The sequence below is a fragment of the Struthio camelus genome, chromosome 3 (assembly GCF_040807025.1).
Source record: "Struthio camelus isolate bStrCam1 chromosome 3, bStrCam1.hap1, whole genome shotgun sequence".
Lineage (NCBI taxonomy): Eukaryota > Metazoa > Chordata > Aves > Struthioniformes > Struthionidae > Struthio > Struthio camelus.
This window is the reverse complement of record NC_090944.1, coordinates 73465911-73889351: the sequence shown is the minus strand read 5'-3', so window position 1 is coordinate 73889351 and position 423441 is coordinate 73465911. Positions and strand designations below refer to the sequence as shown.

At 38.9% G+C, this 423441-nt stretch overlaps 5 protein-coding genes and 1 long non-coding RNA gene across 59 annotated transcripts; 3 read left to right on the top strand and 3 right to left on the bottom strand.

The window, feature by feature from the left end:
- Window positions 1–1920: 1920 nt before the first annotated feature.
- LOC104153143 (uncharacterized) lies at window positions 1921–28676 on the bottom strand. Of its 2 annotated transcripts, none has more exons than XM_009688871.2 (14): window positions 27963–28676; window positions 24771–24890; window positions 23699–23818; window positions 22552–22671; window positions 17634–17756; window positions 16491–16573; window positions 15062–15187; window positions 14132–14177; window positions 12808–12941; window positions 8826–8954; window positions 6167–6281; window positions 5133–5267; window positions 3726–3851; window positions 1921–2499 (listed from the first exon to the last, which is right to left on the bottom strand). In XM_009688871.2, the coding sequence occupies exons 1-14, from the start codon at window positions 28186–28188 to the stop codon at window positions 2378–2380; spliced, it is 1725 nt and encodes a 574-aa protein (XP_009687166.2). In that variant the 5' UTR covers window positions 28189–28676; the 3' UTR covers window positions 1921–2377. The 2 variants fall into 2 exon arrangements, with proteins under 2 accessions (XP_009687166.2, XP_009687167.2); XM_009688872.2 differs by lacking the exon at window positions 27963–28676 and adding an exon at window positions 24978–25303.
- LOC104153144 (uncharacterized) lies at window positions 23333–27967 on the top strand. The gene is made up of 3 exons (XR_696172.2): window positions 23333–23495; window positions 25353–25630; window positions 25737–27967. It is a non-coding gene; the product is annotated as an uncharacterized lncRNA (long non-coding RNA).
- A 5836-nt stretch (window positions 28677–34512) lies between the features above and the next one.
- Window positions 34513–61993, top strand: BCLAF1 (BCL2 associated transcription factor 1). Of its 38 annotated transcripts, XR_011140221.1 has the most exons (15): window positions 34574–34707; window positions 40972–41111; window positions 42224–42297; window positions 44637–44760; window positions 45642–46547; window positions 48025–48696; window positions 48811–48980; window positions 51722–51827; window positions 52752–52836; window positions 53574–53749; window positions 53883–54048; window positions 54915–55095; window positions 58711–58857; window positions 61283–61492; window positions 61627–61993. XR_011140221.1 is itself a non-coding variant. In XM_068938402.1 (14 exons), the coding sequence occupies exons 4-14, from the start codon at window positions 44657–44659 to the stop codon at window positions 61630–61632; spliced, it is 2763 nt and encodes a 920-aa protein (XP_068794503.1). In that variant the 5' UTR covers window positions 34543–34707; window positions 40972–41111; window positions 42224–42297; window positions 44637–44656; the 3' UTR covers window positions 61633–61993. The 38 variants fall into 38 exon arrangements, 34 of the variants coding, with proteins under 34 accessions (XP_068794523.1, XP_068794497.1, XP_068794524.1 ...); XM_068938402.1 differs by lacking the exon at window positions 53883–54048 and having other exon boundaries at window positions 34543–34707; XR_011140219.1 differs by lacking the exon at window positions 40972–41111 and having other exon boundaries at window positions 34565–34707.
- Window positions 58250–72361, bottom strand: LOC138066753 (uncharacterized). 3 transcript variants are annotated; one of them, XM_068938463.1, is made up of 4 exons: window positions 71939–72111; window positions 70460–70516; window positions 70020–70198; window positions 58864–59242 (listed from the first exon to the last, which is right to left on the bottom strand). In XM_068938463.1, exons 1-4 carry the CDS (start codon window positions 72007–72009, stop codon window positions 59196–59198), a joined length of 354 nt encoding a protein of 117 aa, XP_068794564.1. In that variant the 5' UTR covers window positions 72010–72111; the 3' UTR covers window positions 58864–59195. The 3 variants fall into 3 exon arrangements, 1 of the variants encoding a protein (XP_068794564.1); XR_011140222.1 differs by lacking the exon at window positions 70460–70516 and having other exon boundaries at window positions 58250–59242; window positions 70041–70198; window positions 71939–72317; XR_011140223.1 differs by lacking the exon at window positions 70460–70516 and having other exon boundaries at window positions 58856–59242; window positions 70041–70198; window positions 72029–72361.
- MTFR2 (mitochondrial fission regulator 2) lies at window positions 71922–83415 on the top strand. 9 transcript variants are annotated; one of them, XM_068938458.1, is made up of 9 exons: window positions 71922–72045; window positions 72788–72865; window positions 73470–73623; window positions 74008–74112; window positions 74341–74465; window positions 76602–76819; window positions 77921–78233; window positions 80804–80987; window positions 82559–83415. In XM_068938458.1, exons 3-9 carry the CDS (start codon window positions 73495–73497, stop codon window positions 82655–82657), a joined length of 1173 nt encoding a protein of 390 aa, XP_068794559.1. In that variant the 5' UTR covers window positions 71922–72045; window positions 72788–72865; window positions 73470–73494; the 3' UTR covers window positions 82658–83415. The 9 variants fall into 9 exon arrangements, with proteins under 9 accessions (XP_068794559.1, XP_068794553.1, XP_068794550.1 ...); XM_068938452.1 differs by having other exon boundaries at window positions 71931–72045; window positions 73492–73623; XM_068938449.1 differs by lacking the exon at window positions 71922–72045 and adding an exon at window positions 72422–72507 and having other exon boundaries at window positions 73492–73623.
- A 19855-nt stretch (window positions 83416–103270) lies between these two features.
- PDE7B (phosphodiesterase 7B) lies at window positions 103271–410116 on the bottom strand. 6 transcript variants are annotated; one of them, XM_068938445.1, is made up of 16 exons: window positions 409985–410116; window positions 408723–408966; window positions 298833–298924; window positions 297362–297466; window positions 230317–230377; window positions 146636–146719; window positions 130154–130305; window positions 128858–128921; window positions 127085–127180; window positions 125290–125390; window positions 123653–123784; window positions 116586–116677; window positions 115423–115567; window positions 113420–113516; window positions 109748–109828; window positions 103271–106961 (listed from the first exon to the last, which is right to left on the bottom strand). In XM_068938445.1, the coding sequence occupies exons 3-16, from the start codon at window positions 298887–298889 to the stop codon at window positions 106744–106746; spliced, it is 1485 nt and encodes a 494-aa protein (XP_068794546.1). In that variant the 5' UTR covers window positions 298890–298924; window positions 408723–408966; window positions 409985–410116; the 3' UTR covers window positions 103271–106743. The 6 variants fall into 6 exon arrangements, with proteins under 6 accessions (XP_068794546.1, XP_068794547.1, XP_068794545.1 ...); XM_068938446.1 differs by lacking the exon at window positions 297362–297466; XM_068938444.1 differs by lacking the exons at window positions 408723–408966; window positions 409985–410116 and adding an exon at window positions 301438–301556.
- Window positions 410117–423441: the final 13325 nt, after the last annotated feature.

Genomic DNA, 423441 nt, shown 5'->3' with positions numbered 1-423441 from the left:
ATGGATTCAAATTTCCAGTCTGGGTTTTAATCTCCTTGCTTTAAATGCAGGGAAAAGTAGTCTCACTTCTTTTGAATATTGTTTTTATAATAAAATACAGTATCAAATGGAGGGCCAGCTCTTTGCTTGTTACTGCAACTGTTTTTATTTGCCCTATCAGAGGCAACAGTGAACCCAGTGAATTCAGTGAGGTAGAGCCAGCAATTGCAGAAGGTTACTTACAGCTTTTCTGAATGGGGTTGGATAGTAACCTTTGCCAGCAACTAGACTGTGTGTTTTGGAAGGGCTCCTCACCTTGCTGACATCTCAACAGCGCAACAGATAAATGCTTATGTGGGTGATGATCAGTGAACTTAATTTGTTCCATGACAGCTGCTGCGTTATTCACAACTAGCTTTGCATATTTTACATTTTTCTCTCATTTATCTCATCGTTCCTGATGAAAAATGCTTCATTAGCTTCATTGTTGCCAAGACCTTGAAGTAATGATTGCAATTAAACATATATAACGAAAACAGATACAAGGTAGACTCTAACGTCATTACTTATTCCACTGGTCATAAAATACTGCCTCTGATTTTGTTCCTAGCAGTGTCATTCCGCTCTTTGTAGTCTTGTATTTTAATAAGCGCAACTGCACAAAATTGAGCACATGGGTCTTTCACATGACACTTCAAAAGAAAATTCGTGTCTGCACATGAATATTAAAAATTCCATGTTGCTTTACCTTAAGTCTCTGTCTTCCCTGTTGTTCTTTAAAAGGTCTCTTTAGTATGCTGTAGAGGGGCTTCTAAGTGCCTTTTTAAACTATTTATTATTGGAGAGAACTTGCAGTCATTAAAAGAAATCATTAAAGAACAGAAGTGCTTCCCCTGAGCACTGGAAACTAGAGGTTTACATTTGGGCCCCAGTAAAACATAATATACATTGAGCTGTTAGTTGACATGATTTTTTTTTAAACTCCTACTCTATTTTCATTCCATGTTTTGTAGCCAGTAGCAACTCCAAAGCTGCATGCATGTAGGAGTTGTACCTCAGTCGGAAGAACCTTAAAAGACTAGAAACTTAGGCATTTTTTTCATAAGAAGCTGTGCTATTTGTGAGCAGATTTTTGACAAAAGAATGGCTACAAAGCTTTAAATATTCCAGCTAGTTCAACAAGAAGCTGCAGCCAGCCTCTTCCTTCTCAATACCAGTGTATTGAGCAGAGGTGGAATTAGATTACTACTCCCTTAAGAATTAAATCTTACATTACAAAAATTATAATATGTCATAATTTCAAGGTTCTGTGCTACAAACAACTATGGGTGAGAAGAAAGGGAGAAGCTGCTCAGTATCCTGAATACATATAAGACAATTAGTCCAATTTGGAACTAAACATACTATTACATTTTTGGGTTGTTTAAACTCCTTTTAAAATGAAATATCAAAAATAATTTTGAGGGTAGTTTCTAGATTTGCCAAACTCAACTAAAATTTATCTTCCCTGCCTCTCCACCCCCCACCCCCACCCCAACACCTTTGGAAATAGTTTACCACTTGCAGAACATGGGTATCTGTATTCATATGTATTAGCTGCTGCATTCTGAACCTGCTCTGTGCAACGTGCAGAACATTCACCCATGAATGTTCCCTCTATGTCCCTTTGCCCTTCCCCTGGAGGGTAGTGCCTGTAGCCTATGGGAGAACTAGCCTTGATGCTCCCCTTAGTCTTATTTTTTTTTATGAGTTTTGTTGTGGTTGCTCTCAGAGTTGTCTCTCAGCAGTTACCTCCTGCAGTAGCTTCTTTGTAGTTTGCTGCCTTTATTCTATGTGCTAATTCAGTTCTTTTCTAAAGTAACGTCCTGGAGCACTCAGAAAAAGTGTGGATGCGGTGAAATAAGAGACATGGAACAGAAACAGAAAGATGACGCAGAAGAGTACAGTGTAACCTGCATACTTTATAGAGAGGCACCGCTTCAGTAGACACAGCCTTTTACCCAAATAAAACCTCGTGACTACAGTACTTCCTGGTTATTCAAATAATAAAGGGGGGCAGGGAGTGGGGGAGATTATCCAGGCATCACAGGGGTTTGATGGGGTTTTTTTTCCACTTTTTACTCCTCCAGACAGCGGGAAGGAACGCAGCCATAGTCTTGAGGCACAATTAAGCAGCTAGCTGACGTGTCCAAGTGGGTGTTTTGACCTGCTCTGACTCCTGTCATCAGAACATCTCCATTTAATAGAGTACAAGATGCTGTATGCTCTCTACTTGTATGGTGAAGAGGCAAGTCAGCAGGAAAACTTTTAACTACGAAAGCCAATGGAAAGAATTGTCTCCTCTGAAGGTTAAGGATCTTGGATCTGCTAGGTTTTTGTAAACCATCTGGCTTAAATATTAACTGTCTGCTTGGCAAATAGCTGCCCTAAGGAGCTCTTGAGTTTCTTCTGTTTGTTGACGGACCTGTTCAAGGAGTTTGGTCATTTGGTTTTTCCTGAATGCTAAAGAAAACTCTGGATCTGAAGAGAAAAAACAAATGTTAGGATCGTGAACCTGTAGTAATCGCCCTCTCCAAATGTTTTCCCAGTATTTTCTGCAAATGCTTAGAATGCTTGAATTTTAGGTTAGATAGATTTGGTGGCTCTTGTTAAAATGTAAAATAGACACAAGGTAAATCAATATTCCTCTGCCACACAAAGGAGAGCAGATATTAGATATTAATCCCACTTTCATTCCTACATCCTGGGGTCTAAAGCTCATTTGGCCATCTCAGCCTTATGTCTTGTTCCTGTACAACAGGTACATACAAAGATGTAGCAGGGGCTTAGCTCTGTGTATGTGAAGATGTAAGACATGAATAAGTCTATATAGTATGTATGTCATCTGTACTCAATTTCCACATCAAAACAAAAAAAACCCTATTCAAAACTAGGAAATGTTAAGGAACAGAATTAAAAATATGCCAAAAATGTGAGATTTTCCAGCTTTGTTTTGCCTTAACTGCAAGATTAAGGCCAAAAAGTTGCAGAGTATGCATGACTGAATGCTTGTGGAAAGAATACTGATGTTCTCAGAAAAATACATGCTATAAAATGTTAATTTCAACATAAGATTCGCTGATTTTGGAGATGAAGGAAATTATTCTATGCTTAGGAGGACATTATGGAACAAGGTGCATTGCTGATGACTATTTTAGGCCTGTCAACCTTGAATAGTTTTAAACAGCAAAATGGTGAAGAGGACAAGCAGTTATTTATTCTCTCACAATGAATTTATTTTTAATGAGTGAAAAACCAGAAGGTTACTGATGTGTCATCTTTGTACATTTTATCTCCTCTCTAAGACCTAGCAAGGCCATGGAAATGCTGTTTGTCAGTAATGCCTGCCATCAATGCAATCTGCTCATGTTTGCTTGCTCTATCAAAAAAATTAAAATTTCATATTTGAAAAGCTTTTTGGACTTCTGAGTCCAGTTTTCTGCTGATCAGAAAGACTTTAATTTAAAAAATAGTGGATTGCCTTTATCTTAAAATGCTTTTGGTTATTTTAAAGCAGCTAAGATATGGGCTAGCCTTGGAGTCTGTTCTGCTATTCTGTTTGCCTCGGTAGCAGAAGGAAGCCACCCAGCATTGCCATTGCAGGGTAGTGCAGGGGAAATCCTGTTAAAACACGGTGCGTGTTTGCTGCTGATGTGAGCAAGTAGCCCATGGCTGTGCCCAGCAGGGAGTTCTGCCGCAGAACGTACCTTCTTGCAATCTGCAGAACGTAGAAATGCCCAGCTGTTGAAAGCGAATCTCTTGGTGGGTGAGGAAATTCTTGAGGTAGGCCTGAGTCTCTTTGATGTGACATTTCAACAAAAGCATCATCTTTTCTGCATAAATGGGATAAGTATTGCATTGACGGTAAGTAGGAACCCTTAAAACACTTCTAAAACTGGCTTTTGTAGCAATGCTTAAGACTCAGCTACCTTCAGCTACAGTTAGTGTCACTGCAAAGAACGGTAAAGCACTTGCATGTGTTACAACCTTTAACCGTGTCCTAGATGCTTCAGGTAAATGATACGCAGGGTTTCTGCTGAGCAGGCTGTTGTGCTAGGAAGTTGATCCTTGTGTGAGGGACATGCTGACTTATGAACAGATCAGCCTTTCTCGCTAACCTAGCTGTGAAGTGATCGTGCTGTTGGCCTCTCTTCGCCTCTTAGAAGTCTGCTCTGTAACAAACGCTTGAGGCTAGGATTGAAACAGGTTTGTGTTTCCCCTATTAGAGTCTCTTACTCCAGGCTTCCGCTTCTCTTACCTTGAAGGATTAAAATTTAACAGTGTGCTTCTAGAGAAGGTGGCAGGAATCGTCTGGACACCTTCTTGCAAGTCTGAGAGGTGCTCAGCTGCGTAGAGCAGGTATATCAGGCATAAAGTTATTTCTTATCTGCTGCTCTTTTCATTCTCTCTCACGAAAATCTAAAAATTGCAGCCTAAGCTCATAAAGGCTACTTTACCTTACTGCTCCAGCTAAACTATTTGAGAATTAAAACAGTGATATTCGGTTCAGTAAGATGCTTTCCTCTTGCTGTTGGTGAGTGGAATTGATCTAAAATTCTAGGACACGACCATCCCCTTGTTATTGTCTTTAGGATTTTCAACCTCTGCTCCCATCTGTGGGGAATGCCATCATATTGCATATAGTGATAGATTTGGTGAGGGGTGTCAAGCAGAAAGGTGTAACAATGCTGCTTGTCTGAAACCTCCTCATCTTTTCCTCGGTAGGAAGAAAGGTAAGGAATATTTTACATTATCCCACCTTCCCACTTAACGTGCTTTTTAGGACCTCACAACGGCTACAGAATAGCGCTGCAGAATGCATAGTGCTTGAACATAGTAACAAACACCTGCATCAGACCTTAATATCTTATGGTCTGTTTTCAGCTCTTGGCTTTCTCATGCATTCAAGTACTGCTTACTTATGCATTTCAAAGGCAATTGGGAGGCTTTTTTTAAAAAATGTTATTAAATTCATTGAGAGCACATGGAGGATGCTTTAGAAATCTTGAATGTTACATAGGGCCTGACAGTTAACTCCTTTGGAAGAAGGCTCGTTTCACTTCAGACAGCTGTAAACCTCTCTGAAAGCACAGTTAATGCTGTGTGACAATTACCGTGACCTAGCATGTGCTGGATGATGGAGCCAGCTTGAAAGGATGGCTCAGTATGTTCCAGTTGGCCAGCCAGTCTCACCAAGCACTTTGTCAAGGGCTCATCCATCCACTGAACCATGTGTAACGTGGCTCCTTCTGGAAAGTATAAAAGACAGAAGGGTAGTCTGTAAATAGAAGCTCCAGTGCCCTAGCAATGCAGGAAAGAGGTTTGCCAGAACCCTAACTGCCTGCATAGCAAACCCTTTGCACAGTTGGAGAAGCAAAATAAGTGCTGAACTTCTGCAGTAAGAATTTTGGGTGGTAGAAACTGGTCATGTCTTGGGGTTATGCTCTCAACAAGGTAGGTCCATGGATTCAAGGCATAGAAAGGCCAGTGGATTTTTATCCTATGGGTTGTGTCTCCTGACAGGCTGAATCACCTTATGTACAAGAGCTGCTCTGGCATAGTGGGCTCAATCTGCCCAGCTGGACACCTCTCACAAAATTAAATGCAGCTTGTCACCAGTTGCAGTGGCAGCTACAGAGAGGAAATGCTTGACAGACGATATCCAACTCTATGGCAGGATGGGAAAATTTACACTGATCCTTTCTGTGCCATGAGGAGAGCTGTACTTTCCATGGCTGGTAACGCGGGATTTTCTTTCTTTCTTTCTTTCTTTTTCTAAGGCAATACATTTAAGGAGAAAAAGCCCCATTGTGTTTTAGCCCTTTCTTCTTCTTAAATTAGTTCCTGCTAACTGCTGGATTCATTTCACAGTGAAAATGAGCAATGTTACAAATAAAAGTAGGCAGAGCAGGTACAGCATTAAGGTTGGGCACAAAGAATTTTGAGCAAGAGAGTTTAACCAGCTCAACGGTGAAGAGTGCAAACAGTGGAGCTTATGGGGATCTTGCTCTCATTGATGCTTACAGCAAAACTCCCGAGAGTTTAAAGGGAAAGACCTGGGATGTATGTCTCCAATCATCTATCAGGATTAATAAAAGACGTGTGCACTTCTCAGATTAAGCCGTTTGCACTAAGGTTGCTTCCCTACCTTGCTTTGCCAGCTCAGCAAGGCAAGACGTCACGTAATGAAGAGAGTCTTCTCGAATGTCAGTAGAAAGCATGGTCTGGAGGAGACCTTCGACACATGAGCTCTCAACAATTCTCTGCAAAGAAAGAGCGCTTCCATGCGTTTTTGGTGGTTTCCAAGGACTTCCAAAGTAGTAAATAAACCGTAGCAGTACGGAGGACTACGAAATCAATAAAATAAATATCTCCTCCTAGACCTAGTACAACCAGATGTCAAACACTTTAGATTATTAAGAGATCACCTGATGTTAGGCATTTCTCAGCACTTGCCCTATCTGTAGGATGTTCTCGTGATCTCAGGCCATTTTTAGAGCTCAAAGAATTTCCTAACCTAGAGCCATTGTGTCAGGTTGTATGTTAGGACGAGGCTGTTACTTGCTAAAGTCTTGATGCAGAGATGAATAACCTGAATACTTCAGGGCAAAGGGTTGGGAAATGCAGAAGTTTATTGGTCGTTTCATATTTGCCTCCAGGGCTCTGAAAACTTTCTGGCATTGAAACACTGTGATTCATTCGCAGAAATATGCAATGACCTTTCACTAGGAAAGGTGACTCTTGTTGCTGGAGAGAATTATTATGAATTAAATATTTCTGTGTATCCTTTACCTTTCAGGTAGAATCTGCTACACCAAAAATGGTGTTGGACAGCATGTCTCTGCACAGGAGTATATATTTTAGAGACTAAGGTGAAAATAGCAAGGAGACTTAATCTATGCTGACCTGTTTTAGAGGTACATGAAATCCAGGAACAAATCCTTTTTTACAATAGTAGGTGACTGTTTACAGGGGAAGTTGAATTCTCCAAATTGTCAGCTCCCTGGGAGCTTGCAGCTCCATAAGGGAGCTCAGATGGCTATCAAAAACCAAAAAGGAATACTTATTTCTTTTACACTTATTTTATGTTGCAATCTTTCTAATTTCCTACTTAGAGATTGAAGCTGGATTCAAGACTGCTGACTTTCAAGCTGCCACAGTCTGTTTATATCCTGCTGGTATAAAAAGAAAAAATGTTTTCTTCTTGTGACAAGGACTCATATGCATTCTGGGGTCGGTTCCTTAGACTGGACCCTGGAAACCTGGCACTCCCATTCGTGTCCATGGATTTATTTGTGCAGTGAGAGATAAATACATGACAAGGTATATTATAAAGCTTTTCTGAAGTTGAAGCAGCTTCCTGCTAATAACAGAATAAAGGCTTAGAATTTGAGTGATAAATATGTCCATTTTGCAAAAGCAGACTTTGAAAGCCAGGACCATTTTTAACTCTTCCTCCAGGCCTTGAGTACAAGGGAATAATATACTTCTCTGCAACAACTCATTTCAGAGCTATCAAGAAGTCTTGTAATTCTTATCTTTATTAGTAGAAATGAGAAAACATTATTTAAAATTCACATTTCTAATCCCTGCTTGAAACTTGCTGAGAGGTCTCTGCCATTCTTCATTATTAGTCAGGTTCATAGATTCATAGCGAAGTTTTGTCTTTGGCTTGTTTAAATCTCTTTCAGTTGCAGTGAGTGCTCTTACATCATGGGAGAAAGGCAAAAAAGAATGCAGGTCTAGTCCTTGTCTACCACAAAATAAAAATTTATTTTGTACTACAGTTTTTTACTTCAGCTTAACCTGATCTTGATAGAACTAAACAAAGAGAAAGAGCTCCAGAAATGAGAATTAACGATGCAAAAAAGGAAGGGCAAATAGGTTTCCAAGTCTGAAATCAGATAGGTCACTGAGGTCAAAAAGTTCTTGTTTCAGACATTGGACACTTCCGAAAAGTAGTCTCTGAAACTAGCAGCAATTGGATCATGCACAAAAAAAAAAGCAGGGGAGGGGAGCAAGTCCCCCCAGAAATGTGTACTAGAAGGTGGAGCAAAGGGCAAAGAGGAGATAAGGATTTGGGCTCTTTTTTTTTTTTTTTCCCCACCTGTATCAGTTATGCTACTAGTGGCACTGTTTGATCAAGGTGATAGAAACATGTTCCTTTCTAAAGGAGAAGGAAGGCTAAGAGAACTGGGTGCCCTTAAAAGGCAAGGAGGAAAGAAATGCACCTGCGGATAAGAATTTCATTAGAAGTCAAGTTAGCAATAGAGATGTTGATAGCATCTTGGCAGAGGTAGTATCTTGCCAAACAGGCAAAATATACATAGGTAGTTGGAGTTATATATAACAAATTGGGAGTGAAATTAGCTCAGTGTTGAATGCCATGAATGCGTAAGCCAAAACATCCAAAGAGTGAGAGTCAGGAAATAAGGGTTCAGTTTCTAACCAACCTCAGATTTTCCTGGACACTTTCTTTAATTGGTTTGAAATCGCTTTGCTAGAAATGTGTTTTATGCTTATGATACAGCCACTCAGATTAGGTGACCACCTCCCTGGCTCATAAGAAAAACAAAATATTTCTTATTTTCACTACCATTTTTATATTGTACTGAAAAAATACAGAAAAAAATCTTCTGCTATGACACCTCAGGTAGTGTTATTCACACACAGTTTTGTGCAGAATATTAATCCTTGGCATATCATTAAAAAAATCAAAACAATTCTTTTTGTGATTAATGCTGATTTGATATAAATGTAACTGCAACCTCCCAATGCATATTTCAGTGAAAAAAATGGGTACTTACCTGCCTGTTTTTGGAAAGACTCAGGTTTTGGATGATACAGGCGCTATGGCCAGCAATGACGGGGTCTGTTTTATGCGCTGACAGTAGCGTCCCCAGGCTCTGCAGTAGCTCTGCACATGCCAGAGCATCCTGAGAAGAGCAACCTGTTTCTTAATTTACTTCCGTTACAGACAACACTAACACACAGCAACACAACTTTGCACCAAGTTGTAGATAGATCTGAAAGAGGAGTATTACTTAGCTTATTTAAATGAACAGCAAAGCAGCTGGGCCCAGGGCCTTACATCTCAAAATACGATCTACTAACAGCGCCAAGCTACGCTTGCTATGGAAAGCTGGAGCCTTAAGCTGCCGTAGTTTACTCTTTATTTGCAGCAAGCTGTTTGCATCAGCCACCTCCCAGAGACTGCTCGGCCATGCGAACGGCAGCTGCAGCCAGGGCAAGAATGCGTGATCGTGATGGGAAGGGCAGGGGAGGAAGGGAAAAGCAGCACATCACAAAGTACTGCTACCTCAGTAAGTACCTCAACAATTACCTTGCCTATAGTAATGGACTGTATTTTTAGATCAGTTTGTGACTGCGCATCTTTTTTAATGGTATATCCTGATGTTCACATCATCTTCTGAGATTATGCATATGTTTCTCTACCTTCTGGTGGTTATTTTAGAGAGACTTTAGTGACTCCCTCTCTCCCTGAATGTAATCTGCTCCAATTCCCATTAGTATCTGTTGGATCAGATCTTACCTCCAAGTTTGGATTATGGGCTGGGTAATTTCCTCAGTAACCATACGGATTAATATGGGACTGTTGTTTACAAGGGAAACCTGATCTCAGCAGGTTTTGGATTAGGTCTGTAGTTAAGAGCAACAAAAGATTTCCTCTTACATTGAGATAATTTTTTCTTTCAGTCTGTTTTCCTTAGGCATTTGACAGTTCTTTTGGCATTTCTTTTTTGCAGTTTTCAGAATTATTTGTTTCACTAGAAACTAAGGCACATTAGCAAAGGTGTTCAGCATAAAACAAGTCATCAGTCCTATATACAAACTGAGAAAATTGGCATATCTCTGAAGTCTGGGGAACGTCAGAATCGCTGATGTGGCACCAAAGGCAGATGTCTTTAAGAATTAGTTTAACTTGCGTCTTGTATTTGGGTTAAAATACAAAAGGCTGTTTTATTTTCCTTTAATATCAGCTGACATCTTCAGTTATGTTCATTTTAAGCACTGTCGCAAACAGCAATGCTAAAATAAAACATAAAAATAGATCCGAAGGACAGTACTATGCTAAACTCAGGGCATTTAAAGACTCCTATATGCAGGTATGTCTGCAAGTTTTCTCTAGCTTTATTTTTCTTTCCTTTCAAAGGGAGAAATCACATAATTTTAGATAATCCAATCATAATTACCAGTAATGACTGTTCTGCATGCTTTTGGACTGAGTGTCCTCTGTTCTGTGTAATCCCCATCAACTATGCTACCCTTATTCGATTTACTACAGCCTGAGAGAAAGGAATTGTCTACAGACTATAAATGAACTTTCCAATACATAATGACTTTCCTGCCGAGCTCTTCAATTTATTTAGGACCTATGTTAGCAAGTGGCAGTCCTCTAAATTCTGCTGAACCTCTTCTTTGGCTGGCATATGGCCGGGCTCCAGATTTTGTTTCCTGGCGCAGTCTTGCACAGTGAGGGAGAGTCAGGAGAGAGTTCTCTAAATAAAAATGGTTCAAATGAGGATTGATCCAACTTCTCCCAAGACTCAAAAAAGACGGCCAGGGGAAGCATTCCAGCAGCAACTCTACTCAAAACTGCAATGCTGCGCTTTCAAATCCTTGGCTGAGTGGGGCTTGCCAAGATAAACACTATCTGCTGTTTCCCAGGTAGCAGGACGTGAAGGCAAAGCTACTTGGTACCTGGAGCGGGAAGTCAGCGGCATCGTTTGGAAGAGACCTTCGCTATTCCGATTCCCAGCTCTTTGCTCACATGACTGATTTGAAAGGCCCTTTCTCACAAAGCCTGGCTCCTTCCCTAGTGTTTTAGGGGTTGGGCTGCCCTTGGGAGAACTGAATACAATTTCCCCTGCAAGAGGGCAGTAGTCCAGCACTTGCTGGGAATCACTGGCAAGGGCCAGGCCAGGGGATCGCAGACAGGGGTTTAGGCAGGGAGCGAGGAGGGATGCCTGCAAAGCCTCACAGCACGTTCACTTCATGGTAACGAAAGGGCAGATGAAGTCTGCCCTATTGTATCCTGGCGGTATTTGCAATAATTCAAGCATCACTTGACTTGGTTGTAAAGGTTGGCTTTGTTCGGAGGTTTGTTTTCCACCAGCTGTTCCCATGGAGAAGCCCTGCTTTGCCTCACTCAGCATTCAGCCTGGGTTAGAGAAAGGGACCTTGAAACGATGTGAAAAGCCCAGAAAAGGCGTGGAGGTGGCAAGACGGGATGCGAGGCGGGAGAGGTCAGCCTCTCCTCCGTGTGCCCAGGGCACATCTCGCCACGCAGCAACCTTCAGCGGTCAGGGACAGCCGCGTTTGCTTGCTAAAGCAAATTTTGAGATGCAGGTACTTCTCAGTGGTGAACAAACCCCTGAGGGTAATGCTTTGTTTTCCAGGCACCTGCTGCTGACCCTTTCCCTCCGTGAAGGCTGTTTCACTGCTGATATGAGTCTGAGCTCCTGGGTCTTTTGCCTGGCCGGGCTGACCCTGAGCCATGCCTTTTGCATAGCGGAGCTTTGCAGCACTAGTGAAGACACATCTCAGGATCAGGGAGAAAAGGAGTTGCGAGGTGCTTTTTGTTGAGAGGATGAAAAGTGTAAATGGTGTTTTGGGGCAAGAAAAGAAAAACATCAGCGAGGACAATGTTGCAGTATATGCCTCATATTGAGTAACGTTTTACTGTGCAGATAGCCCCAAACTAACTTCATGTATTTCAATTGTAAGCTTGTTGAGAGCGAGCTGTGTTTGCTTTAGCTGCCCAAATTCTAACTCTCCTGAAAGGTTAGTGTTAGCTTAAAATACTCATCAGAAAACATTTCAAGCCCATGTTCCTAAGGATGCCTTTAATTACAGTAATGGAAAAGCTTATTTAAGAAACAAGTGGTACGTCGCTCATCACTTGCTGTTTTACGTGAAGGATGCAAGTACAGCAGGGATATTCTGTTTTGTTTACTTGTGGTTGTTTATTTCTAGTCAGACTTCTTTGTGTATTTGCAGAGTGTTATGCTGCTAATGGTAGCATTTACCCTGAACCCAGATGGGCAAAAGAACTCTTCTTACATGAGGGCACACAGGAAAGTTCAAGTGAATTGATTATCGATAGATATGAATTTAAATTGTATTAGCCCTGCTTGCTGTCTTAATCCTAATGCAAAAGATGTTAAATTTATGTAAATGTACTTGCAAATAATTGTGCACGTTGGAAAATGATGTGATTTTGCACTTGACTTTGCACTGACGCACTTTGACTGCACACTGTAAATCAGTTTCTCTTTGCTTTTCAGCGTGTGGGGAAGCCCCGCAGCCAAGGAATAACATCCTCAGTGGCCCCCGTGACTTCTGTGTCTCACAATGCTTGACGTCTGTCCTGCCACTCGTACACCCACCTGGAGCTCAGCAGCCTGAGGAACGAGGGAACCGCAGAGGAGCTGCAGGGAGCGCAGGGTTGCGTCCGAGGAATATGACGCCCCTCTCCCCCTCTACTGGCCCCTTGTTTCACCTGATTAACTGTGGCGCCCTTTGGGTCCTGCTCGCCCCAACAGATGGACTCATCAGGTAGGTTATGCTAATGCAGGTGCAATAGGCAAAACCTGACCTTTTAATTGAGGCCTTGTTGGGTGGGTTGGAGAAAGGCAGGGGAGTTTTGCAGTCTATCAGTCTTTCAGGAGACACATTTTCTTTACAGTTTTGCGATAATGAAGGATTACCCAGGCAGTGGCCAGAACTACTCTTTTGCCTCTGGTCTTGGAAAATCACCTGCCCTACCTGGTTGCGTGGGTGCTGGGACAGTATCCAGAGCAGTGCGATGGCGGCGCGCCGGACGTCCTTATTGCCAGATGCCAGGAGGGAAAGCAGCTTGGGCAGGACGTTGTGAGCAACGATCTCAACCTGAGTATCCGCTGGTTTGGAAAAATGACCAAGTTCAGTGTACTTCAGAGCATCGTTAGGAGGCATGCAGGCTCTGGGCTTATGAGCATTTGACTGCACCTCTGTGACGTTATTAGAAGTGACCTCCTGAACTCTGTGGGATGGGACAAAACTGCATATTTGGTTACAAAAAAAAAAAAAGCCTAAAGCCTCATTTGTTCTATCTCCCTCTGCCAAAGGATTAACATAGGCTTGAGAGCAAAACATAGCTTTGGGCATCCTTCAGTTCATGTCTGCACCTTGTTGAGAAGAAATGAGGAGAATTTGCTGAGTGCTTCCTTGGCCTAAAGTCTGGTGAGAAGGTGGCAGTTTCTGCTGCACAGACAGAAAGGTGTCCTCAAGCACCAGGTATCTCACAGAGGGTTGTGGTTAGCCAGAGAGAGACCAGTTTGTCCTGTTCTTCTATCCTTGAAACTTCAGCAAGTGCTTGCTGGCACTAGAGGCAGTGCCAGAGCAGCCAGCAGATGGAGTGGCAGTCCTAAAAGGCAACCACCTAGACAGACCTGGGATTTCCAACCACTCCAAAGAGCAAAGCAGCTGTTCCTTTACTCCCAGCTCCACTATAACTGTGATTGCCTGGAAATGAAGCCTCTCTACTTTTTCTAGATGGACAATTCTTTTCCGGGCCCAAGGGCTCTAGTGTGGAGTGTGGCCCTCCGCTGCTGCCATCTTCAGAGTATGCCATAGAAATGTAACTGGCCATTTAATAGGATAGGATATATTTTTTTAATAGCATGACAAGTGCTTATAAAAAAATATATTTAATGACAGACAGATTTATGCCTCAGGAGGAGACAGGCCCCCACCTGAGAAGCAATTTCAGGAGACATTCTGTCCTAATCAGGTTTAATGCTTAGGGACCATGGAAGCGAGTAAAACTTAATACGGTTGCAAAGGCTCTGTGCGTAGGAAGACCTATGCTGTCTCTGTCACTTGGTTCAGGTACTTCCCCTCATTACCTGGGAGCTCTGAGGCAGGATTAGTTAGTATATGCACTAAATCTTCCTCTTCTATTCACATGTCATTAAACTGTAGAAAAGAGGATATCTCTTTGCTCTTAATATGAAAGGTTCCCAGCCCACAGCACTCACTCTGAAAGGCAGAGAGGGAAAGGAAGAAAAAGAATTAGATGTGGCTTGTTTATCTCCAAGATACTACTTACCGCTAGTGGCCAAATTTCTTAGGCAAACACATGCCTGGCTGGAAACCTGCTTGTGCCAAAGAGAGAGAGAGAAAAAGAGTAGTTTCAGTAATGTGCATTCTTGGCTATTCTACTCAAAATAAATGTTACAACACCAGTATCTTCAGAGCATGAATTCTGGGACATGATTCTTTTGTCAAATGAATCTTTTTCAACTTGTTCTGGCATCAATCATCCTGTTGCTGGTGAGAAAGAGCCAATACGGTTCAGATGTTGGCTTATTTTAGCAATGTCAAATAAATCATAGGTAAATGAAGGGACTGAACTTATCTAATTTACTTTGTGCTTTTTTTTTCCCTCCCTGCCACACAGAATTTGAAGGTTCCACCCTTTAAATCCTGAACTGTGGCTTACTGAAGTTTCTTCAGTGCATGCCTCTCAATAAAACCATATTTTTTAGAGGTTATCCTTTGAAGCCATGGATATGCTATGCACACCCAAAAAACCAAACAAAAAGTAGCATAATAAGTGCTCCAGACACTTGCTATCACACACACAGGGATCTAAGATGGTGGGAGCCTGGGCAGAGCCAACTGAATGATAGTTCTGAGGCACATCAACACTCACGAAAAAGAAACATCAGGAAAATAATGAGTATGGGCCATGCGTACATTAGCAAACAGTGCAGCATGCTAGGATCAGATGTGCAGAACAGAAGGGCTAGATGTGAGGACCTGAAGCCCATGCCAGTTGGTATTTTGTGGTGATTTACTTCAGACCAGCTGGGCTGGATGCCCTGAGGCTACTTTATGAGGCAAACCAAACTCAGCAAGTAGCGATGGCGGGGAGGGTTGCTTCAAAAGTGCCCTCCTGATCTGAACAAAAAGGCTAATGTAGGTGCATGTCTTGCTATCAGCAAATCTGCTTCCTCCCTTCCTCTCTTTACTTTACCTTGTCCACAGAAGACGACAGGAGCGAGACGAGCACCCGCAGCAGGTATCTGTCGCCTGTTCTCAGCATGGCTGGGTGGTGCTGCGCATTGGCTGCCACGTTGCTCAAAGCAGTACAGCTGTAATACTGGGGCGAACCAAGAAAAAAGTGGAGAGAGCGAGAGAGAGGAAGTTACAGTGATGACATTCTGAACAGCAGAAAAAAACAAACTCGAGAAATGTGCAGATTTAGAGTCGACGAAAATAAAGCGCTTTTTCATCTTCAGAGTGTTTTATTAGCTAGACATGATAACAGCCTGAGTGGGCTTCCTTTAGGAAAAACAACCTACTGTTGCTACAATAGCAGCAGTGTTGTGGCAGTGCGGGTTGCACAAGCCCATCAGGACCCTGGGTACTTGGGAATTTACTGTGCTGCTGCCCCTTCACTATTGCTGGCACCTAAGTTAGCTCATTTACATGTGCTGTATTACATGTTTAAATTGCTCTGCTGAAATCGGATGTAGTCACTCTCCCAGCATGCCAAGAGATCATTTTCAAAGGATTTAAACATTAACACCAGGGAGGACTATATATATGAGAGTATGTATTACTAGAGAAGTTATAATTAGAAGAAACAGGCTGAACTGTGAAGAAGGAAATTTTAAGATGACAATCAGGGAAAGCTGATGATGCTGAAAGACTTTGCAGAAAGCAATTCCAGAGACTCCATCACTTCAGACATTTAAAGCAGAACTGAATAAAGATAAATAAAACAATGGAGGAAACACTCCTGTGCTAGCCAGAAGGCTGACTAAATGACCTAGCAGATTTTAAGGTTTACAACTGTGATTCATAGTTTTTCATCAGCATACTTTTAAACTAGAAACCATCTCTCTGCTAAGTGTGCAGAATCACAGACAGCTTCTATATAGTATCTGTGGTAGGCAGAATATAGGAAGATATCCCAGATGCTTACAACAAGAAGAACAAATCTTTGCAAGCTGTGCCTTCCAAAAGCACTTAAGAAAATTGCTTAGAGGAGAAGATGAAATTTAGGATGCAAAAGTACAGAGGAACAGGCCTATCTGCACCTGGTCTGATGATATGAAGGATATAGAAAGGAAACCGCAAAACAACTGTGTGTGTGTATGTGCACACGCATGAGTGTGTGCTGGCAGATGCATTTCTCAGTTATAAACTTGGTGGAACTAAACAAATTGAGTATCTTGGATATAGCTTATCTGACCAAGCAGAATTTCACCAAGACACTGTCACATGCTGGCTTCCCGTAGCAAAAAACAAATAAGAAAAAGACAAGTCCTTTAATTCCTCCCGTTACTTCTCTAGAGAAACCTTCCCTCCTCCCTACCCTTTCTTTTCTAAATTCTGTGATTTGTGCTTTTGCCAGTCACACTGCTATTATTTAAAAATCTGACCTGCTTGAACCATACCTGCACTTCTGAGTCAGGAGACTCCAGCAGCAAAGTGAGAACTGGGAGGGCACCTTCTTTGCATAGGACCTGTTGGATCTTCTCTGCCATTTAAAAAAAAGCGCTGTTAGTGTGTCCTGCCTCTTCCCTTCCTCTCATCTGAAGGAAACACTCAAAAGGGATACGTGCAAACATTATAGAGTCTAGAGAGTGATGCTATCCGTCCAGAAATATTCCAATAAGTGCGACTGCAGAGTATAGAATTTAGAGTTTGTGCCAGCTACTTGTATGCAGTCGTTTTAGCAAAATGACTAGCAAGCTATCTAATTGATTTAGCCCTTGCTGGTTGTCTGCTAAAGATTGTTCAGAGAATCTGAATTGCTGGAGAATCTGAAAAACCTCAGGTATGATATTCACCACGGTTTCTGTGTTAAAAAAAAGAAAATGTCTTAATGCTGAATAATAGCAGAAGTGTAATAGACGACTATAAAAGATCTTGCCAACCATTCCCCACTACCAGTTAGTGATAAAAGACATCATTCACAGCGGTATCATCTAGCTGCGTGGGATAACAGTATCATCTAGATGGGTGGGATTGGTTGGCTTCTGTTTCAGAGTTAATGTCTGGTAATATAAATATTATTGCAGAGGACCAAATATTGCTTTTGCTGAGCTGAGAGCACACATCCCAGGAGCCTTTAATGGAAACAACATCAGATACATAATAGTTATTGTAATCGGCATCTTATAACATCAAGTTAGGGATACAAGTCAAACATTCAAAGAGCTCAGCGTTGTGAGACAAGCTTCTGAGATTGCTTCAAAGTACCTCCAGATGCACTGCTAGCTTTTTAGACCAAGATGTTTAAAACAAAAAATTTTTTTTCTCTTTCTTTGACTGATGACTTAATTGCTTGCACATTAGCTCCCTGAGGTTGAAAATCAAGCCTTCCTATTCGGGGACAGAGAAAAAATGGATCTGTATTGGCTAAAGAGAAGCCAAACTAAAATCATCAGCCTATGGTACCATGAATGCCATGTGCAAAGGAAAGCACTTGTTGCTCAGATACGCTTTAAGTCTTGCCTGAGCACTTTTGAATTATCTGTTTTTCTAGACGCAATTTTTCTTTCAGCAATTTCAGATAAAGCATGTCAGAAAAGTACCTGATTGTGTGAGGTTGAGAATAGCACCAACTGCATTTTGTTGGACTCTAGGATCATAGGAATTGGCAAGAGTCAGCAGGGGTGTAACTCCTTGAGCAGCAGCAATAGCCTCCCGGTTGGACTCTGGGCAAAATATTAGGGTAAGAAAGAAATGAGACATTGCCATACAGTATCCTCTTACTGTGAGTTAGGAGCAGGACTTATAAAACTAGATTTCTTTGGAGTTTACTTTTCTGATTTTTTCAGTACATACATACCCAAATTTCTCCCTGAGCCCAAAGGAAACCGTTAAAAAGTTCCAGGACCTCAAAAAGGAACAAACTAATTCATGACCTGTGGACTGGCCATAGATCATAGCTGGCTCTAGCATAAGATCATAGCCTGCTTTTGTTTTGTGGATGGGATGATTAAGATAAAAGGAGGTAACCCCCCCTTAAACAGGTTAGTAAGTGCCATCCATGCCTTGTACCTCTAGTATGTCCGACCAACCTATTGACAACAAGCTAACAAAAAATTAGATAACAATTTACATAATTGATTATATTATATTATCATATTTATTATGATAATGATTAATTGCAGATAAGACTGAATTAATTTAGCAGGGTATATTCAGTGGGCCAATTTTTGTCACTGAACGTACCTCTGACACCCCAATCACAGCTACAAGCAACATACAGGTTTCTAAAAACAGACGTTGGCTTAACCACTGGAATTTGAGAAGGTGCTTCTTCTCTGAAGTAGTGATGCTTCCCTGCATCGCAGTATGTTAATTTGTAGGGTTGTATTCAACATCCTAATGTACAAGCAGATGTTCAAAAAGATCTGCAGAATCCTTTGAGACTCTTGGATGAAAATCTTAAAAAGAGAATTAGCTATAGTGCTTAAATAATGCTATAACCTAGTGTATACTATAAAATACTATAAAACTTACTTATATACTGTGCATACAGCCTATATACTGCGTATAGTAATATTAGGCTATGCTATAAAGTATAATACTAAAAACTTTAACAAATATAATTTAGAAAAAAATCTGCGTTTAGTTTTGGACTTAGCTAAGGTAGCCTCAGCTTACCCTTATATAAAAGAAAATCCTTCCTTTACGATCTTCCCTACCCCCTTACCTTGAAGCCAACAAAACATTTACAAGAAACTTTGGCAAAAATTTGCCATCATGCAAATGGCTGGCCATCCTTCCGAATGAGACTGTGGTCCTCTCACGTTTATTTTACCTTATCTCTTTTTTTAATTTATAAGTTGATTTGGGCCAGGACTATCTATTTTTATCAGTCCTTATACAGCACTTAATGAGGTCGGTTCCAGATTCATGACTTGGACTCTGGCCACTACCTTAATCCAGAAGCCTAAGCCATAGAATGGTGAAATTAGAGATGCTGGCTATCTGAAAGTAGATAGAGTAAAACAAATTAAATTCAAAGGAAAAAAGTAAGAAAATTAGAAGAGAAACTGCTCTTTAACTTGCTTAGTATTGGCCAGCAAAAGAATAGTCTCTCTGTCCTGGAGAGAGTTTGCAGTTCTGTGTAACTAAATATTTTGCATATTCAAAAACCCCAGGGACCAGCAACTCTGTAAAGACTTTTAAAAGGGAAAAAATGATTCAACTTACAGGATCCCTGCAGAGCAATAGTAGCCACATTATAAGCAAGGCAAAGCTTTTTTGAATAAATAAGGTATTGACAGTGTTCTTCTTTTATGACCTTTTCTGAAAGGTCTTTATAAAAAATCACTTTCTCTTATATCACAGTATTCTGCAGACTTTTCATAAAAGGAAAAAGCAACGTCCACATTCTACGTCTTTCATTATTTATTTGAGCAAAACAGCCATTGAAGTCCACTGCAATTTTGAGTATTGTTTCATTTACATACATTTCTAGATGGTTTAAACAGTGGCCAGTCTCTAAAAGCTTGCTGAGAGAAATAAGAAGTAGCAGAAAGCAAGAAATGAGTAGGTTTTTGGATGAGATCAGCTCTTTAGGTGCTAATTACCTTAGAGAGTTAAGACAACAAAAACATTATTTCTATACCTGGAGCCTAACTGGACTGGAAAACTGACTGACTATGTATGAAAATATAGGTAACCCAGGATAGCTACTCAGGTATAGTTCAGCCCGTATGAGTTTGGTATTCTGGAATAAATCCCTTTGTGCCTGCATGTGAACATTTTATACTCAAGGAAATACCCTTTATTTTGGAAACAAATATTCTCATTTTGTGAGCAAAATAATTGTTCTAGGGAAAATCATGTATCTGAAAATAGCTTTTGCATGTGGGAAACTATTACCCTGGTGAAATTTTCCAGTTAATTTTGTAGACAAGCCTTTCTCCAGTATAATCTGCCTGTATATTGTTCTTGTGTTTCCCTCAGCAGCACCAGAAATACTTTGTGCGGTTCTATCTGATGGAAACCAGTCTAGTCTGATGTAAACTCTAATTAGGTGAGTAAAGGAGAAAGGCAAAAAGATTAAGAATTCAGATATTGCTGCTTCCTTCATTCTTTCACACAATACTCTCCATTACTGTTTATACATGTGGAAGAGAAGCCCGTGTTTGGACAACGTGATTACAAACATGTCCAGACATAATTTAGGATTTTTTTTTTTTAATTCTCTCTCTCCTTCTAGGGCAAGGAAGGAGGATCCTATATACTTTTGTGAGAGAGGTTCCCAAGGACACATTTCCAATCTGATGATCTTCCTAAGGAAGCACTGCCAGTGACAGAGTATCGAGTCCTTGTACACTTCGAAGGTTTTTCTTCCTTTAAAAAACACAACTGACTTGATTTGAAAAGGCTTCACAGCTGTGAGAGCTGAAGCAGTTTTTCTGCCTGAGGGCTCAGCACTGCTGCTCAGCACGGGGAGCCTGCAGCAGTTGGGCCAGGCTCAGACATGCTGCTCACCCAGGAGGGAGGTGGCCCGCAGACACCTCGACACCCCTTCTCCTGTGGGATTGATCGGAGCAGTGGGTATCGTGGCGGGAAGATGGATGGACCACAAGAAATACCCGTGTGATGGAAACCTCCATGAGCAGGAAAACCCCATCTTTTCTTCTTTTCCCTTGGGTCATTCACTAGCTCGCCAGTTCTGCTCTGTGGTCTTCGTCAGAGCTTTGTTAGAGCGTTGCGGGCTTGCCAGGTTTTTTTTTTTATATAAATCATTTTTCCTTGTCCTTCTCTCCATTCGCATTCTAGTTTCAGTCCGATATTGTGACTGAACACTTTATCTTTTCTATAAATTTATGACAGAATGGATGGAGATACCTACCTCATCAAGATGTGCAATTGCATTACAGTCTCCATAAGAGATAAGACAGACTACATCATGTTTTTGTTTCTGCTCTGGACCACCTGTTTATCTAAATAATGCTTCACAGATGCCACTGCAACTGCTGATCTGATCCCCCTTAGAGTGCTTTTAGAAGGGGGTCACATACTCAGATACCCCTCTAACGTGGGAAAATCAATAGCATCTGCTCAAGCTGGGTTTAAATAGTTCATCTTGAAACCTGCATTTATACATTCTTTCTTTCCACTCTCTGCCATTTGTACATTTGAAAAATAACTGACACAATTCTGAATGTCTATGAGCAATTGTTAGTATAGACACCAAAATCAAATCTAGCTTCAGTGTGTGTTATTGCTTTTATGCCTGGCTCTGTACTCAGTGCATCCACTTTGTTTAGCTTAATGCAGGTGTTTAGCCTTCCCTAAAGTCTTGCTGCGAACGTTTAGTTAGGCTTGTGTGCTGGTTTTGTTCTTCGCTACGTATTACAGCTGGTAGCCAGACACCCCAGTTCACAAGTAGTTTTCAGTCACATCATTGCTAAACAGCTTCACTCTGCACAGTCTTGGACACTTAATGCAGCAGAGCTAAGGTACATTACCGTTCTCGGATTTAGAATTTTAGTTACCTTTAGCCATCTAAATCCCAGCTAAATTGGGACAAAGGTTCTCAAAACTGATCTAATCCCAGTCACCACCCCAGCCTACCCCTTTGCAGGACCCCCCTTGCATGAATCCCTACCTAGTTTGAAGGCTGCTTGGATGCTTAATTTTAACTACTTGAGCTTGGAAGTGCACTGGCACCAACAGCCCTGTATAACAGCATTAGGTGACTACCCTCAATAGAGAACAAAGGTGGATTGGATCTGGAGTGGCTTCCTTATACTCACGTTAAAGACAGAGGCATCTAGATCAGCTGCATGACATCACTACCATGATGCAATCACAAAAAAGCAAATGTTATCATATGATGTGTCACACAACTTATGTCCCTGGAATGTGACAATAAAAGACCTAAGTGAGACCCCAGCTGGAATACTGCACGCTTCTGGTCACCTGTCTTTCAGAGGAGATGAACTGAAAATGGAACTCTTGCATCATTTATACACATCTCTGTTCTGTTACAATGTTTGAGGTCTGTGGTATCACAAAGCAGCAGATGAAACTGCCATTTTCCATTTCTGTAGCCAATAATTTACACCTAGAAGGGCTATGAAGATGAACAGAGAGCCTGCCTTACAAGAGGAGTATAAAAGAGCTTGGCTTTCTCAGCGTAATAAAATGAAGTGGCCTCGTCAGTGTAGACATTAGAGAGGTAGAACTATTGAAGCAAAAGCCACTATAGACACTACTTACAACAAGCTAGTCATGAATATATTTAGGCTAGAAATTAGAAAAAGGTTTGTAATCATTAGATAATGAATGTCAGAAACAGCAAGAAGAAGATCTTACCTGGAATCTCAAGCAGTTGAATTTATGACAGAGGAATACTGAAATTTGCTGCTGAATCTTATGACTCCTCCAAACCAATTGTAAATGGGTTGTTTGCCTTGAAATATGACATAAGAGTTGAATGAATTCTCTTCAGAGGAAAAAGGGAAGGAACAGCACACTCACCTGAGATGGCCAAAGTCATGGTGCAGGCACAGGAATTACACTGGACAGTGGGATCCCCTGACTCAAGCAGCTCCAGAATTGGCTCAAGTAAACCCATTTGGACAACCAGTTCTTTGTCAACTATTCATAAATTCAAGGGAAAAAAGGACAAACAAAAAGTAAATTGTTAATGCCTTCGTGCAAAGAATATGCCTTCCTTTGGCTGCTTTGGAGTCTATACCATCATTACACAAAATGGACCTCACGTGGGAATAGTCTGAAACGCACCCACAAATCCCTAGCTTGGTTTGCTTGATTCACCTTCAGACTCTTGGAAGGGTATAAGAGATGCTCAGAGTGTCTAGTTCAGGAGTTCCCAAATATTTCTGCCAGCAATTCTGGTTTTAGACATAAGATTCAATCTGGAAACTGCAGTTCAACTAGGTTCAAAATTTACTTAGGCTCCCCTTTCGTTTTGAAAGTAGACTCCTAAAAATTATTTTTGATTTTTAAAGAGTGAATGACGCTATTTGCAGCAGGATCCTTTAAAAAAGGGAAAGAAAAAAGCTAGCTTCATTAAAGACGGATTCTGTCCTCCACTGGTATGGGACAGTGTGACAGAATACCAGTTGTGGCCCCGGTGCCAGGGAGCGTGGTAGTAGATGCGCTAAATACTCCATTGAGTAGGTGTGGTTCATTGATGCCCTGTCTGTCAACTTGCTTTATCTGACTGTTTTTCTTAATCTGCAAGCAGCCTAAGACCAAAGGTCAGTTAATAAATAACAGAAAAATGAGCCCTCTCTCACAGGCAGAGTTTGTTTCTGAGAGCTGTCTCTGTTGTTGAAAGGGTAAGTGGTGGGCTTTCGATCCAAGAATGAGAACAGCATAGTTATTCCCACATCAGTCTGGAAATAACTGATCAGCCTTTGCAGATGGATCTGGGTTCTCTTGCCGCATGATATAAGGTAGGTTGAGGTGACCTCATATGCCATCCGGAATGTGTGTGGTTTGCAGACAGAAATAGATGCACACCTGTCCAACCTATAGTATGAGCAAAGGAATTTGGATCTGTATAGACTTGGCTAAGTAGATGTGTCCTCCTTATGCACTGGGTCTGGCTGAAGAGAGACCTTTTCACCAGAACAGAGCTGTGTTGTTAGCTACTCACTGTTTCCTTCCAGCAAAAAGTTGACAAGGGACAAGGACGACATCTGTTGCACCTCCAGGTCACCAGACCGCAGTAAGGCATAGAAGGGTTCCAGGTGCTCCACAGGCAGGGGGACGTTCACTGCAGCAATGAGGGGAAATATTCAGGCATCCCATCATTCTTTGTAGTCTCTGACATTAATCTCTCATAATGTGTTAGGCCTCAGGCGCTCCCAAACACAGGCTTAGTGGTATTCCCCTTCGTTTAAATTCCTTTGCTACTAGCAAAGCAGGGCAAGTTCCCTGCAAACATTTTGAATAATCAAATACTTTAAAAACACTGTGGAATGGGAAACAACATACTAAGCTACCAAACAAGTCATTCTACCCCATAACAGGTCCTCATATTGTGGCTGCCTGCACTTTTTAGCTGCAAAAAATCTATGGGATAAAGCTATCAAGCCAAACGCCTGAATGTTCTCCTTAAGTAAAATTTAAAAAAGCAAATAAATAAATCACAGCCTGACTTTTGCTGATATTTCTACCTTCTTGTAGGACCCAAACTCCTGCTGGAATCTTATTATTTGACATACGCAGGCTGACTTCCTCTATCGGAGTACAAGTTACCTCAGGAGCCAAGTGCTCCCGTGGAATATTTGGTACATTAGAGGAATATATCCTTCATGAGCCTGCACTACGATCTGACCTCTGAGGCTTTGTTTTCTTCTAAAACCTATACAGTGTAAAACCTTAAAAGAGCACTACGTCCATTTCCTTGCACCATACTTTTGACGGTGTTGCTTTCAGGAGATTCAGTAATACATAGACTCTCAAAGGGATTGTGCCCAATTTTTTCAGAAGTATTACAAGTACATAAATGACAGCCTTTTATAATTGTGAGAGATTATCTCCTCATAACAAAACCCAGAATGACTCTGCCCACATGGCGCTGACACCATTTCCATTTTCCTTAGGAGAAAATATAACATGAAAGCAAAAAAAAAAACTTTGATACATTCGGGAGTTTCACAGTTGAAAAAAAAACTTTTAGTTTTAATCATGTGAAAATTTCCTAATGTACTGAGGAAACTTACTGTGCTGACTCATATGCAAATAGTAGAGAGCTGCAGACTGCTGTAACCCTGGGTTGTCTGAAAAGGCTAAAGTCCTCAAGGCTTCCAGGGGGTCCTTTCCAAGCGGTGACATTTCAAAACCTAAAAATATAGAATGACAGCACAGGATCAGTTAAATCTGAAAAAGTTTGGTTAAAAAAAAAGAATTACATATTTGTAGGCACCTACATAGGCAGCCAAACAAATACATAAGGATTTTTGTACTGCAGCAGCTCCATAGAACCCATCTATCCCTATTCGTGTTTTCAGGAGCACTAGTAATAAATCAACCTGGAATAACCTGTCCTTGGCAATGCCTCTTATGAAGTTCATGCAGCTAGTGATTGGAAGCAAGATAAATTATAACCTTTAGACGCGTTTATGCTATCCAGTATAAATGTAGGTGTTCTTTTTCTCCCTAAATCTTTTCATCTTTTTTTTGAATCACAGAAGTTCTTTGTTAGAATATGTCTTGTGAAAATGGCTTTCTTAGCTACGAACTGTAGGCAAAGTTTACGTCTTTAATTTGTTGCATTTTATTTTTGCTATGTTTCCTATCCTTAGCATTACAGCATTAAAGTATTTTAGAGAACAGCAACGTGGACTGCAAATGGGCTTGCCTCAGGTTCAAATTCCCAACATAATTCTGCCTGTTCTTCAGTATGAGACTTCCCCTAAGAATAAAACAGATGTTCTGCAGCAGCTGTCAAGAATACAGCAAAAGCAGTCATGCATGCCTTCTTTACGCCACTGTAGTATGCACTTACAATGCATGGAACGGAGCAGCAGAGATGGAAAAAGGGCCATCAAATCAATGCTCAATAGTATAAACTATTGAAAAGGTAATGTAGTTTGAACGGGTTGATGGAGTACACAGGTACAAGATGTATTTATAGACAAGAGATTAATGCAGTACATTAAATATTCAAATGTCTCTATGAACAACAGGAACTAGCCACTTTACCTCCCATGGGAAAAAGAGTATGTGAGCAGTGTAAACCTTCCTGCCTCAGTATGAAACTCCACTTAAGCCATTGGAGGCTGTTGACATGTCAAGAATAACAAACGCCAACCTTCAGGTTTAGGTAAGCGAGTTTCACAGAAGGACTGATTCATATAAAGATCAATTTTGGTTAATAATTAGCAATAAACACAAAAGGACGGACTAGCCAGTGTGTGGGCTTTTAGAGTAAAAACAATAATCTCTTCATGTAGTTTAATTCCATTGCTTATACACTGACTAGCTGAATCTCTTACATCTCTGTGCATTTCTGGTTGGGCGAATGATGAAAAAGAAGCCGCTCAGAATCTTCACCTACTTATAATACCAAGCATATGCTGCTGTAGCTAACAACTGAGTATGATGGCCAAGCATGAAGTCTTGTCTTGTATCCAAACTCTGTCCAAATATTAGCTCCCTGATTATTATAAGGACGTAATTTGCCCAGAAAGGAGGATTGGCTTCCCCATTTTGGAATAAAATACATGTATTAAAGGAAGAGGGAAGCGGCTTGGTTCGCTTTGGTTCTTCTTCCTGGGTTCCATGTATCTACTATCATGGATGTTGGGACCTTCCTGAGAGCACACGCTGCCATTTGTGCTGTGCTGTCACACCAGCTCCAGCCTCCCTGCTGCTGTGTCCTAGCTCCTTAGGAGCAAGGTGGACCAGCTCTTTGAAGACCTGTCGCAGAGGGGAAGGCATTTCTCAAGGAAACATATACTTACACTTTCTGGAAAGCACCAGTGGGTGCTGCAAAGGACCATACTGGCCTCACCATTTCTTCCAGACCACTGCTTCCTTGCATCTAATCTGTCAACTGAGCTGGGATACTGCTGAGACTGTGTCTTATACAGTCAGAAGCATGGTAGCCTTCGGAAGAAAATATTCAGCCCTGGAAGATCTCCACTGTACACAAAGCTGAAAGGTCTAGTCCTATTCTGAATATGGACTTCAGGATTTAGCCAATGCTTAATGTTCAACAATTAGTGGACCATATAAACAGCATCCCCCTGACCCACCCCCTCCCCCACATTCACAGAGTAATGACACCAGTTAATACTAGCATTAGCTGTGGCTAATGCATGCATATTCCAAATGATCAGCATCACAACAATTAACCTGAAGGTTGTTCCATGACAGATCATTTCAAACAATGTTACTGTGTCACACCAGGGATGAACTGCAGCCTTCATAGAAAAGAAAGTAGAAAGGTCTGCAATTTTCTGTTAGTAGCTTTGGCCCAACATTGATAAGCTTAAAGCAACTTAAGCAATTAGTCGAGAGACAAAGCTAAAACAAACAAGCAAACAGCCTCCTCTACCACAAAAAAAAAAAAAAAAGCTTGAGCCCAAGAATGATTTTAGGTCAGATTTTCACTGAAAGTGCCAACTGACAAATTGCACTGATTCAATAAGACATTCTGTGATTGCAAGAATGAAAAAAAAGTTTTCCTATTAATGCTGTTGTATCCTAGGATGGGATAGAGAGGACGCCATAGATAGATAAACAATGGAATTAGGGAGTTTACCTATAAAGCAGAGAAGCTCTTTAAAGAGATATGGATCTACATTGATTCAAGCATAGGCCCTTGATCGTGTTCAAGTCTTCCACCTAAAGCGTTTGCACAAAAGGGCTTATGCAGACTAGATGCTTAGATCTGAGAAGGTCCTGGGAGACCAGTGAAATTTGACCATGTACAGCATGGACATCCTCCACACAACTTCCAGCAACATGGGGGTGCAGAAGTCACCCAGGACTGCGCTGTGATGTCTGCTCGCAGATCTGGGCTCCTGTAGCACCCAGTGAAGGCATAGCCTATTGAAGCCCAGTGAAGGCTCAGCCTCACTGTGTCATTTCAGTGACTGAGTCTAGGAGACAAAGAAAAGATTTGATCCTTCTCCTCCCCAAATTAACTTCAGGTACTACAGGGACTTATTTTTATGACACATGATTTATATATTAGCGCTGAAGGCACAGCAGAAAGTGACTGACCATTTCTACCTAGATCCAAGTGTTATGCTGTTTGAACCCTTGGTGTCCCATACACAGAAATAAAATGCTCTGTAGCTCTATCTTTTACTGCATCACCAAGCTGCCATGCCAGAGGAGTTCAACCAGCAAGAAGAATCTCCTTACCCTTTCCCAAACCCTTAAAAAAAGACAAGCTCTTTTACCTGTTTCGATGTGCTGCAGAAACTCTTGTGCTGTCACCCTCTCGTGAGGCTGCAGGATGGGCTTGTACAGCTGCCTGCCTTTAGAGGTGTTTTGTTTTAGGCAAGAGCAGTTGCTTATCAGAATTAAGCACTCCTTAATGCCATGCAGCAGCTCTGTGGATGTCCTCTGAACCACGGCCACAAAATCCTGCAGCAGCTGCAGGCATCGTCCACACAGTTGACCCATTTTTGTCACAACAACAGCACAAAGCGATGGAAAAAGGGAGGAGAGGGAAAGAAAAATTTCTTCCCAACTTCTCCACGTTTTGCACTAATTTGCTGCCTCAGTGTTTGTCCTGTGTGAAAGATCTTGTTTAACGCTACAGCCTGTGCAGCTGCTGTAAAAAAGACAAGCTTTCTGTCTCCAAAAACATTGCAGAACAGGAGCGGTTTCTGCAGAGCTCCTGTGTGGAGTCTACAAAATATTATTCAAAAGGCTGGATCAGAGCCACACTCAAACACCCTCCCTTTGCTTGAAGAAAAGTAAAGTGACGACTTTAGCTCATCCCATGGAGAACAAAAAAAGTTTAACTCCTAGAGCATCTGCCAAAGCCTTCAGGAGCCTAGAAAAGCTCTACGACAGTGAAGAAAGCAACTTCAGTTTTTGTAAGACAACCTTGTACATGAAAGGTAGGCACCACCTTGTCTACATGCATACAAGCTGCAGCTGCCAATGAGAGAGGAAGATTTAAAAAAAAAAAAAAAAAGGATTACGTAAACAGGTTTTTCCAGTTTCTTCTGGAGTGTAGGCCAGAACAAAGGCCCAGTCTGGGCAAGCAGCTCATAACTCAGTCAAGTGAAACTTTGTAATAAGCAAGAATGGAAAACTGGAAAAAAAAAACAAGTGGTCAAATGAATTTAGAATTACATTTTCTTCCAGTCAAGCAAATCCCACAGACTGGGTTGGATAAGTTAACAATGGGAAGACATTGCAACTCTGCTTGTAAAAAATCACCTACAGGTCTTCATGCTGAAAAAGAAAACTAAAGGAAAAAGAGCAGCTTTCCTTTTGTCCATCCTTTTGCATAATTCACCAACTTGATGTCTGCAGCCACCTTTGGTTGAACAGTTTTACACATGACCTTGCTCTAATTAATGTAGTATGTGGTGATATTTGTAATGTTCTTGAGGTTTCTAGTAAAATTTGGTTTGATTCAAGATCACCTTCATTAGGAAACCAGTCTGGCCTGCTGAGTGCTGATCACTTTTATTAACACTTTATAATTATTTTATTATCACTTTATTCAAGGATTTGATTTGGATTTATGCTAACTATTGCATTTGGTGTTTACTGATAAGTTTTAAAGTCAACTGTACTTTTTGGTTGAATGTTTCCAAATCCATAAAAGACTGATGAGCAAAGGTCTCACTATACTTTAAAGCACCTTAAGCTTCTAAATAAATCACGTTTGAAAATCCAGCCTTTTGTTTTGCCCACGTCTCCAAACACTGATGCCCACCCAAATCTCACAGGTCTGGCTGGCTATTTCTTCTCTTACTTACACACGGTGTAAGTTTCCTAAATATGAAAACCAAGCAGTGCAGGCAGAGCCGTCTATCCCCCCATAACCCAACAGGTGTGAGATCTCTCCCCCACACACTAACCTTTACGAGGAACCAAGGCTTTGATTTTTCTGGCTGCTTCCTTGACCAACTTTGCAAGTCCACTGAGTTCTGGTCTCTGTCCTGCTTCTTAAAATTACCAAAAGCTAGGCTAACATAAGTCTATTTTCTCATCATGTCTTCTGGACCCATTCAGCAGGGAACTTATAAGCTACAGGGAACCTGTGTGATTGCTAGGTTCTACTTCTGCCACCACTTGGCCTTCACCTTTTGCTCATGAACTTCCATGCTTTAACTTCCATCCTAATAGCAATGAAGTGGTAGGTTCCTTGCAACCCATCAAATGCCCCTTCTATTACTTACTCTTTCCTGGCTAGAGAACTGTAAAAGTTTAATTGTTGTAAGATCTTTCTAAGGTAACTTGAACAATTTCTCAACCGATGTGAACTGGGATGAGAAAAAAACAGGCCTGTTTCAAATTAAGAGATACTCATTAGCAACGGCTACATTTCTATAACATTCTTACTAAGAATTTAAAAATATGTTACAAACATTAAGACAGCTTTCCAAAGTTTCTCTAAGGTAGACATTCACACAATGGTTTAAAAACAAATTGCAGAGGTGCTGAGCTCTTGGAACTCCCTTTGAAATTAACATGAGTTAAAGGAACTCACCAGACCTGAAAATTAGCCTACAGTATGCCTATAGGCATAAAACTCTGGTATCCCAGTACCTATCCTGGTGACTCAGTCAGGAAATTGTTCTTCGATTTGAAATCACTGTTTGAAAGTAAGTTTAGAGGGCTGATCTGTGGGTCTTCATGCCTCCTCTGAATTCACAGTCGCTGCCGTAAACTTATAGATGTTAATCATAAACCCAATGTTTTTGATCAGTTTCATGACCTAGATTTTTTTTCTTTATCTGATTGAACAAAACAACAGCTCAAGCCTTGAGAAGAATAAGGGAAAAAATTAGCAAAATCATAATAGTGTTGAATCATTTTGCTTTTATTCTTTTGAAGAACATGTTACAAACAAAATAAGCCTCACACCTTACATCCCCTCCTCTCCCCGCCAGAGAAATGTAAAAAAATCAGTTCCTTTATAAAGTATTAAAAAGAGCCTGTCTAACACACCTCCATTCAGCCATGAACAAAAGTAAGAGGTTCCCAATTATTAACCTTACTGTGTGAAGACTGTTTGGAATTCTGCATGAAATGCATTTGAAAGTTTTAATCTATTTGCCAAATAATAGATGAATAGTGTAATTGTTGCTCTTTCAACAGAGAGCTACAGGACTGAATGGATATAGAGGTGAAGGTGTGGGTGATTCCTTTATGCCATGTTTGTAGCATATTGGTCCAGCATTTTAGCTGTGTAGTTTCTCCTGAGAGGACAGAAAGCACTGCTCTAGAGCCCAATTCCTTATGCATGGGGAGCCAGTCTGTTTTGTTTTGAATTAAGAAAGAAAAATCTAAGAATACATTTATTTGTCACTAAATTCAGCTGTTATTTCCCTCACGTAGAACGCCACTGCTTGAATCAGTTCTTGTGTTAGGAAGCCCTCTAAATAGTTCTCAATAGAGCATAATTTTCTACTGCTCAGAAGTTTACTGGCACTGTAGGCATGTATACAAATACTCTTCATATTCCTCTTTCACACATCACCTAGGGCCTCTTCATTCTAACAGGTCAAAAAACTCAGACTCTAACATTAATATTGGGAAAATGAGGGGCCGACCGCTTTATTTGAACTATGGCACCAATGCTTCCCGTTCAAATGAAGAAGACGAATATACGATAGCTGCAGGCTCCGGATTTTAGAAATATTGGTAGCTCTCTGATTTCAATGAGTGGCTAAGGGATTTTTGGAGTGTAGGAGAGAGGCGTGGATGGAGAAAAGTGTCCTAGTCCAATAAAAAGAAGAGACTTGAAGGAGTGCTTGAAAAGCAGTGAATTGAACTAATATATCCATATGACTCAAGAATCTAAAACTTTAAAAATATGAACCAAGTTATCTCTTTATATTTTGCATTTTATCAATTTGCCTCACTCTTTTTTTCTTGCAACTTTTTGTCTTACACAAATTTATATTCACTCTTGTCTCTCATCCGCCTATTCCGGGGTGAGGAAAACAATGTACCCTTTATAAAGCTGTAAAGCCATGGCTATGTATCAAGCAGATCTGATTTAAGAGGTGATGGTCCCCTAATGCTGGGCAGGTCTTTATTGCCCACTTACCTGATGCTGCCTCCTCACTTAAACTAGTTCAGTGTGACTGCTTTTTAAATTGGATCTATGAAATTTTGTCATTTCAAAATAACAACAACAACAGAAATCAACAAACCAGAGGTTGTCAAGTAAGTTCTTAAACTGGATCTGTCATTGACAGAATAGTGACATACAGTCATGAACCAGAGCAAAATGGCTGAACAAGCGGAATAGTTCTACACCCAAATTCTGATGCGTGTAACTTATGTAACTACTACTAAGCTCTTTTTTAAAAAACAAAGAATATTCACCACTAAGATTTCAGAAGGAATGCAGACCGAACAGAAATAGACTATCATGATCTAAACGGGGAGGAAGCCAGACACCAGGACTTGAGAGCTCCAGATTTGTGAAAAACCATCAGGGGTTACTTTATTGCATAGCTGGGCAGAGCTTTATTGGTATTCATTGCAATTCCTGCAGACTATAAAGGAAGTTGCCGTTATTGTATCAAATCCCTCAGCAGAGGGAAGAGTGCCATCTACTGAAGAATCACCTATACATAGCTGCCTTGAGCTTGTCCGCTTCATGAATTGACAAAATTTAACCCGAGGGGGTTATTGTGTGTGTAAAACTGAGCCAGATTTTAACTACCGAAGTTGCTTTTAGTGTGAATCTCTATTGTAAAGGAACAGCTGCACGTAAAGGAACAGCTGAAAGATGAAACATAAGGCCACTGGCTTGTGCAAGCCTACGCCCCAGTTTTTTTGAAAAGATTAAAAGAACTCTCTGGCTTTCTTTGTTCTTGGCACATCTTTGGAGTTAAGGCTACATTATCACTTTGTAACACTTAAGAGCAGCATGACTTGCCCTGATAGCACAATGCTTCTATTTCACTGCTGACTGTTCAGGATGGACTTACCCAGTGATCCCCCCTTTCTACCTTAGCCCTCAACAAAACATACGAATACTTCCCTATCTCACAGAATCCCGAGGACGCCTGCTAATCAGCAGCACAAGTTTGGCTTAGGCTAATGATGGCACAGTATTATTGTGCTGCTCCGTCTACCAGTATCTTTTTGTTGCCTTAAACCTCGTATTTTATCGTAAACTTTCTGAAGTGGACTGCTCTGTATTAAAATAAAGCGGTGCCATGTGTTATTGCCAGAACTACCAAGTGAAGTGCTATGATGACAATAAACACATACATAAAATGGTTTTGGCATAAAAAAAAAATATAGCAGAAGACAGGCCCTCTAAAATGTTAAAGGTACTGCCAAAAAGGGGCAGAGGTGCCTACATATCTTAGAAGTTTGATCTTACTGCACATAAAAACAAACATTGGACATTTTATAAAGCAAATTACCACCCAGAGATGTGGTATTAGGTACTTGAAACAGTATACCAGCTTTCAAAACAGAGGCAAAGAGAGACCTGTCAAGTTGTGTTTCTTAGAAAATATCCTTAGAAAACACACCATTATCTTTTCAAGTATATTTTTGCACATGATTGCAACGTTACAGTGCTATGACGTGTTTCAAGGCACATTTTAATGTTCCTGCTAATACTGGACCATACTGAGAATCACACCGCCTACAGCTCAAATGTCAAATTCTTGATAGAAGAAGGCAATGAACAAAACTTGAAACAACTTGCACTATTTACCGTTACACAAATATATTTGAAATAAAAAAGACAGAATTGCAAACGTTTCATGTTACAGATTTTTTTCCTTCTGGATCCTTAGTATGGTGAATAATTCTGACTGAGAGCTTGTAATTATGGATCTTATGTATAACAATAGATGAAAGAACAGCAGCGACCACCCTTTCTGTCCCAGTAAGATAAAGGGGAGAGCTCAGAAGCAAATTTACTAATGGGAGATGGCATGAGCATCGCACAGGTCCTCAGGATCACTAAAAAATGGGGTTCTGTTGGCAACCAAATCTCACAATAATTCAGGAAACCTCACAAGCCCTAGCAAGCTGGTTTTCTCTCACAAGTGCATTATCAAGCAGCCTCCACGTTATAATAGAGTCTAACTGTTGGTTGCAGCATAAGCTGTAGCATGTGAGCTGCACTTGACCTACAGGTTTAGTTACCCTTGCGTGAAAGAAAAAGCTTAAAGAAGGAAGAAAGGGAACCGAGTCTCTGCAGGCCAGGCTGCTCAAACTGCAAGTGGTCATAACTAAAATCTTCCAGCGTGCTGGTGTTTCAGCACAAGCTACTCATTGGTTGCAGCCTCCATAGGAGGGCATGTATGAAGAACTTGGTGATCGAAAGAAATCATGTTATATCAGGAGATCAACACTATAAATTAGATGTATATAAGCAGCACATTACTTTCTCTACATAGGATACAGCAAAGTAACATTAAGGAATTATGTCTGCTCCGCACTTTCATTTCCTTTTTCCTCCATCATTTGGTTTTGACTGCCTCAGAGGCATAGTCCACTTAATTGAAAAACTCAGAAAAAACCACACATGTGTACCTCTTCCTGCTCTTCTTCCATTTATAGCTTTTTATTGCCTCAGAAATACTTTGCAATAGCCTTTTAAAAAAATAAATCATCAGTACAAGCTCTGAGTAGTGTGAAGTGCCGTTTCAGGACATACTCAGCTGACAGGCATCAGTCAAGACTGCGCACCCACAGCCCTTTACCACACTTTTTTGATGGTTCAGAAACACCTCAAGCAGTTTCCTCGGCTTCGCTTTCCCCAAACGTTGCACGGATGTATTGCAACCAAGCGATATGCAAACATCTGCTGCAAAAGCTAGTGCAGTAAAGTACTGCAGCTGCGAGATCTCCTTCCTGGTGCAAGAGAGCATCAGATGCAAGTGCCTCTTGATGGTGATCCGCTGGCTGAGCTCCGCTTTCCAGATAACCCCTTTCAAACCACCCTTGTGGATGGATGCGCTCCCTCCCCGACAGGTAACTCCCCAGCGGCCCAGCCGGAGGGCCCCCGTCCCCTCAGATCACTCTTTAGGGAAGCAGAGGATAAAAGACGACAGGTTTTAATTACGGCGGCGCGGGAGGAGGCGCACAAGCTGCAGCCGGCGGCGCACAGGCCTCCCGGCGCCGCGGAAGGGGTGGTGGGGGGCGTAGGACGGGGCCGCACCGATGCCCGCGTTAATCCCCTGCCGCACAATCCCCCCCCCCCGCACCCCCGTCGGCGGTTGGCCGCCGGCCTCGCCGGCCGCCATCTTCCTTGCGGACAACTACCCAAAACCAAGATGGCGTGCGGGCGGTTAGCGGTGCCGACGTTTTCCCGCCCAGGGCGGAAGTGACGCAGCCAGCAGGCTGTGGCCGCCCCCCGCTCTCTATGGTGGTTTTTTTCTTTTTTTTCCCTTTGGGCCCCGCGTCTCTTCCTTCGGCGAGACGGGAAATGGCCGCCGAGCTGTGATAAGGCAGCGGGGCAGCTGGGAGTTCCGCCCGCCAGGTGAGGAAGGGGCGGAGGTGGAGGCGACCGCCGGGAGGCTTCGCGGCACGGCGTAGCCGCGGCCGAACCAGCGGGAAGGGAGGGGAGGCCGCCGCTGCCGCCCCCTCCTCCGCCGCCGCCGCTGCGGGGGTGGGGGGGGAGGCCGCCGCGAGCCTCCTTCCTCTCCCCTCCCCCCTCGGCGGCGCTCGCGCCCCCCGCGCGCGGCCGCCCCTCCCCCACCCCTCCCGCCGGCCGCGCGGGGCCCGCGCGCCGCGCCGTCCCGCCCTTCCCCGCCGCGTGACCTCCGCGCTCCGCAGCCATTATCCTCCCCTCCGCCCCCGCCGTCGCCACGCGCTGCCTGCGCCAGTTTCCCCCCCCTCCCCTCCCCCCCACCCCACCCCCTCCGGCGGCGCGAGACCCAACCGCCCCCCTGCCGGGGAGGAGCCGGGGCGGGCAGGGCAGCCCCGACCGTTGGCAGGGGCCGGGCGGCCGTCGCCGTCGCCGCTTCCTGAGGGAGTGGGGCCCAGCCGGCATCGCTCCTCCCCGGGCCTGGACGGCGCCCCGGGGGCGAAGGTAGAACGGAAGGGGGCGGCGGGAGGCGGTCGCGGAGCTGCCTCGGGCTCCTTCCCGGCCCCTGGAAGCCCCCCCGGAGAGGGGAGGGGGCAGGGAGCTGCCGCCGCTGGCCTTTATCCCGTCAGACCGGGGCTTGCTGCCTTTTCCGCCTTCCCACCGGGAGATGGGCCCCCGGGGATCGCGAGGGAGCGCTGGCTGTAGGAATAAAATCTCCCCGTTGCGTTCGCGGGGCTCCTCCGAGGAGGGAAACTGTTGGGTTTAAAGGATGCTTCCCTATATTGGGTCAGCCTTTACGCTCGTTGGAGGAACTTCCCTTCGGGCATCATTGCTGCTTAAGCGCTTATACCTTATACTCTGTTTCGACTTGCTTCCGTGCATGTTAATGACCGTGTTTCGAAAATACCAGCAAAAGCTGGCGTGGGGTTGGAGTGGCTTTTGTGCCCTTTGCTGAAAGGAGCTGTTATATTTCCAGTGATGAACATGCTTCGGTATAAAACCTTTGCAGGATATTGCCCTTTATTTGTTTGTAAACCTCCCCCCCCCATCACCTTTCATTTTCTTAGAAAACAAGAATCTCAATTCTATATGTCAGGATGATCATCTACTAAGTCAGTACAACTTGTCTCTTGTTTATCGCAGAGATCAAAGTTTTATCCTAAGAGTAGCAGTTAAATTTTGCTATAGAAAAAGCAAGGGGCATGCAAAACAAAAGAATTTTTGACACAGGAAGTAGTTACTTCTTGAGTAATGGTTATTTTAGGATAAATGTATAAAAACATTCCTTAGAGTAGTTGTCCTCAGAGTGGGAGGAGTTAGTTTGGTGTGTGGGATTCCAGGAAAAAGCTGTCTAGCTGTTGTCTTTCTCCTCCTTCCTCCTCTTTCCTGTCTCAGATAATCTCATTGTTGATTGGGGGGAATAAGAAGGGGGCAAAGGCAGTGTGGCTCAAAGGTGCACTCTGAGCATGCAACTTCTTGTGGCAGAGGGTGGGAATTTCTTCCTCCTACTCATTCCCTTTCCGTGTGGGCTGCGCTAAACGGCAGGAAGAGCTTTGCTGTGACAGAAGTATCAGTGCTATGGGTGTGACTGCTTTCCTCGTGAGAGCTGGCTCCTTGGGCAAGGCTGCCGTGGGCTTGGCTGTGAGGAGCAGTTGCACAGGTGAAGGCTGTGGCTGAAGGAATCTTCACCCTTTGGCGCTTTTCGTGGGGGAGGGGAGATGTGTACGGGGGAAGGGCCTGTTGCCATTGGGGATGCAGAAGACTTGTAGTGGCTGCACGAATTCGGAGAGGGTCAGCAGTGAGCTCTTGGAAGCTAGGGTGCACGTATTTAGGGAGGTGCACAGCATGGATTGTTAGATTCAGGCTGGTGGTAAAAGAGATTGGTCTCTAGCATTTCTCAAGCCTCTACACGACATTTAGGGGTTTGCTTACAAGTGGCGGAGGTGGGTGAACGAAAGTCAGTACAGTTGTGACTCAAATGCTTTCTTCAATAGTTTGGCTGTGAGTTTCTGCCAAAGGTGATATTCACTAGTAAGAAAGAAGAAAAAAAAAAAAAAAAAGATGTTACCTTGTCTGTTGTGCTCGCATTGGCCCCCATGCAACCCTGTGATAAACTAGATCTAGAAGGTGATGTGGTTAAAATACTCCTCTCTCTCTTTCTTTCTTCCTCCTCTCTCTCTTTCTTTCTTCCTCCTCTCTCTCTTTCTTTCTTCCTCCTCTCTCTCTTTCTTTCTTCCTCCTCTCTCTCTTTCTTTCTTCCTCCTCTCTCTCTTTCTTTCTTCCTCCTCTCTCTCTTTCTTTCTTCCTCCTCTCTCTCTTTCTTTCTTCCTCCTCTCTCTCTTTCTTTCTTCCTCCTCTCTCTCTTTCTTTCTTCCTCCTCTCTCTCTTTCTTTCTTCCTCCTCTCTCTCTTTCTTTCTTCCTCCTCTCTCTCTTTCTTTCTTCCTCCTCTCTCTCTTTCTTTCTTCCTCCTCTCTCTCTTTCTTTCTTCCTCCTCTCTCTCTTTCTTTCTTCCTCCTCTCTCTCTTTCTTTCTTCCTCCTCTCTCTCTTTCTTTCTTCCTCCTCTCTCTCTTTCTTTCTTCCTCCTCTCTCTCTTTCTTTCTTCCTCCTCTCTCTCTTTCTTTCTTCCTCCTCTCTCTCTTTCTTTCTTCCTCCTCTCTCTCTTTCTTTCTTCCTCCTCTCTCTCTTTCTTTCTTCCTCCTCTCTCTCTTTCTTTCTTCCTCCTCTCTCTCTTTCTTTCTTCCTCCTCCTCAGTTAGAAGAGAAACATGCTTATGTTTGTCTATAGCTGTCCTTTTATATAAAAGGACCAATCAAATAATATTTTTACAGAGCTGATTTTGCTAATACTAGGATGCTGACTTTTGCTTAAATCTAGATATAAATTTTACATCCTTTTCTATAAAGGAATGATTGCACTTGAAACAAATATTTTTTCCTGTCAGTTGAAGTTTCGTGCTGTAATTCTTACCTGAGTCTATTTTGTCCTTTTAACTGAATATAATGAAGATGGTGTTATATATGAAGAACATAAAACTGGGAAAATGTATTTGCCAGCTCTTGTTCTGTGCATTCCAAGCTAATTTGGGCAAATTTGACATTGTCTAAAATCCTGTAAATAATAAAATACAATATTATCCCAGTGGTGTGGGTTTACAGTCACTAATGAAACACTTTCTATTCTTATTTGTGATGTGCCACTATTAAGCCTGTGGACATAGAAAGAAAACTTACCTATTTCGTGGCAGATGTACAAGCGCTGAATAGATGCCTTAACGCTATTGTCTTGGTAATACTCACTTCTTTCTAACTCAGTGTATATTATGAGAGAAAGTTAAAAATACTGTGGGTTTTTGGAAGGATTTCCTATACCATGTTGTTTCGTCCTTATTTCTTTTGAAGCCTTAAAGGAAACTGCATTTTGGCAACAGCTTGTAAATTTCTTTAATAAGATTTTGACTTAAGCCTTACTGACAACTTTCAAGTAATGTTTAATCAAAGGACATATAGGCTACTAAGTATAAATGAAGGCTAGCTAAAATAACGGAGCAAAGAGGAAGTGGTGTTTTGCTGGTGTAAATGGAGATAAGTACCTTAATGTGTTGAGAAACATCCACATGGTTACGAGAACTTTTAAAATAGAACATATCTGTTAGACACACTATCTGCTATGTACTCTGAGAGAACTTAAACACCAGTGGTGTAAACAAGCTTTTAAAAGTAATTGTTAAAAGAAAGCTATTTCCAATTCTTTTTTTTAAATACAAAATGTTAATAGTGAAATCTGCTTCCTCATTATAATGTTGCTTGCAGTGAGATAAACCTGATATAGTTGTGTATATGTTGTTTTTGCTCTCTGATCGCCGCTTACTGGCTGAGGCTGATGTAAGACACCCAAAAGTCCTGCTATTATGTGTTCAGGAAACTGTTCTTGGCTCCCTCTTTGGTCACGAATGCAACTCAATATTTGAAGGTGATGGGACTATCTGTTTTTTAGAAATTTACAGGGTGATATTTGGTAGTTCATTTATTTTTTTTGAAAAGCTGCTCGTGAGTATAGTTGAAGAGCTTAGTTTCCAAGTTTGTTGCTGCTAATAGCTTTGTCACTAGCAGACACCAGTGTACCGAATAGTGTAGTTTGATGGATGCATTAAGACCCCTGCTGCCAGAGGAAGCTACTGCAGCTTCCTTGTTCTGGCCCAAATGTTTGTGAGGCTGTACAGTGGAACCTATCAGAGAAATTATTTGTGCTGCTATAAGGGAGGAGATGATCAGGGATGCACGTTAAATAAAGGGTAGGAGAGATGGGACTGTTTCTTTAAACTGGCAAGGCCAGCTTCTTCTAGGTTAACATAGTGTGGAGCACCTTTGATAACATACAGATTTCTAAATAGGAAACTGAAATGCCAAGAGCCCGGTATTTCTTTTCCCATATTTGGGGTGGAAAGTGAGGGGGAAGGGGGAAAGAAGCCAGGTGGACGAAACCAGCAAGTTATAGCCCTAGTGTTTCAGGCGTGGATCATGTCCCTAGCAGTAATGCTAGGGACAATGCTTAGTGCTGGTAATAACATCTTGTGTCACGTTCTTCATGTACACCTCTGGCACTCTGGATCTTCTGAGATTAGTTCAGAGATAGGCTTCCTAGGGTGAGAGAGGCAATATATGAGATGCATAGCACCTCCCTTTTCTTTGCCCTTCCACTTTCGCTGTTACCTAGCAAGATATGCTGTAACGACTTCAGACTGTGATGATGGGCACAAGAGACTCAACAGGAAGAGGCTGTGGATAATTTTATTTAATATCACGAAACAGTGTTTTGTGGTTATGACACTTTCAGAGGAAGATAAAACTTTCTGCAAAAGTGAGAAACATGTGGAAGTATGCTATTGGAATTATTCCTACATAATTCTGTGTGTACACTGTCCTTATCTAAAGTAGTTTTAGTAATGTGTAAGTCAAGCTTTAGTTTCTCGCATATTGTAAGAATATTTGTATAGACAGACTTTTATTCAAGGCCAGGTTAATAGTCTTTTCATTTTTAAATAGATTTTTTTTCCTAAGTATGAGCCCTGTTTGGTGAGGGGAAGGGTTTTTAATGCATCAAGTTCTTACCTATTACAATTAAATGGAAACAAAGCTGAGAATAGTTATGATTTTTTTCTTAATTAAAGATTTATGCTTTGTCATTCAAAACTCTATTCTGTTTCAAAATTATGTATCCATAATATTAATCAATAAATTTTGGTCGGGAGAAGGGTAGTAAATAGATTTTAGTTGCCAGTTGGACATGTTTATATCTAGAGGCTGTAAAAAATGAAATAGAAGGGCGCAGCTACCCCTCACCTTTGTAGGCTTCTAGAAAAGATTTCTAAAATTTCTGTGCAGAGGTGACTGGCAGGGTTTGAGCCAAAGTAATTTAAACTCCATTGTTCAGCCTAGATGCTTTAAAGGTGAAGAAACTGTCTCGTATCTGTATCCCTGGGATCTAAAGCCTTGCCTAAATTAGGGTTTTGAGTTTCAGCAAACGCAAACAGATTATTTTTTTTAAAGTTGAAAGTAGAGGTGACGTTGAGCTGTGTTAATTATTGCTTTAAAAACCTATGACTGAACTTCACCCATTTAGCTGAAGTGTGTGTTACTTTTTCTGTGCTAAACTTCTGAATGTGTTAATTACTTTGTGTTAGCTAATACCGTCTTGCCTTTTGTCTAGGCAAGATTTGAAATCGACCAGTATACTACTGTGCCCCCTTCAGAGACTCATGCTTGCTGATGATGAGAACTAAAAACTTAATCTTAACAAAGCATATATTTTGTAGAAATTGGAAATATCTTGGTCACTACTAGGGAATGGTAAGTGGACTTCTGAAAGCAGGGTTTGTAAATACTACAAGTGCTACATTTATTCTTTTAGATGAAAGAAGCATTGAAAACCTCTGTAAACAGGTATGATTTAGGAGGCGTTTGTCTTTACTGGTTTGGTTTTAATGAATAAATTGTTGAGATGCAGAAGCATTGGGAGATCATTCCGTTTGTATTGAACTGTGACAGAATTCGAAGTCACTTGAGAGGCATTGAAAAGTTTTCTTAATGTTGAGTCGGATTACAAATGTATATGTATTTTTAATGGTTTTTGATAATTAAAAGCTGAGGGTAGTTAAAAGTTTGTTCTTTTGAGATCAGTTTAATTATTTCAGTTATGCTTTGTTTCTGTGTATGTGCAAAATAACTTTTCTTTAAAGAAGGAAATGGTTATTTAAATGAACTTTACACTCATGTATGTACCTTTTTAATGTAAAAAAGACGTAACAGAGTAATGATCACATAAATGTTGCGTAGAAGAAACCTAAAGACAGCTTTCACTATTGTCCTAGCTCCCCTCCCACTTCTTTTTTTTTTTTTATGATCGCTTTGGTTAAATGTAGAGCTGTGTGTTACAGTGTGTACTGGTCTGTTTACCACTGTCTTTTGTTCCCCCTGCTCCCGACTGTATGCTGTCCTCTATTCCCCTGTATCTCTCTCTGGCTCTCGTTTGACCCGTTTCACTAGCCAGTTCAATTTGATAGCCTAGCCACATAAAAGTGTCTTCTGGAATATCGAGAGCCTATTCATTGAAGGACCTGAAGAGTCAGGGCTATTGTGAAGTGAGGATGGTGAGTTGTACAGCCAACTGTAAGCAAGGCTGAGGGAGGAGTGATCAGGTATGGAAGGGGAGTGGGATTTAACCCTTCTTTGCAGCAGCTGTTAGCTGATTGGGATTTAACCCTTCTTGGCAGTGGCTGTTGAGCTGATTCAGTCTTAGCATGTAACACCGAGTCCAGCAGTAAATTTGCCATTTCTTGTGTGCTGTCTCTTTATGATTGAGATTAATGTTTGAACCCATTTAAGGAAATTGCCTTTCTACCTTTGAGCCCAGCCCTGTAATAAAAGTGTATGCCTATGACTTCTCTTTTTCTGTTATATAGGGATCAGAATTGCTGAAAGCACAAATAGAGAATCGTAAAATAACCACTTCATTGGCACCAACTAAAAGTTTGAGGTAAGATTAACTTAATTCTGTTTTTAAAAGTTCTGATTCAGCCCAGTCATGTGAAATGAGAATTGATTCTGTTTTTCTAAAATTTATGCTTGTGATTTAAAAACAAAAACCTGAAATACATACATCTTTCTGAAATTATTGTTCCATATGGCATATAAAGGTTAACTAATGAACAGCCTATACCTACTTGTCCCATGTAGAATGCACATGTACAAACATTATTTGTTAAATACAGTGAAAATCACAGATTTATTTTCCTTTAAAGCGGAGATTGAGTTGTGCTGTAAACTTCCGCTGCATATATGGAATTTGGCCTGAAAATTGCTTTATGTTCCCAGTAACTAGAGGCTTTTTTTCCGTCATACTTGGAGAAAATTGACATACTTCATGTCTTACAGTAATTTAAACACTCCAAATGTCTGTATGGCCTATGAGCAGATGGGCCTAAGGGATTTTAAGGCACTTTCTGTGAGAGTAATTGAACACAATGAATGAAAGCCACCTTATATAAGTTTGCTTTTTAGTGGAGCAGTTTAAAGACAGCATGCAACACGTTCTTCTCCAAAGTAAAAGAATTTTTTCTTTAGATCGGTTAAATGGAAAATTAATGCAGGTTAAGGTTAATTATTTTGTTGTTGTTGGGTGAGTTTCAGCTGCGATCAGATCTCTCTGGGGCCTCGCAAATGTTTGTGCTACCATGGTGAGGAAAGTGGTATGGTACAGGAATAACCAATACTAGGAGAAAGATTGGTCTACTTTTTTCTTTTGGATTAGCTTATGCTTGCCTAAAATCTCTGAAATTTTGTTAACTTTAAGTTACAGTGTTGCTTGTTTGCTTTGTCTTAGCATAATTGAGGTAACTCCCAGACCACAAGACAGTTTTATATTTATTTATATATATATATATATATATATATATATATATATAAATATATAAACATATATCTGCAAAAATCACTTGTGACAAACAGTGCTTGTGATGTTGAACTTTTATTTTCAATAGGATAGTTTTAGGCTTTTATGTTTGTTTGTAATATAAAAGCTAAAGTTTTAGGAGTTATTAAACAAAAAAGGAAAACACAAACAGTGATAATTTTGAACACTGAGCATACTAAGGCCTGAAAATGTAATTACTTGTCAACAGTTTATATTCAGAAGGTCATCTCATGTGACCCATTTCTTTTGAAGCTGGACAGTCTCAAAAGAACATGATATTGAGGCAAAGTTGTTATTAATTAAATAAAATTGGGGAATTTCAGGCACTGATCTGGAAAGAAAAGAACGAAGGTGTACTTTTTTCTTTATGACTAGCAATAGTTATCAATATTTATTACAATTATAAATAACAAATTTTAGGTTATATATGGGATTTTAACAATATCTAGTTTAAAAAGTTAGCTTAACCTAGGAAGATGCATGATGAGTGTGTTGACAGGTGGAAAATCGGATCAGGCTAATTAGATTTAATACATGTATTTAAGAGAAGTAATACTCCTGGCTCAAACCATCAGCTGCTGGACAGAATACTTCAGGGCTTTTTCCTTGCTTATATAAAATTTGAATATAGTAGGCTATGAAGTTCTGGATGGATTGGTGTGTTGGAAACGCAAGAAATTTATAAACCGAATAGATAGCAAGGATTTTGTGTTTTTATATATTATGTAAGAATTAGTTCAGAAATGGAATAAACAAATGCTGAGCCAAGCAGATATTTTTTTTTCTTTAATGCTAGTACAGATGCATGGATTGTAAGAGATCTTTTTGCTGCGAGTAGGAGGGAAAAATCAGTTTTCATCTTTACACAGTAGTTTTAGCCTAAATTCTGGAAAGGTCAAAGGTTTCACTTGAAAAAAAACTTTAGGCGGTTCTGACAAAAATGTTTTAGGTTATAATTAAGCTTAACTGTTAAAATTACATAAAATTAGTAGAAAATATATATTCATTAGCAAAAACTAGATTTATAATAGTCCAAGCTCCCATTATTTCTTGCCTTAATTTGCAAAAATTTTTTCTGTTGCTACCTCTCTCCTACTTACAGGATCAGTTTCCAGTTAAACTTGGGAAACCCTTTATTGATACGCTTTTTGTTTTCACACAAGCTGCTTGCTATAGCTGTGTTAAATAAGTCTTCAAACTGGGGTACATTGAGCTTTTGTAAGTTACTAATAAATGTACTCTTATCCTCTTCGAAGGACTTTGTTTAGGAAGTTCTGTGCCTCTTTCTGATAATCTCATTTGATAATATAAAAATCTTGTTCATTTGTATGATTTACATGGACTCTAAATAGCCCCCTCCCTTTTTTTTTCCCTCCCCCCCCATTGCTTTTCCTTTTGGGAAGGAGTATATCTACTGGGAAAAATGGGGCGATCTAACTCTAGATCACATTCTTCAAGATCAAAATCCAGATCTCAGTCCAGCTCTAGGTCAAGATCCAGATCACATTCTAGAAAAAAGAGATACAGGTAAATTGATATCTTACTGCATGAAAAGTTGGTTTAGTATATTGGTTTTTTTGTCTGGAAACTTATTTTTTCACTTGCATAATGCTTTTGCAAAAGTCGACCTGGGATCTCCTTTCATTTTAGGCGATAGGTAAATTCTGCTTTGGATATAATTTCTGTTAACTGTACTGTTTTGCTTTTTTCCTGTATCTCAAGAAAGTTTCAGAATGCTATGGTTCTTCCTGATTTGTGGTTTGTTTGATTTTCCTCTTCATATGATGTTTTCTATGTCCAATCTCTTTCTGTGATTTGTTCTGTCTTTCTCATGTAGCTTTTCACATCTGGAATAAATTAAGGCTCAGCAGACAAGCTTTGCTATATCTCACTGATTTTAATCACCTTCTCAGTTGCCTTCAGCCTTTTCTTCTTTCTTGCTAGTGGATATTACCAGCTCCCATAATGGGAGTAGCTGAATTAAATATTCACGGCCTCATCAGCTGCTGCAGTCCACAGGCTGGCATATTAAATTAAACTGGAGGTGATGTAAGTTCATAACTGTGAACTGTGGTGGCTGAAGTACTGAAAGCTGTGCTGCTGAGTGGTCATCTCTAATAAAGTCTTAGGGCGGGCCACTGAGACTGGTGATAAATTCGGCATCACCTCATTAAGACTAGAGTTTCACAGTCCTTAGAGTGTAGATATATTTAATGTAATCTGTTATGAGACAGGAAAAGCTAATAAAGGTAGATTGCAGAATTTACATTATCTCTAAGACCAAGACCTGCTCCTTTTATCATTCAGGCTGCATGTGAATGATTTAGGGTTTAGTATAGAGGTGCCTTTTCTTTTTTTCTCTCCCACTCCTCAATTGTCAAACGTTAATGTGTGCTTTTTAATTTTAGTTCTAGGTCTCGGTCAAGGACGTATTCACGATCTCGCAGCAGGGATCGTGTTTATTCTAGAGATTATCGCAGAGATTACAGGAATAATAGAGGAATGAGACGCCCCTATGGTTACAGAGGAAGAGGTAGAGGGTATTATCAAGGAGGAGGTGGTAGATATCATCGTGGAGGTTATAGGCCTGTCTGGAACCGAAGACACTCCCGAAGCCCCAGGCGAGGCCGTTCACGTTCCAGAAGTCCAAAGCGAAGGTCTGTGTCTTCCCAGAGGTCCCGGAGCAGATCTCGTCGGTCTTACAGATCTTCCAGGTCCCCAAGGTCCTCCTCATCTCGTTCTTCATCCCCATACAGCAAATCACCTGTCTCTTCCAAAAGACGTGGGTCTCTGGAAAAGCAGGCAAAGAAAACTGAAGGGGCTCCTTTGCAAGATAGCCCTTTGAAAAATAAATCACAGGATGAACAGAAAGATACATTTGAACATGACCCATCAGAGTCTCTTGACGATTTTAACAAATCCTCAGCAGCTTCTGGCGACATTTGGCCTGGCCTTTCAGCATATGATAACAGTCCAAGGTCACCCCATAGTCCTTCTATTGCCACCCCACCTAGTCAGAGTTCATCTTGCTCCGATGCCCCTTTGCTTAGCACAGTCCACTCAGCAAAGGACACACCTCAACATTCCCATTCCATTCAGCATAGCCCTGAGAGGTCTGGCTCTGGTTCTGTTGGAAATGGTTCTAGCCGTTACAGTCCTTCTCAGAATAGCCCATTGCATCACATCCCTTCGAGGAGAAGCCCTGCAAAGACAATCCCATCACAGAGCGCTCCCCGTGAGGAGGCTCGAGCACGTTCATTTTATCCTGAGGCTGGTGAACAGGAAACTGCAAAAGGTGGAAAGTTTCTGAAAAGGTAAGATTTGCACTATAAAACTAATGTTGCATTTTAAAATGCTGTCTGTTGAGTTTTGACTAATCTTCACTGTGCCTTGGAAAAAGCAATATGCGATACTGTTGAATGTTTTATTAATTTTAACCTGGTTATAGTTGAGCTTAAAACGCATGCCCAAGATACTCTTGGCCATTAGCTAGTAAAGATAGGGACCAGTATCCTTTAGGAAGAACTGATTTGTCCCTTTCGTTTGCAATATATTTCCTTATAGTCTGTTAAAATCTTAGTTGGAGTAGTGCATCATACTTGCTTGTTTGACAAGGTGAATTCTCTTTAAGTACTTTAAGCTTCTAATGCTTCATGTAGTTTGAAATGCAAATCTGGAAGTCTGTGAAAACCCAGATGTCATGCAATGATTTCTTTATTAACATAAGCAGCATTCATTCCTAATTGTGTCATGCAATATGACAACTTAGATGCCTTGACTTGCATTACTTAGGAAAGAGGGTAGGTCTTGGTATTCTTGGAACGTGATTCTAGTGATGTGAAGGACAATTTGTTTAAACTTGAAGGTATATTTCCAGTTAATGTGAAGTTCTTAAATTTATTCTTAATGTTAATGGCTGATGTTTTTGATATAGCAATAATTGGGGGGAAAAAAGTTGTGAAAACCTTACTGACATTAGACTAGTCTTCTCTGTTGTGACTCTTACTTCAGTGGATTTCATATAAAATGAATTATAGAGCAAAGCTGTGTTCTGTGCTAAGTAGATTTGACTGCATGATTTTAAATGAATTTGTCCAGTCAGTGATTTATTAAAAATATATGTGAAATATACTGCTAGAACACCGAAAATGTGACTTCCTCTACGTTAGGTGTATTGTAGCTGGTATATGTATTAGGACCTATGTGAAAATCTTGTAGAGAAAAGGCAGTGGCTAAAATAAGCATTAATTTCTAAATGTGTTCCTGTGTTTAGGTAAGCTGCTTCTTAAAGGTTCCCTGCTTGTGCACAATACAGTGAATGAATAAGCCAGTGTCAAATTTCGGACCTCTCTTAGAAGTGTCCAGGATCTTGAAAATGCTTCACCTTTTTTTTTTTTTTATGATGCTCTTAACCTTTTTTACTAAAAGGAATTCAGAAATGAATTGCAGTCTGAACTGCCAAATTTTATGCAACTCTGACAAAATAACTGGTGTAAGAATATGTAAAGTTGGGTACCAGTTAAGAAAGAACAAACAAACCAGTAGCCTTTTTTATAAACTCAAGCAGAGAATTTCTAGGTGTTCTGCAGAAAAGCATTATTTTCTTCAAATAATACAAATGGCCGTGGATACGGTATTAACTCTGTGCAAAAACTTAAACACTAAGGGTGCACTACTCAGTGGAATGTGTTTTCTTCTTGTTGGTGTGGGATTGACACAAAAGAGAAATGCAAGTGATGAAGTGGAATGAATGCAATCCAGAGTTACCAGTCTCTTCTTTGCTATCCACAGGTACACAGATGAAGAGTCTAGAGTATACCTGCTTGATAGGGGTAATACCAGGGAGAAGGAGGCCCAGAAGGAGAGAGGATCAGAAAAAGGGAGAACAGAGGGAGAAAGGGAATGGGAGGATCAGGAAGCTTTAGATTATTTCGTTGATAAAGAGACCGGGAAAGAAAAGTTTAATGACTCTGAAGGGGAGGACACAGAGGAGACAGAGGATTATAGACAGTTCAGAAAATCTGTCCTGGCAGATCAGGGTAAAAATTTTCCTACTGCATCTCACCGGAATGCTGAGGAGGAAGGAGCCAAATACAAATCTAAAATATCAATGAAGGGCAATAGAGAGAGCGATGGATCTAGAGAAGAGAAAAGTTATAAGCCTAAAGAGACTGGCTATGTAGTGGAAAGGCCTAGTGCAACAAAAGATAAGCACAAGGAAGACGACAAAAGTTCTGAGAGACTAATGGTGAAGAAAGAAACTCAGTCACCTGAGCAGGTAAAGTCTGAAAAGCTCAAAGAACTCTTTGATTACAGTCCCCCTCTACACAAGAATCTGGATGCGAGGGAAAAATCCACCTTCAGAGAGGAGAGCCCACTTAGGATCAAAATGATAGCCAGTGACTCCCATCGTCCTGAAGTTAAACTCAAAATGGCACCAGTACCTCTTGATGATTCCAATAGGTAAATTACTCCACTTTAAGTAAGGTTTTCCACCTGCCTGCAGTGTCACTGCTCTGTATTTAAACTAGTGGTTTCTTTTTGTGTGTTCTTTTTGTTGTCGTTGATGCGTTTTAGACCTGCATCCTTGACTAAAGACAGGCTGCTTGCTAGCACACTTGTCCATTCCGTCAAGAAGGAGCAAGAGTTCCGATCCATCTTTGACCACATTAAGTTGCCACAGGCCAGCAAAAGCACGTCAGAGTCATTTATTCAGCACATAGTGTCCTTGGTTCATCATGTCAAAGGTATGTATCCAGTTTACTGTACCAAGTACACACACCTGACAACTGCATTTAAGCCTGTTTGATGCCTCTAGTATAGGAAGACTTCGACCCTCTTTTAATATTGATTTAGTCAGACTTTTTTCTTTTGAGGTACACATAAAAGTAACTAAAAAAAATAATAGCAGCAGAAGCTAGTATCCAAAAAAAAAAAAAACCCCAAACCCAAAATGTAGAGCGTAAAAGCGGTTATACTAAGTTCCTAGATAAATTTTATTGAGTTTAAATACTGTATAAAATTTTAATTTTTGCATTGAAGTTTAAATATACTGTGTTGGTCAATCTTCTTTAGGTTGAATTTAATAGTTTTTAACATCTAAGTTAATATTAAGCAGTGCAATTTGTGTTGACAGGTGTCTTTGGTACTGTTAATACAATGGCATCTCTTATTGAGGCACCCCAGAGGTCATTTCAGGTGCTTATTAGAGGTTTCTTTTTTAGACCTAAGGAAGAAAACAACACTTAACAAAAGTTGTGCTCTATATGATATCAAAATACACTGTGAAATCTCATTTTATTCTTATTTGACAATGGTAGTGTTGGAGCCAGGATTTCCACCTGTAGGAACTTGGCAGTGGCTAAATACACCTCTGTTAAATGAATTATATGTATATCATATTTTCTGGTTCAACAGTAGTGGCAGTTGCTTACTATCATTAAGTTAAAACAACTCATTGGGAAAAATACCAACAAAGTAGATGTATTCCATTGAGGTCACAGATACTGTCAAAGTTTGATTTTAAGATTTTGATTGAAGAATTGATAATTCCTTTAAATCCTGTGAAGGCGTCTAGAGTGCTCTTTAAATGAGCATTAGCTTATAGCATTTCTTATCATTTCTTATAGCATTTACCTTATTTCACTGGACTGTTGTCTTACTCTTGTTTAATGTACTGAAATAATATGGAAGAATTTGCTGATGAAAATAGTTCTACTGTATCAGCATACAAAGGGGGAATGTGGAAGTGCTTAGTTAGGTGCCTAGTTTCAATTGTTTCTGAAGATGCTTAGCTGCTAAAATTGCAAAGATTTTTGTGCTAAACGTGTATGCTAAAGTTCCCTCAAAATTCTCATTTCGTTGCCAAAATAAATAACTTTAGGTGACTAAGGCCAAGTGTTTTTTATGGATTTTGAATTACTTGCAAAGAGGAAAGTAATAGTAGATTATATTAGATTTTTTAAAAAGCCTTGTTGGAACACTTGCTTACAGTATAATGATTTTGTTATGAAAGTATCTTTTCTTTTATTGATATGTAAGAGATTTAAGGCTCAATCTAATGAGAGCTTTTGTAAATCTTGGCGTATATGGTACATGTGTAGGCTTTAGGTGGTGAAATGTTCCTGAGACTCTTACATGTTGATTCACAGAATGCTTAATTTGTTTTTCTGTAGACATTTGTATGTTAAATTAAATGAATACCTGGTAAATATAACAGTTTAACAGACTATCTGGTCACGTTACTCAATATGTAAAGTTATCATGGTTTCTGAAGGGAGAACCTCTCTATACGTTTCAAATTTACTGTGGTCTGTGATCAGATTTTAGTAACTCTTTTGACAAATTGAAGTTATGTTCATTATTGGTGTGATGCGACCAGTCTGAACAGCTCTTTATTAATGTAGAGCTGAAAATGCCCAGTGATGTTTTCTTTTTCATTGTAACTAGGTCCTGGAATGTGTTTTGAAATGGCAAAATCCATGTTACAAAAGTAAAATAGCTGTTGAAAGATACAGATGCCAAACAGGCAAAGTTGAACCTTCTGTCTTCCTGGCAAAAATGGCATAAAAACAGAGTTGCTAGCTCAAATTCCTGTGTTTGATGGAATTATGATTGAGGCACTACCCTTGTAGTGGCCGTTTCAAGTTTTAATGGTTGGTTATGAGACAAATGCTGGATGCCGGGCGGTAAGTTGATACAGATGTATGTTGACCTGTTAAGCAGATAGCTTGCTTCATATGTAACATTTCATAGTTCATGACTTTATGTATTTCTATATTACATTTAAACACATTTGTTGAGCTGGTTTAAAAACTGAGTTTTGCTGTTGCTAATTTAACTGTCTCTGAAGGCAAGAGAAAATTTGTCAGAGAAGCCCTCAGCTTTGCCAAGATGCCAGATGCTTAAATAAAACTATTTACATATAGGAGTGTTACTTGTCTTGGATTGTTTATCATCACAACTTCAAATTGAAAAATTGTATATCTTTAAGAAATAACTTGCTAGGTCATTCATGTAATTACCAAAACATACATTACTCAGTGTTTTCACTAAATTAATTATATTTTAAGTTAAAGATGAGACGAATTGTAAAATGTGCTTCTTGAAAATATTCATGGCTCAAAGTATCTTCATTTTCTCTTATGGGCAAAGTGTAAAGAAGTAACTTAAGATAACTGCTCTTTTCCCTTTTGTTAGAGGAAAATGTCATTGAAAAAAGCAAGTCTAATCAGTAAATCATGTTTGAGTTAAATGTAGTACAGTCATAGCATAGTTATAAGTAGACTTGCAGTGTTGCTGTGCACTGTTACTTGTTTGGGTTACAGATAGTGTAAAAATAGAGAGAACTCCACATTTGCTTGTCCTTCTGATATATTTACTGAAAATACTATGTTTTTGCCTGCTACATGCCTTTCTGTCAGGAGTAGAATACCTGTGTCAGTTGAATTAAACTAATGAGGCAGTGTTTCTCTATTGTAACCAACAGAGCAATACTTCAAGTCAGCTGGAATGACCCTAAATGAGAGGTTCACTGCATATCAAAAAGCTACTGAAGAACACTGCACCCGGCAAAAGAGCCCAGAAATACATAGGTACATATTAAATTAATTGCATATGTAGATGCTTTGTATTTCAAAAAGTTATCTGCTAATATTTCATTTGAGAACCCCAAATACTTTTTCCTAATCTATGTGGAGTAGTTTGTCAGTTTCTGTCTAAATACAAAACTTTTTTTTTTTTTTAAATAAACAAAAAAAACCACTTTCCTTGAAAGAGAACTCACTTGAGCCAACTCTGGCTTCATCTGTAGCTTTGAAACAGATGTCTTCTCTGCCTCTGTCACAGTGCTCAAATATTGAGGGGCATTTGTTTAGATGACGAAAATAAGCCTAGTAACATGTCTGGATTTTTCAGTGTGAAATGGTCATCTTAACTTCTTTAGTCCTTGTGCATGTTAATTTACAGAACTTACAGCAGGTTTTTTTTTTGAAAAAAGTCTGAGAACCTGAAAGGTAAGAGGGTAGGTGTGCAGATGTAATTTTTGATCAAGCACTTTAGCTATATAAGGTTGTGTACTATATTTGATTGTGTGGCATGTGAGGTTATATTATCTCCATGTAGGAGATAATATACGAGGTAAGTATTTCTACTGTGTTACAAACTGTGTTATAATGTTAATTGAGTCGAGGGGGAGGGAGGGAGGGAGTGAAGGCTGCCTACGTTTACTGATCTTCATCCATTGAGCTTTTTATATCTTCAAAATCATGGTTAAAATATGAAAATCAAACTGCATGTTTTCTGTGTTTGTATTTTCTGCATATTTCATGGAGCAAAATCAAGGGTTTTCATTTTTAATCTACTTTTATATCTATTCTGATAGTGGGGCTTTATATTCAAAAAGTTTATTCTACTGCAAAAACGCCTTTTTTCCTCAGATTTCTATTGGGAAGAAATGTCTGAAGCCATAAACAGTCACATACACATATGGCTAGACACTGCTTTTATTTTACATTTAGGAGGATTGACATCTCTCCAAGTGCCCTGAGGAAGCATACCCGTTTAGCAGGTGAAGAGAGAGGCTTTAAAGAAGAAGGTCAAAAAGTAGGTTCTCAGTAAACATGCTAGCTGTATTTCTAGTCTTAGTTTGATGTGCTTTCTTTTGAATCTGAACTTCATGTGTGTATAGAAATCTTCAAAAAGTAGTTTATATTTTTCGTGTATGGAGTACTTGAATTTTGACTATTTTTTTATTTTTGACTTTTGAGTAAAACACACGGGCAAGAAATCAGCTTATACAGTGTGAGATTCTGCTGTATTGATAGTGTGGCATTATAAGGATAAATCTCCTACCATTCCTTTCTTCTCTTGGACACTTTCTTAGCTAATTTTGTGGCACTAAGCTGCCTAAGGACAAAGAGTAGGAGAAAAAATAAATACTGAGGTTGTCAGTGGGTGTTATGGTTGGATGGAATTTAGGTGCTTATGCTCTGCTAAAAACACCGCTGGCCAGAAGAAATGTGTACTTGGGTATCTTCCCAAACCACGTGTTATAGTTTGTCTACGTCAAAAAGTAGATCTTACGTTGGCTTGGTGAGAACGCTTGCTCAAAAGTTAAATTCTTAACCAAATTTTTAGCTTAGCTTTCTCTTTTTAGACTAAACAATTGCATGTAAAGGGCTTCCACTAGAAGTCAGCTTATATGCTGAAGAGTCTGTTGAAAATTAGGTAATCCTGTCTTTTCTTTTAGAAAGTTGAGGTATAATTTGCCTTTTTGTTTAGATTGTCTTCTGGATGGTTAACTTTAAAATCTTGTTTTTGAAATATATTTTCACTTATAGGGAGATAAAAAGCTAAGGTGTGATTCTGCTGATCTTCGACACGACATTGACCGCCGTAGAAAAGAGCGAAGTAAAGAACGAGGAGACTCAAAGGGTTCCAGGGAATCCAGTGGGTCAAGAAAGCAGGAGAAAACTCCAAAAGATTACAAGGATTACAAATCTTACAAAGATGACAGGTAAATATTTGAAGTTGCTATGTAGGTTTTTAGCTTCTAATTAGCCTTTTGTAATTGTAAGCTTAATTGCTTTCAATTTTCAATGTGTAATGGAATATTTAAATTTAAACAATTAAAATTATTTGTTTTACAGCAAAAATGTATTATCTGTCTTTTACACGGCTTATGGTGGATGAGGACAAAAACTTTGGAATAGCAAGCTAACACTGAAAAAAAAAATGACAAATTAATCTGTCCTATTATCCAGGCTACATCAGGAGGTTGGACTTCAATGCAGTACATTTCTATAAACAGTTTGTGTAAGAACTTTGGTTCGTTATGCTTGATTCCGCACTTTTTCAACTCATAACACCCAGAATATGAGAAATTTACTGATGTTTAGGTTTAACATGGGTGAGAAGGGGAGTATTTATTTTCTTTCTAAAGCCAGTGGGCTGCTTTTAAGAAAAAGATGTTAGCATGTTTCAGTGGATACTGTGTAGCAGTGGTAAGAGTTGCTTCAGGTATGACTGACCTTTGGATATTACTACATTAATTAAAATCTTGTAAATTGGGTTGAATTAGTGCCACTATGGGGTTACTGAAAGTCTTACTATAGGGTTTTTTCCTGCTTTATACTGGGTATACAGTGAATTTTTACTTATGCTTTCTTTTTCCCATTTCCTTTCTGATTTTGGTATCCACATTGCCTTCCACTGGCTAATTCTGTACAGGCATCTACATAGGGAAGCCCCGACCATATCTGCTTCTCAACAGTGTGCAAACTGAATTATGTAGCTATTGCAAAATTTTGCCTTGAGGGTTTTCTTCCCTTTGATTTCTGTTTTTCTGCCTCAGAAGAAAGGCAGATTTTAAAAGAAAAAATAGCAGAACCTCTTCATGGCATCAAATCCTAGAAAAACTGTTTTGCAGTTTGCAGACTGCTGCTTTCCAACTCATTAGCAGTAGTATAAATGTAATGCATTTAAATGTATAAGAGGAGGCTGGAAAGTGAAACTATACTTCAGCTTAACATCTGAAATATGTAACTTATATGTGACTTTATAACCAGAAGGGAAGATAGGTTTTTTTCCGTAAAATATAAACAGAGACCCCTTTTTAGTATAGCTTGTTGCAGACTATAGTACTTTTAAAGTAGCACACAGTATATCTTTTTATTTTTCAGTAAACAAAAAAGAGAGCAAGACCGTTCTCGATCCTCCCCATCTTCTTCTCCATCTTCTTCCTCATCCAGTTCTCGAGAAGAAAAGGATAGCAAGAAAGAAAGAGATGAAGAGTTCAAAACCCACCATGAGCAGAAAGAATATTCCAGTTTTGCAGGAGTCAACAGGCCAAGAGGAACCTTTGTAAGTTGCTGTTTTCCTATTCTTACCCCAAATTATGAATACAATATTATTGTTGTGATGCAAAGATTCACCTTCTCAAAACTGAGATATAAAGAATGAGCATCCCCAAGAAATTGTGTTCAACAGCGTATGATAGTATGCTTGCTTCAAAGTTGCTAAGTCTAGAAATCATAGTACTGAATCTTGCATTCTTTCACGCCATGCAGCAAACTGGTAGACTTTTTAATAAAATGCTGTCCAACAGCAGCTGTTTGGTGTGTAGAAGTGTAATAAAATAGTACTGAGACAAAGGATGAAAAAAATCTTGTTTATTCCGTGTTAATTTGCAATTATGTCATTTCTTGGGAGGATCTTATCTTTATAAATAAGTCAGATTTAAAATCTTGTGATGTATTGCCTCTTACTTCCTCCAGCTTCTGTTTTTCCCATCATTTTCAGTTTGATTTTTGCCCTCTCTGTAGACGTCTGCAGCTTGTTGCTAAATAGAATGTCAAATAATTAGAATGTACACAAACCCTGAGGCAGCTGTATGAAGGAAAGAAGATGGTATACTGGATGTTGTTTTTCAGTGTGTTCTCTGAATGGCCTCGACTAGTAACAGTGAGCATGAAAGCTTATTAATTTAGCTCTGGAATGTACTTTAGCATTGTGATTTGGAAGTGCTATATTGATCACCATGGCCTTCAGAAAATTTTTTAAGCCACTAATCAATAAAAAGGTAAAAATGCATGTTAATATAATTTACTAATATTTAATGGGGAAATGTAGAAGCATTAGGAAAGATGAAGAAACGGTAGAGGAGGCCTTGGAAAGATGAGGAATGTGGAAAACGAGTGATACCCTGAAAATAAAGTTCCATTTGCAGGAGGAGAAATGTCAGATAGCCTGACTCAATGGGCAAAGATGATTTCATACTTTCTCAGTTCTTCATGTAGCCCATAATTAAGACTAAGCAATGCTAAAAGGCTTTGCTTCGTACAGATATGTTTGATACAAGTATACATTCAATTTTTGTTTGTAATTGTGTAGAGGAATGTTTTGAACTACATACAAGAGCATGTCTGAAATGTATCTGGATTGTGCAGTGCTGACTTACAGTTTGCATCTTAATCTAAAAAGGTGAAGCCACTTTGAGGGAAAACTCAAAAGTACAAAAATATTTATAATGATAAAAATATTTCCTTAATGAGAAAAGAGGACAAATTTTATATAGTTATCCTGAACAGCTGTGTGGCCTAAATGGATATATCATTCAATGGTGTAGATGTCAAATATGACAACGTCAGCACGATCCCTAGGAGTATAAGCTAGTGGCACAGAGTTGAAACAAAAGATGAGCAGAACTTAAAAAAAACCCTCTCCTTTCTCTAAGAGAGTCAGTTCCATAATTGCTGGAAAGCCGTACTGCTTTATAAAAACTAAGCTGTATGTGTCACGAGAGGGTTGCTACTCTACATGTAATTTAGGTAGGTGTGCGCTGTAAATTTAATAGGCCTCTGCTGCTTCTGACTACTAGCGACTGCCAATTCTGACTACTCAATAATCAGTGGTTAGTATTCCCTAATGACATAAATAGTCACACCCATAGGCTTATCAAGCAAACTGATTGAACAAGAGAATCTAAACAGATAGGCCAACCTGTTGTCTTAAGTCTTCTATTTAAGATTACAGACTGGAGAATATTGAAAGATCTAGACTGGCTGGTCCAGAAGTGTCTGTGACCCAAGGCTAATACTGCATCCAGTTAACTGCATCCAGTAAATATTGCTTTGGTTTTGAAGTGAATAAGTTTTGGTTGCAATCAAGACATTTTATTTCATGCGGGATATGCTGGGAGAGAATAGCTGGCTGGGTAGGAGAGATTTTAAAGGAAGTGAAGATTTCATGTTAAATCAGTGCTGATTTTTTTTTTCACTAACACTTAGTAATAGACTGTAATGTTTAATTTTAGGGTTTTTGTACATAATAGAAAACCATAAATGTTACGAATAGCTTTGAAGTAGAAATACAGAAGTAAATTCTTTTAATGATGTTCTCTTTAGTATCTAGCTCCTAAAGGAATTTGTCTGTAAATAGTATGAGTAAAAGGAGCTTTTTGTTTCTATAGAAAAAGTACTGTCTCCTTTTTGTGGCAATCTTTGCAATGAATCGTGCATAGAGGTAACACAGTACTGGGCTCATCTCCCGTACTACTCTGCCTGAAAGATAACTTCAAAAGCCGTAGACATGTTAGAGGGAATCCAGTCATAGGACTGAACACCAGAAAATGCTGATCTCATTTTTAATGGTCTTGTTATCACTTTGTTTCTACATCTTTTTTTGCCTACTGCAATACTACTCTTTATGCCCTAATTTTGTAAAAGTTCCAAAGCTACTGGAAATCAAACTTTTTTTTTTCCTTTCTTGTAGCTTTTCTTTAGGCATTTATGTGTCACTTTCTAAATGATTCTTAAAACAATTCTTTTTTTAGTTTGCCTTTAGTATATCGATAGGTCATGTGAGTTCTTTACTGGACTGTTTGTAATCTATTTCAAAGTACTGTTAAAGCTGTCTTGGGTAAATTATGCTTGGGTGGGGCGGGGGGTGGGGGGAAGTGTTGGAATTGAGTGGGAGCAGGTATGCATTATACTCCTTCCAGGTGAGTTAGTTCCATCTATGTTTATGGACGTGCCTATTTTTTCCAAATTAATTTCTAGTCATACTGTTTTGTATAGTTACATCTGAAGACCTTTAACTAGGCTGGTTATGGAAAGCATATTCTCTAGTAATTACAGGTTTTAGGGTAGCTTGGCAAGAGAGACTGCTTTCTTTTCCTCTCAAATGGAGGCTATCTAGATAAACTGTTAATGTTTTCTACAAGCTAAGGATTTACATGCAGAGGAAACTGAATATATTACTTTTCAGTGTATTTTGAATCAAGTGTTTTCTTTGCTATGAGACTAATTTTTAACTTAATATTTTAACATCCTGTTAATTTATTGCAAAGAAGCACATTTAAGACACTTAACTTTACTCCAAGTGTCCTTTTCTTCATATCATATGTATTTTCTAATAAGGCACTTAAACCAAATTAAGTTTCAAATGAGTGAAGTATGTGGTTGAAGCTCAGCTGAGAACATTTCATGAATAACACCGAGTGGACACACTTATTCTAGCATTGTTCGTACATGTTTATTTTAGAAATACATTCTCATAACAGATAGGACTGAATGACTCCATAAATGACAGGCTCTTGTTTTATCTCTGTGGTTCCCCCCCCTTTCTTAAATCTAATTTTTCTAGCTATTTTTATCTGTAAAAAGCTTCAGAAGTCGTCTTCTGACCTTTTGTTGCAACAGACTGTTTTGCCAGGAGTCAAAGGAGATTTCTTTTTGGTGGTTGTGGGTAAATTTATACCAAAACTTGATAGATGTGTTTCAGATTTTAAGCTTAAGAGAATTGTTATCTCAAAAGGAATGCTTAAATACATTATTTAGTTTTAAAATTCGCATATTACCTTGATTTAATTAGGTATGTTCTAATTAAGAAGAGAAAAAGCATTTTGAGTAATACGGAACTTGGATTTTTGCTTTGTGGCTTTATGTGAATGGATTAAATAACACTTTCGTTAATCAGTTTCGAATTAGGGGCAGAGGAAGAGCCAGAGGAGTTTTTGCTGGAACAAATACTGGTCCCAGCAATTCAAATACTACTTTTCAAAAGAGACCGAAAGAAGAGGAATGGGATCCTGAATATACCCCAAAAAGCAAGAAGTACTTCTTGGTGGGTGTGGAGAACTCTCTCTAATGCATGCGTTTGTTTTCTCAAAGTGCATTTTACATATGATGTTAAGGAGATTGTTTCTGCCCTCTTGATACTTTTGTGGTTGTAGCTGTCAATGATTTTAGTTTTATAAAAATAAGAGCATCGGGATTTCTGTAGTATCAGATTCTGCTTCTCTTGCACCCTTCTGTGGCAGACTGGCACTAACTGAAGCTTGAGATGGAATGTGTTCCTTGAACTCCTTTTCATCAGTGAGGTGGGGAAGAAGGTAGACTTGGACTAAATTATTAAAAACAAATTTAAAACCAAACAGACTTGCACTGTTTGCTTTCCTGGATTTATTTCGAAATGGCACTCAAATCTTCGTATTCTTCTGTCTGGAAATCTGCAGAAGTGAAAGATCAGGAAAAGCTGACAGTATTTGTGGATGGATGTGGGTTGTCTCTGATATTAGCAGCCCTGCTGCTCTCAGTTAAATAGTGTGATGGTCATTTAAAAAGAAAACAAACAAGCGAAGACTCCCCTGCCCCTCCATCTTGATAATGAAAGGAGGGCTGTCAATGTAACTACCCAGTAAGTAGCTTAGTATACTGAGTAGGTAGCCTCTGTTGTAGTTGACTTTCCTAACAATACAAGCTAAGTAAGATTGTTTTACTGTTGAGAAAAGGTTAAATAGTGAAGATCAGACCTTCTCCTGTGGCATCCATTTTTCTTAAATATGTTAGCAGGTAATCCAAGAAAGAGTGTGATTATAGTCAGAATGTTTATACAAGAAGTGCTCCAGTGATAGTTTCAGAAGGAAGTTATATAGTGTGTGTGTGTGTATATAGTAGAATTAAAATATTTTGAACTTCAAGCATTTGCCACTAGCAAATACTTACAGTACTAGAATACAGCTATATGCATTAAACCAGAAATTTTGGTTATGTAAAACAGAATATCCAAAAAAAAGGCACTTTAAAACCTGTATCGATCTGAACAGGAAACCTGGGAATTACAGCTTGCTTTGTCTTAACGTTAAGAACACTTTCTTATCAGAAGTTTAAACTTAATTCTTCTTAACCTATAACTATCTATTTTATACTTGAACAGATGCTGGAAATTGTTGTATGATCCTTATGTAAAGTCGTAGATTCATAGCTGTCCTTACTGAAGAACTTTACCAAGGTGGTATGAGGGAGAAGCTGTGTTATTGAAAACGTACAGGATTGTAAAGCTGTTTGATACCTTAACAAGTAGGGTGGATGCAAATTAAGAGCTCTCAAATGTGTTTATATTTAAATAATATATTTTCTTAAATTACACTGGCAACCTTAGTGCACATTCTTGCACTAAGTAATGTGAAGACTAAAGTAATTACTTGATACCTAGTCGTAAAGAATGTCATACCACTGGAGTTTTATTGTTCATAGTATGTGTTCAAAACATTCTACGTCAATATGTTCTGCTTTCATGCTGTGAAAAAGCTAGTTCTCTTCTTTCAAATCAGTTAACTAACAATCAACTTTTCTAACCCATAAACCTGGAAGGAGATGTGATGATATATTCTTTAGGAAGTCCTCATATAATAGCTAGAACAAATGAATTAACTAACCGTAGCTGATTTTTTTTTTCCTCATCTCACTTTAAATGTTAAAAAAAAACCAACTATTCTTAAAATATATTACTGTTAATACATTCTACACCTTTTTGAAGGTTTATTTACTACAGCTCAAATTTCTTTCTAAATCACAAATTAAAAAGTAGAAATTGAAGCAAGTGTCCCTCACCCTTCTAAATATAAGCATCTTGAATATCGATAGTGTTCGTATAAATCTGACAATCGTTCAGTGCATTATTAAGGTGTGTAAAGGCTATATTTGGTAGCAAGGTGGCAAACTTTAAGCTTATTAACCAGTATAACTCAACTTTTACTTATTAATGTCAAATTTAAATAGCTAGTTTGAAATCCATTTGCCCCGCTGTGCGTGGGTGAAGCAGGGTTTCTGAATACTGCCTTCTGTTATCTTTCATTAATAAGTATAAAGAACACTTGAATCTCTGCACTATTACAGTAAAATAATATATTTTAGAAGCACGTTCCTAGAGCAGAAGACACAGAATTACTGCCCAGAACTAGTGAGTAACCTACTTATCTGTCGCTGTTATCCTCAGTTGTAAGAAAACTAGTTTGTTACCCTCAGCCATGAGAATTTGAGTAGACCCACAGCTAGTAAAGGTTCTTAGAAAAACTTTAGGAAGGTATGTTTGGTTGTAGCACTATGGATTATAAAGACATCCTTTGTAATGTAATCTATAGATTATGATCAATGGTTTTCTAACAGTTCAGATCATTTTTGTATATATAGTCTATATTTTATATGGAATACCAACATTTAAGAGGTACATCAGTGTTTTAACCTTATTCTTTGCATTATTATTGTAGCATGATGACAGAGATGATGGTGTAGATTATTGGGCCAAAAGAGGAAGAGGCCGTGGTACTTTCCAGCGTGGCAGAGGGCGTTTTAACTTCAAAAAGTCAGGTAGCAGTCCGAAGTGGACACACGACAAATACCAAGGGGATGGGATTGTGGAAGATGAAGAAGAAACAATGGAGAACAATGAAGAAAAGGACAGGCGTAAAGAAGAAAAGGTACCCAGTTCTGTTAGTGAACTGCAGATGGTTTTCTTTGCAGTATCCGAAAGAGTTATATGAAAAATCACTTTACAAGATTTTTGGAGCTCTGTACCTGACAATTTACAAAACTCTTTTCTTTCTCTCCACAGGAATAACCCTGGAAAAAAGTACTAGCTGAAAAAGCAGCCCTTGCACCACCCACACAGCATTTTTAATATGTTTTTTGTTGTCAAATGAATGTAAGCATTTTACTTAAATTTTACTGTTGGAAAGTAGTTTAGAGGGATTGTTTTTGTTTTAAGCCTTTAGAAATCTTGATATAGTAAACTATGTTAATGATCGTACAGGTAGAAAGTAAAATATTTGTAACAACTTTTAAGAAATTTTACTGTTTGTTATATGCAGTGTAATTCTGCTTTGTCCAAATATATGGTCAAGTACAACTCTAAAAGTTTTGATTCTCCCCTATGTCTGTGTTTTATTCTGAAGTAAACTTACAGCTCTGCACACCTGAAATCTTGGAGGATCATTTATTTTATAAACAGACTACTAAATCTGTGTTGCTGTTTTGTTAGAAATGTTTTTGAGCTGTGACTGGACAGTTTTATTCATGTGTGAGCAGTTATGCATAATATTATCTCCTACTTCAACTAGTTCACAAGGATCACATTTACACAGTGTGATGAAATGATAAAGTTAAACCAGGATTATCATTCTGTCATGCCAGAGCAGCTTGAATTCTGTCTTTGAGAGCAAAATATCCCTCTAGCCTGAGGAATACGTATGTATATAAATACTCAAGTGAGATTCAAGTGTATTATTTTTCCTTCTGCAATGTGAGTTTTTGAAACTTATTTCCGAGCTACCGTGGCTGAAAACCTCCAACAGATCTGAAAACTGGAGCTCTCCCCCCTATTTGTACAGATACTGCAAAACAACCTAAGAGCAGCTTATTTCCTGTAACTTATGTCTAGAACAGATCAGTCATGTGAATATGAATACCTAGTGATTTACACTGTCACTAAAAGACTTTTCCATTTGTAAAGTGCTTAAGATTTTATAATGAAATGGTGTTATCGCAGCCATCAGGGGTTATAGTTTCAGCTATCTGATAGCTCAGTCACCAGTAGAATGCTTTAGTCAAGAAATTTGTGGTAGAATTAAGCCAGCTTCCTTTTGTATCAGTTCTTGTTCCAGTTTATGAACTTAACTTTTTAATTTCTTTATAAGGACTTTTCAGGGAAATATTATCTGGCAGGAGTAAGTTTTCTACCACATTTATAGCCTTAAATGAAATTTGGAAAAAAAACAGAGAAAAACAAAGCAAGATATTTCAGAAACTGAATCACTAAAATATCCTGAATATACTAAACATTTCTATAAAGTTTGAATTCCATCACAGTGCTCTGAAATTACGTTCCTCTAGTATTCCACTTTATACAATGTGTGAATCTGAAGTTTTAACTTGAGAGTAAAAGTTAAGCTGGCAAAAAGTGTGGGAAATGACTCTGTCTTCTCTTCCACAGTAATTTATTATTAATTGTGCTTCTAATATGTTTGTAGCAAAAGTTAGTCTACAGTTGAAAAACAAAAACCCACAAAATTTACTGGTAGGTGCACTTTTAACATCCAGAATGCTAAGGATGACAGTAACATACCTGAATTACCAGAAAAAGGACACTTATAGCAGTGTAGCTATAAAGCATATTGGGTTGAAGTTTTTGAATTGTGCTTTTACATGAACTTAAATAGCTGAGAAGCAAGAAAAGTTCTGAAGACTTTTGTGCATAACCTGTAGAGGCCAGTAATAAAGAGTTGAGTTTATAAGCTTAAACTATGCTTCCCTCCTAATTGTAGAAATTTTTAAAAACGAAAAGTTTTCTTAAAAGCTGCTTTTAGTTTGTGAAATAAGATCAGTAAGTATATTCACGTTTGGAACTTACCCTGTTTTTATATGCTTAATGTTAAGACACATCTTCCTTTCAGGTACATGGTTGTCTATGGAGAAGACAACCTTTTAGCTTTCCTAATACCTTACTCTAGGACTTGTTTTTAATGTTTTTGTATTTAGTCCTACCAGGAAGCTAACAATGGATGGAGAACTTAATGTGATGGAATATGAAATACTGCATGAGCATTTTTTTTTTTGTTGGCTCAGTAAAGTGAAGCAAGTGAGACCCACCAAGTGATCAGTTTTTCAACTTGAGCATCTCACCTTATAAAAATGCTAAAGCTTTTCTAAGCTGACATATAGAACTTGTATCTAGAATTATTTACACACAAAATATCTAAATAGATGGGTATTAGCTTATAAGTTAAAGGCAGGGCACTTTTTAGCATCCCCAGGCACTTGGGTAACTTGAAAGCTTTTGTTTTAGTTACAGTCCAGGGGAGGAAGAACTGTAGCTAATCAAATAAGACTACTTAGATTCTTCTTTCTCAGACTGCTATAGCTGTAGTGCATCTTAGTATGTTATATGGAGTTAACAGTGTAATAGTTTATCCACTGGAATGACATAATGTTTAAAAAAAAATCTTTTATAGACTTGTGTTTGTATTCTATACAGGTATAATGTATGCCCCCTTACTTGCTTTAGTGTTAAGGAGTAGTTAACCAGCTGCTCTAGCAAAAATAAATGGTAGAAGGCAGAAAAACACATACTGTCAATAATCCTAACAATATTTGAGAAATTGTATTTAAAATTCCACTGGCTTGCCAGCATCTCTGTAGAAAGGGGAATAGAATTAACATTTGCCCTTCATTAGTAGCTGCCAATAAGTAAATCCTTCTGCCTTATGCTTGAGGAGGTTTAAGCAAGCCATACCTCTGTTGCAATATCTGCTTTTACATGTACAGTGCATCTTTTGATAGCTGTTTGAAATGTAAAAGTGATTTTTTTTCTTTGACTTCTGGCAGAGCTTCCCTTGACTCTTTAGTGAAGCTTGATCACACAGACTTCATGTATGCTAAATCAGAAAATGCAAGAAAAGGTTTTGTTCCAGATAAATTCGGCTGCAGTGCCAATGTTATCCTAATAGAGCTAACTCTAACATCAGTCTGTAAGTAACAAGTAGGAGCAAGATACACTTTAACTACCCTAACCTTAGAACAAATAGTCTCTATCATCTAGGTCTAGTTAAAATTGGTTTGTCATGCGGGTCTTAAGATGGTCCCTGCCTAACAATACATATATATGTAAAAGCTTTCTTCCTCAGTGAAAGCCTGAAGAAATCTGGTAGACTGCTTTGGTAATGTCATTTGATCCTTATATATTCTCCTTTCTTTACCTCTTGTCTTTTCCAGGCTGAAATGGAACTTATTCAGGTGATAGGTATTCATCTTCATTGTTCAAAGTGGGGATGCAACTCTCTCTTCTACAGGGGCATGTTTCCTTTTTTGCTACTTTCTTAGTAATTCTAATTTCATTTGCTACTTACTGCTACTAAGTTCACTTTTTCATAAAACTATTCAAAATGACTCCCTAGTGGAAGCCAATTTGCAGCCAACTGTTGTGAATGTAAAATTGGGACCGCTTGTCTTAACATACATTCCTTTAACCTGCACTGGATTTACCAAATGTCTTACTTTACCAAACGTACTCATCGTCAATCCTTGTGCTGACTTGCTCTGCATAGCCTTTTTCAAAATGTCAGCTAATCCTTTCCAGATCATTCATATTGTCATGGACTCCAAGGCAGAACCTTGTGGGACTCTATCAGTGGCCTCCTTTCATCATGCAGCTTTTACACTTATTCATCTATTTGGCAGATGGTCGTAATAATTTGGCTAAAACATTGAGGATACATTTCTCATACACTTCAGCTTAACAGCCTTTAGCAAGAGAATCGCTGACCGCTTCCTGGAACTCCCAAGTAAATACCAAACTTCTATCTATATTTTTAATGTCCTCAGGTAACACGCTTGACACAAACGCTTCCTTTTGGAGAAGCATTCTTTTTCAGTACAACACTTCCTTCTTGTTGATCTGGGACTCACGTCCAGTTCAAAGTTTAAAATCAATTTTTTTACTTGATAACTTTCACTAAAATCAAAATAGTGGTGTTTTTGAATCAGAATCCTTCAAGATATTACGGCATAAGTCACTGCACTACAAAACAGTTAACGTATAATCAGAAGAGACGGTTGTCATTTTTATCTCAGAGCTTCAGCAAGTTGAGGAGTTGCAGGCAAATATGTTAAGAGGAGGAGGCTGATTAAAGATGGGAAACCTATCTTTACAGAACAGAAACCTAGTTTTGGGAGGAGCTTCAGTTTACAGCTGATTTGGAAGATGCGATATTTCCTGGCTGGTGTAGAGTCAGCAGACTTTAAATGCTCAAGCAAACGGCCAACCTGTCAACACAATCAGATACCAGAAGCTGCAGGTAGTTCTATCAAAGCTAGGAAAAGGCAGGCTTCTCTAAAGTAATTGCAGGACTGAAGCAATTTAGTTTGCTTATACCTGCACCAAAAGCAAACTGCTTTGGAACTGAAGGTAGCTCATACTAACTTGGAGCATTTGTGTAAGCTTGCACAGCATAGATGGGGCCTGTAGCATCTCTTTACAAAAAGAATTTTAAGGAGATGAGAAATTATGGGTAGTGTTGAACTGCAGCCTTTCAAAAGTTACTTTTGGAGGTATATTAAAGCTAGAAGATTGCTGCTCTTTTGAATGTTCCAGTAAGCACCATCACAGCAAAGACTTAATCAGGTGTAGCTGTCCACCTTTATGGTAATGCTGCTGATTGCTTCTGGGATGTAGATAAATGTAAGACTTTAATTCCCTTTCTTGGTTTGGAATTGTGTAACTACTGGATTCCGCTGCCGCCCCCCCCTCCCCCCGCCTACTGAAGAAATGAATGTCTGATTTTTCTCTGAACCGCAGGGAAAACTTTGAGCTTCATAACCATACATGCAGAGATGAAGCAGATTCAGAAATTGATTCATTACTGGCTAGCAATGAGTCAGAATGAACTGCTTATCTCAAAATGTAGTTAAAGAGCTTACATAAGTACCAGAGTGGATTTCCCCCCCCACCCCTGCAGATGCATCAACAACAGTTTTTACCTTCTAGCAAAAGACTTACAGAATGCGCTGAGCACTTCTGTTCACAGTAGTCACACAACTACTTCAGAAGAACCAAGTGGTAACTTCATGTTTTTTCTTACTAATTACAACAAGACAGCAAAAATTTACTCTACATTGAAGGACCCAATGTGATAAGTGCTGAAGCATTAGTTTTGGAGTTGATAACAAAAAAAAAAATCTCAACTTCTATTTAGTTATTTCTTACAAATCTTTGTAAGAAATAGAACCGTGTTCCACTATGCCCTCTTGCTATTCCTGGTTTTATTTTCATACCTCTCATTCCTGAAAGTAATTGGTTTAAAAGACATGATGTTTCTTCATGCTGTATATCACGCAGAAAGTGTGAAGATACTTGCAATGTACATCAGCTCAGAGAAGTTATAGTGCACCTTCAAAGAAAATTTTGTCAAAGGATGTGTAAGTAGACCATTTCTGAATAAAGAAGTCTCAGGGCACAGGAAATAAGGAGGTTATTCTGTCAAAATGCTGTTTATCAGACAGTGGAACACTGCACACTGATAAATTAATTTGATGCAGCATGGTCTACTCTTAACCTCTAGCCAGTATTTTATACTTATTATAAAGGTTTATTTTTTTCAATCATTTTGTTTCTTTCCAGCTTCTTAAATATCTTAATCTGCCAGCAAGGGCTTAATCCATGTTAGTGGTTTCAACATCTTTTATAGATGGTCAGAAAAGTCATTATGAAGCCATTTAGTGTAAGACCCAAATGATAAAATTTGTCAGTATTACAGAAAGGCCTGTCCAGCTGACCTTAAGAATACTTACATATTACAGGAAGCTCACAAGTTAATTTGCCTGCCCACCCACCTTCTCCTCTTGTGTCTGTGTTTTCTATCAATTACTTCAAGACAGTTAAGAGAGAGTTATTTGATTTCCCGTTTCATTGCCAGAGTTCTAGTTGATTAGTTTCTAATGAGTTTCCACATTTCATTCTCTGAATGATACTGCAACTCTAGTAGTGACTGGTGAGTTTCAATATTTCTTTAAAACTGTCAGCTTCAGTTGAGTTGTTTACCTTTTATTCAGGTCTTTGGTCTCTCCATAATATAAAATTATTTTGTCATAATTGCAGAATGCAAAGGGAATTCTGAAAGATAAAATGCTTGCATGAGCAAGACATTTTTAAAATTTGAATGTTATTTTCAGACAATAACTCTCACAGCAGAAATGTGAGCAATGCAGAACTTTCTACTATAAACCAAATTCCAGTTAGAGGAGTTCAGCTAGAACTTAAATTCTACTACCTCATTTAATTAGGAGGGAACACAAACTTTAGTTAATATGAAACTATTGCAAATAATGAGGACCAAGTTCTGCCTCTGGTCAGCATAGTATCAAAGTAGCAATTTAAAAATCGTAGTTTCTTGTAATTTCTTTTGCTAGTAGAAAGCACTACTAATTTTATTTTAAAATTCCTTTGATTGCCTTATGCTGTATGAATAGCCTTCTTCAGAACTTCTCTAGGTTGGAGTCTTAAGTTGAAAAGAAATTAAAATTACAATGAAATAAAATACCTGGTATAGTGCTGCTGATGCCCTCTCATTAGGAGACCCAAGACTGTACTTTCATTAATAGTAAGCAACCACATTTATGATCACCTAAAGCCCAGCCTGTATCATGGATCACTGCAAAAGCAAGCTTCCAGAAGTCCTTAAGTGTAGGACATCAGTCTTTGACGTTAGAGGGAAGTCTTATGTCTAGATCATATAAAGTCTTCCTACTATTTTAATCATCTTCCACATGGGCATCACCTCAGAATTTCACTAATTAAGTATTTTATGCCATGGCTATTAAGGAAGAAGAAGAGCCACAATGGTGACAGACTTCAGTTTTGGTTAAAGAAAGAAGTACAGTAAATTCTTCCCTGTGCAGCAATGTGGGCAGGAATTACACCTTGTAATGGAAAAAAGTGCTGCCAGTGCTGATGCTCTTAAGTGCAATGTAATTACATGAGTCCTTGTACATGGAGCTGCATGTAAAGAGTTCATGTATACAGTCATTAAAGATAGCTGAGTTCTGCAGTTTCCCCTCAGCTGTCTTTGTACTGTACCCCAAGTATTCCACCTTACAGCTCAATTACAGCAGTCTCCCTCTCTTCCCACTCTTAAGTTTAAAGCATGCAGGCAAATATGATGTAAGTGTTAGGAGAACATGCAGACCTATTCAATGCAACTGAAAAAATGGAAGTTGACATTTTTGCTCTCCTTGTGAAAGGGATAAGAAGGTGTGGGAGGAGTGGATGAGAAGAAAGTACACATGCTCTTAAGGCATGTAGTGGAACTATTTTTTTGTATTTTGTCTTAGAGGATCAACCCACGTGACGGAGTCATAATAGAAACTACAAGAAGAGATGGTAACACTTGCATTGCAACTAAATGTTGCAGGACAGGATAGTTTAGGAATGGCTACTGAGATACACCTATCGACAAGAATAAAGAATGTCTAATAATCATCAGATCTATGCTATATTTCCTACCAATTCTGGTGAAACAGGTCTTATTAGGGACACTACAATGAGATCTTTGAAAGAATTCATAGTTATGAGCAGATAACATGTAGCTAAGTATCTAGAGGAAAAAGATATCCATGTTTTCTCTCTGAGCAGAAGCACTCTCTTACTTTGTTTCAGTATCAGCTTTCTTGAAGACTTAATTTATCTTCCGGCAAACAGCAGGAATTTTGACAAGCAAGGATAAAAATTACATAGACTGCGTTAAAAGCAAGTATAGCATCCAAAGCCAGATTTCTTTTTTTGAAGTGAGTTCACTTTGGTCAGATCCTATCAAGTGGTTGATAATAAAGAGTACTTTGTATATTGAAACTCACATGCTATCTTGTTTTTTAGTTCTCTGAACTAGCCAGAAGTTTACCAGATAGAGACCTAAAACATCAAGGGCCACAAACTACTTCCCTTTCTTCAACGTGATTGACAAACGTGGTTGATCTGATGCTACAAGATAACACAGGTCTTACTGCATGCTGCAAGTATTCTAGAGGTTCTCCCCTCATCTGGAGTGGCCTCCAGACTGCAGCTGCTAGACCATTTAGCCCACAACCCATTAGCAGACTATCGTGACAGTGCACACTTAGTATGTATGCTGTACATGCTTTTTGTAATACCAGTTACCAACTAAACAACTCTGGTCTTGCTGATACATTTACAATCATGTCCTGCTGCCCCCAGTGAGTTTACTGTGTTAAGTACTGTTTTCTCTTATTACACGAACTGAAGTTTGTTTTGTTTTCTCTTACACAGAATAACTTGCATCATTCTCTGTACTAACATATGAAATAGTTGTTACTAACATTGTGTGCTTGTACACTTTTCTTTAAAGGCTTCTCAGCGTATTCTCTCAATGAAAGGATTGTTTTGAAGCTTTAATAAGAGTAAGATGACTGCATTACAGTAACACAATTTTAACAGCTTACCAAGCAGTTTCACTTCATTACCTGAAGAGCTGAATACAGGACTTTTGCTTGGATGTTCCAGAAATAGGATAAGGCCAGAAAGACATTCTTCAACAATTACTTCCCTGTTCCTTGGGTATGAAGAGAGATGCTCTAGTTGATTTAACACAGCCAAAACCTCCATTCTTTTATTGCTCTGGCTACAGAAAGAGAGCAAACTAGATTATCTTCAGTGTCCTAAGTGAAGTTACAAGTGCTACCCATCCTAATATTCAATTTTTGACGAAATTAAATATTTTTGATGACATTACATACTCACCAGAAAGCATACATTTAGATTTTTTTCCCCCTATCTTAAATGAACATACAAGGAAAGAAATAAGGAAAAGTATTTAAGTTGTCCTACTATAATGAAACTCCTGAAGCAGTAAACACTTCATTCTTTCCATGGAATAACTTACAGATGCAAAGTTGAAGTTTCACTCAGCCTTTCATGCATCCCTTTCATTCCATTCATTCTGAAGTTGACGTTTCAGAGGCATCAGTGGAGAGATCATGATATTATTCAGAGCACAGGTCATGTCTTCCATGCTACATGCTGAAATACCAACCCCCTCTCCTATCAAAGCAAACCCAAACACTGCTCAATGAAAAATACGTTTAAACTGAATGGATTCATGTCTGCCAGTGAAAGGGGCAGTCCAGTCCCAGCTCGCATCACAGAATGGTTGAGGTTGGAAGGGACCTCTGGAGATCATCTAGTCCTACCCCCCTGCTCAAGCAGGGTCCTCTAGAGCATATTGCACAAGATTGCGGCCAGGAGAGTTTTGAGTATCTCCAGAGAAGGAGACTCCACAGCCTCTCTGGGCAACCTGTGCCAGCGCTCTGTCACCCTCACAGGAAAGAAGTCTTTCCTCATGTTCAGATGGAACTGCCTGTGTGTTCCTTCAGTTTGTGCCCGTTGCCTCTCGCCCTGTCACTGGGCACCACGGAGAAGAGACTGGCCCCATCTTCTTGACACCCTCCCCTCCCTTTAGATACGTGGACAGTTTGATCAGATCCCCCTGAGCTTTCTCTTCCCTGAGCTAAACAGGCCCAGCTCTCAGCTTTTTCTTGTACGAGAAATGCTCCAGTCCCTTCATCATCTTTGTAGCCCTTCACTGGACTCCAGGAGCTCCATGTCTCTCTTGTACTGGGGAGCCCAGAACTGGACACGGTACTCGAGGTGTGGCCTCCCCAGGGCTGAGTAGAGAGGGGCAGGATCACCTCCCTCCACCTGCTGGCAACACTCTGCCTAATGCAGCCCCAAGGATCCCATGGGTCGTCTTGGCCACAGGGGCACATTGAGGGCCTATGCTTAACTTGTTGTCCACCAGGACACCTAGGCCCTCCTCCTCAGAGCTGCTTTCCAGCAGGTCAGCCCCCAGCTTGTACTGGTGTTGCCCCAAAAGAAGGGTTCTTTTTACCCAGTGTGCAACGAGCCGAAAAGCACCGAGTCGAGATCATTTGTTTAATTCATATCTGCGCAGAGATGGGTGCTAGGTGGTAATTCCACAAAGCTAGCACACCTTCGTTACTACGCAGCCGACACTTCATACAGTTACCAGTACATTTTACAACTACCTTAAGTCATCCTCGTTCCCATTGCTTCCTGCTAGGTCTCGTCTTCGTTTAAAGTCACAGTATTCTCTTTTTCTACTAGGCAAGCCCTATGGGGAAGGGGCTTTGGGGGGTGGGCTTTTTTACTATGCTAATTGGGATAGTTTACCCCTAGTTCAAGTAGTTCTCTTTGCTTTATCAGCTGTTTTTGTTCCTCGGCTTATTTTGGTACTCCCTTATCTGGCTGACTTTGGTGTCATCTTGTTCCTTCCTCCAGGGCTACGTTTTGTTAACTATCTGTGAAAGACTGAGTAATGCCCTAGTCTCCTTTTCCCGCATACCTCCAACACTGGCGCATGGCGTTTTTCCTCCCCAGCTGCAGGACCCTGCACTTCCCTTCACTGAACTTCATGAGGTTCCTCTCTGCCCACCTCTCCAGCCCGTCCAGGTCCCTCCGAACGGCAGCAACCACCCGGGTGTTGACCACAGACGCCTACACCGCGGGGCACGGCAGAGCCACGGCTGCGGGCGCGGATGGGGGGAAGGGGCGTCCGCAAAGCGCCGCCGGGGCTCCGGTCGCCCCTCGGCCGCGCGGCCGGACCCGAGCACCGGGCGGGCTGCGGCCACCAGCAAGCACAGAGCTCCGCGGCCGCCCTTTCCGCCGCGCGCGGAGGCGCCGAGCTCGGCGCGGACCACGCGGGCCGTTCAACCGCCGTGGGGGGAGGGGGGGAGCGGGCGCGCGGCATTCAAATCTGCCTCCTCCCGACACCCCGCGAGGGTCGCTCGCCCTCGCTCCTCTATTGGCGCCCTCCCGCCCCGCCGCTGCTTCTGATTGGCTGCCTGGCGCCCAACACCCAGCCCTGGAGGCCGGGCCGGGGCGCGGGGAGGCTGCTGGGGCTGTTTTATTCAGGTAGAGGCGGCTGTTAGCGGGGGGGGGGGGGGGGGGGAAGCTGTTGGTGGGAGGTAAGATTGGGGGGGGGGGGGGGGGGAAAGCTGTTGGTGGGAGGTAAGATGGGGGTGTGGGTTCCCCTCCGCCACTGGCGGCCCTCGCGGAAGGAGGAGGGGGCGGGTGGCTCCTGGCGCGGTTGGGGCCTGGTGGCGTCACCCAGCGGCCTGGCCAACGGTGTCGGCTGGCGCGGGGCACCTGCGGGCGGTGACGGTGACCTCGGCCTCTCCCTTGCGTCCCGCAGCGCGCGAGGCCGGCCATGGCGCTGGTGCTGGATCTCCTCAGGCGGGTGCTGGAGTACCTCGGCTGGGCGACGCACCAGGTGAGCCCCCACGGCGGCCTTCCCCCCCCCCCCCCCCGGCTGGGCACCTGCGGGCACCGGGCAGTGTGTTGGCAGCCGCCGCCGTTTGGAGGAGGAGGGGTCGCCCCAGAGCCGCCGCAAGCTTGCGGGAGGCCGGGTTTTGCTCCTTTTATGCGCTCGAGGCTCTGTAGGGGAGAGCTTTAGGGGTGCATTTTTGCCACATGTGTTGCTTGTAGGTAGGTTTTTGTGACCTCACTGCTTTAATACAGTCACTGCAGTCAGTTCAGTTTTCTCAGGACAAAGAATTCGGTGGTTTTAACTGTTAATGTTTTGCCATTATAAATGAAAAGCTATGTAACAATTAATTTCGTGTTTTTGGAGGCTTGACTGTGAAAGGTATTGTGTGTGAAAGTGAAAGAGGTTCATTGCTGGAGTACCAGTCAGGCGCTAATGTTATGGTGTGCTTTTATAGGTAAGCTCTTTACTGATGACCGTCAGTAGTGAGGCAGCGCTGCAGCTTGCAGTCCTGAGAAAATTCTTGTTTTACATCTGTGGAACTGCTAAACTAGGTCTAGCAGTACTACTTTGACTAAACTGTCATGGTTATTTTCTGGTTTTATTGTAGGTATGTCTTGTTTTGTTGACAGGCCATGTTTTTGGAAACTCGTAGATTCAGTGGCAATATCGGTCGTACAATCAGAACATGCCTTCCTTCAACAACCTCATTGAGAAGGCATTTCCAGCATCTGTATGCCATCATAAGGAAGTGTCAGGTTAAGGTACATTAAACTTACTTTATTTCTTTATTAATTTTCCCCCAGAGTGCTGTAGATGCTTGCATATGGGTCACTCAGGCACGTGCTTTTTTTGTCTGTATCTCAGATATTACTAGCTACTAAATTGTTTGTTGGGCCATGCGGCACTCTACGATATACTGAGTGCAAGCTGTATCTTGGTTGTCTTTCAGAAGCTCATGCTGCTAAAATGAGTATAGGTCTTCTTGGATTATCAGCTTGAGAATAGTATTGAAAATATAAGTTAACCTAACTGCATCATATTTAATTACATATGGTATTTGATTATTTCATAATCTTGCTTATAGAAACTGAAGGCTTTTATTCTTTTTTTTGGCTTTTTGGATCAAAAGATGTTCTAATTTTTAGGTCGTATCTGTTTGCCAAAGAAAGGAGTATGGACCTACTCGAAGTGTTGTTCGTAGACTTGGCACAATTCTTTCTTTAGAGCCTTGCCCGAGACCTTATTTTCAAGTAAGTAATTTACTGTTATACATACCCTTCAACTATTTAAAATATCTACTTCCTTAGTGTAGCGACAGCTTTCCTGCTCTTTTTAGCTTGTGTAACTAGTGTTACATCCCTTCTGGTTGCTATTTTCAACTTGCTTACAGCAATATGTAAAACTCTCTGTTGCTCAGGCAAAACTTTTAGTGCGTACTGAGTCCAGTTTCTTCTCCTGTATTTTTTGTTTGTTTCTAGCTTGTTCAAGAGCTAAGTCCATCGGATTATGATGAACAAAGCGCAGCTCCGGCTCCTGTAGTTCCGTCACTTGGTGATGTCCTGTGGGTGGCAAGTGATGAGGGACAAGCATTTACTAGATTTAGGCAAGTAACAGCAGAATAAGTGCATTCAAAGGACATGATCACGTCTCCTGTCCATTTGTTTTCTGTTGCCCTTTCTGAGTTGAGTAAAACAAACTCTGGAAGTTTTCTCTGGTTTTCAGGAATTCCTGCTTACCTGGAAGTTCTTACTATGTCAGATGTTCTTCTCTGAAAGATTTCTGAACTTGAGTTTCCTCTTTCCTCTTCTCGATAGCATGTCAGATGTGTTACTGATATTTTAATATGTGGTTTTGCTCACAAAATATTTTGTTAGAGAGGGAGTTTAAGGGAATTTTATTTTTAATGGCATATCATAAGATTATTCCTATTTCATTTCAGTTTACAAACGTAGTGATAAACATTACAAAAGGGAAAACAGAAGGGAAAATACTTACATTTTTCCTTTTGATTTGGATTCCTACAATGCTACATGTGTAAACTTCGATGGTTGCCTGATGGAAAGAAAAATATGATTTCTTCATTTTTAACATTTACCTTGAACATAGTTTGTTTTGTCTCTGTATTTTTTTTAGCTTTTACAGAGTGCTAAAGGAAAATCTTTTTAAAATGATAAAATATGGCAAATACTGTGAAATGACAAGTTATCCAGAAATTTGCAGACACATGTAGTACTCAGGTCTCTTTTCCCCCTCTTTTCTCTCGCTAGAGAAGAAAGAAATCGAAAGTTGATTTACTGTTTCTCTAAAGGATCTATTCAAAATCAGATGGTGAGTCAGAGAGCCAGAACAAAGATTAACTTTGGACACTCATATTGTCTTATACTACATCTATACCGAATAATGTAAATTCTAGTTTATATTTATTTGCATGTGTTTGCCTTTGATCTTTGTGTTGCTTGCTGATTTAAAAAAACAAAAACAAAAACAACTACAAGCAATCAATTTGGAGTGACCCTTTTTATTAGAGAAGGTGTATTACCAATTATGTTTTTTCTCATGATGCCTGAGATGTACTGTTGAATTATTGAAGCTTTTTGCAGCAAGAGGAAAATACTGGAAAAAATTGAACGTTGTTAAAAGGAACTGTGACCTGTTTTGTGTTTCCTGTGCTGTTCTTTAGCCACTCTAATCTACAGATCCATGGAAGTTTATTTTTCTGTTGTTTCCATTCTTTCCTTCTCCCCTGGCTCTGTGGAATGCTTTTGAAAGACAATACTGTAATCCATATATTTTCCTTTTGAGTCAGTGTGAAAAGCAAGGGGTTTTGGCAAGTCAGAAAACAATGCTGCAGGTATGGCTTGGAATAAAATGATGATGCGTATAATGGAAAAAGGCCCGATTTTGTTTACTTTAAAAATTGATCAATTTATAATAAATAAATAAAGGAAATTTCATTTGTTTGGTTGTTTCATAATCTCATGCTGATAGTTTCTTGAGTTTACCCCCATTCTATATTTCAAGAGTATTTCTGCAGCCACATACTTGAAAGCATTTTTAGAATTAAAACCTGAAATCTGTAACACAGTTTTCTAAAGCAGTCTGTGTTTATACGTGGTTATTAGTTACAGAATAAGAACCTTATCTTCTGAGTATTAAAAATCATGATTGAAAGCATATTTTATGACTATTCTCAAATATTTTTTTCAGAAAGGTTATAACTTCTTAGCTGCATGCAGTGTTCATCTTGCAGAGGTTGATGAATGACTCAAATGTGTGAAGCCTAATTAAGAGATCATTATTACCTGATGCTTCCTGAATTTGTACTTACTGTTTCAGGAGGTGAGGAGGAAGATGCATTTTTATGGTGTCAATTTAATAGTTATTGAATAGTAGCAACTCAGTCCTACATTATGACTTCATGAAATGGATATATAATCTGTCCCTGAGAAAATTCTGTTTTTGATGATGGATATCTTACTTGAGCTAAGAGAGAGAGAGAGATTTAAAACATGTTTTGAGGGTATGAGTAGTTGAAGTGTAAAGTTTACATGTGTTTTTAAATAGGTTGCAAATCTGATATCTTGCTGAATGAATGATGATGACCTGCTTGAACCAACACTGAATAATTATTGCCAGAGTCCAAGTGTTTAATCTTTTTGGTAGTCTTCAGATGTTTCCGTTGCTGGCTGAAACTTTTAAATTGTTCCTTTGTGACTTTGTAGTCTTTGTTCCTTTCTAGGACTGAATTATGGAGAAAAGAAAAAAGTACAGTTCACCATGACCTACATCCATCTATAGTTTGCATATCAAGTGTTCCAAAAAACACTACACAAAAAGACAGTCTTCTTGATCAAGAAGCACTCCAGAAGATTTCTGCACTTGAAGATGAGTTAACCTTTCTTCGTGCTCAAATTGCTGCGATTGTTGCTGCACAGACATTGGGAAACATTCCATCACGTAAGCCCTTTGGTTTGAAGCAAACCAGTATTTCTTTTTTTGCTTTAGTTCTTGTTCACAGTTTGCAGTGTCTCTGAAACTGACACTAAAGAAGTACCTTCTTTAACTGAAGTGGAACCAACAAAATTTGTAGAGTACGGTATTTTGTTTGTCTTTTTAATATTTGTGCTTTTTCTTTCTCATTTCCTTCTTTTTATGGCCTGTTTGTACATTTCAAATGAAGTTGATGCTAAGTGATCTTTATACTTATTTCCCTATTTGTGGAGAAACTTAGTAACAATGTAGGCTACCAATTACTACTTTAAAAGTTATGGACTATTAATTATCCCTTTTTTCTTTCGTACTGTTTTGGACAAGTTACCAAAGCAGGGAAAACATATTGTAAGGAAGTCGAGTCTTTAGCAAAAACTCTGGTGGCTGCTAGGCACATCTATCAGAGATTGGAGTTTGTATAGAAAGCCAACCGTCTGTTAAGTCTTTTTATCAAATGTCTTGTGATTTCTCTTAGATGTTTTGAAGTCCTGACTTGTCTTACTTTCAACAACCACAGCCCGGTCAGTTTGCGACATTTGAATTGGTGTGAGGTAGTGTGGCATTGTGCCATGTGAACGTAACAGCTCGGGGACCTCTGTGCTTCAGTTAGCTGTTCTGCTGGCTCTTCTTTTGTCTGTTCTCCATTGCGTTCTGTATACAGTTTGCTAGTCTTGTTTTACGTGACTTGTAGTTATTTTTGCTTTTGCTTCATCTGGGTTATTCTAACCCCTAGACCACTGAGAATGACCTGGCCTTGCAGGCTGCTTTGCCGTTGCATGTTCCTGATCTGTCCAGTGCACAGACGGAAGATAGAAATGGAGAAAATCCTGATCTCACAAGCCCCCTCAGATCTGTTATTTCATATGTCCTTTGAAATCAAAACTGTTCATGGTTTTAAGTGCGATCACTTTCTTCTGTGCTATAGTATGTGAGGTGGGTAAGAAAGCGCTTGAAGAGGACTGTTTTATCTTAACTTAAAATTGAGTGGTCCTAGACTTTCCTTAATGTTGTTTATGACTAAGGTACTACTAGTGACTATTACAAATAAAATCCCTGTTTTTCTATTAGAATTACATCCAGAAACCTTTAAAACATTCAGCACCCCAGATGGATCTTACCCAGTGCCAGCAATGACTTCTACGCCCTTGTCCGTCTCTCACAATCACTTTGTAATTCCTTCACCTCCTCCACTTCCCTCTGGTGCACCATCTGGTGCAGATGCTAGTAATTCAGCAATTGAACTTATAAAACAACGTCGTGCTGCAAGAAAGAGTGGTTCAACTACAGCTGATAGTGCTGATCACCAGAGGACAAAGAACGTTCCTAGTATGATGGATGTTTTGAAAGACCTAAACAAGGTTCAGCTGAGAGCTATTGAGAGGTAGGTTTAATTATGTATTTGAGAGGAAGTTAATACTGTGTAAGCATCGAGCATTGAAGTAGCAGCAGCAAAGAACACCAGCGCAGAACATCATTTAATAAGCAGCTACTGCTGGCGAACTTAGGTTGTCAACTTTTAAGTTCACGGCTTGAAATGTAAGATACTTGTGACGTGGTTTAAGTTGCATTTAGAAATGCTGTATCTCGCATCATTTAAAACTAGTCCTGCATTGATATACAAATCTCTTCTCTCCCCCCTTTCCCCCCCATTTTTTTGAGACTGGGGCTATCTGAAGATCACTTAGAGTTTTATGTGCAGTCACAGGAACTGGTCTGAATAAATAAACTTTTTTGGATTCACTGTGAAAGGGCACATTGGAAACACTGAGGAAACATTGTAAACAGTGAATATATCCAAAATACTCTGGTCTTAGCTTTGAAGTCTTAAAATAAATGTTGTCTCTTTTAGATTATAAATATTTCTGATGGTCTGCAGTTTTGATTTTAAGCATGGTTGACGTGCATTTACAAAAATGCTTTACTAATGACTGTAGGTGTAGTGCCTCCTCTCATCGGCGTTGGTTTGTAATGCTAGATGTGATAGAGGTTGTCATATGTTTTTTCTGAACTTCCGGAGTTGACAAAGAATGTATGTATTAACAAGAACGACTGAATCTTTAAGAGTGTCTATTATTTATTAACGTGGAAAGAATTTCACCTAGTAAAACTTAGACTTTTAGTTAAATGTTTTCTCAACTATGAGCTTTATCCCTGAAAATAATTAGTGCTAAGTGTGGGCAGATTATTTGTATGCATCTCTGAAGTATGTCTGTATGCTTTTGATGACATATTTTCCCAAGTAAATTAAGAAATATAAAGTACATTAAGGTAAACTTGTGTGTAAGCTTCACCTGCGTATTTTGCTGTTAGTCTTTTTAACACAAAATCTGAGCTGTGGTATTCTTGAAAATAAAAGTCACTTTTTGCATGTTCATTTTAGACTATTTAGTCTTTCAGACCTATATGGCTTTCTGATAGGTAGGTTAGCATTATGGCATCAAACTATGAGATATTTGGCTCAGGGATAGGTTTCACATTTAGGCTTCTGAATGCCATATATGGTGAATAAGGAAAGTGATGGTTTTTAAAACTCTCATTCCTAAACATTTCAGGTTGACCAATGACATATTTAGTGGGAAATTACAGGTGTGCATCTGAAATGCTTCCTGGATCTGGACATCTACCTGCGTTGCCTAGGTAGAGCTTAAATGAAAAATGAATTTACATCTGTAATCTTTCCTCCTGTACTTGGGCCTAAGTCACTTTCCTGGACAAACATGACCTTTTATAGCATTGCTGGAGGGAATAATGCTGATAGAAATTATAATAATCTTTCAGACAGTAGTCTCTTTTGACAGTAGTTTAACATGTGTACTGTGAGGGAAAGACTTCTATTCTCATAAGTCTGAAGCCTGAAGATCCTAGTTTCCACCACCTGAGCACCACTTTATATGTCAGCTGGGATTTTGTATGAAGGGTGGGCTCAATTCTTCCAGCTTTCATGTTAAATGAAATCTGCTGTAACTTGCAGACCTTGCAATGAGCTCACTGCTGTCAGCGTGTATTAGGTACAACCCCCTGGCCTGTAGATAGCACTTTACAAGTGCTCACATTTGTGCTATTAGATTTTCAATGATCTAAATGGTTAGAAAAGCTTTCTTATTAATTATTTTATTGGATTGCTCACTAATTTCCATATTTATGTTAGAGTTCGGGGAGTTAGGTGCTGTTTTGATCTTGCTTTTTTTTTTTTTTGGCTTTTAATTTAACGAGAGCAGTTTTTCTAAACTCGAATACAAGCTCTCTAATTCTTGTCTAGTTTTTGCTTATGTATGTCATATTTGGATGCTCAGGTACTCACTTGAAAGGAAAAACTGCCTTTGAAGTGTTTATGCTAAATATGATTTTTTTTTAATAATAAATCTTCATTTAAAGTATGACTGATATTTATAAACGGGGCTTTATGGCCACCTGAATGCCACCTTGACATAAACAAGGTGTGTGTTTCTCCCTCCCCCCCCCAGTATAGTTACTTTAAATGTAACAGCTTTGAGAGATTTGGTAGGTTTTTTTCTTTTTTGTGAGACCAGAAAAAGGCATACTGTTCTGACCTGAAAGTTTGAGGCAAGTTTGTATCCATTTTTGACGTAATTCGATTTTAAATGTATCAGTAGGAACCACCCACTAGTTTGCTTTAATGTAACTCATGAAAGAGACCTGCTATTAAAACTATACTTTCTGCGTTAACCATAATACTTGAGCACTTCCTGTTGATTTCATACTGTTTTTCTTTACAGAACAGCATCAAGTTGTGGTTTCAGGCTAGGAATCTGACTGACAAGTTGTTGAGTTTACTTTTATTAATCTGGTTTGGTGAATTGCTGTAAAATTAACAGCTTTACTTGTGTAATCAAATTTTATAGGAGGTATACAAAAGCTAATCTTTCTGTTTTTTTGATTGCTCAGCACAGGAATAAGGGCAGGAGATAATCTTTGTCTTTGTGCTTATAGGTCACCTGGAGGTACCCCTCTTTCTAGACCCAGAAGAAGGCAGAGTTCAGATTGGGATCCAGTTGCTTTACTAACTCATGCACTAAAGCAGAAATTTGCGCATAAAAATGAAGAAGATGATTCACTGGACAAAGAAAATCGATCCTTCGATAGCTCCCCGTTTTCTAGTCCAGAGATCTCTTTGGTATGTTCTTACATAAGAATGTTTTCTTATATTCTTGAAGTGATTTGCCACTTGCATCAATAGTTGTGGGAGTTTTGAGAGAGTGTAGAACTTGTCCAAAATGTTTTTTTTAAAACATCGGCTTAGATGGCTGCTTTTTTTTTTTTTTTCTTTCTCCCCCAAGTATAATCAAGGATGAGAATTGCAAAAGACCTACTGTTATAGGTGGATTTAGACTGGTAAATAAACTTCCAGATGCACTAAGAGGGTAAAACTAAAAGACTGAGTTTAAAGATTCAGCCCATGGTTGACTGAACTTTGGAAACTTACTTGATGGTAATAACGGGTATCCAGGCATAGAAACTGTATGTCTAGTTGGTAATGCTGATTTTATTTTTACAGATAAAGATATCGGGAATGTACAGAGAGGTCTGATTAAGAAGTGCTGTGTGTTCAAAAAACAAAATGAAAGCATTGGGTGTATTATTTTTCTTGAGGTGACATTTTTTTGCACATTTTACATCTCTATCCAGAATTAAAGTGTGATTCTGAACGTTCTTGCCAAGCCTTGAAAAACAGTCTTTGCTATGGACAAGCAACATGCCATAGGCAGAGTCCCATCACCCTAAGGTGATTCTGAGTGCTGGTTTCTGTAGAGCAGTCTGTGCAAGCTGCATTAACTCAAGCAGTCCAGCAGTGCTGTTGGATGTTTTCTAGAGACTTCTGCAAATGTCAGAGTTGATTAGGTCAGAAAGGTACAAATAAGTGACACTTACTTAAACTGTCTCTTTCTGCTTAGCAATTTCATGTTTATATCTTAAGAGTGAAGTAAGAATCTTGTATTTGGTACTGTGGTATTTCTAGCCTACTAGAGGGAAATAATATTGCAAAACATATTGTGGGAATTCAGGCATTTTTTGGAGGCTGCTGCTGTACTCATGGCTAGCTTCTTGACTGAAAAATTAAGTAAAAATTATGGTCTACTATGTTTCTGTCTCCTGCTGTACAGATTTTTTTTTGAAAAATATTTCAAGTGCCGTAAGGATTTCGCATGCGAAATGTAGCATACGTTTTACACAGGTTGTACTGAGGCAACAGGTCTGGGGCAGTCTGAGCCAAGTACTTCTGACTTTTTTTTTTTTTTTTAAACAAGAAATTGGAAGCATGTTAAAACAATCAAGCTTGCGTTTTTGGATACTGCTGACCATTGCATTGCATAACTACCATATCTGATTCTAAATACAAAGATCAAAGTTAGATCCTGGAATAGCTTTTGTGAATCCCAATTATAAAGTCTTAGAAGAAAGACTGCTTAAAACCAGCCTGTTTTAAGAATAGATAAAGGAGAAAGATGGGCTTCTCTAATTAATGTAGAGTCTCGACTGCAAACTCATGCTTATTTCTAATTGTGTACCATTGGATGTTTTGAAGAATAAATGTACTTAAAGGAATTGCATAGGCTTCTCATTTTATCCTTCCCAGGATGAGAGGAAAAGTGCAACTATTCCTCCAAACAGTCTTTATTGAAAACATCTTTTCCTTTAGTTGTCTTGGAAGTAATGTTATTATTTAATTTCATCCCTGTTTTCCAGGTTGGACGTTGCAGTCTGAAGCCCGATGCAAAATCTAGCCTCATAAGAACAGATGAAGTTAAACAGAGAGCAATGTGGAAAACGAGAGCTCATATTTAATTGGTGGAGACTTCTGAGGAAAGAATATAGTATGTGTATTTTTAAGTGGCAGGTCCACTTTGTGAAACTGCTGTAATCTGTGCTAGAATATGTTTCTCCTATGCTGGTGAAGCTAGGATTTGTAAAATTACCTTTTCCTCAGTTTCCCAGGAGTCAAACTTGTGAACGTGATGCTTTTATGAAAAGCATGCAACCAGAAAAGGGGATTTATTGCTATGGAGCAGCGTGTTTGAAACCTGGGAAATGCAGAAAGCAGTGTGTATGAAAGAGAAGTAATTTTTGGTGTGGCAGTGGAGGTGTGCATTGTGTCTGCACTTCAGTGTAGATAATGAAGAAATGTAAACTTTTTGTTAGAGCATATTCTGTATAACTGAGTGTATATAGTTAATGGTAATTAATACCGCTGGTTCATTAGGGTGGTACAGTTTCCTTAGTTTTCTTTTCAGTTTGCTAATGCAACTCCATATCCCATGTGCAAGCGATATTCTAATATCTTATTCTGGGTCAGTAGAAAACCTTTCATGTTCATGAAACTCTGTCTTCCTTTAAGTCACTGGCAGGCTGTCTATTAAACGCCTATAATAGAGAGTTGTGTTTTGAGGCAAAAAAATAAGAACTTGGAGGAAGATTTGCTAGCACAAACAGTCTAAATTCCATATATAAATCAACATTAACTGCACTGTGGCCTCTGAGTATCAAGTCTATATTTTGTTCACAGAGTTTATAACTTTATAAAATAAATTTTCCTTTGTATCATGGATATGTGTGGCAGTAGCATTTTTGTCTTGCTGACTGACTTTTTTTGTATCTTAAGAGCTGACGGTATTTGACCACTTATTAAATAATGGTGTTATCTAGAATTAATTAAAATATTGCTTACGTTTTTCATGCCAGAATACTTGATGAAGGAATCTCATCTACAAATTTTTTAGGGTCAACTATTTACAATAGCTGCCTGGACTTCATATTTTGTCTAAAGATCCTGATGTGCAAAATCAGAATCTTAAAAGTTGGACTGTGGACTGTATGTGCCTTGCATATCCATCTGTCTTCTATTTCCCTACCCATGTACACAGGATAGAAAAACAGTGGGATGCTCTCTTACTGCAAAGGCTGTAAGATACTTTCTTGTTTCCTTGCAACCAAAGACTGTTTGCACAGTTGTAAAAAATCATTACTGTGTAAATCCCAAACTCTTTCCAAGTTCTATTTGACTAAACTTGGAACTTGAGTGATTTGTTATCTTATGCTTCTTCAAATCATGTCTTTCAGATAAGGAATTTTCCTGCATTAATTATTAGTAATTATCAAGCTTTATACCACATTCTCCTGTTCTTCTCCCAGTCCAGAGGAGTTTGACTTCTCCTTTCCTCCCCATCTCCAAAATACCCACTTGCCACATTCTGTTCCTTAAATAGAGAATTGTTGCCTGTAAAAACCATATGTGATGTCTTGGTCCTCTGCTCAGCGAGCATAGTCTATTCTGTCCTATCAAAGCTTCCTGTTACCTTTGGTCTCTGGCTGCTGCTTTGGTCTCAGATCTCTTAGGGCAGTGGGGAGCCACAGTGAAGGATGTCCAAGTCATATCTGTAAAAGAGGGTGTGAGAGGGGGTGAGTCCTGTTGAGCATCAACCCCCTAAAATGGAGCATAGCATAGGTTGAGCTCCCTGTTTCTCAGCCACTGAAGTGTGTTGAGATGGAGTGAGTTACCGTCTGTGCTCCCTCAGTGTTCAGAGGGGCAGGGAATCTCAAGAGTTGTGGCCGTTCTGCCAGGACTGACAAATCCCGTGAAGGTGGCCTTTGTGTTGTGAGGGACTGGGTTAGGCTGGGAAGCTCTGGATACAGTAGTCTTGCATGTTTCCTACTTAAACTGCTTTATGTCACCAGAAGTTTCCGCTCTTTGGGAAGAACCATTGTTTGGGACTCCCTCTTGTGTGCCGCTCTGTTCTCTCCAGAGTCATTGCTTAACTAGAAGCTTGGCCTACAAGGAGCAGAGATCTGCTGAACAGGTTAGGCCTTTAATTTATTGATCTGAAGCCTTGGGGAAAATTCAGCAAGCAAGAATCTGCCTTGGACTATCAAAGCAACTGACATAATATGGATAAATGCCTTCAGCCAGATTTCCCTTTTTCTTTGTCTGAGATTGGTTTACCAATGGTTCCGGGTGTCCTGGAGGCATTCATGATCCTGATTCCTGAGCCAGTTTCTCTGAACAGGTTCACAGGTAATCTTATAGGTTATCTTTAATGAGAGTGACGCTGTCCTTAGCTAGGTCGGTATTGCCTTTAAGATTTGTCTGAATAATCTATGGATTGAGTGTGTGTGATTCTTTACAGCATTGCCCTTGTGTGTCAGAACGGGCAATATCAGCCCACTGGGATGAGCCAGAAATAACTGAAACTTCTGGCATTCATATTACCCTCGGACAACAGCATGATTTGGCTTAATAACCGAGTTAATAAGGTCTCATGTCTCAAAACAACTCTTTACTGCAATTATAAGTGAGAAAGTTCAGCTTTTTTTCTCAACAGTATTGTTCTCACAGTTTGAAGTTTACTTTTTTCTGTCTCAGGCTTGAACACTCATGATACTCAATCCTTCTGATGTTGGAGAAGGACTTGAAAGTGTACTCCTGTGTAATTTTAAGATCTATCTTATAATTGCACTGGCATTCCTGAGTAGTAACTTGACAGATCCTTTATAGGTTCTTTCAGACATCGAGATTATATCATTTTTCTTCCAAGGATATAAAAACTTTTATATTATTCTTCACTACAGTATATTCATAAACTATTTTAAAATTACATTTGGAATAAATTACCCAGCATACCAAAGGGTCTAGCTTCAGCTGGAATGTCTTGGCAGTTTTGATAAATTTTTTTTGAAAATAAACTGATGTAAGCAACAGTTCCCCTGGGAATTCGATGCAGCTCTGAAGGCTTACTGTGTTCTCCTAAAGTTGTAATGACAAACCTTTAGAATTTGAAAGCTGACAGTGAGCAAAACTGTAAAGTCAAGCCATTTTTACATCCGTGTATTTACTTTAAGTTGTTTTATAGTCTTTATTTTCCAGTGCCAGTGCCTACCATCTCATAAAACTCTGCTCATACGTCAGCCTACAGCCCGTTCTTTTCCCTTTTATCTTGTTTAAACTTCTTTAAAATGAAAGTCTAGGCATGACTTACCAAATTCTTTCAGAGGAGTTGTGAAACGTAGTCTCATAATTGACCTTGTAGAGACTAAGTGGTAATTACAGGACTCCCAAGGCAGTTAGTAATTACTAGGACGCTAACTCCTACTAAAATACTTGCTTTTTGTGGTTTTGTTTAAGTTTGCAAACAACTGAACTGATTTCTGCGCTGCTGCCGTTTTGAAGGGTCATGTGCCCTTTCTCGATTCTATTTCCTAGCTGGCACTTTTGTTTTGTGTTTCAAAACTGCTTTGAAAATCTTTGCTCATCGATTAAATCTACTTGAGGTGGATATGAGCTTTTTATTTGGTTATATTTTTTGCAATGCTCCATGTAATTTAGTGTAACTTAATAGCGAAGACATTGTAGTGTTTCTTTAATAAACGTACTCAAATGTTTTCCTTTGTCTTATTGCTTGTACGAAGCATCAGGTATTTTGCAGAATGTAGGTGTTGCAGTTATATCCCAGGCAGTTATTTGAGCAGTCTCTCTTGTTGCCTCAGTATTGTTTTGGCATAATCAGATTGTCTCTTTTGGTCACCAGCTCCTTCAAGATTTTTTCCCTTTTTGAGATGCTAAGGGTTATTAAGAGAGAGTATTAATCCTCAGGGGAAAAAACAAATAGATTAACAATTAGAGAGGAGCTGTTACAAGAAAGCACATTTGAACTGTCTAGTTCATCAGCAAGCATGCCTGCCTTGATTAACAAATGCAGTTCTGCCTCTAAGAAATGGGCAATAGGTAAATCTCGTAGGTGCAGATCTGTGAGTTTCCCTCGGAGAGCCTTGGGGTGCTTTAAATTATCCAGTTTAATCTCCCAGGTTTGGATGGGATGTCTGGTGCTTAACTAGAAGGAAGAAGATACTTTTTGTAGAATATTACTGTATAAAGAGGAAAACTTGCATTATTTTTCATAATAATTTGAATTGTCGGAGTATGAAGCTGAAGCCACTGTAAATAACGTAGCGAAGGACGACAAGTATTGGACAATAAGCATAGAAGAGACATCATTAGTTGAGGAGAAAATTTATAAAGTGACCAAAACTAATGCATCTGTTTTGAGGAAAAAATAACTCAAATTATGTGACATAGATTACTGCTTGTATTTGTTAATATAAATAATTCTACTTTTGTTTACTGCAGTTTGATTGACAAATTAAATGTGAAAGGCACAATCTAGAAGGATCTTAGAAAAGTCATCTCCTCTCTGGGTGCTTGTAAATGTTTCCATGGTTTATAACTGTGCACATCATGCACCATAGTTACACCTCGGACTATTTTGTTTAGGAACCCACTGTCTAATTGCTGTGATTGTTTTAACTATATCTAAAATTGCCTTATTGGTAAAGGCTAAAGAAGACAGCTGTCCTTTTGCCTGAGAAAGAACAGACCAGTACATTTTGTCCATTTCAATATTATTTGCCTGGATTATTTAAAAATTCCCATGCTTCAGAAATTCTTTCTTTCTCCTTAAAACCAGTAACTGACAGAAATGATGTCTATTTATCATCAGTTTTCCAATGTACTTTTTGTGTCTGTAACTTTTTGGCAAACAAAAGCCAAAATGTCTTAATAGAATGTGTGCGTGTGTTAATAGAATAGTTGTCTAGAATAAGATAACTGATGTTAACTCAAGTGTCTGAGATATTTAATTTATGTTAGGATATCTCAATATTCAGTTAAAAATGAATCATTTTGGCCCTATTCAGTTAAAAATGAATCATTTTGGCTCATGTTTAACAAAACTAGAAAAGAAGTAACTGAAAGTCAGAGGGCTCAATCTGTCAAGAATAATACTTAACATTTCAGAAGATTTGAGATTGGTTATTACACTTGGGTAGCTGTGAATATGAATCCTTATTTATTCAAATGTATATGGAAGCACCAAAGTTAAGTATTTGAACTTGTCATCCTAGCAAAAAATGGAGAAGCTAGATCACTTCTTTAAATTCAAACATGATATTTGTACATGAAGACTGGAATAGGAGTTTGATTTTCAATATCATAACTTTGCTCTATTTTATCTAGCTACTTATGTTGAAAGACATTTTTGATAGTGTTTGACATTAGTTCCAGCATTATTATTTATTTAGAAACTTAGCCCTTCTTTTGATATTTATTTTTCTCAATAATCCTGTCAGTAGGATCTTTCCTTCTACAGTGGGAATTTGAGGTGTGTGTGTGTGTGCATATATATATGTATATATTCATATGTATATATATGTATATTTTTTTTTCCTCGTGTTGAACTAAAAATAGTGTGGCTCTAGCTAGGTTTGCAGTCCTTTTTGCACTTTTTTTTTTTTTAATCCTGCTTACACTTTTATTCAGGCTATCTCACCCCTTAATGAAGGCTAAAGAAAAATCTAAAAGCAGTTTATGTAATTGCATGAGCAGGAGTGTTTAGACAATCATTTTGACTGTTATTGGTATGGAATTATTCACACCTTCTGTTTAAGACATAATTAGGCATTTACAGAATCACAGAATGGTTGAGGTTGGAAGGGACCTCGGGAGATCATCTAGTCCTACCCCCCTGCTCAAGCAGGGTCCTCTAGAGCATATTACTCAAAACTCTCCTGGCCGCAATCTTGTGCATCTCCAGAGAAGGAGACTCCACAGCCTCTCTGGGCAACCTGTGCCAGCGCTCTGTCACCCTCACAGGAAAGAAGTCTTTCCTCATGTTCAGATGGAACTGCCTGTGTGTTCCTTCAGTTTGTGCCCGTTGCCTCTCGCCCTGTCATTGGGCACCACGGAGAAGAGACTGGCCCCATCTTCTTGACACCCTCCCCTCCCTTTAGATACATGGACAGTTTGATCAGATCCCCCTGAGCTTTCTCTTCCCTGAGCTAAACAGGCCCAGCTCTCTCAGCTTTTTCTTGTACGAGAAATGCTCCAGTCCCTTCATCATCTTTGTAGCCCTTCACTGGACTCCAGGAGCTCCATGTCTCTCTTGTACTGGGGAGCCCAGAACTGGACACGGTACTCGAGGTGTGGCCTCCCCAGGGCTGAGTAGAGAGGGGCAGGATCACCTCCCTCCACCTGCTGGCAACACTCTGCCTAATGCAGCCCCAAGGATCCCATGGGTCGTCTTGGCCACAGGGGCACATTGAGGGCCTATGCTTAACTTGTTGTCCACCAGTCCTCTGGTGTATCAGCCATTCCTCTCAGTTTTGTAACATTAGCAAACTTGCTGAGGGTGCACTCTGTCCCTTCATCCAGGTTTCTGATGAATGAGTTGAACAATGCTGGACCCAGTATTGACCCCCGGGGGACACCGCTAGCTACAGGCCTCCAACTAGACTCTGTGTCACTGACCACAACCCTCTGAGCTCTTCCATCCAGCCAGTTCTCAATCCACCTCACTGTCCACTCATCCAACCCACACTTCCTGAGCTTGCCTATGACGATGTGATAGGAGACAGCGTCAAAAGCCTTGCTGAAGTCCAGGTCGACAACAGCCACTGCTCTGCCCTCATCTGCCCAGCCAGTCATGCCATCATAAATTTGTGAAGCATGACTTCCCCTTGGTGAATCCATGCTGACTACTCCTGATCACCTTCTTGTCCTCCATATGCTTAGTGATGACATCCAGGATGAGCTGTTGCATCACCTTTCCAGGGATGGAGGTGAGGCTGACTGACCTGTAGTTCCCTGGCTCCTCCTTCTTGCCCTTTTTGAAGACCGGAGTGACACTGGCTTTCTTCCAGTCCTCAGCCATCTCTCCTGATCTCCAGGACCTTTCCAAGATGATGGAGAGTGGCTTAGCAGTGACGTTTGCTGGCTCCCTCAGCACTCGTGGGTGCATCCCATTGGGGCCCTTGGATTTGTGGATGTCAAATTTGCCTAAATGATCTCTAACCCAATCCTCCTCCACCAAGGGAAAGTCTTCCTTTCTCCAGACTTTCTCTCTTGTCCCCAGGGTCTGGAATTCCTGAGGACTGGCCTTAGCACTGAAGACGGAAGCAAAGGCAGCATTCAGTATCTCTGCCTTCTCAGTATCCTTTGTCAACAAGGCCCCTGCCCCATTCAGCAGCGGGCCCAGATTTTCCCTAGTCTTCCTTGTGTTGCTGATGTATTTGAAGAATCGCTTCTTGTTGTTCTTCACATCCCTAGCCAGATTTAAATCTAAGTGGGCCTTGGCCTTCCTAATCGCATCGCTGCATACTCTGACAACGTCCCTGTATTCCTCCCAAGTGGCCTATTCCTGCTTACAGAGAACCATAGCCTAAGTTCCCCCTTTAGGCAATGGAGCACAGGGTGCAAGGGTGGAGTTGGCAGTGTGTTCAGCAAAACTTATCTTAGAATAAAATACATTTGAAAAATTTGAAGGTAATTGATATAAATAGTTGGTCTAGTTCTGTAGATGCACTGCACAAACTGCACTTATTTAACCACAAGAGAGCAGTGTTGTACCAGACCCGATGCTGCAAATCTTGAAAAAGTGATTTTGCTTTATCAGTAGCAGGTCTAGCAGCAAAATTTTAATCCTTTTATATTTTTATCTTTTGAGTGGTACTCACACACAGAATACTAATGACTTGCAGAGGTACACACTTCTCACTTCGTAGTGTTGATGGTGAGCTATATTTATGTGTATTTAGATTAGTAAATACTCAACACCAGGCTAATTTATTCTCTTATCCACACAATAAATCTTCTGCCTCGTTTTCCTAAATGTTTAACAACTAGAACAATAGACAGAAGATTTGTGTGATGTATTAGAGAAGAGCTTCATCCCTCAGTAAGCTTTTCCTGAAGAAATATCCTCTCATGTCCCGTGCAAAATGACTTTAGGGGAAAATTTTCAGTTGTAATGTAGTATGCGTATAACGAGCATTGCTACTGAATTGCAGGGTTTGGGGTAATAACTTGTAGGTTATACAAGTGAAAATATGTTGCAACTTATTGAATAAAAATAAAGTGGAACATTTGGCATATAGTTTCATGTTTTTCTTTCAGATGAAAGATATGCTCTGTTCCTGTAAGCGTACACTTTCTTTGCTCTTCACATGTAAATAGTGACTTTAATGGGTTTAGGTGAGTACATAAAGCTGAACAAGAAAGCATTTGCAGAACTGGGCAAAGTTGATTTTTTTCTGATGGAATTATAATTGTTCATAATAAATGCCTTATGATTGCTGTCTTAAGAAGGAAGGGGACATTTTAAATATTAATGCAGTCGTGTTGACAGTTGGATCTTGCTCATTTGTCATTTCAAGGAGAAAGGAAGAAAATAATCTCTGTAATATGAACTTTTTGGTTTTGCAGAAAAATAATTCAGAATAATTAACCAATCTAAGCGCTTTTTTTTTCTAAAAGGGCTCCAGCTAGAAAGTGCGTGGTGGCTTCTTCCATGTCGTTCAATGTACAATAAGGTTGTGCCCTTTATTTTCAAGATTTCCACTCGTATTGAATGTAACATTGTGAAAACCAAATTTTTCAGAGAAAAAACAAATAGTACACATCAAAAAATCCTCTTATTACATATTCTTTTTTAATTACATCTGGAGGTAAGAATTACTTTTAATGCATTTTTCTCATTTTGTTTTCTTATACTTCGCAACAATTGCTGCTCCTCAGTATCCATATCTGAGGAGATTATAGTGAGGGAGTACTGGGAGCTGTTGGTCTCTGTGTCTTAGGATAGGAAACTGCTTGATGTTAACTGCAAGTTTTTGCTTAATTTATATCAAAGGGACCTTGATTCTTCAGATGAAGGTAGATACAGTGCATGGATAAGCCTCCCACTTCTTTTGACCTGACTTTGAGCTCAAACTCTCAAGAAGATTTTTAGGAACTTTTGAAAAATATGGAGAGGTATCTGCTGCTGTGGATCATTTTTAAAAAGGAATACAGTGCTGAAAAAACTGCAGAGTTCTGGTGTCAGGAATGCTTCTGCATCTCTTCTGATTTCAGTACAGTTACTGGAGTGTAACTTAAGGTAGTATATGGCTACATATTTTAAATAAGGACTATCTTACCTATCCTGCCATCTTGAACTATGCAAAGTGTACATTTAAGACCTCTAGTCTTGTTTTTTGTGCTTCCTCTTTAGTACTTTGCATTTTACTTTAACTGGGAAAGTGAAACTGGGGTTATTATTCCCACTTCTCTGTTTTACTTTCTAGTTCTTACAGCATAACACAGCAGCTGTCTTTTGGTGGGCAGCATTTTTATGGAACATATGAGTGAAAACCTCTCTAAAGTGAATCTTATTAAAGCTGTTTTAAAATTGATGGGTAGTATACCCATCAGTAGTGCATTGATCTGTCACGAGAGACTAAGCTGAAAACAGTAAGATTTCATCTTCTTGAAATAAGCTTATTTCAGGTATTTTGCTTAACCTGTAGGACATAATCTAGAAACAAAGAAAAACTTCGAGCTCGGCTTCCAGTTTTAAGCAAAGGTGCTTGTTTCAGTCTTGTTTCTAGGGATTATAGCCACCTGCCGTAATGCTGAGGCAGCCTCTATAAGCAACAGCTGCTGCTATAAAGGAGGCATAGAGAGAAATTTGAAGTGAGCTCAGTTTTTGTTTCTTTATGTTAGTGTTGCCTTACACGTTTGATGTATTGTGACCTTGTATTTCACAGCCTGTGAGTACCTGTCTTATTTTTGTAATGAGAACTGTAAGAATCTCTGTTAAAGGTTCCAAAATAACAGTATGGATCGTAGGGGTTGCTTGTACTTGCTGCTATTGAAGTTAATTTTTCCTTTGTCCTTTAGAATGCTGTTATTTTGTAACTGCATTCTGTTGTTTGTCACTTACTTTGTCTAGCTGGTATTTTAGTCATCTTTTTTCCATTACGCTCTTTCTAGTAGGTGTATTTCTTGAATTATATACCATATTTGACTGTCTCCTACTGAGGTTGGCTTGATAAGCTAGGCTGTTTTTGTTATGCTCTTTCCTCACAAGTGAGGAAGTGTTTCTGAATAGAGGTCAAGCTCGATGTTCTTGTTTTTAATTTTGTTAAGTTAGGAGCTGCTTTTTTACCAGCATGTAGAGAGTGGGAAAGTAACCTGAAATTCAGTATTTTGTAACAACAAAAATATCTAGTTTGTGGTTGTACTTTGATCTGAATCAGGTGAAATGCGGACTTCATCAACAACATCTCTTCCTTATCCACTCTTTTGACCGCTCAAATGTTTTTGAACAGGCTGTGTTAGCTTCTTGTGTTTCTTGCTAATTTCATATACACTGTCTGTATGTATATGCATTATATTAAGGTTTTGTTTGTTATGTTTCTGTAAGTTTTTTTTTTTTTTTTAAAACTTCTACCAAATCTTCAGTCTATTTTTATTTGGGACCTAAACAAGCAGGGTAAGGGATCCCACTACATGCTGTTTAAGCTATTGGAATGTTGTTAGGTGAATTGCATGTTAACAGCTCCCTAGGCCAGGAGTTGCCTGGGGAACCCACAAAAACTTGTGCTATTTCTACACATCTGTACAGACTTGCAGACAATCCTTTTCTTCCCTGTCCTCCACTTTTCCTCCCTCTCTAACATGGTAAAAGCTGTGGGGGAAGAAGATTGGATCTTGATTTTAGGACCAAGTTTTTCTTTGTTCTCCAGCATACAAGTATCCCTTACAATCAAGACACAGTAGCTTTGAAGAAAAGAATCTCAGGCCAGACCTTGAGCATGTTATTTATGAGTGGTTGGCCTGCTACCAGTTGAGGACCATTAACAGCACACCTGGTATCAGTCGCTGGCAAAATCTGCTTTTATTTGGAAGTTGCTGATCTGTTGCTTTAACAAGAATCGAAATTTAGTTTATAAATTGTGTAAATTCTAAGAAAAGTGAGAAGGATATACCTCAAAAGAAGCAGGATCACTAAGTACTGCTAACGTATTTCTTTAATGGAGGAATAAAGTAAACTCTGCTTGCTAGGTGAAAAACCCTGAAACTGCAGATAGTTAATAATTTGAATCTGGAAATTCTGAAGAAGTCGACTGAAGGAGCTCTCTGCACTAATTCATTTTGAATAAGTCTTGAAATAGTAGGGAAATTGTGGCATGTAAATTTTCTTTTTAAGAAAAGTAGGGTAAACCAAGTAACTATAGGTAAATTAGTGTGCATCAATTCTAGGCAAAAAGGTTGAATCTGTAAGTTTGAATTCTCTTGCAGCTTTGGAAATACTTAGATAATAGGAGTGGTCTCATGTAGCTTTATGGAAAATAGATCTTTTAAATCATGTTTGACAAAAATAGCTATAATGGAATATTTTGTAGTGTTAATTAAAATATGGCATTCACATTACCCATAAAATAAATGCTAAATGGATGTACAACTGATTAACTGGCAGATGAGATTAATCACTGAAAGGAAGTATTTCTGCTAGGGTTAGAGGAAATGGTTCTAGGTTAATGTAGTTCCATAGTTTTAGTAATGAAATAACTGATAAAACTTGTGGATAATTGAAAAGAAATTACTTAGTGAGAAATAACGAAGATAGGAATGATAACACAAAGCCATAATGATAATGCTATAGTAAGCTGGGTCTTCAGAAGGAGAAGACATTGCAATATAGTCAGATAGAAAGCTATAAAGAAGTTTTGTTTGAGTTTACGATTTTTGGTACCGAATCTTTCAGAAACAGTAAGTCTATTTCTGTTTGATAGCAGTGACTTCCTTTTTGTGTGAATGCATTTGTGAAGAGAAAGAAAAAGGGTACTAACGGCCTCTTTTGCTGATAGAGGGAACCGTAATCACAGAATGGTTGAGGTTGGAAGGGACCTCGGGAGATCATCTAGTCCTACCCCCCTGCTCAAGCAGGGTCCTCTAGAGCATATTACTCAAAACTCTCCTGGCCGCAATCTTGTGCATCTCCAGAGAAGGAGACTCCACAGCCTCTCTGGGCAATCTGTGCCAGCGCTCTGTCACCCTCACAGGAAAGAAGTCTTTCCTCATGTTCAGATGGAACTGCCTGTGTGTTCCTTCAGTTTGTGCCCGTTGCCTCTCGCCCTGTCACTGGGCACCACGGAGAAGAGACTGGCTCCGTCCTCTTGACACCCTCCCTTCAGATACTTGTAGACATTGATCAGATCCCCCTGAGCTTTCTCTTCCCTGAGCTAAACAGGCCCAGCTCTCTCAGTCTATCTTCATAGGAGAGATGCTCCAGTCCCCTAATCATCTTTGTAGCCCTCCGCTGGACTCTCTCCAGTAGTGCTAACTGGTAGCAGGAAGTTAAAAATAGAGTAATTTAAACAAGAATGCATTTAAATTACGAGCCTGATGTCCTCAATGGGAAGTGGTGACTTCTCATGACTTGCTCTGTGCAGTAGAACCTGAAGGTAGTCCCAAAGTGAATCCACTGCAAAGTTTAAAAACAAACAAACTCCCAAACCCTACAGCATCTAATATATAGATGATCAAGATCTATCTGAGACTTCATCTTTTAAAGCTAATATCTGAATCTGTTAAATGAACTTTCTAGAACATTTTCCTTAGCTGAGTCACCTTTTGAAAACAAGGCACCTTCCTTTTCTCCTCCTTTTTTCCCAGATTAATTAGAAATCCCTTAAGTTTCTTTCTGCAGAGAAGTTTATTTTCTAACGTATTTATCATAGCTTGACTTACTAAGATACCAGCTGTTATGGCAGATATTAGTTTTCACATTTTAGAAGTATTTTGTAGTTTCATGGAGGACCTGTGCTGTTCTTGAAGGTGCAACTTCTTGCTAATATTCAGAGCTTCAAGAGGACTCGATACTACCATGGCTCTCAGAGTAAAATCTAAGTTTGTGGTTGTGCTGTACCTGCTGAAAAATGACATCTGCATTATTATATAAGATATCCCTGAGAGCAATATAACGCTCTCAGGCCACACTCTAAGCTATCAAGTAACTCCAGAGTGATGATGTAAGCTCTCCCTTAAAACTAACGATATTGTGGTAGCAGGAAGAGCTGTGGTTGCACTGGTGAAGAGTTGGATTGGTGAAGGAGTAAACTCTTTTTCCAGAAGAAAACTGCAAAGCATACAGTTTCTTTTAAGGTAGTTTTTATAGCTAATGAATTCACTCTGTCCATAAAACTGAAGAAGTTTAGCTACCTTATCGTTAAAGTAAACGTTCTTCTCTTAAATCTAGTTCTCTGTAGGAACTGTGGTGATTTTTCTTCTTAAGCTTTCAAGTAATGTGAGTCTATTGTTAGATTATTTATATTGTGAAGACTTGTGGTAGGGGCAGTCTTGTCTGCGCTTGCTGTGTGGTTTTGGTCCAGAGCTGGAGTGCTGCAAAGTGTTACCACAGCGTAAATAAACAAACTCCACCTTCAGCTAACATTTCACGTGCTGTGTGTTGGTTGTGCTATAACAGCTCAAAATGCCAGATTGTTTTATTAGGATGTTATGTTCCAAAGTCCAGATTCTGCAAACAGGTACACAGAAGTAATGAAACTGTTTGGAAGGAAAATGAAGGCTGCTGGAGTTGCTAGATCTTGGGCAGATGGTGGAACTGGCAAAGACAAGGCACCTGAAATCCAGGCTCCCTTCTTATTCTCCTTCCTTAAAGCATTACCATGAATGCTTCTTTAGGCTATGAATTTTTAAAACTGAGAAACTGAAATGTTTACAGTAATACCTTAAAATGTTTCAGTTGTAAAAGTGAATAAAAACTACGATAGGAATTGAAGCTGACCTGAGCTTTGGGAAGATATTTATCTTGAAATCAAAAAGTCTGGCTTTATTAGAATAAAACCATTATGATTTTAAATAAGGAGAACTCGGAAATGACCAAGGAAGATGAAATAAAAAGGAGATTGGAAGCAACTCTCCTTCTGCTTGCATGTGAGTCCTTGCTTCCAGTTAACTCTGTATCTGTCTGAATTGCAGTGAGCTCTAGACCCCCTTCATGTCTAGGTGACTAGACGGTCTCTTTGAGAATCTGACTGTAAGGTGCTGAGAAGGGGATAACAGATGCTGAGAAGGGGCAAAAAGGGTTAGCTGATAGTCAGCTCCAGACTGGACTCCTGACACAGTGAGCACAGGGGAACGATCAGAGTCCCACACTGAAGGAAGGAGACTGCCCAGCTACTTATCCAGGTTTCTTCACTTTAGTCCACTGATACCTGCTGTTAATATAATCTGGGTGTGTGTTATCTTTGTAGCTACAATTGAAGGCAATATAGGAAGTTTATTTGCTACATTAAAACTTTTGTATACATCTCAGTAGGTCTGTAACTGAAATACCCACCCAACATCACCACTGACCTGTCATTTGATTTTTATTTCTTAGTTTGATTTTTTTTTTTTTTTGATATCAGTTTTTACGCAGGCAGTCTTCAGGTAGCAGCAGCTTAGGAAGGTCTCCCTTTAACGTGGGAGTCATTGTAGTTGCATATATATACATGTATGTGCATGTTAAATAGGGCTTAGCGCTGATAAAAAGCACTTCAAGGAACTGTGTTTTTTTCCCTCTCCCTTTGGGAAATACAATAAAATTATTCTTACCCCTTAAAATAGGAGCATAGTATTAGGGTGCAAGGGAGGAGTGCTTATGTTTTAGTCTTCAGCTGTTCCTTATTTTTAAGATGCTTCCATTTTTGCTGTTGTTGGTTCCTCCTTGCTCAAGGGAATAATTGGTATGTACTGTGATAAATAGATGTATGTAGGTAGGCCCTGTGGCTGAACTAGATACATGAAGGCATAGTTCTCTACAAACTCAGGAAGGCTGCTCTCAGTCGTCTGGGCTGCAGGGCTGCACTGCTTTGATCTTGCCATGCCCCTGGCTTTAACAGGGCTCTCTCCTTTTGCTGTCCTGCTGGTTTGCACTGCCAGTGGTGCCAGTGCTAGAGGCACAGCATGACTCCTGGAAGGCGGCGCTGTGTAGCATGGAGAGCTGCTTCTCCTTGCTTGTCCATGACTCATCAAAGGGGCTCGATGCTCATCTGGTTTCATTTGTATTTTTTGATAGAGATTGCCAACAGGAGAGAGAGAAGATAGACATACTATATAGCATCACTATTGAGAACCTGCAGGGTGCCTTTGGGTAAGTGTGGAAGTGTGCCAAGCAGGGTGTCCTCATCCGGAAACATGCTTGTCATATATCAGTCCAGGATAGCTTGCCACCAGGTGCTGTGTGTGTGTGTGTGTGTGGTGTGTTGGTGGGTGGGTGTTTTTTAGTTTGGTGTTATTGGTCACTGGTTTGGCACTGATCAGGCAGTCTTCTTTTGCCATCCTCAAGAGTAGATGGGCAGCAATTGCTTCTCCAGCAAGGCTAACATCAGGGTAGAAACTCTCTTGTCTTATAAGGATATTCTACTACCTTTAAGATGTTTGCAGATAGCCGCTCCTGTTTTTGCTTGCTGCTGCCTCCTGCATAAGCCTTGATCACCTGTGGTACAGAAAGATTTTTCAGACTAGAGACTCCTACTCCCACTAGCTAAATTCATTTACACAATAAATTGCATTACATTTCTGGACAACCTAGTGGTAGCTCTGTTGATCAAGATGAGTAGACTTGACTAGGGCATTCCTTGCTCTTTCCAAGAGATCTAGTCTTTCTTATAGTTCCATTATAATTTAATCAGTGGTAGTTTTTGTTGTTAATATAGAATTATTCTATTTTGTAAGTCTTGTCATATCTTAGTCTTCCAGAGGCCTTCCCACCAGGTAGGAAACTTCCCTTCCTCTTAGCCTTTGTCTGATTTTGGCCAGATTAATGAGAAATACCCCTTTGTGCCCCCTTGGCGACCGCATCCATCTGCCTATGAATGCTACTGCTCAAGTACAGTTGTAGCCAGCAATAACCTCCTTCCGCACCACAGCAAAAAACAGATATTCCTATGCTGTTTATTTAAAGAATAAATAAAATTTAAAGCTCCACTCTAGTCATTAGACTAAGATGTTCTTGGATTTTTCACCCCAATTATTTCTCAATTTTCTTCCTAAAGCCTCACTGTTGGTACAGGAGAAAGTCAGAATGTGACAAGGTACTTCTTGTCCGTTTTAAAGACCAAATGTGTGTGACTGTTCTTCACTCTCTGTGTAAATGCAACAGGATTTCATCTGTTTCTTAGGGCTCTGATGAACTGTGGCTCTTGAGGGAGTCTGCAAAGTTGCCATAACTGCTGCTTTATTCCTTGCTCATTGGAGTATCCTCTTGTGGAATTTGTTTGAGGCCACCAGAAGGTGATGGAGGCAGATAAGGAAGGGCAGAAGCACAGCTGCTGCAGAGACTACTATTATTTAAAAAAAAAAAATCATTCTTTTCAGTGCTTGACATAGTATAAATGGCCACTCCTTAATGTTTCCTGAGCAGTGCTGGCTTTTCTGATACATTGAGGAAAACAAGTTGTGTATAGGTACCATACAGCGCAGTGGCAATGTCCCTAAGTACGTATCATATACGTGCAGTCTTGTCCCAGCAAAACAATACAGGCTGAACAAAGAAATTCCACTTGTGTTTTGGTCTCTCAGCTGATGGTATCTCCCCCCCCCAACCCCCTTTAAAGAATGAATGTAAATATATTGTCCCTACGCACAATATGAAGGATGTAAGATGGTCTCCTTTGGAGCACTATTTTTATCTTTCTTCTTGAACCTGACCCTGGATACCTTATGATACTTTTTATATGCTTTGAATTTTAATTGCTTGAAGTGACTAGCCCTGAGTTTGCCTCTGCATATTGGTAGACCCTGTTACAGAAATGAGGCCAGGCATCAAATAGCTGTGTAGATGCAGCTCTAGATTTTTTTTTTCTTTTGTGGCTATATTTCTTTCATGCATATGCTTATATAAGAGCTAAAGCTCATAGAATAGAAATTCTCTGCATGTACCAATGAAAACTTTGGATTTGGACCATAGGAGTTAATGACCTACATGAATAGGTCATGAAAGCATCATTCTGAATTAAAGGTTAATTCAAGTCTTAAAGTGTGTTTCCTCCAAGAATATAGTGTTGGTAGTACTTGTTTATAACCATGGATATTTGTTTTCTAGATATAAATGTTCAGTCCTCTTTTAAATTTTGGTATGTGGTTAAAGGTTAATATTTTTTGTGGCAGCAACTTCCAGACATGTCATTTTACTTAGTCTTCCTTTGTTCTAATGTTTAGATATGGGAAAGCAGATGCTGTCAATCGTTCTGTTGAACATTGTTTTTTTTTTTTTTTATTTGGAGACACTTACCTCCGATTCATCTCCTAAAGTAATGATGAAGCTATAATATTTTTTTCTTCCCCTCTCTCCTCTCTTGACATTTTTTACAATTAAAATTTCTTTTTGCCACCCTTCTCTGCACCTCCCGCTGTTATACCGACACTTTGCAGAGGGGAGTGATTAGTATGAAAATGATAACATTTTACCTCTGGGAGGTAGTACAACTCTTCTCTATCCCTGTCCGTATGAATTCTAATGCTCCTTTTTGGTTGCAGCTTCTTATGATACCCAGATCCCCTTTCTAATCCAGTACAATGTATTTGGACCCGTGTAGGGTGTAGGATTCAGCTCATTTCTCTAAAGTGTTACCATAAACTTGTCTGACATGAAATTCATCCCTTGTGATGCTCGCTTTCTTGTGTGTTTAGGTCTACATGGCCCCATGTAGACACCCAAGGAACCTTTGAGCAAGCAGTGCTGCTGGTAGTAGGATTTAGTTGTTGTAGATGGAGCTATTGCATGAGGCTTAGTAAAACTCTTCCCAAAACCCAAACTAGCCCAGGGTGTAGTGAAATGATCCGTTAGTTTTGGCAGCAGAGCCAATTTAAGCCCTTTCGCCTCTCTGCTGCAGTGGTGTTGTGTGTTGTTGTTGTTGGTTTTTTTTTTTTTTACTTTTCTCTCTCTGTATTCCAAAATAACTGTTTGAGGCTGTGCCATATACAAGACTGTTGAAAGATCAAGAGGTGTGGGAGTGGGAATATGACAAGCCTGCCTTGCTGCTTAAACCAACGTTTGGTAACTGCATGGCTGTTAGCTCAGAGAGGGCTGGACTACATCGGCCCCTGGAGGGATGCCGCGCTGGCTTCCTCACCCTTACAGAAAAGGAATCTCTCTGACCTAAATCATTGTCACATGCCTATTGTATTATTTCTTTTCTTAATGAATAGTTATTTCCCAGATTCTGCTTCTGAGCTAAAGCTTAAGCTAAAGCCTTTGGCCGGAATGGAAAAGGTTGCCATTTTTATGACCTTGCTGCAAGTTCAGTGATTCATTATTTCAACAGGCTAGTTTATATTGTTTGTACTAAACCATTAAACATCTGCATCCATGCAGACCGTGCCTATATAGAGTAGGAAGATGTATTGACTTAGCTGTTATTGAAAATAATACTGCTAAAATCCCTTGTGAACTATTGTGAGTGGTTTTCCAGTGCTGACTATGTAAAACCTCTCTTGGAGAAACCATTGCAACTCTGTTGGTATATAGGACAGATCTCTAAGGGGTTTCATCCCAGAATCCATTCTGCAATTTAGCTTGCATCCAGGGGACACATGAAAATACTTTGTGTTATGATTCCGAGTTGTTTTTCTTTGTTTTTCTCTCTCTCTCTCTTTTTTTTCCTTTTTGGAAAGTTAATTTAAAACATTGGCTAAATAATGTTGAACTCAAATGTATTCCTAGCTTCTATATTCACTTCTGTTGTAGCATTTGGCTTACGCAAGTTGTGCGAGTGTTGCTGAAGACTTTGAGGTACAAATAAAGTCAGGCTTTAGAAATGTATCAAAATGAACAAGTAGGATCCCTACAGTGACAAGATTCAATCAGTGATGACAAGTATTTTTTACTTCTTAGAAACACTTATCAGTGGAGAACCTCAATACTTCCGACACTTTTAATTAAAACTTTACAAGCCTCTGTCATGTTGCACACATCACATGTAACATGGTCCTCAATTTAGATAGCAGAAAACAGAGATTAAAACCTTCTAACGATATTAAGGAGATCTAGTTATTGGGACTGAAACAATAATAAAAGAGAACGTCTTCTTTAAATACTTAAACAGGGAAACTCTTTCCCTGGGGTCTGAAAATCTTTATGCTATATACTTAGGAGAAAGTTGGGGAAAGCAAAGATTTTCCTTGCTGGTAATTCCATTTAAATTCCTAAAGCAAGGCTAAGGATAAGTTTGGAGAAAAGTTCATCTCAAAAGTAGTGTACTGGTAAAGTGATTATTTGCTGATAGGACAGAGAGGCAGTGGGAGGATGGCAGCAGTACTCTTGCTGTCTTGTCAAACCAGAATGTCTTCAGCAAACTAAGGATGTGTTTTCTAGCCAATGGCTCGACCAAAAAACTTTGGACGCTACATCCTCCTTTTCTTTTTTTTTTTTTTTTTATTAGTTGTCATTCTTTGACATGATGAATACTTACAGCAGTATGTTAAAAAAGATACAGTTAAGTCTCTTGGCATCACTGCATAGCAGTCACAGCATTTTCACACAATCTAGTGCTTCCTTTCAGAACGATGCATATGGCATGTATATGCACATATGGGGGCTGATTCTTGGTCCCAGTGAAGTCAGTGGGACCAGTTTTTGGCCCATAGAGCTGTATAAGATATGTGAATGTGAATATTTATAAAATGCTCTACAATAAACATGACATATACAATCTTGAATTCAAAGATAAGCAGAATATATTTTACATCCAAGTCAAACTTGCTCTCTGCACTTAAAATTTATGCACCTAAAATACTGGGTGGATTATGCAAACTATTATTTGTTTCTACCAATCAAAGTAATTTGGATACATATTCTTGGCATGAAGCTTGCCCTGTTGTTGTTGTTTTGTTTTGGCTTTTTTGGAAATTTACAGGATTGTACTTCAAACTTAAGGATGGATTCTATGAGCATGAACTGGGGATGGTGGGGCCATAGGGTGAATAGGAGTGCTTTATGGACAGTCCACTTGAGCGACTTAAAGCATAAGGCTGTAAATTATGGCTGGCACCCTGATCGATACTTCTACTTGACTGTTTCTCCTTTCCAAGGAAAGTCGATTTGGAAGGGGCTTGTGTGTTCTCCATCTCAGTTTTACTGAAGGCTTTTAATAAGAGTTCAGCTACAGATTAGAGGCTCTGAGATAGCTACACAGTTTGAAAATTGGCTTATTCCACTTACTGTGGTGGCAACCTTCCCAATGATCATCTGAGAGACCTTACTTTTCTTTATCAAAACCAGTAATTTATATATACATATATATATATATATATATATAACCCTCATGTTTTAGATTAGGTGAGGCAGCACTGCAGATCATGTTTTCTTTTTCCATATTCTGTTCATACTTCCTCAGTACATACATTCCTACTTAATGTTAGCTACTTCTCTCTTGGTTTCTGTATTTCAAAAGTACAGTCGTTTGTACTCTGTCCTCCCCTTTGACTGGTGGCCAGAATGCTGACCCTTAAAAATCCCAAGATAGGTAATACCTTTAATAATTAAAATAATACATAGATATGCCTTTTCAGTGTAAAAGTTTCACTTTTCCTCACTCCTTTTTTTTTCTCTTTTTTTCCCCCTCCCCCAAACACAGAATTTACCTCTATGATGGTATAAAATCTGCATTTAAAGAAATTGGATTTTAATCAAGTCAATTCTATTTGTGTAGTATATTTGAGAGCATTTTAACCTCTTGTTCTTAGCAGTTTTCTACTTCCTTCATTACATATATGAAAACCACACTCAATTATAAAACCTCAGGGTTTTATAAAAAGCTGCATAGACCCAGTAAGAAAAGAACAGTAATTCACACAGGCTTTCTGTAAAATGGCTGATATGGCTGACAGGAAAAAAAAAATCCATATGCTTTGTGTGTGTGCAAATACTCTTTCCCAGCCCGCCCCTCCATTCTGTCCCTCTAGCATTCTGTTGGCAGCCTGGGGAGAAATCCAAGCACAGAACGTGCTCCAAACCAGGCAATACCAAGTCCCTATCACAACAGCATATACTGAGTGCTGGTGCTGCTGAACTGGTTGAATTAGGTGCAGTTTGGCTTCTTCTGAAGCCAGCCTGAACCTATTCCAAGCAGGGTTTCACCGGACAAGGTGACTGAAACCTAGCAAGTGTGTTCAGTGCACCAAAAAAAACCCAAACTCCTGTTCTTTGAAAAGTTGTTCTTAAAATGTTTATTAGGAAGTTTCAGCTCAGAGAGCACTGACTTTTGATGGGCCCAGGAGGCTCTAATCACAGAAAAGGTTTTGGTCTTACTGTAAGAGAACTTGCTGCGTATGCGCTCAGTTCTCCTACCGGATCTATTTTCTGGAAGCTCCTCAGAAACAGCACAGTGATGTGTCTGTCAATAGGCTTTTATGCTGCTAGATGCCACGTTTGTTTACCTAAAACTTTAGAACATTTTAAAAAAATTCTTTGAACTAGATGGAAATGGCTTCCACTTCTTAGTAAAAAGAAGAAGGAAATGCTATTCTTTTGTATGTACCTAATGTGCTGCCTACCAGAACTTATGCTGCTTGTTGTGCCTTGTCCTAAGTCTGTCAGGAGAAGGAAAAATGCATCTAAAAAGCTGTGAAATGGTGATGCTCCCACCTCCACCATCAGGTGGTTAAAATGGCATTTATGTCCTGTAGTTAGAAGTAACTTTATTCTTCTACAGCTCCCTCTCAGCTCCCTCTCTTTGATTGTTATCTGGTCTCACCCACAGTACATCTAATTTGTGACTCCTGTTTAGAAAAGTGAGGAAGAGCATTTTCTACTGCTTGATGAAGTAGTTCATAAATTGGCAGAAGAGAAGAAAACCATTTATCTTAATACGTTTTGTGTTCTCGTAGTGACTGATGTCCACTTATTTCACCATATTTTAATAACTTTCTCTGAAGATACATCTCCTATGAACTAGTATGAGTAAAACCTCCTTTACTACAACTTGTGGTTTTTGTTTTGTTTTGTTTTTTCTTTTCCTCTAAACATATTAGGCACCTTATGAGAATGAAAACTTTGTCTAACCCAGTCAATCGTCCCTGTGATTGCGGAAAAATGCTACCACCTCTCTTCTTGCACTTTTAGGAATGAATATCATCTCTTTTTTTCAAATGCTAACTTAAATAGTGTTTTATTTTTGTTCTCTCCAAGGTAATCATGACACAACATGATTATATGACTGTAGGTGCTATTTCTGCTGGAAAAACAGCTATGCAGATTTGATGTAATAGGGGTTTACAACAGCACTGCACTTTAGCTTAATATGATTTTTGAAGGGGGTAAACACTTGGTGCAATGCAGTGGTGCTCATGAAAGCGATCTCATTGAAACTGATGGAAACGTAAGCAAAGGCTTATAAAGAACTTTCTGAATTGAGGTTGTTTATGGCATAGGTAAGGCCCTGTATCTTTCAAAAACACTGGAACACAGAAACTCCCTCAGCTATCATAATAGTTAAGAAGAGGATTTTTATTAACAGACTGGCTACAAAGCATTTCTTCCTCACTGAGTCAGATTGATCTAAGAGTCAGATGAAGTATTTTTTTAATGAAAAGAAAAATACAGGTGCATTTAGATGCTGGCTATCTAAGGAGGGAATGTGGGGAAAAATATCAACTACATTTCAACGTCACTCAGGAAAACAGTTGGACTCTAGAACAACTAGGATTTCGTGCTTTGCAGATCACTATGCTACTTAATAAAGACTTAAACTCCTGAATTAATGTTTATCGCGTCGAACTGTCAAATTATGTGATGTTGCTGTGGCTCTTTTTTGTTTAAACTTAAGCTTCAGGCTCTGTGAAGCATTTGCCCAGACTGGATGTGCAAGGTGCCATGGATTAAAAGCACGGACCCATACGGAATGTGTTTGAAGTTTTCAAGAAGTTGTCGTGCCAGATTTCATTCCTTAATGACCTTCGGTACACTTTGATAGTGGAAAGGCAATTCAGAATCATATCTTGTGATAATATGATTTTGGCAGCAATCAGAAGATGAAGGATGCTGGAAGTTAAGGCTTTTATCAACAAACGATGGTGTATATTAATAAACTCTATACCATATTTACAAATGCTTTCTCTTGTATTAAAACTAACAGTATTCTGTTCACAGTGCCAATGTTTATACAGGTAGCAATCCCACAGTACTCCAGTATTTTGGCATGGGAATCAGTAGCGCTTTGTATTTACAGAAAATGTACACCTATGAATATAAACATGTTATTTGAAACAGTACTCAAAAGATAGATCTGTTCGCGATTCAAAGGTTTAGACTGTACAACACCTTCCCTTTCATTTGCGAGGGAATGCTGTTCCTTGCAGTGAGAAGACGCCAGTCTTTTAACCAAAGTGGCATAAAAATGATTACCAAAATGAGCTTTGTTACACTGGAGTTGTGTATACAGAGAGTAACTTCAGTCCGAAGTTTTTAGAATCTGTTGTTTAGTGCACAGAATACAAAAGTTAAAAAGGGTTTTGTTTTAATTATTAAAATAACCAGGTTGTCTCTGCCCTCTGTGAGTGCTGTCTCACTCAGCCAGTGTCCTCTGGATTTCTGAAGATGCTGGTGGTTTAATGTGCAGCCCAGCTGCCAGACTGGAAAGTGTATGGTGCTCTGGGCCTATATACATAGGTCACAGTATGACTCATGGTAAAAATGGATATATAACCAAGAGTGCCTCCATCTCTCCCGTTCTCTCAGTAATCCTCCCTGCTTAGTGGCAGCAGAAATTGGCCTGGCCACAATATCGCCGACTGGGCCGCTGCAGTTGAGCAGTTAATGATCAGAAGTGACAAATGGCTTCAGGCAGATGCAGGGCGAAGGGGGAAAGGAATATGAAGGAGATCCACACTGGGACCCAGCAGAACCACGGGTTTATTCATGAGGACCCTTACAGCTGCTGCTTTGCTGTTTCTTCCCTTTCCATGTTCTTGCCAACAGGCTTCTAGCGCCTTCGGACTTTGTTTGCTGCTGTGATCAAGACAGATAGCAGTGTCATAAAGGAAAAGTGCAAAGCTGCCACTAAGGAGTCTCTTCTTCATTTAAAGTCTGTTCTTGGTTGCCAGTCACTTGACCTGAGCGGTCACTGCTCCTATTACTGCTGTGTTGCTTATGGAGCAAACTCCTCCACTTGGCCTTGTTCCTCCTGAGATGGTTTAGCATATTTTCAGATAAGGGAGTGTCTCCTGTAAACTGGGCCCACCTCTCAAAGAGTGGCTCTACGATGTACGTCATGAACCCTGGGAAGGCATACAAAACAAGGCAGATCAGGAACAAATTCACTCACTGAATGCATTTCTCCACAGAGCTGGTCAAGAGAATACAGCAATGTAAACTGTAAAAACCCAGAAGAGAGATAACAATATTGCCTCACATAGCAATCCGCTCTTGCAAACTTGACTAGTGTACGTGATGGAGATGTAGATTGATCTGTATGTATAACAGTAAAATCTGAGAGAGAAAGAGCATCCTTCTCTGGGGAGATTTCAGACTAGAGAGTCACCTACATGTAATTATGTGTGATGGCTACAATTTTTCTCCACAGATATTGGAATGATCCCTTCCCCTTTTTTTCCCCTAATGAAATAGCTCTTTCGTCTTTCAATTGAACATTTGTTTTGGATAGGTTTCTTTTTTTGAATGGTTTTAGACTGTGAATCGTGACTCTTATGGCCAGTATCTAAGCTCTGCATCAATGAAATTTTTCACCAGGCTCAGCCTAAACAGGTCTCCCTGCATCAAAAACTACAAACGCTGAGTAGTTACCTGCAATTTTTATTTTTAATACAACTTTTTTTTAAGGTTGACACTCTAGTTTTAGCAACTATTTTATTTAGTTGCTTTAGACGTTAGTCAATGGGTTTCTGAGCTGTGGCTGTGAATGAGAGCTGAGAGTGGACCTGTAGTGTGTTTGAACCCTGTAAAATACCTAAGAGGCAGAGGTCATCGTTGCAAAGGCAGTGAGTGCTGCTGTGGCTATTCTGCCTCCTAGTTCAGAGCTTGCTGGACTTATATTAACTTGGGGACTTCTGCACTACACTATGCTATAGATATAGGTATGTTACATGTATAGACTACGCTATAGACAGGTATGTTGTAGAAACCTTATATACTGTAGAGTGCAGACAGGGGCAGCAGTAGAAATTTGTATATGGGCCTTTAATATCACATGGGAAGACTAAGCAACACCTCCTCTGTGCCAGAAAGGTTTGTCTATTCTAACCCATTGGGGAGTGGCTTTTCTGTTGAGTTACTTTTTGTATCAGTTCACCCTAGAACAGCTATTGTGCACAGTAATGGCTTGTAATTAAGTAAATTGTTATAAAAATATCTTTGATAGAAGAAAATAAATTGAAATAATGCTTTTAAGGTTTAAACTGCAGTACAATTCCAACAAGAAGGAGCTCAGAAAGGGAACCTTTCAAAGCCAGAACTAGAATTTGGCTGCTGTTCCTTTGTTGTATGGGGATTAGCTATGATGCAGCAGGTTTATCTGTAAGCCATGTCTCACTTCTGCCTGTAGGTTTCCACTGATACTGTAACCTTAATACAGTTGGGTTTATATAACTCTGAAACAACAGGAAGGGCCTAACACTGAAAATAAAATTGCTGTCTGGGGCTTCCTGCAAACCCTATGGCCTGCATGTGAGGTCTCTGGGGTTGTTCAAGCCTCCTCTTAGGCAGTATTTGTGTCCTTGCCATGACTGCTAGCTGGGGAGCCAGCTTGGATGACTGAGCAGCTGTGGAGCTGGGTGGGCATGCATCAGGCCAGCTGGGATGGGGCAGGTAGTCATGACCTGAGGTGGCTTTAAACTGTGAGCCATGGCTAACTTTGCAGTAGATGTAGCCTTTGCCATGATAAACTAAATGTTATGGATGAATCTTACATTTCGGAAAGGCCTGTTTTAGTTTTGTTGTTTGTGATCCTAGTTGTGCCGTATCTCGATGGTAGATGATCTTGGTGGAGTAAAATTTCACGTTGGTTAAGCTGATTAGGTCAGCCTTATCTCTGTGGCAGAGTGAATCACCTTTGCCAAACTTAAAGCAATCACATGGATCAAAAGTCCACCATGATTATTTATTATTAGATGATTTCTTTTAACTCATTGCTTCTGCCTCATAATTTTTCTGGCAAGGGAAAAGGAAGACAAGCACTTTAGCAGCAATTGTTCAGCTGCGGGACAAAGACAATATTTTATGGTTACGCAACTGCCCAGTTAACATACTATAGATATGGTATAAAACTATAGATGCGTTTATGAAAACACTGACGACAAACTAACTATTGGGCTTCTATGATCATACTGCAAACATTGTCCTGTAGTCATTGCTCCCTGCTTGAGATCTATCTGCTGTCCAGCACGTGGAGGCTGTGGGGATGTTAATACACAGCAGAGCAGAGGAGAGAAAACTTCTGTTCAGTGCTTTAAAGGCAGTGAGTGAGGCTTGTGAAGGACAGCTGAAGTGATGAAAAAAGAAGGAAAGATGGAGAAATTGGGATCCTGACTTTTTGGTTCCAAACCTCCAGAGAACTACTAAGGAAGCAATGAATGTGGTCTGAAGGCTCTTAGGATATCACTCATTTCTTCTGGCTTCTCCACTGCATCATGTAACCTGCCTCTGCAGGAGAATTAGATTATAGAGTGTTTATGAAAAATCTTTGGGAGATTAGACAGAGAAATAATGGCGACACTACTTTAAACCGGAAAGTTTTCTTGCAAATTCAACAGTTGTGGAAATGCTTTCCCTCATCATCCCACAGAGCCAAATTACCTCATTAAAATGAGCTTGCAACTGGCTGATCATCAGTTTGAGCAAATGTCATGCTTTACCTCATAAAGTAAGACAGCAACAAGTCAATCCTAGATCAAGTGTTCCGGATTCACAAAGTTGACCTTGGCTGTTGATTCACTGGGATTATGTGGCAGACGGATTTTATTTCATCACATATCACATTTCAGTTTCTGTTTGAGCTTGTGCCATACGGGGATAAACATGGAGGTAAAAGAATGAAACTAGCGCTTACCGATTTGTATGCTTGGTATTGTGTCCTTCTGCTGATTACAAAGAGGGCTTATTTCCAGTTCAAACTTTTGTTCCAGGTCACCTACAAAAAAGAAGATAAAATAATTTGCAGCCACTTGCAACTCTTTGCCATAGCTATGTCAGACTGCAGCTGCTTGGATTTGAGCAGTCGGAATCTTGCACTAAAAAAGACCATGTTAAATGTCTGAACCTTCGTTTCGCAGACTTTTTTCTTTAACGAGAGGAACTGACTAAGCTTACTAAGAAAAATATCTCTTAGGAAAGGTGATTTTTGAATGAACATTAAATCTGGGCACTTAAGTGTTTTGAGGACTTTCATTTTCAGAAATAGTTTCTCTTGCATGGAAAAACATTTCCTGTACATTTTAAGACATTCTAGTTTATTTACTCATGGCTCAAATGTCTTCCTACTAGAAAAACCGCAAAATACATGTTTCACAAAAGCTGCATCTCCATTAGTACTGCAGCGTGAATTGTTACTGTGTGCTTGTGGTATCATGACATTGCTGTTAAAGGCCAGCATGATGGAGCCTGGCACCTAGTCTGCAGCTGTGTCCTCACATTCAAACTAACCAGAGCCAGAGCATGGCCTTGAGCAACATATGCTCATGTGTCAAGAGCTGTGGAATTAAAGTTATAAATGTGAAATAAGGATGAAACTTGAGTTTGTCTTGTAATTGTGGTAATCCGGGCTGTGAACTTAAAACATTAATTCCCTGGTTGCTCCAGGAAGTTCCCAGAGAGGCATCTGCCCAGGACTGATTTGAGACAGTAGAAAGACTTGAGACAATGCAATTGACTGAGCTCCTAACCCATTCCACAACCCAGTACTTGACTAACTGGAGCAGGAGGTCTCCGGATGGGAACCGGGACTGCCGTGCGGAGTTGCAAGGCAGCTCCTGCTGAGTGCAGGCCGGGTGGTGTGTTTGGAGGCGGCAAGCAGCCCGGGGGGCAGAAGGGCACTCCAGAGCCTCCCTCAGGCCCGTCACGCTGCAGAACTGACCAAACTGTAACTGGTTGTCCAAAACTATTTCTGCAGATGCAGAAATGGGAATGCAGGATGGTCTTTTGTACGTAGCTAAGGTAGTGAGACGCTCTCTATGTAGCTGAAGATAATCAATAGCAATGGTCACAGGTATGCTGGAGTGATCAGAGAGGACCACAGGGCAGCTGCATATACGAATTCAGACAGCTCAAGGAGTTTCATTTGCTCTGGCTGAAGCTGCCAGAGCAGCTTCTTTTTTCCTCCACTAACAAACAGTTTTGATTTAAATGCTTTTGGGCCACACAGGCTCTACAGGCACATATAAAATACTATATGCATTTTTAAGCCTTGCCTTCCTTCTCTCTGCAGCAAACAATTGCTTCTTAAAATATAAGTGAAGGGAATATTTTTGGTTTTAATTAGATATTTAGAAAATAGCAGTGAAACTTGTTGAGTTTCACCAACAATCAAAAGGAACAATTTAGGGTTGAGACAAAATTGAGATAAAATAACAGTTTGCCATGTTTTCAAATGTGTAGTTTTTCTGTCCTCTTCTTCCCCCTGTGCCCCCTCCAGAAATCTTTGCCTGAGAAAGTGTCTAACTCTAGTGACATCCGCTCTGTAGATATTCTCGGTTCAGATGGGTTCACCTGCATGGCCTTAAGTATACCAACGTCCTCTTGCCTTTGAGAAGGTCTTTTAACTGATAAAGATAAGATTTTCCTTTGCATGGTAAGAACTTAAATTGATGGTCAACTTTCTTATGTTTCAAGTTGCTATGAAAATAATTGCATGAATTAACGGCTGAGAACTTTCACAATGGGGAAAAGTTCCACCCAATTTAAAACCTCTCCAGAGAAACTGGAGTATTAGCCATTTTCTTGAAACTCGGTTCTTGCCAATTCCAGTTTTATATAAACAAATCAAATTGCGTTATTTTCCTTATGTGCCTACTTAATTTTTAAAATGCCCATTGAAATGACGAGCTTTTGTCTGGGTCATTTTCGCTGTGGGTCAGCGAAAATCTTTAATCAGTCCTAAGCCCTAATTTCTTGAGATCAAGCTAAAATATTTTTTTAGGAAAGGTTTGTGTTAAGGACTCTTGTAGGCATCAGCTGCTCCCTGAACTGTACCTGATTTGTATATTTTATTCTGGAGCACCAGACGACTGGAAGATCAGGATCTGAGTCTCTACTACAATGGCATTAAAAATGTTTAGTACAAAGAATTTTAAAACTTTGTATGTTTGTATGAAAGCTATGGCTTTCAAATGCGAATCTCGGTGTCCTGTAATCCTTTGGTGTCAACAAACCACCTTTAAGCCGCAGCATCATGTGTAAGGGGAGACGGAGAACTACAAAAACTTTTTTTTTTTAAATGAAGACATAATGATATCTAAATACACGCTATTCAATACTATTTTCTGTATCACCTACCAGGATTATGCAGCCACCAGTGATAGTCAGACCACAGCTTCTGCACATTCTCCCACATCAATTGCTAACTATTTTCCCCTGTTACTGGGGGGAAACAGGGGAACTGCTCTTGTCTGCTCCAGCATCCTCTTTCAGAGGTATGTTTTAGAGGTTACGCTAGTGAATCTTGAGCTTTGGGGAAAAGCTTAAGTTCATAAGGGTTGAGACTGCTGTCTTTTTCAGCATAGTCCCTCAATACCCTAAAGGTGAGGTATCACACAATTGGGGTCCTGTCTTCACGCACTGGCTGTTGCATGTGCCTTGATTATAGATCTCATTAAGTACGATTGCATCTTGCTGTTTATCCTATGCTGCTTATGTCACTTGAACAGCAGCAAAGTCAAAAACATTTCACCAGTTCAAACTGAAACTGGCTGAAAACTAACTTCCTGACCTATTTGTTCTTGTTTGTTAATGTTGCGGACTCATTGCACTAGGTACCAGCTCAAATGTGACTTAAATTTGCAGTGCAGAATGAATTTTTAAATGAACTCAGTACTTCATTGTGTGCTCTTCCAGTATTTCTACCACTTGCAGTAGCCTCTCAGGATGCTACTAACAAAAGAATTTAGCAGTGATTAAACTCTGCTGCACCCTGTCCGTATTGTAGCACAGCATGACCTTGCCTATGCAGATAGAGCCAAATGGTGTAATTACTGTGGTTTAAAAAAAAACAAAAAAAAACAAACAAAAAACCCCTGCATGACTGAGCTCTCTGCAGGGGTTTGAAAACATTTGCAATAGGTTCGAGCAAAGCTTTGGCTTGCCTACTTTGGCCCATTAAACTCTGTTAGAAGAGCTTAGCATGCTGGGAATCGCATTCGAACTCTTTCTCTGTGTTTGTCCGCAGAAGAGTATGTCATGTTTGGGGAGTGGCAAGGGTAGGACTCCCATAGGAATTGTACTCAGTTTGAAAAGTGAGATAAAACACAGGGGACAGTGGGTACGGTTTTGCCGCTGTGTAACCCGGGCACAGTTTTAGTTCAGTGCAGCTAACAATGACTGGAGGGTGCTCAAAGAAGAATCACACCGTGCCCCATTAAACCGGTAAGTTCAAGAGCCGAGGCACAGCACAGCTTCCTCCCTTTCTGACGCTGTTACAGCAGCAGTTGGGTCAAATAAATACACGCTGCTCTTCTATTCCTCCACACTTTTAAAATGAGGCAGCAAAACGGCGCGCGGCGGGGCTGACCTTGCCGGTAGAACTCTTCGCAGACCCTTTCGCTCCACTGCTTGCTCAGGTCCCAGAGCCGGCAAGGGTTGCAAATGTCGGCACATTTGAGTGCAATCTGAAAGCAAGGGAAGAAAGTAGCGGTGAGAAAAAGAAGTTATTATCTAGCGGTGTTTCGGCAGTAAATCTGAAGTCGTGAAACACCTGGGCCTCGTGGCCCAGAAGGGCCTCGTGGCCCAGAAGGGCCTCGCGGTGCTCAGAAGGGTTAAGGTCACCTTTTAGAAACTGAGCCTTGCCCAAATACGCCTTTTGAGGAACGATCATTTACTTAAGCCACAAACAAAACTTTCGTTCAGCGCTCCGCATCACTGTAGTGAGAACAAGAGGAGGGCCAGGTTCCAAGCCTGCAGAGTCTTTTGGATATTTCTTGGAGGGAATAAGCCAACAAAAGCTTCAGGCTGGCTCCCGCTGACTGCCTGGCTCGGCATCCATCACTGATGACAAGGAAAGGAAAAGCCAAGCTGGTGTGAGGCTATATGGGCATCGTTTCTCTGTGGTCTCAGCAACGGACCTTGTATCTCACTTCAATTACACTTCATTTTAATGTCCGCAAACTTTTGTTTGTGAAGCCTCTGGCTTGGTTTCACTTTATTACTTAGCACTTTTAAAGTGCTTTCCAGGGGAATGAGGATGGAAGGGCGAGAGATTTTTAAAATCAAGTAACTGCTTCAGAAAAGTAAACTATGCAATAGTCTGCCTATCTTGCTGCCTTGGAACAAGATGTCATGTGCCTATTTCTTTAGGGATTGAACACAGCTGGATAGCTTGACAGAGGACAGAATTAATTCTGGGACCCAGACAGGAAAACATACAAAATATTTCCTGCACAAATTGAGACCTTTGAACTGGAGGAGGGAACTCTCCTAGTCACTGTTGCTCTCTGGAAGGTCCTTTCAAATATTATGTAGTGATTAACGTATCCTGATCAGTTGCGATTTTTTGAATTCCTTCACAGCTAATCCATCCAATAAGTGAATCTTGGCATTTTTGTGTCCTTAGTTTCAATCTTCAAGAAAGTGAGTACGGAGTTTTTTTTTTGTTTTTTTGCCATAGATGAGATCTGTAATCCCTGTGCCTTTGGCATTTGTACAACTTTCTTGTTTAATCTGTCAGGAAATATGATAAGCCATCACCCTGCTGTGCACAATCCATGGAAAAATCTGATAGAAGACTGTGTTTCATGGAAGCCAGACAGGCAGATTATTACATTTCCCATACTTCTGGAAGGGGGAGATTTAACAGATCAGCACTTCTTTCCTTACTACTCCCACCTTTCCTGTAACCTCAACAAACTGATAACATGTAGATGTTTGCTTTATAAATTATGATGATTACCTAAAGTCTTTTTATGTATTTAAGACCAAAATTGATGTCAGGTCTCCAGAGAATCATGTACATGCTGCTACTTTAATCACAATAATGCTTTAACAGGCAGAGATTTATTCTGAAAAGCCTGTTAATGACCGCAGCTTAGCTGGAAGAACCAGTCTGACTCTATTTGACTTTTAAATAAAACTTGGTTTCTTCACCAGCTGGGAAGATCCAATGCAGAAGCATCTGCTGCCATGGCAACAGCCGTCCCTGCAGAGGCAGATTACGGACATCAATCACAGGGGCATGATTTGGGCACCTGATGCCAGGTTGCCTTGGAAAGAACATGGAGCAGGGGAATAGGGGGCTCTCCTGCTTATGACTGCTTATCTTCATTTCTCAGCATTTGACACTCTCCAGTATCTGTGGCGTTCTCAGCTTTTTAACTCAAGGAAATTACTTAAGGGAATACTGGCTGCACATCTGGCTTGCCTGATGTACTAGGTGGCAGGAGCAAAGTGATTAAGACATTAAGTATGGAGGACACTGCTGAGCAGATGCAGTTTCTTATGCTATTCCAATGTATACTGGGAAACACTGTGACTTGAAAAGTGCATAAAAACATCAGCAGCAAAAATAATTTTAAAAGTTACCTGAAGCATAAAATGTCTGTCTTGTGCATCCTCCAGTCTCAAATCCTGATTGTCAAGGTGAGATTTCAGACGGATCAAGAACTCATTCTGTCTGTTGATGTCTGTTGCCAAGATCAGGGAACCTAACTGCTGTTCGATATCCTGTCTGCAATTAAAGGAAAATAAGCCCCTTCAGTCATGGAACTGTTGAACATAACAGCTCAAAACAATCTGCTGTGGATCACAGCTATCATAAAGCTTGTTTTCTCTTTATGGATCCAGTTTGGTCTATTTGGTCATTCTCTGCTGGGATCTGTAGGACATGACTGTTATAGCTGCCTAAGGGGATTCCTGAAGAACAGATAATGTGGAAGGAAAACGCTCTTGGCATAGGTGGTTCTGAGAGCTTTCAAAAAGTGCTAGGAAAGTAAAAACTAAACTGTGATGCATCTAGAAAAATGTTTGCATCTTACTTCAGCTGCTCAGAGCTAGATGCTGAATACTACCACTTTTAAGTAGGACTGAACAGAAGTCTGTTTGATGCAGAGGATTTCTAGAAGGATATGGAGCTTGTTGCTTCCAGGTAACTTGTACTTTCTTGGCAAAGTCACCCATGATTAAAACGTAGTATTGCAGGCTGTTGGCTAGCTTAATCTCCACTCTTTGTTGGGAATGACATAGCAAAAAACTAGCTGGTAAAAACTTTACATCAACTTTGCCTAGATGCTCATGTTGCTGTCTCCCTCTTCCCCATCCCCCCCCCATCCAAAAAGATAGCGAAGACTGAACCATGTCTCCTTGGTGGTGATGTGTGCAATTCCTGAGCAGTCTCTGTACTGCTTTGCCAACTCCTCAGTGTTTCTCTCTATTGGATCTTTTTTTATTACTAAATCGTTGCATATTTGGTTGATGCTATGTAAAACTAAAAATGCCAAGAATGGCTCTGAAAAGTCCCATTCATGCTGGGACTCCCAGTGTCCCCAGTTCTGACAGTGCTGCGACACTATCGGTATTCTCTTGCTGCGACAGCGACAAATTCTTAGAAAATACTGCTACTGTGTAACTGTGTCTTACGATTTTCATATTGGCAGCAGGAGAGGACCTCTGTGCCAGTTTCCTTTCAAGAACAGTGAAGGAAGCTACGGACTAGTCTGAGCAATGTGTTTCCTCTAGTTGACACTTACGTCACTTCCTTTGGCAGGTGGGCCAGGAGCCGGGATTCTCGAAGCATGCCAATTGTAGACCGCCAGTGGTGATTTTCTAGCACTGAAACGTTCTGGGGAGGAACAAGAGAAATAAATTCAAGGATTGAGCAGGTACATGTGGTACAGATATAGATTTACCATATCGCATGATGACTAGAGCTGGTTGGAAATGCTGTGGCAAAACTGAGGTCATGGACCCTAAAATGTTTGTTTTTAAGCCACCTTTTGGGTTTGAAGAACTAGTCTAGATTGCTACAGTTAAAGACCCTGTGCTTCTAGATAGGGCTGGCCCTAGAGTCCTGTTCTACAGTTCTTGAGTCCTGCTGTGAACAGTTGTTAATCTAGCCTGAGCATGAAGTAGATTATATTTTAGCAGATTTATTAACAAATGAATTAAACTACAGTTGCAAAATCTTATTTAGTTCATGATTAACCTCATAACGATCCTAGGCCGACTTCTCCGATGCTACGGTTTCAGTGCAGAGCTGACGAGGAAACTACCCTGCCAAATATCCCCTGGAGTCAGGCACCTGGAAGCTCCCTGCAGCTCCTCAGTGAAAGCAAAGAGAGCATCTGTATCACTGAACATCTTGCAGGGTTCAGCAACTTAGTCTGCCTCAAATTTTGAATTCTTTTTTGTTTGCTTGTTTTGTTTCTGACTAAGTTGAACCAAAGTTGCAGGAGGGAATCCTAGGGAACAGAAATATAGCTTTCTAGGAAGTCTGTAAATCATAAGTTGAATATCTTGTGTCTGTTGACGTTACACTGCAAGTAGATATTCTAACACACAATGGATTTGTGCAAAGGTGAGCATGCAGACTTCATCGATTTGCCATTATGATATTTTCGGCAGTACACTCTACTGCTCCTGAATTCACACAATCTCTGACGCTTTGTTTTGGGAGTTTCTGTGGGTTTTTTGTTTTGCTTTTTTCTGTTTTTTTGTTTTGTTTAGTTTCCCTTTTTCCTAATAGAAATTACAGGTACTGCAACAAAAATACTTTCCAAGCATGCAAAGACTAAATCTTTTTCCTTAGAGGAGCTGAGAGATTCAGAACCCAGGACCTGCTATGCAATGTCTGAATTACTTATGACAGCAATTCTGTTCAGTAGCCAACTTAAATACCTTTCTTCTCCTTTTGCCTAAATACCTTAGGATGGACTTTGTATTTTGACCAAGAAAAACAAGGGAATATATTGGGACATAACAATTTTTTTTCTCTCACCTCCATATTCTCAGAGCTGAATCCTAATCCCAACTGTTACCCTCAGTTCAGAGAGTGCACAACAGAAAATCCTGGGACAACAGGGGTTAGCGCCAACTTCCTACCCAAAGATAAATTAGACAAACCCTATTCGCCTGTTACCTTCGGCCTTTGGTAACTCCTATATTCTTTGTACATGGGTTTAATATAGTGACTGTGTGCAGAGCTCCTGTGGTCTTATGGAGGTCCTAGTCTGACTGCACTACCCTTGAGACGTCCTCACTGCAGAGATCTGCTATGCAGCAACCTGCACCCCTGCTTCCTTTCCAGAGTTGAGGCGTTACTTGCTGTAAAGGGCTGCTTCAGTGGCTCCTGCCTCAACCACAGAACTACATTATATCGATGCAGCTGGTCTAGTCCCCAGTGACCTGCGAGACTCTGCATCCTGATTTTAATTCTCCTATTCATCTGAGAAACAGTAACCTCCTATGGCTCCTTATTTGCTACCTCTTCATCAGTTTTGAATCTCTTTTCATAAGATGCTTTCTCCTGCCCTTTGTGTAGTACTTTCCTTAAGGAGTTTCTGCAAGAGAATTTTAATAAAAGGTTGTAGCAAATCTAGCTAAACAATGCCCACTGAGTTGTCTTCATTTTTCTTCTCTTTCAAAATACTGTGATGTTTCAGAGGCAGTCTTCCCTTCTGTATTTCAGAAGCCAGCATAGTTTTAAGAGTTTAAAATTAAACAGCATCTTATTCAATCAAATAATTTCCTTGGAAATCAAAAATGTTGATTTCTGGGACCTCAGTCAGGTGATTTGGACAATGAAGTTGTCTTCTGAGTTGCTGTTTTAAGCTGGTATTTGTTGATTACATATTTATAGCTTAAGAGGTTGTTATGTTATTATGCAGTATGGCTAGGGATCTGACATTTTTGGTGTCAGCATGAGTGTGAAACTGTTCTCAAAAGAAACCTGGCAAGATGAGTACGAAAAGTTCTCTGATTTGAGAATGCGGAGCAGGTTTATCTGTGAAAAAGATCACACTTGGCTAGCTGAGGCTAACTGAAGAAAAATATGGAATAAAGTTAATTTCAAATCAAACTCAACTACAAGAGGAACCTCAACAGAGGAGTCTTGTTTTTTGTTCTTAGTCTCCATCCCCCTCTTGGCAGTATCCCTTCCTAACCTTCACAGAGCACAGCGGGGGCTCTTAGCCTTGCTGAGAGATTTATTTTGTTCCTGTAAACCCTTCCCCTCACTTCTCTGCCCCCCAAAATCTGTCTGCGCTTTTTATCTCCTCTCTCGTTCTTATCCAGCTGCTAGGAACCCTGAATCCAGCTGCTAGGAACCCTGCTTTATGTGTTAATCGGAGGAACTTATTTCTGAGCCAATAAAGACCAGAAAATAACCAGCAGGTACCAGCCTTTTCTTTTCTGCAATAACAGAATTAAGACAAAACTGCTACCTTGGAGCCCCTGGAATGGGGGTTACAGAGAAAGGGGATTGGCTGCGGCAGAAGAGGACAGTAGCGTTAGTTAATGAAGAATGAGGAATTGCCTGTGCTGGGAACGAAGAATGGTCTCCATGATAGACTGTGCAGATCTGCACAGTCTCCCCTTTGAGGGCTGAGGAACAGGTGGAGATGAAAGTACCGGAATTACATCAAAGAGGTGCAAAATGATGAAAATTGAAGGCTGTGTGACTTTTGAGAGGCAACCCTTTTAGAGGGGATATGAACAGCTCCATCCCCCAACAGCTACCCCACCTGCAGTAACGTGAAGATGCTCTTTGCCTGCTGCTATACTGAGAAGCTAAGTCGAAGCTGCTAGAGTGTCTAGTTTCTCACACTTTAAAGTACATGGATGTGGGAAAAAGAAAGGTCAAGCTAACAAGTGACAACCGAGCATGAAGTCATATGATGCCCCTGTCAAATGCAAGCAGCCAGAATCCCTGAAACTGTTGCCAACAATTAGAAAAGTCAACTTTTCCACCCAGCAGCCCTTTTCTGCTTTGGTAAGACTAATTGCCACTAGCTACCTGATTTCTTTGGCTGCTGGGGAGATAACCTGTACAGTGAAAAGGCTGCGTGATAGTTTGGTAGGATTTCGGACTGGTGTTTTCAGCTCCGATCTAAAGGGAGTTTGCTTCCCCTACTTTTTTTGTTTTTGGAAAATGCTAAATAACACAGATTTCTTTTTTATGGCTGAATGCTAGGAAGCCTATGTAGCATCTACAGCCTAAAATTAGCAGATGATTACAATACCGACTTCAGGATGGGGGGAAAAATGTGTTCTTTCTTTTCCTTAGACTAACAGAAAATTTCCAATCTGCGACTTCCTTTGAACTATCTACATTGGCTCTTCAAACCACCACATTAACTACAGTTGTATACAGAAAAGAATAATAACTTGGAGAGAGGATCACTAGCTATTATCTAGTTCCAGAGAAAACTTCTATTTTAACTCAGAGAGGATGAAGATCTAGATTTCTTTAAAACTATTCTTCCACCCTTAGTCATTGAGTACTGAGGATCTACAAATAAGGAAAACTGAGAGGTGGTAACACAGCCAAAGTCTGTCCCCACTAGTGACGTTCTCACTCACCACCAAGCAAGGCAAAATAAATAATAGTAAAAAATAATGGTAATTAGTTTAACTACACAAACTTAAATTCCAGAAAATGGTATTTTAATTAGAAATGCTGCTTTTAAGAAAGATTGCAAAGTAGAAAGTCATAACTGACAACTAAAACATACATTCCTAATACTGGTTTATACATATCTATACTAAAGCTATATAGCTTTCTTTTATAGATTTCTAAAGCTGATTTTGTACTAGAGGATATTGAATGTGATCGTTCCAGGCTTCTAAACTATTAGTCTTCACTTCAGAGCCAGACAAAGATAGAAAATCTTAACTCTCTATTACTGAAGTTGTAAAACAACATTTTGTTTGTATTAAAGCTATTTGTTTTCTTAGGACGTTCAACATGTCATTCTCAGTAAAATACAGCATTTCTTTTTAAGGAAAAGTCAATATGACTTTTTCAGGTGTCAGGTTGATGTCGTACTTTGGGTAATGGAAAGGCAGGATTGTATCAGGCTGGGCAACCTTGAATAGTATATTGCTTTTAGTCAAAAGTAGTAGAAATAATGTTGGATAAGCCAAATGCATCAACCAGAATTTGAGCTAATTGTGACTTTTTAAGTCTACAGAGACCTAAGACAATGACTATCAAGCAAGAGTACAACTCTTATTTTTAGTTGTAATGGCCAATGACATCTAGAAGCAAAGTCTGCACCACTTGACAAGGAATGCTGTTGTGCTCCTCATAGGAGGCTAAGTGATTGCAAGGTGCCTGATGTCACCTTTTACACTGTCCTTGTAATGCTAGAGACCTGAATGAGGTGCTTGCGGTTATGTGCAAAATTATGGTGCCTGGCATGCAATAGACTCCTGTGGAAGTATCTTACACCTTACAAAAATGCTTTCTATCCTAAAGTATTGATTTAATTTGAAAATAAAGATTGAAAAGTTTGAACTCTTAGGTGATGAAACCTATCTTCCTGAAACATGATTCTTGAATATATGCATGTCAGAAGCTGTCAAACATTGCATTTTTGTCAAACACCGGCTGACCTTATTTTGGAAAACCTTTTTTTTCCTGATGATTCAAATGTAAAGTTTTTATTTAAATTTGCACACAGGCAAGAGCAAAGAGACTCAGTGACAGATGAGCGCCAACTATGTTAAAACTTACTTTTGTTTGATCCTTTTTTGATTACTCCTAGCAGTTCTGCAGCTGTTGCAAGATTTAAAAAATTAAAGCCCTAGAAAATTTTTACTTCCATTTCAAGCACTGTTAAAGTACTAACCTTGAGAAGAATATAACTGATTTTTAGATTTTTCACAAAAAAAAAAATTTCAACCAAAAATTTCTCCAGCATTGCTTTAAGATTTATTAGCATTAAATTATGGCATATTGCTGAAATCTTTGTAAACAATTAATTTGAGATCAATTTAAGACAAAATAACATAAGGCAAACCTGCCCTATCATTTACATCATATAAATGCCCTGTTATGAACAGCCTTAAACAGGATACTTAAAAATCCCACTTACTCTTGAAGCACTGTATTTTTCTGTATTTTGTTACTTTTCTAACTAACATTTGAAAGTATATTCAAGCCAAGTTAGAGGAGCAGAAACCATCTCTCCAGGATACTAATATTTTATTTTAGATGCACCTCTTTCAAATTAGCCTGCATTTTGAACCTAATTACATTTTACTGTTTCCTACTATTAATTTGACAAGGATTTGTTTATGACTATTCATAGGGCTGGAGATTATATGGAATGGCTCTATCCCAACTCTTTTCAAAAGATCCTTAAAATAATTTTCCTAGGTTCCCTGGCTTTTTCTCCTCCCCATTCAATGGGCCTGACATTTAGAAAAGACTGGAGCAAAATGCTCCAGAAATGCTTGGGGATGACTTAAGCGGCTGCATCAGCTTGTGGTAAGGCCAGTTACAAAGTTTTTACTGTCTGAGCATCCCTCTGTCCTGGCTGGGGCTCCCACAGCCCTGCCTGTTCCTGTATCTCAGGGCAGAAGGACAGCTGAGCTGTTACACAACCAACTGCTTATCGTAAAACCCAAATGTTGCTTGAGTACGGGAAAACGAGAGGGAATCTCATCTCAAGTACTCAGCAAATCATAGCAAGCTCTTGACTAAATAAGCATGTGCAGAACGTACATAGCTATTAGTGAGTCTTCTTCAGTTAGGTGAATTTTAGATTTACATTCTATTTCTGAATTTTAATCTCAGAATTTTAACAAAGGCTGAAGCCTTTGTTAAAATCAGTACAATATCCATTTATTAGTTACGAGTTAAGGTCAGTGCAACCAGAATGACTAACAAGCATACAGACAGAAGAATAACGGAAACAATAAAGACCTGCATATATAATGATGTATACATGCACACAAAGATAGCTTCATTACACATATATAGTAGTTGTGGATACAGTGCCCAGCTATAATAATTGCCATGGGCCAACACTACAAATATATTCAAAGACTAGAAAAATCAGTGGAGGGTGGGTTCATTGAAGGTTATTGAACAAGAGGGCCTGTGTTTTTGTTTCAGGAAGTGTACTACTGCTTGCCAGAGCTGAGAGGATATATACCAGGTGAAGGACAACTCTATACTTATCCCAGGCTTATATTTCCCTCTGAGATCTTTCACTGGCTGCTCTTGGAAACAGGATACTGGTCTAGACAGCTTGCGGTAATGATCTACAGTGGCTGTTTTTAAGTTCTTTCTTAATATCTCTATGCACATGTGTGTTAATATCTACAACTTCTCCTCTGGTTTCTTCTGTCCTTTTTTTTTTTTTTTAACTGCGGTATTTCATTAAGTGTTTAATCTTACTAGAGCCACGTGAAACAAAAATTTCTTTTAATATAACACCAATTTAGAACATCCCTGCTGTTTACTTGCGCACTGAAGGAAAAGGAAATACAAATTGTCCCTCTGTGATTTTAAACCTCCTACCCACAGTTGCTTACCCCAGATGATCCACAATAGAAATAACTCTGGCAACTACAAGAGAAATAGCTGTAGATTTGGCTTAAATGTCCTCACCAGATATTGGCATTTCTACCCTCTTTCTCATGTGCATCAGCTTTGCTATGAGGACAGATACCCAGTGAGAAGCTTTGCTGAGACCATCCAGGCTCTAAAGTGTAGGTCAACTTGATCACCGCCCCCCACCCCTGACTTTGGCATGAAAGTTCACTGTAAATTGCTCTACATATTCATCTACTTGATGAGCAGTTTTACCTGGTACAGGCTGGCAAGGTGGTGTTTGGTTTTGATCAGAAAGGGCTGGTTGACCCCCGGATGATCTACGTCATGAGCTGCAGCAGCTAACAGTCCAAGCATGATGTCCGAAGGGGTAAGGAAGCTGGCAAGCTGAATCACATACGTTAATCACAACAAAAACACAAACGGTAAACAGCTTCTTTCTTTTGGCAAATGAACAGACCAGCTGACACATCATGACATTGCTCTGTTTTGTTGAAGAGTACACAGACGATAATACAAATACAAATAAATTTTGTAAACAACCTTGTTGAGGTAAGTGTAGAATAGACATCTATAAAAAATAACTGACTAAATACTCATATGTTGTTATATTTTCTATTTCTTATCTCTTTACTGTTCATGGCAATATACAGAAGGTTATTATGGAAATGCTTGAGCTTAGTCTGAAAGATTCAGTTTTTAAAAAAGGAAATAACTATACTAACAGGTTGGCATATGTTAGGATACATGATAGAGCTCTCATGTACCAAATATTTAGCAATACTAACAATATATCAGGCTTCATTTTTCTAGTAAAGTACTGTGCTGTAAAAGGTAGAGAGTTTATAAACTTCTGAAATTTCAGATTTGGTTGTTAGACATCTCGGTTCAAAAAAAGGTGTTTTATTAGAAGACATAATTTAGCTTCCTAACTTCAGACACACAAGTTTGAAAGCTTGGCCAGATTCTTTTCTACTATAGAACTTGTTAGTGAGAAGCAATTGTTTTATTACTGGAGGAAAAAAAAAAAAAGGTCTTAAAGCTTTCTGCTTCTGAGAGTTAATTACTACCAGCCCCATGAATCTGTATGGAGTACGGATCTGGAAGAAGTATCCTGTGATGAGAAATTAATAGATGAATCCTATAGATTCTGGATGTCAGCTGTCCTCTGCCCTTTTTGACAGCAGAGACTTGCAGATCTTGCAGGAGATGGAAATGTAGGAAAGCTGGGGCCTGCTCCTAATCTCGCTTACAAATACTTTATTCTGGTCTAATAATTCGCTACCTCTAGCAGAACCCTTCATTTAAGTCAAGTCAAATCAAGTAACGTCAGTTATATTCTTATCCTGTGCTCAGCACTAAAGTGCCTCCCAGTAACACATTAAACAACAACACAGTCATCTGCCATCCTAACTTTGTTAGGACTTGCCATAGCACTCAAGAAGTTGCTGCTCGCTCTTTTATGACAGAGCCAGCTAAAGGGATTGTGTGCCTATTTTTGGTGCTTCACTGCCAAATCTGGTATTTTGAAATGCAGACGAGCGGGGCGTATGCCCTGAAGTAACTGAGGCAGGGGCATGCATTTCCTCCTACAGACTTTCCTAGGATGCCGTTGCCATTGGCAGGTGGTTGTTACATACCACTGCAGTAAAACTTGCCGGAGCGCGTGTGACAGCATGCTGATACATCATCTGCACGATGAAAAGTGACTACAGCAGCTTGTTTCCAGCGGCTAGAATCTGTAACTCACCCTTCTACTGATTCAATGATGACTTTAAGTACGCAACCATTTTTCACTAGTTAAAAACAGTTGTTTTTTGGTTTTTTTGTATCTTGGGAAAACAATTTGAGAATTATCTGAAACTGACATCAGTGTGAAAAGCTGTTATTACCTTGGGCTCCCTTAGATAGCAGTGCATAGCTTGTGTGACATCAGCAGCATGGACAGCATTGTGGTACGGGTTTTGGCTATGGTAATCTTCTTGAACCATAACTAGGAACCAAAACAGAAAACAAAGATCCTTTTGTCTCTGAATTTCAGGGCCGCAGTTGGGATTTGGGTTTAAAATACAATTTAGAGTTTTACAGTCAACTGCCTAAGGAGTTTCTTCAAGTATCTAAAGCTTGCATAAACTGGTGCTCTTATTGGGATGCCTTTAGGAAAAAAAATGCATGAAAGGATTTGTGAGGCCCAAGGGGATATACTGGGTCTAGTTCATAAATCAACTCTTTCTTGTCTTAGTGAAGGCTCTCATTCAGGAGTAAAATAAATAAGGAAAAAAAGGCAAACTTATCCACAACGGAGTGTAATTATTGAGGCTGCCGTCATAGGGGAGTAATATGTCATTAAGGCAGTACCACCTATTTTACAGCAGCAGGGCGTGAGGCCCTGATAGCCTCGCATCGTTCATTATTTGAACGACTACCTATAGTCAAAGTCGTTCCTGCATCCTCCAGGCAGAGAATCAAAAGATACACCATTTGGGTAACTGAAGCAAAACTTTGTGTGATAATGTTACTCACATCTGTGCTTCCATTTTAGCGTACCAGTCCCCCTTGTTTTAGTTTGTCGTGTTGGAACCGTTCCACCTGGAAGACTGCGAGCCAACCTTTTAATTCTCAGCTTCCACTAGCACAAGAAAATCATTGAGGTTTGTGCTTCAAACTCCCCTGTGCCTTGCAGCACAGCCTGCAACATTAGATGATCAAATCCTAGGGCAACACCACTTGAGCATGGGAAACGCCATGTGATTTTGCCTACATTGCTCTCCTTGAAGAGCAAATTAATCATATCAAGAAGCAACAGGCCAAATTGCAGTGGCACTACTCTCCAGCATGGAGTGGGCCAAAAGGCCTTCAGTTTGTTTTCCTTTCCACAAGCATTTGAAGTTACAGTTGGTAATCCTTTAAAACCCTGAATAATTCTAGCTCTAATTATCTGATAGTCCATTGCATATCAGCCCAAAGCACTTAGAAAAGGCACAGAGATTTTTGTCTGTCTCGTATTGGGGGAATGCTTTCCAGAAGGGACAATTATGCCTTCTTAAAGAAGAGACCTTGCCTTTGAAACGCTGTCTGACAGTTTAACAAATTGGCATTCAGCTGTATTCAAAACATGATGCAAAAAGTAATTGATTTTGGCCAATTTCTTCTTTTGGTTTGCTGACAGCATGGGTCTAATATTTCTGTTGGCAGTAGCAGCAGCAGGGGCTTTCATCAACACTATTCAGTGTAGACAGCTTGATATAATTTGTTAAATTTTGCACATAAGCTTTTAACTGTCCTGGATCTCAGTGGTCTATTAGTCACTAAAATAATGACACTACACCACAATTTCATTGTGCATGGGGAGGTTCTGCAATGTGTGTCTGCCTGTGTGGGCCTGCTCTGTCTGCCACATCTCTGCACGACATACATTTTTTAAAATCATCAGTGCAACTGTGGTACTGGAATGCTTAAGCCCAATACAGAGCCTTCTGAAGTCCTTCCACTGACTTAATAGGTACTGAATCGAGTACTTGAGTGCCTGTAAATTGTATGTTAATATTTTTCACATAAATGTTTTACTGAAACATTTGCAACAACGTCAGTATTTCACATAGCCATCCAGATCAAGACTATGTCTTTTTCTGTGCCCTACTTAAGCTGTAAATTGAATTTAAAGAAGATTTTGAGGTGAGCACTTACCTAAAAACCTGTGTAACGTAACCATATCTAACTGGAAATGGTGAATAAGTCCATGCACATTGAAGAGGTGACAAAGCAATGTTACGAGACTGTTTCCTACAAACAGAGAGGAAAAACTGTTAGATTCCCTTAACAGTAGATAAACCATGTATGGGTAGTGACAAATCAGGCATGAATAAAAATCTTGGTAGTTTTCTGACTGTCACATGAACTTAGATGATACTCACTCATATACTGAAGAGTGCCTTATATAAATTGTTTCCATACGTAATCAAGACCTGCCTGTGGGGCTGCATCAGTGGAAAGCCACTCTTGAGCTTAGGTGCTATAAAGTCATGCTTACTATTTCAACATGACACAGAAGGTGAATTGACATGGTATCAGCTGGAACTCTTTTGATAGTATTGTTTGACAACCACATCATCTTCATAATCCAAGTCCACTTCCAGAAACTACAGAAAAGAAGAATGGCTTTTCTGGCACTCCAGTTTGCTGTATTGTATTAATTTAAGTAACGTGTAAGATCAAACTTAAAAATTTTCTGTTAAAATTCACTGGTAAATCAGCAGTTCATAATTAAAGCTTTTTATTTTATACATGACTGTGCAAACATGTAAATAAACCGTGTACCCAACTCAGCTACAACTGGATCTCGCAATATTAACACAGACACAGGAGAAAATGAGTTGCAGCGTTTACAGTCTCATCTCCCACCTCAATGTTATGCGTGCCCATGAAATCAATATTGGGAATTGGCAAAGTTGAGCCTAACTGCTGTTATACGATCAACTACATGACCATACGACGTTTAGAAAAGTTCGCACAGCATAATTCAGTAGCAATGTTCCCAGAAATGTTAAAAAAAAGAAATTAAAAGTATAAACAATGTTGGAAGGGAGTCTTTTCTCATTTAATGTAGCTCAGGAAAGATGATGAATGGAGGCTGAGAAGAAGAGAAGAAAAGAACATGGAAACTTATTTGGTTCTAGATACTGACCAGGGGCAGAGAAAGATAATTTTGAAGAACTATGTGTTTGCTGCCTTTGCCATTTCTAGTCCTTTCCACTCTTTACTGTCAGTCATTCTGCTAAACTGTCCTCTAAACTAACTCCTGCCACATCATAACCTAATCAGACTGGGGCAGGGATCTCAACCCCGTAAGCAATACAGAAAGGAGGAAGGTGGACATGAGTCTCTTCAGCACCTACCTGACCAAGAGTTACTGCCTAGATATTGATGTGTTTGTTTTGGTAGAGGCATATATTTAAACAAAAAGTTTCACAGAGACTTTATCTTAATGGCAATTCCTAACTTTTGCTACTGAATGACAGGATTCATTTTCTATCCAGACGATTAACACAAAGGAAGGGTGTTCTTCAGCGTTGATAGAAATTGATTGATTATGGAGGGCTGGACTTACTTACCAACCAATGTACCGAACAGGTATATTTTTAAGTACCTACGGGATTTCCAGGATAAAGGAAATCGAAACACTTCCTTGAATAAACACTTCACAATAAACAAGCAAAAGGTGACCATAACAAATGTAAGAGAATAGATTAATGTGAAAACATACTTTAAACACTATAGTTGTGAAAGTTCTGGAAAAAGCCTGAAAATATTCCAGGTTATGATTTTAAGGGGTGTTAACCATGCCCAATTTCTCCTCCGTAATCTAAACTGAAAAGGCTTACCAATGATAATTAATTAGGTATTTTTAGAACAGTCATATATGAGAAATCTTATAATAAAACTTTTTAAAATATTACTTACCATTTGTCAAGCGGTCAAACAAGAAAATGTCAAAATCCCACATTCCCACTTTGGATAACATATGCTAGAAAACAAATATGAAAAGGCAAATGACTGGTATGTCAAACTGTAAAGGACTCTTAAATTACTATTACACATTAATCAGTCACCGAATTGGTTGCTGCAGCTTTGAATTTCTGTTCAGGAAAGCTAAAAAGATGCATCTGAAACATCAGACTTTAGGAGCCACATTTAACTGTATTGCTTCAAAAAACTGTCTTGCACTTTTAACTGAGGAGGTGTTGAACTTGACACTAAAAATACCTTCAAACAGAGCTCAAAAACATAGAATAACACAAAACAAAATATTATGAAAATGTTCCATTTTAGTACATAACTTTCATATTGGTCCTTCATATCCCAAAATTAATTCAGTACAAATTTTCTTACAGTAAAGTATAATCTTAGAGTTCACGGTGAGTATTAATTATGTCGTGCTAAACAGTACAAAAGACAAGAATAGCTTTTATAAACTTAGATGCAGTGCTTTTGTGAAGCACACAGAAGAATCTGTTGTTACCACCACATGTAATATTTTTGCAACTATGTCACTTCAGTCAAGAGACCGAGTCTGGACTAACTGTATGGCAAATTCTGTGTGTTCATTCTGATTTCTTAGTCTATATTCAAATCCAGTCTGGATTCCTAATTGCTTTCTAACACCTGACTTACAATCTTCTCTTGCAGAGAGTTAAAAATTGCCTTTGCAAGTAACCCTGACAACATGAGTTCTGCAGTTTTTGTTAGAAAACGTCATTCAGAGCATGTATGAGAGTTGCAAAATAAAAGCAGTATATTCAATTATCATGAAGTTCTTTGCAGTGAATGTTCCCTGTTTCCTAGCCTTTGCCACGGAGAGCTATGGTAGATTGCCTAATAGTTGCTAGATATCGGCTGAGAGTGCGCTGCATTTTTCTGAGTGCGTGAATTAAATCCTTTGCCTAGGCTGCACTCATTTAAATCGGTAACTCAGTTAGGGATCCTTTATCATTTAACAAATCCAGATTATAATTTCAATTGACAGAATCTGAAATGCTGAACAGATTTAAACATCTTATTGCTGCTTTGAGACTGAGTTTTTAAAGCTGTGAACATAAAAGTCAGAGGAAACACGCAGTATGTTTTCTGTGAGGCAGGTAAGTGGAGTGGATCAGTTTGGGAAGATCAGCCATGCACTTGCTTATCTGAACCCTGAAACAGAGCTGACGCTCTTTGGAATACTGCTGCAAGAAATGGAGATGCGGAGACCTCTCTTACCCTTGCTTGCCCAAGGTAGTCCTCATCCAGCAAATACAGAGAGGCTTGTGGTACAATTCCACGCAGTAACCGGGATGCATGGAAATACCTCTGAAAACTTAACAGTCTTTTCACCTTTTTCTTTGTGCCAATTTCCCCTGAGAGCGTTGTATCTGTGAAAAGCAATCAGTACAGAAACCATGAAGGCCAAGATTAAGGATGACGTTCTCAATTTTTTAGTAAGAAAAGTAACAAAGCCTTTAAACCAATGATACAAACAAATCTCAAATGTCCTGTGCCTTCTGGCTAATCCTCAGGAAACAGCAGTGTTCTGAATTTCAAATTCCTAATTCAGCCATAATATATTTGTTTAGATCAGAAAGAAAATATGTTCCAGTAAATAGGGTAGTAACTTAGGACTCAGAATAGCTGAGTTCAAGACGCTGCTTGTCACAGACATTAATATGATCCTAGGTAAGTCACCAAGGGTGCGATTTATCACCTAACTTTAGCTGTCTAGAGGGATCCTAAAAGACTAGCCAGAATTAGGCTTGGGAAACCTGCTCTTACCCTTCTGTGCTTCAGTTCCCTGTCCATAAAATTGAATACAGCATTACCTTGCTACCTCATAGAAGCATCATGCGAATCAGTTAAAATTATGTGGCACTAGCATACAACATGATCTTGTAACTAGTAACTTAAACCCTACTGGAAACATAGCAGGAGGATTGGTAAAGGTCTTTATTTTAATTCTTATGGAAAATGGGCATATCAAAACTGAAGCACAGTGAGAGCGAGGTGAACAGGATGAAGGAGAAATCATCTTCCATATGGGTGTTTGAACCTCTAGGCCTTCTGACTGGTCTGTTACACCAAGTAATGGGGGAGCGAATGTGTGGTTTTAGACAGAAATGAGACAAAGCACACACACACATCTGTGCTATCAAGCGAGGAGCACGAGCGGCCCATTGTGAACAGACAGCAGAATTCATTTTTCGTGGTCTGTAATAAAATTATAAACTCCTCACTGGCACACATGCAGCAGCCTTCTCCTTACAGCTGGTGCTTGTAAGTCAACAGCACTTCTTTATATAGGGTGGTTTCCAGGCAGACACTGATTGCCTTATGCACAGCCTTTGCAATACCATATCTGCTCTCATGGTAAATTAGTAAAACCAAAAAAGTGATGAGAGCTCAAAATACAGATTCAAAGCACAAATGTATAACCCAGTTTTGGAAGAAAATAGGGAAGAGAAAAAGAAGGAAGAATAGGTTAATGATCCTGTTGTATTGGCTGGTATCCTTCCTACACAGTAAGGTAAATTATGAGAGAAGAAAATATTTCAGTTCTCCAATTAGGAAAGGAAGTATAAAAAGTAAAAAAATGCATTTTTGTTTACAAATAGAATATACTATTTTTAACTCGCTAATGCTATATTAGGAGAGGAAGATTTTCATATATGGATAAATGTGAAACAAAAAAAACAAGGTAGTTTTATAGAGTGATTAAATTAGTACTTAAAGTAATTAAATTACTCTATTATTAGTAGGAATAATATGCAGGCTTCCTAAAACTGATAGTGACTTAGGTCATTTCATCTGAACTTTTAACAGAACTTCATGTACAGCTGTGAGGTTTTCATATCGCAGTCTGGTATAAGTTTTGGAAGAAGAGAGGACACTAGATAGTTGTTAGAAGGTAGTAAGATTCAACTTAATCTTATTCATAAGAGGAACCTTGTAAGAAATTGGAGGCTAAGCACTCCTTTTAGGGAAGAGTAATGGTTGCTTGCGATAAAAAGCTGCATAGTAAAAAAACTGGATTTCTTGTTTAAGTAAGAGCTAGGGAAAAACAGCAGTGGACTGAAGATTTCTCTGTCTGTTCTGCTACTTCATTTTATGTAAATGCTGAGCATTTGTTCTGCTATGAAATTAAAACACGTCTTTGTATGCTGTTTTCATGAATATTACTGCTCTGACAATTTTTTTCAAGAGAAGTCATTAGGTTTTTTAGAACCTTAGACGGTTCAGTGTTTGATTTCTCCAGCAGCAGATGTGTGAGGTCTTTCTGTAGCACGTCTTCCTTATGTAATCCAACAGCTATCAAACACCACAGCTACCAAGTGACACAAGTCAATCACAACAGAAAACACTATACTCATTTACTGAATACGAATAAATAAAATGCTTCTTAGACCTGTAAGTTACCATCTCCTAGCGGGCCCAAATACTTTATAGCCCGAATACCCCACAGAGTTTTAATAATACAGCAAGCACAAAATAATTTTATCACAACTTAAGGAGCCATGTGTTTTCAAGGAAGCAAACCGTAACAATGTCACTACTGTAGCAGCCTGAAGGCTAGATTTTCATTTATGATGTGCCAGCATCTGCCTTAATTCTCTCACACATTTCAAAAGTTGGAACAATTTCATGGCCTATTGAAGGAGTGACTAATGGAAGTGCTAACAGTTATCCAGTGACAGCAATGTGTGGAAGAGCTGGTAGACTGATGCTGCATTTCTTTCCTTTTTATAATGCTTCTCAGAAGTTGTAGGCATTCAGTTTAGTTCCTGGATACCAAAACACTCTTAAAATTCATTCACTTAACTAAATTTGTGTCAGCTTCTCCTTGACTTCCCAACTTTCCGAATTCCAACTTTGCTCAAAAACTGTCACTGGTTTCAGGAAACGAGGCTGAATTTCAAGGTACAGAAAACTTCCTTTTTGTGCATTAAAAACGAATAGTTGTTGCAACTAGTTTTTAACCCAAGTTTCTATCAGGCTTTTCAGTTAGACACAGATGACTGAAATTACCACCTACATTCCTCTAATTTGTCTTTAAAATTCATATGTGGGATTCCTGTGGATAAACTAAAAGTGAAGGCTGGGCATGTAGTCCCAATAAGCAGCAATAAATTTGATTTTGAGGCACGTACTTTATCCTTTGGATTACCAGACCATTTTAGCACAGATAATACTCAGCAAACCACAAATATATCAGGCTGAAATGCCTGAATCATAAACCATTTCTGACTAAGAAGCACATTTTCTGGATTGAACCATTAAATTCATTGCTGTTGGTGTGCCACGTGCTTATCTGTCATGGGTCTCAACTGAAGTTTAGTAAGCGGACTGCCAGAAAACAGGGCCCCTGAAGCATGACTTTCTGCTGCAGAAAACCAACATATTACCATATATTACGCAAAGATTACCCACAATAATCTATTGCCCCATATTTTCATTCTTATAAGAAGGAATTCATAATATCGATAAAGAATGCTAGGAAGTGAATTTTCAAAATAAGGCCCTTAACAGTCCAAATCCCACATTGCAATCTATCCACAGATAAACTTTGGATATTGTCTTAAAGGATATCATGTTAAAGTCAAATTCCTTTAGGTCATTTCAGCAGCAAGTGATTTGTCTATGAAACACCTGATTTTTCAAATCAAATACTTGCTATGTCCTTTAACAGTTTATCATCTATTACAACTATCCTCAATAGTTTATCTCATTTTGATGGTATCTTGCATAAAATGCGACTATGATTCTGCCCCTCTCTGAGCCTAACATGCACCAAACTATTATAACCTCAGTAACATTTTCTCTTTCACTTGCCCATGTCAGTGCTAAACAAAAGAGAAAACCTCAACAGTACGAAACTTAGAGAAAAAGAGGACGTCTAAATAACAACGGCCAAAAGTGAAGCATCTCAGAGCAACTGCTGAAATTCTGTCCTCAACTCAATAATCACACCAGAATCTCCCAACAGCAAAGACCTATTCCTAACATATGGGATCCAGTAGCTTATACAAAATCAAGATGCAGTTTTAATATGAAATTAGTGGTTTATGTGAGAGGCTTATACATTGAATATACCCCCTTCTTTATTGACAATTGCAAATTTCAGTTTAAACTGTCAATATAAAATTTGGATGAAGATACCCAATTTAAGTTATATAATCACTTTGAAACATAATGGAGTATTGATAGCTATTTCTACTTAGATAAAATTGAATTATAAGAAAAGGAATCAAAAATATCTTTGCAGATATCACTGAACTTTAATCATGGGAATATGGATATTAAATTTTATGCTGTATTATCTGGCTAAAGGAAACAAGCTGCAAGGCTCACGCGGGAAATATTTAGTAATTATGTGCAATTTTGAAATGAGCTTCAAAGATGAGTAGGAACATCTTTTGCTTATATCCATAAAAACTCCCTTGAAAACTGTGCTTATCTTCAATCATTGTGGCAACTTCTGAATGTTTTGTTTATCTAAAACAGCATTATCTGTATCTCTTAAAGATGCACATTCTCTCATCGCATGGAGTTACTGCCTACCACAATATCCTTTTTTTGTGTGTACTGAAAAAAGCTATTGTAGAAATTACACAGCTATAGTTACACGTTCACAGAAGCACCCATATAAGCATTCCTCACGAAGCTTAACTTCTGCCTCCAAAAACACAGGTCTCTCAAGCTAAAGGAGATGTGTTTTAGCAGGCAGCACAAGTAGTTTCCATTGGGCCACTAGGTTTTAACCTCATGGAGATACACTGTCAGATCATGGATGAGGTCTGGATACTGCATACGGCCCACAAAAGGTTAATAAGTTACAGGAATGAATGGTTTTGTCCTTGCTTCTAACAAAGTGCCTCCAGTTAGGCAAATCTGCTCGCCTTAACATGATCTACAGATCTACGCTTGCTTCACCCCACCCTCCCTCATTTCAGGGAAAGAGGTTTCCTGCACTAGCAACAGCTCCCAGTTTTCTTTCAGATTTCTCTTTCGCACTGCTGTGCCAGCATGTGCCCACATGCAGCGTTAGTGCAACAATTATAGAGGCTATGCTAGCCATGTTTAACATCCAGAAACAATTACATAAATCAAATTTGGACAAGGATGTACTTAACTCTGCACCAGAAATCCATTACATTGTTATTTTTCTTTTACAGTAAACAAACTTGGTTACGCATTCAAATAAGGCCTGTGAGTTTTCCTCCACAGTATCTCCTTTTTATTTTATTGCACCTCAGCGTACAATAAAAACAGGCCATTCAACAGTGTAAGTAGATAACAGCAGGTTTATTAATTTTCAAAGAGCTAACTAATTCAGAAACAGGATATGTTTCTGCTAGTTTCCCCCCGCTAAAGGATGCAGAACAAACCCAACATATATAAATCAGGTCCTTGAACACCTGCCTTAGACTCATACAGTTTATAATACCCTCTCCCCCTCTTCCGAGGATGTAAAGATATGCTGGACTCATCCACAGCTCTTCAAAGAAAAGCCCAAAGAATCAGACAGATTTGACAGAAAAGATCTGGAAGATAAGGTAAGAGGATCAAATTGGCAGTGGAAAAAAATTACTGCCCAGACAGTTCGTAAACAGAGAGGATTCTAGGAAACAATATGACTCTGATCCTATACATTATGAGGGCAATTTCCTGCACTGGTTCCTGTTTTGACAACTGACAGCAATGCTTTCATTTGAGAGCTCAAGATATATTTAATTGACTAACGAGGAATAATGGGTGTTTGCCAGGTTTTTCCTGTCAAATCATGCCAGACTTTTAAATTTAGATTTTAGATTACCTTTACTGAAGTCTTCTTTGGCATACTCATTGCATGACTTGGTCGCTAAATTTCTCTTATAAAGAAGTGTGTGTAATATTGATGATTGATAGAAAAAAATTGCTGTGTCTTCTTGATAGCTACTTTTGTCACAGATATATCATATGAGCCAAAAGACTGCCAAAAAGACTAGGCAAAAGTTGCAGGAGTAAGGATAGCTGAACTGGCACAAGTAATTTAACAAATAATCCTAAACTTGATATTTCACATTTGAATTTCTGAGAAGGTAAACTGGAAGATGTACAGCTCTCGTCTCCCTTGTGACCTAGTCTTTCCTGTTCCCCTGCACTTTGCAGCTCAAAAAATCCTTTGGAAAGGAAATAGTACAGGTTTGAAGAAAGGCCTGAGAGAATATACAAAGCACCAGAAACCTATATAAAATATTTGTTGCTCAAAAGCTTTAAGTTTAGTGTAGAAGAATCAGAAAGTTCAGATAAGTGCCTTAATGGTGCTGCTGAAGCTTGTAGGGCTCATGCCAGGAACTAACACAAAGAAAGGTTTGACTCAAAACCGGTAGTAGGGTTGAGGAAGTATCAATGTTATCATCTGAATATATGTTGGCCACAACAATTAAAAAGACAGAGATGAACATATTGCACTAGGCAATATCTAAATATAAACGAGTGTTGGATTGAAATTTTGTAAATGTAGAAATCCTCTTGAGACTTTCCTAAAGTATGGGAGAATCCAAAAAGATGTGTTACAAACTCCTTGTTTTCACCTGCTCTTCTAATGTATTAAAAAATTGAAAAATGATATAGGGGAGGATATCACAGAATCATAGAATGACCAAAGTTGGAAGAGACCTCTGGAGATCATCTAGTCCAACCCCCCTGCTCAATCAGGGTCCTTTAGAGCATTATTTCCCAGGATCACATCCAGACAGTTTTTGAATAGCTCCAGGGAAGGATGGAGACTTCACAACCTCTCTGGGCAATCTGTTAAAGTGCTCTATTACCCTCATAGGAAAGAAGTTTCTTCTCATGTTCAGATGGAACTGCCTGTGTTTCAGTTTGTGCCCATTTCCTCTTGTCCTGTTGCTGGGCACATGGAGAAGAGACTGGCCCCAGCCTCTCGACACCCTCCCTTCAGATGCTTGTAGACACTGATGAGATTTCCCTCTCAGTCTTCTCTTCTCCAGGCTGAACAGGCCCAGCTCTCTCAGCCTTTCCTTATATGAGAAAGCTCCAGTCCCTTCATCATCTTAATAGCCATTCACTGGACTCTCTCCAGGAGCTCTATGTCTGTCTTGTATTAGGGAGCCCAGAACTGGACACAGTACTCCGGGGGGGGGGGGGGGGGGGGGCATCACCAGGGCTGAGGAGAGGGGAAGGATCACCTCCCTCCACCTGCTGCCAACACTCTCCCTAATACACCCCAGGATACCATGGGCCTTCTTGGCCACAAGGGCACATTGCTGGCTCATGTTTAACTTGTCCACCAGGACCCCTAGGTCCTTCTCCGCAGAGCTACTTTCCAGCAGGTCAACCCCCAGCCTGGACTGGTGCATGGGGTTATTCTTCCCTAGGTGCAGGACCCTGCCCTTGCCTTTGTTGCACTTCAGGAGGTTCCTCTCCGCCCACCTCTCCAGCCTGTCCAGGTCCCTCTGAATGGCAGCACAGTCTTCTGGTGTGTCAGCCACTCCTCCCAGTTTAGTATCATCAGCAAACTTGCTGAGGGTGCACTCTGTCCCTTCCTCCAGGTCTCTGATGAGTGAGTTGAACAAGACTGGACCCAGGACTGACCCCTGGGGGACACCGCTAGCTACAGGCCTCCAACTAGACTCTGTGCCACAGATCACAACCCTCTGAGCCCTGCCATCCAGCCAGTTCTCAATCCACCTCACTGTCCACTCACCAAACCTACACTTCCTGAGTTTACCTACAAGGATGTGATGGGAGACAGCGTCAAAAGCCTTGCTGAAGTCCAGGTCAACAACAGCCACTGCTCTGCCCTCATCTACCCAGCCAATCATTCCGTCATAGAAGGCTATCAGATTGGTCAAGCATGATTTCCCTTGGGTGAATCCATGCTGACTACTCCTGATCACCTTCTTGTCCTCCAGATGCTTAGTGATGACATCCAGGATGAGCTGTTTCATCACTTTTCCAGGAATGGAGGTGAGGCTGACTGACCTGTAGTTCCCTGGCTCCTCCTTCTTGCCCTTTTTGAAGACCGGAGTGACACTGGCTTTCTTCCAGTCCTCAGCCATCTCTCCTGATCTCCAGGACCTTTCCAAGATGATGGAGAGTGGCTTAGCAGTGACGTCTGCTGGCTCCCTCAGCACTCGTGGGTGCATCCCATTGGGGCCCTTGGATTTGTGGATGTCAAATTTGCCTAAATGATCTCTAACCCGATCCTCCTCGACCAAGGGAGAGTCTTCCTTTCTCCAGACTTTCTCTCTTGTCCCCAGAGTCTGGGATTCCTGAGGGCTGGCCTTAGCAGTAAAGACTGAAGCAAAGAAGGCATTCAGCAACTCTGCCTTCTCTGTATCCTTCGTTACCGGGGCCCACGTTTTCCCTAGTCTTCCTTTTGCTCTTGATGTATTTGAAGAACCCCTTCTTTTTGTCCTTGACATCTCTTGCCAGATTTAATTCCAACTGGCCCTTAGCCTTCCTAGTCTCATCACTGCATACCTATATACCTATATGTCCCTATATTCCTCCCAAGTGGCCTGTCCCCTTTTCCACCTTCTGTAGACTTCCTTCTTCTGTTGGAATTTTGCTAGGAGTTCCTTGCTCATCCATGCAGGTCTCCTGCCCACTTTGTTGGACTTCTTACTCAGAGGGATGCACTGCTCTTGAGCCTGGAGGAAGTGATACTTGAATATTAACCAGCTCTCCTGGACCCTCCCCCCCCCTTCCTTCTAGAATATGCCTAAATCTATATGCTTAAACCCTCTGTGATGTCTCAGAAGCTAACAGCACACAACATAGTTTTTCAAAGATTTTCAAAGACTTTAAGACTAAGTAACAATGATGTTTTAGGGGCAGGACAGTTATTTGTAATACTTGGATTCAAGTATCCCGCCCAAGTGTTTGTAGCTATTGTAATATAAATGTAAATTTACTAATATTCAAAATACATAAATGCAGGTGAGTAATGAATCAGTAAAAATAATTTCATTCACAGTCTGTCTTCTTTACCTTTGCTGTAAATGAATATGCACACAGTATACCAAAACTTTAAATAAGTATGAACAAATGGTGTTCTTTGTTCCTTGACTTTTCATAAAACTCGATATTAAAGGTGAAGTGCTTTCCATTAGCTGGCATTGTCCATATGGGTGACAAATGAATTTTTTTTCTTTAAATGGGTGAATATAATTCTTTCAGTTAGGAAGAGGCTGTGAGAAAGAATGGGACTCTGAACATATCAGAGAAAAGTAAAAATCAGCACAAGAAAAAAAATCTTTAAAATTTTCCATTTGGAGTCAAAATGTTATTTTTAACTAGCTGCACTATTTCCCCAAATCAATGCAGAATCCTGCTTCCAAAAGAGGTGCTTGTATGCTTTTTCCTCCAAAGGTAGTTAATGTAACATGAGAGGGTCTGGGACACTAACTTGCCAGGTCACCTTACTGCGGGGCTTCCTCCTCCTCTTTGAACATTATACTTGAAGTGACAGTGACTTAAAGCAGGTCAGTTTCCAGATCATCAAGTTCCTCTATAATTGTTGGCATCCTGAAAAATACTAGTCATACACTTTCCCCAGCTCCAATAAAATATTCCTTTTGAGACTGTCCGAAAGAAGCTCTGGAACTTAAAAACTATGCAGATATTGAACTATCCCATTCCACCAAATTCTGGAAAAACAAGGCTTTCAAAGGCTAATTAAGTAACAGAATACTAGACTTAGTAAGAGGAAGAGGAATAGATTAAATCTAAATTTAAAATAAATTTAGATTTGTTTCTTTTCACAGTTTTTCAGCCTTTATTGGTGTCATGAATCACCTTTACGCAAACAAAGATTTTGGCATCCTTTAAGCCTCCTACAAGTTATTAGGAAACATGTTGTGTTCCTTTTCACCACAAAGTCTTTATTATTTCAGTATGAACCTTCACTTTGCCACTTCAATCTCTGTACAGGAGCGGAGTCAGGATCTTTTTTCCTAGAACTGCAGATGGTCTATAACTGATTATAGTTTCTCTAGCAGGAAATGGTACATTCCCTCCCCCTTCATTCCTCTGGAGAAAAAGCAACACAACCTGTAATAATAGCAAGCCCAACTTTCATTTATCATCTTAATGAACCCTTCTCCTTGTTCTTTCTTTTCCTCTGGTCATTTGGAAAGTGTCCTCGGTGTTATCTTCAGTACACCCTTTCCCTTTTCTAATCAGGCAAAAGAAGGTGGGGTGGCAAAATGAGACACTCATCTGGAAACTTTTAAAGGGACACTTTCTGTTGCCTTGAATCCCAAATCCATATATAAAAAAAAAAGAATGTGTTATAAACTTCTATACTTGTGTCAGCATTCGCTAGGACTTCGTATCTGCGGCACAGCTGTTTTTCTGTTTGCTCTCTTGCTCTCATGAGTTCTCCTGAAGCGCTCACAAGCCAAACTGGTGCATTTTGTTAGCATATGAAAAACACATACATGAATCAGTTTCACATTCTGGCTTTCATTTTCTACAATGAATGAAGAGCAGAAGCTAATTAAAGAGCATGAATGGTAGTAAGTTGAATATACTTTTCAATTTACCTTTTTATTAAGTATCGCAGATAATGTTTAAAACAAACAAACAGACAACCAACCCCTCCAAAACAGCTGTTCTTTTGATGAGAATGGAAGGGGGAAACAAACAGCTGACTTCCAGTGACAGGAAGAATTTGTGATTATAGTGAAGTGTTACTAGAAAATAGAACAATCTTTGTGCTGAAACATTATTAAGAGAATCCTAATTCCTCTTTCTTGAATAGGAAAGCTGAATTCAGTTTTGGAAATAATCTTGTCATTCAAACCAGACGCGGACCTAACCAGATTAAAAGGCCTGTGTGCCTTTGGGATGTTGATGAGTATCTTTTGGATGTACTTATCCACGAGGAACTAAAGAAGGTATTATGTAGAAATGATGCAGACCTCGTAAGATCTTTCCCTTTCTAATTTAATAACCATCTGGAACTTTGGTCTCATCTCTACAGGCTGGGTTGGGATCTGAGTAATCCAATGAGTCCTTGCAACTTCCTCACAAGATTTGCTGTGTCCTAATGTAACCTGGGTTAGAAATATCTAAAAAGGCATCTCTCACTCCCACTTCTTTTCCTAGCCAAAGGCAACAAAACAAGACAGTTAACCAAACTTTTTTAACCTCACTCTTTTGGGTTCAGGTTACTTGATAGTTCAATTTTGGGTTGGTGGCTGTGGTTCGGTTTTATTTTCCCTGGAGATGGGCCCTACCTGAAAGCTTTGGAGTTGTTCAAAATCCAAAACCAAAAATGAATGTAAATTTTGCAAATGGACCTTTCTGTAGACAAGCAGAAACCACAGATTCATAAGTCCACAGACTTTGGTTCTTTGAGATGGAGACTTCATATCTTTCCTTACTAACCCTGACAATGCTTTTCATTTTTATGGTATCTAATTCATCACATGCCTGCAAAGCATCACTTTATACACAAACAAACAAACTGAAAAACAGCTTGCTTGACCCAAATCGAGGACAGAGACTGAACAGAACATCATAACATCACTATCTATCACTAAAAATATATTGTCTACATTAATTTAATTTGTTAAACTAAGCTTACAGCACTTTCTTTCAGATCAAATTTCTGCCTGCACTCTAACAGATCTTTGGTAAGTTAACACATAGAATAAATTTAACACATAGAATAAAGTAGGCTGTATACCTTTGCAAAGTCTACGAACATATTTTGACCTTTCAGGTCAGTATCCTCCTGAGATCTGAGAATGTATGTATCTATCTGCTGTGCAAGGTGTAAGAAAACATTCAATTTCTTTGAGCCTGACTATAACTGAAGGTCATATACTGCATCCTTTCCTTTTCCTATATCAATGGCAACACACATTCTATCAGGGCCTTGTACTTACTGTGGATGGGTTACTGAAAACACATAGGTGCAAAATAATGAAAGCAATGGGACTGCTGATGCTATGATAAAAACAAGGTGCCCCCAATGCAGAATTTTTCAGAACGAGTTAGAAGTGTAAACAGAAACAGCTTTAATTCTATTCCTCCATGACAGAGATATTTAAATATAGTCAATTAGCAGCTAATAACTTTGTAATTTGGAAGCAAAAATTCAATCCAAAAAAAGTTCCATAAAAATAAGACAGGAGCAGAAGAACCACTATGTAACTCTTAAGAATCTCCTGGTCCTGTGATTAAATGCTTGACAAACACGGTTGTAAACGAAAGGTTACTCATCCCATGTGTAACCCATATTATTTTGTTACTCTTGTTTTATTTTATCTAGAAATAGAACACAGTATCCCATAAAACTGGACTAGGGTGAGGTCTTCTTGGTTATTGCTGCAAGTCCATCTCTTATTCTAGAATTATCACATGGAATTCCCTCAAACTTTTAATTAATGCAATGAAGAAATGTACCATCTTGGTCACCAACATAACTCATCATGGGATAATGAAACCTATTTTAATCACGGCATATTAGTCACTGGAGGGATCTGGTCCAATGACTCACTGGGCAACTTAGTTAATCAGAAAATTAAATTACTGCTGCCTTACTACTAAGATCCTTTATTTCTGAAATCCAAACTATGCTTCACTCAAAGGAAAACTGGATGAAGTTAGTTTTCACTGCAGAAGTGCTTCAAATTCTAAATTATCACATTGCACACATTCAGATTAACCACTCTTTTGTCTTGGGACTGCATAGAGGTTCACTTAATTTATAGAAATGCAAAAGTGCCAATAAACTGCCATTATTAATTTCAGCCTGTGTTAGTTTCAGTTACAAGCTAGATCTACCAAGTTTAGAGTCAAACTTTCCTCAAATTTGTGAGGTTTTGGTTTGGAATCAATCTTACACCATTTATACATGTTGCTCTACAGCACTTAATACTCCTCTATTCCATCCTATTACTCATTCTGGAAAATAAAGTTTCTAAGTAAGTGTTAAGTCACTTTTTCTTTTTTTTTTAAAATATAATATCACTCACTCATCTTTCGTCCAGTGCTCCCATTTAAGGAACGTCTTATTTGCATAAAGAGGAAACTCTTTCCCAGTTTTTCCTATAAGACAGTGCAAAACTTTACCTTTCAGTTTAGGAGATATTTGTGAAGTTGAATATTTGCTCACAAGCACCCTAGTCAACATGGGGCCTTGGGTCTGCTATGTTTGGCTTATTTTTTCTGGGGGTATACCTGCAGCCATCAGGAACAAGCTGTCCTCTTGTCTTATTATGGCAGGATGGGAAAACGGATGGTCAGCTTGCGTCTCGTGGATCTTAATACTGGGCTGGGTAACGTCACCAGCACCAGCTTTCCTGAGGAGGGGAGCTGCTACGTAGTTTCCCCTGAAGGTGCTAGTTCCATACTCTCAATAGGAGTGAGCAACTGGTCAGTGATGCAGGTCTCCACAAGTTGCAGGGACCAACTCAGGAGGCCAAGGCAAATGTACACGCCTAGCAACATGGAAAGTAGGAGTCCCTAGTGACGAGGGTGTATTTTACATTCAATTTTGTATTCTAGAATTACCTCCTAGTTCCAAAAGTCACTAGGTACGGCTCAAGAAAAGCTTGCAACTATGTACAAAAAAGACGGGAATATGCTAAAGCCTTGCATTTCCTCCAGATAGGATCCTGTAAAATCCTCATGGCCTTGACAGCGTGGCACTCACAAAGTGAAATAACTCTCACTAAGTTTCTATATATCACAGACAGGCACTGGAGGAATGTTTAGATGGCATCACAGACATTAGCTCAAACAGCAAGAAGCTAACACGAATCCAGTTGGCTTTGATTATGGCTATAGAAGATCCCATTTTCAGAAGTTTTCCCATCCAAAAAGAATTAACAGTGTCTTAAATTATGCAGTGACTTTACTACAGGAATCCAGAAAAAACTAAAGATATGGTCTACTCAATGTTAACCCATACTAGCCACAGTAGGGAGAAATTTACTAGCTTGACTCTATGTTAAAACAGTTCTTTTTAAGTAACGTTGTTGACATTAAATAGCAATGTCCTGAAATTTTAAAGAAAATGTTAAATATTTGTTTAGGAGTGAGCTTCAGTGTTTTTACTTATTTTGAAAACAGTGGTATTGTTATTTGGAGTACTATTTCAGATGGTATAGAGAATTATTTAAGTTCCATTTGTCTGAATTAGCAAGAAGTGGAGTAATGCTTACGATGCACTTTACAAATTCTGAGGATGTTCACCATAAAATTTTCTCTGCCTCATCCCTCTCTTCCTCATCATAACAGTTTTTCAGTATACAGTTGCTGCCCATCAGTTACTGCCCCAAAACAAACTGATACCAAAACATGGTATCAGAGTTTTACTATAAGTATTACTTGGGCACTTTTCAAAAAAGCTTGCAATAGTGACATTTATATGATTTGTTTCTTTTTGATACAATGTGCAGCAACCATTTTTCTTTCACCACTTACATTGCATGTACAGAAGAAATTGATTTGACAAATGGATGTATAGACAATCAAAATAAAAGTTTGTTTACTTCCTGGAAATACACATCTGCATGCTCAGGCACTGAGCACCTTCATGTACCTGTAGGACACCAAGTGAGCTTGGCCCAGCACGCTTGCCATCTATGAAATTAGTAGTCAGGTCCTTAGAAATATCACGGGATTTTGGACTGAAAAATTAACTTAGCGCTACTCCCAAGGCAGAAGAGAGGAAATACATAAAGAATTGAGAGCAATGAGAAACGCAAAAGCCAGATGATGGTTTTTTCCTATATATAGAGAGATCAAACATGAGCAGCCTCAATTCAGATCTTCTTTCGGATTAAGGAAAAGCAGCAAAAAGAAAGCATAAATCAGAAGCCCCTAGGAGAGAGGACACAGGAATGGAAACACAAAAAATCCAGCTGCCCTATGCAGCAGCAGAGATTCCACTGGGCTTGAAGGTACGTATTGAGAAAGGCATCTCTTTTAAGTTGGGCAGTTATACCAGAAGGGTTATGCTGCCTGCCCTACTCCGTGCATGATCAAAGGCTCAGCATTCACCACTACTTCTCTCTACACAGATCTCCCCCTAGACATCCCAAGGAAAGCACTAGCACTTCCCAGAAGTTGGCAGGATCTGAAGGATGGCAGGATTCAGCTACAAGGAGTAAAGAAGAAAAGTCTGTCTCCAAACAAAAAGTTGAAAAATTTTTTAAGTTTCTTTTATCAGGGAAAACAAAAAAAAAACCACAAATGATGAGAATTTTAAGTAACATGTATATTTAAAATAAAAATGAAATAATGAATTAATCCAGTCACACTCAAATGTGAACATTTATTCACTTCTACTGCATGAATGAAAAGTGTATTATTTTCTTTCCGTCTTTATAAGAGATTCAACGATAATACTTCCACCTAGCCTAAAAGAGCTTTTTTCTTCACATTTTTCAGAGGCAAGCCAGAATGAAATTATCCTCAGAACTCTGCTCAACCAGTGTATTATTCCTTGTTTGTCCTCAGCAAATTGTTGGACCCATCTTGGCCCTTATATCTTTCTAGCTCAGCCATAGCAAGCACTCTGATGGACTTATGACCTAGAAAATATCTTTTATAAACAAGATTGAAAGCAAGCACTTTGCCAGACTGTAGTAATTTTGCCAGCCTGTGGGAATGCAGCATATCGGAGCCCAAGACTTCCCCTTTCTATTAGTTGCTCTTTTCTCCTGTCTTCATGCCAGGCCTCACCCTTTTCAGCTGTTCTTCTTTTCTCCCTTCCTGCCGCCTACCTCCCAGCTCTTCCCAGTAGCTCTGGAAAGCAGTTACAGCAAGAAGATTTAAAACTTTGGTTTCATAATTGCTTTTTAATGAAAAACATAATCTCTAGACGATTAAAACTGTAATCACTAAACAAACTGTTGGAGTTTCGATCTATTTTGATGAAGACAGTGAAAGATTTGTTTCAAATGTTAAATTGAGTGATCTGTGTGGTACATAAGGATATATCTAGATCTGCCTGTACCTGAACATCGGGGTTACCACTGAATGCTAGAGGACCCAAGACTAAGAGTTCTCTGTTTTTTATTTTTACACACTGGCTAATGGTAAAAAATTCTCTGCATCAGTACAGAGAATTCATGAAGTGGGGGAAAAAAAAAACGAGATTTTTTTTTTTTAGATTTGCCCTCCTTTATTTACAACAGTGGCAAAATAACTTCAATCAAAATGAGGTTAAGATTATTTTTAACAGATGTTCACTGCTGGCCTGACCCAAAATCCATTGACGTCAATGAGAAGACTCCATGGGGCTTTGGACTGGGTTCTAATTGTTGGAAAAATTAATGTTATTGTAAACCACTGGTCAGTGTAGTCACATGTTCCCCTTCTTTGCCAATTCTATATGACCGGATAACAGACTCACATAAATCTGTTCCAACTGTTGGCTAAGAGGCTAAAGGACATAGAGGTTTATGTTTTTAATTCTGAAGCCCCCCCCCCTTCCTCCCCCTCAGCACACACCATGGTACTACTGTATTTACTTGACAGACTCAGCATTATGGACAGTATTCACATAATCAAAACATTTCACAGTGAAACGCTAAGTGGGAATAATAGAATTATCAATGCTGACTGTATGAAGACAGCTGGACTACAGATACACATGAAACAAAATACTTTGGTCATATATTTTCAACACTGATTCTAACATATTTAAAAATTCAGAACTGAGTGAGGGGTTACACTTACTGTTAAGAAGACGGAAATCGATAAACGGGTAGGAGCCGCGGCGTTCAGCAAGAACCCCTGTCTGACCTCTCACTCGTGCATCTCCTGCAAAACACAAAATCCCCAGAGATGTTAGAAGGGGCAGCTGCCTTTCTCCGTTGTTTAGATCTAGATCTATTTTCCGTTCAAACTGGTGACATTACACTCCTCTAGGGGGAAAACTCAGGTCCAAAAAAGCGTCTCCCATGACATCCCTGTATGCATCCATGCGTTTAGTAAAGAAGTACAGTTGATCCTCTTCTCAGAACAAAAGCTCTAAAAAGACATATCCCTCCTATTGAACAGCTTCTCAATCAGTAAGAAGACTCTCACTGCTTCAGAAGTGCTCTGTAGTCTAGCTTTTTGTTCGAACAATACCAGTCGGATTCTGAACATCGTGACATCAAACGCAAAAGGACTCAATTTGAGACGATGCTCACAGTACAATGCTCTTCTGCAAATGATTTAAGCCTAACAAGACTAATGATGCCAACCTCTTTCGCTAAAAAAAAAAAAAACACACAAAGAAACAAAAATAAACAACAAAAAATCCATACAACCTCAAAAATTTAAAAAAACAAACAAAAAACCCCCCAAAACTCCACAAAAAACAGACCCCCTCCCCCCCAAATCTCCAAAGTCATGGGACTGGTCTTGAAATCATGAGATGATAGAAACGGAACATATTTTGCTTTCTTTTTCACTTTCTGCTGTTTCAACATTCCAGAAAATTTCAGCCTTTTCCTCTTCAAACACTGAAGTTGCTTTCTTTAAACGGAGTTCATATTCTCAAATAAGCATTACTCCAGAGCTTTTAACTATTACAAACCTACAATTCAATTGTAAGAACTAATATAACATAATAGAATTCACATTAACTAGAACCTGACTTACGATGTAACATTGATGAAATGGGCGAAACTGGTTTAAGAAGTAAAATACTGTTCAGCATCAACAGCAATTACAAAATCTCTATGTAGGTAGGAAGTACTGGGAAGTAGATAAAATTTTTACATTTCCATAATTTGGAATTTCTTGTACTGTAATTTACTCATGTCTTCACAGGTAAATCACAAGACTAAAACATTAAACATTCTTTAATAAGACTAAGCTTGGCGATTTTGGGAGCTGGGGTTGAAGTATTCAAAAGTTCTCTACAAGACTAATTCCTCCTCTCCAGGAACACAGGCCATAGTGTTGAAAGTACACCCACAGTACTTCCTGAGACAGCGTGCACTGTGGGCCTCTCAAAGTTTGTAATAAAATTACGAATTATTAGTTATTTTGAATAATGCTTCCTCAGGGATCTGAAGGCAGCATCTAAGTAGTCCAAGCAAAAAGAACTGAAGAATTTGGCTGCTAGCTTCTACTGCTTATGTTTAAAAACAAGAAAACATCTTGCAGCACAGAAGAAGGACCTAGTAAGATATTGCTATTTTTTCTATCTAACGTTCATTTAAAATACACTTACACTTATTCTTAAGGGATGAAGGCCAAGTAAAAACTATTAAGCTGAATATTCTAGGCAGAGAAAATCTTCTGTGCCCTCTAGGGGTCCTTAAAGGTATGAAAGACACAGGAGCAGGCAGTCAAATTAGGAATATTTCCAACACAATCACTTTAGATTACAAGTGCAAATCCATTTTCTCTATTCCCTACTTGTATTTTGCTTTTCTGTCCCTGCAGATAGACCATGCATTGGCTGTACTCAATTTCCACTTGGCAACCATGAGCTGCCTGTCACTGGTTCTAAGGAACCAGCCCCAAACAACTCCAGCAGCTATTGACCCCACTTGCCCCTGCCGACAGCACGGGCAGGAGGTGCATACCTCCCCTTGCTCTTCAGCAGCTGCAGTTCAAATATATGATAACGGCATGGGCCTATCTTCATTAGCTATTTAAAATAATGTGCAACCGTGGCAGCTGAGGTATATAAACCTATTTTCCTGTGATCGTCCTGCTAAAGGGCAGAGGGGTGAAGCAAAGAGCTGAACTGTTTGTAAAATACCGAAGCAAGATGCATCAGCACCCATGAGTCAGACTTCACAAGCCAGCACCTTTACTTACAAATACTGCTTTCTGCCACACTCATCAAATTGGGTGATTCATGCACAGTAGCCACATGGTACACATAATGTAAACCTAAAAATCAGATAGATTTGAGCCTGTCACTAATACAAGCATCAGCAAATTAAAAATTAAATTTTAGAGCGTGCCTTGATCTAGGCTTTTGTTTTTTCTATACGCACCAATGAATTAACAGGAAATCACAAACAGAACTGATAAACATATCATTGATGTGAGTAAATCAATAAATAACTCAGAACACTTTGAAAGATAGAAATCCAAAATCCAAAAATCTGAAAAAAAAAGACATATGATACTGTAAATCCAGGAAGAGTGATTTTCTTTTTGGACATGAAAGAATAAATCTACCAGATCAGGAGAGGTATCATATTACTAGAGAATAACAAAGGCATATACATTTACAGATGGAAAAAATTATCTAACCCTTATCCCAAATTTTGATGAAGAGAATGTTAAAGGGAAGTAGACAACTGGAACACAGAAGAAAATGTAATGTGGGCTTAGACCATACAAGATAAAACCTGATACTGAATTACCTTGAATAAAACAGTTAATTGTTAGACAAGAAAAAAAAAAAACCGTAGTGCATTTCAACCATATGGACTTCAATAAGCATATCAGGGAAGGTAAGAGACAAGTACAAATACTGCTATTTGGAAAAGACTAAAGGTAAGAAGATAATAAAGTGTGCTGAAAGAAAACTATTTTGCTGGGGAACAATTCCTGTCATGGTCTTTCAACGATTCATATTGGGAACAGTCTTAAAAATTTTATTAGCAATCTTGGCACAGAAGTAGGACAATACTAATGAAATTTCACGATAACACAAAACTGGGAGGATATCAGGTATATATGGCTACAACTATTTTAAATACATTTCACTGCTGCTGCTACCTTCTCTGCCACAGCTGCTCTCTGGCCCAGCTACCTGCAACTTCCACATACTTTTCCTGGTAGCCCAACTTCCTCTCATGGTGACGCAACTGTCTCCTGCAGAATTAAAACCAGGCTAACTTAGGTACATATATACATTATTCAGGCAGGGTAATTCAGTAAAGAGGAGGAAATCTAGGCAGGTATTGATAACATAAGACAAAATCCTTGGTATAAGTTCATCTGAAATACTTTGTCTGAGAAAGCTGAATTCCTCTTGGAAAAGGTGCACAGAGGGTCTTCTAGGAAGACGACCAGGGCACTAGAGAGTCATTTCATAAAAGGAAAATCTTCATGGAGTAATCCTCATTTTGATAAGCACCAGAAATGGAAAAGAACCATTTAGGTCATCAGAAGAATACAATTCTGAAGTAGGAGAGGAAAACAGTCTAAGTAGTTGATGACAAGCGCTGTATAAATTTTGAGATTACCTGAAACAGTTAAAGACCATGCATGATAATCAACAAACTTGCTACCACTTCTGTCTTCTTCAGGCAAAGCCAATGCAAATGAGTTTTAAGCAGCAAACCCAAGGACTTGGACCTGATGTAGTGGAAAACGACTGATGATTCCAGCTGACTGTGTCATTTTACTTTTTTTACAGACAATAAAAGATTGGGCTGTATCTAACACTGCAGAAATCTATATGTAGAATAAATCTGCATCCCCACTTGTTTAGTAAAAGCCACTAAAAACCTTATGTTCAAAGATGATTAACTTTACCCTCAGGAAAGGCAAGTTTCTGATGAGTGAAAGATGTTATCAGGTAGTTCTACCTAATGAATCTGTTATTTCAAAATACTTTGCCAGGTGCCACCTAGTCTCTCGCTACATCTTTAGAGAAAGATTAGTTAGGAAGTGGTGGTAGGCTAAATCAACCCCACCTGCCTTCCTCTATTCTTTTCTTGGCTCACGTGTTGGAAACCATTTATATTCTTCTCCAACGCTTTTAATTACACGTAAGTACGCTCAACGGAGATAATAAAAATATGGATTACACCAGAGGTACACCACAGCACGTGATTTCTTTAAGGCAAGGGCTGTTAATAGTAAAACACCACATAGCCTTTTTTTCTTTAGATAGAGGACTTTTGAGGGGGGCTTTCATCAATACCCGAAACCTTTACATCAGCACCTGCTATTTTAGTGACTGAGTTACTATACATTAACACATTTACCCGCCAAGGATTATGAGCCTGTAGGGGAGGAATGGACTGGTTTATGCATGTCCAAATTTCCACTTGGTATACATATTCCTGTGTGGACTGCAGTCCCCAAAGCACACTAGGAGACTCGATCTCCATGAATACATGATGTGAAACCTGGCTCCCTTGTGTAAATTTCCATCCCTTTACTTTCCAGGTTAAAATGAAGTTAAACAATTGTTCTGACAATTTATACAATTAGCAGTTTTAGATAAATAATCCTTTTTTGCCACGAAAGGAAGGATTCTGTGGAAATAAGACAGGAAATTTTGACAGCTCATTGTGTTTCCAAGTGAAACAGAGAGGGCAAAGGGAAACGGTAAGGGTACAGGTCCTCTTTTGCATCCTCGGGCTGAAGATACAGGGCTGGAACATTTCCGATTACAAACACAAAGAAGCCTGGGGGAGCCGAGAACTAGGTGCAGCCACGAGAACTTCCAGAGGAGATATCTCTGAGCGAGACCACTGCATGCTTGAACATTACCTTTTCCTCGTTAAAACAAACAGATATGAAAACTAACCAAACAAACCTAGAATAGGTAACAGGCATCTGTCTATGTGGCACATTATACAACTGATAGCAACGACTCACATGCATGACAAATTATAGTGCAGGAAAATCAAATATGGGGCAAGAAACACAATACTATTGCAACTGTAGTGTCAACATAATTTCAAGATGGGCAGAAGAGTTGAGGAAAGAATTAGGCAGCTCTGAGCTGCCTCAACATCTGGAGTGAAGAACCGTCTGCACTAAGGAAAATAACTTCTCCAAGACTTGCCTGAAGTGACGTGGGATTCAATTTCACTGAGCAAGCACAACAAATTAGGAGAGAAAACAGGGCTACAGCCGTGACAAAACAACAAAGCTGCTTCATGCACCAGAAGTTAGGGTGACCCACCAAATTATTGATTGCATTTAGTATACAGCTCCATGTGGTAAGTCATGAATACCACAGAAAATTCACAAGAGGTTAGAAGTATTTATTCTAGTCAGACTTTTCTACAATTTTATCCAAATACTTCTCAAGCTGACTGTTTTAGGATACATACTGCAGTGGCTGAGTACTTTCCATGGAAAACAGAACGGCAGTAATAAGGCCTCTCGTGGACTCCATGGAGTCCCTGGCTCTTTTACTACTTCAGTTAATAAAAAGGCTTGGGATGTCTGAGATGGAGGAAGATGAGTTGCTGATGATTTAAACGTCATTCCAGTTTTGGTGGAAAGCTTTCTAAAAGAGGAAAGTGTTGCTGTGTAAAAGCAGGCAAACTCAGACTACAAGTTAGAAAAATTACTAGAATTATTTTTAATTTGAAAATTTCTCAGGCTTGTTCGCGGTGATGATTCATATTTGTGCTCGTTTCGGTTATTTTAATTCTGTTGTCTTAGTATTATAAAAACTACAGTAATAAACTGCTGTCCGGAAAAGGCATTTTAGGCAGAGTTCCTCACGTGCATAAGACTTGCAGTGAACAAGAACACTTCCTCTGAACAGACACAGTGAGACAGACGTCAGAGGCTAGAGAGGCAGGATAACTCTCCAACAGAAGAACTGGAGGAGTCACCTCACTTGACCCATTTTTAAGCACCAAACTCTTAAACATGTAAATATTTCAAAACATGAGGCTTTCTGCACAATACAATGCATGTTTCTACTACTTCTGGTAACAGTCCTCATTAGCTCTCAAGCAGCGTTTTCACCCAGTGCGTTCCACAGTTTCATTTCAGAATATTCCACAAAGCAAGATAGCTGTTGATATTCCCGCTTTACAAATAAGGGATAAAATGATGGTGTAGAATATTACACAGGAAATCACTTAATTCCCCCTGCAGTGGTTTACCCTGTGAACATACCACCTCCAAGCAGTAACAAGTAAATAAATGAACAAACTGTTGCTTGTACAGGTAATACATTCTTAGCTTAAGGCTTGAATTAAATTTCAAAGTTTTTCTCTGTTTCCTTCTTTCAAAGTAGAAACTTAAACAAGTTGAATGAAAATAGGCATTTCCCATGGAGCTTTCAATCCCTAGGAAAAAGCCTCTTTCACTTAAAAGATAACTATTTTGATTTTTTTTTAACACTAGTTACTTGAATTACAGTATTTAAAATGCCATCTCCAGATCAGCAACAGTTGAAGATGAAACATTTCACTCATCTTCTGTTTTCTTACCGAACTGTATTTGGCATGAATGGTAGATCTCAAGCTCAACATGAACTACCGGCCCTGGCTGGCTGTACCAGGCAACTGCAATTTTTGCCCTCCTTTACTAAAATTTGTGCAGCTGCCCTGTCTTAGCTGCTTAAATAATATTAACAGTGCTGCTTGTACCTACCAGGATACATGCTAGAAACAGAACCTGGCAATCTGCTCATAACGCCCTCCTCAGTACTAGAAGTCTCCTGACAAGATCACTTTTGCACTGACATATAGCCTGGCTATGCAACCAGGGGAAGATATCAGGATCCACGGGAATTTTTTTTTTTTAACAGCTGATCCATTTTGGCAAATGAACATCTTAAGTAAAGGTAACTAAAAATATTTTATGGACACCCTTGAAATCCTTCTGTAAAACTTATTCAGGTCTCATTAGCAATTTAGGGGAACAGATTTTGGACTGAAATATCTTGAGGCCAAACTATTACGACACTGTAGCAGACGTCAAAAAAAGATGCTTGCAGACAAACTGAAATCCAGGAGGAAGGAAAAGCTGCTCACAGAGAATCAGTTAGCAGCAGTCATCGGAAATTCATATGCTCAACCAGTTGCCATACTGTTCTCTTCACCCATCTGTTTGCTCCTGCATGAGCAAATGCAGACTGCTTAAGAAAATAACTACTTCTGACTGAAAAAATGGTCAAAGTCTATTATGATAGACAATCCTAAATACTCCAAATAAGGTTACTTCCCAAAAGTAAGTACGTTATACTGCACAGAAAATGCTTTCAATTATTTCAGAGTTTGATAATGGGCTTGGAATTACTGCTCAAACCCAGATTTTTCCCCCCCAGTCTTTGGCATAAGTCAGTGGAGAGGTAATAGGTGCCTTCACTCAGTGATTAACTCTTAAGTGGACTGCGCTGCCTTTCAGAGTTGCACGTTTTTGACTTTGAATGTGGTGAGTCTAAGCTAACTCTGTTCCTAAATTAGGTGCCACAGTTAAGAGCACAGCACGATGGAGGAAGAATCTGAGCCCTTGTCCATGATGATGGTTTTCAGACTGCTGAGATCAAACCAAGTCTTTTATCTATAAGGATGATACTAACTGTGATTATCCCTCTGACAGTTACTATTTAGCTTGTAATAAATGTAATAGACACATCCAGCTCATGCTGATATGGGCACACATACAACATACAGTGTGTAGGCTCATACAGTGTAGTATTATTCCATATCTCAGTTAAACAAAAAATCAATGCTTGCTATGCAATAGTAATCAGACTGCAGTTTTCCTCTAAACTGAGAATCAGAAATACCAGTGTCATAGTTACTATTGTGATAGTCATTTGACTATCAATATTTTCTAGCAGAAAGGATAAAAGTTTATATAAAAATTATATAAGATATGAAACCACAGAACACCAAGACACAAAGGGAGCATGAGAACATGGTTCGTGAAAGCCATGGACTACTTATTCACATACACATTTTTCATTTTGGAGGAATCAAAAATTCAGACATAGAAGCGTGCCAGCAAGTTTTGCAAAACTCAGCCAATAGCTTTCATATGTCACAAGCAAGACAGACAGACCTTGGTATCTGGCAGCAAAGAAGCTTCATAGCCAGTTCTTGAACTAAAATAAGAGGCAGGTCTTGGAAAAAAAGAATGCAATAAGAAAGCACAGGGGCTTGCATAAATATACTACTATAAACGTAGAAGACAGAAATCATCCATCACCACCTCCATACCTGAAGGGAATAGCTTAGTCAACTACCTCGACTTTGGTAAATATTTTGCTTCAACTACATAATAACCAGCTAGCACTTACTACCTAGAAGTCTGAACTCACTAGTCAAAGACGGAAAGGAAAGCCTGGGAAAACAGGGAGCTAGGAGGCTATACGGCATACTCTGCTTCTGCTTCTCTTTCTCAAGTGATCCCTTTACAATCCCAGTTCTTGCCTGAGCTGCAACTAATAGCACTCCCAAGCAGTAGCCCCTGGCCGACAGCGTCTTAGGAGTTTCACTGCTGCTCTGGCCCTGCACGGCAGTATTTTGGCTGGCCTAAGTCTTATCATGCTGCTGCTGCTGCTCAGCAAAGTTCAGAGTGGTAAAAGAGGCCCCTCTGCTGGAGCGGTAAACCAGACTTGCAGTGGGCTGGAGCCTGTTAGTATTTTGAATGTTACTATTTCCCACGTTAGAGCTAACAACCGCTTGTCTGCATTTGGGAGTTTTTATATTGCACTACTGGAGCTTTAGTCCTGCCTGCCTCCAAACATCCACCAGTAGCTTTTCATGGAAAGAGGACAGTAATGTATGTAGGGCACTGAAATATCTTTTTAAGTCCTGTCTTCCTAAATTGTTAGATAGCTGGTAAATTACTCTGCATTACAAGACGGGAGTTTTGTCAGCAGACTCGGTTACTTCTATCATTTCCACTGCTATTGCGCTGGAGCCCTGCTGGGAAACAACAAAACTTGCTGGTTTTCTCATATATGAAATTAAAACTAAAATGATATGTTAAAAACTAAAGGATACATCCTGAAATGTTAAAAGCTGTAATAAAAGTAATAACAACAGCTACAGTGTGCTCTTAGCAACAGGTAGTAGGTTGCATTACCATGGTAACTTTGAAGCCTTACTGTCATATTCCTCCTGTCCCTCTCCCAAATAAATTATAGCATAAGGAAAAATACATTATTAATTACTTAAATTGTACTTCTTGGAATCTAGTCTTCTGCCAGACTCCCCACTACTAACATAAATATGTACTTAACAACACCTTCTATAGACTTGTACACTTCCAATCCTCTACACACGAATTTTTCAAAGTATGTTTAACATAATGACTTCCATTTTACATAAGAGAAAGAGCACAAAGACTGTATGTTTTGTCCAAGATCAATGATGAAACCATGTCTAGAATTCAGGTCTTCCTCTGTGTGATGCATTAGGTCAAGCTACTTCTATTGCAAGCGCCCAGAAGATATGATTTTCTTCATGCATAGTTACATCCAGACCTTAAGCTGTCCACACTATAAATTATTTTCTCAATTGTCAGAAAATTCTAGATATGCCTGCCCTTTCAGAGATCTCTTAGCACCTGCCTGTTTTGCATCTTCCAGCTGAAACTGTCTCAAACCTCTGCATGTGATTCTATTACGTGGATTTCTGACTTGAACATTATCAACCCGTTAAATGATTCCACTACGAGAACAGAACTGGACCTCTTGAATCTTTCATCAATGGTTTCAAAGTTGAAGAACAGGTTCTAATTCTGCAGGAAGTTGAGGTAATAATTGTTGATCATTTGGTCACCAAGTTTGCTTTCTTATTTTTCATTCTTATTTCTCACCTATGTATAATATTTATTAGGTGAAATTTGAATGTGCATTGTTAATGGAATTATTTTTATTCCGGAGGTTCCTTATGAACAATTCCTTGCATATATATGCATTTTATTCTGTGTTGATGGGTTACCTGAACCACAAGATATCATTTTCATTTTCTGCTCCGGCAACATTATATAGCCAAGCATAAATTGTAAGTATGATACTAAAATCCACGTTATGTCTAAGACAGCCAATTAGTAAATTTTGATATATTATATATATTTATTTACATCAAATAATAACTGATATCACGATATAAATGTTAATAGCAAAACACTGATAATTTCAAGGTGTAATGGAACAACTGGAGCTTGCATTTGAGAAATGTTCACTCTTGCAATTAAGCACTGAATGACAGTCATAAGCCCTGAGCTCATTTCCTTGTTTCAATGCCTCATTTTTTCACTACCCTGTTTTGTCTGTTCTGTGTAGACCTTAAGGTCCCTAACACAAGGCCTCAGTATTTGAAGAGTATCTAGTACCAGTACTGCAGTCCTGATCACAGTTTCTACATAACCATAACACAAACTCCAATTATATTTGCTTTTCACAATACCAACGGTTAAGCCAGACAATAGTCAAAGAAAATGAATGCAGAGGTTTCTCCTCATACCATCAAGCCAAAATTTGCTTTCAACTGTGGAAAGACTATTTCCACAGCTTTGCCCACAAGATTTCTATACCTTCTGTCTCCAGCGAAACTACAAAAAATATGCATTCAAAACTGTAAGTAATAACCCACCAGTTAGCACTATTTTAACCCACCTCCAACTTCTGTAACCACTCAACCAAAACCCTACTTCTGCCTGTTAACAGATGGCAGTTAACACAACGTTAACACAATGTGTTAACACAATGGCAGTTTTGCCTGTGGAAAACCCTTCTTCATTTTACACCAGAATTGCACGGCTGCCACGTTCTCCTCACAGCAGCGAGGAGAGTCTGTCTTCTCCCGACTCAGCCTATCTCCCTGTATCTAACACTTCGGTCTAAAGATTGTAAGGTGCTTACATATCCCTTTAAGGCACATCAGTACAGAGTCAACTTTACAGGTAATTAAGCGAGACACCATAAAGTAAATGAGTCTCAGTCTTGTACATCAACCACACGCTCCTCCTTCCTCATCGATCTCAGCAAGCCCTTCCTCCCCTCTTTTCCACCTCCCCTTTGAGCTATTTTTCTTAACTTCAGTGTGACTCTTCTTCTTCCCCTTCCCTTTGGCTCACTGCTCGCTCCGTCTCCCCTCTAGTCACTGCAGCTTTTCCTGAGGTCAGAGTCCTGCACGGCTCAGTAGGAGGAAGCAGCAATAGAAGAAGCCACTGCCTCCTCCTGACGGGGCTGCCGCAGGAGCCCTGGTGGCTGGGAGACAGCCATAACCGGGCAGGGAGCAGGAGGAGGAAGCTCTGCGCGCTGGCTCCGACGCGGGACAAGTTGCCTCTCATGTGTTGCAGGAGAAAACTTTACTCGCTGCCTGAGGCTTTGTCATGAGAAAGAGTTTCATCCTGCACAAGAGACAGCAGGAGCCCATCTCTGAGATTAAGGAAGTTCTTTTATTCAACTTCTGTTTGTTCATCAGATGCTGTAATAAATTCTCTTTTGTATTCAAAGGTGGTAGCTGGGGCCAAAAGCTGGGAAATTTCTTTCTTTTTTTGTTTGAATCTGTTTTACTTTCTCTGTGAAACCCATAAATACCTCCATAACTCAGTGAATTATTGAACAATAAGGAAAGAGAACTGTTAAAATAGGCACAGGTACCCTTACGGCTAATTGCTTACCCAAGATCAGTACTGCTTGAGCTAGCTAACGTTTTATCATGCAATATTTTTGCATCTGAAAACATTATTTTGATAAAACACTTTTTCCTAAGAGAATGTTTTGCTGTTTAGAAAACAGATAAAAATGACATATGCAGATAATATAAATGTTTGGAGTGAAAGGTTTTTATTTGGATGCTAGACACAGGAATAAAGCTGCATAAAGTATAAAACAAAGCCTGACTGTTCTACAGCTTGGGAAATACTTCTCTTCTCTTGCTTTTTGCACCATACTTCCAAAACAACATGTAAATCTTATCGGCAGTGGACTGGATCTTCAACCCCCACCACCAAACCTCCAAATTCAAAGACCTAACCTGGCCAGATTTTAGCATATACATTATCTCTTGTAAAAAATTCTATTCCTAACACGGATAATCTTGAAATTATCTGCTCTGAAAGAGCAAGTCTGGATAGATTACCATGAGCTATTTCTAACACTCTTTATTGAGTAGATTAAGTTATTTCTAGCCGTCTTTGTTGATAAGATTTGGTTTTGCCTTGGGACTTGTATCAAAATTTAAGAAGAAAGAAATTTACAAGGCTATCTTTCCAAAAAAACACAAGGTCATTAAAATATTTCAGCCATCTTCAATACTGAAGCTTATGGAGCTTAGAGAAACTTAGAAAAATTCTGTGGCCAGGATATGCTGTGGAAACCTTCTCTTGTACTTCTTACAAGCTCCTCTGAAGCAGCTTGTATTTATCAAGGTTGGAAAAAAGAACACTAGACTAAAGAGACCAGTGATCTAGATCATGTACTGCCAATGCAATGTACACATACATTTAGAATTTAACTTTAGAAAATCTTCTGTGTGGGGTGCCACAAGTGGAAGGCCTTGATCAATCTCACTATACTCAGAAACATTAACCTACCCTCTGTGCCCCATTCACCGTTAATGTGCAGTTATATCAAATATTTACTGTCTAAAGGACAATTAAATAGCATTTACCTTCTTTATTCAATGCACATTGATAACAGAGGGCAACACATGCTAGCTCAAACAAAAATAATTAGCTACATATTTCTGTAATTAGAATACCATCAATAAACAAATTTAATTAGGTGCTTGTCATTGGCAAAAAGTCCTATTTCCCTAAAACTTTGTTTCATGTTTCCCTTCGTTCGTGATGGCTGACCCCGGAGATGCCAAGTAGCTGCGTTACCAGCTGCCTTCCCGACAGCCTTTTCCAGCAGATGTGCTGGCACCAACAGCTTAGCGGAGCCCATTAAATGTGTAAGCTGCTGCCAGGCAGCCTCTGACTGGCTTGTCAATGGTTTGAATATTGGTTGAATATTGGTTTCTATCCCAGCTCCTAATTCTAGAAACTGCAAAAACTTAGTATCTGAAAGGAAGAGGAACTACCAAGATATGGGGAGAGGATTAAACACAGCTCACTGTAACCACTGTCCTTTTCAATGATGCTTTGCACCACAGTTTTCTTCCCATCATCCCATAATTACATATTTCTAATTCAGATTTCACATATACACTGTAGATACAAACAGAGACGTCACGTAAGGGATGTGCACCAAACACACTTGGGAGGAAAGACCAGGCATGCCTGGAGGGAGCGACCCTGTCTTGCCCTGGAGGCAGAAATGGCTTGTGCTTGCTGCTTCTCTGAGAAGGACGGACAGAGCAGGGGAGGGAATATATTCTCCTCCTTCCTTGTCCACTGTATGCCTTTCTACAAGAAGTGGGGAAAAAAATCCTGTTTTTCAGAGGGCAAACTACTCAGTGCTCAACCTTCTCATCAATAAGTGTCTGTTTAAAAATCTTCCAAAACCACTATGGATGGACAGGAACATGAAACAACATTGTAAAAATCGTATTACTACTATGATACTTAATCTGCTAAATCGTTTAACCCAAAGCTCTGGATACATAAACCACTAAGCCGGAGCTACACCTAGAAGCCAGCACTGTGGTTTGGGCCCATCGCTGGTGTTAAGTTTGCCAAAGCTTATCTATTGTGTGAGTGCCAAGAAGAGAGATGTGCACAAACGCTCTGTACTCTTCAGGAGCAGAGCAAGGCAGTTTTAAAGGGGGAGCTGATAGTGCAAAGAATGCTAGGATCATACCCTTTTTTAACAAACCTAAGAGTCTCTGTAAGAAATTTCTATTTAATGTCTTCCAGCTACTTCATCATTTAAGAACTGCCACCAGTAAATATATTTATTTGTGCTATCTACATTACTTTTATTTGAAGTTAGCTAAATACCTTGTGCCTTTTCCATCAATTTTAGCATAGAAAAAAACCCAACAAATACTATGAATATTGCAAACACGTTTACATTAGAAATGATAGGTCTTCGCATTGACAGTCGATGCTGCAACACAGCTTTTCTCCACAATCAGGGCTGAAAACAGAAGCTCAGGCTTTTGTCCCCTGCACTTTAACATGCTCCTTGGGAATTCACGTAATTGCTGAAGTCCTTCAGAAAAAGGAAGAAACTGCAATCTAAGATTTCTAATGTAACAAGCAAGCAGATTTTTTTGGGTGGAGGCAAAAAACATTGAGATGTTTTTATAAATCCCAAAGGAATAATAAAGTGTACAAACAATATTTTAATTTTGTTTTGCCTCAGAAATTGACCTTAAAATTACAGCTTAGCAACCCAAGAGTTCTGCTTTAGATATTCATTGAAGAGAGCCTCTTCTGAACAATTCAACTTCTGAGGCTCCTCCTCAAATAGTATTTTAAAGGAGAAAGAGCAAGACAGTTGCTTCAGTCTTTGCTTTTCACAAACCTTTGTAAATTCCAATAGAGAATAACTCTGGCAAAGACTTTTTTGGCATGTTGCATGGAGACATATAAAAAAAATATTTCTTGACTCATCATATTCTTGGGCAATTTGAACTAAGCAGAGATTTTATCTTTTTTAGTTTTTTTTTTTTTGTTCTGGGCTTTGCAAGACATAATAGGAGAAAAGCAGTGAGATTACTAACTTTTCTTCAAAACAGATCAGCCTGAATAAACATCGAATGTGTCTTAAAGTAACGTTCAGAAAACAATTGTATTTTTCCTAGACTATACCTTAATAGTCTATTCAGTAGCTAATAGTTACCAAAGAAATTTCAAGAACTGTTTGAAAAATAAGCTTAACTAGTGAGACTCTACTTACGAATGCAGATGTTCTACAAATTAGACTTTGAATTTAATACAGAAAAGAAATTCAGAAACTCTTTGCTGGAAACCTCGTAAGAACCTTCTCTCCCCAAGTATTTGGCTAAGTCTCACCAAATCTGTGAAACACTTATCTAAACGCTTGAGTATTACACAAAAGTTAAATTCTTAATTTGGTTCTACACTGAGGAGAAAGTCCAGGAGGATTTGTAAGAATCAGCTCATTATTATCACACTACAGAAGAATGTCATAAAATACTGTAAAAAATAAAAAAATGTTGTAAAACTGACTAATGTTTTGGACCAGGTTCTAACACAAGATGGGGAAAATGCTATACTCTGTTAGTTCTCCTATAGGTGTAGTAAGATAATGTGCACTGTACTCACGGTTATTCAAAGACAGACACTACATCAATGACGCTGAGAAAAACGTTGATCAGAATTTTACCAGTAAACAGAAATGTGCCTGAAAGCCTAATGAAGGATGTATATCCCATCCTCCTTAAACTAAGCTTTCTAATATATTCCTCCCTGAAACCTGATGGCTGAGTAATTCTTCCTCCAGAATGTAACAGGATCCATCCCAGCAAAAAGACATTGTTACAGACATAAATAACTTTTAGCAGCAAGTTGTGTGTATACTTGTGTGGCAAGTATACTGCAGCTGTGAGCTCACACTGGAGGCTTGTTGCTTCAGTATGAGACATTCCTATTCTCACATTTTTATAAAATAAAGCTCAGCAAATTATTTTGTTTTTTCCCCTAGATCTCAGATATCAAATATTGGTGTATTGATGGAAAGATGTCTTTTATCAGAATTAAGCGCTACAAATCTCTAATTTTCCTTGTATAACATACCGCTGGAGGACACCCTAAGCTCCAGAGGAAAAGTATAGAGCTTACGTCTACAAAGACAGTTGAATTTACTGTAGATCTCCAAAAACATCTTTACATATTTTGGGTCCAACATGTGAGAAGTTGCTAACTCTCTTAAAAATTGAGTTTAGAGCATGATTCTGGACCACTGGCGTTTCAGGCCAGAATTTGGGACTGATTTCTCCACTCCAAATAATAACATTTCAAAAATATTAGAGCACAAGTTCTGGCCAGGACCATCTCCACACAGTGTGCACTCAATAGTCAGTTCTAGAAGTCAAATTTATGTAAATTGTTTGGCCGACCACTCCCTCAAAGATTTTTTTTCAATTTTATAAGTCTTTTGTCCCAATATAATTTCCAGAGTAATTTCCAGCTCTTGTAGAGGCTTTTTGGTATCCCTGTCTCTACCTTTTTTTTCTGTTCACACCTATTTCATCCTCCTTTAGTTTGTCAATACAGAAAATCTTTCTCTCCAAAACAGAACGGATTCCCACTTCCCACTCCATGAACAGATCTAAAAGGTTTTTCATTATGGGCAAATTCTTCCTACTTTTTACAAATGTCTCCGTGAATCAGCTGAGGAACCAGGAGGAGAGCTAGCTACCTTCGTGCCCTTCCAGGGGCACAGCGTTCTCTCTGATATCCCTCTGTCAGCACTGATCTCCAAGTCCTGAATAAAAACATAACTTAATACACGTAACGAGAAGTAGGAAGGATGAATATACTTTATGTATACTACTAGCATGAAAGGGTTAGGAAAATAGTTCACAGCAGTGTAATGGAGATGACACTGACAGCCTAGGCATAGTATAGCACTATTAATTTACACTGTTATCCAAGTTGCCTGACAGTTTCTTATTCTATTCTTTAGGCTTATAATCGCAGAAAAAGCCTTTCAAAAACAGGCATACGCATCTCTATTACCATTAAATGTCTGCCAGATGTTGATTTGATTAACATGGAGGGACGGAAGGATACAGTCTCCAAAATGTAATGAACTCAAAGTCCCAGCACTGCCCGCTTCTCAACATCTGCAAGCAGGTAGAAATACACCTATCCACTCCAGTCCTAACTCAGGCTTTTGAAGTACTCACAAAAGGGGAAAGGACTTCAAAAGGCCATCTAGAAATGGGAGGACAGCTCTTTTTTAAAAGCAGTCATCTTGAAACACCACTCCCACAGCCTTTTGGACCATAGGTTCACATAAAATAGAGGATATGGTGTGGGGAAAGAAGGACAGGTCAGTCTTCTTGTCCTGAATGTAATCTTTTCTGAAGGGGCCGGGCTATTATTGCTACCCATACAAGGCTGTACAGAAATGACAAGTTTATCCATTCACAAGCATGGCTCTCATTATTTCACTGTATACTTTCATATCAGTGCCAGTGTGTCCAACGCCTGAGTGCATAAAGCATGGGTCTGTAAATTATATGGCAATTGGTATGTAATTCAGACCCACTTAAGCATGATTGTCTAAGAGCAGGATCAGGAAACCAGCAGATAACAGAGGAGAGAGGACAAAAGGCAATAGGGATGATGAAATAATCACAGATCTAACACAAATAACAGGAAAAGGGTTATGGAGACACCAAGGCAAAAGATATCCGAGAAAGGATTTACAAGTAACAAGGAAAAAGTAAAGGCATCACAATCCCACTCTGATGGAGAGCAAATGACAACATCACTGCAGTGCTCATTTGGAAGAGTTTTACAGAGGAGGAAAGCACTGGGAAGAACATGGGGCTGCATCTCAGAATGGATTTGCTTTCACGAGTTGCCTCTTAGGAGGGTAGTGCAAAGTAGTAGCAGCATTCAGTGCTTGCATTAGCTCCTGTGACTGCTCCGAAAAGAGCTGCTGGGCCACTGCTGGCACAGCAGGCAGGCGTCTTACCCACCCTGCATGCAAATGGGGGCTGGGCAGAGAAATCTTGTACACGCAACAGCCACTGCAAGTGGCTACCACAAGGGAGTTACACAGACTGTCCTGCTTTTTCACCTGAAAAGACAAATCTCATTTTCCTGAGTTGACTTTCCTTTAGTGTATAAATGGGAAAAAAATCCAGCCACTCTGGAAACTGGAATGGGGCTCCGGAGGTGACTCAGTCACCTTCCTATTGCTTGATCTTCTCTATCTCACTTTCCTGTCTCAGCGGTTCTGAAGTTGACACCATCACTGAGGCTCCTGAAAAAGTAAATGTGCTGATCTGGAGTGGTGTTGGAGTAAAAAAAAAGAGTAAAGGAAAGGTTACTGAGGCCATGTGTCCCACAGCTTTGCCACTTAAGTAATAGCCAGCCAGTGCTCAGCCATGCCCCTGGGGCAGTGGCAGCAGTTACTGTTCCCAGATTTTTCCTTTGATCAGAAAATGACCAAGTGGCTCCATCTAGATTCAGATGCTGTGGAGTCTGAGGAACCACTAGGGTCAGTGAAAAAACAAAGACCAGTTGTTGGGGGTGGGGAGACAAAAGCTTGGGCAATCAGGATCCCACTGTAATTATAAAGACATGGTATTCTATTTGCACATTACTGAGTAGTCTTGACAACTTCAGACGAGAAACTGAGTTGGAAATTACAACTTGTAAAAATTACATGTATTCAAGACTTTGACTCCTCAGTCACAGAACTCTCTCCTCTCAAAATGAGCAGTGACACTGTATGCTCCTAGGTCAGTCATGCCAGGCAGCAAGAACAGTTCAGCAGAGAACAATACACTAGATCCAAAAGAACAGATCCAAAATTCACTTCTTTATTCAAATTTTTATTCTGTCAGGTAAAAACCTGAAGCTTCACTGGAACAGACCAAAATTGCATTAGATTGGGGTTACTATTATCTTTATAAAATAAAAAATGCATAACTTAGAAAGCAGTAAGCCTTGCATCTAACATCAATATCTGTTGGTACACATATGAAGGAAAAATACTCTATTACACAACAATATTTATTGGTGTTCAGAACATTCTGGATAAAGAATGTTTGCCCTTTGGGCAAGTCAAGAATGAGTTAAGAATGGATCCCATTTATGTAAGTCTCCGTTGTTATTTTTTAAAATCAGTTTGGTCTGATGAGAAATGATAGTGATGGAGAAACTGAACGACGTTTTAGCATACTGTAATTTTTGGTAGGGGAAGAAATTAGCACTTTGAGCAATGCCATGCCTAGCTGTTGTAAAAGGCAGACTACCAGATTTTCTTTGTGTATAAAGTGAGCTTCTCAGAGAGAAGCATAGGTAGCTAAACCAGAATATTACAGATGTCATTCCAGTCTGTTCCAGAACTACTAGGCACTGGAAGAAGAATCTCCTTTCCCAGCAACCTGTGCCGCAATACTTACCTTCATTAGAAAATGTGCTCGATCACAGAGGTAGTAGCCATAGAGTACAAATGTTTTCTTTATATGTAAAATACATGTAGCCTGGGGTTGAGGGAGGGGGAAAGACCAAAGGCAACTCTTATACATCTTTCTCCACTGTTTAGTTAGAACTTCTTTCCCTGTTTTTTTTCTCCAGTGTTTTATTTACTAAGTCTTACCACATTTTAATTGAAATCAGATAGATTGTAGCGCTCTTGAATTCACATAAATCATCTATTCAATATGGGAGCATGTAGTGTCATGAGAACTTTTCTATAAATATTAACATTACATACAGTTAAAAAAAGCTCCTATTCCATAGGCTATCTTCAAATATCTTGAGAAAATATCATATCTTAGTACTCCTGGGGCGTATATTGCCTAACTAAGACAGGCTTACAGGTTAGATAACTTCTTGGGAGAAATTCCTTAACAATCTTAATTCTCTAATCTTAACAAAAGTAGTAAGTAGGACTGGTGGTGAGAATATATCCACTTTTCTAAAAACTGTTCAGCACATCCAAGGAGGCTTCATCTCTAGCAATTCTTCAAAGGCTTTTATTATTTTAGACAATAAAATAAGCTTTCAATACGACCTTGACCTTCTTCTGCCCCATTAGTATCTTACTAAATTCTTACCTTGCTCAATAAATTTCAAGTTTTTCCTCCTATTTTTTCAAAATAGCAGACACTTAACATTTCAGATTTAGCCTAACTAATTTGATATCCCAAAACTCTGCCAGTTATATGCATTTGATTGCTTTTAAAAGGAAAAGTGGGTTTGTATAAGCAGCCCTACATCATTTACCTGGCAAGCTATTTGCTCCATCTGTGACTGGTCCTTCTAGTTTGGAAGTTCCTGCTTAACTGCTGTGGACAGCTGCTCCATTGCTGTAGCTCTGAACACCGTGGAGGCCCCTGCCACGTAATAAATCAGTTTAAAGAAGTTCCATTTCCTTGGTCAAAAGCCTCAAAATGCTTACACACAGCAGAAGTGGAAGCTCTGAACTTACTTACCTCCAAAGCCATGTTTTTCTAAACACAGCATCTCCACGTGTCCATTCTATTTGTTCAAGGGAATTTTCTTTGTCAAGAGACCACCAGATAACTTACCTGTAATTGTTCTGCACCGTAAAGATCACGCTGAAGCTCTTTCTTTTATTATTATCTGAAATTTGTCTCCCCACAGTGGATAGTTATTGATCTGGGTGTACATACCTAACTAGCATGTCATTAGTCTGTCAGCACTAGGGGGGAAGGGGGGCAAAAACTGTCAACTCATATGAATGAAATACGTACACGTGACAAGCCGTCTCTTCTTTTCTCTAGGGTAAATTAGAAGTATTTTTGCTCTCTTCCAGGAATAAGGACTCTGAGAGCATTGATTAAATAAGCCTTCTAATAAGTTGGCCAGATTGTCTGTATGCTGCTTGTGTAGCTATCTGTCATTCTGACCTACTAAGGGCTAGACTTGTAACCTGCCTACTCTTTCCTCCCCTTCACATACAGACTTCAAGGGAAAATATTTCCCCCAAAATTCAGGGGGGAGTGGACCGTACACAGCAGCAGTCCTCACGTTGTTCCCAGGTATTTCCCTCAGATTGATCTTACAAGAAATATATTTCTTTTAATGGCACAATAATACATCTGTATATTTTTGCTCTGTACACCCCCCCCCCCCACACACACACACTTTTGACAGGGTTTTCATCCATTTAACACTTACTGGAATCATTTGTATTGGCTGACCTTTTCCATCATAACTTACTAAGCCTCTACCCTTTTATTCCCTCCTGTCTTCAGGAGATACTTCCATCTCTCCCAGCTTAAAGCCTGCCAGAGCTTTTATAACCTACTGAATATCACCAGCTACAGGAGGAATTTCATAGATGAAAACTGCCTTTATCTCTCTGAAGTAAAAGGCAGTCATCACTAGGGTTACTTTTTCAGCTTCTTTAATAAAGCCTCATCTTCTTCTATCTCTCCTTTAGGTTTTAGCCTTACAATGTACTGCAACAAAGAAATCCCAGTCAGAGCCCCCCTTTGCTAACCACTCAGTTGCATTTCCCACCCCCCGGGGTCCTTTTTTTTCCTCTATTTCCTCAACATGTGGAAACACACTCTAACTTGGTGACAGAGGTAGGTTTAATGGTGTCCTTTTCAGACAATTTTGGACAACTACTCTGGGAGACTAGCAACACACTGCTTGTCACAGACTTCATCAGTGCAAAGGGGAGGAGGGATCGATTACTCAGAGCTGTATTTCAGGCTTTCCTCATCTTATCCTTTGTAACGTATCCATCTCTTTCTTGTTACCTTCATAGTCTAATACCCAATTGTTTATTCTTCTGTGATGTTCTCCCCTTCCTTTCACGTTCTCCCCCTTCCCTCATTATTACCCGTCTTTTTAAACCCAGTGTAGTACATAAAGTTCCCAACTCTGCTTCCCTGTCTTCTTATGCTTTTAAAAGCTTAAAAAACAGCTTGCAATTCAGTATTACTCTGTTGTCTCTATCAGATCCTGTATGCCATATTTGTTGCTTTAACATAGGCAATAATCTTACATAGGCTATTCGTGGGGTTTTTACGAATTGAAGTAGCCTGGGACAGTGCCTGAAACACTGTCATGTCTCCCCATAGAAGACCGAAAACTCTACCCCTCTTTCAAATTTGCTTGATTCAAAGCAGCACGAACCGAGCCCTGGAAGCCCAGTGAGACTGTGCAGTCTCCATCCCTGGAGGTTTCCAAGACCAGAGGAAGTAAAAGCCCTGAGCGACCTGCTCCGAACTCGCAGCTGAGCCTGCTTTGAGCTGGCAGCTGGGCTACAGACCTCTGAAGGGCCCTTCCACCTGTACGATTCTGCTCATTTCCAGTCAATGTCAAGTCAATCACGATACTGGGTTTGCTTAAGGGTAGAGGATGGCAGAGCTGCAGGCAGCTCTATGTGATTCTTTACTGCTACATTTGTTCCTACTTCTGGAAAGGAAAAGATGTCTCGCTTTAAATATTTAACAGGGTCTCCCATCTCTACTTTGGGAGATGTTATTTTTTTCTTTCATGGATTTGTGTATCTATCTCCCATTTTTTTCTCTGAAAGTTTCATTCCTAGTTTAGGTGTTTATCCAAATTCTCTAGGCCACTGACCCTACTAATCATTCTTTTTACATCAGCGTTAATCCCATCAAGACTCATCTCTGCTGCAGATTTTAAGAGAGCTTATTTCTGAGATTAACCAGTCAAGACTATCTCTGGTAGCAATGCCAATTTTCCTTCTTTGCTTTGGCAGGAAGTAGAACAACATCTTTAACTCTATAAACATCACTTGCTGCAAGTTAAGGTTCTCTCTGTGAATTTCTTCTGCGGAAACTGCTTTTTAAATTGGCCCTCTGCTATGGGCCAGTCATTCCACGCACGCGAGAAGCACAGGAAAAACAGACAGCCAAGGGGAAGCACTGTCGGCCATCTCATCCACTGCAGTTTTAGGACTAGGTGGCCGTTTGCTCTTGCAACCTGTGGCAGCTGTTCCCTGCTTCAGAAAAAGTCAAGATCCCTTTTCCCTTCCCCCATCATTCATTTTTTGTTTGTTGATACTTCCCTGTGCCTTCTGGGCTGGGAAAGCGCTGAAAAACATCACTTTAATATTGATCCAGCTGTATTAGAAATGGGATAGGCCAGATACCCTGTAAAAAGCTTGCTTAAGTGTTAATCTCAGTTCAGTGCTGTTGAACTGTTAGGTTGCCAAGCCTGTGACAAGAATTTGGCTGCTATTAAAACCCTATTATCTCATCTACACAATCATTCTTGAAGTTCTGCAATTGCTAGTTGTTGGGACATATTTCACACCACAATTGAGCCTCATGTTCTCTGAGCCAATGAACATTTTTTTTTGGCTACATGATGTGTTTGACCCGAAACTGCAGGTGTGTGGCTGGTGGCATTCCAAATCTCAGCTCTACTGCTAATTCTTCTTTTCTATTTATATTTTGATTTTGTAGTAGCTTTTACATAGCCTCTTGCACCTTACTAAACTGCTGAGGCACATGCAAACTGTAACTTACTGTATAGGATGCATACATCTTGTTTCTCAGACATTTCTCACCTAAAGGTCTCTAAAGAGCAACTGGCAGATCACTAGAGGTACAAAGTTTTAAGAAATAGTTTCTCTAAACAACACAGCTACTGAAATCCACTACATATGCTTGCAGAAACAATTCAGATCTTGTGGGAAAAGTTCCTTCTTCTACTCCATCATCTCAGTTGCATGACACCAAATCAACACTTTGTAACTGGAGCTATTCAGTCTGGCAGATTTATGCCAGTAATTTATAAAAGTTTGAAAAATAAAATATTCTCAGGTCCCACTTGGACACTTGACATCTTTCAGACAGCATGCCATCATAAGACATTACATCATATTTTGATCTACAAAGTTTCCCAAGTATTAAGTGATTCTTAGAATGCAATTGCTTCAGAGTACACAAGATCTTCTTCTCTTTTAAAAAACATATGTTCTGAAACCTTGAGATAGGTAATACATGCGAATTATCCAACAGCAAAAACAGTAAAGACAAGGCATATTAGTTTCATTATCCAAGTGTTTATCCAAATGCTGAGACTCTTCTAACGCAGCCCAATGGAGGGGTGGCTCCTGGTTCTGAACTCCCATCTACAAACAGGTAGAATAAGTGCCATGTGCTAGTGCCACTTTCTTTTTCCATCTGGGTGCAACAAGAGCTGAGTCTAATTGCAGGCACGTTTGAAGGTTTCTAGCTGACAAGTCAAAGCACACTGCACTACAGTAATTTTTCATAATCTCTAAGGAGGAGGCAGCAAACAAATGGCATTAACCATAAACCATCCAGAACTAAGGGAAGTGCTGATGCAGAGAACTGAGAATCAGATGAAGACTAACAGAACAGCCAGAAGCAAACAGCATTATGTCCTTAAAGCAAGGCAGCATTCAAGTAACATCTATGCCATCTTCATAAATTATGGATAATGATATCTCACTAGAGTTCTGAACTTCAAATTACTAAATTTCATGGAACCTTCTCAGGCCTTGGGATGAATATTACTGTAGAAATAGGAAGTCTTTTTTTCTGTAGCAGATATTAGTTCTGATGAGGTAACCCTGCTAAGCAGAACAGAAATCAATTTGACAAAAATCTTTCACATTGGCTAAGGCAAGATAACAACCAGCAATCAGCATACACAGTATGGATCCTAAATGGCTGCATCATACCCAGTAAAAGGTAACCAAACAACCGTGCAAAATAAAAACAGTAATGTACACACACACTCAAAATATGTGGCAGCACACAAATGCTGCAGGAGAGATGACTTCTAAAAGATGAACATACAAACAAAACACCCCCCTGCCTAGAACATGATGTTCTTGAGCGTGTCACGGCTAGTGTAACATCTTAAAAATATCTAATTTGTTAGGTACAAAAGATGATATGTAATTATTTCTTCAGAGTTATAGATTAGGTCCAACATCCTTCCTTCTTTGTGTGAAAAATCTATTACAGTCGGCTCTGAGCACTCCATAATTGTTCTCCATTAGTAATGATTTACATGATATTACAGCTGTCACTGAATGTCAAGGTAATTTCCCTGTTTTCTTTCTTTGAATCTTTTTAGCAATCCTAGTTTAAAAGAGTACCTACTGTAAACATGTTCTTACAGAAGAGACTGCTAAAGAGAACAAAAAAAACTAAAGGACACGAGACAGTAATTTTGAAATATCTTGTCTCTACAGAATTGACACTAATCAGTTTTAGCTATGAAGACTTTCTATTTCTTTTTGCACCCAAGAAAACATCGTGAAAAGTAAAAGAATTCCATTTTCCTATCTGACAATGGCACCAGGACAGGGTGGAACAATCTGTCACTCCACTTGGAAAGTCAGTAATGTGATGTTTTTTAATTCATGAAGTTTCTGTGCCTCTCAAAAAACCCAAACTTTATTTTCATAAAATGCACTTTTCATGATTACATGCCAAAACTGGCTTGAAGTTCTGGAGGCCTGAAAACTGCCAAAAAGAGAATAGGCCATGAGTTGCCTCCAATTTCCAGCTGCAAGCCCAGAGAGGGAGAAAGGCTGGAACCGCAAGCTGCCTCCCACACCAGCCCTTCTGCAGGAAGAGTGAAGCATGCTGCTCCCTGAAACAGGGAGCTGGCAGAGCAGCATGGAATGAAAACGTCCTGGCTGTGCACATGCCAGTGAGACACTGGAGCGAGAAAAGATGTAGAAAAAGTGTCCTGCCATTAAAGGAGCCCTTCTAGCTTAAAAAGCATAGGCTTAAGTTTTGCGAGTTAAAGAACTCAGGCTGTAGGCATAACTTCTTGACCCAACTGGACTACTGCTTTTAAAATTATTCCTGAAAGCAAATTTAGACCTTGACTGATTTTTTTTTTAGTACAGGCAGATCTTTAAGTTACATTTACTAAAGACTATTCAGGAACTAAGTCTGAAAGGATAAGTGAATTACAAAGGAGTAACATCTGCAGGAAATCTGCCCTGGGCAGATTTGGTTTCATTTTCAATAATCCATCTTGCTTCCAAACATAAGTCCCATCGATTATCACTATAGAGGAAATTTGCTTTTCTTTAAGAAGTAATTAAGAATAAGTCGGTTTGAGTTCAGTTCTCTGTAGGCAAGTGACCACGTCACAAAACAACTGCTACCATTTACACTATTGGATAGACTTCTCAGATAGATTACTAGGGAGTTTTGAGGACTCTGTAGTACCTGGGAAATGAAGCTCTCCGTTATTCCCAAGGACTGCACTGCAGATCAGGTCAGGAACATGCAGAGAGCTAAAAGAGAACAGCTGCATTCGCTATTGGCCATGCTGTGATTGAACTGAGCAATTCACTCCTAATGGCTCTGTGTTATCCATAATAATCTATCAAGAGTAGGACACCTTACCTGAAAAGAAAATTCTTTCAAATAGTAATTTTTCAAACAAAATTGAAGCAACAGTTGGTCTGGAGGCTTCACACTGCATCCAATATGCTACATTCAGTGTGTCCCTAACAACCACAGTAAGTGGGGAAAATGGGATACTGGTTTGTGCTGAAGAGGAAGCCCAAGAGAAAAGTATAAAGCTAAAACTGTTTTAAGCTGTCATTCATTACAGATCAAAAACAAACAAACAATCAAACAAAAAACAAAAGAAAACCCAAACCCACACTCTGCAACACTGTAGAAAAGTTTCCTTAATGCTTTAGCACGTGGAAGGAGAATATCATTTATGCAGAATCAAGAAACATCCAAAATCATGGTTAACATTTACATGTCAAGTATTTAGGAAAGGCATCAAAATCATGCTTTAACTGCTAACAATTACTTCACAGGGAGTTAAGTGAAGCTTGTTCTTTCTTTTAATTTTTCCTATTCTTATTTTTTAACATCAAATCAAAGGAAGGACATTTGCACAAATCAAGAGAGAAAAGCATTGGCCAAACAGCAAACGTCCAAATCCCGTGAACCTTACCAAAAATTATTTTGGTGAGTATCTTTGACAAACTTCAGAAGCTTTCAGGCAGCAGTGGGACATGCAGCTTTAGGCACCTCCAGACTAAGCAGCTGTGCGGTGCAGTTGCTGCCCCGCTACCTGTGCATTTGGTCCCGCTGCACCTACTTCTGCTCCCAGCCCACTGCCGGCACTCAGGTAGGAGAAGGATGGAGGAAGGGAAAAAGCAAGTTCCCACCTGCGACTGTAATGGGAAGGGACTGGGGATAAGCATCAAGGGCTTCATTTACCTTCCGACTGCCCAGTTCCTTTGTGCCATCTGAGGTGCTGGGGACTGGCAGCAAAGCACATGGTGGGTGGGCTGGGGGCCAGGCCTGGTGCGCCTCTTCAGTCTTGGGGATTTATGAGAGCTCGTGGGTTTTTTTGCTGCAGCAATGCAAGAAATGGAGGAAGCCTTGGGAAGGGAGAGGACTTAGAAGCTAAGCTTCAGGTTTTGTTTTGTGCATCTGATGTAGTCCTGGTACTGCCCCCAGGGTGAGATTCCCCAGTCACAGCCCCTACAGACCACTGAACTCTCCTAGCCCATTTCTCCACCTATTCATCCTCATCTCCCAGAGCTTCCATCCCTTTACATGGCCAGCCAACCCCCAGAAGCCTTTCCCAACCTTCCTTGTCCTAAATATCTTTTTCCAGCACCAAAATACAGAGCCCTGCTGCCATCAAAGGCAAGGACAAAATTTGAGTTCCTGTGTCCTTTGTTCATGGAGTGGCAAAAGCCAGTTTTGCTGACTCTGCTAAGTGTTCTTGAGCCGGCTGCAGATCAGATCATGAGAAAGTAACCTCATCGGAGTGTAACAGGACCTACAGGGTGAATTTATCTCACTACTTTAAGCACTTAAATGTAGGTATTTGCAAGTCTAAGCTCCCATTCAAGTCAAATTCATAACAGCTGGTGGAGCCAACTAGTGGAGAGAACAATTCACTTGAGATTTCCATTGGCTGTATAGTAGGAACTTTTATACCTAACTCGAGTACCTCTAAGCATCTTAATTTTGGGCTGAATCACTGACCCCTTGTGACCAAGAATAAAATTCTCTAGAAGGACTACCACTTCATGTTAAATGCTGGGCATATTTTAGAGTAACATCTGTAAAATTCTGTTAGAGTCACCTTATTTATTTGGGCAGGGATGCAACAAAACATTTTCAAACATCATCTGACATGAAACTAACCTGATTTAAAGGCTATCAGTTAAACAGTACCAAGGATAAAAGACAGCTAAATAGGTTCTTAGCAGAAACCTATTTTCCAGGTATTACCTAAGAACACTTCAACCTGCATTATGCCATCTCATTGCATAAGTTCTTACTTTCCTAGTCTTAACTCCGGAAAAACATAACATAATAAAAAGCTTGCTTTTTCATAGCAAGCTATGTTAAACATAAGTAATTAAACTCAAATCCTAGCAATCAAATATCAACACTGCACAACTATACTTTGTGAAGTCAAAACTCAGAAAAGTGTCATCACCACAGTAATTGGATAATACTGTGGTCAAATTCATTGAGCTACATAGAATGGTGCCAATATCTGAATATTTACTAACTGGTAGTTTACTACAGTTCAATAACTGCAGTCTCATATATTTTCTTGAGTCGTAGCATGTGAGAGGCTTTCAGGCCGCATAAACCCCTGACGAGAGGAAAACATCTTTTGTCAGCTAGCCCTTTAAATTCTTAAAATCTATAAATCACTGTTATATGGAACTAGTGAATACTCATGCACAGGCTCCTGTTGACTTTCCACATTCAGTTCAACTACATAACTGTAAAAATCAGCCACTCATGTGAGGAATCTAATACCCCTACTTTCACGCACTGGCACACCAGCTATACGTGAACAAGAAAAAATGAGAATTTTCCAGCAATAAGACAGTGAGAAAAGGATCTTTGAAAAATATTTGTGGAAAAAAGATGTCAACAATTTGTGTGATTTGCATCAGTATGTCTTTTTACAGCTAACTGTGCTAGAACACTATGATAACCAAGATGATGTTAAGTGCCTTTTCATATACAGATGAAGTTCTGTTTCCTTAAATAAATTAGTGCTAGAATGAATAGTTTTCATTTGTGGAGATAAGGTTTTGCTTTAGTTTCCTGCCTTTAGGTGGAGTAGGCTAATGGAAAGGCAAAATTTTTAGCCTTAGCGACGAGTCACAAAAAAGTTTAATCACGTGTTGGCTGGATTGGAATAAGCTCTCTCATATATATTTTTGTTCTGCTTCCAATAGCTTTTAGGTAAAGAATTTTAATGGACTCTGATATAATTAAATAAATCTACTATCTTCAAGCCAGCAGTAAAACTACTTAACGCATTTCTCTATAAGCACGCAGATTAACATCTACGGCTATGACTATCCCATATATGTAAGGCAGACTGTTAAGGTAGACCACTTACTTTGGTCCAAATCCAGTCAAAGATGACATAAATAAACCTTACCTGATCCACGACCTTCGTGTCCTCAAAATAATACTGAGGTAGGACTTCTTTGCAGGCTTTTGTGTAAGCCTACATTTCAACTAATGTGGTCCCAACCCAGAAATTGTAGGGGAAATAAGTAAAACACTGCAAAAACAAAAAGCGAACGAAACTTTCCTCAGAAGACACTGTTCTCGTTGTGTGGTTTATCTGTTTTTTGGGGTCCCCCCATAGGTTCTGAGAAATGGGTCTAAACTGAGCAACGCTAAATCAGAATACTTTTGAATCATGGGTGTGTCTGAAACAGAAAATTGCATTTCAACATAAACTTTGCAAAGACTCCTTTTGAGATAGCAAACAATTACATTCCTGTACTTTTCTTGACTTTTTGGAAACTCTAAAGGGAATTGACAGAAATGGCAGTTTTTAAACATGCTGGCATATCGGCACATTATATCCAGCTAGTTATTATCACTAGCATCTGTACTATTTGTAATTCGGAGTAGATAAATTCCTATTGAAATAACAAGTGAGTGAACAAAAGTACTTTAACTCCTGAGTATTTTTGTTACATACTTCTTTCTTTATACTGTAATATCAGGAAGAGAGAAAATAAGACCAAATTGTAAGGAAGGAAAGCTTAAGTTGTTATGTGAATATTTTCTGTGATTTGTACCTTTACACGTATAAGAATTCTCTGTGGAGAAGTTCATTATAGTCTCATCACTGCTGCAGAGAGAGAGACAGGTGCACACTGTGCTCTCCCAGAGAGACTTTTTTATTCTTCTTCCTATTGTTTTTAATCTAAGGCACACTCCAAGCTTAGCAGATATCTATAAGCACTCACAATTTTTTTTCTAAAGTTCTGTGGCTCAGTGACAAAAAATCTAGTTAGAAGAAGGAATTTCTTCTCTCATGAGTAGAAACTTTTTCCAGTTCTGGCCTCCTGGATTTCCTCTGTTCATCTGCCTCTATTGCCAAGAAAGATGTATAAAGTAAAAAAGGAACAGTACAGGGCACTCCTTCTATGTGCTATTTATTTAGCACCACTAACCATTTTTAGTGTACAAACTTCACCTCACAGTATTAGCAGTATGGTGGAGGCTACAGTGCACTGCGAGACAGCCGGAGGCGTCTCACAGCCAATAGCTTTTGATATTCATTAGATTCATCTGCATCCCCCATATTCAAGCCAAATAAAATGTGCGTGTACTGCGCAGGTGACAAAGTTCTTTCAACAGCTCAAAGCTGATTAAAACTGCTTAGAAGCTAGACTGTATCTCTGTTTAAGCAGAAGGAAAATGGTGAGTAAATAAACCAAATTCATGCTTACCATTTAGCAGCAGATTTTCTCTCCTGATGATTTCATTTTTTACAATCTTCTTGTCAAAAGTTGTTTATTTCAAACACAGGCACTGCTGAACAAAAACTCACTAATCTGCCTTTGCCGCCTCCTCCTGTGCTTCAAATATAACAAAAGGCGATTTTCTCTCGCTATTTTTGTGTAATTGATTAATGTGAAGGATGTGTACTTTTATTTAAAGCCTTCTTTGTACAAGTCTGGAATACCATGTCTTAGGTATAAGCAGTAGATATTTATTAGACATAAACAAAAGTATTGCCAAACCTGGCATTCAAAAAAAATCTCCCCTTCTCCTACATCCTTCAGTTCTCCAAGCTACAGCGTTACTTGCTGTACTGAGTTTCCAACCGTAAGAGAGACTCTTCTTGTTAGTAAGTACTGTTTAAGTTTCCAACTGTATTAGTATCCAGCACATCTGCTTGCCTAAAAGCTTTCCTTTTGATGTATTTCATTAAGCACAGAATCATGCAGTGAGGTGAAACACATTTGGAAATGCAATCTTCAGGCTTGCAGGCTGGGTCTGTATCTGGAGCATGATGAGACGGTACAACTGCACTTGCAGAACTTCAGAAAGGAAATAATAGGATAGCATAGGCTAAGACTGGTGCTCTCACGCAGTCAACAGGAGACATTACTGATATGGCTTGCAAACAACCAAAAGAAATCACAGGCATCGGAGACTGTGGACATTTCCAGGTTCAAAAAAGGAAGAGGAAGTTCAGGGGAGAAGAAAGGAAGTAAACTACTGAGAAGACTTCATGCACCTCTCTTGGTAGGTGCCCAGAACAGAGCTCAGACAGAGTAAGCGGGCTCTTCGGGTGCGCTATCAATAGCAAGCTGTGTTCAAGCTCAGCTCTAGTCCCTTCTTTAGCAGCACTTAATATACTAAAACTAGGTTGCTTCAGCTTTTCCTTCATAAGAATCATCGGCTGTGTCCAGTTGTGCTAAATTGTTTGATGCTTACAAAACAACCCAAACCAGCGTGCTTGGACTAACATTCTGAAAACTCAAAGCCATTAAAAAGATTCACAGATCTCAGACTGATCCATTTCTTTCTGGTTAGAAATAACAGAAGCAGGGAAGGAAGTCTAATGCCTTTCTATGCCAGCTGCATTTTGATCCCATTCTACCCTGAAAACGCCTTCAGGCCCAAAGCCAGTACAGTCCTAGACCTGCAAGAAGGACAGGCTTGAGGTGCACATAAACTCACCAGCCGAATAGCAGAGTAAGTCCAAATTTTGAGCAAGCGAGTGCATTGCTCTAAATAATAAATAAATAAATATAGAGATATATATATACACACACACATATATATGATCGTCTTCCCGTCCCAATAGGGTAAGTCAGATTTACAACAGGGTATTATAACTAAGAATTTAGAGTGTGAGCTATTAAATTTCATAAACTTTTCATTTACACATCTGTGCATAAAAAAGTATCACTCACTCCTGCTCCCAACAACATACTTTTGTGTTCAGTGACAAAATACGTAACCTTGAAAAGCCTCACCAACCCTGCATTTCAAAGGCATTTCATAATTGTTTACCTCTTGGCCTGAACAGTAGTACTGTATGTACAAGGCCCCCTTGAACTTGTGTAACTCAAAAATACTTAGAAACTTTTTCCTCAAATGATTCTAATTTCTTCAGGAAAAAAAACAAAACAAACAATAATTATTACTTATTCCAACAAAGGATTTTTGTTAGGGCTTTTTGTTAAAAATAAAAAATTCCTTTTTCTTTTACCCCAGAAAAGCAGTTTTCATTCCTACTTATTTCAAAGGAATGCCTGCAATTTTGCGGTATTATGCAAACCCCAATTAGCAGTCCACAAGGTGTTTTGAAAAACAGTGCCTAATGTGTTACAGACACATTTAGTGGCCAGCTTCCAGCAGCCTGAAAAAAATGCCTTTTTTGAAAGAAAGTTTGGGAATTAAGTCACTTCAGTTTTACAAGGAAACGCTGATAGAAATAATTCTTCCAACAGTTAATAAAACTTTTTTTTATTAGATGTTGGTTTATGTTCTCTTACAGGAACAGAGCAGGATATTTGTGGCAGTTGAGCAATTTGGTTTCCTTCAGTCTTTCCCTAAAATCCAGTTCTACAACTACTTATTACTGAGCAAAGTGTTAGCATTACAAATAATAGTTGTTATTGGAGAACAGTTCAAAACACATCCATTGATTACATTTGTTTATTTAGATTTTCTTTTCAGTTTCTGGAACCCACCAATCTTCTTTTTTTTCTTGCCACAATAAGGTATGTGCAACATATAGGTTGCACAATAGGGCAACCTTCATGATCAGGTTTTACAGCAATATGAGCAATAAAGGATGGGGAGTACTATTTATTCTGGAAGTTATCCTTAGCCATAAGACACCAATAAATATATCCACTCATCAGAACGTCTTGCCTGACACAACTTATCAGCACCTCAGAAACAACACCCAGCAGATCTCCAAAAGCAAACTATTTGAAGTGTTTCAAAAAAAATATCCCAGACAACATTCACATACACAAGTGACAGTGACGTTATGGATAGCTGCCGATGCTGAGATTTTTTTTTCTCCTTCTTCACCAGAATTCTGGAGATATTTTATGAACATGTCAGAAACAGGCTAAGAGTATAAAAGAAGACATTATACATATGTGCATTTCAAATGGTTGTGACTATATTATGCCTTGCATTTTGTATTCCTTAATTTCTCTTCCCTGCAGAGAAGAAAAACTCATCACTTTGTTAGTAATCCTTTACAACTAATCACCCTTTAGCCAACTCCAATAAGCATGTTTTATTGCTCAATTAATTCTCTATTTCTATCATGCCTAAGAACAGAAGCTAGATCTTCAGAAGTTTAAACCCTTTTTTTGGCTTAAGCTCCACACACTATGATCCTAAAACTTCCATTCTTTCTCACTAACACATGAAAGTCTCTCCTCCTTTTTCCAGTTTCTAATCATGCCTCAGTTCCTCATGAAACTCCAAGAGGCCCTGGCACGCTCAGTTCCTCTCTGTGATTCATTTGCTAGCAGGAAGGAGAGTAGAATGGGCCTTACTGGATAAAATGATAAAAGGGAGAGAGAGCTTTATTAAATTCACACTTGAAAGACTTTAATTATCATTAGGATAAACATAAAGGGAACAATTGTCTTAAACTTCGATCACTTTTCCTGAATCCGTTTTCTAGTACAACATGCATCTCTAGAAACATCATAATTTACAGATCAGCAGTCTGGAGATGCTGTAAATAAATATCTGATTAGATGAATCAGACATACTTATGGACTTCAGAGGATAAGGACCATTTAATTCCTTCAACAGCAAGTTAAGACTGATTTTTGTGTTGTTTTATCTGAGATGTCAACTTTTCTGGCCAACTGCCATTTTACTCTTTCTTGTGTTGAAATCTGCAAAAGGAAAGTGAAAAAAAAAAGCTATCCATTTGCTTTACTGCTATAAATCAGTAAAATAAGTGTTTCTAAGGAAGCATCATAGCTTCAGCTGAACGATTCTTAACCACAACGTTGGCTTTACTTTATGATTTACAGGGCCTCAAGCAGCCAAAATGGGGTCAGATGGTGAAAAATTTTCCCTTCTGGTTCACTCGCCAGTCTGAGAAATTGGGCAACTTTCTGGGTAGAGTCAGTTACAAAACATGGGGTCCAACCTTGTTATCCTGCGACAACTGTGCTAGTAGCTGGTCTTGCTAATATGCCACTGCTTTCAATAATGGAAATTCTTCCAAGCTGTCACCAAACTTCAAGTATAAAGTTGTCTTTTTTGGACAGAAGAACATTTAAGTTATTGTACTCAAAGTCTATATTGGTTTAAGATGTTACTGCTGAAGGTTACCATTCCTAGACCTCTGTTATGTCAATGTCAGAAGAACATGCAAATATTCTTGGCCTCCACTAATGCAAAATAAGCTAGTTTATCCTGATTAATGAATGTGTGGGGTAGTAACTTGAAACTACAGAAGTGGTTTCCAAATTAACTATGCATCTGTACCCACATTCTGCAGGCTGGCTTCAGAGATGAGCTTCATAGGACATTACAGGTCAAACTCTGTTCTCAGCCCCACAGTAGGAATAATCTCTGTACGGGAGATCAGCACTGACGGTAAAATTAATCCAGAATGGGAGCCAAGTTTGGCCTTCAGCTTATATTTTAACTAATATGAAGGCTCTCTAAATCCATCCAGTTTCAAAGCTAGAAACTTGCAGACAAGATTATAAGCTTTTTCTTGTTGAATTATAGCAGTAAGAAAAGCTTCCACTCTGAGCCTAAATAAAGTGCATTTAAGGCTTGGGCTCTATTTCAAGTTCTTATTAGCTCCTGGAAGGGTGCCACTGCAGCTCAAAACCTCTGCTGCCTGAAGCTGCTGAACTCTGTTGTGCAAAGAGGTCTGCATCTGCCTTAAAAGAAGACTGTTTCTTTTGATTCCACATTTGTGGACTTGATTAATTCTGTGCAATTATATGTTCTATACTTATTCTAGGTCTGTTGAGCAGCTTGAGCCAGAGATGTAGGTCTGCTTTCAATCTTCATGTCTTCCTCCAGCCCAGGAAACACAACACTGTGCCACACAGCAAGAAGGCACCACCAGACCACCACTGATTCAATGCACAGATCACCTGTGACATGTCAACACTGCTAGCCCTGAGCAACTTCTGAGTGGCTCATGCATAATTCATGTTTCCTGAAAGTGGTTTCTATGGGTGTTTTGACGGTTGACACTCCAAGCTCATTTCTGATCTGCTGCACATCAGAATCTAAGAGCTCTAAATACCAGCTGGCTTCCCTGGCAAGTCATTCAGTTACATACAAAATCTTTGTTCTCCACCCCGCAAAAAACTATCACCTTTCCTGTAAAAGTTCATACCTTCATACCTTCAGTCGCTAAAAAGGAAAGAAAAGAAAGTCAGCTCCCTCTCCCATTCTGCATTTTATAACAGACTATAACAGCCTGTTGCAGGGTTCACGCTTCCTCATCCTGCCTTTCCTAGTTAGCTTTCCAAGCAGTGGAGACTGCTCTTTGAAAGTCAGCTCTTGCGGTAACAGTTTGCAGGTTACGTTTTCAGAGCCAGTCATTGATGATTTAGGATAATCCCAATCTGCAACTCAGCCAGTTTGACTCCCTGCCTCTCATGGCTGGCCATGCTTTCAGGTGTGGCTTTCCACCCAGAGAAAGCCAGCAGGAAGATGACACCATTCTGGCCTCTAAAACAGAAGCTAGTAGATAGCTTTTTTTTTTTTCCTTCATAATTTCTCCCATGTTTCTTAGTTTGTGGAAAGATCCTGTAAACAGAGACAGCAGAATTAAATATTTGCCCAGCTCTTCACTGGTTCTTTGTAACCTCCATGTCTGCAGATTTTACATTTGATAACAAAGGGAGAGAAGCAACAGAGACAATGGTTTTAAGTTCTCCATTTTTTTTCCTCCTGAAAAACAGTACTGCCTTCCTCAAAGGACAGAATTCCACTTCTGTTGTGCGCTGTTGTCTTTTGTGCACTGGCCACCTTCCACAAACCCAAGTTTCTATAATAAGTTTGTCCAATATAGTCAAATCAGAACAAACTGCTCTCTTCCCTCTCCAAAAGGCCACAAACATCTACCCGTCCCTATTAAGCCTTAAACAAAATGTTTTCTTATCAAGTCCTTAAGGAATATAGCCTACAGTGGAGGCAATATATACACTTGCTTTCAGAGAAAATTTTGATTTATATCGCTCTCAAGTAAAATGGACTATTTAGACTTGTGATGTCCTGTAGCACTATAGAAATAACGATTAAGAAGGCATTCTTTTCTCATTTCAGTGCTGCATACTTTTGCTTTCTCCTCTGTTCAGTGTGGCTAAACTGCTGTTACCCCCTTTTAAAAGATTTTAAAACATTCTTCTGACTGTTCTAATTTCCAATGGATTGGTTGCGTGCGCGCGCACACACACACACACACCAAAAACACATATACAAAGCCATCTGTCTGGCACTCATATCTTTTGCATGCTTTTCTTTTTTATTATCTTGCTGCTTCATCTTATTTGATCTCTGCTCCTTCCACTTCTGCCTCTGTATGTGGCTCAAGCAGTCCTGTGTTATTTTATCAGCCTCACACTGTAAGAGCAACATGGGACAGGTAAAAAGTATTGCTCTTTTATTTCCTACTTGTGCTTGCTCACAAGAGGAATTTTTGTTCCTATTCCTTGGGAATAGAAACAGAGCTTTTGAGCAATAGTACTGAAGTCAAGCTAGCTTCTACTGGCAGAACTTTTCCACTTCATCTAGGGAAGCTGCGGACTCCTGCAAGCCATAAGGTTCTAGTAGTAGCTACATTCAGGATCCATATATAATGACGTTTTCACACAAAATTAAGTTTAGGTACCTGTTCTCTCTATCTGAACAAGGTGAAAGAAAAGCTTCTCCAGAGCAAAGAACATACCCGTCCTAGCTGAGACACCTAATTTATATAGTAGTTACTAGTTGGTAGCATGACTGCCTTTGGATAGTCACAGTCATACCAGTAGCTTTTTTTATGCTAACTAAAAGAAAGTGTTGGGTGATATCTGGGGAAAAATAAAGAGTTCTGTTGGTCTGAGCCAGTGACTAGCTATTTACGAGGCAAATTCACAAGCCATTTATACACAGAGGACGGTGAAAGCTGTATTTGTGGGGCGATAAACTGTCGGCAGTCTCCAACAGGACTCAGTCTTCTTTGCCAAATGCTGTCCTTTGGCAAAGAAAAAGGTCAGGAAAGGAAAGGCAGTCTGTAATAGGGAGGAAGAGGGGTGCAGGGGGGCAGGAGAGGGGAAGTCAGCCTTCTCTTGAGAGAAGGACCAGTGAAAATCTGCTGTACAGAGAGGTGGAGGCTGCAGAAGGGGAAGACTTAAAAGCATATCTAGAATAGAGAAGAGGCAAATCAGACTACAGGTGTGGGAGCCACTTAAGGCGAAGACAGAGGTGTGAACTGCAACTGAAGGCAAGCAATTTGGGGTGAAGTAGTCAGCCTGGGCATAGTAACTTGGAAAGATGCTCAACAGTGTGGCAGCTGGGGAGTGGGCCAGAGCAGACTTTGCAAGAGGAAGGGAGAAAAAACGACTGCTCAGAGGAAAGGCGAACAGGACAGTGATGGTGAGAAGGACATCCTGTAAGAAACTGCTGCTCTGTCCTCCTAGCATGGAGGAGAACTGGACCAGCAGATCGGATCCACTAGCTGCCTCACGTATTCTCACCCTCATCTCTCCATCTGATGTAGAGTCAGCATGAAATTTGAAGTCACTAAGCCTAGATGAGAGTATGGGAGGGGAAAAAAAATTAAGCAGCTAATCACTAAAACCTAGATTCTCAGTTATGACCTAAACTTCAGTAGCTCTGCCTCTACTTTGTAATGTTGCTCTTAACTCCTGCTGTTAACAAGGTCACACGCAAAACATTTTTCTGTCTAGGACAAGACAGCTAAGTATAGTGTGCTTCCCCCTTCTAGTCTTTTGATCCTGTTCCAGACATACAGATTTCCCAGGTCTCCAGAGTGTGCAAAGCCAGACATCAGCACATTTTTGACTACAGGGCACCTACAAAAGGATTAGTTTTAATCTTGTGAGGTTTGTGTTGTAGATTCTGTCAAGGGAACAACATTTTAGTAAGGTTCCTTACATCTCCATTATGAGAATTTCAGCCCATTATCAGCAAATTTAATTTAACTTTTAGTGTGTTTCACCGGCTACTAAGTATTTATTTAAGGATGAACATTGCTAGCAGTGGAGGAAGGGAATATCTATTCTATTGCTACTCCAACTAGGAAATTAAATGAGTTTGCAGTGTATGCCTAGTTAGAGGTTATAACTTTATTTTGAATTGCATTGCTTCAATGTAATTAAAATTTAATAGCAATGCACTTTCACCACATGATCACTTTTTAAAAACCTCTTCTTACAAGTCAGAAAACCAGAACACTGGCTTCATTAGGTAGCTTAAGCACTTGCTTGATATTAATCAGGTAGCTTCTCAGACACTTAAACTCAGCTTTGTATCTTATTGAGTCAGAACTTCAGACCTCAATATTAGTGAGGATCTGAGCATCTAGGTCCTATTAAGGTCTGTGAAATCTTGTCCAAGATGACACATTTGTCCTGAGTATACCAAGTGGGTAAGCCAAGCCAGGCAGATCACCTAGTGAGCACTTCCCATTCTAGTTAAGACAGGAAAATCTCTTCCCTCTGATTCTCATATTTTTTCTCCAGGCAAAATACGGTCTTAAAAGTACACTTCCATCTTAAAGCTACTTAATATTATTTGCTGTTTTTCACCTTGCATGCAGTATGCCTTGTGCACGACCCTGTCTAAGTGCCTCTTTCCTACCATCCCTTTCACTTCTACCATGGATAAGTTAACTAGCACTGAAGAAGGAACAAAACATATCACATGGAAATCTGATTACCCATGCAGCTGATCTGGCTCACTCCTGTAACTGCTCCTGTCACCTCATTTCTTGAAATTTTATTGCCTGCAGCATGTCTTCAATGTGAGCCTCAACACTGGCATAACTCGAGTTCCTGTCCTTGCTATTTCCTGTCACTTCAACTGAGAGGCACGAAGCTAGGAAAAACAGATAATTCATTAGATGCTCCTTAAAAAAAAAAGATGTCTCCAAGAGCCAAAGCACAACTGCATCAAGCCCAACTTATCTGTATCATCATGCCCTTGATCCACAGCTGCAATTACGGTTTCCAACAAGAGGACAGGCCTACTTGACAGAAAGGTGAGGAGAAAGCTGTGGCAGCACTGATATCTCAGGATGAAACTAGAGTGAGATAATGCTAGTGTATCATACAGCACTAAAACTCTTCTTGCAACTCCCACCCTTTGCTAGTCTGGTATAAGTGTCCCCCACTCCTTGCTGTTCTGCTTTCTTCAGAGCTTTAAGTTTACTGATTCTAACCAGTATGTTCAAACTGACCTCACTCCAAGGAGTTTGCTGACACTGTCTCATCTAAAAGCCTAGCGCCTCTGGCCATTTTAGAGCTGCAGTCCTCAGTTGTGCAGTAAATTCTTCTCTGTTTAGTCTCTTCTTCAATGGTACAAAAAACAACATATCTCTTTTACACACCCTGGCCTGGAGTTCAAGACAGGCCCTGAGCTATTGCCAGTACTAATTTATTCAGTTAGCTTTAGTTCCCAAATGAGAGCATGATATGTATTCTCACTAGTGCTTCCAGGAAGAAGAGAAAGCAAATATAATAGACGAGTTATGGAGTATGTATATAAAGTTCAGAATCTCTCTCATGTAGTTTTCCCAAATACTGTTAACATCATTTGAACAGTTGAAGTGATCTGCAAACAAGGCATACAGAATTCTTTTTTTTTTTTCTTTTAATGACACAAACCTGCATGCAAAACCCAAGCTGGATCAAATCACTCTTTCAGCATTTCACAGAAGCCCAGTCTCTCTTACCCCTTTATGCTCTCAGTTCCATTTGGAATCAGAAATGGAATTACTGAATTACTGCAAAAGCAGCTGTTCTTGCAGCATATCCATTCAGGCTGGAAGCAGGAAATAAGAAATCTTGCATGAAAGACTATAATTATGAGATTTCCAGCTTAAGTTTTGCACACATGAACAATTTGGAAGAGGTTTGGATAAGCAAAGTTTGGAACACGCAGCTATTTGGATAAGTACCTGGGTGCTTCACTGAAGCAGGTCTCCCTGTAATCAAGGATGTATCACATACATGCATAAACGTCCATTCTGCTGACCTAAACTAATGAAAAGTTTGCTCAGAGAAGCAGTTGTTATTAGACAATGAAGAACTTAGCCAAAAGGTATTACAAATAGACTAGTGGACTGCATACTTAAGGTGCTTTCTGCACCTGTCAAAGTTTTGATTACTTAAGAAACATTCTCCATCTGCATTTTTAAATTATTCTGCATGATTTTTCATTGAATACTTATCTGGCACATTTCTGCAACACATTAGTTTTTGAATATTTTGATACATAAATAAAAAAAATCAAGTTTAAAACAAATTCCTTCTACCTAAATGAACATACTTTAAAGAGCAATGTTCAAACACTACTGCGTGACACTTAGTTTGAATTTTTCCAACTGATCTGTAAATCCAGCAGCTGAAAACAAAGCATTCAACCTCAAGACTGTGCTTAACCAACTGGGAATAAAGCTATACCTATCACAGCAGTGCTTTCTGAAAGTCCTCTAGGATATTGCTTTGCTTTCAACTGTACCCGTGCAGAGAACCTTTAAGTAGGTCTTAAAGTTAATACTTTTGCATTGTCCCTTGCTTACGTTCATGTAAAACTTTCCTTATGTCTTTTCCTTGGGTCAGGGATAGCAGAACACTGAAGATATAGGTATTTTGAAGGGTAGTACCTCCACACAAACCAGAATTGGCTATGGAGAAAGGCAAAGATTTCTCCCAAGGGAAGAGGAGCTTTACACACTTCCCTTTTGGAAGGGATCAGACTTGAGAGAGATTACAGCAGTTCCTCCAAATGTGCTCCTGGGTAGAAAGATGCACTTAATGCACCTTCCCTAGGGTTTTACTCAGAAGTACCACTGAACATTTTGGATTAGAACTGAGTCCATTGATTTCTGTGAAAGAGACTCCCTGGCTTCACTAAAATTTGAATCAGGTCCTCACTTCTGTGGGAAGTGTTCCCACAGGGTAGCACTCACAAAAAATGCCAGCAACTTCTGTTAACTAATTTCAAAGATTTCTCTTTCTAAGAGAACTTTGGAGGATATCTGAATTTCAGAATATTCTGTTCAAAGAGTAATGAAAGGTTTTTTTTCCTTTGTTGCTACTGTAATAATGGACAGATCTGACAGTAATACTATTAGTGAGGAGCCTTGTGAAACCCTTGTTGCACTTACCCTTCTTTGTATACATCTTAGACCAAACTATCTTCAACTTTGCAGCATCAAGTATTGTGTAAGGACTACATCTCTCCCTAGCAGGTGACAGGTTAGGAACTTATGCAGTCTCCTGAGGATTTGAGGAGGGGAGAGGTAAAAGCATAGCTGGCTATCCATAGAAAAGCGGAAAGAAAGTTTTATCCAGGAGGTTAATAAAGAAGATTTATTCCTTCTCTCATACAGAATTTATTTGTAGCCATAGCAGTGACAAAGTAAACACATGTTGCAAGCTGAAGAAAAAATGAAGAACTGAAATGTTTTGTCTAGATCCCTCAGGTCTGCAAGTTAACACCAAGAACCAGCAAAGTACTTTAAAAGCACTTGTAAATTAACCTGTGATTAAGCAGGCTTAAATGCTTTTTCTGAACAAGGTTAGGATGACTTGCACATTAAGTCTTAAACAAATACTGAAGCACAGTTCAAGCTGGAAGACTCATGAGAGATTCGTGCTTTCTAATCCAGACCCAAGGGAGGCAAGAGGATGAGCACCTTGGTACACCATTATGGCCAGAACCGGGTGCATAACTGCGAAGAAGAAAGTCAGCCTAAGGTCAGCTGGACTCTTTCAAACAACCTAAAGAAGTTTCCACTGGGAAGTTCCTGAAATATGACTCTGATTCAGACAAGTTTGTCCATTCACAATACTCCCCTTACAGCTGTAACAGCAGTTAGGAGGCACATGAGTAATCATATATAACATTATTGAGACTATTCGGAATGCAGAGTTTTGGTCAGAGGGGCAGAATAAGCTGTAGTGGAGGGAATGGAGAAATGGGCAGGCCTTTCCTTGCATTACCTGGAAAGCCACACTCATGTGTTATAAAGCAGGAGGACACAAAGTTGTAAAAGTCTGAAGAAATCTGATAGATCGCAAGCCGTAAGTTTGTTACAAAGGAGTGCCTAAATAGCAAACATGCTGCATTCAATGCCCCACTCCTAATTCAGAAGCACTGGAAGCTAGATGAAGTATCAAGCCTGCCCAACAACATATTTTAAACCTTTCTCCCATAGGGCTGAAGCAATACAGAAAATGAGTGCCTCTAGCCAGGCATGGCTAATACCACTACTGCTTTCTATTGGTAGCCATTTACCAGTTTAATTCTTCACAAAATATAAAGCGCTTAAAGGTTAATTTACCAAAGATGAAATAAAACCATCAGCTTTAACCCTAATGAAACAAACAACAACTACAAAAAAACACAAAGCATGTTTATATTACAGTGCAGCAGCTTTTCCTCTTGAAACATCATTTTTATATATAAAGCCACATCTTTGGCTCCTGATATTTAGAACAGCTTCACTGAAAGCAACAGATCCCCCCAACCATTTCACAACTCACCGGAATTTGCTCTATTTGTGTTTATATTTTTCAGTAGACTGCTTCTTTGTTTCTGCGTTGACATATCAATAAAACCTCTGTCACTTCTCTAGCATACCAGCAGCCCTACCTTCTGCGTGTTGGCCAGCGTCCAACCTCAGCAATTACATTTTATCTGCTAACTTTATCCTGAAGCCTTAACTATATATTGTATTCTTTTTCTTTCTGTTGTGGTTGTACATAGTTGAACAGCTGCTCAAAAGCTTCTCCAACTATTTCTACAAACAAATTTTGTTTTCCAACACTCGCAATAAAGCAAACAAAAATTGTGCCAGCATGGCTGAACTGAACAGCCGTTTAGAAATTGTTGAGATGTTCAAATTTTCTTCCTCTCTACTGTTTACCCCAGGTCTAGTTCTTATTTCCAAACATCCACAAACCCTAACAAATCCACAACAGAAAATTTACATAAGAATTAAGTAGAAGAACGTGATTAAACTCTTACACGTAAACTTGGGTGAAAATTTTCACCCACAAAATAAAAACAGAGTACAGCTGACAAACACGTCAACTCATTTTGACATGTTTAACACCAAAGATTTTTAATATCAGTCCAAATCAAGTTCTCATGTTAAACTGCATTTAAAAAATACTTCTAAATGAAGAGTTAGGTGCTAAAAAAGACCAGAAAAAGAATGAAGACCATGATTTAATGCTCTAATAGGATTTTTTTTTTTGATCTTTCAAGAGAATTCTCTAATTATTAAAGTATTTTGGAAGAAAAATAACTCCAAATTGCATATATTACTAATTTATGTTGAGCCAGTAACATGAAGTTTTTACCTACAGATGTGGTCTGTAATCTAGGTCTTTTATCACTCGCTCTGCATACACACACTGCAAAAGTGATACTGCATACGAACTAACTTCATTGTTTTTAATGCGACCGTCATACAAAGTTCCACTGCTTTAAACAGCTCTTCACAAGAATGTAGGAGAACATATTTCCTATTCTGGGGGCCTGGAGTTTCAAAACAAAAAGCAGAGAACAGTTAAGGTTGCCGCAGGCAGCACTGATTCTATCAAATTCACCACCTTTGTCCCTAGTAGGTGTAATGGATTTAATATGTCTCAACATAAGCCTTTTTTTTTTCTTAAAACAAACTTCAGAAAGATAGGGCAGCAGCCCTACTGCCTGCAGTGCATCTCTCGGTGGGACACAAATGAAGTTGTTTTCAATCCAAGGAATAACAGGAGAAATTGGCCAGATGCTGAGACACTGTCATTTGGTAGTTCTTGTGTTTTCTGGGCTGAAGAACCTACAAACTCAACAGCAACTGCTACTAAACTGTTAGCTAAGCACCCGTTTCATTATCAGTAGCTCTCTGGTTCAGATTTTAAGCAGAGCCATAACGTCAAAGGTCAGATTATTAATTATTGTGATGGGATGGCAAAAACATGCATCAGTTTTAGGACGTCACGACTAAATATGCTTCAGCGAGTAATGACAGGGATGAGGAAGCGTGATGTTTATTTTAACATGCACAGTAAAGCTACTGCACAGCATGGTAAGTGTTGTTCATCTCAAAAGCAAGAAGGCTCGTTTCACTGCACATCATGGAAGAGGGTATCTTGTGACTAACTTTAAGGAAGACCTTCAGTACAACCACTGAAGAAGCACACAGATGATTTAACTCCGATATCTCTAACTGACATATAAAAAAATTTCTCAGCTCCCAGCTATAAGGCTTGAAATAGCAGACTTAAGCAGCACACTTCTGACAGTGGCAACAAGTTTGAAAAAATTATTTACTAGGAAAGGAGACACTTGAATGAAGAGGAAAAGTGCAAGGGACAGACCAATAATTGGGGGAAATTTTCCCAGTAGCAAACTGAATATGATTGATGTGTGGTGCTGCTTGTTCTCCCTTCTCATGGCAAAGGGACTCATCAGTTAACAATGAGCGTGATGCATGCATGAATCAGAAGCTACATTTCTGAGAAAACATCTACCGACAGAAAGAGATAGGTGGAAAAAAACATTCAGAGTTATTTCAAAAACCCACAGAGATCAGTGTCTCAAAGGACCTCAGTGATGCTAAGTACCACTATACTTTCTCTGAACACCTTGCATGCCTGCACATGTGCAAAACTCAGTCAGGACAGAAAGTCTTACTGGAGCTATCAGGGATGATCACTGTAAATCAAAGAGTTTACTCATGCTCGTGACAAAGAGCCTTGGAGACAGACCAGTAACTGTTCTCTGATGGGTTTGTTTCATCTGCAAAGGTGCTGCTGCACTCTAACTCAGGGAGGGTGATAAGAAAGTTAGGGTCAAAACCAGAACGCACTTCCCTCCTAGACACCGACATGGTTTCAGTTAAGAACTATCTGAACAATTCAGTTGAAGTAATATCAACATATTGCTATTTTATTCAAGTAAAAAGCCCTGGCTTGCAAATAATCTATTCGAAACACTGTTAAGAATGACAGTGAATTACATGCATTTCCCACCCAACACTTTTGAAATTAATTATGTTCCATCACCGCACTTTTCTTACTATCAAACGGCTAGTCTGAGTATGCTAAATAGCTTTTGGCACAGCTGGAGAGAGTCTTCATCAAACCACAGATTTGTCCTGATTTGGTCAGGGACAGAAACAGGGAAGAAAAAGAGTTACTAAGCAACAGCAGGCCAGGAGCAGGAGAAAGGTCTGCAGTCTTAATTGATACTAACTTTGAAAAGCAATACAGCAGTAAGAGGGGGTTCAAGATGTGAATTTCATTGCTTTGGGAAAAAAAAAAATCACTAGGAATCCCAGGCAGGCAGTCTCTATCAGATCTGGGTTCTCCCCAGCCATACAAGTTACTGCAAACTCTTTTTTGGGGGGAGATTCAGCACCTTATTCTCAATTCTCAACAAGAAGATGAAAGACCAAGATATAGTTCTTTTATGTGGAGCCCGAGAAACACTAAAAGCTTTGCTCTTTAACAGCTCTCTACTCAGGAAATAGGTATGCAGCATGATTCACAGCTATATGGATCCCCAAGACACTGCTATCCACAGAATTGATATCACATCCAGACGTAGCTCTCCCTTGCCCTCGCCACCTATGGTTAAGACGGTCCTTTCTTTCTGAAAGGCCAACGCAAAGCCCAGTCCAATCACTCAGGCTAGAACAAGAGAATTTGTTTAGCTTAAATTGAGGAATCTCTGTAACATGATCGAGTAATGCAGAAATCCTGACAGTTTCCTTCCAGAATAGATATCTATTTCCTCCTCTTTTACTGTAAGCAAAACAGTTTCATGAGCATGTGATAGCAGAACATGAGTTATCACATGAACACTTACAAATGTAAATGAAAAAGCCCTTGATGTGGAACTTGCTGTGAACTGTACTACCGAACAATCCACCTTTATTTGCCTAACTAGCAGTACCTTGAGCCACACAAGTTATTTGCTTTAGCTTCACCTGAAGAAAACCTCATTTCCTTTTCAAACAGTACCCTTTTATACAATGCAAGTTATATATTTTTTTTCTAAAAAGGAACCAAACACACACAAAACGAATACCAAGCTGAGTACCTTGTACTACTGATCCTTCCAAATAAGGATCTTTTCTTTCCATTTCTACCTCCTTTGATTTTGCACTTATTGAAGTACACTGGATTTAAGCATTTACTGATGTTCTCATGTACTCCAACGTACTTAGAGCACTAACCACAAGAGGGAAAACTGCTACGATGATTGTTGTTGAGGAGGAAAAACCAGCAATCCAGGTCTGGTTCACTCCAACTGTCTGATGATTGCTATTATAAGTGTTGAAAGTCAGAGTCATCTTCGGCTCTGATTTGCACTGTTGCAAGTCGACTGAAGTTATGAAATAGAACCTGGCACCATGGGGAAGAGAGTCCCTCCACAGGATACGAGTAATAGCCACTTGAGTAAACGCAAGTTACTCATATCCTGCTAGTAGAATAATCTGTCCTGTACATTCATGCACATTTTTAGGCGCCTCAAGGAATCTGAAAGCAAATCTCACTTGTTACTTAATGAAACTAATTTCACTAGATGGAACTAAGGCGAACTGAAAAAATGCTATTACTCATCCAAGAGGTGTAACCTATGCAGCACTTCTTAAGTTCTGTTTGATTAGGGTCCATGTCTGAATACTCTGTTTCCGTTCATCAGGCAGACCTCAATCTCCCTGCTTGGCTACAAGTGCATTCCCAAATGATTTGCTCCGAGTCTCAAAGAGCAATCTGACCTACCCTTCCTTTATCCAGAAAAATGCTATGTACTTTTTTTTTTAATTGAAGTGATTCCCAAACAGAAGAGGTGGCAGCTTGGACATTTTTCTTGGAGCCTGCAAAATTCTTCCCTTTTGCAAAACAGAAGCAAATGAAACATCTTTATTTCTTAGTTTAACTGCAAACATTTAAAATAATGGACATACAATGACCAATTAGTCAAGCTTGTTGGGCACACCAAAAGTGATATACACACTTGTCTATTCAAGTTGATATATGCAGTTACACGCATGCAAAACACATACATATATGTGTGTAGATATATATATATACACACAGACACTTTCAAATATATGCAATGAGACTACGCTACATAAGAAATTAAATTATTTTGGTATAAAGTACTATTAGTTATAGGTCTCAATAAAGGGTGTAGCAAATGAAAACAAAGACATAATCTTTAAGGGGCTGAAGGTACGGGAGAGTTTAGGGACCAGGTTGCAAAGAGCAGAGCTCTGAAGGAACTGGCAGCACAAGTTTCAGTAAGTCTGTTAAGTCAAAGTAGCATGATGATGTGAGAATAACAAATTTATCAACTGATATATCAACCATAGGCCTATTAGCCTGACTTCAGCAGAAGGTAAGAGGTTTTGAAGGAAACCATAAGAGAGGTAGTGGGCATGGGATAAGATGCAATACCAGTCAATCAGAAGTAGGAACTGCCAGGCTAACATGACAACTCGTTTCTAGATAATGAAAATGCAACAAATCTAATTTGGACCTCAATAAAGCACTTTATATGGTGCCATATGGCACTATAACCGTTAGCAAATTAGGAAAAAATCTGACAGTCATACAAGATTCATATGGTTAGCAAAGAAGCATACGCTCTTTAGCCAATAATTAATACCACGCTGGAAGAGAAAGTAGTGGGATGGAGTGGTGTCTCCAAGAATGGGTCTTCAGTTTTTAATACTTGCAACTAACAACACAGTAAGGGTGTCACTCAACTCTAGGCTGGGAAGCACGAGAAGATCATGTGAAACGAAGCCCGCGGGCTCCAAGCGCAGGGCGTGAGAAACGCGGTGCAGCGCGGCCGTGCGAGAGGCCAGGCCACGCGCTCAGCAAGCGACCCCCAAAGTAAGCGGGGCGCCCTGCGCGGCAGCTGCGCGCCGCCGCCGGGAGGCCACCTCCGCGCCTCCCCCCCCAGCCCCCACCCCCGCGGAGGCACGGAGCCCAGCTGCGCTGGCTCAGGTCAGCCGCAGAGCCACACACCGACTTGCTCCACTTTTGAGTTGAGCTTTTATCCTCCCGCTCATACAAGCACGCACCAGCTCGCGCGGGAGAGCGCAATCAGCAAGCGGACCCGGCCTCCGGATCCTGCACAAACTCTGTGTGTGTGTGTGTGTTGTGGGGCGGGGGGAGGCTGCAGAAACACGTTTCCAAGCCCGGACGGCCCTGGAGCCGCGCTGCCCGGCACCGCGCCTTTCCACAGCCGCCCGCTCCGGCGGCGGCAGCCGGGCCCCGCGGGGCAGCCCCGGCCCGGCCGGCTCCTCTGCCCAGCCCGCCGCCGCCGGCGCCCCGACTCCCCGGGGACACCTACCTGCTAAAGCGCCCAGGGCATCCTCGCTCTCCACAAGCCCTCTGTGCTTCGCCCCTCGGAGCTCGCCCTTGGATTTCCAGACGAGCTTTACCATCTTGATCATCTCGGGCAAATCCCAGGCCAGGGTCCCCTGCTGATAACCGGGCAGGCTGCCCATGGGAAAGGGCATCATCGGCTCGTCCCCCGTCCTCCTCCGCCGGCCCGGCTCTGCCGCGGGGAAGAAGCGCTCCAGCACGGGCATCCTGGCCCGCGCCCCCCGCCGGGCAGCCGCCGCCGCGGCGCGGGCAGCGCGAGCCGGAGCAACCCCCCGACCCGAGCCGCCGCGATGGGCATCCAGAGCGGGGCGGGGGAGCCCGGCCGCCCACCGCCGCCCCGCCGGGGGAGGCGCCCCGCCGCCGCCGCCGCCGCCGCCGCCGCCCGCGGCCCCCCGGTCGCGGAGGGGCGCCAGGCCGCGGCCGCCGCGCTCGCCCGCCCTCTCCGCGCCCGCGCCGTCTCCTCGCTCGCTGCCCGCCGCCCTCAGCCCGCCGCCCGCGGCCGGCAGCCGGCGCGGAGGGGCCGGCGGGCGGGCGAGGGGCCGCGGCTCATGCCGGCGCGGCGCCGAGCCCCGAGGGCCGGGCCGGGCCGGGCGGGGGAGGCCGGCGGCGCGGCGCTGGGGCTGGTGTGGGGCTGGCGCAGCCCGGCTGCAGCGGCTGAGGGCTGCGGAGCTGGAGCCGGGGCCGGGGCCGGGGCCGGGGCTGGGCGGGCAGAAACGCCGTGCCGTGCCGCCCCGTCCCCGCCGGTGACGGCGCTGCCGTGCGGGCAGGGGGAAGGCGGCAGGGCGCTAATGCGTGCGGCCGTGCCGTCGGGGAGCTCCCCCCCCCCCCCCCAGCGCCGGGCCTGCCTCCTCGCCGCCGCCGGGCTCGCGGCGAAGCCGCAGGGGGGTTTTGGCCTCTTAGTCAAGGCCCGCGGTAACCTCAGCTGCCCTTCGGCCGGGCGGGAAATCACGGTGATTCACATCCCGGCGCCCACTGCGAGAGGAGTGAATCAGGGCAGCGCCGAGTTTGGTGGCCTTGTGCAATCCTCCCGGCCCGCTCCGGCTCCAGCTTCCAACCTGAGGAGAAGTAGCCAGGGCAAGCACGGAGCAGGGCAGCAAAGATGCCAGGGCTTGACCGGTCAGGGAGGAAGGAGCTGCTGAAGTAGCAGCTTTGGGGAAGGTGCGGGGGTCTCCCCCGTGACCTCATTAGTTTGGCTGCCAAACTCCACCTGACTGGGTTCATGTCAGGACGCTGCTTGGTGGCAGTGATCACCCACAGACTGATGAGAAGACAGTTATTCATCAGTAATCTTCAAAAACAAGACAAAGCAGCCTGGCTGAGAGCTCTGTCACATACAGAAATGAGGTGGCATGCATGCGTGCGTGAGCTGTGGAGCCTTCAGTGGCAAACAGGCACTCCCATGAGGTGCCTGGTGCCTCTAGCCAGTCATGACAAGAGCACCTGTTCCCTTTTGCTTGTGTCCCTGAATAGGACCCCTGAACTGGTTTACTGAATAGACAGCTAAGGGCTCGAGGGTGGCCTACTGCATCGGCATTTAGTGTTCAGTAAAATTGCAGAAGACTTGCTTAACAGGATTTTAGTAGGTATTGTAGTATTTCCTAGTATGCATAGTTAAGAGATTTGTTTTCTCCAGGTTACATTCAATGTCCTGCCTTTTCTCCAGATGGAAAAATAAACTGGCAAACAAACAGGATCTTCCTTCACAGAGGAAGAGGATCCAAGGGAAAGGACTGAAAGTTAACACCCTTAAGCATAAAAAGCAGAATGCACAAACTTTTCCTCCTCATGCCAACGTTAGCAGGGGCAGCATGATATTTTTACTGTTTTAGCACCCTCTGCCACGTTCATCTTAATGTTCCCCCTTCAAACTGGTGACCGTAACGCTCTTCAAAAACTAGCCTTATTTTGACAGCAGGCTGTAGCGCTGTGCCGTTAGCATACTGCACTTTCAGGTGGCTCTGTCTTGAAAATACTGAAGTGCTTCCTAAGTATTATACCATTGTTGTTGTACTGTTATGTTGTTGAGTTCTTAACGTCAGGATATCCTGACTCTTGGAACAAAGGGGTTAAGAACAAAGAAAACAAATAGATGATACACAGTAATGCGGCACAAGCATTAACACATTCATATAGTGCATGGTTATAATTCTATGAAAAAGGCAAAATTTATTGGTTTTTTGTTCATATGGCTTATGACTATTTTAGGTTTCTCTTACTGGTGCATGTTGTGCAATTACTTTTCAAAGCAATGTTGTCTTGTTACAGAGGCATAAACTGGACAGCTGAAGTACAAAAGACACAGAACTACTGGGCAAGTTAAGTCCAAACTACTTTATTTTGTTTCTAAGCTACAAGGAGTTTCATTAACTTTTTTTTTCAATTGTTGTTTTTCACTTTTTTTTACCTCTGAACTTCCTGCTCCCAGCTGGGACAAAGCAGAAGTGCCAAAATACTGTGAAAGAAAGGCTATCCTTGTGACATTTCCAGCTTCATCGGATGCAAAAAAAAAAAAAAAAAAAACAGAAATCTCGGAAGGGAATGCCCAGCCCAATTTTTAGATGAAGGGCTGAACGTTTAGCTGCCTAACCAAATTTAACCACCAAACCTCTTGATAGTAGCAATGGGAAATCTTCTGAGTTTTCAAACTCTACGTTATCCCTTTGTATCCTTAAAACTGGGAAAAGTTTTGTGCCTGCAATTGGGCCGCTTAGATATGTACCTGATTTGTGGAAAGGATCAGGCAGTCAGAGTCTAAGCATGCTTAATCTAGTCCTAGTACTTATTTTCACCTACAGTTGTAAAGATGCAGAACAGGAGACCTATCAAAAACACATCGTTATGTTAGAGTTTTATTATTTTAAGATTATGTATAATAAATGTAACAAACTATGTAATTTTGCTGGGAAAACTAGTGTCAGATAAAAACAACTGCTCTAGGTAGTCTATAGTTTCTTTCTTCCTGCCTTTTGGTCACTTAAAGGACCACCAATTGCGATCGAAAAAAATAAATTGTATAAAAATGTTACCTGACATTAATGGGTGTAATTGTAAATTAATAGATCAGATTCTTACTAACCTTGTGCCTCAAAATTATACTAGAAGCTAGTGTTTACTTATTCTTAATTCATCGAAGATTGTTGCTGTGATTCAACTTTCCTTTTGTCTTTTGTGTTACTAGCATTGAGCTAGATAAGAGCTATTCACAAGAAAGTGTGGCAGATTTGTCTCTGATTATGAAGTTTTCAGCATCCAAAATCAGCTGTAGCATCACTTTCAGAGACTTTCAAAAGACAAGACCCTCAGATTGTATAAGTTCTTCATCTCACTGACTTCAACTGTGCTGTGATGATTTACCTAACTTGAAGATGTGACCTCAACATAACACTTTCCATTGCACTTAAACATAACATACTCCTAAAGAAATGTACCCAGCTATTTGCGACTGCTTTTTAAACAGTCCTAGAACAAGCTCAGATCACCTAAAACTTCTCTTTTGCATGCTCGATTCCAGTCAGGCTTGAAGGAAATCTTTGAACAAAGATGGATCGCTTTATGGCTGACTGCATTTCTCTGTGACTCCAAGTCAAAGAAGCTTAAGTGGTTACAACAGAAATATAAGTGTAACAGCTTTGGCCCTATTCATCCTGAGCAGCACTGCCAACAAATAGGCGAACTGAGTCAGTTCGGAAGACCTGACAAGGCAGTGCGTATTTTCACAGGTAGACATGAGAATTGAAAAAGACTTGAGGAAAGGAATACTGTGGTGGGAGAAAAGGGAAGGGAGTAAGCTGACAGATTAATAGCTGGTGTTGCATAATTGGTGTCTCCTAAAAAGTTTTCCTTGTTTGCTTATTCACTCCAAAGTTATGTACTAAGAGCAGCAGCAGCAGAATTGCCTGCCAGATGGTAGAGGAAGTGCCTCGTGTATCTTTGCAGTCTACTAAAGCCTGCAGGGCCTTCATTAACCCACTGCTCTGGTTTTCATTGCAAGTCCCTTTCTTCCCCTTCTTTCTTTTCCTTCCTTCAAAGAAAAAGGAGGGAGGGGGAAAGAGAAAAAAAAAAAGAAAAAAGAAGGAACAGCCATGGTTTAACTGGCAATAGCACCATTCTTTTGGCTTTGAGCTACCCTGGCCTGTGCCAAATATACTGTCTCCAGCAGCTCTCCCACAACAAATCAGTCCAGACACACAAAAGCTGTAAAAAAAGAATGGTGAAGAAAGATCCCTGATTCCTCCTCCTGCCTCCTTTATTCCTTTTGCTTCCCTCCCCAAACTTTTTTCCCCAGCAATGACCTCCTCCCGCTTGCCAGTACTGTAAGTGATACTGGAACCTCCAGTCTGCAACTGTGCCGACAGCTTCTCTGGAGTACAGACTTCTTTGCCCTGCTGCATTAACAGAGCAACGTAAAGGACAAGTTATGTTCTATTATTCCTGTTACGTCTATCTGAGTAGCAGATTCACTACTACTGGAAATCTTCTCTATTCTTTCAGCTAATCCACACCACTATGCTGTGTCAGAACTTAGTTATAGTACATTTCCGAATAGATACCTGAAAAGATCCGGTATTGCCTATTGATACAGTACAGTTTATTTTAAAAACTGCTGGGAAAAAGACTATCAAATTTTTCAAAAGTGATTAGCAAACATAAACTGCTTACAGATCAGTATCAAAGACTGTAAAAAGATACTAGTTTGTAGAAAGAGTAAAGCACTTGTCTTTAGATGGCACCCATTACTGGAATTATCTTAAATCAGCAGTAACTTATGAAAACTATGTCTTTATCTCTATCCTGAGGGTTTCAGATTCATGCAGAAACAATATGATAGATAACTGCCTAAAGTCAAAAGCAAGTGATGCTATCATCAGTGGGGATTAAGTTTGAAAGGCTTCAGGCTGTGATGTGAGTTTAAGAAACAAGAAAAGATTTGAAATGGTGGGAGGCAGTTGTTACACATGAAGTGAAAAAAAAGGTGCATGTTTGCAGGGCAACCTGAAAGGGGCAGTAGACTGTGAGTGGCAGTAGAATGTGAGTGAGTAACATGGGCATTTAGAAAGGATGAGGGAACAGAATGTGATGGAAGAAACAAAAGTAGGCAGACTTACGCAGATCTTGAAAGAATGTTTCTAAAGGCTTCCTTGAAAGCTCATTGCTTTAAAAAGCCTAATACTATTTTCTTATTCTTTAGCTTATATTCCTCTCATTCCATGCATCTATCATTTTTTATTCTATTCTTATTAATAAGAACAATTAGTCTTAATTATCTCTATTACTGCTGTTACTTTATTATATATGAACATTGTCTGTGTATTTATTTGTGGATAGTTACTATGTTATTGCTCTGGACTGGACTTACTAAATTCTACTAACTCTACCTCAGAACTTTTTTCTCCCAACCCTGACATCATTTTAATATTTTTACTATGAATTCTCAACAAGTTACTTGCATCTTTTTCTTTTTTCAGTGCATATTCGGAGTACCTGGTAGATTTTGTATCTGCTGCCATCCCAATGTCAAGAGTAGTGAAATGAATTTGTAAGGGCATGGTGGGATGCACTATTGGTTATTGCCGTAACTGCTTGCAGCTTCTCTCTGCAAGAGGCTCACCTACTGGGAATTGTTAAAAATGAAACCAGCAGAGAGAGGCGATGGGGTTGTACGGGTTCATGGTTATCCTATGGTTATTGTGGACTGGATCAGACTTCTTGGAAAGAGGTTCTGGAAATGGAAGTGGGAGGATTGCTGGAGTTCTGCAGGGCAAGAAGCCAATTCCTTTTTCATTCTTCTTAGCACATGTGAGATAGCACATTTTTATGATTAACAATTTGTACTACTAACTAAGCAAAAATGCTTGTGGTAAAGGAATAAACAGAAGGCCATAACTAATTGGAAACAGTGAGGTTGTGTAATTTTTCCATTGCTTGCTTTGGAAAATTTAAAGTTCAGCATGTTGAGTCTGATGCTTAAAATCTCCCACAGTACATGGTGAAATTTGATGCGACTTTAAGGGAAATAGCAGAGATAACAGACAACAGAGTCATCTCACCTTAATAAACAATAATAAGAAAAAATAATAAGCTGCTAAGCTTCATTTATTCTGATTTTTGCTGAAGGAGAAATAAGAACGGAATTGCCAGCATTAATTGCCAGTTAACTGTATTGCACAATGTTATCTGATGCACTCCACTATATTATCTACTCCCTGAATTCTTAAACGCAAGCAAGATTTACCTGAGCCTAGGTAAAACCAAGATATATAAAGAAGAAACCGTTTGCCATCCCTAAAGAATGCTGTTATGCAGTGATCACTGCAACATATTGCAAAAAGGGCTTAATAATGAACTTCTGTATTGGAGTGGGAGGTTAAGTACACTCCATCTAATTGAAAGCGTACGTAGCATTTAGGTAGGCAGAAAGTAACAACTTATTCTGCAAGATAGTGAAAATGCTAGTCAACGTCTTCATGGAATAAAACGTAACAATAGTAAAGGCAGCATCCAGCAGGATGGATTTGCTTTTAGTGAATAGGTACAAAAAACAATGAGACGAAAAAAGGGACTAACCAGATGAGAAACACATATCCCTCAAACATATAACTAATGTACAGTAACTGAATAATCTCAATGAACTCAAAAGGATTACCGTTATCTTTAAAGCTGAGCATTGGCATACATATATTTTCTCAACTGTGGCATAAGTATGTAAAAATAATGGCAGCAGTTTGAAAGACGGGAGATATGCTACATCTGAAATGTGCTTCTTCTTTCACTGGTTACCTTAACGAGACAGTACTAGTGGCTATGTAGCCTAGGGTATCCTTGCCTCTTATGGTATATGAAAAAACACTAGCAACTATGATTTTGTCTTTTCCTGTCTTTTGAGATTATAAATTAAAGTGAGTAGCCTAAAAACCTTCCTGTCATCGTCTAGAGCTTTGGAAAGTGAAAAGAAGCTGTGAGTTGTCAATCATCTCTTTTGTAGTAACAGATCAGAATTATGCTGGTGACAAAATCACAGCTAGCGCTGCTGTCTATTCTGTGCTTTTTCTTTCTTTTTTTTTTTTGGAAGCAGCAGCAAGCAGTGAAGCAATAGAATACACATTCAGAAAGACCTTTTACTTATTTCCTATGAATTTACTTCAGCATGATGATCACTTTGCCTCTCTAGCACACTGCATTAAGTGCTATCTAGATGAAAATATTGTCAGAGACAGCATAGTACAGTAAGAATAAAAGGGACATAAATACAGTGATAATGTAGAACAATACGCTTTGCTCCTTCACCTGTAAATCAGCTATTCCAAGATTTGACTACTTAATTTTTTTCTTTCAGCTTTCAAAATAGAGAGGAAACAATTGTTTGATACAGAAAAAAGAGCATTGTTTAAAATGAAATGAATATATATTTCTCAGTTTTTTAAACTTGTTAAATATTTGATGTCTGCACATATTAAAATTGCAAAGTATCCATTGCTCATTTGTCTTCAGTTTGCATCTGGTGGCTTTAATAATTAATGGCAAATTCATCTCTGTGCATCATTGCATTTAGACCCTATGATGAGCATTAGGATGACACAGATTAGGGGCAGAGCATGTGCAAATCCAAATAAAAGAAAATATTCCTATTTGCAATGCAAGAGTAAACTAAAACAGCTGAGTTTCAACTTGCCCAGCTCCATGTGGAGTTGTTACTACTAACCATCATTGAATGTTTGATACTTAGGTCAGGTTGAATACCTAAGGCACTAAGTTTTAGCATAACAAATACAGATGTGTATTTCGGATAAAATATCTGTGGTAGTCAAGAGTACCATTTCTACGTTCATGTTCATGCTATAATCATGCTTTGTGTTTCTTTATTCTGTCTGCGCATCTGTTTCCCAGTGATGTGCCTTCTCCAGAGCTGAGGTTATTTGCCCTCTCGTGAAAGGTGCTTTTGGCTTCATTTCCCTCTTTGCATCTTGCCTGTGGGCAGCATGTAGAGTGTGCTGTGGGGATGGGCAGGACGTGCAGCTGGGAAGTCGTGGGAAAGTTCTGGCAGTCATGCACAAGCATACTAGTGAAGAAACTAGGCTCCCTCTGGCCCAGCTTCTCGTGACTGCAAAATCAGGCCATGTTTACTGTAATCAAGATTTTAACATTTCTTGCAAATGCCTTACTATAAATGTAGCTCCAGCGATATTAGCAGCTTTGGAGCTTTGGAGCTCTGGTGTCACCCGTGTGCTGGCATTTTATTACTGTGCTGTCAAATCTCATTAATAATTATACAAACACATGTTGGTTCTTTTTCTTCACCAGAGCTCCTATTCCAACTGTAGTCTTGATAATGTTACAGAAAGAAAAAGCCCAGAGGAAACAATGTAGGAGGAAAAAGCTATCAATAACTGGTTAATGGCATCCACTAGATCTGCAGATGGAAAGGAGGCTTTCTGGAAAAACTGTTTCTCTCAGACTTATTTGGACAGTCTGCTCTCAGTAGTGTAGTTCCAGCTGTAGTATGCTTTCCAAGATATCCTGATCATATGTAAAACCATAACTGTTTTCCAGCATTTCGTAAGATATCTGTTACAATTTTTTTTCAGTCCAGACAATCACACATCATTTTGCAGGGCTTTGCACAGCTCTTATTGCAGAAGAATACATTTAGTTACATGTTACTTGTAGAATACCTTATTTTAAAAATAAATCCCTTATTGATCAAAAGACTAGTAAAAGAATAAAGTACTCAGATTATTTTGATAAGATGGCCATGAAAATCCTGTACTGTATACAGATTTCTTTCCTGGACTTTAGCCACACATCAAAATGTAAGCTTTGGACAGAACTGACAATCAAAAGTACCTCCCTCCATCAGTAGCAAAGGGATTTCATAAGTTTTTGAGGGAGAGAGTCAAGAAGAAATTTCTGTCTCCCCTAAACTATCTGATCAATACTTTCCGGGCCAGGGACTACATTTGCCTGTGCTTGATGTATTTTTCTGGGATTTGCAACATCGTATGTCAAGTAAATTAAAAGACATCATTGGTTACTTCATCTCACAATTTTAAAATTTATGGGTTACTCTCTTTAGCCTGCCCTCTGCTGACAGAGACCCTCTACTAACTTCAAAAAAACCCAACCTTTTCAGTCACCTTAGCGTAGGATAACGGTTACGCCTAGATGTAAGAGTAATTGTTCCCACACACATTTTCTGCCATCCACAGAACTGTTCTATAAATGCTTAATTCAGAAATCAAACTCAGATTCCTAGATGATAGGCATTGTGTTGTCTCTATAAGCATGGACTTGGCAAGATGTCACTGTTTTTGAAGCCTGCAAAACACTGATGATGCTCAGAGCAGTTGAATGAAAGAGATCGCTGTGTGTCTCCAGAGGCCAAGAAAAGAAAACTTCAGTGCTCGAGGGATGGAACAGCCCGGGAACAACTGGGCCCCCAGTTCAGTATTCACTTTCCATATAGCTCCGTTCATGATCTTGAGCGTTTTGAAAAAGTACAAGTGGAGACATTACAGAATGTTTGTTCCTGCGTCCTCGAATTAGTGTCCTATTCTATCTTTTTGCTCATATTCACTTGTTTTTAATGGAATATTATGCATATACTAAATAACTCAAGTAATATAGTTTCTATTACTTTTATCAGGAACTTCTTACACACTTCACTGAAACCCATTACGTTAGTTTAACATATTTTTTTGCTATTATTTTAAAAGTATAACATCACTGTTCAAGTAATACCAGATGAAACTGGTTTCAGCCACCATTAACTTTGGCTTTTCAGAAAGGGAAAGAAATCCTCCAATATTTCCAACTTCAACTGGAACGCTGGCGCAGGAAACAACTTAGTAGGGCTAGCATGTGAGGAAGTGATGTAACTTTTATCAGATTGTGTGACTATGTGGAAAAAAACCAAACATTAGTTGGCCTATCACCCTATTAAACCACTAGTTTCCTGTGCCAACGAACTGGAAAATTAACTGCACCTCCTTTGCTGACATTTGCCATCTACATCAGCCATTCTTTTAGCACCTAAATCTCAGATTTCCAGTTATGCCATCATATTTGCATGCATAACTCCAATAGGAAATGCTTATTTAAGTCTCATTTTGCATGAATATATACTTCTCTCTTTATTCATAGCATAAACAGACGTGCATGCTCATCTAGGACTGCCTGCTAATTCCTTACTATTTTCTTTTAAAAAAAACAGTTTCTTAGCTCAGAATACAATTACTAATGTAATAAAAACAACGTTAACAGGAGCAAGTCAGAAACTGGAATTTGTTTCATGAAAACTTCAAACTTTGTTGTTATTAGAAATTAGAAGTAAAAACAAAACATCCACCAGAAGGAGCATAAAAATATGCATTATGTCATGTCAGAGAAAATATTTTTTTCGTTTTAGTTTAACCAGCGTTCTGTTGAGATAATGTTAAAACATTGCACTATAATAATGAAGAGTATGTAACAGATAATTTTATGTGATATTTGAATAACATTAAAATAAACATGTTATTAACATCTAAACAGATTGAAAAAACAATGGAGTAAAAAAGTGATCAGAAAGAATGCAAGGCTGGTTGTTTTCTTAACAAAATGAGAAATGAGAAGTAACTTTCCCTTACTGAAAAAAAAGTTAATTAAAATAATTGTTTTCAGAAAAAAAAAAACCCTACTTTTTCTGATGCAAAATTACTCCACTGAAAATTTTCAGCTCACTTTAGCAATCCTATTGAATATTTTGTATCTGACAGCATGTGGAATTAGGAGCACTGGTTATGGAGCACTGGACAATGTGAATGCAAGAATACATATCTGGGTAAGAAATGGCTGGCTTGCAGGTATACTGTACACGGCATAGAAGAGATAGGAAGATGGCAATCTCTGTAACACTCTGAAATAACTTTGAACTAACAATAGTAAAAACCTAGCCTTAGCAGCTCTGCAGTTAATCCCCTTTCCTGCAGCAGGAGACCGATGGAAAGTGATGTACCATAGCACAGGTTTCCCTGTTCAAACTATTCTAAATTATGGGGAGATAAATGAGAGGGAAGAAAAGTGAAAAGAGAACTAGATGCATTCAGTGATTGCTAGCTTTTCACCACAGTTAATTACTTTTCTTTTAGGAAAAAGATAATGAAAGGAGCAGACATTAAGCAGGTGATAATTGGCCTACGTAAAATGAAAATTATTAGTTTTGTGGATTATATATTTAAATCTTAAAGGCAAATAGAAGTTTTATTTGATAAGTATAGCATTTTAGGTTATTTTTTTCCTGCAACACAAAACCAAATATAACTCTCCCAAATGCCTTTTGTCTTTATTACTAAATGCCAACATACTTCAGTGTGTGTGCAGGGTACAAATCAATTTGGATTAGATCAATTTGTTAAAGGATGTCTGGGTGCTGGGAATCTCCTGTTATTAGATGTTATACAGACAGCTCCTAATTGTTATTAAAATATAAAAGTGAATAGGTCAATGTAGTAATGAGAAACTAGGAAGTAAGGCAGACTTTTACATCGCCAAGTTTAGATATCTAGCTTGGATGCTAACTGAAATAGAGAATGTGAGAGCCACCAAGGGTACAATTCAAAGAACCCAAATTAGCCTTCTACTCTGAATCACTGTATCGCAGGGCCTCTGACTCTAAGAAGAGCCATGGGAAAATAGCTAGATAATTTGGGTAGGCTGCTTGCACCCAAAAGTACAATAATGCACGCTGGAGTAGCATTTAGCATAGATTAAATGCATTAAATTATAACAATTGCTGTTTAACAATTGTTTAGCAGAGTTCATCACATCTTTGGCAGAAATTCAAACAATCAAACTTTCCTTCTTTTTGTTCTGAGGTTCAAAATGTTCCATTGTTTTCTAAATAAATAAATATTGGAATCAGCTGCACTCCTCAGTTTCTGCTGAGATCAGAAGTGGAAGGATGAGAACAGTGAGGAAAGTGCTATCCTTCTGTTACTTCCAGTCAAGAGAATCTCATGGGAAAATTTTGATCTTAGGTTTTCTGCCTGAATTCCAAGATGTTAAGATAAATTGAAATAAACATTCTGAATTTCAAATATTTATTTGAATAAAATGGACTCACCAAAACTTTTGAGGTTTGCCTGTTACCTACTTAAAAATATCTGCAATATTTCTTGAATGGATGGATTCTACAAATGTAGGCTTTGAAGCTCTATGAAACAGCAGTGGTAACAGCTGTATGAATATTCATAACTTAGGAGAATAATTAAAACAATCTTGTTTTCAGTAGTTTTAACAACATATAATCTCATTTATAGTGGTTCACTTTATTAATGGCATTCACTCTCTTCTCGTCTCCTTTATACAGTCCTTATGGGAAAATAAAGGGCAATGATCTGTGCTTTTGTAATGGTATTACATCTCTGCAGATGTCCGCTCAAGAGTATCAAACAAATCTGCTACGCATGGCATGCTGTCTTAACAGGTAGCCTACTCCTTTTCTGAGCAGATATAAATTCAGCTCCCTGGTCTACTGCATGTTACCTGTGTGGTACGAAGAAATAGGTTTTCACCTCTTTGCCTGTATCTAGACTACCAAAACTCAAGAGTTCTTCCTACATCCTGAGTTAGAAACATGAGAGAATTGAGTGCCGTGATGAGATCTGGAGCCTACTTCTCCTTTCTCTCTTGCCCCTTGAGCTCTGTGGGGAGAAGAGCAGGCGTATAAGCTGCAAAAGCACCATAGTGCACTGGATAACGTTGGTTGATTAGCGTACCAGGACTAGATGGTTTGTGGTCTTATACCTGCCACGCTGCATAGCTTTAACTTTTACCTGAGTTTCTTATGATAATATGGCAATAATAGTACAACCTTACTTCACAGGAAGAAAGCAAACACAAATATGTTAGGAATAATACGCTTTCAGTGTACTATAATAACAGAGGTCTTACACGGCTTAGAATACATATATTAGATACATATATTTTTAAGGGTCTGGTCTCAAACATAGTTATTCTGTACTGTTACGATTTCTAACTCTCGGGTCACCCTCACAGTTCAAGCATTATTGGCAAGACAGTACAAATAACAAATACATGCTGAAATGTAACACTGTTAGCCAGGTTTAGAAATGGTGGTGTTTTCCTCAGGGCGTTGAATAGGAGTTCAGCACTTTACAGTGACTATGAGTCACACTAGGTAGCCCTGGCAGCCCTGCATGACCTTGGAAAGTCCTGTATCCCCGACTAACCTCAAGGCCTGGAGACTCAGTAAGCAGGACACGCGGGCAGGCCTATCACCTAGCCAGATGTGCAGGAGAATTGAGTACCTGCAGGTACCATTGAAGTCTACGGCAGGTGCAGTGTTCAAGAGCTGTTAGTTATGTCCAGGTATCCTAGCCTATTTACTATTGACAGAAAGGATCTTGCATCTATAGCTTCTTTCATTCTGAAGAAGTAGTTAAAAGATTTTTTCCGCCTGCATTTGGACATGTTTTTTTCATTTATTTTTTGTACTGTCCTGCCAATAACATCTGAGCCATAAGGGTGAGAGGACAGTTGCAAACCATGGTAATAGCTATAAACTCTGCTGTTCACCCACAGCTGAAGAGTGACTAGCGCTAAAAAGGAAAGTGGCTATTTGTATCCATGTAACAAGGCTATATTATGAGGGAAAATTTAAAGCAGTGTAGTGGTCAAAGCAATATTTTGATCAGACGATGGGCTAAGAACCATTTCTAACCATCTTTAATAGTCACAAGTAGCCAAAGGTTATTTTTTCCCCATATATTGTTTGTAGCAAGTCGTTTCCCTTAATTTAACACAGGGAAGAATGCTTGCCACATGCTGACTGAAGGGTTAAGTACCTCTGAAAAAAGCTAATGCTTAAACACTTTTTAGCATGAGCTAAACTATGAAGAACTGCAAAACAACATGACAGAGGTGGCAATTCCTTTCTATGATTGTTCCACTCCAGCTGTGTGTATCCCATCATGTATGATCATCCCATCCCATCTGAAAGTAATGGTGGCTGGTGCCTGGACAGGACAAATGTGCAGTAGTAGAATTTGAAAAGTAGTCATTCTCACCTGCATCTATAAGTAATTTCCATGTATTTTTTTCCATGTATGTTACTTTCCACATTACAAAATATATTTGTTTCATTTTATTGCTAAATTTTGCTAAGAGTTTACTTAAAACTCGTCCAGCTGTGCTACACTAAAATGCATATAAATGTATTCAATCCCTTTTCATTATGAATCAGTAGATTTTAAAACCTAGAAGCCTCAGGTTTGTAAGAAGACTACTGAGTTGGGTGCCTTAGTTCCAGACGATCCAGTCTGAAGTATCTGAAATGACTTTCAGTTATTAATGAACAACTGCTACCTGATTGTCAACGATATTCTTTTAATATGTTGTAAACTGGTAGCACAAAATCATAGCCTAAGGTTTTAATTTATGCTGGAAAATATATAATAGCTGAGCAAAAGCTATTATCGTTCCTTAAAGAGCCAAGTTTCCTTTCTAAATATGTGGTATCACTTTTCTTGGCTGGACTAATTCATCCCGTATCATGGAATATTTTCTGCCTTCATGGAGCACATCCACTTTAGTGATTTTGCTCTGTTACACTGTGCAAAATGTCTTTTACAGCTGCAATGTAGCACTTTTCACTCTCTTAGTACTGTACAACAAGCTTTGCATATTCTCTAGAAAACATCTCCCCCCACTGAAATGTGTCTAATGCTCATTTATGTGGAGTATGTGTGTATGCAGACACAGAAAGGCAAAGCAAACACTCCCCACACACACACATGCAGGACACAGAGAATTAAAACCATAAATATGAAGCAATAAGCGACCCCCTTTTTACTCTTCTGGATAAATTATCGGAGTATATTTTAAAAAATCTAAATATTGGCAACCAGTTGCAATTAAGTGTTTTAAAAATCCCTTAATTAGTCTATGAACAAAGACCGCTGTTTTTAAACATGAGTTATCAGTAGAATGGAATCAAAAGATTTAGAGCAGACGAGTGAAAAGTATCTTGGACTTCAGCTTCTTCGTACACCTGAGCCCTCTCAAATTCTTATTAATATCATTTCCCTCCTCATAGAGGGTACGATTCATTTCACCTAATTTAGACATCTACCACGACTGTTGTTGCTAGTCATCCTTGGTTCCCTCCTAGTTATCCGACAGAAAAAGTGAATGGTTCACTTGATTCATGTCAGGTATTTACATTACCACGAGGTGAACAGAACAATGCCTGTGACTGTCAGAAAGCCTCAGATATAAACATCCTCACTGTAGACATATAAAGGTACAAAAGAGATTATAAGGAGAAACCACACTGCTCCCTTTGCAATGCTATGTGCCATCTGTGGAGAGAATTTACCAGTCTCGGTATTGTGTAATATATTTTCTTTGCTTAGAGCTGTTTGTACTCGTTTGTACTCTTTACTTCAATCGCATCTTCCAATGCCTATTGTCTCCTCCTGCTTTAAAAATCCTTTTGCTTTCTTTCTGTCCTTCTCCTAGATAAAATTCTTTCTTAAGTAGTAAATTAATGGAGTAAGAGAAGACAGCCAAAGACTTCAGAATATAGAGGTTTTTATCATAAAGTTCCATAATATCGCCGGTAAATTTATTTAGTATGTTCAATCTATGCATGAAAAAGGAATTATAAAACATGAATGAACAAGTCTCGAATCTGTATGGGTCTTAATCCTTTGTCTCAGTTTCTTAACAACTTTTCTTAGTTCACTCACCAAAAACAATCTAGAAATTCAGCCAGGGTTATCTGTTTCCATATTCAGCCTATGACAGGAAAAGAGCTTACGGACGTTTAACAGCTATTCCGTAACAATAAGATAACAAAACTAAATACCATCAAAGAATTCAAGTAGCATATTATTTTTTTCCCTATATGACCCTAAAGAATTACATCAAATCCCATTTAGATAGTCCATGTTTCAGGGAACAATTAATGACAGAAACAGTAATTACAGGAAAGGTACCTCAGAGAGCCTGAGTTTCACATCAGTAATGAACTGTTACTGATGAATCAAGAAGATAAGACTACCTTTACGGAAAAACTGGAAAAGGATCTAAAAACAGATAATCCTTTGTAACAATGGGAGAATATCTGGAGGAAAGCCAAAACCTCATTTATTTGTGTAGCCATTAGGGAAGAAGAGATTATAATGTATGGTTGCCATGCTAAGAATTTGAAAAAGAAAATGAGCATCCGCAAGGCTAAAAATACATCCTTAAAAGGTAACATATAATATTTACATTAAAGCTTCTTAATGCCTGTATGGATGGTTTGTGGATGTTTATAATGAGAAACACAAAAGTGTATGTTAGCATATAAAAGAGAGAGTGAGAACAATAGGGAATCTGACTTCCTATCTCATGATCCAGAGAGTAATTGAACTAGGAGACATATATCAATTTCCTGGTGTGAAGAGAAGTGAGGGAGAAGGTTACTTAGGTTTGCAGCTGGCTCAGGGCAGAAGAATTACTGTGTTTTGTGTAACTTTGTGAGCTTTCATATATTTGAAAAAGATTTATTCCCTGGGGACAGGAGCTAAAACCTGTTGTGATGTGATAGTCTTTTACTTCCTGGAAGCAGGAGACAGCCGATCAGATTCCTAATCACCTAAGCATGCTGGAACTGATGATCCAGCTCCTTCCTAGAAACTCCTGGATCAGCCAATACATACATGATAAAAGCTTCCATCACAGTTATGAGGAACATATTAGGACTACTGGGACTCAGCTTTAATAAAAAATCTGCAGAAGGGACAGTGGAGCAAGCAGAGAGCAGAAGGACAGGCTCGAGAGAGAAGTGAGGACAGGAGTGGCAGATTCCCTAGACCTTGCGAGGTGTCCCAGCCAAGGGGCAGCCAAGGGGTAGCTGACATTGGCAAATTAAGGCACCATTAATGATTGATCCCACCTGTATGCCAGGTGGGATTTTTATTGTACTTGTAGAGGGACGCAGGTCAGCGTAGAGTCAGAGCTTGATGGTAATGGCAGGTATTCGCTGCAGCTGCTCTCTGCTGGTTAGAGTTTCAGTTTGCGCTTTGCATCTGCTTTGGGATGTATATGGTTCTCACTTTTCCCAAGCAACAATTTCATGGACTTTTGAATTAGGGGAGTCTCAGTTTTACCACTTCCAAGAGTGCCAAGTCTGTAACTTAACAAAAAGCATGAAACCAGTACATCACAGACTTGTTTTAATAAGACCTGCTTTGGTCACATCTCTTAAAAATATATAAAACACTTACAACTATACGGAAGATTAAAGTGGATTCAGCAGAAAATGATTATCATTGACTTTACATTATCAACTAGATGACCGTATGCCTTTAAATCTTGGATAATTATGGTTTACTCCAACAGTATCCAACCGCATGACGAATAACCTTGGCGTCTAAGGCAGGAACCTCTGATATGCGTCACTTCTTACCTCAAGAAGACTGTTTATCAGAGTTATCAGTGCTGGCTGCTGAAAAATCAGCCTGCTATTGTTACATTGTCATTCAGAGCACGCTGTCTTCCCAAACATCCGAGCAGACCTGACAGACTGACGGTTGGGAGTACTTTGACATACACTACCAGAGGGAGCTCCTGGGGGGAATAAGCCAACTGCATTCACTGCACTTCCTCCTGACTTCAGACTGTGCAATATTCTAGCTGGGGAATATGCAGGAGGAGTCTCTTCTGTAGGAGACAAAGCAGCAAATACATATAGGAAATCTTCCGTGCTTATTTCTGATTTGCCCTGATTCCATTCCACGCTCCCGTTTGCAACCAGTAGTTGCAAAGTACAAAGACAGAAATGTCTCGCACTGCAAAAGAAAGGTCTTTCGCATACTGAAATCAATTACTCTAAAGCACAGTTATATGTTACATTTCTGATTAGCCTTACATCCCATAGGCAGTAAAGACAAAAAATTGTTATTAGAACAACTGGGTTTATCTTTGAAATACTTCCTAAGAATGCATTAGAAAGTAACATGAAATTCATACAGTAACATCTTGTCCACTGCTAGAGTAAGAATAGTCTTTATAAAGCAGAAATGCATGCAGAAACAAGTCATGAATTTCATTGCAAAATTGTTTGGGGCATTCTTTAATAAAAATAGTTATTTGATGTATCTATTATTTATTCAGCAAATTAGCTATATAATTATCTGGGGATTTGCATGTAACATTTAAATCTGGTTTAAATTTTTGGTTATTGTTTTAAAAACCTCTACTGTTAGAAAGAAAAATAATCTTCCTAGCCGTTTGCCAGAAAAAGAGGAGCTTTTTGACTCATAACTACTAAAACTTTTATTAATAATTAAAGAATGTTGATGATCAGAAACAGTCTACAGCTGCTAGGCATTGATATTACGCATGACACCTGTTTCTTACTGAATGTGAGAACACAGCACAGGCTGCCATCAAGATCTTAAGGACTAGATCCCCAAAAAGTTACTGAAATGGGATTTAGGAGTTCCTAGTAGGATTTTGTGCTTAAATTCAACAGAAATACCCTGAAAACTCCCAGTTAGCTTTTGTTTGACATTGAAAAGGCTTCAGCTCTGCACCTGGCTCAACTTTTTTGTTTGTTTGCTTGCTTTTCACCTTAAAACCAAGGAGGAGTCTGAAAGAACTGAGCTGTGCATACTCATAAGCACCTCAGTTTAGGCAGAGCTGAGAAGCCACTGTCTAGTTCATATTTCCATCCTCGTTGCACCCAGATATGAAGCATCCATCTACCAGAGCACCCTGAGCTTCAGTCCAGTTGATGTTCTCAGAACATGCCAGGTACAGGATGGGGTCATCAGAAACTCCAGTGGTGACCATTACGAAATATGTCCAGGAAAAAAAGAGGTGCCTTTTCTTTATATAATGGAGTTTATATAGCAGTTTAGTGTTTACAGGGGTTATTCATAAAATGGGGCAGCCAGATTCAACTTCATTGTCTGCCTGAGGGAATGCAAATCCATAGCTCACACCTCCCAGCAGAACGCCTCACCTGCAGGTTTCAGGTGTGCTGAGCAGGAACCGCCTGTCTGCTCCCTGCTGGAGCTGTGCCGCTACGCAAAAAAAAATTCGAAGTTTATTGTGTATATGTGTTCAGGAGTGAAATGAGTGTAATGGTTACGGCGCTCATCTAGGATTAAGGAGAATCGGGGTCTTGTCTATGCTTCACAAACTTGTCTTGGATTTTGTTACATGACTTTCATGGGGACTCCTGGCTCAGACATCACAGTGTAAAAACGCTTCTTAAGTAGCATGGGATTTTAACTGGAATAGATTACATTGTAATTTTAAAATTTGATTTACTTTTGGCTTTTAAAACTAGTCTTAAATTTTTATTTAGTTTTTTTTTTTAATTTTAACTAGTTTTTCAATAGTTCTCTGTGGATTAGCAGTTGGTCAGGTGCTTGTGAGCCAAACGAAATGCAGGAGTAAGAGTCCTCAAGTGAACAGAGACCGTTTGTCATTAGTTTGTTCGTATTCTTTTTCTAATTGGTTGAAAAGCTCTATCCAGATAGTCTCATAGCCCCACCAGGACTTGAGTGGCTGTTTCAATATCTAATAACTATAGCAGGCACAACCTGCTAATTCCGTATTCTGGTGTTGCTACTTTATTTAGTGGATACCTTTTTGAGTTCCCCATGGTATTGACATTTGTGCTTCTCAGACATTCTGAGACTTAGAAACAAATTGATGTGGTATTTCTCCTAGGAGAAATTATAAATTTCTTGTCACAACATCTTCCATTACGCAGTAACTAATACTGTAGGGTAGCTTTATGAAGACAGGGGAAAATGTAGACAAAAAAACTGTTCTGCCAAGATGGATGTACTTGTTTTGATGGCCTGGCTTAGGGAAACCTGATTAAAAAAACATCTTTTTTTTTTTTAATTATTATAGCCAAAGGGTAACTGGCAAATGTTTGTGTGCTAGCACTCACAGAAAAAAAGCAGCCTAAAATGTGGGAGCAGGTGCTGCATTGGCTAATGTGAGAAGTTGGAAGGATGATTAAAGCCCCCCTTTACTTTTGCCCCATGCCCAATTAAATCCTATTTAGAACTCTAGGTTGCTACACATTGCACCAACAATTAAAGGGAACAAAATACAAACTTATTTGTTTTACAGTGAAGTCCTTTTTTAGAGTATCATAACTGCTGTTATAAAAGATATGCCATAGAATCACCAAAGAGCACAGGGAGTTAAGAGCAAACTTAAGACACTAGGTGTCTTCCCACCTAGAAGATAGCTCTGTCAGCAAGATACTCACAAGCCATACAGTAGCACTGCCCTAGAATTGACCTAGGCGCTTTCTGCATCAACCCCAACACTCTCATTATGTCATCCATGTCTACATGTTTACCCAGTTCCATCTTATGTTATGTCAGGTAAGTTAGTACCACAAAGCAGGGTCACTGCACTTGGGTAAAGATCTTATTCATTCACTATCCGTGAATAGTCTCAATCAAGATGCATGGCAGAAAATTGAATATTAAGCTACAAAATATATTTATCAAAAAGTTCCTGAATTCTGCAGGGTGAACCTGTCAAAGCAATTTAGAGCTCATTTTCTCCCGTAACCCAAATTTCAGTTTCCATCTGGAAAAATTCAATACAGAACTGCCATAGGAATTCCTCAAGCGAACTTCAGTGTGTCTGTTTCATCATCCCACCTGCCTCTGTGACCAAGGTTCTTCAGCTGAGCTGTGCCCACTGCGAGGTGTCGCCAGGGCTGGCTGTCGTATGCGGGGGTAACTCATCGAGAGACATGGTGATGCACATCCCCCACTGTACACTGACGTGTACAGAGCTTCACCTACCACACCTGTAAAATGCCACAGCAGCTTTTTTGAATCTATAGCTTGTTTCTGTCCAGAGGTTTTCTACCAAAAATTACTGGATTTTGGTCTCAAGTTTTCATCTTTTTTACTGAAATGCAATTACTTAATCCAATTTCAGGAGAATAATTTTTGCCAGATATTTCTGAAGGAACTCTTTCTCCAGCCAATTTGGTTTCAAGCTTGTCATCAAAGGCAGGCCAGTTTTTGAGTAAAAAAAATGCAGGCATAGTGGCAGGAGAAAGAAAGATCAGAGCTGAATCCTGGGTCCTGTCTCTGGGAACCTGTAATTCTGGTTTTGCTCCTACCAAGAGAGTTAAGTGTGTCCATAATATGAGGTCCTGTAGGACTTCTTGCTACTTTTGAAGCAGCTTCAGCAAGAATATAAAAAACAGATGGACAAAGGTGCTAGTTGCTTAGTAATTCCTACACATGATCTTTCCATGTCGAGGAAGAAGCTTACTGGCAGGACAGTATCAGAGGGATTTATGCTGTTCCCTCGTCAGAGCCTATTTGCAGAGGGAGGGCTTGAGTGTACACAGCTGCCAGCCTAAAACCTTTCTAGATTTACTACTGGAAATTCACTTAAAATTAAACAGCAGCAACACCCTCCCCCAGCAAGCTTAAGGACAAAAAATGTCAAGTAGGAAATGTTACGGGTAAAGGGAGAATTGTGGTACTTCTGATTAAAAACAAAACCAAACTCCCCCCCATCCCATCCAAGTATTTCAAGAAGCTTTCCAGCACACATCTGCCTTCAGTTTCCTCTTTGTTTATTCAGTCATCAATTATCAAGAGACTTTTTGTTTTGTCTCAATGAGCTGCACAATTTGAAGCAACTGTGGTATCTAAGATGGTTCTGCTTAAACCAAACACAGATTCCTTCGTGGCACACAGAAACTGGATTAGATTAATATAAAAATATCCAAAACCAACAGAATTTTCTCTCTAAAATGTTCTGAGAGTTATTATAATGTAATTTTTCCCCGTGAAACAAATAATACACAGACTTCAAAAGCCCTGAGTGTTCTCAAACAACAGAAAATAAATGAGATTGGACATCTTGATTTATGATGCTTCTATTCCTTCTTTTTATGAAAAGGGAAATATGTTATTAATTAAAGTCACATGAACTTGGATTCTTTTGGCTTCTAAAATATTATGACATACACTTGCCTAAAGAGCCCTCTAGGGCAAATGTACAATGACAGCAATTGCAGTTGCATCTCGGAAGTGGTAGCTCCCTGGACGTTTTATTACCTCTGATTAAACCAGTGGATTCATGCCTGTTGTTATGCTCTCTTGCTGATAGGAGAAATTACAACAGAGCGTCTGTCATTCATCTTCCCTTTCCAGCAGAGATCTGTCAGTGACTGCTGTTGTTGCTACATCATGTAACTAACTGAGGACTGGAATAATTTATGCTTTCCTTTAGCTTTTTTTCACATCCCCATAACTTCTTCCACAGCAGCAGTCACCTGACGATTTAAATCGAATATTCAGAGAATGGCTGGGTGTATTGGCAACTCTGCCTGAGGTTTCCAAAACAAAATGAAATAATATCAGTTTAACAATGATTTTGTTGCATGGCAGATACTGACCTGAGTCTGTAAATATAACATTCTGGAAACTAACAGACAAAGAAGTCAGATTCCATTAGAAAATCTTCGTAGGGCAGCTAGTGCTGAGGGAGATACAATTTCTGTCTCTTCTTTAACCAACAATGACCTGTCTGTTGATAGATGCCCATCTAACTAATAACGGTGCCAGAGCATAGTCTGGATCTTGAAGACGTGTCCAGTCACGTACCGTAACTATAAATTTATCTTCATACTTTTGTAAAAACCCAAAATACAGTTCATGGAATGAAAATTAAGAGGCTTCTTTTCAAGATGATAATGCTTTCATATGGTGTTTAACAATAACAACATCAAGACAAAGTGACTGATATCTATTAGTATATCGAATATCTATTGATGGGCTATTTTTGCACCTTTTTTTCTAACTGACTAAAAAAATTTGAAGATAAATATCTCATCTTTTTGTCAGCATGGTAATACCTTTAACATTAGTTTATCGTCCACACTATATTCAGGTGGAGACATGAACTCTAGGCCAACAGTCCGTCCCTTCTTCTAAAAATGTCCACTGATGAAGTATGTGATCCTGTTATCTCTGAGTTCCTTTCAGTAGCATTCTGTTATAAAACCAAAAGATACTACAATATGAACTTACATGTCTTTCTTATATACACATGAAAAAAATGTGAGGATTTAATTTTTTTATGTCCATAAACAAAGCTCTGGAATATTATTAATTCCTCCGAAATAAATGTTAAATTGAATTTATTCTGTATTCACATATAAACTTGGTGTGAAAACCTGTCCTATAGTTAAAAGGCATTTTACCTTAAGTTTCAGGAAGAATAGGATTTCACCTTGGTTTAAATCACATTTGCCATTTCCCATAAACCTGTCTTCATATCTCAGTGGAAGACAAATACCTAATGAACTTTTTGGTTACGCACACAAATTGATGGTAAACATACTGGAAGTAAGCAAATGACACCCAAGACAATACATGCTTACAGCCTGTCACAAATTACACTTTATCTACATTCCCTGCACCTCAGTCAAACCTTAACAGGGTTGCATGGTCCTGAAGGCACTCTCTGGATACAGAAATCTGAGTATTAGAGCAGCTGACAGGTTGAAGCCACAACTATTACTGACTCCCTGGCTAGGTTCACAGAAGCAAATAGCATACCACAATCAGATCAGATCTGTAAAGAGTTAAACCGCTGGTGCCGAGGACTAAATATCTGTACTATATGTGCTCTGGAGGTTTTAGTTTGGACTATTTCTAATATATTCCCATGCAGCTAGAATGCACTAGATGTGCTCCTAGAGCACACGGTTTACTTAACTTTCATGTAAAGAAATCCTCTCTGCGTATTCTGAGACCGCTTCATGGTGCAAAGCAAAGCTGACAGTAAATTAGGATACCATTTCAGAAGCATGCTCCTGATCTGACCTAGAACACCAAAGGTAGAAACACCGTGTCTGCAAGGAGAGGTTTTGTAGTCTTCTAAAAAATTTTACCATGAGATGAAATTTGTATTTAAAATGGTATGAAAATCAAAACCCTATTTCAGACGTAAATGACTGAATTTAGCCTTTACATCTGAACGTTTCACGATACGGTTAAATTTTCTTCCCACAGGACAGTGTGACCGTCAGGCCATTCTGGACCTCGTAAGCCTCTGAAAAATCTTTTATAGTGCTTTCAAACATTACTACAATATGCTGAAAACTTAGAAATTGCTCCTACATATAACAGCAATTATCTTAGAGATGAGGTTGATTACCCCAATTTTCTATTATCCCCAGTACTATAACTATTAGAGCTCTGAGCACCATAAAAAAAATGTCTGTACTAGAGGAGTAAGGTTCATCTCCTGTCACTGCATGCATCCCAACTTCAGCTCCCTTAACAGGTAACAGGGAGAAACTGGCACCTTTTGTGTAGCATTCATCGGACCAGTTTTACATGTCTAATTTAGAGTCTCACTGAGGTTCCTTTTTCTCATTCTTTTTGACTACAAAAGGAAAGATTAGATGATAGCTCATATGTAGACTCTCCCCCTTTTTTTTCAAATGTCTACATTTACTCAGATGAATCCCACGCTAACCGTTTTCAGCAGTATTTCAGCAGTATTTTTGTCTACTGGATTTCAGTAAGGCTATTGACATTGTCTCCCATCACATCCTCACAGGCAAGCTCAGGAACTGCAGGCTGGATGAATGGACGGTGAGGTGGATTGAGAACTGGCTGGATGGCAGGGCTCAGAGGGTTGTGATCTGTGGCACAGAGTCTAGTTGGAGGCCTGTAGCTAGCGGTGTCCCCCAGGGGTCAGTCCTGGGTCCAGTCTTGTTCAACTCATTCATCAGAGACCTGGAGGAAGGGACAGAGCGCACCCTCAGCAAGTTTGCTGATGATACTAAACTGGGGGGAGTGGCTGACACACCAGAAGACTGTGCTGCCATTCAGAGGGACCCGGACAGGCTGGAGAGGTGGGCAGAGGGGAACCTCCTGAAGTGCAACAAAGGCAAGGGCAGGGTCCTGCACCTAGGGAAGAATAACCCCATGCACCAGTCCAGGCTGGGGGTTGACCTGCTGGAAAGTAGCTCTGCAGAGAAGGACCTAGGGGTCCTGGTGGACAAGTTAAGCATGAGCCAGCAATGTGCCCCCGTGGCCAAGAAGGCCCATGGTATCCTGGGGTGTATTAGGGAGAGTGTTGGCAGCAGGTGGAGGGAGGTGATCCTTCCCCTCTCCTCAGCCCTGGTGAGGCCTCACCTGGCGTACTGTGTCCAGCTGTGGGCTCCCCAGTACAAGAGAGGCATGGCCCTACTGGAGAGAGTCCAGCAGAGGGCTACAAAGAGGAAGAGGGGACTGGAGCATCTCTCCTATGAAGAAAGGCTGCGAGAGCTGGGCCTGTTCAGCCTGGAGAAGAGAAGACTGAGAGGGAAATCTCATCAGTGTCTACAAGCATCTGAAGGGAGGGTGTCGAGAGGCTGGGGCCAGTCTCTTCTCCGTGGTGCCCAGCGACAGGACAAGAGGAAATGGGCACAAACTGAAACACAGGCAGTTCCGTCTGAACATGAGAAGAAACTTCTTTCCTATGAGGGTGACAGAGCACTTTAACAAGTTGCCCAGAGAGGTTATGGAGTCTTCTTCCGTGGAGATATTTAAAAGCCACCTGGACATAGTCCTGGCTAATGTGTTCTAGGTGACCCTGCTTGAGCGGGGAGGGGGTTGGACTAGATGATCTCCAGAGGTCCCTTCCAACCTCAACCACTGTCTGATTCTGCGATTCTGTGATTCATCTGTGTAGTGAGAGGAATGGCATATAATGGAAATACAGCAGGAGCACTGTCTCAATTCTTCTGTAAGAAGTACAGTAATCTCCTGACGTTGGTATTTGAGATTCAAAAGTTCCATTTCTTGTTGCTAAATGAAATTTTACTATGAATATTCAAAATCACACTTAATGATTCCATGAGTCTAGAGTCTTAAGAATCTGGATCAAATCAGGGCTCGAGCATGTAAAGTGCCATACGTGCTGACCAGCCCTAGCACAGGAAGATATTTCTGCCTACGCATATTTTGGCTTCAGTGAGAATACTTAAATACATGCTTCAGTAGTTGGATAATCAAGGGATGATCTAAGAGATCAACTTAATGCTTTAGGAAATACAAGAAGTATAAGAAAGCCAACAGATAAAGATTAGAAATGATAAATTATAGAAAACAGAAAAAGGAAGCTAAAGACATCAGGGAAAGCTAGCTACCTAGCTAACAAAGCCAAAGAACAGCAGTTACTTGGTACTGTGGGTTTTTTTACCCTTTATGATGAAAAAAATCCTACAAATAATATACATCCAATTCTCAATAAGAACGGTGAAATTATTAACAGCAACTCAGAACAGGCAAAAAATATTTATCTCCAAATTATAATGAGACATCCTTTACAATGTCAAGCATAGGAAAATAGAGGAGAAATGTGTTCTTAAGTTAAGGTGCTTATGAACATTTGCAGCCAGAAACAGATAGTTTGAAAGCAGAAAGAAGAAATTCCAGGGCTTTCTTAAACGTAAATCACTCTTACTAAGGGTAGCTACCCAGTAATCTGTAGGAAATTGCAGAGAATTGCAGAGTCTGTGAAATTACAAGGTATCACCAAGTAATAACCAAAGAAACAAAGATTAATTGCTAGAGATGAGCTCAACCATGAAATATGAATTTGAACCATTTAAACCAGAGTTTGGAAGTGCTTGCATCCGGAGATCTTATTATACCTATGCCATCATAAAGGGGCATTTGGTTGCAAAACTGTGGATAAGTGTTTTCCTCTCATTTGGTTCCATTACTATCTCAATTAATTGTTCCTTTTCCCCCCTTCCCATTTTGTGAGAGAGCATTATTCTTGCAATATGGTTAGTCACAGCAATTTTCTGTACAGCAAGTACTTTTTGGTGAACGCGTCCCACTCATAGCAGTTTGGACAAAGAGTATGGGAAATTATGTGAATTTAGTCCGTGTTTAGGCATAAGGTTAGGCACGAGCAAAAATCAAACTGTGAGGCTGAACAGGCACTCGAAATCTTTTTTCCAGCAGGCGATCAGCAATAACTCATGTAACATATACCATGAAATAAGATATGAGATTATCTTCAGTAAATCAGTGAAGCAACTGTTTCTCTATTTTACCTAATAAGTGCCTTGCTAGGAAAAAAAAAATAGGAAAGATCAAGGAAAAAAACTCAGGATTTTCCTTGTGTAACGTATACATGCTCCCCTACATAGACTCCAAATCAAAGTCCCATTTGCTGTCCTCCTGGAGCCTTCCCATCATTTTTCCTTGTGCCGAGTCAATAGGTGAGCACTGAGCCCTTTACCCCAACCTGTATTGCCTTCAGCCTCATGAGTAGGAAAGATAAAAGGAGGGTGCCGTGAGTTTTAACCACTTAAGGGCAATGAAAGCCCAGAATTCATAGCTTATACTTTCAGTTGATTATTATGTATACAGGAAGCAAAATGCAATTCCTCTGTCTTCAGCATGCTTTGAATGAAAATGAAGGTCATTCTTGGTTTTGTATTGCACTAAGTTCTGCTGGTATTTGTAGGCATGCTTTGAATGCCACTGCCAGAAAGCACTTAGAAACCTATGTTTTTTCTAAGTAAGTGAGATACAGTGTTATTCTCAATCAAATTTTCATGCCTTTTTGCTGGAAACAGAGGCTAAAGAATCAGAGATCTGGGGTATTTTGGTGTGGGTGTGTGTGGCTCTTTGCTTGCTTTTTGATCATCTCCTGAGCTTTGGCATCTAAATCTAGTAAAACCTTGGTCCCTTGGTCCCAATGAACGGCTTGTGTAGGTGTGGGCAACACAGCAACTTTCCCTTCTAGGGAAGGCTGTCATGATGTGTCTACATTATACAGCAGGAGTCAAATCCTCATGCATGAACTCCTCACTACTGTGTTCCCTCAAAGATTCCTAACATCCCCATTTCTTTCCTGTACCAAGCTGAAACATAGGACAAAAACTAGCTATGACTCAAGTTAGCTTTCAGAGATAGAAAAAAAGAGAAATTACATTTAGAAAAGTGTTTTGCATGCCTGCTCAAAATACTAAGACCAGTTTTTGTCTTCTTTAGCACCCTTGTGAAAGGTACAATACTGGCAAGACAAGTGATTTCAGTCTGACCTGATTTACTGGACAGAACAGGATAAACAGGTGGTCACTGACACTCAGCTACCAGACTATACATTTACTTGAAAGAGTAATTAAATTAGTATTACTGCACTAATAAGATGATACTGCAGAACTGCTTTTTCAAATGTACTAAGAGTGCAAGAATTTTCAATTCTTTTTATCTTTTTTTGTTTGTATAGCTTCTTAACCAGATTAATCAAGTGGTCATGAAACAAGATGTATTTGATATTTACCTTCTGTGTGGTTTTGGGCACAAATCTCATGATAATAGAGACAAAGAATTCCTATTTGTGTAGCATAAAATGATAACACAGTGATGAAGGGGCACAATGATGGCGTGTGTACACTGTAAACTCCTTGACAAAGAATCTTCTGTTGCAGCCTCGTGCCCACTACTTTACCACTCTCAGTTTCCAAGCTACACTCCAACGTAGGCAGCCTGGAATCTCGACCGGGGCCTTCCAGATAAAGCATGGGTTGGTGCACCAAGTCTTTAGTCTCCTCTTTACCATGCTGGTGAACAAATAATGAGTGTTCTTAAAGAAAACCAAAGAGATTTGCAATGTACTGCATTTCAGTAAGAGAAAACCAACTGGGGGAGGACGACTGAGTGTCTTAAATTAAATGACATGAAGGAGTTATAAGCTGCTATTTTGATGATGATAAGGTCATAGAGATGTCACTTTTTAAATGACTTTACAAGCATAATTGCAAGGTCATGAGCTAAGTCCTATTTTTAAAGCCAGTTAATACACTGGAATGAAGTTTTGCAAAAAAAAAAAAAGAAAAAAAGTAAAAGAGATGGTTTGAAAATACCTACTTTTTGTCTGCTCAAATGAGGGGGAGCTATAGCCCCAGAAATCTTATCTACCTCACACTATTCTTTCTAGTCATAATAACTTGTGGGTGGAAATGGTACCTTGAGAGACTTTCATGGAGAGTTACAATATAAAACACAAGTGAAAAGCTCATAGCATGAAATTTTATGTTTAGATCTGAATTTATCTACATTAATAAAATATCAGAAAGAGAAATAATGTTTGTCTGTCTCTATGCATTCATATCGTTGCCTTAGAGTGGAAAATCTCCTTCCCATCTTCATGTGTTGCAAACTGCTCATGGAACAGAAACCTGTATGTTTGTAGTAGACATCCTAAACCCCCACCCATCACTATAAAGTTCTGAGTAATCCTGATGGGCAACATCATGACAAGTATAGATTGCTTATTAGTCAGTGAAGATTTTTTTTCCATAAATATTACCTAATTTTACAAAGACTATTTCATGTGCTTATTTTAATATCATTTGCATAGATAGAATACTTAGTCTGCACAAGGTCAAGCGCACATGTAGGTCTTCAAATGATTGGGATATAAATAGAGTGTATATTTGGCTATTTAGAGCACCATTGCTCATGCGTGCCTATCAGTTTCAGTAGAAGTTTTGGGTGTACAAGAGATACAGGGTCACATTTCAAATTATGTCAGTGGAGGCTCCAGAAAGCTTTACAAAGCTGAAGAGTGTGACCAGGGCAAAACTATTTGCTTAGCTGCCTTATTTCTTTCCCTCCCTCCACTTCATTTATTTCTCCCATTAGGTTATACAGTTATTTACCTTATTAAGTTTCTCAGAGTAAATTTAAATAGAACCTTTTTTTTTTTTTTTTTTAGTGAAGATGAGTTCAATGCTTATGTAAGTTAGAGGCCAGCCAGTCAGAGCCTTGCCAGTACCCCTCAATCCTGGCTTTCAACACAGTTGTTATTCCAGTAATGTCTCTCTCTTAAGCTGCAGCTGCCAACTCTGTTCAAATGTGTGGTGGTTTTCTGCAGTGGGCAAGGAGCCACCAAGCTGGATCCATGAAACTCATTTCATGGCCAAATGCTCCATAGGTAATAAATGGTAGAAGCATGCCACAAAACATCTTTTTTTGGAGGGAGAATTAGGAATATAAAAGTAAGTGTGTGGCCCTAAAACAACAAATTTATGTTTTAGTAGTCTGAGGAAGAAAAGGTTCTCCCTCCAACACAAACTTTTTTTTTTGATTGCTCTTTTCTTGGATGAATTCTAAATGGCTATTTGTGAGGAAACTACTTTTATTCCAAACAAGGATTCATCTGTCTACTTCTTCATGGATTAAGTCTACACCAAAAGGGAAACAAAACCCAGGCACATTATTCCTGTCTGTATGGAATTTACAATAATGAGGAGAAAGCACCTCAGCCATTTGCCATGGGGTATCTTTGAGGCTTCTGTTTTCATCTTACTAACTAGCTCCTTAAGGAGCTCCTTAAGGAGAGCAATTCGCATTTCCCTTGGAAAGAGCTCTGCATACTGCAGAGTTAGCTAGCAAGAGGCATGATTTCTTCAAAAAGTATCCAGTGTTTAAGTAAGGAATAAATACAAAATCTGGTAGTGGAAGTCTGGTCACTACAATAATACACTAGATCATACGCTTTTATTATCCATTCCCCTTACTCCACTGCCATCAGTAAGGCTGAATAGATGAAACTGGAGGGATGATTTAATTTTGTATATATTATGATGAGTGTGCCTGCGTATTTCCTATATAGCAAATATATGGAAAACTGAGCTTTTCCTTGGCTATCCTCTACAAACTGATATCTATTTATACACTACATATTTATACACTATATTTCACTTCTAAAATGAAAACAAATCTCTTTCTGGCAGATCTTTATGCAAAGAGGCAATATGAGTATTAAAAAAATAAATTATTAAGTCGTGTTATCAGTGACAAATTGACATGACACAGTGCCCTTGGGAGAGCCAGGTGACCAAAATTTTTTTTCTGTACCATTACAAATGGTTAGGTGAAGAAATTCCAAAGAATTTGTGTTATGCAGGCACATGTGATAGCTGATCACCCCATAGACTACTCATCCACAGCTTAGAGGGACAGGTGTATTCAAGAACAATGTTTTTCTGTCAGAAGTCTAGATCAGTATCAGACAATTTTTCCCAGTGTGCATTTCTGGGATATTTGATTCTTCTATACCACACTAAAAGAGGCGTAATATTAGAACAATAGAAAAGGATTGACTACAATAGAAAAGAATTGACTAAGAGCAGAATGTAAGATCACCACAGACATCATAATCTAAATTTCACCATTCTAAAATATTTCAGCATGAGCACTTTCTTCTGTACCAATCCTGAAGCCTGATATGGGAGTGTTATTTCTTCCAGGATGAATTCATAAAACTCAGTGCTCTGCCTTTTAGACGTGACTGAGTGAGCTTTGAATGAGCTAGTTAAGATGTGAGAACTGGTACAGTTGCATTAACTTCGTACTCTCCCAAGCTTGTATGCAATTCTTCCCAGCAGAGTTAATTAGCTTAGGCACCCAACCAACAATTTTCACAGCAAACTAACCCAATTATCTCTGCATGATACAACACTGTGTCATGTCTGAGCTCCGAATATGTCTGTCTACATATGGGAAGCGTTAACCATAGGCTGTGCCACTGAAAATAGCAGTGGGCCCTGTAAGGAGACAGAGAGTTCCTTCTGCCTGCATGATATGAATATATGAACTAATAACCAGGTAGTGAGTTCCCCACTATTTGTTCAAATTTGTTGCCAATAATCTCTTTTAAAATCACAATCAGCATAAGTAAGGGACATGAGGAATCCAGGGTTCTAACTTCTAGAGAGTAGCATAAAGTAAAATGCTTTTGGACATCGAGCTCAGCATATTTATCAACTTTGTCATGGTTGAGTATCTACACTAACTTGATAACAGTTCCAGTTTAAGCAGAACAGTGCAGTTTTTCTCCCTGCATGGAAATGTTGATGAACTACCTGTGGCTCCGGAGAGACTCAGACCCTGAAGTGAAACCTCTGACATGCTTTTGTTGACAGCGTGGTATTTTTATGACCTACATTACTACAGTACCTCAACCTCAAAACTTATTCTCAGCATTGTCGGGAAGTGAGGAAGCACTTCTCTTCCCATTTTTCAAAGGACAATGGAAGCACAGGGAGGTTTAAAGCCTTACCCAATGCCATACTCAAGAAACCTGTGATAGAGTTAGGACCTGATCTTGGGTCTTCAAAAGGGTAAAGTGATCTGTTGACCACCTTTCTTCTGCAAATTACAAAAGTTATATAGCTTTATCTAGTACAACATAAAGAAACAAGTATAATATAAAGCATAAGAGGGAGCACATCATTTTCTGTAAGTAGCTGAGTACATGTTATTACACTGATAATAAGCATATCCTGGGCAGAGCACATAGTTGTTATTTATTGTATCCTCAGGAAGCACAGTTAAGTGACCATTTAATTTATTTGTTCAAGTTATTTTTCACAATTGGGATGTAAAAACCAAGTACTCCAATGCTAAAAAAAAAAAGTCATTAAACTGATTTTCTGACTCCTAAGTTTTGGTTAATCAATGTCAAGTCAGTCAATTGAAAAGATAACTACTTTGACTGTAGCCATTGTAAACATTTAGTATTTATCAAGCTATGTCTTCTTGTTTTTCAGTAGAAAGATAGAAATAGAAAAAGATTTTCAAGGCAAACCTCTCCATCTCAATCTTTATGGAAAAAGAACCCTATCCACATAATCTATGTAACATTAAGGAATTTGAAATCATAGTAGCAAGCCTGGCATTATTCCAAAAATCTTTAAATTTGAAGCAGAACCTGAAGCAGAAGTATAATCCAGATACAGACTTTTTTTGTCAACAATAATTACTATCATTTTAGAATACAGCTTAATATTGCACAGTTCCAAGTATAGATTGCTTTTGTGTCAAAGATACCTGGAGAAATATATTCAGTGTTCCAGACTCTTGTATTTCTTCTCATACTAAATAATTACCCTCTTGCAGTTGCTGGGACTTGCCCTCTAGATTTCTTTCAGCACTGTGACACTGTTAGAGTAAATGACAACATGATTGTTTCGGCACATTTCAAAGACTGTGTAGTCACAAAGATGTCCCTCTCTGAAGGCATGTTGTGCTTTGTTCACTAGTTATACCCACAGAAATTATGATGTCAGCTTTACGTTGACCAGTGACAAACTTTGCCTTTCATTTCCTTGGAAATTCAACTCCCTCGTAAAATCTGAAATTGTATACTACATGACGCATTCAACACAAAGTCTTAGATCTTTCACTTTAGCCTGTACAATTTCTGGCTCCCACTCTTCCTCACAGAATTGGAAAGGAGAAAGAATCAGAACAGAAGTTCTCTGGCTTTATAGCACTCTCAGAGCCACATGCATTTCCTTGACAAATTTTCTCTAAAAAATCCAGACAATGGAGTTCATCCCCAGGAGCTGCCCTCAGAACAGCCATATAAAGTTTGCTTCTACTTCCTATATGGTTTATAGAGCCAGTTATGGGATACCTACTTACATTTAGAACAACCTCAGCTCACTGCATCATTTGATATACCTTAGGGTGAAATATATTATATAGAACACTATGGTCCTTAATTTGCCATCTACACTGATAAATACTAGGGAAGAAACTTTGTTTTTTATTTCTGCTAGAGATGTAACATCTGCCTGAGAAACTCCTTGAGCTAGCCACACCTTGAGCTAGCCACACCAGCTAGACCTCCTTGGGGTCATTTTTACTTTCTTATCAGTTTCCTTACAAGAATGCAGTATATGTTATTATTCTTACACATGCACAAACTAGGAGACATAGATAAGAACATATCTAAAGGAAAAAAGGTCTTGCTCTGTTCAGTGCTCCTAAAGAATCATTTGCACTAAAGACAATGCCAAGCTTCCAAATTTGGACTGACTTGGTATAAAAATGCCAAACCAACTGACCAACCAGCTGAAACTGAAGACTTCCATCTTTAGTTCAGCTTTTTTGTGCTCAATCATCTCCTTTATTTGAACAAAAAAAGAGAGAGATAATAACATTTTCATGGATATAACTTCCTTAGAACTACAGTATTATGAACTCAATGATATTTAAACCATAGATTATAATTGGCATCGTAAAGGATCACAAGGGTATCTCTTCTGTCAGCTTGTGCCGTTTAGAACCTCTAACCATGGATCTTTGATGTAACAGATCATTATGCTCCATTGTGGCCGTTCATCTGTTGGGATCTGTACATTATGAGCATGACAGATTTCCTCTACAGCAATTATGGTCTACTGTGACAATAGGATTTAATGAATATAAACACCAAACCACATAATCTGTTATTACAGAACACAGCCATGCACCCAGATGGGAATTAAGTTCTTAGACATTGCCAGTTACAATTTTTAAAACTGTGACAATGTCAGCCTCTGTGTTATTAGAAGCAATGCTCTAGTTTGCAGCATATATTTATCTCTGCCCTGGCAGGTGAAAGGTCTTCAGAATTTAAAGCCTAATCCTGGAAATGTTTCATTATTTCATTTTTCCTGAGTAAACATTATTTTCTAGGCTTTTAGATAGCTACAACTATTTTTCACTGTAGTACTAATGATGTTATTAACATTTCAGTACTAGCACTATAGATGAAACATGCAAATACAATAAAATTGGTCACAGAAATTAATGAATCATAGCAGAACATTCCTGTATTGTTGCCAAAGAACAGACATTTCTGCCCCTTCTTAAATTTTACAAATGATGGGCAGAGTGCCCAGCTGGTGCAAATCGGTGAAATTCCAATGAATGGAATTTTGCTGATTGATGCAGCTGAAGGTCTGACCTACAGGCTTTTGAAATATATTTGTGAATTTGATATTCCTTTTCTACATACATAAATGTTCCCTTATATTAAAGATGTGTAGCCTAGAAAAGTTCACATTTTCCCCAGGTCAATTTTAAAAGCTTGATGTGATTACAGAAATTTTCAGCTTCTCAGGATGTGTTCTGAACTTGAGTACATTACAGTTTACAACTGCAGTGTTGATATACCTGTGTTTTCATCTATGTAGGTGGGCACTACTAGAATAAAACACTTCAAGTAACTGAAAATTCATCATTAAGAACATAATAATGAGGACTGCATGCGGGTGAGCTATATACATGCCATTGTGAATCACCACAGCCATTATTATTTGCTTTCGAGAAGAAACCCCCAATGAAATATGCTTCCACACACTTCTCATATCAAAAGGGCAGAAGACTCTTACTCTTACCTAGCATGCGAACACATTTGGCATTCTGGTCAGGATTATCCAATAAGATTTCTCCGCACCTCTGAAAAGAAAAGAAATGATATATTTAGTTAAAGACTTTGCACTAGTGTCTCTATCTTTGTCCTCTGCTGCCTCTGTTTTGGCACTAGAGATGCTCAAAGACACCTTGTTAATAATGTCATAATCAAATGATTTTCAAGGAGCCGTAGAAGGAATGGACAGTCTAGCTCATTGTTTATATGTAAGGATGGGTAAGTATAAAATTCTCAGCACTGTATTCCTTAGCATTCACAAAGAAAAACTTAAGCTAGCACCTATTACCTTTATTCTCTGTGGCTTAAGCAAACAACTCATCCATGTTACTATTTGTTAGCATCAGATCCAATTTTACAGGTGGTCTCACCTCCTGCTGATGAAAGTTATGGCCCTCTCCAGTACATTACATTGTTATCTGGCTGCCTCCTAAATGTAATCTTTGAAATGATTTAATAAAAACAAAACCACCAAAAGGTGGATTTTTTTTTTTAAAACGGTTTAAAAAAATGCAGTAATTTCACAGCTGTGATTCAGAACTTCACCTTGCAAACAGCTGAACTGGTAAATGAATGGGGGTGGCAATCTTTGGCACAAGTGAGGGACAAGAACAAGCAGATCAGGACAGTCTATCACCTGTACATTACATCTGCCACCAACAGGACAGAAACAGGAAGCTACGGCCTTTAAGTGTATAAACAGTTAAGCTTAGTATTTCATTGCATATTGTTCATTGCATATTGGTTGATCTGATTTACGTTCCAGTATCTGTTCCGCGTTCCCTCCTCTCAGTGATCAGGAATGAGAGCCACGCTGATGCAGCCATTTGTATTTCTATAAAATGATCCAATTTAAAATACAAAAACCCTAAAAAAATTATTAAATAAAGCAATCGTTTCACACTGAATTTGAGCTCTCCATAACACCTATGAGTAAAGACTATTTTTTGTAAAATGCAATTCTTTTATGGCTCTAAGCTAGTGTTTGTTAATTAAAAATTATATTCACATGTACAGATATATTATCAGGGCTAATATTCTTTCCCTGTACATACCAAGTGCAGGAACATCTTTAGAGTTAAAATCAGAGTACAATAGTGTTTGTTGTTTTCAAGGAGAAGACATAATTTTGGGGTCCTTTATGCAGACAGACAGGTCAGTTTAACTGATAGGAGAAGCGGAATTGGTGGGGCTCATGGGTCTAATCCACTCCTAATCCACTCCTATTAAAGTCAGTACTCACTACTCACGTCAGCAGCAGTTGTCTCAGGCACTACAAAAAAGATTCAGCTTTTTATCACTACTCTCAAAGCTTGTGATAGTGGTTAAGGACAGCCTAATATTTTATATATAAAAGTGATCGATACTTGCTTATCTACTTATTTCATGGTGTTAGTGTCTATGACCAAAAGGGAATAAAAACACGGGGGGGTAGGTTTGGAAAACTGCTGAGAACTGTCTATTTCCCCTCCTTCTCCATTCCCTCTCTTTCTCGTTTATTTTCCTTTCTCTTTTACAGCACTTATAGCTTTCTCTCTTATGTAAGATAAAATGGTTAGCATTGTCTTTTTGGGGGAAAGGGGGTTAGTATAAAGTGATATTTACAACAAATACTAGAACCTAGAAAGAATTAGATAAGTAAAAAACTCCCAGAGCTTCAAAAGAGATGAAAATCAGCAACAATTTTGTAACTGAACAAAACGTTTGAAACTCACTGTTTTCACCTCCCTCACACCGAAATAAACGCAAACAAACAAACATACAAAAGCCAACCTCCCACACAGAGCCTCTTCAGTACATCTCAGTACATAACAGTACACCTAAAAAGAGCAAACAGATGCCTATATTAACCTTCCTACGTGGAAGCACATACTACTCAAAGATTGCAAAAGAAAAACAGCACCAGCATTTCAAACTTAATTCCACCAATGCTCTTATACCAGCTCCCTCCCAGGAAACAAAGAAATTTGCTTTTTGTTCTTCAGGAAAGAGAGTTCAGATATGGGCTATTTTTTGCAGAAATCTTCCAGCTTCTTCTTCAGAACCATCACGATATTTAGAGAAACACAGATTTAAGAAAGAACTCCAGAATTCACTTTCTCTCTCACCCCTGAATTTAAGCTGCTCTTTGAAAACTCTTTGTTGCTTTTCCTTTAGTTCCTCAGACATATTGCACGTTCCAGACATAGTTATACAAACATCACATTTCAGGCTGGCAAATTTTGTCTTATAATATCTAACAATACTTACTGGTCCTAGTATTATGACATTGGGAAAACAGCTAATGCTCCATAGAGTCCACTAACATCCCATGTGATCCATTATGATGATGGATTAACTTTGAAAAGTTTGGAAGTAAGATTCAGATAACTGTATACAAGTTCACAGGCTTATCCGAATTCCCTGAACCCCTGCAACCTACAGAACTGGATGAAAATCATGCTAGAACAGTCAGTCTATTTCAGGAGATTTTTCACTACTTATGCTGCAGCTGGAAATATCATGAGGAAAAGATACTGCAGCAATTTTATTTCCGATGCCAGTAAAAGCTCATAGGTACACATCAATGGGATGAAAAATAAGCTGTTACCAAACTGCTCAAGCATCCAAAAAAGATTTAGTTTGAGCCTGGATGTGTAAAGTGGCACAGAATTGTAGCAGGGGCTCATTTTTGCTCATCCCACAAAAATAGTCATTTGGGCATTTTCGCTGTTAGCAAATATTTTCCATGAACAAGAAGTAAGGAAGGACTTCAAGATTTAATCTTCAGGATTAGACTGACACTTTGCTACCACTGCTGCGAATGCCTGCCAAGCTAGGATAAGTTTCTCCTGCCCTTTTCCTGGCCCAGCTTACTTCCCTTTCTGGGTTGGGTCTGTTCCACTGGCTTCTGTATTGGGGATGGTAGTGAGACATGGGGCCAAGACTCTCTCCACTCCCTGTCCATCTCCAGGCCAGGAAGATTATACCAGCCCCCAAAGCAGCTGCTCATTCTCTCCTGAAAGTTTCTAAGTTGGCTCCAGAGTCAATAGCAGATCCCTCAGAGAGCAGGAGTCGGAATTTGACATCGGACAAAGGTTATTTTACTTTTTAATTTCAACCAATCAGAAAGCAGAGAAGAGAGGAAGAGCAGCCCTGGACATATCTGCTGCACGTATGCAGACCTACTGCACATATGTAGATCACCTACACACATATGTCTGTTGGGGAAGTTGAGAGAGAAGTGCAACATCTCTTCTAAAGACTACCTAAACAGCTTCTTAATGCTGTTGCTTATAAGCAGCACTTGTGATATTCATACAAATCAGATCTGGAAGAAGATACAAGTTTCTGCTCCCACCTCAGGGAGGTAAGAGTATCAATAGTGAGCTGTAAAGAGTTCATATTATTCAGTTAGGAGGAGCAACGCGTTCAAACAGGAAAACTGGCTCCAAACTTCATTTCTTGAAATCTATGACAGGAATGGATTCATAGTCCAAGCCTGTCTTTGAATCCCACTGAAGTTTCGAGTTTTCATTCTCTAATATATAACAGATCATATTCTTGGATCTAAATGATCCCTGAGTTTAGGATGTTTTAAGTCTCAGTCTGAGCTTCATGGTTATGACTATTGCAGCACTGATGGGCCTGGCCTCCTTCCTGGGAAAGAAGCTGTCTTCATCTCTTGCCATACTTAGTCCCGAGATGTTGGACAGTTCACTGTTGGGTTTACAGGGGCAGCCCTTCTGAAAATAATACCACCAGTTTTCACTTCCCCTGAAGTGCAATGATACATATTTGTGTTAGAGAGGATTTACTGCTGAAAATTTTAAATCACTGCTGTGTTTAGAATTGGTCAGCCTTAAGAAAGAGGTAAATAAATACAAGTAAAATTAGCTCCTCCAAATCTTCATCATTCCTTCACATCTCTTGAATTACTGAATTCTGGACTGGGCTGCTTCTTTTTTTTCTCTTTCAGGAACAGCATAAAGTATAGTCATTCTCAGTTAATAATATTTTCAGTAATAAAGATGTATTTCCACATAAGACTGCAGCCTGCAATTCATTATGCATGTGAGAAAGTATTCATGTTTAGATAAGAAAATAAATTAATGAATGATCAACTCCCAACTCCCTTTTCTGAGATGAGACACATACAATGAGTCTGTGTCTGTTGCACAAGCGGAAATGTGGTAAACTAGGTTTACAAGTCCCCCATGGAAAAAGAGACAGAACCAAGCAGCAGCTGAAAATGGAGTTGAGAAAAATGAAGAAAAAAATGAAAGAGTTGCAACTAGAGAATAGAGATAAAAGGACATGATATTCAAAAGAAATGTGAAATGAACTCTGGTCCTTTGATGAGATAAGTAAATTGGAAGGCCTGCCTGGTCTGCCTGGTAGGCTGTGATGGCCCACTACCACCTGTCAGAAGAGAAGCACCACGTTACATAGGCACAATCCTCCATAGGAAGAGACTCCACTGGCAAAGGGTGCTGTCAGGCAAGATGACCTGTTTACAGGATACTACAGAGTACACAGGAATATAGGAATGCTTCTGCAGGAGCCCTTTGCCAAAACAGTGAAAGTAAAACAGCAGCAAAGAGGGCACAAGTGGCAGAAGAAAAGTTCATGCAGAGAGCTGATTGAAAAGCTACTCCAGTCAGCTCTACTAATGCAGTAATGTATCGCGTACTACTTCACTGGTATTTAGGTGCTCCTTCATAGGCTGCGTTTCCATTTCCAACGTGCCTGGGGGTCACATCCCCTGCCTTTGAGTGCTTAGATATGTATCAGTAAGCAGTGTACACCTACCCTAGACAGAATATGCTTTTAGTTTCTTTCTGTGGTGGAGAAAATTTTATCTACTAAAATCCCTTTTTGAAGTTCATTATATTCAAATTCTATGTGTGTGATAAATTAAAGAATTACATGTTTTAAGAAGAGAGATTCATATCAAGTAATTGTAATAAATAGATAGGGCTAAATTTTTACCTATGACAAAATTCAGCGAGTAAACACCTGAATTCTTTTGTCGTGAAAACTCCAATAAGTGGCATGTTCATTTTCTACTTATTAAATGCATTTAATTAACATTAACCTATTTTAGTAATGTTAGAGTGTTTTAAAAATGTAGTAAGATTTTCTTGGCACAAAATTTGAACATGAACAATTTTGACCTTTTTAAGCTACAGGCAGCCAAGTTTTGAAAAGCCAGCTTACGCAGGTAAAAGGTTATGGGAGTAAAAACAATATTTATAGCTGTCTTCTCTCTGTTCTGTTCTCTCCAGCACATACCAAGTATGATGTTCAACACATGTGTCTCTTCTAACGTTGCAATAATCAGTGAGGTACTTAATGCAGATGATCAGACAAACATGACATCTGATTTACAGAATTTAAGGCAGAGCAAACAGCTTCTCTATTTCTATGAAAAAATAGATGATCTCAGAAGCAAAAAAAAAGCTACTTTTATTCATATTTCTGTTTTCCCATTATATTCCTTTCCCTACCACCTTTAAAAAGTACTTGAATAGAGTCCTCTAGTATGTAAAAACGGCACTTCAATTACTAATGATTTATAGATGTAAAGGCAGTGTGACATGCAGCATCACTACAATCTTTCATAAAAACAATTGGTCACTTTTCTAAATAGTTGAAAGTGAGGGCAGTATTTCATTAAGAGTCAGGCCTCATGCTCTTTGTCTCCAGGCTGCCTGGGAAGATATTGAAGGCAGATTCCTCATGGATGCTGATGAAACATCAGCGTGTAGGAATTGCAGGAATTCCAAAGCCTCGTTAAACTTGGGGTATTTCCAGTTCAGTACCCCGTCTCTAAGAGCGACTAAAGAAAGTACAGGAACTGTCAGAGCAGATTGACAAAGGTAATCTATCCTGCCTGCAGCCGTTGTAACTGTCACTTCCCCTGAAACGAAAGTCTCACAACAACTCTCTTGAAGAGATTAAATGAATGATTGAGTTTTTACTCAGGGAGGGAATGCCCTGTCAGTACTCTGCATACTCTTGAAACGTACATAAATGTCAAATACTCTAAGTTTTGCTGAATCTTTAGTTTTGCTGGCATCGAGGTTTTCTGTAATGATGATGCCTTTTATGACAACTTCTTATTATTGACAGGTACCTTCAAGGCCATTGTTTTTACTTGTTTAGAGACAAAATCTTCTTTTCTCCGTATCATACCTTATTTCATATTTAATTATCCCATGTTTAGTCTATTTTCTCTGGAGTAAATGATTGCAAAAAGCGCACCCTATTCGTGTGACCTTGAATTTCCATCTCTGAATTCTTCAATAACTTTACTTAGCCTTTCTTACCTGAGAATATACTTATTATGAAAACAACTAGAGAACTGCACATTTCAATGGTCCTATTGGTAGTGAATACTGACAGAATCATCCAGCCAGTAAAATTGCCCCAGAGCCCCAAAAACTTTAATTGTTTACATATCACCTCCTTGCGGATTATTAACAGTTCCCATAATGACTACAGATCAAATCTTATAATGAACTAAAAATTTATACCTGCATTTGGCAAGTTTTATCTTAATGACTATGCTGTAACAGTGTGCACAAGAGCTGTGCTAAACTGGGCTTCAACAGGAACACTCATCTTGAACAGACGTATATTGTATGCAGCCTTTAACTCCTGTATCTTCAGAAAGTAATGCCCATCCATTTATAAATGTGGTGTAATCACAGCATACTAACAACTGTCTTTCAAATAGCATTGGCAGCCAGAATACTACATTTGCTGCTTTTAAGATTATTGCAAAGTATTTACAGCTATATTATATTTCAACAGTACCATATTTCATTGATAGGGTTTCCAGCTTCCCTGTTTTGTATCAGAATCAAGCAGTTAAAATGAAAATCCAGGATCTATTAACATCCAGTCGAGTTGCTCCAGAGTAGAATAGCTAGGTCTGGACAAACTTGTTCTGGGAGTTATTCCCTTTCCCAGTGAAAGAGAAGGATTCACTTCGATCCAGGAAGTTAAACACATTGCTCAAATAGCCTTTCAGCACTCTATCAGTGCCAATCTCCAGCAGCACCTTGGCAACACGTTTTACTCTGGAATTCACCTCGCTGTAGACCCTCAGCTAGTCCAAACATAAGATACAGCAAAATGAGCAATTACATTAAACTGAGAAATAAATCCCAACCAACCATTGTTGCCAGTAGTCAGCAGCCTGTTTGTGGGCTAAATAGCCCGAGGTGAACCTTTAGGCAGCTCATTCTCTCACAGACCTGTGATTTACTTTGGTTAGGAGTGGTTTGAAGTGGATTAATGTTGCTGGAAAATGCATATAGCAGTTTGACTGCTTTGTTTTCTTCTCCAGTTAAGGAAAAAAAAAAGTTAGTTTAACAGCGTGTGATTTCATCGGGGAGGCGCCAGTAGACCTGACCCCCCTGAGAATCTGTCAGTGCTTCAATATGGCACCCCTGTTGTTAAGTGTTTATAACATGGGCAATGAAAGCCAAATCTAGAACTATTGAGCAATAACAATGTTGGGTTTTAATAAGCCGTAAGTCATAGGCAAGTGTGCCTGAGCAGGGGAGGTGCAACTTGGAGGCATGTTCTAAAGGAGTGCCAGCATCCAAGAAATGTTTAAGAGCAGACTAAATTTTTACTGTCATGGGATGAATCTGTGTTATAGTTCATCTTCAAGTTTACATTTTAAAGAACGTAGAACATCTGTAGGTTATGTAATGGATCCTCCCACCACAAAAACAGTTCTTACTGGGAGGGGGATGTGATGCAAAGTATCAGTACTAGGGAAAAGGCAAATTCATTGTCTCTATTTATTGCTCTGATGTGAAACATCAAAGTTCTCAGTCTTTACACATTTTTTGTACCACATAATTATCTTTCCTCCTCCTCTGAGCTGCAGAGTTAGGCTGTTCTCCCAGCTGCTTTTTATGGTCACTGCCATTTTAATTCTCACTTTTTACTGAAATAACTAATGGGGGAAATATATAGGATTCATTTGTGAAAAACTAGAACTCCAGCCATATGTATTTCTCATATATTTACCACTGATCTGTTGAATCAAAGAACAGATCAAAGCCTCAGAAGTACTAACTGACACATCACTTTCCAAGAAGCAAATCACAAGTTTGTGAAAGACTGATCCTCCTAAAGGTTCACCTTAGGCTATTCAAAGCACTGCGGGATAAATCTTGGCATCTGCTTTTTGCATTACCCACTGCATACTGTATGCTTTGCATACAAGGGCACTGTCTCACGAATGACACACAGAAGACTGAATGCTGGAAAGCTAACACAGGCATCAGGTTCCTCCTACCTAATATATGAATAAGACTAACTTCCTGAACACTTTGTGAGTGGCACCAGGTGCTGGTGGCCTGCTTGCTTCTCTAGTATTGGGTTTTCTTCATTCCCTAGAACATCAGCATGCACCAAGCCTTTATATTACTTCACTTTTTAAGGAATGGGTGTTGATCAGAACAAGCCATGTCAAAAGCATACTGACAACTATGCAATATATCCATAAGTCCACTGCTTTAACTCGCTGTCTGGCATAGACACAGGCTTAGGTAACAGAGCTACTACTTGACCAACAAATTAGACAAGAGAGGGTCATCAACCAAGCCTCAAAACATGCATGTGGAAGGTCTAGTTGAGCAGCCAGCTTCAGTAGAGGAAGTGAAGACAGAGCATTTACAGCAAAAGGCAGGAAGCTACTTTTCCCAGTACCTCACCTCTGAGGCTCAGGTACACCGCTTTCACTTGAAAACGGCATGGTCCCATGGATGACTAAAAAATGGGCATTGTGTTAAAAGTGAACTTTTCCCTTTCCCTTCTCTCTTTCTCTCCTTGCTTTTTCCTTAAGGTAACGATCTCAGGCAATCTCAGCCATCAGCTATGGACTTTGCAAATAAAACTTTGTACACACAAAACCCTTTGTGCAACACCATGTTATCACATGAAGCCCAAAGGAGATGCTCTACTGCTATACATAGTGGACACAATCAAAGAATGGCCTCAGGCCTTGTTTATTTAGTGTATAGATGATTTCAACGTGTCACAACACAAAATCCTCTCTTCAGATTGTATCTCCTGAGCTTATCTCCAACCACTTAAACCTTTCACCCAGATTTGATTCTGGTTGTCCTTCTCAAACCCTTTGAGCTCTTCTATCTTGTATTTATTTTTAATCTCTTTTGCCACTATAAGCAGCAAAAATATTTTCTAGAGCTATGTCTTAAGTATCTTCAATTGCTCTGTAGCAATTGCCCAATTCAAAATTGCATGTGACTAAACATGCATGTTACTTATACTGTAAAAATGGGCATCTATAATAGGTTTTTAACCTTTCAACACATGCTTCTTCAGCCACAACTATCATCTAGATGTACTCTTACGTCAGTGCTGTTCAAAAAATGTAAATCAAATAAAAAAACTAAGTAATCTCAGCACTGCAAAAATGACTTTCAGGACTTCATGTACACCCTGCATATATCCAGTTTCTACAGCCAGAACATCTGGAGCTAAAAAGAAGCAAGTGCTGTTCTGAGGAGAAATTTTTCCATTTCACAAACGTTGGACATTAGGCAAGAACATCTTCTGCACTAAAAGGAAGTGTCATTGATATAAACATAACTTTTTGACAACTTTCTAAGTGGGATGAATAACTTATCTGGAGCCACACAAATGCCTGGTATTTCATTATTTTCAGGAAACATTTATATACTATTGTAATAAGTAGTACGGACATATTTCAGATACAAGGAAAATCATGTTTTTTGCCATACTAGTTACAGTTTCCATTGCAGTCTTTTGGCACAATGTTAAAAAGATGAATTTCTCCCAGAAATTAATTCCCGGAAGTACGCTTTCTTCTGGAATTCTTTTTTTCTTTTCTTTTGCATATGTGAAAGCACCAGTTCACAACAGGTGTTCTGTTGGCAAGTGCTGTACAAAGCTACTCTCACTCTCTGTTCTCAGCATAGATTCCGTGTATAATCTCTCTCAGTCAAGACTACGACTATGCCTGCCTTTGAGATGGTAAAACAAAAGGAGAAAGCTCCTTCAAATGTTTCATTTACTTGTGGTAAAATTCATCGTAGCAGCTTATATGAGGAATGCATTTTCGAGGTACCTTCTTTCTTCTCTTGCAGGCGTAAGGCTTTCCCAAGTGATATGCTTTTGGAATCCGCACACAAAAGTTATAGAAGCATTTCATTCTAAAGAGGCTTGTTTTAGACTATACAAATAACTGGAGCAAACAACAGCAAAAAGACTCCATCGGAACACAATGGTCCCTAGTTCGGCACTCAAAGTTTTCTTGAGCCGTCAGTCACTGGTCTAAGAGAAAATAAAGCCATCACAGTTTCATAGCTACCTGCAACGCCCATAATCCCGTTCTGCAAACAGGTATTCATACAAGCATATAATGAGATTAGGAAGTTCCCTTCCATATGTAATTCGAATAAGGTACTGAACATATCCGAGGTAAAAATACCTCTTATATCATCCTACTGCAACCACTTTGTCTGCCACATTTTGTCTTCTTTTCATCACAAAATGATATGAAAGCATTTTAGACTTGAATATGCAGAACTGTATTTTTGCAACAGGAAAAAGGTCTTGTACCTCACACTTCAAATAGCTATGACATACAGTAAAGCACAGTATTTTAAAAACACATTGTTTACTGAAAAACAGGAAACAAGTTAATTTCTTAGTATGCTTCTGTATCAAACCAGCATTCTTTATAATAGTAGTGTTAAACACAAGAAAAAGGAAAGAGTTACTGTTCTTTCACGCATTACTAAGTAAAGACAATGCGTACTATTTATGGGAACTAAATGAAGGTTAGCAAAGGATTTAATTGAATATCATTCCCTCGCTTCATCTGGATTTATCTTCTGACAAGAACTTCACTTGAAGGGATATGTTCTCCTGTTGTACCTGTTTGCCTGTGTAAACCTCAAGTATGTGGCAGAAGTGGCAAGACCATGCCTCCTGTTACTCTCTGTTCGACTAGTTACTGCTTTTCTGGGGAGATATGGGAACGGTATCTCATTTGTAGAAAAAATAATGGTAACCTCTTGTTGTCATAGAAATAATCTTACATTGCCTTTTCGCCTGGTGTTATTCATATCTTTCACTGTTACCTGTCAAAGTAAACATGGTGAACATTTTTATGGTGCAGTTCCTATCATATACCCCCTACCAGTCTGTTCAAAACCAGACAATATCTTTGATTTTTAATGTTAACTAATTTGATTCTGACTAATACGTAGAGTATCATTTCTATTTAGTGTCTTTTACCAACCTTGCTACCATGCAGTTGAATGTGTGGCAGGAGGAGTATTACGTAACGTGACTAATATCTACCATATGTAGTCTGTTCTTTATCTGGTACCCCAAGGGGAAAAGTGGGTGTGCAGTGTAGCATTTTCTTTTCAAAGGATTTTTTTTTTGGAGGTGTTTGTTTTTGTCTTGTGTTATTTAAGTTGTTACTATATATTTACTGTTATTATACACTTATGTTAATGAAGACGGGATTGAAAAACAGATCTTAAGATCTGCTGTTTTTCCAATTTCTCCTGAGTCCCCAATTTTTCCATGACAGGTTTCAAGGAAAAAAAATCCCCCCAGAATTTTCAGACAATTGTGTAGATGCTGAGTGTCTTACATAACTATTTTAAAAAAACATAATACAATACACTATAGTGAGATGTACTATAGTACATCTCACATGAGAAAATCAACTGTACATTTCGAATTTTGTAGAGGAAGAGAGATGGAAACTTACAGAGACTGATTCAGCCCACCTGATTCCAGAGAAAGCCTAGATGCCTAACTTTGGATCAGCTAAAGTTAGGTGGACTTAATTTATTCCATAAGCATTAACAACTGATGTACATTTGGAACCTAAAATCCGGAATGTTTAGAGGCTCGATTTGCACAACTGAGGAAATATTCTTCCCGTTACCACAATGTGGCAACACGATTGGCAGATTAGCTGAAATGAGACAGGGAATTGGGTACCCTCTGCCCGGGAGATGTGAGCTATTCAGAACATTTGGTTAAAGGGGACTTGTCATGGTGAACCAGGACAGCTTGGCCTTTTTAACAATTCTACATTCACAGCATTTTTATGAAGGAATTAAAAAGACTTTTTAATGCTGCTTTGGTCGTAGTCATTAGGACTATTTGACCACTTGCAAAGAGGACAATGTGAATTGCACACTACAGCTGTGAAGGCTCACAAATAACTAGTGTAAAATATATCAGTTTCTGCACAGTAAATAGAACTCTTTCTCTGAAGCTACAGTTAAATCCTCTTATTCCCTCATAGGTTTAAAGATCTAAGAAAGCAGTAGGGAAAATAAAATATTTCTCTTTCGCATATTTTAGTTTGTAATATACATTTGCATATAACATACAAAGTTTATAATGAAGCATGAAAATACATTTATAATCTGTAGTGAAGACAGCTGAGTGAATTCTATTTTATGGGGAGCAATAGCTCACTTAAAAGTTGTATACTAGCAGCGTTCAAGAGAAAAGAGCAAAGCACTTTCCATGTTAGAATCTGAAAGCAGTTTAGTAACAGTTCACTTTTTAAAACATTATGAGGAATTAACTATTTTACTTCCACAGCCATTAACATTCACGTTACATCATTAATATTGTGTCTGTAAAATTTACAGTTGGTAGTTGTCACTTTTCAGAGAAGAGTCACAGTTTCTCATAGACTGCAATATATCTGAGCCACATGACTCTGATAAAATTGCGCATATTACATCTGTATCACTTTAGATAGGAAGAGAATGCCCAATGAAGTTTTTTACAACAACAATTAAAAACTTTGTCTAAAATAATTTTGCTAGCTATCCTCAAAAATTCCTTTGAAACAGAGTTTACATAGTACCTAAAAAATGAAGTTACATCATCTAGGCTTTCTGACTTTATTTTAAAATTGAAGAGGGTTGTTCATTTTATGCTACACAATACTAATTCATCATCTAGGCAAAAAAACTAGTCAGTGCAAACAAATTCTTCAGTGGAAATGTGCAGGGTTCCAATTAAAAAAGGCTTTGAAGTACCTGCTGTTTATATGACAACTCCTGAAATTTGCATTAGATCTAAACTCTTGTGGTTCAGATACATCTCTATTTTCAATGCTTGTCTAGTATTTGAATGCTGGCAATATAATGCAGACCTACTGACTGAAGTGATTGTAGCAGATCTCTCATGCACAGACACTGATATGAATAATGTAGCAAGTTTTTACCAGTTCTCTCCCTGTGGAAAAAGTTCAGTGTGTCTATGATTTTTTTCTTTCATTCTTTTCATTTTTACATTAGTTGTTTTTTACAGTATTATTCAGTGTTACCCTTGAGGCGGGCTAAGTTTTACAATTAGACACTTTACAGATGGGAAATGGAGGAAAAGACTGGTTACGCAAATTTGCTAAAGGTCGTCAGCTCGCTGAAAGATCAGGGAGTAACATTGCTCTTGCCTCCACTTCTGTGTATTATTTCTTACATTAACAGTATGACATTTATTTTGTTGAGTAATGGATGAGTAAATACAGGAATTAATCCTGCAGACTGATGACCATTCTCATCTCATACAACCAATTGAGCAATTCAGATCAGAAGCAATGTGCAGATTACATTTTTAAAAAGCACCTCACTGACTTAGGACTGTGGTTATTAAGTAGCCCTGTGCTTGCTGACCATTTAATTTTTCCCCCATGTTACCTGCATGTAACTTACTTCAGCGTGCACGTGTAACACTGGTGAGTATGTAAGAGGCTCAGTTTGTCTTTGATCTGAAGAAGATATTAAGACCCTAGCTAGATGAATATGGGTACTTTAGCTAAAGCTGCATCACCTCCTTCCCCTCTCCCCTCCTCTGGATGCCACTTGGTCAGTCCCTGGTGAATCAGCAGGCATGGCACATAGACCGCAACAAGAACCACAAGGATGTTTCTAACGGAGACAGTAAGTATTGCCAACTTTGAATATTAGATAGTCTATTCTGTGTTTAATATGGACATATTCACCTCATGTCAAGTTAATTGTATTTGCACAAAAACGTGAATGAGGATAGATACGACAATTGATATGACAATAGATATGACAATATGACAATAGATATTTTTTCAGATTTTTTCAGTAAGGCCTTTTAAGGGGAAACACAGAAATGTTTACCCTAATGCAATGCCTATTTCAGAATAATCAGATTTAAAAAAAAAAATCATAGAAGTGAAATAAAACAGATTCTAATTTTAAAACCAATTACCAAACAAAAACTCCTTCAGGTAAAAAAAAAAATCACCTGGGTGTACTGCAATCCAGGGAAAGGATAACAACGCTATCCGGTAGATTTTTGATGTTTTTCTTACGTTTAATGTGATATTTCACAACTGAGTGGAGCCTCCTTCCTCAGTACATTAGGAAATATCAATTACCATATTAGATTCTATAAATGAAACAAAAAAAATTGCCAGAAATCCACCTCCTGTGGACAATATTCAGAATTCCCCATGTGCAGATTAATCAGATGTCCCCTTTCAGCACGCGTCCCAAGATGACTCAACCCTACCTTTTGAAGAGTAGAAATACAGCTTTCCTCACTACCCCTAACTCCTAAACCACCATCATTGAATGAAAATACTGTTCCTTATTGTTTTGACCACATAAAAGTTAAATAACAAACCACATTCATCATTGAATGTCCACCCAAAATCTCAAACATCATACGTAAATGGAATTCCTGACATTACTGTGACTACATAACTCATTTAAGGTTGCCTGTTAACATCTATTAGACCTTAGCTGCTCAGCCAGTACTGAACTAGTTTGGTAGTGCTCACTAACAACAGCATCTCAAAATATGATGTGGCCCAGCCTGATCAGTATTTTGAGATATACTGATTTTTCCCGCAGTTGTACTGCTTTATGAGGGAAAGATTCTTCTTAAGTCCACCTCCATTCCCAACACGGTGATTCAGCATTTCTTGATCACATATTTATTTTTATCTGGAGACCATATAGATGGGATCAAAAAAGCCTATTGTAATAACACAGAAACCTGGAAGAAGATTAAAAATGTGTCTTTCTCCTAGAAAGGATGTTAATCCAGTATCAAAAACTGTTTAGGCAGTGATATCTTTGGAAGCCCACGGATGTCACCATACAATGGTGTGATAGCTATGACGGGGTCTGACTTCAACCAAACAAAGCTTAAATTCAATGTCATGCTGCTTGTCCTTCACACGTTAGACCACACTAAAGCAGGGAATTTCAAAACAGTAAATTGCTATAATCCCAATGGGAAGTCAAGGATGGAGAATTTCCTGTCCTTTGATATTTAAAATCAGAAATGCTGATGTTTTCTTTCAACTTACTTTATTGGTTTTGCATAATACTTGAAACAATACATAAAATAAATATTTTACAGTTTTGTTCCTGAACATTTCCACAAAACAAATACAAAATACCACAACCTTGTCTACTCTGTTGACCTTCGCCACAAGCGTCCAGGACATGAGTGTTCCCACCCACCAACCAACTGCGTAAAGGATTAATATGGGATTTTTAAAGGGAAAATCAGTAGTGTGCAAGGTCTACTTTGGAAATACCCATAAAGATAATGGGGGCAATATGTTGTTACAAATGTTAGTTTTCCAGCAAGCTGTAATCAAAAACACAGAACAGGGTAAATTCAAGGCTTCTTTCATAATGAAGACTGATTATTAAGAAGTTCTCAGCCCTCCGTGGCTACACCAGGCACAGCTCAGTAGTCACAAATATATATGGCCAATGTTTTTTCTAACTGTTTTTGAAAATTTGGTCTAGCAAAAATTTTGAATCCTGGAAAAATGTATCTTAAGTCTGACACCTGAGGGACCTGAGAACAAAGATCTATCATTCGACAAAAAGAAATGACTTATCTTACCTCACATCCAGCAGAGAAAAATAACAAAGAAAGAACTCCATTAGCCATCATACCAAAATGCTGGTATCTTCGAATGCTGCCTGAAAAGCTCTTTATCCCATGAAACCTCTCAACGAAGCAGCTTTACTCCCAGAGCAAAGAGAGAATCAGTAAATCTTAGAAGAAACACTGCTCTCCCTGACCTGCCCATATCAATATCCATATCAATGTTTCCAGAACACTTAAATTGCCAGATATGTTAACCTTCATTCAAATTAGAAAATGCTAACATATATTTTCAAACACATCTATTACGCCTCACTCAAAATGCAATTAAAATGCTTTGGCCAGTGTATAGGATGTACATGAACAAGTGCAAATATACATGTTAACATATGGACAAGCTGCAGCCTCGGTTCATTAGTTCATAGTGTGCAACCACCCTTCTGAAGAAAAAAACAAGTAATTGATAGCATCAGGCCTGCAACACAACAGAAGTGGAGAAAAGATTATTAGAATTAGTCTTTGGGGAAATTCAGAATAAATGTAGTACCCTCCAATGGGAATTTAAATTCACATTTTAGTGAAAAGTACTTTCAAATTTCTAATAATCACAAGTAATCAAAGCTTTGCTATATATTCATTTTACATTAGCTTATAGGAGCTAATGTATAACCAGTGCTTTCACCAGAGACAGTGCTATTAGGAAACTATTTCTACTGACCGATTTGAGTAAACCGTCTTTATTTTCCGAACTTTCCAGTTTAGACATAAAGGCTTTATCTATACCAGTAAACTGAAGATATCAAGGACTATTCTCTGGCAGTGAGGCCAATTGGCACAGAATAATTCACATCCATAATATCAAATTCTGCTAGTCTCCAAAACAGTGGCTGCAACCAAAACACTGCTGGGTTCCTGGCCAGTGCAAACTCCTCAAACCATACCAGGAATTCTTTGGAAAAGTGCTAGTCCGCTCTGGCCAAAACTGCACCCAGGACTGCTCTAATGATTTAACAATACAGTTGACCAAATTCCAGGACTTTTCCCAGCACCACTTAATTTATTAGTTTGGACATAGCCAAAGAGTGGGATTTCGCTCACCAAACTGTCGATGTCTGCATCTGAGCAGTTATTATAGTCTCACTTTATTATAGTTAGTGGCAGTTTTGTTTGAAATGTGTACTGCAGGAGTCCATTTAAGTATGAAATTAAGCACCCTACGAGTGTCTATTTCTCTCCAGTGATTAAAAGCAGCCCATAGCAATAAACTGGGTGAGACTAGTCCCACCTACAGATTATACTCCTGTGAATCAAATTAAACCCTACGGATCAGTACAATCCTCCCAACTACTAAAATAAAGAAAGAATAAACGATGCCTGAAACTGTTTGAAGTACTGAGAGTGCTTGTATCTATAAGCCTGGCAAGAAAGCCAAGTTCTGAGTCTCCCTTTCCCTGTTTGTAACGTGAGGTTTGTATGTTTAATTGCCTTACAGAGATGTTGGGAGGCCCACCTACATAACGTTTGCAAAGCAGTGTTTGTAGAGGACTGTATAGTACATGAGAAGCAGGGAGGCGAGCCAGGGACAGAGGTGGAGACAGTGCTGATGATCATGCTCTGGATTCTGGATAGGTTTTTGTTCGTTCCTCCGGCAGCTTTTTGCACTGTAGACATTCAAATGGCTCAGCCTTGCACTGCATTAATTACTCTCTCAATATAAACTGTATTAAGGGTCCCTGTATAGGACTACTGTTTACAGATAGCTCACAAGTTGCTGCTGTTTTCTACTGCGTGTATGTCCTGGCACAGCTACTGCATTTGTACACATAAACACTGGAGTGGATTTGCAGACTCAGTACAGACTCTGGACAGTTTTAGCTCCCAAGGAGATCGCTTTGGAAATGTGTGTGAAAATAGCACTATCAGGGGAAACAGTACATATCTGAATTGTAACAAACCTTGCTGGTGACTATCATAGTGATACTTACAGACATGCGCACCGGAATTCACTGTGTACTCGAAGCAATCAGGGAAAGCCAGAGCATCTAGCATGAATGGGAACTGTTTACCAGGGCACAATATTGCTACTGTTACAGACAGCTGGGAGGAAGTCTTAAAGGGGCATCCTGGTCCGCTGCCCGCACACTTCTGTCTGACAGCTCTGAAAGAGGCGAGCAAGAAAAATCTACGCCTATTAAGCAGCAGCAAACCCTGCTCCTCCCTGGGGAATACTGAGAGCTGGGAAACAATATTTAGTTACCTTAACCATTCCCTCCAGAAAATGAATTAAAAATATCCTACAGTTTAGAGCTCCATTTTAACTCCTCTGTGTTGGGTCAAACGTGTTGAAAGAGGAGGAACTGCAGAAAGCTGATCTTTGGCTTTTGAATCCTAACAGAAGCCTAAGCAGACACAATTATAATCTTTGCACGTCTCTCATTTATGCCGCTTGGCTCAATCGGTCTCAAAATAGGCTAACCTGGGAGAACTGATGTTGCTGGCATTTGAGCGCTTACAAAATGATATCAGCACAGGAACACGAGACAGATCAAAATCCAGTTTGAATGTGTGCAATCCAGAAAGCGTGAACTCTCCTTCCTCATCTCATTAATACTCAAGTTAGGCAATCTTCTCTGTTATTTCTTGTTACATATGTTATTTTGACATGATTTCTATGCTTTAAAACCAGTAAGCATGAAACTCCAGGAGATGGCTGACTCCTATTTTTAAAGCCTCTGTACCATTTCCATTGGCCTGTGCAGCCCAAAGTGGTTTCAGCTCCTCCGAGAGTGGAAGCTCATAGCCAAGTTGTAAGATGGAAATCAGAGTAAAATTACACTGCACGTTATAGTGAGGGCCAAGAGGGAGAATCCTCCCTGCACTGCCAGGTGCTTCAAAGGAGAGGGATTTATGACTCCCTCAAGAGTTTAGGACAGCGCCAAGTTACCTAACACTGCACAAAAGAGAGGCTAAATTCACACTGAATTTCACAGTCCTGAATCAAACTAATTGCACTGGTATGAATTTAGCTTGATTTTCTGCAAATAGTGTCTATAAAAGATTTGACACAAACTGCAGAATGCACTAAATATACCCAGCTCCCTCTCTGTTTATCTGTTCCTATGTTACAGTGTGAACTATATCTCATCTGTCGTGTATATCCCACTTCTACCCTGAAAAACCATCATGCTCCTCAAATGCTCATCATTTTTACTGGTTATGGATATCATATTTTTAGAGTTAAGATGGGGTACTGTTTATAAAAAGTGTTATGCCATTACTGAAATCTGCAAAGATGTCTATGTTACTGTACTTACAATTAGAATGTACTGTCCATGATCAGGGCACAGATACGGAAACGACAGAAGAAACTTTTGAGAGAGTTTTCTCTCTCAACAACTGGGAGAAATTAAAATAGGTGCAGAATTTCTTTTTCAAAACTGAATTCTGTTTTAAGAATGAGAGAAGTATTATGTGTAATACTTAGCATAAAGAAAGCACTGCTAGATATAATGATAAAGAAAGTAGCTGCAAATTCTTTACTTTTGAATAACAAATATACCTAATATTAGAAATGGACCTGCACTCAAATAGCTGTTTGCTTTGTTGATCTCTTTTGAATTTAGGGAAAAGTTAAACTGTTGAAAACAGAAATCTCAATACTCTCAGCTTGTATACAGCAAAAGAAAGTTACCTCTGCAGGGATCAGAAATAAGATATCACGACAGTGGTTTCTCTTTTGAGTTTGCATTTCATAGGTACAAATTTTCACTGTGGGAGAGTGCAATGTTCTCCGTGAAGCAGCACTTAACAGAAGGAAGTACTTGGCATCTCTAGCTGAATAAAGGCTGCAGGTTTGTTTTTCAAAAGCAGCATGGTGTCTGGAAATTTAAGCAGTGGCTTGAAAGCTGGTAAAAGTGTGACTAGCACTTTAGGTGGCAGCTTTGCACATCTCAGGGTTGAGGATGTTGCAAAAGGAAGGTGACTGCTTGAGCTCTGGCATTTCATCAGTGCAATGCAAGACCAGACTTCATGCAGAGAGTTAGCTGATAAGAGACTTTCTACTAATAATTTTTTCCTCTAATACCTTACAGCTTCCCGCTGAAGGCAAAATCAAGAGGTTCTCCTGAATGCTTTGGCTTTGAAAAAGGTAAAATTGACCTAACATCTAGCATGTGTTTGGAAACCTGACCATGACAAATATGAGGGTAGCTTCTCGTTGAAATCCTTAATGAGATTTGGACACTATTTTAGGGAGGAAATGAGGATGATACAGGAGAATAACCTCCTTCCTATAGAATGTTGCATATAGGAAGTCTGCTGAATGGGCCTGAATCTCCCATACCTGGCTGAACGAAAGGATAACCACCAGAAAGGCCACCTTCACTGAGGAGAGATCAGAGAATGATTAGATGTCATACACATGAGGACACAAACCTCAGTTCTGTAAAGACTAAATTGCATGACAGGAGGAACAGTCACAAAATTCTGTAGAAGCCCTACGGTGTCAGTAGGGAAGAACATTGAAAAAATTGTGTAGTTTACAGCTAGGTACCCTACAAGGAGAGCAAATGAGAACCCTGTTCTCCCAGTTCAAGCAAGAAATCTTGGACAGAAGATAGAGAGGAGAAAATCCCTGAGTCTGTGAATCTAGTTTCTTTGGTTTCATTATTGATCAGGCAGAAGAGTTACTGAAGTGTATTAACCTCTAAACAAGAACCTGGGCAATGGTTCAACATGAGCTTCACAGCCCTTGAAACTCAGTCAAAGGAAGTGTTCCTTAAGAACCAAATATCTTGACAGGATTAAATCGTCATTCTTTTCTTCAAGTAGGCAGGAGCTAGGAGCAAGGCTTTGGGAAAGATCCTCAGTGCTGAAGAAAGTAAATGGAGAAGCTGATACTGAAAGTGGTCCTAATTCATGCGTAGATCCTTCCAATATGAAAACCTGATTTTGCCGTGGAGATTCAAGCCTTGTAGATTGAGAGGTACAAATTGTTTGAAAAGATTAAATCACAATGGCATCCTGAACTTGAGGCTGGTGAAAAAAATGAAATTAACCTTTCCATATTCATGACGGAACTCCAGTTTTCATTTTTATTTGTGAAAACTTAGTGGCTAAAGCCTAACACAAAAGCAAAATCCTCACAAGTCATCCCCTTTCCTGCCAAGGCATTCCAAGAGGGAGGAACACTGCTAATATCTTACAGAGAGATGGGGAGCGCCTAGGACAGTGGTCACCAACAGCAATAACTTCCAGCCTTAGGATGCAAAGTTCTGGCACAGAAAATAAAGAAAAACAGAATTTAAAAACAATAGACTTGGAATAATTTAATAAAAAGTCTCCTAGTCCCCATATCTCCAGAGGACCTCCAGCTAACACTGGAGGGAGACGATCATCTCAGTTAGATATGGCTGCACTAGTCACTACTCGGGAAAAGACTTTTGGAACAGTAGAAAAGCTGAGGTGAAGGTTTGAAGGCTTATCTTCAGGTGTCACCTCCTGCCTGCACGGTATTACAGTTCCACAGGCATTGATACTGCTGTCTTGTTGCTCTGATGATCTGCTTTTTTGTTTTTTCCCCCCCAAATGTTGAATGGTTCAGAAGATGCATCAACAGAATAAAGTAGGCCTTTTCAATCTGTCTGGATCTGAGAAGTTCATGTTGAAGTTCAACACTGGCATTCAGGAGCAGTACAGTACTTAAATCCATTGTAAGCACTGCATTTTCTAGGATATGCTCCTCTTCCAGGCTCTATAGATAGTGAATGTGGAAATCACTGGTGGAGAAGCAGCTGCAACATTTAATACACCTGTTGAAATCTACCCAAGAGGCAGACACAGCAAAAAAGGCCTTTGAGCAAAGGATCACTCGGCACTTGTACGATGAAAGAAAGGCAGAACTCTTTAACAGAAGTTGGGAATTCTGAGATGTTCAGCGAAGCTCCTGCTTGAAAAGAGATTAGTGATGCAGATTAGTGAATTTTTTAGAATTCACTAAAAAATCAGGTGTTCTGATGAAGCCAGCCAGGAGAGAAAAGTCTCTTTTATGACTATATTCAAAGCTTGATGAGCTGGATGAGATGATAAAGAGGTAAAAAATCTCTGGCCAGCAGTGCTCTGTTGTGTGCATTCATAAATAAATAAGCACTAGAAGGAAGACTGGAGGAGAAAAAGCTTACAAAATAAATTGGAAAATGCCATATGAAGTCATTACACTGCTACAGTAAAGTCTGAATAAGGAATCAGAGTAAGTTTCATTGATAATAGATGGAAAATATTTTATCCAATACTATAAGCAACTTAATTTGAAGAATTTACTCATGATATACAGAAATAATTTCGTACGATTCAAGTATAAAATAAATATCATTTTAAACAATGCTCCATAAAAGCTGTCACAGTCACTGGGATAAAATGTTTCAGCTGCAGAGATTTTCTGCAGTGTTTCTTAATTTTTCCATAAGAGGCCTTAGAACAAACTATGGAGCAAAAGCACTGTTTTGTTTTGAAGATGTCAAGACTTTTTTCCCCCTGAACATTCTCATTTTTAAGGTTGTTCCTGTGCTGTGCTCCTTAACTAATTATTTCCTCATTTAGGCACAATTTGCCATGACAGCAGTTCATCTCTGGTTTAAAAGGTCAGTTAGACTTCTTGTACAGAAAAGGCAAAACAGATCGTTCATCTCTATAACAATGATTTTTCATGCAGGAATTCTATGGTTTTTGAAATAAATAATATTATTGCTGTTATTCAGTAAAATGCTATATGCTCATGCTCATTCAGGGCTCCTTTTCTTCTCTTGCTATCCCACATCATTGCACTCTTTGTTGAATTGTTTCCCCTTAGTTTCCTCGGTGTACATCCTGCCATACTTTCCCCTGATATTGCCATCCTCCATCCTTTCCTTAACATGTTGTTCTTGTATCTCCACTACCAGCTCTTTCTGCTTACCTTCTTTCCAACTTGGATGTAAATTAACACAACTTGCTGAAGAAACTCATGTCTTAACATTTACAGTTTGAAGAAATTGTACAGGCCACAGAAGCACAGAAGCTCCTAAAGCAGAACAGCTGAAATATAGACATTTGAATGTGCCCTCATCTAGCCCCCTGACTAGCTCCACAATTTTTTGACAGTAACTTTTCCTCTCTACCTAAAGACCCACTTCTGGGGACACACCTATGTCTCAGCCCTGCGTCCGTGCTAAGCAGCTTGCCACCTGTCTCCAAGGTTTTGCGACAAATGCCTATCAACCTGGCATGAACTTGGATCTTCCTCAAAGGAGAGGAGATTTCTAGGCCTGAACATGGAAAGAGAGGAGGAAAATAGTTATCTGCTGAGCCAGCTTTGACCAAAAGTGTTCCTGAGAGACAACAGTTATGACAAAGGATGAAACGTGCTGAAAGGGAGCTTTTCCAGGTTGTTTGTGAAACAGCTGTGATTTTAGCAGATGGTCTTATGGGACTAGATTGAATCACCTCGAGAAAAGCCCTGCCTGTCTCCCACTTCAGTCCCATTCCAAATTTCAAATTAGATATTCCCTAATAGATGTCTATTAGATGCCTATTAGATGTCCTATTAGATGCTCCTGAGAGCCCTATTATACTTAGAGCATATTTAATACATCTTGTTCAAAACCTAGCATGGCTGCCACTGTCACGAAAGGAAACAAAAAAAATATTAGGGCCCCCTCTTTTGCTACAGTTAATGGTCAGCCCAGGATGTCAAACGCAGTTCGGCTACTGAAGTTAATCTATTATGAAGGAAAGAGTTGAAATTAATTTGCAGGAATGAGAAAAACGCATAACAGTTTGTCCTGCTGGTGCTCTCACCTGGGAAGGGAAAGACTGGAGTTCTGGTTCTTGGTTTAGGACTGTATTTGTCATTAAACAGGTATTGATTCGTAAATATATTCAGTCTGGAGAGCAAACACCACCGATCCTTTGGCATTTCCTTTCCTAACATCATTGTCCAAATTGTAAGGAAGGAGAACCATGCTCACTCTCACCCCTAGCTCTGGCCCAGTGCGTCTTTATTTATATCAGGCAAAGAACAACTTCAAGGGGGCATATGGAGCATATCTGTCCTCCAAACAGCCTGATGGTTAGGAAGGTGGAATAGCCAGTCTTTCACACACTGAGTCACTGCTCTTATCAGTAGGCACTCAGCACTATATCATAGCACTGGCTACAATATAAAAGCAATGCTTTCACAATGTACTTCATAATTTATATAAAAAAATGGTCATTCAGTTTCTCAACAGAAACTGGATCAACTATCAAGTAAAGGGGGTTGCACAATGCAGTCTGGACAGAGGTGGGTACATAAGCCTATGAACAGGGAGACATTTAAGACATTTTTATTACTACTTTTCCTATTTGCTATCTGGAAATACTGTATCTCAGTTTACATCATGGGATCAGTGTACGTTAACATACCAAAAGCTGTACGAAGAGAATCAATCCTGTTTCTACTAACATACTGAAATGCTTTGGTTTTTTTTCTTTAAATCCATGCTCTGATGCACAATTGTTGTACAGAATACAGAGAAAACAGAAGTAGTCATTAGAACTATGGGATATTAATATGTAATTAGCATACACAGGCATATTAATATGTAATTAGCAACTTTCAAGCAGTCCCCTTTGGGAAAAAGATTTAGGGGACAGTTTAGTGAGGCAGATAGATGTATAACAGAGAGACACAAACAAGAGGTCACTAGTATTTTAAAAGCTCTTAATGTTTGTCTATTAATCTCACAATCCCTGTGAAGTACTTTCCACAAAAATTACCTGTAGAGTAATGGTGAATGCTGACATTTTAAAGTATTCAGTAGCTAATCATGTTGGTCAAGTCAACCCTGTTGTTCTCTGGAAAGATGCTGTAAAGAACTTTCACTCTTCAGTAAAACTAAAATGTTATTGCTAAAGCATTGCTTTACTTGCATTTTCTATATTGCATATGTATTACCGAGCAAAGCATGTGAGAATATGTTTGCATGGCAGATGCTCCGTACTGTACTTTTGTTTGCCACTAACAGCATTTTGGAAGTTGGGAGATATGCCAATAACCATGAGGCAGTTATGTGGTTGGGATAAACCACAAAGACTTTGCAAGCTTCTGCTATGTTATTTTTCTGTAACTATAGTAAACAATTTCACTTCCATTGCAGTGTTTACTCATTGTCATATGAACATACCAAATAAACAACCTTTCAGTAAAAGTTGCTGAGTTCCAAGCAAGCTATGTGGAAGGGATAAGCTCTGTTCGGTCACCACTGAAATTCTACAAGAAACAGGACCTCACCGGGACCAGTGTTTCCAGCTCTAAACTTATCCTTTTATGGTGAACACTCAAAGCTTTTTTTATTATTTCTCAGTAGGTTGCAAAATTTTCCTATGATCTCTTGGTCCACTGTTCTGCAACAGAACCTAACAATGGAAAAGTAGTTACATTGGCCGCTTATGATAATGCCTTTCAGCCTTCGGAAGAAGTGTGAATTAAGGACTGAGAGGAAATCTGGGAAGTGAGAGAGAGCTGATAGAGCTTGAGGTACACTCCCTTTCAGGCACTGACTTAGAATCCATTCCTAAAATGTGAGAAAAATAAATGTAAGGAAAATACTTGTAAAAACCCTTGGCAAAATATTTCATGCAACTTTTATATCTATTTTGTACAGATGATGGCAATTCACTAGTGCTACCATCACCCCTACTGAATTCAGTGTCAAGACTCAGTACAGGTCCCAACCCTGCTGGCAGACTGCACAGGTTTCAGTTTAGGTGGAAATTTTTCTTTTATGAAAGTTGAAGTAAAAGCATGCAATAAATCTTACTAAAATAATGTCATTAACTGTATAATATGCATCCATAGTGGAGTGGTATTAAGGCAACCTTAACATTTACTAAATTTTTTTTTTTAGGGAAATGTCATTCCCTTCAAGTTTGGTACGTTTTAAGTTGTCATCAAGTTCGAATCTTTGCCTTTATAACATAATGCTTCTTAACATAATTTAAAAACATCTAATGACAGATACTGAGCTTAAAATTTTGCTAACAGAAAGCATGTCAGAAAAGGTATATGTGGACATAAATGTTACTTCTAGACTCAGTTGATGGCAATCTTAATTGGAGCTGTGGTGCAGCTATTTATGTATAATCGGAACACATAAGAGCAAAGACAGCGCAGTATATACTTCTAAAGCTAAGAGCAGGAGGCTCTGCTTCTCATCGACGCTATTCTCATGCCTACACATTTGGAATGAAACCTATTACTCCCAGAAATTTTCTCAGATATAATTACTTATTGATATGAAAACACCATGAAGGATACTCTATAGGTGCAAAGAGTATTATTTTGTCATCAGTGGTTTCTAATTGCTAGTCAATTACTGCAACAGTATAGAGAGGAAACGCACACCATATTGGCTCAAGCAAAAAGACAACACACATGATATAATTAAAGGAGTGATGAGGGTCTAAATGTAAATTTACCAGTTGTAAGCCTCTTGACTATTTTTTTGTTCAGGCTGCTACGTATTGTTGCTATTTCCTGGACTATTCTGTAGAGGCATCTTTATGACAGGGAACCTAAATCTCTATCCATATCCTATGATGTGGTCCATCATTTTTCTTCTGCATTTGAATTTATGACTGCTGCCACATACCTTTCTTTTACTTACATATCAAGCAAAAAATAGATCATGACACCGGATCTCAATCCAAATCCTTTTTCTTCTGTTATAACTGAAGTACACATGGACTTCAGGGTTCAAAATTGAAATTCAAATCTGAAAAAAAATGATGTAGCGAAGGGGCTAACTTTCCTTGAAATCACACCTGAATTTGCAAAAACATTTCAGTTGGGATTTGTGGTTACTATTGATCTCGTGTGCTATTTGCCTTAAGAACAGAAGTGAAGTTAGGAGGATTAAGGAAGCAGTTATCCTTGAAAGACAGTCTCTGTCCAAAGAAGGCATGACTTTGGTGAATCACAAGCCATTCACCCGTGTCCTCCAAAGTACACCTCAGCGAGGTATTTGTTACCATTTGCTAAAATAAAACCTATCTCTGCAGCTGCGACTGTGTCATCACCAATCTCCAAACTAGGTTTCACACTGCAGTATGAGGCCCATGACACCACTCCAGAATCCTCCAAAGTATGTTTATACTGTATATTTTTCTCTGTCTTGTTTATATATTGGGAGAACAAATTGCCCTATGGGTGTTACAGCTTCATGTTGTGATCACATTGATTACTATTCAAAGCTATAAGATAAACAATTAACTTACTTCATCAAAGGACTTGTGATATTTTTAAACAAGTTACACCAGATAAAGCAACACACACAGTACATCTGATACCTGAGTTCTATCTCTAGCAGTGCCTCCAGATTCCTTCTTGCGAGATCTCTCCCATTTAGGAGAACCAGAGATTTCCTTATCCTGCCTGCCAAGTTGCCGGAGTGGTGCTTTGTAAAAGAAATCATCAGGATGTGGCGCAGCATGTGGCTATAGACTTGATTTCCACAGCACACCTTATCTGCCTCATATTATCTTTAAAATAGTATTTCTAGTCTTCAGTTGTGGCCTCACAATTACCCTTCACCTTCCCTACCGTCCCTAAAAAAAAACCTGTCTGTTTGCAGTAGATGGAGTCATTGAAGCCTGGGAGTCAATTTACAGGAAAACATCTTCAGTCAGTTAAAAAGAACTCTGATGCTTGCAAACCTGATTTTCAGAAGGACATCTCCTCTGCATATTTGATTTGTTCCTTATATAAATAGAGCAAGATTTTATCCACTTAACATTCTCAAACTGATCTATTGATCAATTTAACAACTATGCTTTAACAGAAACAACTTGCATCATTTGCATACATTTTAAACATGATTAGGTGTACACAGTTCCATATTTTAAATTTCCTAAACTTGGATCCATCTCAAAAGTTTATAGAACCCAACAGTATAAAACACAGAAGAGATTTGGAAGTGGGATATTATGTCTACCAGTATCAGGCAACCCCGTTACTTATCACAGTTTCATTCTTTGTGCAATAAGAAATTTTTTTTGTCTTTTAATTTCTTTCCCCTGCCCCGTTAATAAATAATCCTCAGTGTATGATGTTGTGGAAATCTTTGAGAGCTAACATATGACAGAGGCAGAAGGGTGATCTAGAGCAGTAAGTTTGGTCCCCAGGAAGTCAGCAGAAGAATTTTGCTTGGAAGCTGTTTCCAATAACCTTGCAAAAAGCACTGTTCCATGTCTTGCCTCACAAGAACTACTCCAACATACAGGTGACCTTCATGTTTTCTACTTCTAGTGTTTTCTTGTTGCCAGAGAAACACTTCTGGTTTGTTATAAATTGACCAATGTTGCTTTTTCAACTCCAAAATGTTTCTCTAGTAAATATTTGCAGAAGAAAGTATAAAGCCTGCCAAAAAAGTTATTCAACATTTCAACGTATCTGCTCATCATGCAAATGCAGTACAGCTTGGTCACCCCGCCATCCACTTTCAAGCAGAATCCATCATAGCATACGCTTTCAAATCTGATATGCTAGTTTTTCTTGGCTATGAAACTTAAAATAGACTATTTTCTCCTTCTTATAGAAGAAACAGAACACAATAGTATGCTCGAGCGACTGTGTTCCCACGTTAAACAAACAGCATGGTGGGGCTCAGTAAATGTACAGTACTTACATTTAGATAGGGGAACTGACTCTTTACCGTACAGTGCAATCTTATTAGAAAAAGAAATTATTGATGTAGAATCTGATTAACTTGCACATGTATAGATTAGATCAAAATTTGTAAAGCTCGATAGATAAGGGTCAAAATACAGCAGAAGTCCTCAAACACCATAACTGGTGCAATAGAAAAAGTGAAGTGTGCAGTTAATTTTGAAATGTATAAACTGAGAAATAATGAAAACTCTTTATATTACTCAGTTTATTTTCCAGTTCACATTAGATTGTTTGCTAAAATACATGTTCCAGAGTATTTTCCAGTGCAGTTTTAAGTGGCTGATGCAATAGGCTTTCCTTTTTGGCAGTGGATGTTCTAACAAAGAACTGCTGGTAACAATGATATGTGTGATTCTAAGTATTTCTGGTGTTAATATTTTTCAGCAAAGTAAGACTGCCATTTTTTTCTCACTTTTCTGCAGCAGACATGCTGGATGAAAGTCGGTCTGTGCGAAACATTTCTTACAGTTGAGGAATCCAAAATTATGTATCTGTTCACTATAACAGTGTGAAATCTTGTTTAGGTACACTCACATAATGCTGCTGAGTGTACCTATTTGTCAGAGGCATAACATGGTGTTTACTCCACCAACATTTACTTTATGTGATGGTACTACAGTAAGGGAAACACTTCATAATGCTATATCTGTGCTGAAACCCTGAAGCCAGAAGAAACAGGCTCAGTGTAAAAAAAAACATTGTTACAAAAGCTAAGTTAAGAAAAGTAGGCTGAAAGCAGGAAAAAATGCTTTGCAGTCAAAAGACCTGTCAGTGAAATAGATTTCCAAAGAAGGCAGTTGCAGATGCCATCGCTAGATATTCAAGGACAGATTAAGTAGGCATGATACAAAATCATCCAAAATGTAACAGCCCGAGTGATTTAACAGCTTTAACATTACTGCTTACTGTTTAAGAATTTGTGTGAAAGAATTCTGCTGCATATATCTATAAATGGAGACTTTTCTCTAATTAAAAACATTGGATGTATTAAACTCCAAATCAGTGATGGAAGAGTCAACACAAAATATATTTTATTTTCCTACAAAATACAATAGGAAAAACAAGAAAAGAGGAAACAATTAGAGTTCTTGTGCAAAACAGCGGTATTCTCTGGTGTCACTATTCCTTTGTTAATCTGAAAAATAGCAAAATGACCCTACTTAACTTCACTCCAGAGAAGAGTGGAAACACAACCCAGCCGACAGTTACCCCATCAGGCCACTCTATAAACAAAGGCTAGTTTTCATGATCACATTTACATACCACATGCAAATATATATTTGCCCATGTCTATCCTATGTACACACACCATCTTTCTGCATAGGTACACAAGATCTCGTTTCAGTTGCTATTTTGTGTTGAATATGACAATATACTCCAAATCTACAAAGCAACAGAAAAAAAATTATAGAGTCTTTCAAAAAAGGGAACTAAAAAAAATACAATCAATGCTGCTCTTTAGCATAATATATAAATAACTATCGTTATTGTAACCTCCAGGATTTATTGAGCATTCTGAAAACTTTAAAAGAAAAAACTACACTAAGCTTTGAGAGTTAAACAACCATAACAAACTGGTATCAGCTTCTATTTTGGATTATTTTCACTTTCTGGTTCTGCTCCAGTAGCCCAAAGCTGTTACGTTGGGTTTCCACCACTGTACAAAAGTGCTGATTTTTTTAAAATCAAAATTTCAAAGTTAATTTATAAACAGAAAAGCAGGCAGTGTGTAAGCCAGAGCTAATATCCAGAGCTTGTCAAACTTTTGAGGCTTTTCCATGTATTTTTCCCCAACAAATTATAAATGAAGGAGACAATTTAATTATGTTAAAATTATTCTATTTTTTCCCCAAACAAAAGGTTTGAAATGACTCCTTCTCTGGAAGAAAATAGTTGCATATAAAAATATGTTTTGCATTTTTGGATCTGTCACCTGTCTCTTTTGTTACTTGTTATATTTTAGTCTTTTCTCAACAAAAAAGGATCTTAAGAACTGCCATTTCTTTCATTTGAGAAGTGTATTTCTTTCACAAATTTAAACAAACAGACAAACTATTTTTTCTCCTATCTTTTCCAGGGAGTGAAGCAGAGAAGGAGAAAGATTAGGAAAGGAGAAATAAAGTCTTGACAATTTAAAAACATCTTTTCAGGTAATAATTTTTTCTGAAATAGAAAAGATTTTCTGGATCAAGTTTTGTGTGAAAAACAGTGTTGGCCAAAACCACGATTTCTGAGAGTATCTTGAAAAAAATATTGGAGAATATCAGCTACTCTTAATGGTGGCTCCTTGTCTCCTTTTCTTATTTGGAAATAATAGCTGTGCGTTGTTTCTGGCATATTTTGCACAGTTATTTTATTTAAATGGTTTCTTCTTTTCAGATCTGGTGGCCAAAGAGTTAATCAGTTCCTGGGACGTAGGGCCATAGGCTAGGCTGAACAGCACTAGTCTACTCAGATTTGCTGTAAGCAGCTGTGGCTCCATGGAGTTTCAAGGAGTTGCAACCACTTACACCAGCCCTAAATATACCGGTATCTGAAGAGTTCTTATCGACTAAAATAATCAGGCTTTGAACAAAGGTGAGAGTTTGCCATGATGTCTGTATCCGGACAATTTGATCACAGCACTCTTTTGTGCTTTCTTTGACAAGAGTCAAAACCAGATCTGGTCCCAAAACTTTCACAAAAAAATATTCGGCTTTCAGTTTTCTGATGAAGAAAAAGAAACAATCAAAGAAAATGGACCCTTTCCAGTAAAATCTTTCATCAAAATAAACTTTAGACTGGAAACAGTGAGCAGCTGTGCTATGTGAAAATGATACATGTCTATGGAAAACTCCTTCAATAATGTTTTTGTGTTAACTAAAGTTAACTATTTTACTGTAAAAGTAAGCATGAATATTTTGTGATTGTCTGTAGCATGCCATTACATACAAGTCTTCAAACTAGCAGATAATCACTTATCATAGCCTGCTAGACTGAGCTGGGGGTACACTATGGCTGTGGCAGAGCTAGGATCCTTTGCCTTGCTCTACTTCCATCCACCTTCTTAAAGTAAAATATAAAAAAAAATATCAAAAGAAGACTAGATTTAATGAGCTTGCTTTTGGTAAAATCCAGTTATGGACTATCCTTGAGATAATTCTATGTAAAGTGCTAACACAAACAGATACATAAGCAGTCATAAAACACTGACATTCTTCTGGGCTGCCTTGGTAAAGGAACTACAGTCAGATTAGCAAGGAAGGTAAGAGCTGTAACTGACGCAGTCCCTCAGACACTGCGCTTAGCTAAAGGCAGAAGCGAGTTACCAGGGCTGTTCTGAATAGGAGTTTAGTACCAGCCTAACAGGGTAGACCTGTCTTGTGGGGTTTCCTGAAGTTTACAACTTGAACTTGCAGTTCACCCTTGCCTGTCTGTGCTTCTGAAGGTACAGTGGTATCTGCATCAGATTCTGTTCACAATTAACAAAAATAAAACCCAAACGGGATCAGATTAAAGATCCTTCTACTTTGTAACCATTCTTAACTACGATCAGCAGCAGATATTTAGGTAAAGACCAGAAGAAACAGAGTATACAGATCAAACATCCCCATGGTAGTAAGGACCTATCCTGTTTCTGGAATTCAGCAGTACTGGGATTTCCTGAGCAGGTCGCAGCTGGGCCATCTTGTTTAGAAGCCTTTAATAACCTATTCAGCATGAATTTGCCTAGTCCCTTTTGAACTCATTTGTACTTTTGGCCTCCCCAACATCCTGTGGAAATGAGTTCCACTATTTGATTACGCATTGTGTGAAAAAATACTTCCCTTTCATTTAACTCTGCTGCCTGACATTCTCATTTTGTGTTACTGAATTCTTGTGTTATGAGAAATAGTGAATTTCTATACCTTATGGGACTTTCAGATCTCCATTAAATCCTTCCCTTTCTCTGTTATCATCTCTTCCCTCCCCCACATCCCCATCTCTTTTTCCAAACTGCAATCCAAACCTGTTTACGCAGTAATGATCAACAAACCCCACTGCAACCAAAGAACGTTAAAATGATGGACTGGCTGCCTGACTTTGACATGGCAGTAAGAGATGTGGCTAGGATGCATATAGTAATTTAACATTCTTTTTTCTGAGCTACTGGAATGCCAGCTTCCATCACCGTTTCTCTCCACAAAGAAAGAGGGTTCATAAAGAAGGGGTTTCATATTTCAGTGCTGGAGTGGAGTTTCGTCTTTGGAACCTACTTCACCTTTATTTTTACCCTACAATTTCAAGGGAAACCAAGAGCTATCTTTCCCTCTCTTTCTTTAATATGTTACCAAAATCTAATATATGGGATACAACCTCTAAAACACAAGGCCAAATTCCATCCTCAGTTATACTTTAATAATATCGTTCAATGTGCACAAACCCATAAACTCCTACTCTGTTCCTAATCTGGTGTCTGGGGGAAGGGGAGATTTTGCTTTTCATTCTGAGGCAAAGAAGTGTTCCAGGTTAGGTCACTACATTTGACTTAGAAGTTACGACAGCAGCATTTTTATAAAGGTTTAAAATTCTTTTCTGTGGGCAATATTTGTCTCTGCATTTACATGACGTGTCTGGGGTGTTTTTGGCATCAGCTACACAAGCACATCATAAAAATGGTTTATTTGCAGACCCTCTCCCCATCTACATACTGCAGCAATGCAACAAAAGGCAAAAGAATATGGCCTATTTGTGAGACTGTTGAGAGAAATGGATAAATCACTAAGCCTGATATTAAAATGTACAATCAACTTCTTATGTACTTTGTCTGCTGTAGTGTATGTTTCACTTCTGTTACTGCCTTCTCTAAAGCATATGTTCTCAGGAAAGAGGGTGAAATTGTCAACAAATATAATTCTCAAAGCCATTTCTTTCTGGTTGCCCAGAAACTGGGCTGAGAAATTATCAATTCTTTCTATCACCAACTTTTAAGAAAGTTACACTAAAATACATATGGATGTTGAAATTAAATATTTTCCTATGGCTTCTCCCAGCACTGCTCAGAGCTGTGAGACAGGCTGCCCCAAGCCAAGCTTTAGAAACTCCCTGCTGTAACACTAAAACTGGAGCCACCTGGAAGAACAGCAGATAATGGAGAAACCCCTCAACTTCTACTTCAGGCCCTTAATATCAGCTTATTACATTGCAAAATGTATGAACATAAACACATTGATGCAGAATGTATATGGCAGGAAAAGAAGAGAAAGCAGGAAATATTGAGATGATGAAACAAAATTCAGTACAAGAAGTGGATATATGGAAGAAATGTGAACAAGAATTAACAAATAAAGCGAAGTGTTGCCAAACAAATGTATTAGGCACAGTATCTGCAGAAGTTATCTGAGCTTCAGAATACCATTCTAACAATGAGAAAAAAAAAACACTGTAGTAGCAAGAGCATGTACTGACTACAGCAAAGCAGTTAAAGTTGGCATTTGACATAGAAAATAGGAAATAGGAATGTGGGTAAATTTCAAGCTTCTGCAGAATCATCACAAATTCTAAATGAAAGGAAGTAAAAGAGGAGTTAGTTCTCCTCAGAAGAGAATTGGAGCAAAGAAAAGAGGAACTCCCTGCATTTCTCAAAAATTTGACTGACAGTCACCTATAGTCACTGGAAATAAGATGAAGCAGTGCAGAAACACAATAAACCTAAAGCACTCCGAAGTGCAGCCACAGAAACACTGGCCTTGAAAATAAAAGGACAGGGATGGACAAAAGCAAAAGGAAGAAAAGGACCAGTTTGCAAAGGAAAGTGAGCGGTGGAGATGAACCTTACAGTTATCACTAACCATACTGCTAAACAGAGAGCCAAGTTTGTGCTTTATTCTTCTGTTGCTGAATATTGCAATCAGAGTACCTCAGGATTATCTAGTAAAACATTATTAATCTTTCTCATTACACTTCCTCTTTTGTTGGTTTTGACTTTCTGTTCTCTTTTGTAATCATAAGAATTTAGCTTTGGAAATCTGTCCCTCTAGGTATAAATTTTTTTATCCGCTTAAATAAGTTTAACTAAAAATCCATGTGATGAAATTTACCAATTTAAATATTTCTGAAGATGTAGCATACCCACTGTTGAACATTAATTTCAATCACACACTTACTGGTGAAGTTCTTTAAAATAATGGATGTGAATGTAAATACTACTTGGAATGAATTATTTGTCGCTGATGGAAAAGAGAAGCAATAGAAATAACTCCAAAAGTTCCAGCTTAATTACCAGAAAAATCAGAGATGCCTCAAACATGCAAAGATAAATTGCATACCTATACCAGAACATAAAAGAGTTTTTTACTGTAAATTAGAGTAGTGTTCATTTTTAAGTTCTGTAGACAGTGAATGTAATATGTTTAAATGAAAAATGATCAAAATTAATAAATAGAAATTCCATCCTGGTAAAATCATTTGAAGTTATTTCAACTTCAAAGTAAATTTAAGGTAACGCAAATGGACTAAATCATCTGAATGGTTTACTGACTCCAAGAAAATTTTCTCTGTTTAAGCATGACTATACAGAATTAGATAAGTAAACACAGTGATGGCTGCAACTGACTTTTGTATCTTGTTTCCTTAAGAATTTGTAAAATAGAAGCTCTGGCAAGGATTTTCAAGCAGATTGCACTATTAGTTTAGTTAAAATCCACTTGCTAATCATAAATCAAAGACGACGTGTCCATTTTTACTTTGCCAGCTTTAAATCTTACTTTTATATTCTCCTGATTAAAAAGAATTTAGATAAGTGCATGCTGTTACCTGTTCTGTACTATGAGATGTTATACTTTTCAACTCTCTCTTCTTCACCCAACCCAGCTGGATTTATTCTTCACACTGTGATGACTCTCCTTCTTTACTTGTTAAACAAGAACTGGATGAACTTGAATGCTTTGTTTTCTATGTGTAATCAAATGCCTAGTAAGCAACACTTCCAGATATCCAAAATAAACAGATTATTATTTAATTGTATAAAATGAATTGAAATGAGATTGATTCACAGTTTTCTGTGCCTCTGCAGAAGATTAATCTTCCACCAAAAAACAAAAGATCCTTGCAATCTGAACTTAATTTCCCTCAAAATTCCACACCTGAGGCAGCTCTCATAATAGATGGTTGTCAGTTCTTGACACTGTATCCTAAATATCAGTGTAATTGGGCTATTTCATATGATGTGATTGCCTGTTTGGGAGCAAGATTCTTAGGGCCTCTTGCAAAGTTGTTATAAATGGAGAGAGAAGCAGACCTCAAGCAACAATATCATATAGCTTTTAGTATTCGGAACAAAATTTTAGAAATTAAAAACAATTCTAAATCAAAATCAAAACATACTGGGATGCCAGGGGAGAGCACAAGATCAGCCACAGTTCTTCTGCCACAATCAATACTGGGGAAATTCATACTATTCTATGCTACTTCAGCTATTTCAGTTGGCCTTAGAGTATAGTCTTAGAGTGGCAAAACATCAGTCATAGCAATCATATCAACATCTCAAGAAGGGAAATAATTATCTGGTCATCAGGAATGTCCAAAGATTTCTCTGAACTCACAACAGTAAGTGAGGATTCAATACGATCCCATATTTGTGAATGTGAATAATAACTAAATGCACTGCCTTAGTCAGAAAACATTAGCTTCACTTTATGATTTGAATCTTTCCCCCATATACTGCACCAACCTAAGTTCAGTCACGTGCTTTAGTCACATGCATATGTTCAGCGCTAGGCTAGACAATCAAAATGTATGCTGGATTAGAAGACAAAATAGAAATACAGTGTTGAATATCACGTACAATTCTGAAACAATTAGGACTGCTTCTCAAACATCTTAAGGATCATATCATCTTAAGGATGCCATATATGTACCAAACAGGAGGGAAGATGGACCCTGAGTAACTTTACATGCCTTATAGAAGAAGAAGCCCCACTATGACTCTCTGAAGATATTTTGTCAACAATAAACAGTCCTTCTCTAATATAGGAATTGGTCATAACTGAAGACACTTAGAGCTCCTGTCTAATCGAACAGTTTATGATCAGAGACTCAGTCTTCATCATTACTAGAAGGGGCTCACCTGCCAATGCAACCAATGTCATTTCACTTCCAAATATGAGCGCAAAACTCCTGTTATGCTGTAAGAAGTCAAAATTTCAGCCATCAGTTCATTTGGTATCATCTTTGCTGCTTCACTGATCATTTCTAAATGATGCAGATGCAAAATTACAGTGCGCAGAGGCTCTTCAAAACTTGCATGCCAATGTACTTCCCGTAACATGCTGTTTGAGTGTTAAGGTAAGGATCACACTACATCTAGAAGTAGATTTCCCTGCAGAAGAGCAGGCTAATTAAATAAATTAAGATATTAGGAAACCTAATAAATTCTCCAACCCCTTCTCTAATAAAGTATGCCTCTGAATGTGCTGATACGTGATACAGATCCTTTGCAGAGGAATTTGTTTCCAGTTCTCTGGCTGATTTCCAAAGGAGAAGATGTCTTTGTCCCCAGTAGAAGAATGAATTATTATCTGTTATCAGATTATTCCAGCTTATTCTGAGTTATTTATTTCCCCTAAAAGAGCAGAAACCTTTCTTGTTGCTACAGAACTAAATGTATCTCATTACTAAGTCTCTTTCTGCCGCTTAGAGATGTGGTTAAACTGCTATACCTGGCTTTCCATTCCTGGGTCCGAGTGCCCTGTTTCTTCACTCTGTCACATACAATGAGGATGACAACATTTCCTTCAACAGATAAGAGTAAAGCACCTTTAATCTATATTTAAAGTTGCCAGTCACCTTGATTGACATAGTGGGTTGTCAGAAGAATTAGCTTATACCTTTAAAAGGGTGTACAATTTCATTCCGTTTGTTCAGTCTACACTGGGACAAGTACCACTAAACATGAATCATTTATGCTTGCTGGGATTCTGCAAATCAATAATAACAGTCTCTGATCTGCTGCCTTGAACTGGGTGAGTTCATAAAGCTGTACTCAGTCTAAATCCGCAATGGACATTGTTTAGAGGCTACCTAACACAGCTGTTTAGCATTAATGCAATCAAAACAGGCTAGGAAGGAAATGTTTGCCCTGGCATCCAAAGACACATTGCCCACTGCTCATTCTATAAGGCTTCCTTATTTATCAGAAATTTCATACTGGAAGATCTTTAGGGACTATCCCACAGAACTGAATCTGTTTTTATAAAATATTATTAACAGAGTTCTTCAACAAGCATTCCAGGCTGCATGTAACTTTCTCCCATTGCTACAACAAAAATTGTTAAAAGGCCCTCAGATTTGAGGAAAGGAACAATTTGTTTATTTGAAATAAAAACAGAGTATTCCATGAGACATGATTCTGCACTGCATTTAAAAGAACACTACAGTAATGAGTACCATAGCTAGGAAGAGTGAAAAGTTAAATTATCCTTTAGAGTCATTATGTACTTAGATTGCAGCAATGGATAAGCTATTTGGAATTAAATAAAACTGAAATACACTGGAGCCATCCTTGGAAAAATACTTGTCTAATGACTTTGATGAGAAAATGTCAACATAACTTTTCAAAGTGTTTCCAGCTTAAAAAGTCGGGTAGTATCAGAAAATCCTCTTCCTCTGAGAAATTTCTAGACCAATTCTTCAGACTTCAAAATTTACAGAGAGCAAACAAGATGCCATACTTTTGTGTTTGTACCAAGACTTAACTCAAAATATTTTCAGATTCCCCATTTTTTGTAAACACATTTTTTATGATAATATACAAGCCTTTGTACTTACAGTATCCAGTTTCAACTATGCAGTTTCTTTCCTGATTAATGAATGTCAACATATGAAGAAGATAATCTTATGAAGAGAATTGTGTAGACCCCCATGATTTGCGTAAAACTCTAACTGATTTTGCTGGTTCTTTTGCAATATGTTTGACCAAACTATGGAAGCTATATTACCTTTACCCCTTTAAACTACGCATTACACATTTCCTCTACACTAAGAGCTTAGATTCTAAGATTTATCCCACACGTTAAAGGAAAAAACTATGTATTGTGTGCAAACACTGTGTGTATATGTATGTGTGGGAGGTAATTTGCAATGTAGATGCAGCTGTTGCTTTGTGAGCTACAGCTAGTAAAACTAGAGCTACGAGATGAACGTGTCCACTTTCAGGTTGCCCTTTGTGGAATTACAAGGGCCGATTCCATTTTTGATCCTGTTATCAAGAAATATTTTTGAATCCTTCTGAAAATGTCCTTTGTTGTTGTCTGGACCTGATTTTCACAAAAAATGATAAGCTATTTTATTGGCTGTATTGGAAGCCTAGACTTTGCAGTCTTGCTGAATCATGCCCATAACAGACAGAAACTCTCTTTACTGAATTTGTTTCTTTAAAAACACAGGAATCTATCCTCCTTTCTCTGGTGAAAACCATTAAGAGTGCACTTCCAAGCATTTAAATAAGAAAATGCTAGTAGTTAGTTTACTTGTTTTAAATCAGACTCTCTTTCGAGTATGTATATTGAAAAAAATCTAATTATACAATCTCCTATCTTTTTCCCACAGGACCTCTGTCTCTTTCATCACGTAACTCCTGTGGATGAACCAGGATTCAAATCAGAGTAATAATCTGCCTCCGATAAAAATCCTTGCCTCTCCTACAGACTTCCTGGGTTACACTTAATAATTTATGGACAGATTTTTATTTGGGTTCATAAAGATGCAAATAGGCATCAACAGAGATTTCAAAATGAGATATACGTTAGCTTTACAAATGTTACCCCTAAATACATTTTTTAAAGGTGATTATGAATTTATGCATGTTCCTTACTTTCTCAGGGCTCAAATTCAGATGACCAGGCCTCATTTGCAGAAACCTAAATATTTACCTCCAGAGCTAAAATCAATGATGAGAATTATTTTTTAACATACTAAGTTCTAAATAATACAAGCAGTCTGGAAATTTAAGCTCTAGGTATTCAAATATGGAAAATCAGAACAGAAGATGCTTAAATTTAGGGAACATGCTATTTGTCAGCTCTAAAGATTATGCCTCTTGAACCTTAGAAGGGTTCGACTTTGATTTAGATTTTACAAACGAAGTTTTACTACTAATTAGCTGATCTGCTTATCCTTGAACCTCACCTATCTCAGGGAGTTACAAGCCAGATTAGGCAAGTAAAACCTGAATACTCACATACATAAGAAATGGGAGAGGAATTAGGAGAACAAGAATTTCAGAATGAAAACCAAGAAGATAAAGGAATTTTCCCTGCATAGCAAACAATATTATAGTAACAATACTGAACAATGAACAACCGAAATCTCAGCAAAAATCTAGGAGAATACTTCAATAAATCCAAAAAAGAAGAAAAAATTATTACAAGATTTAACTATTAAAAGGCATGAAGGAGATAGAGGCACAGACAGCTGACACATTCTAATGGCCATGCAAAAGTATTTGTTATACACAGCAAGAATCCACAGTACTACTCATAGCTGACTATGTCTGGGGATATATCAGGATAACAGCCCTGTTAGCATTAAGGAGCTATTAAATATATATAAAATATGCATGATCTTAAAGAACACTAAAGTCCACAGAAACAGAGAAATAAAAGAGGCTGAAATAATCCATTCTGATAAAATACTAAACCAGGAACACCTACCAAAGTTCTCCCTCCTGTTTAAGGCAAGATGTATAAATATACACGTAAGACTTCAAACACTATCCAGCACTTACGTTATAGCAACAGAGATCCTTCTTTCTACCTTTCTTCTAAGTCTCATCTTAAATGAACAGTGCTACCAAAACATGGTTGAAGTTAGAATGTACAAAGCCAGTAAGACCTTAAGGGCTCAAATAATATCTAAAGGACCCGTTCTTTCTTCTGTAGGCACTCTCTACAAGTCTTACATAAAAATAAAAAATATTATGTGGCAACGTTCAGTGTTAATGCAGCCACATGAGGCAAAATGAAATGGCTGTGCCCAACGTATTTGCTGAGCAAATATGGTAAATGACAATATTTGCATGTCATTTACAAATGACAACTATTAGTGAAAAGCAATATAAACACTGAGCAGACACTTTTCCCTAGCAGGAACCTGTGTGAAATATTCAGGTAAAAGGGGCCTAATCTAAAGTTTACTGCAGTCAGAGACAGACTTCCTTAATCAGTTTCTTAAATTCCGTGTAACATTAGCCCTGAGAATAAGAACTTTATCCTAAAGAACTAAAAACTATTCATAGTATAGTGCACTAAAAATTCTTAATTTGAAAAGCTATAAAATGCATATTCTTATTGTGGCACGATTTTGTCTATTTTGTAGCCAGAGTTTGTCAACCAAGATATGTAAAAAAAAATGAGACTAATGCATTGACTCTGTCAGAAAATGGTATTTACACAGAGCCTTGTGCAAACAATACAGCCTTATGATTTACGATTTTTTTATTACTAGAATATGCAGTCATAGTTGGATGGTTCAAAGATTCTATTGCTAATGAGCGCACTATAAGAACTTGGACAGAAAAACATAGGTAAACCCATGCAACTTTACAACAAAGTCTGGATCGTAGTTGATGTTAAAGCGATGAGGTTCCAAAGTACGTCTATGTCAAATTAAAATTTCAGCAGACTATATACATGTAGACACTTACATGTTCAAATACTCATTCACTTTCAGTTAAAGTATTTTTGATTGAATGCTGAATTAATTTTGATTGCTAAACAGAAAAGAAACATGTTTACAGCCTCTGACTGCTCATATCTCCTAACAGTGTTCCAAACAAAAAATATTCCTTAAAACCAACACCAAGCCCAAGTTAATTATTGCCAGCAGGTGGCCAAGAATTGACGAATGCAATTAGACTACATCCTGTCATGAAATTTACAAAGTGAGTTAGGCAGTCGGTTCATCACCTAGGTGTGTGATTTCTCTCAGATATTTCATATTCATAATATATGAATATAATATAAAATATTTCATATTTTTAGCTTATAGTTACCACTACAGATTCTGCCAGAACATAAAAGTGTCAGCATATTGCATTTGGACCACGTCTACAGGACTATTTGTGGTACTGCATCCAGATCCTGAACTTCTTACATTGGTAAAAGGTTTTGTGACTGAGTATTCACACTGAAGTCAGATGAGGAGGTTCTTACCAATGGGAATAAGCACAGAATAGTTCTCAGCTTAGAAAGGAGAGAAAAAAAGAAAGACTAAATAGAAATAAGTCTAAATAGAAAAAATGTCTATCTAAATAGCACAATAATTTTTACTTGTAAATAGAACAAATCCCATTCGGATATATTGAGATAATAAATGTAGAGCCCCATAATACAGCTTTTACAGGACAGAGCTCCATGTTTAACAGAGTGTTGAAAGATCTCTTGCCTTTTCTTGATCAAGATAATCACATGGGAGATTGTATTAATCAAACAGGGCAGATCTGGACATGTCAGAAGATTTAATAAATTCTGTGGAGTTTCAGTTCCTACCGCTCTGCTACTTTCACATGGTTATTGTGAATTTTTGGCTCTGTTGAAGTCCACAGGAGATTTACTACTGAGTTCATTATATTAATTTGATAAATTTTAGTTAAAATATTAATTAAAGCAAACTGTAACAGAGGACCAGGAAAGTGTTGTATGAGATCAGTTTCACAGTATGACAGGTTGTTTCTCGTCTTCAAAAATAGATTTCTGAGTCGGGTAACCACACACAAGTGGGCTTTCTACTTTTCCACAGATGGAGACAACATATATTTTTTTCCAGGATTGCTCCTAAACTGAGAGCCTTTTTTGGGGGCTTTTTTCCTCACTTGTAGTGAACCTTTTAAATGGTATTGGTGAAGAGTCCTACAAAGCTTTAAGGATGGAAATCTCTGAATTATAAGTTATGATTCATTTTTACCTATAAAAAAATTTGCAGCAGTAGGCGATTAAAGCAGAGCTCATACAGCTGATGCTTTTCTATTTCTCTTTGATATAACTCTGTCCCTCTAATACAAGCTATTAATCAATGGGCTCAGAAATATTCCCCGTTGTGAGTACATCTAGCAAACACAGGCAGCAGATATGTTCCAAGAATCAGAAGTTGTAAAAGTAAATGATGCATAACTTACAATCGGGCTCCCCTGTGGATTTCACTATCTTTGGAAGAGACGTGAGTAGCATTGCCTGGGCACGTACACATGCACATACATACACATAAACAAAATCAGGCCCTCAAATTACCTGTAGTAGGAATGATTTGGAACATCATAAGTGTAAATAAATGAGTGTAAATACTCAATGAAAGCATATGTTAGATTTGAAATATTTACTGTGATGTTTCTTTTGAACCCCAATAGGATACTAATGGAAGTGCCAGAAAAATAATCAAAGCATAGGTAACCTGGAATGCCCACTAGCAAACAAGTACCTGATTGAATTTAAATTAATAGATGAATTGCACTGGAGCAGAATTTGATCCTGCTAATGAAAGCAGTAACAATAGTATAACAGCATATCCTCAAAAATGTCCTGAAACATAATGAAAGCCAAGTTTAAATTATCTGCATTGTTTTGCTAAAGACCAGGGGTAATGAGTTTCTACAATTCCTTGGCACCATTTGTTAGCTTGGCCATCTCTATTACAGAAAACTTGTTAACAGGGCAACGTTCCTCCTGTCCTCTCCTTAAATGATACTATTGGCGTTCACGCTGGCATTCAGCCAACGCCTGCTGGCATGCCTATCATGTCTGCAGGGCTTGATGGCCTACCAATGTCCTGTGTGCAGTAGCTACTGCTCATAGCATGATTGTTAATAAAATATTAATCTCTAATGTTCTCAGCAAAACAGTTGTCATTAAGAATTAACTTCAGTAAATTGTACGTAAAGAAAGCCTAGAAAGGCTCTGCTAAATTGAATCAAGAGTGACTGAAAGATGGGCTGACTACCTAACCTAGCTCAGCAGGTATGCACTGAAAAAGTGTGACTTCTAATGAAGAGACAGCATGAATTACCATCTGCATTCAAAGAGACCAACAGTTTCCCTTATAAATTTGCTATGAAATAAATATAAAGGATAACTTTATATTGTGGATAATCGTGTTATGTGACATGCGAAAAAGTTTAACATTTCATTAGCTAATTTTAAAACACAAAAATTGATATCAACTTATGCAACAGTTAACCAATTCAAATACCTGATCTTACCAGGTATTTCACATACCTCATCCTTACATTGCCCTTCCTCGTTCACTTCCTACACTTGACTGTTGTTTCAAATTAATAGACCAAAACTGTGTCTTTGATCTGATTTTCCGAAATATGTAATCTTGACTTGTTCACATAAAAGTATAAAGTATTTACTTACATTTTTATGTCAATTTTTATGTCATACATGTAGGTGTTGGTGGTAGGAAATTCCTTCCTGAGCCTGTGCAACACAAGCTCATACTTTCAAATGTGAATTTAATCTCTTTTATCCTAGCTTTTGAAAAGATCACAAATATATAACAGCTTCCTTCTCATTTCCAGTGGCAAATATGTATTCAGATGATAAATACTCTAATTTATACCCTTCTCCGTAAGTTAAGTCCCTCCTTTACTTAGAAGAGCAACATATTAAGAAAAATAGTTTGCCCACAGTAAGATGAACTTACTTCCTGATCTTAAAGACAGGCAATAGAAGCAAGACAAAAAACGCTCTCTGTAGAACCCAGATACTACAGAGAAGCATTGTGGCTTTGAAATAGACGGCTCCTGAAGACTGCTCCTGTAGCAAGCTGATAGTATGTATGACGTAGCTACTTGACATTTGTATTTGAACTAGCGTAAACAGAATCCCTTCATGGCTATAAGAAATGCTAATTTGACATGATCATAACATATACAGAAAACCCAAAGGCAACAGGTTATTATGGTTATATCTGATCTGATAAGCTTTTCTTATTCTGTTATGAAGTCAGAAGTTGAAAATCAGCACTTAAGCCTTACATGTTGTACTGGAAAAGGTTGTTATGGATCAGGGTTAGGTTTTTTTTTTTTTTTGTATTATTGAACCTCTGCCTAGTGATACTAGTTTTTACATTATTTCTAGCAACTCATTCATGTAAAAATTCCCTTTTGCATTCTAAATCATTTTTATGCTGTAGATCATAAATTCTTTTAGAAAGATTTAATAAGACGGCTTTCAAGTAGGTCTGAAAGGCTAGCCTACCTAATCATAGTATTGACACGAATATTTTTTTTTTCAAATGATAATATTTTTGTTTTAACTTACTTGCTCTAAATCTTTCCGGTATTTTCATACAATTTTTAGGAAAACTAGTAATTTATGGAACAAACTCTTTTCCAGGTATCTGTGGTTAAAGGAGAGGAAAATAATTTTGTTTTCATTAAAAAAAAGGAAATGAAGATTGTGATCTGTGATTTTCTGCATACAATATCAATTGGAAGGATTAAGTACTAGTTAAAGCCTACTGAGTTTGTATGAAGATGATACAGCAATAGGGTCCAACCTAATGGCACAACTTCAGTTTTCCACATTCACCCCTGGCATTCAATTTATTAATTTCTTTCTCTACCCTCATTTTAGTGAATGCTCTTCTCTGAGATTAATCATCAAACAATGTCAACTGACTATCCTAACTCGTTAGTACAGGACCAATTGCCAAAGTTCATAAGCAGGAAAAAAATCTCTCAGTAATATTAAGGTAAACACTGGTAATAAAAGAGTATATATCCTGATATATCAGAAGACCTCAGTAACACATATCTTGGACAAATATTTCCCAGGGATGGCCGATAATGGCACTTAGCAAGCTTGGTGACTTGTTATGCTCTAAGGCATATCCAGGCAGGCTTTTCATGAAGTAATTGATTTGTGGCAAGCAAATAAGGGAGCACATGTGATTCACAGATATCCTCAAAGGTTTATTGAAGACATAGCTAAACAGATTTGTTGACTAAACCCGCAACAGGCAGAAATATAATCAGAACTTTCCTGTAAAAATGAAATTGTGTGAACTGAGTTGCCTTCCTTTCTCAGTAAAAAGTACATATGTATATTTATTCTACGTATTTATTGCTTCTTGATAGGATAATTGTGTTTAAGAAGAGTGATGAGTTTTTTTTTTTTATTCCGTTAAGATATTAGAATAGGAAAGGCCTGGAAAAGTCAGACAGCACAAATCATACATCCTTTTGAGCATTTGGTTTGTTTCCTGGCTTTTAAACTACTCTGTCAACTGCATCTTTTATCAAGATTTCCTATAACATGGGATGATATTACAAAAGTAATGTACAGGTAATATTTCAACAGGCCTGGTATGAATGGAGGAACAGTTATAGGGAAAATAAAGAATTAGACAGACCATATAGCCTGGAGGCCTACAGCACTGTGTGTAGTCAAACACTAATAGTCCAGTTCAATGTTTCTGAGAATGATGTAAAACACGGGGTAACCCTTTCCCATTCCTTACTCTGGAATTCCCATGTACCCAATGCCACTAAGGCAGCACAACTTCCCTGGGATGCCTGCCAAGACTGTGAACAGAGCTTGCTGAAAATAACGTGGTGCCAAGAAGATGCAAAGGGCAATCGCTTAAAGCAAAAGACACCATCAGAAGATTTAGCACAAGCACAAGAAGAATACAGCAACAAGGAGTGAAGAATGTATGTATTTCAAGTGACAGCTAACTGACAATTGCAAAGTGACTTCTTCTACAGTTTATAGAGCCATTAGCTATAATAATATAGGATGGCCATAGGCAAATGTATTTTAAATTTGTAATGATATTTTCAGGATTATTAAGGAGCTGGAATCTGAATAGATGCTTAGGCTGATTTGCTGATGTGCAAGTGTCAAGAAGATGAGATAATTTTCCCAAACTCACTTATTTACACAGCAGTATGTTTGTTGAGACATACGCTAAAGAATAAGTAGGTGCTGTATTAATCTTAGGGACACATCAGAATGCAAGATAGCAGGGGAAAAAAATAAGAAAGAGAGAGATCCCAGAAAGGCTCAATGTTAGATGGATTGGCTCTGCAAAACAAATTTCAGTAAAGATTTAGTTCCCAGAATGCTGGCAAAGAACTTACGGAAAACAAACAAAGCAGCTAGGCAAGGTTGACAAAGCAGAGGGCAGGATTTTTCTTGCTATCAGGCTCAGAGATAAACTGAATACAAAAACTGGAAACAATACTACTTTTTCATGTAACATATACAATCCTCTTCTATATATGGAAAACTACGACAAAGCCAAGCAGACTTCTGTTTGCACATACAACAACAGAATTTGGTTTGTACCTGCTAACTTTCACGTACCATGCAGTTTTCATGAGCCTTTGACAGGTAGAACATCCAGTCCTAGTTCTGATCTTCTTTCATTCTGAGTTTGTTAGATCCTCACTTCTTTTTTTTCATTTGCATATTATTACAATTTTTCTACTTTTATAAAATTAAAAGGCCATGCAAATATTTCAGATCCACAGACAGATAGTCCTTCAGTTTTCCAAAACAACCATTGACTGAATATTTTATAGAATTTCTGATTAAGTTATCAGTTGCTGGTACTGTGAACTGCTATTGCCAAGGCCTGCAGAAACATTGGAATTGGCTCAATGTTAAAACACTTCCATATTTAAAAACAGTCACAGTATTAAATACATGGTAGGACATCTAAAACAAAATAGAGTATTTAGAATGGCCATTCTCCCTATGAAAAAAATGTCTGGCCATGTTATTGCTGTTGTGAAACACATTTTTGTCTACTGCCATCATGATCTTTCTTTCACATTCCAAGAAAAATTGCGATGCTAATTCCTCTAAGAATATATGAATGATCCAGATACTCACAAGTAATGAGATGTCACAAGGCAAACAACTGAGGTTAATAAGTGCTCTGGAATAAATGAATAATGTTCCCTCCTCTCTTTGGACATAAGAATATTTTGAGGGTTTTCAAAGTCAAATCTTTAAGTTGCTAACAATCTTAGATTTTATTCACCCTCAAAGCAGCAGAATACCTTCCAGTACCGCACAAGCTTGGACTATAGTTTCTGTTATGTGCGACTTGTTCTCTCAATTATTCTCTTGTTTTAAGCATGTGATGATTTTTTTGAAAAATTGGAAGACGTATTACTTGCACTTAGAAAGGGAAGTTTTAAGAAATACGGCAATCCTTATTTCCTTAGCAGCTCATTTTGAAGTTCCACGTAGATGCCTCCTATACAAACATTCTTTACCCTTGTGCTGGAGACAGCCTTTAAGTCAAAAGAATGGTGCAGTCTGCCATCATAAAGAAATCTGTTTAAAGAAGCCAGACACTCCCCACTCCCTTCACCCCACTCCCATTTAAAAGTAAGGGCTATGATGTTGAACTGATTAGATATTTCTATGGGCAGCCAATGCAGAAATACTGGAGATCAAAAAAATCAAGACTTGATGGAAATAAGGAGAAACAATGATGAAATACACTTAGCATCAGCAACTTGATGGTCAATATTGAATGGCGAAAGGTGCATTATTACAGAAACTTAAGATAGCAAGAGAGTGCAAAATATTCTTTTTCCTTACCATTCTCGGCGTCTACTCTATCCTGTTTCTTCCTCCCTCACACTTTCACTCACTATATGCACACATCCTGCCCGCACAACGTGAAACAGAGCATGGGCTTTTGGGTCATAGAAGAATAATTCTCTGAGGGAGACTCTGGTTGTTTAAGCATCTGTGGAGCCACACAGCCACGGATGGATGTGGCCAATGAACGAATTTACTTCAACCACCCTGACATCTGTTGGGAAGACAGCACAGCTAGGCACAAACAGTCAAAGAGGTTCCTGAAAAGCACTGATGATAATTTCTTGACCCAGGTGGTGGAGACGCCAACGAGGAGAGGTGCAATGCTAGACCTTGTACTAACGAACAAAGAAGGTCTAGTTGGAGATGTGAAGGTTGGAGGCAGCCTTGGCTGCAGTGACCATGAGATGGTGGAGTTCAGGATCCTACAAGGAGGGAGCAGGGCAATGAGTAGGATTGCAACGCTGGACTTCAGGAGAGCTGACTTTGGCCTCTTCAGGGACCTACTTAGGGGAATCTCCTGGGGTAGGGCCCTAGAAGGAAGAGGGGTCCAAGAGAGCTGGTTAATGTTCAAGCGTCACCTCCTCCAGGCTCAAGATCGGTGCATCCTTCTGAGTAAGAAGTCCAGCAAAGCGGGCAGGAGACCTGCATGGATGAGCCAGGAACTCCTGGCCAAACTCCAACAGAAGAAGGAAGTGTACAGAATGTGGAAAAGGGGACAGGCCACTTGGGAGGAATACAGGGACGTTGTCAGAGTGTGCAGGGATGCGACAAGGAAGGCTAAGGGCCAGTTGGAATTAAATATGGCAAGAGATGTCAAGGACAACAAGAAGGCCTTCTTCAAATACATCAATAGCAAAAGGAAGACTAGGGGAAATGTGGGCCCGCTGCTGAATGGGGCGGGTGCCCTGGTAACAAAGGATATGGACAACGCAGAGTTACTGAATGCTGCCTTTGCTTCCGTCTTCAGTGCTAAGGCCAGTCCTCAGGAATTCCAGACCCTGGGAACAAGAGAGGAAGTCTGGAGAAAGGAAGACTCTCCCTTGGTGGAGGAGGATCAGGTTAGAGATCTTTTGTCCAAACTCGACATCCATAAATCCATGGGCCCCGATGGGATGCACCCACGAGTGCTGAGGGAGCTGGCGGATGTTATTGCTAGGCCACTCTCCACCACCTTTGAAAGGTCCTGGAGATCAGGAGAGGTGCCTGAGGACTGGAAGAAAGCCAATGTCACCCCAGTCTTCAAAAGGGCAAGAAGGAGGAGCCAGGAAACTACAGGCCTGTCAGCCTCACCTCCATCCCTGGCAAGGTGATGGAACAGCTCATCCTGGAGGTCATCACTAAGCATGTGGAGGACAAGAAGGTGATCAGGAGTAGTCAGCATGGATTCACCCAAGGGAAATCATGCTTGACCAATCTGATAGCCTTCTATGACGGAATGACTGGCTGGGTAGATGAGGGCAGAGCAGTGGATGTTGTCTTTCTGGACTTCAGCAAGGCTTTGGACACTGTCTCCCATCACATCCTCCTAGGTAAGCTCAGGAAGTGTGGGCTAGATGAGTGGACGATGAGGTGGATTGAGAACTGGCTGGATGGCCGAGCTCAGAGGGTTGTGGTGAATGGCGCAGAGTCATGTTGGAGGCCTGTGGCTAGTGGTGTCCCCCAGGGGTCAGTCCTGAAGCCAGTCTTGTTCAATATATTCATCAGAGACCTGGAGGAAGGGACAGAGTGCACCCTCAGCAAGTTTGCTGATGATACTAAACTGGGGGGAGAGGCTAACACACCAGAAGACTGTGCTGCCCTTCAGAGGGACCTGGACAGGCTGGAGAGGTGGGCGGAGAGGAACCTCATGAAGTTCAACCAAGGCAAGTGCAAGGTCCTGCACCTAGGCAGGAATAATCCCATGCACCAGTCCAGGCTGGGGGTTGACCTGTTGGAAAGTAGCTCTGCCGAGAAGGACCTGGGAGTGCTGGTGGACAACAAGTTAAACATGAGCCAGCAGTGTGCCCTTGTGGCCAAGAAGGCCAATGGTCTCCTGGGGTGCATTAGGCAGAGTGTTGCCAGCAGGTGGAGGGAGGTGATCCTGCCCCTCTCCTCAGCCCTGGTGAGGCCTCACCTGGAGTACTGTGTCCAGTTCTGGGCTCCCCACTACAAGAGAGACATGGCACTCCTGGAGAGAGTCCAGCGGAGGGCTACCAAGATGATTAGAGGGCTGGAGCACCTCTCCTCTGAAGAAAGACTGCAAGAGCTGGGCCTGTTCAGCCTGGAGAAGAGAAGATTGAGAGGGGATCTCATCAACGTGTACAAGTATCTGAAGGGGGAGTGTCAAGAGGATGAGGCCAGCCTCTTCTCCGTGGTGCCCAGCAACAGGACAAGAGGTAATGGGCAGAAACTGAACCACAGGAAGTTCCATCTGAACCTGAGGAAAAAATTCTTCACTCTGAGGGTGACAGAGCATTGGAACAGGTTGCCCAGAGAGGTGGTGGAGTCTCCTTCGCTGGAGATATTCAAAACCCGTCCGGATGTGATCCTGGGCAATATGCTCTAGGTGACCCTGCTTGAACAGGGAGGTTGGACTAGATGATCTCCAGAGGTCCCTTCCAACCTAAACGATTCTGTGATTCTGTGATTCTGTGAAGGAAAGTGGCACTGTTAGCTGAGCTATAAGATCATATGATTCAGTAAGGGCTGCTATAGGAAACATAGCTCCAGGGTAAGTAAGGCTACCTTGCATGCTGAAACTTGAGTCTCTGTTCTTTGGTTTCAGCAGGAGCAGGATACAATTTGTACCTAATGTGCTTACAGTAGGTGAACTCAACCCCTAGTTTTTATCATTTCAGAAAATCAAATTCATACTTGAAGTCATTCGATCTTCAGTTTAAAAAGAACTCCACATTCCTAAGAGACAATGTTATTTTTTCATAACAAACAATTTCTTCTATGAAAGGGCCAAATTTCTGTAGTAAAAGACACTGTCCACGTAAACTGCTTATATAAATGTTAAGTCACTCTACTGTCAAGCAACTAGATTTAAACACAGAGAATAGAAGATCTAAATATTATATTTATGCAATAACTAATCTATTTTTGAGTTAGAAAATCCGGGGTGACAAAAGCTTAAATCTCCAACTCTTACTTGGTATTTATGGGCAGATAGAGAAGCTATTTCAAAAAAAGTGGCCTTTAATAGACCTCAGTCTGCTGAGTCACTATGCTTCTATCTGTGGGGAACAGACAAATGAGGTCTTTCTTAAATGAGTCTTACTGATATTACTAACATATTGCATGCAACATTTTCATACTCCACAGGTACTTCAGCACAGCTTTGTAACATAGAGTAATAGCCTTAAATAATCTCTTAGCTCAATACAACAATTTTTCCTAGGTTAGCATTTCATTTGGTATGAGCATGATATCATGAGCGTGATATCATGTTCCTATTTAGGTTCCAAAATTTCTGAGACCATCTCTGCTTGCCTTTCTCTCCTTCACTCTGTTATGAAATACAATCAAAAATGTTCTGATGTTTCATGATAACCTAAGAGGTATACTTTCCCCTTATGCCTGACCTGCAGTCTGCCTTAAGGTGATGAAGCTGCTTCATCTACTGATCTGTTCAGATTTTAGAAGGATGTAGTACTTGTAATGTTCCAGAATCAAAAGACAATGGATTGTCTTTCCTTTGAATGATATTTCCTTTTTTCATTAGTTATAAATAAAATTCTTTATCCCTAAATGCAAAATTCTTAAGTAATAAGGTAAGTCACTTTGCTGGATTTCAATTTTCCAGTGTTTAAAGAAAGGAGAAGAATTACCCATCTTCTGTTAAAAAAAAAAAAAAAATAAAATGCCCAAGAAAAGATGTTGAAAGAACCAAGCATCTGTTGCAAATGTAAACTGAAATATGGACAGAAGGAAATATGTCATTGAGCAAAAGTGCAAGGGTTTAAGAAAAAAGACGTGTGCTTATGACTTACAGAAAATTGTTCTACATATACAAAAGTGGATGTAAAATGTTGACCCTGGGATGCATCCTCCAGTTCTTTTACAGAGTAGAGAGTGAGCAGAAGATAACTCTGGCTCTCCTAGTAAAGTTGAAATAGCATTAATTTTACTTTTAATAATTGTTGAATAGCCATTTGGCTATTTGTAGTGGTATAATGTCCATCCCTTGTGAAAATTCTGGCCTACTATTTTGTTAAAGTCTACCCTGGCATGGCTGATATGATCCATTTGACAGTTTGATTTTCCAAAATTCTGAGGATCTCATGGTTACAGTGAAGCCTACAGGAGCTCCACAAGGCACAGATTGTTTCAAAATATGCTCCCCAAAACATTTACAAGTGGAAAACTTTGCAAATTCTGTGCTTAAAAGAATCCTCATTTGAAGGGAAAGTACAGAAGTGAGTAAGCCAAACTGAAAATTTGTTTCTCTAAATCTGTAAGTAAAAGTAATGGGTAAAGCCTCTCTGAAAAATAATTTTATTCACCAAGACGTTACGTGTACTTCAGAAACATTCTCTTTTTGAATTATATTTTTAATTACAATATACTTTGATATCAGCCTTTTTTAGAAGAGTGAGCACAATTGCTTGGAAAATGAGATAGATAATTCTTATAGGAAGCATGAATGTCATCATTTTTTTAACCCTATATGCTAACGTCATCATTTATTTTGTCTAAAATTTCATATCTTCCTGAGCTAAGACTAAGACTATTCCCTGTTTATGTGACTTGCAAATTGAATTCCAGTTCCGGCCAGATGGGTTGCTGGAATATTAGGTGAAATTCATAGGAAAGAAGCAAAGAAATACTAATAAAACACCAGTATATTCAGAATATTCTTGATTCTAAAAGTCAATGAGGGCAATTTAAGTGTTCAGTTGATAAGTACAACAACATTGATGGCTTTCGTAGAACTCTCCAGTGGATGGGCTCCTTCTAAATGATTTTCTGGATCTCCTTGTTGCTAAAGTCTCCAGCTATCCTATACTTCACAACCACCCTATTGCTCTCTGCAGTATAGATATTTGTTGCCAGAAAAATCTGTAGTATGTCAAATGTGAGGGTAAAGTACGCTGAATCCCATTCCCAAATAGGAGCCACAAGGGCAGCTATGCTGACAGTATTGTTTATATTTGATTTTTAATATAAATGAAGCAAAAAAAATTTTTTTCTCTCTGCTGCACTCAAGTGGCACTTCTCTGCAGAATTCAGTGGTATCAGAATTCAGATTCTAGTTTGCCACAGACGCTGACATACAATAGTGACTACATAAATTACTGTCCTGTATGTTTGCAACATGAGCAAGAATACCATCGTTTGTTCAAGGGCATTAGATTTGGCTTTGTTGAACTTAGTGTAAAACATTTTACGTAATGAAGAAGTTGTTAACATCAAACTGCAACTAATTTTGTCTGCTGCTAGGAGAAACAGCATTAGTTCCCATGCCCAAACCTATACCAGTGTGGTGAAAAGGTAATCTTTAGAGAAGTGTTCTCAGCAGAAAATAGAGGATAACAGACATTTAAAAAGGAGAAATCCCTTAATATGATCTTTCAAAAGATAACTAGGAATTGAATAGCTCAGAAACTTTTGAAATTCTCCCAAAGTGAGAGGTGAGTAAGGTCAACTGTCAAAGTACTATCAGCAGATGACAGTTAAAGAGTAGCTACATAGATCTGGAACTTCTCTACCGTTTTCTACATTTTAAATATATGGATCTTTTGAGTCTATTTGGAGAACGGTTTGTTTATTTGCAAACCAATTTTAATCGTCTATCATAAAAAGCTTCAGTACTAAACACAGATTGACGTTAAGCTGCTTTTTGCTTTATTCTTAATGACATATGAGATGATAGTTTTTAGTAATACTCAGAAAACAAGAGAAGTCAGCTCAGGCTTGTTCATATTAGTAATAAATATTATTATAAGCAAAAAAAAGGATAGATCAAGTGAGGGGAGAGGGGATTTGAATATTTTTCTCCCATATGCTCTTGAGAAAAGTGCACTAACCACAGGCTGCTGGCTACACCTTTCTGAGGCAGAATGTGAACATATCTCCCACCAAATCTAGTGTAGAGCAATTTTTTACATCTGGCTGTTTCATTTAGAAACTGCAGTGGATTCAAGCTTTCTGAAAGCTTGACCAATCCTATCAGCTTTGATAATGATATCTAGTGTGAAATACTCATATTGATTCATGTTGCACTTTTTTTTTTTTTTAATCACCATTGTATTATAGAAGAGATATTTTGGAAGTGGCTATTACTATTATATATATAGTTTTGTGGCTCAATAAGACAGAATGCTATAGCCTTACTACACGAAAAATACCCTGTGATATAGTGCAATACATTTCGGGCCCTAAACAAGATGACCATTTCTGTTATTTATCAGATTTAAGGTGTTGCTTACATACCTATGCCACTGAAGAACATCATGGTCTATGCTGAAAATGAATGAAATCAGCCCCTCTATCACAAATATAAACACTTTTGCAGATGCCAGCACGTAAGCTAAAAATTAGCTGTGAGATTGCGATTTCAGATAAAATCTGATAAAAACATTTTTTTTGTGTGTGTGAGGAAGGGAAGGATAGAAAGGAGGTTTAAAGGGTGATGGGAGAAAACGAGCACTTCACAGTTTTGTGGAGCCGTCAAAAACATCCAGATGGTACAGCAGCAGAGATGAAGTTGTGGAAAACGGTTTGTATGAAATAGGTACTTCTAAAGGCTAATGAGCCTAAAACTTGACCTAGCTGGAGAAGAGAAGGAGTACTTATAAGACTGGAAAGCTCAGTGGGTCTGACCTTCCACAGATATAAATTGATGGAGTGCTTAATTAATCTTAGTGGAAACACGCCACTCTCACATGCAGTCCAGTTTGATTTTTCTTTTTATGTTTCAGCTGTTCTGTTTTTTTAAAGCAGTCTTACAAAACTAAAACAATGGTGTACCTGAGGAATCTGCTTGGTAAAGAAATAGTTTCCGGTTTTATCTTTCCATCTTGGACTTGTAGTTTGTTTAAAATTGAAGCTTTTTAAAAATAAAATAATATTAGCTTTTGGAAAACATACTACTTTCGGTACAGTAGTTCTCTGTCTACAGTATATTGTTTTCCATGTTATTTAGTATTATAGCGGCATTTTCAATGTACTGACAGAGAGTACTTTAACAACACCTTCCTCCAAAGCCTTGAATAGGCAAAGCTCCCTCCTCTCCTTTGCTGGTGTGTGCAAGCTCTCCTTTCTTAATCAGGACTAATCATTGTTTTCCTGGCTGTCTTTCAGTCTTCTAATGACCATACTGATTAAACTAGAGATTCACTGCCAAATTAAATTTATGATGGCCGTTCTGCTGCCACTTGAACACTGCTATTAAGAGACACTCAGATATGACAGCAATGTGTGAAACAGAAATGCCTATGAATAAGTAATACTGAGACAGGTCTTATCCCAACATTTGAAATAGAAAATGGTAGTCGCCTTTTTTAACATGCTTAGCAGTTAGCATAGAGCCAAAAGTGTGGTGGGTAACTCATGGAAAACAGAAAATTCCATTGCCATGATGATGTCACGAGCCTTCTTTTATATCCCCCTACGTATCTATGTGACCTGTCCTAATCTTCCCCAGGAGCTTTGTATGCAGTAATTCCACATTCTACCTAAATTTCTCATGGATTTAAAACCAACTATAAGCGGTAAGTTGAGTGAAAGTGCAAACCAAACATCAAATACTGCCCATATTTAGTGTCTAGCTGCAGCTGCATAGATAGATGAAGCTGATAGCACTGCTACACCCTTAGTTTCTGGTGCAACCTAGTACTCTTCTACAGAAATATTAAGCTGATTCTATTTTCTGAGGCCCTCTAATCTCAATTCTAGTTCTATACCAGGTTCATCATACTAAAGGGGAGACTAGCTCCACCCTTTGGATGGTAGCTGAGTGCTTGGGAAAGTACTAAGTAATTTCATGTCAATATGTATTCACTTCTGTATATATTTTCATTTCTAATGCACAGCCAGTCACCTAGGAATTCTCATGTCTCTTTCCAAGGAACGAATCCTTTCATACAAATGGTAGCTTTTCCACCCTATATTACCAAAAGTGAAATAAAAACCCAACAGCTTAGTTAGCCTTCACAAGCACTGAAGGAACTGGTAAAAAGGTTGGGTAGGGGGAAGAAAGGGAATAAGAATATGAGAGTATAGACCATTTCTTTCAAAATGAATAGAGGGGAATTACCAAAGGGAGCAGAAGTGATTATACAGTAGCCCAGTGTCACCCTCCAGGAGTTCACTGATAGAAGTTGAGGTTTCTTAATTTCAGTTTTATAAGATTTGTGTTTCTTGGAGCTGTCTCTGGGTTGCCGCTCTTTCAATCAAAACATACCCACCTCACATTTTATTCTTGGAAAGGTAACAATCTCCCTTTCCAAAACCTCCTTCCTGCATCCAGATGGTGAGCATCATAGGCTCTGCTCTGAAAAACCATATAGTGAATTACATACAGGTCCTGACAGCAATGCCCTAGAAGTATGTTTTTATGCCTCCATGGCAATTAACTAAACTTAGTTTGACTGGCGATTTGCTGCTCTACTTTTAAAAACTTTACACTGCTGGTATTAACACACACCACAGTGATATAGTAGTTGGTGAATTTTCTCATACCAGGAATTTTTGTGGTTAATTAGTATAAACCTACTAGCTACAGAAAAAGTATCTCTGCAACTATCTTCTAAATATTTGTTTCCTATTTTTAATATAATGTACTCAAAGAAAAATAAATCCTGCTGTTTGTGTCTGCATGCAACTCTTCTATAGCTAAACCATAACAAATTTATCTCTCTATGTGACCGGGAGAATCCTAACTGCTCATGCTCATCCATTAAAAGGGAGAGATCATCAGCTATGTTTATCTACCCAGGCAACCTGGATGTCTTATTTGGCTGGACAGTAAGCTAGTAGAAGCATATCATTTACCACCATGAGAATATGTGGCCTAAATAAGTAACTAAACCAAGTTCCCATCCATCCTCACTCAGAACTCCCATGAGGAGGAAGAACAGAATAAGAAAACCAGACTCGGTTGGGCCCTTTCATTAGTTTAATTTCTTTCTATTCAAGGCATTATATAATAAAATATTAATAAGACATTATGTAATAAAATGATATCCATAATTTTTTTTACTCTCCAAAAAAGAGAATAACTGAGAAATGTATATCAAAATTACAATTTCTATGTACTACAGATATCACACTATTAAATGGATGCATGAAAAATGCTTAATTCATTTGATCACTGATTGTTTTTGAGAACTGCTCCCGCCCAGAACTTTTCACTTAAAATTTTGCCACTGAAGTCGGGTTTCTGGAACCGCCCTCTCTAATATCAGATCTTGCTCCAATTTGTTAATTTTTTACCTTAAAACTAGAAGCTTTAGAACAGATAGCTAACACTAGCCCAGCTCTGAGCACTGTGAACCCTAGCCATATATCTGCTGAATCTTGCACAGTGTGTTACATGAAAATAGAAATTATAACTTCAAAAGATCAGATACTGTTTTCTGATGTACTTTTCTTATGATGCCGCTGCAGCATGAATAACGGTAAAAATAAAATTAAAAAGTGTTCTAAACAATTTTCAGGAAGATATAGAAGAACTTTTGTTAAAATGTCTAACAGGAATTGACTTTGCATTTTAAATTTCAATAAATTAATTAAATTGATTAAAATACAACAATACTTTCTAGCTCTCTAGTATTTAAACAAAGCCAATACTTCAAACTTAACGAACACCTAGCACTAATGGAAGACACACTTTCACACTCTCACTTTTCACAGACTTTTCACTTTCCTACTCATTTACTGTGAAACCAGGGGAAAAGATTATCACTTCCCCCTTGGTCCATTGTATATGAGGGCCTTTGTGGTGCCTTGCTTTTTGGCTATGATTGTTCATCTTTAGCTGTCTAGATGCATACACCTCTTGCTGGTCACATGGTCAAAAGGAGGTCAAACTTCTGGACTCCTTTTGGATGCTTAGGCCCACACGTTTGTGTGTCCCAGTGCCCCCAGAGTATAAATGCTAAATAACATCCATTACACATCCTTAAGTTGGTGACTGAAAAGTGCGATTTCCTCACTAGATGTAAAGCCAACATTTGACTAGAAATGAAAAAACTGATGCCCCTGCAAGGATAAGCCAATTTTTTGGCTGAGGTTCAAGCAAAATGAATGGTATAATTCCAACATAGATATTCCCATCTTCCACCCAATACGGATGTGGGAGGAGGAATACTGAGCCATCATTTCATTACAAAACACTTAATTTTGTTCTGGCAGCTGGTAGGACCCCAGCTGTCCCTTTCACTTTCACCCTGTGACAAACATATGGAGCGTTGTAACAATTTCAGGCACAAAAAGGGAGAAAAGATGAACAATAGTGAGTTGCTCAGAATGCTCATTTACATGAGATGTCATTCTGGCTCCCCTAAATGATTTGTTTTTCAGTTAGCCCAACTGTATCAAGAGCTCTTGGCCATATAGTTAGCTTGATTACATGATAGAATAGGCCTTACATGTTTCTTAGGATTAAATACAGAGGCATTGGGTTGTAGTGTACTGACAGTAATAGCTAGCATTTCTGCTTCGTACAGTCACTATAGAAGAAATTACCAGTGCAAGAGAAGTTTTTCCCTATGAGACTGGAAAACTACAAGAAAATCATATATACGTCATGAAAGATCAATTTTCAGACTGTTTCTCATTAAAATATGCTTTAACTATTGGTAGAAGAACCATGGGGTGAGTGAAAAGGAATTACGTATGACTGAATGTCTCAATTATACTTCTTAATTGCAATGAGGACACTGGAAAATCAGTCTGCCTCAATGATCTACCCAGAGGTCTGCTGAGGGCACACAGAGAGCTGGGTTTCAGAAGGGAAAGGCACATAAATGGGGAGGGAAGGGAGGAAACAGCTGCTGCTAAATGGTATATTTTACATACCAGGTTACAGAATTAAACATTTCACATACACTGGACTGGACTCAGAAGAGTATGCATTACTCTACTGGAATCACTAGAACTTCACTGGTGACAACTCTTGTCCACTGTATTCAAATACATTTGTAATGAACAGCCATTCATATAACATGAAACTTCCAATAGAAAATTCTTTTTTGAACAATGTGCCTGCAAATGTCAGTAGCTTTATCCACTGCTAAGGGATCAGCCTTAAATTTTATTTGACTTTTAAGCTGAACTGAGAATTTTCAGAGAATGTATTGTAGCTAAAGTAGAAGTTCAGTAGTAAAGCAGAAAAACAGACATTTCCTCAGCTGAAGTCCAGTTATCTTACTTAGTAATGCTCATAATAGTTGCTACAAAGTATGGATGCAGCAAAAGGTAGATTTCAGAGCTTAAAACCTAAGATTCATTAGAAAATAAGTTTATCAAAAGAAGTGAATAATTTACTTCTAGAAAATTATTACGACACCCAGTATCTTACAGATTGCCTTTTGGAAACTTGGATCACTTAATATAGCTGTATGATTGTCCCTTACAAAAGAGAATTCCTCTTATTCATATTTACTAATTTAATCCTCCAACAAATACCATATTAATCTTTCTAAACTTGGGCCTAGAGAAGCAGTGCTTGAGTTTTTGAAAACAGCTGGCAGTTCACATAAGACTTCTGGGAGGGCTGGGAGGATAGGATGGTGTGGAGGTTACAGAATCATAGTTCAACTAACAATATTTGACTTTGAGTTGTTGGATGACACAAAAAAAATTGATCCTTAAGTATCTCAAAAGAGATGTGGCACTACAGAGTTTATCTGTGACAACTGTCTTTGTTCTTGCATTCATCAGTGAAGACACAGCAAAGGAAATGGAGGATCTGCAGTTATGCATTTTCAATACACAAAGTCCTTGTTTTCCCACTAGGCACTGCAGAATAGCAATTGTCCATTCACAGCACATATCACATCCTCTGCATTTCAGAGCTAATATTTTTGCAGTCCTTAAGCCAGCACGTTTGAGCCTAGTAGAGTTAATTTTTGTAACCCTTTGAAGTGCACTGCATGAGGAAGGTTTGTTATATGAACTGATTTTTCAGGTATAATTTGTTCAGTTAAAACTAAAAGATTTTCAGATCATGGAGCTTTTATATATAGAGTATATTTACATCTAAAATAGAGCTATAAAAAGTCTCATTTCACAAACCGTGGAAAAAAAAGAAGATTGCTAGTCAGCGAGCATACCTGTATTTTAATCAAATTAACAGAAGAAATTGGCTATATTGACTGAAGTGCTTTTAGGATCACTCATACACACACATACATGAACTCTGACAAGTGGCTCCTCCTCTTGCATGTTAGAATCACACTCCTGAAAACGGTGTTAGTTTTATGCTAGCGGTTGCTTTCGTTTCCTGCAGCACACACTGTTCACTGTAATGCTGCAATACTCATTCAAGTCAGATCATTGACTAGCTGCTTGAATATGGATTGAACCTATATGCCATTAAACAGACATCAGGCTGCGTTACTTCAGCTTCCAAATAAATTTCCACTTTTCTCTGGTTAGGTAGCAAAAGCTGTCTGAAAACTGATGTTGATATAAGATGATCAGCTCCCTCCCCTCCCAATGAGGATCTGCTTGTAAGTTAAAGCACAGGCTTCTTTTTAATTGTAAACTTTTGAACCCAAACCAAGTAAAGCATCTTAAGCGTGCAGCAATAAAATGCTGTATATATATATACTCCTAAAAATGATGCTAATATTCTTTTCTGCTTGATGTATTTATTTCCAGCTCTTCCTCTCCTCTGCTCTAACTCTCAAACGAACTCAGGATAGGAATGAGTTTCTCCTTTCTTCCTCCCGTCATCTAAGGCAACCAAGTGCAAGGTCTCCTCTCCTGCCATTGAGCAGTAGGACAGCATAGAGAAAAAGCAATTACACTTTGCTCGGTGGGGTCAGAAAGGACTACAATAACAGATTCTTTCTGCAATCTCTTCTGCCATAAAATGGTTAAATCAGCATAAGTTAGAATGTTCATCTAGTTTGAATAAAAAGAAAAAGGGAGGAAATTCAAAAACCGGTTGCTGTAGTAACAATCACCAGTAAAAATCTTCTCCTCTAAATGATAGTATTATCTCCCTCTCCCCCTCGCAATTTTAGTTCCCCTTAAAAAATAATCATGCTGCCTCTTTTAGATTTGCTGTACATACCTCAACCATTAAACAAGACATTTAACCATAGTGGCAGTTCTGTGACCTTTGAATGCCGTGAAATCTCTAAGCGGTGCAGCTTGTTCATGAAGACTTGTACTGCAGAATCCAGTAACTGCATCCAGGATTAGGAATATAATTAAGTAACAGCAACCAAAAAAAAAAAAAAAAGAAAGAAAAGAAAGGAAAAAACAAGAAAAGAAAACCTCCCCAAGCCCCCCAGCCCAGCCAATAAAACCACCTTAAGAAGCAAAAAGAATCGGAAAGAGAGTGCACTTTTCTGCCAGTTAAAGGGCTGGGATAGAGCTGAGCTTGCTGCAGTCTGACTGACTGTGTTAGCAAGCAGAAGGCCGTGCACGGCTGGGAGGTGCTGTCAACTGCCACAGGCAAGGAAAAGCAGACCAATCGGCTTCGGCACTGTCAGCTCAGTGGAGTGAAGCCTTTTCTGTTTATGTTTCCTCGTTTCAAGAGTGACGTCAAAGGGTTTAGTTTTTCCTCTGCATGTGCTATTAATTTTAAACGACTACTATGGGAAGAATGTGGCAGTGATTTAGGCAGGCTACCCTACTCGAAAGAAACCAGAGCCATAATTTATCTGTCCTGGATTTAGCTTAGAAATATTTTATAATGAGAGGTACCAGAAAGATCCAAAATATCCACCCAAAATGGAGAAAGGCTGTATTTATGCATACATGCATTGAAGTGTTCTTAAATATACCTAAGCTATTTGCCAGTGAAAACTGTTATCTGCATGGGTCTATGGTGGAAAATTGGACCGGATTCTGCCCTTGCCCTGCTGTAAATCAGGAACTGCTTCTCTAAATTCTGTGGTGTCACACCAGTGTAGCCTGGCAAAAAGAGATCAGAGTGGTATTGCTGCATACATCCCTTTATCAGTCGGCCCTAGTTAGAATACAAATTAGCAAACTTCTGTCATTACCAGGTCAGAGGCACTGACGAGAGCTACTTCAGGTTGTGCTGCTCTAGGCAACCATCCATTGCACCAGCAAATCACAGCCCAGACAGCGCTCTAATAAGAGATCTGCTGTAAACCAGCTCACGGGGTTTTGTTTCGTACTGAAGTATACGGTTAAAAGCAGGAGACTATGTTAAACCTGGCTTCCTATATCACCACATCATTGCCAAGAGAGAAGCTACACAGCTCAGGTAGAAAGAAAAAAACAAGTAGCATCTATCAAGGTCAAACAGCACAGGCAACAGAGCCCACAACAACACGAGATAATTGATAGGAGATCAGTTGGTAACAACAACAGTTTAGCTATCTTCATCACTTTAGTTTTATTCATTTGTTGTTGTAGGATTACTTTCAAAAAGATTGGTTTATGAGGACAGTTCAGTCCTAAAAAGTCCTAACAGTCTCATATTTAATTTTAAAATAATTATAAGTGCTTCTGAAAATGAGAAGACTGACAGCTCTCGAGAAAGAAATCCTCCAGTGATCCATAGAGCAGGTACAAAAATAGTAGAAGTAGTAGGAGCTTCTCCATGACAATGCACTGATGGCTACCAACTGAAGCTATCAAAATGTGGTTCCAGAGAGGCCAAAATATTTAATGATTCTCTTCACTGAAAAGTCTGGCTGTGGTATCACTGCTAATGTAATCAGCTTTAGCAACAAATGTAAAGGGTTATGGTGATATAAATGCTGGAAAAATATATTTAAACGTATTAAATAAGTTAAAGATTTACAAACCAATTTGGGCTCATTAAATTCATCTGACTACTTAGAGAATTGTATAAAGCCATCTGAAATGTATAAATAGGAATATGATTTGTAATATACAGAAAATCATCATGTTCATCTTCACTCAGCATGGATGAGGGCTCAGCTGAGCACTGCACTTTGGGAATTTCACTTCAGGCACCACTTTTGGGAATGTCAGTTAAAAATGGTATGGTTCAACTGGAAAGGCTCCAATAAGAATGTTCAGAAGTCTGGAGTCTACAAGAAAGGCTGAGATTGATATTGTCTTGTCCAAAAAAGGAGAGATATAACTCTTACTTAAAGGCTACATTTATTCTAAAAAAGTACAGCACTAGAGTCTATTCTTTCACCTGGAGACATCACCCGGCCACACCTCGAAGCTCTTTTAAAGCCTTCATGACTGCATGGCTGCATCTGAACTACCTACTAAGTCCCAAACTGTGTCTGAGAATTGTTTAGGAGAATGCCTAAATTTTGCCAGGGCTCATTCTAGGAATATAACATTATAGATGATCAAGGGTCAGTGTTCAGGCCTACGTACTGGTATTGTTAAGTTTTCCAGTACAAATAGAGGTTATATGCAAACAGGACAGGAATAATTTTCTTACCATATTCATTGTGGTTAGAGTGAGTAAATTGCAGCAAAGCTAAGTTGGACACAGGAAAACCTAAAGGTAGGAGAGTGAAGTACTGAAATAGATAGGCTGTGATAGTCCACAGTGTCCTACTACTGGCTATTTTTAGAGGCAAGGTTAGGCAAACATCTTTCAAGAGCAGTTTATGTACAAGTGGTCCTACTTTGGGGTACAGAGGCAAGACTAGGGCATTTCTAAAGATCTACTCCAACCACATTTTTTTTCCATTGTCTACATTTTAGCATCAAACTAATACAACATTGTATTGCATAAATCAGGGTCCCGGTATGTTCAAATTCTGCACAAAGTCTTAGGAAGCTTCTTGTCATAGAGAAGCTAGAGGCTACTTCAGCCTCCAGGAATCATTTGGCCCTCTGACAAAAAAGCGGCCAGTGAGGTTACAAGGGTTTTTTGTAATGTAAATGCTTCTTGGGTGCTTATGCCCAAAGCATAAAAAAAAAGTTTCTACTTAGACAAAGATAATCTCACATGAATACAAGTACGTAAAGATGGGAAGCTGAATGCACAGCTGTGTAGAGTGTTGCAAGGAGGACCTTGGCTTTCTCAGCATAACTACATGCTTCTGAGATGAGACAGGAGAGAAGAAATGGGCTCCATCTCACAAAGAAAGGAAGAACTTTGGCATAGGTTTAGTAATCTAAGGAGGTGAGCACTAAACTGTTCTTACAGGGGCTGGTGACATGAATGTCCAAGTAAACATGACTCACAAGAGCCTGATCCAGAGCTGGAAAAGTGAAAAGGCTATGATTATTTAAAAAAGGTCATAGAGGAAGAAAGCAAGCCTACTAATGCTCAGTCTAGATGTCTCTATACAAATGCAAAACATTTGAAAAATAATAGAAGTTGGAAATCTTAATGCATGAACAAAATTACAACTTAACTGACATAATAGAAACTTGGTGGGGTACAGTTATGTGACAATATGACTGGAATATTAATACTAAAGAGTACAGTTTGCTCAGGAACAACAGGAGGGGAAAGGGTGAAGGAGGTTATTGCCGTGTCTCAGTCATATCTTCAGAATGCAGCGGGAGACAGATGTATTGAAAGTCTGAGTGATAATACAGGGCAGGGCAAGAATATGGGCATTGTTGAGAGACCTGCTAAAAATGCAGTAAAATCAAGTAGATAATGCTTTTTGTTAGCAATTGGCAGAATTCTCTGAAGCACAGGACTTGGCCATAATGGGAGATTTTAGTCATGCAGCTCTTGGCAAAATAGAAGAGCTGGGCATAGACACCTTAGTTCATTCTCTCTAGAATAAGTGTTAGAGTATATTTGGGAATCCCTAAAATTTATGAGCCTGACTTTTTGAGCAACCCTTCTTGTAACAAGTAATTCATTTGATTTCCTTTTACAGTCTTGGGTCAGCACTGGCGGCATTTTAATATTTGTCTACAGTGATTCTCCCATCTCAGTATAGACTGCACACCAAGAAATGCTATCTCCTACCATGGGATGGCATTCCTCTTCTAAAGTCTTCAACAGTCTATTAGATCTTTTCGTTGTGGTTCTCAGATAGGAACTTGGATATTAGAGAATCTGCTTAATGTACTTCCCCTGAAACGCACTCCTTATACCCTTGAAACCCAAAGAAAATGAATACATTTGAGTACCAGTAAAAATTATGTTTGCTCATGATGAAATGGCAGGCACTGTCTGCAGCAATGTGCGTGGACATAGTGTTAGATGCCTCCTACCTAAGACACCTTCTGCTTTCTTCCCCTTTCTCTAGTTCTACATTAGAAGTCTCTAGGCAGGACTCCAGCAAGGCACCACCTAGTGCTATTAATATTGCTGTCAATGACATCTGAGGCAGTAAAGTAGTTTGAAGGTGTGGCAATAAGAAAGAGTGGGAGAAGACGCGTCCTCAGTAACCTGCTGCCATGGCTGAGAGAGTCTGTGCCTGGCTCTCCTCTTCCACATCCCTCAGCTCCCCCTGTAATGATCTATTGCTCTGATTTGCAAGGTTGTAGGTGATAAAGCAGTTCCTAAAGGTACTATTACTTTTCCTTGGAGCCCTTAGTCAATGTAGACACGAACATGTTAGTCTGAGGACACTGGAGACACTGTGATCAAGCACGCCCTTTAAGTCTCTTGTATCTTTCTTTGTTGGGGGAACAACAAAGATGAAAAACTAGTGCAGTGGCACAGTCTTCTGTGCACATGAAAAAAAAGAAAGGAAAGGATGGACCACCATGGTGAAAGAAGCATAGGGTTACAGAAATTTATGCTTATTTCACCCCAGGAAGACAGATATACTACTCTTACAGTTAAGTTTATAGGTTACATTGGATATATTGTGGTTGGAAAACTTTTTAAGGCAGATTTCTCCATGCTGAATCATGTACATGGTGACAAGATATGGACATCACGTGCCTGTTTATTTACAAATTAATGTCCTCCACTAGCTTTTTAATCTTGTTACAGATGAAATGAATGGCTCCAAGCACCCTTGGCACACTTTCAATGTAATGGACTCCTTATGGCTATCTTCTTCACCTGGGATCTGGGGGATGTGCACCTGGGATGTGTGACATTTTCAGTGAATTTACACATAGCCTATGTGAACTATATGAATATACTGTAGGCTGATGATTAGCTGATCTCTCAGATGACCCAGGGCCTGGATGCAGCAGGCAGTATGACTCAGACCAGCATGGAGATAGGTATGGGCATGATCCCAGGTATGGTCATTCGTAATGAGGTGATCCTAAAATAAAAGATTGCTGGACACACAGACTGCTGATGTGACTGTAGGTCTCACTGATCTGACCCAAAAAGCTGTCATGTTGTTGCTTGGCTTAGACTGCTAGACTTAACTTTGTTTGACTAAGTGCTGTCGTGACAAGATGATGCCAGTCTTAAAAATGCTGCCTACAGCAAGGGAACACTCTCCAGCCCCCACAAACTCACCTGTGCATTATTCTTTATTCCTTTCTAGTGTCGATCCTACGTACCTATTGTCATATATCTTCCCAATATGATCTAGAAATTCAAGTGTTTCTGGTGAATAATTTTCCTCTAACTATCCCCCATGCCCTATCAGAGTTCCCAATGTCCTTTCTATTCAGCATACGTTCCAATTTGAAATGCTGAGTAAAAAAAAAACACATACCTTTCTGTCTTAATTTGTTTCTCTTACCCTTCTCTCTCCCTGGTTACGGCAAAACCAAGGATGGGTGCAACAGGGAAAGGTTCCTCTTTTACAACATTTATCAGAGATCAAATCCAGTTCAGGAACCTCAGTCTGGAAACAATTGTAGAAAGCAGTTGTGATATGAGGCCAGCTATAACAGGAGATTCCAAGATATTTTGGGCTGATCTCAAACATTTTCCCAGCAAGGCAGAGTGCAAGGGCATTTGGGCAGAGGGTCAGCACTCTGGCTGTGTGAACTGCCTCCTGTTTCACATGGCAGAAAGGGAAAACTAGGCATGAAAAGAGTTTTAGGTGTCTGTGCATAGGTAGTGTCAAGATGTAGGCAACTCTTAGACTGAAGGAAGAAGGAGATTTACACAATAGGTGAGGTAAGGAATGCTTTCTGGTTTAGGAGCATGAAATCTTCCTGAGTCCCAAAGTAACAATGGATGAACTACATAAGACTGCCTATGTATCACTGGTGACAGTTTTTCTATTAAGATCAGGGAAAGCACCTAGACAGAAGGCTGTTTGTGTAGCTTATAAAGATTTGCTAATTCATAGCACTTTACTGCTCTACAAAATCTATATTATCCGGTAAATTAAAATCTATTGAAAAGGAGTAGAGTTCCAGAGCTTTAACTTGGTTTGGTTTATAAGAGCACTCTGAGTTACATAATGTGACTAGATTTTTGGAAAACCTCTCCACTTACTTCTAGATACTTGTTCATAGATAATAGTGATGGAAATGTTCCCTAATAAAATGGAGTAATAGTAAGAGCATAGAAATAATTTCTCATCTACAGATTCAGTAGTTCGCATAAACATCATTGGATAAGCTCAATAAGCATCATATAGAATGATGAAAGCATCAAGAACAAAGTTTCAGGTGTCCAGTAACTTGGGGTACTGATTTGGAATACAATGTGGAGCTTGATTTTCAGCAGATGTGACTACCAAATTGCGTTAAAAAATAACTGAACGATCTCTCAAGATGTAGCCTCTCAAGAGACATAACCTCTCAGGACATAACATCTGAAGACATGAGAGCATTATAAGTTAATCTAAGGTTCAATCACTGTCTGATTTCTGTTTTACAAAATCTTATGTGAATTTCAAAGGGTGTCAGCTGGACTGCTTCAGAAAAGGGCCTCAACACAGCTGCCACTAATTTGCCCTCTGAGTTAGGCTTCCCGACCAGCAGTGCACGGAATGGTGGTAAATCCCAAAGTCAGAGTAGAGACAGATTGGCAGAAGGATAGTTTGTGAGGCTAAAGCAGATGCTGTATATAGATATGAAAGACTTCACCATCTTGAACTAACAAGCTGACATACAGTTCCCAGGCATTGAAAAGGAAGAGTGAGAAAACAATTTTGCAAATTACTCATTTTTTTTAAATGAGCAGAGCAGATGCAAAAACATTTGTCTGCTTCCTAATATGGCATTTGGTTTCAAAAAAAAAAAAAAAGTTCTTACCTGAAAGATGACAAACTTGCTCCTATTTTGGCCAATGGTGAGTACTTTTGGCGTCATTCTGATTGCTCATGGCTGTGTGGCACAAGCTCCCTCTAAAATAAGAACATATTCAGGGAAAATTCTCAGTTTTAAAAAGCAGCAAGATCACTTACCCAGAAATCTTTTTATTATCACTGTTGCTTATACAGCTGTGAATATTTCTCCAAATTCACCAATCACTAATTGGTGCAAGTGATTTTTTATTTATTTAAATAGCTTCTTTTCAGCCAGTGGATCCTTCTATGTGGTTCCTGGTGTTTAGGACAGTTTTAAAAAAAAGAAAAAAACAAAAGGCAATGTTATTCTGTGCCGCAAAGAAAGTTGAAATAGAAAAACACACCAGATGGAATTCTGCATCGAAGGGTTAAAAGCAATGTCAGAAACATTAATGTAACAACCCATGAAATTGTAAAAGTGTAGTAATACTATTGCAGGATGAAAAAAATTCTTGTTTGTTCAGTTAAGTGTCTTGCATCTTATATCCAGTAGGTAAGGAGAGGCAAGAAAAATAATGATATGGTCATTACCCTATTTTTTAATATTTAAAGTTTAGTAGTGTGTCATTGCTCTGCACACAGGTAAATGTTTTTTGAACAAATACTGAGCAAAAGAGTACACTATTATTAGGTTTTCATTCTCAACATAAACAAACCACAAAGAGCTTCTTTCTTGCTTTTTCTCTCTTTTTTTTTACTGCCTTCTATAACAATTTAAGTGCAGAAGGACTTGATTGTTTCTTAGCAAAATCTTTGAGCAAAAGCTGAAGTAAGATTGTAAAGAGTGGATTTTGTGGAGTGAAGTGAATTTTGATCATTTTTAACAATTTTACCATGTAGGCATTTTGCTGTGTTTTCCAGAATTTGAAGAATTTTTTTGCATTTCCATTTTATTGCTCTGAAATAGCTGTTGCTTGAAATTAAACTGAAGCCAACATTTTTACAAGAAGATTAGTTAATTTTCAAAATTTTTCTGGATTTCCTGTTAAAAAAGACAGATTTTATTTCAGTTAAATGATATTATTCAATTAACATGAAAGGGAATTTTAGCTAATCACAATATACTCTCTTACCCTGTTGAACTAAAATGCAGTTAGGTGAGCTAGCAGATGTAGGCCTTTAACACAAAAAATATTCTGAGACGTGCAAAAGAAAATTCATGAAAATCATATAATCTTTTTGCTCAACAACTACTACTTGCACACACTTGAAGATACGGCCAGGCAGCTGGATAGCTGTCCACCCCGTTATCTTCCTTCTCATCTCCTTGCTCCACAGCCCACATCACCTCTGTGTTTTGGGATTCCCATACAGTCTGCAAACATTGAACGGCCTCTCTTTTAACAACCTGATCATTCCACAAGATTGTATTGATTTCATGATATGTAGTGTCTTTAATAAACAGAACTGAGCACTAATCACTCCTGTTTTACGTACTTATCACAAAAGGTGAAAGAAGAGAAAGTGTACCATACGAACAACAACTGCCACGACCGAACCCCCTCATCATCATTTTGACTACGCAGAATGAATGTCTATCCCAACTCACTGAATTCTGCAAGCATTTCATCATCTTGTTTCACTATTTGAAACTAGCCAGTTTAGTGCTAAAAGTAGTATAGTCAGATGGAAGAGAAAAACACTCCAAAGCCAAGCAATAGGGACAAATTTTCTCTTACAGATGCATGAAAGAACCATATGTTCTTAGCAGATCTAAGATCTCAGTTTTAATGTCTTTAGAACTACCGGGTTTGAGTGAGTCCCACTTTTTCACAGAGTGTTTTCCCCATCTTGGTTAAATATTCTCAGTGCTGTGTTGCCTCAAATTCAAGCCAAAACACAACTTCTTTCTACAGAAGAGGAAGGACATCTTGGGGGTCACAAAATTCCATTTCCTTAGAATCTTCCACAAAAATATCCCCAAATACTCTTCCATCACGTACATGTAAAACAATCTGCAAAGTTAAAACATCTGTAGTAATATACAGTGAATAACATTTATGCAGTAATTGGTTGCTTGCTTTAAAGGAACCATAGTGATTTGTAGCGATTTTCTACGCAAACAGTGTGAACCTTTAAATGGATCATAATTATGAACTTTTTAAAAGAGGAACTTGAAACTGGTATGAAGCCACTCACTTGAATTGTACCTGCTACAATTTGCAGTGATACATTTATGGAGAACATATTCAGTGTTAGCAGTTCAGAGATACCTCACTCATTCTCAATCTTCACATTTTCTTTACAGAAATTCAGACTCTCAATAGCCAAAATAATTGTGTAAGACACAAGACAGCTACATGCTCAGCTCCTCTTGTGAAAGTAGACCCCTTGAGGAAAAATTACAGAATACAGTAATGTTTTGGAACAACTTGCTGCGGCAACATTGAAGGAAAGCAGACCACTGATATTCTATCAGCTGCTCTCCTCCTTTTTCTGTCCTCTGATCCCAAGCATCCTTGATCCATGTCTTCACAGAGCTTAACCAAGACCAAAGCTTCCCCATGGCATTGCAAACAACAGATTAAGTTGGATGAAGGAAGTAATTTTTCCCTTAGCTCCTCACCTACCGTCTGGAGGCTGCCTCCGAGGTGCTTTTCTGGAACTGCTTCACGTGTAATTCAGTTGTTCTTGTTGTGAGAACAGCAACCTCCAGGAGAAGCATCTGCTTCAGCAGTCTGACTTCACCTATTCCAGGCATCAATACGTTATTGTGACTTAAAACTCAGCATCTATAAGAACCTAAATTACTGGAAATTGTGGGGAAAATGATGGGGAAGAAGAGATCCCTCTTTTACTGTACTTTCTCATATCATGTCATATCAGCTGTTCTGTCACAAAAAGTTAATCTGGTAAGCTACCAAAGGAATCAGTATTATCCAGTATTATCTTCTTAAAGGTATCTCTCTTGCTGATGATCACAATGTAACAACTTTGGTAGCATCCTCCAGCTTGTGTTCCAGAATTAATTGGAACAGCAATGCTGTTTTGACCAGCTATTGAGTTTTCCTCTTATCAAGTTTTTCCCTTTCATCTCTTTTAATGATACAATACCATCCCATATTATGAGCTCTTGACGGCAAGATAATTTTCACATACTTATGTTAATTAAAATTCAACAAAGCAAGACAGCTAAGATTACATTTCTCAATCCCTTAATTTTAAGGGATTAATAAATTGATTTCTCAGATCATTTCTGATGGTAATCTGTCCCAAAGCTACTAGCACGTCAATAGCACTGTCTTATGATGGAATCAATGTGAGAAATGTTGTAGTTCTAAGAAATCTAACATGAGGCCTGAAATGTCCCATATAGCCTATCACAGACTCCCTATGAATAGGGATAAAGGGTTTGTCACATCTTTGAAACTTTTGAATATAGTCTAGAAGGCATTTATGATTCTATTATGAACAATATAGCAAGCTGCATAACACCTAATTTAAAATGTTAGGACTTTAGGTGAAAACTGCACATACAATTGCATATAGGAATACTCGTTTTAACGTGTCAATGACCTTTTATTGGCACAGATTAGCTTAGTTAATGCTTATATGTTATGTTATACATATATCCCACACTTGCAAGCACAAATTTAAATGATGACTTGAAAAGGTTTTTTCCTTTCCTGTAGAATGCTATAGATCTTAGAACTCAGTTTTTCCATTTTTTTCATGTAGAAACGTTATCAGTGCATAATTCTAGTACGATGTTTGAAAAGTAAACCCCAGTAATTTAAAAGCACTATATAACATTAGATGTAAGAAATAATAATATACTTTCTTCAGGACTAGGTATATGTGGTGTATTAAGTTTTCAGGATGAGCCTCTGATGTCACAAGTATGGTCCCAAACAGGGTAGAATAACAAGTCGTACAGGAACACATTGTATCTGTAATATGAATATTTCTGTTAACTAACATTAGAGGCATTTCTTAGTGCACCAATAAGTACAAACTTACCACGGCATCTCACCACTTAACTACACCACACATAGTACACAGCAACCAAGGCCCACTAGATTTTGGAATAAAGGGCTCTGCTTTGGAAAGATTTGGGCTGAATTTTTAATGGCATCAAATAGGATCTCAATTAATGCTCCCTGTTCTGCATCTCACCCATCCTCCTTCTGCACATACATTCCTATGAGTAGAATTCTAGCCCTGTGACCTCTGCAGATCCAGCCCACAAACCAGATGCAACATGGTAGGTATCCCTGCTTTACACTCTTAAAATACAAGATCCCTCTTCCAGTCCCTTGGTATGCCAGAATACATGCAGTACTACTCTTTGATTTCTGTCTTTCATTTTGCCTGTTGCTAAAATTTCATCTTTGGAGTCACGAGATTTGCTTAACACATAAGAAAATACTGTTCTGATTACTATCTAGGAGTAATTATTAGAAATCAATGTCAAGCCAAGCTAGGGGGATCCATCTCCTGAAGATCAATAAATACATACTAAAAGAGTAGCTAAATAAAGTCTATTTGAAGTAATTTCAACTCTATATAATTGTCAGATATGGCTACACGTTTTTAGAGTTCGGTTCACATCTGAGACTCCAAGCGTAGCTTGGAGAAGCTTATTGTGTAGCTAACAGAAAATGTGGAATCAAAACGCTAGGAACTGAAGCTGTCATGCCTAAAGAACCCGAGCCATTAGAACTCAAGCGCAATTGCTCTTTATCAAGATAGCTAAGTGATATTTTTATTTGATGACTAAGATCACTCTGTACAGTGAAACAAACCAATCTCTAGTAAGGGCAAAACCGACGTAAATGGAAACTGCTAAAAACAAAAATGAACAGCAAAGAGTAAATTTTAGTAAGATCTAGCACTAAGGAAAACAGATACATATTTTTTCATGGTTCTAAAGCTTTCCTGTGTGGCTAGCTTTTAATCTTAAAAGGCAAAATGTCTCACCCGTGAGATACGTGATCAGGCTAAACATGACCCAGCTTGAGGGCAGAAGCAAGCACATGGCCTGTACTGACCCACAGAAAGAGATGAGCTCAGTGATGCTCAGAGATTAACTCGGCTACACAATAAGGATCAAGAGAGATTTGATAGCCAATGCATTGTCAAAATAACAGCTTCATTACAGACCTCTCTCCTATACAGAGATAATATGATCAGGGTTCTGAAATACACTTTGGTCTAATCATCCAGAGGATTGTGCTGTAAGCAAAGGATACCCTTGTTTTTTGCTAAAAGTACACTGATTGACATTTTGAAAGCAAACTTAATGTGAACTGTACAGGTACTCTTCACTGAATTGTGTTAGGTTATGTGACAAAAAGCTTGTCTCCACAAGCACAAAGGAGCACAGAGATAATGGCAGGCGGGGGAACCTGAAAAATGGCCTGACCAACTACACCCAGGCCCATCACAGGAAAAGGCTCAGCCCATCAAGGACTCATCTCCACAAGCACAGATGATCACAGAGGCACAACAGCAGGTGTGAGACCCTGAATCATCTACTTGGAGGACAGACACCTCCTCCTTGGGCTGTCCTGGGACAGCATCAGCCCCGTGGGCCAGGTGTGAAACCCAGCAAGATAAGTCAATGGCGGGGTGGCTCTCCAGAGTACCGTTTTAACTGATGGGAGTTACTACCTAGGGGGCATCGGTCACGTTGCGGGATGCAGGTAAGAGCATTTTGGGATTGCACAAGGCTTATTATGGGATGTCTAGGAGAGGAATCAAAGGTGGAGAAAGGGACAATTTGGGAAGGAAAAATGTAGGAAACTAGAAGGATAAGAGGTTAAAAAGTGAGACCATGGGTTCTGGCATCAGCTGAGACCTGTTTGTTATCTGTGCCTCCAGTGTGTGCGTGGTGTGCGTGGTGTGTGTGTGTGTGTGTGTGTGTGTGTGTGTGTCTCTCTCTGTCTGTCTGTATGTTTGTCTGTCTGTCTCTAGAGGTGAGGCACCTGAAAGAGTGAGGATCCAGGACCAACTACTGGATAAACTGCATGTCCAAGGCCAGCTGCTGGAGGGATCACTCTGTATGGGGTGTGTGTGTGTGTGTGTTTACACATGTATGAGTGTAACCAACAACTGGAGTGGCACTGTGGGCCTCAGGGACCAGCAACTGGGGACACTGAGGATCCAGGGGCAGCTACTGCGTGGGCTGTGTCTAAGCCCAGCTGCTGGAGGGATCCACTTCATACATATATGTATATATGGCCCAAAACTAGACCTTCCTCCTGATAAGCCAGAGAGTGGAACAGGATGAGGCTGCTGGTGCTGTTCGTGCTTGTGTGAGTGCTGAGTGTGTCTGTCTGTGTTGATCCATGTGGCAAGCCGTGCATATATGTATATAATGTTGTATATGTGTGTTGGTGCAGGTGCCTAATGGGAATACATTCTCAGCCCTGCAACTGGTTGGACCTGGGGACATGGAGCTATGGCAGCCTCACCCCATGGGGCTACCAGGTTCTGCCCCCTTACCTAAAAAATTGAAGTTCCACCTCTCCTTGTGACTGGAAGTTGCTTCGCAGGTCTGTCACCTCAGATTGTCTTCTTTATGCTGCTCTGCCTTTAAAAAGTACTTCTACTTGCCATTTTCTCATGGCAATCACATATGCCTCTGGTTGATTCCTTAACATAAACAGAGAATTTTTTTTTCCTTAGACTTCCCTACCAGCACACAAAATCCTCTCTTGACTGCATCGCTATACACTTGCAAACACACCAATACATACATTCATGTATTTCTTCCTCTTTATCAAAACGACAGTACTCTCCAATATAAAATCCAAACGGTGTTTATTTATTCGAAAGAGAGGACAATATGTCAGGCAAGGACAAAAGTACCTATTACTTCTTATATGGACTAGTCACCCTGTGGAAGCATTGTTTTATGAAAGTTTCCTGGTATAGTTTCCAATCAGTTACAGCATCCTGTCTCTGGAATTTCAAGGTCAGAGTAGGATAGAATAATTTCTTAAGTAGTCAATACACATTTAATTAGAATTAGTTCAAAATTGAACCTCCATTAAAAGTATTTGACAATGACTGAAAGAGCAATTCTTTAAAAGTTCCTGTTGTACTTTGTCCAACAATATATCTTTACTTGCACCTTCTGTTTTCACTGCTTTCTTGCTTAGATTCATAATTACCAGATAAACATTGATAAGGGAAATGAGGAATTATGATTATTATCTGAGCTAGAGTTAAGGAACAGAACTGGCACTGGGAGAAACACGGACACTAGAGATGAGAGTTGAGGACAAACTGGGTTGATGTAAAAATACCCAGAAATTAGACTCAGGGCCTTAAGTTTTACTCACAACCTGAAGCACAGTTAAAAAAAAAAAAAAGGACATTTTATGTCTATTATTGGTTGGGACTGAAAAGTTATGAGAAAGATTTTCCACTGTGATTGGGGGCGGAAGCACTTTAAATCTCCTGAGAAAGCATCTTCTGCCTAAACACGAAAAGCCCAGGAGATTTGCCGTGCTGAACTTGATGCGGCATTATAAATAATGAGCATATATCCAAGAAACAATTCTGAATTATGAGCTTTGTTGCATGTTGTTCATCTCTACTCCATTAAAGAGTTGTAGGAGCAGAAGAACCTGTCAAAGGTATGCCACCGTTCCTGTATCAGAAGGTATGATAGTGTATCTTGCTTGAACTTTTTAGTTGCATCATGTACAGTGAGTCTCTTATATAGTTGCAGTTCTAAAAGAAGTATCTTTGTTTATTGTAGTAAGTGGAGAAAGAGAAGGAGCAAGAAGAGTGATCACCAGGCAGAGGAGGAGAAATTCAACCTGTGTGCTGGATTCAGCCTTGTACTTAAATCTGTCCTTTCCATGACAGTAGGAAGATACCATCTTGTCTGCTCACCATGCTGCTCTTCTCCCACTCCTACCAGATGTATCTATTCATATAACTGCTTGGTGCTCTCTCAGGAAGCTGTGGTGCTTTCCCAGGCTTCCCACAAACTGTAGAGCCACTGGTGGGAATTCTCCCAAACCTTCTGGTGACCTACTGATCACACTTTTCCATATCACTCTGTAAGGGCCTTTTAACCTCCAGAAGTCTATAGGGAAGGAATATGGGGAGAAAGGAATTCTAGGACAAATAACAAAATACGGTGGGAAGAGTTGGACAGTCAGGTCTCCCTGATTTCCATAGAGATCTGGGTTTAGAGCTGTCCTCCACTACCTGAAATACAAATAGTTCCTGGAGGTCTCTCAAGAACCAGAGGCAGAGTTTTCCAAATCATCAAATTGGCAGACGGTATCTGCTGTCTCCTCAGATAGAGATATAATGTTTTCTGGTTCTCCTTGCCTCCCAATACAGAGAAAAGAGGAACTTACAAGTCCTCCATAGTTTCGGGAGGGAATGCAATGATGTGTGTCCACATTGACTCTGCCCAAGTTTTGTGCTGCTGATGAATGAGGCAGCTTACACATGAGAATCACAGAAAAGTGTCCAGGTAGAAAAGACCTATATGGAAAGTCCAAGTGGGACTTTCTGCTATGGCAAGTCATAAAGCCACTTAGGATCTTTGAACAGCACCTTAGAGCGATTCTTGGAGACAGTGGCTGAGCTGTGAATGACAGCGCTAGCTACAGCTTGGCAGGAGAGCTGCTGTCTTCCACAGAGGCGGGACTCAGGTGGCAGCTGGTCATGAGGAATCCATGGCTCCTGTCAAGTTCTTGCAGACAACGTCTCTACGTTGCTGGAGACAACTGCTTTCCAGAAAGAACTGCTGGACTCAGCAATAGCTATACTGTGTGTGTATGAGTAATGACAAAAGGCTGGAACTGAAACATCATTTTTTGTCTGTCTAAAAAGTACAATAACCACCGAAAAACCATTTTAAAACAAAAATATTTGGGACCATCAGTGCTAGCAAAAACATGAGATTGCTGTCTCAAAAAGAGGGCTACATTTTTCATCTGTATTTTCTCAGGACCTACTAACATAAAAACATGGCCCGTGACTCACAGAACAACAACAATAACAAGCAAACATTTCTACTTGAACTTCTCCTACTTCTAACAGGATGAGGATTCCTTCCATAATTAGTAGGTAGAAAGCATTTGAAAGTGAAGTGCCATTTGAAAGGCATGCACATTCAACACTGCTAATTGCTTTGCTGTTGAATCTTTTACTGGATATAACTATTAAGCAAAGCATGGGTTTTCATGAGATAAGTGACAGCAAGGAAAAGAGAAAATCCTCACGTATCAGCTGGACTAATGTTTTCAAACCACTCTGTAAGTAAGATACACCTCACTGTTTGACTAACGTGCTCACTGCAGGAGGTCACTTCCAGCAAGTCAGCTGTAAGTTCATTCAGAACCACTGTAGCAAATCACTCATTTATTAGGAGATGTGTGCAAGCATTGCTCTGGAAGAGAGGAAGTATTTAAATTTCTGCTGGTATAACATATGTTTTATAAATCTGAAACTCACCGGAGTGGATATTGCTCTGGAAAAATAGAACAGGATGATGATGATGATGAGAATTACTAAAGGTACTCATTGCAGTACAGAAGACAGGATATGAGACACTGACTCCTCTTGGCTGAAGACCGAGATACAAAAAGAGACAGGGGAGAAAAAGTTAAGAGGGAATACAAAGGAAGGAAATATGAGACAGAGTTAAAAAGAAGGCAAATCCATGCCATTTCAGTCAAAATTGTTTTCAATAAGAGCCACCAGAAAGATATTTCAGATCAATTGCTTTCCATTTTGCGGGAATTGAAAGAATTTCTGCATGAAGTTTGTAAAGAACCTTACAATCATTTGGTTTTAGAGTAAACCACTGATGTCTGAGATCAACTACATTGGACTTGAGCATGAACAAGAAGACAGAAGGGGAAACTGAAATAAACAAAATGAACTAAACAGATCTGATTTTGTCATGGAAAATCCCTCTGAATGAATATTCGCAATATTTCTCTCAGTCCTTGCAGGGACTTTGCAGCAGTCTGGCTATAAATGAGTCTGCACTGCACGTTTTTTGCAGGAATCTTGTTGAAGTTCTCTGGTGGGACCTTACTCAGTCCTCTGAGGCTCAGTTCTTTTCTTTTGCCAGTACTCCCAAACAGGTCTGAAGCCCTCCTTCTCTAACTTCTCAACAGTTTCTAATCAGCAGAACACAGCAAAAGCTCAGTACAGTTGAGACTTAATGTACCAACATTCTCCTCAACTCACCTACTACTGCATCGAGCGGAAAACTCCCGGAGATGCCAGGAAAGGCATCTATCTAGAAACTTCTAGAAAGAGTGGATATGTATTTTGATATATATATCAAAATATATATCACAGAATCACAGAATCACAGAATCACAGAATCGTTTAGGTTGGAAGGGACCTCTGGAGATCATCTAGTCCAACCTCCCTGCTCAAGCAGGGTCACCTAGAGCATATTGCCCAGGATCACATCCAGACGGGTTTTGAATATCTCCAGCGAAGGAGACTCCACCACCTCTCTGGGCAACCTGTTCCAATGCTCTGTCACCCTCACAGTGAAGAATTTTTTCCTCAGGTTCAGATGGAACTTCCTGTGGTTCAGTTTCTGCCCATTGCCTCTTGTCCTGTTGCTGGGCACCACGGAGAAGAGGCTGGCCTCATCCTCTTGACACTCCCCCTTCAGATACTTGTACACGTTGATGAGATCCCCTCTCAATCTTCTCTTCTCCAGGCTGAACAGGCCCAGCTCTTGCAGTCTTTCTTCAGAGGAGAGGTGCTCCAGCCCTCTAATCATCTTGGTAGCCCTCCGCTGGACTCCCTCCAGGAGTGCCATGTCTCTCTTGTACTGGGGAGCCCAGAACTGGACACAGTACTCCAGGTGAGGCCTCACCAGGGCTGAATAGAGGGGCAGGATCACCTCCCTCCACCTGCTGCCAACACTCTCCCTAATACACCCCAGGATACCATGGGCCTTCTTGGCCACAAGGGCACACTGCTGGCTCATGTTTAACTTGTTGTCCACCAGCACTCCCAGGTCCTTCTCGGCAGAGCTACTTTCCAGCAGGTCAACCCCCAGCCTGGACTGGTGCATGGGATTATTCCTGCCTAGGTGCAGGACCTTGCACTTGCCTTTGTTGAACTTCAGGAGGTTCCTCTCCGCCCACCTCTCCAGCCTGTCCAGGACCCTCTGAATGGCAGCACAGTCTTCTGGTGTGTTAGCCTCTCCCCCCAGTTTAGTATCATCAGCAAACTTGCTGAGGGTGCGCTCTGTCCCTTCCTCCAGGTCATTGATGAATACATTGAACAAGACTGGACCCAGGACTGACCCCTGGGGGACACCACTAGCCACAGGCCTCCAACTTGACTCTGCGCCATTCACCACAACCCTCTGAGCTCGGCCATCCAGCCAGTTCTCAAGCCACCTCACCGTCCACTCATCTAGCCCACACTTCCTGAGCTTACCTAGGAGGATGTGATGGGAGACAGTGTCAAAAGCCTTGCTGAAGTCCAGAAAGACAACATCCACTGCTCTGCCCTCATCTACCCAGCCAGTCATTCTGTCATAGAAGGCTATCAGATTGGTCAAGCATGATTTCCCTTTGGTGAATCCATGCTGACTACTCCTGATCACCTTCTTGTCCTCCACATGCTTAGTGATGACCTTCAAGAGGAGCTGTTCCATCACCTTTCCAGGGATGGAGGTGAGGCTGACAGGCCTGTAGTTTCCTGGCTCCTCCTTCTTGCCCTTTTTGAAGACTGGCGTGACATTGGCTTTCTTCCAGTCCTCAGGCACCTCTCCTGATCTCCAGGACCTTTCAAAGATGATGGAGAGTGGCCTAGCAATAACATCCGCCAGCTCTCTCAGCACTCGCGGATGCATCCCATCGGGGCCCATGGATTTGTGGATGTCAAGTTTGGACAAAAGATCTCTAACCTGATCCTCCTCCACCAAGGGAGAGTCTTCCTTTCTCCAGACTTCCTCTCTTTTCTCCAAGGTCTGGAATTCCTCAGGACTGGCCTTAGCAGTGAAGACGGAAGCAAAGAAGGCATTCAGCAACTCTGCCTTCTCTGTATCCTTTGTCACCAGGGCACCCGCCCCATTCAGCAGCGGGCCCACGTTTTCCCTAATATCAAATATATATATCAAATATATATATCAAATCAATATATCAATCAATATATATCAATATCAATATATATATCAATCAAATATATATATCAAATACATACATACACACACACACACACACACACACACACACACACACACACACGCACACACACATCAAATCCCTGCCCTTAAAATAGTATTCACTAATGCCTGGCAACAAAACATTTGTATGTAGCAAGTATTTGCTGCTGGCATATCTATTAGAGAAACTTTCTAGAGGTTTTCTCTTCATGGAATGCTGTTTCCTTACCTGAGTTATAGGCGCAAAAAGAGGCTTGGGGGGGGGCTTGGGGGTAATGTCATGACTTAATAGGTAATATCTCAAATATGAAGTTACAGGCATGATTTTTATTTCACATGTTCAATTCAGTTCAGTCTCAGGAAAATAAAAAGCAACAGATAATTTTTTGAGTTTTACAGTTAGATTTTTGTTAGAACATGTCTCTTCAGGCTGAATTCTACACTGTAAATTAGTCTTGAACTATAATTATTTTGTTTAATGTTACTCTGTAAAGATTTGATTGACTGATCCAGCCTTCCTCTTAGTTAAGTGACAAGTGAAAGAAATAGTGATATTCTTTCAGAGTCAAAAGGTATCAAACTAACTATAGTTTAGTTAGATGTAAAGCTAGAGCTTGAGATTACATGCAGAAGCTAGGCAAAGAGTGTGTGTGGGAGTTACCATGAGGCTCTAATAATCCCTTAGTGTAAGAACATGACTTGGGGAACTAATGGTCCAGAAATAGAGAGAATATTCATGCATCCATATAGAAATGATTATACTCTCATTGTCTTCAATTGGAGCACTAAGCTCTCTTCAAATAGAGGTAATTTTCTGTCAGTTTTGTTGTGGTAATATCAATTCCTTTTAACTGTGTGCATCCAACAAATTACTTGTAGATGGTCTCTACCATCCTGCATACTAGTGCTTACTGCACTGCCTACCACATGTTCCTTTTTCTTCGTAACTCATCAACAGACCATTCCTGGAGAAAACCTTCTGAAGAAACAGTGTCCAAATTAACTCTGTGTATACTTTATATCTGTATCAGTTGAAAAAAAGATACTACTATGCAATTGATCAATAATGCATATTAGAAACACTGAAAATTTCACAAGATTTCTGCTTTACCTATCCATAAATGCACTCTAAAAATAAACTGATGATATAGCTTCAATAGAAATTCCCATACAGTGTATTTCCGATGCTCTGTTTCAATTGATTCTCAACATATACTATTTCCCTTAAAACACCAGGAGTTAGTAATCTGTTAGTATTGTTTTCCACAGCAGGAAACATCTGATCTGCTGTAATTAGGCAAGGCTGCAATACATGCCATCACTTAGCAAGCTGAACAGCAATTGACTTTCATGATTGTCTGCCAATCTTCAGGCTTTAAAAGGAAGCTAGCATCATTTCTTTTGACGTAATTTCTGTACAGTAAATAGGGCACTTGTGCAAATTTGATGGGCTTCATTAAAGCCTGCAGAGCAAGAGAAAAGGAAAAGATAGTGCAGTGTAATGGAGTGTAGCCTTGGGACGTTGTATTCTGTGACAGTAGAGAGTTGCCAGGGGAAACTGCAAGATGCAGATTCCAAACATGTTTTGTAAGGCAAGAAAAAATGATACTGAAATGGTGTTTTTTCTCTCGCTTTCTTTTCTGTGTGACTGGAGTATGTTCACTGTACTCATATAAAGGGGTTATTTTGCCTTATATATTGTTATATCTTGAGAAATTGTCTAGTTTTAAAACAAGTTTTGTGTGAACACTTAGCAGAAGTTTGTTAGCGCCAAGCTAGTGCATGGATCTGCCTGAGAGTAGTTTAATTTTTAAATGCAATGTAGTCAACTTCATGGGAGCAGTGACTCACACTTGGCTGTCTCTAGACAGAGTAGGAAGAGGAGTACAGTCAACCAACCTTTCTTCCTGTTACTTTTTTTTTTTTTGGACACTCGCTGATTGATCAACTCTTTTTCTCCAAGAAAAGCAATCAAATTTCTGAAATGGACTTGCTAATATACACCCTAAACTCCATTTTTTACCATGTACTCCACCAAGGAAAGTATTTTAAAGCTAACTAGAAACAGATCTATTCTCATTGTGCTGTGTACCCAGATCAGGCACCATTACAAAAAAACGTACACATCATGTATCAGGAACACAGCTGAAAGCTATATGTAGATCAGTCACCAAGGCCTGATAATATTTACAACTTTTCTTCTTGTTCCCTCTTTATGAAGAATCTGACTAAATAGTCCTAATAACTGCACATGTGCAAACCAAATCTCTCCCTCACGCAGGTGAACAAAGCACAGAGAGCGCAGGGCACTCTTTTCTTTCCTCCGGTAAAACTTATAGCTGGGTCGGCCATCATGGCAGTTTGTGATATTATCTGAACATAAAATACGCTTTCTGTGAGCATCCTGAGAGGTGCTAGTTGTTTTCACAGATGTAGCAGTGAAGCAGGAAGACCACAGCCAAGAACTGAAAGCATGTTTTTTCTAATGATTCAGTGGAAAGCTTGCGTCCCTTTGCACGTAACACTCCCTGTGAACGTAATGCCACCCACTTCATACACTGGAGAGGGCAGGCTGGGATTGCCCAAGTGCTGGCCAGTGGCTAATAAGCACAAATAAGCCACATCTTTAGTAAAACTCCCCCCCCACTAAAAAATCCAAACCCAAAACCTAAAAAACCCACACACTCCCCTCAAGGCAAAGCAAACAAATCCTTCCATTTATATTTAACGCATTGGATGCCTCAACATACAGCAACCACTCCTGGATCTCCAAAACGAAGCCTGGAGTTTTTTAAGCAAGTGTTTTTAATTTAGAGTTGCATTTCTGACTGTTCCCATAGCATCAGAGGAGTCCTTCCCTGTAATTAGCAACTCTCAGCACAGCTCTTAGAATATAGCTGAAAACTTTGTGTTTTTATCCCGTCTCTGAGGAAAATCAGGAGGGAAATTCTTCGTTTCTTTATCTCACAGCCTAAGCAATATAGTCAGCCTGCGATTCACCAGGATGTGGTTCCTGATGACGAGACGTGCTCTTATGTATAAATTAGACTTATCATATGAGCTGAGCTTTACAATGAAAAATAATGAGTTAATCCATTTTCATTAAATCAGCAAAGCTCCTACTGAAAAACAGCTAGTATGTTAGAGAGAGAACTACAAAAAGAATGGATTCTTAATGCCAAGAGTGCCAGATTCAACCAGGTTTTAGAAAGAAAGCCAGTTCAGCTAGGAAGTCATGGATGTTCGTAGATCATCCCTAACTTTGAAGTGCTCTGCGGTGTTTTGACTACACTGTTCCTGTTTTAAATTCCTGATTTTTAGTGTTTTTATGCATTTTTCTCCAGTGCACATCATACCTAACTTTTATGCAGTGCCTTTCTTCCAAGCTTTTCAGAAAGTCTTGTATCTAAACAACATCTTTGTTACTATCTTTCTCTTTTACAGACTTGGAAAGCAGTACACTGGTACAGTGATTTAGCAAAGATGGTGAACAAGGTGCGACATGAGATGAGTGTTCCGTCCATGAAATTACATTATTTGCAATGCACAGACACAAAGCATTATGTTGCAAAGAGACACCAAAATCAGAAATGAATATATGTAAGAAAAAACAATACAAACCCAAAAGGTAATTATTAAAAAAACAGACAGTCTTAGATTGTCTTGTTATTGTGCACCACACAAAGGCTTTCAGCCTTTAACTGAAATAAAAAGTTGACAAACTGAAAAGAATTCAGAAGAGTTCTACAAGAACTATTTCAAGTCTGAAAAATACGGCTTAAAAAGTCCAGTCTTTCCTTGGATAAACTAATTAGATTAAGATGTGTTTTTTCCCTTGGTAAGTACCTTCACAGGAGAGAGATTTGTTAAACTAGAAGCCTGACACGCTTCAGGGACAATGAAATTCGGTTATTATCTGGATTAATCTTCCAAACTAGATATGGGATAGATAGTTAGGTAGGAACATGTAAGATTTTCTATTACCTGAAGTCTTCAATCAGATATTGGATGCATTTCTCAAAGAACTACTATAGGTCAAAAAGAAGTGATGGAAAAGTGGTGCTTGAGGTTCTGTTGCCTCGTTATGCAGGAGTTTTTAACAGCTCATGAGTGTGGTGCTAAAATGTAGCTCTGTCATGGAAAAACCATCTCTATGTTCAATATTTGCATGACTGCATGCTGGTTTGAGATTAAGACCACTAGGTTACTTGCACGCTTATAGAGTGAACAAGGCCAGGGACCAGTCCCTGGTGCAGGTAGCACAGCATAGCTTCTGCCAACATGACTAAACATATTTTTTCCCCTCCTAAATCCCCAAACTTATTTTTTTGTACTTATGTTGCACGAAAAAAAAGCTGTGGCATGTGCTGTCAACTGAACTTTGTCTATGTATTGCCTACGAAAGCAATAGCTATCGTGGGTCAAATCATACTAGGGTGTATGCGATCTGTTAAACAGTAAAAGTGTTTCTGGTCTTGTGCCCTTCTAGCATCAAGATATGATGATTTTAGCTTAGGTTTAATAGAAGATTTAGAATAGTCTATGCCATTCTGTGTATCATGCCTGTCTTTGACTTTTTTTACTTTGTCATTCTGCAAGTCTCACTTGGGAAGACCTTTTAACTGTGAAAGTAGTGTTTGATCATATATTGGCCTTTATATGACACCACACCAACACCAAACTGTGATCTCAGGAAGCAAATATTTATTGACCTCTTTAGAGTTTAATAATCTAACATGTGTCCACTAACATCTGCTTCCAAAAACTCTGTTCAAATGGGATCTCTAAGTATATCCATCTATGGACAGAACTGAAGGGCAAGGAACTGTACTTTTAAGTCTATTTTGGCATGAATACAGGAAATACTTTTGAAATGCTTCTGGGACAGGAAAGCTACCAAGGCTATAGATGATCTTCTTAGAGTGCTCACAGAAGATGAAGCCATGGTAAAAAAAAAAAAAAAAGGAAATTTTTACCTCTGGGTTCATTGTGGAGGAACTTGAAGAGGTTCCCATATAGGAGGACTTCTTTATGGCAGATACATCAGACTATCTGACTCAAATTAAAAAGTCAGTAAATAAGGTTACAGAACAAATTATTAATGTTCATTAAGTCTCCCATTTGCATATTAAATGTAACAAAATGTGTCATCTTAAATTACGCTAGAATTTTTTGTTTTGTCTTGTTTTGTGCACTGTAGTCAATTGTCAAACATCTGGAAATTCACAATGCAGGAAGAACTGCACTCTCAATTCTGAATTCAACCTAGACATGATTTGGTGCTCTGTGAATCAATTAACTAAATGGAATATAAATAGGTTACTTGGCATGGAGACTGAGAGTACCCTGTTATTCTGGGGAGTGAGAGCAATACAAAACTGTTTATAGCAAAGAACATGCAACAAATTGTGCTGGTACTGCTTTATATGGCTTAATCCATTTTTAAATTATACTAATCTGCTAATTTGCTAAAAATCTAATGTTTCAAAAATGATTTCTTTAGACTGATTTTATCTGATACTTTTGTTTAGTTACTAAGTTTCTAGTTATCTTGCACAGCTCTTTGTTTTGAATATTTCTACTCAGATGCTAACATTCCAGACATGGTCACATAAGGGAAATTATTAATAAAGGCTACTTTCTGACTTCATAAAACCATTTCTCTGCCTAAGTCCTCCCTCATACCTACCATCATATCATAATACTAGATTTTGCAGTCTTCTAGAGGAAAATCAAATTCTACAATTATTGTTTCTTTTAAAAAGATGCAAGTTCCAGAAACTTCAGGACATCAGACGCTTGATAACACCTTATCAAACAAAAAGCCTACATTGTTCTCCTTAATATCCAGTGTCCTTAAATTTCTTATGGACAAAAGATAGATTTTTCTCCCATTATTTAGTACTGTAAACAAACTGTGAACAGTGAAATTAAGGTTAAAATATTTTGTCACTACATATTGTGTTCATTGTTTCAAGAGACATACTGCTATACGTAATAGCTCTAATGTATCATTCCATACCACGTACATTATTTCAAGCAAATATTTAGGTTTTAACCTAACTTTATGAGCTACATGCTTATCTTAAAAAAATTTGCACCACAAAAGCAAGTGTTTCATCAAAGCTGACTGCCTAATCATCGATAATGGTTATGACCACAGACTCCCAACAATAATATTATGCTACTCTATTTTTAAAGAAAAAAAAACCCTCACTTTATATTAGCTTGAAATGTGTTCCAATCAATTATTTTAGAATAATTCTATTTAATTTTAAACATTGTTATTTCAATAGGAAGTTCATGATAATTTTTTATGGATCACTCCTCTCTCTATGTAATGCTTTCCTGCTAACCAGCTGGGGTACCGGATTATTGCTCTTATCTTTTGTATTTTCTGTTAAGTCTGGCAGCCAAACTATAAATACTGTCAACAGCGTTGTTAAGTCTTTCTGATGGAGAAACAAATTGCTGTTTGGACTGAAAATCCTTGCTTAGGTAAAAGCAGAACCAGAAGGACTAAGATAAACTTACAATGATTTGAGTAAATGTATTTGAATACATTTGAATATTCATCCATTACGTATATACCAGATAAAATCCTGGAATATATAAGTTGCCTGAGCATCAGAGATCTGCCTGAGTGCTTCTTTGCTTCCTCGAGGAGAGGTAAGGAGTTAGTGTTCCTGTTGTTGTGATATTTTGATTTGGCAGTTATGATTTCTCTTCAGCTTTTCCTGAACTATGGCTAGCAATGATGACTTTTGGAATTAGTTGCTAACCTGTGATAGATAGAAATCAAATTCATAATATGACTCATTAAGAACTTGCAGATGATCTCCTGGCATCTATCAATATATTCCAGAATCAGCATAATCTATAGATATCCTCAATTTCTTTTTTTTTTTCTCCACACAGATTTTTCTCAATCAACTGCAGTATTTTCCCAATACCCCAAGCAATGGGTAAGGAAGATTTTTTTGGCAAAGGAAAGAATGATTTCATATACAAGTCTCTTCATTATTCTCTATTGTCTTAGCTTTTACTAATAAAGAAAAAGTTTTGAGCTCTTGGGTTTTCAGATGAAATGCTTATGGTGTGACCCAAGTGTGTATAACACAACTAATTTCTTGAACATGCAGAAAGATTAAAAAAAAAAAAAGACCTCAGAGGCGTGAACAGCCCCATTCATGCAAAACTGTTACCTCATGTAAATAGCATTTAAAGTATCAGCACTCTTAACTATTTTGTTACAGAAAACATTTAAGAACAGGCAGGAGGTATAATAGGAGGACTTCTGTAATGCACTCTAATTTGGGAGAGGCTTTTAACAACACACAGTAAGCGTGAAAGCAGAATCTTTTTTTCTTTTTTTCTTTTATTCATCTAAAGAGATGAGATTCGGCTTCCAAAATGTGCTAAACATTGCTGCTCTCTTGTCTGTCTATTTTCTGTAGACGAAGAAAGTAGACTAGGCATGAGTTCCCTACGTCACCTTCTCAGGAACTGAGGCAATAAGGTTATTAGTCACCCCAGGAGTTGGTGTTTTTTCTTAAGGCTCTGCAAATGTAACTCAGCACCCTTCCAGCTCCTGCATCACCTAAATGGAGCAATGGGGCTGCAGAGGATACTACATCAATTAGTCATTTCCATCTTCTTGAATAAGGGTGTGATGGATGTAACATTGCAAAATCACTATAGGAAATCAGATTTAAATAGCATAAGGAATGGCTCAACAGGCTGAGGCCTGCAACTTGCTCAGCTCAGACCACAAAGATAGCGGGCTGATCACTTTTCTGACAGCTTAATTCTCCACCTCAACTCCTTTTCCTGTCCAATACCTTTCAGAATCAAACTGAGCTTGGGTGCAAAAGAGTCTAGAAAAACTACAAGCTCACTATCTTGGAAAGGTACTGGGTTGTTTCCTTTAGTTATGTTGTAGGTGATGTGTCAATATATTCAATGGATTTAGACACGTAGCACTGAAGACAAACCAGGAATTTTTGAGGTCCGTTCATTTAAACATTTCAGAACAAGGGAATCTATTTCTTTTCTCTGTATTTGAACTTCTCTATCGCTCATAAATTTAGGACGTTCTGGATAGGGAACTGAATTTAAAAATCCTTAATTGATGCTCTTCAAAGAATATCTGGCCCTCTGTGGCAGATGTTATATTTTTGTTCTGAATAAACAGCAATGTAATTATTCATGTTAGGGATGTTACTGATTTCTAGTATTTATAATTTGATGGGTTTTAAATTCTCTACTGTGACTTCTACATCCTTAGTTTTATCTATATTATTTCAATAGCTCTTGTTTGCATAAAGACAAACACCTACATCAGTTAGAGTGTCTTTCAGAAAAGCATCCACTCTTGAGCAGAGAATGGAAGCTACTGCTTCTCTTACTAATTTGTGTCAATGTTAAAGCCAGGCACTTGGCTTAAATCTGGCATGATTTACCTTTGTCTTCACTAGCATTACTGGCAACGTATCAGTATTTGCTTCATTCATGGCTGTGTGGTGTATATACCTTTTTGAATACTATACTACGTAAGACATTATACCTCACTGTGGAATAGAGAAACTGCACTGATGCACTAGCACACAGCCACCTCAAATCTCAAAATTGATTTTACTTTTTTTTCCTACTATCTCTTGTAACTTTTGTTACTGCTAAAGGAGACAGTTGCAGCCCTCTTTTTTTTTTTTTTCACTGCAAAATGATGATTTGCAAACTTTTCAAGATCAAATCTGTTCTTGCCTAGTTTGTACTTCTCAGAATTGCCTTCTGGAGTTTCTGCTTTTCATGCTGTGGTTTGAGGAGAAAATAACACTTTGGCAAGTTGAAGTCACTGACATTAGAGGATGATTTTGAGGAGGGTTTTCTGTTTCAGCACCATCTCTTGAACTATCTAATCATATCTCCTCAAAACACTATTATATATTCATCAGCCTGTAAAACGACTGCAGAAGAAATTCACGAGGATGGAGAAATGAAGCAATTTTAAGATAAAATGTATATGTATTCAGCTGCCATGTTAAACATTAATTCTACCATCTCCTTTCTCTGAAACAGAAAAACACAGAGATGAGCAACATTAGAAGGGGGCCAAACTATTTACAGCACTCCTTGTGTGCCTTAAATAAAATATGGTCATTTATTTTTCATCCTTCATACAGAGCTGCATGGTTTTAGATGTATGTTTTGGACACATCTGACATACATGTGACCAGAAGGGTGCCTGATGTACTGCAATAGATATATAATCCAAAGCAGAAACTCCAGACCACATAGCAATGGTGATTTTAACATTAGGTCCCTTAGCTCTTATGTTCATGAATGGTTTTTGAATCAACCATTAAAAAAAAAATTCATTGTTATGAAAAAGTCTTATTTTAGAGCTCCATTATAACATACACCTATTATCCCAATTTTAATGCATTTAAGAGGTAAAACATTAATTTTGGATCATTCTAACTTCTTAGCAAAATGTGTTATGCTACCTCAGGTTTCACGTTTTATAGAAAACCAAGTATGTTCAATCAGCAGAATTATCATTATGAACTACACTTAATTGCTCTTTATAAGTGAGAATTTGGCAAGTCTTAGTGTCCAGATACTCTTGTTGACCCATGTTAGTTCACATTAGCCTCTTTGAATTGAGTTCCATATCAGCTTTTCCACTATTTTGCCCAGGACTGATGTCAGTTTGCCAGATGTATTAGTGCCCAAATTATCCTTTTCACTCCTTTAAATGCTGGCTTAATTTTTCTTCCTGCCTTGTTAAGGTTCTGTAGTATTCCAAGATAAGTTCTAGATCCTCTTTGCTGGTGTTTGCAAGGGCCTCTATTTTGAAGAAAGTATGTGAAAGTATGCCCTTTTCTGATTACTTTCTGCTCTATCAGGATAGCAATAGAGATAACCGGAAATTACTGTCAACAATAGGAATTAAAAAATGTTGGAAATTTCCATTCCATCTGCAGTGTAATGTGATGTAAAAGGTCCTGGCTCCCTTTCCTGCTGATGAAAATAACATTCTTTTCCTTAACACCTCTTTTCCTTTTTTCTCCACTGACATCAATATCTTACCAGCATCATCTCCCAGAAACACAGAAATGGGTCACCATCCTTCTTCCTCCCTCTTGATTCTAACACTGAAGACAGCAGTTGCTCTGGAGTTCCTAGGGAGCATGTATTAGTTTACACATCCAACCATTCAGTAAACACTTAAGGGAAGGAAACATGGTGATTACTGCTTTTGGAAATCAGAGGGCCACCAGAAGGTTTTATGACATTTTTTGATGTAGCGTGCAAACATTTCTTTTGTCTCTGAGAAATGACTGGATAGGAAAAAATATTGTAAACACTGGATAAGTTTGCTGTTTATTGTTTCTGTTCAGAATTGTTTGCTTTCACAGTGTCATTAATAATCACAGTACTTTAAAGACAAAAAAGAAGAGACTAATCTAATGCTCCAATCTTATGAACTATTCTGTTTAGGTAGACTCCTGTGCCATATCCACCAAGCTGTGAATTTGTGAAGGGATTCAAATCCTGGAGTCTTCTTACTGTCAGGATATCTATGTGAATCATGTACAAGAAGGACACGCTAAATAAGAATGAAAAATAAAAATAAATGATCTCAAATATTAGAGAAAGAGACTGCATTTCATTGTGGTTGCAGTAATCATTTATTGTGGCTGGAGAGGCACAAATCCTTCTATAGAAGGTTTAGTGATCTTGATCTGACATTTGAATTCATTGTATTCCCTTTTGTCTATATTGGCTCCCCATTTTTTATATTTTTGGTCAAGTCTTCCTCGTTTTTTGAACCTTACTTGTCTTTAAGTCCTTGCCTTGTATCGAACTACTTATTTAATGAACATAATTCTAGCCTCTGAACTAAGTGGCCAAAGAACATGGGGCAAGGACTTTCTCTTTGTTGCATTTGAAAATTATAATGGTACACTTCCAAAACTACTAAAAAGACAGGACAACAAAAGACTATGATTGTTGGTTTTCAAAGGAAACAGCAATAGGCTATACAATTACTGAGGGACTGGTACATCACTGTTCATCCAGTTCTCTTTATGAGAGAAAAAGCAAACACCAGAAAAGTGTAATAGTAATAATCAGCAATGCATATGGAAGAGTAGAGTGCCCATAAAACTGGTTTATGAACTGTAAGTGCTGGGCTTATAAAGTCCCATTAATGAAGTGTCAAGAGGTGACAGATATGCCAGAGGTGTCATTTTACTGCCAAATACAGGACATGCTGATAATTTTGACACAACACATGAACATAGAATGGCAGAAGCTGTACTGGAAAAACTACAGAAGTGAAGTTAGATGTCAGAAATATATATACAATTGTTGCTTTTTTCCTTTTCTATATACTGTGAGATTTCCATTCTCTTTGCTATTTGAATTCTTATATGAGTGTAAAAGCTGGGTCATTTTTAAAGGCTGGAGAAGGAATACACACATGCTGATTATTTAAAACTTACTTGGTTGACAGTCTAATTGGATTGAGGCTTTCAAATGTAGCAAGTCTCAAAACAAGAAAAGGTTGCTAATAATACACTTTGGCTACTCAGGCTTATATTATTTAGGAGTCTTTTGTTCATATACTCATTCTTCAAACTCACTATGTTCCTATTCATGCGATACCATACTTCGATTTGTCATATCAGTGTTTGTCTCTGTTGCAGTAAGTAATGCCAAGATGACTGTCATATGTAAGGACTAAATATAACTTGTTACTCATTGGGGTCATGCTTGAAGTAAAGCAATATATCTTGTGCTCAAATCAGCAAGATTGAAGCCTACAGTAGTTCACAGATTTATGTTTTTCTTACAAGATCAAATAAGATAAGATTTATTTGAAGATACCACGTCATCAGGTTGCAGAAGCAGACACTATCGGGGGAATAAGACGGGATTAGACAAATTCATGGACAACAAGTCTATAAACAGATCATCTGAGGAATAAGCAGCATCCCTAGTACAACAATTGTGGATAATGGTGGAGTGGAAGGGGCTACTCATGTGTTCTCCCTAAGTAGCATTTCCCACTGCCATTATTAGAGTCTATACTGTACCTATACTATTAGGATGGACAGATCATCGATCTGTCCCAGTAGGGCAATTCCTACGTTCTTATTTATTTGAACTCAGATAAGGATGTTCAAAAAGGATAAAGAACAACATTAAAACAGGTCAAAAGTAATTTTGGTAACAGAGAAGATAACTCAAAATGTCTTACAGTGGACACTCAGCTGGGAGGTACTAGGATTATCACAAGGACAGAGAAATAATATATAGAGGCAGAACAATTTGAAAGGTATAAATACAAAGGAAAAGATACAATAAAATTTTGTGAAGAAAAAGTAGCTTTCCACATAGAACAGGAGAAACATGAAATGTAGTAACTGCTGAGAATCGTAATGAACAGGACAGCAGAAATGAATACAGCAAGAACAACAAAAATGACAGTATGACTTTAGAATACTACGCTGTTATCAGTCATAAGTGAATGGTTTATCTAGATTAATAGGAAAATAACGTGAAACGAGTAATATTAAAAATATCCAACTTGGCTGCCCTTGATAAGTACCTACATATTTGTTACAAAGTGCGCGCTCCAACAGAGAGAGGTTTGAGGATCTGTTTTTCCCATAACTTCAGTAGTGCTGAGAACACTCAACATTTCTTTAAAATAAACATGCATGCAAAGTCAAACAATCTAACACATCGGGCTACTTGAACACTTGCTTAATTCGAAGTATCTGAATAAATCCACATAGCTTAATTCATTCACTTGCATTTAAAATTAGGCATTTCCTCCCCATTAATTTTGTTTTAAGTATAGTTCTGGATAATTCAATAAACAGAGCCTGGAGGATTAGTGAAAGAGGATTTGAAGAACAAAGATTATTTATGAGCTTAAGAGTTTTGTTATAACGAAAGTCTGAATGAACTAGATACAGATCCAAGTTCTGTTCTCAGTTACACTGCTGTAAACCCAGAACAATTCCACTGATGTCACTGAAGTCTGGGATGACACACAGAGAAGAGCATGAATTTCAGTACAAAAATCTAAAAGAACCTTTAGGTTAACACAGGATATAACTGGACAAAGTCACTGAATGTTTTTGCTACTCCAAACCAAGCAAACACTTTTCTCTTCTTTCAAGTTTGTTCTAATACAAAAATGCTAGTCAAATTCCCATTAAATTTCCAAACAAGAAAACATGTGTGCATGGGTCTATAGCCCATCTCCATTCTTTGGAAAAAAATTATGCAGCTTTTACATGCGAGGGATGAATACAAAGACCCCCAAAAAGGAAATTTCATGGCACATATAACAGGATGGGAAGGACAGATGTGTAGAATTTGATGCATCTCTTCAGTTCTATTAGCCTTTCAGACAGTTGCACGCGTCAGCTTAGCCTGCTCTCGGGTGAGAATTTAGACTATGTGTAGTGTTAGTTATCCTGGATTTATATTGCTGCAATCAAAAGTTTCCTAGATTTTGAGAAAAATGTTGAGTCTGCTCTAACAAGAACTTAGAAACTGTAGGTATAGACATCAAAGAAAATATAGGTCTTAGTACAGATAATAAGGCTGAGTGCCAACTCTTCGGAAGAGTTATTTAATTATTATATTAAATGAAGTAATAGAAGGGCATGGAGACTGTCAATGGGAGGAATTGTTCAGAGATAAAAGGAGAGAATTAAGCTTACTTTTAAAGAAAGATAGACATCTGCTGAACATCACGATAAACCTCTTTTGTTTTACTCTGGAGCATTCTCTGTATCCAGTTCATAGTATCTCATTGTACAGTTAAGAAAAGTAGACTGGACAAAACACTAGAAAACATGAGGACAAATTCTGCAGTGAAAATGGGAATGAACTGGGTTACCTAATAAAGCACCCAAAGCTTAAATGTTATGAGCTCACAATTTATAGCTAATAGCCTTTCAAACATTCAATCTTTCACTATATTTCCATTCACCTTCTTTAACTTTAGTTAGTCTATTAGTGATATAATAAGAGAGGAGTGGATCAAAGCCCTCAAAGGTAAAACTATTCCTTTCAAATGCACCAAGTACAGACTGGGGATTGACTTGCTGGGAAGCAGCTCTGCAGAGAAGGACCTGGGGGTCCTAGTGGACAACAAGTTAAGCATGAGCCAGCAGTGTGCCCCCGTGGCCAAGAAGGCCAATGGTATCCTAGGGTGCATTAGGAAGAGTGTTGCCAGCAGGTGGAGGGAGGTGATCCTGCCCCTCTCCTCAGCCCTGGTGAGGCCTCACCTGGAGCACTGTGTCCAATTCTGGGCTCCTCAGTACAAGAGACACATGGCACTACTGGGGACAGTCCAGCGGAGGGCTGTGAAGATGATGAGGGGACTGGAGTCATCTCTCCTATGAGGAAAGGCGGAGGGAGCTGGGACTGTTCAGCCTGGAGAAGACTGAGAGGTGACCTCATCAATGTGTGTAAGTATCTGAAGGGAGGGTGTCGAGAGGATGGGGCCAGACTCTTCTCCATGGTGCCCAATGACAGGGCGAGAGGCAATGGGCACAAACTGAAACACAGGAAGTTCCATCTGCACATAAGGAAAAACAACTTGACTGTGAGGGTGACAGAGCACTGGAACAAGTTGCCCAGAGAAGTTGTGGAGTCTCCTTCCTCGGAGATACTGAAAACCCACCTGAATGCAATCCTGGGCAATGTGCTGTAGAGGACCCTGCTTGAGCGGGGGGGTTGGATTAGAGGATCTCCAGAGGTCCCTTCCAACCTTGGCCATCCTGTGATTCTGTGATTCTTTAATCTCCTCATTAAAATTATTTCTTGCCAAACATTTTCCCAGATGAAATGTGTTTGTACCATCACTATTGCTGTCCAGATAGATGAAAAAACTTTCCAGACTTGCAAGTTTAATCTGGACAATGCGAGCTTCACGGCTTTTTAGGTACGTGAGGCAAAATGCAAGCCGTACCATTAAAACTCTGGTTATGCCTGACTCACAACTACTGCAGCCAAACTTGTGCACAGGCAGAATGCCTCACTCTAAATGTCACAGTGGCTCAGCAGGCACTTTTGGCTTTAAACTAATAAGGGAACGTTTGTAAGCTACAAGTATCTTTTCTGCACCATAGACATGGCAGGAGCCAGGCTCTCTGCAGAGCTGGAGAGAAGATGACTAGTGCTGCCCATATTTTGGTCTGGACTGATCTGGCAGATCTGTCTCAAGTTAACTGAAGAAGTTTTAATTTCATTTACTTGTCAGTTAATTTACTTTCAAACTGTTTTTTAGACAGTGTGCAAACTTTACTATAGTATTTTTCATCTGCAGAAGAGGCTTTGCTGATTAAATATGATCTCCAGCCTTACCTTCTGCTCCTAACAGGTGATTTTAAGTCATTATTTTAAAATTTAGTTTGCATTTTATTTCCATATCTTAATAAGCAACAACTAATTTGCCTGTACTATCAGAAACTTAAGAAGAGTCTATGACCCTTTCCAAATACACTTTTTGTTTAAGAATATTGCGAGGTGGATTAAAACTTCCTTACTAGTCCATTAATATATTAGTAATGAGTTAACTTCTTGCTTATTTGATTATAATCAATAAGTTCTGCTGAAGCCCAGATGCCTACAAAGGATTTTTTCAGTTATTTACTCTTCTCCCAAACTTCTCACAGAAGTTATGTCTTGCTGAACTGTTCTCAAGCCAAAATATTAACATATATTGCAATCTTAGATTTGAAAAGCTACTGTTGTGTTATCAAAATAGACATTAGGGCCAGATGCAACAGTGAATTGAGGAGATAAAAAGCCATTTTAGGCATCTGAAATCAGATAAACAATTTACAAAAAAAAACCCATTAGTTAGAAGCCTGAGATACCTCAGGTGCTAAGGATTTCAGACAAACACCTTCTGTCTTTGGGAGATCAAAAACCAGGCATCCCTCTGCCCACATTCCCTGAAGAGCACAGTTTGCTGCATATGCTCAGAATATGCCTAAGTCACAGTACTGAATTCAGTTAAAAATGTTTGATAATTGTGGTGGTCTTTCACATAAGAGATTAGGGATCAGAATCCCAGGACTCTTTCCTTTCCAGCTAAGTGGTCAAACTACAAGACCAGTCAGGCTTCTACACTGGCTGCCTGCCTTCTAGACCCATAATTTTGGTATTTCGTCTGCATGATGGCCCTATTCAAAAGGAATGGCTAACTACCCCACAGCCTGGAAGTGAAGGTATTCGAGAAAGTAGAATTTGTGAGTAAATGCACAGAGACCGGGATTCAGCTAGAATCCAGCTTTCTTTCACTACCCTAACCTCTGTTTTTTACATGTTATTACAATTTTTATTATTAATTGGGCTGCTGCTTCTTGTGCCAGCGTGGACCTTCAGCATCCGAATTCCATTTTAACAGAAATGTCCAGATACAGCTGTTAAACATACACTTAAATTGTTGCAAGAGAATTTATTTCTGATGTACTCCTGTGTGTGATGTCGCTTTTTGGCTGGCTTAGACTTAGGTCCAGGGCTCAGGAAGCTGGCTGCTGTAAATGTCACTCTAGGTGCCTTATTCACCCACATTTATTGTAAAGATTTTCAGGCACCTAAGCTGTGTGAATTCCTTTTATCAGGAAAAAAGCTCTGCCATCCATTTTGCCTGAAAACAATCTTGTTAATAATTTTACCGGAATCATAGTTTAATGCTTATTAATGACATTCAAAAATAATTGTGATACAATCAACAATTTTCCTTGGTGTAACTGAAACCTAGCACTCAAAATATAGAAAATCACTGGTATCTATAGGCGGACTATATCTACAGATGTTTTAAAAATAATTTTTAAAAATGCAAGCATAAAAACCATATTTACTGTTGAGAAAAATATAAAACTTTGCTATATCCTGTGATTCTCCAAGCTTAATTAGTTTCAACTCCCGCAAACTTATAAAGCATAAAGGACTTTAGTGTATTCATCTAATGCAGGACTACTAATAAGGCAGATTTAGACATTCAAAGACATACCGGTATCTTCCACTGCATGTAAACCTTTCATTTTGTGGACAGGTGGGCGGAACATCTCCCTAATTGAACTATCTGCTACTCAGTTGTGTTGTTTAGATTCCTGACTATTTACATGTCCTCCTGACAGAGCACTGGAAAATAAAAGAGATTATGCTTCATCAGAGAGCCACATCTTCTAGATTTTCATCTGAAAGTCTTTGATGACATATGTATCACTGGGCTTTTTTGACTTTGCTACTAAGTGGAAACAGAACACTCCATGACCAGAAACAGCTCCTGATGCTAGGGAGCAAGGACACACTGACTCCTATCTTTATAAGAAATGTTTGCTTCTGCAGTGGGTGTGAAGTCACATCTCCGCTGTCTTCAAACTACATGTAAAAGGGCAGAACTGTCAACATTGACCGTACTCAAGAGGACTGAAATTGACTCCAAAGCAGAACTTTACCTCTCAGTGTTCATTATCCATCACTTGGCATTGAGCTGCAGATAAGAAATCCCTGGCATTTTGATTTAGCTTAAACATTATTTAAAGCTTAAACCTTTGGTAGTTTGTCTTAGATTCCTATAAAAGAGGTTCTCACTTTGCCTTATGGTTTTACAGCTCAAATGGGAACTTCTTTAAATGTAAAAAGAAGAGAGCTATTCTAGCTCTGATAGCTAATGCTTAGCTGTGATAATCGTATATCCCAATAGTACACAACAAAACAGTTGAGCAGTCCTCAGGAGTCTTTGCTGGCGTTTCAAAAGACAGTCTCAGGTTAGATCTTTTTTTAACTTGAGATTTTATTGTTTTTAATAAAAGATAGTGAAATAAGCAAACAAACCTACAAAGCTACAGCTTCACATTACCTTTTAGAGGATCCAGTCCTACATATTGTTAACAACAACTGAAATTCTGGCAAAGTAAGGAGTGTCAGCACGTTCTTCATTTGCATTGCAAATAAAAATATTACAGCTAACGCCACTATAGCTGCACCATACAGTCAAACCATAAAAATCCAGGGGAGCATTATGTCAATAAGTGGCAGAACAGTACAAAAAAACCCTAGCTAATACTTTATAAATAACACTAAAAGCCTGACCTCAGTGAAATTGGTGAGTGTTTCACCATTCACCTCAATGTGATTTCAAGATTTCAAGAAAAAGAACATTCTGCTGTTTTTTATTTCTCATTTATTTATGGTGTAGGGCCATTCAGATGCTTGCTAGTTTATTCATAGGAGAACTGTGATTCCCAAAACTATTTCAAAACTTTACACAAATTGACATTGTTTGCATTTTGTTTTGTTCTTAATTATTTCAGTCTTTCTTGTAGCAATGTCATGTATTGACTTGGACGACAAAAACAATAATGTGACTCAGTGAGCGATACCATATTTCAAGTAAGTGAGTACAGAATAAGCAATCCAAAAACGGGAATTTGTTTGCATAAATTATTTGGTGAATAGTTATGAGTAATAAGAGTATTAAAACAAAATCTGGATCATTGCAGAAGGGACTGGAAGACAGTAAAGAAAAAAGCAGTCAAAACCAAGATAAATTAGCCCATGCAGAACTCTGCTGCCACAGCTGTACTGCCTCTGATACTCTAGCTACCTCACGTGAAGTTAACTTGGCTGTCTCTCCAAATTGCTGCCATCTTGTCTAAATAAACCATTTATCATTAATAATTCAACCGGTTCTAAATCACAAAAGATATCCACTCAATAGATACAGACGTCAATGGTTTCTAAACCTGTCACCCCTTGTTAGGTACTTTACGCTTATTTTTGAATTAGCATCATTTAATCATTGTAATAACATAGAAACAAACAATGTTTTAAAAAAGTTTGAAAGCATGAAAAAAGAACAACTAAACAAAAAGTTTGAGTTGTTTTTCTCCATGGCACTCTTGTTTGATATATACAGGGAAAGACCAGGTTTAATTTGATGCTAGTAATATCTGCATTGGTTTTTTTCTCATTCTGGGTAGATTTTCCTATGAAATTAATATAAACTAGATTCAGAGGGAAGTACTACAGTTTTGATCTGCCCTGCTGGGTTTTCTATGCGGAATAACTGTTCAACCAAATAAATTAAATACAACCTAATAAACCCAAACACATTTGAAATAAACAGCCTAATTTCCACATTATAGTGGAAAGATAGTGCCATTTGCTTCTTCTAACTGACCTTAATTTAAAAAAGGAAGAAACATCTCTAGAAAAAGAGGCTTTTTCCGGGTGCTACAAAGAACACCACCACCCTCAATTTCTGTCACTGGATATTACTAGAAGCTTAACAGAAATGCAACTCTAGAGAATATAAGTCTTTACATTAATATCTAGAACCATGCTAAGAAGAGATAGAAACTAAACTTTGTGGACTACATTTCCTTAAATGCTACATGAAGATAGAACATACTAGCCTTTTTCTTTTATATTACTCAACTTTTCCTTTCACGGAATGTAAGCTTAACACAGCCTTAGGAGAGGATGAAAATGTTAAAGACTACATCTTCTTTTCTGGGTCTGCTTCCACTTGAGAAGGCCTCTCTGCCTGCATGGAATGATAATGCTAACAATTTGATCTGGTCTGGGATCCACTCAACATTCTGCTTGCCAAGCTTTTGCTCAAAATTATAACTTTATGGATGACCAATTTATACTACACAAGTCTTGATTTATGTTTGATGATTAATAGCCACTACAAAATGACAGTAGCTCTTGCCAGTTGAGGGTCTGAATGGAAAAGATTTGTGTATTCCTCCAAAACTACTTTTTTTCCCATAAATTACCCTTCATGGTGCAATGTTTGATTTACTTTCTTTGTGATTTAGGTGATGCTGGCTCAATTTCCTGATCTTCAGCAAGCATATTATAAAGCTTAGCAAGTACCCTAGCTCTACAATGTTTCTATTTCCTTATAATGAAACTATAAAAGTGTTTTTCTATCTATTGGGTGTTCCCTAAAAATCAGCACATCAAAGAATGGGGGTAATATAAGTTACAGTAGATAGAGGGTAGACAACAATGTGGACAAAAGATAGAAGAGAAAATAATGCCAGAGCACCTCAATGAATTAGATTCATAAGTAGTTTGAACTTAATTTACTTGTATAAAGCTTCACTCAAGATTTCTCAAGCTTGCAGTGATTCTTGTTTTCAATAGTTTCAAGTCGTCATGTCCATATAAACTGCAAGAAGGTTTTATTCATACAAACACCTTTTCTATTTTCACAGTCTTTTCTATATTTTCATATCCATAGCATTTACAAAAGGACAGAAGGGTTCAAATGCTCTTCAGAATTTGGATTTTGTAAAAGTAAAGTTTTGGAAAATTTGAAATCATTAGAAAATGTTTCCATGATTTTTGTTTGTTTGTTCAAATGCCAGTTAATGTCTGTTTACATTATAGAAACATATTTATGTAATGTAATAAAATGGAAAAAAACCATAATCCAAACGCAATTGAAAATTACACATTTTTCTATGGAAAGTTTGTTCAGCTGCTGTCAATAAGCTCATTATTTAACTGTTTTCTAAATGGAGGGAGAAGTTTATCTTACAAAAAGGTTTTATTTTATTTTTTAAAGGACACGGTTCAACTTTGGCTTGGCTTTTACAGTGGAGTACAGCAAATCCTTTTTCTACAAACAAAATGTTCTAATTTACTGCCCTCGATAAGATCCCCAGACTTGCTTAAATTGTTCAAAGTGTTAGAGGTGAAACCTATGCCAAAAACTATACTTGAATAAATATTGCATATATTTTCAATTTGTGGGTGAATGTAATGCAAAACAATTTGGGTTGTTAGGCACATTGCAAGGAGGCTCTGTGCAGGCTTCCCACACACATTGCTACCGAAGCACTTCAGTCCTAACAGTTAACGCCATATGATATTCCGCTCTTGGGTTACCTTATGAGCAGTGACCGCCAACTTGGTCTGCAAGTTTTGGAACATTTGAACCCTATAGACCTGATGACTTTGCGGTTTTTTGATTTGTTTTCTCTAACACCATGCTTTTTACACACAAACTCTATGACTATCTGCTCAATGTGAAGGATTTCTACTGCACACATAACTTTGTCTCCTAGAGAGCCAATTTTCCCCAATCCATTTTAGTTTAAAGTCATGGGCCAGCTTCTTTCTAAATAAAGCTACTGGATTTTTTCTCAGTCTTCATTAATGCAACAATTATGTGTTCATTGAGAATGTGAATATATGAGTTGGTCTTTAGTGTCTTTCTAAAATTACTTAGAGCATAAGAAAATTGTTAACTGTCTGTACAAGTTGACTCACTTAACTGTTAGAAAAGATACACTCGGTACTTTAAAATGGGAATGGCCTAAAAAGTCTCAGAAGTACAAAAAATATTCCTTCTCCAGCAGTACTGGAAAGAAAAAGCAGCAGGTTGTGGGGAGAGAAAGGACAGCACGCCTGTTTTTATGCATTAACTTAAATTTATATTGGCTCATTCTGTATTACACTAAACATTTTCCAGTTTTGTTCCACAGTGGTCAGATGAAGAAATCTTAGAGGATGGAGAAAACAGGCAAAGTGAGGATAGGCTGGTTTGGAAAGCCATTGAAGACCAGTAAACATTTCCTTCATTTTATTCTATATTACCTTCTATCATTCCTCCCAGGAAAGCTCAGTATTGCACGTGGCTCCGGATCACTTGTCATAGCAACCAAGCAAATTTGTGCATAGATAACAAGATAAAGTCCAGTCAAACTTCCATCAGAATCTTGCTATCCAAAAAGATTTCCAGCAAAGATAGCTATGACTACAGTCCATACACACATATTTCAGAGAGAAACTTAAGAAAATCACTGTTATTGGATACACGTAGAAATACTCCACTTGTTTCAGAAATGTAGCCATCTGTAGGACTAGAGAAAGTCATTGAATTAATGGTGCCAGCAAGTCTACCTACCATATATACAGCAGTAGAGTCAAAACTAAAGAAAAACAAATTCAGCTGAAGCAGCACAGAGAATCCTATATTTTTCCAACAGCCAAAGTATTCTGCATGATTCTATGACTATGTATATCAAACTCATAGCCAAATAAAACTTACTAGGGATTATGGGTATTTTCAAAAATGAATTCTGCCCCAAGGCACTGCCAAGGGCATGCTGAATTTTCGATAGGCATTCACATAAAATTTAAATGCATCATCCTCTTTAAGATGTAACAGCTATAGAACTTATTTCTTTATTTCATCTGCCATAGGTGTAGCTATTCCTCTCCTTCCCTTTGCTGGTCTTTCTAAGAGAACCTCTCTCATTTCAGTATTATGCCTTTTCCCAGAATGGGAATAATACAATTCTCATATAATTTAGCATTAGACCATAATATACTGTCAATTCACTACGCTTAACTAGCATGCCAGCTGAGTTCTGCTGTTTCAGCCTGGTTTGGGGAGATGTGACAGAGGTGAATATAGCAATTTGACAGTCTTCTTACTGTTACTATCTGACTGTTGCTCAGCTATGGCTTAATTATAAAATTAAAAACAAAGTATTTACAGGAAAACAGTAAACTAATAGCATGTCTATTTTCTTTAATCTACAAGCACCTTACTTAAATGGGCCTGATTTATTTGTTAGATTTCTCTGAACAGTTGTCAGTAAGAGAAATTGTATTCATCCAGTCAAAGTTCCTTTGTTCTGGTTAATTCTTGATTTCGGCTGTTTGTCCAAACCAGTTCATCAGGCTTCTCAGGACACTGAACCCAAGCTTTTTAACCCAACAGTTATGCCATTACCTCAGCTCCTATATTTGCTGAGGTGTGACAGCTCTTGAATAAGTCTTCCTTCCTTGTTTTATTGTTAACTAAAATAGCTTATTTGCAAAATAAACACCTCATTAACCCATCCAACCTGCTGCTTTGTTCATAGCCTAAGCTCAGAGCTGCTCTTTCGCTTCTCTGTGCTGACCTTCTTCCTTAATACCTGTCCCTTCTCATTTTTTCATCCCTTTGCTAACTGATCCTCTTCCTTTCTTCAGTTTTATATTAGGTTACTGTTTCACTAGCCATCTTTCAGTGAAAGAGCTTCCTGCATGTGGATGCATTGGCATGGATAGCTGCTCACCAGCATCACTTGCGTCGACTGCCTCTTCAAAGCAGCAACAGAAATGAAGTGAAAAGGCAGAGATTTTTCTCGCTTTCTCTAATAGTCTGGTATTCACTACAGGTCTCTGAAATTTCATCTTTACCCTGCCTCACTCTTTTCCTTTCTCCAATTACAAGTAGTGAAGGCAGACCCAGAAAAACTGTGTTGCTCACAGATCTACCACAAGTAGATATGGCAACGTAAGAGTTCAATTATCCAGAGAAAATCATCTTGATGCACATGTTGAAGTTACCAAAGGGAAGCAGCAGACATCTTAGCTGAGCAGATAGGGCTGCCTTAAATAGAAGGCAGAAAAGGAAGAGAGTACTGGGAGATTATCGATTATGTGACAATTTAGGAAACAGGAGGACTAACATACTGTTCACATTGATAATACTTCAGCAATCCTTTTTACGCAGTGTGAAGCCACGCTAATGCTCTGTTACAGTCTGAAAACTTAGACACCACAATCTGGCTTCCCACACAAAAAAAATGCATAAAATTCCTATGTTAAATAATATTTTGTTACAAAGAAGATATGCACCTGCAGTTCTGGGGGTACATAACCCTAAGTATCATACCTAGCCATTCCTGCATTGGAAGATAATATCTTACCTAAAGATGATAGCTAGCCAAAGAGACTAGAACAAAGTATTCCTGTGCTAATTCCCGTGTTAGGCTATCAAGTTACAACACTGTGCTGTATGTGCAGGAAAGAAATTAAAAGTACTGTTTAAATATAAGAAATTATCCTGTTCGCCTCTCAGGGAGACCTTTCACACAGCAAAAAATCCTGCTTATCTGTGCTGATCTGATTATTTGTGGCAAGAAAATCCTACCTGTTCTTGTGATGGAGTGAAAAAACAATGTAATTCAACTCCACACAAAAAAAATATATGAGAAAAACAGTTGAAAACAGAGTGATACAGCACATGAATCCTGTTATAAGTACAGGATAGCCCCTTAACTAATTATTAAAGCATTTTGATTTAGGAAAATAGATGAAACATAACTTAGCTGCAACAGGATTCATTATGTAAATTCCTCAGGACAAAGATCATAGTTTTTTGTATTTACACAGATCCCACTCCCAACTGGAGCTCCTGGGAACTAGTATAACACAAATATTATTGCTACTACTACTGCTACTTCTAATGGTAGTAAGTGCTGCAAAGCATTTAGAAGAAACAAAACAAAGAAAAATCTTCTGTAAAGAAAACTAAAATTTAAAAGTGACTGTAAATTACAGAATCACAGAATCACAGAATCGTTTAGGTTGGAAGGGACCTCTGGAGATCGTCTAGTCCAACCTCCCTGCTCAAGCAGGGTCACCTAGAGCATATTGCCCAGGATCACATCCAGACGGGTTTTGAATATCTCCAGCGAAGGAGACTCCACCACCTCTCTGGGCAACCTGTTCCAATGCTCTGTCACCCTCACAGTGAAGAAGTTTTTTCTCAGGTTCAGATGGAACTTCCTGTGGTTCAGTTTCTGCCCATTGCCTCTTGTCCTGTTGCTGGGCACCACGGAGAAGAGGCTGGCCTCATCCTCTTGACACTCCCCCTTCAGATACTTGTACACGTTGATGAGATCCCCTCTCAATCTTCTCTTCTCCAGGCTGAACAGGCCCAGCTCTTGCAGTCTTTCTTCAGAGGAGAGGTGCTCCAGCCCTCTAATCATCTTGGTAGCCCTCCGCTGGACTCTCTCCAGGAGTGCCATGTCTCTCTTGTAGTGGGGAGCCCAGAACTGGACACAGTACTCCAGGTGAGGCCTCACCAGGGCTGAGGAGAGGGGCAGGATCACCTCCCTCCACCTGCTGGCAACACTCTGCCTAATGCACCCCAGGAGACCATTGGCCTTCTTGGCCACAAGGGCACACTGCTGGCTCATGCTTAACTTGTTGTCCACCAGCACTCCCAGGTCCTTCTCGGCAGAGCTACTTTCCAACAGGTCAGTCCCCAGCCTGTACTGGTGCATGGGATTATTCCTGCCTAGGTGCAGGACCTTGCACTTGCCTTTGTTGAACTTCATGAGGTTCCTCTCCGCCCACCTCTCCAGCCTGTCCAGGTCCCTCTGAATGGCAGCACAGTCTTCTGGTGTGTCAGCCACTCCCCCCAGTTTAGTATCATCAGCAAACTTGCTGAGGGTGCACTCTGTCCCTTCCTCCAGGTCATTGATGAATATATTGAACAAGACTGGACCCAGGACTGACCCCTGGGGGACACCACTAGCCACAGGCCTCCAACTTGACTCTGCGCCATTCACCACAACCCTCTGAGCTCGGCCATCCAGCCAGTTCTCAAGCCACCTCACCGATTACATTGGATGTACTGAGATTACAGCACTTAGCAGTTTATGGTTCCTCTCTCCTTTGGATTGTTGCTTAATTAAGCTTATAATTGCAGGTAAAGGGACTGGTATAAACTTTTGATCCTGTTAACATGAGAACTGTATCATCTATGTTTTATGGAAAGAGATTAAATGATGGCTAAGTAGGGACCTCTTCAGCCTGAGCTAACATCCTATATCTAGCATAGATGGCATAGTCAAGGAGCCTGTTGTCAGCAATCTCACAGTTCCCAGCACAATCCTGGTGTCTTCCCCTTAGCCCAGCATGCAGCTCTTGGAGTAAGAGGGCAAAAGTTGCCCTGACTTTGGGATTTTATGGATCTCTGCTCTTCTTCATGCTATCGTTCTACTTCTTCAGTTTCCAGCATCTCCAAAGAGCTCAGCATTGCTAGCTATTATTGATGGCCCATTTCATGATTGATGGAACAGTCCTAATGAATTAAAAAATTAGGGTAACTTTTTCCCCCTACACAGCTGAGGGAAAGACACCAGAATTTGCATCGTGCTGGCAGTGGTCTCAATATTTGCCCTGGGCTGCCTGGACACTAGTGTCAGCACCCGCTTCTGTATTAAGGGACATGTCCCACACCAAGTTTGGAGCCGCACCCATTCTCATGATACATTAGGCTCCCTTCCCTAGCAGAGACATGAGATCCTTCCCTGTTCCTATGCTCTAGCAGGTCTTGTCTCCAAGTGCTGGACGTTATCTTACTCCCAGACTCTAACAGTTTCTCTCTTGTGTGCAGCATTGTATCTTATTCCTCTCTGCTATCTCCCTTCTGTACCAGTTCCCCCCTCTAACTATCCAGTGACACCATTCCCTCCAGACATTAGCTTCCTCCCTCTGTGTTGCACCTGGTATTTATCCCACTCCCCACGCTAGCCAGGAAAGGGGGAAAAAGTACCTTCCCACAGCTCACCATTCTCCCAAACATTTTTCTGGATTAAAATCTCCCAAACTTCCCTTCCCCAAGTCTCTTTCTGCCCACTCCCCTCTTCCTTCCTTCCCTCACCCTCTCTCAAACAACCCAGCTCCTTGAAGATCCCAGGCTGGTATGCTAACTTGAAACTAACATGTCATGCTGACATGCTGGTATCTTGTAGATGAGAAATAAAACTACATCTTACTATTTAGAAATTAAAAAGCATATTTTATTCCCTCTCCCCTCCATATTTCCTTGCCAACTTCCAATTTGATTGCTGATTTGGTTGTTTATCTTCCTTGTGCACAGCATTCTTTGCTTTGCTGCTGAAAGTGTCTATGTAACTTTTTGGATGCAGAGAGCTGTAATGTTCCACCCACTGCATTGCAGTTGTGATTGAGAAATAGTCTATAAAATAGAGCGGGACTCCCACAAGATCTGAGGCACTATTATAAACATATTTATAAACTATTAATATTCAGCAGTATGTTTATTGAGGAATCATGTATGAAATTAAATAGTGGCGTTATTTCTCCCCACAAGGACTGTACTCTCCTCCTTTATTTTAAGAGGCTTACTATTTTTATGCCATTTTCAGTCCATTTTCATGAGAGCAGTTAGCTAGTTATTCCTTAGCCACCATTCTCTTACTTAAGGAATTGCTGTGTAACACTATGCTTCATGTCTGAAAGGCAAAGCTTGTACTCAATATGATTCCAAGCAAAAGAAATACCCCACTCAGAGTGGTCTTCTGCTCTCTCTGCAAGTCCGCTCTGTGAGCTGCCACTACAGTTAGTAGAGTAGAGCTCACAAAAAAGGTTATTCTGAGAAACAACTACTCTACAGCAATTTTCAAAGAGCCTGAAGAGTAAAGCCCAGACCATCATAAAGGATCATGAGGTGGAGGACGCAGATAACCACTGTAATGAGTACAATGTTACACTCTCAGACTTTCTCTAAAACATGGGTTATAATCACAGGAACCACTAAAGAAAACCCCTAACTTCCCTGTGCGGCCAATAGATTAGATTTTCAGATTTTTTAGATTAGATTTTCAGATTTTTTATATATGAATAGTATTATTCTAACAATATTAATATGAGATTAACAACTAATTGTGCTAGCCATTGCATATTATTCTAAAATCGTTTTTCTTAATTGTTTTGTAATAGTTTAAAACAAAGGAGCCACAGTACCTAGGAAAAATACTAGACAGCTGTCCTGCCAGAAGGGGAGGGAGGAAGAAGAGAAAAGAGGGAAAAAGGGGAGGGGAGAAGGAAGAAAGGAAAACGGGGAAGGAGGGAAGGAGGGAGGAAGGGAAAGTAGGGAAGAAGGAAGAAGGGAAAAAGGAGGAGAGAGGGAATCAATCTCCCTGTCTTCACTTCTGTCTGTACCTCATATCCTTTCTACCCTTCCCACCCCCACTGAAGTAGAAAGTGATGCAATACCTTTCTTTTTCTAAAGACTTGCAATAGATTTTGCTTCCAAAACCCCATATACCTGGTATACAGAGGACAGTGTTATCACAGCAACAGAAATCATGACACTTTCTTCTTTCTATATAGTCTACTTGAAAAACTAGCTCTGCCAAGAACTAGTTTATTATGTGAAGAAAGTACTCACTTTATCTCTTGGCTGGACACAATTCATTGTTTTCCCATGGCTGATGACAGGTCTCCTCCCTGTTACATTTCAGATCTGGCAAACAACTATTTGATGCTGTTAGGAAAAAAAACTTTAAGACAAGTAAAGGAAACGTAAGCCTGCATTAGAGACTCTTTTAGAAGGTGGAAGGCAGAAAGATATCTGTTTACAGGCCAGTGAGGGAGAACAGATCAAGGTTAAGAGAAGAGTATTTCAACATACACCTGTTTCCTATTTATACTAATAATTTTGGATGTGTCTTTGTGCATGTCGTTTATGAAAAGATTTCTAAATGCAAAGCATAGTTTGGGGCTTTGGCCTCCTGAGACTTATCATCCCTGTCCGTAAAAGGGAAATAATTATAACCACATCTGTCACAGCAGTATTTTACATTAACTTGATATTATATGCTTTATATTAATTTGATTTACATATATGTATGTTTGTCTATGCAAAAGCCCTTGGGGGAAGACAAAGCATTACATTTCATGATCTATGTTATCTTTCGTAATATTAAATATTAAGTTCCTTCTCATTAGATGATGAGGTGTTCCTGAAAACTTCATGAGAAATCAAGAAACAATTTCTGGGGGACTATGTCAATTGTAATTCAGTTCCAATTCAAATTCAGGAAACCTTTTAATATCCTATTTCTGTCCAAAACTGACAACGATCCATGAGGTAGGATGACTATATAGAAAAAGTAAAAGTGAGCCTTTGGTCTACAAAAAGATGATCTGGTTTAAGCTAGTTTTATACAAAAGTCTTCCTATGTGAAGTGCCAGAGTGCCTCTGTAATTAAGAGATAGAGCAGAATTCTACGGCTTGTTGTCTTCAGTACAAAAACAGATGAAACTTTCACAGATAAATTGGAAATACTTTGCAGAAGATGCACCAAACATTCTTCATCAGAAATAACCTACTCATTGAAATCAGTAGCTTTGTCCTTGAAAGAGCTATAGATGGTGACAAATCTGCCTTCAACAGTTGCATTCATTTTGAAAGATTACAGAGTGATTGGAGTAACAGCAGTAACAGCAGTAACTACAACAAGCTTTCCTTACTGTGTATTCAGATGATGAAGCCAATATTCAGCACTGATTTGAAACAGATTTCCCAGAATACTTGGAAATCTTTTCAATTATTTATCCTCTTGACCACACCCAGCAGAGTAAATCAGAAAAAAAAAATGTGCATTTGATCTCCTGATGATCCTCCCTCTGAAGGAAGATCCTGGTCAGGGTGGCTTGACACCCCCTTTTCCATGCTCTTGAGTTGTCTGGCCATATTCCGTAATTGTGTGCTATTTAAAAACACAGTATACGTAAATGTAGCAAAATTAAGATACATGGGATCCAAAAAAGAGATGAGAACAAATAAAACATGTAAGATTTTTTCACAAAATATTTTCTTCTACAGATCCCCATTTAAAAATAAAAAATTCACTATCTACTATGTGTAGTTGAAGCTGTAAGTCTTAGGGGAAACGAAGATATTTGACACAAGAAAACATAGTTATTCAGATATCTTATAAGAATTTGGGCATAAAACCAAAACAAAATATAACTTAATACTCTTTTCCTTTTTTATGACCAAAAAATTATTGTATAAACAAAGGATGACACCTATGGTTGAATAAAAATACACTTAAATTCTGTATCCACATAATAAACACCGCAGAAGATCATTTTTTCTAGGTATGATGCTGAGAGCAATATTTGCATGTCCAGCAGCTGGAAGTATAACATGTTCAAATACTTGCTCTTAATTATTTTATGATCTACCATTCTGAGATTATTATTCTAACCAAGATACCAAGAAAAGAACCTTTCTTATGTTCCATGCTGATTCATATCAGTTTAAACTCTCTTCCCCTACCCTATATCATCTGTCCTCATATCTCAGACCCCTAAACCTTAACTTTAGGAATATAGTATTCAGTATAGCTTTTAATACTTTCTTTACCACAGTCTGTCCGACTTTAACTGTTTGGATTGAAATTTTCCATGCTGAGTGTCAAATCTAGGCTGACTTTTTAAGTAATAAAATTAAGTGGGAAACCAGATAAATAGTCTACTTTACATATTTAAAAATACTTACAACAATTTTGTTGAGAATCACAGAATCACAGAATCGCTTAGGTTGGAAGGGACCTCTGGAGATCCTCTACTCCAACCTCCCTGCTCAAGCAGGGTCCTCTAGAGCATATTGCCCAGGATCACATCCAGACGGGTTTTGAATATCTCCAGGGAAGGAGACTCCACTACCTCTCTGGGCAACCTGTTCCAGTACTCTGTCACCCTCACAGTGAAGAAGGGTAAACCTTTTTTCTCAGGTTTAGGCGGAACTTCCTGTGGTTCAGTTTCTGCCTGTTGCCTCCTGTCCTGTTGCTGGGCACCACAGAGAAGAGGCTGGCCTCTCGACACTCCCCCTTCAGCTACTTATACACGTTGATCAGATCTCCTCTCAGTCTTCTCTTCTCCAGGCTGAACAGGCCCAGCTCTCTCAGCCTTTCTTCAGAGGAGAGATGCTCCAGTCCCCTTATCATCTTTGTAGCCCTCCACTGGACTCTCTCCAGTAGTGCCATGTCTCTCTTGTACTGGGGAGCCCAGAACTGGACACAGTACTCCAGGTGAGGCCTCACCAGGGCTGAGGAGAGGGGCAGGATCACCTCCCTCCACCTGCTGGCAACACTCTGCCTCATGCACCCTAGGATACCATGGGCCTTCTTGGCCACAGGGGCACATTGCTGGCTCATGCTTAACTTGTTGTCCACCAGCACTCCCAGGTCCTTCTCGGCAGAGCTGCTTTCCAGCAGGTCAACCCCCAGCCTGGACTGGTGCATGGGGTTATTCCTGCCTAGGTGCAGGACCTTGCACTTGCCTTTGTTGAACTTCATGAGGTTCCTCTCCGCCCACCTCTCCAGCCTGTCCAGGTCCCTCTGAAGGGCAGCACAGTCTTCTGGTGTGTCAGCCACTCCTCCCAGTTTAGTATCATCAGCAAACTTGCTGAGGGTGCACTCTGTCCCTTCCTCCAGGTCATGGAGGAATACATTGAACAAGACTGGCTTCAGGACTGACCCCTGGGGGACACCGCTAGCTACAGGCCTCCAACTAGACTCTGTGTCACTGACCACAACCCTCTGAGCTCGGCCATCCAGCCAGTTTGCGATCCACCTCACTGTCCACTCATCTAGCCCACACTTCCTGACTTTATCTATGAGGATGTGATGGGAGACAGTGTCAAAAGCCTTGCTGAAGTCCAGAAAGACAACATCCACTGCTCTCCCCTCATCTACCCAGCCAGTCATTCCGTCATAGAAGGCTATCAGATTGGTCAAGCATGATTTCCCTTTGGTGAATCCATGCTGACTACTCCTGATCACCTTCTTGTCCTCCACATGCTTAGTGATGACCTCCAGGATGAGCTGTTCCATCACCTTTCCCGGGATGGAGGTGAGGCTGACAGGCCTGTAGTTTCCTAGCTCCTCCTTCTTGCCCTTTTTGAAGACCGGAGTGACATTGGCTTTCTTCCAGTCCTCAGGCACCTCTCCTGATCTCCAGGACCTTTCAAAGGTGGTGGAGAGTGGCCTAGCAATAACATCCGCCAGCTCTCTCAGCACTCGTGGATGCATCCCATCAGGGCCCATGGATTTATGGATGTCAAGTTTGGACAAAAGATCTCTAACCTGATCCTCCTCCACCAAGGGAGAGTCTTCCTTTCTCCAGCCTTCCTCTCTTGTCCCCAGGGTCTGGAATTCCTGAGGACTGGCCTTAGCACTGAAGACGGAAGCAAAGGCAGCATTCAGTAACTCTGCGTTGTCCATATCCTTTGTTACCAGGGCACCCGCCCCATTCAGCAGCGGGCCCACATTTCCCCTAGTCTTCCTTTTGCTATTGATGTATTTGAAGAACCCCTTCTTGTTGTCCTTGACATCCCTTGCCAGATTTAATTCCAGCTGGGCCTTAGCCTTTCTTGTCGCATCCCTGCACGCTCTGACAACGTCCCTGTATTCCTCCCAAGTGGCCTGTCCCCTTTTCCACATTCTGTACACTTCCTTCTTCTGTTGGAGTTTTGCCAGGAGTTCCTTGGTGATCCATGCAGGTCTCCTGCCCGCTTTGCTGGACTTCTTACTCAGAAGGATGCACCAATCTTGAGCCTGGAGGAGGTGACGCTTGAACATTAACCAGCTTTCTTGGACCCCTCTTCCTTCTAGGGCCCTACCCCAGGAGATTCCCCTAAGTAGGTCCCTGAAGAGGCCAAAGTCAGCTCTCCTGAATTCCAGGGTTGCAATCCTACTCATTGCCCTGCTCCCTCCTCGTAGGATCCTGAACTCCACCATCTCATGGTCACTGCAGCCAAGGCTGCCTCCAACCTTCACATCTCCAACTAGACCTTCTTTGTTCGTTAGTACAAGGTCTAGCATTGCACCTCTCCTCGTTGGCGTCTCCACCACCTGGGTCAAGAAATTATCATCAATGCTTTACAGGAACCTCTTTGACTGTTTGTGCCTAGCTGTGCTGTCTTCCCAGCACATGTCAGGGTGGTTGAAGTCTCCCATGAGAACCAGGGCCTGTGATCGTGAGGCTACTTCCAGCTGTCTGTAGAAGGCCTCATCGATGACTTCCTCCTGGTCAGGTGGCCTGTAGTAGACCCCCACAACAGTGTCACCCATGTTACCCTGCCCTTTAATCCTTACCCATAGGCTCTCAACTTGCTCTTCATCCACCCCGAGGTAGAGCTCCATACATTCTAGTTGCTCCCTCACATAAAGAGCAACTCCACCACCTCGCCTTCCTGGCCTGTCTTTCCTAAAAAGCACATAGCCATCCACGACAGCATCCCAGTCATGTGAACTATCCCATCATGTCTCTGTAACTGCAATGAGATCATGGCCCTGCGACCGCACACAGATCTCTAACTCTTCCTGCTTATTCCCCATGCTGCGTGCATTGGTATACAAGCATTTCAGAGAGCCAGTCAAGCACGCAGGCTTCCCAGGAGAGGTGCAAGAGGAGCCTCCATAGCCATGTCCCATGCTGTCTCCCCTGGCTGTATGCACCCGCTGGAGGCATCCTGACTCGAGTGGTGTTTTACTGACTCCCCTGCCACTATACCACTCCCCTCCCCCCATCTTGCCGAGTTTAAAGCCCTCCTTACCAGGCTGGCCAATCTGTTGGCAAAGACGTGCGTGCCCCGCTTGGTGAGGTGGATCCCATCGCTCCCCGTCAGCTGTTGATCTTCAAACAGGGTCCCATGGTCATAGAAACCAAAGCCCTGTTGCCAACACCAGCCAGCTGTTAACTTGGAAAACTCGTCTACTCCTCCTCCCATCCTTTCCCCTCACAGGCAAGATTGAGGAGAAAACGACCTGGGCTCCCAGACCCTTCACCACCATTCCCAGAGCTCTGAAGTCCTGTTTGATGGTTTCCAGTTTGCCTTTTGTGTCATTAGCGCCCACATGGAAGAGCAGCAGAGGGTAGTAGTCTGGTGCATGGACAAGCCTTGGCAGTCTTTCCAGGACATCTCTTATTCGAGCCCCTGGCAGGCAGCAAACCTCTCTGGACAAGAGGTCAGGTCGGCAGATAGGTGCCTCTGTCCCCTGCAGCAGGGAGTCACCCGCAACAATCACTCGCCGCTTCTTCCGGGGGTTCCTGCACGGCACAGGGTCTGCCAGGCCAGTTGCCTCCCTTGGAGCCATGCCCAGCTCCTCCTCAGCTTGGAGGGCACTAAACTTGTTCTTCAAGGGTAAGTCTTGAGGAGGACCAAGAGCCTTTCTCCTTCTACGAGAGGTCACCGGCTTCCAGCCCTCTTCAACAGCGTTACGATGCACCTTTACACACGGTACAGAGCCCTCTGACAACTCTGCTGCAGTGAGGGGTGGGGACTTCTGGAGCTGCACAGTCTCTGAGAATACCCTGTCAATCTCCTGCTCATCTTCTCGGATGCTACGCAGCCTACTAACCTCCTCCTGCAACTCCTTTATCTGGCGATACAACTGGTCAACCACAGCACACCTCACACAGGAGAGCTGACTGTCAGCCCAGGCCTCACGGAGAGGCCCCAGGCACTCCCTGCAGCCTGACACCTGCAGAGCTGCATCTGCTGTCTGAGGGTCTGTCTGGGTTGAAGCCTCAGACACAGCCGATGCAGCACCTCCAGCAGCCACTGGGGAACGTGCTCTGTGGTGTGTCATGACCATGCCCCGGGGAAGGACAACCACTGTGCAAAATGGAGAGGTGCCTTCTTTGCCTTCTGGCGCCCTTCTGCGCAAACTGCTGCGCGAACTGCTGTGTCTGTTCGCTGCCTCTGCTGGCTGTGCTCTCAAAGAATCTTTATGGCCTCCATGTTTTGAAGTGAAGATGGTAGACAAATTGTCTTTATGTCTTTTTATTCCTCAAGAAAGACCACTTCAGTTGGGTAAGTTATAAAACCCTGAAAAATTGCATTTCATGTATGTTTAAAATAAACTTGACAGAGCTCATTAGCTTGATTTTCTGAAAATTCTATCTCCTTTGAGTATACTGAAAGCAACACAAAGCAACATAGATTGTTCTTGAATTTCTGCAGTCTGTTGGGGGACTAGAGTCTAGAACTGAGAGCAAGGAAAATAATTGCCTTCCTAGCCTCTTAATATTCTCCTTGCTAAGGTCTGAACAGTATGGAGGAAAAATTAACCACAAATTCTCTGGGAGAAAAAAAAAAGGAATTATGTCATCATATAATTAAAGACTTACTATAAGCCATATGCACAAGGAAGCCTAATTATGGGAAATTTGTGCTTTAGTGTTGTTCCTTACTTTTGTGTAATTTTTCTGAACCTTTCTTTTCTTTTGACATTTTTAGTATATATGCTGTTTAACAAATTTATTTTCAGTCTTCAGTCCCTTCTCAGCAGAATTCTCACTGGTTTCAATGTGGATATGTTGTTAGATATACACTTCTACTGATCAGTGAATGATTCATATATGACCAATCCGAAAAGTAAAGTGTATAGATTTAAGTCCATATAGAATCATACTATCTGTGAATTATTTCTAAGCACAAGAAGCCAGGTTACTTAATGTCTCTTTGGTGACTCTCTCTGATCCCTGTAGTGAGTGTATTATGATGGGAGGCTTAACAAAGAACTGGAAGGCACAAATACTGTTTTTTTCTAGCCCTTTCATTTCCCACTACAAGCCCAGTGTGTTAGACTTTGTATTCACCTTTCTTCACACTTAGTCTTCTCATTTATTTGCTCTACAAAATGGCAGCAACAACTGATATTCTGCCTTTATCTGAAAGTATCATCAGCGTAGCAGTATGCCACACTACAAGTTTTAATAAACCCTCAGAATACTTGAAGTTTTCACTGCGCTTATTTCATAAACATGAAACAGAACCAGAGTTTCACATCAAGATAATTAGTACGCTGAACTTTTGGTCCAGGCCAGAGTCACAGTTTCTTTCAGACAGATTATAGATAATTTTTTCGAAATCAATCACTTCAATTTCAGCTGCAAAAGCTTAACACGAACATCTAAAGCATTGACATAAAGTAACAATTTCTTGGTGTTTTCTGCAAGCCCAGCTTCCTGTTTACATGCATAAAAGCTGTAGACATCCATTTTTCAACAACAAACACGGGCACCAAGTTTGTCAAAAATAATTTCAAATGTCTTCTCATGCAAAATAAATGGTTGAAGCTTAGCTGCTGAAATGCAGCCCCTCAAGGAACATCAACTGCAGCCATGCTTTCTCTCACAAAACATGCACTTAAAAAATCAACGCTGAGCTCTGAAAATCTTCAGCAAAATATGAAATTCAGTTATCAATATCCTGTAACAAAATATATGGCTAGAGTGCAGCAGAAAAACATTTAATATAGTCTGCTATTAGCTATTCACCCTGATTAATTATAAAATTCTGAGTGTCTTCTGTGTTATTTTTAGAGCCTTGATTTTATACAGAGGAAGATAGTGTGTGAGAGATGAATTTGGTGCAGAACAAAAAATAGTTTTAATACAAAAATTAGCATTTATTGTGAATAAATATGCTATATTAATGCCATAATAAAAAATTAGCATATAGCGCTTTCCCATGCCAAAAGAAGCAGAACAGCTTTTCATGGTTATTGCTCTTTGCCCTTCACATTGCCTCGTACACCAACTGGATCTATCTTGAAGGAGAGACCTTAAATTACTGCAAGCAGAGTGTAAGGCACATGCAGTAGCAGCAGTGCACTGACATTTGCTAAGCACCAGAGTCCCTCAAGTGACTGGGAGCTAAGCCATTGACGTCACTGAACAATAGGCAAAATATTTCCTCCTCCTCCATAGTCCTGAACTGTAAACACCCAGCTTGCACACAGCAGGCTGAACATTTGGGGAGAGGCGGAGAAGGAGAATGTGAAAAACTCTCAAGTGATGCTGCTGAAAACAGGCAGCTGTTCCTGCATAACCAAACTCCTTTTATTTCTTCCATTTTGTTGTGAAGACTGCTGGTGTAGGTCACATGGTATAGAAGATAAAATATACTATAAATAAAACCGTGTCTATTGAACTCACAGGGAGCTTTTGGAAGTAAAATATCTAATATTCATTAAAAGAAAAACTCTCTCTCTCTCTTTCCCTGCTGTGGATAAGTACAGAAATCATAAAAGTCATTAATGAAATATGGGTGAGGTATGGTGGCAATGGGACTGCACTTAAGTGAATTTTCATCTGGATCGCCCCTCCCTCAAAGCACATACATTATTGCGAGCCAAAGAGAAAAACAATGGCAACATGTATGTATTTAAGATTATAATTACAAAATCACATAGATCAGTGTATGCTATAGATTCACTATAAGGTCTGGTTTAGCTTCTTAAGTTGGAGCATTATGTTTATGGTGTAGCCAGAAAATAAAAAAGCAGAGTTAAGCCTGAAAACTGAAACCTAATCATGGCTTATTATGTCTACGTTTTAAAAGTACAGATACATGGACTCATTAGGAGTTATCAGCTGTTGAGCAGATTTTTTTTTTACACCTGTATAAACAGTTAACAGTGCTGGCAAATAGCTTTTTTCTGCAGCCTCTTGGTGCCAGTTACGCTAGAGCAGGGGGATCATAAAAGAGATGTATGTCCCCATTGTGAGGATTCCCTTGGCAAAAGGCTTCTAACTCAGCTGCAGTCCTACATATCTGTCTCCAAAGCAGCCCTGGGAAGATTTGGCATTCTGAAGTGAAGGAAAATGAGACCACCAGAAACAGGGAGCAAGGGCAGAACAGAGCTCAAAATGCCGTACCGCTCTACAAAGCCTTAAGGAAACCACTGAATCTGGGAATCCTGAAAGCAGCTATAACCCACCTCAGGGACTACCTTGGCTTTTTTGCTGTACTGATGTAAGCTACAGAAATTAATCTCACTTGGAGTCCTCAGCCTTGGCTTTTAAAGATCCAGCCAACATTTGAAGAAACCCTAAGAAAGAAACCAATAAAGAGATATACTTTATACTGAAAGTACTGCTTGGTATGCCTAGAAACAACCTGGGAGTGCCAAAGAAAATGCATGTGTGTCACCTCATTGCTAATTGAGTAATCATCTCCATGCAAGTCAAAGTGTCCCAGGTTATAATTATACTTATACCTCTGTCTTGTTTAATTTAGGTTTTGCTTACTTTGCCCACAGAAGAGGGTGAATAAGCCTCCTTCCATTACATTTGTTCTCGAAACAAATGCTAAGGAATCACCCCCATTACCAGGTTCTGCAGAGGGCAGCATGAAAGATCCAGAGAGAGAGGTCTTTTTTTCCTGTCCAATGCTGCTCTCTGTTGAATGAAGCTGTAGGTGGCACTTCCAATTTGCAATATATATTGACTTATGATTTCAAAATTCTGAACAAATACCAACTCATCTTTCCAAACAGCCCTCAACTCATTAATCTTTAGCCCTCATTTTACATGCAGGAAAAGTAGGTGGACAAATAAGTTGCACCTAGTTTGTTTTACAATTTATCTATTAGGCCACAATGCCCTGAAGGATGTTACTCAGTGTCCACCTGCTCTGCCTACATTGAAACAGCTCCACTGTTTGAAGCATTGTCTTAAAGGAGAGAAAAGAACCTCATTTCCTCATCAGTGCGTGCAGCAACAGCACCCAGTATTGGAGTTCTGGGATTCGACAGCTACAGTGCAAATGTATTACCCTGTTGGTTGATGCATGAGCACTGAACCTCTGCTTCCTGCTTATGCTTTCTCTGCAGCACCAGATGGCTGAAACTCATCTCTTCATCTTCCTAGGAAAAGGGTATGTTTCAAAATAAAACTTTGTTGGATTTGTTGGATTGTTTGTCCCTCCTTCTTTCCTTGCCATTTTTGTCTTTCCATGGGTGGCCCTACTGTAAAATATTTTCTTCCTGCTGGAGAGCTAGGTGGTAAAATCAAAACATATATAAGAACAAAAATAACTAGAATAAGAGAATAAAGTAAGATCGAGACATAGGGATATAAAAGTTGATTTTGATTTTTTACTATCTTACACAAGGTATAGTCAGACAAGTATGTGTAAAATTAACACAAAATGCTATTTTTCTGATAGCTGGTTACCCTGCTTTATTTATAACTGAATAACTACCTACAATGCAAAGCAATGTGCTTTCTTCACTAGCATACATCTTGTTGGAGACTAGGAAATTCTCGTATTGCTTTGGGAAGCCAGATGTGCTGAAATAATTTTGGAAGCGTGTGCTTTATGGGACATGGGCTATCACACCAAGTACAGAAGCCAAAGCAGAAATGAGAATCGAGGCCTGAGTGTGTATCCTATGTTGCTCAGCTCAGATGTTCTGAGCTCTCAGTCCTTAGTGTGTACCCGAGTTGCATCCTGATCCCAGAGTAGTGTGATAGTGAGGTGTTCATCAACTTTCTTTTGCATGCAATTTTGTTCTGTACAGGAGAAGAACTTGGATACGTGGATTGGAAGGGAATCAAGACCCTATGACATCCTGTAGAAATATTTGCCTCTCAGACTAACGTCAACCTTGGCACCTTTTTTGAGTAGTGCTATTGCTGGGAGCCAAGTGCAAACTAAGATAGAGCTACATACTCTGAAAAGAATAGCCTGAAAAAACAGCCTTTGAATGCTGAGTATATTTATTTCATTCACAGTAGTGCCCTTTCGTAGTACATATTCACGCAGATATTTGTGAATTTAAGTTTTACCAGTACGAATATTTACAGAATATACATTTCTTACTAATTGCCCGCATAGAGATGAATGCTATTACATACATTCTTCCTCTTGGTAACTTGCAAGTTTTTCCACCTTTTCCCTTTCACATAGCTGAAGGCATATACTTCTCACTAAATATTGTGTATACGGCACATAAGCGTTACAAATTACTTCCTGAACTTGCGTGTTGGAGAAATGAGGGATGGGGGATGAGTGAGAGAAATAAAAGCAGCAGTAAACTTCCTTCATTGGAGGAAACATGCTTTTTGCATTTTTATAACTCACAGTATGAATAACTGAATAGATTCTGTGTAAATTCACCTTCAGGTAGAGCCTGAGAGAAGAAAATGTGGTGAAAGTACTGGTAAAGCATGCACTGTAATGCAGTCTCCTGCAAATTTAACTTTGTTGCATTTTCATATAATTAAAATATAATGGAACGTGACATTTCCTCTAGTTCCCATCTGGGCTAAAATTGCAGAAAGTGTAATTTATTAAAAATAGCATGAGCAGCGTTTTCCTTCCTTTAATCAGACCTATGACAATCAGAAAAAATCAACATCGAAGCTAAACTGCATGTGTGTAAGACAAAACACAAACAGATTCTTTTGCTTATATGCACAGTGTCAGAAAATACTTTGGTAAATAGCATCACTGTGCTTTCAGGAAATAATGGGAGAGCTGTTGCATGGCTAAATTTTCAGAGGCTGAGACATCTTTATAGAACAGTCTATAGAAGTTTGTTCAGTAAATCTTGCTTTAGGTTCTATCATGTTATAGATTTCAATCATGTTGAATTACAAGTTGTCCTAGTTTAATCAATGCTTCAGCAGTTGTGAGGGGGGGAAGTTTATTAAAAAACAGGCTTCTACATGTCCAGAAGCTCCAGGCATCCACAGATCTTTCCAGGCATCCAGAGATCTTTCATCTTAGCTTATCTTCAGGATAAGCTAAATGGACCCAGTGATTCTGAAAGACAGGTTAATTGTTTAAGTGTCCTTATTAGGACTGAAAAATCTGAACTTGGGTCTCGAGGTATAAATTTTGACAAATATGGTGCAGAGTTCTGCATTGAAATGCAGTGTATGAAGCAGGTATTACTACCTGAGGTAACTGAAGAAAAACTCACTCTCTTCACAAGAAAGAAGAGTTTTGACATGGAAAGCAAAGCATAGCTTCATGAACTTCTCTGGATGTCACCTTGAATTCACATTGTTGTTGATGCAGAAGAATTTGATAGTTGGACAGTTTTTCCAGTGCTAACGTAACAGTTGTATATTTATTCACAGCAAGAGCGACTATATTATAATCATAAAGTGAACGGACTAGGTAAAAAAACTAACATCATATCAAATGTAACTAAAGTTATACTAACAGTGATAAAAATCAAAGGAAGAATGAAGTTATAAGCTCTCAAGCTGTGGCGTTTTTTTAATATTAATAATACACTTATTTTAAAAAGTTCAGTGCCTTGGTTCAGAAAAATCTCAAGAGAATACACTTGAGCTGTATATTTAAAGTACTATAATTTCTACTCCTTGGAATAATTGAACCCAGTAGAGATATTTGCCTAGATAACACTCAGAGAAGCATCTTGGTGCTTCTGGCCCAGTTTTTGAGGAAGTCTAAAGGCAACAAAGGTAAACACATACTTAATAGAAGATGTTCAGAAAACCTTGGTGAACTGCAAAAGAAAAGTTAAATTCAGCCTTTGGTTGAGGACCTGAGTTAGCTTTTATCCAATAACTACTGAACTGTAGAAACTTATACTTCTGCTAAAGTCTGTAAAGCTTTGACACATTAAAGAAATTAAGCATATGCCTAACTTGAAGTACACAGGTAGGCCTATTGTTCTCACTCTGACTAATCACATGTTTAGAATTATGCATTCGTTAAAGAACACTTTAAGTGGAGTACAGAACCGCAGTGGGAGGAGGATTAGGTCCTATAAAACTGTCAGTATTCTCTGCTTTGCGTATAAGCAAAACTTCTTTTCTGGCTCTGGGTCTTATGTCGTAAGTCAGAGGAGATAAACTCTTATAGCAAGCACAGTGGCTACGGCTTGTAAAAGCTTACTGTATGGCTACAGTGTTTACTTTGCAATGCTCATCATAACAAGTTATCTGTTGGTGGTATACTATGCAAACCTCCCAGTGACCCCTACACAGCCTGGAAATATTCTCTGCTTTTTATTTTCTTAATATGTAGCTAAAAGAAACTAAACTAATGTAGAATCCAAGAAAGCGGTAGCAAATTCCAAGTTGTACACAAATCAAACACTGATAAAGGCTAAGATGCTAACATACAAGGTCATAGCAGCTGTGCTAAGACTTGGCTTATCCCCAAGGTTGCCCTGACATTCCTAGTGTTATTTATAATTTTGGAAGTTAAGAGCAGATTTATTTACTTAATAGGAGGCTCAACCCACTGCTCCAGAACTACCTTAGTAGTAAGTACTGCATATCAAAGGCTGACGTTTATGGATGGCTGAAAATACAAGGCAAGCAAAACAAAATAGAAAGAAAACTCACCAAGAGTTTCAAGATGTACTGATAAAGAGCAACATACTTCTTTTGGCTAGATATTCATTGTAGATTTAGACGAAGAGCATGATTTCATCCAACATTTTTGTGGTTAATTTGCAGCCAGGATGTTTATATAAAGTAAATAGCTGGAACTGGAAATTTGATTCTTTGCTTACTGGTAATATCTCAAATCTGAAATACATCTCATGAGTTTAACTCAGAACCTGTTTTATACACAGCTAGAATTCACATCTACAGCTCAATTAACGTCTTTCTGCTGGCCCTGGTTCTTCATTGCCATGCATATCCTTCACACGAGTGCAAAAGAAATACAAAGAGGTCATAAAATACTGCAAAAATATGAACTCCTTCCACACTCTTCAAAAAAGGTGCAAATGATAACCATGCAAAATCATGAAAAACAGTTTCATGTTGGTCAGTTCCAGTGGAAATTAGAGTATGAAATGACATCATACTGTATTTAGAAAGCAATTTTCAGAGCTATTCTATGTTAGGAATTGACCAACATTTCGTAAACCCCTAAATCAGTAACTGATTCAGCTGATTAATGAGAGTTGTTGAGGATGTGAAAAACACTTATTCTGCCCCAATAGTGACTTAGAGAACAAACAGACAATTCAATGTCATACTAACATACCTCTTTACTTTTAAAGATTAAAGGTCCTTACTTTTGGCCAACCCTCTCACATCTTCAGCTCTTTTCAAGATGACTATTATCTAGAAGATTTTACTGCACAAGCTGTAGAGATTAAATTTAGTCAATAAAAACTGTAAGGAAAGCAGATTCTGGTTTTAAAAGCCATATTAAATGGACAGTAAACCAGGCACCTGTAATCCAGAAGAGACCAGAAAATGAAGATTCAGTCAGCTCCTATATGTCTTTTCCTGTTAAACACTCCCATCAAATATTGCTAATGATCGTGGTTCACCTGGATGCTGCTCTCATTTGCAATGAAAATTCTGATGTTCCTTTTCTATAAAAGAAAGGAGCTATAAGAGGGAGCAGTTTCATTTAACAGAATTCTAAGCCCTGAAAGAGTAGAAGCTCAGCCTACATGAGAGTTAAGAAGCATATTCATTTAGCATTTGCCTCTGGCTTTGGAAATATATTGGCAGAGCTGCTAAGCATCAGATGTTGAGCATCAAATTCTCAGAGTTGATGTTCCACATAAAAATGCAAAGAAAAAAGTCAAGTCATAGCTCTGAGTCTTACTTATTTAGGAGAGTTGCTAAGTCACAAGCATGCAAGTGCAATCTCAAGCCATATTATTTGCAACCTGTCACAGGGTCTTACAATTTTGGGAGCATTCTCAGCTCTGCAGAGGACAGAAATATGAAATATCATGTTGCATAATGAGTATTTAGAGAAATGGCTGCTATATGTCTCTGTCTCTGTATAGAAAATATTATTAGAAACAGGATTATGGTCGAAAACTTAATCAATTTTATGCTTTTGACAAAAAATACTAACTTTATCTTTTCCTCAAGGAAAAACAAATGTATAAAAGATACATCTTATACTAAACCACACAAAAATGGTACCTTTTGTAATTAAGGTATTCAGAATACATTATTGCTGTATCAGAAATTCATACAGTGTTTTATACTTAAGAACAAGGATGTTTTGCCATAATGGTATACTGTTATGGAAAGGTCTTTCGGTACTTGGAATAAAGCCAAAGGAAAAATCATATTAAACCTGAGAGGCAACGCAAACGGTATTTCTTGTTTGTCAGTCTACTTCATTTCAGCTTTTTTCAATGAATAGTTGAATTTTCATTCTAAACTTGCATTAAAATACTGGTTTATGTATGTACGCATACCATTCCACTGCCCTCTACTGGAAGGAATATATCAGGCCTATTCACGAAAAAGTAAATAGCGCAGTGAGTAGAGGCTGATGTTTCTAAATTCAAAAACTGGATATTCTTCCTGTGAAGCAACCTGCAAGCAGTTGGCTGGTAAGTGCTGTGTGTATTCCAGGCAGATGTCTGATCATTATCTGTCTCCAACACAAATAGACATTACATTTAAGAAAGAGAAACACCAAGTTAAGAAGACTTAAGACTGCAGTTAAGTACCCAAAAGTCAGGAAATGCCAGAGGTAAAGTTTCAAATGGATATATGTTTCTAATCCCATGAGCATATGCATTTACAATGCAGTACAAACAGTAAGTACAAACAGGACTACCTAACTCTTTTCCTATATGATTCTGGGATGCTTTCAAACTCTGGGAATTTTTGCTATGGTTAGCCAGAAATAGGGATTTGCCTGAACCTGTTCTCTCCATTAAGCTCCTCAAAATAATTTCAGACACATTTTTTGCATTCTGCTATTGAAACCAGCCCATTTATAAACATCAGATGCATAATAAACTCATTCATACACAGACTGAACAAAGTTAATTTTAATTGTTTCAGTACTCTCATCTTTAATCAATGAATTAGTAGAATAATACATTTAGCCACCACTTAACACCAAGTCAAATAACTATCCCGATCTATCTTATTTTCCATAAGCAAAGGACAATTAAATCAGAACTTACTCTTTCCCTAAGCACCTAACAACATCTAAAGTGAATGAAGAATGCCTTACAAATACTTGTATATACACAACCATTAAATGAAAGCAAGTAGATCTCTCTACCATTTCCAACACGTAATCAATAAAGGCAGTGCTGATTAAACGTTTATCTTTCTGTATTTAAAGAAGATTTCCCCACGTTTTTGACTGGCATAGCTTCTCACTGGAAACTAATTTACCTTCAGCTCAAGAAGAGCATTGGTAGGTAAAAGAAGGCTGGTAAAATGACTAGGAAACAAACAGTGCACAGAAAGGAAAGAAAATCTTCCTATTTTTCTTAATTCTTGTTTTGATTTAGCTTGCAATGGCAGATCTGGGAACCACTTCTCCTATTCTGAATGCATTCTTAGGGACAGAGGGGAAAATCAAAATCAAAGAATTTACTTGTTTTAATTTGAGATTTTCCCACTATTTAAGATTTATTTTCAGATTAACAATGAAAAATGGTATGTGTGCCACTATGTTCGAGGTAGTACACATCCTGTAAGTGACAAAACTATAAAATTTAATTGTAAAATCGTTTATGTGTATTTCATCTACAATTAAACTATAACACAACTGGAATTAGGCACAAGCTGCTACATACAGGAAATATTTTTGTTGAAAATCATATCTTCTACATAATCTAGTCATTCAGGTTTTTATCAGAAAGCAATATTGTTGTTTACCTGCAGCTGCCATTTGTCAGACTAAATTTTATTTTACAAAGCATTAAAGTAAAGCTGGGTGTAAACCCGTTCCCAGTAGAAACTTGTAACAGGCTGAAGTCCTTCTCCTATATTACCTGAAGGTAGTACAATGTTCAGGAAGTCCCTTGAAACCAAGTGGATGTGGTGGGAAAATGTAATAAAATGGATTTTTTCTGGGGTGAGCGGTGTTGCATTGCTTTGGAGCAGTAATGCTAATAAAGTAATGATAGAACTAGCCATGTTTTGCTGCTGAGAAGTCAGAGTACAGAAAGTACAAACAGAACATGCTCAGGGACCTCAGACATGGAGACGTGTGTCAAATCAAAGACCTTAAGGTCTGTTCCTATAATTTAAAACCACAAAACAAAACAAAACCTTCCTGATTTCCTCTGCTGAGGGAAATTCATGATTTGAGTAAGTCTGTCTGACATATGCTTATCCGTTCTCCTAGGTCCCATAGCTTTTCAGCAAATGAGTCACAAAGCCATTCCCCACTTGTTCAGACAGCAAAAGCTGGTGGGACAAGAACATTTTTCTTCTTCTTTCAGTTGAACCTTTGCTTATCTTCATGTAGTGAGCTTCACTTTATTAGAGGGATTATTCTATGTGTATTTAAATATATAGGAAAAAGGAAATGGTCTACAAGTACACAGTGATCTCATTGCTGTATCACTTTTCCCACAAGCCTGTTTTGGAATCAAGCATAGGATCCTTGGGCTTACAGCTCAAAGCCATTCAATCTAAGAGACCTGTCTTGGTTCTCAACAAAGTGCACACGAATCAAGAAGTCTCTAAGCGTTCTGGGTAACATAATGTTTGACCATTAACACACACGATGTTGCCTTCATTAGTGATTTCCTCATCAATTCAGTGACATCAGGGAGTGCAGTGGAGTGCAGTAACAAATGGTACAGTGGAAAAATCTCAGTCTTAAATCTAATTTAAACTACTGCTATGTTGTGTGCATTACAGAACTAGCACTTTAAAGCACAAATTTATTAAAGTAGAGGCTGATAGTTCTTTCAGTAGTAGTTCTTTCACTCTACTCTTCAGTAGAGTGCTGAAGTTTTCAGCACTCAGGTGAATTCTACTTTAACGCCTATGCATTTTGAACAAAATCAAATAATCAGATCTTTAGAAGTCTGTATGTATTATTGCCTTCACACATTTTTCTGGTTTTAGTGTCTAGATTTAAGGAAGCAGCAGTGAATTCTCTTTCTATTATACAGAAAGGTAAGTTTAAAAACAAAACAAACAAAAACCCCTGCTGAAGCTGACTAGAAGTGACTGGGGAAGGAATGATTTAAAAGGAGATTTTCACTTCCAGGACCAATTTAAACCTTCAGTGAATAAAGCTAGTAGGTTGATATTATGTAACCATTAGTCCTATAACAGCACCTCACAAGCATTGAAAATAATACTTCCCACATTTCTGTCTTATTATACAAGAAAAATACTTTAATTTCTAGAAGCTTTGGGAAAGAGACAGTGTTATTCATATATTTTTTTATCCTCATGTGGGTAAGTAATTAAGGGAAAGCTATGTTAAAGAAATGAGTTTCAGTATAAAAATGTCTTATTCTGCAGTCATGAGGCATGGGACAGGAGAGGAGAAAGGGTACAAATTGCCCAGACTAAATTCAACTACCATGAAAATTCTTTTTTCAGATGCACCTATTGATGCATTGCTCACATATTTCAGTGAAATATAGCTGTTATATGCTATTATACTGCGGCAAAAGAAGAATCTTCCTCACTAGTAACTTGAACTGGTCTAAAGGAAGTTCTAAATACTGAACAAAAAAACCTTCCAGTTGATTCTTTATTCCTCAGAAACCTAGCACAGACAGCAGAGCACCTTGTTGGCAGCATCTTTGCAGTCTGTGTTGCTAAGGAGACCAGGAGCTGATTTTTGAGAGCAAAGTAAGCACAAGTCTATTATGAAGAGATGCTGGTTTCAGTGCCACAAATGTACAGATTTCTGTGGTAACATACATCGCATATATCTGATAGGGTTTTATTGTTCAAAATATATTTGGGAGAACTTGAGAAATATTTCAGACAATTCTAAGAGCACTTTTTATATCTGTTTGTTTATTTACCTACCTATTTATTTTTGCTATCATACTATTTGGGTAATCAATAGTATTAGAGGAGTCAAAAGATCCTGAAGTAAGAACTAACTTAATCCAAGCTAGGCCTATGTCACATACTGCCTGGAGGCTATTTGCCTCTGCTGTTGCTCTGGAGTCATTTGTTCAGCCTGCCAACAGCTTATAGGCAGCAGCCAGCTGCCCAGCAAGAATCCATAGCTCTGAACTGTGAACTTGCCTCCTTCTTTACCCAGCAACGAGAGTTCCCTACCTCTCACGGCTGATGGGGACAGAGCATTTGCAACATAGTGTTGACTAGCTGAAGCCCTTTTTTGCCTGCTCTTAATTTTCAGGTATGTTGGATGATGAAGGGCATTCGAGATGAAATAAATTTTCCTAAAGCATTCTCTCACTCTTGCATTGACTCAATTTTATCTGGCTTCTTCCATTTCAGTTGTAAATTTTGATGTGGTATTGAAAAAAACTGTTTCTTTCACATTTGGTTGAAAGGAGAGGTAGAGTTTTGCAAATTATAGCAATCGATTTTACTGTTCAATAACAACCCCCTAACATGTTAACAACTACTATTTTGTTTACTAATCTCAACACAATTTAGAAAGAGAATGACTTTGAAACAGAGATGTCTATTTTTTGTTTGATATTTTACATGGAAAGATACCAGGAAATATGCTTGTATGTTGAGAAAGTATCCATTTTTACCACTAGTACTATATCATTAGTTTTGTAGTTAAATCAAGACCTTGTCTAAAAAACTTACTGAGGGATATTTATTTTGAAGAAATTATTTTTGCACTTAGTTCTCAAAATTACCGGCATTGTGGGACTATAGCACTGCCACTCTAAGAGCTTTTGCAAGCATTGATTCAATTTTGGAATGTATCAATAATCATATTAAGATATCCACCAGAGAAAACAGTGTGACTGGTTCAATTTATGCACTTCTTTACAGAGATACACACCTAAGATTCTGCGAAGATATGGGAAACACAAAGTTCTTATGACTGGCTACCATTTGTTGCTGCTTTGTATATAATCTGGGAAAAACAGACATCTGATCTGATGATGTGGAAACAAAAGACAAACAGACATCTAATCTCTGATATGCAAACAAAAGAAATGGTAATCTTCCATATTCTATCAGGATCCTGCAGCTGCAGAATGAGATACTTCAAACTATGTATTTCTTTATTGTATCTTGTTATGTAAATGCCTCAGTGAAGGCAGGAGCCAGATGCTGTAGAAGCACCTGCAAAGTGGCAGTATCTGAGTCAAATAACTTACAGCCGAGTAGAAAATATGATAGACGCAGACTGGACAAACAATTTTTCTAGTATCATATTTTTCCAGTGGCAGAAACATATTAGGAATTCCTTAGATTTTAAAAGTCTCAAGTATCTTTAAATAGTTATAAGAGTATTACTAAGGAGAAGTCAGGAACCAGTATTGTTCAGATGTATATTCACAATATAGGTAATATATACTACTTTTTTCAGATTAGAGAAATTTTTACTTCCATACTCTGACCTTTCTGAAACACAGCATGAGTTTAAAAGACTGAATACACATAAATTTCTTCTGGATCCCTTTCAAGTGTAAAGCGCTAGTGCAGAGGTCTGGAGGGGCTCTGTGGGAAAGGGAAAAAAGCAAGTAAGCCAATAATCATCTGAAAAACACATCTCAAAGAACCTGTGTACCAGTAAGTAACTTTCTTTCCCTTATCAAACGACAGTCACATGACTGTTTGCCTTCTGAGTGATTCAAAGCAGCAGTCATGCTCTCTATATTCACATTGAAGGGGAATCATCTGAAGGGGAAGTAGAGAGTCTGGTAGTCTTTGATTCAAGTAGGGATAACAGAATTGCTCCACCATGTGCTGTCCATTCTGGGTCACCATTCTGGGTGACTCCAGAATAGCATAGTTCTTGAAGAAGTTACGGCCAGAACTCCAGAGGGCTGCTTAACAGATGCGAGGGATTGAGAGGTTTCTCTCTCAGACTGCTGAGGTAGCTTAAGCTGCAAAAGACTGTGCTTGAAGATGAAAGTGTTTCTCTACCTTGGTAACCTCATGATGACCATAATTTAGTCTGTTACCTGGTATGATAGCCCATACCCTTTGTGTTTTTGAAATAGCCCCGCTAAAGAATTCTAAGGACTCAATGTGATAAGATTTAGCTTTTGAAAGTTCTCCCCGAGGTGTGAATTTGTAGAATGATTTACAAAGACTAATAGACTTGCTGTCTTGCTAGTTCTTTTTCCAGGGAGTTGCCTACATCGGAAAAGAGGTATATTCCAACTCATTTAAGATAAGCCCTTATGAATCGTAACGCCTTGTTGAAGACCACTGGTGGAGAATGCGAATGGAAGGATTTTTAGTTGAGAATGAGCTCTGCTCACCATGAAGCCAAGATAGTTCCTGAGAGGAAAGTGTTTAGATATAAAAATAGATGTCCTGCATGCTGAAAGGCACAAACCAATCATCTCCCTTGGAATAGGTGAAAGAACAATGGCTAAAACTCAGCTTCTATATCAGAGAATAATGTCTCTTAAATCCAGGTTGATACTAAAAAGTTACTTTCTGTAAAGCACTTTGCTTCTATAGTGCTGTGGTTACAAATGATAGATTGTTTCCAGTTTACTGTATAAATTCAGTGTATATTTCATGTTATGTTAAAGAGGTTGCCTGAGTGGCAACCAAAAAGGTTGTATTTTTACCTCATTCTGACTCCTTTACTCTCAGACAGATTTAAACTTCTGGAAAGGAGAAGGAAGGGAGGAATTGCTCCATTCCTCAAGGACAAGCTCAGATCTGCACAACTGTTGGAATTCAGAGGGGAAAGGGCAGAAACAGAAACAGTAAACAGCATGAGAGGAAAAAGCTGCCTGCCTATATCACCGTGCTGATTCAAAGCTGAGCTCTAGAGGAAACCGAAAGAGAGAACCATTCATAGGAGGAATGCAGAGAAGACTGTAATTTTATTTCAATCCACAAAATTACTGCCGGTTGCTAGCCTGGGTAGCACTTGAAGGAAGGGCAACCATCCTGCAAGAAACGTTGGTTGAGATTGATTTTTTTCAGTCCCCCCTCATCCAGTAGTTCTGATGTGCCCTACTTCCTCAGTTATCTTCAACTTCATTTGCTTTTGTGCTATCATGCAAGTAGCATTAGAGTTCATAGTCTTTCATAGCTTACACAAAAGAAAGTGTGAAAGGGAGATGGTTCCGCTTCAAAACTTTGGCCAACTCAATGTGCTTCCACTAGTAAATAAGAACAAGTTCTACACCATTTGTACAGACTGAGAAAGATCTTTAATGATGTGTGTGTGCTGCAGACAGCAGAGAGGCAAAAGTGCCAGGTAACCTCTGGCTGGAATGCCACGACCCAGATATCCACTGTGTTCTGCTAATGCATCTGAAGTTATTAAGCTGGTCTTTGTCCAACAAAGATAACACGATAAAAACAGTAAATGATGGCACTAAGTGCATCATAGGGCGGCTGCAGGTCCTCTGCTGTAGACTGTCTATTGTTGAAAGACTTGAAATCTGAAGTCCTTACGACTAACTCATCGGATTAGTGCTCACAGCCATTTTTTGTCACATTCCGTGTCACAAATAACAATACTGTAGCGGTTGACTAGACTTTGAGAAAAGTAACCATAATTTTTTCTCAGGAGTCAGGAAGACTGACAAGAGAAACTTGTTTATCATGTCAGACCAACAGTTAGTGGTAACTGCTGAGATAGAGTCTGGGGAAGTAGTGGATTAAACTTCTGCACCTAGACTTTGGAGGTGCTTATAATCCTTATCATGGAGTGGGGAACTCTTTGTTTTCTTCTACCTTGAGAACTAAGGATGAGAATAATTTATATGAATATAGGAATAGTTTCTTTTTTACTTGATAGTTCTGGTTCATCTTCATAGAGCTAGGATGAAAGGAAACAGGTGACTGCCACAGACTCCCTATTGTGAGATAAGTCACATATCCTTACCTATGGCATGTCACACTTGAAACGCCATGGGTTAATGCATGATGTTTGTCCATCTGCAGCAAGGTGGAGCCTCACCCTCCAAGAAGAATTGTAATGATCAGAAAATGGGTTGAAAATGAAAAGATGACTGACACAAAGAAATGTGACACACCTTGAAGTCTAGAAGAAACTAGAATAACAAAAATGCTGAAGTAATTTAGGAAATGGGAAAACTACATTGTTGAGAAGTCACACAGTCTTACCAGAGGAGAAGCTGAAATGATGCCAGATATTCTCTGTGATGTATTATTATAATAAATACTAGAAGAGAAGGCAGGTTGTAATTGCATACCTACAGACACTATAAAGAGAGAAACTGATCTGTTCTCCAGTGGGTATACAAACATTAATGATTTTAATGTTTATATGAACAAATGCTTTAAAACAGAATAATTCCCATGAGGATTTCTAGGTTGTCCAATATTTAGTTTCTGTTCATAATCAAGGAAATGGGTTTACAAGCATTCCATTCCAGTAGGTCATTAGCCTAAATTTTAAGAGTTGCCAGATTTACATTTTTTCCTTGGGGAAAGAGCTATAAGAAAAAAGGTTGATTAATTTTTGTTATTCTTTTATTATTTTCCCCAACCACTCCAATTCTAATCAGGCCATAGGCAAAAATACTAAATTAAGGATTTTCAGTGTGATTTGCTGAACTGAAATCAATCTGTATATTTCAATCAAGTAGACAAAGTTATTCATTAGGTCTGCATTAGCGAGTGAATTGGAAACTCCTATGTGACAGGCCTTAACAAACATGTACAACACTTCTATAGGCTACTGACATAGTCTGTGTGGAAGGAGATTTGATCCGTTCTCTTGAAACTGACATTTAATTCCATGGTAATAGAATCAGATCGCTTGCGACATCAATCTAGCAAAAAGTCTCATCCTAAAAAAAAGTAGGAACAAATCCTAATCTGACTACTAATGTATTTAAAACTGTATGATTTATTAAGTACTGTGTTAAAGTTTAGAACTTGAGAAGAAATTATAATTCATGATTCAGTTGATTTGCATTCCAGATGATTGATAATCCTAGGAAGAGCGGTACTGAAATAATACTGGAGTTGTGAAGGTAAACCAACCATTCCGTAACTAAAAGACAAGACCAAAACTTGTTATCAGGGCATCTGGAAGAACAACTTAATCTTTCTGATAAGTTACCGGCATAGTCTGCTCCTAAAGTCAGTTTCTGCTCTGCGAAACATGACACTTGATAGATTTTTTTGATAATGGAATAGGAGTTGGGGTCAATTTATCAAAAGCCTCTAAGTTATTTAATTTTAAATCTATCATGTCGATGGTCTAGGGTGTACCTGCAGCTATCAATAATCTTTCTGCAAGTAAACTCTAGTACTTGTTCACAGCACTTTCAAACCAGCCCTTGCATCCTGGCAAAGACATATCTCAGCTTCTAATAGGGAGGATGGATTATTGCCTACACAAATCAGTTTCACTGGATTAGTTACTCTCCAGAGAATTCATTTGCTTTGGACTTGCTTCATCCAGATTCACTCTTTCTACTAGGCCAGCTTAAAAGTGAAAACAAACATTTAATCAAGAAAAGCAAAATATTAAGTTCTCAATTTCAAGACTGGAAAAGTTACAAAAGAAAAGGAAATCAACAAAATATAATCATAAATTATACTTGGCAGTATTATACCTTGTGCCTTGAGAGATTATCTCAAGCATTTTAACCGAAGGAACAACTCAGCTCGTACTCTCTATGCTCCTCCTCACTGGGTGGATTAGAACTGGTCTGAAGATCTGGAGATCTAAACCGTTCCCAGACCACTAGAGTTCATCTAAGCCCTTTGTGATTTTTTTTTTTTTTGGTCCACTTACTTAAAATGAAATCTTAACCCTCTTTCTCTTCTCTGGCTTTATTATTGCATTGGAGTATAGCTTCTGGATCTACACAGTAATGATTGTGATGACCCAACTTCTCCCACCCTGCTCTCACGTCTTTCAAAGAAAGCTATAACAGATGGTTTCCTTCAAGTAATTAGTGAGTATTTGAAGTGCGTGGGATCATCCACAGTGTGAGTGCATATGGATGAGCACTTGGAGAAGAAAAAAAGTTCTTCCAGTGATGGCAGCGCTTCAAGAGATGTTCTCCATGAGTGTATTCTTCCCCACTCTGTTCAAGCCATTCTCGCAGGAACTCCTGTGGTCAAAGGGAACCGCCCTCTTACTACCTTATATATGTGCCTTGCCAGCACTGCTAGTTCTGCTCTAATAAAAGATGTTATCTCTTACTACAAAACTTTTCTCTCTCATATTCTTATTTCATCATATCTGCAACAAAATTACTGTAAGCATGGAGTTTCTAGACAGCTTCTCTGTAGATGTTTGCAACTGAAACAGTTTTAGTACGGACACAGACCTGGTTTAAACTCTGGTGGCACATGCCCTTATCTCCTGTGGGGGAAAACTACCTAACACAGCATATTATCCATCTAGGCAATCTCTTCATAGAGATGGCTGTACCATTCAATCTCCTGACAGTCAAAACACATAGATGGTAGGAAGTGCCTAAGGGGACTTGTTCTGCGAATAAACCAGACTAGAATGAGGACTCTGATGAACCTTGCTAGTGATTTTCAGGGACTAAAGGTCTCCAATTTAATATAATTTCCAACTTAATATAGTGTGAGAGTGTTTTAAATGTCAGTTTAGAAGACCTGACCCTCTCAGAGCTTGGGTCATCCAGTCTCCTCCAGCACTGAAAAAAAATACTGAATAATCTAACAAAGAAGATGGATGGATTAGTAGTCAGTATGAGTGCCAAAGCCTCTTGATTATCTGGATTCAAGAAAGGACCCTGTCTAGCCAAGAAATACTTTCACAGGTACAGTTCACACTCTGTTCACATGCAAGAATTGAATGAACAGCAAATGGAATATTTAAAATCCAAGCATGGGTGTCTGTGACAAAAATAAACATGCTGAAAGACGGGCAAACTATGAAACCACCTATGGAAACTGGCAAGTTCATGACAGAAGTAGCAAAGAAAAATGTGAATTACGTGGAGTGGAAATCCCAAGCTAACACAGGAAACAAGGGCACAACAGCAACTATGGGGCCAGAGCTGAGTGAAACCTTCTATTGCTTTGCAGAGCTGGAAAAATGAAAACGAAACAAAACAAAACAAAACAAAGAGCAAATCTCTCTCAAAAGTTGTAAGTAAACTAATATACAATGGTTTGGGGAAAAATGTAAGTAAAGGCATTGATGCAGGAAATAATTCTGGAGTTACTAGTTAAGTGCTTTGATTCTGACAAGTAGCTGAGAAGATCTAAGGGACACGTGGAAGAAGAGGAACAGTTTCCAGGGGTAGCTGAAGCAAAACAGTCTGACTTGAACATTTGCAATATAAAAACATATCATAATGTGAATATGCAAATAGACAACACTCAAAGGAGACACTGTTTTACTTTGCACAGTTCAGCGGACGAAGCTTCTTGGAACATTTCCAGTTTGACTGATAGAATATATCCATCTATGCCTAATTTTCAGCATGACTTAGACTTCCAAGTGCTTAACTCTGTTTTAAAAATGGCACTTAGACTTCTAAAAAAATCTTAATAACTATTTCTAAATGTAAATACTATTTGGCTATAGTTTTCTTCCAATAGGATTTAAAGCTTTTCTAATTTAGATCTCCAGCAGTAATTGCTTCCCACTCAGTAGGCATTACCACACAACTAAATCCATTCTTCTTTTGCAAATTCAAAGCAAAGAGAAGATTGAGGGCAACCAAGGGCACTGATTTAAAAACTCTCTTTATGTCTTGAAATCACGTCTGAGCATCTTTTTAAGAAGATATGCTTTAGCATAGCTCTAGCTTAGTTCTAGAGTTAGAGAACGAAATTATATGGTTTATGCAGGGAGCCAAAGAAGATGCCTTAAGGGCACTAACTAGCCCGAAAATTTGTTAAATATAAGTCAGAAGTAAAAGATATATATGGGCTATAGCTTGTCAGAAAGTAGTCTCTGTGCTGGCTGCTAAAATGTGAAAGCAGGAAAAACAGCTTTGTTCAGAGACTGCTTGATTATATGCAAAACCTAAACTCAGCTACCTCTACAAATCTAGCCATATCTTCCCTATCCTAACAAAATTAATTACAGAAGTATCTATATTTGCTTTACAACTATGCACATTTTGTCCTGGACTTAACACCGCAGCACATTTCTCTGCTTTTTAGGTGTGGTTTTCCATTCACTTGAAATTAGTGAGGAATGCCTAAACCCAGCCAAAGGAAAAGTGAAAGCTACTGAAAAGTGTATGGACACCAAATACTAGCAGACCAAGGAAGCCCACAGCAATATCCTCTTGAGAATATAATTAAGGCATCTGGAGAATACATTTTTCCTGCAGACAAAATGGCTGCTGTGATGCTGCCAAGGTATAGTTACACATGCACAGTTATACGAAGTACAGTTATAGTACATATTAGAAAGGGAAGGCAAGGGAAGGTGGGATCAGCAGTTTGCTTCCAGCTTCCATGAACTGCGGCAGGAATGAGCATTGCATTCTAGCATGACTGGTCTGGCGCAGCATCTGAACGGAGTGGTAAACCCAAGCCCTGTCAAATACTGTCAGCTCTGCACCTTGCTGCCTTTCAGAAGGTTAATAACTGAAAGAAAGAAAAGTCTCTCTTTAGTGAGAGTCAAAGTAACAAGGGGGTGTAGTATGCACTGCTGAGAGTGTATAAGCACAGGAAGAACAGTTGCCTTCGAAGTAGAGGAGATGGCCTGGAAGGGTAGGGCTGTTCTGTCTAAGGAAATAGGTGTGTGTGTCTTTGGTCTTGGAAACAAGATCTCGCACGACTCAACTTATGCAGAACAGTCAAACTCAGCCAGTCTAAATCTTTTCTTTACTGAGGAACCCTAGCATTTCGTTTGCTTTTTTACTTCTATATATAACCAGAAGCAGGGACACCGTATCTACCTTCAGGCTTATCCCTGAAGAATTCTTGGTCAGAAAGCAGTGAGACCCTGCAGTAAAATGGGGAACCATGCTTCTAAGTGCCCTATTGCAGTAATTTACCTTGGAGAACTCAGATAAGTAGCCTGATTTAGGGACTGCTTAAGGATAAACTATACAGCTCAAAAATAACCATAGGCTTAGAGGAGAACTGTGATTAACAGCATCCCAGTGTCAGCTGGCACTACCCTTGCCACATTCCTATTGTGGTTTCACTGATTTATAGAATATGTGTCTCTGTGATTACACAGTAAGCTATAAAACAGTTTCTTAAGAGTTGTTTTTTGATAATGCATGAAACATTTCTGAAGGCTCAGATAGGTTTAATTGAACTGCTTTTTTTCTGCCAATTTTTCTTCTGCCAAAATTAATGTCAGTTCATTTCAGATAGTGATGAAGGATGGTAAAAATGCATAATAATGGAAATAATGCTGGAAGAACGGGCTCATGAAGTAGGAGTGGGTACCCAGCAGCATAGCAATGCATACAAAGCAGTCAGATGTTCCAGTGAGACAGAAATTCTTTTTGATGTTATTGATATTTCTTTTCTAGGTGAGAGACGTCTGTCTCAGCCGGATTATGAAAAAAATAAGGGCAAAGCGAAGAGGGCTAGGTAGCTTGGCAAACACTGAGAAGAATGTGTGTGCATACATAATATTTGTGCACGTGCGTGAGTACATGCATGCACGCCTGCACATGGGTGGATTTCTTTCTCTCATCACACTGTGAAAGTGGAGTGAAAGGGCACTGCCCACGCTCTGCTCCCAAGGGCTTGACCTGGTGGCGACTGCCTCCCATTCTGCAGCTAAGTTGTGCATCTGTTTGCTTGAACTGAACCAGATGAAAGCAGTACCATCAGGCTCTTGCTTCACCTCAGGCTCTTGCTTTTGAAGGAGCCAACCTTGCTGTTTCTCTTTGGGACTTATTCCTGGTTTGAGAAGGCTTGGCTAAAAGTAAAAACCTTCCACTTTTCAGTTGCCTTTGTAGCTTAGTAAGGAGAGAACATATATTTTTCATTTGCAACTTCATTTGTTTTAAATACAGCAATAGTTTGAATTTTACACTTAAAAAACAGAGTAAAATCCCCCAAGCCAAATCAATGCTTTCATAAACTGGAACATGCTTTTGTATAAGACACTTTCTTACAATTTCATTAAAAAGAATAAGTAAGAACACATTTTTGCTTTACCAGCTGTCCAGTATTTCAGTAGGCAGGACACATAACAATGACATTAGGCAGTTATATTCCTAGTGTTATCACTGAACAGCTGCTTGGGCAAGTCCTTACATTTCATTGTGCAATCCCTTTCCAGAAAGTACACATTTATCTTGGAAATTAGACTGGATTCTGCAGGCTAGGCATTTGCTCTTGCAAGTGCATTTTGTATTGTGTCTAGCACAGTTATAGTTAAAATCTATAGATATTCTTGTACTAAATGAAGGTATCAATCCTCTGAAGAGGTTACAACTTAAATATTGAACTGCAACTCTTTCTTGATGCAATCACCCTCTCACAAAGAAGTCCACTCAGTGGCAACCTTGCAAGTCTCATGCATTGAGCTTGAGATTCTGACAACTATCACCCCCAAATACTCTCCCAACTGGATTTGTATGTTACAAACATGTTGTGCAGTTCTGCAGAATCTCTAGAGTTTTCTGACCTACGTTCTGGTAGAAACAGGTGGTCAAGCTCATTTGCAACCTGCTAACCAGAAACATCTGGTATTTTAGGCCACAGAAAGGAAAGGCCAAGGGACAAAAATGCAGGAGGGAGATGTGCAGCGTCCCCTACCACTTGCTTTAATACTTTTGTCATAGGGCCTAATGATGCCTGACCTGATGCATTACGTATGTTTGGCATCATATGATGCAACACAGGGCAGTCAACACACGTCATGTAGAAAGACAGTTGTGGTGGATATTAACAGAATTCTGCACATACAGAGGTCCACACTAGTGGACCACTATGGTATTTTTATAATTTATGTGTATTTTTTTTTATAGGAGCTGATTGCAAAAACTTAAAAAAAACCCACAAAATCTTGTTTCCCAAGGTTAAAATCTACCAGAATATCTCTGTTTTTCACATATATATACACATATGCACATAGACACATATACTTATTTCACACATATACACAGAGACAAAGCTTCTTAGCTTAGCTTATATTTCATTCATCACAATCTCAGCTTATTTTAAAGTTTAATCTTTCTGCTTCTGAGACTAGCCGGATTTTTTTTCATTGGAGGAAACCATGGATGAGTCAAATGGTTTCAGTGGCTTTTTGCTCTTTTCTAGTGTTGTCTGGAAGCAATTTTCTCAAGCTTTGTAATTTATTTGTCATCTTCTTCAAAATCCCCACGCAAAAAGAGAGCCTTTCTTTGGAATTAAAAACAAACAGAAGAAACCTTGACATTGGATTTTTATACATATCTTTCATATCCTGAATGTAATAAATGTGATTTTTTTTAAGCACTGATGGCTAGAATCTTGTGAAAAAATTGATGACTCAGGTCACGTCTTCTGGAGAATAGAAGTCATAATATGTGTGTCCAGGGATTCTGCCATACGTTAGCTACTGAAATGCAAGTAACACTTTTTTCTGTATTGTAAAATTCAATATATGAGAGTATATGTCCCAACCTTTAATCCTAATCTTTAAAGCTAGCATCTATACTCTCATACCAGCTAAGCAGCTCTATAAGAAAAATCACATCCAGCAGTATTGTCCTCTCTTACAAATGCCATTTTCTCCTGTTTACCTTTTTTTCATTGTCTGGGAAAAGAAGTTAATGGTCTCTTGAGCACGCAAGATTAAATTTTGGCATTACAAAACCAAACACAAGACAGAAAAAACTAGAGTCAAAGTTGAAGGGCCCTAAAAGAAAAAAATCCTTATTTTAGGTTGTTCTTTCTCCTTTGCTTACTTGATTTTATTCACTTGTTCTCCTAATGACTTGATCCAGCTCAACTGCTTCAGCTGAGCAGAGCTGTGGCAGAATGATACACAGTACAAAGCTATTTTCTAAATCGTTCTTGCAAAATAACCCATATCTTAAATTGCATCTGGAAACGAGTACGGATGTTTGTGAGAATTCAGTTTGGTCTGTATTCTGCCAAAATACAGTGGTTAAGTATCAGGTGTCTCATTCTGTACCTGCTATGGTTTCTAGACTGATTTAAAGTTCAATCCCTCATAATACCTCCAAACAATCTAATCTCAAAATGGAAAATACACAGATTGCAGTGACCTGGTCTGTATCCAGAGGAGACAGATTCAGTTTGCAAGCCAAAGACGGGGAATAGTTTTCTTCAGCAGTACTGCAATGTGATTATGTTACAGCAGCCTGGCATCAGCAGTACACTATTCTGTAAGCTTGCGTTATGAACAACTGAAACACTCAACAAGAGGAACAGGCATAGGCTCTGCACATATCCAATTACTCCCCATAACTTACCAATATTATTTCAGTCTTATAAGACAGAATGTCAGCCAATTAGCTAATATCCATACACAATTTGTTTTCAAGGTCAAACACAATCACTCTTATCAGTTACAAACAAACAGCCAATGACATTTGCCTGATTTCTTGCTTCCTTAAGTCTAGTTCCAGCCAAACCCTAGATAAAACAATCCAGAGTCCAGAGCTATATTAATGGAGCCAATAAGATACTCGCCAGGTATTCCAATAATCATAGCCTTGAGTCTGTTCATTACTTCATAATATCTTTCTCACTAAAAATATACAAAAGCAACAAGTTACATATTTCTCCCTTAAATCCAGGTGCATTCTTAAATTTCCTCTATTACCCAGCAAAGGATATTGTTCTCCCTCACTAATAAGTCACTAATAACTGACATTTCAGTGAAACTATAATGTTGAATTTACATATCTTACAACAAAAACGTCAGTCTCCTACTGTTGCATATCATATAGTCCTTTTCACAAAGGAATCAAAATGTGGTTAGGATGCCCACTTATACTACTCCTAGTGGAATCCGGTTTTAGAGTCTCATATCTTTGATGGTTAGAAACATTATTCTAATTTCCAGTCTAACTTCATTTATGATAAGTTTAATAGTTATTCTCCTGCTCTGGTAGAAATGCATCTCTTCAATGCATTTATAGAGAACAACTGTATTTCCTCTCAGTCTTCTCTTTGTCGAGTAAACAAACCAAGCTCTTTTTGCTCATTTTGTATAACAATCTCTCAATTGCCTTGATTGCCACTGTAGGCCTCCTTTAGATCTGTATTCCATTCGAACAAATATATCTCAAATATAAGTGAGCAGAACTATATAGAATTTCCCAGATGCAGGCATTCACAGGCTACCTGATCTTTTCTAGAAAATACCTCTCCTGATACATCTAGGAATTGTCCTTGCCTTTCCTCACAGCCACAACAAATGACCTGTGGTCATTTTCTGATTGATTAATCCATCCAGATTTGTCATCTCCTCTTCTGTTTCCAGGTACTGAATCTCTATCTTATAGAGGATAGTCTCATCATTAATAAGCTTAGTACTTTACTACTAAATTTCATTCCATTTTAAAATCACCTAATTCTTCCTGGATGGTTCCTCAAAGACCCCGTACTAATAAGAATGACTCTCCCAGTTTAGAAATAAAGAAACTGAAGTAGGGAAGTTGAGTGAATTGAAACTAATGATTGCACTAGAAACATGATTTAGGATTTCACCCTAGCTATTTCTTACACTTGAAGCATATTATTTTTGTATTTTTCATATTTTCACATTTTGAAAATAGTCAGGCTGATAGAGAATTTGACAGGTGAATTTGAGGGGGAATTTTGGTGTCACTAGTCTAGTCTCTACATTAAAATGTGCAATTCTCCACAATTTTTTCCTTCCTCTCTACTTCTACCTAAGTATGAGTATAATCCAAAATCCATGAAAGCCACATCCCCATGGCTTTAAGTAAGCTACTGTAGTATTTGAAAATAAATCCACAAAGTAATTAGTGACTGAGATGATGACTGCAAGATATCCCATGATATTATTCTCTAATGAATTATAAAACCTCTGACTGAGAGATCTGGATGCTTTTAGTCTTAGACACTACTGGCATATGAACGCTGATGAGAAACCATTTGATTCAAAATTATAGTTTGATTGAACTGTTAAACCAGAAAATGTAAACCCTCCCCCAAGAGTTGATATAAATTGACATAGCTCCTTTAAATTCATCTGAATTAATTTACACTGCCAATGAACACTAATCAGCTTCTTAATAAGACTGATTCCAAGAATTAAAGTCTGGAGAACAGGAACATTTTTTATATCATTTTATCTTTCTTTTTAACTTTTATTTTTACTAGATATTGCAGAAGCGTTTTTATGTGTAACATTGAGTATTTAATGTACGGCAAAACCAGAGTGGCTGACAAGTTTGCATCAAGGTCTCACTTTTCTGGGGTTATAAAACCTAAACTTAAGTGGAAACAATCTAACCAAAGAACCATCTATGTCTCAGCCCAGTAACCAAGTAACCAAGAAATGCTCATTCCATGGCTTCATCTTGATGCATGGCATTCACAATCCTGAAATATTCTGCTCCTGTACTAATACGACAGAACCTCTAATAATAGGATCCCTCTAAATGGCACTCAGTGCATTTTTCTTTTCTTTACAATTCCTTACTGATATGAACATTTAATTTTTATGGTATGATTTCACCTTAGGGTGAACCGGAGCATCACTTTTTGTATATTGCACGTAAACTACTTTTTTTTTTTCTTCTAGGCCTGTCTGGGGTTTATCATTTTACATGATCTTTGTTTTTTTCAGACATTTGTTTTAGTTCAAATAGACCTTAGCGTTCTGGAGGTCCTGAACAAAAGATGCCGTGCTCTATAAAGTATTTTTTTTTCTCTTTTAACTGATGAACTTCAAAATGAAGAGATTTTCAGTCTACAGGTGGATATTCAGTAGGCTTTGCACTAAGGCTTTGTATTGTAATCAGGAGTTATGATTTGTGAAGCTGATATACCAGTGTATAACAAAAATTTTTCATAATTTGCCTATAAAGTTTTTCAGGAATCACTCATCATAATCATCTCAATTACATACAGATCCAATTTTCAGAGTTTTAAAGCACTAAGAAAAAAGGCTGTAATAGAATGATAAGGATCTCTTTCTGTTGAACGATATCTATGGAAATCCATGGAAAGTGCGGCTGATAGTTCAGAAATGACCAGAACCCAGTATTCTGCTAGAATTCGGACTGATCAGGAAGTGTTAGTTTTGACTGTAATAATGTACAACTCTGACTTTGCATTTCAGATGGCCTCTAATGAGAATTCATTAAAAAGTGTAGTTCCTCATATCTTCCTTCTCCAAACAAACATAGCACAGTGTCAACTTTCAAACATTTAAATGACTTTAAATTACCGTATTAAATTAGTCTCTTTATGGTTCCACTCCCCAAAACAAAGCATTATTATGTTAAGGTTTGAAGCCCATTAGTTCTGACCTCCATAAGTGGAAACCATGTCAGCCTGCCTCTGCAATGCCTCCTTTAAATCTGTGCAGGAAAGAAGAGCTTTTTATCTATCTCTCTCTGTAATGAAGTGCCACATTATGTATCAACCTTATAGATTAATTTGTAAGACTATGTGGCTATCTATGTGGCTATCTCTTATAATATCACTAGTTTTTCCCATTAAAGTTTCACGTAGCTTCATCTCCATGAAGTGATGGCACCTCCAGAGTTCCCAAACTATAATGAGTTATTCTGTCTTTTTGATCTCTTTTTACACCTATCAGGTCAAGTAACTCTGAGGTTACTTTCTGTAAGTAAAGGGATTCTTATTTTGAACTGCAAATCATATCTTCTTGCAATTCATAATTCATTTGTGCTACTCTATAAATTAATCATGCTAAATTCAGCGCACTATCAGATTTTGCATCCTTCTGAAAGCTGCATGTTATTTTTGACAATGTTTTCTATCGTTTAGGTGGGGGGACAGTAGGACCCTGTGGTTACATGCTGAAACCTCTACTTCACTACAGATGGCTTAACTTTATGGCCTCCCATACAGAAGCCTGTTAGTGTTTAGTATACCAGATGTACACATTTAGTGATTTTTTTTTTTTTTAGTACAAGCCACCATATATATTAGAACTTGCTCAAAGGAATGTGAAAAATGTAGAACACATACTTAGGGTGTTTTCCTGTCTCTTTTATTTTTAGTAAGCATAAACAAATCTATGTCTACATTACAACAGGGCCACTTTTTCTTGAGCCACCAACAGGAGTTCTTCCTTCTCATTATATTTTGTATATTTGTGACAAACTAAGTTTCTGCAATATTGCCATTTGAGACATCTTGCAAATATTCGCAGCCTCTATCATAGATTCTTAATTCTTAGAAAAATCCTTACATATCCTTTTCTTATGCATTTTGCAGAAAATCCCAGCAAATATGAAGATTCAGTTTTTAAATTTGTTACATTTTCCTGTGAAACTCCTTGGGTCAGAATACTATTTACATGGCAATCTGATGAAGCATTATCTCCCCAGAAGGTTTTTATGTGTTTACAATTGTGCATTTTGTTTGTCTGGTAGTTTTTAAGGGCACATTCCAGAGTTTTCTTGACAAATTGTAAAATATATACCTATCCCTGCAAAATTTTCTCTTTTTGTAGGTGGAGGAAATCTTTTACAAAAGGATTTAAATCTTGTTTGTTTACAGAAGGTGAAGAGTTCAGTTATTTATTTCCAGAAAGATCAGTGATAGTACCTACTCTTGTTTTCTGCAGGATTTCTAGCACTTTCTCCAGTACAAGAGCTTTCCAGGGGCATGAATCTGGGACAGTTGGGTCGTTTCAGCTTTACTCTGTCCTCTTTTGAGAACTTTCCTAATCTTTAGAGGACATCCTTAGATTCTGTTTCCTCCCTCAACCAAGCGGACAGTCTTCATACAAATAAGACACGTTTTAACCTGACAATATTTATATCTTGCCCTGGTTCAACTAAATCTTTTTTCAGTTTGTTATTTACACATATATTTAGTTCAAATGCTCCTTAACAGAAAAATACTGTCTCTGTGTGCCCTGAGTTATATCCATGTACCTTCTACAATCTGTGGCTTTACTTTTCTTGGTAATATCAGTTTCATATATGATGTCGGCTTGTACACCAGTGTCAAGCTCAAAATTAGTGAATCCCACTTTGTTTAGGCTGATGACATATATTCATCTTCTGCTGCAATGCTGATTATTGACCACTAGAAGAGTTCCTGAGGTAGGTAGGCTAATGTTGGCCTGCAGAAAATATGTACACTTATACGTTCTTGTGAGCTGGGACTTGGAGCCTGATATGCCATCCTAACTGAGTGTTCTCTTCCTACAATATTTTAGATTTTCTGTAATACATCAGGCATTGTCTATCCTCTTTAGCCTTTATTAACTTTTATTCCAAATGTGATGACTTCTTCACCTTAGCATACCTCTGTCTTTTTGCTGGGGATTACTTTTGCATTATTTTTCCAGCAATTTCCCTCATTGATTTCTACCAGAGTCCAACAGAAGCTTTACTCTTATTAGTCATAAGTTAATTTACAACTTTTCATAATAGCCAAATTGTGAATAACTTTTTCCCATTAGATGAAACTCCATGCTTTCACCAGTGCTTGTTACAAATATACGCAAGTTTTATGCTTATAAAGTGCAGTAGTCCTCAGGTGCTTTGAATGACTTAAAAGTACCTAGTGCTTCAAGAACATGCTAGTATAAAAAAACAAGACTACATTATTTCTTTTTTTTCCTGATACCTATATGAAAAGTAAAGTGTAACTTAAATTTTCCCTAATTGTCTTCTACATTTCCAGAGAACTTCATTTATGCTAGGAAACTTTCTTCTCCACTAAGGTATATTTTAAGTCCATTTCCCTCCTTGAGTTCTAGTCTATGCAGTAGAGAGGTCACTTGAAGGCAGGGACTTCAAGACAAAGACTTGGCTAAGGCCATGTCTCATTCAATCTCTAATTTTTAAGGAATCATTGCATTTAACATGAGCCTCCCCATGACAATCACATCTAATTTGCTTCTGCAGGACTCTCAAAAGAGGCATCTTCCCATATAGCCTGTTCACATGCCTATCAGTGGAAGGATTCATTACAGCCTCCAGTAAGAGCAGTAGGAGATCATAGCATATGTTCTCTGTTTCATTTTCTTATTGCACATGAAAGCAAACAGGAGCTTTTATTAAAGAACATCAAGAAATGGGAAATTATTTAAAAGTTGTAACTTATTATGAGATCATTTTTTATTTGACTTCACGTGTAAGTTTCTATTCCAATGTTACTTCAGCTCCTTAAGAAAGTAGAGTAGAAGCCTGGTCTCAATTAAGTCAGTTTGAAATGTAATCCACTAATTATTCTTTGTTATAAATTTGAAATTACATATACTTTCAAATCAGTTAATCTGATCCAATTTTTGACTTATCAATAGTGCTAGGACACTATTTTTTCCTTCTGCTTCCTCCATAGATTAACTAACACTTCAGCAGAAATAAAAAGGAGTAAGAACAGAAAGAGAATTCATCTTTTAATGCTTTAAGAGAAGAAGTTGCAAGAGAGGCTAGGCTCCTATTTTCACAATGGATGATCACTTGAAAGTCTGTGACTAATCAGGAGAAAAAGTGAGCAGTAATGAATACGGGAATAAGAAAGCTAGCAATGAGCATACCTGGAAAACAGTAACATGCTTCAGAGTACTACAAGTCCATTTTGCATTTAGAGAATTCAGCTATGAGCAATCATAAGTATTTTCTTAGTATAATTTTGTTTATTCACAAAATGTTTCTCCTCTTACACAGATGGTCAGGAACTGCACAGAAACTTCACTTAAAGAACTACTGTGCTTCCACCAAGAAGCAACTGTGTTTGTTTTTGTTCATCTTTCACACTCTATCTAATCTGATCAAGACCTGTTCCAAACCCTGAGTTTTGAACCTGGCAAACACTCTAGCCTCAAGCTCCTCATGGGGGATGTGAAATATTTTTTTTTAAGTGAGTGTTCTTTAGTTTCTCTACCATGCAGAGTTATGAGATAGATTTAACCATCGAACAAAAGAAAATTCTTTAATCAAGACAGAGCTCTTATTAAAGTATGAATAGTCATATGTTAATGACCTCAAACATACAAATCCTAACAAAGATGAAAACTCCGTAAGGTTTAAACATTCTACAGCAAGAATTAAGTTGTGAAAACAGTGGACAAAATTTGGGAGACAATCACTTAAATATATAACTTGGTTTTCCCATATAATATATTGGTGTAATCTGTAAATATCTAACCTGAATCGTTTTTCTTGTGGTACAAAGTTGTTGTAGAGAGAAAACTCAAAGTATCACTTCTATTTTATCACATTCCACAATCAAAAATAATGAAATGCTAAAATAACACATCTCTGTATGAAATCAGGCCATGGTAAGAGGTCTGAAGCTTTTAGCAACTTGCTGGCATTTAAGATACTGTGGCAGAGATTCTAGATCTAGGCCTGCTGTGATCTGAAATTTAGTTGTATAATTGTAGAAAAAACACTTCTCACTTGTTCTGGCAATTTTCTCCCCACTCTAAGCTTCTGCAGTGAACAAGATAATAGTCATATCTCACTGAAGTGAAAGCTTTCTGGTTTTGGCCCTGGCCATTCCAATAAGGGCTTAAGGACCATATTAATTCTGAGCCACTTCTTTAGCAGTTTTGTTGTTCTCCTTCCGGAGTCTCCTTCCAGAGCCAAGAAATGAAACACAGCAAACTCTTTCCTCTGTATTATTTTCCATAATGATTGTATGTCAGGACACAATATAGTATAGCGTACAGTATTGGCAATGAAGCTACGTCTTCAGACCACATAAAATGTACTGTGTAGACGAAGACTGAAAGTACAGAATGCTCAAGAGGGGGAGAAAAATTAAAATTAATTTGAATAATCAATTTCCATGTGCCACACAACCCTCCTCTTGAAAATTATTAAGCAATCTTAAGGATTTGAGAGAATGTTTAAAAAAACAAATGCCTAAACATACTGGAAATATACTGTTGTATGAGAACTGAACATCTTCATCTCTCATCTTCATCCAGCATTTTTTATCTGAGTATCTCAAATGTTAAGATAACTACTGATAGTTTTATTTTTCCATCGTAAAGATGGGAAAACTAAGGCACAGAACAACTAAATCCCCTTTCCAGGTTCACAAGAGACAGTGACAATAGTGGAGAATAGAATCTGTTTCTCAGAGCCACGTTCTGTTCACCAGAACACTGCCTTATTAGTAAAAGCTGTGCATTGATATGGTTTGTTCAACATCTTGTGAAAGATCTAGACAGACTGAGCAATGGGATGAAGTCAATATTGTAACAACATCTCCAAAATGAAGGGAAAAAAACTGACTCAATGTAATAGAGGCACATCTTTTGACCATCTTTAGGAAATGATGACTAGCCCTAACCAGAAATTTTTCTGTCAGATATTCTTTTTACAATGTTGCAATGACACATAATCTTCAAGAAGCAAAAATATCAACAAACAGTAAATTGTAGGATTGGCAGCATAACAAGATGGAAAAAAAGATGGTCATGGAATTACTTTTGAATACATGAACTGTGAATCCACACAGACCCTGGTTGCTTCAGGTTCCCTCAGACCCTTCCCGAATTTTCAGGCAGGACTGTGTGGGACACAAACTTCTCTTCACAACTGTCACTATACTAGCTTATAAGAATTCTCATCTAGAACTGTAGCAAAACCCATACTTATCAATAGCAGAGTAACAAAAGTATGGTAGAGGAGTAAAGGCCATGGAAGAAATTGTGATTTTAGAAATTATAGTAAAGGGAAAAATATGGAAAATAGTGAATACAAGTAATGAATAAGTTTTAAAATAAAAAAGAAACCTGCAGTCTTATCTCTTGATTACACTGTAGGCTTTGTGATATATGAATATAGAGGACACTAACGTTCTTGAAAAGGAGTACACTCCATTAACCTCACATAGAAGTCAACAGGACTATTAGTAGACTTGTCTATGTGGGGGAAATTCCTGCCCAGCAAGTTTATTTGTGAATTTACAGTACATGAGCTTCTTCACATTAATTCTCAATTGAACAGACATAGATTTGGATTCAGCTTATCTTCCTCTGTCTATTAAGAGGATTCTAGTCTAACTTAACAACATTTCATTTATAGTCATCTTTGCAATGGGCAGAATTGCCCTTCGGAAGAGCGCGTTGCTATCCACCAGCTATCAAAGGAGCCTATCTTAAGCTACATGACTAATGTTTAGATAATCAGCATCAAGTAACATTATTCTAAACATTACTACACACTAAAGATAAGATAAGTTTCTTCCTGAAAATGGAGTAAGCCACCTTGGGCAGAAGGTCTCATAGTACACTATGTACTTTTTCAAGAAGTGTGAGTAAAAGCAAGAAAAGCTTAATAAATCTTATCCCAACTTACTGCACAGTAACACCTCTATTTAAGTATATTGAAAGTTTCTAAATTCAGACATCATAAGATAGCTTAGATTTCAAAATCTAACCCTTGTCCCCATTGGCATCCCCATCTTTGATGCCTATCCAAAAAATGCATTTTTTGATCAAGAATCTAAACCCCAACTCTGCTTTACCTATCAGTCTCTTTGTATTGACAGCAACTACACATCACAATTTATATGTAAAGCAAAGCAATCTATATGTAATAAAGAAAAAATATTTAGCAGTTAAACTAAAATGATGTTCTATGATATCATTTTGCTGTTATAGCTTCCCATCTCTCCATGCTCTATGGCAAAGGGATCTAATATATTCCTATTCTGATGTGGCTTGGTAATTATAGTTGCGTACCCAGTATATTTCCTGTGTACCAGAATAAGAATATTCTCTGCAGTGGCCTACAGGACTATTAAGATAATTAGGATATACACAGTCCAAGAAGTATCCAGTATTTAAAACTGGGTTTTAAAAGCTATTAGTTATATTAATACAGGCCAGCTACCCGTGGCTGAAATTCCAGTGACTCTATGACTGAAATTCACTTAAAATTATATAGGAAAGTATGGCTTTGTACGGAAAGTTAAGTAACTGATGTAGATGCAAAGCTAAAATTGAAAACTAACATGGCACTTCCAGCTGAAACAAAAAAACACCGAAAAAATGAGCAGTTAGCCAAGCAAAATGTATTGCTCTACAGTCAATCTGTTTCTGTGGTTCAGTATCTTTCACATGCTTGTTATAAGTTTTGTTCAACTGCTTTGTTTATTGACTTATTAGCTTTGATCAGTGCAGTGAGCTATATATTGGTTTCATGAAGTATTTTACCCTGCTCAGTATGCTTGGCACTTATTATGTTATGCTTTCTTTATTCCACTGAATATGATATCCATTTAGTAAATTTATTCAGTGTATTATGTCAGCTCAATTACATGTTTAATCTATTTTTTCATGAGTTATACCCTTCTTGGAACATGTTATATAAAAGCTTGATATCTTCCCTCTTACTGCCTGAATAATTTACAATATGTTATGAATCCTACAGCATGTTAATCTCTAGTTTGCCACTTCCTTTTTCTATTGTGAATGTGTTTTATCAGCTTTCCATCTAAATGGAAACTAAATGGCTTTTTGATGAACAAGTCATTGTGCGTTTTTCAAACAGCTCTGAAGACTAAATTAAAATTTTTAAATCTTTTTTAAAATAAGTAATTTATTAATGTGGCTCTAGTATCAAGTCTGCTGTGTTTTCCCTGTTATGTTTACTGAATATATAAAGTTGAGGACTCGGGCAGCAAGACGAAAGTACTACTTGTAAGAGCGTACGATTCAGTAGCCCAAAGACTACTGTCACGGTGAAGTCAGCAGCAACTCCATCTAGATTGCTTAAGAGTTAAAAGTTGTAAAAAACACTTAGGCTTATCTATCATACAGAATAAGTTCCTTGCAATAATCTCAAAGATTTTAGTTTACTATTCCACTGCTGTTGCCCTGACACACCACTGCTTCCTGAATCTGTCTTGAAGAGTGACTTTAAGGAGGAAGACTAACAGGTTGACCAGCAATCTAGATTTTCTTCAGGCTATCCAGATTACACGACAGTTGCCTAACGAAGGAAGCAGACAGAAGCATATATACAAATAAGGTAAATTAGGATCTTGCATGTGACACTACACACAGGTAATTATGGCTCATAAGGAGATTCATGGTAATTGCCTGGAGACAGTTACCTTGTTTGCTTAAGCATTCCTGTTCCCGTCAAATACCCAGAGAATTTTCCATTTTTTTGACACAGGCTAACACTAATAAAACAACAATTAGTTGTCACAACAGAATAGTTGTGATTCTGTCATGATGACCTGGGTTCATTCCGCAATCGCTCTTCCTAGCTAATGCAGAGCTCTGTGGAGTTAGGTGCTAAACTATCTCTTTCCTACTAATGTTGGGGCTTCAGAAAGAAGAAAAAGCCTGTAGAAGGATGAGGAAAAAGATGAAGATCATGAGATAGTAAGGAGAGGTAGTGGCAAAGGCTAAAGAAAACACACAAAAAGCCTACAAGTCATTTGAACTCCTTCACCTACAGCGCATGGAATCAGCTCCAGCATTCCTGCATTGCAGTTGTACATACAAATGTGATATTATATAATGATCTGTAGATATTTCTGTGTATGTTTCCTTTAGCCTATCAGCTTTTGTCTCTTCCCACTCTACTACAAATCCTCAAGCCCTCTAGCAAGTTTGTTTTGGTAACATTTTAGTGACTTTCTTTTTCTAATAGGGTAGGTAGTTACCTGTAGCACATACATCACAATAGAACTTAAAAAATCTCAGGATGGTATTAGCTCCATCAGATTTCACAGCTGTGGTGAGTAACTTAATACCTCTTTGTAGTGCTAATAGAGCTGATCAGTGTAGATATATATGTAAAGGCCCATTTCAACCACTGTGTGTTATGTACGCACGTCTGGACACTCATATTGTTAGTGCTCTAACAAAAGTCACAGAATGTAGCACTCGCAAGTTAGACAACTTTTGGTATTTCCATTGGTATGAATACAGCAGTTTTTATTTCCATTATCCTATGCAATTAAAGCATAAGTTGTCCTGTGGAAAATAACAGTTGTTGTGTACTTAGTAAGTTGTATTAATGACCTGAGCTGTATTCACTGCTAAGTGAAAGAATGCAAAATAAATGAGAACGTGTAGGAAGAAAAAGTGGCTATAACAAATGAACGCTACTTTGGAAAAGTGAGTTCTGTCCTTATTTATGTCACAAGTTTCCCACTATGGTGTTTCAGCAAGTCAGTTAAGCTATATTCATATTAACCCTGAACAAAATAAATAAGCCTACAAGGGAATCTTGTGGCATCACAGCTACACTACTCTAAGTACTCAGGCTGGCTCAGGTGTCCCCGTACTGTGAGACAGTACTAACATATCTGCATGATGTATGACCATAGAAGACAAATCATTCTGCAATTCACAAGGGGAACCCTTTTGAGCAAACCTGAGCCTACTACATCTGAACTTTTGAGCTTCTGGTTTGTAGTTTAAACAGTCTATTTATCTAGATTTAAAAAAAAACTAAAGTTCTCTAGAGAAGTACTTTTATGAAGTCTCAGGGTGCAGCAAGGGCTGGTTGCTCCCTAAGGGCTGAGGAGCTGCAGGGGCTCATGGTGCTGTTAGGGCAGGGCCTGGCAACCAGGGCCCGTCCCACCTCCCTGCAAGGGAGCAGGGCACCGGGAGCAGCTGGAGCAGCCCCAGGCATTGGGTACTGCCATGGGGCTGGGGCTGGGACAAGACCGGGCTTGGCAGTTGCCTGTGGGTCAGGGTCAGCGTGCCCTGCTGCTGGGCAGGGGTAAGGCTGTGATGGGGCTGGAGCCTGGCACCGCTGTGGCATTGCGGGGCAGAGACTGATGGCACTGGGCTGGGCTGAAAAAGGGTGCCTGGGTCTGGCCAGGCTGGGGTAGGGGGGCGAGGGGGACCTGGGAAGTTGGGGAGGGACAGTAAGGGCTGGTAGTGCCCAGAGCTCTGACATGAAATCTATACACTCAAGCCTCTACATTAAAAATTAGAAGAGGCTTTAGGTTTATTATTTTTAATGGGAGATACTGTGGCACTTACTGATTAAACAAATGTGAAGTCTAAAAAACATGTGCAAGCCTGACTCATGTTGCCCACAAGGTTTTGATATTTTTGGCTCATTTAAAAGACTGCCCTTGAGGAAGTACAGTACGTTCTACATAGCCGTGGTCCAATCTGATGGGATAAGCTAGGGAATGCATATTGCTAAAGCACTTTCACAGAGTCAGTCCCTCTTTTATCTGGGTTTCTAAGAAATGGAGAGTGAGCGTATATTTGCACTTTTTGAAGGGTAGCAATAAATCATGACACCTACAGAGTGACTATGATTGCCAGAGTTTAACGAAGTAAGCCTCCCATTGATAGACTACCCATTGACTTCAGGGTCGCACGCTTTGGGCTCATGAAGTTTTCATTATGCTTTAATTAAAAAATACAAAGCAAATACAAAAGCAAGGCTCCATTTGTTATATCAGCTCATGCCAAGTGGAAATCCTCTTCTCCAGAAATCACTCAGATCCTCACTGCAAAATTTAAATCTAATGTTAGTTTGCTGAATTTACAGTGGATAGACTTATATTGGTGAAAACTGCCTGCCTAATCCAGGCTGTTGTAATTTCCTCAGATAGCCTACATAGAATTAGCTTTCTCTCTCTAGAGGAAAGCTGTCACCCCTCCTGGGTCCCGTAGGAATATTTCTGCAGAATAAATAAACAGAAGTTACTCAGCAGCTTTTTGTCAGTTTTAGCGACTGGCAAAATAAAAAAAAAAAGTGTCACACTGCAGAAGAGATTTGCACATTTTTGTTTGATGAATTATCAACATCTGCTATCGCCTATAGTAAAAGACCTTTCAAGTACTTGGTTAACATTCAATAGTCTCCACAGAAATAGTGATTTGGGCCAAATACTAGGCAAGATTGAATTTAAGGAGCTCCTTTTCAAGGAACAAACACCAGCAAAGCGTATTCAATAGTTATATTTATCTGTCTCTTCTGGAGGCCATCTTTCCCATGTCATTGACAGCCCTAGTGCCCATCTTCTCCCAGCCAGGTTTGCTATCCCACAGCTTCTCTCTTTCATGGTCTAATTGGCAGACTCTCTGCACCTTTCAGCTCCGTGACTTTAGGCTGGCTATGAAGCAAAGGCACCCTTTCAACTCTACAACAGTGGCTCCTGCCTAAAGGCAGCTCTTCAGCTAGGCAGTTTTAATAGACATTCTTCATTTAAAGCTCACTTCCCTTCCCCAAGGACACACTCATTTATTAGAAAATCAAAGAGACTAGTCCCCATCTACATTTCTGAATTGACAACCATTTAGGCTGATCCTGCAGCAGGTCCCAAGGCTTCTGCTCTTATATGTGCTACCCATGCCTAACTTGGAGGCTCAGAAAACAACCTTATGTGTATACCAGGCAAAGAAGAGAGCCCATTGGAAATCTTAAATAAATCTGCTCCTGAGGTAGATTTAGAAAATGAACCTATAAAGTACACTTAAAAAATCAGTGCATTTTTCCTGGTCCTACTTTCTGAAAAGCATTCTGCCAAAAAAACTTTGAATGGGTACTAAACATAGACAGTAATTCAAAGCAGAGGTGGCATTATCTTACCTAATCTCACCTCACTTATAAGGCATATAGTTTGTGTACATTTGCCCTAATATGAATTGTCCTGTAATCATTAAATATATTATGGCGTATGGGTACAAGCCAGCAGAAAGGAAATAATGACCCATCCAATCTACTGAGAATTTTGAGAGCTGCACTTCATCTGTGTGTGGGTTGCTCAGTTCATCCTGCTCCAGGGAACTACATGAGCAACAACCCATGCACATAATTTTGTCCCCTGTAGAGTGTAAGAGCCAGGCAGTATCTTGCCCCACAAGTGTGCAGCTGTGTAGAGTTTACCTCACCATTTGCATGGGACTTGCAAACACTGCTTTAACACAGTGTTCAGTTAATGACGACAAAGTCTGGCCGTTTGCATACAAAATAGTTTCATGAAACATCAAAAAAATAAATTGTTCAGCTGACCGATAGAAATCGGGAATTTTACAAACTTCCAACTGTATGAGACCTAAGAAAGGATATTCCAAAGGACTCAAATGAAATGCCTTGCAGTTTAACTGATCACCATCTGAAAGTACGTAAGAGACGCTAACTGAGAAAATCTGCTAAGTTCAGGTCAGGACTTGCTTTTTGTAAACTGTCACCATTGTAGAAGCTTCTTGGAGGAAAGATAGGTATGGCAGGAAAGGCACATAACCCAAATTCCAGCTACCAAGGATATGTTTTCACACAGAGGACAGACTACGGTCTAATTTTTTTGCTAAAATGAAGGGCAAAAGATTTCAGTTAAAAAGTCCAGAAGAGGAATACTTAATACTACAAAAAGGTCTGCAAATAATTCACTGATGTTTTACGTTCAGGCTCATAAGCTTTATTTTTGATATTACTCATGAATATCACAAGTCAGGGTGAGGAGGTACGAACATTCATTGACAGTAAAATATATATATTAAATGTGCTAGTGTTGACAACTGCTGGATTTTACAGTCACACAGCACAACATTTTTTGCAATAAATTGTTTTTTACTTAAGTCGTTTGAAAGTGAAAACAAATCCATGTGACATCTGATCATTAACAATGAAGCAACGTACTGAAAGAAATATCCAATGTTTATGGAAAATTTGGAGTTGAACCTTATGAAAGAATGTTTGAATAATTCTGAAAAGCATTTAAGGAAAGTGGGATACGCTTTGGTTATCCCATAGGGAGAAAAAGAAGTAAAATTCCAATTATGCATGTTCTATTATTTGCTTGGATTTAACCTCAAGCCATAGAACCTGGACCAATTTATTAAATCTGAAATCTTCACTCCATTTAAAAGTTCATTTTCATAACAAGTCAGTGTATTTTGTGGGGGCATGGAGGGGGAGTATATTTACCAGTTTGCCGGCTTTCCATTCACCTGAAAAGTCTTTCTCTGTCTTCCCTGAACAGTTTTTCTCATTAACTTCTTGAACAGCAGGCCAGCACTTTCAGGCTGTTGTTCCTATTCAACTGTAATGTCTCCTGTCCAGTGTGCCCCTGGATTTGACTCTATAAAAATCGGGATCAGGACTAGTCGCAGCTGTATCCTGCCCTCTTAGTGAAGAAGTCCTCTTAATCATCTGCTTCTCCACTTTTCACTGTAGGCAGCTCTCCTTTTTCCATTCCCATTCCCATTCCTGTGGTTTAGTTTTCTTGAAGGTTGTAGAGATTTACTCAATGGTACTGAAGACTGGTCTTGGGATATTAGGTCAGATATGTGTAACTTTTCAGCATTAGCATCACATATGCCATCATATGAGTTCATATATAGGTACATGGTAGCTGATGATTTGCAAATCAGTATGGGGTTTCCTGATATTTTCTTCTTGTTCCCTAGTGTCTCCACAATGCTGGCTCACATATAGTCCTCCTCTGAACCTCTGTGCCCCTGAGTAACTTGATAAACAAGGAGGTAAATACACAGCATGTCACTTGGCAAAATCCTCAGGATTCTGGAGGGTGAGGGCTGGCTTATGCTTGTGAAGGCTGTCTCATTCTAAAATAATCTTGAATTCAGGAGGCTGATCTCAGGATATCATCACTGGCATGACACATTCAAGGACGAACTTGTCCAAAAGGTGTTACACTGAGTCCCTATATGGAAGCAATATTGCTTAAAAAGGCCTGACAGATGAGATGTATAAAGCCAATTAACAGGTAGAATATATCCAGCTCGGGTGCGTGACAGCCCTTCCTGTGCCTATTCTCAGAATTCTTCCAACCAATGGTATGTTAAGAACTTTAATTTTAAAATCAGGTTTTAGTAGATCTATCCTCTCTTTGAACGTCTGCAACAATCTTCACTCCTCCATATAAGCACTTCCTGCCAGATAGCCCTGTCCAGAGTCTAACCACTTTTACATCCTTTAAGAAGTCTTTTCTTACTTCCCCAAATGTCCCTATCAATGTACTTAGCTCCCTCCCCATAGCATTTCCATTAAATCTGCTGCTCTGAGTAAATAATTTTTCTGTTGTGCCTGTCTCTTGGCTCATTCCCTATCTGGCTAAACAGAGTCTATAAAATATAAGGAAGGACTGCATAGTTGTCCAGGTTATGGTATATGAATTTGCCAGGTGAGATGAGTTAAAACATGAGCATAGATAGCAAACTGTACTTGAGGTGTATAGAGCACATAAACAAGAGGAGTAATTTAAATAGCTGTGCCATAAATATTTTTCTGTGCCAAAGTCCAGATATATGCAGCATTTAGTTGTTTAGGGGGGAATGGTCAAGGATGAGGAGTAACACAAAGGGAGATGAACCTGCAAGTGAGACTTAGGGTGTGGTTCCATGTCCATTTTTTTCTGATAATAAAGCTAATTTAAGAGGTCTAGGGCTGTACATATGATTTAGGTAAAGCTGGCAAAATCAAAATGAAAAATATTGCACTACTAATGCACATCTGGCCATTGGTGTGATGTGCCAACAGCAGAAACAGAAGTCCAAAGACAGAGCCTCCAGTTTGGCTGGCCACAGAGATACGGGGTCCTATTCTGAGAAAAGGCAGGAAAGATGCTCAACATGAAATGAACAAACTAGTACTTTCCTAGTAAATATACACTTGGAGATCACTTTGCCTTTCTTATATACAAAGAATTCCTACTGATATCATGTGTGTTTATATCAAGCACAGACTAGAATAATTCTGTACATTAGTTATACCAAATCTTCCTTGCTTTTAGCAATGCCACACTATTAAAGAACTCTGAAAGTAAATTTCAATTCTAACTAATCCTTTTTAAAACTGATTTTTTTATATCTGTGAATGTCCTTGTTATTATTTGTGAAACAATACTTCAAGTGAAAAAGAAAATCAAACTGCCCTTCCTTCCTTGCCCTCCTTCCTCCAAATGAAAAATTAAATATTGAATTATGCAGATGAAGGCTTCAGCTGACAATATCAGCGTTATAAAAACAACGGGCATCACAATTTGCATGGTTGTGAGGTATGCTAGCCAAAATATCAAGGGTGGAATGAAGAATCAACTTTATTTTTTTTCACATTACGTGAAATGTTGGTCCTATTGAAATCACTGGAAAATGTTCAGTGACTTCTCTTGGATCAGAATTTCACTCACTTATTATGTATTTAGCATAATATTTAGCTCACTCTAAATTCACTCTCCTCCATCTTCAGGCTAGATCTCTACACTACTATCCTATTTTGGAGGAAACAGCCCACTATTAAGTTAGTTCCTTTGAAACTGAATTGTCTGAGATTGTTTGAGCTTGCATCACCACTTTTTTCAAGCTTAGTTCTCTCAAAGAGCCATTACAGCCAGCCTCTTTTGACTTAATTGTCTGCATTCTAGCAATGAGTAACACAAAACTGAACAACGGCATAAATTCAGATAGCTTTAATATTTTCTTCAGACAGACACTTTCAGTTTTCACTACTTTAAAGAACATGCTTAATGCTTTAGATGCCCCTTGCTCTCCCTGCAACATATACCATAAGAATCACACCCCTCATACACTCCATTATTTTTCTTATTGGGGCACTATTCCCTTTCAGTTCTGTAGTCCTATTACATCCCTCCATCCTCCTTCCCAACTGGACCCCAGCTTTCTATCTCAACACACTGGAGAAAGAGCTTTCTGCTCCTACTTTCCCTCCTTCCTCTTACACAGAAAGATTGATGCCATCTCCCTGCTTTCCCTGCACATGGAGCCATAGTTTTCCAGTCACCCTAGAAGCACAGGAGCAGAAGTCTTTAGGAGCAGAAGTCACTAAGACCAAGACCCCAGTCTTACATGGAGATGTGTCACTGCACCCTTAGCTGTCTGGCCATGCCCGCTGCTTCCGTTCCTTCTCTCCTCCACTCCTGCCCTGCAACCAGCTTTATCAAAGTTGCCACAGAGACTCAATGAAGAGGTGTTCACAAACCAAGGCCCTGTGGTCTGTAAGGAAAGGAAGTAGCCAAGAAAATCGGGATGAGGAGTCTCCCTGGGGGGTGAACCTCTTCCAAGTTAGCACCTTCCACAAGGTCCCAATGCTCACAGGCTCCAGGTCAACTCTGGAGAAGTCTGGAGGCAGCATGCACTATGAGGCACAGCCTGCTTTCAGTCCCTGTTATATGAAAAGGATTAACTTTGCGCTGTTTTGAGCAAAGTGGTCCCTTCTCTCTCCTTATATATTCACTCTCCTCTTGCTTTTTCCTCTGAAGGTTCTTCTGTGCTTGGGAAACATTTCTCTGGGATGCTCTGGATCCTCATTGTGTGATCAGTGCTGTTTCCTGAACTGGTCTTTCACTTGTCTCTTTGAAATGCTTTGAGAGAATAGTATACAGCAACAATTTGTACTTTCAGAATGGAAATTATCATTTATACAAAGACAATCTCTTCATATTATTATATCTGCTAACTCAGGAAGGATACTCTGCACTGCCCCAGGTGAGTGTTGGGTTATTACATCCAGCTAATACAGTAAGAAGTATATGAAATGTTAAAGCACTACCCTAATGCTAGTTAATGAAGATATGATGGCCACTTCATATGCATTTTTTAATGTAATTACATTCAAGATGAATAATTAATAAAAAGTTAGGGAGACTTATGTAGGGTCATTCTATTCTTTCTTTCCAAACTTTGGCAGACACATGGTGCTATTCTGCATTTTTAAGCAGTCCATGTGTCCTATCACACAATTCAGTAGCCAGAGACAACGATGCTGGAGAGAAGTGTAATGTCTGAACGATCTCATGCTACTTAAGGCTGACTAAAACGTGGACCATATTGTGTTGTGCTAGATAACTTACAAACACGAAAACGACACCGTCCTTTTCTGGAAGCTCTTATAATCTAAGTACACCATGAAAAATAAAAAATAGAAGAAGGATAGAATAAGAGAGAGAGCATTAGATTCCCTTAAAAATTCAGGTTAATTTAGCCATCTCTGGCTTTAGGAGACATTTTGAATGGGGTTATTTTAGAAGAGGACAAGTTAGACAAAAAAATAAGTGAAGGAAGAGTCAGGAAAGGGTAAGAGTGGTGGGTAAGCAGGTGCAGGAGGTGGAATAAACAGTCAGTCATCAGAGAAGAGCAGCAAGGTTTGAAGAGTACTCCAGGAAGTATTTTCTGCAGCTGCTTGGTCTGACTGTCTCTGGTTGGTTCCAGCTACACTTTTTCCCCTGAAAAACCCAGCTGTTTTTGAAGCACTGAGGAGATACCTCACTACATAGAGACTTACTGTCTCTAGTGCATACATCCCGCCTTCCCAAGCCTTAGTACAGCAGTAACTATATAAACAGTTTTCTGTAGCTGTTGAGTCTTCCCTATCAGTCTCCAAATAAAATAGGAATTTAGTATGTAGATGCAGAAGATCACTATAAAGAGCTCAGTTCTCCAGTGTCCTGCATCATATTTGTATTACATAAAGGAATGCAAAAGTAGTGTAAATTACTATCATTGTAATCTAGTCATATTCAACCTTTGCTACTCAAAAAGATTCATAGCTAATGTTTGTGAAAATCGTCAGGCTAAAGGCACAGTACAATCTTATTCTTATATTGATATTCTTATAGTATACTGTATATATTATATTTACCACTAGTTATTTCGCTTACAGCTTGGTACAACACTTCATTCCTAAGACTTTAAGTGACTCAGTTTGGGTACAGAACATTGGACTTGCCCAACTAACTTTCAAACCTTTTAAAACAGTGGGGATTTGTGCACTGAAGCTAAGCATGAATCTTTTCCTTGAATATTCAATGACATAAAACAATACTAGATACTCGTACTGCTAGTGCAAAACAAGTAACAAAGACACACAGTATTGGTATATTGCTTATCCATTATATCCATAACCAAAACCTACCACCTTCTGTCGTTGTCCTGATTTTTCTTTTGCTGCTTTTAGTCTTAATGCTAGAGTGCTGTACAAGGCATACTTTCATTTAAAAAAGAAATATTCCTGATTGTATTGACCAGTGAATGAGACCTCTTCTATATTAGGTTAATCATTCTTAGTACTATTGCACTTGGTGATTCCCTTTTATATTAAATAAAATTATGAATCGATGTAGAGCTGGCATACAAAGCTAGCTGCATAACCTAAATCTTGCTTCCAAATTGCGGTGTGGGGAACGGACTATGAATGAAATAATTACTCAGAACATGCAACTAGCCTGGGATTCATGCCACAAAGTATAATTTAGATCAATAATCCAACAGAATTCAAAGAAATCTTGGATGTATACAGATAATAAGAACATCCAAAATAAGCATTTCTCAAAGCCCGCAGGAGTTTGTGGAGGGAGTTAAGCCCTCAAGCTTCAAGGAACACGTTAACATCTAACTAATATGGGTCAACAACATTTCTGTGGCCTGTTCATTCTGCAACTATTTTTGAAGCAGCTGATACAGGTCACTGTCAGAGACAGAATGTTGAATTACTGCCTATTAAAATGATTGTATATGCCACTCTCAGATTCCTTGTTGCAAAGGAGAGATCTGTTTTTTAATGCCTCAAAATTCAAAGTAAACATTTCGGGTGGTATCTAATCTGGGAAAACTGTTTCTAAAGGACCACTGCGTGAATGTGAATCTTTCTGTTAGCAAATTATCCAATGAGTAGAAATTTCAAAATATATTTGAAATTCTGAATTATCTGTGGATTTCTTAAATGCCTAATTTTTGCTTCACAGTTGGTATATGTGAGAAATCATTTCTCCGTGTCTAAATTTGCACTCTAAAATTTGCAAGGTTGTATAACCATTTAAGTTACATTATATTTCTGGTCTGTTTTTAGAGGGCAGTAGCCATATGTATTGCTCATTTGGATGTATAAAATGTCTGCACTGTTTATGTAATCTGAAATTTGTTTATCATTAATACTGGATTACTTAAGCATTTTTGCTTACTTCTATACAAAGTTATCTTGTTATATGATTTTTGACTATTCTCTTTGTTTTCCTGTGTTATAACGCATGAAAAAAATCCTATAACACATTAGATGTTATCCAGGTAAACAATCTCATGAGCTGCCAGGGGAATGTTACATGAAATGGTTGCAGTGGTCATATGGTAAGTGAGATCATGAGAAACTGTCCATATTAGGACATTCTGCAAAAATAAAAGCACAAGTACTGTGCTCGGGCCTCCCCCATACCTGACATCATCTGACATCATACCCGAACCTAAAGCTTTGGATTCAGAATCCTTGCTGTCACTAACACTAATTTAGTCAATAATTAAACTTGCTTTAAAAGGTTTAAAAATAGTTGGTTTTTGGGTAGGATGCTAATTTTTCTGCAGTTTCTGGCAAATTCCCTTGGGATGCAAATAAATTCTGTGATGACATCCCCCATAAACCACTAGGAAAATTCACCTCTACTTATACACCTCAGGGATGATTTCTGTCCAGCACTTCATATGGAGAGATGACATGGGGAATGTCAATACTGAGCCGCAGCAGCTGATTTTTCAAGACTTTTTGGAGGGACAGACAATGCTCCTTCAGAAATAAGAAAATCTTTTACTTGGGCTGCTTGTGTTTGTTTTATTAACAACGGAAATGGACTAGTGTTTAAACTTCAGTATCTTTGTTTAATTTCTCAAAAAATTTATTTAACTGTGATATATGCAGATGGCCAATATACTGGAAAAAACCCTCAAGAAATAAAATAAACAAACGAAAATTAAACTTGTGATAGTGCACTACTTTCAGGTTACTAATTGTGCCAACTAATCAAAAAAATATATGCTATTGATTCTGTCTTAAGGAAACTTAGCCAATGTAAACATACTGTGAACTCTGAAGGAGCATTTCATTTTTATCTGGATACTCTGGTTTAATTGGAATAGCACGTGCTGGGATCCTATGAGTAAATGATAACATCTCATGTCCATTAGTTTTTCAAATTTTTGCACACAAAAAAATACTAAAATATTATTTTATTACAAAGGATAGATCAGATTCGTCTCCTAGATACACTAGTACCACTCCCCTTGCACCAAAGTAAGATAGACCAGAATCTGACCTTTTTGTTTTTGTTCTAGGAAATAATACTTTCTTAAAAAATTGTTTAAACTTTGGAATGAAAAATGATCTTTTCAACGTTTTTGCTCTGGAAAGAACCACTTGAACACCACTTTGGTGTTCAAAGCTTGAGAGAGCTGAAGTTAGGCAGTTGCTGTAGAGCTGTGACATTAAACATCTGCAATATTAGGTTAAATTCAATGGCTTAAACTCAGTACTGATCAGTTCCCCTGATCTTACCGGCATTATGTTTACAACAGGAATGAATTTAACCCTTCATGACATCTGATGGAGTAAGAGATCTCTGATAAGCCATTCATTTCTTCCACGTGTATAGATGAATCTCTTCAAGATCATGATCAGGAGCATCCAAGATCTCTCCTATGCACTTGACAGTGGCCCTCTTATTAATGAACTTGAGTGATAATAACAGCCATTATTTGTTACTCTGTCTATGCTTTCTATTTCTCCATCATCTATCCAATTTAACAAGCTAACTAAGCATTTGAACAGGAAAAGTTCCATTTATAATGAAGGTTTTTTTCCACCACTTCATGGAAATACAGCCAAGAATGTTACGGGTCATCACAGCATACGAAAAGCATTGGGCTTCTTAAAGAGAACTGGAAGGCAGAAGCACAGGATCTGTTTCAGAACCTATATTTAATTACTATTACATGTTATAGAGCTGCTGCCTGGGTTACCTTTGTAGACAACTGGGAAGAAAAGAGAATGTACTTGATTAACCCTTTGGGAACTGTAAATTAATGATTCTAATACAGAGTTTCAGACCAAGGCTGATAGTACAACCTATTTAGATTACTCAGCACCTTCCATTTTATGCCCCTTTTCAGGTGCTTGTAGCTTCACCAGACTTCAACCATTTGGAATAAAATTTTCCATCTTAGGTGTCTCCATTGGGCCAGTTTTGATTTCCTTTTTGGGGGGAAGGGGAATTACAGTAAAAGTAGCTCAGCAAAAGTAGCTCAGCTGCTTTCAAGAACAAGGAAAATATGGAAAAATATCTTTTGCCCATGTTAACAAACTCCAGTGACCTCCAGCTGTACTGCTACAAGTTTCAGATTAAAAACCTGGGGGTTAGGGGCGCAGGGGAAATAAGGAATAAGCATGCTTTGTATCAGGCATTTGCCTTTTGCCCTCTGAAACCTGCTTCTGTTGACTAACTTTTATACCACTGAGGGAAAAAGGAAGTTCATACATGTTCAATAGACTAATATTTTAGCAGTTTAATTTCCCAAAGATTTAATCCGCAAGGGACTGAACAAGATGTTCTCACAACTTCTGTTTTGAGCTCTAAGTACCTACACTGAGGTTAGCAAATATTTCTTCTGGGCTCCCAGTGGTACCTCTGACTTCGAGAACCAAATGTAGAGGGGAAAAGACATTAGGGATACAGAAGAGATTAAGTTGTGATGGAAGGTGAGAGATGGAACTGATAGACTCTGGGATCAAGGTACAAAGGAAGGATAAAGATTATCAGTGTAATGATAACTGACAAATTAAAAACAGGCTTGGATAAGGTGTTTGAGGGATTTGGGGTAAGGCTAACCGTCAGCTCAAATTTTGACACATCATAGCCTCATCTCAGAGTCTTCATTTTTTAATATTTCTTTTTCTGTATATCATTGCTTATAAAGATGAGACACTCTTACATAAAGTTCTGTTCCACTCTCCTTCATCCTAAACTTCCATTTAATTATCTGGTGAAGCAAATGCTGATATGAAGATATTAGTAGTTCACAGTTAACTTCTAAAGAGAAATTTTTACTTCTCAGAAACTACTTCAAGAAATGTTCTTTGGTAAACAAATGCTTAAATGCTCAGAATCATTGTAAATTATTTTACTGATTTTAATCATTGTAAATGAGAAAATACTGTGAACAATATAAAAGAATTCTAAACCTGAGCGCCTCAGTTACTGGTCACAGAGAAGTCTGGGCCCAAAACTCGATCAAGTATTCAAACTGGAATTAGCTCTCAGGACAAAGGTATCTTTGTCCTGGAATGCCAGTGAAAGGTCCAGTGTCAAACAGCACTTCTGTTATGTGCACCTTTAAATCCTATCTTTTTACTCATCCTCTTTTCCCTTCTTGACCTCATTGAGTGTGACCCGCCAAGTGCTTTGCCCGTAATTAAATCTTCCTCCACATAGTTTCAGAAACAGCTGTTCAATATGTTCAACAACTACGTCGCCTGATGATGGGCAGCATCATTCCAGTCTTTCACAATACTGATACAAAAAATGAATGATATCACTAAGTATTTTGACATTATTAAATATTTTAATAAAGGAGTTGCTAGAATTCCAGAAGACTATGAATGCTGCAGGTAGCATTCCCTTCTCTTATTATCATGCCTGACCTCCTGAGGCCTACACGTCCTTGGAGGACTACAGACTATTGTGGAAACTGCAGAGTTAAGTGGTAGTGAAACACATTCTTCCTCTCTCAGTTCTCCCTGAGGTATAGGTCCTCTGGCACAACCACCTTCCTCAGTCCATCTCATCTTAAGATCCACATGCCTCCACTGGCTCCACAAATGCATCACCTCTGTTCTACTCCATCATTTTATGGAGAAGAAGGAGGAACACAACCAGCTAACAGAAGACCAAAGAGCACCCTCTGCACTCACTGAGGAAGATCAGATGAGTTGTAAAAAGTAGGATGCAAAAGGTGTTGAAGAGCAGTAGTACTACAGATATGATTTCAGCTGCAGTGATAGTTTCTGCTGCCTGATCACTTGAAATTATGTTGCATCTTACATCTTTAGAATATTGCTCATTGCCTACGCCCTATCTATAGATGTTTCTGAGCTTCCTTTTTTACAAAGTTGCTCTGCTCCCTGTATTGCACAGGTACCGAGCATTCCAACTAGCATCTATATGTCTTCCCCACTAATTGTGTCTCTTTCTGTGGACCAAAGTCAAATAGTGCAGTGCAAAACATCTGGGTTGAATAACTTTCTCCTGCTTTAACCTCTCCCAAACCCTCTTCTCTTATGACTGCCAGTGTCCAAGTGGATTAAGTGCTGCTGTGTTGAGAGCTGAAATACCGGATAAAAAGAAAAAGGACCAGCCATTCTGAAACAAGATATTTTCTGCTGGAACAAATTATTGTGTTTTGAGTAAAGCTGGTCAAAATATATTTAATCTCCTACAGACAATTCTGACAACACTTTTGACAGAAATTCAAATACTGAAAAACTACAAATGAAAAACAGATTTATTTTCATTTCAAAATAATGCTTAATTTGCATGTTTGCATGCCACATACTTTCATTTTTCTCTATAGGGTGGACTCAACAGAGTCAGACCATTATCCTGTCATTATCATCCTCTTTTGGGGAGGTCAGATAATCAGACGAAAGAAAGAAATTCTGTGTAAGTGAACTTACTAAAACTAATAATCTGATTCTACGAATAGAATTTGTTTACTTACTAAATGATTTATTTTCCTTCCAAACGTGCATCAAATAAGACAAGTGGAACATAAGAAAAAGTAAATAGTCCTGCTTTTCAATATTTTTAAATTAGAATTTACCACATCACAGAATAGTTGGGGTCATGCATTATCAGGAGTTTCATTTTCTTGCCATTAATTCTAAGCAGATACAGAAATACAAATACAACTATACATAATACTAATACTAACTAAACAGTTACAGAATAGTTGAAGTTGGAAGGGACCTCTGGAGACCTTCTGGTCTAATCCCCTTGCTCAAGCAAGGTCAGCTAGAGCAGGTTGTTCAGGACCATGTCCAGTTGGGTCCTGAATATCTCTAAGGATGGAGACTCCACAACCTCTCTGCTCCAGTGCTTGATCACTCTTACAGTAAAAATGTTTTTTCTTATATTTAAATTTCTTGTGTTTCAATCTGTGCCCATTGCCTCTTGTCCTTTCACTGGGCACCACTGAGTCTGGCCCCACCCTCTCATCAGGTATTTATATACACTGATCAGATCCCCCTGAGCCGTCTCTTCTCCAGGCTGAACAGTCCCAGCTCTATCAGCCTCTCCTTGTATGAGACATGCTCCAGTCCCTTAATCATCTTTGTGGCCCTAATCACAGTGAACTAGTTACAAGATCTTGTGTCCACTCTCTTCTATCTTTGTTATCTCTGCAAAAATAGAGTTAGATCAGAGATACCATGCCTGGCAGCAGTGCTGGCTAACAAAGTCGATGACAGTACAAGTGCTATTTGCAAAAGAGGAGAGCGTCCAGCGGGTGAGCAGAGACGGCTTCTGGTGCAATGGTGATTGGCAAAGAGCAGGAGAGGTTTCAGACTCAATTATTGTGAGAAAAAAGTAGGACTCTGACCAGATCTGGTCATTCTTCTGCTGAAAGTCTGCAAGATAATGTGCACAAGGGGAGAAAAATGCACAAAAGGGTAATGTTTTAAGAAAAAATGAAACATTATATTAAGATAGACTGTTAGTTATGGAAAATTAATGAATGTGATAGTGTTTATATCATCTAGACTTTAACAGACAGGATTTTGCCTACGATCTGTTTTTTTTTTTTTTGAGAAAGATTAAAAAGCCTAAAACCTAAAATTCCTAATTTAAAAATGATTCATAGTACCAACTCAACTGTTTCTTTTCTGCTTAAAGAAGAAGAGAGTTCCCCAGTATAGCCATACTCCTAAAGATAATTTGCCATGTATAGTGTATTCTATATACTTTAATGACTGTACTGCTAAAACAAACACCAGTGAAGCCACAGATAATGGTGAAAAATTCTCTTCAACTACAAAAGGGTGAGATAAAGATACTGAAAAAAACTAACAGTTAAAAGAAATTAACTGAAGTTAATAAGAAATGCAGAGAAGTAGATGACCTACCTGAAGACTGTCAAAAATCAATCATCTGATGCCAATTTCTCACTAGTCCAGTGAACTAATTCATTGACCTCAGAATTAAATAACAGTTCACAGAGCATATGGAATCCAAGGAGTTAAAGCATTTACTTAACTTGCCCAAGGAAGACAGTGAGACAATGGAAAAGCTAAGAATAGAATTGAGAATTCCTGAAACATAGTCCTTTGCAGTAACTGGCAGGCTATGATGTTCCCTTATCCCATTTCAGTCTGGTGCCAGCCCAGGGTTTTTGTTAGGAACTCTGGATAAATGAAATACTAGAGGAGCAGTTCCTTCTGGGAGGACATCATGAAGCCAGAACTAGGCTGTGGCCTTTGCAGAAGTAGCAGCTATGTTACAGGTATACATGCAGCTGGCCTCTACAGATTCTCCTGCTGATGGATAACCCCTCCTGGAACATACCCATTCAAACCAGTTGTGGCTTGAGTTTATACGCGCAGCCTGACTAATAAGGAGATAAAGCTTCTGCTTCCTTCCCCAGCTCCTTCCTTGTTTATACATGAGCTTACCTTATTTGATGTTATAGGTCAATAATATTTATAAACACCATGTCAGCCTTCTATTAAGATCGCTACAGCAGGGAATGGCCTGGTCAAGGAACGCAGGAATTCTCCAGCAAAAAAAGACAGACTGGAAAACATGACGTTTTTGAAGCTGAGAACACACACTTGATAATGCAATTAAACAACCATTATGCTTATTTAAACATTGTCTCTCTGTGCAAACTTCAAAAAAATACGGCAAGGACTACAGCCTGGATTAAGATTTCATCCAACTTCTGCACGCTTTTTTTGATGTGGCTCACTATATTCAGTGTTTCCATATACATGCTACATCTCCATAGCACAGCCAGCTTAAGCTTGGACCCAAAGAATCACTTCTGCCAAGACTGACAAACTGTCAGGAATCGAAGTGCATAATTGCCTTGAATAACCTCACCTGGGGAAGCCTCACCACCCATACCCTCTGCTGCTGGGCCCAGGAGTCCCATTTAAGCCTGGGCCTGGGGCTTTAGTCCTTGCCTGAGCTAGGCTCTAGGTGAGCCTGCTTACAGTTCTGCCTCCTGGATAGACTGCAGACCTGCACTGTAAACAGCTTGTCTCCAGTTCTGTTCTCCTGGATGGACATTGCACCTATGTTATTGCCTTGTCTCCAGGCCTGTTGCTGGCCCCATCTCATACTGCTTCTCACTTGACTCCCTGGATGGACCCTGGACCTGTCTTGTCTGCCACTGCTGAGGGACACTGTTATCAGAAACCTGCTTTGCCTGCAGTGTTCAAATGTTACAGGATTGTGCCCTGGTTGGTGAGGCTACTGCCTGTGCTGTGGTTACGCTAGGCTGCTGACTCCTCCTCTTGTGTGAAGCAACCTTGCTCAAACTCTCCCCTGACCCTAGCCCTTACTTTACAGCAACACTGCAGGCTAATGAAGTTAGACTGCCTTTTCCTCCTCTACTGTCTCAAGGTTCATCTGGGTGTACTCTGTCCACCTGGTTTCTTTCTGCACTCTTACTCACCATATCAACACTGGCATAGGGTTTTAATTACCTTTTCTACTGCTTTAGTTCTATTGCTCTTCCATAACATGTAAGCGAAGATGCTATCCGAAAAAATCCCCATATTTACATTTTTAAGATATCCAGACTTTGACACTGCTACCAGTCTCTGATAAACTTTGCAGGGCAGTATCAGCAAAGTCCATAAATTGGGGCCAACACAGAAAACAAAAACTAAGCAAATGGAAAAGCAGATACATGAACCAATTGCACTACAGATGAATCTGTGGTTTATAACCTGAGCTCCTTAAGAAAATTTGCATTAAAAGCTTTTGCTGCCAATTTATTCTAATTCCTTATCTTCAGACCTGCCTGCATTAGTGATGAGTAACTTCATTGGGAAATTATTTATATAAAGTATTGTTTCCATGTCATTGCCACATACAGCGATGCCAAGGCTGTTAAACTGTAGAGTACATTAGTGCATATCCCACAGTTAGAGAGGGAAATCAATTCACAATTAGTAACCACGGGATATTCTTCCAATCAGTGCAGCACACTTAATGATGGTGGATCTAGCTTGACATGGCTCTTTGCTAAGCTGGACTAAATCTGAAGAGATGTCTTCTGGGAATATAAAGTATCTGAGGAACTACTGAAACAATAGGAGTGGCTCTAGTTGAATGCACTACCTCCAATTTAGTTTAAAAAGATCTGCTGTTTCTACACTAAGGACAGACAGACATTCCCCATTCCTACACTTTCTAGGCAAAAGCGTTAGCTCTTGTAAGCCAGCACAGTGTAAATTAATTTTAGGGTGTTACGGTGATTTACTCCAACTCCTAAGTGGTCCAAGACAGGTCAGAAAATAGAAAAAAATAAGGCAAAACTAAGATGAAGAGAACAGGCTTTGAACAGAGTCTGGAGGCAGTACTTGCAATTTCAAGAAGAATCGCCCCAGAAAATGAAAGCTTTAAGGCTAACAACTTAACTTAGCACTTATGAAAAATGCCAGACATCTGAAACAATCAGTAATAGCCTTGCTTTCTGAGATATGTGAGTGATATAACCCTGACTGATCTAAGCCCAGGAATGTATCATAAGATACATTTAAGAAGGAAAGCAGGAACAAGACTCAAGACTCTCTAAACCTTTAGGCCCTCTAATTCTTTTTGTTTTGGGCTGTGGATATAGGTTAGTCACACAGTTAATTATACACAGGAACAGTGATTGCTTTCAAGCAAGATGACACAAAGTTTCACTCCGAGAGGTCACCAAATCCTGTCACACTTTGTACCTTTGCTTTTACTTGCTGCCCTGCTCTCTGTGCCACCTCTAAAACCAGGAAGCATATGGAACTTCCTTTCCATCTGGCCACCAAATAGGAAATGTTCAAATCTTCGACAGAGAGGAACACACGAGCCAAAAGTCGCAGTGGAGGATGATGACAGGAACCGACACACTGTCAAACAGTAGTTACTTCTAACTGGCAGGTCATCAAGATTGCATATGCACTCTTCCATCCTACCCAAAACTAAGCATGTTTGAAAAATCAGAATGTTGACCTCAGGCACAAATACTGGAAATGGGACTAATCAGTCTGGAAATCTAGCCTGAGAAAATCACTCACTCATATTATCCTGACACCAGCTATGCCAAGACCATACGTCCTTTAGAGTATGGGCTTCCTGTCCCTTTTGTTCTACGATATTTTTTTGATGCAAGTATATACCCTGCATTTTCCTTATGTGAGCATCCCTAGTTACGAGTAAAATTTGAATGTGCTTTCTTCCTACATCAGTACAAAGGAGGGATTTCTCATCAAAATATAAAGTAAAATGGAGGTTATTAACATATAAATCTGCAATATATTGAAATTCGGAATGCCACACCGTGGGTAATGCATTATGGGGTAATTCTGGGTTCTAACACTGAACTGCATTATTATGAGTTTCCAGTTTTCTTGCCATTAATTCTAAGCAGATCCATAAATACAAATACAACTAAACATAATACCAATTAAATATAGTCTCAGAATAGTTTAAAGAATATTTTAAACTGGAAGGGATCTCTGAAGATCATTTAGTTCAATTCCCTTGCTCAAAGCAGGGTCAGCTAAAGCAGATTGTCCAGGACATTGTCCAGCCAGGTTTTGAATATCTTCAACGGTGGAGACTCCACAGTCTCTTTGGGCAACTTGCTCCAGTGCTTGACTTCACTGTAAAGAAGTTTTTTCTTATGTTTAAATGGAATTTCTTGTATTTGAATTTGTGCCCATTGCATCTTGTCCATTCACTAGATACCACTCAGATAATAATAAATTTAAATACTACTAATATAAACACATGAAATATTAGGATTGAAAGGGATAAAGAAACAAACAGGAGTCAAACAAAATGGAAGATATTGTAGCTAATGAAATTTATAAGACTCTTAGATTAAGATTAGAATAGATTATTAGGCCATTTCACAGGACCCTATACAGCACAGGCTAAGGGTTCTCATCCTTTACTGAGCTCATTAATTTATGCTCTTAAAAAGAGCATCTAGTCTTGATAGCACAGAAAGTAAAAAATATTTGCATATAGAATTAGTTAGGCATTAGAAAATACTTCTGTTTGCACTACATACTTCCTCCTCTTTTGCTCAACATGGTTGGAATCAAGTCTACCTGGTTTACTTATCTAACCTATTTATTCATGCATCTAGGATATGCTCTCCATTGTTTTTGAAGTTCCTGGACCTTGTACGGCATATTCCAAATGAGATAAAAATCATGCACGAATATCCACTTTAGCCAGTTCTCTTTCAGGATGGTTGGAACTCTGAGAGCCCTTTTGAGAAAGCTGAAATGCTTTTTAAAACTTCTTTGATTTACTTTTCCACTGCACTAACTGCTTTATCGTCTGTGCTAACTTCTTTGTCATTTACAACGTCTACCTTCTTTACACTTCTTCTGATGGCTTCTGCTTTAGTTTCAGCCTTAATGACTGCTGGTGAGATGGTACATGTTTTATTTTGCCTCATGTTTCACTTTGCCCTTTAAGTAGCTGGTCTCTAAGTAGCTTTGTGAAGACCAAGAAACATACGGCTGTCCATTCTTCCCCAGTACGGATACCTACATTTCAGGTGTTTAATGAAGCAGTCTTAAAGTTCATAATTTTCTCTATAATCAGGACAGGCAAGGGTCTTTCAAGATCTCTAGAAGAAATTCTGTTAGCCTAAGCTTTATATGTAATTTAAGCTAACTGGATCCTATCATCTATCTTCCAGGAGAGCTATGATTATTTGGAGCCTGTGCAAGATTTCTTCTATATCACCAGACTTCCCCATTCTGTGGCTTAGTAACAACTACACTGGTATTATGATCAATCTTTCCATCTGAAGACTGTTCCCGTAACATTAAAATCAGCTACACTGTAGCATGAACTTATTTCTTTGCATGTACCTTTTAATCACACTAAAGTTTCATTTGCCTGATGAGATTCTTAAAAAAAATCCAATTTCCTATAACAAACTGAAAAATATAATGCCACAGAGATAACAGCAGCAGAGAATCATCAGTGTAATGCAAGTCACAGAATACAAAAATTGGGCTTTAAAGCAGTTTCTTTTAACTTAAAACAATGCCTTGAATCAATTCACTGACCAGGGAAGCAATGGAATGAAAGTACTGTGAACCAAATATCCTCCATTTAGCCATATCACTGCTACCTGGGCTTTTCCATGTTGCTAAAATATTCGCAACAGAGGTGACAGCCAGGCCAATCAAGGCTTAGTGCCAATTAATTTCTTGGCATTTGGCAACAATTAAATCATATAGTCACTACTGGGTAGGCAAGAAGTTAAATATGACATTCAATTATATTGTTGAATGAAGCATTCAGAAGCTATTCTAGTTTTCAAAAATATACTTAAATATTCTTAAAGTGACATATTAACAAATATCTGCCTGTGGTGCTGACAAGCAGTACCTATTCATTTTATGTGATTTATCACTTAGCTTATTTTAAATCTCAGAGGAACGTCTGAAACATTTTGAGTCGTCCAGTACTCAAGCGCTGAATAATGAGAAGTGAATTCACTACTCATATTCTAATATCCTTTTTCTTACATAAACATAGATATTTTCCAAAGGAATGTCTAAACTCCAAACAGCATGCGAATCCAGCTCTGTCTTTGTGAACATTTGCAAAGAGCGGGTAAAAGACTTTAACTTTATCCAGCAGTACAGCTATTCAGAACTCATGAGAATTTGGTTTTGCCATGTTTGACTAATATTAACTATGATGTCAATTTTGTGATATGGACTCATGCCTAGTAATAACTAACTTCATGAAATGTATTAGATCTGATTGCATACCCTCACTAGCTCACTCCAACTATTATTTAGAAGAAATCTTACTGAGATCTGATGACGGAAGCCAGCAGGCAGGGTTATCAGTTTATGCATGCAAAATTTGTGATACAATCACACAAATTGTGACACCTAATTGGATTCTGACAAGTTGAGATGAACAATTTTTTCAATGTAGTGGTAAAAAACGCAATTAGTTCAAAGATTTCCACCAAACGGCAAAGATAAAGATGATATCTAAAATATTTTCATCTAAATTTAATACGAGGGAATATTTGAGCACATTAGAGATACCTATCGGAAGTACCTAGATTATAGAGTATAGTCACCATCTCTTAGAAATTCAGCACTGAGCTGAGTTCATGATGTCTGATATTGTAAGATTTAGTCACATCTGGAGAAGTAAAGGTTTGGCCATGAAGCATAAAATGAAACTTCTTCAGTCTCTTGCTGTCAACATTTTAATACATGTGTGGGAGGCATGCATGAAAGAAATAGAGCATTAAGAAGCTTTCTGCTTTTCAGTGAAAATGCTTCAGAAAACTGCTGCATGTTAGTTATGCCTCAAATACGAATATAAAAGAAAGTGCCCAAATTCACAGCCTAATCAGAGTGCAATCATCATACTTTTCAGAAGGAGAAAGTTTGAGTTTACAGATCATTTGGTCATGTGAGAGAACGACGAAAGTAAGTATTGAAGGGGTTGACTCTAGGAAGGGAGGTTTCCACAAGACTGTGTGGCTTAAATAGAAAGACTTGACCATGAAAACATAGCCTAAGGAAGAATATAAACTATAGAGGAAAATTGTTGGGCTATTTTGTTGGGTTATATATATTTTTATATATATGGATATTATATACTTATGCTCACTATGATGTGACTTCATGCTGCTTTGCACAACAGAAATAGTTGACAGCATTATGTTATATATTTTATATAATAAATATGTTATATTAAGGAATTTAAACAAAAATATAGGAACAGCTTATGGATAACATTTATTTACTTTATATAAGTCCAGGATAGCCACTAAGGTAATTTTATCAAACTGATGCTTTCAGGGTTTGGAAGGGTTTTGAAGCATGGTCTATGGTGAAGAAAATTACCAGTTTCCTGAAAAGAACAGTGGTCATCACTACTCATAATGTTTTTTGTCTAGGTAAGAAATACATCTGTTTTCATTGACAAGACAGTCTGATGGTGGATTATGAATAATTTATTATATTCTGACGATTATGTGTAACATTAGGAAATTAAGAAATAGTCTTCAGGTCGGTCACGTAGCTGTCTTTTATCTATATAATAAAGATCTAATTTTGCATGAAGCAGTCCAGAATGCTGCATAGTTATAGTGCAACCATATTTCTGTCTCCTCACTGAAGATATTTTAGATAATGATTTTGTGATTAAAACGACACTATGCCTAAAATGTTTCCAAATTAAATCATTATTCTATGTTACTAACAGCTCACAGCCAAATTAAGCATTCTGGAATTGCAGCTTGTTTAACTGTTATAGAAGCACCATGTAATCAAGTATTTTTAATAATAAAAAGCCCAAGCATCTTGAGTGATTTAATTAGCTGCTGTCTTCCTCATTCATATTTCAGCACCTTTTGTCATAAAACCATTTTTAAACCTGCTTAAAACAATCACACAAATTATAAAGAAAAATAAAATTAGTTTATATAGGGTCATATAAAGATAATCTTTTACTTACTGTTCTCTTCCTCAGTCTCTACTTATCTGTTTCTCTGATGCAGGTACTATCTATCCTGATTGTCTGAAATACTCATCAGGAAGCAGGCATTATGATGAATGAATAACATAGCAAATATTTATGATACAAAAGATTATGTTACTATCGTACATTGACGAATTTCACGCTAATTTTAAAAGCAACCGTTCAACATAATCTAAAAAGCAAACAATATTAGGGTAAAATAAAGGTATTATGTGACACTTAGCATGGTTGAAGATGTTACAGAAAAATGTTGAGCTAAACTATTGATTGTAGCTCTAGCTGAAGCACTTCTGAAAGACATAACTAAGATTAAGTATTTCCATTTAAAATTCTTACTGCTAATCATTCACAACTTTCTGAAACTTTCAGTTCTTGAGCTGAAATTATCCATACATGATTTTACTTGTAGAAAAAGTTGAAATTTTTGAAAGTTTGAGAGCAAATGGCTCATCTTGTTTTTTACACACAGACAAGCAGCTAGTTACACATAAAGTAATTTATTTTGATTTAAAAAAATAAAAGTCCTGTGGCTGAAGACTGAAAAATTAAGCTTGGCATAGAGATATACCTGCGAATGTTCAAGAGAATACTTTTTCCATTTCACCTGCTTGTGATTTTTTGAAACTTGATCTAAGGTTTTATGACAAACATTAAAATAATAATGATACTTCTAACAAATTTGGAACACTATTTCAGAAATCAAAGACAGTGTGCACTGTTCACATTTGTTTATTTAAACTCATGTGAAGAATAAATTAGCCATATGGTCAAAAGAATATTAATAATTTCTAGTAAATGATGTAGGGTTCATCACAAGCTTCAGTTCAGACACAAAGATTACTTCCTGTTTTACAGAAATCAAAGTTAATTAAAATGAGATACTGACTCATTGAAGTGTCCTTCCCCGAGTCTCTGCAAATGTTCTAGATTTCATTTCATTTAGCATTTAGGTCCTACAGGAAGAGATTCCTGCTTCGTATTGTCAAATATTTACTGATAAGGAACCACAGTGATAAAAAGTATAATCCTGGATATGTCACAATATTTCTGCTCTTAGGCATTGATAAATACTATGCAATCCCTGGTTACATGATCGCATTTCTAGTTCTACACAATATTCTTCAGTCCAGAGAAATACACAGCAAAGTTTCTTTTCAGGGGCTCCTGACTGCAGGCTGTAGAATTTGTCAACATACAATGAAAGAGACAAAACTCCGTATGTGTGTAAGGATACAGGCAAACAAAACTTCACCCAAACAGGAGGGCTGCAAAGCTACATCATATGACATAAATGATATCACATAAAACCAATGACTGCTAAGGAGCTTCCAGTAAACCCCTATATCTACCCTGGTACACTTGAGTCTCCTCAAAATTTTGAAAATTTATATGATAGCATACTAGCTGTTGTGTACATTTTAATTTCTGCTGTTTGTGTCTGGGATATTAACCATGCCTTCATAAAGTTCTTTCAGGACATTTTTTTGTGTGTTTAGTTGTGCACAAAAATAGACAAGATGCTGAAAAGCTTTCAGATTGCATCATAAAATAGCTTCCCTTCTTCTGCTCTTGCCACACAAGCACTATGCTCAAGGAAACATGAAACAGTAAGGCTGCAAAAGACTCTTTTTCATCAAGTGAATTAGCAATAAGCATGAGGATGTGTCTGAATTAAAAAAAAAAAAAGATGGATTGTTTCTTACAGAGATGGTTCATACATAGAGAAATGAAAAAAGACTCAAAGGTTTCAGAACTACTTAAGCGTTCAATTACTTTTTATAGAAATTGCTAGTTTCTTTTTGGGTAGTGTTAAAAAAAAAAAAAGGCCAGAAAGACAGAAATAATTAAACTAGGACATGACATGAATTTGTTTCACCCACATTTGATCTGAACTTGTCGATGGAAAAGTTTGCAGGAGTTACTTATCCTTTCTGCATAAGGTCACTAAATTAAAACCATTTTCTTACTTCATGTTTTGACACTCGTCACTCTGAAGATAAAGCCTCAGCCTCAGATAGCTTCCAGATCAGATAAAAGCCCAAGCCTCAATATTACTAACCTTTTTATGTTTATCTATGAATTCTACCACGAAAGCATATGATTTCTGTGCCTCTTACACATCCACTCTAGAAGGAATGGAAGTATCAAGTCCGTAGTTACAGATTATAATTTTCCAGAAGATTAAGAAGCTGTATGTAAAGTACCTAATTGCAGCTACCAACTAACTCAGGAAAATATTAAATGAACTAACTTTTCAGAGTTTAGAGCCTCAAAAACATCTTCAGAGTTTTTGTGACATAAAAGGTCATTTACTATATCAATAACATAGAAGCAGAGACAAAATCGTATATTTGCACAGATAGCAACAGGTCCAGTTCTGCCTCAGATGTCCCATTTATGTATCATATAATAAACCTACAGCTTGAAACGAAGGTACGAAATAATAATTTTCATTTAAGTGATTTTTTCAATGAACAGGACAACATCTTTCAGGTCATCTTTGAAATTACTTATAAGTACTTCTTCTGGACATTGGACAAGCTATCTGTCAACAGCTGCTATTAAAATTTAAAAAACTATTACTTTAATGTCCTAATGGTATCTACGGGAGGCCAGTTTACAGGGATAAAAATCTAATTAACTGGCACCTAAATTAACACAATTTAACAAGTCCCTGTGATCCATATACTAAATATGATTGCCAGAATGAACCCAGCCCACTCAACCCTTCTTTATTTCAAAGTTACTTTGAGAGTAGTAATAACTTTCTCTGCTATTTTGGAAGGTGTATTTTCTACTAATGATATCCTTTTTCTAAGTAGTAAACAATAAACATACCTCAGTCTGAGAGGCTTTTTTATCTGACATCCTGAATGCCTTGAAGTAAATTCCCTGGGGAAGTCAAGGTGATCCTTCCAAACAGTACATTTGAGTATCGGGCATAATCTTTCTGCAGGCCAAATTTAGATATTTATTTAAAAATACAGCTGTCTTGATAAAGGAAGCCATGCAGTTTTGTCAGACTACAACATTTAACAGCATGCTTGAGATGTTTTATCCTGTTGCTTTCGACCCTATCACCCTAGGGGAAAAAAAAAAAGAAAACAAATATAAAGGAACAGAACTCAGCACCAGCAAAATAAACAAACACCTTTCACAAAGCAAGGCTGTTCACAGAGCTGCCAAACTGCATAGATGTAAAACCTTCCATTTTTGCACGGGAAACAGAGGTAAAAATATTCTCCTTACTATCCTGGCAAAAGATGAAAAGCTTTTGAGTTTGGGGAGGAATTTGAGGGAGGGAGGAACTGTTTGTTTTCTAAACTCAGTTTAACCAATTCTTGGCTGTGAGAATATGCAGGTCTCCTGGAGACTGATTCTCCTAAAAAGTATTATTGAGTCAAAAAAACACTGAAACACCTGCTAAAGTGTTCTTCCTATTCAGAACAGCCTATCCTTAAGTGCTATCCAGAGAAAGAGCCTACTGAACCGAAGCCCAAATAAGTGTCATTAGACGCAGTTTCTTACATAAAGTCAACATATGTATATGAACTGTAGTGACATTCCAGACAGTTAAAACAAAATGCTTATACCTGGTACTAATTTAATACTGCTGTACAAAAATTGTCAGCAGCCAAATGTTTTGTGCATTCACAATAGCATTCTTGTCTCTTTCAATACACTACAGCCAAAAATGAAATATTAAAATTACAACTTACTAGATGTTTTGTTACTTTAGATACCAAAATGTCCTTTAACATTGTCTCTTGGTTATTATATTTAAACCATTTGAAATACGTGCTTAGCTCATGATCTAATAATAGATGCGTCAGAAGTCCTCTTATAGGATCGGAATATCCTAGTAGCACCTACCTAAGATTGTTAATAAAGGCAATTTACCTCTAGCAATTTCACCTAAATGCAATAATGTTTTGGAATTACTATGGTGGGACAGGAAGTAGAAATTCAGAGGATTACCAATTTGACATAGAAGTATTTTATATTTCAATATGAAAATATTCATGCTGATTTCATAGCTAACGTTTAAACACAAATACGGTTCAAAATCATCCTGGCTAAAGCTCTAAACAGTAATTTACCTTGTATTTCCCGAAGTCAGATCACGACTTCATATGACCAGTATTCTATTCACAGTACTGTGGCAGACATCTTCTCAAAATAGGAGATTCTAGCATGATGACGTATTTAGCTATAGTACTGGCAAGTCAAATCTAAGAAAATGACAGTAGGAACAACATTAATTGCAAGTAGAACACAGAAGAATATGGAAACCGTGCAAAAGCTGAAGTTCACTGTTTCCAGAAGAAGAAAGAAAATGTAGGAATCTAACAAGTTTAACTCTGAGATAAATGATTCTCTCTACCGAGTGAAGTGCATTCCTCCTCCTCACTCCATCCGCGACAAATGCAAATGCAGGCAAAGCAAAAAACTATGCACAAGAACAATACAGTCTGACATTACTGCAACAGAATAGCTAAAAATTAGCAAGATGTTTTTGAGGTGCTGAATCCCCAGGTGTACTGAATCTAAAGCTAAATAAACTGTCTGACTCACAACATCCCCTACTCTCAATAGCATTCTTTAAGTAAAAGAACATATAATAGGAGTAATTAGGCAAATGAAAAAAGGCTTCTTATCTGGAGTAACAAAGCCTCAAAAGTGGCTTGGCATCCAGTGAGGCAAGGCAAAGCTCAAATAGTGTAAACAAAAGAACTAAAAATATATGATTACTAAATGCCCACTGAAGAATGTTACAGATATGGCAGAAATAATATTTTTCCAATATCGTACAGAAGTAATAGTGAATACTAGTGGATGAGGAAATCATTCCTCATTTTGTTTCAGATATAAGTAGATAGATAAAGATTCCTGAAATTGAAATTTGGACTGAAATCTACAGCGGAAAAATAACACTATTGTTGCTGTTATTTGTGACAACTAATTTAGTGGCATTAGTGACAATGTGGTTAGTTGTTTCTAATAATACCATATATTCTAATAGGATTTTCAGAAATACCTTTTATTTTCTGGTACAGGAGCACAAAGATTTCAACCCTACCATTAAGAGGCAGGGAAGTGGATCTCAATTAAAAAAAGGTGGTGGAAGAGGCTATCAGAATCTATAAATTCCCAAGGACTTTCTGATAAAAAGATGTCCAATGGCCTTTACATATGTTATATGTTTAAGCATTATGTTTGAGGAAAAAGAGATCATTAGTGATTTACGATCACTGAGATCACTAAGAGCCGCACATCAGAATTCTGAGAGACCCTAACCTTGATACCAAAACTACATGGATGTCCTTTATAACTACCTTACGAGTAAGTCACTGATGTGCACACCTGAATTTAAAGCTAAGGTGGCCCTGCAGAATGAAAATATGACAAGTTAACATGATCCTCAACTTATTAGGAAGCATCAGCCAAGCTAGTTAGGTACCAATTTTAACAGCAGAACTGGGAAGAATCCAAAAGCAATTATATAGTGACAGAAATTTATAACTGCATTTGTCACTCTGTTGAGATGGCCAGATAATAGTGGAGCAGCCTCACCCGCCTCTCAAGAATGCTGGAATTATCAAGATGAGATGAGTATACACACTGCCAGATATAAAAAGACTCAAGATGAAGACCATTAAGAGCAAAACTGTCTTGGGCATATATGGAAGTACTCTGAAGTAGAAGCCTGTAGCCAGAATATAAAGAAATAAGAAACCGCCCCAAAATTTTAGGGGATATCTGCGAGTATGTGAACAGCTGTTACACAGGTACATACATACATCTAGCAACACAGCGAAAGTTTTGTGCATTTGTTACAAATCTCTCAGCAAAGGAGGAATGGATTTCTTACCAAAACTAAACAGGATTACAATTTTACTTCAGGACAGTAGTCAAACTTATCGATGCTAGCCAAAGTATAAAATACTACTGCTGGGCCCATTACAGCAAGAAAGGTGAAATATTTCAATAACCAAAAATGTTACCTGATTTCAGATGACAGAACCTGAGATAAGGTAGACCATTTTCCAATTGCTGTCTTGCCATCTTGCAAGCCACTACTATAGTCCCCATATAGCCATCCAGTTTAAGTATTTTCAGCTGGTCCTGTACAATAACTGAATATGTGTATATCCTTTGCCCTGTATATACATTTTCCTCCCCTGGCAGTACTAATATCAAAGAACAACGAAGGCACATGAAGGCCAAAGCCTATTCCGGCAAGCAAGCTAATGACCGCTTAGGCAAGCTAACTACTGCCAACCTGGTCACAATCAAAGAATTTCTAGAGTATAAACCAAATATTTCCTATCAGGCAATATGGCTCCATGGTTCATTCAGTACAGAACTGTTAGCTCTTACATTTTACTGTAGCTGCAAATGCATGTCTACTATGAACGCAAGGAGAAAGTGAGTTTGAAAAATAGTGAAATGTGCACAATACAGAGAGAAACATGATCAATAAGACATGTAAAGAATACAGCTTCTCTTCCGCAGTTACTCTAACCTGGTCAGCAAAATGAACAAGTTTTTTCCTGGGGTTTATAAGTACCTCTGGATGTTCATTTTCTAATTATTTTTTTAAGCTGTGCACACAGAATGAAAGGCTGATCCCATTTTAGCCAATGCCAAAACTTCTGTTCCTTCAGTGGGTAGATCTCACACTTTGATGCAAGTTACTGGTGACAGTAAATATGCTGATGCCTTTCTGCTATATTGCAGTTCTAAAGCTATGCACTACCAAATTACATCAAAACTATTAGTATATGCAATACTAATATCTTGTGCTGAAACATCTTGCTCCTTCTGTGCTTCTGCTTCCCTCATCAATGCGGCAGTTTTACCTGCATGATCTCTTTAACTCATCAGGGAAGAAGAGGTAAAAACAAGCTGTGTTCTGCCTTTCTTTCCCTACCCTCTATGAAAATGATTTCCTCTCTTTCCCGACTTATGTGCCAAAACAGACCTGCCACATATGTGAGATCAACGTGGGTCTTTTGAATCCAGAAGGAAAGGTGGTGAGAAGGTGGTGTTACGGCAGGACGGTCTGAACACCAAGTCACGGGTAGGAGAAGCAGGTTTCAGCGTTGCCTGTTGAGGCTGAAGCCTCTAACACTGCATAAAGTCTCTTAAGGAATAGGTCCCTTTTTTTCTCTCCCTTGAGAAACCAGACTGGCTGGGTAACTGCAGTTATTAAGGGGAGAGGGAGATCTGCAAAAAAAGTCCACTGAGACCCTTTGTCCAAAAGGGTCACTAGGATCATCATATGTGGTAATACTTTGATAATTTTTTTTGGTAGCAAGATTGTGAAAAACTCACATGGCACTGCCAATCTTTACCTGTTTTTGTGGCATGGCTATGCAATTATCCTCTAGATAACTAGAAAAGTCACTAGTCTCTCACCTAGAATCTTGATGCAGAACTGAAAATCTTCCTAGCTGGCTTTGAAATGCAGATTCTCTGGCATTAGAAACAATTTATTCTTTCTACTTCTTGGTAAGATAATAAGAATATTTCCTTCCTTGATGTATTCCTTCCTGGCAGTATATATATAGAGCTATATATATACACTATACCTATATCTATAGATACCTATATATAGCTCTATATATAGAACTATATCTATATAGAGAGAGAACATTATGTAGAGAGATTTTAGAATATTCTGACAGTTCAAGGGAAAATGCAACTTACAGAAACTGGACTGGATATAAAAGAATTACCGGGGCTATGTTTTGTTGCCATAATTTTGCTGTGACCACAGTAACTCTGTCTGTGTTTTCTAACTCACTCATAAGAATTTTGAAGGATTTTTCTCAAACAGCTGAAAATAAAATAATGAAAATTCAATTATCCAAATACTGACCACCTGGATCTGATTTTCTGTTAATTCTGTAACTTCTGTTAATTCTGTAAACCCAATACCCGTGTTCTAACGAGAATGCCGCAGAACAGTTTTAGTCTCATTGATAAGAAGAGAATATTATCTGTTTATTCTGTTGCTTTTAAAATAATGGATTCTGAAATTGTCTTTCTGACCACATATCCTCCTGCATCATATAAATTATCAAAGTATCTCACTTAGCATCAATTAAATGATTGACATTTTTCCTCTAAACTGTACTTCTTTTTCTCCAAGCTGTATTTTGATAATCTGTACATAACATTTGTGAGGACTGGCTCTATTTAATATTAGGAGAAGAATTACACTTTTGCAGTTAAGAGCCTGACTGTGTTCTGTTAAAGTGTTCAACACTTAACATTGTTTGGCTTATAATGAAACTCCATTACATTGGAAGTCTTGATTAAACTAAGGTACTCGGTTCAAAACAAGAGGTGTGAGGGTAGGTCTGGATCCTAGCTGAAACCATTTTGCTCTGTAACCATCTAAAAGCATATTAATTCACAAGGTGAACCATGTTCAGCACATGGAAATAAAGAAATGCAAAAAAAAAAAAAAGGAAAATGAAATAATTGAATTTACCTTTTCATTCACCTTTTACCAGTTCTCTGAAGCTGCCTTAATATCGACCAGCTCCACTATTGCACATGCAGTGCACTTAAGCAGCTTTAAACCAGTTGCCCAATAGGCAACATTTTGCGGAGGAAAAAGGTCACCTTTCCATATAATTTGAAAGGATTTGGAGGGCTGCTCACAACAACTATAAGAAATGGATGAACAAATGGTGCAGCTAGGTAGAAGCAACCTAGAGACCAATGCTAGATTAATACATTTTGGCAAGGCCAAAAATGAGATTAATAATTTTTGGTCAAAGACACTCCTTGGAATGTGAGGTCTCCTAAGAGACCCTCAGAAAAAAACGCCATTACACAACCTTTGTCTCAATTGTCTAAAGAATATGGCTTAATTGCCTGAAGGGTATGAACTTGAGGAGGTACTTTTAACCCCCAAGAGCACCATAGCAAGCCATACTGGCAGCAGCGTGAAGATACTTGGAAAATAAGGGTACTAATTCTCACATAACACTTTTTTTTCCTTTTCCCTTTTCTTTGACTGTGACATTTCTGAAATAGGATGTTCTGTCTAGATTATTCCATAGATCAAGATATTTTGGAGTGAGTACATGGACCCAGTCCTCAGAATTTAAGGACAGACAGTGACTCTCATTTTTATTTTATTTATTATATTTTACAGACTTATGCTCATGGCAGAGGGACATACTTTATTTTGCAAGTTCTGGGAAGGCACAGACCAGAAAATGATCTTTGTTTATATACCTGTTTTATTCACAGTAGTCTGCATGAACCTGACTCTGAGGAGGGCCTCTGTTTGCCTTTTAGCTGAACAGACATTGAGGGACTTCACAAAGTAAACAAGAATTATCACTTTTTTTGCAATGGGCCTAATGTGGAAAGTGAAAATTTTGATCTAGTCACAAAAAGGAGAAGCTTGCCTTTTCTTATGTATTTTGATGACATTCTGACTAATTTGAACCCTCGCCGTAGTTTACAAAGAAATCTTATTGAATGGTACCCTTTGAGACTGTAATTGTAGCCATCTAAATGGGGATGCACATGGTGAAATGACACTAGAATGTGATAATAATGTCTTGGATACTTTGGATGAGGACAAACTCGAAACAAAGTGGAAGACAGACCTCCATTAAGATTGACTTGTCAACACTGAACTACTATGCCTCTGATCTATAGGAGCCCGGCCTTCACAGAATCACAGAATAGTTGAGGTTGGAAGAGACCTCCGAAGATCATCTGGACCAACCCCCCTGCTCAAATAGGGTCACCTGGAGCAGGCTGCCACTGCTTTTGAATGTCGCCAAGGAAGGAGATTCCACAATCTCTTTGGACAACCTGTTCCAGGGCTCAGACACCCTCACAGCAAAGAAGTTTTTTCTCATGTGCAGATGGAACTTCCGGTACTGCAGTTTGTGCCCGTTACCTCTTGTCCTATTGCTGGGCACCACTGAGAAGAGTCTGGCCCCATCCTCTTGACACCCTCCCTTCAGATACTTACACACATTGATCAGATCCCCTCTCAGTTTTCTCTTCTCCAGGCTGAACAGTCCCAGCTCCCTCAGCCTTTCCTCACAGGAGAGATGCTCCAGTCCCTTGATCATCTTCACAGCCCTTCACTGGACTCGCTCCAGGAGCTCCATGTCTCTCTTGTATTGGTGAGCCCAGAATTGGACACAGAACTCCAGGTACAGCCTCATCAGGGCTGAGTAGAGGGAGAGGATTATCTCCCTCGACCTGCTGGCAATACTATATTGAATTGCTGGGTTCCTAATGCCACCCAGGACACAACTGGCCTTCTCGGCCACAAGGGCACATTGCTGACTCATGATTAACTTGTTGTCCACTGGGACTGCCAGGTCATTCTCCACAGAGCTACTTTCTAGCCTTGCCAGCTTCCACTGGTTTACATTAATCAATGCTGGACTAGATATCTGAATTTGATAGTGGCCTGGGGGCATGTTTGGCCACTCACTTGGCTTCTGTCAAGTGTTGACACAAGACCGTGACAGCTATTGCTAATTAGTACCATATTTGGAGTATGAAATGTCATATTAGCAAAGCCTGTGTTGTATGCTCAGAACAATCAAGATATAGGGAGACTGAGCTCACTAACAGCACCCTCTAAAAACCTTCAGTCATTCCCTCAGTCTTAAAAGGGTCATGTTACACTGTTATAGGACTGTACCTCCTGGGATAGGGTGCCCAGCTGGCCCTTCAAAGATCATCATAGTTTTCCCTTCAAGAGACACTGGAACTGTGCCTTTGGAACTGTCTTCAGTTAGAGCGTTTCATGTCTTCTGCTCTACCTTTATCTCTTTCTGGCACTTCCTAATCATAACGTACTACAGCATGCTGCTTTAGCAATATTAGCACAGACAGGATTTTCCTTCAGTGATAGACCTGCCAGAAGCAGATCTGTTGAGTCCTTTGAAGGGAGGTATCCCAAAATAGCTTTGAAATTGATTTGGGAAGAGGTAATGCACTATGTGTAAGTCTCTCTGTAAAGAGAATAGAGTAGCAGGCATTACTGTCTAGTGAAAAAGGTTTTAATTTGTTTACCCGGTTTAGTTTCTAGATAAAAAAGGACCTAGGGAAACAACCAAGGAGAGGCATGCTAAAAAAGCCTAAGAAAAAGCTAAAATGGATATTTCAGAGGCAAACATGCATGGAAGTGGGCTGTAGACCAAACATAGAGAGGGTATATGGATTATAATTTAAAGAACTATCACATCAAGGGGGTTATCATCTGTAGGGAGTCATGAAAGAATAAGAAGAGACTCCAAAGACATGGCAAATCTCCTTATTGAAGACTATGAAATAAAGACATTATTAAGAAATCCTGGCCCTCTGCTCCCACACACACACTTACCCCTCAGGGTCAAGTATTCCCCATCAACCTCTCGAAACACACCCACAAGTAAGTTAGAGAACTATGCTGTAACTGAAATATTTGCTTTAAAAGTATGAGTAAAAAAATGTAAAAAGTGAAGAGTTAGAAGGCTTTTTGCTTTTTTAATAAGAGATGATCTGCCTGAAAAGATTGAAAAATGCTGGATTAAACATCCCATACTACAGTTAAAACATGGGCTCCTCTTTCTTTCACTAGGGTTCTGTGGTCCTTGTAACCAAGACATGGAATGAGCAGAGATAAACACATTTCACAAGATCAAGATCATTTAAGATTGCAAGCAAAAGAAGACAAATACTTGTCTGTTTCTTCCTTCAGATTTTTGCTTATCTGAAAGTGGTAGCCTTTTTAAAGTCAATAATGAACACAAACTAATGTGACAGGAAAAACCGATCAAGAAAGCCACAGCAGGAAAGCCACTCTTCAAACTAATAATTTATTCATTTGCTAAAACTTTATAAAGGCTTTCCACTATAACTATTGTCTCAGGAAAATTAAAAGCCCTCAGCTAGCAATTTGCAATAAAGAGAACGGACAGCTTTCACTGAACTCTTTCACTTTGAATTGTTCAAGTCTGAGAAGTCCAATGGAAATAACGAGTTAGAAAAGTGACAAAGGCCAAAGGAGATCCTGCAAAAAGCATGACACAAAAACCTGGTGTTACACAACCTTTAATGCTATGAAGTTTCAGAGAGCTTCTGAAACAGAAATACACGTTAGAAAATGCTGTTTAGCTTTTTAAAACTATCTGCCATACATAATTCTTACACATTTTTATTCTTATTTTGTTTATTCTAATAGCTATTCTTTAGCATAAAGCTATGCATGTGGGACATTACAAACAAAATATTCCGAAGAGAGGTGAAAGCTGCATAATGCTGTAATGCTCAAACACAGCAGCAGTTGTAGTAGTTTTTTCCACAGGCAGTAATGGGTAAACTCATTCAAGACTGCATATTATTTTGGTGTTACTTTTCAGAGGCGTGACTTAGAATTAGTAACTTTTTGTCAGAGGACACCCAAGAAATAAAGGAGGACATGATTTTGCCCTACAACATATCAAGTATGCTGTGGCAACTCTTCGCTATAAGACTGAAGATGCCGCTACAGAGACTGATATAGCACTAAGAAAAAGTGTAAATGATAAAATGCTGTCAATCACTCCAAAGATTTCTAGGCTGTGTGACAAGCTATATAGCAGAGTTTTATAATGAAAAAATGATTCAGAGGATGACATGTCCTAAGGACACATGTTTTCAGTTTAAAGAATTATCATTTCACTGGAAAACAGCAGAAAATGTTTTAGTTACTTTCATTCAATGAATAATGTCATAAGAGGTTTATTTTTAAGTTATAAAATGTCAAACAAATATCTTACAAAAATCCCTCAAGAATGATCTACGCTGGTCCAGTAGTTACTAACTTCTTGAAAAACCAAATGAATAACATGTACAGCAAAACACCGGATGACTGTTAAAATTAATCATTCTATGCTAAAAAGCTATTCACACTGTTATTTCTTCTATAGTCATATAACACTACCAAAAATTGCTTTCATCTCTCAACAAATTAAAAAACTATCTAGCCCCAGTTGCAGAAGCAAGTTGAGACAGAGAGGTCATAGGTAATGCAAGATGCTTTACAATGTTTCAGGTCTATGCATTTTCCTCCTAATTCTAAGGAGAACAACCCTGCTTTTCTCCTCAGCTCCTACTGTACAAGAAAAAGTACCAAGGAAGAAACTTTTACATCAGAGTAGTTGTGTCTGATATATCTGATTATTTCTTCTAGAATATAAATATTCTTCTAGAATATAAAAATTAAAGCACCCATAGAACAAAACTGCAAAAAATATGCTAAGAGATCCTAACATCCCATCTAATGATCTGAGACACACAGATATCATTTCAGAAAACTTATCAGCCATCTTGCTCTTAGACACTGCACATGATAATACAGTTCAATCTATTATTAACCTAAAAATCTCTTTAATCAACTTCCCTGATGAACACCACACCAGGAGGATTTTGCTGAAAAGTCAACAGCGCAAGAGTGACCTTAAAATAGGAGAGCATCAGCTGCTGACCAGATTAATTAACTGCTAACCAGCCCAACACCTGTTAGATTTTTATGATCCACTGGCTATACAGGAGTTTATATTAACCCTGCCTTTTTTCCTGTTAAGTTTCCAGGGATGACATCACACAGTACTTAGGACAATTTTTCTAGCAAGGAGGGTGTTTGATAGCATATATACTCTGAAATAAAGCAAAGGAACAATTAGTGACACTGCCAGACGAAATGCTTGGCCTGTCTTCAGTATATCTGTCATATGAGGGGCGTTTCCACATCAATAGTAAAATAAATGTCAGCTTTTAAAAGGAAACACTCTGTAGCCTACAAACTATTGCTCTAAGTAGAAATCAAATTATGTGGACTGAGTAATCATTATTAAGGCCTAAAGTTTGCTGTAGAAGACTAGACACTCTCACTCCTAATTTTTTTAATTTAAATTGTTATTTAAAGAAGTATTTACTATCACCCTATCATCCAGTAACAACAGTCTTACCGTTCATAGCTTAAAAATGATTGCTCAGTCTGAAGTAGTTTTGGTCAAAGACGTGAGCAACCTAAACAGAGGTACTGGATGTAAGTCAGGTTAAAAGTAGCATGCCAGTGGAATTTGTATGCTATACAAGGTTTGCCCAGTGCTAAAGCAATTGCAGAAGGGTTAAAAGTGTATCTCTTTCATGTGATGGAGCCCTGTCAAGGCTCATGCTAACTTGATCTAATTCATTCACCTGACATAGAATCAGGCAGAGCTAAGATCCTGAAACAATCTGGTAGTGGTAAATTAAGTTCCATAAACAGTGCAGTCAAGTGTGCTGTGCTCCACTGTGCTGTGTAGGTATACTCCTTAAACTTGACAAGTCCTCAGCCCTTAAATTATCTTAATTCTGTTCTTCATATTCAGTGGAAATGACATTTAATTGGTCCTAAGTCAATGCAATATTCCTCTTTAGAATTATCTATTAGGGGCCATTGCCGTATAGGTTATTTACCATTCAGCTACAAAAATAGAATTTAGTCAATATCAATCTGTTCTTTTATAATAAAAGAATTTCTGAATCCAACACCACAAAATCAGAAATAATAATAATCAGAAATAATTTTTGCAGGTAGTCCTAGAGTTGAATAGCTCAAAACTCTGTCAGATGCATCTGCACATGACAGTGACTATAAATTTATGTAGTCCTTCTGTTAAGTGAGAATACATTTAAGTATTTCCATTTTTCAAAATTACTTATTTACACTATAAGAGAAAGTATGTTCTCTAAAGTTGACAGAAGCTAACACATTTAAACTCTTTTAGGCAACAATATTTGAAATATAAACACACCAGAAATGCTGGAAGTTTTTGTTGACAGAGGCAAAAGTATAACATCACAAATACTTACTTAAAGGAAAATTTTGCCTTCAAAAGTAAAAGCATAAACATTACATGAACCTGTTCTTAAGTTAAACCTAATCTATTATTTACCACAGAAGATACGAAGTTATATGCAATCATTGTATGCAGCTGCTATTGACAAAATAAAACACACTTTCTGTATAACTTAGCAAGCCAGTCATCACATTCTATATCAATAAAATTTCTGCTTCATCTTCAGATGCAATGTAAACCTCAATGTTGCAATAACACTGCAGATCATAGAAAGCAGGGGAAAGGCCTATGCCTAAAAAGATGGATGGCAACTTCTTGCTTACGAACAGACTGCAAAAAGAAACCGACAAAAGTTACACAATGAATTGAAAAAGTAAAGCCAAAATTACTTTCACGTTTCCACCAAAACTCGTTATTAAAAGGTAGTTTCGGTGCTTAATGACTACACTGATGAGTGTGAAGGACAGAGTTTATCCCACATCTAAAAAAACCCTGTGCTCATTAATTATTTCCATATAAAAAGCTATTTTATATTGCATGATTTACAGCACTGTTAGAGATTGCGTTCAGTCTAGTTTTACACTAGCATGGGCTTAGATACTGACAGTAATTAGCAAGAAGGCACTGAGACTTAGTGAGTAACACGAAGGTTTACTGCTTCAGAGATTAAGATTCCATTCTTTTCTCTTTCATTGACTTCTTCTGAGATGCTTAACCTTTCAAACTTTCCATGCAGCTGCATTTCTTGAAAACTTACATGCTGATTATATGTAAAAATATAAAAATTAAACTCTGTCCTTATGACTCTTCTACTTTTAAGCTCAAATTCTGATTCTCTTAATTTTAATGTACTCTTCTTTCGGCACTGACTTTAATGGGACTTTAACTGGAGAATTTTTATCATGTTATTCACTATAGGCTTTCAAAATATATAAAAGTCCTCTTGAAGCTAACAGCTTACCAAAGCATATTTATCTGCAGTGGTAGAAACCTATAGTTTTGAGATGTAAGATCAAAGACTACTCTTTGTCCTTGTATTTGTTTGACTTATCATTAGAGACATTACTTTTCTCTAAACCCATTCTTACTCTGCAATAATTACAGTTTAAATCCTATTACAAGGGTGAATAAACTAAATCCTTTTGTAAAGATGAGTTTAATCTTGCTTAAGCCAGCAATTTATCTATTCAATACTCAAAAGTCTGGGAAGGCCTTATGAAGAAGGTTACTTTCAAGAACAAGGTGAGTAGAAGTTTTAGGAATTTAAGAACATCTGAAAATGGTTTAAGACCAACTTTTTATTAGTTAGGGAAATAAAGGGAAAAAAATGGGTCTAGCACATGCTCACTGTTGATTTTCATTATCTTCTTTCTCTATTAGTATATCCTTTGAACCACTTCATATGATTTTCCAAGCATGGCAGTATTAACCTGAGGTCTATAGGTACTAAGTAAAATTTGGACCTGCTGCTCAGAACCAGCAATATTTTGCAAGAATGTAGTCTTTTGCCTTGCAGTAAATTCTGGATTTAAAGGTAAATAAGCTTTCCAAACTATAAGTACAGGACTAGTAAACAAAGATTTCATGGAAGTAAAAGACACTCTGACTAAGAAAAATATGCCTAGTATTTTCATTAGCTGATCTATTATGTGAATAATAAACAAAATGTATCCAAATCTACAACTGTAAAATTTAATATGTCTCCTTTTTCAAAGCAAGCATGCTTTACGCAATGGGAGACAGATGGTTCCATGTTTTGTATAATTTAGTTTGCTAGTTTAGGTCTCAGTTTGTTATCTAGATGTTTGATGCTGTAACTGTGCAATATTCAACTATTGATCATTAACAAAAAGGAAATTAGACACAGTATATTTTAACAACTAGGTTTGAAAATGATAACGTGTTTATGACTTTGCATGTGACTACAATGACACAGATAAAAGTAGTTAGAAATGCATTCTGCTTTGCACAGTATAAATTGTGTATGTTCTTATAAAAATGTATTAAATTGTATTGCAGTAGAAAAAATCTTGTGCAATGAAACAGAAGAGGGTTCTACCCCCCAAGATTTATTGATTAGATTCTTTGACAATATATTTCACTAGTAATCTGCTACAGCATCAAAGTAATCTATTTTCTAACAATGCAGCCTACAACAAACTGTGCAGGACTTGAGACAATGGAAAACCACGGAATCATAGCTCCTGACTAATTTTACTGGTCATAACAAATACTTTTTAGGAGGATGGGAGAATTGATACTATCCAAGCCTCTTTTTGCATCCTCCATCATTCATCTTTCAAAGATTTCCACTGTCACCTTCCCACTCTCTTTCTGAAGTGTTTCTTTGCAAGAGGATTAAGTCTATTTGGCATTCAAGGTCAAATTCACCTAGGAACCCAACCTCAGATTCTCCACAACAAATAAGCCAACCTCTTGGAATCACTTTTACAAAGCTTTTCAGAAGTTCGTTACATAAGTTATCATCTATCTCACATACAGACTCTAACTCTAACCCTGTGATGTAAATGTTAGCATGCTGATCAATAAATAGCTCATCCCCAACCCTTTCCTTCATGATACGGCTGTGCAAGAAGGGCCTTATACTATCACATACTGTAAATGTTTCTGTGGTAGCTGAAGCCATCAGAAGACTAACTTGTATACCCTATTTATAGTGTTTCTAATGA

Bases quoted from the DNA above. Each gene is read 5' to 3' on its own strand.
- LOC104153143 (XM_009688871.2), bottom strand. From the start codon at position 28,188: ATGGGTCAACTGTGTGGACGATGCCTGCAGCTGCTGCAGGATTTTGTG. The intron at 16,574-17,633 runs GTACTTTTCTGA...TTTAAATGGCAG, and splicing joins TCTCAACCTCACACAATCAG to AGAAGATCCAACAGGTCCTA. The intron at 3,852-5,132 runs GTAATTGTCACA...CCATTTATGCAG, and splicing joins CCAGCACATGCTAGGTCACG to AAAAGATGATGCTTTTGTTG.
- BCLAF1 (XM_068938396.1), top strand. From the start codon at position 34,528: ATGCAAACATCTGCTGCAAAAGCTAGTGCAGTAAAGTACTGCAGCTGC. The intron at 46,548-48,024 runs GTAAGATTTGCA...TGCTATCCACAG, and splicing joins GGTGGAAAGTTTCTGAAAAG to GTACACAGATGAAGAGTCTA. The intron at 55,096-58,710 runs GTAAGTTGCTGT...TTCGTTAATCAG, and splicing joins ACAGGCCAAGAGGAACCTTT to TTTCGAATTAGGGGCAGAGG.
- LOC138066753 (XM_068938463.1), bottom strand. From the start codon at position 72,009: ATGAAGTTCAGTGAAGGGAAGTGCAGGGTCCTGCAGCTGGGGAGGAAA. The intron at 70,517-71,938 runs GTATGCGGGAAA...CGTCAACTTCAG, and splicing joins GCCATGCGCCAGTGTTGGAG to AATGAATGGAATGAAAGGGA. The intron at 70,199-70,459 runs GTAAGTTATTCC...CTCTTTCTGTAG, and splicing joins GAAACTTCAACTTTGCATCT to CCAGAGCAATAAAAGAATGG.
- MTFR2 (XM_068938452.1), top strand. From the start codon at position 72,803: ATGGCGCTGGTGCTGGATCTCCTCAGGCGGGTGCTGGAGTACCTCGGC. The intron at 72,866-73,491 runs GTGAGCCCCCAC...TTTTGTTGACAG, and splicing joins TCGGCTGGGCGACGCACCAG to GCCATGTTTTTGGAAACTCG. The intron at 74,466-76,601 runs GCAAGTAACAGC...GTTCCTTTCTAG, and splicing joins CAAGCATTTACTAGATTTAG to GACTGAATTATGGAGAAAAG.
- PDE7B (XM_068938443.1), bottom strand. From the start codon at position 195,268: ATGCCCGTGCTGGAGCGCTTCTTCCCCGCGGCAGAGCCGGGCCGGCGG. The intron at 125,391-127,084 runs GTAAGTGCTCAC...TTTGGTTCCTAG, and splicing joins TACGTTACACAGGTTTTTAG to TTATGGTTCAAGAAGATTAC. The intron at 123,785-125,289 runs GTAATAACAGCT...TATGTGATTCAG, and splicing joins GCTATCTAAGGGAGCCCAAG to CTTGCCAGCTTCCTTACCCC.